The sequence below is a fragment of the Eleginops maclovinus genome, chromosome 6 (genome assembly GCF_036324505.1).
Source record: "Eleginops maclovinus isolate JMC-PN-2008 ecotype Puerto Natales chromosome 6, JC_Emac_rtc_rv5, whole genome shotgun sequence".
Lineage (NCBI taxonomy): Eukaryota > Metazoa > Chordata > Actinopteri > Perciformes > Eleginopidae > Eleginops > Eleginops maclovinus.
The window spans coordinates 5,929,081-6,472,202 of NC_086354.1; the positions used below are offsets into that span (position 1 = coordinate 5,929,081).

At 40.4% G+C, this 543,122-nt stretch overlaps 24 protein-coding genes and 1 long non-coding RNA gene across 37 annotated transcripts; 16 read left to right on the forward strand and 9 right to left on the reverse strand.

Moving 5' to 3' along the window:
* Positions 1-879: 879 nt before the first annotated feature.
* On the reverse strand, positions 880-2,280 carry tmem125b (transmembrane protein 125b). Its single transcript, XM_063886736.1, has one exon. It carries the CDS (start codon positions 1,875-1,877, stop codon positions 1,173-1,175), a length of 705 nt encoding a protein of 234 aa, XP_063742806.1. The 5' UTR covers positions 1,878-2,280; the 3' UTR covers positions 880-1,172.
* A 5,407-nt stretch (positions 2,281-7,687) lies between these two features.
* On the forward strand, positions 7,688-15,151 carry LOC134866139 (GTPase IMAP family member 8-like). 2 transcript variants are annotated; one of them, XM_063886125.1, is made up of 6 exons: positions 7,688-7,730; positions 8,890-8,979; positions 10,211-10,280; positions 10,591-10,650; positions 10,769-10,828; positions 11,806-15,151. In XM_063886125.1, the coding sequence occupies exons 3-6, from the start codon at positions 10,262-10,264 to the stop codon at positions 14,166-14,168; spliced, it is 2,502 nt and encodes an 833-aa protein (XP_063742195.1). In that variant the 5' UTR covers positions 7,688-7,730; positions 8,890-8,979; positions 10,211-10,261; the 3' UTR covers positions 14,169-15,151. The 2 variants fall into 2 exon arrangements, with proteins under 2 accessions (XP_063742195.1, XP_063742196.1); XM_063886126.1 differs by having other exon boundaries at positions 7,701-7,730; positions 10,214-10,280.
* Positions 15,152-25,435: 10,284 nt separating this feature from the next.
* On the forward strand, positions 25,436-174,385 carry LOC134865954 (low-density lipoprotein receptor-related protein 8-like). 2 transcript variants are annotated; one of them, XM_063885815.1, is made up of 18 exons: positions 25,436-25,581; positions 26,264-26,380; positions 65,244-65,366; positions 89,314-89,439; positions 113,374-113,763; positions 119,788-119,910; positions 124,129-124,251; positions 131,500-131,619; positions 137,704-137,829; positions 148,243-148,414; positions 151,203-151,430; positions 156,637-156,755; positions 157,517-157,656; positions 165,553-165,694; positions 166,680-166,832; positions 168,162-168,449; positions 169,847-169,915; positions 172,016-174,385. In XM_063885815.1, exons 1-18 carry the CDS (start codon positions 25,515-25,517, stop codon positions 172,354-172,356), a joined length of 2,967 nt encoding a protein of 988 aa, XP_063741885.1. In that variant the 5' UTR covers positions 25,436-25,514; the 3' UTR covers positions 172,357-174,385. The 2 variants fall into 2 exon arrangements, with proteins under 2 accessions (XP_063741885.1, XP_063741886.1); XM_063885816.1 differs by lacking the exon at positions 65,244-65,366.
* Positions 143,830-147,175, forward strand: LOC134865955 (zinc finger MYM-type protein 1-like). Its single transcript, XM_063885817.1, has 4 exons — positions 143,830-143,894; positions 144,151-144,249; positions 144,453-144,530; positions 144,707-147,175. Exon 4 carries the CDS (start codon positions 144,763-144,765, stop codon positions 147,037-147,039), a length of 2,277 nt encoding a protein of 758 aa, XP_063741887.1. The 5' UTR covers positions 143,830-143,894; positions 144,151-144,249; positions 144,453-144,530; positions 144,707-144,762; the 3' UTR covers positions 147,040-147,175.
* A 3,304-nt stretch (positions 174,386-177,689) lies between the features above and the next one.
* Positions 177,690-190,916, reverse strand: LOC134865568 (KN motif and ankyrin repeat domain-containing protein 4-like). Of its 2 annotated transcripts, XM_063885174.1 has the most exons (11): positions 190,738-190,868; positions 189,060-189,240; positions 185,679-185,758; positions 184,138-185,601; positions 183,129-183,204; positions 182,069-182,362; positions 181,834-181,918; positions 180,892-181,111; positions 180,666-180,808; positions 179,704-179,904; positions 177,690-178,318 (listed from the first exon to the last, which is right to left on the reverse strand). In XM_063885174.1, exons 3-11 carry the CDS (start codon positions 185,692-185,694, stop codon positions 178,226-178,228), a joined length of 2,592 nt encoding a protein of 863 aa, XP_063741244.1. In that variant the 5' UTR covers positions 185,695-185,758; positions 189,060-189,240; positions 190,738-190,868; the 3' UTR covers positions 177,690-178,225. The 2 variants fall into 2 exon arrangements, with proteins under 2 accessions (XP_063741244.1, XP_063741243.1); XM_063885173.1 differs by lacking the exon at positions 189,060-189,240 and having other exon boundaries at positions 190,738-190,916.
* Positions 190,917-197,933: 7,017 nt separating this feature from the next.
* Positions 197,934-207,827, forward strand: LOC134865969 (angiopoietin-related protein 3-like). 2 transcript variants are annotated; one of them, XM_063885839.1, is made up of 7 exons: positions 197,934-198,499; positions 199,292-199,402; positions 204,054-204,174; positions 204,471-204,584; positions 204,924-205,019; positions 205,239-205,511; positions 206,465-207,827. In XM_063885839.1, exons 1-7 carry the CDS (start codon positions 197,993-197,995, stop codon positions 206,683-206,685), a joined length of 1,443 nt encoding a protein of 480 aa, XP_063741909.1. In that variant the 5' UTR covers positions 197,934-197,992; the 3' UTR covers positions 206,686-207,827. The 2 variants fall into 2 exon arrangements, with proteins under 2 accessions (XP_063741909.1, XP_063741911.1); XM_063885841.1 differs by lacking the exon at positions 204,471-204,584.
* On the reverse strand, positions 199,506-202,405 carry LOC134865967 (protein FAM200A-like). Its single transcript, XM_063885837.1, has 2 exons — positions 200,083-202,405; positions 199,506-199,944 (listed from the first exon to the last, which is right to left on the reverse strand). The coding sequence occupies exon 1, from the start codon at positions 202,165-202,167 to the stop codon at positions 200,086-200,088; it is 2,082 nt and encodes a 693-aa protein (XP_063741907.1). The 5' UTR covers positions 202,168-202,405; the 3' UTR covers positions 199,506-199,944; positions 200,083-200,085.
* Positions 207,828-208,071: 244 nt separating the features above from the next.
* On the forward strand, positions 208,072-217,781 carry LOC134865968 (phosphoglucomutase-1-like). Its single transcript, XM_063885838.1, has 11 exons — positions 208,072-209,466; positions 210,650-210,812; positions 211,077-211,223; positions 211,808-211,933; positions 213,370-213,560; positions 213,647-213,801; positions 214,481-214,596; positions 214,699-214,834; positions 215,785-215,968; positions 216,116-216,244; positions 217,546-217,781. The coding sequence occupies exons 1-11, from the start codon at positions 209,209-209,211 to the stop codon at positions 217,633-217,635; spliced, it is 1,695 nt and encodes a 564-aa protein (XP_063741908.1). The 5' UTR covers positions 208,072-209,208; the 3' UTR covers positions 217,636-217,781.
* Positions 217,782-220,201: 2,420 nt separating this feature from the next.
* Positions 220,202-224,506, forward strand: LOC134866130 (leptin receptor gene-related protein). Its single transcript, XM_063886116.1, has 4 exons — positions 220,202-220,361; positions 220,702-220,777; positions 221,343-221,526; positions 223,059-224,506. The coding sequence occupies exons 1-4, from the start codon at positions 220,346-220,348 to the stop codon at positions 223,173-223,175; spliced, it is 393 nt and encodes a 130-aa protein (XP_063742186.1). The 5' UTR covers positions 220,202-220,345; the 3' UTR covers positions 223,176-224,506.
* Positions 224,507-228,202: 3,696 nt separating this feature from the next.
* Positions 228,203-292,186, forward strand: LOC134865529 (3',5'-cyclic-AMP phosphodiesterase 4B-like). Of its 3 annotated transcripts, XM_063885106.1 has the most exons (18): positions 228,203-228,336; positions 231,387-231,458; positions 246,078-246,210; positions 252,495-252,742; positions 261,653-261,847; positions 261,942-261,978; positions 263,772-263,842; positions 264,476-264,525; positions 278,348-278,460; positions 285,651-285,744; positions 286,885-287,120; positions 287,202-287,300; positions 287,631-287,795; positions 288,488-288,587; positions 288,766-288,920; positions 289,040-289,162; positions 289,306-289,488; positions 289,865-292,186. In XM_063885106.1, the coding sequence occupies exons 3-18, from the start codon at positions 246,169-246,171 to the stop codon at positions 290,213-290,215; spliced, it is 2,262 nt and encodes a 753-aa protein (XP_063741176.1). In that variant the 5' UTR covers positions 228,203-228,336; positions 231,387-231,458; positions 246,078-246,168; the 3' UTR covers positions 290,216-292,186. The 3 variants fall into 3 exon arrangements, with proteins under 3 accessions (XP_063741176.1, XP_063741177.1, XP_063741178.1); XM_063885107.1 differs by lacking the exons at positions 228,203-228,336; positions 231,387-231,458 and adding an exon at positions 238,698-238,723; XM_063885108.1 differs by lacking the exons at positions 228,203-228,336; positions 231,387-231,458; positions 246,078-246,210; positions 252,495-252,742 and adding an exon at positions 254,279-254,469.
* A 6,512-nt stretch (positions 292,187-298,698) lies between these two features.
* On the forward strand, positions 298,699-313,039 carry fzr1b (fizzy/cell division cycle 20 related 1b). The gene is made up of 14 exons (XM_063885373.1): positions 298,699-298,948; positions 299,382-299,573; positions 300,350-300,451; positions 300,563-300,626; positions 300,735-300,862; positions 302,282-302,364; positions 302,455-302,638; positions 304,068-304,133; positions 304,263-304,365; positions 305,009-305,190; positions 305,264-305,497; positions 307,989-308,093; positions 308,498-308,590; positions 312,492-313,039. The coding sequence occupies exons 2-14, from the start codon at positions 299,496-299,498 to the stop codon at positions 312,531-312,533; spliced, it is 1,464 nt and encodes a 487-aa protein (XP_063741443.1). The 5' UTR covers positions 298,699-298,948; positions 299,382-299,495; the 3' UTR covers positions 312,534-313,039.
* On the reverse strand, positions 313,018-323,756 carry LOC134865700 (importin-13-like). 2 transcript variants are annotated; one of them, XM_063885372.1, is made up of 21 exons: positions 323,178-323,752; positions 322,483-322,608; positions 321,402-322,042; positions 320,693-320,833; positions 320,458-320,599; positions 319,089-319,255; positions 318,835-318,955; positions 318,600-318,747; positions 317,815-317,996; positions 317,716-317,742; positions 317,463-317,597; positions 316,567-316,710; positions 316,107-316,187; positions 315,858-315,995; positions 315,398-315,494; positions 315,270-315,322; positions 315,125-315,191; positions 314,832-314,890; positions 314,666-314,755; positions 314,363-314,544; positions 313,018-313,357 (listed from the first exon to the last, which is right to left on the reverse strand). In XM_063885372.1, the coding sequence occupies exons 1-21, from the start codon at positions 323,244-323,246 to the stop codon at positions 313,276-313,278; spliced, it is 2,892 nt and encodes a 963-aa protein (XP_063741442.1). In that variant the 5' UTR covers positions 323,247-323,752; the 3' UTR covers positions 313,018-313,275. The 2 variants fall into 2 exon arrangements, with proteins under 2 accessions (XP_063741442.1, XP_063741441.1); XM_063885371.1 differs by having other exon boundaries at positions 315,270-315,494; positions 323,178-323,756.
* Positions 323,686-329,990, forward strand: LOC134865702 (mucin-2-like). Its single transcript, XM_063885374.1, has 5 exons — positions 323,686-324,049; positions 325,025-325,303; positions 326,923-327,231; positions 327,331-327,491; positions 328,539-329,990. The coding sequence occupies exons 1-5, from the start codon at positions 323,983-323,985 to the stop codon at positions 328,581-328,583; spliced, it is 861 nt and encodes a 286-aa protein (XP_063741444.1). The 5' UTR covers positions 323,686-323,982; the 3' UTR covers positions 328,584-329,990.
* Positions 329,887-332,892, reverse strand: mgst3a (microsomal glutathione S-transferase 3a). The gene is made up of 6 exons (XM_063885375.1): positions 332,634-332,892; positions 331,710-331,834; positions 331,447-331,520; positions 331,253-331,310; positions 330,555-330,627; positions 329,887-330,474 (listed from the first exon to the last, which is right to left on the reverse strand). Exons 2-6 carry the CDS (start codon positions 331,824-331,826, stop codon positions 330,335-330,337), a joined length of 462 nt encoding a protein of 153 aa, XP_063741445.1. The 5' UTR covers positions 331,827-331,834; positions 332,634-332,892; the 3' UTR covers positions 329,887-330,334.
* A 3,624-nt stretch (positions 332,893-336,516) lies between these two features.
* LOC134866329 (leucine-rich repeat-containing protein 52-like) lies at positions 336,517-347,876 on the forward strand. The gene is given in 3 exon segments (XM_063886439.1): positions 336,517-336,964; positions 336,967-337,524; positions 344,932-347,876. Coding segments are annotated over 3 exon segments (975 nt in total). The 5' UTR covers positions 336,517-336,876; the 3' UTR covers positions 345,261-347,876.
* A 7,915-nt stretch (positions 347,877-355,791) lies between these two features.
* On the reverse strand, positions 355,792-366,381 carry LOC134866438 (protein zyg-11 homolog). 3 transcript variants are annotated; one of them, XM_063886623.1, is made up of 14 exons: positions 365,968-366,376; positions 363,371-363,536; positions 361,647-362,437; positions 361,330-361,470; positions 360,685-360,861; positions 359,985-360,049; positions 359,656-359,755; positions 359,392-359,442; positions 358,542-358,700; positions 358,277-358,324; positions 357,833-358,033; positions 357,696-357,748; positions 356,857-356,954; positions 355,792-356,453 (listed from the first exon to the last, which is right to left on the reverse strand). In XM_063886623.1, the coding sequence occupies exons 1-14, from the start codon at positions 365,968-365,970 to the stop codon at positions 356,272-356,274; spliced, it is 2,235 nt and encodes a 744-aa protein (XP_063742693.1). In that variant the 5' UTR covers positions 365,971-366,376; the 3' UTR covers positions 355,792-356,271. The 3 variants fall into 3 exon arrangements, with proteins under 3 accessions (XP_063742693.1, XP_063742691.1, XP_063742694.1); XM_063886621.1 differs by having other exon boundaries at positions 358,542-358,703; positions 365,968-366,374; XM_063886624.1 differs by lacking the exon at positions 356,857-356,954 and having other exon boundaries at positions 358,542-358,703; positions 365,968-366,381.
* Positions 366,274-377,737, forward strand: LOC134866440 (angiopoietin-related protein 1-like). The gene is made up of 6 exons (XM_063886625.1): positions 366,274-366,478; positions 368,759-369,041; positions 372,281-373,118; positions 374,571-374,764; positions 375,878-376,148; positions 376,571-377,737. The coding sequence occupies exons 3-6, from the start codon at positions 372,317-372,319 to the stop codon at positions 376,756-376,758; spliced, it is 1,455 nt and encodes a 484-aa protein (XP_063742695.1). The 5' UTR covers positions 366,274-366,478; positions 368,759-369,041; positions 372,281-372,316; the 3' UTR covers positions 376,759-377,737.
* Positions 377,738-382,766: 5,029 nt separating this feature from the next.
* On the forward strand, positions 382,767-391,553 carry tada1 (transcriptional adaptor 1). The gene is made up of 8 exons (XM_063885937.1): positions 382,767-382,862; positions 384,471-384,562; positions 384,661-384,726; positions 385,533-385,627; positions 385,787-385,999; positions 388,050-388,201; positions 388,320-388,476; positions 390,101-391,553. Exons 1-8 carry the CDS (start codon positions 382,780-382,782, stop codon positions 390,251-390,253), a joined length of 1,011 nt encoding a protein of 336 aa, XP_063742007.1. The 5' UTR covers positions 382,767-382,779; the 3' UTR covers positions 390,254-391,553.
* Positions 391,554-392,376: 823 nt separating this feature from the next.
* LOC134866042 (transcription factor Jun-like) lies at positions 392,377-394,433 on the reverse strand. Its single transcript, XM_063885938.1, has one exon. The coding sequence runs from the start codon at positions 394,067-394,069 to the stop codon at positions 393,098-393,100; it is 972 nt and encodes a 323-aa protein (XP_063742008.1). The 5' UTR covers positions 394,070-394,433; the 3' UTR covers positions 392,377-393,097.
* Positions 394,434-397,783: 3,350 nt separating this feature from the next.
* On the forward strand, positions 397,784-415,445 carry fggy (FGGY carbohydrate kinase domain containing). The gene is given in 18 exon segments (XM_063886336.1): positions 397,784-398,223; positions 398,548-398,741; positions 399,929-400,040; positions 403,088-403,239; positions 403,421-403,509; positions 404,842-404,957; positions 405,068-405,196; positions 406,252-406,355; positions 407,021-407,128; positions 408,556-408,617; positions 409,168-409,229; positions 409,232-409,329; positions 410,512-410,586; positions 410,743-410,863; positions 411,080-411,174; positions 413,975-414,036; positions 415,024-415,134; positions 415,235-415,445. Coding segments are annotated over 16 exon segments (1,650 nt in total). The 5' UTR covers positions 397,784-398,223; positions 398,548-398,558; the 3' UTR covers positions 415,106-415,134; positions 415,235-415,445.
* A 304-nt stretch (positions 415,446-415,749) lies between these two features.
* LOC134866262 (peroxiredoxin-6-like) lies at positions 415,750-420,340 on the reverse strand. The gene is made up of 6 exons (XM_063886337.1): positions 420,314-420,340; positions 419,824-419,948; positions 418,534-418,690; positions 417,580-417,729; positions 416,715-416,861; positions 415,750-416,397 (listed from the first exon to the last, which is right to left on the reverse strand). The coding sequence occupies exons 1-6, from the start codon at positions 420,323-420,325 to the stop codon at positions 416,269-416,271; spliced, it is 720 nt and encodes a 239-aa protein (XP_063742407.1). The 5' UTR covers positions 420,326-420,340; the 3' UTR covers positions 415,750-416,268.
* A 2,826-nt stretch (positions 420,341-423,166) lies between these two features.
* LOC134866393 (myocilin-like) lies at positions 423,167-426,328 on the reverse strand. Its single transcript, XM_063886536.1, has 3 exons — positions 425,821-426,328; positions 424,955-425,059; positions 423,167-424,273 (listed from the first exon to the last, which is right to left on the reverse strand). Exons 1-3 carry the CDS (start codon positions 426,287-426,289, stop codon positions 423,471-423,473), a joined length of 1,377 nt encoding a protein of 458 aa, XP_063742606.1. The 5' UTR covers positions 426,290-426,328; the 3' UTR covers positions 423,167-423,470.
* A 9,313-nt stretch (positions 426,329-435,641) lies between these two features.
* Positions 435,642-460,356, forward strand: dnm3b (dynamin 3b). The gene is made up of 21 exons (XM_063886320.1): positions 435,642-435,947; positions 436,280-436,624; positions 438,946-439,019; positions 439,208-439,357; positions 440,716-440,919; positions 441,956-442,054; positions 442,315-442,475; positions 443,006-443,148; positions 443,340-443,475; positions 444,012-444,079; positions 444,677-444,815; positions 445,340-445,426; positions 446,377-446,447; positions 446,639-446,693; positions 448,243-448,356; positions 452,028-452,137; positions 454,004-454,118; positions 454,986-455,150; positions 456,024-456,256; positions 456,964-457,137; positions 458,691-460,356. Exons 2-21 carry the CDS (start codon positions 436,464-436,466, stop codon positions 458,731-458,733), a joined length of 2,502 nt encoding a protein of 833 aa, XP_063742390.1. The 5' UTR covers positions 435,642-435,947; positions 436,280-436,463; the 3' UTR covers positions 458,734-460,356.
* Positions 460,357-461,878: 1,522 nt separating this feature from the next.
* Positions 461,879-483,781, forward strand: LOC134866326 (SUN domain-containing ossification factor-like). 4 transcript variants are annotated; one of them, XM_063886435.1, is made up of 24 exons: positions 461,879-462,120; positions 466,080-466,272; positions 466,967-467,086; positions 467,339-467,571; positions 467,766-467,882; positions 468,830-468,971; positions 469,062-469,179; positions 469,269-469,393; positions 470,666-470,733; positions 470,813-470,920; positions 471,138-471,243; positions 471,613-471,633; positions 472,070-472,125; positions 473,878-473,960; positions 475,997-476,062; positions 476,152-476,217; positions 476,340-476,424; positions 476,830-478,020; positions 478,571-478,658; positions 479,506-479,610; positions 480,272-480,429; positions 481,845-481,921; positions 482,051-482,106; positions 483,113-483,781. In XM_063886435.1, the coding sequence occupies exons 2-24, from the start codon at positions 466,126-466,128 to the stop codon at positions 483,578-483,580; spliced, it is 3,804 nt and encodes a 1,267-aa protein (XP_063742505.1). In that variant the 5' UTR covers positions 461,879-462,120; positions 466,080-466,125; the 3' UTR covers positions 483,581-483,781. The 4 variants fall into 4 exon arrangements, with proteins under 4 accessions (XP_063742505.1, XP_063742503.1, XP_063742506.1 ...); XM_063886433.1 differs by having other exon boundaries at positions 466,158-466,272; XM_063886436.1 differs by lacking the exon at positions 483,113-483,781 and adding an exon at positions 482,725-483,096 and having other exon boundaries at positions 466,158-466,272.
* Positions 483,782-505,207: 21,426 nt separating this feature from the next.
* On the forward strand, positions 505,208-528,059 carry LOC134865459 (uncharacterized). Its single transcript, XR_010165969.1, has 3 exons — positions 505,208-505,255; positions 527,474-527,571; positions 527,734-528,059. It is a non-coding gene; the product is annotated as an uncharacterized LOC134865459 (long non-coding RNA).
* The last annotated feature ends 15,063 nt before the right edge of the window (positions 528,060-543,122 follow it).

A 543,122-nucleotide genomic window follows, 5' to 3' on the forward strand; every position in this document is an offset into this window, starting at 1 on the left:
ATCCAAAGCCAAACTCAAAGTTCCATTTAAGAACACAAAAATGTAGGCTAACTTTGGGCTTTAGCCTAAATATAGGCTACTATCAAACATTGCATACCGGCTATGTTACGCTCATATTCACTAGCTTGGTTAGAAGGGAATGTTACATGTGGCTTTATTGGAAATGTTACAGAACATCAAAGTCTCGGGCAGTATTTCTAGACAAACGCTAACGTTATGCTAATGCAATGATATGAATCAAAATATCAAGATGCACCGCTCACCAGATGTTAATGTTGACGCAGGTGCCTGGTCAGCAGACTGTCAGGACAGAACAGAGTTTTGAAAATGTGCTTTCATTTCCAACTGAGAGCTACAACTGAGTAATGCATAAAAAGTCACACTTGCCACAACTTGCAAGGAAAAGGTTTTTAAGTGTACTTAACCTTAAAACTTTTTGTAAAAATGCACTCAATTCTGGATTGAAAAATTCCCCCTACAACCTAAAAAACTTTTGCTATTAGACCGGCATTATAAGAGATTGTGAAACTGCAAACAAGGTAGATTATGACTCTTTTTTGTATTAGGGATTTTAGGATCCTTTGTGGTTTTTCATTTTTCAAACTTTACTCAAGAGGAGAAAAAACGAGCAGCCTAAACGTCATCACAATGCCAGGGGGTTGAACACGGGGGGCGGGGCCAGCAAGAGAACCACTACTGTGCATTTTCAGTTGGCCGGTATACCCTTTAAAAAATAACCCCAAGCCAGACTTTTTTGGATCGATTAGGCGCCATATTTCGGAGTCAATTCCTACAATACTTCCAATATTAAGATTTAAAGTAATATTTTCACATTATGCTGTAATAATCTTCAGAGAAAAACTGTATACATCTTATACAATAAGAAACAGTTGAGAATATAGTAACAACACAAAACAACAAAAATGTTCTTTGAGTCAATTGTAGAACAACATACAGAGAATCAAAGACACCTTACTTATTTTCCACTGAAAGTACTCATGTAATCAATGTTCTAGGTCATCTTTTAATGATCGACAGTACAACTTTACATGCCAATGAGAAAAGACTGCCAAATAATCTTAATGCATTTCTTTATATATTAAGCCCGCTGGACCAACCTTTCAAAGATACTAAATCAGTTTTTTTTCTCAGTGATTTTGCCCATTAGTCGTTCAGATAAGGCTGGTCCTGCTAGAGGAAGTCTCTCTCCTGGCTGGGCCCATCTGTGCTCCTGAGACGCTGAACACCCTAACAGTTCGACTCCCCAGCGTTCTCGCTCTGTTCATCCTCATCCTGATCCTCCTTCTCTGATCCCTTCTTCTTTCAAAGTATAACACCATGTTGTAGGTGACTACAGCTAGAACCATGCCTGCCCCGGCAGCCATCAGCACCAAACTGGACACAAACATCTCCTTGTTATCGTGACTTTGGGTGCCGATTGTTGCCATGCAGAGAAGCACCGTCCCACAAATCATCACTGCCATCCCCACAGCCAAAATCAGCGCGGGGTCCGCCCTCCCTCCGCTCTTCAGCTGGTCGATCCGACGCCAGCTGTGCACACAGTTCATGTCCTGGATTGCAGAACTGAGAAGAAGCTTGAGAAGAACAGCCAGAGCCAGGAGGCAGAGGGTAGTGCCCACCCAGAGGCGCCATTCACCGGACAGGCTGGTGGTGGTAGAGAGGAGGCCAACACCACCAAGTCCCAGCCCCATTATAAGGGCCACGGATGCAAGGTAGCACAGTAATGATCGGCGGGGCTCTCTGAACCACCACAGCTCCACTTGATCTTCCAGGACACGCCGCTGCATCAGCGTAGGGTCCAGGTAAAGAGCTGGGGGGTGACGGATGATGTGGCGGGGCTGGTAGAAGGTCTGCATGTTAGGTATGGAGGAGTTCAAGCTCTAAGAAGAACATGACACCTTGTCTAATAAAACAGTTTGCTGGCTTCTGTGGAGACCCACTTGGTGTTAGATGAGTGTCATCTCCTGCTGTCCATCCATCTGCCTCCCATCATGCAACCTACAGAAGTTCCTTAGGTTACTTGTCGTTCTTGCTGTAAAAAAGATGATTTTCATGAAGAAATAATCCAGCTTCAAGGAAAATTAACCAATGGTGAGGTGATACATTCCATTTTACCAAGTTCCTCTTAGGGATGACTTTCTTCTCAGAGTAGATGGAAGACTTATCCGGACAATAACAACCCTCAGCCTTGACCTTCACTATGTAATACTCACTCTGTGGAGAGAGGTGATGATGGTGTTGACATTCAGACTTGTTGTACTGAATGTACCCTTCCACATGTCTTCTTACGCTCACCAGTGACTGTACTAGCGTCACAGACAGATAATCTTTGCCCTCTTTCCCCCAGTGCCAGGCAGGACAGAGGACCCCCCCACCCCCCTTCTCCTCTCATCAGACGGGGACACCATCTTGACTGGTTAACTGGGGGAAAAGACGGATCACAATAGCAGTGTTGGATCATGGTTTGGACAGAGATTGGCTACATTGTCCGCCGTTCCCCCACACAGACAATGGGCTGACCTGAGAACACAATGACTGTGCTGCTTTAGACGAGTGGGGGGGGGGGAGCCGTGGAGGGGTGTCGCGTTGCTGCTGTGGAAGGCCGAGTGATGTCAGTGTGTAGTGATAATGGGGTTTCTGTGATTGTAAGGATAGCGTCATCCACACATTACGCTGAGCCTCTTAGATAGGCCACAACGAACGCTGCCTCTTCTCAACGAGACGTTCAGTGACACAAGCCTGCTGAATTTTCTCTTTCAGTAATACACCTGAAAATGTTTCTCTAAAACAAGCTGCTTGAATTTAAAGGACTAGTTGGACTTTTTGGGAAACACACTCTATTTGCTTTCCTTTCTGGTGTGGCTTCTGGAGTTAGACAAGAGGGTTGATAGCAGCAGTGGCTCAGTCAGTAGGGGCTTGGACTGGGAATCGTAGGGTCGCCGGTTCAAGTCCCTGAACAGACTTGAAAATATGGAAGGTGGACTGCTACTTGGAGAGGTCCCAGTTCACCTCCTAGGCCCTGCTGTGGTGCCCTTGAGCAAGGCTCCGGACACCTCCAATCTTCCCCTCCCCATTGCTCCCCGGGCGCTGCACAATAGCTGCCCACTGCTCCTAGTACTAGGATGGGTTAAATGCAGAGGACAAAATTCACTGTGTGCGCTCTGCTGTGTGCATGTATGTGACCAATAAAGAGGGTTTCATCCTCGAATTCTACTGCGACTATAGCCGATATAGTAGATCTGCAACCATAAGCACATGTTCAGCCTCACACTATATTAACCCTTGCCCTAACCCTGACCCTAACCCTGCTTGAGTACATGAGTGTTTCCCGTTTCTGCTACTTACAACTTCGCGCCACTACAATTTGGAGGCCAATAATTGTTTATTATTACATTTATTTGACATGATTGATCATAGGTTCATATGATTAATACAAAAATGAAATGAATACACAGCAGTAACATTAATGGATCCAAAATTACAATCCAGTGATATATATTTTTAGGAGAATGGCTATTTTGCACATTTGGTAATTTTAGTTTTGGTACTTACATAAATATATATATATAATTGTTTTAATGCTAATACTATTGTAATTTTACTAAAGTAAAATTATATCTACACTGTAGTAATACTGCTTTTACTTAAGTAAAATATGTCAGTACTTCTTTCACCTCTTCTTCTACATGTGCCCTTTATGAAAGAGAAGACTTCTCTTATGATTAAGCATAACTTATACAAAAAGAAATTTACTTTCAAAATTTTCTTATACTGTACAAACCAGTTGATGAAGCGAGCTGAAATGACTCAGCTGCTTACAGTAATTGTTCTCTCACAACTCAGGCGTAAACACTATGAAAAGCATCAAGTGAGTTTGCCAGTTTTTTTTTGCTCAACCTTACGGTTTGGCTGCTTTTATGCGCTTAATTCCATTTATATTTCCGTTCTGTTCTGATTGCAGTGCAAAATGTGGGGAGAGAGAAAAATATTTCCATCAGCTTACACTTACTGGTTTGTGTTCGGTCAATGTATTTTGTAATTACAAGATTTGCAAAAATTCAAACCTAGAATTAATAAAAGGAATGTTTTATTCATTCAAACATTGACATTTCTTATCAACAGACCAAAAGATTTGGGTTATAGGAAGCTAATGTACTTGAAGGCTGAATAACTTTGCCAGACAAGTTGGGCTCAGTATCAACACCTCCAAAACACAAGTGATGTGTGTCAATTCCATCCCCACAGCATCCATGTTAATGAGAAACCACTTGAGTTTGTGGAAGATTATCAGTAAGGACAACGGGGCATCAAAAGACATCAAAGCAAGGCTTCTCCCATCTGGAGATCAAAACAATACAGCCTTAAAACGAAGATGCTCCTCTATAACAGCAATGTAAAGTCTATTCTGCTGTACGGTTCTGAGAGCTGGCGAGTTGTCCAAACAGACATGAGGAGAATGGAAGTGTTTCCATAATGGATGCCTCCGATGACTATGCCAGATCTTTTGGTCTAATAAGATCTCCAATAATGAACTGTACAAAAAAACAAGAAGCAGGAGCATCACCAAGGAGATTATGCACAGACGACTGAGATGGCCGGGACATGCGTTGAGGATGGAGCAGGACCACATTACAAAAGTGGCCTTAAGATGGACACCACCAGGTAAAAGAAAACCTGGGAGGCCCAGAACCACCTGGCGCAGAACTGTGACACAAGACCTGGAACAGATGAACCTGTCGTGGGGAGAGGCCCAACATGCTGCCAGGGACCGAATGCAATGGAAAGAGCTCATTGAAGCCTTATGTCCCATAGGGGACGAAGAGGGGTAAGTAAGTACAGTAAGTAATGTACTTGAAGGATTTCCATGCTCATTCGAATTTGTAAGATTAAGACTCTTTGGATAAAGCATAAGCTTAATGAAAAGAAATGCAAAGAAAAGGAAAGTATGAACCATGTGTGGACCAAATTACAGTTTTCTTTTAAAGTAAAAAACAGTTCCGGTGTTTGGCTGTGTGAATTGTGTTTTTGACAAAATTAGCCCTCTTTTCAAAATTCTGTTTTAGGAATTGTAAAAAACTAAATTTGGCAAGCTTCAGTTTTACAGGTGGGCTGCAAGAAAATGTCAAATATTGGCCCTTACAAGTGTGGTTATGCAGATTATTTAGCCACCACACAGACCCGGGGTAGCTGTTACCTTACACTGTGGATTTTTGGCAAATTACGTTTAGGCTTAATTATTCAAACTTAGCGGTTTACTCCTGACTGTTACCCCTTATTTCCAGTCTTTGAGCTAAGCGAACATCTGAAATCTGTTAGACTTAATGTTTAATCATTTAACTCTTGGAAAGTCACAAATGTCAAAGAATTCCTTTTATAACTAAATTTGACTTGACATGACTACCTGCCTGCTATGGTTACATTTATTTTCCATCATGGCATCTTAAAAGCTTGAACCCTTCCTTTTTTTGTTGTTGTACCTAATCAATCTTCATGTTTTTGTAGCCTTGTATACAGCTGTGAATTTGTCTTGCCAAGCGCAGGTGCAACTAATATGATTATAGTAAAAAAGGCTGGATTCAAGTTTGTTGTTCAAGGGCCAATATCTTGTTTTCAGAAATCCTGTTTGTGGTACAACTGGCTGGAACAAGGCCATTGGTAATGTTTTAAATTGCATCTGTTCTTGTCCTGTCTGTTTGCAGATAGAAGTCTCTGATTGACATATTCAGTATATGTCCATAAAAGTTTAAACTGCACTTATTTATCTCATTTATCATTGACATTTTCGGTATGCAAATCTTAATTGGGTTTAAAATGTTTTTAAGATCACCATGACTTCAATATCCAAGCTATTTCGGGGCGTAGAGGCGTTCCGTACGTTTATGACCGACGTTCTCCTCTCATGTGACTCAAAGCACATGTCAGCTCAGTCATGATATTAATGTGTAACTTGCCAGTTAAAAGCTTGCTGTAATACCCTAAAATCCAAGGCTACAGCTGTTCCTGTTCCATTATTTCACACCTCTAGGTGAAAAAAAAAAAGAAGTATTTATACAGTAGTTTTTAACACAAGGCAAATCAAAGTGCTTTACAAAAAAAACGTTAAAAATAATTAAGATGGAAACACATTATAAAATGACATTTTAGTACATTTCAAAAGCCAAGAGAATATGAAGGATATAAGTTTCCCACTAAACTGAATGAAGTCATTAAGAGAGCACTGAACAGCTCAGTGTTATGAATGGGGAGTCGCCCCCTTTCTGTTTAGTTTAAAATACACGTTCTCCGCCTGGTGGACAGAATAGGTATGTGCAATTCATCTTTAGTATCCCAGCTCAGTTGAGCACCAATGAAACCAAATATATCAAATTATAATTTAGAAAATTAATGAAATCTTCTGTTAAGAAGTTGAAAAGAAACAGAAAAGTATCAACATTACGGAATACCTTTTCATTTTGAGAGTGCCATTATCGTTTCATGTGTTCATTTTGTATAAAATAATGATTTCCTGAATTTGGTATCATGGGGTGTCTTTGTGTTTCCTGTTTTATTTTTTGAAAAGTGTTTCTCCCCTGTGGTTTTTGAAAAGTGTTTTTACTCACTGTGTCTCGTTTCCCACCTGTGTGATTGACTGATTTGTTTCTGATTCGACTGATTGTGTTTTTCCAGCTTTGTCTTGTCCTTGAGATCAGTTCGGTTTGTATTTATTTGCTGGTTTTCTGTTTGGAGCTCACTAGAAAGTGTTCTGTTTTATTTGACCTTACCCTGCCTGGATTTAACCTTACTGTAAATAAACGTACTTTTCATTTTTTCTGTCTAGTATTTGTGTCTACCCTGCTCTGCTCCCTTTGTTGGTCCATGACAGTCTGATAGATGTTGATTCACTTGCTGTTGAAGTATATCTTGTAGCGATGTTTGTGAAGATGATGAAGAAGTCTCCGGAGACACCAGCTTGTATATAATAAGGTTTATTACAACAGCATAGTATCATACACCAACACGGGCAATACGAGGTTCCCAGAGCCAATTGTGGAAGTCCCCCCGAAATCTCTGTGTGCATGCAATTTATAGGAGAAAATCTGTGTGTGTGTTTGTGACCAAATGCGATGTTCTATAAGAATGTGTACCCAAATAAGGTGATCTATACGTTGGTCTTTTTCTTACTCATCCCTGGAGGCCTTCTGACATATTCCAGAGGTTTGTTATACAACATCCTGTTGTACCACATCACTCTCTGCACTCTCTATGACCTCAGAGAGTAACTAACTGTATATGAACTGATTTAACTAACTGTATGAACAGATTTAATACAATAATGAGTACATGTTATGAAAGGGAGTAACATTAAAATATGATTATTTGGTATCGATTAAACCATCCAACATTATATTTTACTAAAACTAAAACTAAATATATTGTATTTAATGCTCGATGTGCATTTTCCAAATCATACTTAAATACTCTTACAAAAAGTTTTACTCAGGGCCATTCTCGATGCAGTACTTTTACTTGAAATTGAATACTTTTACAGACTGGTGATTGTACCTTTACTCAAATAAAGAATATGAATTGTTTTTCAATCACTGCCTTGAAAAAGACATATTTGGCTCCTGGGAGACTTTCTTCTTTTTTTTTCAACATTAACGTTTGCATTCTTATACTTTCACTTTCGGTATGACCTGACCACAATTTCGCAGCAAGAAGTTAGAGAGGTAAGTTACCTTAGAAAAAAACAGACATTTAAGTAAAATTACTGCATCTGGATCAGTAGAGTTGATAATTCAGAAATAATAGTTTTGTGTGGGAACAATAGTACTTTTACTGTATGTTAAATGTATTGCAACATCGTGCCTAATATGAGTTTTATGTAGCCACTTTTACGTGCTGTTATGCGTTTGATTAAACAGGAACAGACTCCCATCAGTCACAAAACATTATGTTCTGTGCTCAGAACCGAGTAGTGCTGTTTTTATTCAGTGGTTGTTTTATCTCTCAAACTCAGAAATTAATAGAATTACCGCACACGACTGTTTCAAATGTTTATAGCCTAATGTAAAATGCGGAAGGGAAACTGCGGGCCGCCATTTCAGATATCACGAAAGGAGAAAGCAGACTCGTTATTTTTGCTGTGTAGATCTGTCGTGTTGTTTCTCTCTCATTCAGTCGGTTTTTTAAACTTTGAAAGAATACAAAGTTAATATTTCACATGAAAAAAGTATGTGGTTTATCTCAATGTGCTCTGCATCTGTAAAACATACTAAAGATGACGTTAGCAAGCTTGAGATAAGTTTAGGTTCAGAAACCACAAAGAAAATAACATTACACCGTTTAAAATGTGTATACCGTGTTAATTGTACCTTGTCTGATTTAAGTGTTTTGTTTTGTTTTTGTGAGTGTGATGGTGAGTCTTCTCTTTGCTCCCAGCTCTCAGTGAGTCAGCAATAATTGTATGGTTGTATATGACTTTTTTTTCATAGGTAAATGATGCAGTAACATTGTTTTGTGAGCAGACTAAAGATAAAAGCCAAACAAATAGAAATATACACTGAGTTATTGTAGAATAGAGTCAGCTAAAGCGTATTTTTTGTGGTTGAGTATTTCCTTGTTGTGCACTAACCTTTCCTTGGTAGTGCTGGTGTGAAAGTAACAGTTGACAATAATGCTGTATACCTACAGGTATGACAAAAACCTCAGAGTTGATTCAACAAATTAACTTTTAGAAAGATGAAATTCAATTTTACATGACTTAGGTGTAAATGTTTTTATTTATTTATTTCTGATCACTTATTTATTTCTGCTCACATCCTTATGTTTTTTTAAATTTTTTACTGCAAACTGTTTTAAACTATTTTATATGTGTTCATTACCCAGGCCTGGTCTTCCTTGGACCAATCACAGCTTGTAACTGCAACTGTCCGGAAACCTGCGGCAGACCGTCAATGACAACAGCATTGACTTCAGGTATGTTCACATGTTCTAAGAGGAACCTTTCAGAAAGAGAAATCGGCGGTGAAGCATGTTTTTGGCTGTGTCTGTCAAAAAGAAACCATCATAGCAAAGACCAAGTAAGCCGTTAGTGGAAGCAGATTGGCCAGACAGATATTGGTGAATGTTGTATGCTATCGCAAACTGCAGATCATCTTCCCTGTTCTACGATTGACAGATTCAGCAGCTTTCATTCAAAGTGTATCTTTTGGCTTTTGTTCATGGAAAAAAACCCAATGTAAAACAAATGTACAGTAGCAAAAATAATAAAAAAATAAGGGGATTTCTAGTCTGTCATGCAATACGGATGAAACCTTGTAAAGATATTGTTGTTGTAGAAACATTTAGAAATGTGTTGGGAGAGTTTATTTTGATTAAATGCTGGAAGAAAGCTTTTTTACAGTTGCAGTTAAGATTAATTTGACTGGAGGGGCCATGCTGAGGCCAGTTATTTTATGAGAGGGGGGAGACATTTCCCACTCAGTGCACAAAAACCCAGAATAAAAAAACAATTTAAATTTATTTTCCAAATAATTTGTGTCAACAACGTAGTACATTTTTTAAAATTAAAAAACAATTAAAAACACATTAAAACAAAACATATTTTGACAACTCTAGTTCAAGTTACAGCACAGTTTTTGCTGCAACAGTATTACAAATATTTTAAATAGGGTATTATCATAGACTCTTCTTTAGATAAGAGGGCCACAGGGCAGTTAAAGCTCAATGTTACAGATCTGCCTGTGCTTTTCACCTTTCTGCAAGAAAAAGACGTTATGTCGACACATGGCTTCAAAGGAGAAGTCCAACTCTCCAAGGTTAACAATGTCACCATTTGAAAGAGTAAATGTTTCCAAATACTCGGTGATAAAGATTAATGATTAGCTTAAGTTCAATGAAAGTGCTGCCAGGAAGGTAAAGACAAATGGCACCAGTGAATGTTCTTCTTAAGGACAATATCTGGTTTTAACGTAGATTGCAAAGGAAGAATCCTGCAAAGCCATTTTCACGCAAAATTCTTACGTAATATATTTATAATTTTGGCTGGTTAATGTTTTCTTTCCTTTTATCGGAGTGTTGGGGAGCAAATTACGTTTTTTTTGCCCAGTCTTCTTATTTGCATGTGTGTTAGGAGGTTAACTGATGTAACAGTGGGCAGCAGCAGCAGATGTTTTATGCTCTACTCTCCATATGTTCTGAAACCCAGCAGTTGGTGTCCAGTTGAATCCGTCTCTGATGTTTCCCGCACAGTGACATTATGGAGACAGCAGCAACAGGTGAGTTTAGACTTTATCCCGTTGTCTGCTTTAAAATAAACTCGTTCCCTCACGTAAAGTCATTTAAAGGCACCTTCTCCACTTTGTCTAATGTTTTTGTATCTATGTATTATTATAACCGTTGTTACTATAGTACCATCATGTGGACCTGCAGTTCACTGTGATGGGTTACACAAAATAAATCATTTCAGTTTAGCTTTTTGCCTCTGCAGGTTAATTCACAATACTGGAAAGCAGTTAATAAAACCACTGCATAATCCCTTACATTAAAGAAAGCATGTGAATTAATCAATGTTCTGTATTATTATAGGATCAGATGATCCGCCACCTGTGAAGCAGAGCAGCAGCTATGGATTGCTGCCACCTGACAGTGAGTTTAACTGAACTGAGTCTTTTTTAATCAAGGTTCATTCACAATAATGGAAAACAGTCAATAAAATACTGGCATACACCTTTAAGTTAAATGTGAATGTTCTGTGTTCTTATAGTGTCAGATGGTCTGCTACCTATGAAGCGGAACCAAAGCTATGGATGGCTGCCACCTGACAGTGAGTTGACATGAAGTCACAACTTTCCCTTTATATCATAACTTCTAAAGCTACAGAGGTAGTAGGTTATGGGTGAAAAATTTGCATGTTTTAGGATGATAACAGCTGACACATTTACTAATAATCCAATTAGAAGATGAACCTTTATTAATCCCCCTAGGGAGAAATTCAGTTTTCACTTACATGCATACATACATTAACCACACACAGGTAGGTGCACACATGCACATGCATTTTTAGTACACACAATTTGACACACTATACAGTTTTTGTAGGTTGCACACATGCACATGCATCTGGAGAAGTGCCAGAGTGAAAGCTGCCAGTCTCACCAGCGCCAGGGAGCAAATGGGGGGTTAGTGCCTTGCTCAAGGGCATCTTGGCAGGGCCCAGGAGGTGAACTTACACCTCTCCAGCTACCAGCCCACACACTGTATTTTCAGGATCAGGACGTGAACAGGCGAACCTTCGGTTCAAAGCCCAAGTCCCTACAGACTGAGCCACTGCTGCCTTAAAGAGGCCCCATGACGTTTTTTTCGGTTTCGGTTTTCCTAACCCTTTTCCTGTAGTGCGGTACATAGGTTGTGTGCATGTAAATGGTCTGCGACCATGAGGATTAAATCCTCCTTCCTCAAACGCCTCCATTGGACTCCTTTGTTTACTTCTGTAACATGATGAAGTCACTTTGTAACACTTAAGCTTCTATTGGCTAGCGCTCCAACATATTGTATGGTATAGGCTAAGAGGCTGACAGACAACAGGGCCAGCCAGCTAACCAATCAGAGCAGACACTGCTCTTGTTTCAGACTGAGGGTGAAAAGAGGAACTGCAGCACAGGCAGTATAAGAAACATTAAAGCATGTAAAAATGTCACAGTAGAGGCCCAAATTACAAATGTGAACCTTATATTGAACATTATATGTTCTCTTTAGGTATTTTTATGAGTCATTTTTCTAATTCAAGTTTTCTCTTTTCAGTGTCTGAGCTGACGGTCGTTGTGCTTGGTAACAGCTGGTATGAGAGGAGTTCAGTGGGGAACTACATAGTAGGAAAGACTGTGTTCAACACTGAGGAAGAACCGGACCGCTGTCTGAAAGTCAGAAGGCAGATGAAAGGAAAAGAGATAGTTGTCATCAACACCCCAAATCTGCTGCACGCCAACATCTCTGAAAATAAACTGACAGAGTATGTGGACGGCTATGTGAGCCTCTCTGATCCTGACCCTCATGTGTTCCTGCTGCTTCTACAACCTGAAGAGTTCACTGAGGATCACAAACGGAGGCATTGCAGAGTCCTGACACTCTTCGGTGATCAATCTTTTGATCATACACTGATTCTGATAGCACCACCCAGAGAGGAGAGTTCAGGTTTAATGGATTTGATGCAGCATCCAGCCTTAAAAGACATGCTTGCAATGTGTGGAGACAGATATTTGAGGCAGAACCATGACTATTCAGAGCTCTTAACACGTTTGGGTCAAACTGCAAAGGAGAGCATTGGACACCACGGAGGCAGTGCATTTGATGATGAGGATGCAGGTTTGATCATGACAAAGTGTGGACGCATCAAAGCAGCTTTAAACCTGGTTCTTTGTGGAAGGAGCGGAGCAGGGAAGACTTCAGCAGCCAAGGCCATTTTAGGTCAGACAGAGCTACATTCAGCCTCCAACTCATCAGAGTGTGTTCAACATCAGGGAGAGGTGAGTGGACGCCGAGTTTCCCTAGTGCAGCTGCCTGCCTTGTATGGAAAACCTCAGCAGGAAGTGATGGAGGAATCATTCAGGTGCATCTCCCTCTGTGATCCTGAGGGCGTCCATGCCTTCGTCCTGGTCCTATCTGTGGGTCCCCTCACTGATGAAGACAAGGGAGAGTTAGAGACCATTCAGAACACGTTCAGCTCTCGAGTCAACGACTTCACCATGATTCTTTTCATCGAGTCAGATGCTACAGCTCCAGCAGTTGCTGACTTTATACAGGAAAACAAGGACATCCAGGAGCTCTGTCAGAGCTTTGGAGAAAGATATGCTGTTCTCAACATCAAGGACCAGCAGCAGATCCCAAAGCTGTTGGATACTGTGGAAGACACAAGAGTTAAAGGATCCAGGTGCTTCACGATGACTATGTTCACTAAGGCTCAGATGAAGAAGGTTGAGGAGCTGGATACCGCTAACAGAAGACTTAAATTAAGAAAGAGAAGTGAGATGGGAGAAGATGACGAAACAGAGCGTCTCAGGATGGTGTTGATTGGGAAGGCTGTCTGTGCGAAGAGTGCAATTGGAAACATCATTTTGGGCAGAGAACATTTCACATCCAGCCAGAAGTCTTTGACCACCATGTGCCAGAAAGCGACAGGAGAGATTCATGGACGATCTGTCGCTGTGGTCAACACACCTAGCTTGTTTGACACAACTCGGTCTGATGATGACTTTCGAAAATGCCTCAGCATGTTGGCTCCTGGACCTCATGGGTTCTTACTGGTGCTGCAGATTGGAAACCTTACAGAACAGGAAAAACGCTCAGTGGAACTGATTAAGAAATATTTTGGCAAGAACTCTCAAGATTTCATCATCATTATACTCACCAGAGGAGAAGAACTTCAAGATAAGTTATCCAAGAGTTATGCTGACGATGTTGGTGGCTTTGTCAAAAAACTCATCAATGACTGTGGAGGCAGGTGCCAGGTCTTCGACGAAGGTGACACAAAGGGTACGCAAGTCAGAGAGCTGCTGACCAAGGTCGAGAGCATGGTGAAGGAAAATGGTGGCTGCTGCTACACCAATGGATACACGGAAAAACAAGTGGAGAGGATTTTGAAAGAGAAAGAAGAAGAGATGAAGAGAAAGGGTGAGAACCTGCGGAAAAAACACGAAGATTATATGAAAACACTGGAACGCAAAATCAAAGAGGAGGAGAGAAAGCTGAGGGAAAAACAGCTGAAGGAGATGGACCAAAGCATCAACAAGGAGCGTGAAAAGAGACAGAAAGAGCAGGCGGAAGTTGAAAGGAAACGGAAGAAACAAGAAGAAAATAATCAACAGGAATTGAAAAGAAAACTGGACGCATTAGAGAGAAAGGTAGAAAGAGAGCAAGGTGAAACGTTTGCAAAGAAACTGGAGCAGATTAGGAGAGAGACCAAGAGAGATCAAGAGTCCTGGAATAGGGAGAGGAAGGACACCTGGGAACAAATACATGAAGAGGATAAACAGAGCCTGGAGGAATGGAAAGTCAACTACAGGAATCTGCAAGAGGAGTACCATTATAAGAGAAGAAAATATACCTACTGCATAGTGGTGCTGTTGTTGTTTCTATTGTATGTATTATGTTATATATTTCTCAGTTAGAAATGCACATGCATACACACTACAGACATTGAATGGACCCAATTTATATAGTGTTTTATCCAGCCATTACAACCAAACCAAGGCGCTTTATATTTACACGTAGCCCACTCATAACCCACTCAAACATTCCTACACTGAAGGCCATGGGTTGCAACTTGAGGTTAAGTATCTTGTTAGAAAATGCATTCGCTACCTAGCTACCGCATTCTCCTCTCGGTGAAATTTAAGATCGGTTGGATACAGACACAGAGACACATAGTAGAGTTGGGCTTATTTAATGAAATATCTGAAGCAGGGGATGGACTGGACATCTGTGTTTGCAGGGAGGCTGTAAAGCATGACAGTGTATAAATATGTGTATATATATATATATATATATTATTATTATTTTTCTTTAATTTTACATTATCATTTAATGGGGCCCTATTATGCTTTTATCCCTGAAACGCCTTGATTGGACTCCTTTGTTTACCTCCGTAACAGTGACAGCACTTTGTAACAACATTTCCGTTTCTATTGGCTGGTTCTCCAATACATTGTTGGGATATACTAAGGGGCGGGACATCTCTAAACAGTTGACCAATCACAATCATAGACTGGGCTCTGGTTTCAGACGAAAAGAAGTGCTGCAGCACAGGCAGTATGAGAAAAATAAAGAGCTCTTTGAACATTAAAGCATGGAGACATGTCCCAGTAGAGACAGTAAATCCAAATATGAACCTGAGAATCAGCCTATTGGGGTGCCTTTATGATGCACACTGAAAGGCGACAGCACAAATGCAAACGTTTGATTCTTACCTAAAAGCACATCTTTGATAACATTGAATAATTAAAAAAGTTGGGGAGGTTAATTTAAAAATGTATTTTGTCAAAATGACTACCTGTAAATATGTTTAAAAAGGTAATGTTACCCGATTACTTCACGTTACGTTTGGATCACCTCAGTATTTAATATGATGATAATAAATTCAAGAGAAAATAAATATCAATGTGCTGTTTTTTACTTTACTATATTATGTAATAGAACAGAACAATGTGACCTTACAAAAGAGGAAACCAAGATATTTAGTGTTTCCTCTGCTGATGGATTTTATTTATAGGAAACATGTCTTTTATTAAGCATATTCAGGCAGCAGCCTATACAATGAAACACATGAGCACATACTGCCGTTTGAAAAAGCAGAACTAAAAATCTGAGCTGACAGAAAATGTTCTGTTTTAGTTTAATACACACAGTTAAACTCACACACTATTTTATGAACATATAGGTTCACCTGCTGAATAAAAAAAGAACAAATGAATGGGAAGAAACTCAGGCAGTAGGTGTATAGAATCACACTTAAAGTATAAACCTACAGAACAGTACAGCTTACATAGAAGTAATATGATCCTTTTAGTAACAATAACATCGTAATCCTGCTAGTTATCCCCATTTTATTTAGAAATGGAACAGTAATCTGATGGGGATGCAGACTTTGTGTAGGAGCTTGCATTGTAGGTGTGATCAGCAGATACTGTTAGAATCACCCATATTCAGTCACAGATAATTACAGAGTCGTTTATTTTAGTTTTTATTGAAAGTGGTTACATAACATTTGAAAACAGCCACAACTGTGCACCTTGCACTCGAGTCACTGGTGCATTCCAGTACTTAGAATTGCACTCCACGCCTGCACGGCACTTATTTTTGTGGGCTGGGCTGGGTCAGAGTCACTGTTTTTCAGTCCCAATCCATACCTGCTTTAAACATTTAATGCATTCTACAAAACTAAGTTTATCCAGGCCAACACTACCGAGATAAAACAAGTTTTGAACTGCACTACCGACTTTTCACACTGGCTATCAACCTTAGAGATCTTCTGTTTTTCCAAAGTGGCAGTGGTGTGTTATGATAACGATTCTGAACCCAAGAGCAGACAAGAGACGGTGTTGAATTGATGCAAGGGGGTTTATTGAGTGAGGTGGAGGAGCAGGTAGAGGACGCGGAAACCGGGGGGAGGGTGAGGCAGGCGAGCTGGAGTGTGTGATCCGGATAACTGCAGGCAGAGGGAAACAGAGTTAGGTTGTGGTCAAAGGCAACAAGAGACGAGAGTTCGGTAGCGAGGTAACAAGGTAACAAGGTAAACTGGAGCCGGGTACGTATCATTACCACTGTAGAGCGAAGTACGATCTGGCACCGACAGCAGGGAATCCAAGGGTTTATGAAGGGGAGTTGATTGGAGATGACGACCAGGTGAGCATGATTGCAGATGACGGCCAGGTGTGAAGTGAGACCGACAGGGGGAGTGGCAAACCCAGGAGGAGGAAAAACACAGCAGACTGCTGTGACCACAACATGGTGTGTAGTAATGGCGCCGGCTGCTGGTGGAGAGATAGGAATGTCCCAGCTGGAAATCAGCAGCTGGACAGAATCAAGTAATCAGTCAGAAAAGCATGCTGGGAACCTGGTTCTGGGTTGAATACTGTTCTTTGCTTAAGAAGATTCCTTACAGGAGTAAAATGACACAGAAGTATCTAAATGGCAGCTATGATAAAGTGTTTGAATTCTTTGGATGTCAGGAAAGGGGCTTCAATATTTCCTTAAATTACCCCTTTAGCAAAGGATATACTGGACCATCCTGACAAAAGGAACGGAGATAATGCAGTCCCACAATTCCTTGTAGCTGCAACGTTTAAAGGGACGCACCATTCAGCCATTCATAACAAATTCAGATCATGTAAGTTATGGTCCTTTGTAAGCAAATGCATGCAGTGAACTTTACAAAAATATGTTAAAGCAAAAGGCAAACTATCAACATTACATGAATTATTGTGAAATAATCCAGTACGTTTCAGTGTTGGAAATGGGTAAATCTGAATTCAACCACAAGGGGCAACACCTAGCCATGTTTTTTTTTTAGACATAATGTAATGTCTTATGTCCAAATATTATATATACTTTTATGGTTTTCAACAGGAAGTTTTAACAACAGGGGATAGATATTTAGGCAGGTATTTAGAAAATGTGTTTTTCGATCTAAATTCTCCCTTTTTATACTGTAATGATATTTCTACAGAACAATGTAAAATATGAACATTCTTTTGCAAAATGTGATGCGTGGTTGATGCCTAAGATCATCCTGGAGAGGGCAGCATCATCTAAATTTGGCCTGAAGCCTGAATCCATGACAAGGCTGTACAGTGCAGGTAGTGGTAGTAGAAGTAGTTAGATCTTTTTTTTTCTTGTAGATGTAATGATAACTCTAACTCACTAATTTATATATAGCCAAAAATACAAAGTTAATAAAAGCAGTTGCCTTTGCTGCTGGTTGAGGTCGATCTTACGTTATTTAAACTAGTTTGGACAAGCAAGCAAGTGTTTTAATAGGGTTTAAAGCTATGGGAAGAAGTCAAGCGTCAATAGTTAGTTTTTCTTTAGATCTCTTTTATAAAGTTAAATTAGCATGACAGTGACTGAAGCATTTTATCCTGTATAAAATGTCACAGTATGGTGTTAAGAGATTTTTGTGAGCTGCAGTAAATACATTAAAATTTGACAACAACAAAATAGCTTACAGTACAAAAAAGTAAGATAAAGGGTAATGATTATCAATTTCCTTGGTTCTACTATTTATAGGTATGTCTTTTTTATTGTATTCTCTAAACTATTGGCAACATTTCTCTGTGTTAGAATCAAACAGACACTGGAATGGCTGCCATACATGTAGAAAACAAAAACTAAGACACATTTGGAGTGCTCTATTTTTTCCGGAGCTGTATCTACATAGCATTGGTGCTATACATGATAAACATTGGCTAAGGTGTCAAAAAACACAGTCCTCTCTTCTGCTGCTTGACAAAGCGGTGGCCAATAATGTGCCGTAGAGAGATTTGTGTGAACAGATTCTCATTCTGGCCCACTACTCCAGCCGCTGATTTTCTGACAGGTGCAACATCAACCAGAGAGGATGAACTAATCTCACAGTCGCACACCACTGGGTTACACAAACACGGCTTGTGATCAGAACATCACTGTTCCACCGACCAGCTGGTGGAAGGTGGGAGGACACTGGGCAAAAGTGGCTCCCTCATCTCTGAAATGCAGCTGCTCAGGTGTTCTCGAGCAAGGTACAAAAACCTAATTGCTTCAGTGCTCAGAGGCCATCAGTGGATAGCTACACTGTAACTGAACCATGAAACCTGCCTCCTGCAGCTGTGATAGCGGAGATTAGAAAACAGCTGGAGGAAGAAAAAAAAAGTATGCACGCTCAGGAAATGTTCCCTAAAGGTTAATTAAATATGAAACATGACCAGAGCAGAAGTCACTGAAATGCTGCTCTCATGCAAGAAAATGTGCAGTTTTGATGATGGCTGTGACTGTACGGCAGCTTGTCTTGAATACGTAATGTTGAGAAAATGTGGCACACTTTCCAGACTGGCTGCTGTGACAAATGAAAACTATCTCCTGCCAATTTTCAAGACTCCCAGACAAACCGTTCCAATATTGACATTTTACTTCTCTTTTTCCTCCAAAATTATGAACCCCTGCTAAAATGGATGTCCCTCAGGCAGAGAGATAGGTCTGATGAAGTGACTTCTTATCTGATCCGTCAAAATGCTTGAGTGATTTTTTGATCATGTTGATGTGCTGCACCCTGCAAGATAACAAGAAACATGTTTTACAGTGTACACCTGCTGTGTATCAATTTTTCAGGATGTAGACAGTTATTGCATGACAGGTCACACACTTCTTCCCAGTCACCCATTCAAATCCACTATAAATCAAAACACGAAAATACTTTGGAACATGAAAACTTTGCATGGACATTCACGGTCCCCAGAGGATGAACCCTATGACCTTAATGATCCTGCAACGTTTCCGGTTGTGCCACGAGTGTGGTTTTCACCTTTACACAAATTGCTGTGGAAATGAGTACACACATCTAGTGCCATCATCAAGTCAAGAAATGTATTCGGTCTAAAACTTTGGAGTATGACCAAATACCCGCAAAATTAAATTAGATTAGATTACATTCAACTTTATTGTCATTGTGCAAAGTACAGGTACAAGCCAATGAAATGCAGTTAGCATCCAACCAGAAGTGCAAAGATGTACTATAATATATACAGGGAGAAAATAAATTACTATATACATATGTTATACCAGTAAGTATTTAGGGATTGTATATGCAGTATCTACAGATTGTGTATGCAGAGTATATTATATCAATCAATGCAGGATGAATAGTGCAATAACATGTTCGTTATTTACAGTAACAGTGCAGTAGTTAGTGCAATGATGCGATATGGGTTATATGTGCAAACAGCAACAGTAAAAAGTATAAACAGTTTAAGCAACATGTACAGATGGTTATGTGTACAGTATCATATGAGCAGTGAAGTTATTCAGTCAATGGAGATATGAATAGTGCAATTAACGAGTTCTTCAAGTACGAAACAATACAGTAGTGAGTGCAATGATGCTAATGGAGTGAGGGAGTGGAGTTCAACAGAGGCACAGCCTCATGAAAGAAACTTTTTCTCAGCCTACTGGTGCGGGAGCGGAGGCTTCTGTAACACCCATTCAAATGTTGGTCAGACAAATATTATCATGCTAACATGCTAAACGAAGAAGTGTAGAAAAACTGTAGCATTATGAAGCTATGTATTAACATATAAGCGTGTTTATTATGAGCCTGTTAGTTTGCTTATTAGCTTTTAGCTCGAAAGACTGCTGGAAATGCTATGGACTATTAGTCTTGTTATTTATTTTTTTGTGAAATAAATATACTTTTATTTCCTTTATTTATTGAATGTCTTGAGAGTGTAAAAGTTTTCAAACTAGAAACATTTTACTTGGAAGCTTTTCTCAGCTGAGTGGTTACAGCTCATACCATATGTGATTTCGCAAGTTCGATACTGGCCTTGGGATAGGTGTTGCGTGTCACACCTCTTTCTTTCTGTCTCTCAACCACTTTTTACACTGTCTTCTGTCAAATAAAAGTAAAAAATGCCTACCCAAAAACATGTTGAAACAACCATCACTTTGCTTTGCATGAGCGTAAAGTGAGTGGGTGTCTCTTTCTTTCTGTCGTTCTTACAGAGATTATTTTCATGGCTTGCACAGTTACAGCAAGGGCAAAACTAGGGTAGCTGCCTATTTCAGAGGCATCCAAGGCACAGGACATTTGGTAGTGAGGGAAAAAGATGAGTAGACAGGGCAGTGAGGTCCAGCACCATGGCCAATGTAATGCATGCGAAATCTGCTCTCAAGTATTTGCCACTATTTGCATATTTCAGTCGATTGACAGCCTCCCTCCCTCTGCCTCCTGCTTAATCCTTAGTGTGCTAAAAGCATTTTCATGACTCACTCCTTGCAGCAAATTGACTGTAAATTTCATTTAGTGCGTGTTATCTCTGATGGGTAAAAATCTGATTTGCAACCAAACCAAAAACATTTTTTGTGCTACATCAATTATCCATCGCTTAATTTTTACTTCGGCAACGCAGATGGGCACGAACGATAGCACATCATGTGCTTTACATGTTATAATTAACTATCCATGTGCAGAACTGCATGTGAGCTATTACTATTTGCAGCTGGTCACGTTTCATAAATTGCATGCTGGGGATCGTACGCCCTAAGGAGATAGCAATGTAAACTAAAAGATCATTCGCTTTACAATTCCCAAATCATTTGCCCGACAATTTGTTGTATTGTCGGTTTTATCGTAAAGAAACTTTATTTTTCTGTTGGAATATTTTCTATGTAAACACCCTGGTCACAGGTCAGAAATGGGTCTGGGACAAGCTAATACTACATAGGCTGATATTTCAAAAGGCTTATTTTCAGACTTGTATAATTTGAACACCTGGTCACAACCACTGCCTCATCTTGTTCGGGGTTGCAACGATGACAACAGGCCACAGTGTTTTTTTCCTTAGTGCCATGAATTTATTGGTGGTGAATACTATGAAATGTGTAACTATATGTGTTTGCTTGTGTATTTACAATATGTCGAGGTTGAGAGGAGGATTAAGTTATCCTTAAGCTTATCTCCATTAAAATGACTGATTATGCTGTCAGCATTGGTCGTGGCCTAGATTTGAAAGACAGCCTTGTTTGCTCTGGCTGGCAGCCACCAGACCTTGTAAATACCACTCATGCACTTTTATCTGCCGAAAAGTGCTACCTGATTGTGGTTAGTAAGAGCAACAATAATGCTGCAGTTTGGTTAATGAAATAGGTACAGGGGGTCCTTTTCCTGTTGCTGCTGCCACTGAGAAAACCGTATAGCCTGCGGTTCACCTCAGCATAATTTGCATATAGATAAGAATCACATAACATTACTGCATTTGGGTATATTATTAAAGGGCTTGTTGAACAGGATACGGTACCATAAGAGACTTGTGTAGATGCTCAAACAGGTGATCCCAGAGCGCTGGTTCCTGCCTCAGTTAAGCCAATTTCTATTGCTTACATTCATGAAGGATTTAAGAATGTGTTACAATGTAGTGTGGATCCACTGCTACGTTACTGAGTAGACAGCTAGCTACTTCTAAATGAATCTAATGTGAACACAACATCTCCACAGGGAGGGACAGAGAATTGCTTGACCTCCTGATCCCTTCCTACCTGCTTCTGCTAGTCCCCACCGCTGTACCACTTTTACCTGTCTGCCATGCTTAGAAATTGATTTCACTGGCTCAGTGGGTGTGACATGGACAACCATAGGACCCCACTTTCTAATTTCTCACTCACATACACACATGCATAACGTTGCAGCCCACGTTTTTGATATATATTCAGCTGTTGTTTCTTGATATATAGCCAACACACGAAACACATTGTAATTGTACATAGGCTGCTTTATTAGACTGCTTGTATGGATAGCCTAAATTGTCAACATGCATCTTTATGCACTACCCCTCATTTGGGCTGCCTGTTAAAGTTTACTGCTGTTAGCTATGTCTGTAGCTTTATTTATTTTATCCACTTAAAAAAATGAAATACAACCAGAGGTGGGAAGTCACTAAGTATATTTACTCAAGTACTGTACTTAAGTACAACTTTGAGGTACTTTACATTGATTTAATACCTTTAGATACTTTGCATACTTGGATTAATGATACAAAATATAAACACTTGCAGTATATAAAGTCATTAAAATTAGCTGCACCTTCAACAGCTTTGATGACACTCTAATGCATGGGTGTCCACACTTTTTTCACCGAGGTTCCACATACAGAAAAATATACGGAGAGCTGGGCCACTTATAGAGGTGAATATTGCCTCATAAGTTAAGTTATAAGTTAGCAAAACAAATCAAATGTAGGTGAGTAATGCGCAATACTTGAAAATGCTTTAAGGAAAAAACATCCCATCTCTCTTTAGGGTTTCATTTATTTTGTTGGCAGCTCATTCCTTAAAACAGAAGCCTCAGATTGCTGATAATAAGAGTAAATATGAAGGTTACATTTTAAGCTTGTTATAGAAATAAGATATTGGGGTTTCTTTTTATCAACTAAGATTTGTTACAAAATGTTTTAAAATTTTAAACGACTGAATATATTTGAAAATTGGGCTCATTAACACATACTGTGTAATATATGTTAACATACGAGAAGTACAATGTAAGACAAGCAAAAGTTTAATTTCTGGGCCATATTCCATTATACTTTTAGAATTTGCTGGGGGCCGATTCAAAATTGTAGTTTGGACCCCCCTGCTCTAATGCATCAATAATTATAATTAAAATATATATTATTCTTGAATGGGCCAATCTGCATATTGAACACTTTTACTCTTGGTACTTTAAGTAAAACTAAGGCCAATACTTTTCTACTTTTACTTGAGTAACATTTTGATTTTACTTGTAGCAGAATATTCCTACACTCAGATACTTTTACTTTTACTCAAGTACAAGCTCTGAGTACTTCCCCCTCTGTAAATTACAGCTGATGGTTTGGATCGGATTCGAACCTGCACTGCTCCTAAGGGTCCAGCCCGAGCACCCCTAGCCAGGTTGCACTATGAAAACAGCCAGCACAAAACTTGTTGGTTATTTCCTCTTCAAAAATGGACTACAACTATCTGACAGTGGTTTCCTTGTAATGCTAAGTAAGTTGGTGTTTCATATACCAAATATTTCCGTCAGATTAAGTACACGTTTCCCAGCTAATGTTAGTAGTAAACAGCTTTTAGCTAGCTCGCTAGTTTTCTCCAGTCCTGACAGCAACACTGCATGTCCATAGGTTAAAAAAAAAGGAAGACAGCAGAATAACAATATAACAGTCATGTCTTTATCGACATGTGGTTCACAGAAGAACCTCATGAACAACAACAACAACAACAACAACACAAATAGCTCCAATTATTGTTATTATTATTATTATATTATTTTAGAATACAAGCTAGCTAATGGTGGAACTTTAGGCTATTTTTATGCTATCTCAGCCCTTATCAACCCCAAATCTGCAATGGTGATGTAAGAAAAAGATTCATAAAATGACCTTTATCATATGATAACAACAAAAACAGCACAAGCTTGAATTACACCAACAGGTATTTATTGCAGTTTCTCAAGGTAAGCCTACTGTATTTGTTTATATCTGTGGTTAATGAACACCTGCATGTGTTGCTATAGTAGATGGCTAGCTATTGAGTCTTAAAAATGTACGTTCACATAATTTAGTGTGAGAGATGACAGCTTTTCAGATCTGAAAGGTAGTTTATCTTTGGTAGGGGCTGTGGGTGAATGAGTTTATAGCTTGTTGTCATAGTAGGACCCAGGTGTACATATGCAATGAAATGAACAGAGGCTGAATTCCATTCGTGCTTCTGTTTCAATGTGCTGATATTGTGCATGCTGGTTCACTTTCACTGGGCCGATAAACACCTGTGATTTTATTATTGTGATAAATGCATGCTTTAAAAGGCCTATTAGACATACTCCTATGACTGTGTGGGTAGTACACACTTTGATGGATAGCTCAGTCTCCTGTTGGTTTTGTTGCACCTGGTGGGACAAATTACACCTTTAGCATGTGTAAGCAGCGAGACTGGAGGTGTAATTAGCCCGGGTGATTGAAAACACCTGTGTTGGTGCGTAGGGGCCTTCAAAAATGTCTGGTAACCTCTTCGTATATTGACCTTTTTCAAAGCATTGTCCTTAGTAGGGAAAGCACGGAGTATGAAATGAATATACATCTAAGTGTCCCATTGAGCCAGCATGCACAACAGGGCCCCCCTTAAGTGGAATTCAGCCGTTATTGTTGCTAATAAATACACCTGTTATTTACTCTTATTACATTGCAAAATGTTATTAGATGGAAAAGATCAAGGTAAATATTTATGAAGTGTGTTTTTAACTACCAAGAACACTATTATTTAGAAAATGAGTATGAGCTATTAGCTGAATACGTAAAGATTTACTATAGTTTTACTCATGAATTAAATAAGACAAAGAATATCATTATGTATGAGTAGTTTTATACCCAGAAATGTTTACTTTGAGCTATTTAAAATTTATGTTTGGAAAGAAAAATATCAACAGGTAGCCTACCATAGTGTGTTCTACCCTAAAGCGGTCACAATAACAAAACACGTTCTATCTGTAATATTCATAAGCTTTCAGTTGAATATCACAATAAGGATATTACTTGTGCTTGATCAAAAGCTATTCAATTGTATTGAATTCTGCCTTTTCTGCTGCACTCAGTATACTTTAATTTTCAACAAATTCGATTATTGAATATTAAAAACGAAAATAATTAATTCCCTAAATGTATTTTACTGAAAAAAAATGAAAAAAAATGATGGATACACTTGATGGTGCAGTTTTGACTGAAATTCAAGTAACAGAAAATCAATTACAGTTAACTTGCTCTGTTTATAGACTTTAGGTTGTTTTAACGTTATGATGATGTTAAAACAGGGTTTATTGTGCAATCTTCAATATTTGTGGCCTGCATTATTTAATTGAAATTCCAATTCATTCAGTTATTTTCTATTTTGTAGTTTTAAAAAGGTTTTGAGTCAAAAGTTGTTTGATATTAGCCTGCTGGAGCTTCTCCACAGACCCTTTTCTACGGACTCTGTTTAGAAAACTTACAAATACTATACTTTATACAACCAATATACTTAATTCTACTCTATTCTAATCTATTTTACTCAACTCTACTCCTCTCCCCGCCCCACGTGGTGTCGTCACAGCCCCTGCAGCCAATGAGACGGAGTGGGGGGCGGGGTAGTGGGTCTCACCGCTGAGAGGCAGGCAGCAGAGTCGCAGCATTACAACCAGACAAGAGAGCGGCTCTCGGGCTTTGTTTTGTGGATGTGAATGAGCTCCATCACCTGCTACGGAAATGTGGACGGATATACGGACTTTGCTACTTTTTCATTCGTTGCTCCTGAGGGTTCATTTCTCGGAAGGTCAGTAGTGTTTTCCCCCTGTGTGTGTGTGGCGTTAATACAATAAATCATAACCCGCGGTGTGTGTGTGTGTGTGTGTGTTTGTGTGTGTGTGTGTGTGTGTGTGTGTGTGTGTGTGTGTGTGTGTGTGTGTGTGTGTGTGTGTGATGGGGCTGTGTAGGTGAGATTGGACGCGCTGCCCCCGGGACTCAGCATTCGTTTGATTATAAGAAACACACAAAGACACGTTTTCCCATCATGAATACACAAGAAAACAACTTGTTTAATCTCAATGTATGGTATAGGTTGTTCGCTGAGTGAATCGCCGTGGCTCTGTCATATGTTTCCCATCTGTGAGCGTCCATACTGCATCAGCAGTAGTAGCTGTAGTAGCTCAGATTGAATCTTTGTCTGCATGTTATTATGGAGAATTATGTCAGGCACACACGGGGGCCCCTTCTTCTCCCGTAACAGCTTTTAATTATCACGCTGAAGTAGATGAGGAACTGAAAGAAAAACACAGAGCATGACGCGCCCAGCGCTTCAGCCAATTGACCTGAATGAAACCTGAATATCAATTAGGCATTCATTTGCAAATGACAGTTGAACTGCGGTTACTATATCTGCTTGTTGCTGATCCATCTGGGCGCTGTTACCGCCCCCCCCTCACCTCATCTTGTTTTGTTTAATTTCTTCCTTACAGCAACGGATGAATGTGAGGATGGACAATTTCAGTGTAACAACAAAAGGTGTATACCTACCATCTGGAGGTGCGACGACGATGACGACTGCTCAGACAACAGCGATGAAGAAAACTGTCGTAAGTGTTAAACAAAAAAGTAGTGAAATTAAGATTTTGCTTGCAAGTTGCTGTTACGAAAATGTTTTGACTTGGTTATGCCAATTTGGTAAACTGAAACATTCGAGTGGTGCAGGAATGAGTCCTAAAAAACGGGAATGAGTTAACATTCTAATACTTCCAGATCCCTTCTCTCAAAGACAACGTTTCTTTGGAATTAATACTTTGTTTGATGATTTGGAGGTGATTGTCCGAAGCTTCCGTGTCAGCGGTTGTCTAACGCTGTTTATGTTTGGACGCAGAAAAAACATAAAAGTCTGCTCTTAAAAAGCACCTAAGTGCAGTATCATAAACATGTCTTTGCCAAATATCTTATTTTGTGCAATCTTCCAAAAGCCAAAGGAAAAATTCCTTTACAATCATCAAACACTTTGCCTTGCGATGCTAACTTCCGGGTTGGCCCGTAATAAAAAACTGAATTAATTTCTACCAAACCAGAACACTCTTACTTAACAATAAAGGCGTCCTGTATTGGATTCAAATGATCTTTGTACAGGCTATAGTCTGTGCAGTTTTTTATCCCTGAAAATATTACAATACTAATTAGATCATTAATCTCATCAAGACACAATACCTGGATCTGCTCCAATCAGCTGTAAGAGCTGCACTTATGGTCTGTTCATGACTGGAATGTGTATAGAAGCTTGTCTGCCTTAATGAGCTGTATTCTCTCATACTGTTAACAGTTATGAACCATACATTTCCCCATATCTCGCAGAGGTCTTAACCCTACCATCATTTTGTATTATTTTTATGGTGGATTGTTTCCTTTTAGCATTGTTTTTTGTCATTATGCAGGAGAGTGCCTTATTTTTAGGGAGACATAAAAGCATTCAGAGCTCACAAAATAAAGGTTTTTGAGTGGAGATTAGGCTTCTGTGCCTCAGGCCAAGAGTGTGTGCAGAGTTTTCATTCCTATTTCCATCACCTTTTTATATAGAACGCTCAACAGGCATGCTTTTTTCAAATGAGGGTTGATTGTGTGGAACGGTTTTCCAGTCATTTTCAAATAAGTAGCTGTCCAGCAGAGAGACAGATTGCACATTGTATCGGTCTGCTGCACAGACCTCTGACAGGTATCTTGGATGTGTTGTTCTGTGCGGTAATAATACAATTCCAGTTTCCTTTCTGACTGCGAGCCAGTGGCCTATATTCTGCAAGAATGCTTGTGCTGAAACAAGTGAAGTTGTGCCAACGCTGAATCCAAGCTGTGCATGTTTGCAGAGCAACAATTCTCTTTTGTGTCTAGGTTAATTGTGGCTCGGGAGGAATTTCTGCACCTCCCCATACATGCATGCTCTGTATTTCTCCCCTCCTTTTTATCCTCCACACTCCCACACATTGGTTGTATAGAAACGCCTCACGGTTCCGTTCGTCTGGAGGTGTTGCCATTGTTACCCTGTTTCTGAGGGCAGCAGGACAAGTCCTCCGGCATGCCAAGGAAAGTCACAGCATCTTTTGCTTCTAAAACATTCATGTGTCACTGCCTCACGCACACCCAGACTGCTGATGTTTCGAGAAAATCATTACCAGGCTTTATCTCCTTGGTATTTTCTCTTATGAATGAAATAACGGAATAGGTTTTTATTACCCCCTGTGTGTTTTCCATCAGACAGCGCTCCAGACACATTTAGGGCTGAGTGAAAACACTCCTCCTGAAAGCCTGTTAAGCTGAGACTACTGTCAACCCACCATTTGATGATTATTGCTGTCCAGCATTATATTACAGAGTGGCCTTCACTTGTTCCTTTTCCCATGTGTGCTGAATCTGCGTGGGCAGGCAGATTTGTCCGCATCCTCATAGTGTTTCACGTATGTCTGGCTAAGCACGTTGTTCAACTTTTCCCCTGTTTGATTTGGAGATGAGGTTCTTGGAGGCATTGGCAATATTTAATTAATGCATTCCTATTAAAGTCATTCTCAGGGGCTGCTTCTGTGTTTTCTATTTCTACATCTGAGCAGGCTAAAAGACAGAGGGACAGACAGTTTAGTGCAGTGGAGTGGAATCCTGCACAACATATGCTGCGTGCGCTGAGGATTTAACTTGTACAAAAAGCAAATCCGGTGCAGGAATTACACTGTTTAGTTTCTCGTTGACTTGGAAGTGGTTGCATTTTTAAATTAAGTTTCTAAGTGGTTGATCGCATGGTCTCACTTCTCATTTTACCTGTGTTTCACAATTTATTATTTTACACAACACAGTGCCAAGTCCAAGACTTCACGGACTAAACGTGTGCAACAGAGCGTGGATATGAAATATGCAGAGAGAAAGCTCTGCCGAAGCGCAGCTTATTTGTCATGCCGGTGTCACCTTATTTTAAACCTGCTGCTTGTACTTAAACCTCACAGAACAGGTGTAAATGTCTTAAAGGCACGGTACCCCTGAAAATCGCAAACACACATTTTTTCACGTGTAAAGTGCTTAATGCAGTAACTTGCTGGTGCCTCACTACTTGTATGTTAACTTATTTTATTATAATGTAGCTAGTTATCTTTACTATGGATGTGTTCTTATTTTATTAAGTGCTTGCCTCTTAGGGCAAAAAGTGGCCCTATTTAGCTAATTTTCAGGGTTCATATTATTATTTTGTGCCTCTACTGGGACATGTCTCCATGATTTAATGTTCAAAAAGCTCTTTATTTTTCTCATGCTGCCTGTGCTGCAGCACTTCTTTTCACCCTCTGTCTGAAACCAGAGCCCAGTCTGCTCTGATTGGTTAGCTGGCTGGCTCTGTTGTGATTGGGCAACAGCTTAGAGATGTGTCAACCCTTTCTCTATCACGTTCAATGTGTTGGAGAACTGGCCAATAGAAGAGTGATTACTACATAGTGATGTCATTATGTTACAGAAGTAAACAAAGGAGTTAAATCGAGGCGTTTCAGGCCTAAAATTATAATAGGGCCCCTTTTAAATTAAAGTAGTATAAATGTATGCGTGCCAGCTTTCCTGGAATACCACCTGTGCTGTGATTCTTAAGAACACACAGATGGAAAGTCCTATTTTTGTCTTTGTCTGCTGTCCTTTTGCGGTAACATTTCCCTGCCGTGGGGCACATACATTTCCTTTTTCCTGAAGTTCTGTTTATAAATGTGATGTTTTGGTGCGATTTGCAGAGAATTGGAGCTATCAGCCATGAACAGGTCTTCCTTCTCTCTAGTCTAATGGAGCTAGATGACAACCAGCTTGTCATTACAAGAGATAATGACCCAGTTTTTCAAGATCATCCACAGACCTTGTTATGAACGGTTAGATGTAGGAACTGTTTTCTTTCCTTTTACTGCACATAAGGAAGTGCGCTCATGTACTCATTGATGAGAAAAGAGCTCCTCATGCTAGAGTAGATGTACATTCCCTTCTGTGCAGTGATACGGTGGAAAGAAAATAGAAAATAGTTCCAACAGGATAATCATAAGTGACTGGGTCTTGATTTCTTGAAAGACACATTGCTGTTGAGTTTTTTCAACAAAAATGTTTTGACAGAATATATTATGTAGTGTAAGCATATCCAGACATGGATAAATAGCACTTCAGGTAAGAGTGAAAATATGAAAATAATATCGGGGGTTAAATATCCCCTTTTCACACCACTGTTATCGCACGTACACTTAATGCATTATGTTCCTCCTCCACCCTGTATCTATTCACCCCATCCCCCACCAGTCCACCCCCCATGACTGCATCCCATCACCATCCCCCATAATCTAAACTCGACTCCCCGCTGACCAGTCACCCGCTGCATGCACCCATACATTCATACATGCATAATCACACTCATAAGTATGCATGGACACAAGTGTGGAGCAGACGGACGTGAGCATTAATGCATACAGTGCATAAACACTGATGGATGCAAACCAATGCACTTTGTATCTGAGAAGTTGAATCTACATTAACCACACCAGCAATTGTTTACCGGTTGCATGACATTTGTGGGAATGATGACATGCTAAGCCCCTCTGCACCTCGCCTTTTTTCTGGAGTTGACAGCAGAAAGGAAACAAAACACGAAAAAAATGAAGAGACCATTCCAGCATTATCATTTTCTCTTGTTTTATTATTCACAGGTTTGTCTTTGAGTTAAATTATTATTGTTTTTTTATTTTTGTATTCTGCAAACTGCTGACAACATTTCTCTGTGTTGGAATTCAACAGATACTGGAATGGCTGCCACACATGTAGAGATAAAGATTTAAGAAACATTTGGAGTGGTCTCTTCATTTTTTCCGGAGTTGTAATTCTGCATTGAATTGTCAGATCTGTGCCAACTTCTGACACGGAGCCGCCTTTTAATCCTCACTGTGATTATAGCAACACATCACCCATCTTTCTCTCTGCACTACTTTCTGCTTGACTTTCTTCCCATCCTTGGATCTGATAACAATCCATTTCATCCTCGTTCATGAATTTAACATCGATACCTGCAGGGAGGCATTTTCACAGGGCCACGCCGAGCTCATAGAGTATTCTTCTGTTTTCCTTCTTGAGATGCGGAGTCAGCAACAAACTGTGTGCCGGCGCCCTTTGTGTTCCTATTCCCCAATAAATCCGCTCCTTCAGAGACAAACGTACTTTTGAATCCTCTGGCTCTCCTCCACACCTCCTGTAGTCATTGTTAATTTCTTTCTTCCGAAGCTTTTCCCAAGCTCTTCAGCCTCCCCTACTGCAGAGCTCTGCCAACACACAAAGTTTTAGTAATGCAAAAAGTGTCCATCCACAATTTAAAAAATGTTTTATTCAGCAGAGTTGAACCTCGGTTTCCCTTTTCACAGCTTACATCATTTGAGTAAAGGGTAAATCCAGTGGTATTCTTTATTTTAGGTTCTATTTTCAAGAACATTTTCCATTGTATGGATATTCTGGACTTTCTTCCACATCTTTCTTGTAAATTGATCACATTGCTTCCCACCATATTGTTGCTTTTCATTCTTGTTTGTTCCTGGGAGGAGGGTTTTTTCCCCCGTGCCCACTGAAAGGCACCCTATCCCTTCTGAGTGCTTTAGGGACAATAGTCCTGGTCACAGGCTTTCACTTCGAAATCCTGCCATTTTCTTTAAAGACTCCAGGTGTTTCTTCGGATACAATGACAAAACATTCAGAAACAATTCAATGGTGGCTGGAAGTAAGTGAGCTTCACATAATGGGATTTGCTTTTGTGTTGCTTTGCATTTGATTTTTTTCTATTACCTTCTCCTTTTTCAAAACGAGAAAGGGTTGCTGTCAGTAATCTTCTTCAGATCTCTTACTGCTCACTTACAGTTCTGTCTTGTGTTACCTTCATCTTTGGCAATCGGTTCAAACCTAGTCTACCCATTTGGAACAAATCCGTTCCAATCTACAATAGCTCTTTCCTAGAGCTTTGATTCTCTACCAGCTGGGGTAGGACCAGGCTGTTATTTTCATAATCGACCTGGGCTTGAATCTAGTCGGTGGTTGTTGTTTTTTTTTGCCAATTTCCCATTTTTTTGTTTTGGTGTAAAAAAAAATTCTCCCATCATTTACAGATTTTCTTTTATTTGTATTTTTCCATTTGGGCTTTTTCGTTTGTGTTTTAGGAATGGCATTGTGCGATTGTGTCGAAAATGTCTGTTATTCACCAAAAAGGCTTCTTAGCTTATAATGTTGACATTCAAATTCTAGTATCCATTATTATTAATTGCTTAAAGAAACATTGCGTGCCATAATCCACCCTTCACTTTATCCCCCCCCCCCTATCTGTCACGTTCTTTAGAGCACAAAGCCTTACTTAAGCTTGTATTACATTTAATTCATTAATATTTTATACTTTTTGCAGTTGATATTCAGGTTTTTAATCGGGGTAATGTATGGACGGGATTCTTTTTTGTCATAGCTCTAAGTTATGTCTATGTCGTCTCACTTCCAGTCAGCTTTACCTCTTGAGAACTCATAGCTCTGTTTCTTTGTTCATAAGTTGTCTTGATGCGCCGTCATGCCCATCCGGGCTAGTTGACAGCGATCTTTTATAACATTTGAGTATATGTTGACTGTTTGCAAACGAAAAAGCAATTTAGACAACTGCTGAAGTCTTCTTGTGAATGCAGAATGAAAACAGAGTTAGCATGGGATGTTCCCGGGGAAAAAGAGAGGACCCATCATCTTGTTGTGTTTTCGACTTATCAGCGTTGAAAGCATGTCTCGGTTTGTGTGCATGTATTTCCCCCCCCTCAGTCTTTGCCTCAGCGTCTCTGTGATGTGTGAAGCTGTGTTTGACAGCGCACAAGAAGCCTTGCTGATGATCACGGAAAACAAAGAGATTGGGCTAAAAAAACGAGTGCAGTTGAAGCGATGGAAAGTGGGCAAAGAAATCATACTGACCTGCGGGGGTGAGTCGGGGAGTTTGTTTGTGTTCCTATCAAAATTCTCTCGGTAATCTGTTGACAACTGTTCACAGCGTGGAAAGGATTACAGCTTTATCTCTCTGTGCAATAAGGCGTGTTTTTTTCATTTATGTCCGTCGGTCTATTTATGCTCTGGTAACTTGCTCACTTGCTGTGCACACAATCATGGTTGAGTCTTAATTAGTGTAACAAGTTCTAATAGCCTGGATAAAGCAAACGTTTTAGGCAAAAGGAGTTGATTTGAGGAATTGAGTAAGTCAAATGGACCCCTATCCATATTATCTTTACCTATTTGATGTTTATTTTAATTTAAAGGTGGCATTGTATTTCCATCCACCTGCTCGACATTTATAGGGTGCAGCATGTCACCTCACCTACTCGGTCCATTGGGCAACATTTACCAATCGACTGCCTTCTGTTTGTTTTACTGTGGTACTTTAACAGGGGGCTGTATATGGTCCGTATAATATTACGTCAGTTTTTTATTGGACTCAATCTCATGTCAGACTGGCGTTGCAGGTACTAGAGTTCTCTAGAGTAACAAGTGGTATTACAAGTATGGCCTGGCAATATTAAAGGTCTATCAACATTGTGATGTGAGAATAAATATTGTCTTCAATTTTGGTTATTGAAATATGGCATAAGTGTTTTTAATGATGGCTGTGATGTTTTTTGATAATTGGTATTATTTGTTTCACACACCAAGTTTTTATATCCACATAACTGATGGTTATTTTACGAAAATCACATTGCGTTAATATGTTATAAAAGCATCAATAGTCAACTCAATTTTAAAGTATTAGGTCAAAAATATTGCGATATTTGACATATTACACCCAGCCCTAATAACAAGACAGAACGGGCCCTGGCTAGTTCGTTAGCATGCTAATTTCAGGAGAAACAGAAAACATGGACACCTTTTACATTCCGCCAACATTGCTACCGGTTCACTTTCATTTCTGTTATTTTGAATGCTATAAACTTAAATTCTAGCCATAGATTACAAGCTAGAAGCTGTGAAAGTCTGTTTTCATAATGAAACTGTGCTAGTGTTTAACATTGTAGCGATAGCATGCTAAACCTGTGGTTAGTGTTACGTAACGGGCTGGAGCTTGTACAGTCGTAGTCTATACCTTACAAATGAGTTTCTCCGTCTTATTCTGATTTGATAATATCAGCAAAAAGACATTTTTCAAGCAAGATGCAAAGAACATAAGAACATTAAAAAAAAAAAAACATAAAATATTTGTATTTTTACCATCAAGCAGTTAATGCAGTAAGTAATGAAGTCCAATAGATATTGACCGCTACACCGACTAGACATTTTCTCCCTGGATGCACTGAGTACATCTGTTGGCAGCAAAGTCTCTAAACTCTCAGAGGCAACTGCTCTGATACAGCCTATGTCTAAGTCCCCGTCCACATGTGTGTTTGTTTGCTTGGTTCGCTGGCACCACTGTCCTACTGCCCTGTCTCTGCGTGTCCCAAAGCCAGCTCCCCTAAAGTGTTCATTAAGAAGTCTGCAATTGAGCTATTATCTCAGATTAGTGCAAAGATGCTAAGAGAAAGAGAGGGTGAGCCCGGGAGAGAGGGATTAATGTGGGGATATAAACCATCACTCAGCCTCAACCTCTTGCCCTCACTCGGTATATATTTATTCCACTTGGTTTTTAATGCTCAAGACCTAAAATAAAAACTGCTCTTTTGCAACATTTTAAACATTTCACCTCCAAGAAATCTCTGTACACTTTGCAGATATTTATCTCGAAACTCTGTTAGCAGTGCGAGTTGCCTTAAGAAAAATGCTGTTTCAGTTTAGATGAATCACTGAAATATTGCCATGGTTTCAAACCAACACCAGTAACTGTACGTCACTGCAACACTTGTTTTTAAACCTGTTCTCTGTGCTGCTACAATGCTAGAATCTGGTCTTAAAGGGGCCCCATTATGCTCTTTGGACTTTTCTCTTTCCTGTAGTGTGTTGTTTATGTTTTTGTGCATGTAAATGGTCTTCAAAAGTTCCCTCCCAACATTTTCTCTCCCACACACTACCGTTCCAATATGAACCTGAGAAAGTGAGCAAAATATGTCCTCTTTTGACTTGTATTATTTTAGGTAAAAAAATACTTTTTGTCTGATGTTGTTATAAAGCTGTCAAACCCAAAAGGTATTTAATCCAGCATTTTGTGTCACATGCCTCACAACACGATGGATCACTTATTATTTCCCTTTTTATGTTTCTTTCTTGCATATAAACATTCCTCCTTGTGTCGATTAATGCTGCAAAGTGGTGTTCACTTGACAGTTGTACAATTGTTGGAATGAGGATGGGTTTTGCTTGCATCTGGTGAAATGTTGTTGTTGTTGTTGTTTTTATGCTCTTTTCTAGCAACTGTCTGGAGTGAATTTCTTAAAATGAGATGCAGAATTCAACTTTAACTCAAGTACAAAGCGATTACTGAATTTGTTGTTAAAATGCAAATGTGACCTCACAAAACCCATTTTTAGTAGTTGTGTCAATTTAATAAAAAAAAGATGATTGAATACAAGTTAAAAATACTAGTATTTACTTAATAAACTAATATGCGCGTGGTGTTGATCAGATGTTTTTTTTACTATATTAGAACATGATTTCTGAATTATTATTATTATTATTATTATTATTATTATTATTATTATTATTATTGTTATCATGAAGTCCGACAATTTTCTGACACTTTGCTAAAGCATCAAGAAGAGATCACGGAGAGCTGCTGTGATTCCCTTCTGTGAAATGTGCACTACACAGGGCTTCAGCAAAATTACTTTTCTTCTTTATAAGAGCAGAGTTGCCATTTGTAATGGCTTTGGTTGTCACACTGAGGTAGTGATGGCTACTTATTAGTGCAATACATGAAGCTTGAACTAATTTTCTGCTTTTTTAAAAACTTTTTACGGCCATGCCGTTAACGGTAAAAATCTGAAATTGCGGGAGGAAGTTTGGGTCCAACTTAGTAATTGGCGTTTTAAGTTTACACTGACTTAAAAAAAAATAAAAAAATCCTGATTTAACTGTGAGATTAAACATTAACAGCCTTAGTTTTAAGCCATAACTTAAGAAGGAACACAAAATAACACAACTATCTTTAACGATAAAAGTATGAATTAACTGCATATTTACTGCTTGGTGAAGGCATGCAACTTCAAGGTTCTAATTCTATTATTTAACAAGATGAAAGCTGAATTAGTTTGAATCATCCAGCCATCCAGTTGCCATGTCATAGAAGAAGTGTTGCTGCTACACCTGGCTATAGATTTTTCAGCATTCACTCAGTAGCGGAAATGAAATGAACCCAGGATAGCTTGAAAATCGATAACACACATGCTGAATGTCTGAGGAAAGATGCTTGCTCTGTGAACCCGGGCCCCGGGGCTGTGGGCATCCAGGCACACAGTGCCTTTCATCCAGAATCACTGTCAGAACCAAAACACAGGCCCACAAGGGAGGTTGTTGGCACACATTGTGAGAACTGTGGTCCTTTTGGAACTTGTGATTCATTTTAGTGAAAAATGTCACTTCATGTGACTCAACGGCGCCACTCCTGAATCTTTGCCCGCAGCTCAGGGCTTGTTGGGGATTGGCTGAGAGTGGCTGCATTTTGTTTTGATTTATCGGTTTGTGGATGAGTAGACACACTCATCACAGACCTAAAGAGGACACTACGCCACTCTGAAGTCAAGCCAGGGTAACAGAGAGCATCAGCAGCGCGCGTGGTAGTGAATTGGAATGATCAGAGAATGGTTGTGACACAGCGTCTAAAGCCCTCAGTCTTTCTCTTTATTGATGATTCAGTGTAGCTGGATGAATTATGACTGTCGCTTTCACTCAAGGCAGTAGCAACAATCGCCTCCTCTTGCACAGCTACACGGTGACTCATTACATCGCCATCATCACAACGTAGAAGCTTCGCATACAGCCGTCACTACCTTGAAATCATCACCATCCACTATCAAAGCACCCCTCAAACCCAATGAGACGGGGTAATAAAGACCTGTGGCAAATAAGTCGCCCGAAAGGAATCGATCTATAGTAATTTGCTTATTGTTTCGATTTTCTGCTGTTTTATGTCATAATAAAGTCAGTGGGTTTTGGACTCAAAAACAGCACCACTTTGGACTTGGATATTATTCAACATTTCCTAGCATTTGAGAGACTAAAGGATCCATCCATCTATCCGACTTAGATCGTGAGGGAAGCAGTTCCAGGAGAAGGCCTCAAACTTCCCTTTCCCTCGCCACATCAACTAGTGTGGAGATATAATCCCTCCACCTGATCCTGGGTCTGTCCCTTAGTCTCCTCCTAGCTGGACGTGCTTGGTACACCTCCCTAGGGAGATGGCCAGGTGGTATCCTTTATAAATGACCCAAATTAAAAAAATATAACTAATCGGGAATAAATGCCATGATCGCTAATGTATTCCTTCTAAAGGGCCATGGAGCTGTAGAGTAACTGATATACAGTGAAGGAAATAATTATCAATTTTGATAATTTGCCCACTTACATAGAACTGAACAGTCTATACTTTTAATGGTAGGTTTAGTTTCACAGTGAGAGACAGAATATCAAAAAGAAAATCCAGATATGTACATAAAAAAAAAAAGATATAAATTGATTTGCATTTAATGGTGGGAAATAAGTATTTGAACCCCTTTCAAAACATGCCTTAGTTCTTGGTGGAGAAAGCCTTGTTGGACAGCACAGAGGTCAGATGGTTCTTGTAGTTGGTCACTAGGTTTGCTCACATCTCAGGAGGGATTTTGGTCCACTCCTCTCGGCAGATTGTCTCAAAATCCTTAAGATTTGGAGGCTGATGCTTGGCAACTGGAAGCTTCAGCTCCCTCCAGAGATTTTCTATGGGATGGAGGTCCGAAGACTGGCTAGGCCCCTCCATCACCTTAATGTGCTTCTTCTTTAGCCACTTCTTAGTTGCCTTGGCCGTATGTTTTGGGTCATTGTCGTGCTGGAAGACCTATCCATGTCACATTTTCAGTGTCCTGGCTGAGGGAAGGAGGTTATTAGTCAATATTTAACGATACACGGCCCCTTCCATCCTCCCCTAGATGTGGTGAATCGCCCTGTCCCCTTAGCAGAGAAACCCCCCCACAGCATCATGTTTCCACCTCCATGCTTGACGCTGGGGATGGTGTTTTTCAGGTGATAGTCAGCATTTCTCTTCCTCCAAACACGACATGTGGAGTTGATGCCAAAGATCTGGACTTTGGTCTCATCTGACTGCATCACCTTCTCATAATCCGTCTCTGAATCATTCAGAGGTTCACTGGCAGACTTCAGACGGCCTGTACATGTGCCTTCTTAAGCAGGGGACCTTGCGGTGCTGCAGAATTGTAATCCATTACAGCGCAGTGTGTTACCAATAGTTTTCTTGGTGACTGTGGTCCCAGCTGCCTTCAGATCATTATCAAGTCCCTCCTGTGTAGTTATTGGCTGACCCCTCACCTATCTCATGATCAATGATGCCCCAAGAGGCCAGGTCTTAGATCGTGGAACCCCAGATTGAGGGAGATTGATGGTCATTTTGTGCTTCTTCCATTTTCTAATAATCAAACCAGTTGCCCTCAGTGGAGAGGAATCTGATGTATTGACTGTGGACAGGTGTGTTTTATCCAGGTAACATCAGGAGTACTTTCTTAACGCGGGAGGACTTATTTAACCGGTCCATGGGAGCCAGAATCCTTGTTGGTCGCAAGGGGATCAAATACTTATTCCCCCCAATTAAACGTGAATCAATTTTATATCTTTTTTTTAATCTACATTTCTGGATTTTCTTTTTGATATCCTGTCTCTCACTGTTAAAATAAATCAACCATTAAAAGTATAGACTTTTAGTTTCTTTGTAAGTGGAAAAAACTTACAAAATCGGCAGGGGATCAAATACTTATTTCCTTCACCGTAGATACATTTACTTCACTGTTAATTTTCTCTCTACTGCTACAACTACTTGTTATTTTCAATATTGATTCATCTGCTGATCATTTTGTCAATTAATTTATAGATTGTTAAGTGTAACATTTCTGGATACTGTGAAAAATGTTGTTGCTGTTAGTGAAGTCAGAACTTACAGTGGGGCAAAAAAGTATTTAGTCAGCCACCAATTGTGCAAGTTCTCCCATTTAAAAAGATGAGAGAGGCCTGTAATTTTTATCATAGGTATACTTCAACTATGAGAGACAGAATGGGGGAAACAATCCAGGAAATCACATTGTAGGATTTTTTATGAATTAATTGGTAAATTCCTCGGTAAAATAAGTATTTGGTCACCTACAAACAAGCAAGATTTCTGGCTCTCACAGACCTGTAACTTCATCTTTAAGAGGCTCCTCTGTCCTCCACTCGTTACCTGTATTAATGGCACCTTTTTGAACTCGTTATCAGTATAAAAGACACCTGTCCACAACCTCAAACAGTCATACTCCAAACTCCACTATGGCCAAGACCAAAGAGCTGTCAAAGGAGACCAGAGACAAAATTGTAGACCTGCACCAGGCTGGGAAAACTGAATCTGCAATAGGTAAGCAGCTTGGTGTGAAGAAATCAACTGTGGGAGCAATTATTAGAAAATGGAAGACATACAAGACCACTGCTAATCTCCCTCCATCTGGGGCTCCACGCAAGATCTCAACCCGTGGGGTCAAAATGATCACAAGAACGGTGAGCAAAAATCCCAGAACCACACGGGGGGACCTAGTGAATGACCTGCAGAGAGCTGGGACCAAAGTAACAGAGGCTACCATCAGTAACACACTACGCCGCCAGGGACTTAAATCCTGCAGTTCCAGACGTGTCCCCCTGTTTAAGCCAGTACATGTCCAGGCCCTTCTGAAGTTTGCTAGAGGGCATTTGGATGATCCAGAAGAGGATTGGGAGAATGTGATATGGTCAGATGAAACCAAAATAGAACTTTTTGGTAAAAACTCAACTCGTCGTGTTTGGAGGAGAAAGAATGCAGAGCTGCATCCAAAGAACACCCTACCTACTGTGAAGCATGGGGGTGGAAACATCATGCTTTGGGGCTGTTTTTCTGCAAAGGGACCAGGACGACTGATCCGTGTAAAGGAAAGAATGAATGGGGCCATGTATCGTGAGATTTTGAGTGAAAACCTCCTTCCATCAGCAAGGGCACTGAAGATGAAGCGTGGCTGGGTCTTTCAGCATGACAATGATCCCAAACACACCGCCAGGGCAATGAAGGAGTGGCTTCGTAAGAAGCATTTCAAGGTCCTGGAGTGGCCTAGCCAGTCTCCAGATCTCAACCCTATAGAAAATCTTTGGAGGGAGTTGAAAGTCCGTGTTGCCCAGCGACAGCCCCAAAACATCACTGCTTTAGAGGAGATCTGCATGGAGGAATGGGCCAAAATACCAGCAACAGTGTGTGGAAACCTTGTGAAGACTTACAGAAAACGTTTGACCTCTGTCATTGCCAACAAAGGGTATATAACAAAGTATTGAGATGAACTTTTGTTATTGACCAAATACTTATTTTCCACAATAATTGGAAAATAAATTCTTTAAAAATCAGACAATGTGATTTTCTGGATTGTTTCCCCCATTCTGTCTCTCATAGTTGAAGTATACCTATGATGAAAATGACAGGCCTCTCTCATCTTTTTAAATGGGAGAACTTGCACAATTGGTGGCTGACTAAATACTTTTTTGCCCCACTGTATATGAATAGTGAGATATTTGATTTCCAATTATCAATGTTTTACGGTTCTTTAGGGCAACATCCTCCAGTATTTTTTATATTGATTGGTCCTTGGTCAATACATGTTGGAAAATAGTGAACAATGACCATCCAGGTTTCCTAAAGTCCAAGGTGAAGTCTCGTTTTGTCAGTCTATAACCCAAAAGCATTTACTTTAAAATAAAAAAGAACAGAGGAAAGCAAAACAGGTTCATATTTGAGAGGCTGGAAACCAATTTTATTGATATGTTTTCTTGAAAAATCAACGAGTATTCAGTAAATTAAAACAACTTTTTTCTTTTCAATTGACTAAACGGTTAGTCCACTCAACACTGCAGCTCTGCTTAGGTTATAGCCAAAGAAAAATGTGTTGAATTTGAAACCTGTATCAATCAGAGATAATAATGTGATTATCGTGGCAGTATTCATTGACAATTTCACCCACCCTTAATTATGGTCTATTCAAGCAGGACTGCATAGCTCTCCGTTTGACATGACCTCTTTGTTATTTCATATTAAACCCCAATTAAATCCCATTTTCTAAACAATGCGTTATAACAGGAGTGATCACCCTGGGTCTGTGATGTGGCCCATTCCTATCTGACTGTGAAAATATATCATTATAGACTCGTTATATTAAAAAAACGTTCTGTATTTTTTTTCTCCTGGCCCAGCTGGTCGATGAAGCAGCAGCTGCATGGGAGGGGGGGGACAAATGTACTGGGTTTTTTTCTTTATTGCAGAGTAAAGCTCAAGATGAATTGCTGTTAAGAAAAAATCTGTGATGCTTTATTTAACAAACACATGTATGAGCTAAACTTAAGTTGAATGTAGATTAAAATGATGTCAAACATTACATTACCTGAACAATCATGGTGGATAAGAATCATACCTAAGATGAATTTACTCAGCAGTCGATTTAAAGTGTCAGAATTAATCAAATTGTGTCCTTCCTTCCTGCAGTGGTCAGACTATACAACCAGCATGGCCCCGGCTAGACCCCCACACAATACAGACTGTTGAGATCTTGAGCAATAAATGGCAATGTGCAATATACACACTTTTGTTTAGACAATAATCAATATCATAAATCAGAATTGTTATAATGTCTCAACACCTAACATTACACATGTCATTCATTTCTGAAGTTGCTGCTCATCATTTTTTAGCTTTGATGTGCACTTACTGACCTACATTATTTTAGTATAACCGATGTGTGCTTTTCTTATATACTAATATTTTAGCTTATTCTGTGATAATGGTTAACCCTAACCCTTTTTTATGCCTGCTATTCCAATTTTTCCGTAACAAATGTAAATTTCCCTGCTGTGGAACTAATAAAGGATTTCTGATTCTAAATCAGACTCTGATAAAACACCAGCCTAGTAGGGAAATATGTTTTATTAAATCCTTTTACATCCATTTATAATCTATTTAGCAAGACACTCTCCTGTTCTAAATGTTAGAGTTGTAATACATCCGCTGCTATTTTATATTTTTGAGTTATATATATTAATATAAATCTTCTCAAAACATTGCAGCTCAAACTTGATTTTTGAATTAGAAAGGAGATGTTATGGAGCTTTTAATACATTTCTTCTGTCCTTTCAAGTAAAACAAATTAGGAAAAAATCAGAAAAGGTCAGCCTTGCTATATTTAAAACATAGGTGTAGAAGAATCAGATGCTTGTTCAAGATTCACCCTGACCGTGTGTGATGTTGAAGCCTTAATATGCTTTTTGGGGTTTTCCCTTTCCTGTACAGTGTTACAGTATAGGTATTATGTATTCATGGAAATGAATACACAATACCTGGAACGCCTTAATTGCACTCCTTTGTTTACTTCTGTAACAAAGTGACATGACTTTGTAATACTAGCGCTCCAATAATGTGTACGTGATAGGCTAAGGGGCCTGACATTTCCGACACATCTCTAAGCGGTTGACCAATCACAACAGCGATGGCCAGATAACCAATCAGAGCAGACTGGGCTCTGGTTTCAGACAGAGGGTGAAAAGAGGTGCTGTAGCACAGACAGTATGAGAAAAATAAGCTTTTAGAACTTTAAAGCATGGAGACATGTCACAGGAGAGTGAAAATGTGCATATTTTATCCTCTTTAACAACAGAGTTGCAACCCAGTGCTTTGGCAGAAGTGAAAGAGTAGTAGAAGAATAAAGCTGATAGAAATCATAGTTGTGGCAAACCAGCAGATGGTTTCTCTAAGTAGTTGTGCCTGACCTTGCCTGCTTCATACAGTGATCAAAGCTCAGCAGCTCAACCCTGCCTGGAGATAGATATGTTCTAAATGCATAGCCATCGGCCACGCATACACAAAAATGTATGCACACATTCTTCACAAGATGCTAGTGTACTGTCTTGATGTACCTACACAACAGAACAGAAGATGCCATGTTCTATTGGTTTTTGCTTACCTATTGTGCACATACAGTGATGTAATCTGCTGTGACACGGATCAACAGAGAAAGAGGAACGATGGAGGGTGGAGAAAAAATAAACGGTGATGAAGAGGAGGCAGTATAGAGGCGAGTCAAGGGACCAAGAGTGCTGCAGTGTCATTGATTTTAGAATGGTTGTTTTGCAGTGATATTGTGTGATGCATATCAGATGAAGGGTATATGAGATAAACAACAGATGAAAAGCTCACCTGTAGTCTCTGCTTCTGGAAGTCAAGGGTGTGTGGTAGGAGTATATACAGGTACAGAGGAAGAAGAGGAAACAAAGTACATGAGACAGATGAGACTCTAACCAGAATACAAAATTGAAACCAATGGCGTCAATTTAGATTGAATGAAGACGGGCAGAGTATCTTTATGGGAGGCTCCGACTCAGAACATCTGCTCGTACTATCAGAAGCACAGACTGCTGGGAACACCTGGCATACGTGCAGCGCCCCTGCTCTACTTACAATGCTGTTTGAAGTACATTTTCTGTATTTAAAAATCTGTCAAGCTGCTAGCAAATCAGGCTGTCCTTTTTCAAACTGACACACTGCCTTTGTGAATGCCAAAAAAAGGCATTTATTTCAGGATTATTGCGAAAGATTGCGTTATATGCAGGTGTTTTTATCCACCTTGTCCCTCTCCTCCAATATAACCTCCTATAAACCTACTCTAAAATCATTTATTTATGTAGCTTTTAATTATATTGACCCGTAAATACAGTATACGTTTGTATCGACACAGCAGAATCTTCACTCCTGCATACAGTACAGTACGGCCTACTTTTAAACTCTACACCACATGTATTATTATAGGGTCGAAATAGCAGCAAAAATGCCCCAGAAAAACCTTCATTAAATCCTCTCATGCAACAGTAAGCTTCTATTGCAACTAAAAGCGACACCTAATTTCACACTGTGCATCGTAAAAGAAAAAGTCATGATATCTGCATTAATGTGCAAGCTTGCACTCGTTCTTTTCCAAAGGCTTGTAAAAATGTAGAAACTGTGAGCCGGTAAAATTCAAGCGATGTTAATTACTTTTATATGAGTTTCCAAAATCTGCCAAATCTGACTTTCCTTTAACTAGTTAAGCCTCTGTCTGTAAATAGGATTTCCTGATTGGTCTTGGTTGAATCAGTTTTGTGTCGTCAGTAATGTAATGACCAATGCTCCCGTTATATCCCTCAGCCCATTAGGCCGAGGCAAGATTTTATAAAAACAGCTAATGAATCACTTAATTTCTCTCCTATTAGTTTAAATGAGGCCAACCGAAATGCAGCATCTCGGATGTGTAGCAAATGTACCATGCTTTTATTGGAGCCATCTGAGCTTCATATGCATGAAAGAAACGTCCAGGAAATAGCCCAGTCACCATGTCACCTTCAGCGTTAGTCCGATTCTCTGGTGCCCACCAGACGCAAGATTGTTACATTGTTTCATTTCTCAAAAAGTTCTGTTTGCATTCACACTGGCAAACCTGAAACGGACTATTAACTGTGAACAAAAGTCATGTGCACGGAAATGCTGTTCAACAATTGGTCAGACATTAAAGGTCTCCTATTATGTTATATTTTAACAATACATTGTAGGGCAATATCTGTACAAAACATGTCTGTGAAGTGTTTTGCTCAAAATACCAATCAGATCTCCCATTGTAGCATGCCTCATCCCCCTCTATTTCAGCACTGTTCCTGAAGTGCTGATTCTGTGACTGTCGCTTTAAATTTGAGCTGAGCTGAAGCTGGCCACGCCCCTTTGGAGCGTCATGCAGCTCTCTCTCCTCTGTGAAAGTTTTCTACTGGGAGAAGATACTCAGCTAAACGCTGCCGTGATTAAACCCCATATTATGTTCCAAAACACATCCAGCATTATTTCTGAAACACTTCTCAGTGTTTACCACTAGAACAGAGACATCATATGTATTATATAAACAACAACTCTAAGTCCCTCCTGCAGACATCCTGCTGAACACACAGACACACAGAGGTGCTGCGGAGGGGATTCAGCTTGCGACTGTATATGGGGGACGATAGGTTGGGACGTGTCAACTGGGTGGGACGTTGTCAGGAGTTCAATGTAAAGCTGGCCCACATTTCCGATATGACGTCATAACCGAAGCAAATCTGAATCAGCACGTTTGTTCCCCCGTTTTTAGAAATGTGGGTAAGGAGGAAAAGAGAGAGGGTTGTATTTTTGACACTTTGTGCATCTCCTTACACACCGGGGACACACATTTATGTATAAAATACATCAAAAAGTGCATTTCGCACAAGAGGGGACCTTTTTAAGCATCAAAACGCAAATCCCGGCAAGTTCTACCGCAGCCTCCACCATGGAGCATCGGCAGTTTATTCATGCTGCTGTTAATCTGGAGAATTTATCAATAGACTCTAGCGGACGGGGCATATGATTATATAATCAGACAACGTTAAAAAACACTATAATATTATAACATGCGTATAATGAGAGACGTCTTCAGTAAGGAGGAGGTTTCACCGGCTACAGAGTTTTTTTGACTTTTACACAAAACTGTTTTGAACACTCAGGTTAAATCCATTCTGCTTCATTCTGTCGCTAAAGATTTTGAAGACATCCGTGTTCTTGTGACACCAAAACATAGGAAGACTACGCTTCCTATGTTTTGGTGCGGACTGCGTTCACACCAGCAATGAACCCGCTCCAAAGTAAATTAGCAAGCGGTCCGAGACCACCTCTTTTAGGCGGACCGGGGTCCGGTTGTTTAGTTTACATCAGAGGTTTTGGACTGCGTTAACACCAAACCAAACAAACCACACCAAGGGGGTAAATGCACCAGGGTTCTATTCAACCGGACTATACAAGGCTGGTGTGAGCACGAGCATTTTACAAATTCAAATTCCATTGTCTTAAAGAAAAGCTTTTTTTTGCTGTTCACATGAAATAAGGTCCGCGGTGGACCAAAAAAATTACGGATTGGTGTTGACAGGAGTTAGCATTTTGCGTTTTATGGCTCCATTATCTCAAGGGTGTTGTTTTTCGAAGATGTTGTTGGTTAGATGCTTGAAGAGGGATCTGTGGTTAGCACAAGCTTAGGAGATTTTTACGTTTTGTTCTACGACATAAAATAGATCGGTAGATACCCCACTAGTGTCATAAAAACATTGTTTGCTAACATTAGCCACCTGTACCTAAGCAGTGTTTACGTGAAGTCATGCAACCGTGATGTAGTTTGATTATAGCCTACAATAATGCTAGCATTTTACATCTAGCAATTTGCATTTATGCTTCAGAAATTAGCTGGTGGCAATGTGTAGGTTATCCTAGCTGAATACAACTTGTAAATATCATAAACATGTCTTTGCCACATAACTTATTTTCTGCTGTATTCCAAAATCAGAAAAATTCCATTGCTTTTTGTCAAGGGAACTCTTGCACTGCTTATTAACGGGTCAACATACAGAAATAGCACTGCACCTCTCTCGCATTTCAAAAAAGCACAAGACAGATCAGTGTGTTTTGACATGGGGGTTGGATTTGACCATGAATAATTTAGAACTAGAAGTCATTTTTTATGCTTGTTTGCAAACATCCAGACCTCATATACCCTTCCGCCCCTCTGGGCTTAAAGGTGTTTTCACGATCCATTGATTAAATATTCATATAAGGCATTATGTGATGATCCCGCCCCTGTACAGTCGCTGCATTGTGCTACTCTGCTAGCATTGAGCAGCTCTGGTGGTAAGAGGGAAGCCTTTAGTCACGGTGTGAGTAATCTCTTTCCATGGTGGGAGGCTGCAGGACTCTGATTGGCCAGCGTGTACTTGGTAGGCACACTCTTGAGGATATCCACCCTCACAGAGTTCATCAATAGCTGTCTGCGACTTTCCTCCTCACGTCCCACTGTAGTGTGTTTTTGAAGAAACAAAACAGGCATGGTGAGGCTTAAAAAACCACAGAGAAACAGAAACGAGCAGAAGTGTGTGAGTGGGAGTGTGTTTAAACATACGTAACTAGGGTTGTGTTCAAAGGCATCAGCAGGGGGACTAAATTCCGACTGTCTTAATTACGCTGTCTTCTTGCTAGGGGCAGGTTTTCTAGAACAAGAAATTTGACCTCAAGCAGTATTACGGTTATGCTAATTTTCTTCTGCAGTGGGAAATGTAAAATCCTGCACTCAGTGCCTTGTCACAGTAATTTCAATACAGTATTCTCCAGGCCAGTTAGGGTCCTTCTGAAAATTCCATCTCCTGCTGGCATTGTGTTTTGTGTTATTCGAGTCAGGTCTCAAGGAAAAGAGAGAAGGGAGGAAAGAAAGAAGAGAGAGATCATTCTCTTTGCAGGGTAAAAAGCTAATCTTCCAATTCCCATTAGAGTCCCTTGGTGGGTAGACGGACGATATAATCCAGTGTGACACACATTTCCATACGCAGGAGCAACTAGGCTGAAGGCTCTCGTACAGTAATGTGTTTTTGTTGCCTGTGACTTGGAGTGGCAAGGATCTTCTAAGCATTAATTCTTCAACCCAGACTTATTGTAAACTCAAAATGTAAAGACTTCTTGAAAGAAATGAGAAAAGACATCAACTTTGTGTAATGGCATACTTTGGGTTGCCCAGAGGCACTTGGATAGATGAATCTACGATCAGCAGACTGAATGCAGACGAATCTCAGAGACCTAAATACCCATGAAACATTCTTTAATGTAAATGGATCATGAATTATCTCACATAAATTGATCATATGCCCCATTTCCTCTTGTTTCCCATGTTTATAAAATCCAGATGGAATCCCCTTTACTCTTTACCACATCTAATGCAAGATTAGACTGCGAGCTTAATTACAAGATCTTCCCAGTTCTATGCCATCGATTTGTGTTTCCCCCAACCTTAACTCTAACTGATCCCAACCAGATAATGTTGTTATTGCCTATAACTTAATTAACTTAAGAAGTAACCCCAACCATGGCGTTACTATGGAAGCAGGGAAAAGTGACTCCCACGTAATATCGGGCTATATACAAATCAGGTTTGACCCTATTCCAGTCCAGGGTGGAGGTAACGCTACTGACGGTAATTGGTATAGGGTTTTGCAATGTAGTAACAACAAATCAGCTTAGCTAGCTCGCAAAAAACTATTCAAAATGATCTAGGGCTTTCAAAGTTGAACGTTAAGACTCTCAATTAACCTCGAAATGTTTTGTGTCAATGAAAAATACCGCAAATTAATCACATTATCAAGTTTTACCCCAACTTCCTCCTGTAATTCTCTCCTGTTTGTTACCATGGATTGCATGGCAGTGAAAAGGCAAATAAATCAACACAAGCTGCATATATTGCACTGGACATCAGTAACCAGCCACCTAGTTTAGGACAAATTGGAACTGCACTTCACTTTGCAGGTGGTGAAAACAGAAGAAAGTTTGCTGAAGCATGGATGAGCCAGTTTTTTGAGGTGGCACATGAGTTGGATATAGCTGACAGGGTCACCATTATTGGGATTCTTTAGCCAAGTCTTTAAAATGTGCCGGCCTTCATGCTAGTAATTCAGAAACCATCTAAATGACTCTGAGATGTTATAATAAAGTAGAAAACCCTCTGATGAAAGTAAATACTTGTATGCTCATAGATAATTTGTGAATAATCATGATTAATTACAGATTATAATTGATCGCAAATACATTTTTAAATCAATTGACCAAAGTGCCTGTTATTTTGCTCACCTTTACTAGCTTTTGGTCATGCCACTAATCAGACATACACACAATTTGATCCTTGCACTGATAAGGGATCTGATGAACCCTTCAACAGTGTGTTACACCTGTGTGTGACAGGTAAAGCACAGATTAATTATGTCACTTCAACTGCCAATCCAAGCTGACCGTCCTAGTGACTCTTGAGAGGAGTTTGGTAAGTTTGGTACATTTGAACCATTTCAACATCAATTGACCTTGTTTTTTTTTTTAGCAACACTAGCAGGAATCACAATGCTGGTCATGAAGTGGTTAAGTTTAATTGGTTAAAAGCTCAAAGGTTCATGTTAAATTGAAAGACCCACCACGGTCGCTGCCTTGATGGATTGTGTCAGTCAAGTCTCATTGGTTAGGGATGGCATTTGGTCCTGCAGTCATAATTACTTCTGACAGATGGATAATAATTGTTAAAAAGACAATCTCCTGTGTGCAGCTATTGAAACTGAGAAGAGATTTTCCAAGTGAAGGGGGGGGGGGGGGGGATTCTCCTCATTAATTTCCATTCCTCTGAACGCTCGGCAGCGTGGACTTTCATTTCTGAGTCATACTTCGCTGTTAAAGTGGGTTAAAGGCCGTTTTGTGTCTTTTACCAATCCTGCAAGGTTGGATGAGAGTGAATAGAGAGATTAATGTGCGTTCAGAACACATCAGACGGAATTTGCGTTGAATTGGTAACCTAACATGTGTTGAGATGCTTTTGTAGTCATTCTTTCAGAGTGCATGCTCATCTGAGTGTGTTCGTGCACTTAATTAAGCAGTGAATTTGCACTGTGTTGTGCTTTAAACTCACGGCGCTGATATGCTCCCTCAAGATCTTCTACGAGGCTTTGAAAGTTCTCTGCTTCTAATCTTTGTGTCAGATTTTAAAGTTAGTTGTATCAGTAGTGAAAGCTTTCCCTCCAGCTATCTTTTGTAGCTTCACAGCTAACGAAATGTACTTGCAGCGATAGCCAAGATGTTACAGAGATTGTAGATATGAGCTCTACTTTGGGAAAAGTTAAACACCCTCTGTTTCTTTTCCCAAATAACATCTTAGCTGCACCATTTGAGTTGCTTAGTGGCTGATAAATAAATGAAAGTAGTTTTGCTGGTGAGAACGCTTGAAAACAAGGAATTGCTGAGGTGTGTGTGCTGTCAAGCATCCCCGAATCATTAAAGGTTAAAAACCGAGAGTGTGATCAATATATCTCTGAGGGAAAGGTCTGGGTGGACCGCTGTGGCTGTGATGAGAAATACAAGACTTCAGGACTCAATAACACGAAGCAGCCGGGTGTGGAAGTTACATTCGCCAGGATCTTGGTTTGAACTCCTCACTGTTGGGTTTCAGGCCAGACAGAAGGAGCATCTGGCTGCTGTGTTGTATTTGGAGTCAGTTCCGCTGGAGCGTTCAGGAGAGGCTGTGGATGGAAGAGCAGCAGTGAAAGTGTCAGCTGTCTGGCAGAGAGACCCATCCTCAAACTGTGTATCCCCGTGTTTTTCACTGTCACCCAAAAACTCTGTTGCAGGTGACATTCTGCACCAACCACCTCTCCTTTCATTTGGATACAACAGTTGGAGGTTACAAGCTACAGAGTGGTGCGATGATGACATGCTTTTGTTGGCAAACCTGGAAGTTAGCACCGCAAGAGCTCCCTCGACAAAAATAAGTGGGATAAACTTTATGAAAAATATACTTTCTGTTCATCACTCACTGCTAAGTTGAAGGCAGCTAATGTTAGCAACCAATGTTTATATGACACATAAAAGCTTCGGGCATTCAACAGTGGGGCATCTACCAACATATTTTATGTTGTAGAACTTAACATATAAATCTCTTCAGCTTGTGTTAACCACAGATAATATTTCAAGCATCTTACCAACTAATCATGGTTGATGTGTTGCTTAGCCTATCAAGTACGTGTTGGAGTGCTATCCAACAGAAGTGCAAGTGTTACCTGGTCATGTCACCAAGGAAAACAAAGGAGTCCAATCGAGGTGTTTCTGTGTGAGAGAGAAACGCCCTCTGAAGGGAACTTTTTGCATTTGAAGACCATTAACATTTTCAGCAACCTAGACAACAGACTTCCAGAAAGGGAAGAGCCGAAAAAGTATAATAGGGCCCCTAGAAAAAACAACTTTGACTTTGGGACGAGGGAACTGGAAAAACTCATATCCCGGTTTTACGACTAATTTCTGCACCACTTTATAGATGTGCCATTATTACGTGTATTTAAAAATGTGTAATTATCTGCAAAGTTAGCTAAAAACGCTTTCAATTCCTTTTGCTTGTGATTTCGTCAGTCAGGCCTTTATCGAAATGAAGCCTTCAGCAGTTTTATCTTCCCATAAGAGGCTCGCCCATCTGTTGAGCAGGATTAGTCATTAGAAAGTTTCCTTTTTCACTGCTCATTTGCTGATAAAAGGAGGATTTCGAGGGTAGCTCCGACTGTGAAAAAGTGCACATTATCTGACCCTTTGCCTTGGATTTAGAAACAGCAGCAGGGGCTAGTTTCTGCAAACAGCCGCTGTTATAGCCTTGCCTGCTTCCTGCTTCTACTGCCCACCATAATTAGATTCCTCTGCCAAATTTTGATGAAATGCTCAGTAATTAATTGGCTGTTCATCACAGAGGCTCATATTTTTGAAGACACAACTGTTTCTTGCTGGGAATAATACAGTTTGTTTCACTAGTTCAGGCAAGTCATTGTTGGCCATACTCTGCAAAAACACAAATCACTGTCAACACAAACAAGGTGGTTAGTAAAGTGTATCCCTGTCGCTCCTACCTGCCGCTCTACTGCATACTTCCTGTGCTATTTACTCCCCCATCATCACCACCACCACCACCCCCATCCTCCTGTGTGGTGCCTGTCGACTGTTCCTGAAGGCGTTTCTCCTGCAGTTATGTCTTCCAAACCTCAGTGATATGTGTCCACTTGTCTCTGCACTGCCGTCCCTGGGGTTTGATGGTGCTCCCCACTGAATCATTAGCAGGCTGCTGGAATTCATGCACGGAGAACCCCAGAGAACCGAACCTCCCCCTGCCGAAATATAACCATATAACCACTTGTACAACCATTGTTCTAACTCCATAATGAGATGTAAAATTCCTGGCTGGATCTAGGTTAGACTTTCCAGCAGAAGAGATGATTACATTAGGCTGAGGTGACATTACAGCTGGGTTGCATCACTGATGTAGAAAGAGTGTATGTGAGCTGTACAGTAAATTCTGAAATGTGCCATGCATTATCCGATTAGCTTCCCCCTGGTCTGTTCTCGGTTCTATCCTACATTCTGAGAGTATATATTCATCTTTATGCCAGAAATGTGTCATGTGGCATCATTGCTATGTTCACAGCATTGTTTCTTTGCTGATGAACTTGATGACTCCTTGTTGATACGGAAAGGCCAACATCTAACCAAACTGAGAAGTCTCATCTTGATGATCTCAACAAGCGTTTATTCAAATGCCTTCACACTTGGCTACTGTGCTGATGGAGACCCAGTGCGTTGTTGAATGCCATCGCTGGAGATTAACAAGACAAATAGTGCATAATGTACAACGTATGTATTGGAAGGGGGAAGCCTTTTATCTTTCAAACTACTGAAACAGGATGCTGGATACAGATCGGACTTGGTTATCTCCACGGTACATCAAAGATTAGATAAAGATAAATGACCATAGGAGAGAGATATACAGCCAAGGGAAAATAAAGAGACCACTTCAGCATTACCTTTTATTCCTTTATCAATTCCTGATGAATAGTTTGATAGTAAGTAATACCAAAGGTTTATAATCATTTTTTTTTTCTCTCAGTACCATGCCTCTTTGGCACACTGAAAAAAGATACAGCGTGTGTGTGTGCTGTTACATCATGTTACATGTGCATCGATAAGCTCAATCGATGGTCACAGAGGCGTGTGATTCAAAGGAATCAAACAACTAAGAACCGGTTCTCCATTCCCTTCCCTAAACAGCTTGCACGTTTTGAACAGGCACTGCACTAGTTCTACATAATGATATGACATGAAAATATCCAAGTTACAGTAGCCTAATGACAGTCACATGGCATTTCTCTTGGTTTCTTGTGTAGTAAATATTGCTAATATAAGAAGTTAATTATCTGACTGCACTCTCTGAGGCACAGTGACCTACAAAGTGTCCAACATCCACCACGTCATTGAGCTAAACAGGGTTTGATGCCTCTGTGTGTAATACAGTGAATAAATGGCCATCTTTAGACCATCATTTGATGGCAAAGAAGTTATTATAGGTCCAGCATAAGACATTTCCAAGCCCTTTTGAGGGCATGAACCTTCACATTTCAACAACCTTATTCATCTCTGATATGTTGTTAGGAGAGCAACCAATAAACAGTGAAGCTGATATCGATCCGATTAAATAAAACCACAATGAGTGACCGTGGAGGAAATGTACGTATTGTTTTCTGTGAATCCCGGTGAAATCAATTTCTGCAGGGTAAGAGTCCTGCAGAGTAAAACGGTGAAAACTCAATATTTAAAGATTTCTTTTAGTTTTATGTAAATAAATGTAATTGCTACTCTGTGAAAAACAGCGAAGCTAAATGATCCAAAACACGGGGGTTCATGTTTTTGTTTTAGGCTTAAACTATATAACCTACTTAATTTGATCAAGTGCTGCATTATTTATTGTTTTCATCAAGTACATGTAAAACTGTTTTTGGACAAACACTGATAAAAAATACCTATTTGCTGTAATTTGGTAATGTTAACATATGGTTGGTGAAATATTGACTATATTTTGGTTCCCTTAACCAGCAAAGGCAGGAAAAAAGCAGAGTAGCAGAAGGTCAGACTCATGGAGCAGGCATCATGTGGTGAAGAGCAGGAACATATGTGTGTTTGCTAATTGCAATAGCACGCTTTATTTTTATTCATGTATTTATGTTTTATCACCACAGTATTTTTTCCATTTAATGTTGATTTTTATCTGTGTTCGTATCCCCCAATATTTATTACATATCAGAGAAAGGAAGAGGACTGTCACATGAGCATGAATAACATAACTGCATTAAAGACTGTTTAATAGTGCAAGATTAGTTTTGAATGTGGCTCAGGTGTGTGCTATTTGCTTTCCTACAGGCTGTTGTGTACAACCACCTGTACCGATGTCTGATATTGCTCTGAGTCTGTCATACTTACATACTACTGAGGTACATTTCTTGGGATTTAGCCAAGCTGAACCAAACGGCTTCAACATAAATCACTCTAAATCTTCCTGGAAAGAACAAAGGAGCTCTGGTAGCTCGCGCTGCCCAGTCTCCTCCTCAGGAGCTGTTTCTGCCAATGTGACTTGACGGGGAGAGAAAAGATGTGTTTTAGCAGACCGAGAGCTATAATTAGCGCTGTAAATGTCGTTGGCCAGTACACAAGGTCAGATGAAATGCCGGGCAGTGAACACTACGAAATAGCCTTTTACCTCTGGCAACGGCTTGATCCACACCTGAAAACTGGCTTTGTAGGTTACGTAAATATAATAGTTTTCATCTTTATCCTGATTGTTATTAGACCTCAGCAAGTCTGCAGAATTAAATGTAGAAAAAGGAACATTTCCGCAGTTTAATTAGGCAGCGAACCATGCGTCTATACATATACCAGTCGACATTTGCCCATTCAAACACTTTTTAACTAGTTTTTACAGTGGCAGGGGCTTCCATACAGGGTACTGTAGGGTTCTAAATTAGTAGGAACAGGCTAAAAGAATCCAAGAGGCTTAAAATAATCCAGGAGACTTCTCATCTGAATTTAACAGGATTTATTCATACAATGATGTGATAAGTTTACAAAGGACGCTCGGTCGAGGTCTTCGCCTATTTAACTGGTCCACAGTCCACTTTCGAGTGGTTAGCTGTCTACAGCGTCGTAGGAAGAAGCGCTGTTCTCAAACTTTCCAAGTTGTTTTCTACTCCAAGGTCCTTCCGGTCTCGTCTTCTCATTGGTTAATAGCAACGGGACGGGTCTTTGGCATATCTGACTTCGTCATCTTCTTCTGTATTCTGCTATTGGCTGACGTTGAAGGAGGCGGGTCCAGGACACGTTCTGCTTAGCCCTCTCATGATGTCTCTATTTATGATATCTTATTATACAATTCTTCTGAGGTTTATTGATTATTAAACACGTAATAGTATTATTGCAGTGTCAAGGATTGAGAGGTAGAGGCGGTGTGTTTAGTATGTAACTCCAAGCGTCATTCTCCCTCTAGACTCAGACTCAGAGACAGTTTTATACCACAGGCTATAAGACTGCTGAACTCCTGACCTCTGTGAATGTCTACTCACATCTTTTTACACACATACATATATATATATATATATATATATATATTATACACATCTGCCATACATATCTGTTTATAGTACACATATCTATATATTATACATATCTGCCATATACATCTGCTATACATAATATATGCATCTGCCCATACCTCCTCATTCCACAAGTATTTAAATACTCTCAATGTATTCCACATACAGTGGGGCAAAAAAGTATTTAGTCAGCCACCAATTGTGCAAGTTCTCCCATTTAAAAAGATGAGAGAGGCCTGTAATTTTTATCATAGGTATACCTCAACTATGAGAGACAGAATGAGAAAAAAAAATCCAGGAAATCACATTGTAGGATTTTTAAAGAATTTATTTTCAAATTATTGTGGAAAATAAGTATTTGGTCAATAACAAAAGTTCATCTCAATACTTTGTTATATACCCTTTGTTGGCAATGACAGAGGTCAAACGTTTTCTGTAAGTCTTCACAAGGTTTTCACACACTGTTGCTGGTATTTTGGCCCATTCCTCCATGCAGATCTCCTCTAAAGCAGTGATGTTTTGGGGCTGTCGCTGGGCAACACGGACTTTCAACTCCCTCCAAAGATTTTCTATGGGGTTGAGATCTGGAGACTGGCTAGGCAACTCCAGGACCTTGAAATGCTTCTTACGAAGCCACTCCTTCGGTGCCCTGGCAGTGTGTTTGGGATCATTGTCATGCTGAAAGACCCAGCCACGCTTCATCTTCAGTGCCCTTGCTGATGGAAGGAGGTTTTCACTCAAAATCTCACGATACATGGCCCCATTCATTCTTTCCTTTACACGGATCAGTCGTCCTGGTCCCTTTGCAGAAAAACAGCCCCAAAACATGATGTTTCCACCCCCATGCTTCACAGTAGGTATGGTGTTCTTTGGATGCAACTCTGCATTCTTTCTCCTCCAAACACGACGAGTTGAGTTTTTACCAAAAAGTTCTATTTTGGTTTCATCTGACCATATGACATTCTCCCAATCCTCTTCTGGATCATCCAAATGCCCTCTAGCAAACTTCAGACGGGCCTGGACATGTACTGGCTTAAGCAGGGGGACACGTCTGGAACTGCAGGATTTAAGTCCCTGGCGGCGTAGTGTGTTACTGATGGTAGCCTCTGTTACTTTGGTCCCAGCTCTCTGCAGGTCATTCACTAGGTCCCCCCGTGTGGTTCTGGGATTTTTGCTCACCGTTCTTGTGATCATTTTGACCCCACGGGGTGAGATCTTGCGTGGAGCCCCAGATCGAGGGAGATTAGCAGTGGTCTTGTATGTCTTCCATTTTCTAATAATTGCTCCCACAGTTGATTTCTTCACACCAAGCTGCTTACCTATTGCAGATTCAGTTTTCCCAGCCTGGTGCAGGTCTACAATTTTGTCTCTGGTCTCCTTTGACAGCTCTTTGGTCTTGGCCATAGTGGAGTTTGGAGTATGACTGTTTGAGGTTGTGGACAGGTGTCTTTTATACTGATAACGAGTTCAAAAAGGTGCCATTAATACAGGTAACGAGTGGAGGACAGAGGAGCCTCTTAAAGAAGAAGTTACAGGTCTGTGAGAGCCAGAAATCTTGCTTGTTTGTAGGTGACCAAATACTTATTTTACCGAGGAATTTACCAATTAATTCATTAAAAATCCTACCATGTGATTTCCTGGATTTTTTTTTCTCATTCTGTCTCTCAAAGTTGAGGTATACCTATGATAAAAATGACAGGCCTCTCTCATCTTTTTAAATGGGAGAACTTGCACAATTGGTGGCTGACTAAATACTTTTTTGCCCCACTGTATGTATATATTTCACATCCTCAAATCTTTATTGTTGTTATTGTAAATATTCTTCTCTCTTTTGCACTATTTTATTTATGTTATTTGCACCATGTATGTTGAGTTGTTGGAGGAGCACGCGACATAAGATTTTCATTGCCAACATATACGCTGTATCTGCTGTGCATATGACAAATAAAACCTTGAAACCTTGAAACCTTGAAACCTCTACTCATATACGATAAAAGCTACATGCTAACTGAGGCTAAAAACAATAACATCCGGTACGATCGGAAGTTCAAAATATGGTCCGTCGGGAAACAGTGAATCATATCATTTATTGTTCTGTTTCAATATATTAATTTATTCTCACAGTACAATCTGCTCAGCCACTGGTTCATGCCCATCATATACAGTACGTGATGGTAGAACCTGGGGTTCTAACCACCTAACCTCTGATTGGTGGATGACCAATGTACCAATCTTGAGCTAAAGCCGCCCCTGATAAATACGTAAAAATGACAAGACCTATGTTACCTGCATGATACTAAATGTTTCCAAGTTATCTTTAACTTGCAGAAATATGTCTGTAAAATAACGGTTGTTTTGCATTTGGTGGCTTGTAATGACACTGAATTTGCATCGGAAAGGGATCTAGGTTGTTTTCGAGCTAATTTTAACTGAATGAACGATTTTAATCATCAGACATCTGGATCTTAAGTTGTCAGACAAACAAGCTGAGCAAATGTTCAAGATAAGCTGGCAGCACGTTGCAAAACTACTTTATTCAGTGTTTTTTTTACATTTTGAAAGATTTTATTGATAAATCGACTCTGAATGATTAGCACTAAAGGAATCTTAACCAAGGTACCATTGATGGTGAGGACAAGAACTCACATGACCCCACACTACTTTACAATGCCATCTTTTGCCTTTTGTTTTTAATTGAGGGATGCTTAGTGGCAGAAAATGACTCACCGTGCATGTAATGATAATAGTATTAGTGATGAGTAAAGGGGCAAGGGGGGGTTGCAAACACAACACAGACAAATAATTAATTCATCTAAAAATACAACATATGATACAATCAACCTCTGGCCAATAACAATAAGGTTAATGTTATTTTTGAAGAAAATCAAAGTAATTTCATTAAGTTTGCTGTCCAAATTGGGTTTACCAAAAGAGAGTTAGCAATCTACCTAATATACCTTCCTAATTTTATCTTTAGCTTAGGATTTGCTTAATTTGTTCTAAAGGGTAAAAAGGTTGAGAGAAAGAGATTGAATCTGTAGACGCCACTACTACTGTGGCTCTGATCTAGATCAATAATGAACCAACCAGGTTATAGCTTAGTCCCTTTTGTCTTTCTGTTGGTCCAAGAGGCTAAATTCTGTACACACAGGCCTGACTGACAGAAACAAGGCTTAGTACATTTTAGATAAGGAGTTGGAATCACTCGGAGAAATTACTCATTCACTTTATTACACCTTGAGTTCACCTAGGTGGAATCTTATGCTGAGATATATTAGATTATAAATTAGATACGAAAGTTCTGCGTGTGCATCTGGCACTTCCTGCAAACCTGTACGCTCAAATTAGCCTAATTTGATTCTGTAATCATTGCAATTTAAAAACAGCTGATCTCAAAGCTTGTTGATGCCATGCTGTATTTTCTATGCTACCATGATACCCCATTCATTTTGGAAGGTTTAGTCATTTGCATGGCGGGTTAAGCCAACAGGATACATTACGTTTCCTGCTTCGACAACACTCGCCTACTTCACTTCGAGCTAATGAGGCCATTTGTCTTCTAATGCCCAGGAGAATGTGCTTATCATTGCATTACCTATTAAGCTTCTCGGGGCCTCCAAATGAAAAGAGCTGTCATTAATATCCTTCATGGTAAAAAAAAAAAAAAAAGTGTGTGTGTGTGTGTGTGTGTGTGTGTGTGTGTGTGTGTGTGTGTGTGTGTGTGTGTGTGTGTGTGTGTGTGTGTGTGTGTGTGTGTGTGTGTGTGTGTGTGTGTGTGTGTGTGTGTGTGTGTGTGTGTGTGTGAGAGAATGTGAATGTCAGATGACTGGAGGCTGTCTGCTGCTCTGCTCTTGAACGTCACTGAATGATTGAGTGAGCTCAGTTCTTGACAAGAAGGATTCAATGTACATCCAGCTACTTTATACCCACACATACATCTTCAAATTAAGGTTAATATCACACCATTTAAGTTTTGAAGCAACAAATCAGAAAAAAAGGCTTTCAATAAATGATATTCTTGGTACTCTGAAAAATACTATAAAGTTAGGTTAAGTCAGAATTAAGAGGACCAATATTAGCCAAACTAAGAAAGCATTAGCTTAATGATAACCAGGTATGCTGACATTCTGATGTTTAGCTGGAAATGCTTGCTATGTAAACCATCTCAATTTAGCGTGTTAGCGTGCTAACATTTGCTATAATCGGCACTATATATAATGTACAGCTTATGGAAGAAAAGAGCTGTTATGTGAAAATAAATGTTCTGAGAGTCAAATTCTCAGACATTTCCCCGTTAAGGCTACTTATTCTTATTCTTTATTAGTATCCACTTTAGCATGAGCATTGGCTATTCTTGACTCACACTTTTTGGTTTTATTAGTTTTATGTCCTATATATATTTATGTTGCATTGTTGGAAGAGCCTGGGATTTAAGTTTTTCATTGCCATATCTACACTGTATTAACTGCGCACATGACAATAAAATCTTGAAAATGTAGAGCAGTTGTGTGGCCCCAAACTATCCCATGTTAAACATCGGGACAAAAAGATGTACATACTGTATATCTGTTTTTTAATTTTTTTCAATGAAAGGATGATGGAAGAAGCCTATACATACAAGTAGGGTGGAGAAGTTACAACTCCCAAAGGTGCAGTTTGACAAGAAACAATAAAAAACTGAGCTCTAAATGAATGCATCGCTATTTGTGGAAGGAAGCTAACAATGATAATGAAGCCTGGGGCTTCAACCATCTTATATTTGTTCAACCTACGACATAAACTGAGCCACAACACAGCCTGTTTAGCTGCTCCTCAGGCATGCTAACACAGATTTCATTGCAGCTTTTATACTCTTGACACATCTAGGCTGCTAAGGAAAATAATACATTAGTCGCATTAGCAGGGAGCTAAACTGACGTCCCTATATCTTATTCTCATATAAAGCTCAACATAAACCAAGGTAATGTAATTGTATATTGGTCTACCACTCACATTCACAGTGAAATAAGAAAGATGAAACAGCAGCCACAGAGGACAAAGCTCCAGGTGGGGTTGTCGGAGCGTGGAGCTCCTTCCCACTGTTCCTCCTCCAGGAGACATAACATGGCTGGGTGAACCCTCTCATTCTGTCCGTGTCACATCCCATTTGTAATGCTCATGATTGGTCAGTCACACAACTCTGGATCGCTGTTGTTTTGTTGTTTCTTAAGATATTTGTTCGGAGGCACCGGGATGTGTCTCTGATGTGTCAACCAGGGATTGTGTGTGTGTGTGTGTGTGTGTGTGTGTGTGTGTGTGTGTGTGTGTGTGTGTGTGTGTGTGTGTGTGTGTGTGTGTGTGTGTGTGTGTGTGTGTGTGTGTGTGTGTGTGTGTGTGTGTGTGTGTGTGTGTTCACATGTGCAGTGCTTGTCTAAGAGATTAACATTGAGTAAGTGCTATCCCTGCCTCCTACAGTAATATTGTCTGCTTTTATTAAGTATCACACTTTCCATTTAGATTCCATAAAGCATTATTACTGTGTGTGTCACTCTCCATCCCCACTGCTATTACTCACTACTGCAACCTCTCAGCTTTTCTATCTACCCTTCTTCTCATTCTCCTGTCACTCTTTCCTCTCAGCCCCCTAAGAGCGTAACATTTTATAAAACCTCTCCTAATTAAAACAGATAGACTTTCCTAGCAGATGGCATGAGCTGGCCTAGGTAATTATTGCCAAGTGAACCATGGCCCCTGTAGACCTCCGCTGAAATTAGTAGCAGGCTCCGGTGGATAAGAAGTTGAGATTGTTCGGAGAGAAACTTCACAACGTGGACATGTAGCCGAAGATTTTCAAGGTCTTTGTCAAAAGATCAAATAAAGTCTTAAGCAGAGTCTTAACCGGCAAATGTGCCGCCTACCAAATCTCCTCTTCTCTTTTTTTTTTCCTCTCATGGGAGTCAAATTAATGACATATTTCAATAAAAATGTTGTTGAATCTAACCAATCAGAGCAGACTGGGCTCTGGTTCCAGACAGTGGGTGAAAAGATGACAGGCAGTAAGATAAACAGAAAGATCTTTTTGAACATTAAAGCATGGAAACATGTCACAGTATGCACAAAATACAAATATGAACCTGAAAATTAGCATAAAAGGTCCTCTTTAAGACTCAACCAGCACTTAAACTGCCTACGCAATTCTCCTCCTCTTCTTTTTTAAACTCATGGGAGTCAAATAAGTTAATTATTTCAATAAAAATGTTGTTCTATCTTCCAGGATTTGTGTGAATCTAATTATTCGGTTTCCTTTAAACATTGTATTGTTCCTCATGGTCTCCTGTGTGTGTGTGTGTGTGTCTCTCTAAAGCTACACCTACTTACAAAAGTGATAAATCACCTTTGCTTCTTGCTAAACTGTGTGCCGTGTCTTGCTGGATACACCCGAGTTTTTGTTTTGAGTCTTTAAATGCGAGAACAGCGTTAATGAGTTTATACACTTGAGGGAGGTGTTGTTTAAAATGATGTCATAACCCTCATTTGTCCCATAATCATCTGTCTCCACCTTTTTAACAAAGGCACAGTCCTACTCTCTAATGAGGTGGCAAGTGGCACTTAAGCGGCGCCCGGAAAAACCTACGGTCTTTGTGCAATCTAGGAAAAACAAGATTGTGTTTATTTTTTTTGGGTGACAACTATATAACGGGCTTGGGTTTCAGATAATGGAGACACCGGAAGGAACAAAGAAAGGCGTGGGACTGTGTTTGAGTAGTTAAATGGAGTCAGTTCATTACCGTTTGCAGAGAAGGAAAAAACAAATGGTAATTTACATTTTTTGAAGTGAATTGAAACAAGGCTCGCTGATTGTGGTTGCAGGCTGATAACACATTTGCCGCCGTCCTATTGGAGCGACTCTATTAGACATTTCATAATATCTTTTCATAGCATCAACAAGCCAAGATGAGCCTTTATCGGTTTGACTTTGGCACTCTGACACAGGAGATAATTGAGAATGGGGGCAATTAAACAAGATTTAGAATTAGAGACAAGCCGTTTCTAATCCGAGTGCTTCTCTGCGGCAGGCTTCCCTGTACCGTAGCCGCTGTTAGAAGACTTACAACCACATCATAGATGGCGATCCGTACTGTAAATTTGAGAATTAAAATTCTGAGGAATTTTATGCGCAATGAAAGACAGCTAAAAAGAAAAGGTGTCCGAGGACGGACTCGAAAAAGGGTCCAGAGTTTCCACTGGTTTAAATGCGTTATCACTGACACAGTTACAACACATTCCATTCTCAAATGTAAGACTTTAAAAAGATTTCTTATATATTTATCAGTTACTTTGGAAATGCACATGAACCACTCTTCATTTGCATAAATGACATCCACCGCACAGCACTTATTTTTAAAGAAAATGTCCTTCCAAAACAAGGGTGAAGAACTCCAGGAGTTCAGCTCTCAGTAAAACTAAATTATGATTGGTATCTTTACTGCATGCCAAAAATAATCAGAGGCCAGATTGCATTCTTATTCACCATGCGATCAGTCGCTGAGAAGCAATGTAGCATTTTAAATAACTATTTTTTAAAGGGAATCTGACGCAGCGCTCCCTTCACATAAAATGTTCCAGGTCTATAGATCACTTTCACCAAACTTCACGAAGAACAATTAGACCCTCTAAACCAAAGATGTTCTGATTTAGCTCAGCTAAAATCACAGAAGACCTTAGCATGTTAGCATATGATTCACAAGCAGGCCTGTTTGTAACCAGTGCTGACACAATAATTTGCTCGTTCTTTAATTCACTTGTTGAAGCGACTTCAGCAGTTAAGAAAACCGACACTTAACTGTTGTTGTTCATGGGCTCATGGCATTGCTCCGCTTTAGTTATGTCCTAAATGGAATAATGAATAAAAGTCGCCTAAATGTCAGTATTTTTGATAATACACAAGAATAAGAAAAATCAATATGGAAAATAAGGTTAATATTGCATATTTATTTTGATTCCATTCCTTCCTAAATCCTGGGTTGGCTAAAATGTATCTTGACCCATTTCTTGGATGGTGCTCTTACTCTGGGGATATCCTTGGGCAAGATACTTCACCCCAAACTGCTCCCGTAGTCACGTCTACAATATTGAAGTGTCAGTCGCTTCGGATAAAAACATCAGTTAATTAAGTAATATAATGACTGACTAAAATAATGTTTACTTGAAGATTTTGTGCTTGTTCGTTGCTCTTCAATTGGATTGTTTTTATACCTTCTTGAATGAACTGAACTTTACTTATGTGGACTGTTCTTTAACACAAAAGTTTAAGATATTTTGGAATTTCCTAAATTTGATTATTGTTTGATGACTTCGGGATTTTGGCGAAATATTGAAATATATAATTTGTTTCTGTTTGAACAAAGATTATGACTTTTTTTTTTTTTTCAGTCATTCAATGTATTGCGCGTAGATTGTGAATTGTGTACACCTTTATGCGGTTGTGACTGACCCATGATAAATGCCAGAAAAGAATCTGACTGGAACTCCCCGAAATACTTACAAAACATTAAAAAGTCAAACTGTGACAGTCGGCACTCTGCAGTTTTTTGCTCTTTGCCACCAAATAACAGTTGTTGTAGAATTGGGATCAGAGTTAAGTGTGAGTGCAGCATATCAGACTCCTGGGAAAATCACTGTCTGCTCTCTTTCCTTACAACCCCTCCGCTAATCTTAAGCTCCCCGCACAGCTCTAAATGCTATATCTAATTTGCAGCATCAGAGCCAAGATAGGGCCATCTTAGGAACGGTTGTGGCTTTGTGACAACCCCGGAGCTCAGCCGAGGGCCTTTTAGCCGGTGATTTATTACGTACTGCAGGTCCTCTTGGAGTAACAGTCTGAGGAAATCCAATGTCTCTGACCTCTGTCTGCTTCTGGCTAACTCTCCAAGATTGCAGTCTAGGTGCTACAGGTGGAAAGTGTGAAATACACGTTTCTCTTTGAACACCCAGGGTTAGCATGATTTAGGTAGCAACCGTGGAAAGCTGGTGGCTGTTACGTGAACAATTTGATAACTCTTGATTTCCTTCTACTTGCTTAAATGGCGTTTTCCTAACATGTTTTTTAAATTCAATTCTCGACACGCTTCACATGTTTATCAGCCCGTGGCTTTGCTGGCTTGTAGCTCTCTGTGATAAACGGGTTTGGGAGGTAAAAGGTTTAACTTCGCTGAGCGTGTGTGTTCAGCATTTAGCATCCAGTGCTCTGCGATGGAAAACCTGAAAGAGAGTTTAGACTTTTGGAGACCAGCAGATGAAGGGACGGAAGGGGGAGACGGTAGTGATGACATATTTTGGTTGGCCGACAAGGAAGTTTTCCTTTTCACTTTCGACAGAAAAATTGATCCTTCAACAAAAAAAAGGGACTTTGCGATTGAATTGCAGAAAAGATGATCTTTGGCAAACACACGGTAATAATACTTACACAGTTTGTATAGCAGGATTACCACCACTTTGTATTATTTAAAGCCTATACGCAATTGGTAGAAGTAAAAAACTAACGTTAGGCTACAAGCGAACCACATCACCACTGAGCTAATGGCGGCTAACGTTCGGTGTCATACATGAGTGCGATTATTTTCAGTAACAATATTTTAATACATTAACACAACTTTGGTCGTATTTTAATCGTATTTTAATTTTATTTTTTTATCTTGGAACTATCGCATCACTTAATGTAAACACAGCTAAGCAAATGGCGGCTGTTGTTCAGCAGGATATTAGCAGATATAGTCAAATTTAGTTAAATGTGGTCAATACCATTTTCTAAGACAAATAAAAACTTCAGACGTTTACCAGTGGGGTATTTACTGGTGTTTTTTATTTTGTAGAACAAATTGTGAAAATCTTTTGAGCTTGTGTTAATCATTAGCTTTCTTTTAGGCATCTTACCTAAAATATAAAAAGAAACAACTTACGTCACAGGTACAATTCTAACTGATTTCCGGGGTTTAGGACTCTTTCCTCTATCTCTCTAGAAATTCAACAGAAAAAGGAGATAAATAATGAGATATATCATGAGAGATGGAGAACACAGGAGAGGGCTGCATAGCTGTAATGGGAGAAATTATGAGCCTGATGATCAGATACTGTGCCCAGTTTCATGACAGAGATTAAGCTCTCTTTTGCGCTATTGTCTTCACAATTTTTTCTTCTCTGTCTGTGTTTTGCTCGTTCTCTGAGCAGCCAGGAAGACATGTGCCCCCGCAGAGTTCGCCTGCTTAAATGGCCAGTGTGTACCGGGACGCTGGCGATGCGACGGGGAACCAGAGTGTCCCGATGGCTCTGATGAGGCAGAGGAGACCTGCAGTAAGTGAAAACCATTCAGCTGCTCGCATCAAGGACATTGTTCAAGGACACTTCCTGTCTATTTCAACTTGGGTCCTATTTTTGTAGGCTTGTCATGATTTTGTTATGGATATTTTAATCTCCAAAGTAACCGCTACAACAATGTCTGTCAGAGCAACCAACACACACAAAAGTAGACAAATCAGAGGTTTAGCTTTATTATTCAAACCAGTTGGTCCCAACATGAGGGGCATCCATAGACTGTATATAGGAAAAGGATGTAGTCACTGTGACATCACCAGTTGGATTGTAGACTGCAATTTTGGATGCTATGGCTTTGGTATTTCTGCTTTTTGGAATCAGAAGTGACAGGAGAGGGTGGAGCTAAGTCCAACCGGCCACTGAACAAGGCATTCTTATACTAATTAATGTTACAATTAAGTCTGATGTACTGGAAACAATGAAAAGGTTCAGATTCCTACATAAAAACATAGAGTGCACTTGCATAGAAGCTGTCTTTACTGTGGTATCAACCTGTCAGTCATATGGTAGCCCAGCCCTTATACGGCCTTAACGTCGATTGTACACTACATAAGACCATCATTTACAAGATTCACATCATGCTGTAAAACACAACATCAAGACCATAAACTCATCAGGAAACAGTTTTCTGAAGTAATAAATAAAGTGAGATGTCAGATAATTTTCTCACAGACTTCTACACAATCAGAATTTTTTTTCCCCTACTGGCAATTTGACATAATGCAGGTTTAAGGTACTTCTGCATCACCTTTGGCTTTAGCTTTGGCTCTATGGTTGGTCCATAAACGGTAGTAAATATTTGCAACGGAACGTTTTGGTAATAATGATACTATCCCAACACTTTTTCTTTTGAATAAACGATTGACAAAAACCTGTATAATTGACGGACTACTTATCTGTTCTGCCCATTGGATTTATTTCTGGTGATTATTGATAGATTCTATTAACCTGGATGTACATCATGCTGTATTGAGCTAAAATGATCAATTGAGACCATTAACACGTCCGGAAAAAGTTTACTGAGATAATGAACCAAGAGAGAAGTACGGTAATTTTTTTCAGAGTCTTCTATACAATCAAACTTCTTTTCACAGCGATTCGAGTCACTCCCTGCTGGCCATTTAAAGTCATGCACATTTAAGGCACTTATCTATTAGCTTCAATATTTAGACCAGGATTTTCGCCGCCTTGGGGGACATACGTGGTTGTTACATAAACAGTGGTAGATGTTTGCAACAGGCTGTTTAGATAATTATTCCACCCAATCTTCACCGTTTTTCTTTCTAATAACTCAGATGTGCAAATCTTTTACTATAAGAAAAAACAAGAAGCTCTGGCTGACATTATGGTGGCATTTTGTGAAATGCATCTGCATATGCTGTCACACCTCCATCTAGGTTGTTTTTCACACAATATTTAATTAGACTCCGGTAGCAGCTGCGTTCTGGTCGCTGATTTACCTTGCTCTCTCGGCTCTGGCTGCCGTTCAGCCGCCTAGCCTGCCTCCACTCGCCCACACACTTCAATACTCAACGCTGTCTGATGGAGAGTGCACAGTAAGGCCTCGATTGCCTCTCTGCCAAGCTGTTAGAGCTGAGAATCTCTGGCTCGCTCACTTATAGCTGCGCCAGTCTAGCGCACCCACACATAGGCCCTATTGGGGGTTAGGCGAGTTGACGTCTCCAAAACTAAGCAGAGGCCTCTCATGTGTGGGAGGCTTGAACCAGCTATTAATTGTTTTCTTTCTTTCTTAAATGCTAATTCCATTTTCCTCCCATGGCTGCTTGCTTCTCTCCTGGGATTACAGATATCAGATGGAGCTCAAAGCACTGCATTGATAAATAATGATATCTTGGGGAAAAGCAGAGAAAAATTGCTTCAGAAATGTGTTACAAGTGAACAGGCGTTTTAACCCTACTAGGTCTTCAGCGGGCAAATGTTATCCTAATGCATTTACAGTAAAACAACATCGTACAGCACACTGCCTCCATTTGTTTCTCAGTGTGGAAAGAGATGTGCATATAAAGAGCTGAGAGTATACAATGGCAGGGCTGTTGCACAATATTAACTGCCCAATTAAACTAAAGAATTGCAACTTTGCCATCAGCCAAGTGTGTGGCAGCAGCAAATATATATTTAAATTTTAACTCAGAGATTTAAATTCATCTTTCAAATGAAATTATTTCTGGTTGTCCATGAATGTCGAAGCAAATTATCACGGACAAATTATTTTGGAATTTCACAACGTGTTTGAAGTCTTAATCTCCCATGCCTGAAACTAACAGGGATAAAACAGCCCTTTTAAACATAATAATAAACAAATACACTTTATTAAGGCATCATTTTCAAAGACAGTTACAAAGGGCTTTACATGACAAAACTGCGATGATGTAAATTAAAACCAGACCACCAAAACAATAAGAACAAGAAAGTGAATAAAATACCCAACAATATAACAAGGTAAAAACAATAATAAATAATGGTGTTTTTTTACATCAAGATGAATATGATGTCACTGATTTTGTAAGGCATTGAGTTCATAGCTGAGGAATGCACTCTGCAAAACTGTATCTCATTACATTTTAAGCCAGGAATTAGGAACAGCCAGCAGAGCCATGCCTGAGCTTTGCTTTGGAAAAAAATCAGCAATATCACAAGCTAAACCATCAACCCTGCTTTAAGGGTAAGAAGTAAAATCTTAAAATTGATTTGGAAACGTACCAAGAACAAGTGAGGAGAGTCTGAATGTCAACTAATGTCAAGGAAATATGATCAACACAGTCCTTATGCAAGAGATCAGTTGACTAGTTCCTAAATAGTTGTATGTTATACGGTTTATATACATTTTCACTGTTGCTTATTTATTCATTAACCTTTAACCTGGTTAGGAAATACTAAAGCTTTAATGGTTGTGCCTTTGGCTTTCTGGCCAAAATCCAATTGTGCTGTTTTTATGTGAAATGCATGCTGGGATACAATACTTGTTTGCCCACACAAGTCAACTCCCAAAGCTTATAACAAATCGTTTATGACTAACAACAAAAGGCCTTTGCAGGAATTCATTTAATAATGATGTTAAGGCCGAATAGTGAAGGTCTGTGAGCATGATATCATGAAACCTGTTTGAATCCAAGATTTTGGTTCTACCGTAGATGCTCTATTTATTGGATTCTTACACAGCAAAGAAGTTAGCCAAGGGTTTGCAAACGTTAGTTGATGATGCAGTTTGACAAACGTTGAAGGGCTGTGTTGCCAGTTCTCGCAAAAGTGGAGGTGAGTTGGACAAATCAGACAAAATGGTCTCAAACGTAAAATTAATTTTAACTTCCACCACTGGCGTTAATAAACTTGGTGCTAGTGTCTTGGAGATGCGTGGCAGGGGCAAAAGTCATGTGACATATACAACCGCGGAAAAAAAATAGAGACCACTTCAGCATTATCTTTTATATTTTGTTATTTATAGACATGTCTTTGAGTTAAATGATTTAAAAAAAAATAATAAAATATTGTATTCTATAAACTACTGACACATTTTCTCTGTGTTGGAATTCAACAGGCATTTGTTTGGCTGCCATACATGTAGAGATAAAGATTTAAGAAAAATGTGGAGTGGTCTCTTAATTTTTTCCAGACCTTATATACAGGGAAATTGGCTCTTAGTTGGCCTCATTTCTTACCCATCTATGGTTTACCCAGCATTTACATGCTTTAATCTTTGAAGTGTTTTTAAACATTTCTGTGGGAGGGAATTAAAGTGCGTAATGTGGCTCAAGAAATTAATCAAGCAAAAGCCGAACAAATCTTTCAGAGGGTATTCTGCCTTGTTTTGGTCCATTTTCTTGGCTGCAAATGTGCCAGTCGCATCGATGAATAATGGAAAATCCAAGCAAAGCTTCTGATGTCACCCTCAGAAAGTTGTGTGCGAGGAGTTAGACATAAAGAGACCTCTGAAGGATAACAAGTTTATATTGGAAATCCAATTAAAGATAAATGAAGATGGGATTCATCTTTTGGCTGCAGAATACAAAGATAGAGATCTGGGACGAGAAGAAAGCCATTTATATGGAAATCTCGTATGTATTGACTTGATGTTGGAATGTAAAAATTCAGCAAATGCCAACACTGAAAAACATTTTTGTTTGGGATTTTACTTGACTCTACAAACAACAATAGAAATAGATGTTGGATTTTGCCATGATTCTTTTTGAACTTCGTAGGCCTATCGTTTTATGTGGAGGAATTTGTGTTATGTTTTTTCTGTGCTGGAGGCAAAATGGAAACTTTTCTGTCCCCTTAAAAGTCAAATTATAATACAAGTCGTCCCTACTGCTGTTCAGCCCTCCTCATTATATGCTCCACAGAAGTGTCGGATCGAGGCTGTATCCAGAATGGAGGGATTGCTAGTGAGATCCACTCCATCACATCCGTCTTTCAGTTTGAGTGGATCCAACTGTGCCATAATCACACTGCAGTGAAAAGAGAAGGGGGGAAAACACTCAAGGGCGGACTTTATGCGAATATCTCAAGCAACAGAAACTCACCTACTCGTAAATGGCTATCATCTATCTCATTTATCCCGTTTCTCTGGTACATTACCTGCCGGTGCCGGCCACTTGGTAGAATTATAAAGCCATAATGAGATCTGTGCATCTGTCACTCTGTATCGCCTCTCAGGGTGCAAGTGACAACAAGGCAAGATGGGCTGCTGCTAGCGGGTTAGCATGCTAATTTCAGTAGATTTTTCTGCCAACAGTAGAAAGACTTCGTTCACATCAAGTCAACACGATAACCTCTTAACATTTAATGTACTTTGGTGCATTTTTGTTATGTACAACAAGGCAAAACAGGCCGGCACTAGCTGGTTAGCATGCTAATTTCAGGAAATGTCTGTGCCAACAAAATATAGACATCTTTGACATCAAGTCAAAACGATTATTCAGACTTAACTTATTACTTAACTAAAATTATTATTTAGCGTATACAGTATTAGTGCATTTTGAATGAAGGCCTACATCGAAAGCGGGAAAGCGCTAACTGGTTAGCATGCATATGTCAGTAGTTATCTTAGCAAGTCACAACAATCCAGAGACGAATATTGTTCATTTTACCCCATTAATGTATTAGACTGCTTTAGTTACCTTGGAGAGTCTGAACCAGATAAGTTATCCTGCTCATCATCAAATCATTGTACTATTTAAGGATAAGATTAAACTTTTTTGATCCCTCAAGAAAATTCCTGGCTGTATGTTGATTAAAGAAAGGCATTTGATGACCATATGTTTGCACATTATAATACACTAATATAATATATATCTTTCTTAAATTTGCTCAGAAAGTAACAGTACTTTCAGTTTTTGTGGTAAGACTTTCATTTCCATATCTTAAGCATTGCACTTTACCGCTCCAATCACATGCAACACTTCACTTTAAAATCAAAATCTACCAGGCTTCAAATTGATCATTAAACTTTGCTAGAGTGGGGATTGTTTTTGCTGTCTTAACAGCGCAGGGAAGGGCGTGTTTTCACACAGAGTGCATCTAATCTTAACATGCGAGAGATTGGGAATTCACCATTATGTAAATGGAAGAGACCAGTGACTGCACAATCGTTCTTACACGGGTTAATTACATATAGCACAGCGTACACCTTAATGCATCATGCTCCAGTTATGCTGAAGCCTGATAATCAGAGGCTGCGCTCTCACATGCAGACAACCCTCATCTTGTTTTTCGTTCAGTTTGCCCCCGAACTCTCCTGCACTTTCTTTCTATTTCTGTTCCACATGTGCACAAACATACACTACTCACACATATGCACTCGGCTAAAGCCTTTTGGACTCGGCGCAGCAGACATCTGTGCCACAATCATTCTGGCTCACTGAGTGTCTTCCCAATTACACGCTGGAGTAGAATTACACTGCTTTATTAATAATTCAAATTCGGGCCACACTGAGTGAGTTACTCACAAGCATTGAAATATGAATGACTCTGGGAAGTGCCAGAGCTCATAGTTTTTGTATTAGATTAATGCGTAATCATGGAGGAAGTGGCTCCCTGACCAAAGCACTGACTTTTTGTGTGCTCTTTATCACGATTGGGGAGTAACAGAAAAAAAAAAAAAAAACACTTTCTGTAGTGGCCCTAATGCAAATTTATATGTTCCTAGACCACTTTGTCTCCAAGGAGGTTTCATTCTGACTCGTTTTCCAAAAGTTCTAACCTTTAGCAAGGACCCAGTGTAGTCACGGAAGGCAGGTAAATCTCAAGGATTTATTTGAAAGGATCCTATTCTGCTCATGTTCAACTTCATATTTGCATTCCATGCCTCTACTGTGACATGTTTCCATGTTTTAATGTTCAAAAAGCTCTTCATTTTTCTCATACTGCCTGTCCTCTTTTCACCCTCTGTCTGAAAACAGAGCCCAGTCAGCTCTGATTGGTTAGCTGTACAATGTGTTGGAGTGCTAGCCAATGAAAGTGTTTTGAAGTGATGTCATTATGTAATGGCAGTAAACCAAGGATTCCAAAGGAGTCGTTTCAAACAGGTGGGAGTGTTTGGGAGAGAAAACTCCCTCTGGAGGGAACTGGGATTTCAGCCTTTGCAGACCATTTACATGCACTAAAACCTATATAACACACTACAGGAAAATGGGAAACCAAAATAGCACAGTAGGGCTAAAACAACATTTATAAACTATACTATTCTGTAGGCTTACCTTTATAATTGAATCATTTTGTATTCCCTGTGGTTGTCCTGGTTAGGACATTTCAGTATGTGGACACCTGATTTAATCCATGTAAAGAAGTAAGAGGATATTCAGTTTCTTGTAAAAGAGCATATTTTATCTCTGCTTTTGTAAGTTTAAATTGAAATACTGATCACATTTTCTACAGGTAATTTGTAATGTGATGGAACACATTTTTAAAGTAACCCTCCCAATCCGGCTCTTCATAGTCCCACTCCCATTTTTAAGGATTTATCCAGAGAGAAGGGGGGTTCGTACTTGACGCCTTCTGACTAAACAGAGAGTTTAGCTCAGTTCTGCGTGTCAGTTTGTCCTGTTTTGTTTTTAAATTCATCTCTAAGAGTTGACAGGCGTGAGGGAACTTCAGTGTTTCGTCTCTCTCTCAGTCTTTCATTATGTCATGACACAACCCTGAACTGGTGCACATTTTGAATCCACCATATTATGCTTTTCAATTTGGCTCCGTTATGTAATTTGTAGTGGATTAAAGATATTTCAGTGAAAGGGGTTTTGATGAAAACGTCCGTCTATATCCTCTTTGTAGATACTGAGCTTCCAACACCGTTGAGAATTTTCCGGGGGGGTTTATTTTAAAGCCTTTCTTAATAGACTTTAAAACAGGGCAATTTTTCTTGGTAAATGTTTGGATTGGACTGGAAGCTACATTTCTGTGTTGTTTCATCCTTCGGATGAATTTTTTTGTGATGTTTGTTAAAGTGGTGTTATTAGATGTACTGTGTGCAGGTAAATTGACTGTCCAATGTTCATATGTAAACTGCCCATAAGAAACACACTAAACGTTCTGCATAGGTCTATGATACAACTGCTTTGTGGCTGTTATGGTGCATTCAAACCGGACACGAAGCAACGATTTGCCCCCCATTTACCACGCCACTTTTACGGTATCCTTTGTGTTTACTCCTGTCACTCAAACCAGACTTTCTGGAGAGAGGCGGGGCTTAGATACCAACAACAACTAAATTAACACATGTGAAATAGCTACATACTGATACCTTGAATTCATGCTTTGGCAAGTGTGTCCGCAAGACTGCAGGCTAAAAATCTAAAAAATACGTATTGGATCGATCAGGTTAGACTAAGCTACAGTAGCTGCTCCATCCAACTTCATATAGACATATGGACTGTTAAAAAGTGACTCTCATGATTCCTATTTGTCAGTTTAAATGGTTGATGTATCTCTACAAAAATGAACCTGACCATTTGGCAATTAACCATGTGGGTAAACTCAGACTGACCCATGATTAGCCTTTGTCACACAAACACTTAATAGGTTTCAATGTTTTGTTGGTCATATGCACAGCATATACAACGTATATGTTGGCAATGAAAATCTTATGTCCCATGCTCCTCCAACAACTCAACATACATGGTGCAAATAAGATAAATAAAATAGTGCAAAAAGAGAGAAGAATATTTACAATAACAACAATAAAGATTTGAGGATGTGAAATATATACATATGTGGAATACATTGAGAGTATTTAAACACTTTACACTGTTGAATGAGGAGGTATGGACAGATGCATATATTATGTATAGCAGATGTATATGGCAGATATGTATAATATATAGATATGTGTACTATGAACAGATATGTATGGCAGATGTGTATAATATATATATATGTATGTGTGTGTGTACTATAAACAGATGTGAGTAGACATTCACACAGCTCAGGAGTTCAGCAGTCTTATAGCCTGTGGTATAAAACTGTCTCTGAGTCTGGTGGTCTTGGTCCGGATGCTGCGGTACCGTCTGCCAGACGGCAGCAGACAGAACAGATTGTTGCTGGGGTGATGGGGGTCCTTTATTATCCTACCGGCCTTCTTCCTACACCGCTGGGTGTAGAGGTCCTCCATGGATGGCAGCTCCGTCCTGGTGATGTGCTGAGCAGTTTTCACCACCCTCTGTAGAGTCTTACGGTTGAGGGCGGTGCAACTGCCATACCAGGCGGTGATGCAGCCAGTCAGGATACTCTCGATGGTGCACCTGTAGAAGTTGCAGAGTATCCTGGAGTCCATGTTGAACTTCCGCAGCCTGCGAAGGAAGAAGAGCCGCTGTCGAGCCGTCTTGGATATGACCCTGGTGTGATGTGTCCATGTCAGGTCCTCGGTGATGTTTACCCCGAGGAACCTGAAGCTGCTGACTCTCTCCACAGGAGTCCCGTCGATGGTGATGGGTGTGTGTGCCTCTCTCTGCCTCTTCCTGTAGTCCACAATCAGCTCCTTTGTTTTGCTGACATTGAGATGGAGGTTGTTGTTCTGGCACCAAGATGTCAGGGCTCTGACCTCCTCTCTGTACGCCATCTCGCCGCCGTCTGTGATCAGGCCGATGACGGGGGTGTCGTCAGCAAACTTGATGATGGTGTTGGAGCTGTGTGTGGCCACGCAGTCGTGCGTGAACAGGGAGTAGAGGAGAGGGCTGAGCACACACCCTGAGGGGCTCCGGTGTTGAGGGTCAAGGTGGAGGATGTGATGTTCCCCATCCGCACTGCCTGGGATCTGCCCGTTAGGAAGCTCATGATCCAGTCACAGAGGGCGCTGTTGAGCCCAAGGTCCCTGAGAGTCCATAAGAGGAAACAGGTGCGTTTCATACGCACTCAGATTCAGTTAGAACCTATGCTCAAAATTGTCTGAAATGTGCTTCTTGTTCCTGAAAATAATTTCAGAAAATTGACATCCATTTGTGGAACTTCACATCTGCAGTTCATCAATTCCATTCGGGAAACATTTCATTTTCCATAAATTATCAAGATTACAGATGTTGATTGTTGCCTTGTTTGGGGAAGACATATTTAATGTTTTGGCAATGATCCTACGAATTATCCTGTAAGGCTTAGTGGTGATAAATACATGTTTAGGACACATCGATACTGCTACTGCATCTAATGGCAACTCCAAAATAGCAAGTGATTTACTATTCTGTCAATTGACAAGTTCATAAATCTATGTCATTTCAGATTTTTTTTATCATAAAACGTTGTTAATGGAAACATTGTGAACGTTCAGGAAGCCATCGGTTGAAATGTTGCTGTCAGATATATCCTGGTGCAGCCATGTTTCCGTAAAGCACATTAAACTACACTCCAGATGCATACCTCAACAGCAACAAATACAAACAAGAAGGTTAAGAAGGCCCAGCGTGATGAGTAACTAATAGAAGATAATAATATAATAATAGCACGTAGGAAATAAGAAACATAAGAAAGTTAAAATAGTACAAATGTAGCAGGAGCAACTGAATGCACGTTGGCGCATACGCAGTAGAAATGTTCTTAATTTAAATAATAGAAGTTTAAAAGTAAGAGACTTATATTCTGCACTTATGCAGCATATGTACAGTACATAACCTGCATATGCACTTTGTGGAAAACAACAATTTTCCATCTTGTAGTCTTCAAGCAGCAAGTGTTCTCCGCTGTACCAGATCTATAATTCAGGGGCTAAGGACGCGGCCACGCTAACCCAGTTTAATGAAGCGGTGAATCCGAGTATGACTCGAATTATTGAAGCGCTTTGTGTCTGTTTAGCGATGAGGCAGAGAGTTATCTAATACAGCATCAGGAGCTGAACATTGACAGTGCTCAAACTAAGATGGATGAACATGCAACGGTTGGAAAAGAAGGTCAGGATTACTCAGAAATAGGTTTGTAAAACATGGGATGGGTGTCCTTCTAATTCTGATGAAGATGCAGTTGAAGAAGTAACATGCAACTACATGTCAGTTATCCATCATCAGTTGGAGGCAGCAATGTTAACCTACATGAATATGCTGCGAATAAGTTCATCCAAGATCTAAATGCCAGGCTGTAGTGTCGTGTTACATTCGTAATGAAGCTGCAGTTTATTATATCAGATCAGTTTCACATATTTTTCAGCTCTGCAATTAGACTTTCCTTTACCATATTTATTTATCACTTGCCTGGTGGCGACAACTAACAAATCAAAGAGTGTCTCCACTTGTTCTCCTGAAAGCCAAGTTTAGGGTGAAAAGGCTGTCAGCATAACAAGGTCAATTGCCATGATCAAATGAATAGTAAAGCTATTAAACCGTTGCACTGTGGAGCTGAATGCAGCCTTGAGTCTTGTAAAAAAGGATGATGCATTGTGAACAGATCTGCTGCCAAAACGCCACAGTGGAGATGAGTCCTCGTTTTTCACTCTGGTGGTAAACAACAGCCTGGCAGTCAGTTTGTCTGTGAGTAATTGGCTTTTATTATGTAGTCGCTTTTTCAGGCGAAAGTGTAACAGAGTATTGCAGGAGTCCTAAACCAGGAAATTGGTTAGCTTTTAAGCACTTTGCTGTATCCCTTGTCTAAAAGTCGATGGTTTTTGGTTAGATTCTCATCTCCCATTATGCTTTTGGGGTTTTTCTCTTTCCTGTAGTGTTATAATGGTCAAAAAGGCTAAAATCCAAAAGTTGCCTCCAGATGAAGTTTCTCTCCCAAACATCCAATCCAAGTGCAGACTGGACTCTGGTTTCCGACAGAGGGTGAAAAGAGGCAGTATGAGAAAAATAAAGAGCTTTTGAACATGTAAACATGTCACAGTAAAGGCACAAAATGAAATGATATAACCTGAAAATGATCTGTGGAAGATAAAAGTACCGCGCCTGTAGCTGTTATCGTCTTTGTTCTGTGATTGTAGCCATTAGCGGGTTACATGCCCCCAGTCCGACATCCTGCCACTTCGACATGCTATTTGTCAGACATGCTGCTATTCCGACATGGAACATCCGATATCAGACATATTTTAGTACCGCCATTCCGACAGTCCTATTATTATTTTTATTTTTTTTATTCAATTTATCTTCACGGTTCCTGTATCAAATTCCAACATCCTGAGAACCACGGATGAGCCTAATGTCATCTGCACCCGCAGCTATCAATAATCCACCCGCCATCCACCCGAGGCAATGCTTTTTTTTTTCAACAATTGATATCCACACCCGCCCGCTACCCATCATCATTCATTAGGACTAAAAGGTGTGAACACATATCCTAGCAGCACTTCACTGGCTCCCAATCTGGAGAATTAATTTTAAAATTCTTCTTTTAACTTTTAAAGCTCTTCATGACCTTTCCCCCAATTACATTTCAGACTTGTTAGTGCCCTATCGTCCTACCCGTACATTGAGGTCTGCAGGCAGGCTTATTAACCATCCCTGAGTCCCGCCTTGCAAGTAAAGGAGACCGGTCTTTTTCCGTCTTAGCTCCAAAATTATGGAATGAATTGCCTGAGGAACTAAGGTTGGCAGATTCTGTCACACATTTTAAGTCTCTCCTTAAGACTCATTTATACCGCAAAGCTTTTGAAGGGTTTAAATAAGTTTAATTTTGTCATTGTTTATTTTGTATTAACCCTTTTTGTTGTTGTTGTTGTTGCTATTTTGTTTATTTTATCTGTAAAGCACTTTGTGATTCTGTTCAAGAAAAGCGCTGTATAAATAAAGTTTATTATTATTATTATTATTAGTAGTAGTATTATAGTAGCCTAGCCTATATGCCGACACGTCGCTACCAGTCGCTTGCCCTCAAAGTCCATCAGTTGTGTTTTACGTTGGTTATCTTGATTGTGTGATGCTTTCTCACCAGCAAAGTTAAACCGGCGCAACATAGCAAACTCTGTCTGGTCCAATTTGCTAACATAGGCCTATCTAATATATATTTTTAAATCATTTGTTTTTGTTACTACAACTCAACAAAAGTTGTGTGGCATAATTTGTTGGGTGGCCCTCACTGGATCTCAAACCGAAAGCAATAGCGAACTGCCGCAAAGTATGAGCTACAGCAGCAGCAAAGTGAATTCCAGAATCATTAGGCACTGCTATACAATGGTCGTCTAGTTTGCACTAAAAAACTGTGTGCAGCCCATAGAGCTTCAGGCAAATGCACTGTGACCAAAACGAGCCGGCCTGTCCTAAATTGCGGCCTACATTTAATAGCCTACATTTTTTTTAAATTAAGAAGTGCTTCAGTAGAGCTCTAGAAGCCTAAGTTTGGTCTTTTTCGTTAGAAAACAATTTCATTTGAATTATGGACTTCCTTTGAATGAAGTTTGATTGGACTTTAAGTTGACAGAAGAAAGTTTCAAGACGCTACCTGTTAAGAAACACACGTATTTTTAAATGATACCCTGATACCTATAGGCCTACGTCATGAAGCCTATGGTTGTTTGTTAGCCTATTACTTGTCTTTTTTACCTATAATTCCGTTTATTTGTTGTGTTATATAATATAGGCTATTGTTGTAATGGATGCACTGACTGGTTAGCACTCAATTTTCGTTACCCAATTTCGATCTCCCTGCATCCGATCTGCAAAAGAGTCGCTCAAGGGCAATAAAATGCTATGCGAGCGTTCTTCAGAGGCTGCTCCCAATTCTATGGAGCTGTGAACCAGAGCTGATGGGATGACGAATGAGAGACGTGGCGGTGGATACGAGAGGGCTATTGGAAGCGTCCATGAGTGCCAAAGACATCCACAGGGGGACTAGGCCTACCACTCCGATTGCTTCCACTTCGGGTGGAGCCAAGATTAACAGCGGGTCCGGCTGATTACCCTACTCTTTAAAATACTTTAGGCTGTGTGTTTTGTCTAGGCTATTGTGTTAAATCTTACAGCCTCCTCAGTTATCCACGACAGTAATGGCCGGGTTTCCCAGATTTCGTTAAGAAGCTCTTAGCGCTATAAGCGTCTTAGGAGCGCTCTACGAGAGCTGTGATTCGTTGAGAGCTCCCCTAAAGAGGCTCTTAGCGCTAAGAGCTTCTTAAAAAATCTGGGAAACCCGGCCAATATCAATTCACAAAGAAGTCCCGTGTAAAGTCGTTTTTGAGAATACAATAAATCACTCTTAATAACAGCCTTCTTCTTGTGTGCCGGAATTTGTTTATGTTATAGCTGTGATAACGCAATTACTGTCGGCAAACTGGCATTAAGGAAGATACAGAACAATAGGCTACAAAACGAAGGGAAATCTACCGAATGGATAATGCCTAACTGACGGACTTGTTTAGTAGGCTCTTCTCAATGTCTCTTCTCGGTCCTCCGGCTCGTTCCCACTGATCTAGAAATAACATTGTTACCGCCCCATCATTCTTTATAGATCAGTGGGAACGAGCTAGAGGACTGAGGAGAGACGTTGAGAAGAGCCCCGTCTCATCTCCATAGCTAGGCCTATATCTCCACCAGCTTCCTCAAGATGCTTGAAACAAATCTACCACAAACTATGTAGCCTATTATTATTTTCAATTTTCTTTTTTTCTATGCAATTTCACTACATTTTATCTAGCGCATGTAGCCTAAGTATGTGACAAATACATTCTTGTGTCCTTTATCCTTGCAATGACAATTTAAGTTAGGCTATATTCTATTCTATATCTTCATTAGACAGAACATTAAGAGTTTGGTTCCAAAACACTATATCCACCATTTTAATGAATTTTCATAAATATGTTTTACAATTTGTTTTCCAAGTAGGCCTAGGCCTGATTTCAGTAGAAACGTTTTTGGATATTGTTATTTGATAGGCTATATCTTTACTCAATCAAAACAACAAAAACGCAATTTGACAGATATTTCCTGGAATAGGCCTACACAATTAAATAACATGATTTTTTAATGTTTTTAAAAACGGATATCCGTTTTGGAATCATACTCTTCAAATATTCACGTGACGGATGCATGGCCCTCAATTAACTGAGCTAGTCTAACTGATTAGCCTAGCTTAGTCACATGCATATAGGATGGCATACATTCAAATAGCCAATAGACGGGGGGGGAAATGTCTTATATTGGATGAATACCGCTACTTGCGGAACAAATGCCGTAATGATGTAATGTACTGGCGTTGCGCCCAAACCGGGTGCAATATTTATATGAAAACCAATACATTTGATGTCAACGGGGACGATCCCGACATCAATGTCATCACCCAACCTGGCCAGCATGGACATGCAGCGGAGGCAGATTTGGTGGCAACCACTGCTCTTATACAGCAGATGCTTGAGTTAGTGGCCGCAGATCCATCCCGCCCATCCAAGCGAGTGTATGACCAGGTAGGCTAATAACTGGTGTAACCGTGTAACTTCTGCGTTGTGTAATAATTTGTGACCCGTTGACAATTGTTGCTGAGACGTGGTATTTATTTCTGCTATAGCACACCACTTCCAACACAGTTTGGTGAGTCTCCAGCTAACTAGCTCCACTCTGTAAAGTTAGCCCGCACATGTAGCAAAAGGAAGAAAACAAACAGTAGCCTATACATGCCAGAGTGATATTTCTAGCTCCACTCATAATGCTAGCCCCCCACATGTAGCAAAAGGGAAACACATATAAATAATATATCAGAGGGATATTACTCAAAAATAGTTTAGTTATAATACACATACTAATAATCAGTTATAAGGGGATATATAGTATTATGCACACATGCACACATACACAGAGAAACCCGCCGGGGAAGCCAATTCCCCGGAAAACAGAAAGACACCACAATACTACCTGATACGCTGGCCTCCTCGCCTCGGCCGCCGAAAGTGGGGCATAACGGAGTCAAAAGACCAGTAATCGCAACACGCAACAATCTTTATCTCTTAGGCTGATCTCAACTTACGACGGATACAATACAAAACTCACCCACGTCCTGGCACGGCAGCTCTGGCGTGGAGCTCAATCGTATCTCCTTTCCCTGCCCTGCTGTCTCACCACAAACATACCCATTATATTCCCAGCACCCACCCATCCACCATTCCCAATCAACAGATGCAACACAGGTGTGTTGCAACGTCTAGGCCGGCAGGCGGGCGGGACCCCGCCCCCCATCGTCTTGCGCTCAAACCACCCGCTTACAACTACATACTTATGCAGTTTACTGGAGGAGAAAACATCCTTTGAATCAGTACACAGTTTTGGCCTAGTGATAATTCTATTTTCTACATACAGTAGGCTATTACGAGCTAAACTGCAACGCAGGTGCCAGGTGGCTATTTGTTCTGTAAAACAGGACTCGTGTATTAGGCCGACTGCTTGGCACGCACGCAATTGTGTGCAGGAGAGCAACGAGAGCACATCAAAACACGCTTTGCAGCTAGGACTTTTTTTTACTGTCTCCGAGTGTGTGTCAAGGTATCAAGGTATTGGAGCAGATTTATTTAAAACGTCAGCATTAGAGGAATTGACACCAAGCCAAGTTTCCCCCTAATTTCACTCACCCGAACCCTGGCTGCACGGATTGCATCACCCCATACATTAATAGTGTAGAATGCTTTCATAAGATTTCATGTTTTTTTTACACACGGACTACAGAAAGCACGCAAGCAAATAGGCTACTGCAAGATAGGACCCATTTCCCTTATTACATTAATGGCCCTAATGTCGGAATGACGGGACGTTTTTTTTGTCGGAGTGGTGGGAGCTTTGAAAACAATGGAACTGCTTCCACTTCGACAATTAGACGTCAATGTCGGAATGGGGGTATGTCGGAATTGATGGCGGCTACCCCATTAGCGTCTGTTGCCATTAGCGTCTGTAGCTGTTAGCGTCTGTTGTTCTGCTGTGTCTGTAGCTGTTATCGTCTGTTGTTCTGTGTCTGTAACCGTTAGCGTTTGTTGTTCTACCGCGTCTGTAGCTGTTATCGTCTTTTGTTCAGTGTCTGTAGCTGTTAGCGCCTGTTGTTCTGCCGCTTCTGCAGCCGTTAGCGTCTGTTGTTCTACCTTGTCTGTAGCTGTTAGCGTCTGTTGTTCTGCTGTGTCTGTAGCCGTTAGCGTCTGTTGTTCTGCCGCTACTGCAGCCGTTAGCGTCTGTTGTTCTACCGCGTCTGTAGTCGTTAGTGTCTGTTGTTCTGCCGCTTCTGCAGCCGTTAGCATCTGTTGTTCTGCCACGTCTGCCGCCGCTAGCGTCTATTGTTCTGCCGCGTCTGCCGCCGTTAGCGTCTGGTGTTCTGCCGCGTCTGCAGCCGTTAGCTTGGTGGTAGAGACCACATTTACGTTTAAAATATTTTAAATTCGGGTTAATTTGAACAAAATGTGAGTAAACATTTGTTTGCGGTCAAGTTTATTTTCTTCAATATTCTGAAATCGAATGGAACAATCCCATTGCTTTTAGTAAATGGTACCTATGCAATGCTTGTTTCTGGCACTGCCTTCAAAAATAGTTACCTGCAAAATTGTTTTAACTATGTCTTTAAAAAAGGCTGAGACTTTACAATCCCTGCTTTGTAAGGCTTTACACAAATAGTTTTTAGACTCAGAAGCGTTGACATTGCAAAATTCCAATGCTGTTCCATTCATTGTGTTAAAACCCAGTATTTCTACAGAGTTGCAGATTAAGATTAGGCCACATTAATATTATTAGTTTTATACTATTTGTAACATGATATTCCAGTGGTGGTGTCACAGTATTGTTTTGAGGTTGTGTGTTCAAACATTTTTATTAGTTATAGTAGTAGGCTAATGTCCAAAAGTCAACATTTTTCAAAAAATGTTTATGTGATTATTTCCAAAGAAACCCAACATGTTTTTAACTAACAAAAAAATCAGTTTGAATTCATAGTTGTTGGCATTTAGCCTTTCAAATACAACATTTACAACGCAGTCAAAAAAAAAGATGGCTCTCTAGCTTGTGGGTTTTGGTTAAATGTGTTAAACGGGTGTGTGAGGAAGCAAACACTCCCTCACTAACATTTGTTTCTTTGTTAAAAAGGTAGGCAAATGTTGTAGAATAGTTGTCTTTATTTAAGTTAAAGTTCATAATATACATTTACATAGGCAAATAAAGATGCTGTGTTTTTAAATGCATTTCATTTAAAAAAGCCACACCATCACAATATCATTCACCATTCCCATTGTTCAGACCTGGAGGCTATCTTGTGCCAGTGCTCAAAGGGGGAGCACGCCTCCAAGCTGCTGCTTATACAGTATGTGCTCTGAGTAGATGGAGTGTTGGCTGTGGTTGGTCTAAAATGTGTGTGATGTAAGGTGTGTCAATTGAGTTTAAAACTATCCGTTTTATTAAGATCTCGTTTGTTTTGAATGTACAGTGTTTTGTAAGGTCAGATAATTGATGTACTTAGGCCTTGAGGATCTTGTTAAATGTTGAAAACAATGTTTATTTTTGTTTAACTCTTCACTACCCTTTCAGAGCCACGGCCCGATTGGCCTGACTAGTTTGGGAAGGCGGGCAATCAGCTATAAATGACTGGGAAGAGGAGGGAGAGGGGGCATTTGTTTGCTGGTTGGTGAAAGAGCAGCACCTGTGGAAAGAGCGTTTGACGTTATGCAATTTATGTTCCAGTTCTTGTGAAAGGCTAGGAAATAAAAAGGCATGGTTTTTGGTTGAAGGAAAACCTTTTCTTGTTGTGATGTTTTTTCACCTGCACCTCACATTGCAACAGGGTGGTCTAACAGCAACAGAAATGACATTTGGTTAAATAATTGAATCTAATGGACCACTTTATATAAACAGAGGGTTTTGGTCAATGTCATAAAATATGCATCGAATGTCGGATGCTCCTTTTGAGGTTTCCAGAATGAAGCTTCACATTTAACACCAAGTCAAATGCCTCGTATGTGTTAGCCTACGTGGTAATAAACCTGTTTCTGATTCTGAATAATTGACATTCGGTACAGCTTTACTTCTTTGCGGTAGTGAAGATTTGTTCCTTTGTTTTGATTTGGTAGTACCAGCGCTCACGGTTTATTAAAGAGTCATCCTTTAAAAGGACAGGACAGCTCGACCTCCCCTCAGTGGATTCTCATTCTGCTCAAGTCTACGCTCTGCCTCGCCTCTTTCATCTCTTTCCACTCTGTGCGGATGGCTTTGATTTGGCTTCAGAAAAACAACCTGAAAGGTCAGGCAGCAGTTTGTCTCCTCATCCTGTTCCTCTTTACACAGCTTCTTGCTCTTGGCGTGCCCCCGGAGCTGTCCTCTGTTTTTCTCTGCTCTGCGCTCTCCTTCACCCTTCGGTTCATTTCCTTTAGTCAGAACCTTGTTTTCTGTCTGGTCCTCTCTCAACCTACATCGAATTCATTCAAGACACCATGTTATTTCCTCTCTCAAAGAAACCACCTCCTCGCCTCTTTTATCTTAGACATTTCTAAGAGATATTTTCTGTATTGCCAACCCTGACCAGCCGACCCGTCTTCTTTAAGATAATGCTCAGCTGTAATCATCCATTTGAGGTAATCATCCCTTCCCCTCTTTAGTTCCTTCAGCCTTCATTAGGCTTGTTTGCTCACTCAACGCTCTTCACAGCTGTATCTGAAAAGAAGTGACTGAAAATACATCACAGGGCGTAATTGTCTCTGTTTCCTGCACTGACGCAGGCAACTTCAAAGACTGTCACACATCTTAAGTTGCCTCGGAAATACACTTTCCCAAACTTCCTTACACATGAAACAGAAGAAATAATATGTGACTTTTAGAACTTATTCTCATACATAAGCCATGAGGGGGAATGAAAGCCTTGCCAGAGCATGCAAGTGGAAGAGGCTAACTGCTTGATCCCCTCCACTTATTTCTCACAACCTGTTTTATACAGTGCTGCCTTTGACTGTGGAGTGACTCTAGTGCAATATGTTCACAACTATGATAATGGTAGGTAGAATTCACTACTCAGCAAACAAAGTAATGCAATGTGTAGGAGTCTCATGTATGGTCTTATTTTCTATGTTGTATTTTTCACTCATTATTGATGGGGGGCTTGTTCCCTGGAGCTTCGGGGGTGATGCGAATGGTTATACCCAACTGCTTTAACCTGTCCTTGGCATTAGAGGGCCCCTTTTCTGCTCATTTTCAGGTTTATAGTCGTATTCTGTGCCTCTTCTGTGACATATTTCCATGCTTCAATGTTCAAAAAGGTCTTCATTTTTCTCACCCTCTGTCTGAAACCAGAGCCCAGTCTGCTCTGATTGGTTAGCTGGTCGACTCTGTTGTGGTTGGTCAATCGCTTAGAGATATCCAACTCCTAAGCCTATCATGCCTAATGTGTTTGAGTGCTAGCCAATAAAACCACGAGTGTTACGTATAGTAATGTAGTAGTGATGTCACTATGGTACATACAGTAGGTATTCAAAGGAGTCTAATGGTGGCGTTTCAGGCAGATCAGTGGAGAGAAACTCCCTCTGGAGGAAACATAGATTTTTCCGCCTTTTCAGACTATTTACATGCACAGAAACCTATATAACATACCACAGGAAAACAGCATATTGGGCCCGGTAATTGTAAGGGAAAACATTTTTAAGTAACCAGACCTGCTAGCTAAGTGGTTACTGGAACCAGTTTTATTTTTGCTGTTTTTATGGAGGTGTAAATGATCAAACCCACACAAGGAGTGGAACAGATTTATTCTGTTTATTCTGTTAGTCAGGGTTTTTCTCATGTTTAGTCCCTCGCTGCTTTTTTTGGACTGCCTATAGCCGCTATACAATGTCCTCTGAGCAGGAGGTGTCCCCTGCTGTAGAAACAACACTTCAGTTGTCAATGTTTCTATATGTGTGCGTGTGAGGGGTCAGGGCCTGGCTGCATCAGCCATTCTCACTGCTCGGTCTCCCCAGGCACCAGCTGCCTCTCCAGCCTCCTCTCCACATCTCCTCGCTGTCACCCCTCCAAGCTGAAAGGGAAAGTAATAGATAGAGTAATAGAAATAAAGGGCTGAAAAACAAGCTGTTTTACTGATATGGCATCCAATGGTGGTTATCTCTGTGTGTGGTTACCTGTCCTATATCCCAGGCTTGTATAATAGCCAGTATTAGCTTGGTGCGGTTCTGTCAACAGAAATGCAAGAAAATGGTGTATAGAAGTAGTGTTCAAACCTCTCCACGATTTTATTCACTACTCTAGCTCCCTGTTGCAGTTTAATCCAAGTAAAGAATGACATACTAAGGGAATTTTCTACTGGTTAATATTCTTTAATGACACTCCTGCTTAGATTTCTGACGTTGGATGGCTGTGCAGTTGGCCTCTCCGTGTTTCAGCTGAGACGGTTCCTTTCTTTCCATAGCTTCACACTTAAAGTTTACAGATATCCTCATTAACCTCTAATGTTCCCTATAAGCATTGGGTTCAAATCCAAAAGCTGAAATCTTCTGAAACGCATAACATTACATTTAAATACATTCAGTCATTAAGAGTGGCAAGGTCTTCAGCCTTGATTTTAAAAGAAGTGAAAGTTGTAGTGGAACTGCAGGTAGTTTGTTCCAGATACATAGAGCATAATAACTAAACGCTGCTTCTCCATGTTTAGTTTGACTCTGGGGACAGAAAGCAAACCTGTCCCGGCAGACTGGAGAGTTCTCAATGGTTAATAATGTAGCAGGGGAAATGTATTTTGGCCCTTAACCATTCAGTGCTTTTTACACCAGCAGAAGTATTTTGAAGTAAATTCTTTGACAGACAGGAAGCCAGGGTGAAGACTTCTGAACTGAAGTAATCAAGTTTCTTGGTGATAGTTGAGGTCAAGCAGCAGCATTCTGAATCAGCAGCAGCCTTCTGATAGATTTTCTAGCGAGACCTGCAAAGACAACTTTACAGTTTTGAAGAGTCTGATGCTGGACAGCAGGGTAGTGGAATAAATTGTTCTTTTTTCCCGCCATGGTCAAGTTCTTTACTTTGGCCCAGTGATTGCAATGCTGGAGGATGGCCGCCTTCTCACTCTGAGGACCCTTTGGTCAATTTTCTTGGTCAGTCAAGGCTCTTTCCAATCCACTTCCCACAGTGGAATAAACTCCCAAGTGGAGTCAAGACAGAAGTCTTAAAACCTCGTATTTTCCATTACCTCGATTTCCCACACTAGCTATTACATTTCATTGAAATAATGAAAAATAAGTAAACTAGTAATCCCAAAAGCTTATTAACACTGTTTATTTTGGAGGGACAAAGAATAATTTCAATGAATTAAATAATGACATTGGAATTATCTCCCAAGATCTAGGGCACATGTCAGCAAGTACTGTGTTTCACAAAGCAATTCAAAGACATTATTCTGACATGGAAGCAAAAGTTCCTGACCATATAACCATGAAAAACAGCGTTGCACTTCATGCTTTTTGTATAATTGATTTTATTCATGCTATCAGCAAATATACCATTATGTTTTAATTGATTTCAAAGAAAATGCAAACTAACCGGTAAAAAAAAGCATCAAAAAGGAAAGCTTGAATGCACCATGCAATTTGAACTCTGCCATTGTCATGGACGATATACAGTTGTTCATTTAATAATTAAAACGTACTGCATATTGAATTTACATTGCACAAAAAGAAATTCAATTTGAGCCTAAGTGCCGTGTTCTAATGAATGCATTTCCATATGAACAGATGTTCTTTGTTTAGAAACAAGCTTTGGCAGACCTTCTCCTTGTCTGGTCCAATTACCCACAATGCAGTGCACGCTGAACATTGATAGCGACAGCATCAGAGATTCTTCTAACCTCATAAATGGTATTCATTATGGAGTGTGTTCTCAGTCATCTCGCTACTAATGATACACTCATTACATTGTTTGCCAGCGGTGGAAAGGCTCTTTCAGTAAGCTCAGGAAAAAAAAAACACGACCATTGAAAGGTTTCAAAAGCTAGCCTTAATAAGAAGCTGCAAAGGATGGCAGTACGTAGGTACATGGAAATAATTTAAAGTATCTCAACTGATAAAAAATAAATAAATAGATGTAACAATTTGATGAAAATATATATCCACATAGGGTGAGCTGTATGAACATTACAGATTTAGAGTGTGTGATGGCTAGTAACCAAGGGAAAAGAGCTAAAGCTTAAGCTAAAATGCATACAGTTCAAACAATTAGATACCGTATACCTAAAATAAAAATAGTTGTCTCAAAGTAGTGGAATATTGGTTTAATAGTAATGGGTTGAATAAAATGCTAATATTAGTGGGTCAAAAGTCATCGATAAATGATTATATTATTTAGCCAAAGGTAATGAAAAGATAGTGAAACATCTGGATAGTACTGGATAAATGGTCCTGTACTACTGGATACAATGTTACTGAATGTTTAAATGGTTAAATATTATAGGTTTGATAAATGCAATGGATAAATGATCAAACTAGTTGCATAAAATGTATGGATAAATGTTGGAATAACTCAAAGTAATGCTCACATTGTAGAAACAATTAGTAACAGTAATGGATAATTTTTAAGAACAGTTGGCTAAATGGAGTGAATATTTGGTAGAATACATAAAGGGTGATGGATATAATATTGTTAGTTAAAGGTAATGAGTAAATCATTTAAAGAATTGGCCAAAAGTAATGTAGAAATGTTAGAAATAGTTAAAAGGAATAGATATACTTTAATATAGTTGTATAAACACAGGTTAAAACTGGCATACAAGTGATAAATAATGGCTAAATTATATTATATAAAGTAATGGATGAGATAATTGGCTAAAATGTATGGAAAAATGGTAACAGATTAAAACAATGGATAAATGTCATGAATAAATGTTATAATAGTTTAAAGTAATGGATAATTGGTAAAATAGTAACAACTGCTAGATCAATTATAGAGCAGTCAAAAGTATTGGATATATGGTAATAAAATAAATTAAAAACTCAAACTGATGTATAAATGTTGGATTTGCTACAAATAATAGAAAAAGGTCAAAAAAGTAAAGAAACAATGAATAACTGGGTGACTCAGTAAAAATGGATGGGTTGGTGAGTCCATAAACAGTTGGGAACTATTGTTCTTAAATATAATGAAAATAAATCCATCAGAAAGTGAAATGATTTGCCAGGCAGGCTGCCCCTGTATTCCATACTGGCAGGCTCAAGGCTGCACTGTAAGCAAAGATGTATAATTAACAACAAGCTCCGTATGAAGCGCACTGTAATCTGGATCAAACCCACCCTGTGCCAACTAGAGCAGATTGGCAGGAGAAGGGGGGGGGGGGGGGGGGGGGGGTTCGTTTGCTTTAAAGCCAACTGTGCATTTGCTGTATTTCATGATCTCTCGACATTCCTCTTTAGAGGCGGCCCAGAAAGTGAAATCAATGGCCAGTGTGGTGGAGTTTTGGATGGGCTTTAACTGCATCGTGGGGGCGATAGAAATCAAGTCGAGTGTTGTTGGTTTTTTGCTTTACTGTCTTTTAAGCGATCATAAAACCACGACTGTAATCTCCGTATCTCTTTCATCTCTGCCCACAGGCAAACAGACGTGTCCTCCAGAGAAATTCGACTGTGGGGGAACCAACAAGTGTGTCTCGTTGTCATGGAGATGTGATGGGGAGAAGGATTGCGAGAACGGAGCTGATGAGGAGGACTGCGCGTCTGGTGAGTTTGTTTAGCCGTCAGTTCTCCAATTAAAGGAACTGAACCTCAAAGAAACTCATTAATTTGTCTGGTTTTTCCTTCATGTCCCAACACCACCTGCACTCCATCAGGGTCTTTCTTTCCTTGGGGTCACGTGGTATTAATATTACAGTTTGACCTATCATTGTCATTTCAATCAATACAATGATCCATGTATTTAATGTTTTTTCACATGATAAATTCATTCAACAAAAGCACAAACAAAACATACATAAAAAACATAAAATTACAAGTTTTATAAAAAAATCTGTTCCATCTGATTTACAATTGATCTAAAAACAACAACAACAACAACGCATATAGAAGAGGTAATATTCTCACTGAAGCACCATCGTTCAACTGGGTTTGCATGTTTTGAGCTGACCACCTGCCCACATTGGGTTGCCGTGACCAATACGGCTTGAGCGTATCAGCGTAGCTTAGATTTGGCTGGATGTTGGTTTGACTTGATCTGGAATCGATTGCTTTTCCATGGGTTCCTTCTTAATAGAGTTTTATACATCGTATTATTGCAACTGAATCTGGCCAATCATATTTATATTATAATCTATATATTTTAATATATATATATATATATTCTCACCTGTAAGTTTTTATTCTGAAGTCGTGAACATTTAAAAAAAAAAAAAATGAAAATGAGTTGTTGGACATTTTAACCATAAAATGAAGAGGCGAAACATTCAGATACATAATAATAATAATAATAATAATAATAATAATAATAATAATAATAATAATAATAATAATAATAATAATAATAATAATAGTTTGAATTTATATAGCGCCTTTCTAGGCACCCAAGGATGCTTTCCATTTTGTGAGGACAGACAGAAAACAAATCAACAAACAAAAAACTAGGGCAAATAAAAGCATAGAAAAATAAAGTAAATAAAATAGAAAACAGCAATGGCAGTTGTGGTAGAAGAACGGGTGACTAAGATGAGTTAGTGGTCAAAGGCTATGGTGAAGAGGTGAGTTTTTAATGCAGATTTGAAGATGTCCAGGGAGGCAGCATTGCGGATCTCTGCAGGAAGAGCATTCCAAAAGGGTGGGGGCCGCAACACTGAACGCCCTGTCACCAATGGTGCAGAGGCAAGTGCGGGGAATAGAGAGAAGGCCCGTGTCCATGGACTGCAGATTCCATGTAGGGGTGTAGGGATGGAGGAGGTCTGATAAGTACTGTGGAGCGAGGCCATGGAGAGACTTGTAGGTGAGGAGGAGAGTTTTGACTATGATCCGGGGCTTGATCAGGAGCCAGTGAAGGTGGATGAGGGTGGGGGTGATTTGCTGCCATGGTTTGGTGCGGGTGAGAACTCTGGCGGCAGAGTTCTGGACATGCTGGAGCCTCTCCAGGGTTTTGCTGGGAACCCCGGAAAGGACCCCATTGCAGTAATCCAATCGGGACGTGATGAAGGCATGTATGAGTATTTCTGCCACAGAGTCGGAGAGTGAAGGCCGGAGTCGGGAAATGTTTTTTAAATGATAGAAAGCTGATTTAGTGACGGATTTGATGTGAGCCTGGAAGGAGAGGGTTGTGTCCAGGATGACCCCCAGGTTGCGGACTTCAGGGGATGGAGAGATGGAGCAGCCGTCCATGGAGAGGAGGAGATCTCCAACCTTCCGGAGTTGTGACTTGGGAGCCACAACCATGAGCTCTGTTTTTGTGCTGTTTAGTTTGAGTAGGTTTGACGACATCCAGTTTTTGAAGTCCTGTAGGCAGTTGACAAGGGATTGAGGGGGGAGTTGAGTGGATGGTTTGGTGCAGAGATTGAGCTGTGTGTCATCAGCGTATGAATGGAAGTTAGACCATGCTGGCCCATGATTTGACCAAGTGGGAGAATATAGATGGTGAAGAGGAGTGGTCCAAGCACAGGGGTTGAGAGGGGCTGATGGTGAACTGCAGTCACTGATGGTGACAAAGTGTTGTCGGTACGAGAGTTAGGACAGGCGGCTGAGGAGGCTAGTGTGGGATATAGTATTGAAGCCTGCAGAGAGGTCCAGGAGGATGAGAATACTGATGAGGCCGGATGAGGAGGTTGTTTGTGATTTTGATGAGGGCAATCTCTGTGCTGTGGTGGGATCTGAAGCCAGACTGAAGGGGTTCATAGAGCTTGTGGTTGGACATATGTTGTTGGAGTTGGGTGGCAACTGCTCTTTCTAGGATTTTGCTGAAGAAAGGGAGGTTGGAGATCGGCTGGTGGTTGTTGAAGTCCTCCCGGTCCAAACCAGGCTTTTTGAGGATAGCAGTAACTGAGGCAGTTTTGAGGCTGGGTGGGACTATGCCAGATGACATTGACAAGTTCACTATGTCTACTATGATGGGGCAGATGGTGGGTAGTGCTTCCTTGACCAAGGCTGTGGGCATGGGGTCGAGAAAGCAGGTCGATGCCTTGGCCTTTGTGACCAGCCTCGTTAATAGGAGGGCATCCACTGGGGAGAAGGAGGAGAGGCTGCACTTAGATAGGCGAGCAGTGCCTTGTGGCTTTTGTGTGGTTGGAATGGGGGGTGGAGGCACCAGGAGCTGCTGGTGGATGATTCCACTTTGGTCTGGAAGAAGTCCAGGATTTGGGAGCAGAGGTCGAGGGCACCTGGAGGAGCAGGGGGGTCGAGGGGGCGAAGAAACCGGTTAATGGTGGAAAATAGGTTTCTTGGTTGGTTGTGTTGGTTGCCAATGAAGGTGGAGTAGTAAAGACCTAGTCCGGGAGAGAGCTTCTTCATAGGACTTTACATGGTCCTGATAAGCCTCACGATGGACAATGAGGCCAGTTCTTTTGTATAGTCTCTCTGGCCGGCGACCAGAAGCTTTCAGGGTGCGGAGTTCAGTGGTGAACCAAGGGGCAGGACGGGTAAAGGAGACAGTCCGGGTTTGAGGGGGGCAAGAGAGTCAAGGCTTAGGGATAGAGCTGTGTTGTAGTGGGCAACCAGGCCTTCCACTGTGTTGGGGAGGGGGATGGAGGCCAAATGGGAAGCTATCGTACTGTTCACGGCCGGTGACTCGGTGTTTTGGTTTTCCTGAATGTGATGGTGCATTTTGCTCGCACGATAGGTAGGAGAACAGAAACAGAAAAGAGGATAGCATGGTGGTCCGCAACTGCTAGGTCCAGGCACTGGCGATGGGATGGAGGAGCACACTAGGTCCAGGGTGTGTCCTTTGGTGTGAGTGGGACCTTGGACGTGCTGTGTGATGTTGAAACAGTGGAGCAGTGAGAGAAATTCTGAGGCAAAGGTGCATGTCTTGGAGTCGACACGGATGTTAAAGTCACCAAGCAGTAATGTGGATGGAGATCTGGATCTGACATCAAGTCACTGCTAATTTTTCGGTGCTGGAAATAGAGTGGCTTTTTAATTTCAAATCAGAGTAATTTCCACGCGTATTCAAATGTATTTTCCTGAAGATTTTTCATTTACAAAGATTTCCAATACAACATCATACCAGTCATCTGCTGACTGGCTGTCCTGTTTTAGCGGTAGCTCAGTTATTGCTTATCCGGCCGCAACATTAAGTATTCCAAAGAGTTGTCAAATGTAGAAAGTTAATCCAAATCAAAGGTAATGTTTGTTTACATGCCAGAAACAAGTGGTAATAGCCTTTTGAGGGTGTTTTTTAATAAAAGGGTTGAACATCTGCAGGAGTGACTGACGTGATAAGACTCGGAGATAAGGAGGACTCAAGACCTCTTTTTTTATTTTCTCTTTAGTATTTTCTGTCGTTTCATCCCTTTTTGAACACACAGACCTTACAGAGGCTTTTGACATTAAAGCACAGCAGGAATAAATTATATTTTATCAGAAGGATTTGAAGTGAGGTTTGGGTTCTAAGCTGCAGTCGACAAAGAGAGTGTTCTTTGATGTGGAATGATTCTTGGTGCAGATATCTGTTGGAACTTGGCGTCTCGTCATCACATGTTGAACCTCGAGTCTTTAGCCTTTCCTCTGCAGGGTGCACAGAACCATCAAAAGTGACATCACCTCCTACCCAGCCAATCAGACAACTCAGCCGTGCGCTGCCGCCACCCCCCCCTGAAGGGACTATACTTGGCCTACTTCTGACGCACCATGAAGAATCAGCTTCTTCTTCTTTTCTCCCTCTCCCTTGCTTCTTCATGTCAAGAAAAAATGAATTGAGGCAACAGAGCTGAAAGGGGGGGGTTAGACTTTGAAGATGATGTGCAAAATGGCACGTGGCAGCAAATGCACATTGGGATCGGAAAAAAGGCATCTCCTTATTATCCTATATAAATGATGTTGTACGTCTCTTCAGGCTCGTGTGTGTGTGTGTGTGTGTGTGTGTGTGTGTGTGTGTGTGTGTGTGTGTGTGTGTGTGTGTGTGTGTGTGTGTGTGTGTGTGTGTGTGTGTGTGTGTGTGTGTGTGTGTGTGTGTGTGTGTGTGTGTGTGTGTGTGTGTGTGTGTGTGTGTGTGTGTGTGTGGATTAGGTGACTGGCTGTTGTTTAAGCAATTCATGTTGATTTGTTAACAAATTTGAATATATATTTAGAGAGGAAGCTAAGTCAATTTGGCATGAAATTAAAAAAGTGCTCTTGAATGGATATTTCCCCGCCCCTCCTTGAAGGAAACCTGATACAAGTGCTTTGAATTTGTCTTGCAATTAAGATTTTTTTTTTGCCGGATCAGCCTGCAAGTGGCCCGTCAATGACTCCCCGCCTCAAAGTGTCCCCACGCTTTCAGGCCAGAGTGAGTGGAAGTGATTCCATTGACTTTAGATCTAATGCCTTCTCAGCTTAGATGGCTTTTCACTTCGCTGTCCATTGAGACCCAGTCTAGCCTGTGCTAATCCCTTTTTCATTCTAATGTCCGTATTGATGCAACGGTCTTAAGCCTCTCAGCATCGACACGAGGCCACCGCCCACCGAGGCAGAGGCCAGAATCTGTCCCGAGGTAAACTCTGCTCAGCGGGACCACGAATGTGAAGTTGAGTCTGACACAAAAAATGCACAGGGCTGGATAAGACTTATTAGGCCCAATATATGTCAAAATGATTACGTCTGTCTTAAGTTACCTTACTGCATATCAAAGTGGAGATACCAAGCATTCGCCCACAATCAAACCTTGTCTCTTTAGAAGTAACAAAGACAAGGAGTGCAAGAAGGTTCCCTTATTTTCCCTTTTATTCAAAGGGTCTGATTCCAAATTAAATAAATTCTGAATAGAGTGGTTCAGGAAAGAGTACTAAACCTGGAAAAGAACTAGCAATTTAGCGCTTAACAGAGAACAGAATTGGAGGATGAAACCCCCTGTATTAGTCACATACATGCACACAGCAGAGCACACACAGTGAAATTTGTCCTCTGCATTTAACCCATCCTAGTACTAGGAGCAGTGGGCAGCTATTGTGCAGCGTCCGGGGAGCAATGGGGAGGGGGGATTGGAGGTGTCTGGTGCCTTGGTCAAGGGCATCACAGCAGGGCCTAGGAGGTGAACTGGGACCTCTCCAAGTAGCAGTCCATTTTCCATATTTTCAAGTCTGTTCGGGGACTTGAACCAGCAACCCTACGATTCCCAGTCGAAGCCCCTACTGACTGAGCCACTGCTGGACGAGACGCCTCCGGGCTCTCTCGTCTCAAAGTCAATGATTATTTGAGTTTTTTGTTAGAAGCCTGAAAATTAAGTCTGTTAATATATAGTGGTGAACAAGTAACTAAATGCTACTACTAAAAGCCATTACTGTGCACAAGAGCCCTTATTTTACCTTTTCTGTATTACTCTGGGAGAGCTGCAGAGAGTAGGCTTCAGATCTTTCACATTTACTGTCGTGAAGTCAGGCGAAAGAGGAAGTGGAAAATAAAGTTGTTTTATGAACAGTTTATGTATCCAATTGCATTTTGCTTCTGCCCGACAGCAGAAGGCTCAGCTGCAAAAAAAACACAGTCAGTGAGGCTGCAAATGTAGTCGCAAATCATATTTTGGGGGCTGTTGATATAAAATATTTAAGCTTAGGTGAAAATTCTCAGCACCATTGAGCATGACATGTGGGACTCCCCAAATGTAAACAAAAATGCTGCTCCAATGTCTGTCCCTTTCACAGCAGAGCAATAGCAAGAAAGTACATAATTCAGCAAAAATAAGGAGTGAGAGGAGTTTTCAATTAACAAGAGAGGGAATAACTGAAAACCTTGGTGTATCCATTAACTTTAAAATCAAGGAGGATGGAGGATTTGCTTCATGCTCAAGCACAGGAGAGAAGGCTACTAATGTCACATTAGTTCAGACATTTAGCTTTTAAATAATAGAAAGATCGGAAGTACATTTCTGGGTCTTTTTGGTTTGTAGCACAGATTTTTTAAACCTTGAACACGTTACATACAGTTTTCATTTAGCAGATGCCTTTTTCTAAAGCAACTTACAATAAATGTAATAAACCATGAAGATACAAACTCAGAACACCAACAAAGGTGCATATATATTTGCCAAACCATTGAAATGCTCGTGCATTAGTTTCAAATGGCCTAAACTCGTGTTGTTTATGGTCAAGGTACAGGTGAAACAGTTTGGGTTTCAGTTCCCAATTAAAAATATGAAGACTTGTGCTGTCTTGATGTCAACAGGGAGCTCGTTCCACCATTTTGCAGCCAGGATAGGAAAGGGCCTTCTTTAGTTAGGGGGCACATGGGTCCAACTTGCATTGAGGGAGCAGCAAGCTGATATAGGAAGAACCAAATCCATTCATGGCCCAGGAGCTCTCTGGTCTCCATTTACTCCTTTTTAGTACTTTATGAAAACAAATTTCCCACAGGAATGCTCACTTTCTCTAGCAACTTTCCACAGGTTGAAAAATTGCAGTGCTTTGCACCATTTCTCAGTTCCTATTGACAGAAAAAATGGAAACTAACTCTAAGTCGCTAAGCATACTTTGTAAAGAATCCATCAGTCAGACTCGATCTTTACCTCCATATTTTGAATGAACCTGTTACACCAGAAAATGCAGCTAACCGTTTTCCTCTTGGGACTGATTTATCACGGACAAACCAAGAGTAAAAGACATGTACTCACAGGCCCTGTCACATAAATAATTTATTTAACAGTTTTGAGGACCTGGCCTCCTGCAGCGTTGAGATGGACCCGTCTGGAAAAATCAAAACAGGTTATTAATATGACTGCCTCATCAAATCATGCTCCACTTCGCTGCTTAATTTATCCCCTTTGGTGGTCAAAATAAGATCACAAGGCAATGGTTGTGTTTTTTTTAGAAGCACTAGCTGTCTCTGCGACTGGACATGAATAATATAACGTGGCGAAAATGGCTGCTGTCAATTGCTGAGTGTCATTACTTTTCTAAAAACTAAAATATTTTTTGGAGCCAGGTTGTCACTTATTGGAGTGATAGTGTGGTAAGGGGGATATAGAGAAGAAGTTAGCATAAAAGGAGCTCAAACTGGATTTGAACCTGTGCCCTCCACAGCAGGGACCTCAGTACATGGGCCCCCAGCTCTACCAATTAAGTGGTGGCCCATAACTTTGAAATTTCAACACATTTTCACTTGATCTTTGGTAAATAAATTGGAAATAAATTCCTTTACACTCTCCATGATTGACAGAAGTCACAGGGATATTGGTTTAGTTTCGCATTTGGACTGCAAGTGTCAGAAACCCGGTTTTAGAATTCTTTAGTTGGTTGTCTATGTGTTTGGAAGTGAAACTTGTTTGCTTTTAGTTTGGAAAGCATTAGTTTTTGTTGGTGCACGAAACCCTTTGAGTTGTGAAAGCACCCTTAACAACTATCTGCCTTGTTTTCTGTCACACTCTTGCTTATGGGAGCATTCTCAAGCTTAATCCTGCTCACAGTTAACAAAACTCCCTTTACACTCTGACATGTGTTTACCCAAATGTGAGTAGAGAGAGTAAAGTCCCAAAACTGACAGGACTGGAACATACTCAGTTCAGCCCCACCCTGCTCGACTATTAGCAGAAATTTACAGAGTGCACAGCCCGCGCCAGACTCGCAAAAGTACATCTTGTGGAGTTATCCTGCTAATTGAGTGTTCCACATGTTGAATTATGTATAAAGTAGAATCTAGCCCTCACCAGAGGAACTTCTGCTTGATCAACATTAACATTAACCAGCAGATCTACAGATTCTCCACAAGAAAGTGTCCTCCACCGTCAGCGATGTGGAGAGTAATATGCACTTACTCTCTGAGCTTCTCTCCTGTCTGCTGGGATCTATCGCAGAGCTAAGAAGCGGCTCTGGATTTGTGTGTGTTCGCATTTGCACTCAAAGTCGGGATGAGCTGCCTGCCTGGCGTGTGCAAATACTGTTTCTCTGCGGTTGTGTTTCTGCACGTATTTTATTCATATTTAACGGTGCTTGGATAGTACGAGGCAAACAATTACTTCCTGTGCTCTTCACAGCTGTCTGTTGTAGTGAAACTGAACTGACAGTTATGACGCTGTGTATCCCCACAGATAAAGCTTTTACAAAGACTGTCTTACGCAACTAAAGTGCATCCATGGACAAACATTTATCCCTTTAATTTGTTCTGCTGATGGAAATCTTTGTGGGTGTTAAATCTAGTCTTAAAGACGATATTTTATGCTCATTTTGAGGTTTATATTTGTATTTTGTGCCTCTAATGTGAGTATTTCCATGCTTTAATGTTCAAAAAGCTCTTTAATTTTCTCATACTGCCTGTGCTGCAGTACCTCTTTTCACCCTCTGTCTGAAACCAGAGCCCAGTCTGCTCTGATTGGTTAGCTCGCAGGTTCTGTTGTGATTTTTTAACCCCTTAGAGATGATCGGCAATGTCCCGCCCCTTAGCCTATCCTGTACGATGTGGAAAGCGCTAGCCAATAGAAGGGCAAGTGTTGCATAATGTCATTATATTACAGATGTGCCAAGGAGTCCAATGGAGGTGTTTCAGGCAGGGGGGAAAGGGAAATCCCCAAACAGCATATAGGACCTCTTATAAACCCATTCTTTGTCTTCCCATTGGCCCTCAGTAAGATCGTATCAACAATGACATGGAGGAGGTTTTAAAATATCCCTTACATTTCACCCCCTCCTTGTCCTCTATTATTTATATAGATTAAAGAGTTGTTTCTTCTCTATTACAGCTCCACCTGTAAATGTTTGTGTAGCATCACAGTAAAGGTCAGCCACTGAACTATTTCCCTGGTGAGGCAATGTGACCCGTCTGAACTGGCAGGAAGTGTGTTAGTGTGTGTGTGTGTTTCCACCTTTCTGAGCTTGTCTTTAGTGGTGCTGTGTTCCAATGACCATGCTACAGCAATTGTGGCTGTAATGAACCTCAACCACAGTCTGTCCCTTCAGTTTAGAAACTGTTTCTCTACAGTGAAGTCCAAAAATGCTGTGTGGGAAAACAGAAGCATGCAAATCCTCCTCAAGGAAAACCATTCCCATAGATTCCAGTGCTGATTATTCATCTTGTCATGTTCTATCTTTGTCAATAAGGCCTGATGAATATCCTCTTAAATAGTACTGACACCCACTCAACACATCAAAAACTTAGCATGACAGAGAATGTCTTATGATTGTCTAACGTTGAATACACAATATATAGGTTAGCAAACCTCAAATTAAATGCTAATTTAATTCCATTACCAACAGTCATCACATTTTCATCTTCATCCTATCCTAGCGGCTGGGCAAACCTCCAGCCCTATGAATTGTTGTTTAAGTGGTTATTTAGGTGTTCGTCTCCGTGGCCCAATGTTTAAAAGCCCATTCTTCCAAAATCACAATAAATGTCACAATGGAATAGAAGGACCATTTCGACTGCCATTGCCCAAGAAATACATTGTACCTCCAATCAAGACATGGGAACTTATCATGCAAATGCTGTCAAAACTTTTCATTTGGAGCACTGAAAGGATTTTATTGTTGAAACATATACCTGCAGGCCGAAATACCCTCAAATCAGCAGAGATCCTCCCCAATGAATTTTGAATCAGTTTGAGTATTAGGTTTCAATTTCAACTTTCTTTCTAAAGAGTGGCCGACCTGCAGTGGTAAGAATATTTTATTCAGGAGGTCACAGGTTTGGATTATCTAATTTGTTTGTACTTTCTGAAACTTAAAATCACACAGCAAATAGTCACACGATTAAAATGGGCAGAGTATTAAGATTTGTATCTTCTCTTTTTCTCAAATATCCCGTGTGACAGAACCGTTGGAAACTGTCTGTTCAACCCATTGTCCCAGAAACAAATACCCAATGCTTCTGAAATACGCTGTACCTGCAACCAACAGACACGCATGGCAAGTTTTAATGTGAATGCTGGGATTCATTTTTCATTTGAAGCAAAGGGATTTATTGATCAAACAATTGTCTCTAGGCAGAAATCCGGTAAAATTGAAGGTTCATCCAAATGTTTTCCCTCTCCCATGAATGTTCCGCAGGGGTGTGCAAGCATTCGTAAAAACTCCCAAAATATGATTTTGAAGTATAACAAAAAAATATGTGCTTGGTTTGAAACAGCCTTAAAGCTTTGAATATCTACAAGAAAGCTTAGAGAACGTTGAGCTGCTCAGACAGTGACTGAACTGTGCAGATAAAAGATACGACTTCTTTTCATCTTTTCATCTCTCGTCTCATCCATCTTCCTACACTCAAAGTATTATATAATTTACTTTATCCTGTATCTTGAATATTCACACATGCACCACACACTCATCAGCTGTAAAGCTAAAGCAGGTAGAAGGACCAGTCATCTCTTGGTAGCTGCTGGCAGCAATCTCCCATCATCAAAGCCGCCAGAAAAAGGAAAGAGTGTTACAATGCCAAGTGCTGACTACCACTGTGTTATTCATAGAAAAGGTATCCCACCCTAGATATTAAAGAAAGAGCGATAAATGACTTTAGTTTAAAGATTTATGTTTATTTTTTGTAAACTTGTTTTTGTATTGTTCTGGTGTTATTTATTATTCATATGCGCTCTAGTAAACACACCTGTGTGTGTCTTGCTAACCATTCTGTCGACGGATAAATACATTATTTTTAAATAAAAGCTTTTTGGTTATAAACAATAGCAATAACCTTGAGAAATTTTAATTCAAGACAGTCAGGAATGGTTGTTACTCTATTAGAAAAGTTAGCATATGTTGCTAATTTTAGCAGAGTAAACGGCCTACTCGTAAATTGTGTTTACCAATTCCAAAGATGTCTGCTGTGCCCTGTAATCCGTTAATGATTCACTTGAGTTCATCTTGCTGCTGAAGGAAAGATGTTTCTTGTTGACTTTAACTAGGATGACCAAATGTCCTCTTTTGCCCGGACATGTCCTCTTTTTACGTCCTGTCCAGAGCGTCTGGGGGGGTTTTATAAATTCATGAAAACGCCCGGTTTTCACTGTTGGGACCATTAAAAATTGACTGGCGCTTCCCCCCACCCCCCAACAATCGCAAGTGGGGGTTTTTATAAATTCATGAAAACGCCCGGTTTTCACTGTTGGGACCATAGACTGTACAGTCTATGGTTGGGACCATTAAGCGTGTACTTAAATTGACTGGCGCTTCCCCCCACCCCCCAACAATCGCAAGTGTCCTCTTTTTCGCCACCTCAAATCTGGTCACCCTACTTTAACAAGGAAAATATTCAACGACCTTGCAAGCTAGGCTAATCTCAACGCTAACATCGGCATGCTAACATGCTCGCATTGAAAATTTGGACAGATTTTAGGCATGTGTAGAGGAACAAATAAAAACGAAAAGTTGTGTACAGCAAATACGATTTTCCTGTGTGTACATGCATACACATATGCTATTCTATACATATAAACATATCCATTTGGTGTGCAGCTGGTGTAGTATTTCCTCTGTTTTATTCAAGCTGATCAACTCAATTATTGTATGTAAATAGACGGAGGCTACCCACTTGGTGAAATGCTGTGTCTAATTTATTTATGATTTTAAAGCCACTGACTTGTACGACATCACCAACAGACAGTATCAAAATTGCTCCAAAGTCTTCAAATAAATGTACTTAAGGTCTCCACTGGAAAACAAAGTCTCTCTAACCAGGCCACTCATGTACATTACTAATGGTCTACCCACTGTGTATTCATTTATACGGCTGTTGAATCTGCTTAATTATTTATTACCAAGTTAGTAGGGAGGGAAGGTCGAGGCACAACAGGGACAGTGCTTATAACACACTCCGGAATCAGAAGGAGCTTGTTTATTATTAATGAATATAAACCATAACAGAATATTGTTTTCCCTGTGCTTGTGTTACAATCATGTCGGTACCAATGAATAACTTAAACACTGAGAACATAGAGAGGGACTTAAACATATGGTATAATTACATAGGATAGTAATTAGGACCCTATGTTGCATGTGATGGTTGTTCCAGTTAAACTCAGCACGTGCAAATCCATGACTTCCTACTCTACTGTGAAATATAAATATTGTTTTCTAAAGCCCTTTTTGATTCTGTTAGCTTTTAGTGTCTTCAAACAGCCAAATGAGGACAACCATTGAGCTTATCACTATTTTTAACTGATGTTTGATGTTGTTGCCTGTTTTATTTCTGTTCAGAACATTTCAAACTGGATTATTCTGTAGCCATTTAAATGCTGATTCTTATTTAGAGCTGGGGGTGTAGTATTCTTCAGCCGGGGAAGCCTCCCGGTTAAAGACCTGAACAGTGTTTCCACCTTATACATTTTATTAGCTATGCTGCTAAACTGTCACACAATCAAAACATTTCTGCTAGAAATTAGTACCGGTGTCCGGCGCATGCCCACACACACATACACATTGGCCAATTAACACACAGAACTGAGCAGGGCAAAGAGAACACACATCTCCACAGACGGAGGATGATTTTAATTCAGGAAGTTACTGTAATATCAAGACAAAGATAATTAAAAGTGTTTTAAATCTATCAAACTTATGTCTTGTCTATTGTTTATGGGCGAAAAGTTAAGTAATTACCGTGACACAACAGCATTTCACACACTGTGTGTTTCAGTGATAAAACATGGGACGATGCTTTTGCTATAAAGGTTCGAAAGAGGCTATGAAGCGCCCTGGTAAACACACATCTCATTCATTAATAAGCTGAATATAGAGCAGTAATCGAGCAGCGTGAGGTATTTACTGTAGAGGTATATATGGTTATACTGTGGTAGCCTGCTCTAGTAATTCATCAATGGAATGAAATTAAACTTGGCGATTTGTTGAATGTAAACAGCAGTGCGCTCTGCACGCTGGTGCTGCTCTTCTCCGGCTGCAGCCCCACCTGTGGCTCTGCTGCAGGGATTTCATGAGGTTATAATTCGAGGAGCCTTTAAAAGCAGCTGATAAACCTACTACAGTGGGGCAAAAAAGTATTTAGTCAGCCACCAATTGTGCAAGTTCTCCCATTTAAAAAGGTGAGAGAGGCCTGTAATTTTTTATCATAGGTATACCTCAACTATGAGAGACAGAATGAGGAAAAAAATCCAGAAATCACATTGTAGGATTTTTAATGAATTAATTTCAAATGATTGTGGAAAATAAGTATTTGGTCAATAACAAAAGTTCATCTCAATACTTTGTTATATACCCTTTGTTGGCAATGACAGAGGTCAAACGTTTTCTGTAAGTCTTCGCAAGGTTTTCACACACTGTTGCTGGTATTTTGGCCCATTCCTCCATGCAGATCTCCTCTAAAGCAGTGATGTTTTGGGGCTGTCGCTGGGCAACACGGACTTTCAACTCCCTCCAAAGATTTTCTATGGGGTTGAGATCTGGAGACTGGCTAGGCCACTCCAGGACCTTGAAATGCTTCTTACGAAGCCACTCCTTCGTTGCCCTGGCGGTGTGTTTGGGATCATTGGTCATGCTGAAAGACCCAGCCACGCTTCATCTTCAGTGCCCTTGCTGATGGAAGGAGATTTTCACTCAAAATCTCACGATACATGGCCCCATTCATTCTTTCCTTTACACGGATCAGTCGTCCTGGTCCCTTTGCAGAAAAACAGCCCCAAAGCATGATGTTTCCACCCCCATGCTTCACAGTAGGTATGGTGTTCTTTGGATGCAACTCTGCATTCTTTCTCCTCCAAACACGACGAGTTGAGTTTTTACCAAAAAGTTCGATTTTGGTTTCATCTGACCATATGACATTCTCCCAATCCTCTTCTGGATCATCCAAATGCCCTCTAGCAAACTTCAGACGGGCCTGGACATTTACTGGCTTAAGCAGGGGGACACGTCTGGAACTGCAGGATTTAAGTCCCTGGCGGCGTAGTGTGTTACTGATGGTAGCCTCTGTTACTTTGGTCCCAGCTCTCTGCAGGTCATTCACTAGGTCCCCCCGTGTGGTTCTGGGATTTTTGCTCACCGTTCTTGTGATCATTTTGACCCCACGGGGTGAGATCTTGCGTGGAGCCCCAGATCGAGGGAGATTAGCAGTGGTCTTGTATGTCTTCCATTTTCTAATAATTGCACCCACAGTTGATTTCTTCACACCAAGCTGCTTACCTATTGCAGATTCAGTTTTCCCAGCCTGGTGCAGGTCTACAATTTTGTCTCCGGTCTCCTTTGACAGCTCTTTGGTCTTGGCCATAGTGGAGTTTGGAGTATGACTGTTTGAGGTTGTGGATAGGTGTCTTTTATACTGATAACGAGTTCAAAAAGGTGCCATTAATACAGGTAACGAGTGGAGGACAGAGGAGCCTCTTAAAGAAGAAGTTATAGGTCTGTGAGAGCCAGAAATCTTGCTTGTTTGTAGGTGACCAAATACTTATTTTACCGAGGAGTTTACCAATTAATTCATTAAAAATCCTACAATGTGATTTCCTGGATTTTTTTTTCTCATTCTGTCTCTCATAGTTGAAGTGTACCTATGATAAAAATTACAGGCCTCTCTCATCTTTTTAAATGGGAGAACTTGCACAATTGGTGGCTGACTGAGCAAGATGGCGCCGAGGATGGCTGCCGTGTCTCGAGCTCCTCAACAACTCCACATCTTAGTGTTTTTATTGTTTTACTTTGTTGGTTGTTTTTAACTTTTTTTGCAACATGCAAACCGCCCAAGCGAGCCCTATCATCCAATATGATAGAGAACAACTTTTACACATCAGGTCGCTGGTGGACAGCAATAATCCACGACGACCTGCAAACAATGGAGAGTCTCCGTGTTTACCTGCTGGAGCTCTACCTGTGGAGCGCAGGAGGAAGAGACCACGAGGTTCCCGGGCCGGGGTCCTGGTCAGGCTGAGGAAACGTGAAAACAGGCCTCCTCTACCGAGTTTACTTCTGGCAAATGTCCAATCCCTGGATAATAAGCTGGACGAACTCCGTAGCAGGGTGGCATTTCAACGGGACATTAAGACCTGTAATGTTTTGGTTTTCACGGAGACTTGGCTCGACCCCACGATACCGGACGCCGCCATTGCTCCACACGGATTCTCCATTCATCGCCAGGACCGGACAATAAACTCAGGGAAGAGCAAGGGAGGAGGTGTCTGCTTCATGATTAACAACAACTGGTGCTCAGATGTGGAGATCATTTCTTCGGACTGTTCTCCCAGCCTAGAGCACATCATGATCGGATGCCGGCCTTTTTATCTGCCGAGGGAGTTCACATCTGTTGTTCTAACAGCAGTGTATGTTCCGCCGCACGCTGACAACAACACAGCGCTGGAGGAGCTGTATGGGATTATCGACAGGACAGAGACTTCTCGGCCAGAGGCCGCATTTATTGTGGCCGGGGATTTTAACAGAGCCAACATGAAGAAAGTCCTGCCGAAATACTATCAGCACGTCAGCTGCCCCATGCGCGGTGGAAATACACTGGACCATGTTTACACTCCTTTCCGGCATGGATATAAAGCCCTCCCCCGCCCCCCCTTCGGCAAGTCAGACCACATATCTCTTCTTCTGCTCCCCGTTTACCGGCAGAGACTGAAGAGGGACCGACCTGTGACAAGGACAGTGCAGCGTTGGTCCGAGCAGTCTGACTCTGCTCTCCGCCACTGCTTTGGCATCACGGAGTGGTGTGTGTTTGAGGAGGACGATATAAACACACACACTGACGCGGTGATTTGCTACATCGGCAAATGCATCGATGACGTCGTGCCGCGGATTACTGTACGGACATTCCCAAATGAGAAGCCCTGGATAAACGGCGAGGTCCGAGCTAAACTTAAAGCACGGGCCATCGCGCACAGCGGCGGTGATTTGGATGAGTACAGGAATTCCAGGTATGCACTCCGGAGAGCTATTAGCAGTGCGAAAAGACAATACAGGGACAAGGTGGAGTCGAACTACAAGGGCTCCAACGCCAGAAATATGTGGTCTGGACTAAAAACAATAACAGACTACAAAAGGTCAACGAGTGGTGCTGAGGAAGTGTCTGCATCTCTCCCAGATGAACTGAACACATTTTATGCACGCTTTGAGAAGCCCCCGGCTGTGGAGGCACAAAAGGCCCAGGATCCCTGCTCACTGGTTTTAACCAGTGCAGATGTGTGTAGATCTCTGAAAAGGATCAACACACACAGGGCTCCAGGACCTGATGGCATCCCTGGCCGTGCTCTCAAGGTGTGTGCAGTTCAGCTGGCAGATGTGTTCACAGACATTTTCAATAGGTCACTGCTCCAGTCTGTAGTCCCCACATGTTTTAAAGAGTCCATCATTGTCCCTGTCCCCAAAAAGACAAAACCCATCTGCCTCAATGACTACCGCCCAGTTGCACTCACCTCCATCATCATGAAGTGCTTTGAGCGGTTAGTCAAAACTTTTATCACCTCCTCCCTCCCTGACTCACTGGACCCCCTGCAGTTTGCCTACAGAGCAAACAGGTCCACGGATGATGCCATCTCCCTCACCCTCCACACTGCCCTCTCCCACCTGGACCAGAGGAACACTTATGTGAGAATGCTGTTCATTGACTACAGTTCAGCATTCAACACCATTGTGCCCTCCAAGCTCATCATTAAGCTCAGGGACCTTGGGCTCAACAGCGCCCTCTGTGACTGGATCATGAGCTTCCTGACGGGCAGATCCCAGGCAGTGCGGATGGGGAACATCACATCCTCCACCTTGACCCTCAACACCGGAGCCCCTCAGGGTTGTGTGCTCAGCCCTCTCCTCTACTCCCTGTTCACGCACGACTGCGTGGCCACACACAGCTCCAACACCATCATCAAGTTTGCTGACGACACGACCGTCATCGGCCTGATCACAGACGGCGACGAGACGGCGTACAGAGAGGAGGTCAGAGCCCTGACATCTTGGTGCCAGGACAACAACCTCCATCTCAACGTCAGCAAAACAAAGGAGCTGATTGTGGACTACAGGAAGAGGCAGAGAGAGGCACACACACCCATCACCATCGACGGGACTCCTGTGGAGAGAGTCAGCAGCTTCAGGTTCCTCGGGGTAAACATCAGTGAAGACCTGACATGGACACATCACACCAGGGTCATATCCAAGACGGCTCGACAGCGGCTCTTCTTCCTCCGCAGGCTGCGGAAGTTCAACATGGACTCCAGGATACTCTGCAACTTCTACAGGTGCACCATCGAGAGTATCCTGACTGGCTGCATCACCGCCTGGTATGGCAGTTGCACCGCCCTCAACCGTAAGACTCTACAGAGGGTGGTGAAAACTGCTCAGCACATCACCAGGACGGAGCTGCCATCCATGGAGGACCTCTACACCCAGCGGTGTAGGAAGAAGGCCGGTAGGATATTAAAGGACCCCCATCACCCCAGCAACAATCTGTTCTGTCTGCTGCCGTCTGGCAGACGGTACCGCAGCATCCGGACCAAGACCACCAGACTCAGAGACAGTTTTATACCACAGGCTATAAGACTACTGAACTCCTGAGCTGTGTGAATGTCTACTCACATCTGTTTATAGTACACACATACATATATATTATACACATCTGCCATACATATCTGTTTATAGTACACATATCTATATATTGTACATATCTGCCATATACATCTGCTATACATAATATATGCATCTGTCCATACCTCCTCATTCAACAGTGTAAAGTATTTAAATACTCTCAATGTATTCCACATATGTATATATTTCACATCCTCAAATCTTTATTGTTAATATTGTAAATATTCTTCTCTCTTTTTGCACTACTTTATTTATCTTTTGCACCATGCATGTTGAGTTGTTGGAGGAGCACGCGACATAAGATTTTCATTGCCAACATATACGCTGTATCTGCTGTGCATATGACAAATAAAACCTTGAAACCTTGAAACCTTGACTAAATACTTTTTTGCCCCACTGTATACTGCTTTACAGATTCTGGCTGGAGAGTGTTGATTGACAGCGGTTACATATCTTTCAAAATGAGCGACAATTGTGCACGTAAGCGCATGTGCTCAGGTGCTCTTTGGTGTTTATACAAATAATACTTAACTTTGTGCCCATAAACAATAGACAATATATAAGTTTGTTAGATTCAAAACACGTTTCATTATCTTTGTATTGATATTACAGTAACTCCTGAATTAAAATCCTCCTCCGTCTGTCCTTGTGGAGATGTGTGTTCTCTCTGCCCTGCTCAGTTCTGTGTGTTAATTGGCCGATGTGTGTGTATGTGCTTGCGCCGGACACCGGTACTAATTTCCAGAGGATATTTTTGATTGTGTGACGATTTAGCAGCAGAGCTTATAAAATGGAAACACTGTAAAGATCCACTCCAGCAGCACTACACCCCTGGTTAGAACAAAAGATGATATACTCAACCATCTACTCTACTTTAACTGCTACAACTACTCTATATTTGGGAGATATGATCGTTCCCCTGCAGGTCACTGACAATAATTACCGATTCCGTGTACAAAGTTTTAAAACGGCAATTCCTTCCTGTAACCAGCCTTAACAGCCGAAGGCAGCGGTTTTGGAGCTGCCTGTGGTTTGTATGAATAATATCAAACCCTGCTTCTCACTGTGCTGGCCCCTGTGCTGCTCTGGGCTCACAGTGGGAACACCAACTATCTTCACAGCCTGAGCGCTTTTGGCCAGACTTGAGTAGAGACAGAGAAAATGGCATGAGGCAGCGAGACAAAGAGAGAGAAAAGGATTTACAGAAGCCTTGAGCTTGGCTTTGTGAATCGGGGGAGGTGAGGTTACAGGAAGAACTTTTCCTTCATGCAGACACTATTTTTGCAGTAAAATAAAATCTCCCTTTTAAAAAACAAAATGCAATAACAAGTCAGAGGTCATATAGGACCAGAGCCAAATGTTTAACTGGCACCAACAACAGAACCAAAGTTACCAAACTGTAGTGATTGTTCTATTTTTATATCTGGTGGGATAGCTCAAAGCTCAGTTTTGTTAAGGATTTTACCATTTCTTGTTTCCTCGTCTCAAATTTGACCGTGTTTGTGGTTGGATGCCTGAAACAAGATCTTTGGTTACCACAAGCTTACGAGATGTTTCTGTTTTGTTGTAGGAATTACAATAGGTCAGTAAATTCCCGACTCGTAAATCTACGTAGCTTCCTTGTGTCATAAAGTGGCGGTTGCTAACAAGGGACTAAATGAGACGACTAAACATTACATCAAGCTAAGTGGCGTTAATGTGAAGTCATGTTACCGTGATGTAGTTTATTTATAGGCTAATGTTAGCCTTTAACTTTTTACTACTTCAACGTGTTTGACAAATGAAATCCAATGGAAAAATCTCATTGTTTTTAATCGAGGGAGGCATTGCGATGCTAACTTGAAATGCAAATAGTGCCATTTGGTTTGTAGGACTGTCATAACTTTTCTTGGAGAATATTACGTCCCAGACAATATTGCAGCAATCAATTAATAATACAAATGATTAATAATGTCCAATTATCATACAATAAGTCCATAATGTAAAAAAGAAACGCAGTCACGTCCATATTTCAAATGATAAACCCTAATGGAATAATGCTTGTAGTCATTTCCATATATTGTACCGTATGTCAGTAAAGTAAAAGGGTTGTAGTCATGTTCATTTCTCGTACAATAAGTTGATATTGTAAAGATTATCAAGGTATTTTTCTAGGTATTGTGTATTTTTGTGTCTTTGAGATTTTGTTTGGAATATTCAAGAACAATTACAGCCCCGTAAAGAATTAAGCGACCACTTCAGCCTTATCATTTTCTCTTGTTTTATTATTTATATTATTTATTTATGTCTTCAGGTTAAATGATGATGATGAATGATTTTTGATTGTATTCTATAAACTACTGACAGTTGTTTTCTGTGTTGAAATTCAACACACACTGGAATGGCTGCCATACATGTAGAGATAAAGATTTAAGAAAAGAAGTGGTCTCTTGATTTTTTCCAGAGCTGTATGTCCATCTTTTTTGGGAGGAGGAGGGTTGTTTTGCAATGCATACATATATTTATCACTGCCAAGGTGTCCATTGAGCAAGACTGCTGACCTTTAACTACTAGGGGAGCCCTATTATTCTTACATCCTGCAACAACGGCATCTCTATTTGGCCTTGTGTGTAAAATAACAATAAAAGGAAAAAACGATCCTTCATCACAGCTCGATAGTAGCCTTCACACTTCAAACCATTTTTTTCTCGGCTTCAAAGTGCCTGTTGTTCCCTGCTCTATGCATTTGTGAAACACAATATCATCCAATGTCAACTGTTACCTACATGTGTCAAACCCTAGCAGAGAGTGAATGAATAACAAGCTTCAGCAAGTTGGTTCGACATGAGAAAGATAAGCCCAGGAATGGACATGATAAAACAAACTCTAGGAAGAAAGAGATCTTTGAGAGAGGAGGACGGACAATGATAGAGAAGCTTCACAGAGAGAGCTCCATTATCTTCGGCTCCACAGGAGAGTCTCTCCCAAATGTCTCTCCCTAGCCTTGTTATAACCACCTGTCTCTTCCCCATACCCATATTGACTCTCAGTCTTACCTGTGAAACTCCTTTTCTGTCACCTTGCCTCTTTATTTTCAGCTAATTTAAGCCAAAACCGCTTGTGTCCCTTTCTCTCAACTACCTCCAACAAATATTACAATTTTATTTCATGCACTGCAAGCAAAAACAAAACAATCCAACTCTAGCGCCCTAAAAACATCGTACGTGATAGGCTACGGGACATTTTCCAATCACAACAGAGCCAGCTAACCAATCAGAGCAGACTGGGCTCTGGTTTCAGACACAGGGTGAGCAAGAGGTGCTGCAGCACAGGCAGTATGAGAGAAATAAAGAGCTTTTTGAACATTAAAGCATGGAGACATGTCACAGTAGAGACACAAAATACAAAGATGAACCTGAAGATGATCATAATATGTCTTATGTCAGTTAGACTGCATAGGTGTAGACACAGAATACATGCTTCACCTTCAATTCAATTAATTTTATTCAGAGCAGTTAAAAAAATGCAAACATGTTAAGAATGAGATACTTCAAAACTCCCTTTGTAATATATAAAAGTGTAGCCCACTCGTTGGAGAGGATGTGGATTCATCGGACACTTCTCACACACCTTTTGGGACTGCTCTAAACTTCAACTATTTTGGAATAGGGTAATGAGGGAAATAGAAGCGATCTTGAAAAGACGAAATGTATATGCTCAGAGTTCTGGTATTAGCAGCCCATACAATGATCACTATAATCTGGCTTGAGCCTCACCCCCTACCTTGGACCAATGGACATAAAGACTTAAGGTTGTAAACTGTATGGACAAATGGTCACCTACCAGGTATTGAGCAAAGTCAACATATTGTAAACATCTAATTGGAACTACAATAAATAACTATATTTCTTATTCTTTATTGATAATTGCATTTGTATTTAGTACTTTTTGATGATATTATCTACATATTTATATATATAGCTATATAATATTGTATCTGTACCATGTTGTGGGAGACTCACAAATAAACATGCAAGACATAATGAATATATGTGAAATGAAACACCCAGATAAGTTATCCAACGCTTTAAAAAAGGGGCCCAGACGGTAAACAGAAAGAACATTAACCAATAAACTCAACCAACTATAATAATAAATGGCCCAAAACATTAATTTCATCAGTCTGAACCCTGGTTTAAAATGTGTCAGATAGAATCAGCACAGACACATTACAAGGGAAGATAATGCTACATATTCCAGAGTAAAGTGAACTTGTTTATAAAGGTCCTCACCCACTTAGTTTATTCAAGCTTTGACATATTTAATTCGCTGCTGCCTCAAGCAGACACAGATAAAAACATTATATTTAAATCTCATTCCATTCCTGTGGACCTCTGTAAACCCAGTGGTGGGCCGTCAGGGCCAGCAAGGCCTTCTCTGCTGGCCTAAACATCATCAGAATATAAATTACATTTTGATATATTTTTTCCACAAATACGTATTAAATTATTCCCCATAGTCTATTCTCTTCATTTTATAGCGTTCGTCTTGGCTGCGCTGCTTCCAGCCTCAGAACGAGATTTGGAGGGCTAGCCTTTATGTTAGAGCTTTTATCCAATCATATTTCAGCCATAATGTGTTGCTAGGGTCAAAGAAATCTGCCCTTAGGCCTTCAGAATCAACAGTGCGGGCGGCTGTAGCTTAAAGTGAACGCAAACAAAACTGTGGCGTTAACCAATCAGATTTCGAGGTGGCGACAACGGGCCAGCTAGCAGGCGTACGCTAACGTTAGCACGTGCACATCTTCTGATTGGATACGCACTATTGAGAGGCAGAGCTAGGCAGTAGGCAGAGCCATACAGTCTATGGGCAAAGCTAGCAAACAGAACTAGAACTTGAGCGAGCTAATTTGTGTAGATTTCTACAAGCTATTTTTTTCAACCCACAATGGCTGAAGGAGGAGAAGAGATCAATTTGGTCGAAGATATAATTACAACGCCATTTTCAAAACGAACTTTTCAAGTAAAGCTACACATCTTGAAAAGGGAACGACCAACTCCAACGCTAGTGAGCCTAGCACAGCAGGGAAACTACGAGCCGTACCCCTGGCTCACAGCCTCCGAGAGGCACTGCAAATTGTACTGCCGGGAATGCCTGGTATTTGCAACTGGTCGATTTGGTGTTTGGAGCCACACTACATTTGCAAACTTGAGTTGTCTAACCAAGGCAGCAACGAGACACCAAAGCGCAGCTGGGCACTTGGAAGCACTGGTGCTTTTGAAAACCTTTGGGGACACCCGAGTGGATCTACAGCTCAACGAACAAGTGCGCAGGGAAACGGAGCTCCACAACGAAAGGGTGAACAAAAATAGGGAAATATTGAAAGACTGATTGATTGACACGATGAAAGCGCCGAGTCCAGAAACAGAGGAAACTACGTGGAGCTTCTTTCTTTTCTTGCTGAGAACAACACAGATTTGCATTACCACCTGTACACAAACAACATGTTTACTGGGATGTCAGGCAAAATACAAAACGACCTGATTTATGCTATTGCTGAAGTGATGGGAGAAGAGATCAAAATGAAGATTAAAAAAGCACCCTTTGTCGCTGTTATGGTGGACGAGACGTCAGATGTGGGTAATGTAGCACAGCTGGCACTTGTCCTGCGTTATGTGACAGACACAGGTGTCAAGGAGCGGTTTGTCAGATAATCTGATTAATTAAGTTAACTGTAAATGCTGATGTATTGATTATAAATGCTTCGGAAATATTAATATAACTCTGTTGTACTTGACTATGTTAAGGTGATGCAACGCCCGGTTATACTGCGTTTCTGTCTAAATGTATAGTTTCTAGAGCCATGGCGTCATAATGATGGTATTAAGAGGTGGAATAATTCAGGTAGGACTGTGTAGGACATCACTGAAGGCCTAGGTGTGAAATGCACGGCCCGCCACTGTGTAAACCACAGTAAATAATTTACATTTCATTTTCCATGTTTACTTACACTGCTTCATTGCTGGTACAGTTAGACAGTATGTTTATTAGTCCTATCCTCCTTTCCTCTCTTCCCGTCCTGTAGATGCCAAAGCCTGCCCCAGCGGTGAGTTCATGTGTGGCAACCGCAAGTGCTTGGCGACCGTCTATGTGTGCGACGGCGACGACGACTGCGGGGACGGCAGCGACGAGCTCAAGTGCACCTCGCCTCTGACCTGCGGGCCCAACCACCTCCGCTGCAACTCTTCTGAGTGTGTGCCGCTCATGTGGAGCTGCGACGGGGACCCCGACTGTGCCGACAGCTCTGACGAAGGGCCGGAGCGCTGCGGCGGAGACGGGGTCCCCTACCTCACCAACCGAAGGACAAACTGCACCACGGAAGAGTTCCGCTGCGCTAACGGGGAGTGTGTGCGGCTCACGTGGAAGTGTGACGGAGACCCGGACTGCAAGGACAAGTCGGATGAGTTTGAATGCCGTGAGTAACTCTCTGCTTTGCATCTCTTTTGGAATCTATACGGTCTTGGTTGTGTAAAGGCTGTTCCTTTGTTTATGTGTGAGAGGCGGTTTTATCTGTCTAAAAGGGTGTCTGTACATATCTTATATGGACTAAAGTATAGAGTCAGTACAATAGACAGGTCAAACCATAAAGCTCCGTTCCTATTCCATGCTATTTCTAAGCAGGTTTAAAGCATGTAGTCTCCAGCAGTGGCGTTTTCTCCCGGAGGCCAAGGGAGGCGTGGCCTCCTCATTTATATTCGATAAAAAAATATCCATGAGTTGGGATTCATGACGCACATTTTAGGTTCCAAATATGCCGTGTTTAATTCCCTGATGTCATGTTTTTCTTTGAGCGAGCAAAACAGCGCCCCTATAGGTGAAATACTGCCATCTAAGGAGGTCCGTTTATCTTGGCCTCCACTACTACTAAGGGTTTTAGCCAATCAGATTGAAGCTCGGCTTGTCACCGAACGCTCATCAAGGTCAATCAAACTGTAAAAATTTAAAAAATGAGGAGGCTAGCTTGTACGTGCCTCCTACACTAATACGTAAGTACGTAACCACACACAACCATGCTGTTGCTAACCGTGAAGGAAGGTTAGAAAGTAAGAATGGATGGCCAAGAGCAGGCATTCCGGGGTCATGATGAGTCTGCTAGCTCTAGCAATAAGGGGAACTTTGTGGAACTTGTTAATTCTTTTGCTGAGTTTGATATTAACATGATGGAACACCTAGCCACTGCTACGACATTCGTGGGTATGTCAAGTACAATCCAAAATGAAATAATTGAGAGCATTGATCATGTCATTCAGGAGGAAATAAACAAGGAGATAAACACATGCGAATTCATAGCAGTCGAAGTAGATGACACCACGGACATATCTTGCAAGTGCCAGTTGACTGTCATCGTTCGCTACGTTAATGCCAAGGGTGAGATATGCGAGCGCTTTCTTGGTTTCTTTGACGTCAGTGCAAAAAGGGATGCTCAAGCCATAGCCGATGTGACAATGAGGGCAATTGCAAACTACAGTCCTGAGACAAAGCTCATCTGTCAAACTTATGATGGAGCGAGTTGCATGAGTGGACAACGCGGCGGGGTACAGGCCCTGGTCAAGACGAAATGCCCACACGCTTTGTTTATTCACTGCTATGCACATAAGCTGAATTTAGTTTTGGCTAAGGGGACAAGCAACGTTCAAGAATCAAAGCTCTTTTTCGCCGATCTCGACTGTTTCCACAACTATTTCAGCCGTTCGAGTAAGCGGACATCTGTACTCGCTGACGTGGATAAAAGTATACGCGTGCCTGGTGGAAGTACGACGCGGTGGAATTTCAAGAGCCGGGCTGTTCATGCAGTACATGAGGGGCGGACATCGTTGATGATCGCGTTTGACCGGATCGCGACTGAGCCTGGTTGGGATAACGATGCAGTCTCACAGAGCTCTTCTCTGAAACAGAAACTTAACGACTTTGATTCCATGTTCATGCTTGCGATTTTCCAAACAATTTTTGGCCTCACTGAACCATTGTTCCAGATACTCCAGAGCAAAACGCTGGACATCAGACAGTGTGATGAACGAGTGACCGGCACTCTGAATGCTTTGAAGGCTCTCCGAAGTACTGAAACATTCAGCCGCCTGTATGAGAACACAGTGCAGACTGTTGGCATACCCAACGAGCGACGCAAGCGAAGCCGCCCGGCCTGGAGGGATTTTGATGTAGGTGCCAGTATGGGTGGGGATCTAGCGGACACTGGCTCCACTGATTCTTATCGCCGCATTTTTTTTCAAATTCTGGATAACATTGTACAGCATATGACACTGAGATTCCAAGATATGATAAATCTGAGTTTCTTCCGTGTGCTGGATAATGCAGTGTTTAAGACTTACTCAGAATCAGGGTTCCCTAGCCGTGACATTTCTCAGTTGATTGAGACCTACCCAGTTTTTGACGAGCAGCGACTAAGAAATGAACTTCAGGTAATCTATGCGGATCCACTCTTTCACAAACCACCTGCTGAGCTGCTAACCATGCTCATAAAAGATGAACTGACCTCTTCTTTATCTGAGGTTTGCAAACTGCTGAGGCTGATGCTCACCATACCCGCTACAAGCACGTCTGCAGAGAGGTCATTTTCCTGCCTGAAAAGGATTAAAACCTTCCTAAGAAACAGTTGTGCACAGGAGAGACTTTCCCACTTGGCAAAGATATCAATGGAATCATCCATAATACGAGCACTGAGGTCCCATGGGGATCTGTATGACCGGGTCACAGATCATTTCGCCACCATTAAGGATAGGAGAATGGCATTTCTCTACAAATAGTGAGTAAGCTTACTTTATTTCTTTACGCAGTGTGACAGCCGAGGCTTTCACTTTAGCATCCTGCGGACAGCGGTGTGAACCCGTCAGAGACTTTTAGAATGTGAGGCCACCTGTAGGCTACAGTTCAGTGTATTATTGAGATTACAAATATGGGTGTAAGGTTTTGTGTTGTGTTGTGTTTGTTTAAGCTTGTTGCGATATGGTGTCAATAAATAGCAGCAGCTGCAATCATTTGTCCTGATTTATTTATGCTACTTTTAGTCACATTGTTGACATGGCGTCATTCAGTAGCTTACGATCTCTCTGGCCTCCTCTGTAAAATTGGCCACGCACCGCTACTGGTCTCCAGAGGTGCAGGCTCTAAAGCTTATTCAGTTAAAGCTATTCATATTTCAATATGAAAAAACAAGTAAATACATTTCCATGTGGTGGTAGAACACCTTGACAAAGACTTAAAAAAATATATTACATAATAATATACAATCTTGAGAAAAACATCTTGCTTCGACATTGAAACTTTCTTCCAATTGTTCAATTTAATTTGGAACAGCGTCATTTCCAGTTTTCTGTTGTCATATTTCACTGATCGATCCCCCTCTGTTTTAAGCCTTACATAAAAAAATAGCAAAACCTAAAAAGTAATTGCTCAAGATACATGTGGTGGATAGCTGTGTGTGTACCACTGAAAAGGAAAGACTGCTGCATGCTCAATATTTATTTTTTTGCTTGTTACCTCTATTGTAATATATAATGGAACATATTTAAAGAGGCCCTTTTTTTTTTTTTTTTTGCTTTTTGGGGTATTCGTTTTCCTGAAGTGTGTTATATAGGTTTACAGTATGTGCATGTAAATGGTCTGAATACACTCCAGAGGGAGTTTCTCTCTCTCTCGAAGAAGAAGAAGAAGAAGAAGAAGAAAAAGGAACCCTTGATCGTCCCACAGAGGGGAAATTTACCCTCTGCATTTGACCCATCCTATTGTTAGGAGCAGTGGGCTGCCATATGTACGGTGCTCGGGGAGCAGTGTAGGGAATGGTGCCTTGGTCTTTTGGGGATTTGAACCGGTGATCTTCTGGTTCCCAAGACAGGTCCCTAAGGACTTCACCACCACCGCAATAGGCTTTATTTCAGGGATTTGGGGGAGAAAACAAATATTTGTATGTAACATCACACACTCAGCACGCCTGTGGCCTGAATGGATCCATGTTTTCTGCGTGTGTCATGAGAACATTCCTCTGCAGCTGTGAGACTGGCGGCGCAGTATGTCTCTTTGGATCAGATTAATGAAAAACGACTCAGAATCAAACCGAGTGTGAAAAGTATGTCAAGACAAGTTTGCTTCAAACTGGCAACCTTCTCCACAAACAATATTCCATCTGCTTTCTGAGGTGTCATTTAGCACATTCCCACCCTGCTGGGGGTTTGGGTAGGTTCTTATTCTAAATGTCTCTGGTAAAGGGTGTGTTTCTGTTGATAAACACAGTGTGGAGATGGGGCCTTGTGATAAAACAGGTTTTCCTATTAGCCGGTCATGGATGGGGGAGCCCTGAAGCTCCTGTCTCACTAAGCCGGAGTGTGAAGCCCAGATAGTCCCACCATTCATTATCAAGATGTGTGGTGCACACATCAAACGCACCTCTCACTCTCTGCGGGGTCATATAAACAGCACTTGTAGGAGATTGATGTTTGGTTCACCAGCTGCTTCAGGAGAGGCTGTTGGTGCCGCAACCTCATGTTCGTCTAAAACTTATTGTGGAACCCTTTTCTAAAGTCACCTGCTTTTATGTCAGTGCAGATTTTTGTATTCACATTTTTATCAAAAGGCTAAAATGGACATCAAAATAGGTTTTATATTATGGATTATTGGGAAAAACCAAGCAATTCAATGTAAAATCAGACATTCAGCACCCCTAAGCAGCCTGAATGGAATGACCAATATTACAATAATGATAATAATAATAATAAGAATAAAACAATACATGGTATGTATATAGCGCTTATGGCTTTTGACCTTATTTAATTTCTTTATATTAATATTATTCATCTATTTTCTTTCATTTTTTTACTGTGCATTTTTACTTTAATTTTTTTTTCTATTTAATTGTATCTCTCATAGCACACATTACTTTAACTTCTGTTGTTCATGTAAATGGTTTAATTCTATTTATTGGATCTTACTTTACTTCATTTTTTAGGTTAGTATAAATACTGTTATTTCTTTTTTATTTTTTACAATTCTACTTAACTTCTTATTTTTAAATAAAACTTGTAATTCTATTTCTATTGCAACTTTTTATTTAACTTCTCTTTTTAAATGATTTCATTATTTCTTTTATTGCATATTTTTACTTCTTATATTTAGATAAATACTGTTATTTTTTCTATTTTTTACAATCCCATTTTTATGATATATTTACGAGAATATTTTTATATTATTTTATTCTAAATAGATCAACTGTCACAAAATCCAATTCCCCCTGCGATAAGTAAACCATTCAGATTTTTATTTTCATATGAATCAAGTATTCTGCCAACTTTTCTGCTGAAAACAAACACTTTTTTGATTCATCATTGTAATTCCGACCTTAGATATAAATTGGGTGGATGTGTCTGCAGGGTATTGGCCAATCAGAGCATCTCTATTGATCCCAGACCCAGAGAAACACTGTATTAAATGTAATGTGTTTGTGAGTGCATGCACACGTGTGTCTGGGCAACAGCGGGACCTGTCTCCATTACCTCCCCTGCGCTCTGCTCATCCTGTGATAACACTAAATCATTTCCCCCCTCAGTCATATATATTGCGTTTTAGTGTGCTTTAGAAAGGAGTTATATGAGCACACTGGGCCTGGCTGATGAAAAGCGTGTCTGTGCTCGGGATATTAATGAAATGTGCTGTGGATTCATCTTTGCATTACTATATTGAAAATCATTCATCACACATCCTCCGGTTCACTGTCCTTGGTGGCACCTCACTGTGTGGCTACAAGGACAGTACTGAATGTACTGTGTTTGAGCACAATGTTTTGATTGCTTCCACAAAGGTGGTTACAACAGCAGATACTCGTGACAAGGCGCATTATGGTTTATGTCTGTCCTTCTGTCCTATTTTTCGTGAATGTCGCCTTGAGGGAGTTTCTTTCAGTTTTGGCACAAACGTCCACTTGGACTCAATTATATGTTGGTCGTCAAGGTCACTGTGACCTCACCAAACACATTTTGGCCAAAACTTCAGAAATCATATGCTGATTTATCACTATTTTACACGCATTGTATATTAATAAGGGCATTTTATGCAGCGCTTTTCCCCTATTTTCTAGGTATAAAAATGATCTGATCCGCCCCGGGACTCCAACATGTAATGGTTCCTAACTCTGCACTTGCTACTCCCTTCCAAGGTCCAAGAAAGTCTGGCCAGAATATTTTCCTTAATCCTGTTGACAGACAAACAGACAAACAAAACAGCAAACCAACCTCCTTGTAAAATGTCTTTTTACTTTTTAATTTATTCTGCAGGCCAGGGAAGATAGACGTATAAATTGCAACAAAAGGTCTTTGGTCCATTCCGACTCTAGGATACTGTGTTCCTCCAGAAGGGAATAAGAGGATTTACACGTCCAATTTCAAGTGTGTGCTTATATATGTGTGTGTGTGTGTGTGTGTGTGCCCTTTTACAGCTCTGCTGACGTGTCGCCCCGATGAGTTCCAGTGCGGTGACGGCTCCTGCATCCACGGCACCAAACAGTGTAACAAGGTCCACGACTGTCCTGACCACAGCGACGAATCCGGCTGCGTCAACGGTGGGTTCACCTGTCAGCGCTGTCAGGATCTGTCTCCTCTCTGCCCGCACACCTGTCTTCCTCTCTTATGCCGGTGTCTGATTAATCTCTCTTCCTATTTTTGGTCTCTCTGCCAGTGTGTGTGTATATATATATATTTGATTGAGTGTGTCTCAGCCTTTGGCACCAGTCTGCCTTTGTGAAATCCTTTGTGTCGTTTGTGATTATTGGGATCTAATTGTATTTTTTGTAGGACTATAGGGAATTTAAGACAAAAGTAACATAGCTGCTATCACAGTACAGTTCATGCTACAACCCCCTTTATTTGCTGGTCTGCTCTATGTTTGCGCCCTCAATTTTAATTAATTTGTTAAGCTCTGGTTTGCGTTGAAGTCTAATATCAGTTTGGGCACAATTTTACCAAAATTGACAATAAGCAAATATATATAACACCTTAAAACTGTATCCTTAAGGTTTCTGAATAGGGATACAAATGGTTATTGGTGGTTTAACCTATTTCAGTCTATTTTAATTCTGCAGCAAACAGTCCCTGAGCAACTTTGCTGTTGAAAAGAAACTAGAAGAGCAACCTGTGTATCTGTTTACAGCTCAGCTAAACTGGCTCATGTTGTTTCAATAAAGAATTCACTTAATAACGTAATTGGTGAACGACCAGATTACATGCTGTGAAAACACTGAGATGTTACCTTACCTGAGGAGTCGGAAACAAAAGCAGCAAATGACTTGTGAAAGCTATTCAGATGAACAGTTGCGTTTAGTGGAAACCACAGTGTCAAATGCAATACAAACGTTTTTTGTTTTTTTTAAGCCAGTTGAACACATTTAAAGAGGAATTTAAGGATAAAACCCTCTTTATTTTGTCACAAATGCATAAATGCATTCAGAACAAAACACACAGCGAATTGAAGTTTTGCGTTTTAACCATCCTACTGCTAGGATGTAGGACGCTTGCTCAAGGGCAGTGACCTGGCAGCTACCGGTCCACACTGGTCTTATCGGGCCGTTAACCGGTCCAATGACAAGTCCCTACAGACTGAGCCACTGCCGCCATTATATGGAACATTCCCGCCTAAAAATTTATAAAAACAACTCTATTTATTTTTCGTATTTTGTTTAGTTGTTCATTTAGGTACATCTTTGTCCCCGTTTTTTTTTTTGTAGTCTGTTTGTCAGTTACTTTAATCACGTGACATTCATTCTGGTACTGTATGTGTAATGGCATCATATTACCCCTTTGAGCATACATCAGTGTTGTGGTTTTCTGATTAGCTTTCTTTTATTAGCTTTTAAGCCACATTCTTATTTCACACTTTTTAGATCTTGGTTGTTGTTAACTATATAATTGTTCCTGATTAATCATTTTAGTCATTGGACTTCTGAATATGATGTTATCAGTGAAACCAACTGAAACAGATGTTGACATCATTCTGATCGCTTTAAAGGCACACTAATTTTTACCTGATAATGAAGTTACAGTTAGTGTACAGTAGATTCCTTTAAATAAAAATACATGGGAGTTCTCTGGACTTTCTTTTTCTGGTCTGATCCCATTCCTGCTCCCTCTTCTGACTATGATGCATAATTTACTCTAAAATGGCGCGACAGGAAATGAAATCCTAGCTCTGGGAAACTGGACCAAATTAAAGTTGAGCTTTTATTACACTCAGCTTTTTATGTGGTGATATAAATATCTGAGTGAGGAGCATTTTAAGCTACCACTTGTTTCACCTGAGCCTGAGGGGATCTGGTGAACCGCTTCACACCATTGGCTTCACTTTGTTTTGAAAAAGTGCTGGTGACACTTTTCCAGGTATAAACGATTTGCCTAGTAATGTCGGCTTACTATTTGTAAGTACCACCTTAAGACGTCTGAATACCTTGCTTTGTTTTTCCAATGTCACAAACCCAACTCAACAGAGAGAAACTGTGTCAAGAATTTGTTTCTGATTATGGCACATTCAAGTTCTGGGGTTATTACAATCACTGGACTGGGGGAGAATTATTTTTAGCTTCACTCCCAACTATTGCAGTGCCTGTGCCCCACGGGAGCAAAGGGGGAGCCAGTTTCCTTTTTTCTTTTCTATAAAAGGTTTACCACTATTAAGTGGTCAATTTCACATGTCCAAATTGCACCACTTGGGTCCCCAGATATACACCTATAAGGAGTGAACGGGCTGTTTTCAAGATTACATGTTGCTCATGTTTTTCCCAAAGTGATTATTACATTTCTGAGTGCACGTTTAAAAAAAAAACACTTTTAACAAATCAGCTTTGAAAAAGCGGCGGGGACAAAATTGGCCTTTTCAAAAAGTGGTGGGGGTAAATGTTCTTATTGAGATGGAAATTGGATTTTGCATGATAGTCCTGGCCGGATAGACAGCAGCACAGTTACTGAACACAAATTTAAGAAAAAACAGACGTACAGCTCCGGAAAAAATGAAAAAAAAAAATCTCTAAATTTAACTCAAAGACATACCTATAAATAATAAAACCAGAGGAAATGACAATGCTGAAGTGGTCTCTTAATTTTTTCCAGGGGCTGTTTATTGTCACAATCATCTTATAAAGCATCTTTTTGGTCACTAAGAAGCACTTAAAAACTGTTTAGAGAGACCAGCTCCCTGAGTTTCAGCTCATATTTGCAGCTGTTTCCAATCAAATGAAGCAGTGTACAGTAACTGCTCTTTTCCTCAGCTCAGTGTGGACTTTTGGGACAGTTAAAGGTGGAAGAAGTACTCAGATCTTATACTCAAGTAAAGAAGAAGTACCAGAGTGTAGGAATACTCTGTTACCAGTAAAAGTCCTGCATTCAAAAGGTTACTACAGTAAAAGTAGAAAAGTATTAGCATCTAAATCTGCTAAAGTAGCGACAGTAAAAGTAGTCATTGTTTGATTGGTCCATTTCAGAATAATATCTCTGATATGTTTTATAATTATTGATCATTAAAGTGTTCTCAGAGCTGGTAAAGGTACAGCTAGTTTGAATGGCTTTGTATACTGCAGGGTAGCTGCTGGATTTACTGCAGGTGAACTAAAGTCTGATTTAAGTGTTGATTATATTTCACATCATTGATCCAAATCTGTAAAGTAACTAAAGGTACGTAAATGTAGTGGAGTAAAAGTACACAATTTACCTCTGAACTCTTTTGGAGTAGTAGAACAGTGGCATCAAATTGAAATACTCAAGTAAAGTACAAGTACCTCAAAATTGTACTTAAGTATTATCCATGAAAAATTGTACTTTTCACCACTGGGGACAGTTGATAAAAACAAGTCCTCGAAGCAAAGTGGAGGTGTTTCAATACTTTTCGGACGAAAGTAAAACTACAAAAAAGGCAGAAGAGCACGTTAGAAAAAATAAAGTGTTGATGGTTTAGTCTGCGGGTGGTCAGTGCCTACAATTCGCAGTGGTGCATAAGGGTTTTAAAGGTCTCCTATTATGCTATATTTGAACGATATCTTGTAGGGCAACATCTGTACAAAACATGTCTGTGAAGTGTTTTGCTCAAAATACCAAACAGATCTCCCATTGTAGCATGCGTCACCCCCCTCTATTTCAGCCCTGTTCCTGAAGTGCTGATTCTGTAACTGCTTTCTAACGGAGAAACTCAGCTAAACGCTGCCCTGATTAAACGTCATATTATGTTCCAAACCACATCCTGCATTATTTCTGAAACACTTCTCAGAGTTTGCCACTAGAACAGAGACATTATATGTATTATATAAACAACAACTCTAAGCCCCTCCTGCAGACATCCTGCTGAACCCACAGACACACAGAGCTGCTGCAGAGGGGATTCAGCTTGCGACTGTATAATTCGGATGATAGGTTGGGACGTGTCACGTGGGCAAGACGTTGCCAGGAGTTAAATGTAAAGCCAGTCCACATTTTGGTTATGATGTCATATCGGCAGCAAATCTGGATCAGCTCTTTTGTACCCCCGTTTTTTGGAATGTGGATAAGGAGGAAAAGAGAGAGGGTTGTATTTTCGGACACTTTGTGAGTCTCCTTACACACCGAGGACACATATTTATGTATAAGACAGCAAAAAGTGCATTTTGCATAATATGGGACCTTTAATATTTGAAATGACTCTCAGTGATCGGCCTTTGCTTCACACACTTTATTGCATAATGTTCTGTATATGTTTGCAATAGCCTATGCAAAATGCACTTTATAGAATAGATGCTGATCTATGTTATTCCTTTCTGCTATAGCCACCAAATGCGGAGGCCCCCTGAAGTTCCTGTGTAAGAATGGCGAGTGTATCGACAGCTCCAAGGTATGCGACTCTGTCAAAGACTGCAAGGACAGATCAGACGAGCCCAAGAAGGAGTGCGGTAAGAGAACATATTTTCTTTCTTTACACAGGGGTTTGGTTGTTCCCTCGCTCCTATAATCTTCATGCAGTAGTACGAAATGAAAGAAATTGCGTTTGTAATAAAATGAAATTGTTAGTGGATTCGGGTAGTTAATGTAGCAGCTTAATCATTCTTGCCATAGCAAAACTGCAAACACCTCCCTCTAACTACCTTGCATTTCAAAGGTTTCAGAAGCACATCAGATTAGCAGCGGCCTTAGAACAAGAACCTGCGTGTACTAATTAGCATCAAACTCTAGCGAAATGCTTCTTCTGCTGTCTACCATCCTTATGTTCCTGTCTTAAAATGCTTTCTTCTCTTAAACTGTTTCACTTACTATGAGTCAATGAAAGTAATGCCTTTGTTTACATTACTTGACTTTTCATGGCTAGGTTAGTTAGCTAGCAGATCTGCAATAATATCAGAAGGAATCATGCAATGACATTGTTAAATCTTACATTCAGGTAAGTTTCCAGTGACAATTGGCCAGCTTTTAGGTGTCCCCGTTCCGTTGTGTTTTGAGCCTCTTGCAGCATTTTTTAATTTTCGTTTATGCAGAGCTTTTAGTTAAGGATTTGCATCTGTTGTCAAAATGGTGAAGATGTTTCTTCATATGTTTTAGCTCTTTTGTGTTTTTAGATTTGCATAGTTTTTTTAAACTGCAGCGCGTTTCACCTTATGGAAATGTTTTGGGCCACCGTACATAAGTATGTTGTATGTTGCATTGTTGGAGGAGCCTAATACTTAAGCTTTTGATTACCAAAACTAAGCTTTAGCTAATGCGCATATGACAATAAAGCCTTTGAATCTTGAATTTTGGAAGGCCTACGGGAACAATTTGGGGTTAGGTATCTTGCCCAAGAAACCTGACCCTCCGATTGGTCATTTTACCCCCATTTAAGAAACAAAGTTGTGTTTTTTGACTTGCCCTCTGTGCTCAAGTGCTCACTCCGAAGGTTTCTGACATGAGACGGATAAAATGACACAAAGGAGCATAAAGTGAAGGAGGGGAAAGTGACAGATGGCAGAGCAGCTTGACCTCTGCCAGGGATATAAACTACGAAATCAGAACAGGTATCCCAGAGAGTAATTGTCCTCTCTTTGTCCCTCGTCTTCTTCCTCTTCCTGCCTCCTCACACCTCCCTTCTCTCCTTCAGCTGGGCTCTTGTTCTCAGCTCATTAAAAGCGTGTCCACACACACCTTGCTCATCGCAGTGCTAGCTCAACCGTTCCCTCGCAAGATGTTCCCCAAACCAAAACACACACACAGGAAACCACACACAGAGGCAATGATACTCCCCGCCGCACACACACACACACTTGTCCGTAGTTGTTGGGTGTGATTGCATTCGCTCGCATCAGCCTTACATCAGAGGGAAATAAAGACAAAGCATCTCTCTCATCGCTCAAATAAATCTTTTTCTGTGTTTCCACTTCTCGTTAGAAATACACAGTCCAGACTCATTACCCAACACACCATTCATTTCTCATCACCATCACCTCCCGCTTGTTCCAGGCAGGACTGTTGTTTTTGTTTTATTTGTGTATGAAAGTAGGGACATTTTTAGTCTGTGATCAGAAATAGACCTGCAACTAGTGATTGTTTTCATTAGCAATTTTTCTGAAAATAGTTAAAATGTCCACCCCAAGTGCGAAGAGATATTTTGTTGTTCACTTCAAAACCCAAAGATATTCACTTTAATATGGTACAAAACAAAGAAATCATCATAGTTGAGAGGCTTATAACAGCATGTTTTATTCAATAGTTATACAGACAAATTAATACAGACAAGAAAACAATGTTAGTTGAAGCCTGATGTTAAGTTAGATTACAGTGAGTTAGCCAATCAATATCACATCGAAATAACTACACACTTCATGATAAACAAGCTCCAAGTCACCCGACCGAACAACCAAAAGATATTCAGTTTAATACGACACACAAAAAGGAATTCTTTCTATTTGAGAGGCTGATAACAGCATTGCTCGACACAGAAACATAGTTTTCAAAGCGGGACTGTTGCTATGTTATTTTTGTGTGGAAGATACAGACACAGTATGAGGGAGCATTGTTAGTCTGTGATCTCAGATAGAGCTGCAACTAGCAATTCCTTTTAGTAGCGATGAATCTGGCAATTATTTTCTTGATTAATCATCAGTAAATGCCATCAAAATAGTTTAAAATCTTTGCAAATTCTAAGGCAAAACCCGAGGATATTAACTTTGATGTAGGGCTGCAAATAACGAATATTTTAGTAGTCGGCTAATCAGTAAATTATTTTTTCGATTAGTCGATTCAATTCAACAATTCAACAAAGTCAACGATTAAGCCTTGCATTCCACCGTTGACATCGGCCTCATGTCGTAGACCAGCATGTTTAGAACACTCTCAGTGAGGAGTCTGGCCATTTGAGGGGTGCCGACGCCTCTCTGCAGGACGAAGTCATCCACACGCCTTTGCTTTGAATTTCTAAAATAGCAAAATGAAAATAGAAAACTATTTGGCATAGTTACCACAAATTGTAGACTTAAATTAATCAATTTTATTGATGTTATCTGACAAATGAATGATTTATAATTAGTTATGTATACACTTATTTATCTACGGTATTTATCTATCTTCCTATCTATTTAGCATACGCGCAGTCATGCAGAGCTAGGTAAAGTGACCGTGTGAATTTACAATGTTAACATGAGGGAAGACTGTAATTTAATGTTCTTATGCAATTGGGTTAACACATTATCTTTCATGAGAGGGCCTAAAAGTAACTAATGTCACTCTGGACTAGAGGACGCGTTTGCCGAAAGGTAAACAAAAACCGGCTAATTTACCCATCCGGAACTTCAGGCGCTAGACGTCCTGAGTGTTTGCGTTTAAGATGATCATGCATCCCCGTTGTACTGCGGTTGTAGGCCAGCTCTGCGTTGCAGACAGTACACTTGACTTGTTTATTAGCTTTATTTTCCTTAAAAAATGCCCAGACTTTAGATAATCGCGGTCTCAATTTTACTGCAGTCTGCTCACGCTGATCCGGAGCCTCTGCCATGATTCATCTCTGTTAAACTTCGTCAGTGGTTGGTTTAGGACGCAGATGGTGCAAAAACGAAGCTGCTACTTCTTTTTTTATTTTATTGTCGGTTGGCATCCAACTCGGTGCATTACCGCCACCAACTGTTACGGGTGTGGAGCATCAATGGGGATTAAACACTTTATAAACAAAACAATGGGAAAATTAATGGTCCTTTTGCTTCCCCTTGAGACCGAAGCAGTAAAATGCTAATCTGCAGCATACAAAATGACGGTGGTAGGCTTGCCAACTAGGTTGCTTAAATAATACGACGCGTCGACAAAATTTCATTGTCGACGTCGTCGACGTTGTCGACTAGTTGTTGCAGCATTACTTTGATGATATATGATGAAAGAAATTGGAGAAGTTATTCATATTCAGGAGGTAGAAAAAAGCATTTTCCGTAGGTTTTGTGTTGTCCAACTAATCGTTTAGGCAACAAATCTTTCTTTAGTCACTAATTGAGGGGTGTGTAAAAAGGAAAGCTGGCCAGGGTCTTTGACACACACACACACACACACACACACACACACACACACACACACACACACACACACACACACACACACACACACACACACACACACACACACACACACACACACAAGACCATTTTATGTTACATGACATATGGTGGGGGTGCATTCTGCCGGCATTGTTGGTTTTCTCTAAAGCAGTATTTTGTTCCCTATGTGTAAAAGGGAAGAAAATAGGCAGTACATAATGAGTTACTATGGTGAAGGATGTAGAGTAAGAGGGATGGAGGTCGAGAAGAAAAGGAGAGACGTCATGTTCGTTTCCTCGTGGGAGACTGACCTCTAAATCTCGCCTGTCCTTGGAAGCGGTCTAGAAAAAGCTCTTCATCACCCGGCCTCCTGAGGCGTCTTTGTTAGCACCCAGCCCGCTCAAAGAGCCAGGAAGGAGCAGGTCCTCAAACAGCAACAGACACATCTCAGTCTTTCTTCCTTCTGCAGTTAATTCTAGCAGCGACGTGAAGGGAGTTAGCTCCTGTGAGTGGCAGGCTGCTGTCACCCATCCAGCCAAATTAGAGAGGGGAATTTAATGCTGGCAGTCGCAGTGCTCAAAGTCTGCTGGCACTCAAACAAAGCAGAGATGAAGTGTTCCCACAAAAGTAACCCTATCTCAATCCCTGGAGAGTCGACTTTATCTTTCTTTATCTGTTTAAACAATAAATAAAGAATAATGTGTTGTTGCTCTGCCAAAGCTCCGCGGATGAGCTGAACAGGTCATCTGAGCAGTACAGCTGGTAGTTGGCCTAACTTTTTGTTATTAAGTAAATAAGTGCCACAGTTTCAGCAAAAAAAAAAAAGTGTTTCAGAAACAATGCTTGATGTGGTGTTGAACAAAATATGGGGTTTTTAATCATGGCAGCATTTTGCTGAGTTTCTCTGTTAGAAACTTCTCTCTTCAGACAGAGAGCTGCATGAAGCTCCAAAGGGGCATGGCCAGCTTCAGCTCAGCTCAAATTTAAAGCGACAGTCACAGAATCAGCACTTCAGGAACAGGGCTGAAATAGAGAGGGATGAGGCATGATTGGTATTTTGAGCAAAACACTTCACAGACATGTTTTGTATAGATATTGTTCAAATATAGCATAATAGGAGACCTTTACAGAACCTTAAGGAATTTGGGTTAATAAGTAAATATAAAGAAGAAGACTGACACTAGTGTCATATCTTTACGGTTTATTTGAGCTGTAGCAAGCAGCTGGTTAGCTTAGCTTAGCACAAACACTTTAAAAAGGAAAACAGCTAGCCTGGCTCTGTCTAAGGGTAACAAAATCCACATCACAGTGCCTCTAAAGCTCACTCATTAAATCATCGTATCTTCTTTGTTGAATCCACAAAAGAAAATGAGTGTGAATCAAGTGTGAAATGACATTTAGGTTAAATTCTTAGATGTATGCAGGATGAGCACTAGTTCCTGGAGCTTTTTTTATTTTTTTTTTAACTCTGGGCACCTAGCTTAACTTTCTAATAGCAAGTAAATGAGTGAATTTCCCAAAAGGATTAACTTCAAATAATAGCAAAAGTACCTAGACGATAAGTGCAGGAGGAATGTTTGAACACTTACGTAGTGTTTAAAAAATTAAAACATTGTTGTTTATCCTCAGGTATGAGCAAAAAAGATTCCCTTTTTACTATATTATATACGTTTTAAAAAAAAAGAAAAATGGCCCATGAACCCATAACCTCTAAAATAAAAGTCTTTCTCTGAAAAATCCACAAAGGATTCCATGATAATTTAATGCCCTGTTTATTTAGTGCAATAATCTCCACACTTGCTCAGACACAAGTTAACAAAAGAAAGTCATATGTAAAGATGATTGCATTGTTCCAGCATGTTGATTAAATATTCAGTGAATAAAGCATATGTTTGGAAAAGACCCTTGGTGGTGGGTTTGCAGATTCAGATGCTTTGCTTCAGGCCTACTGTTTTCTAACACACACAAACTCTGTTTACAGTCGCCATGTTTCAATGACTGATGATAAAAAGCTCCCTGCCTATTGACAAATGTGTTTCACCAGATTGGGCGGGATGCTGTTGACCGAATTAAACACTCTCTCCTATTGAGGAGTGAGGATTCCCTTGTAGTTTAATCCATTCCTCTTTTTATCACCCCTTTCCAGTTGTCACTTCTTCACCGCCCAACCTTGCTAAATTGTTTGTTTAAAAAGCAAAGCTGTTCAATGAAATGATGGATAGTTCTTATTCTGGTTATCTTAGCTTTCACCCAGTTATTCTAGCTTCTTTTTTTTTCTTTGGAAGCAATCAAATTTGACCTAAAAAATGTCAAGCCGGTGACTTTTAAGCCCTTCTTGCTATCAAGTCATTGTGCAGCACAATGAAATCTCACTTCCTTCTTTGTTATGTGCCAACCCTGCCAGCTGACCCAGTTAAAAAAGAGTGTGTTTTTACATGTTGTTTTTTCCCCACTTCTTTTACATCACTCATCATCCCTGTTTAATTTAGATGTCCTCTCTCAATCCTGTGATGGATCCTTATGGGACATTTCAGAAGTCCCGGTCCACAGCGATAATCCCTTTACACACGTGTTTCACCTCCCTGCAGATAGACCTGATTAAGGGTTTTAAGAGCTTACAGCGTGTGATGTTGGGTCTCTTTGATTCCTATTTCTCACTTCTGATAAGGATTGAAAAAGAGCCAGGTACAACAGCCAAGATAAAAATACTTATACACCTTTGTCAGATATCATGAGTTATTCAACTGCACTTAAACCTTTAAAAAAAACTCATTTCACAGGAAGAGGGCTTATTCTAAATCTAATTTTGTGATAACCTTGGGCTACCTTAATGTCCCAATGTGCTATAAACATATGTATATGTTTCTATAATATTTATATATAATTACAATTATCAGTATATCATTCCACCAATTTCCATTTACAAAGGTGACGTCACATGCACTAGTTATGTTTTTTCATAGTATATTGCATGTTGCACTGTGGGGGGGGGGCCTGGGACTTAACATTTTCATTGCCAACAACTGAGCTGTAGCTACTGTGCAAACGATATTAAAGCCTTTGAAACTTTCAATAAGGAATGACTCGTAAAACTTAGGAATGTGTAAGCATTTTACCACTTCCAGTTCCCTTGTCTTGAACTCAACAGTTATTTCAACCTGTTAGAAGCCTGAAAGAAGGTCTGTGGTTAACACAAGCTAAAGAGATTTTCAAATTTTTTTCTACGACATAGAATACATTAGTAAATAACTCTTTCTTTTATCAGTCATAAAAAAGCGATTGCTATCAAGTGACTACCAAGGACATGAGCCCGTCTTAAGCTTAGCGGCCGTGATATAATCTGTTTGTAGTCTAATATTAGGTTTTTACTTGTAGCGATAGCATTTTTGCATCAAAAATAATAAAAGTGGTTTTGATATGTGGAGATTATTCTGCTGAACAACACATTTAAGTATCAGAAACATGTGTTTGCCACAGATCTTATTTTATGCAATATCCCGATATATCAACGAAAAATCCCCTTGCGATGCTAACTTCTGGGTCGGCCTGCAAAAATATGTCATCACTGCACCACTAGATCTAAATCTTGGAACGTTCCTCCTCTAAGATTGACTGCATTTGACCACTGGCTTCTTCTTTGTCTTTGTCTCCCAGGGCTGAATGAGTGTATGATCAACAACGGTGGCTGCTCCCATGTCTGCATGGATCGACCAATCGGCTTCGAGTGCCAGTGCCCCACAGGCTACCAGCTTCTGGACAAAAAGACTTGTGGTGGTAAGTAAAGAAACTTTAGATCGACAGACAGACAGATGGAAATAAATGAGTGGCATTTTGGCTCTGCTGACCAAGCTGCTATGAGTCTGTGTGTGTTTGTGTGTGTGCTAGATTGATTCTGGAAGTGTGTTTTGGTGTATTGCTCTGGACAGCTCTCAGCTCTCTAGCTGTCTGTCTTTGTTTAATGTGCCCTGCCTGTCACTCCCACAGGGAAACTAAAACAGCCACACTTCTCTTTCACACACTCACACACGCTTATACTCTGTCCTTCACACTCTTCCCCATCCTTTTAGCACTTGTGTTTCTCCATCACACCCCAGGAAAAAGCCTGAGATCTGCTAGGAGGAAGCAGAGCGGAGAAGTCTCCCTGTCGACTACTTTCCTCCTATTACAGTGAATGACATCATGTCTCGGTGTTTATTCAGCACTTGGGGTTATAGAGTGGGGCAGGAATGAGTCCTAAACCTGGAAATAAGTTGGCAGTTTAGCACTTCTGGGTTCCCCCGTCTCTAAGTTAATGGTGTTTCGATTGTGGTTTTGTTTAGATGCCTTCAGGTTTGTGGCTAACAAAAGCTGAAGGGATTTTCAAAGTAAAGCAGTAAATCCCCCATTGTCTGAAGCTTTGATGTGTCATAAAAACGGCTGTTGCTAACAAGTGACTAAATAAACTACTAAACGTCATCATGTTTACCACTTAGTGGTGGTAGGGAGCATTTATAGCATTGTGTTAGCTTTTTATTTCTTCTGATATCATTTACTCTACAAAAATCACAAAGTCGTCAGTATGTGGAGATTATCCTGCTGAACAAAACATTCTATATAAACTTGTGTTGGCAAATTAGCTTATTTTCTACAATATTCCAAAATCCAATGGAAAAATCCCATTAATTTCGTCAACGAACCCCTTTGCTATGCTAACTTCTGAATTGGGCTACACAAATACGTCTGAACCACTGTATTTTCCGCTAAATAATTTCAGAAGCTTTTACAATAGGTGTGCTAAAAATGGCAGTTGCAAACAAGTTACTTGCTTACAGGAATACTAAACGTCCTTCAATCAAACATGAGTCTGCCTTTAGCTTAGCAGTGGTGGCGCTGATAGCATAATGCTAGCCATTCACTTCTGACGATTGCATCTATGTTTCAACTATTATTAAAGTGCTGTTTATTTCTAGAGATTATCCTGATGAACAAAAGGTATCATAAACAGGTATCACTAAAGATCTTATTATCTGGAATATTCAAAATTCCCAAATATTTTTTTTTTTAATCCAGTGCTATTTGTTGAGGGAGGGTTGCGATGCTAAATTCTGGGTAAGGCTACAAAAATACATCATCACTGAACAACTCAATACATGTGCATATAAACTCCTCCAGTACAGCCCTTAATCTTAGAAATACATTGCCTGAGATAGAGGAAATATTATCATGTGGTATTCATTTGTTAGCAATATCAGAAACTCACTTAGATGACACCTTTAATGACGCTGCAGTGGACATTCAGGGATATAATATATTTAGAAAAGACAGGAATGCATATGGAGGTGGGGTGGCAGTATACATTCAAAAGGAAATACCAGCTAAAGTCAGATATGATTTGATGTCTGCTGATATTGAAGTACTTTGGTTGCAAATTCATTTACCTCATTTGAAACCTTTGTTGGTGGGATGTTGTTACAGACCTCCTAATTCAAACCTAAATTATTTAGAAAAAGTATGTCAAATGTTAGATAAAGTTTGTGATCTTGATAGAGAGATTTATTTTATCGGTGATTTAAACATTGACTGGAATATGTCCCACTGTGCCTTAAAAAACAAGTTGCAGACAATAGCTAATACATGTAACTTGGTACAAATGGTGACTAAACCTACTAGGATATGCATAAAGAAAGGTGGAGCAACAAGTGCAACTTGTATTGATCATATATTTACAAATGTTAGCCATTTATGTTCACAGGCAATATCAATTCCAGTAGGGTGTACTGATCATGATTTAATAATTATCGTGAGAAAGACAAAGCTGCCAAAAGCAGGACTGAAAGTAATTGTGAGGAGATCAATGAAATGTTTTTGTGAAGAGTCATTTATAAAGGATGTTCAAAAGATATGTTGGAAACATATTTTTGAAAAACTAAATCCAGATGATGCTCTTGCAGTATTTAATTTGTTATTCATGCAAGTGATTGATAAACATGCACCACTTAGAAAACTGACAGTAAGGAACTTTAGAGCACCCTGGTTAGATGATGAATTAAGAGATCTAATGAAACAAAGAGATGAGGCCAAAATTGTAGCTTTCTCATGAAGTTAAGAGTCAGATGGGCAAATTTATAGAAGGTTAAGAAATTATGTTACAGCATTAAATAAAAATAAAAAACAATGTTAAAGATATTAAGGATGATAAGAAACAGCTGTGGAGTTTAGTAAATGGCATGATGGGCCGTAAGCCGAAATCCACCTCAACATATCTTGAGGTGGAAGGGAAATTCTTGACTAAACCAGTACATATGGCTAATTATTTGAATGATTATTTTCTTGATAAAGTGAATGATCTCAGGAGAAATATGAAGCAACCTATAAATAGGAACTCCACTTTTCTAATAAATGATTTAATTATGGAAAATAAGAATTGTAAATTTAAAATAGAGAAAGTGACAATTGCAGATGTTGAATGTCTACTAGGTAAATGTAATGATAAACTGCCAGGTGTGGATAATTTAGATGGTACATTTCTTAGATATGTTGCTAATTTGGTTGCAGAGCCTATCTGCTATATCATCAATTTGAGTATTGAACAATGTATTTGCCCACAGGCATGGAAAATAGCAAAAATTATTCCACTTGCAAAACATCCAGCTGGACCATTTTCTGGTACAAATAGCCGCCCAATAAGTTTGTTACCAGCATTAGAAAAGATAATGGAGAGAATAATTTTTAACCAAATACAAAAATACTTTGAAGGTAACAATCTTAACAGTGATTATCAACATGCTTACCAGCCGGGCCATTCAACATGTACTGCTTTAACACAAATGACCGATGACTGGAAGGTGGAAGTAGATGATAGGAAGTTAGTGGGTACAGTACTACTTGATTTTAGTTCTGCCTTTGATGTCATTGATCATCCATTGTTGTTGCACAAGCTAAAACAATATGGTTTTAATCTGAATGCGCTGAGGTGGGTAGAAAGTTACTTGACCAATCGATGTCAAACTGTTTTTTTTAATGGAAGTTTGTCAAAGATTAAGTCAGTCACTTGTGGAGTTCCTCAGGGTAGTTGTTTGGGGCCACTTTTATTTTCTATTTTTACAAATGATCTACCATTAGTGCTACAAGAATCCAAAATTGTAATGTATGCAGATGACTCGACAATATATGGAGCAGCTTCATCTATAAGTGAGCTGAGTCACTGTATGAACAAGGATCTAGAACAGATCTCAGAGTGGGTCATAAATAATAAGTTAGTACTTAATGCTGGAAAAACTAAATCTTTAATAATAGGATCAAATCATCAGTTAAAAGGTGAACCTAAATTGCTATTACATTTAAACCATATTGAAATTGAACAGGTCAAGGAAACGAAATTGTTAGGTATAACTCTGGATCAAAAAGTATTTTGTTGTATGTAAAATGGGAAGGGGTGTGTCACTTGTTAAAAGAATTGTAAAATATTTGCCAAAAGATGTCAGTAGACAAGTTCTAGATGCTTTGGTTCTGTCACAGCTTGATTACTGTTTTGTTATTTGGTTTAGTGCTGCAGAAAAAGATCTAGACAAACTACAAGTAGCTCAAAATAAGGCAGCACGATGTGCACTGCAGTGCTCCTACAGAACCAGAGTGACTGAAATGTTGGAGACCCTTAAATGGTTGAGTGTCAGACAGAGGTCCACTTATCCATCCATCCATCCATCTTCTCCCGCTTTTCCGTCAGGGTCGCGGAGGTAACAGCTCCAGCAGAGAGCCCCAAACTTTCCTTTCCCTGGCCACATCAACCAGCTCTGACTGGGGGATTCCAAGGCGCTCCCAGGCCAGCGAAGAGATATAATCCCTCCACCTGGTCCTAGGTCTACCCCTCGGTCTCTTCCCAGCTGGACGTGCCTGGAACACCTCCCTAGGGAGGCGCCCAGGTGGCATCCTCACTAGGTGCCCGAACCACCTCAACTGGCTCCTTTCAACGCGAAGGAGCAGCGGTTCTACTCCGAGTCCCTCCCGGATGACTGAACTTCTCACCTTATCCCTAAGGGAGATGCCAGCCACCCTGCGGAGAAATCCCATTTCGGCCGCTTGTATCCGCGATCTCGTTCTTTCGGTCATGACCCATCCTTCATGACCATAGGTGAGGGTAGGAACGAAGATGGCCCGGTAGACAGAGAGCTTTGCCTTCTGGCTCAGCTCTCTTTTCGTCACAACGGTGCGGTAAAGCGACTGCAGTACCGCTCCCGCTGCTCCGATTCTCCGGCCCATCTCACGCTCCATTGTTCCCTCACTCGAGAACAAGACCCCGAGATACTTGAACTCCTTCACTTGGGGTAAGGCTTCATTCCCTACCTGGAGTGGACAATCCATCGGTTTCCTGCTGAGAACCATGGCCTCAGATTTGGAGGTGCTGATCCTCATCCCAGCCGCTTCACACTCGGCCGCGAACCGATCCAGTGAGTGCTGAAGGTCACAGACCGATGAAGCCATTAGAACCACATCATCTGCAAAAAGCAGTGGTGCAATCCTTAGCCCACCGAACTGCAAACCCCCTCCCCCACGACTACGCCTCGAAATCCTGTCCATGAATATCACAAACAGGATTGGTGACAAAGCACAGCCCTGGCGGAGGCCAACCCTCACCGGAAAACGGTCCGACGTGCTACCGAGGACCCGGACACAGCTCTCGCTTTGGGAGTACAGAGATTGGATGGCCCTGAGCAAAGACCCCCTCACCCCATACTCCCGCAGCACCTCCCACAGTATCTCCCTGGGAACCCGGTCATACGCCTTCTCCAAATCCACAAAGCACATGTAGACCGGATGAGCGTACTCCCAGGCCCCCTCCAGGATCCTTGCGAGAGTGAAAAGCTGGTCCGTCGTTCCACGACCAGGACGAAAACCGCATTGTTCCTCTTCAATCTGAGGTTCGACAATCGGCCGGACCCTCCTTTCCAGCACCTTAGAGTAAACTTTCCCGGGGAGGCTGAGTAATGTGATGCCTCTGTAATTGGCACACACCCTCTGATCCCCCTTTTTAAAGAGAGGAACCACCACCCCGGTCTGCCACTCCTTCGGTACTGTTTCCGACTTCCACGCAATGTTGACGAGACGTGTCAACCATGACAGTCCCTCAACACCCAGAGCCTTCAGCATTTCTGGGCGGATCTCATCCACCCCCGGGGCTTTGCCACTGTGGAGCTGTAGGTCCACTTATACTTTGTTAAATTTTGTTAGGAATATTACAGTGACACACTTACCACATATATTATCACAAAGGTTTATATCGCAGTACACTCAACACAACTATCAAACAAGACATGCAATAGAAAGAAGGTTCGTATTACCCACATCTAAATCAAATATCAGACAGAAAACAGTCATGTACAGAGCCATGGTCAGCTGGAACTCTTTACCAGTCCACATAATTCAGGAAAATCAAGTTTCAAGTACATTTTAAAAGGTTGCTAAAACATTATATGAGCATTACAGAGTAAAATGTAACTGTGCCTGTGGTTTGGCCTTGTGATGATGGCTAAAATGTGATGACCATTTTTGTTTCACTTTGTATACCATTGTTCATATGATGAAATGAGTTGTTCTATTTTGCTTTTAGTTTTGTTTAATGTTTGTTTTGTGTATGTGTGAGGACCCCAGGAAGAATAGCCAACGCTTATGCTAGTGCTAATGGGGATCCTAATAAAGAATAAGAATAAAGAATAATTGCTTTCTTTATATTTTGGGGATTGAGTCGCCACTACTATCTGGTGCAGCTCATGGCAGAGAATCAGTCACCGTCTGTCTGTCTGACAGCGCCTGACAGCGCCTGACACTCTCTGTCTTCCAGCTGAATGATAAACTCTCTTCATTCTTCTCTGTCTTCTGCAGACATCGACGAGTGTGAGAACCCAGACGCCTGTAGCCAGATCTGCATCAACTACAAGGGGGATTTTAAATGTGAATGCTATGAAGGCTACGAGATGGACCCTGTTACCAAGACATGCAAGGCAGAAGGTGAGCCACAATGATCGATAATAAACAATGCAAGGTGTCTAAGATGAAACAGTGCTGCAGGACTGAGACCAAGGACTAGGGGATGAGTCAGGATTGTTAGCATTCAGGTTCCCTCATCTCAAAGTCCATTCTTTTTTAAACATGTTTTTTTGGTAAGAAGCCTGGAATAGTGTCTAGTAAACACAAGCTTGAGGGAATTTTCGGTTTGTTCTACTAAATAAACAACGTCGGTTAATTGTTCATTTTGAGGTTTTTACTGGTCCTAATAAAGGCGGTTGCTAACAAGTGGCTAAATGAGTGTTCTCAGTCATATCTCCTAATGCTAGTCAGCCTCTAAATTAGTGGTGATGATGACCGTAATTTGTTTATAGCCAATTGTTACTACCAGTTCTTTTATCTACACTTTAAAAATCACAAATGTGGATATTATTTGTGAAGATTATCTTGCTGATCAAACGTGTAAGTACAATCCGATGGAACAATCCATTTACTTTTTTTTTGCGAAATGAGCCTTCATATGTCATCCCTGCATCCCTGATTCAGGTTAAAGGGGCATAATTGTATTATGTGCCACTACTGTGACATGTTTCCATGCTTTAATGTTCAAAAAGTTCTTTATTTTTCTCATACTGCCTGTCTTTTCACCCTCTGTTTGAAACCAGAGCCCATTCTGCTCTGATTGGTTAGTTGGCAGGCTCTGTTGTGAATGGGCAACCACTTAGAGACGTCGCGCCTCTTAGTCTTTCACATACAATGTGTTGGAGCACTAGTCAATAGAAGTGCGAGTGTTACATAGTGATGTCACTATATGAAGGAAGTAAACAAAGGAGTTCAATGGGGGCGTATCAGGCAGGGGGGGAGTGTGGGAGAGAAACTCCCTCTGGAGTAACCTCTAGCCTTTGCAGAACATGTACATGCATAAAAACCTATATAACACACTACAGGAGAGGGATAACCCCAACAAGCACAATAGCAACTCTTTAAGGGTTTCTATTTTGACACTGAAAATAGTATAAACTACACATAAAAATCTGGACTTCTGTAAGGCTGCCAAAGAGTAAGATTTTGTTGCGATTATACTTAATTTTCCTACATTAATAGGGCAACAAAAAAGTATGGTTCTTTTTATAATCATGCTGTTTATAACCTACATTGCTGTTGTACGGATACATTTTCCTCAACTGATGGTTCAAAAAGCTTTGTCGTACTTTTAATAACAAGACACTCTCTCATATATTGCACCGCCTGATTAGTGCAACTCTTCACTCTCAGCTTTTTGTGCCCTCCACATCTCATAATCACAAACATCTTTCCACTGTTAGATTCTTATCATCCCTCTGCACTTGCTCGTTTACTTGACATAATTGCTAAATCCTAAAGAGAAAAAAAGACAAAGCAAGTTTCTGCCAGGATAAATCTGTCCTCCAGTGTCCCTTCACTCACTTTAGATGGTTCCCTGAGTGACACCCTGATGTGCTCAACCATGCGTATCTCTTATAATGAGGAAAAGCGACTCTTCATTGGTACCTAACTAATTACTTTAGATTATATCCAGTGTCCCGTTAAGCTTGTTGACAAAAATCGTCGGACTAGTGGAGGACAAAGACAACTGCTGAGAGGCCAATTCATTTAATTTTACTTCCAACCTGCGGCTATTACTAAAATACGTACAAAGATAAGCAAGTGTATGTGTTTACACCTCATTCTCCTTAAATGTTCATTATTTAATTGGCAGGAAAACAGTGATTGAAATAAAAAGTGGTGATTGGGTCCCCGCAGCTGTCGAACGCTGTGATTTCATTTCCCTCAATTAAGCTGAGCTAATATCAAAGCTCAGCACTCACCCTGTGTGTGTTTGCCTTCGTACACACTATTTGGATTGTATCTGCCAACCCCCCTGCCCCTGCCTGCGCCTGTGTATTTCTGTGCGCATCACTGCCCGGTGTGTTTGCTATCAGCTCATCACAACCAGCAGAGAGCTGAGTGTGTCTGGCTGTGTGTCAGAAAGCAGAATCGCAGTGAATGCAGCAGGTCCACTGTGCTCTGACAGCCCATAAAACAGCGGGGGACTATTTTCCCCCTTAGAGAGGTCGGAAATGTTGTCGCTGTAATCGCCAGTTTTCGTTTTGACCGGCATTTTTCTCATTCATACATTGGGTTGGAAGAGGAAGGAAAGGGAAGAAAAAGAAAACATGCGACAATGAGGCTACAACACGCTGTCAGAAGGGAAAGTGAAGCGAGGGAGCCATTAATGAGCGAATATCATATCAGGCTCCAGAGATAACTGGTTGCAGATGCCATCCTATTACCATGCAATGTCAGAAAGAGGCTCAATATAGATGTTACAAGACAAAGGTGCTACAGTTGCCAGCCAAAAGCGATAAAACCCTTCCCGTGGGCATCTAATACCCACGTTCCCTGCCAGAATGACAAGGAAATACACATAAAGGTGATAATGTAAAATGCTGCTAAGGCTACCGACTAATTAAAATGCATCCTGGATGACCTTATCACAAGTGGACAGCTCCTAAAATAGCTGTGAGTGCAGCCAAAATAGAGGACAAAGTGTGAGGTAGAAGCAAAAAGCTCTTAGTGCCTATACTGGAGCATGACAAAGCCTGAAACAGTCTATTCCGGATGAAAAGACAAGAAATGATCATATTTGTTGGTCTAAATGACGGGGATTTTAATTATATCAGGGTTTCATTCCCAGCTTTATCTAAGTTCTTCCTTTCACAGTGTGCTAATGTCCACTGCAGTCCTCTTCTATAGCTCTAAGGCAAAAAGCAAATATATATTTTTAGCTATGCTAGCGGCAAAGGAATGGTGGTCTGTCCGTCTCTGTTTGGCCTAGACTGAAATATTCCAGTTGGATATTGAGTTATAAAAGAAGAACCCCTTTAGCTCAAAGCCCCTCTGTGTCCTCCAGGGAAATGACACTGCTTTATTCATTGCTTCACTTATTAGGTCCCTTTGATTTGAAAATACCTCTGCTAAAAATGTGGCTCCCAGTTAGAACCTGAACAACAAAGGAACCCTAAAACAAGAGAAGCTGACTGCACTGTGCAGCACAGCCTCTCTGATCCGCTCGCATGGCTACAATTCTCTTGTTGTAGCTGCTAGTAGTCACAGTTTATCTGCTGATAAAGATCAATTATGATTAGTGTTAAGAGAAATTAATTTTGCACTGTTATGCTAACTTCCATATCTGTATTTTGTGTCTCTACTGTGACATGTCTCCGTGCTTTAATTTATTTTTCTCATACTGCCTGTGCTGCAGCACCTCTTTTCACCCTCTGTCTGAAACCAGAGCCCAGTCTGCTCTGATTGGTTAGCTCTCTGTAGTGATTGGTCAGTCACTTAGAGATGTCCCGCTGCTTAGCCTATCAAATACATTGTGTTAGCACTAGCCAATAGTAGTGAGTGTTACATAGTGATGTTCCTGAAGTAAACAAAGGGGGTGTTTCAGGTGGGGGGAGGGAGTGTGTGGAAGAGAAACCCCCTCTGGAGGGAACATTGGGATTCTTTTGCAGACCATTTCCAAGCACAATAACATAACACACTACAGGAAAGAGGAAACCAAAAAAAGCATAATAGGGCCCTTTAATATTACTCTGCATCCTGTGGGTTAAACATTATTGCTGTTTCAGAGTATCCCGAGAGAACTAAGTAAATGAAATGATTGGTGGCAAAGATAAGGTCAACAAACCCGCCTGGTTTAGCTTTGTTCAAGGTTATTTATCTTCAGAGGAAATGACTTCATTACTATTATTTTAATGTGTGCGCTCTGACACGTACATTTAGTTCCGCCGTCTCTGTGAGAGTTGACAGCCTACTGTTTAAAGAGGTGCCAAGGTAATTTTGATCTATATTTACAAAGAGAAGATAATACGAAGCATACAACTTAATGATGCATACAGAGACCCGATCAATACAGTTACTATTCAGCAGTTTTTAATGAAGGATCATTGTCCCGCTGCTGTTGTTAGAGGCCAATATTGAGCTGTATCACACCGGCTTTGTTGTGTTATTTATCTGTATTAGAAGGTGACATGTAAAGCAGTGCTACAAATATGCCGCAGCACATTAAGTCGCAATGGATTTTGACACTATGTCGAAGCCTCCGAATGATGTTTAGAGTGATGTCTGCCCCCACCCCCCGACACACAGCGTACCCATCATGGTCAATTTTTCAGGATTATCGACATCTTCTGTCTTTGTGTCCGTTGTTTACAGCAGAATAATGCTGTTTGTGCTTGATTATTGCAGGTACAACCGTTATATCTAATACAATCTTAATCCAGGCCATGTTTATTGTCTTTGGAAGCTAAAGGTTACATTTATATTAATACGCTGTACTTGCTTGCCTAATTTGAATCTAGGGATGAAAGATCTATATCGGCTGGATAAATTACCGGCGGATAATGGGAAAGTGTATTTTATGATATATTATTCCAATATTAAATTATAGTTGATACATTTTTGGACGATAATGGGAAAATGTATGTAATTATGTATTTTTCCGAATTAGAGCTGATAAATCATCGGCCAACAATAAGGACGCCACATTTAATTTATTTGACTCCAATACAGTAGGCAGGCCCGTCGCGTTCAGGTAGGCATGGTAGGCAATTGCCTAGGGCCCCCGAGTAGGAGGAGGCCCCCCAAAGACGACAGGTTAAGATTTTTTTTTTTTTTTTTTTTTTTTTTTTTTTCAAAATTCAAAGAAAAGTCTGATACAAATGCAACATGAATCAAACAACATGCATACCAATAAGACAGGTCATGTATTCAACAGCAATGACGATTTTAAATAGCTTCATAATAATAAGCAGTCATCTGTATATGAAGGGCTCTGCTGCGACTGCGAGGGCAGCAACAGCGCCTCCCTAGAGCATGCGATGTCCGAAAAGCGCAACGACACATTGTAGTCGAAATACCCCAGCTCGAGGGGGCCCCCCTTTCCCATGCATTAGCGCGACAGCGTCAAGTGCAAGTGAAAAGTGAAAAATTAAAATGAAGCGAAATTATCTCTCCGGCAATCAAAAAAAGAAGAAGAAAAGGGAAGAGGAGCAGAAAAGAAAACAAGACACCGGTAAGTAGAATATACACAATCAACATGAAAATTGTGCCAGGCAGGGTATACCATATTTTGCTAGAGTAGCGAGGTTGTAACGACGACTAGCTAGGAACCAGTGGTTTGGCATGCTAGCATGCTAACCAAACTTAAACTGCTACCTTTGACTTCACTATAAGTTCATAACGTTATCAGCTGGCCAAATTGATCAACGATTAATTCCTCTTAATATCCTAAATAAACTTCACATATGTTTTCAGTCGTTAGAGCCTTGAGACAACCAGTGAAATAGTTATTCCTGTAGTAGCTAGCTATTTAATAGGAGATTAACATGGGAGTTTACAATAATTTTGCTAGAATACCATTGGGTTGATTTACTTACTTTATTTACATTTTAACGGTTAACATCCCGGCGCAGATCAGCCACATGAAGAAAACAGCCACTTTAGTGTCAATTAATCCTTTTCTAAACCTATTCTGCTGTTTGTTGTTGTTGGTCTCCATGATAGCTGTAAATACCACTGGACCACCGTTAAAAACTGTACCGATAGCTTTGAGCTTTTTCTATGGGACACAGACAGTACACAGACACACACAGACACACCACGGGTGCGGGGATGGCGCTGTTGCCACTCACAGAATTGATTTCAGGAAAACAGCTCGTCTTAGTGACTGTATTTCTGTTTTCAAACCAGTGAAAACGGGATTATTGTAAGATTTTATTATTATTATTTTTTTTACTTTTTTTTGGTGAAGCAGTGCTTCACCTGTAGTCGTATAGAAACCGCCACTAAACCGCCTAGTAGGAACTGTGTGTAATGCTTTTAATATCTATTTCACCACAATTATCAGACTGTAAAATGATAGGATTTCAAAAGCATTTGAAAAATAACCAAGCTAATCATACAGTACTTATTCTTTCTCCAAGGGGCATTGCTGAAATTTCTTCATCCCGCTCTACCAAGTGTTGTCTCTGGTGCTACTGAAGGTAACGTTCTTTTCTACCTATTATTAGTGCCTTCTATCAACACACTTGATGTTATCAAAATGACTTTACATTTTTCTAATTCAAGTCATAGTTGTGTGTATTCATTCCACTTGCCCACAGAGTCTTCTGGACATTTCAAATATGTGGGACATTCACTAATGTTAATGAATAACTGAGTTGTTGAGATCAATGCATGCAAAATGTGCAATATAAATAAAAAGAATATTATTTATGTATTTATTTATTTTTGCACCAGGGCCATCAACATCGTCTTCGTCACATGTTTATGAGGAGGAGCAAGTGGAAGACAACATTGCGGCGTCCACACCACTTCCCAGCAGTGGTTCAACAGAAGGTGCATTAAGCCGCACAATTTCAACTTATCACCTATCATAGTGACCCAAAGTTATAGCAGCATGTGCTGTGAAAGTGTATTAAAATGACCATTTGCTATAAAGCGTTACACAAGTAGATCACCATACCTTAAGCATTTAGTTGTCGTACTTCACACATGAAACTGTGCCATGAATTAATTTGTAATTACATATTTTTCAGCAGTGCCATCAACTCCATCACGACTTGAGGAGGAGCAAGTGGAAGCATCCACACCACTTCCCAGCAGTGGTTCAACAGAAGGTGCATTAAGCCGCACAATTTCAACTTATCACCTAACACCCATGTGCTATGAAAGTGTATTAAAATGACCCTTTCTTTTTAAAGCATTATACAAGTAGATCACCATTCCCTAGTTGCTGTACTTACCACATGGCAATTGTGCTATAAATTCATTTGCAACTATATGTTTTCAACAGTGCCATCAACTCCATCTCCACTTCATGAGGAGGACAAAGAGGAAGATGACATTGACATGGCAGAGACCACCCCACCATCCAGAACTGGGGTACCTGTAGGTATTGCAAGCACCACATTAAGTGATGACCCAGGATGTTGGCCCAGTGTCCTAACAAGCAGTATGCGCTGTGAAATAGTCAAAAAAGGACCTGTGCAAATCATGGACATTGAATTCCCGCAAAACTTAGACAATCCTCCTCGAAGATTCACCAAGGACAGTTACAAAAGAACCATGAAAAATGGTGAGAATATACATCGATCGTGGCTGGTGTATTCCATCCACACAGATGGAGTGTTCTGTTTCCCTTGTACTGTTTTCGGGAAGCGTGAGCGTGACAATGCCTTAACGACCTGTGGCTACGGTGGATGGAAGAACCTTTCCTATCGCCTAAAAAAACACGAGTGCACAAAGGTGCACTGTGACAATGTGAAAAAGTGGCACGACCTTCAGAGGAGACTGCAAACCAGTACACTGATTGATCAAAGACAGATGGAGTTGATGCAACTTGAAGTTGAACACTGGAAAGGCGTGATTCGGAGAGTGATTGCCATAGTTTCCCATCTGGCAGAACGCAACCAGGCTTTGAGAGGAACTACCAGTACCGTGTATGATCGCCACAATGGGAATTTTCTGGCTCAAGTGGAACTCCTAGCACAGTTTGATCCGGTAATGAATGAACACATCAGACGAATACAATGCAAAGAGACAAAGGTGCATTACCTGAGTGGAGTCATTCAGAACGAAATCATTCAGCTGGTCGGAGACAAAATCCTACAGGAGATTGCAAGAAGAGTGCACAAAGCAAAATACTTCTCCGTGATCATGGATTGCACTCCTGACATCAGCCACAAGGAACAACTTTCTGTTGTTCTCAGGATTGTCAACTGTGAAACACCTGTTTCTATTGCTGAGCATTTTTTGGGATTTGTACATGTTGAAGACACAACTGGTAAAGGGCTCAGTGAAATCCTGCTTGACCAGTTGGAGAAGCACAACCTCAGCATTTCAGATTGCCGTGGGCAGTCATACGACAATGGCAGCAATATGATGGGCCACAAACAGGGTGTGCAGGCAAGAATTTTAGAGCTGAACAACAAGGCGCTATGCATCCCATGCAGCAGTCACACACTAAATCTGGTTGTGTCAGATGCTGCCAAGTCTTCAGTGTTGTCCATGTCTTTTTTTGGTATGCTGCAACGACTGTACAACCTTTTCAGTTCCTCTGTGCACCGCTGGGCAATTTTGAAGCAGCATGTGAAGCAGCTCACCCTTAAGCCACTTTCAGGGACGAGATGGGAGGCCCGAATTGACAGTGTGAAGGTAGTGCGGTACCATCTACCTGAAATACTAGACGGACTGTCAGCACTGGAGACATATGCTACAGAGAAGGGGGACTCAGAGACCATGTCCTCAGCAAAAAGCTTACATGGTGAGCTTAAAACATGGTCCTTTCTTCTGTGCACAATAACCTGGTACAACGTTTTGTATCAGGTTAACCATATGAGCAAGCTCCTCCAGAGCCCGGATGTTTCAATGCAAACACTGAAAAAAGAAACCGAGGGAGTGACAGAGTACCTAGAAGATTTCAGGGAAAATGGACTCGCATCAAGCCAAACGGATGCAATGGAGATTGCAGAAGATCTGGAAATTGAGAGGAAATTGCCTGAGAAAAGGCAACGTAAAAAGAAAAGGCAGTTCCTTTACGAGAGTACAGATGAAACCCAATCGACCCCAGAAGAGGCCTTCAGAAGGGACTTCTTCCTGCCTTTGGTTGACACTGCCATCACCAGCCTAAAAGACAGATTTTCCAGACTGGAGGGGGTGTATGCCCTGTACGACTTCCTGTTCAGCATTGATATCATGAGGGCCACAATCAAGACTGGGAAATTGCATGAGAGATGCAGGAAAGTGGAACAAACCCTCCATGATATTGATGCAGACGACTTGGCATTGGAGATCAACTCTGCTGTCCACACCTTTCCAGATGAAGTATCCAGGTGCCCATTTAAAATGCTGGACTACATATACAGTGAGAAGCTGTTGGACCTGTACAGCAATTTAAGCATTGCACTGCGCCTACTTCTGACCCTTCCTGTCTCGGTTGCCTCCGGAGAGAGGAGCTTTTCATCTCTGAAGCGCATAAAGAATTACATGAGGTCAACTATGAGCCAAGAGAGGCTCTCTGGACTGGCACTCATGTCAATTGAGAGTGACGTCCGCAGGTCTTTGGACTTGGAGGGGATTGTGTCTGCATTTGCTGAGGCCAAGGGCCGCAAGCAGCAGTTTCAGTAGGAAATAAAAAAAATAATAAAGGCTACTTTTCAGTGTATGTTTGACCTCTTTTGTGATTAAAACGCACAGAATTGCGGAAATTTTTTTTTTAAAGGCCCCCAACAACTTCTTTGCCTAGGGCCCCCAAAATCCTAGAAACGGGCCTGACAGTAGGTAACTGTTAAAGGGGCACTTTGATGCTCAATTTCAGGTTAATATGTGTATTTTGTGCCTCTATTGTGACATGCTTAAATACTTTAATGTTTGAAAAGTGATTTATTTATTTATTTATTTATTTTTCTCGTGCTGCATTACCTCTTTTCACCCTCTGTTGTGATTGGTTAACTGCTTAGAGATGTCCCGCCCCTTAGCTCATCTCTCAAAATGTGTTGGAGCGCTAGCCAATGGAAGCGCAAGTGGTATATAGTGATGTCATGGAAGTAAACAAAGGAGTCCAATGGCGGCGTTTCAGGTAGGGAGGGGTGTCTGGGACTGAAACTCAGGAATTTTAGCCTTTGCAAACCAGTTACATGCACGAAAAAAACACTACAGGAGAGGACATACGCCAAAAAACACAGTAGGCCCCTTTTTAAAGTTAGTTGACTTTCATCAATAAACAAAGAGAAGAACAAGCACACTGTTTTGAAGAACCACACTTGTTGTAATGGTGTTGATGTTGTTTTCAGTTTCAAAAGCAGTTCACAATTGAGTTTGTTTGTTGTTAGCTCTAACCCTAACCCTAGGGGATATATTATCAGTGATTGTTTACATCTTTGCCATTGTTAACTTTAGATTGTGAATTTCTTTTTTAATACACATAAACATGAAGATATTGGTTTTGACGTAAAGCAGCAGCTGATATGTATTGGCATTGGCTTGAAAAACTCCATATGGTGCATTTCTTTTTGGATGATAAACTGAAGGAACTCCTGTAAATAGAGGAAATGTGCATCCCCTGGACCAGAGCAGCTTTCTGGGAGATAAAGTCTTCTGGCCCTTTACCAAATTGTCAAAGCTGATTTGACTAGCCATTATCTAATCACATCCCAACTCCACCTATCAATAATGTAGTCCTCTTCTGAATGCATTAACCCTACTTCTAAATTGCTTCCTCTCTCTGATTTTGCCTTGATTGATTATTTCAGCGTGAGAAACTGTCCCGTACTTCAGCTGCACGTAGACACTTTTCTTCAGGACTTTAAATATCCGTCGCTTTGTGTGCAGGGAAGAGCCCTTACCTGCTGTTCACCAACCGGCATGAAATCCGACGCATCGACCTGGTGAAGCGTGACTACGGCCAGGTGGTTTCCACGCAGAAGAACGCCGTCGCTCTTGATATGGACGTGGCAAACAACCGGGTGTTCTGGTGCGATCGCTTCCACCGCAAAATCTACAGGTAAAGACACTTGAGTTACAATTAAAATCAAATATCCGAAACATTGTCAAATATCCGAGTAAATAATTTATTTTATCCTATTTTGTAAAGGAGAAGCCCGTAGAGATAAACCCATTTGAAAAAACATGCCCAAAAACAAACATTCACCCTTCCACAATCTCTGAAAACCAAGCCTTAAAACACTTAATTTGAATCTTAAGTATTTAAGGTAGCCATTTGAGTTTTATTTTGTAAACAAAGTTCACTATTGCTCACCAAAACATGTTTTTCCAACTTTTCCTTAGTAACCAACATTAATTAACTATATACTGACAGTCTTCTTCTTTCCTGCCTTTGTTTAGGGATTGATTCATGTCTTTCCACATTACTGCCACCAACTGCTGATAAAACACCAGATTACAGTACTATGTCTCTCAAATGTGCATTGAATCGTTGTGTATGTGCACCAGATGCTTACAAAACAGAATCCCGCTCTTATTACATTAACATCACTCTGTAGCGCTACTACTGGTCAAAAAGTTCCACAGGGTGCTTTTAATTGAGATCACAAACCTGATCTGACATGTAAATCTGAGTTTAGGTGACAGATTGAGGCTACGTATAGCAGAACGTCCCCACATTACAGGAGATGCATTATTTCACTGTAATAAGATGGAGTTTCAGGCAATTTCTTAAGTTAAATGTAATTATTTATGTATTATTCTAATTAAAAAGTTTACTTTAACAAGATTAGTTTACCAATGGTTCCAAACAATGGTCTAGGACATCTGATCTGGTTTGAATAATCTTAATGTGACATTACACACTCTTCTTCTTACATGCTATCTTTTTTCACCCTGTCACGAGTTGCTTGTATTTAGCATCCTGAGTCTCTACTTGTTAAGTCTTTCAAAATGAAATAGGCTGAGATGATGGCTGAGGCCTGCTATTATTTTAAAATAACTCCCCGTTCCTATTGTTATCCCAACTACGTTCTCCCCCAGAGTGCACTCTAATTGGAGCAGGGTGTTCTCCTCACGAAATGAATGTTAAAAGGAAAGATCTCTAGGGAGACTAAAAAAGATATCCCAGTTGGGGTGCACAGCTGCCTGGCCCTCACCTCACACCCCTGCCAGGGCCAAATCATTAGCGACCCCTGAGTCGGGCCTTGTCTCTTCTGATGAGTGGTCCAACCAAGGAGGACCCTAACCCCCCAGTGAACCTGCTCAGAGCTTGGCCCAAGGCTACTCCAGCCATAGCATTCCCATTCTCCACTCTGCAGTCGTTTTACTGCGCAGAGAAGAATGGAGACTCAGTATGGATCATCAGGCGTGATGATACACGTTCTTTAGGCCAGATACTTGTCACTGTCATACATGTGTATGAGGGGTGGATGTTGTGAAAATACAATGAAAAGTTATTCCATCCCCTGGGTCGCTTAATTGATAAATCAAATTCTATTTATACAGCCTAAAACCACAAATATCAAATTTGTTTCAGGGGTCTTACAGTGTGTACAGCAGACCACACAATTTCTTCATGGCAATAAACGAGAATAAAATGGAAGAAGCCTCAATGACACCAACAGAGGAGGGATCCCTCTCCCAGGAAGGATAGACGTGCAATAGATGTTGTGTGTATAGATTAAAAGAGAAAATAAAATAGCAAAATACACAATCCCAATGACAAAAATGATAATCTAAACGTATATAATAGAGGTCGAGCCAAGAAGATCTCAAAAACCTTTCAGCTGGCGCCAAAAAATAAGAACGATGGTGTCAGGCAGGACCCTTTCTCAAGTCATCGTTACAATCATTTATAAATAACGTTTCGCAGACCAACTACACTCTTAAGACGGCATGGTGTGTAGTCATTGACAGTCATCATGTTTCATTCAATGTGATAAATGCTAATGAGGCCTGCATGGGTTTTTCCTTTACTGAGGAAATTAAGAAACTAAGAGAGGGAAATCGAGCCCAGATCTCACTAATGGGCTGATGATGTATATGTATAAATATAGCAAAAGGGCAAATACTTCTTTAAAATGGAGACAAAAGGAGCTCTATTCGCTAAAAGAAAAAGAAAAGAAAATTAACTACATTTTAATGACTAATTTTGTACCAAATGTTACTTTGTATTCAATTGTTATAATATATATATTTATATATATATATATAAATATATATATATATATATATTTATATATATATATATATATATATATATATATGTAAATATAAATATATATATATATATATATTTATATATATATATATATATATATATATATATATATATATATGTAAATATAAATAAATATATATATGTAAATATAAATATATATATATATATATATATATATTTATATTTACATATATATATATATATATTATAAACGTGTATTTATATAAGTATTCATATTTAATTCATTATTATTAGTTTTCAATATTATGCGCTTCATTCCCACTTATCATTTATTAAACTAATGTGTCAAAAAAACTAAAATTTCTGCTTACTTTATACATACAAGCTGTCTTAATTCTATTATCATTCATTAATAAAGGTGTAAGCAGTTGGCTACTTGGTGGTGTCAGTTTGTAAAATGCTTTAGCTTGTAATGAAATCTCTATAATCTATATGTCAGTGGGTAAATCTGTTTGTATGTGCCATGTAATAAGAGGAATCGTTTCTGTAGACTTATGATCACAAAGCAGGGCCCCAGCAGCACTACACTACACGTCCATTTTTACAATAGTGTCTGGCTTGCTGCAGAATATGCCTTACATGCCCCCCCCCCCTTCATTCACAGTGCTTTCATCCATGAGGCCAGTGACCCTGCACAGCAGGTGCCGCTGCTGGACTCCCTCCTGAAGACCCCCGTGGGGCTGGCTCTGGACTGGCTCCAACACAACCTGTACTGGGCCGACTCCGGAGACAAATCCATCTCCGTGGCCTCGGTGGATGCCACCAAGAGACGCGTCCTCATCAACACGGACCTGAGTGAACCAAGGGCCATCGCATTGGATCCCCACCACGGGTAAGAAGGGGGGGAGCACAAAAAATGAGTGAAAGAAATCCTGTCAAACAATATTTGTGTTTCACACTCACAATTCCTTAAGAGCAATTGAGAGGATAGCTAGATAAAGAAAGACATCATTGAGGCATGTAGATTAAGAAGTGGGCTATTTCCAGTCCTGTAAATACGTAATGCAAGAGGTGACGAGGAAGAATTTCATTGCATGCCGTTGACACGTTCTCGTCACACTTGTGACATTGATGAGAGTGGCTGGTGCTGACTGGTGTATTAAGCCCAGGGTTTTTTCTGGAAAAGTATAGTATCAGGGCGCTGATCTTGTATATAAGATATACAATTCTCGTGAGAACATGACGCAGGGGGAACATGACAAGATTGCTCAACGGTCGTAAACAACAACGTTAAGTCGGAGCTCTGCAAAAACAAAGCTGCCTGACGGTCTATTTGAGTAATCATACAGCTTTTCACAAACAGAAATATGGTTTTCTGGCATCACTTTAACATTTTGCGGGGAAAATCTGCATTTTGTAATGAGGGCGCAGCGCTGACAGTAAGAGGGCAAAGGGCCCCTGTCACTCGGTTTGGAGAAAACCCTGCAGCCTAAGAAATACCCGTCAAATTGTGCCTGAGGGAAAAGATTTTCACTGGACATTATGACCAGATGATGTAGATACCTTTTCTGCTTGGTGGCTGTCATTTCTCCAGACAGTGACTGCTGCTCTCCACTGTTGAGCAGAATATGTAATTACCAATATTCAAGATATAAATGACAGGATCAATAATGACTGTCGTTAAGCAATGATCTATTTTGAACTTTATTATGCTAGAATCCACTATGTTACCCAGCCTTTCTAATGTATGCTAATGACTAAACTATGAATCTACGTAATAAACAGTATGTCAGCAGAAATGAGTGTCAAGCTGTGTTTGTTTGGATGACCCTCCTCTCCATCTCTTAAAATATGCTGACACACACTCTAATGACCTTTTCTTCCCCCCTGTTAATTAATATTGCAGATCATAGTCGATGACTCCAGATAAATATGTGGAAAGTGATTTTTAGCCCCAGAAAATGGATAAACATAATCCTCTTCTGGGACCGATGCTAATGATAAACACAAGAGAACTATTGTTGCTTTCTGTGGGGAAGCCAGAGCCTGTGACCCATTTAGCTTCCTGACTCAATAATTGTTGTTTTTTAGAGCTTCTGCCCCAGATGATGGCTCTTAATCTAGGAACCTTTTATGAATACGTGTCAGGGTTTCCTTCTGCAGCTTTTGTGTTCTGGTGATCCAAACCACAATGAAAACAAAAACACAAAGATGAACTGAAATAGATTTCTTACTCTGACACAAAATTATATGGAGGCTACTTTGCTGCTGTAACTGCTGGCTGCTATTGCCCCATAACCAATCAAGCTTTACCGATCTCAAAGACAGGGTTTACAGTTGATGGCTTGATTGATTGATTTTTAAGGGGACCAATTACAGCGTTGGAGGCGGATCCTCGTTCTTTCCTATAAAAGCTGCTAAATGGTTCGTGAAGCTAAAAATGACTCAATAAATAATCGAGTCTTCCCTGGATCTTCCAGCGATCTTCCACAAACATAAAGCTGCATTGACATGATACGCAGTAAACCGTCTCTGTGCTGACGTTGCCGTTGTGTTTCTATGGAGAGATGACTCAGCAGACTGGCATTGTTCTTCAGCCCCGCCTCTGATCCTCTCCTTCACCATAGCGTCACGTTCAGTGTCGACTCGGTCAGATAAATAAAGTAAATACAAAAAAAAACAAAAAAACTTGAAGGAACTAAGGATTTAAATGAGGGCTATAAAAGTGTTTGTATTTATAAAGGGAAACCAGCGTAGGACGTGCGTGCGCAGTGTTTTCTAAATCGTAATATTTTTGTGCGTATTTACTTGCTTTGTCCTACGTACGCCACGTTCCCACGTGAATCCTATGCAAAGCTTTATAAATGAGACCCCAGGTGTTGTCTTTCTGTGGTGCTGAATGGACAGCTCCTGTAAAGCACGTCTTCTGATTTGTACACCTATTTTTATTTCAGTGTCTGTTTCTGTGCCTTTCAAAACCACAATTCTACAAATTTCACAGGTTCTATTCCCAGACATCCAATCATTGCCCGTATTGTCTCACTCTGGAGAGACAAATCATGTATTCAGCTGCTGTTTGAGTGAAACTGACATTTCCCTATTTTCTGCTGTCTTATATAGGATTGTTCATCAGTAGGCTGTATATCGCATACACAGTTTTTAGCGCTGTCATCCTGCCAGTGCAGAAATGTCGGTGCACTCCTCATAATAAATATAGAAAAATGCTGTCTGATTAGTTACAACCTAAAAAAGAACTGGCATATATTCAGTAAATCCACCCTCCTGGAGTCTGCAGACAGATTCATTGTCTTTGTTCCAGACACAATAATTGATAAGTGTCTCAGTGCAAAACAACACAACAGGTTATGTTAGCACAAGAATACAGAGTAGTAACTGCATTTGAAATGATGTTTTAGTGTCGCTCTTTATAAATACAGGGAAATAATTAATATATTTCGGAAAAAAATGACTTTTAATTGGGAAAAACTCAACAAATGATTAAACTAAATACTTATTTGAAATACTGAGTGTATGTGCTATAAAAGCAATTACAAAGAAATGATAAAAGCCAGACACACGCTCTATGCAGGACAGGTAAGACATATTTGTTATGGAAATAAGAAGAAGAACACATACTTTATTAATCCCTCACAGGGAAATTTCTTCTTGACTCTGCTGTGTTTACACACATTACACACACAGGGAGGAAATATTGTACATGCACAAGAGCATGCAGATAGAAGAGCTGGCAGAGCAGAGAGACTGCCTGGGAGAAGTTTCGGAGTACGGTGCCTTGCTCAAAGGCTCCTCGGCAGTGGCCCGCTCACACTCCATATTTTTATTTAAATTTGGTGGGATTTTTAGAAATGTATTTGATTATTACTTTTTCAAAGCATTGTTTGATCTACAATCCTATTGGAATATGTTTAATGAGAAAGTGGCTCTGAAAAGATGTGTACAGATAAATTTAGGACATTTGGGGGGGTTGGACTTCTTTAACTTCATGTTATGATTTGTTAAATACAGCCCCGAAAAAATTGAGACCACATGAGCATTGTGAGTTTCTGTTGTTTTGTTATTTATAGGTACAGTGGGGCAAAAAAGTATTTAGTCAGCCACCAATTGTGCAAGTTCTCCCATTTAAAAAGATGAGAGAGGCCTGTAATTTTCATCATAGGTACACTTCAACTATGAGAGACAGAATGAGAAAAGAAAATACAGGAAATCACATTGTAGGATTTTTAATGAATTAATTATAAATTCCTCGGTAAAATAAGTATTTGGTCACCTACAAACAAGCAAGATTTCTGGCTCTCACAGACCTGTAACTTCTTCTTTAAGAGGCTCCTCTGTCCTCCACTCGTTACCTGTATTAATGGCACCTTTTTGAACTCGTTATCAGTATAAAAGACACCTGTCCACAACCTCAAACAGTCATACTCCAAACTCCACTATGGCCAAGACCAAAGAGCTGTCAAAGAAGACCAGAGACAAAATTGTAGACCTGCACCAGGCTGGGAAAACTGAATCTGCAATAGGTAAGCAGCTTGGTGTGAAGAAATCAACTGTCGGAGCAATTATTAGAAAATGGAAGACATACAAGACCACTGCTAATCTCCCTCGATCTGGGGCTCCACGCAAGATCTCACCCCGTGGGGTCAAAATGATCACAAGAACGGTGAGCAAAAACCCCAGAACCACACGGGGGGACCTAGTGAATGACCTGCAGAGAGCTGGGACCAAAGTAACAGAGGCTACCATCAGTAACACACTACGCCGCCAGGGACTTAAGTCCTGCAGTTCCAGACGTGTCCCCCTGCTTAAGCCAGTACATGTCCAGGCCCGTCTAAAGTTTGCTAGAGGACATTTGGATGATCCAGAAGAGGATTGGGAGAATGTCATATGGTCAGATGAAACCAAAATAGAACTTTTTGGTAAAAACTCAACTCGTTGTGTTTGGAGGAGAAAGAATGCAGAGTTGCCTCCAAAGAACACCATACCTACTGTGAAGCATGGGGGTGGAAACATCAAGCTTTGGGGCTGTTTTTCTGCAAAGGGACCAGGACGACTGATCCGTGTAAAGGAAAGAATGAATGGGGCCATGTATCGTGAGATTTTGAGTGAAAACCTCCTTCCATCAGCAAGGGCACTGAAGATGAAGCGTGGCTGGGTCTTTCAGCATAACAATGATCCCAAACACACCGCCAGGGCAACGAAGGAGTGGCTTCGTAAGAAGCATTTCAAGGTCCTGGAGTGGCCTAGCCAGTCTCCAGATCTCACCCCCATAGAAAATCTTTGGAGGGAGTTGAAAGTCCGTGTTGCCCAGCGACAGCCCCAAAACATCACTGCTTTAGAGGAGGTCTGCATGGAGGAATGGGCCAAAATACCAGCAACAGTGTGTGAAGACCTTGTGAAGACTTACAGAAAACGTTTGACCTCTGTCATTGCCAACAAAGGGTATATAACAAAGTATTGAGATGAACTTTTGTTATTGACCAAATACTTATTTTCCACAATAATTTGAAAATTAATTCTTTAAAAATCCTACAATGTGATTTCCTGGATTGTTTCCCCCATTCTGTCTCTCATAGTTGAGGTATACCTATGATAAAAATTACAGGCCTCTCTCATCTTTTTAAATGGGAGAACTTGCACAATTGGTGGCTGACTAAATACTTTTTTGCCCCACTGTATGTCTTTGAGTTAAATTGTTATTTTTATTTTTAATTGTATTCTATAAACTACTGACACTTTTCTCTGTGTTGGAATTTAACAGAAATGGGAATGAGTGCCATACATGTAGAAATAAAGATTTAAGAGTGGTCTCCTAATTTTTTCCAGAGCTGTATTTATATGTATATCCTACTTTGTAAAAGTCTCTCTCTAACTGAAGAACAGCTGCTTCTGTAATGTCATCCCATTATAACAGACAAAATGTAAGAAAATAAATGATGGGAATCTACAGAATGTCAGAAAGGGGGAAGCCATTGTTTTAAACGGTATAATCCTTGTGCTGTATAATATTGTTACTTTCACCAGCAGGACTACATAAACTCTCAATAATAACACAATATGTTTGCTTCCTTTGTTCCCTTTAGCTTCATGTACTGGTCGGACTGGGGCACGCGAGCCAAGATCGAGAAGGCAGGCATGAATGGAGTGGACCGACAGGTGCTGGTCTCTGATAACATTGAATGGCCCAACGGCATCACGCTAGGTGAGAGAAAAACAAAACTATTATCCTTAAATTACACATCACACCCTGCTACATTATACAATATAGTAATTCAATCAAAAGATCTCAATAAATATCTAATGAACTTTGTGAGAATCAGATTACAAATGTTTTATTTGTTAACTCCCTGGAAATGTATATTGCTACAACAAAGGGGACAATCCAGATGAAAAAGTAGTACTGAGTAGAAAAAGCATACTTAATATATTACATTTAGAGGTAACTACAGGATAATAAACTCAAATAAGTACCCATACAACATTGAAAAAATGTTTTAAATAAGTAGCAGTGTTATGAAGTATGTGAAAATATGAAGTAAATGAAGTAGCGTCGAGTAACAACAGTAGCCTACTACACGGAACGTAAATTGTGTGTAAATACAGCATGAGCAGTGGGAATCCATCAGGTCATTGAAGTAAAATGGGCAAATGTGAACCGATAATGGCAAGAAAGAGATGAATAAAGTTATCACAGTTACTTTTGAATGACATTTCAAGTATTTGAGCTGTTAGATCAACACAGTCAAAATTTGCGGGCAGTGTAATGGTGAGAATCTGACATTTTAAAACGTAGTCAATATCAACCTAAAGGGATTTGTTTGGTCAGAGTGCAACAGTGCTCACCGCAAGACGATCAATTTCTACTTAGCTTGGGAAATTCTTATCCATGTGTGTGTGTGTGTGTGTGTGTGTGTGTGTGTGTGTGTGTGTGTGTGTGTGTGTGTGTGTGTGTGTGTGTCTCAGATGTAGCCAACAAGCGTCTTTACTGGGTGGATTCCAAGCTGCACCTCATAGCCAGCGTGGATCTGAACGGCGCCCACCGGAGAACGCACATGTCGTCCGCGGAGAGTCTGGGACACCCCTACGCTCTGGCTGTGTTTGAGGTTTGTCAGCAGCAACACATTTTTTTTTTTTTTTAATTAAAAAAGATTTAGTGCTGTCCATCTCAATCCCTCTCATTAGAGGCCTGTAGGGTGACTGGGAGTCTGAATGTAATGACTGTTAAATTCAATTTACTGTGTGTGTGTGTGTGTGTGTGTGTGTGTGTGTGTGTGTGTGTGTGTGTGTGTGTGTGTGTGTGTGTGTGTGTGTGTGTGTGTGTGTGTGTGTGTGTGTGTGTGTGTGTGTGTGTGTGTGTGTGTGTGTGTGTGTGTGTGTGTGTGTGTGTGTGTGTGGGGGTTTGTGTCCTTGTGCAATTGACTGCATATTAAACATTAGACAGCTAGAGAGCAGCCTAAAGCAACACACCCTCCTTCTGTTGGACATCAGCCAGCTTCCGTCACTGTGTGTGTGTGTCGTATGTCTCAGAGAGAAACCTTCATCAGCTGCCTCTTGGCTTCTTTGCTGTGTGTCTGTGCCCGTTTGTGCTGACAAACTCTCGTCTGGTGTGTTCCTGTCGATGCTGCAGCTGCAGACTCCCAGCAACTGTCAGATGGTTGGTAATGACATCACCCAGGAGGATCGATTCCCTGTGGGATCCCCCCCTCACAGGGAACTGGTCTCAGTGGGAACAGACATGCAGATTTCATTCAGCAGGAGACTAGATTTACAAGCTGGGATTTCATTTACACTCGGGTTTGGATTACATTTCAGAGCTAAATCATAAAACAGGTGACCTCTGAACAAAAACACTGGATTTAAATGCCTTAATTCATTTAGTAGCAACAGAGTAAAGAAGCATCCCCGTGGAATTAATATCTTTATTCTCTGCTGGAGCTGTTACCTCCGCGACCCTGACGGATAAGCGGGAGAAGATGGATGGATGAATGGATTATTACTTGTAAACCTCTGCATATATTTAAAATACAATACACAGGTTTTGTCTAAACCTGGTAACAGGGGCGCTGTGCCCTCTTACTGTCGGTGTGTGCCCTCATACCAAAGTGCAGATTTTAGCCGTAAAATGTTAAAGTGATGCCAGAAAACAATATTTCTGTTTTTCAAAAACCTACTTCAAAAATAATAGGCTACAATTGTGTCAAATGTGGGTCTGCCGGTTATGGCAACTGCCGTCTGATATCAAGGATATGGAATAAATACTCAAAGGGCTTGCCATAGCCGGTGGACGAGTGGCAGGCAGCAGGCTGAGACTGAAACTGAGATTTCTGAATGAGTTTTTTACTCTCCTTTTTTCTGTAGAGGAAGTAAAGAAACCATAACTCAGGATTTATTTGCTGTTTGAGGTGAGACATATGACTCCGCAGCTTTAAGACATGAAAAAAGTATTATTTTATGCCTCCCTATAATGCATTATTTTTGCCCGAAAGTGGGCGGGGCCGTAATTTTGACCGGTAATGATGTTATCGTCCTCATACTGTATTTTTCTAGAAAAAATCCCTAAAACATTTTATTTTATTGTATCCTATCTTTATTTGTACACTTTTACCTTAATTTTCCTCAGTTTATACACATATTTTATTTTATCTTTATTGCTCAAAATCTTTACTTAACTTCTTATGTTTTATAGAAATAGTTTTTGTTTTATTCTAACAGAACAAATGACACAAAACCCTATCTCCAACCGGTTTAAATAAATCTATTAAATCAATTTAGGGAAGTAAGAAGCACAATATTTCTCTATAAGTAGAAGACAAATAAACAAACGTACCTACTCTTTTGTATTGGATGACAGGTACACTCTACCACTCTTGTTTCTCTCCCAGTTTTAACCTTTAAATAAATAGTGGCTGTCCAGAGTGTTTTCTGCTGTTAGTGCAGGCTGCAGGCAGCACTGTAGTATAACCCAGAGAAATGATGATAAATTCCCTCTGTGGTGAAACACCATCGATCGGGGCTCCTCTGCTCCCTGCCCTGTTGTGACAACAAGGTGACCTTCTTGTTCCGGATGTTGAACACTCCCCAGCCCCTGTGTTATTGCATGCAGCATGTTGTGGTGCACATCTCATTACCATATCTTTCTGACTCAATGATTGACTCAAAAACACACACACGCACACACTCAACGCCTATTGTCTCGCTAGAGAGTAGCCTGTAGTTTCTACGGCAACCGCAAAAGCTGTCTTAATAATCTGTTGAGGGAGAGGAATGGAGAAACAAAAAATCAATCAGTTACTTATCATGTTTAGAGTTACCCTTTGTGGAACCATGTTTTCATGTAAGTAAGATTCATTTGAGCCAGATGTTTTAACCTTTTAAAAAACACCTAGTCGATTAAATTCTCCTCCACTATAAGGTGTCTCAGCCCCGTTCCTGTTACCCTCTGTTGCACTCCAGTTGAATTAAAACATGCCTTCGTAACAATTTGCATTTCCTTGATGGATTCATGGCCTCATATACAGTAGTTTGCAGCTGAAGCCAACAAGCTCTGCAAAAGATAATGAATTAGACTATGTGTGGCAACAAAATATTTATCAGGGCATATATAATTTGCCCCAATTTTTCTCCCATAAATTAACCTCTGAGCCGAGCGTTTACAGCTGTTAGCGGCGCAGCATGCATCTATTGAGGCTGTACACAGCATGGCTTTGAACTAAGAGCCAACACTAGCAGAGAAGAAACATCTCAATTAAATCCCAGCACTAAAGACTTGGACTGCATGATTGGGAAAAAATAGGAAATTGCGATTACTTTGACTAATATTGCTTTTTTTAAATTAATTGGGCCCCCCTATAGGCGAGTCAGAGGATTCACTTTGAATCAAGGATGAACCGATTAGATGGTGGTAAATGGTCATGGTCACTGTGACCTTAAAAAACATATGTTTGGTCATGACTCAAGAATTCTTTTGCTTATTATGACAATCACACGCACAAATCTAATTCGATAACATTATAAATATGAGACATGTTGGACAGACATGGTTGTTAACTGCAAATTGACTGGTTAGTTAAGGCATACTCACGTTTTTGTCATAAGGCCTTTATAAAATGTTGCGATTGCACCACAAATGATCGTCATTCTCGGATCCTCAACTTCTGTTTTATTATGCCTCCATGCTAGAGACAGCAGTGGCCAGAGGCATTATGGCTTCAGTCGAGTCCATCTGCTCCCTTTTTATTACACCTTGAGTTTGGTTTTCTCCAAATTTGGCAAAAATGTGATCTTTTACTCAATAATAAACTGATCAGATTTTGGAGGTATAAGGCCAATGTCACTGTTACCTCGCAAAACATGTTTTTGATCATAACTCATTAATCAATAGACTGATTATAAGAGCTTTACGAAAATATTTAATTCAAATCAATTCTTGGGGAATAGTCTGCCTATTTGGAGAAGGCATATAATGGCAAGATATTAATTCTTCTTTTTAACATATTCTGTTGTGCAGGATATTTTTATAATACAGCCTTTATACAATCTAAAGATGGCACCTGTATCTTATTAAGTTTGAAGGCACTAAGACCTGTTGTCATTGTTGTGTCAACAAAAGTTATGTCATTTGTTGGCAGTACCATTCTTGTAAACTAATATCTCAGGAAAGTCTTCAAGGATTTTTTTCACACTTGCCTCAAACGTCTACGTACACTGAACAGACTAAACATTGGTGGTCCAGGGTCAAAGCCACTTTGACCTCACAAAATATGTTTTTCGCTATGACTCAGAAGAAGAAGATGAATTCCTTTGCTAATAGTGACAAATCACACGGATATCTTATTGGATAATCAAGTGAAAATCCGACATTTTGGACATAAATGGATGAAAACCAGGGCTCCGAACCGGTTCAAGGAACGAAAACGAAAACCGAAAACGAACGGAATTTTACGAGGAACGGAAACGGAAACAAAAACGAAATGGTCTTCAACTGTTCCGGAACAGAATTGTTATTCTGAAATCCACAAAACCGGTTAATAACGTTTTTTTTCATTCTCAAAACTTTTATAAAATTTCACAAAAGCATAGCCTTTGTCAGGGGAAAAAAAGACTACTTCCGGTTGAACGTTCACTTCGCTGCCCGCTAGGCTCAATGCAGGCTGCTGTCACGAATCACACCCCAGCGAGAGGCGATGCTTTTGAAGCTGAGCTATATAAAACATCAACAAAGGTAACTGAGTTTAATTAACCGAGTCCACAATAATAACGTTAACTTAGCAGTAACTCACTACAAGGTTACAAATATAAATATATAAATATAAAATCTATGTATTAGACATTTCTAGCAGCGAAAAACGAATCAGCTACACTGTTAATGTGAGCTAACTAGCCAACATTAGCTATATAGCCAATTAGGACTTAATGTTAGCTGGCTAGTTTGGTTGTTACGGATTGAATGCTTACATTTATTTTGGCTTTTACGTGTTGTTTAGATGGGACGGAACCAGGAAAACCCGATGAGAAAACATTTCTCATTTAATGCGGCGTCCAACAAATCTACCTGCCAAGTCGAGGGCTGCGGGATAGAAATCATTGGGAATCACGCAGAGACATATTCAAAGACGACATCCAGAGTTGTTCGAGAAGTCACTACAAGACCTTCAAAATCCAAACAAGAGGCCAGCTGCGGATGGGCAAAATACTTTGGACTCGGTCATAGTGAAAAAGCCCAGACAGGTCCAAGTGGCATTAACCCCTGAAACCCTCAAAGAGGCGTGCTTAGAGCTAGTCACGGTTAACGGTAGACCCTTTTCATTGATGGAAGATTCGGGATTTAGAAAAATAATCGACCCAATACAGAACGCCATGGGGAAAAATGTTACAATCAATTCATCGAACATTCGTGATATGGTGTCAGAGATTGCTCAGGACGAAAGGGAAAAGCTCGAGACTGAACTGAGCGGGAGGCTTCTGATGCTGAAAATAGATTCTGCAACATGTAGAGACCGGTCTGTGCTGGGTATTAACGTGCAGTACTCTGACTGAAAGGGGGTTGTGTTGCGGACCCTGGCAGTGAGAGATCTGACAGAACGGCACACGTCTGAGTACATATCATCTGTGGTGATGGACGTCTTGCGTCAATATAACATTAGCTTGCAACAGGTGTATTCAGTCACTTCTGATAATGGGGCGAATATGCTTAAAGCCGTGAGCTTACTGTCAGATATCCAAGAGAGAGCTGTGAGCAACGAAGATGCAACCTGCGAGGAGACAGAGGAGATCGGGGAGGATGTGGAAATGGTTGGGGAGGATGAGGGGAGCCAGGAGGAGCCAATCCTTCAACTCGATTCTGTGTCGCACGGTCATGTGTTGCGTAGTGTAAGATGTGCGGCGCATACTCTACAGTTGGCCGTTGACGATTCATTAAAACAAGCGTCCAACATCATAGCAAAGGCAAGACGTGTAGCAAAACGATTGCGCTCGCAGAATGTGGTGTGTGTTCTGAAGAGAATGGGGCACAAGAGAGCAATTGTGGATTGTGCAACTCGCTGGCACTCCACTCATGATATGCTCCAGCGGCTGCTCGAGCTTAAGACCTTTTGTGAAGACATGGCCCCAACCATCCCCGATCTACATCTAAGTGAATCTGAATGGGAATATGTGTCCAACACAGTAGATGCACTGAAACCCGCGAAAATCGCCACTACATGTCTCCAGTCTGATCAGCTAACTGCGGGTGAGTTCTACGGCGTATGGCTCAAATGTTCACTGGACACAGAAAAACTAGCAAGCCCCTTTGCGAGAAAGGTAGCCCAGTGCATCAAAGCACGCCAGAGCACATTATTTGACAATGACGCATTCATAGCTGCTGTATTCCTCGATCCTAGATATCGATTGTTTTTGACCGAATGTCAGACCGAGAAGGCGAAAATACACCTGTACCGTACATGGGAGGCAATACAGAACCTAGAACCACGCAATGCAGCCAGCGGCTCCGATGTGTGCGCAGCAGCCTCCCCTACTCAATCTCAGACATCATCTGACGACGAAATCGAGCACCTTTTGATGGAAAAAGAGAGAGACACCAGCTCAACACAGCGACGCCCCCACGTCTCCATCATGTCACTCTTGGATACATACTCCAAAGAAGCCCGTCTAAGGCGCACCGAAGATCTGTTTCAGTACTGGGCTAGGTATTCTGTATCCAACCCCGACCTGTACAAGCTCGCTATGAGCGTCATCCCTCTCCCTGTCACGCAAGTCAGTGTCGAACGGGCATTTTCGAGTTTGAAATTTATTCTTTCCCCGTTAAGATCATCATTGAACGAAAAGGTGCTTGAAGACATTCTGCTGGTACGTCTGAATAAACAGTATGGACTGTAGCAGCCAGTCACCTCCTCCCAAGCCTGAGCACAATTTAAACTTGTTTTATTTCAGATAGGCCTACCAATGTGTTCTGTTCATAATTTGATTGTAGGCGAATAATAATTTGATTTCTGCACTTTGTAAAAAACGAATAAATGGACCTTTGGTCCAAATGTGTATATTTTGTCTTGCTGTTGTAATGTAGGCCTATCCTATAGTCTGCCACTTCGGATCTTAGGCCAGCTCGTAGCATAGGCCTAAAGTGAAATTGATTTGGAAATTGTAGGCATAACATAATAGCCTATTTTGCCTGTCCACGCCTTGTCGTTTTTAAGTCGGGATTTTAAGTGTTTGCGCAATTATAGGCTATGTAGAGTTAAATAGGAAATTGGAGGTATATTTGTCAGCAACAGACAGGCTACAACATGTTCGCTTATAAGCGGGGTTAGGAATTATTGAGCAAGCCTTTGAAGATCTCCATATGGATAAAACTTACAACCAGGTAAGGAGTTTGTAGCAGGAGAGGGGGAGAGCAGGGACGAATGAAACAGCGATTTCCTCGAGAACAGTACACATATGAAACATGTAGGCTATTCTGTCAGTAGCCTACATTCATCTTACCCGTCGTAGTTTTTTTGTGATCAAAAGTTGTTTTAGTTGTTTTATGCAGTAGGATGTTATGACCATACAGCAGATGAATCGTTACTTTAATAAATCCGAAAGTATGAAATGTTAACGTTGTCAGGTTTACTGACAAAAAGGATTTAAGTGTCAGTATAGGAGGACACTCGACGAATGAAACACTTGTTTCAATCGTCACCCACGCCTTAATGCTGGATCAAAATAAAACAGGAGGATCCACTATAAATTCTGCAACAGGGCTCAAGTAAGTAGCCTAAAGTAATAATAATAGAATAAGTGAATTAGATTAAATATAGTCTTCAGAATGGTAGAAAAAAAGCTTAACAGAAATGTGGATCTCGCGCATTGGCGCACGTGTTTCATTCGTCCCGTCTCTCCCCCACTTATCCAGAAATGTTTTTGATAAGAAATTATTTATCATGGAATAGGCCTACAGGTTACAGTAAGCTATGTGGGATGGATAGCCCATCAGAATGTTTTTGGGTGCCGCCGGTGATTTAGCCTATTATTTTTGGGCAGAGCTACGGTGTAAATCAAGGGCAAATACTAATGAGTAGCCTACGTCTATTCTAAGGTAAAGTCCACACACATAGACTTGATAGGCCCGCCAAACACTGCCGGAACGATAAGAACGAACGATATTTTACGTTCCGAACCGGTTCAGGAACGATATGTTGGTGGCGGAACGCAAGAACGAAAACATTAAACATGCCTGAACCGTTCAGAACGGAACGATTGAAAAATAATTTCGCTTTCAAGCCCTGATGAAAACTGAAACTTAGTGGAAGCAAACAACTGCGAGGTGGTCATTATTTACTCTTCTTTAACTACTGATTGTAGAGGATGAAACAAAATGTACTTGTATGGCTCTGTCTTTCACACCTCAGCTTTTGAAATAGCTGTTTCTGCCAATGTGCTCATGGGTTCAATCCCAAAAACACCCTGCCTAACCTGCGCTGTGTTCTTCTTTTATCAAGACAATCTTCCTCCCTGTGTTTCAGGATCGCATCTACTGGACGGACAGAGATAGGGCGGCGGTCTTCATGGCTAACAGGCTGACAGGTCAAGACGTCCACACGCTGGCTGAAAACCTCAACGACCCCAGTGACATCGTGGTCTTCCACCAGCTCCGCCAGCCACAAGGTGTGTGTGCAGTGTATACGTTCGCTGTTTCCTCCCCTCTATGTGATTGTGCGATTGTTCCTCCATGGATCCATGTCGGCCCAGGCCCCATGAATAAATGATGGTGGGGCTTGTGACTGTGGCAGAGTGATCAAAGCAGTGGGAGCAGTGGTTAGATTCACACTTCTGTCAAAGCTCTGCCTCCTGCCCGCTCTTCTCTAACAGGACAATACAGATTTGATAGGATCTGAACCGGTTCTTAATCTTGGATGAGATGGCGGTTTCCGATTCTTTGTGTCAGTGTCCATGTCTATATCTACCTCCTTTGATTCCTCCTTTCCATGCATGATACATGCCCATTTATATTTAAAACCTTTATCGGGTCACTACAATCTATCCCATTCCATCTTCATCCTTTCTTCAACCTGTCTTTCCTAATTCATATCTAAATCAGATATGGACACATGTACTTGGCAGGATAATATTTACAGCAAGTTTGTGTATATCTGTTATTATTTGCATACTGTCCTTGCAATGCGTATTTCTTGGCAAAGCTATGAAACAGATACAGCTACAATGGCATTTCAGGAATAAAGCTAGCTAAGATACTACTAGCATAAATAGCAAATGTTACTTCAATAGCTTGTATACTACTAGCTTAAATAGCACATGTAACTACTATCTTAAATAGCTTACTATCCTGATAGCCTTGAAAACATTAACACTCATCCGAAAGAATTAACAAATTTAAAGAGCACTCACTATGAGCCAATAAAAACGGCAGCACTAATTAGACCCATCCCATAAGCAGCTCAGTTTGTGTCCTTTTAGATTTTGTTTGAACTTTGTAAAAGGTTTCACTGAAAGATAATAGAACAGTTCACACAATTAAACATATTCTGTCTCTCACTGACATCTTGCTCTCTCCCCATCCTGAATAAGTGATAATCTTATTTATATTACCACAACTGTTTAATTCTCCATGTCACTCTCTCTTTCTCTTCAGGCCCAGACAGCTGTAATCTGGGAAGCGTGGCCAATGGAGGCTGCGAGTACTTGTGTCTTAAGGCTCCGCAGATCACTGAACAATCGCCCAAGTATACCTGCGCCTGCCCCGATGGGCAGGACCTGGGGCCCGAGATGAGAGGCTGTGTGCCAGGTGAGCATGTTTACGCCTGTTAATTGAGAGTATTAAGTAATCAATAGCTTCTAAAGGGATTGATCGGGCAGAGCGCCACAGTGCTTACTCTGTAGATAATCACATTGTGCTCCTCTTAAGAAAGCTCTTATTTGTTTTTGTGTTGAGTGTCATCAGAGGGGAACTTGAGGGATTTTGGGCAGTTGTCTTGTGGATTAAAGCTGAAAAATGTATTGTAATTATAATAATAGCTTGCATTTTTATTAAACATTAGCTGACAAAACAAATAACACAGAGACACAAGAACAGGAAAGAGTAGTTTTGTTGGGATAAATAAATGAGCCTATAAAAGTCTATATTCCACTTTTCATGTCCTTATTAGACTGCTGTAACTTGCTGTATTTCTTCGTCACTTAATACAACCTCTTTAACTAAACCCTTTTAAAATGCTGAGGCAACACTACTGACACAATCCCATTGAAGAGTTAGAGAGATACTGTTAGGCTTTCTGGGATTATCCCTTTCCTGTAGTTATTTATAAAGGCTTTTGTGCAAGTAAATGGTCTGCAAAAAGTACAGTAGAGGCACAAAATACAAACATCAACCTGAAAATGAGCAAAACATGTCCTCTTTTATACGTCATCCTTACAATTGTAACCTGTTTTAGACTTTGTTTTGATTTTCTCTTGCTTTTTAAAGCCCCTATTAAGTTTATGCTGTATAAATAAAATAACTAATATTACTGCCGGCATGTACTCTGTTTAGAATTGCCTGCTTATAACTGGCTTCTTTTAGCACAGAGCTTAGCCAGCAGAACACATTTTAAAGATCAATTAATATTTTATTTGTTATGATAATAAATATGCTCCATTAAAGAAACATAGTCATCAAACCTGGAAGCAAAAAATATAGTTGCTAAGCAACAATGCAGTGGACAAAATGATATGGACCATTATGCAATCTAACACCACATCTCTGGTTGTATGGCATCACAGTGTGATATATGATGCTGACAACTGCTGAAAACAGACTCAGGACAGTTCCAAGCATGTTTCTGACTGAAGGACTTCATGGGCTTTACAAAGGAAGTATTGAGTGACTGCTGTATGATACCAAGGTGGAAATAAAAAAGGATAATAAATCGTTACTCGTGATGAATCTAAATTGGTGCTATGATACTACCTGATTACATAACACTTTATGCAATATATACATAATATCATAGAGGATTGTCCCAAGCATCGTGTTATAAAGGAAGCATTGAAGCTCTAGGTCAAAAGGTTTCTAGATTTCTCTAATGAATCATGCATCAATAAATCAGTTTCTATGGTTCCTCTTCTCTCTTTGCAGCAGCACCAAGAAACGACACACCAACATCCTCACCTCCTACTGGACTCACACCTGGCACCAGAGCGACTGATGTGGAAGACTTCCCCCTGCGGTCAGGAGGAGTGTCACAGGCTGACGCCACCCCCCACCTGACCACAGCGCCCTCTGGGGCCCCCGAGCCCTTCACACCCCTATCCACTCTCAAGCCTTTGTCGTCAAAGGAGTCAAAGGCACTGGGCTCCCACTCCACCGCCACTGCGATGGTCATGACTACCACACCTGGGGGGGACAGCAGCGTCTCGCAACACTGTAAGTGTAAAGGACTGACACTAAAATATAAAGTTGCATAAATTGCTGCAAAAACCATGTTATTGACATTTGAAGATCATTTTATTCAACCAGTATAATAATATAGTTACATAACACGTGCAAAAAAACTGAATTTAATTAAAAGATATATATCCTAAACATGAATGCATTAAAACCTAAATAATACAATAAAATGGCTCTGTAATACCAGAAATGTGTTAATTCCAAGTCTTGTAATAGTCAAGGAAAACCTGTCTATTCTGGCATCATGTCTAAATATCATTGAATAAGTCGGTATCGTAAAAGTTAACACATGTTCAAATATCGCACGATAACTTCATAATGTAAAAAATGCTAATTTCCAAATATTGTACGATAAGTTCTTAACCTGAAAATGACCATGGTCTTGTTCAAGTATTTTACAATAAGTCAAAACTTAAACATTTTCGAAGTCATGTTTAAATATCGGAAAAATACATTGTGAACAAAAACATTTCTAGGTCATGTTCAAAGAAGGTAACCTTTTTCCCAGTCATATCCAAATAGCATACCATAAGTTAAAACACTTTGGATTGCGTAATGACAGGCCTATTTTTTAATTCAAAGTGTTGAAATCCTGACATTGCTGCTTAAAATTAAATATATAATAAGTAGATATGTAAGAATGTATTTATAGAAATCACATTCTTACTGTACCAGCAATTCATGAAATCCAGCACTTTGTAATTAACATTTTTCTTGTGACCTCTGTGCTTCTCTGTATAATTTAAAAAGTAGCCCATTCAAGCTTCAACAAAAGACAGGGTCCGAATTCTCTGATAAAGGGGCACTTTCACATGACAACCTCATCTCCTGCAAACACAGTCCTATTCATACTCATAATGTAGCTAACCTCCTCCTCATTGCTGACATTACAGTGAGGTATGTACACACACTCCCGCTCTACTGCCTTTAACAGGACTGATGGGTGCTACCTTATCGCCTTAAAAATGGCGTCTTTCATCGATAAATTCTGCTCGGTATGGGCTCTGGGGTGTTTGTAAGTCTGCGAGTGCATGTTTAACTGCACATAAATAAGGGTGTCTTGAGTATGTGGTATACAAATGAGTGTGAGGTAACAAAGACGCCTAATGGAGCACGGATGGATGAAATGTGGAAGGTCAGAGGTAGAGTCAAGGTCACACTGACAAATGCCAAGCAGCTCTTCATGTCCCTCTCCGTCTTTCATTTCTATTCCAACCTCTTTTTCATTATCTGTCTCCCACTCCCCGCCTCACTGTTTTTTATCTCTTCCACCTGCTTATTTCTGACTCTATTCCTCACATTTAATATCCCGTTCCATACTCGTGTCCTCTCTCTCTCTGCTGCCTTTCCTGACCCTCTTCCTCTATTTTCAGCCGGGAGAGAGAATTTCCTCTTGGGCGACAACCTGACAGTGGCTGTTCTGGGAGTGGTCATCCCCATCGGTAAGTCACCGGAAGCCTTCTTTTCTGTGTGTGTGTGTGTGTGTGTGTGTGTGTGTGTGTGTGTGTGTGTGCGTGTGTGTTCATATCAGAGGCCTGCAGGGCTGCGTAAAGCGGCTGTCTACCTGCTGCCTGTGGCCACTGTGTTTGCAGTCCATCCACACTGACATAGCTCTCCCCTCGCTGAGTCATGTTCTGTACGTCCGACATCACTGCCACGCTGCATTATTCACACTGTGTTGTTGTGTCGGGTTCTGCTACAGCCAGGCGAATCACTACACCTGTTGTCTTGGTGTTTGTTAGCACACTGTTTGGAAGCAAAATGCACAAAAAAGAGTTAGTTGACAAATCATTTCATAATTGTATCTAGTCTATGGAAGCCGAAAACTGCTCTGCATGAGAAGTTTGTTTTTAACACCGCAATTTCCAAATCACAAGTTAATATTTATTTAGTTTTCTCATGATAAAGGAAATAAAAAAGACAGCTTTTTCTAAATAGCTACATAATCTATCACAAGAAAAACAACTCTAGTTTTTCTAGATCGGGGATTTATAGGGAAGAACTTGATAATGAGATTCTAGTTCATTTGATCAAACCTGATTTCACCGTTCATTATCCCGGCTGATGGAAAGATATATAAATGAAGAGAAAGTAAGTGCATAAATGTGAAATGAATGCCTTGATTTACCTATCTGCCTATTTGCACCTGAGCAGGTCTTCTCCTTAGATGATGAAGACTGTCCTGAATCTGTATTTAAAAAACACAAGCATTTCTGCTTGTGTTGGACCTTGATTAAAGTACAGTCTGATGCATAAATCAATAATAGACACTCCTTGATCCGACATTTTCAGATTAAACCTGCTGCTATCGTTGTCGACGCCAATCTATGTATTCTGGCATGGCAGTCCTTAACTCTGACAAACTTTAAAAGTCATTGGAGGAAACAAGCTTTAGTTTTTTCATGATAACAGGTTGATTATCTTACAAAGATTGTTATCTTGAAAACAAATAATGAACTTGTGATCTTGAGATAATGGCCTTTAATCAAAGGCCCTTCTTTCCTTCCGTACTAGCCATTGAAATAGTTTCTTTGTTTTTTCATCCGATCTTTTTTTTAAGCCAATGTTTGACTGAATTGATAGAAAATTGTCTTGTTTTTTTTGCCTACAGAAGCCGAGAACAACATGTCATGCAATGAAGGGTAGATATATTAAGGCTGTAGAAAAAGGAAAACATATTTTATGTTTGGAAAATATTGCCCTTGACTGAAACAATGAATCAAAATAAGGCAGTTGCATTAGTTTAGAGAGACCGTTCCCAATAAATACTTCATAAAGGGAACAGACGAGAAAAAAATACATCAAATCTTTATTCGTGCTTCATTGATGTGATTTAATGAATCATTATTAAATCACAATGCTTATTCGAGACACGTTAGCGAAGGCTGAGTTATTGTAATGTAACAGGGTAGTTTAACGTTTTACTCCCAAAAGCATAGTTACTGCATTCTAAATTACTGCAAAGCCAGGCCAGTGAAAGCGCTCCTAGCCCATGATAATGTCATCATTTTTTGAAAATTGAATAACATCTGCACTTAACCTGATTACAAATAAATGAAACCCAATTAAGTAATTACATGTCCATCAATGTAACAATTCCGTGGGTTCATATTTAATTGAAAATCATGTTGTAATAACGAACACGTTTTAGTAGTGTTAGAATCATGTTAGCCACGTTAAAACACTCAAATGCAACATTGATTTTATGTTTCCAAATTTAAACTGAATTGATTATTGTTATTAATTACATCCGATTTGGTTTAGTGTAACATTTTCTATATTTTTAAGTGTTCATGAAATGATCCCATTGCACGGAAAAGTGCTTTACACAGCTGCTTTAGAGTGTCTTTAAAATCTGCTTCTTGGTGTTTGACCGAGCCACCGGCACAGACAACCTCTCTTAACCCCCTACACCTCACTTTCTGTCGCCCGCATGCCTGCCCCGCTCCCCCCGTGCCTCTCATTTCACGCCATGGACTCGTTCTGCCTCGTTAACGCTACCCCTTCCCGTGTCCCTGCCGCTGTGTGATAAACACATGCAGTTCCTATCGTTGCCACAGTGGTGTTCGGTCTGGTGTGCGCCGGAGTCTACATGGTGTGGCGCAACTGGCGGCGCAACTCCACCAAGAGCATGAACTTCGACAACCCCGTCTACCGCAAGACCACCGGCGAGGGCGAGGAGGACGAAATCCACATCGGGCGGACGGACGGCATGGGACACCACGTGCACCACCACCCGTACCCGCCGGGCGTAAACATGGGCGTCGTGGGAGCCGGGGGTGGCACCTGCCCGCAGTTCATCGCCCTGCCACTAGGGGGCAGCATGCCCGACCCGGGGACTCACTGGTACACGGAGCAGCCCATGCTCTCCACGGCGAAGTGACCCCAAGGGGCGTATTGAGGGGGAAATGGCCGCTCAGGCGCACGCACACACAGCGAGGTCAGGGGTGACTTGGACTGAGTTTGCAGAAAGTACATACATATCGTCAAGTGTTACGTCCAGACATGTCCTATGCCAAATTCCATTTGAAAAACAGCCAAATTAATATGACTAACATGGTTCTTTAAAAAAAAATAATTCATACCTTTCCTGTGCTGGAGCAGGATCTACTTTTTTCCTGGAAAACGCTGAGAATTAATTATTAATGTGTTGTAACGTGATCCTGACATTGACCTGAACTGGAATACGGAGTCAGACTGTTTCATCGTTTTGAGTCTCTTGCATTGGTAAGTGTGCTGTGTGTCTTATATTTTGTGACGTGGCTACTGAGAGGTTCTGTTTTGGTTTTTCTACATTTGTGTTATTGCTGGGGGGCCGCACTCCGGACAAGCTTTTAAACTGATACATCATCTGCGTTGATGGGACAATCTGTACAGATTCACACTCGATTGTGAATCAATCACAAATGTCATAACCGTCAATACTGGAGCTGTCTTTTGTAAATTTCCCTGCATGGGTGTCCTTCAGTAAGATTTTCTCCATCCTGATTGATTTTAAAGAAAGGTTACCACCCACATTATGGGCTTTCTCTCTGGTTCCGAGGCAAGCTTCTCCAGGATGATTTCTTATTTCAGAGTGCAGTGGAACCACATTGGTTTAAGAGGAAATGTTTTTATTTGACACCCCAGAGTTTTGCGGATTGGAGAGAAGACAAACAGTACTTAGATGTTGGAGAACAGAGAATTTGCGGTTAGAAGGATTTTCTTTTCTCATTGTGACTTATTTATATGTTAAATGGTTTGAGAAAAAAGCAATAGACTCCAGCTTTAAGTCAGGCCGCAGTGTTTACGTCCTGGACAGAAACCCTTGAGTGTTAACACTTTTATTTGATCACCCGCTTTTGACTGTGACAAAACGCGCACATGAATACACACGGGGTGCAGCGATGGCGAGCTCCCGCTGCTCTCCAGAGGACGGAGACAATGTGCACTCGCCCTCCCAAAACACAAACAGCATGCATAATCGCTCACCAGCTGACAATGCAGCCATTCATTGTCCCAGGCATACACACACACAAATGCACGCACACACTCACGGAAGCACGCTGGATTTTAGAGCCCGCTCCCCTCCTCCCGCTGAGGTCTGTGAAATCAGAGCAGACAGCTTTGGATGGTGCCATGTGGTGGCATGATGAAAAAAGACCTGTCATGTGATTTTACCACCGAAAACAAAAAATCTGACTGTGATGTAACAAGGAGGAGAAAAATGTGCTGGTTTAGCTACGTCATTCCCCTATTTATAAACCTTAAAAGTGTGCGTGGGTGTGTGTTTGTTCATTATTATGCATGTGAGTGCTAACGTTCATCCCACAGCCATATTTGAACCGTTTTGTATGCTCTCTGTTGCACAACCCTCTTAGAATGCCTTCTGTAATGTGTACTGCATGTAAGGAAATGGTGTGTGAAAGTGTGTGTGGATACACAGGTGTGTAAGTGTGATTGTGTGTGACAGTGTGTGACACTTCAGAAGAGGGTGCTTTTTGATTCATTGATTTGTAAATATGTTTTCATAAGGTTTTTTGATAATGTATTATACAATTATGTAAAAGAAAAAGCTGTACATAAGATTTTAGATAAAGTGTCGACAGGTATATTAATTTATTTGTATAAAAGGAGAGCACTGCATTCCCTGATTGCAAACATTTGAATTATCCACCAAAGTGGTTTGTGTCGTTTCTTGCCGTGCACCACTTAGCATCCTTTTTTTGAGCGACCCTTCTTTTCTTTGTTAACCCGCGTAAAAATATGGCGCCCCATTCCCAACAACCTCAGTGTTAATAACATGATTCGTTTGTGTTTATTTGTGCCTTTTTTGTTGATTTATTTTGTATTCTCCTGTAGTATTTTTCATGATGAAGACAGGGATCAGCCAACTACTGTACATGCAAAGCTAAACTGTGTATGAAGACCAAACTGGTTCCACTTTTTGATTTTCTGTAATGGATTACTTTTGAATATCTCTATATATTGATATATAAAATCTGACTGAAAAATTCCTCAATGTGTGATTCTTAATTTATATCAAACATACATTTCACAAACATTCTGCTCAAAGACAATAATTCTGTTTCATTGAAGATCTGCTATATCTTGAATTGCCTTTCATATTTCAGTCTTTAGTTTGTTGTTCATTTGTCAATGTGTCAACTGTGTTAGATAGATAGATAGAGTCGGAGGATGAAACCCTCTTTATTAGTCACATACATGCACACAGCAGAGCACACACAGTGAAATTGGTCCTCTGCATTTAACCCATCCTAGTACTAGGAGCAGTGGGCAGCTATTGTGCAGCGCCCGGGGAGCAATGGGGAGGGGGGATTGGAGGTGTCCGGTGCCTTGCTCAAGGGCACCACAGCAGGGCCTAGGAGGTGAACTGGGACCTCTCCAAGTAGCAGTCCACTTTCCATATTTCAAGTCTGTTCGGGGACTTGAACCGGCAACCCTACGGTTCCCAGTCCAAGCCCCTACTGACTGAGCCACTGCTGGTGTAATAGGAATTGTTTTATTCATAGTGGCAAACTCACTGTCAGCTTTTAAGTTATTTCCAAGCACCCTATGACCACCATATAAAGTTAGCTACTGCTGTAGATAACCTCCAAACGAAAACCTGTTTGCATTCAGAACATGTAGGCCACAGGAAAACGTTTCATTATTGGAGGCTCATTCTGGTTTCTGTTTGTTGTCCAAATAGTATTGACCAATCACGTTTGAGCATGCTTCGGTTAAATGCAGGAAACAATGGCCGGAATACAATCTTGGAACCTATTGGCTATTTAGCGCTTTATTAGCTTGTAAACTTGTATTACTTGTGAAACAATCAAACTCTATTCTCCTGTCTCAAGTTGTAAATCGCACCGTAAAAAATAAGCAGGACACAGAAAGGGAGCTATTGGCCTGGGATATCTGCTAGCTTCACCAGAACTCAGGAAATATTGACTTTTGCCCTCGGAGGCTTATAATCTTCAGGAGAGTAGCTGATGGGTTCAGAGATTACAAGCTAGCTAGTGAACATAGATGGGCATTTAGAGGCTAAAGAGTTGGATATTTCCCTCAGGACAAAGAATAGTGTTGGTGAGTATTGCACAGACATACATTTGGCCACCTCGGAATGTAATGCTAATGCTTAGGGCCAAAACTTTAGCTCTAACAACCATAGGACACGTATGTCAAATTTGTCTGATTGTTTTGTCCCCGAATGGCAAAAAAATGCAGGATTAATGAAATCACTTAAGTCAATAAACACATCTGCTAATAATGTGTGGTGTGTTTAATTTTTCTGTGTAAATTGATAAAATGTAGGATAATGTATTGCTTATTTTACCTGCTACTGGTTTGTTGCCAAAGCCGCAAAACCACTGAATGAATTGCTTATGAATTCCTGTTTTTCATGTTAAAGTGTTTAAGAAGCTGCTCTTACAGCATGTTAAGAGTCCATTCTGACTGAGCTGCTTTACACATTCATCCACTTGCAAAGTGATTCATCAGCAGCCAGGAAAACAGTCGTGGTTGAATCCAGTCCATTATCATTATTAAACTGAAGCAGGGTAAACACTTTTTAGCTCTTCATTGTTGTACCAATCCCCCATTGGGAACCTGGGTAATAGGTATTTGTTATTAGTCCATTTAGTTTTGCAGCAGCACAATAGGTGTCATATATGTTCACTGAGCACAAAGGCAACAATGAGCACAGAGATGGAACACCTTTATTCACTGTAGCATGAAGGGCTCTTTAGGTGGGGGATGGTGTGTTTACACTACTGCATTTGTAAAACAGGCACATGGCATATATCTACACATGAATACCTATTGTAAAAATGCTTTAAAGGGAAAATATCCCCATAAAACTAGGAGATTGTTTTGGTGTCAGATGCAAAATGTTAAGATGTCCATTAAGATGTCTGCCTTCTCTAAATTATAATTGAACTAAATGGTTCTTCGCTTGTGCTGAAGGCATTTGAAAAACTCACAGCAATGTCTCCTTCAAGAAATCAAATATAGGTTGTTCAAGGGAATCGACAGACCTTGTTGTGAGCAGTTTCAAGAAAGGAAATCTTTTTTATTTTCTACCGTATCACTCACCACGCAGAAGGAAGCTCTGAAAAGCCTCGTCCTTGACTAGATGCAGGTATTGATATGGTAGCAAGAAGATATTTTCTACATGAAACTTCTCACAACAGGCTCTGTGGACTATCTTGAGTATCCTGGTCCCATTTCTTGAAGGACATATTGCCGTTGTGGTTTTCAAACAGATTTTATGGCACTTTCAGCACCACAAGCCTGCCATCTAGTTCCCTTATACTGGAGAGAAAGCAGATATCTCAAAACTCGGGACCTAACGCCAAAACTTCTACACCGATGGCACTCAGGTAAGAGAGGAAATATGTATACATTTCAGGTGGACTGTAAACATGGGTCATCCATACAGAGCAAAACTGATTTCCTTACTTGTCACTTGAGTAGTGTTTGTCTGCCACCGCGTTTCATCATAAATGTGAGGAAAAAGCAGATGATTCCATCTGGATCTAACCATCTCTCTCTCTCTCTCTCCTTCTGAGGAAATATATTTTCTCAGGATCATTACAGCACTACAGTCACTCAGCCAGGCCGGAAAGTATCCTCGGGGGAAATGAGATGGCTTTGCTCTGTCAGACAAAAACCCAGCCTCCACCCCGTCTCCACTCAATCCTTTTTGTCTTATCTCGCCAATATAATCTTGAGTCCTTGCTGGAAAAAACCTAAAACTTCAGTCGCTTACCATCTCCCAGGGGTTTAGAAGGAGGAAGGCCACTCAAAACGCATCTGCTTTCACGCCTGACTGAGTCATACCAGCTGCCCACAGTTGGTTTGCAGGTGAATATCATCGTGTCCTCTCTCACAGTGGAATTAGTACACTTCTGTGGGAGTCATGTTTATAATTGTCTGACACACTTGAAAGGGATTAGATCTAATCCCTGGATATGCTCATTTTAGAACTCCAGGTTTATGTGTATTGTTTCTCTCTGTATGTGTTGTACTGCTTTTGAATTAGCTGTCTTTATATATGGCAACATGGAGAAGCCATGCCCCCTGCTGGTCAGGTCTGTCTCAACAGCAACAAAGCCGAAAAGTGAGTTTGTTATGCCCCAACATATTTAAGAGCATGTTTGGCTCTTTCAAACAAATCCGATTTGTGTTATTTTGTTTTAAAAAGGCAGTTAATACTCAAATACTAGCAAGATGGTTTATTGGCACCAAAATGTATGTGATTACAAGTGTTTGTAATGCAACAATTTGATTTTCTTTGTATATTTTACACACATTTTCTTTAAAATTGCTATGAGAATGCATATAATAATCAGTAAAATTCTGAAAACAAAAAACAACGTTTGTTTATAAAGTTTTCAACATATTAATGTTGCACACTCAATTTATACAATAAATATATTTTTGTATTGCTTTGTTTGCAAAGCTAAGCTTGTAATTGGATGTGCAAAGATCAGAAATGCCTTTTTATAAACAGTAAAGACAAAAATAAGTAGCACGTTTCTTGTGTACTGCATCAGGTAAGCTTTATCCCTTAGACAAATTACGTTGCCTTAACTACGTCATCCAATACAAAACTCAAGCTAATGCTGGTGTAAATGTCCAGAAATCATAAACAATATGACAGCAGAGGCTCAACCCAAGCAAACAGCGTCGGCATTTAACTGTTTCAAAGTGCACCAGACAGAAAAGAGCAAATGTGAGAGCATCCGATTCTTTTTTCCAGTCGGCTACAAAGCACGAGCTTTAGCATGGGCCTGCAGCAGTGCAGCTGTGTCAGCGTGGGAGCCTTGCATGGTGATAGAGAGAGCAGTTTGACCACGCTGGAGAAAAAAAGAGAGATAAAGATTAATATTTGACCGTAAAAATAAGCATTTCAAAACTAATTTTGATGTTACACTGACTTGTAATAGGGGAATGGTGTTTTTGCTACTCTGTTACTTTGTAGAGCAGGTCCCACAAATTCAAGGAGAATTAAATATTCTTAGAGAAACGTTTTTCTGGTTTTCACCTATGATTTTGATAAGGCTGTTCTGCCTCAACTTTTGGTTTTTCATGGAGTTTTCTGATTGTAAGAAATCTTAGCTTGTTGCTAAAATAATGCTAACAGCTAACTGCTGCTAACAGATGCTACCATTTGGCTAGCTAGATATTACCTCAGGTAGCTCAAATACATCAGGTAGTTTTTCTTTTTACACAACTCAAGCCCAGGGTGGTGTGGGATGTTGGCAGGCAGACTGAACCGAGCTAGTTATCTACAGTAGGCTAGCTTGCTTTGTCTCGTACTGTTACACTTGATTAATGTTTGGGTGTTTCCACACACTATTGCATAATGTTTTTCAAGTAATATGCAGTGGAAAGGCTTAAATACCGGTGTTTGATGTGATTATACAATTCTTAAAAGGTTTCAGATTCAGCCTGTTAGCCCTGTCATGATGACGTTAGCATTAAGCATAAAGCACCACTGTGCTAAAGTACAGCCTAACAAAGATGCTTGCTGTTAGACTCATCATGGTTGCATCAAGGTACAGAATTAAGGCTCCCTGGAGACAATTAAATAACAAAGCTTTATGCAAGGCTAATGTTTATGTATAGGAGAAACGTTCAAGACTTAATTTCATCAGACTTAATTTAGTCTAATTAGTCTGGGTTTGTGTCAAGGTGAAACATGGTTTAGAAAGTGGTTGATGGTGCTTAATTTAGTCTTGAAAAAACTACTTTAAATGCAGACTGTGAAAAATAGAATATTTGCATCCTCTCCTCCGCCCTCTTGCCTGCCTCCTCTCGCTCCAGACTGGCAGATAAATTACTGTTAGCGGATTAGCTCATCTCAGCACAGGGAGATTTGTTTTACTGTAGCCTGATTAATCCTGGGAAAGCTTTATTCTGCTGCATGCAGATTGACAGTCCACCCACGTCCATGTAGTGTGAGTCAAAACATTCAAGCTTTTGTACATCTAACCCCTTTTTGTGTTTGGTTGTGTGAGGAGAAAAGTATATGTTCTTTTTGTGAACAAATAGGATTTCACAGGACAAATTGAGTTGGAGTCATCATATGAACACTATCTTTCTGTAATTTATTGTAGTGGGGGTGCTGCTTGTAGAATTGTAATTTTTGGGACAATTTCTCATCCAATTAACTGAAATTACTCCGGTCAAGGGTTAAAGGATTTGATTGGAAGTATAAGTGTGTTTTCTGCAGTGTCACCTTGTCAGTCAGGGTGAGGTCACACTGGCTCCTCTCCAGCAGCAGCCTTGCGATGTGTGTGTGGCCCCTCTCAGCTGCGAACATCAGGGCCGTTGCTCCCTCTCTGTCCTGCAGGTTCGTGTCTGCTCCGCAGCTCAGCAGCAGGCGAACCATCACAACCCGCCCGTGTCTCACTGCCAAGTGCAGAGCCGTTTGGCCCGTCTTTGGAGAGGGACAGAAAATGACAACTGAGCGATTTGTTTTAAAGTTAATATATTTATCTCTACATGTTAGCCCATTACTTACAGTATATACTGTTCATCTAGATGTCAGAGTCCCCTATTTAGCTTCAGGACCTGCTATAGTACACTTTGGTGGGACATTAGCAATTTAGTAGTATTGCACTTTTATCAAGATGGGAAGTAAACATTTAAACATAAAAAACTGGAAGATGCAGAAGCAGATAAATGTAAATACTTTGTCCCTAGTGGAGTGGATCAAGCATCAAACATACTTCATCCTTTATTTCCCATAATGCAACATGGTTGTGGATTTATTAGACCAGATGTCATCACACTTATTTTCTTAGACTTCTAAAGGCTTCCTCAAGAGCCACCTTTATAAATAAATATATAACTACTGTTTTTCTCAGTTTGAATATCAACATCAGAATACGTTTTTCCTCCCAGGGGAGATTAAGTTTTGTGTCAGTTGTTCCATTTTAAAATATAAAAAAATAAAAGATACATAAACAAGATAAGATACAAGAAAAGGAATACAAATATGAATATAAACATGAGAAGCTAGTGAAATGTGGAATACAATTATAAGAGAAAGTAATCTTTATTACAAGTGAATGTGTATTTATGTGTCAAATCAGTGGGATGACCCTTTTAATATTGTGTCTTAATTATTTGATTTAACAACATAAGCCCCAAACCAAAAATAACCTTTGTCCTATTTAAGCTTCATTGGGTGTGTACCTGGCTGGAGCGTATATTAATGTTGCTCAGCTCCATTAGCTTGCGGACCACCTCCATGCCACCGGGCCCATCAGGGGTGGTCAGCGAGGCCAGCATCACTGCGGTGTAGCCGGCATTGTTCTGAATGCTCACATCACCCACACCTGTATAACGAAGGAAAAAAAGTCATTATTTTCAGAAGCCAAATCCTTCTCTGTCCACTAGCTCTGCATCACACTGCTGTTACCTGTGTCCAGGATCAGGCTGACGATGCTGTAGTTGCAGTGGGACACGCTGTAATGTAGCGCAGTGTTGCCGTTGTCGTCGGCCATGTTGATCAAGAAGGCCATCAGTGAAGGAGTGACTCTCTTCACTTCTCTCAGGTATACAGCCACCATGCTGCACACGGAAGCCTCCTCTGCGGCTGCACCGAACCAGTGCTGGAACAACAGGACCAGGGCCTTCCTCTGGGGAAACAAAGAAGGAAACATAGGTCGAACTTTAGATCAAATATGGCCTAAATTATACTATGCTATGACAAAACACGGAGTTTGGTAGCGTTGTGATGTAGCTTGGGATCATGGTAGTTTGTCATGGCAGTCAAGCTTTTTCAGCCTGTCCTGCATTGTTCATCGTTTGATGGGTTTTTTACTTTAAATCTGTTAAAGCTGTTTCTCTGGAAATGTGTCAGTTTGCTCTCCGACGCGGTTTAATGGACTCAGGATGAAAGGGCTTTGATCTAGCTGCTAACTTTGCTCAGCTTTCTTCTCTGATAAGTTAAGATCTAGTCGTTGAGAGGGTTATCAGGAGTCAACATATCCTAAAAGGGTTACTACAAACATTGAGAAGTGCAATTCAGTTTCACAAGTTTCTTCGGTGCTGTTCAGTTCTCGGGGACATTTGCTTTGCTTGATTTTCTGATCACTTCAGACCCAAATGTCCAATTTCCTTTAACCCGTTGAAGAGTTATAAATGACCAGGATCTCAAAAATGTGGCTTTAAACTGACTGATCCCAGTCTACTGTGATTAAATGTCAGGATGAGTAGCATGCCTGCCTGTTATAGCAAAGATATAGTTCCAGAAGCAGTCAGCATAGAACTGGAGAAATAAGACTTTGGTGAAGTATTACTTTAATACTATACGGATACCATAAGTGTAAGAAGCTGAATGTTTCTTTGTTCTGCTCACCATGTCTTCATTGGGGTTATCCATGTTGTCCATGTGATCTTTGAGGAATTGACAGGCAGCCAGAAAATCTGCATTCACCATCTCCCTAGAGGAAGAAGTATGTGTGCGTAAGGAAAGAGAGAAAAAGAAACATGCGAAAGAAACATAGCCCCGTGGGATGAAATAAAAACACAGGAGCTATTACCTGAAGAGTAAACATCACAATCACAAAAAGTGATAAGGCGTGTTGCCTCACCTGCCCCCGGTGCTGGTTTGTGAGCCAGACTTCCCCTCCATCTGTTCTCCTGGGGGTTTCGTTTTGGCTGTTTTCTCTGCTTCCACAGACGCTATGCCTCCATCTGCCCGCTCTGATCCTGCTCCTCCTGGTATCATATGTCCGTCTGGTCTCATGTGCCTCACTCCCTCAAACAGTCTCTTCTCTGGGGACGCATCTTCCTTGGGAGCAGCCATCTCCTTAGGGCGGATGCTACTTTGATTTTGCCTGCTTTGGTTCACACAGTCTTGCCCAACCAGATTTCCATTTTTGAGACTTTAAAGAAAATAACATAAGAAGAGGAGAGCAGAAACCACTAAAAAAGCTGGTACATTATGGCAGCTGAATCTACACCCATCAGATCTGTAAAAAAAGACATTTCCGCAGCGTCTGAGTTGGCTCATTTAGGAAAAAGCCAACGTCATTTTTCAATGGCATACAGCCATTGGCAGGTGAGAAGTTGACGTTAATAAGAAAAGTACAGTCATGTTAATAAAAAGTTATCAACAAAGAAAATAATCTAAAATCACATATATTTTAAAATCCGGGTTTTTTGTCCCAATTCTTGAAAGATATTTCTTGCATTATTCATATGATCCAGGATAATTCAGTCAAAATTAAGAGTTTCATCCTTTAAAGGTGTCAAAGGAAAAAAAAGGTTTCAAAAATAATATATAATGTGTTGACTCATAGATATTATAACTCAATAGACTCCATATATATTTATACATTAGTAATCTCTAACCAAAAACTAAACTGGAAACTTTCACAGTCACTTTTTCCACCTATTCTGCCAATATTTTTAAACTCATAAATGAACTCTCTGGAGGCTTTGGTAAATGGAAAATGTTTTTCTTCCTTAGCCGACAACTTCAGAGGGAGTGGCATTCATCCTCAATCTTAAATTATGGTGTTTGTCTCAGTCAAACCATCCGACAGTAGCTTAAACAACCTCAAGTTAGTATGTCTGTCAACCAAAACTATGGTTTAAGCAAAAATCATAACTCTAAACGTTGCTTAAGTGGGTGAGTTATTTACTAACCCGTCATTAACACCCACAGAATGGAGGCTTTTTGACATCAGGGTGCATCCGTCTGTCCTCATGAGGGATTTAGAGGCTGCACAGAAGACAAACAGAGGGTATGATGAAATATCACACTACAGCTGAACAACAACATTACATGCCCATTAGGAACGCATCATCATGTTTTATGGCTTATTGTCGTACTTTAGGAGACAAGTATTTCTTCACAAAAGCTATTTAGTCAGAATTGTTTATACTGAGAAATAAGAGAGTAAATTAGTCAGTGTATTGTGGGCCAAGATGTGACAGCTGTCATGATGTAGCCTGGATGGTAATAGAAATTGATGCTCAGTACTTTGAAATTTGAGTAAAATAAAATGTGCAGTGACACAGACTATTTACATTAGGCAGGTAATGGAAATGAGTTTGTGGTACACAGATTTTCCACTACACAGAGCTCCTATGCCTAATCTTACAAAACTAAAAAATATTTAACCCAAATGGCTTCAATTTAACGCGTTTCAAAGTTTGAAATAATATATATTTTTTAATATTTCATATTCATTTTGCAATTAAAGACATTTTAGTTGTGATATTTTCAATTGACCATAATGTTCCAATTAATGTCCATGAACTGAAAACACACTCTGAAAGAGTTAAAGTTCTAAGACAAAAACCATGAAAATACCACAACACCTTGGTACCAACCGGTCAACCAGAAGTTAGTCAGGCCCTAAAGCTGCTTTTTTCATCTAATTTAGTCCCAATGGGTCCATAATTGTCTAAATGGACATCATGCTATATTAAACAAGAATGGAAACTAGCAATTGAGACAATAAACGTTCAATCAAAATATTTAAGTAACAAATACAGTAGGGTGGTTTTCGAATAGACTTCTATATAATTATACTTGTGTAGCAGTAATGCATTGGCTTCATTTTTCTTTAGTAGATAAGAAGCAGACACGGATCAACCATGATTTGTATCTTCAGTATACAACTATGCTTTAATCACTACAGTGCAGTACCTCCATGTTGGATACTCTCTTCTCCACTCTGTCCATGTTGGGTGTAGTAGGACGTAAGGATGTCCACAAGTCCCATCATCTCCTGCTGCAGGGCGTTGACTTTGGGGTCAGGGTGCTGTAGAGGTTTACCCTCCCTTCCTGATGCATGTTCTGCACACAAACACTCCCACTGCTTATGGAGCAGCCTCTTGATCTTTTTAATATGATGGACGACCAGAGCTGTGTCTTCTGAAGAGTCTTCAGGTTTAACAGACACTGCCCGGTCTTGTTGTCTACTTTTTTGTCCATTTGTAGAAACAGTTCTTGCATCTGGACTTGACCCTTTGTTATATGGTTCAATTGATCTCACAACAGTCTCTTCTCCATCCTGTTCTACCATCACCTTCTCTGCATGAACCCACACTGCAGGGTTCCTGATAAAGTTCTCCATCTTCTCATCTTTCCTCCTGCTCTCCTCCTGCTGCTCCTTTAGCAATCCTAACGCTCTTTGTAGCTCTAGGCCTGTCTCATGGAGCTTCTGCTCCAGCATAGCTACCTTAGCCTGCAGGGACGTCACCGTCAGCAGTTCATCAAGATCTGTACTAGTCCTCCACTCGTGCGTGGGATTAGAGTCTTCTTGACTGATCTGGTAATTTCTAGGAAATGTGACATGACTTTCATGCCGAGGCCTTTTGATGTCCATAATGCCGTAATTGGAGGAGGTGTTGCGGTCTGTGGTTCCATTCATTGATGGGGTTTGGATCTGTGGGTTCAATCCCATTCGAAGCCTTTCTCTTTCCTCCTGAAGGATGCAGATATGCGCCCTGAGCTCTGGAACCACCCTCACCTCCATCTCCAGCTCCCCCACACGTTCGAGAGCCTCGGTCAGGCGTCTCAACAGCCCTGAGCAGTCCTGGGGTCGAGGGCTGTCCGAGGAGTAGAAGACATCCTCACAGGAGGGGTTTCTCTCCCCAAGGTGGTCCCTTGAACTCCGAAGGCTTCCAGGGTCATCTGTGGACTCTGACCCCTGCCTCAGTAATACTGTGAGAGGCAGACTGGAGGCCCGGAGGAGATGAGGTCTGATGTGCTCACCCAAAGGTTGCTCATCAAACTCCTTGATTCTGGCCTCCATCTCTGCCAGAGATCTGAGACCTGTTGGAGAAAGTTGGGATCTGTGATCATTTGCCCAGGAATTGTAGCCATAGTGATGGGCATATGACAGTATGGACCTTGGGCCAAGAGCTCCAGTAGATCCCCAGGGGCTTGGGCGATACCCAGAAGGATTGAGGTGCCTGGGAAGAGTGCTGGCTCGGGGACCTTTGCTTCTGCGTTGGATTGGTACTCTTTTGATTGTGTTGCCTTTCTCTATGTCATCTACGTATTTGAGGAAGTCCAGGTCAAGTTGAAAGCCATAAGGGGTTTCCACTGAGTATGGGGGCTTCCCTTTAGTTCCATTTTCATTTGATTTATGGTGCAATATACTTCCTATAAACAATAAAACAGTTATTTAGTATTCTTAACCAATTAGGAAAAAAATAATTATGTTTTGGACTTTTTTTTACCGTTTTGTCCTTCCATCACTTTTTTGTTGTCAGTTGTTCAAGTCATTTGCTGCCACATTATCTGGTTGGATTTTTGGTACCTGGCAAAACAAACAAAACCAAAATAGACATTAAATTGAATGAGGGACACATGGAGAACACATGTTAGGGCATTTTTACAAGTGGCAGAAATTGTAACTGTGTGGTAACCCCCCCAAGAAAATGATCAGATTCATGAATTCTGAGTTGGAACAGATTAAGTTTGGCAGTGACATTCACTCGAGGTTTAGCTGTGGTATTTTTGGTGGGAGACTCGATCCTAATTTTACGACCAGATGGAGGAGTACTCTGAACAGCAATAACCCTTTTTTGTACTCCATTCAAAATCGGCCTGTTATTCATTCTCCCAGATGTAGCACGAAGATCAACAAACATTCAATTACGCTTGAGTGATTTTTCTCTTTTGCTCCGTCCCAGTCTCTTCTTCTCCTGAAGAATACTGTTTTTCTCACACTCTCACTGCTTCATTTCTTCCATGCACAGGCTGCTATTATTCAACAGTGGCAGGCCTGATGTTCTCTTGATTACAGCCCTGCCATCCAGGACCAGAGCTGAGAATAGCTGAGGACTCTTCAGCCCAGTAGCTATGGCCAGCGGAGAAAAATATACTCCTACAGACATAAATACAGACAACCATTGTTGTGACTCACTACTTTCCTTCCTTGCTCTCTCCGTGTCTCCTATGGTCTTCAATCTCTCTCAGATGCTTGGTTAACTTTTACCTAACAGTCTGTGAATGTAACTTGCTTCTTTGTCTTTTTTTAACTGTAAATTTCTCCTCTTATGCTGCTGACTTTCCCTTTTTTTTGTTGCAATAATAGCAAATAGTCTATGAAGTTATTGCTTCCCTTACTTCCTACCTCCCTCCTCCCATGTTCCCTTCCCCTCTCCTGACCACCAGCCCCTGTGGCAGCTCGCTGTCCTCTTGAGGCGCCGCAGCCACCGAGCCGCAGCCCCAAACAATGTCGGCTATGCAGTAAACAGACAAACACCGCCAAATGGCTCTGCTGGGAATTTTGACCTCCGATATTCACACAATCTCTGATGACGAGCAAAGCTAACAAAACTGCAATCAACAGATACTGATATGCACATGTAAGTGTGCATGTACACGTGAAATGTTGCAAATGTACGTGCATAGATGCAGGTCCCACATGAACATTATCTATACATGTGGTTCTAGGAGGCCCCCAGAAGAATGGGGAATAATTTCCTAGCAGGATTTTAAAGTATAGTTCTAATAGTTCCAGATTTTTAGTACTTATCTCAGATGATACTTTCTCAATACTGCATTTAATAACTAAGAACTTTAACTGCTAATATGTAATCTGAAATTGTCATTACTACAATTCAAATCCCAAAAATGTGTCTACAATAAACATTTTGGAAATGAATGATTATCAGAAACAGCCAAGGCCTAATTGTATTACTCCACAGCTTCAGACTCGATGCAAAGTGCACATTTCTGTTGATATCATAAAAGTAAACAACTCTTAAAACCCACATCAGATATAAACTCTTCGAATTGACCAATCATGCAACAGCCTAGTTTTAAATGTTTAATTATTTTCTTGATCTAGGAATAGGATTTGCTACAGTAAAATTCCTTCTCACTTTATGTTCTCTTCTGTCCCTTACACAGAAACCTAATACATGTGGTATACATTGAAACTGATACAGTGTGTATGTTCGTAATGCCAGTGGGCCTTTATGATGTTGAGTGGAATCTTTCAACACTCGATCTGACAAGTCTAAATTTAGCCTATACACGTGGGTGTTAAACTAAAGTGCATGTCTAGAGATGAGACCCAGACATGTGTCTTCATTTTACAGTTAATTGAATGCCATTAAATGCCCTCACTGTAGAAAAGCAACCTGGGAGGACAAGATGATCAATCATTTTGTCTAGAGCTAGAGAGGCATTAAGAGGAAACAAAAGAGCCTCATATAGACTACAGGCAGAGGTTGTATTCGCCATTGATTCTGTAAATCTGCACTGTACAGCAGAGCACCTGTTACTGCTGACATCTCAATCGACGTCGGTGAGAACATCAGAGTCATTAAGTTGAAAGCGCAGGCTGCTGGCTTCAGTTCAAGAGAAATTCTTTCTCATTTGGGCATCGAAGCAAAGAGTTTTCATCTCATGATATGACATCTACCTAGAAAAAATGCTTCCCAAACATTTGTTATGCAGAGAGAGTTAGATGAGAAGATTAATACTGCTCTCTTTTTTTAATGCTACATGATAAACTACTAGCCGGAGACACAGGTTAGCACAATGACTGGACACAGGGGAAACGGCTAGCCTGGGTTTGTTAAATCACAACTAAAATGTTTATCTGGTTAAACTAATTTGATTATTTAGATTAGACAAATCAGAAAACAAATTAGTGAGCCATAGATGTGCTTGTAGGCTTTTCTACCTTAAGAAAGATGAAGGCTAACTTTTTCCTTCTGATTCCAATCTTTATATGCTAGGCTAAGCTAGCTGTATCCTGGTTGTAGCTTCACATTTTTTGCACAGCTAAGAGATTTGTTTTGATACTGGTATTGAAAGCTGTATAATAACATTCAGAAACAGAAATGAACATTTAGGACCATTCATTGTCTTGCATTCAGACAAACAGTGCAACGCAAACTCCTGCAGCCCACACGTTTCCTACTTAATATAGACTTTCTGACCGGTTAACCACAGAGGAAACAATATAGTACAGTTAGGGATAGGGAATTCCCAAGAGTCATTGCCTAACTGTCTCCACAATGCTGTGGCACAGGTTTTAATTGTGTATACTAGGATAAGTAGGCCCACCTCACAGGAAACACAAGAAATTAACCATATAAAATGTGCCTTACCCCAAAATGGCCCCAGCCAATGCTGCCTCTGCAGTCTGCACACATTGAACTCAATCCAAAGTCAAGCATCAGACCGAATTACATTTTTTCTTGACTTTCAAAATCAATGTTTCCTTTGTATCCAGCTAAAGCTCTGGCTGTTTTTTGGGAAGATTAGGAAATGGCAAAGGTTTTTTTAGGGTCCCTTTTACTTTCTTTGGGTTGTTTTCATCTTTCTGTTTCCACAACAGCTGCTCTCCCCCTCTCTGTAAATATGTCCCTTCTCACACAGACCTTAAGAAGTCCTGCATCAGCACAAACCTCATAATCACAACATCTCGATCCACAGCATTCCTTACTAAAGCCACAAATTAAATTTGAACTCATGATACAGTAAGACGGGTGACCTAGCTCTGAAGCAATGCTAAATGCTTCAGGCTCAGATAAGGACTAAGGGTTCATTCTAAATTCAAAATGTAGGTCAGTAGCAGGTAACCTTTGGATTATTACCTGGTGGTACCAGCAATGATATGTTACTTTGCTGAGTTTTAGCCATGCTAGTGGAATGGCTCTGGATGACAATGGTGGTTGGTTGTTCTGCCACTTTGGAGACACATTTGTCTGGTTGCCAGATGACCAATTCTTAAGACTTTGGTGATCCCAATGTGGTGATGTTTAGTGCCACCATGATCTTGAAAAAAAAAGATATAGGAATGATGATATTTTATGTGTTCCCTTTGAATTGTATACTCATAGTCATTTCCCCCTTAGGTACAACTCCAACCTTTCATAGTACTCTTAAAAAGTGCATTTCCAACACTGGTTAATGATAAAATAACAGCAAAACTAATGACCTTCCCATCAGCCTCAGCTCTAGCCTGTTTTTTCTTTTACTTATTAGCAAACATTAGCATACTAACACACTTAGATAAGACGTGAACATTGTCATTCTAAGCCTGTTAGCAAAATTGATGTTAGCATCTAGCTCAAAGCACACCTGTGCTGTAAGTGCAACCTCGCAGTGGTTTTACAATTCAAGGCCCCACATACATCAATACCTTTTGATATTTTTGTTTCCATGGGTTTCCGTGCCTTGATCTTGCAGAGCTGTCAGTTTTAATACCATATCAAATGTTCCCAGCCACCCATGTGTTCTGTGTTTGGACAGAGCCTCTTCCTGACACTATTTTAATGTGTTCACTTTCAGACACTTAACGTAAGCTTGAACAGTGAGAAACGTTTTCCCCGTGGTCTTTGCCAATCTCTGTCTATCTGTCTGTACACTTTGTAACTCTACATGTTTCCTTGTTTTGTTCACATAGAAATCATTCCTTTCCTCCACTTTTTGGCTGTACAGACTGCGGTTTTCTCCAGTGCATAACTCTAAACGTAGACTTCTGTTCAGAGTTGATTTAGAAACTAAAACCAACAGTTTGGACTCCTTTTTCCCCTCCTGCTCCCAGATTCATATGTTCTTTTTCTGCCTCCATAAAGACGTCCTAGAAAAACCCTTACGTTTGTATGTCTAAGTATTCGGATTTTGGACTGCTTGGCTCCTGGTCTTTGTCCAACAGCAGCAGGGTCACAGTTGCATTGTGGCATCTAAGCCCGGTTGTGTGGTATGTGGAGCCAAAGCTCATAGGATGAAACAGCTGCCATAGGCTTTATGCAAGAAAGAAAACTATGGTATGTTAACATGGAAAGGTTAAAATAGAAAGCATGCTGGTGTGTGTGTGTGTGTGTGTGTGTGTGTGTGTGTGTGTGTGTGTGTGTGTGTGTGTGTGTGTGTGTGTGTGTGTGTGTGTGTGTGTGTGTGTGTGTGTGTGTGTGTGTGTGTGTGTGTGTGTGTGTGTGTGTGTGTGTGTGTGTGTGTGTGTGGGTTCACATTGACATCTGTTCCTGTTGGTTTAAGTACAATTTCTGTACATGAAGTGTAAATCAAATGTAAATATATTCCAACTTCTAATCTTTAAAAGTCAACTTATTTTCTTGTAAGTCTTATTAGTATTCAGCACAGGCCGATAGGTCCACTCTATGCAATTTGTTAAATCACTTTATTGTCAAAAGCTACTCGACCCTGAATTTAAATAAGCCTGTTCCAAATTGAAAAACTTTTGAGGTCAAGATCTAGCATCTATCCCATCCAACTGAGTAAGAGATATGAGAGGAATATTGAATCGGAGCTTACCTGGTGGCAGCCGTTTTCTCCACTCTGTTTTGATGATGTGAGGGCGTCAGACAGTACAGTCTGCTCTCAGCTCCGTCTGTCTGTCTGTCTGTCTCCTGAGAGGGCAGGGAGGTGCTGTCAGGGAGAGTGGCATGCCACGGCTGTTTGGTAAATGCCTATGTGCAGCTCCTGCCATAACAGAAGCTGGGATTGCTTGTGTGTAACAGAGAGCAGGGTGGGGCTTGTGAGCAATAAGCCTGCCTACGATGAGGAGTCATAAGTGGGTGGCTAGGCGTAGACAACCACACCCATTCCTTCAGACGACAGCAAAGAGAAGTTCAGAGGAGTATCTGCCGGGAATGACTACACTTCTTCTGGGACCATGGTGACAACATGTCAATATATGGAGCATCTGGCCAAGGCAAGCAAGAGAAAGTACCAGAGTCACCTTACTGTTTACCATCCGTAATCCTCTCAGATAACATCGGTGGCCACGCAGTGACTCAAAGACCTCCCTCGGTCAGAATGTGTAACCCTACCCAGTGTTATTTGGTCCCTGTCCTCTATAATCAAGTAACCAGGGGGAGAGCTGAGGGCTTGGTGCCATCCATGAGGGTTCATTCTCTCAGTGCATACCTCTCATTCTTCATGGATCCACTTTCAACCCACAACCAGCATCTTCCTTTGGGGCGATACCATCATGCCAGGAAAGCATTTCTTCTGCTCCTCTTAAAGGCAGTGGACCACCCGGACCATCTGCAAACATGATACCATGATCTATGAGTGTATCTTTTTCCCATGTCATAACCATTCATATTGCCGCTTTATGAACAGGGTTCTTTACACAAGGACATTCTTCAACTCTCAAAGTTGTTTACAAGGAAACACGATATAAGCATTTATAGAAACCAATGAAAAGAATACTATACCAACGTACAATAGAGCCTACAAAATAAAAGCAGAGGGAGCACTGGGCCGTCCTTTATTGGATAAAAAGGTATTATGCTATCCCATAATGCCTTGTGGCAAACAGTTTTGGAAATAAAACCTTACTTGAATTGTGCAGCATGGAGACTTACACTGTACTGATTTTCAATGTTGCTTTAAAAACATTAGCCTAGTTCAGGTTTTCTCTCGTTACTGTTATGGGGTTTTCCTAAATCCCTTTGATTCTCCTTCGCATCTCTCTTTGATCTCATGACTTTTCTAACAAGTTCAGGATAAAGATAAGGAGGTCATGTTTCAACTACTTCTAGCTAAGTTACCAGTTAAATTATTAGTTAGCTAGCTTATATTGTGAACATGATACTTTATAAAGCAGCTAAGCCTTGATGCATGAAAGCATTAGCCACTGATTGCAACAGGCATGGGCAGTAACAGATCGAATTTACCCAGACTGCGTAACCAGGTGTGAATCTATACACCTACTGCCTGAATTTGCTTTCTGCTTTTCACTACTTTGGTCTATTTTTTTTTTTTTTGTCAGTATTTGAACCCTTTTGTTCATAAATGAGTGTGTCTGAGCTTAACTGTATGTCTTAAACCAATACTGCATTTTCTGTTTGTTTAATTTTTATTTGAGCTGTTCTAAACTGTAGTATGTGCTAATGTGTTTCATTGTTGGTGTACATTTATAGGCTACTGCCTGAATATGCTGAGGACACAGTACACTGTTCTGTTGTTTCAAACACTTTAGTAATCGATATTCCTTTTTTATTTTACCAGATTTTCATTGCTCTTGATATTAAGGTAATCCGAAAGTTACAGAAAGTAATTAGATTACATTACTTTTATATTATGATTGTGATTACATTTTTGTAACAGGTAACTAGTAGGCCTAATTGTAACATTTTTAAGGTAAACCTCCAAACTGTGCTTTGAAATTAGTTCAAGGCCCTGAAAGTAGCAGTTCATCTCTCTTTTTACTTGATTGAGCTTAGTTTTGTGCGATTTGTAATGGTTAATTGTGTCTCATAATGCCAAGAGAAATGTGTTTCCTGTCCCGTATAGGACAGTATGTGCCATACAGTTAGCATTGTTTAAAACGGTCTCTAACTGGCAGAATCCAGCTGGATCCTGTAGCTCGAAATTAAAATCTACTTCGCAATGGTGGTAACATGTTGAGAGGGGAGAGCTGCTAGCAACCACTGTCCCAGTGGCCCGCCATGGATGGAAAAGGAATGAACAAGAATTAGCAGGAAATACTCCTTTTCCATTACCCAAGCAGACAACTGACTCCGAGAGGGATTGTGGTCTGAATCGAAGCAGGGAGAGAGAAAAAGCGGTCTTTATTGGACCAAAGGATTGCTAACGGCCTGACCACATGCTGCAGAAAAACTGGCCTGAATGCAAAGTCTCTGCCTGCTCAAAGGCAGTTTCAGAGAAAGATTTAAAGTTGCATCATATTTGAAGGGAAATACGGGGTATTAATAAAACACTTTGAATATTAGTTTGAAAACGAGGCATTAATTATTAACTTGTAAAAATAGACGTTTTGGGCCCGCAAAGCTAAATGCATGAAGGGCAAGGCTGCAGGGTATTAATCTTCCTCCCTTTTTCTGTTATTACTTGTGGAAGCTGCCTCCTGGAGGAAAGTATAGCTCTTATTATATATAGTATCTTCAACCCTTTATTTGAAATGGAAGATATGTATTTGTTTTACACAAGTTATTCTGTTTCGTAATTGTAATTGTTTTGTCAGTATTTTTTTAAATGACTAAGTTAGCTATGTTAGCTAACTAGCTTATAGCAGATCTGGAATAATTTCCGAAGGAATCATGTGATCACATTTTTCGTAAGTACATTTTGGGTAAGTTGCAGGGACAGTTGGCCAACTTTATAACCCCCAAATTAAAACAGGCACTATCAGCATTTTGTATTTGCAGCGTTTTTGCTTTGCAAATGTTGTTTATGCAGCGTTTTTAGTCAACGCTCCACGTGTTGTCAAGTTGTCGAAGATGTTTCATAACTTGTTTGAGTTTTGGCAAGTTGTTTTTTTTTGTATTTGCTTCGTTTCTGAAGCTGCAGCGCATTTCTGCTAATGGAAATGTTTTGGGCAGTTGTAGTGCATTTGCACATGTGGGCCGCCATAGGCAAACAACCAAATTGAAGGCAGAAAGTTCCTTTTGTCAAATCTGTTCATAAAGTCGATCTGAATCTTGCAATTGTTGTAAAAAGTCACTATGACATTTCAAAAATCCTCTACTAACTTGCTTATATTACTGATTAATTACTTACCACCTTACTTTCCATCACAGAAAACCTACACCAAGCTCCTGAATGTGATTGTATATACATTTTCTTGTGAGTTTAATAGTATATACTGTATTTTGCATTGCTGAACATACAAGTACATTTTTGAGGTGATATTGTATTATTATATATCCTTGGATTACCTTAGAATGCAATGATATTTAATGTTGGCTAACATATATTAACTCTTGGAGTTAAACTTCAGACAGTTATTCCCAGTTCATTTACAACAAGCCAAAATGTGGATGTGTGTCAGCTGCACATACAATCAGTTTGACTATTGCACTTGCACAAATACATAAGTAAACAGTCTGTGTGTAAAGTAAGTCCATAGTGTAGTTAATAAGAAATAATACCAACTGTTAGATATTTTTGAGCAGTGACCAAAAAAACTGAAGATAATTTACAGAAGAGATGAACCCGATAAACTGGTCTTATTGCTGAGAAAATGTGAAGTAGAAAATGTTGCTCAGCTACATCTAAAAAGAGCCACATGAAATTGCATGACCAATTATAATTTCTTTCAAATGTCACTGTTTTCATTATATAATGAAAATTGAAATGTTTCCATATTAGATGCAAATGATTCTTACAAAGTGTACAAAGCCATTTGAATCTGTTGATGGAGACTCGCTGCAGCAATCTCCAGCAGGCAGTGAGCATTGTAAAGTCTTGTGGCAAAAAACAACTCTCTGGTGCTTTAGTTTGTTCTTGAGTAAGAAAAAAGACAACTTTTGGGTTTTTCACCCATGGGATTTTCATTTGTCTGGGGTTGCTGGTACACAAGATCACAATGTCCATTTAATCGGATTTTTCTTTGTGATTTTGGATTATTAAAAAAAATAAGCAAATTCAAACAAACAGTTATGCTACTCACATGTTTTGTTTAGCTAAATAATCTTCTCAACACCATGACTTCAACGTCAATACTCTGAAGGTGGACTCGTATTTGATGTGATGACTTCTAGTCAGCCACTTATTAGCCACCTTTATTGTTGACTCGTAAAGCTTCAATGTTCACAAGTGAGGAACCTGCTGACGTATACGCAATGGTTGTAGAACAAAAAGTGAATATGTCATGCCTGACGGAGTTGTCGATGAGTGTCTGTCGGCCTTGTTTTAGCGGTGTTTCCTGCAGCATCTGCCTTTTTTCATTTTTCTGCCATTTCCAAAATCCTTTGCGAAGCTATTGGCAAAATAAATTGCTCTGATTGGCTTTATACTTAAGGAAGGTACACTTACGAAGGTTCACACAATTGCACACACAATATGACAACATTATTGGCTTTTGGCATAATTGGCTCCATTCATGGTGTGTCAGGGCTTTCTGAGGCTTGTTTTAATTATAAACCTTATTTCAGGAATCTAAGCAAAAGCTTATTCAAAATACTTATTATATACTTCAAGACGAGGGAGCCTGAAGTGTAAAATTGCAAACTAATTTCCGGTATTTTAAGACTCATTGCTGCATCGCTGATTTTGGCATTGAGAGTAAAAAAAGGTGAGGCCGCACAGTTCCCTCTTTTTTGCACATGACGAACCTGTCGCTCTCTGAAGGCAAACAAACGGTTGCTTATTCATGAGAGATTTCTTTTTTAGAAGACAATCTGCACAACACCGACCTTCTAAGTGAGCAGGATAGGCTGTATGGGGATGAAAGCAGTGGAGGGATTCCTATTTAATCATTCCTCTTCCGATGTATGTGTATACAATCCAATGATCAATGAAGTAAATATGTATTCATGAGCACAATGTTCCACCTTCAACCCCTGTACATTTTGATCCCTGGCCTACTCCTGTTCCTATGTTTATCACGCACGCCCCCTTGGCCCCTCCACTGTACGTCCCTTACTCTTAGAAGCTCCACTGCGGCTGCTCTGTGAAATGATTCATGAATGTGGGCCACAAACTTTTTACCTCGCAGAGAACAGGGCCCCGTGCTGAAGTCAGGGTTGTGGGCTGTGTTTACTCTGTACACACTGTCAGGGCTCATGCAACCCAAACACTAATATGGGTACCGGTAGTTAACATTTAACAGAGTGGGACATGGGTCATCACCCACTACTTGTGTGTAGATTCATAGTTAAAGTTGCAACGTTTATGCAGGCTATGGTGATTCACTGTAGAGAACAATAATTACATGTTGAATCAGGAGGCAGTTTTGTCTTTATATTTACGATGCAAACAACTTGCATGCCTCAAAAGTAAAGCAACGTGCCTAAGTTGCATTCTTTCTAATGCCAAGCAGGATACATATCCATCTCTCCTCCACTACCAATCAGATTGTACATATCAGGGGTGTCCAAACTTTTTGCCCTGAGGGCCACATACAGAAAAACATACGAGGGGCTGGTATATTGCCTCATATGTTAAGTTATAAGTTAGCCAAATCAATCAAATGTAGGTAAATGATGCTATAATACTTAAATATGCTTTGAGAAAAAAACAACATGCATCACAGCTTTTTACAGGGTTTCATTTATTTTGTTAGCAGCTCATTCCTAAAAACAGAAGCCTCAAATTGTTTATAATAAGGAAAAATATGAAGCGTATATTTCAAGGTTTTTATGTAAATAAGTTATTGGGCTTTTTTCTTATCAACTAAGATTTGTTAGAAAATGTTCTTAACTTTAATTGACTGAATTTATTTGAAAAGTGGGCTCATTAACTGGTGAATACTGTTTGATATGTTTTTACATATACATTTAAGAAGTACAATATAATACAAGCACATGTTTCATTTGTGGGCCATATTCCATTGTACTTTTGAATTTGCACCCCTGGTATAGAATGACAAAATGACTCTTAAAATCCCTTGATTTGTTTCCTCTGTAGACATGTTCCTACTTTCTCTCATGTGTTACCTTAAGTATTCAGTTTTATTAACTATATGAATTATACTTCAATACAGAATGGGGTTCATTTTGTAAATCATCGTACAATTTAAACTAAAATAGACTATAGGCGGTGATGGTTAAGGGCCTGACTACATTGCGATTGGTTGTCACTAACACAGTGTTTTAAGGTTTGAGTGTTTCAGTTTTTCAAAATACTAGTCCCAAACTAGCAAGGTAGGTCATGTCCACTTCTTCTATACAGTCTATGCAAACAATCCATTTTGCTTGATAATGCCTTCATCTATATCTGCACAGCACACACTGTACTTACCCACTGCTGGATCAAAATAACTTGCAAAACCGTGAGCTTGTTCGTAAATAATTTCTTTATGTACACTTTGTGATATTCCTGTAAATGATGAACTAGCCATGCAACTATAAAAGAGACCAGCTGTGACCTCAGCAAAAGTCACTACAGTTCAGTTGAAAACACTGACCTGTATGAAGTACCATATTTATGTGTATAACATAAATAACTGTATATAACCTACAGTAGATGGTGGGAGGCATGTCCCCAGTTTGGAGAAGCAAACATGGGTTATTGTGGGACTTTGTTGAATCAGAAACACCCAAAGTAGCCAGTTGAGGCAGCGGTAGACCTGAGACCCCCGTGTTCTGTGAGTTCAAATTACAGTATTTTTCAATGTATTCTGGCAGCTGTAAAGACAGCACTCACTGTTCTCAGTTTTCTGTCGGAAAAAGATGTATCAGAGCAAGTTAAAGCTTTGAAGATGTTCCTTATATGGCGTCAATGAATTTGATTTTAGTTGGCTTGAATATATTTTGCCACTTCCCCCGTCGACAGCATTGAATGGCTTCCATGCTGTACTACTGTCTACATCTCAAAACGTGTAAAGGCTGCCATCTACTGTACCCAATTCACCAAGTATAAATAAGTACCCCATACAAATCCTCTTTAAAACATCTGAACTGGATTGAGCCAAACTTTTGACTATCAGAGGAAACTGGATCATCAATGCAGATATTGATCAGAGTTAATCATTGACCATATTCCAGACAGAGTATAAAGCCCAGGATCCTCACTGTTTGTTCGGTCACATTGGAGGGAACGGGCTGCCACTACTTCCCCTAACATCACACAGCTGGAGAAGCAGCACGACGACAACATGAGAATTACACCTATTCATATATTGTTGGTCCTGGCTGCTGCCTGTGTCCCTGCCCTCTGTGGCTCAGGGGAACAGCCAGTCCTGCAGCCCGAGGCCCCGGCGGAAACCCGCTCCCGCTTTGCCGCTCTGGACGATGTGCGTCTCCTGGCAAACGGCCTCCTCCAGCTGGGTCAGAGCCTGCGGGAGTTTGTTCAGAAGACAAAAGGACAGATAAACGACATTCTCCAGAAGATCAACATCTTTGACCGCTCGTTTTACCAGCTGTCAGTGCTTGCCAGTGAAATAAAAGAGGAAGAAGAGGAACTGAAGAAGACTACGGTGGTGCTGAAAGCCAATAACGATGAGATCAAGGGCCTGTCAGTTGAGATCAACTCCAAAGTGGACAACATCCTGCAGGAGAAGAGCCGGCTACAGGACAAGGTGGAAGGGTTGGAGGAGAAGCTGAGCAACCTGTCGCATGGCCTGGTGACGAGCGAACAAATGGCAGAGATCAACAGCCTCAGGGTGAGCCATGTGGAGAGGGTTTTTAATTCTCATGCGGTGAAAATATTTCTGTAAGATCTTCCTGCCGTCCTCTGGTCAAATTTGACATGTTTCTAAAGGTTTTCCTAATTAGAAAATCTAATTCCAAACAAAATAACATGAATCATTTCCGAATATTATGGGTGTTTTAACTTTATACCATCTGGTTATTATGCATTTTCATCAGAACACCTGAAATTGTTTCCGACGGAAAAAACATTGACATACAAGTCTCTTATAACTCAAAAAGATATGTCCCTCTTAGGCTTATCCTATCTATAGTCAGAATAATTCAACATGTTTGCCTTTTTCTACCTCAAAACTAAGGTTCAATTATGTGTAAATGGGGTCTTTTGACTATAAATACCAAAAACGTAAGTAAAAGCTGTAACGTGTTGGAATGAAGTTGGCTGGAAAGGTGTAACCAAGATTTGGATAATGGTTTCATGCTAAATGCTTTATAAACAAACAAGGACAAAAGATGACAAGAAGCCGACACAAAGGCTAAGATACAACCCTTCCACCTTGACCACTTCTGGGTGGTATGGAAACGTTTCTTTGGAAAGCTCATTTTCTATACAGGATGAAATGAATAGATCGTAGATGGGAGAAAAGCTTTTACCAAGGTAGAATGTTTCTAATGCTTACCTATGCTTTGTTTTGTATTAGTTCTCCAACTGTATGACTACAGAAGGGGGTATTATGTGTGATATTAACAATAAATAGCACTATTGTATAGCTGCTCCCTTGATTCCAACTTTCTTCCGGGCTCAGGAGGTGATCCACAACCAGGATCAGAGCATCACAGAGCTGCTGAAGGCTGTGAGGGAGCAGAGCGACCAACTCAACTACCAAAGGGTTCAGCTTAAGACACTGGAGGAAAAGGTAACTGCTAGGGACCACAGGACATCTTTTATTGCCGAAGAGTGTGTTAAAGGGGCACCTATTTCGAATGTTATCAGCCTCTTAGATGGCTATTATCAGTTGTCATTTAGAGCAGGGGTTTTCAACTGGTTTTGTCCCAGGGACCACCATTCGGACTAGAAAGCAATCCGCGGCCCACTGATGTGCCTGCGCGTGCGCGTGTGTATTTGGTGTTACATGCATAGCTCAATGCATGAAACATGAAAGAGAGGCCACGCAGATTTTATAATAATAAAAGTAGATTTATTAAATTAAATTAAATTAAAGATTATTTTAAAGAAAGAATAAAGAATAATAAAGTGTTGTGCAATTCAGTATTGGGAAAAGTAACTAAAAATGTCATGCAAAGTCAGTCTAGGTGTGTGACAAAACAACAACGGAGAACAAAAATCCAACAACACCGGAGAACCAAAATCCAACAAATGAAGACCAAGGCAGCCTCAACTGCTGGCTGGTCAGGGCTTTTATAACCCAGCCAGGACAGACCTGTCACCAATCACCTGCTGTAGAGACAGAGAGATTGAGAAAAGCAGAGAGAGATTGAGAAAAGCAGGGAGAGAGAACAGGCTTACCATTAACACAGGGCGGGGCCTAAACCCGCCAGGGTCGTAACAGTGAAAACATGGGAGAATTAGGCCTACCTGTCAGTGTGATATCTGGGCGTGGTGAAGTCCACACAGCCTGTCTATTCGTGGCGAAATGGTAGACAGAGACAGTCTCATGTCATTCTCTGGATCAAGCCTAGCCCTGTACTTATTCTTTAAGTACGCCAGTGTAGAAAAACCACTCTCACACAGGTATGTGGTTGGAAAGGGCAAAAGACACCTCATTGCTTTTGCAGCAAGCTGTGGAAATTCTGTCTGGCAACTTATCCAGAATTTAACAAGGGGCTGTGTGTCGTACATATGCCTCCTGACAGAGTCTGTGGACATCTCAATCAGCTTATCCTCTTCCACAGCCGTCAGACTTGACCCTACTGATGCATCGTCACTGAATGGGAGCAGGATCCACTTGCTGTCACGGCGCCACTCTTCCGAATCAGTGAAGTACTTTGCGAATTGACGCACAAGCTTCCTCAAATGCTCACATATAGTGTCGTTGATGTCAGTGCTGTCAGGGTATTCCTCAACTGAAGGAAACATCGCCAAGTTATTGCTCTCCACTCGTTCGATCCACTTTGACATTTTTTTCACAAATGCGTCGAGCTTCTCGTAGAGCTGCATGACGTTTGCATCTCTCCCTTGCATGGAGCTGTTCAACTTGTTCAGCTCTGCAAAAACATCTGTGAGGTACGCCAGCTTAGTTAACCAGTAACTATCGTTGAAATTGGAAGCCAGATCAGAATGCTTCTCGCACAAGAACTCGTAGATAGCTCCGCGTAGTTCAAACACACGGGCGAGCACAGCGCCGCGAGACAGCCAACGCACCTCTGAATGATAAAGGAGAGAGCTGTGTTCACTTCCCAAGTCATGGCATAGGGATGAAAACAGGCGTGTATTCAATGCGTTTCGTTTTATGAAGTTGACCGTCTTGACAACGACATCAAACACACCACTGAGCTCAACACTGAGATCTTTGGAGGCGAGAGCCTCTCTATGAATCAGGCAGTGTGTCCAAATTACCCCCGGAGCCACCCTCCTTACATGCGCAAACAGTCCAGTCTTGCTGCCACTCATGGCTCGGGCCCCATCGCTGCATAATGCAACGCACCTCTGCCACGAGATATTGTGCTCCGTGAAAAAATCGTCCAGTGCTTTAAATATTTCTACACCGGTAGTTCGCCCGGGCAGTGGTTTGCAAAAAAGAAATTCCTCGCACATAGTGCCACTGTCCTCGTATCGCACAAATGTTAACAGTTGCGCATCATTAGTAACATCTGTCGTCTCGTCGATTTGAAGGGAAAACAGAACTGTCTGAAGTTTTGCCATCAGCTGGTCTTTGACATCATTTGCCATTTCCCCAATTCGTCTTCCGATTGTGTTGTCTGACAACGGAATAGTTTTTAATTTGTTGGCACATTCTTCGCTTACCATAGCTCTGCACATATCTATGGCTGCTGGCAATATAAGCTGCTCTGCAATGGTATGGGGCTTCTTACTTTTTGCAACCCTGAGAGCGACCAGATACGATGCTTTCAGTGCGTTTTCATTTATTTTTGCACTCTTCCTCATGGTAGCCTGCTGTCCTTTGAAATCACGCAACATCTGTTGCATGTACTCAACGGGTTTGGCCTTCAAGTGGACGTGATGCGTCTCCATATGCCGCGTAAGTTTCGACGGCTTCATAGCTTCATTACAGAGAATTGTTGAACATACGAAACACAGTGGTACCTCCTCTCCTGCTCTGTCTGTCGTCACTGTGAATCCATATTTAACATATTCCTCATTGTATTTTCTTTTTCGTCTTTTTTGCGAAGTTGACGCTTCGGAAGCCTGTCCTTGCCCTATCGTGGCGGCCTGTCCCTCTGTCGTGGCAGCCTGACCCTCTGTCATGGCAGCCTGTCCCTCTGGCACTTTCCTCACTACAAAACGATCCATTGGTGCTAGATATATAGCTAGACTAGTACATATGTAACAAATGTTTGCTGTACTACAACCTATCTTAAAATACTCTCGTCGGCTATGCTTATAAATGTGTGTCAACTTTGCTCGCAAGACTGTACGTAATGAATAATAAGTGAGGTTAGCGACGCAACTCATTACCATTAGCGAATCACAGGCTACCATAGACTGGATAGGCGCAAGGCTACATTCTGTCAGCTTGAATTTCCTTTATATTATTTTAAACATATTTTTCACGATATGTAACGGTATTCTGGAAATGTGTTGAAATATCAAAGCGAATTTATATTAAAAAAAAACAATGGTGAACTGATCAACATAGGCTCTTGTCACGGACCACATGCAATGCCGCCGCGGACCACCAGGGGTCCGCGGACCACCGGTTGAAAACCCCTGATTTAGAGCATTGATTTGAGGTAGTATGGCCCTTCTTACCTTTTATTTGGCTCAGTAGGTCATTGCAAGCTGTATCACCTTGTAGGGAGGTTAACAATAATTGGGGCGACCTACAACGTACTAGTAATTACAGGAGCAATGAAGGAAAAACACAGGACTTTAACCAAGACTATTTCTTGTACGCTTCATAAGTAAGCTAACGTATGTACCTTTGTTTTTTAAACATTAGCAAGTAGTTTTGTTTCAATTCACAATGTGAACCACATGTTAAAACTGCAACCAACAGGCTAGCACGGCCAGACCCAGCTCTACACAGCTGGAGAAAGATCTTGCTAAACCCTTCATAATTCAACACAATGGGGAAATCATTACAAAGGGGGAAAAACAAAGCCATGTGACAAAAAAAAAACAGGGCTTTTATTCCGGAGTTTGTCCTGTTGCCTAATTTGAATTTACTTGCTAAGTATGCTAAATACATATGCTAACGTACGTAAAACTGCAACTACCAGGCTAGCCTGGCCTGACCCTTGGTCATCCTACTTCCTGCACTATTTCAAAAATAAAGTTGTTGGTTGTTTGTGTTTATTCAGCTTATCTCAGTTGGCAGCTTTTAAAATCCCCAAATGTCACAAAATTGTCCTTGCTGGATAAATAGCAGAGATAGCGTAGGCGAGAATTCTGAGGAATCCATGGCAGGCTCATACCTACATCCTGTTAGTCATACTAGAAGCATCAAAATAAAAGTTACATCTGAGAACAGTCTTTTGATGGATTGATGACATTAAATGTGGGTGAGTGTATTTTCCCTTTTTGCTTAGGGTCAAATATTTTGGGATGGCCTTTTCAACATTTCTCATCCTTTCCTTCTTCAAATAGTTATCACATTCATATTTAAAACTCTCTGGGAGAAACGATTCCAACGTGTCGTGTAATTTATTGGACAGAGGGAGAGGCACATGACGTCATACCTATCTGGCTATAGCGTCATCTGATATTTTCATTTGATGGAATATAGCGTTAATACTTTAGCACACGTTAGAGAGGGTCGATATTTGCCATTTTGTTAGGATATTAAATATATCATTTTCAGATATTGTGTGGGAGTTGTTGTATTTTCTTTCAAGGAACAGCAGCATTAAAAAAAAATGCCTGGGAGGGTCTCGTACGCCCCTCCCCCAGGCCCATCATTTTCATACAATCCCTTGATAAGTAAGATTGGATGGGCATTTTTGATCACATGGCCTTTCATCTGTTGCTGTGTAAACTGTGTGCATTTTTCCAAATATATCCCAAGACAATTTTTTGCCAGCTTTTAGATTTATGGGCTGTCACCCTCAAAGCATTGCACTTAATGTGCTGTTAGAAAGAAGTTTTCATGGTATGTTACTATATAATTTGGTCCAGACATAATAAAGGAGCTGTCCATATTTTTAACGACCAAGGCCATTGCCTCAACGTTATAACTCATTTGCACTTTTCTTTGTCTTGACAGCTCAAAATTGATGTTGTTTCTCTTCATCTTAAAAGTTTGAAAAAAAAGACTTTTGCTGAATAACAACCAAATGTTTTTACGTGTGGAAGCCATATTATTTCACAATGATCAGCCTTGGGATTATTTCTGCATGCTAACGTTTCTCCTTTTTATTTCTCCACAGCTTACAGTCAACACATTGGCCCAGGAGACCATTGAGAGGATGCCTGAAACCTACAATAATGAAGCACCAACACTCACCCCTTATCTGACCTCAAGCTTTACCAGCACCAACGCCATGATGAGTAAGGAAAATATAACATGAGCAAATGTCTAGTGATATTAGGATTTGGCATGTTTTATTTTTAGCAGGCCCAAAACTCATTAATGTGACAATTTCCAGCAATTATCCACTTCCCATGTCATACTGTCCTGCCTGGTACACTCACATTTTCAGATCTTACTGAGAAATCCATTATCCTGCACACATTTTATTGCTGATATGAGCTGCTGACTGTCTGATCACAAGTGCACTGCTCCAAATCTAAAGCTTATAGCAGTTTTAACTATAACATTATACTTGTGGTCGTTATTAAAATAGACCTGCCATTGGACTGCAGTGACCTGTTCAACGGAGGGGAACGAATCAGTGGCCTTTATGTCATCAAACCCACTGGAGCGGAGCCCTTTATGGCTTTTTGTGACATGAGCAAAGGTAGTGTACCAACACACAAATATTAAACTTTACCAGAGCACAGGGCCAGTTGTTTTCATATTTCATACCTTATTAAGTCTACCAATCCTTATTTTATATTTTAACTCAAGTTGTAATTCTTATTCAAAGCAGCTGTAGAAAATGTTGGTTTTCACTGGCAGTATAAAGCAGCTGTGTTAGAGACTGGGTTGCATGCATGGATTGTTTTATGTGAATTTTCTCAAATGTTTAAAGATGATTAAAATCCAGTTCTGGGATGGCAGGCTCAGCCACTAACAAAACAAATACACTGTATTTTGTAAATGTAGTGATTGCTGTTTCCCATTTTTCCCATTTTAGATCATGGAGCCACAGTCATCCAGCGAAGAAATGATGGCTCAGTGAATTTCGATCAAATCTGGGAGAAGTATGAAAATGGGTTTGGAGATTTTCAAGGTGAGAGACACTGCTCTGTTCTCCAGACTTTAATTACCCATTTTATAGTTAGAACATTCGTTCTCATCTGCCAAATTTGAAATGACCTGATTTACATCATGATTATAACATTTATAACCTCTGTAGGTGAAAATATTCTGTACTTTTATGTGCATAACTTCTCAAAGGTTCTTGTTAAATCATGTCAGCTGTGACCGCTAAATGATTTTTCACTAACAGGAGAGTTTTGGCTCGGTCTCAGGAAGATCCACTCTCTAGCCGCTCAGGGCAACTCTGTCCTTCACATCGAGCTGGAAGACTGGAAACAGGACAGGCGCTCCATCGAATACAGATTTAACTTTAATGGTCCTGAGAGCAACTACACCATTCACCTCACGCATCTGTCTGGAGAGTTGCCGGACCCCATGAGCAACCATTCTGGCATGATGTTCTCAACCAAGGACAGGGACAATGACAACCTCCAGGGCTTCAACTGTGCCCAAGACTACACAGGTACTATAGGGATGTAACTGCATATGTCATTTGAAAAGCACAAATAATACAGTAAAAAGTATTTTCTAGAACAAATGAAATAAAATGCTGAGAAATGAGAACGTGGTTACATTTCATAATTAATGATATGTAATATTAAATCAAGATGCACTGAAGGATTAGGATCATAAATACAATATTTGCGAGTTTAACGTTTCCAGTATAAGCCACACCCACTTGCGCTGTTCTCTCCAAATAAAGATAAATGTTTTCAAAAGATACAGATAAAGACTATATGTAATATATATATAATGTAATCCAATCTGTAACAGAGGAGTGCAGCTATGACGTTTTGCAGGCCAACCTCGAAGTCGCAAGGGCTCCCTCGACAAAAAGCAATTGGATTTTTCCATTGGATTTCCTTATATTGAAGAAAAATGTGTTCTGTAGCAAACACATTTTGTTCAGCATGATACTCTCCACATATTTACACCACTATTTCGAAGCTTAAATGCAATCGGCAGAAGTAAAAAGCTAATGTTAGGCTACAAACAAAACACATCATGTGGCATGGCTATGTATCGCCACCGCTAAGATAAAGGCGGCTAGTGTTTGTCAGGTTGCTTAGCGTCCGGCATTTTTATGACACAGAAACTTTGGACATTCATGTGTGGGGTAACTTTTTCTTAAACTTATGTTAACCACTAACCTTATTTCAGGCTATTAACCACATGTTCAAAAAACCTTTGACTTCAAGATGAGGGAACCAAAGTGGGAAATGCTTAGTAATGTCTGGGTTTGAGGACTCATTCCTGCACCACTCTATTACAGATAAAGGATAAAAATATCTGACTGCTCTGTACACCTCTAACAGGTGTAAATGTGCAATACCTGTTTATCCTGGTTGGATACAAAGAGGGGGGAGCAATGGATACTTTTCAGCTGCACAACAATTAATTTCTATCATCTTCCAGGTGGATGGTGGTACAACGCTTGCGGAGATACTAACCTAAATGGGAGATATTTCCACATGAGACCTAAGGGGCGCTCGGATCGTAAGAGAGGGATTCAATGGAGGCCGGGCCGAAGGGCATCTTACTCCCTCAAGTTCACCCAGATCTCTGTATACCCTGTGTCTTCTCCTAGCGCCATCTCCACCACATCGGCCTCCTCTGAAGCAGGTGTTTTTCAGTGATCCGTCACCACCATCATCCAGTAAATAAACATTAACAGTGACCTCTCCATGAGCCTTGGCAATGCTTCATGTGGCAGACATGGTTTAAGAAGGCGTGTGCAGAGAGGAAGGTGTTTTTCTCCAAGTGAGAAGCATGCTTAACTGAGGAAGCTGAACAAATGTATAACTGCCTGCTAGGATCATCTTTAATGTGATTGAACTCTTGTATTGTGAAACCTCAGAGTTAGCAATTAAAATATATCTTCACTCACTGCATCTCAGAGTACAAAGGTTATGGTGACGAAATTAAAACATACAGCCATATGTAAGCAGTTTTTATATTGGGTCACATTGACTCTCAGAGCAATGGTTCCCAAAATACAGTAGGGCAAGGACCCCTTAAATGGATCGCAAGATACAATCTAAGGACAGAATTAGGATGAGAAAGACTGCTACAAAATGGATCTTTCTGAAACACTTTTTAGTGGTTTGTTGTCTTGTAAGCGAACCTAGCTGTAGGGATATCAATGTGCCTTAAGATAAGAGTGTGTCAATGATAAATGTGTTGTTGTATCGGACTCATTTTCACTATCTCTCTATACTTCATACTGTTAATATTCCAAGCTCTAAGTGTGAAGTCATTGTTACCGCACAACCTGAGTTCAGTGAGTCTGCAACTTGCCACATCTTGGTTTATATGGAGGTTGACAGAGTGACTGCAAAACAGTTCAAATCTAAGGCCCTCGCTCTGACCCTTCTACCAGTTGACTTGACATGACCGTTCTAGCCCTATTCTATTTCTATGGTACAGATTCATCTCCTCCCTAACATTAAACAATATTTAATTGTTGCAAGAGCTGAATTGAATGATTGTTTCCTCGATGAATTGTTTAAAAAACGTCGGCAAATAGCAAAAAAAGCACCAGCACTAATGTGACAACACCGAGTCCAGAGTCCAAAACTCCCAAAATGTAGTACTTCAGTAATTAATCAATCGTCAATATAGTTGCTGAAATGACATCCCAATCAGATATTGTTTTATTTGGACAGGTCATGAGGCCAAAAAGGTTGGGAACCATTTCCAGATAATAACAGTCATCTTTACTGTTTTGTGGAATATTTTATTCATTTGTAATAAAAACATATATGATGGTGACTCCAAATCATGCTAGTATTATTTGAGGTGTCGACATCTGTAACTGAAAACGCATACCCTGATTATACATCTAAAACGTCCTGTTTGTTATTATGGACTAATTTGGGGGTCCGGCACAGAATGGTCTTTATATGTCAACAGAGATCTGACACAGAGTAGTGTCATCGTTGACAGAAAACACTGACTTTGTTTTTATGTCAAAGCATAGTAAATTATTGACTAAGGCATGTTGGAACTATTACTCATTCTAAAACCGGGATCGTTGTGATGTCCAACTATTTTGTGTTGTTGTTAGAGCCAATAGAAAACGCTAGAGGGCAGTGTTGTTCTCTCTGCTTTGTAAACAGACAGCTTGAAACCATATACTTAGTTTGTGATCCTAAAGACTCACTCTTTTTTCACACTTCTTTTTGCTACCATGATATGTTTATACACATACACATTTGGGTTTATTATATAAGGCATTATTTGCAGATTTAAACACAAATCTCCGAAACTTGTAAAGTAAAAAAGCCCATGTCTTAAAGGGGCCCTATTATGCTAATTTTCAGGTTTATATTTGTATAATTTGCTCTCCTGTGACATGTCTCCATGCTTTAACATTCAAAAAGCTCTTTATTTTTTCTCATAGGGCCTGTGCTGCTGCACCTCTTTACACCCTCTGTTTGAAACCAGAGCCCAGTCTGCTCTGATTGGTTAGCTCTGTTGTGATTGGGCAACTACTTAAAGATGTCTCGCCCCTCTAGTCTATCACATACAATCTATTGGAGCTCTAGCCAATAGAAGTGCGAGTGTTACATGGGGATGTCACTATGTTACAGAAATAAACAAAGGAGGACAATGGGGGCGGGGCGTTGCACTTTAAGTTAAGTAATACACTTTGGAAGTTTTATCATGTGAGTTTGAAATGTTCCACTTTTCACCTGTAGTGTCTGTTTTTAAAAAAAGGGGAAATATCCCTCCTGAAATGGCGCTCCTTGATCCGAGATGCCATTCTTCTATTTTGCATATCTTTACTCGGTGCACAGCTGCAGCCATTCACAGATGGACAAATAGATCCCATAACACCTCAGTACTTCCACTCTGACACACCCAATCATGATTCTTTGTGGCCGGGCCTGCAACCCTTGACAGTGATCTCCCTGCACATGTGTGAAGGAGCGTCTTCGGTTACCTCCCATGCCTCTGCACACACATTAGTTTGAAAGGTTATTTTGGGCCTCAGAAGTACGACTGTGCTTCCAGTGAACTAACAGGAGGAGTCCAGATCAGACTCTCCCATTCTGCCCCTGTGTACACTTCCCCATGTCAACTGACAGGGGATTTCCCTCTGAACAACACGTTCTTTCTCTAGGCTCTTGCATTAAGCTGGATTTACATTTGAAACAATGGACAACAGTCCTCTGCAGGTGTTGACGGTCCCTACAGCTCCCTACCCCGACCAGAGGCCTGGCACCAGCGGCCTGAGGAAAAAGGTCTACGTATTCCAGACCAGGACGAAATACCTACACAACTACATCCAGAGTATATACTCCTCCATCGACCTGCGTGACCGGCAGGGATCGACAGTGGTGGTCGGAGGGGATGGCCACTTCTTCAACAGAACCGCTATTGAGGTCATTGTGCAGATGGCAGCTGCCAACGGGGTCAGTGTCCCCATGTGTGATTGTTTGTGTGAGCATGCTGGTCAGTTGGTGTTTGTGTACATGTGTGGGCAGATGTGAGCACATGGGTGACACCATGTTCTCATCTCTTTGTTGGCATAAGTTGTATCAACCTCATGTCTTATCAGTATCCAATTTGCAGCCTTTGACACATGCATATTTTTGAAGAGGGAAAAAAAGATTACATATTTTTAATAAATTGAAAAAAGAATGTTGATGTAAGGTGCATTGTATTGTAATTATCTATGTACATTATATGTTGCCAAACTACATTCAAACATGCCCCTATTGAAATGTATTATTATTTTGCCGTTATCTAAAAACAAGTAACTTATTTGTCTTAATTTAGTAAATACATTTGGACTTTTGCCCTCATCCTTAAACTCCATCCAATTTAAATCCTCTTTCCTGAATAAAATAAATGGCCCCCCCTGCGCTTCTGATCAAACTTAGTCTTAACCCGCGGCCATTTTTTCGCTAGTGACCGATCTGTTATGGGAAAACACAACTCATAACCGAGATGAGAAGGAAGAGAGACGGTTTACTCCTTATCTACTGTATCATCAACTCCAGAAAAATCAACAAGTTTAAATATTTCTTACTACTATGTGAGCTACTTGATTTCCTTTCCTGACGTGGAAAGGCGGAAAGTGGCCTGTTGAATTCTGTATTCATTCCTTTTTTCCAAATACTTGCATGTGCAATTGCCTGATGAGATTACAATTGTAATTTGCAATTGGGAGCAGTTGCTCATCAGAATCTATGAGTCATAATCAAGGCAGTGATAGAAGACTGTTTAATGCAATATAAAGCAGAGCCTCTGCCATAAATATTCAGCTAGTTGCTGATGTAGCTACAGCTCCTTCAAAGACAGAAAAAACATGTTTTCTATTCTCTTGCCAGGACCAGTAATGAGCTCCCTGTGATTCCACGGTTTAAATTACACAACCCTTAAGCACCTGATGCTTTCTCAGTAGGATAGTTAAAAGGATTTGAATTACACTCACACATAATAAAACTTGCCATAGCTGTTGTTCATTAAATGAAGTCCCCGTTACTTTAAGCAGGATGAACCAAACTTGATATTCCCTTCCCTCCCTCACTTAGATAAATTAAGACACACATTCCTCGAAGCCAACTCACACACACCTGTGTGAAATTTCAGGTGGGTCGTATGATCATTGGACACCACGGGATCATGTCCATGCCGGCCATCTCCTGTCTGATCAGGAAATACAAAGCAATTGGTGGCATCATCCTCACTGCCAGCCACAACCCCGGGGGACCTGATGTAGACTTTGGCATTAAGTTTAATACTGCAAACGGAGGTATGGAAACTGGAGAGGAGGAAGCATGCAGGGGCATCAGCCAAGAGAAAAATAGTGTTATGAGAAGAGTTAACAAGGCCTCTTTTAGACACAGTGATGAGATCAAATGTAAGATTGTCTGGGATAAACACATTCAAAAGATCTGCATGGTTTACAAATAAACATCCAAAACAACCGTATATTATTGTCAATTGTCTAAAGCTCTTTAGTACACCAGAACATGCAATATCATGTGTAATGTTGAGACTATTCTTCCTCATGTAGGTCCAGCAAAGGAGGCTGTCACAAACAAGATCTTTCAGATCAGCAGGACCATCGAGGAGTTTGCCATCTGCCCCGGACTGCAGGTGGACCTGACTACTCTGGGCAAACAGATGTTCGATCTGGAGAACAAGTTCAAACCCTTCACAGGTGAAGTGAAACCTCTGTCTGTCACCCATTACTTTCAATAGGACAATATAGAGGTACAGTAATGATTGAAAATAGTTGGTGGGTTGATGTTATCACATAAAGATACATTTAAAAATGTCTGACTTTTTTTAATTTTATGAACGAGTGAGATTACACATTTTGTATGGAAGAGAAATAAGGCCGAGCAAAAGGGGGGAAACGTTTAGGAGGTAACACAATGAAAGATTCGAATTGAAGAGAAGGCAAAAACTCAAGAAAAAAGTTGAACTTTCAATGACATTCATTTATTAAAACAATTTTTTTTTAAATGTTTGAAAGTTAAAATAATATTTTGAGAAATAACTCGAAATCCTAAGAATAACATCAAACTTTAAATAATAAGTCAAACTATACTACAGTAGCCTTATCACATATATACAAAACATTTACTTTATTCTCAAAGTTTCAACTTTATTCGATACATGCACATTTTTCTCTCCTTTCATTGGCATTAATCCTCTTCCGTATCCTCTTCAGTCATCATTTCCATCTTTTATTATTAGATTAAAATTGCAATTTTGTTTCTTACTTTTTGTTGTGTCTAGTGGAAATTGTGGACTCTGTGGAATCCTACGCTAACCTGTTGAGGAACATCTTTGACTTTTCTGCGCTGAAAGAGATTTTATCTGGAGAAAACCAAATCAAGATCAGACTGGATGCCATGCATGGAGGTGAGAGGATATTAACGAACAGCATGTAATCTAATCCAAATATTGTGTCACTCCTAATACAAATGACAGCAAGATTTTCATGTCTATCTAGCTTGAAAGATTGCTACACAACTACAGTATATTTGTGTCTTTATACTATATATGACTATATAATTCATGGTTGTTTTGGTGATTCCATTGACACAAGTACTTTTGTTTTTATATTGTAAAAATGTGTATATGTTTAAAAGCATGTGTGTTCTAGGCTTCAATATGAGAGGAGAGGTGGCCATTGGATTAAAGGAACTGTTGACTTTGGAACTATTCAAAATGATCAGGTTACTAAAGCTATTTAAAGCATCCCCAAACATTGAAACCCGATCTAATGGGCCAACAGACCTCACATCCCCTGTGCCACCACTTAACAGGAAGTCCTAAGAATTTATATTTATAGTGTTTCATGTTTACAAGATACAACACCCCTACCGCTGTTGCCTTGGACTTTCTCTCTATTTTTCAAACCATAGCCGCAATACAAATCAACATGCTAACTCTTTTGTAGTTTATGTAGTATTTTCCAGTCTTTGTGCTAAGCTAAGATAACCAACAGCTGGCTGTGACTTTATATTTACCTAGCAATAACCTCCAAATTTGAAAAGTTAAGCCAGTGGGGAAGGGCCCTAAACCTAAATTATTTTAAATATCCAGCAGGGGGCCTGTCCTCCGTTTGCAAAGCCTGATTGTATAGAAGTCTATGAGAAAATTACACGATTTCTCAGTAAATTTATTACCTTTGTAAATATTTCACAAACAATTGTATGGTCTCAATTGCTAGTTGAAAGCCTTCTTCAACCAAAAATGATGTTAAATTAAATTAATAAGTGTCAGTTTAAATCTTGTCTTTGTTATTATGTTAGAACTTGAACCCTTTCAGTTAAGCCTTATCACCCTGACACACAAAAAATAAGATAGCAACCACCAAAAGCCATCGGACAAAATGCCGAACTCAAGGCTTCATAACCGCAGTACACTAACCAATGGGTGAAATCCCGGTGGACAGTTTAGCCATCATGAATCCAACCTTTTGTGCTATGCACAAATATAAAAATGTATATTTTAAAAGTATTCCATTCTGTTTTCTGAAGGAGGAAAAGTATTATTTTTTTGGCCATTACTAACATTGGACGTTTACCAGACCTCTTTCAAAGTTGATATGACTGCACATAGTCCCTTGATCAGATCGTCGCCCTAAGCAGTGGTCTGTTTTCCTTAGCAGTCTGCTAGCGACAGAGAGCAGTCTGCAGAATTTTAGAAATAGACCAAACAGCATTGAGTATTTAATTAAGCCTTCAAATTGAATGCCAATATCCTTATATGAACGACACCATGTTTGACTTTGGCAGTTCATCATTGTCTTACAGCATATCTTATCTCTGTCGCCTCTGTCTGCTCCCCAGTGGTAGGACCGTATGTGAGGAGAATACTCTGTGAGGAGCTGGGCTGTCCTGCCAACTCTGCCATTAACTGTGTCCCTCTTGAGGACTTTGGGGGTCTGCACCCAGATCTTAACCTCACCTACGCTACAGATCTGGTTGACAGCATGAGAGACGGACAGTATGACTTTGGTGCAGCATTTGAGGGTGATGGGGTCAGTGTACTACTGTGTCTTTCTTTAGATTTACTAAAACGAAATCTAATAAAAAGAAATCCTTTGACCTTTGTCTGCCTTTCTAGGACCGTAACATGATCCTCGGTAAACACGGGTTCTTCGTCACCCCTTCTGACTCCGTGGCTGTGATTGCTGACAACATCTTCTGCATCCCGTATTTCCAGCAAACTGGGGTGAGAGGCTTCGCCCGCAGCATGCCCACAAGCGCAGCCTTAGACAGGTAAAAAACACGGCCATCACTTCTACAACCACTGAGTAGGGTTAGAGGGGGAAACATGATTAATGTTCTTCTCCTAAGATTGTAAACCGATCCATAACAATGTTTTTTCTTTTTTTAACAAAGGGATCTGATAGACTGTAATCCTACACTCCAAGACAGAGTTGTGTCAATCAATATTGTGTTAATTTGTTTTCAATTTAATTTTGAAATGGGCACCTCTCTAGGAAATAAAACCACAGCTTGACTTAAACGTATACTTCTTTTTTGTAACAAGCAGCACTTGTTGAACTTGCTATTATTAAGTCACTGAGAATTGGGAAATACTAAGCTTTTCGGTACATGCATCGATAAATATTAAATCATTTATTATCAAATCAGTTGATATAGCTTTCAAAAAGTAAAACTTATCTTGTCTTGTTCACATTTTTCCATGCTTTTATGCCTTAATTTAAACCACTGCATTCATCAGCGCACAACAGATTTGAATAAAACTGAAAATGAACACCCCTTTGTCCCGAATCAGGATTACATTTTTCATCTAAATGTGAGATTTTTTAAGATTCACGTCAATAATGAGTACTTATGTCGCAATGTATTTAAATGTAATTGTTGCATTTAACATTGCACATTATTAAAAGTAATATTTATGTTGCAAAGTATTCTTTCCTTGTATTCCCAGAGTAGCCAAAGCTACACAAATAGAGTTATATGAGACTCCCACCGGGTGGAAATTCTTTGGGAACCTAATGGACGCAGGCAGACTGTCTCTGTGTGGAGAAGAAAGCTTCGGCACAGGTACTGTATCTCTTCAGAAAGTTATTAGATCAAAAGATTGGAATTAACTTAGTGTCAGGGATAAAAGACTCTAATGTTATTTAATTACATATCGTCTTTCAGGTGGAGACCATATCCGTGAGAAGGATGGGCTGTGGGCCGTGCTGGCATGGCTCTCCATCCTGGCGTCCAGACGGCAGAGTGTGGAGGACATCCTGAAGGAACACTGGCTCAAATATGGAAGGAACTACTACACCAGGTGAGAAACCCCTGTGTTGTTTGTCTGTTAGTCTGTAATCGGAGTTTACACCATCATCTAACTAAAAGTGCAAAAATCGCAGAATCAGTTATTCTTCGTAATAATAATGTTAACTTTTTTGTATTTATACGGATGTAGTTTGGATTTAAGGTTCAGATACAGATGAAGAAGATAAAGGACATGGCTGACACTTAGTGGACTGTATGTGCCATTACATATTCCTTAAAGTCCTGCTTTCACTGTTTAGTAAATACAAAATATAACATGATGATGTCAGTGCTTTTCTAAATTCTCTTATTTCCCTTTGTGGAAATAAGTACCAAATGTAATCAGATATATTATATATTCTGCATTAAGACTCTCTTGACATTGATTCACGTCAATGATTCATCTGTTAATTTTATTTTTTAATATGCATTTTAAAATATTATTAACAAAGCATACATAATCAAGTAAACACAGATACATAAAATGTAACTACTTAGCAACGGAAAAAATCTGGAAAATAAATAAATACTAAATAAAACAATGGATACATTATTAATACTCAGGTGTACATCAATTGTCAGTTCTTACCTCTTGTTCTTTTTAAATGTTTTATGTTCTATACTTTACCATTTTTCTCATCGTTCATCAAACATATGAACTCGGTTTATAATTCTCGTAATCATTTTCTCCATTCCATAAATTTCACTTATTAGGTTCTTCCATTGAGAGTTGGTGAGGTTATTATCTTTTAGCCAATTCCTTCATCAGTTAATTTGTGTTCATTTGTAATCCCCTGGACTCTCCTATGTGTAGTATGTAAGTAAGTGGAGTATTATTTGGGAAATTGGTAGATGGTGCCTGTAATAGCGTTGGCCTCCCATTAAAATCACTAGAGGACACTGTAGAGTAAGAGTTCTTATTTATGTAACACAATAAGTGTTCTGTTTTTTTTTTTTTACCAGGTATGACTATGAGAACGTAGACATAGACGCAGCCTGTGAGATGATGGAAGATTTAGAGATCTTGATCGCAGACAAGTCCTTCGTGAAGCAGAGATTTGCAGTTGAGGACAAAATCTACCAGGTGGAAAAAGCAGACAACTTTGAGTACACAGACCCGGTGGACAGCATCATCTCCAGGAACCAGGTACATCACACACACTGAGCTGTGTTCCTGTAATAATGCAGTTTTTAATGTGTACAGATACTTGATGTAACCTTATTGGAGCTAGGGAGCTGTGCCTGCAGATCCTAAAAGCTTCACTTAGTCTGTATGGTCTGTTTTTCATCGCAGGGTTTACGGATAATCTTCTCTGATGGTTCTCGGATCATCTACAGACTCAGTGGGACGGGCAGCCAAGGGGCGACAGTCCGAATCTACATAGACAGCTACAAGAAGGAGCAGATCTTTGAAGACACACAGGTAAAATATCTAATTGTGAAAGCTTGAACTCTGAATTGCATGAAACGAACCTCACGATTTTGCCCTGTATGAGATGTTGATAGTGCCATGTGGTGGGCAGAGGGCAGGGATTGCCTGCCATACAGTTCTTACAGTCCATTTTTAAACAGTTTTTCTCGATTGTAAATATACAAAAATGTAACTTTGAACATGTTCCTCAAAAATGTAAGCTCATGTATCACCAACAAGACTCCAGATGCTAAGCATAATTCAGTTCTTTCACTCATAAAAGATTCTGAATCACAATTAGCTCATTTTACACCTCTGTTCAGCTGGCCTTCATAATGCCACACCCTAAATGCCATTTGTATCACTCACATCTTAAACTTTTGGCAAAGCACCCGTGTGACAATCATGTCTCAGAGGATATAAGAGTCCTCAGCTGACCTCCATGGAAAAATGGAGCAGCATGAGGAACAGACAGTAAGAGGAAGAGAGTCTTTTTTAGCAATCAGCTGAACGTTAAACAGCATTTCAGTGACACATAGTACATAGCTTTATTTCCTTTCTGTGCTTTGCTTCCATCTTTTCTCCCCAGAAAAACTGTAAAAACATTTTCATACTGTAGTTTCATTTACCTTACCAATGCAAACACGGTGAGTTTTACCACAATAGCTATTATATATATATATTATATATTAGGTATGTGTGTATTCTTAGAACTCAAAGCAAACCATAGGTATATTTTCAACTACTGTATGAGTTTACCCCAGGATGCTGGGTCGTGAGTTAACAGTAATTGGGGCTCATTGTATCCTAAGACTCTACATGATTGTATCAAAGCGATATTTATACGATATGTTGACAGTTTTGTATTACAAGATGGTAACAGCCCTAGTACTGTATGTACTACACAAATTGAAAGCTATTTTGGGATGACAAAAAAAAACCTAAACTTAAAAAAAACAAAAACATTTCTATATATGTTTTGTGATTTAATAAATGACAATGCCAAATTAAGCCAACACATTTACAAACAATATTTTCAATGTTTAATTTAAGTCTAATGTATGTGACTAATTCATGGTTTGGAAGCCATCTGTAATATTTAAGGTAGGACAAATCAGTTTTAAGAAGAAAGAGCATCTTTTGACACTAATATGATCCAGTTTTGTCCCAATATTTTCTGCTTTGTGTTAACACTTTTAAGAAATGTAGATATTTCAGCTAAACAGTATATGTCTCCTTATAGTTAAATATTAATGAGGAGATGCATCTGGCAGCCAGGTGCTTGAGTCTAACATCATCCTTGTCTGGGACAGGTGATGCTGGCGCCCCTGGCAACCATCGCTCTGAAGATCTCACAGCTCCATCACAGGACGGGCCGAAGTGGCCCTTCAGTCATAACATGAATCCCCTTCTTATTTTACTTCCTTCTTTTGTATAAACTGAGCTTCAATTCCAAGTGTAGCTGCACAACATGCAGTAGTTTGCATGTGAGGCTCAAATGTGTTTGGTGATTTATTCTGTACCACATTAAACTGCTTTTTATTTTTGGGTTATGTGTGGTCTTTGTGTTTCCACATATAGCAGGAACCTAGGAAAGGGAATAAGGCTGGGCATAAGAAAAAAAAAAGAGGAGGGGAATATCCCTTTTAATTTTTATTTGAAGAATCGTCCAAATTTCAATTTAAGTTCTAGCCATAAGATAAAAAATGGCGTGGAAATATTTGTAATTGCGTTATCAAAATAAAGGTGAAATTATGATAATTAAATTGAAATGTTTAGAATAAAGTCCACATTTCTAGTATAAAATCAAAATGTCGAGGAAAAAAATTAGATGTTGAAAATAAAGATGACATTTTGGATATAAAGTTAAAATGTTGAGATAAAGATAAACATTTTGAGAATAAAGTTGCAATATGGAGAATAGAGTAACCGCATGTCCTTAATTCAACTTAATTCTTAACATTTAGTCTCAAAATGCAAACAAAATAGAAAAAAGTTTTTCATGTGCTTCAATCCGTCTGTTTTCCTTTTTTCTTATTTATGAATGTTCCTATCATGAATTAAACCAACAATTTATAGGTTAAAAGCAGCAAGGTTTCCAAAAACATTTGCAGTATAGTTATTAAAACAAATAACGATTACATAATGTTGTCCTATTCATCCCGTCTGTGAAACTGTGTTATACCACCGTGTATTCTTTGCACTCAGGATTTTAGCCTTATGGTTTTGTGGTAGGTAGTTCTGAACACTGTTGAGAGGGTGAAGAAAATAGGTAACATACCGTTTCTCACATGAATAACATTTCTCTGTGCACTAACTGCTCATTTCCAAAGGAAAGAATGGTTTGTTTAAAGCTATGAAGCCTTAAATTATTATTTTGGATCATGCATACTCCCTCATTCAGGCAAATTAAAAATCATCAGTGAATAACAACCTGAAATTGCCATAGAGGGCTTTGTGCTGGAGGATGAGCAAACACATATCAGGGCTTAGAGTTCATTCTACCCCTTGTGGAGGCTTCTACTAAAAGTGAAACATTATTTCTGCAGTAGACATATAAGCTGTTACATTTTAAAAGAGCCCTACCCAGCTCTAGCGGCTCCATTATATCCATCTGGACAGCAGCAGCAGCATCAGTCCGCTAACATCTGGTCCAGCTCTGTGATCACACATGCCCTTTGAAGTGCTGCACCTTTCTGCTGCTTCATCTCCATATTACTGAACCACACTGAAGCCAGAAAAGAGGCAGACACTGTGTGGCTCTGGTTCGGTTTAGGTCATTTTTTAGATTTAACTGACATCAGTCATCTCACTTTTCCAGCTGTTTTTTTCTTTTTTTTTTATAGAAATGAAACATTTTAGTTGATGAATTGTGTGTTTATGGATCAGGAAATTATATATTTCTTAAAAGGGGTATATTATGCTTTTAGATTTCATATTTGTATTCTTTGCCTCTACTATGACATGTCTCCATGGTTTAATGTTCAAAAAGCTCTTCTTTTTTTCTCATACTGCCTGTGCTGCAGCACCTCTTTCACCCTCTGTCTGAAACCAGAGCCCAGTCTGCTCTGATTGATTAGCTTGCTGGCTTTGTTGTGATTGGTCCACCACTTAGAGATGTCCTGCTCCTTAACTTATCACGTAAGTGTTGGAGTGCTAGCCAATAGAAGCTAGAATAATACATAGTGATGGCACTTTGTTACGGAAGTAAACAAAGTCCAAATAGAGGCATTTCATGCAGGGGGGGAGTGTGTGGGAGAGAAACTCCCTCTGGAAGGAACTTTGGGATTCAGCCTTTGCAGACCATTTAGGCGGTGGTGGAGAAGTCCCACCCCCCTGTACAGTCCTTACGTGAATGGAATAATAATCTTGGGAATATATATTAATAATATGATTATCATTTATGATGTTATATATTTTGATTATTCCCCTTTTTTTACGCTAGTCGAACCTAATGGCATTTAAACAACCTACACAGTGTGGAAAATATATATATAATTACTTAAAATCTATCCAAAAATTGTAAAAGTTCATCAAAAACCAAATTGTGCAGCATTTTCCATTTTCCATCATGATGTTGTATTTACAGTTTTAATAGGCAAAGTAACTACATTTGTCAGACACGATTAGGGCTGTAAAAAGTATGTTTTTTTTTTAATTAAAGTTTAGGTGAGAAGAAGTTTAAAGAAACATACATTCAACATACAAAGGAAATATTTTTAGCATAATAATTAATAGAAAACAATACGTCTGTGCTGTCACGTGGGTGTTATTCCACACTCCCAAGAGCAGCGCTATGTGGTCTCGTGCTCTTCGTCACGAGTTATTGCAACCATGGGACTATTTTTAAACGGTATGCACGTTTGATAGCCGTGGGCAGAACCCGCTGCTGCTCAGGTGTGTGTCTGCAAAGCTACGAACACGGCGGTTAACAGTTGTACAGTATGCAGTTAATGTAACGCTGAGCTACTGTCCCTTTAAGACGGTCACGTGATGACCTAGAAGGCGACCCGATGGAGGAAGCAGGAAGTCTGTGATCAAGAGCTCGAGCACATCAACAATAAACAAAGCACAGCTAACAAGAGAAAGAGAAACTTTCACACAGTAATTGCAATGGCTGGAATTAAAGGTAATGTGTTTTATACGTGAAAAACTCGTTTACAGTGAAGAGTTACGTTAATTTCGTGTCGAGGAGGTTAATGATTGTACAACTCAAGTTTTAAACATTATGGAAAGCGTTGCTGCATTATTTCGAAACCTATCGTAACACTGCTGGAGGATATTACGATGTGTTACAAGCTATAACGTAGCTTTGAATTTATTTTACGAACCATAAACGCGTCCTAAATGTTGAATCTGTATACAATTTCCACAACAAGTGTTACCTAAAAGCCTACCGTATTTCGGTTTTGTTTTACAGTAAATGTGGACATCAGTGTAACCGTAATCTAATGTTTCTCTTCCCTCAGCACTGGTTGGTTTGTCCTTCAGTGGTGCCATTGGACTCACATTTCTTCTTCTGGGCTGTGCACTGGAACAATACGGGTAGGTTTATTGTCATGCTGAAGTATTGATGCTATTGCTTAAGAATCACGTGTTTAAACACGCGATAAATTAGGCTTAAATCGATAGTTAGCATATATTTTAGGAAATAACTAGTCAATCAAAGAGGTATGAGAAGAGTTAAATAAAACCCCTTGAATTAGTGCTCCAGCAACAAGTCTTGCACTTTCTAAAGGAGTGTGTAAGAGGTAGATTTGAAAGAGAATAGTAAATCTTTCCCGCAAAGGGTCAAGCTCCAGGCAAAATGAATCCTAACATTTCCATAATGGAACTCAGTAGCTTCTTTCATAACAGTCGTCCTGCTTTTGTATTGCCATCTCAAAGCCCATGCTTATAGTTATTAATGAAAGCTTTTTTTGCGAGGCGATAAAAACAAACTAATCCCAAGCTGAGATAACTGATCATAACGTAATTTTTTTAAATTCTCAATAGTCATTTTTCAATGAAAGTAATTTATTTTACATGTCTTCTACAAGCTGTTAACTCATGTCCTCTTACATAATAAAACATGGACCATCATATAGCTGTACCACTTGTGTTTTTTCAGGGTATACTGGCCGCTGTTTGTCTTAATATTCTACATATTGAGCCCCATCCCGACCTTCATATCCAGACGCCTCAGCGATGATGACTCCTCCAGCAACGCATGCAGAGAGCTGGCCTACTTCCTAACAACTGGCATTGTAGTATCATCGTTTGGGCTTCCCATTGTGCTTGCCCGGACCACCACGGTGAGTTGTCTCTCACTATGATGAAATACTTTGGTAAAGATGATTTCCATAGGGTGAACACGACCATTAATATTGTCTCCTGTTTGTTTGTGTAGATGTGTGTTTTCTCTTTAACATATAGGTTGTTAGAATATTCACATTCACTGCATCTTGAGAAATGTTCAGTACAAAGTGGCAGCAGAGCGTTGTGAACTGATACAAGTGTGATAGTCATGTGATCGATACATAAAACTGGAGGGCAAAAACATGGCGGATAACACTTGGAATTTTGAAGAGAAACTTCACAAGCCTGCATACAATTTAACCTCTACAACCCCATTTCAATCATTTCCCATCTGAGCTGTACCTTTGCGATAATTAGTTGTGGTTTGTGTCAAGAATCAATAACCTTATCAAGATTCCAAGACCAAAGCATACAATAGAACAGACTGTAATGTGTACATTCGATATCAATCAGTCATTAAATGACTCATTTATTACCTTCAAATCAAAGACGAGTGCTAATTACCTGACATTGGTTGTCTGGGTGGACAGGTTTGTCATTTAAGATAAGATAAGAGGTACTTTATTGATCCCACATTTTGTTGCAGCAGCATAAAACAAAACAAGGCATTGCACATAATTAGAAATAAACAATTCTAAAATAGAAACATCTCAAAATAAAATAAAAAATCAACCAGCATTAGAGATAAAAAAATATATACAGTTGACCATGAATATAAAGAATCTATAAACTGTCTGACAAATAAATGGTAAAACTCTTTTGAAGGGCCAGTTTTCAGTTAACACAATATAAAGCAGGATATTATGTACATTAAGTGGGCAAGGAATGGAATATTTAGTTAAATGTGAAAGTAAAATGTACAGTGAGAATGTTATTAGTCTGCTCCATAGTTTCTCTTTGGTTAACTGGACTTATAAGTCCAGCAAGGCACTAATATAAGTTAGAGGTCTTCTTATGATGATTTTTAGGTTCATATTTGTACTTTGTGCCTTCAAAAAGCTCTTTATTTTTCTCATACTGCCTGTTTTCACCCTCTGTCTGAACCAGAGCCCAGTCTGCTCTGATTGGTTAACTTGCGGGCTCTGTTGTGCAAGCCAATAGAAGCGCGAGTGTTACATGGTGATGTCATTATGTTATAATAACCATTCCTACATGAATTACACACTGACAACCTCTGCATTTGTATAAAAAACTTGTAAAAGACAAACGGCACCAGTATGTTGTTAATATAATGTTCAATGTTAAGGTCATCATGATTCATATCGCTTTGATCTATCAGTCAAGGTAATCACAACCAGTTTGTTTTTTTTAAATCGTGCAGCCAGGCATATCCCCTTTCCAATAAAAACGTATCCATCATTTTGGCAACATTGTGGTAAAACGAAGCTGTTGATGGCAGGCAGTGCAAGGCGTCTTTGTTTTCTCCTCCACGTGGGAGTTCCCTTGGTGTTGTGAGATCACATTAAAACTATAAATAGAAGACCATGGGTTTAATTTGGTCTGATGAATGAATATTTTCCTCCTACAGATCCAGTGGGGTGCGTGTGGTCTAGTGATGACAGGAAACGCCGTCATCTTCCTCACCATCCTCGGCTTCTTCGTGGTGTTCGGAGGCGGGGACGACTTCAGCTGGGAGCAGTGGTAGAGTGTCTTCGGACAGCGGACAGATTGACGGATGGATGAATAGGTGGGTAGGTGGACAGTTGGATGATAGACAGAAGGGCACGTGTGTCCTGCTAAATGTCACATTTTCTGGGCGTGTTTTCAGGCCGATTTTTTTATATTAAAGGGTATTATGGTTGGAGATAACACCATATACTCTATTAATGTGCCTTATGTCTGGGATGCTGATGCCTATCCACCTTCACCCATGTATTTTAACTTGTCTCGCCTTTTGTTAAAACCCCCAATTCTTCAATTCAGCCTCCTGCTATTTCATTGCGCTTCAGTTAATCCACATCATAAAGGGATTCCAAATAATAACTTTATTGTAATACTCAGCAATGCTCACTGTTTTCATTTTGTTCAAGGGGGGAAGAGGCTATACTGAATTAAGGCTTGCTTATTATTATGAGCACTGTTTGCTGTCTAAAATGCAAAGACAGGGCAAGTTATTTAATCCATGCTATCTGACAACTAGAAGAATTCCTAATCAGGTAAACCTTTATTTGTATGGATTTTTTTTTTTTTTCATTTTTGCAACAAGCCTTATACTTTTGTTCTGGTGCAATTGTTTACATTCTCACCAAAGATCATTTTAGAGTGCGGAAAATGCAGCATAATCACCGAATCACTGTGGATTCTGACCTTTGCTATGCAGGGTTTGGAGAAAGTACTATTTGGTTAATATCATACATGTTGAATTATTGCGTATACAGGCCAGACATAGACAACCACATCCATTTTATATTCCTGCAAACAACACAAAAAAATAATATTATTGACAAGAGCGTGTTATTAGTTTGTGTTTGATATTTTTACATGTTAAATAAGGGAGATGTATGATTTTAGGCCGAGTCTTTTGGTCCTAAAGGAGAGAGCTTTACCTGTAAACTCATTCATAAGTGCCTGTTATCCACAGTGGGTATTTTGATTAATAGAGGAATCACTGTGATCGTGTTTTTCACTCTTTTATTTGTGTTTCATCATCAAGAGCCATTGAAATGTGTAATATTTCATCAACATGTTCTGTTCGTCATGACTTTCCGCCATTTGTATGATTAGAGAGACCATCACAGAAGATTCTAGTAAAGTGTCTGACTATATACTTTCTGATATGCTTATTCCTTAACTGCTTTCTATGGAAATATTATACTGTATGTTTCACAACTGACATAAAGAAAGCTTGCTCTTTCTATTGGGACTCCAAAACCCACACTAAGAGTGCTGAAGAGTTCTCAAAAAGTTTATTTTTAAAGCTCCTGACTGCATTTTGTTTTCTAACATTGATTAAAACTCTCTGTATAGTGAAACAAACTCTTGTCCTGCTGTTTATTGCTGGTTATGGTGTGTTTTTGTATTAGCATTAATTAATTAATTAAATTAAAATTAATTAGCATTGCAAGGGCTAAGAGATTTTAGCCTTTGCAGACCATTTACATGCACAAAAACCTATATAACACAGAGAGGGAAAATCCCAAAAAGCACAATAGGTCCGCTTTAATCAGTTAGGGCAGGGAGAGAAAAAGCATTGCATTTCTGGACTAAATACATAAAATATACATAATCATATCATAAAAGCAGGTTAATAGGAAAGGTACATAATAGAGGAGAACTTATGTAAAGTTGTTTCTGGGCAGGGATAATGGATAATGCATTCAAATAGACACCTGCACACTGCAGAGTACAGCAGCAATAGTGACTGTCACAAACCTCTGTAATCACCTCCCTTGAGACACAAGCTGGGATGTGTGTGGAGACTGAATATGAAGTGGGTTAGTTGAATTTCTGTGAGGCCAGACATTGTGAGACAACCTCAGATCTGACTGAGAGAAATTCTGATCCCTCCATGATACTGAATCATTGAAACATTTTGCAATATTGAATAAGCCGTGTGCAAAACAGCCAGTGTTTTGCACAAACAACAGAGTATTCACTGAAAAACATCTGCTGCCTCCCTGCGTGTTTTGATTTTTCGAACATATTTCCACATGAATATTGAATACACATCAACAACATCGCCAGTTGTGAGCAAGCTGCATGACAAAACACTGATAAAAGACAACATTATCTATTTAGATTGGAATAGGATGTGATGGTAATCAAACGTGCAGCAACTCAAACACATTTATTTCATCCTCTGATCACGTGCTTCACCAATTTGCATGTTAAGCTGAGTGCGTTTTCTCCACAAACACTCTACTATGCAAGTGATTTCTTATTTCTACAGAAAACATCTGTGCTCGTCTTGAGTGATTGCATTTCAGAAGGCGTATAACCGAGCATGTTTGGACTAACATCCCACAGAGAGGTTGCATCAGTGCTGCCTTGCAAAAAAAGCCCATGTGAATATTTATTCAATACGATGTGTGTCCAATACAAAATGTATGTACTGCATGAAAATGCTTGTTTTTTCAGAGGTTGACAAAATAAAGGGGTGACTAGTCTATGGATGAAAGAAAATATTGATACAGTATCATACATTGCAATATTATGTGTTGATTTCCAGAAACAAATAATGTTTTTTATTAATAATTTTCCATAGAGATAAGCTATTTTATTACATCAGCAAAGATATGAACCCTCTTAAAGTAATGCTGTCATGTAAAAATAAATAAATAATAAAGACTTTCCTCACAGGGTCGCAGGCTACCATGATTACATGGGCAATGCCCTGAGTCTCCACTTCCAAAAATCATGATTTTAAACAATTCTTGTTGTGGGTTGTGTTGGTTCACACTGCAAATGTCCTGTCCATAAATCAACGTAAAAACTGATACACAAGTACATCATTATCAATGAAAGAATCAGTGGAAGATTTATTTTTCAGTAGGTTTATTGTCAATTGCGACCAGTGAATTTCATGGTTAGTTTTCGTGAGGTCCAAAAGAAAACAAAGAGATGTACTGAGAAGAGGAGCCATCTTCGTATTCCACAAAAAGAGCTGTTGATTGTCTAGGCATGAAAAAAAAACCCTCCTTGCTTAGGAAATCAGAAGTTGTGCCTTGTCCAAAAACCCATAACACCACATTACTGGTCCATTTGTGTCTACTGAGTATAGACACTGCTTGAATGTGATACTGCCATTCTCTCAACCTGCAAGCAACATTGACAAGAACATCTTGAGAGGAAAAAAGATGAAGGTAAAGACGGAGATGAGCAAAAAGAGAGGCCAGGGACCCCCCATTCACTTCTGTTCCAGGACAGCTGTTGCCTGGCAACAGCAATTGCATCAAGAATATTATAAAACACTGCTGAGTCTGGCCTTGAGCACTACACAGGGTAACACATCATGATACACACAACAGAATGTTAAATTGTTGGGTTGTACTGTGATACGGTCAATTACCACAGTTAGTTCCATATATGCACACGGTAATGTGCACACAGCCCAATGCAACACACAACACAGTGAACCAGGCAGACTGGGAGCTGAACAATGCAGCGCAGCACGTCACAATGGAATGCAACGTACCTCAATCTAGGACAACACAATGAAAATTCACATAATGCATAACTGTTCAATGTTACATTTTCATATGCACAGGTCCATAAAAATGTAACAACACAACAACGGGGTCTGCCAGGGTGCCAATTCACTTCACTAGAACAGTCAATCATGATGGCGCTGCCACGGGCGTCTGCCTGCTAGAGTTGCTCCGTTACTTGCTGCACTGTTAGTGTACAGTAGTAGTAGTAGTAGTAGTAGTAGTGTTTTTGTTATAATTGTTACTTTATTATAATGCTGTTGTGTTTATTGTACATTTGTAACTCTGGCACAATCATTTCCTTTGGGATAAAAAATTCCCTTCTTATCTCTTAATATATAGTTAGATTTAAAAACATGTTTTATCTACATAGTATGAATATACTATGGCATTTAAAATAGTGCTAAATGTATATTTCTGACATTTATGTTAACATTGAATTTCATCATAAAATTCTTAAATTGTTTGCATACATCATGTCTGTATGTTTGTCTGAAATGCCCCATTTTCAATATTTATAACAAAGAGACAAACTGATAGAAAAATGTGAAAAGTATGAATAATAAGGAGCAACAATTGACTTACCATATAATCATACATTTGCAAATATAAAATCTGACCTATTATAATATTTAACCCAGTTAGCTATAGTTACCAATGTTTTTTTGTAACATTAAATGTGTCTTTCGGGTAATTATTTTAATAAATAACCTATTTAAAGTAAGATAAAATGCTCTAAATAGTTTCAGAATCAGGGCTTTATATATAGGCCTTTATTATGAGTTTGTTGCTTTTACAGTTTAAATATGTGGACTGTATAATTTATTATTTTTAATGATATGCAATTGTCAATAGTTTCTTGACCAACCATTTCTTTATTGTTTTAAAATATAGTTAAATAATCAATTTTTTGGGTTATCTTAGAACCAGTGGGCTGTGGTGGTAAGATTTCTTTCAGCTTACTTTACGTTATGATGTACATGTGTTTTTATCTATATTTGCATTGCATAGCATTTCATATTTTCTCATTGTACATTAAATTTAACAAGTTTTAATTTTGAAGTTAATTGTTGTTGCTCCAAGCTCATTTTTGGATGTGAAACGAGGGTTTAAGGATATGTCCCCAGCTATCATCACCAGTGTAAATGACATGCTATGCTATATAATCTTGTTTTTGTAGTGCATGACATGGAGATTGGTAACGCGTTTATGGGCCACAAATAAAAATCCGGTCTAGGGCCACCAAAATCGTAGGGCCAGCCCTGTTAACGTCAGAGATATTTACTGTAAAGAGACAATCAACTAATACATATCAGGTAGTCAATAATAGACAGAGAGCCGGAGGGTAGAAGGCGCCCCATTAAAGCTGGCGAGGCACATCCATAAAGTGAGTGCTCTCTGGCGGGGAACCAAATGGACGCCGGGCCGGCAGCAGTAGTGCAGGCAGGGAGGGGGAGGGCACCGCCTGCCATTGGTAAACGGGAGGATTTGCGTCGTCGGTGTCAAAGCCAATCGATGCGCTTACGGAGTAGGGAAGGGGAACAAGCGCGAATGGCACAAATGGAACATGATAAAAAGGGGCGCGTGCTTCAGAGAACCAGCAGACAACGGTGGACCAGCACGACCGCATCAGTGCGTGGGACAGCGAACACACCTCCGGTAAGACTGCATTTAACCGTCACGAGTGAAAGATACTTAAAATACTTCTAAATTTCTAGCAACAATGTTGTACATATATTAATATTCCCATAGTTTTGTCGACCTTGTATCGTGTAGTAACCTACTGCATTAAACTCTCGCGACATTTTAAAGTTTTTCCCATATACAGTCTTATGTTTATGTCCATATTTGCCTAGTATAAGTTCATTATGCTGAATGATGAGGAGTTCGCTGTTCGACAGGTTTGCAAAAAAAAACAATGTTCTGCTATGCGCACGTGGCCGGTTTCCGTCATTAGAGCTGCACACAAGCTATTTTTGAAGAAACACTATCGGCAGGGAAATATCTTGAGTTGCACTGAGAGGTCTTTTGATTCAGTCACATCACGTAGGCTATTCGTCTGTACGTAGGCTGTGCTCTTCATCTCTCTCGGGACTTTACAGTGTGGGCATCTCTTCCTTTTGTCAGCCGACTTCAGTTTTGCTAGTGTGCTTCGTTTGAATTTCCTGAAATAATGATGTGCTGCCCTGGATACATCCTTCATAACGTGTGGGACACCTGCAATACATTATAATGATGATGATCATTAGGAAATAAAAGATTGTCCCACTATAAGTTTGGGATAAATAAGGTTTGGGAGGTGGGGAGAAAAGGGAATATTTCTTTTAGTATTGTGATGTAAATCTGCATTAACATAACAATAGAGGGGCTGCATGTTTAGACTATCAACTGAGTGTAATGTTTATATGCCGTTACACAATCAATCACTGTTCATTTATCAATGGAGTTTGAGTTAAATACGGTCAACCAAGTCTTACAGAAAATAAATGGCACTAGCCAGGCCCTTTATTTCACCATAAAAGACAAATCAAGATCACATTTCAGTTTGGAATTAACGTGTTGACTAGTATCAATACAGGGAGTCAACGGTGACCTTTTTAAAATCCATATAAGAGGAGTGTCTGGGGATGATTAACTGTTTTCTATTCATCTTTTATATGTTAATGATTCTTTAAAACCTTTCAAATGAAGATTAAAGCGACAGTAATACGGTATTTGGCATCTACCACAGGGTAATGCTTTTCATTAAGTCAGGTCATTTAAGGAGAACCAAGGGATGCACGATTTTGATCGTCTATATCAATTTGATATTAACTTGATTGCCATTGCTGATCTGAATTAGTGGTGAGTGCTGTGTTTTTTTGTGTTTCATCTTCTCTTTGTTGGGTGAATCACAAAGCAACTTAAAGGTGCACATTGCTCCTATTCTATCATAATATGCATATGCTATGGTTACGATGCACTATGTAAAAAAAAAAACACAAATTGTGATAATTTTTCTTTATCTGTAACAACTTTTTAAAAAAATATATATTTGCTTTAAATTATTTTTTTATTTAAAGATATATTATTTATATATAAATATATTTTTTTAAACCATACATTTTGTGTTTCGGGATTCTATCACTAATATATTTTCACATATTTTTCCTTTACCAAATTTTGCACTTAGGCCAATTATTTATAGACTATTACTTACATTTTTGGAATTATACGTAACTATATGATTTCGGCCATTCATTTTTGATCCCCATATTTATTCTATTGTGTGTCTCCAGGAGAAACCGAAAGTATTTTGTTTCAGTGGCACAAATCATTGTTTAGGGCTTTGAATAAGTTTGGTGTGACACACTGACATTTACATGGTGTGATGTACTATCATGTTTTGTTTTGGGAAAACATTTCCCATGTGCACTTCCCTTTTTAAGCCAATAGTTCATAGCATTTCTGTAGTGCCCCGGTCATGTGATGTGAACTCAAGCGGCCACTGTCCTTTTATTCTCAGTCAGTACTACAACAACAGGCCACATACAGAAGCTTTGGCTTCCAGACTGATGACTCACTAACTGGCTTTGCTGGTGATGTTGTTACTGTGCTGCCATTTCTGTTGCGGAACACTGATGTTCCACTTCCAAATGATGAATACACGCCGTTACTGCTCTATGCTGTTAGGGTTGCAGGCCGGGAGAGTGTTGGTCATATTGGAAACTGAGATAGACAACAAAGAATTGGGCAAATTGTGAATACAGAAAGAATTGTGTGTTTGGTGTCATTGTTTCGTGTTTGTGTCTTGGATGTGATTGTACTAACAGTCATGCATTTGGTCGAAATGTGCTAGGTTCGTAATGTCAAAAGAAAAAGTTCCACTGTTAAAGTTTCACACTTTCTGTCAAGCCTGATGTTTCAAAAGCCATCTATTACATCACTCTTATATAATCATGTGTAACTAAATGGGCTGTCAAAGTTAACGCTATAATATCGAATTTAGGCAAATCCCTTTTGACAGGCTATTGACATGCTTACAATCTTTGATTATGACCCTTGGCCTGCACTGTATTTTGGGAAATCAGGAAGTGAAGGAGCAATAATGGTTATGGAAAGCAGAACTAAACCAAATATGGAAAGGGTCCTTTGTACAGCAAATGCAGCTTCCAAGCCCAGCCAGATGGTTCTCTCGACAACACTAAAGTTGTATGTATTTATTGTCAATGTGAATTGAGTTCCCACTGGAGTATTTTTAGTCAAAAAAATACCACTTGCAGGCCAAGCATGCAGCTATTGCAGGGAGCCCTTGTCCCCCCGGCCCAAGGCAGACCATGACCATTCAATTATCTTGAATTTGACTTGAGTTTGAGTTTTGGATTGTTGCAATATTATTGAACATAGGTTTTGTATAACGCAAGCATTTTTGTCCACTTTCCTTTTAGAACAGCTCAAAATGTATGAATAATATAGGGAAATTAACTATGGACAATCATGCGATTAATCAAGGTTAAAATTATATATTTTTTAATAAATTGACAGCACTTATAAATATTTACTTGTTCTCCTCCTAAGCCCGTCAGAGGGAACAACATTGTCAGTGCCTGGGGTTCTTGTTGCTCATCAATCACATTTCTTCTGCAGGCCATAATATTGGCTTTTTTTTTTTTGCTGTGAAATGGGATCTAAGAAATTTGTAATCTATCCGTGCATTGTATGTCTTTCAGGCCGACAGTCTGCTGACGTGAGTTCCCAGCAGTCTTTTCACCACTGGCTCAAGAAGAAGAAGAGCTTCAGCTGTGAGTACACTTTCATATGTTTGGGTGGGAATATCGTGGTCACTCAGTTCTGTACTGGAAACCTTGCTGCTGAATAAACTGTGTATACGAGTTCTTCATTGGTTTTCAAGCAGGACAGATTATTTTCTTGTGTATTATGAAGTGTCATAGGCTGACAAATGTACAGACAGTCTAAGGTACAGTGTATTGGTTAGGATAAAACCACATCCTGCATTATTTCTGAAACACTTCTCAGAGTTTACCTCTAGAACAGAGACATTATATGTATTATATAAACAACAACTCTAAGTCCCTCCTGCAGACATCCTGCTGAACACACAGACACACAGAGGTGCTGCGGAGGAGATTTAGATGCCGACTCTATATTGCGGATGATAGGTTGGGACGTGTCACGTGGGTGGGACGTTGCCAGGAGTTCAATGTAAAGCCAGCCCACATTTCGGTTATGATGTCATAACTGAAGCAAATCTGGATCAGCTCGTTTGCACCGTAGTTTTTATAGATGTGGGTAAGGAGGAAAAGAGAGGGTTGTATTTTCTGACCCTTTGTGAGTCTACTTACACACCGGGGACACATATTTTTGTATAAAAGACATCAAAAAGTGCATTTTGCATAATAGGGGTCCTTATAAAAGAAATGCCCATCACCATGTACTTAACGGCTGTAAAATATGGTGTTTTATTTAACCAAAAATAATTTTTAAGATGTATTACATTTTTTGAGTCAAAATAAAGCCTTTGTCCAAAGTGAATTCATATAATTTTAAAAGGGCAACTATTTGTCTGCTTTTATGCTGTCTGCATGGCAATGTCGATCAATGTGATGCAATTGAGAGAAGCTGCACATTTAGATTTTCTTTCAAAGAGAATCTCATCATCCATCACTGTACCCTTTGCCCTGAATCATTATCACACCTTAGGAACTCCCTTGATGCCTTCAGCAACAACAAAACATTTTCAAAGCTTGGTCTAAGGGGAGGCCCACAGTCTCAGACTCTGAAAACCCCAGTTATATGCCATGATGTATCCCTCTCAAAAAGCTTTGATAATACAGTGCAATCCCAGAAAACATGGTGATAATTTGTATTTACATTTCCAGTTCTACAAGCATACTGGAAGTTACCATCTTGTGGGTTACTCGTATTTATGCAGATATAGATCTTTCTTTTTTACCTGTATTTCATTATTTTTTTGTGCTAGGGAAACAAATACATCTTCATTATAAAAAGGAATAAGCTTTCTTTCAGACCTTCATCACACTCACTTTGATAAAGTTCAATAGAATCTAATCAAACACATTTACGAAACCTTCTTTCACAAGAGAAAGAATATTTTCATGAAGAATGACTAACACAAAACCCTCTTTAGTCTGTCACACAATTACCTTCCGAACAAGAACAGTTTACCAGGGCTCAGTCACATAGCCCAGATTAACTCCTCTACCATCAGCGCTATTTCACCAATTGTCCGATGACTTTAAATAGGAAAGACATTGGCAAATACCAATGTCCTGCCAATCAATGAGTATGTCCCTAATATAAAAATAACTCTCCAGAGGCAGCTCAGCCAAAAGGGTCGTTACTCAGGAAGTTTTGGCCCAGCCTTGTGAACGTTCTTGCATTGCAGCCCTAAAATAGAAACTGATACAAGTGTCACAAGTCGTAAACAGGAAGTAGTAGATGTGCGTAGGATCTATCAGAGTTCCACAGCAGGATGTACTGCAGCCATCCTGTGTGTGTACAGAGGCTGGTTGATCAGACCATTTGTTCACTCTCCCCTCCAGAGTGTCTCTAAGCAGCACCGGTCACACTGATTCAGTCCTGACCAAGCGATCTGAAGGAGTCACAGCCATGTTGACATGGAGGTTGCCAACTGGTGACACTCACCAAAGGCCCCCCCTGTGCCCCAAATCCTGCTCATTCTGCCAGGCCTTCTGTTACTCTTCAAGTCAGCTGTTATGATTAAATAAATAAAAGCTTGACTCAATGTAGCTGGCAATATAAAGTGTTGTCTTGTGTATAGCTAACTGATGAAGTGCAGACATAATCACATAATTAGCCAAATGCATGTGTGGGTGTTTTGAATTTAACAGAATGGCACGCCCTCTTTATTATTGGGATTTTTCAGTTAGCTCTTATCAAACAGTGAGTCACCATGAGTCAATTACCATCTGTCCTGGCCCCTTAATTATTTTCTAAATTATTTTTAAATCTCTTAATTTGTTTGCTAGGTCTTGTTGTTATTGGTATATTGGCATAGGAATAAAAGATCATACAGGATTAAGCACTTTTTCCCTTGTTTCATCTGATTAAGAAGAAGGGAATATTAGCTAGAGTGACGGCACATTGTGATCGAGCAGTAAAGTAGTGGATTCAATAAGACAACAAAGTTAAACTGCAGTTAAATGAACAATTTATCATTTCTGCCACAAGCGTTCTCTCAATCAAACCAATAACAACAGCCTGAGTTTGGAGGCAACATGTACAAGTTGAGGTCTAAGGTGTTTTTCATTGCAGTCAGGTTCTCCTGATTAGGATCCTTTTATTGTTCAGGAGGGTAGCTGAATTATCGGCGGAGGTCTCATCCTCTTAAATAAACAGAACAAGTTATTCAAACCAGAGTAAAAACTGAAAAAAGTGGAGTTTCTCCGATGCATTTCTGTAGTCTTAGCATGGATTGCCGTCAAGCTAAATGCTAACGTTTGCTATGCTTCTTTTCTTCTTTTAACTTTAGATGTAAGATGACACATGGCCCAGTGGAGACATGCTCACAGTCTGGCCGTCCCAGGCTCTCTGTGTCTTTTTTTCTCTGTCTCTTAATCTCTGTACAGTAGGGCAGTGGGTTCCCTGCATGTGGCCTCCACGCTGACGTCATCTTTCAGCCGCCACAGATTAGTGTGTTGTTTCTCTGCCTCCTCAACACACTCCTCTCAGTATTCACCCATCTCAAGAGTTCCTTTCTGCTGGAATCCACTGCACTGAATGCTAATATAGACAGCCAAGTTTCCACTTTCTATTGTTCACTGACAAGTAATCCAAGTCGACACGTGTTAATTGGCTTCTTATCTGTCATAGAGATCATATGGCTTTGGATTGTTTGATGGGTGTCGTCTTAAATCACATGAAAGAAGGAATTTTTTGATGTTTAAAGGGATGAAGTACTTTGTAGGCTGACTGGGAGTCAGCATCGCAAGGGGAAAACAATGGGATTTCCCCATTGGTTTTCAAATAAGCTCTGTGCCAAACACATGTTTATGATACTTAACACTTTCTATTCGACTTGTGTTACCCACTGACCTTATTTCAGGCTTCTAACCATAAACCGCTTCAAAAATAGTTTACGTTGAGATGGACGTGGTTGAATGTGAAAATATTTCTAGGTTTTAAAACTGTTTACTGCACCACTCTTATTTTAATCAATGACTCGACTAAATGTTTAAGCTCTACATAAACTGAAGGATGCTCTGACTGTGATCTATAACTTTATTTGTGGAAAGGTGATTTTATAGCTGTAGACTTAATCATTTTCATTTACGATAATGTTAGTATTATTCTAAGCTTATTATTGCAAGTCTGACACCTGCATGGAGTGCATCAGCTGCTTACTGAAGGACATGCCCACACAATCATGTGGGAAGGAGGGATAAGATTGCCGTTTTAAAACTTATTGCAGCCTAAATATTGATTGGTATCATTTTTCTTGACTGTATAAATTACAAAAGATGATCCTTTAAGAAAAGCGTTGTCTCCCAGATATGACAAATTAATTTTCTTCCTCAGCATTAACTGGAAACACAATGATCAAGCAGAATAACTGATGCCACACAAATGACAAAAGCCTGATCACTGAGATGTGTTCAAGTGTCTGACCTTGGCAAATCTGAAGCTTCTCTCGCCCTGTCCTGCTACTTAAACACACCCAAACAGGACAATAAACATGCTATCTAGACACAACAAGTTATGTCTTCTACAGAGAAGCTGGATCCAGAATGGCTCGGACAGATTATACAGGCCTCACAGATGGCGTCTTTGGTCATCAAACCCTCAGCAACTCTAATCATTTTTATTCTGAAAGAAAGTTGTTTTTGAATTTGTTTTGAACTAGGGATGCACCGAAAATTCGGCCACCGAAAATTTTCGGCCGAAAATGGCCCAAAAGTGCATTTTCAGTTGTCGGCCGAAACACTTTTGTCACCGAAACAACAAGGCCGAAACAGAACGTTGTGATGATGACGCAAGCAAAAAACCGCGAACAGCACTCGGGCCAACATGTCTGCGGTGTGGACGCAATTCACTGTGTCTGAAAAAGAACAACGAATAGCAATTTGCAATACGTGTAAAGCCGAAATTTCTAGAGGGGGTATATCTGCAAAGAGTTTTTCCAGGTCGGGTTTAATTCATCATCTTAAATCAAAACATCCCGATCGCTATTCTGAATTTGAGAAAAACGCGGCACAGAAAAGGAAAGCCATTCCGAGCACACCGACTCCGTCTGTGGCAGACGTTTTTGAAAAGGCCAAAAAGTTTCCCAGTGATGGTGCCAAGGCTAAGGGCATTACACAAAAAATGATGGAATTCATTGCCTTAGATGATCAGCCGTTCTCTGTTGTAGAGGACGTGGGATTTCGTAGGCTGATAGAGCACATTGAGCCCCGTTATGCCATACCGAGCAGACGACATTTCTCAGACGTATGTTTACCTGAGCTGTTCAATGTTGTTGCAACTCACGTCCATGAGCTTATGGCATCTGATATTTCAGCAATCAGTTTCACGACCGATATATGGAGCTCAGACGTCAGCATCACGAGTATGCTCAGTCTAACTGCACAGTGGATCAACACAGATTTCAAGCTGCAAAAGATTCTGCTTAATTCACAAGAGTTTTCGATGCACTTGACTTAAATGCACTTTGTTTTTTTATGAGAGAACATATTTAATTTTACAATATTTCAGCAGGCCAGTCAGTTTACAGGCCTGTACATTATTATTTCATGTAGGCTACACATGTGTGGTCAAGTTAAACATTTAATTTTATTTTATATTGTGCATAATGTCAGTTCTAAATAAATATTTTCATAATTTCGTGATTTATTTATTCTTTGAATTGCAACGCCTTGATTTTTAGTAAGGTTAGCACACAGTCATAGCCATAAATGCAATGGTACTAATAATTGGAATAATAATTTATTTCGGTGTTTCGGTTTTCGGCCTTGGTTTCCTCATTTTCGGTTTTCGGTTTCGGCCAAGAATTTTCATTTCGGTGCATCCCTATTTTGAACACATTGTGATTTACAGTAGAGGCCATTCCTTAGTTGTAGAGGCTCAAACCCAGCCCCACACTGTGAGGCTAAAGACTAAAGGCTATTTACCTTCATATCTAAGTATAAAAACTGACCAACAAGTGGCATAGTTCTTAACCCCATTTTAGTAGTTTCAGGAATCTCCTTAGATGTTTTTCTGCTTGATGCATGCCAATAATTTGACACTTCTGAAACAGATTAGCATCTTTTCATCTTTGGTGCAGTAATGACTAGGGTTGCAAAGCGGCGGAACATTTCTGGTAAATTTCCATGGGGAGTTCAGCTGGGGAATTTGGGTAAATATTCAATATTGGACATTTTCCATGGGAATTTATGGGAACTAACTGGGAATTGATGCAATGGCATGAACAGATATATAAACAGTTAGGCTAGCTACACAACTGGAAGGATCTTCAAAAGATCTTGCAGGAGGCAGATAAAAACAGCATCACATTTGAGGTAGCTAGCATCTTTATAAGAGTGCCTCATAGATGCTAAATGAAGTGATGCTAGCTATGGCTTATTTAGCATTTAAGTTATCAGCTGGCTATCTACTAGATGAATACATCTGTATGTGACATTTGCTATTTAAACATAAAATAAATACATTACCCCATAATATCATCAAACCTTACTTCACTTTGTGTAGTCCACAGGCTCTAATGTGTGGCTTCAATAGTCTTGTGCTTTGGGCTCAAAAGTGTGGTCCAGTCTTCTAGAAATCCTATGTGCATGTGATGGAGAAATGCACAGTGCCTGTAGGGGATGTGGTCTCAATAGCCATGCAGTAAGCAGTGTGCTATGTGCATGGGATTGAGGAATGGCATGGATATACTTGAATGGCATCTGTTTGTTTTAGTCAAGATTATGCTAAAATATACTTTCCCCAACTATATTTAAGTTCCCTATGAAGAGCAACCCTTCAATTTGGAAAATTCCCAGTTTATTCCCTTAAATTCCCATTTATTCCCTTAAATTCCCAGTTTATTCCCTTAAATTCCTGTTTATTCCCGTTAATTCCCATGGTAAGTTTCCATCTTTGAAAATTCCCGGAATGACATACTTTTGTAGGCTTGAAAGTTAGCATCGCAAGCCATTGGACTTTAGAAAAAAAATAAGATCAGTGGCAAACTCACTTTTATAATATTGCACGTTTTGGTTTTACAAGACAATTTCTACATATAAACACAGTTTTTGTGATTTCTGAAGAGTAAATGCAATGCCAGAAGTAAAAAGCTTACGGTAGGCTATTAACAAACTACAACATAGTCCGATGGCTTCCGGTAACCACCAATATCCTAACGCTAGACTATTATTCAGCGTAATGCCTTTTGGTTTCTGTTGATTGACAAGTTAATTAAACATTGCAGCTTTGATATAATAATGTATTTTCAGCCATAGTCGAATAACAGTCCAGGAGGTGCAGTGTGGTTACAGTGTTCTGAGTCTACATTATTAGCAATAATAAGTTAGTACAGTATATACCCTCCCGGCCATTCATTTATCATCCGCAGCTGCTGCATCTAAATTAACTTTGATATCATAGAGAATTTTACAAAGCCAATCAATTAACCATATTATGCTACATAGAGTAATACACAGCAACACCACATGCACATATTTTGTCCTCATTGAGTTATGTCCTTTCACTGAGAATCGCATGATTTTCTTCCAAGGCGAAAAGAAGAAACCTTAGCTTGTATTTCTGTGGTTTGAACACTGAACATCATTGACTGAAAAGGATTTTTTTAATTCCATGGTGTCATTTGAGATTACTATTGTGGTTCCTAAGGTGTGATCAAAGTGGGTGTGGTGTTGTTTTGATTGGCAGGCCAGGCAGTCAAACCGGACCTGCTGCAGTTGTGTCATCAGCTTTAGTGTCTCGTGACCAGAACTGCTTACTTCTGTATTTCACGCCCGCAAATTTGAGTATTGGATTAGTTTTCTACTGAATGGATCAAAACTGGGTAAGTGACGTCAATTTCCTCAAGTGTGTAGTGCTGTTTATTTTCAGATTATTGCTCAAAATGTTCATTTTAAAGTAAGTCTGACTTCTCTGGTGGTTAATGAGTGACCGCTGCAAAATTAATTCATCATGGTTGTTGCCTCCAGATGGCTTTGAAAGCTCTCATTGTTGGACTACAGAGTGAGAGGACGTAATATTAACGTAGTTCCACCAATGATTTCTTAAGCCTCCTTTGTTGTAGATCAACAAAAGCTACCTTTGTGTGGGTGTCCGCCAATGTTTAAGTGTATGACCACGACTGACTCACCCTCCACAGCTCTCCATTGTGAACGGCAATGTGTGACATAGACTCACTGGTCAGATGCGCAGAGTTCCTTGCTGATGACAACAACACAGCCCTGCTGAGATCTGATGTTACGTATGTGACAACTGGGAAAACATTTGTTGGCGTTTACATGCACAAAAACCTATATAACGCGCACCAGGTAAACATCAAAAGATATTGCGTCTTCAAATAGGAAACAGTAGCTGTGTATTTAGCTAGCTAACTGGGCAATTCCCCATTTACAGGACATGCTGTCAGAGTATTACACTTGGATAGAGCGGTATAGATTCATTTTTCTTATTGTTGTTCAGGGCCAGTGCTAATTGTAGTGGAGGGTGGCTTTATCTTCCAGCAGAAGAGTAGTAACCCGTTCAGGTCCTTTTTACCTTATTACATACAAGCTGCTTCACAACAGCTGAGGATCCTGATTTTTCTGTTCCCTTTTATAGACTGTATATCATTTTTGCATTGACGCAGGAAACCGTAGCTGGAGTGGAAACCAACCTACACATAAAACCCCTACACAGACTAATCTCTTTCCTTGGGTTTATCATTTAATCTTTTTCTCATATAAAATCGTATAAAAAATCAGAAGAACACATCGATTTTCCAGAGCAATGGTGGCTTTAAGTTCCAGTAAAACACAGGGAGTGACCTAGGCTTCTGTAATCGGACATACTTTATAGTGAGACACAATATTTGAGCGCATTATAGTAACAAGAGTGATCTTAATCAAATACTTTGCAATTGATTGGATCCCAAAAAATAGGCAGGATTATAAAGTTGCCTTACTTGGAGTTTTTTCCTACTATTATCTAAGTACATCTCTTCCTATCTCAAGCTTGACTGTCGATAAAGTATGTTTTTATATTATTGGATTGCTAGCTATTCGCTCAAAGTCTCATTTGATAGGATTCATTTTCGGTAAAGTATTCATTATTTTAGAAGTTGAGGTCTAGGCGATAATGATATCTACATTTTTAAAGCAATGATATATATTCTGTTGTCCTTTGTGCCCGGGCTGTTCTCAGACTTTAACTGGCCTTGTTTTAAGAAAGAAGTAAAACCTAGAAGCAAAGTCCATCCAACGCCTTTGCTTGACCCTTGCCGTTGCAAATTCAGCATGCTGGTACACGGCCAGCACAATGATCCCTGGTGTTCTCTTTAAAAACCCAGCCAAATCTCTTCAATCTAAATCTCGAGTGCTACCTCATGACCATGCGTTCTGTTGCCCTCTTCACATCAACAATCCATTATTTGTAGAGGTACAGGCAGCCGCCATGGGGATGGCCAATTGCTGGGGCAACAGCAATGAGAGGTTACTTGAAACTTGTTTCTCTGAAAAGTTCAGCAGTGCATTTTCAGACCAGTCTCTTTTGTACAATGTCTGTCTTTTAATTTAAGTCTCTTGGATTTGAAGTTTGAACGTTCCTCAGTCTCCCGCTTATTCCTTCCCTGGATGTAATGATCTCTGACCTTATCACCGTCATGCTATTAGCAAAAAGAAGGTTTTATTTGTGATATGCTATTTGATTTATTTAGATCGGCCTGGGAGTACATGAGCAAAGTGAAGTCATTTCAAAGTGCTTAACCATGTGCTGTCAGTCTTGCTAAAATATATATAACTGATTAATATGATAACCAATTTGTTTACATATCAGATTTGCCAACATTTGCTGGTTCCTGCTAGGTAAACACAAGGATTTTCATTGCTGCCCTGATTTACATCATTACTAATGTAATAATTTGGACTTGTTGGCCATGCTCAAACACAGTGTAGATGTCACCTGGGGCTCTGAGTGTTTTATGGCCTTTGCTTTTTAAATCAGAAGTTGCAGCCCTACAAGATGGCAAACATACACGCCAGGGTTTCCGTTAGTCAGTAATTACCGGTTTTTAGCTGGTAAAATGTATTAAAAAACGGTAAATCCAAAGCCAGTAATAATGCTCATACAACATTTAGATAACATAGGCTATCCCTAGACATTTGTGTTTTGACAGCTACATTACTGGTGCTGCGTCATGACATCACCGCTGATTTTCTCCCCAACGCAGCTCACAACAACAACAGTCGGGGATTGCGTTGCGTCGATGGTCGTGTTGCTTTTGTCATACGAAGCCAGATTGAATTAAAGAACTGCTTCTCAAACCTTATCCTTTTTGCCACAGTGCTGTGGTTCATTGGCTCACGGCAGCGGCCACTGGAAAGTATTCACTGTCTGACTGTCACACGAGCAGCTGATGCATACCCCCCATCCCCATCAGTGTATGTAGTTCAGTCTGAATTGACGCTGTTTGGCATCACAATGCTGTTATGAAAGTTTGTCCCTTATAAGACAGGTGATGTTAGCATAGCAGCCGAAGCTAATCTGACTACCTTGACTACTTGTTGCTATCTTATTGTGGCATAAACCGGCAACAACAACAACAGCATATTTTACCGGCGACAAACCAGAGCTTAATCAGGCTCTAGCCTTTGGGGGGCGGGGAAATAAACTTGTTAACATTATAGCTACTTTTGTAACATCTGTTATTGAAACATAACCACTAAGTTTTGAAATTGTCCGGTAAAATAAACCGGCAAGAAACAATCCTAGCAGAAACCCTGATACACACATATTTCAAATCTAATCAGGCAGTGCAACTATTTCATTGAGCAAACTTAAGCAAAAACTACTCGAATTGGTTTATACAGTGTCATTGTTAAATCAGTTAATGCTTTACCAGATTTTCATAATAAAACTGTACATCTTCCTATAAAGTGCATTGACTAGGAGCTGTATATCCTTGGTGTTGATTAACGATCGTTAGAAGTATGTATTCATAGAAGTTTTTTGGAGAAGATTTCCTAGATTTTGTTTCTGTCCAACAATAAACCATCCCGGCTTTGGAACTTTGATGCTTTTCTCAAACTAGGCAAACTCAACTTTTGCAGCCTGAAATAATTAAATGGGGCATGCCACCTGAATTCATAATAATTGGTCTCTCAGAGGCTGACAAGGTCCCTTGTTGATCCCTGGTCCCTTGGACCCTGTTACAAAACATAACACAACTCCACAGATACAAGGTTTGGTGTACAAAGTGCAAATTCCTTAAACTTATATTCTGAAAACACATGTTGACCTTTTGTCTTGTGATTTACACTGATGGCCTTAAAGTGTAACAACAAACTGTTCACACATGTTACTGCTGGACTTGCATCCTAGATAGACATAACCTTTCAACCTGTCCTCTCTTCTTGTTTGAAAAAGTGTCTCTCCACTCTGCGGTCCATTCATCATATTATAATTCCTGGCAGCTTGACCTTGATTGCAGAACAAACTCACAAGCCTTGGTTCGAGAGGCTACAAACCCGCGTTGAACGTAGGACGAGGCAAACTAATACATTTAAGCAGCCGGTGAACAGAGGTTTCACAGAGTTGTATTAAACTTAGTTTAAGCAATAATCAATATAAATTATTATTGGACGGGGGTAAATTACAACATCATCTTGATTTCTTGAATTGTAGTGAAGAAGGGACTATTAGTTGTTTAACGTCAGAACAAAAAAAGTATGCAAAGGGATTTAAAGGAGTGCATATTGTGACAGGGAAATTATCTGTTCTGTTTAACCGTGGCATTGACTTGTTATCCAGAATAAAGACATCCCCTAATGGACACATCTATGCCAACTTATAAATTACTCAATAATATTTTGCGGTTCTCAAATCACCAAAACCTGTGTACACGCTGACATTTCACCCCCATGTCACTTATTGGTCACAATAACTGAGGGCAGCAAGAAGTCACGCATGCAGTATAGATGTGGTGGACCGGGAGAGATCCCAGCCTCCCTCAGCAGCAGTCTTTTGCTGTGTCTCAATGTGACACTCACTTTAGTACACTGCATGCAATACATATTGGACTTGGTAGTGTTATCTTAAAGAGATTATTTTTAGGTTCATATTTATATTCTGTGTCTCTACTGGGACATGTCTCCATGCTTTAATGTTCAAAAAGCTCTTTATTTTTCTCATACTGCCTGTGCTGCAGCACCTTTTTACCCTGTCTGAAAACAGAGCCCAGTCTGCTCTGTTTGGTTAGCTGGCCGGCTCTGTTGTGATCGGTCAACTAATTAGAGATGACAATGTGTTGCATATTGATGTCGTTATGTAACAGAAGTAAACACATATTCAGTTATTTATTTCACTATTTTAAGTGGTGTTATTTGTTTTATGTCCTGGGACTTATGTTTTTCATTGCCAAATCTACACTGAAGCTACTGTGCATATGACAATAAAGCCTTTGAATCTTTGAATCTTGAGGCCTGTCAGGCAGGGGTGTACTGTGTGGGAGAGAAAATCCCTCTGGAAGGAACTTTGGGATTTCAGCCTTTGCAGGCCATTTAACTGCACACAAACGTATATAACACTCTACAGACAGGGGGAAAACTAATAAGAATAATATTGCCTCTTAAATAGCAAACGGTGGCTGTGCATTTAGCTAACTGGCAGGGTAGCAAATCATTACAGAATGCTTAATTAACCAAATACAATGAACATTGACTTGTTTTTTTTCTACAGTATAGTAGTACGTTTATTAAATACTGAATGAAATAACATTTATAAAAAATGTTCTAGCATTGTTATATTTTGTTAGTAGTTGCTGGTAACCACAGCACCCACAATTGTGTTACGTAGCCAAAATAGTGGTCTATAAGTGCACAAAGTGTCCACTCTTTGACCGCTATAAGTGCTGCATCTGGGTCCTATTAGTGCTTTTTGCGAAACTCCGCATATTGAGTCACAGCACTACACTGACGTAAACAAACGGACACAGTGCCTGGTAATTAAGTGGTGATTTCCGAGGAACATGGAAAGGGGGGTTTAGCAATATAACATGGAAAATATAGATTAATATCTTCCACATAGATGATCATGCATCTGCCTGTTGGTGGTTTTCCACCAGCTGTGGTATTTGTATTATTGATGTGTGTACAGTCACTGCATTCATCAGGCTGACTGACAGGACTGGATCAACAGACCTCCAGGCTCACACACCACGCTCTCTATCACTTAGCACTTTTTATTTCTCAGACCCTTTTTCACAGAGGGTATTTTAAGCAGGTAAACACACCACGGTTAAAGCAGCGTGTTTATTTGTAGTTCTTGTTTGTTTTTGAGGTCATTTATTACAAATGACATATTTACCGTCACTGCCAAATATCAATGTGTGTTTGTACCAACTGAGCTGTGACTTTGGAGTATTAGTTTTTCTAATAACTCCTGAATTGATTTTTCTAAACAGTAAGCTCTAATCTCTGAACAATTAGTGTGTTGTTCACAGTAGATTTGCATTTCTCATTCATTCGAGCAAATAGCACGTTTTGGCACGTGTGTAAAAAGTTTGAAAATGTCAACATTAACCAGCTGCACGTCGTTGCTGATCAAATTGTCATTCACAACTATTAAAGAATATTTCATTGTTTGAGCCATGACATGCAGAACTATCTATTCAGTTATCTAAATCTCTCACACATGCAGCTCCGGAAAAAATGAAGAGACCACTCTAAATGTTTCTTAAATCTTTATCTCTACATGTGTGGCAGCCATTCCAGTGTTTGTTGAATTCCAACACAGAAAAAACATTGTCAGTAGTTTATAGAATACAATTAAACCATTTAACTCAAACACATATGAATAAAAAAACAATAGACATTGATAATGCTGAAGTGGTCTCTTAACTTTTTTCCGCGACTGTATATGAAATTGGCATATGACCTGTCAAGTGAGAAATGCACTAGGAAAACCTTAGGTGTGTTTTTACTGACCTACGGAAATGATTTGTCACATTTTGTGACAAACGTTTTGCTTTGATATAGTACATGCAACACATTGCTACACAAGTAAATGTACTCTATTCATAGAAATGTGCTGATGCCATGTATGTAAACTTTGACCGACAATTTAAATGGAGGGAATTTTCAAAGAGAGCCAGATTTGATAATGTGAATATTCCCGGGGGCCAATAGTCTCTTCTGACATTTTTCTTTAGACATAAAAGTAACACAAATACACTGTTGTATAACTATTTTCATTGTCACAATTATCTTTATTTTTCAAATGGCAATGTAACTAAGTATAGGCCATTCAGGAATATAAGATAAGATAAGATAAGATAAGAATAAAAGATAAGAATTACTTTATTACTCGAACATGTTTGTGTTACAGCAGCTGAGTACAAGACCAGTCATTGCACAATTAATAACAAATAAATAATTCAAAAGTATCAACATAAAGAAGAAATAGAAATAAAAATTAACCAGTATTATCGTTCTATCGTTCTATCGTTCTATCGATCTATCTATCTATCTATCTATCTATCTATCTATCTATCTATCTATCTATCTATCTATCTATCTATCTATCGTTCTATCGTTCTATCGTTCTATCGTTCTATCGTTCTATCTATCGTATGACTATGAACATAAATAATCAGTCGGACAAGAAAACACTATTGGAGTTAGCAAAAGATATTATATAATAAGAAGGCATAAACAACTCTAAAAACACAATTCTGCCTTTCATTCTGGAGAGTCAGACAACATTGAACAAACTATATGGAATACCTTTAGACTTTGTGGTGGATTTGAACTATTTTTTAATAAAGTGGTGTGTATCAGGTCTGACGTTGTGTGGGGAAAACAGTCAATATACACAGGTCAATCCGCTTTAGCAAGGAATCCAGTTGGTAACAAACAGATATTTGTATAAGAACAACATTTCAAGGGTTGACTGTTAAAAAATGTTTTAATAACCTGACCGGTGCGGCAGTGCAGGCCACTACTTTACATTTTGGTAGCATTGGCACAACTGACCAACACATAACTAGATTTTGAAGAAGGAAATGAAAGGTTTTACTGCAGAAATGCAATACAGCTGCGATGCCCCAAAACTGCAGGAAAGATATCCACTGTGAGGGAGGCAGGATCACTTCTGAAAGCAGTAACTTTATCGTTGCCCTCCCCTTCCTCTCTGCCTCCCATGTGCAGGCGTACTGCTGAGGCTGCCCAGACCAGGAGGAGCAGGAAAGAGCTGCTTTTTACCAGGAGAGGATCAAAGAGTGGCTGAACATCCCTCAGCATGAAGAAAAGCAGGAGTGCACAGGGGGTTACACCAGGCGACGTAAGTATTGATTCCCACAACCGTCCATCTGAGCGAGCATTAATCCATAATCCATTCATTACACAGCGACTCCAATATTTGGCGTGATGGCTTTAAGAAGTCTCATTTAGCCACTTGTTGGCAACTGTTTTTTTTTACACATAAATACTACGTACATTAGAAGTGGAGTATTGACTGACAAGTTTTATGGCGTAAAAGAAAATGCTACAATCTCTTCAGCTTGTGTTAACCACAGACCTTATTTCAGGCCTCTTACAAAAAAACATATTTTTGTTTTGGAAACAAAAGTGGTAAATTGCCATCCCATTTTCGGGTTTGAGGACTCATTCCTGCACTACTCTGTCGGGAATTCACTAAGGTAGAAAGCTGCAGGATGTCCTTTTGGTGGTGACTCAGGAACAGATGACTGTACTGACAACAGACCTCTCTGCAGCAGGACACGACACAGAGAGTGGTGTCTGCTGGGACAGGGACAGGGGGGTGAAGGACAGTGCTTGTGTGTGTGCCAAAAAGAGAGTTAGGGAAATGACGGAGGCAGAGTTGAGGAGGGATGAAGAGTTTTGACTGAAGCAGAGTAGGGAGAGGAGGAAAGGTGTTAAAAGACTGTTCACACCAGGACACACTCTGAGTAGAAATGTGGAAAAAGAGGAGGGAAGAACGGAGATCTGACAGAGAGGCCCATCTGTTTAGCGTCCACGTCACCGGTGTTTATGACTAGGCAGACAAGCCACTTCATTTTCAGTGTCCAAATGGAACCTCTAGAGGCAGAGCTACATCCTGGATGGAGAAAGCTTTCCTGCTGTGACTGGTCTCCGTCACCACCCAAAACCCTGTCTACAGTTTAAAGGGGCCCTTTTATGCTTTTTGGGGTTTTTCCTTTCCTGTAGTGTGTGTGATAGGTTTATGTGCATGTTAATGGTCATACCCTCCCCTGCCTGAAACACATTGATTTGACTCCTTTGTTTGCTTCCGTAACATAGTGACATCACTTCTTTTATTGGCTAGCGCTCCAACACATTGTATGTGATAGTCTAAGGGGAGGGACATCTCTAAGTCGTGGACCAATCACATCAGAGCCGGCCAGCTAACCAATCAGAGCAGACTGGACTCTGGTTTCAGACAGAGGGTGAAAAGAGGTGCTGCAGCACAGGCAGGATGAGAAAAATAAAGAGCTTTTTGAACATTAAAGCACGGAAACATGTCATAGTAGAGGCACAAAATACAAATATGAAACCTGAAAATGAGCAGAATATGTCCTCTTTATGACCGGCTAGTTCCTGAATGTTTAAGAGAATGCTAAAATAAAAAGTATAAAGGTGTTCATTTCTCGATTAAACTCAGTTTACTTCAGTTTAATGGCCATGAATCAGGATTATGTTAATGTTGCATGTCTTGAAAGGCGCCTAAAATAAAATGTATTATTAATGTTCATACCAGCAGTGATTCAGATAATGCCGGACACTTTTTTCAACAGGAAGGATTCTCATTTTGGAATGAAAACTTCAATAAAACGGGGAGTCCGCCATAATAGGGTGTGACTGTCGATATGTGAGCGCGACACCCAAACAAATAGCCCTTCTCTCCCGTCTGTGTTTTTCAGATTCGCTCTCTGGCTGCCACGGCCTTTCTCTTTATCTGTGCATAGCGTTTATTGTGCTTGAATAGTGTTGTGTGGCTGATATCGAATAGTTTAACCCTCATAACAATACCAGTTCTGAATGATAACTTACAAAAACGTGACCTGCACTAGTCCACCTTAACTTCACCTCTCCATCACACACTCTATGAACACATACAGTCTCTGAAATCCTCACAGTCCTTTGCAAGGTTATCTTGAAATATGACAAGATGTAATAATTTCCAAATATCTGTTTTTTTATCTAATAGCAAAATGTTCAGCCAAAAGCAGCCACACACCTTTTTATTAACTGATATTTTAGGCTTCACACTTGAAAATCAACTCTTCTCTTAAATACGGGTTGCAGTTGAAAATACAGTTTTTTCTATTTGATTCCTTATCTCCTTTTAGATTCTGTATTCACGTTCACCAGAAGGACACATTTCTTTATAGACACTCTCTTACTGTTAACACCTAGTATACAAACAATACCTAGGATAATGCTACAGTATGATTTGAGTTTTTTGTGCGGGCTAGCATCTTCCATTATCGTTCATAACCTCGCTTTGACATTTCATTTTGCTCTCTTTATCCCCTTTTCCTGTTGCCTGCTTTCCTCCAGGTGTGATTATAGACTTCTTGCGGCTTGAAAAAGACGGGACAAATTGTCCAAAATGTTAGCAACAACACAATACGTAGAATATATTTAATATTCAACCTCAAGCCAAATTTTACCTTCCAAAAAAGAAAATGACATGTGATTCTCTAAAGAATGCCTTTCTACACCTTCAACATCTTCAAAAATTAAAGTGGTCTCCTTTTTTTTGTTTCTTTTACTCCTTATTCAAATATTTAGACGACACATCAATCCATGCTGTTACAGCTCCCTTCCTAAAGCTGCCTCACTTATAGCACCTTCTTTAAAAAGGCTTTTTGGAAGCCTCCCAGAGAACACTGGAGTTGTTTGGACTCAGCGGCCAACAAAGGCCTTTCATCTTCAGCGTGGAAACACCCACTCCACCTCTGTTTGACACTAACTCCATCTTTTTACCTTTCATCTTTTACGGTACCCCTGTATGGCTGTGTTCCGACGAATAGGTTTCTAAATTTACTGTTGTTTTGAATTCTAAAATTATCCTTATCCGGTCTTACACACAGGCATTCACTCAGAGTGAATCAGCAGTATTTCCCCTCCCGCTGCCATTTCAATCACTGACATGGGATCAATGAAATCTGGAATTACATGTCTAGATGTCAGAGGTGCGATCGATATACAATTGATAACTAATTTGTCAGCCCCGGCACCGTGACGCATTAACAAGAGACTATTTGGATCTGTGCTTTGTTTGACAAGAGTGATTGTGTAAGCAGATCAGGCGTCCGAACAGAGACACGTTTTGCCACAAATAATTTTCACCCTTTTTTCCCTGGGAGAGGACGAATCTGTCTTTATAAAGAAGGGCACAATAAATCAGACAAATTGCATTTCCTAGAAGGAGCAGGCGACTCAGCAGAGCTTTGTTTACAGGCAATCTGGAAAGGAAGACCGACACACGCCTCTTTCTGATTCTACTGTTCACTCTGTCATTCAGAAACTCTCCGTCCCGGCTTCCCATTTAGCAGTTCTCTATTCATGCTTCTTCTTTGCTCCACTGTTGACGAGTCCCTGCGATTACTGTTGGTCACCACTTTGTGTCTGTCTTGATTTATTAGATCAGTGTTGGCTTTCATCATGTGAGGCCACTCTGTCTTACCTCACCCACTCATTAATTAGACTTTCCGCAGTTCTTCTTTTTGACCTTCATCTCTCACAGGACTGGCACTCACTTTCAAAGGCGATCTATCTGTCTTCTCCGAAGATACATTTTGATATGTTTGATGCAATAAAAACGACGTGTTACTGGTAGAGAGGGGAAATTTACCTGAGTTTCCCATACACTTACCTCAGCAAGACAGATGTAAATAAGTGGTACTTGACTTTTTACCACACTTAATTATTGCCTTTTTTCTTATCCCTCTTTTAGTTTTCATCCCCCAAATGGGAGTTATCTTTTCGGGTTGTTTGGCTCTCCGACCAATTCTGGTGAATGTGATATCTCAGGAGCACGTGAAGAAAATTCCTTCAAATTTGGCACAAGCATCCCCTTGTACCTGAGGATTATCTTGTTGGATTTTGGCGAGCAAAGGTCACTGTGACCTCACGTCTAGCACATTTTAGTTAATGTGGTATCTTAGGAATGTCTGGAGGAGATTTGGCACAAAAAGGATTTTGATCGTGTAAATAATGCTTCTGAAAACCTTTCGCTTCTGGCAGAGTGCCGTGGACACGACTTTGAGAATCATCACACAAGAGTTCTCAGATGAGTTTATTGTTCAACTGTAAAATGTAATTCTTGTAGCTTGTCAACAATTTTCCAGTGTGTTCATTTTGACCCTGGAGTCTTGCATAGTGTTCTGTGCTCTGACCGGAGGTGACGATAGCTAGCTAACAATGTTATTGTTTACAGTAGCAAATCATTACAGACTACTCATTCATCCCAATACAATTAATGGTGCCTGCTTTTCAGCAGTAGTTTAGTAGTACGTGTATTAAATATAGGGAAATATCCTCTCGTACAACTTATATATGTATAGTGCTGTGATAACTGGAGCAATCGCAGGTGTATGCACCATCCCTGTAACGTAGTTATTAGTGTCCAGCGTTCCACACTCAACTTTTAACCTAGGAGTGCATCATCTGGGTACTCGATCGTAGGACAAAACATGAAAATCTCTTCAGCCACAGAATCTATTTCAGGCTTCTCACAACAAGGGCATTCGAAAAAACGTTAACTTCCAGAACAGGGTCCTGCACCACTCTCTGAGCCTCAAAACTTCAGACTGTGCTTTATTTAATATTTTAACCTTTTATGCTCCTAAACTTTTTCTTTTATCTTTTTAAAACTCAGCTCCCTAGTTTGATTCCTTTAAATGTATTTTATTAAATATGTTCCTCAGATAACTTTTGATTTCAATTTAGTTTTTTTTTCTTTCTCCCTCGTGGCATTGTGAAGCACCTTGAGATAATGTTGTTTTTAAAGTGTGCTATAGAAATACAATGTATTATTATTAGTAGCAGTAGCAGTAGTAGCAGTAGCAGTAGCAGTAGCAGTAGTAGTAGTAGTAGTAGTAGTAGTAGTAGTAGTAGTAGTAGTAGTAGTAGTAGTCAGACTACACTATCAAATGGCAACATTTTTAACTGAATTTAGGTAAATACTGTCAATCAACTGAATTAGTTTGTCTTGGCTCATTCTTGTGTAATCGTGATCAAGCAATGAAGTCTGACTGACTTTCACCTCACACACTCACTCCCTCCTTTCAACCTTCTTTCTTACCCACTCAGTCTCTTTCTCTCGTCTCTTGCAACACATTAATAAAGAAACGTTTTCTCGTTACTAGAGCATCGTTCTAGGAATTCCTAGAACCTCCATTTCCCCCCGGGCCACCTCGTGACTCCACATCTCCGTTTTCATTTGAAAACTGTCGGCAGGATTCATTTACACTTGTGCACGATGCACATAAAGTGGAGTGTGATGAATGCAGAATGAGCTCTGGCAGCCCGCCTCTGTGTCCTCCTGAGTCAACTGGCTTGTTTACAACCCGTCGTTACGGTGAAGCACCACGGTTCCTTTCCGGAACCTTCACACTCCAGCAAACACATTAAACACACAATTTTTAACGATAAACGTGTCACTCTGCAGCTCAGGTGTCATGGGCCTGCTCTGAAATAGGCTTTGATCAAACGGTTAATTTTTCTCTAGGTAGTGAAGAGCATCGAAACTTAATGTAGACAACATACTGTACAGTGTGTCACTCGGATATGTGCAGGACAAGCTTTTGTTTAGTTATAGTTTAAACATTTGTCAATCCTTGAGTCACTGTAGTACAATCATGTTTGTCTGGTAAATCTCCTTTTTTAAAGATGATATTAAGGTCATTTTCAGGTTATTATATATTTCTTAAAAGGGGTATATTATGCTTTTAGATTTCATATCTGTATTTTGTGCCTCTACTGTGACACGTCTCCATGCTTTAATGTTCAAAAAGCTCATACTGCCTGTGCTGCAGCACCTCTTTCACCCTCTGTCTGAAACCAGAGCCCAGGCTGCTCTGATCGGTTAGCTGGCCGGCTCTGTTGTGATAAATAATGTCTTGGCTCATTCTTGTCTAATTGTGATCAAGCAATGAAGTCTGACTGACTTTCACCTCACACACTCACTCCCTCCTTTCAACCTTCTTTCTTACCCACTCAGTCTCTTTCTCTCGTCTCTTGCAACACATTAATAAAGAAACGTTTTCTCGTTACTAGAGCATCGTTCTAGGAATTCCTAGAACCTCCATTTCCCCCCGGGCCACCTCGTTATTTTAATTATTTTTCTATGCTTAAACGTTTTGCCTTCAGCCTTGATGATAATCTTATTTGCAAACATTATTTTCCTGTTTCTTAGAATCCTTGTTTCTGTTTTAATCCTGTTTTGCTACGGCAATTTGCACAAAAGCATTTCACCCATACTTTCTCCATGTGTACTGCACACACAGCCGGTATCCAGAGGGAATGTTATGAGCTCATTTCATGGAGATCCAACCCGTGAAATTGTCATTATGTCTTTCTTTTTCTTATGCTCAGGAGAATAAGGAGCCCCCTGTGGGACACATTTTGGCAGGCAGCACACTCGGGGTGGAAGTGTACAAAGTCCAAAGGCGCTTTTCTGGCAACCTGCAGCTGCCTCCGTTGTCATGGCGACAGGCGGAAATGGAGCGGGACAGGGGCAGGTCCCCGACACCTGAAGATGATCCATTGACCCGCAGCAGACCCACAAGCCTGCCCATCTACTCGCTGCCCCGCATCGACATCACAAAGGCTGACCCCGACAGGTGAGGCTCCCGAAACCAAAGAGCTGTCAGCAAAATGTCCTATTGATGTAATGTCCCCCTACATAGTATTTCATTTACGTGTTGTCTGAGAAGTATTATAATCAATATGGCCTATAATTATATATAAATATCTTTATTCTATTCCTCTATATGGATCATTTTAATATTTGTTCTATATGTATTTTATAAAATTACTTTGATTTAAACGTTTAATGCATTGGATAATTTCCTGACACAATTCCTTTAAAAAAAAAAAACATGAAAAAAATGTTGCCTCTTAAAATCCAGCGATAAATACATATTTATTTATAAATTAAATAAATATGTATTTGTGCATTCATATTTATTAATAAATAAATCTATTAATTAATATATTTATTTATTTTTTATTTATTTTTGACAGACTGAAATGCGTATGAATACATATTTGTACTTGTTGTCCAGACATAGTCATTAAACCACATTCCACGTACATGTACATGCAATACTGCAGTGCATTGAGTGTATATATTTAAAGGTGATTTGTTATTTTTTTGTAGTTTTAAAAACATTCAGCATATATTTCGTCTCAGATCAAGCTGTGCGTTAGTTAGTAACAGGCGGAGGCTGGTGTTGTACTTTTTACATTAGATTTAATTAACAGCAAAGTTTGTCGTGACATTTATATAAATGACTGTTTGGTTCACCACAGTGTTCTCACCGCTGTTTTCTTCTTACTCTCAGTTGTTTCGTCCAGTCATAGCTGGAACCCTGTGCTCAGAAGAACAACACAAATGCTAATTTAAATCATCACAATAATTGGAACATTATCTTTAATACAGGGTTATTGTTGTGCAGACCTCTGAGGCCGAACACAATGGACTGCTGTTCCATCCAATGCATCCGATATATATAAAAGGGACTTTTTATGATGGCTACTACTTTACTATATTGAGGGCAATTTGTCAAATCCATCCCTTTTCTTTGAACCTCTATGACTCACCCCGCTATATTACCCATAATTACAGGCTCTCTTCAGAGATGTACTGTCAGTTGCTTTCATCTCTTTTCCTCTCATACTCTGCCCTACTGACTTTTTCAAGGCACCAGTTGCATTTATCTGGATAAAAGGTCAGGAGCTGTAAAAGTTTTGCTGTTTACTGTGGACTGTCAGTGACTTCCAGTGTTTTTTTCCAGCTGTTATTGATGAGCCAACAGGATTTATGTAAAGATGTTTTGGATTTACGTAATATAAACATATCAGGCAAGAGGGAGGGGCTTCCAAAAGATTTCAACCAATCAAATGAATCACAAACTCAAAGAGTTTTGTTTTTCTAAGTATACAAGTGAGAGTTTGATAGCACGGTTTTGTGAAATCGATCAGGGAAGGAGATCTTTTTGTTATAACTGATCTTTTTTGCATCATGATTACAATACAACTCTCTGTTCTCTTTATTAGTGTCCCGTGACGAAAGGATCTGATTACAGTGGGATTTCAACACTTTCTTGGGAGTGCCGTAGCTTTTATACAGCAGAGAAATGTTTCTTGCATCAGACTTGCTGTAAAGCAGAATGGAAGCCAGTGGAGTAAACAGTGAGCTCAGGTTGGACCAGGCAGATTTGTGCAGTGCCGTCACTGTTAATCCTGACCCGAAGCTCTCACCACATAACTCACCGAGATGCTTTCGCAAGCAGGTGGTAAACAAACGTCTCCCTCGATACAGGCGCTTTACTGTAGCGAACACCTGGTGAGTTCTTTGTCTTTGTTTAAAGGAAAAGATCAGAGTCGTTTGGCTTTGTTTGTCAACTCTATGTATTTCTTGTGTTTCTTAAAGGACTCTACAGCAGGTGCATGGCTATACGCAGTGGTGTAAGAAGTACTCAATACTTTAGTATTACCAGTGTGTAGAATTACTGTCCGGCAAACATTTTTTTTTGACGTAAGTTAACTTGAACTTTTATTGGCTTGAAATGATAAATTAATGACACAAATTAAAAGGACAGATTTTGCATAATGCCCTAATGATTATCATATTTGGTTTATTATTTGATTTTGATGATTAACGCTGCATTCACATGATGCCCCCGCGAGGTTAGGTGCAGAGGCTTGAGGCGTAAACACAGAGTTAAGTTTTGTTTCTATGGTTACTTCCTCGGCTGCTACATACAGCTGCCATCTGATTGGTTGCATGTTGAAAAGTCAGCGGTAAACAAGGTCAAAGTTGAAATAATTTGAACTTTGTAGTCTCATTTTTGTTAACATCCGTATCAGAGTGTCATCACTATGTTACAATCGTGCTTCTATTGGCTAGCGTTCCAACACATTATATGTGATAGGCTAAGAGCTGGGAAATCTAAGCGGTTGACCAATCACAGCAGAGCCGGCCAGATAACCAATCAGAGTAGACTGGGTTCTGGTTTCAGACATAGGGTGAAAACAGGTGCTGCAGCACAGGCAGTATGAGAAGGATAACGAGCTTTTTGAACATTAAAGCAGTGGATCCCAACGTGGGGGGCGGGCCCCCTAGTGGGGTGCGGAGGTACTGCAGGAGGGGCGCGTGAAGCCTGTGAGGAAGTTGTAAACAAACATTGGTTGCTCTTTGTTATAATTTTTTTAATATATGTATTATTTCTTATTGGCACATAACAGTTATCTTGCACATTTTATCGAACCAACTACGTACAAATGGATGTTCTATCCATAAAAAAATATAAAATTATAGTTGGATCTTTGTGTCTTGATATTATAAGCAGAGAAAATGTAATGTTTGTATAATTATATACAATTAGTCCTACAAATGTAGATCGGAACCAGGTTAGGGTGGGCTCGAAAATATTCTCCGTGGGCTCTGTGAGAGAACTCTGGGAGAGCAACAGATGTATAATAGATCGCCTGACAGAAAATCGGACTACTTAACATCTTACCCAGAATAGTGTGCTACTTTCCAGGGACATGCCGTCACACTCTTCTTTGTGTTGAAATGTGTGAAAGACGATCACAATTATTTCACCATGAAATGTTGTTATTATCAAAACATTGAAAGGTACAAGCTGAGCAGAGCAGAATCATAACAGAAATGTCTTCCTCAATTTCATTTTCAAGGCTAGTGAGTTTTTAGTTTAGTATTCAGTACTTATCTTGATCCTCTGCGTGAAGCTGTAGACGATGGTTTTATATATATTTATATAAAGCAGTTGCAGTTTTTAAAGAAAGCCAGGATGTTTCTTTCCTCCTCTGTTTGCAGACTGATGGTAAAAGAAGGCTCTGGTTCTTGTCAGTTTCCAAATGTCACCCAGTCCGCAGAGGGAGGGGGAGGGGGGTGGTTCTGATGCTAAAAAAAACTTTCAAAATACACATTTTATATTTTTTAGTTTAGAAATGTTGACTATTTGAGATATATATTTCTCCTAAATTCACCCAGAGTTATAAATAAATAATACCTCATTTGCATATTTAAACATAACATTTCAGAACGGTGGGATTTTACAATACATTTCTTTTTAAAGGCTGTTTCCCCTTACTCCCTGGCTAGTTCATATATCATTTATTTTTATTTTTATCTCTAAAAGTGTGGAAAAAATAGAATATATTTTTTAATGATTGTTAACAGTATTTTCAGATTATTGGAGGTCAAGAAAAAGACCCACAATCTCTCTGTAGAATTCAGACATCATCCAGAGTCTGTTTTTATATTACATTTTATTTCTAGAAACAGGGCGGAAAGGTATTTTCTTACATTCTTAGTTTTCTGTTTAATAAAGTGATATGAGATATCCAAAAATGATTTAACCTGGTGTTATCTGTCCACATTGATGTTCCAAAATCAATGACAATCTTTATTTTGCATATGTAAACTTTCAATTTCAAAAAGATAATCATACAAAAAAAAGAGAATAATCAAGTTTCATGGTGATGAAATTAATGTTTAGTTTCTCCCCTTGAGTCATTATCCACAAAAAATCCGTAACACTTGAAGTAAGGCTTTTCTACACTTTAATCAGGATGATTTTTGCATCTCTCAACAAACCTCTACCCTACTAACAGCCTCTTCTCACAATCTCAGCCCTGCTCCTTTACCTAAATAAGGGATGAGTTGCATCTCACTGTACTCTGCGTGTTTCTGATAATGCTGTTTAATTCTTCATAGAGGAAGGTAAACCAGATTCCAGATATTGTCTGTTATTGTTTGTTGGTGAAGTACACCATGTACAGTACATGTGAACTAAATAAAACAAAATGTACAGTAGAATAAATTCCCTATACTACATATGCTTTTATAGGTCGTTATAGGTAGCCAAGGGAATGGGCGGGTGTGGAATCGGAAGGCTTTACTAATCTGGTTTAATATAGAGGGGAAAAGGACAGGCGGTCAGATAAACACAGCAACTGCGAGTGTTTCAGCCCAGATCCTCCCGTTAGCAGCTGCCAAGCCCTCTGTTAGTCCAGAACGTGGCGGTTGCTGCACAGAAGTGTGTGTGTGTGTGTGTGTGTGTGTGTGTGTGTGTGTGTGTGTGTGTGTGTGTGTGTGTGTGTGTGTGTGTGTGTGTGTGTGTGTGTGTGTGTGTGTGTGTGTGTGTGTGTGTGTGTGTGTGTGTGTGTGTGTGTGTGTGTGTGTGTGTGTGTGTGTGTGTGTGTGTGTGTCGTGCAGCCACAGTGTCGCTGCTTTTTGCTGCCTGATGAGAAGAGAGTAGTTGGACAGGGAGAAAATGCCCCGGAGATCCCCAAGGTGCCGGGCTGGGAACTTTGACTTTAGCGAGGAGGTGGTCAGTAACGCACACCTCTCGGCTCCCAGGTGATATATTTACTCTTTGATTTATTTCTATCTTGAAAGATATATATGCTCTTGTGCTAAATTGTTAATCTAGAATCTCTTGAGTATTTTGAGGCTTTCTTTCTTTCTTTCTTTTGTTCATGTGTCGGACAGGACGTGTCTACTGTAGGTGTTTCAGAACGATTGCGTCATTGACAGATTACCAATTGGAATCCAAACTTTAACAGCATATTGGCATAATAAATTGTTACCAACATGGAGGAAAAGGGAGTTTTGTTCAGAATCAGAATTCCTTTATTGGACCCACAAAGGGGACATTTAAATTTGCTACAGCAGCAACAGAGCCAAAGACAGCTTTACAAAAGAAAATGTGCATTTAAAAAAAAAAAGAAATCAAGATAAAGAAGGAGATATAGCAGCCAGGTAATATTGCACAGTTATTCATAATGGCATATGTATGTTTATATATTGCACATAAATTGTTATTGCACAACTAGTCAGTTTTTAATTTTTTTGTGTGTATGGGGGGGGTCTACCTGGGGCCATGCTGGTTGTATAGTCTGACGGGCTGTATTAAGGAAGGACCGCAGCAGCCTGTCTCACATTAATTGTGATGCTGTGAGCTGTCAGTAGAATAGTCAACTAATTTATTTGGAGATTGGCAGAAAACATTCTCAAACTATTTTTAAAAATTGAATGGCCGCAAAATATAGTTTTCAACCTCTCAAATAAGGAGTTTTCCTGTAATTTGTTTTACATCTTTTGCTTTTGGACTGACAAAAAAAGACATTTAAAGACTTGGGATACTGGGATGGATATTTTGCCCAACTCCATACGCCAAAAGTCTTCTTGAGCATTATGAGCCTTCTTATATTTTCTTTGTACATGTGTCTACAGTCAGTGTTTCAGAATGATTGCATCACTGATTGATTGCCAAGTGATATTCAAACATTTACAGCACAATGGCAAAAGAATTGTCTCTAAAAAAGGAGGGAAAAGGTGTGTTTACTTACTGTTTATTGTTCAAGGCGGACGCTATGAGCAGATGAGCCTATCTACGTCGGCCAAGAAACAACCAGCAACTGTTAGCTGTTAGTAAATGTTTTGAAGTGTTTTATCAGAAAAGGCTGTGTTCAGACACTCAATGAAAAGAATGCCCTGCTTTCCTGTTTTATATCCTATTCAACTGAATAGAGAAACTGGCATGGAAATGCTTTCAAATTTCATACACCAATCAATTAATGTAGAAAGTAATCTGCAGATTAATCTCTAATGAAAATCGTCATTACTTGCAGCCCTACTTTCCCATATCTATGATCAGCATCTACACAAATGATGCGTCATTAACACACTGTGGTTTCCTGCTTATGGCAGATTCAGAGCCCAGACACCGGTAGGTGAAGCATTCTGCTGGATGAATATTGTATGAAGATGGGATTTTAGATGACGTTGGTCGCTGTGTCTGTGCGTAATCAGTTGGGAGTTTACACATTCCCCATTAATCTGAGCCTCTCTGGCAGAGGTGTGGGACGAAGAGCGTCTCTCTGGGCCGGTGCCTGGTTAATCCCACATGCTGCAGCAATAACAGACTGGGGGGTGGGGGTGAATGTGGGGCAAATGGTGACGCGACCTTTGGATCAGTCCTTGCATTACGAAATGGATTTTAGTTAACAGTGTTTATGAAAGCTATGAAATGGGATTGTTTGCAGACACTTTTTTTTTTTACCGTAACTGGGCTACAAAAATCAAATGTCTTGTATTAACCTTGGGAATTAGCGAGAGTGACTCAGGATTTGTAGCATCTGTTGTTCCTGCGGCGCAGTGATACTCTGACCTTTCACTCTTAACTCAGATCCAGCCAACCTGATCATCTGGTGGCCTCAAATCTTCTCTTCTCCCCCAGCGTATTACACCCGTCTGTGCATCAGTGGGGGTTTTACTGCAGGAAAACATGATGGGTTGATTGACTTTACAAAAAAACATGCACATTTTGTATAAAGTCTGCTGCTTGTTGATTTGCTTTTGCTCTGAGACTTTTTTCCTCATCTTTATAAGGTCAATGTTGGGATTTCTTCAACAGTCTTTTCTATAATTGCTTTTTTTCTATTGCATTTTATTTTTTTGAAGGGTTGGGACAAACATTGAAAACCATTTGATCATATGGTAGATTAGTAGGCTTATGTTATTTTATTGTAATTTGATGTATTTGTTAAAGACTATGTACAAAGCATTACTCTCAAACAATGGGAAGAGATGCTTTATTTATCTATTTAGTCAATTCAACAACAATCAATTAATTCAACTCTTTATTTAGTAGCCATTTTGGTACACAAAGGTACCACAAAATGTGTCACAAAACCAAAAAAACCTTACTGAACACCTTCCAGTCCAACACATAACATTGTGATGAATGAAAACACTATACTAACAGATTTCAGCACTGAATTAAACAATCATAAACACATTTAGTTATATACAATATATAAGCATAATTATACATCTTTTCTACTGTTGAAATGTATATATTTAGAGTATCTAAATATAAATATGTTAAAATACTTGATAATAGACCATACTACCACTAAAACAAAAATATAATATTATAAAAGTTAGCAAAATAGTGCCCAAAGATTTTTGTTTTTACTGAGCTTCAACATTGCGTTGTTGTTTACGTCTGCTGCGCCATCTTTTATAAGGGCGTCATGTTCCCGCAAGCATTGATATATCTTATATACAAGATCAGCGCCTTCATACTATATTTTTCTAGAGAAACCCTTGAATATGTTCAAGTTGTTCAGGGTTATTGAAAGGTAAAAAGTAAAGATAAACAATCTTTTAAATAAGACTCTTAAAGTAACACTTTTGCTGCCCTCAGTTTAAATGAAACTGTCATACTTGCAATGTGCATTCCCTCTGCAAGTAGGTAGACAATAGAACATACAACAGATCAATTTCAAAGGGTTGACTGTCACTGTGTATATATATATATATATATATATAAAAAGAAGATAATATAAATATCCTGACGTAACACCATAAGGAGTTAATCCCTCTATTTACTGGCCTGTTGCTCCTCACTGAGTGGATCCATCATAGACAGTAGAGACAGACAGCCCCCCTCCCACTGAGCAGCAAAGCATACTTATTTAATGAGCACAATAGTCTGGTTTTAGGCCGTGAACGGACGGGTAAGTAATCATTTTAGGATTTATGCAACAGGCACCTCCCTGGATGGGATTTGTGAACACGTTGGTCTAGCCGGAAATTACAGGCAGTTTATCGGAGGAAGTGCATGATGATGATTTGAGAATGAAGACGATCGATGATTGAATACCAGGGTTATTATTGTTCAATGAAAGTGAGCAGTGTTAATGAACTGGTTCTCAATTAAAACACAAAATGTAATTGAAACTGCATTGCCTGGTTATAAAACCTAGTGGCAAAAATGTTGTTGTATTAATGTTAATTGCTTCACCTGTAGAACGAGTACAGATTAAGAGACGCCATGAATCTCGATTGGCAGGAGATGGCGCTATGTTACAATTATTTTTTTACATCGGATATTCTATTATTTATATACTTGTATTATTTTAAACATTCATTTATGTCTCGATGCATTTTTAAAAATCAAACGGTTGTATCAGATCAAGACGAACTCTTCAGTGTTACTTTTTCCTTAGCGAGATTGTGAAGTAAAAAAAACGTCCTGAATTAAGGGCCATTCCTACACAGCTCTGCAACCATGTGGCACGGTGGGGAAAAAATGAAATGTCTACCAATCAGAGGGTCAGAGGTTCGATCCCCCTCCCCGTGCAGTCAACTTGTTGAAATGTCCTCAGGCAAGACACTTAATCCCAACTGGTCCAAAAAGCTTGTTTACTGTGTCGGCTAAAGAAATGTATTGATATGTAATAATGGATGTTGTATGTAAATAAATGTATAAAAACCAAAAAATGTTAAACTAAATATATAACAACTAAAACTAGCAAACCAACTCTTCAAAAAAAATTGAAAAGTCTAAAATCTAAAATAAATGCATTAAGGGTAATGATTAGGGAATGGCCATCACACATCAACTGATTGAATTGAAATGTATACATGCTATAAAGACATACTGGACTTTTTTATTTTTCTGACTGTTGCTTCTTTCTTCTGTTAGTTTTGAAGCTGAGAATGGCCCGTCGTTGTGCTGCAGTCCCTCAGACCCGCAGGCGTCCCCGGGCTCCGGTCTGGTTCTCCACCCCAATCAGGCGTGCCATGGCCAGCGGCGGGAGTCCTTCTTGTACCGCTCCGACAGCGACTACGACCTATCGCCCAAGTCCTTGTCTCGAAACTCCTCCATTGTTGGAGAACTGTGAGTATAAAGGATCATTGAGTGAGACTGCTGTTCTGATAATCCCTCTGTTCAACTGTGGCCAGTCTGTAATCCATTTTCCATTACATTTCAGGCACGGAGAAGACCTGATTGTGACTCCATTTGCTCAGGTAAGAGCTGGTTATTAATCTGTTGAAAAAAGCATCAAAGTCACGTTAATGTTGTTTTCATACGCAGCATATTTTGGCAAACACAAAGGCTTTTAAAATGTCAAGCACCTTGTTCATGGAGACAGTAACTCACCCATAAGTAACCTCGCTGCCCCCTAGTGGACTTCAGTAGGCATGTCATTTTTTTAAAAGATTTTTAGGCCGACACATTTTTATCTGATACACGTCAGCAGGAAACCTAACTCAGCGAATCCTATTGTATTTTTCTATAAATCAAAGAATACTGTCAACAGCCATTTATTCAAAAAAACTGTTGCCATGTTTTTTTTAGGAATAAAATACTATATCAGTCTATCAATGACATATTAAATCTTCCCATACATTTTCCAAGACACTAAATGTAGCCAGAATTTTACAGAGAGAAAAAAATATATACCTCGTCATGTTTTTAGGACTATACTGTAATAGATTCATGAGATTCAGAGGTTTTAATGTCATATGCATGTGCTACAGTGTAGTAATAGCAATGAACATTTTACGTCCTGAGCTCCTCCAACAATGCAACATAGAAATATAAAACAAATTCTAAAATAAGATAAAAAATATAATAAAATAGTGAAGTCTATTTATTTATAGATTATGATATATACAAGAACAGAATGTAAAGATAAATATTGTACAGTAAGATCAAATTCAATACAGTTTTTTACAGTGATATCTAGTTATATAAATAAATTGTAAGATGACAACAGATGAATGCTTATGGAGCCATGTTACAGAGCTCAGGTGTTTAATAGGCCTCATAATCTTACATGAATCAGGCTTTGGTCCTAGGAACAAAGCCCTCTGTAAAACCTAGGGAATGAAACTAGAAAGTGATACTGAAAAGGAGTATGAGAAAAGACTACCTTTTAACCATTTAAGATGGATATTATGTATTATGTTTTGCAAGAGACTACAGGTAGAAAGGGTCAAATAAAATACCTAATAGAGATGACCATCATCTTTCCCTAGTTGATTACTACCATTAAGACGCATATTTTTGGTGTGTTACACATTTTCTGAAATGTTAGGTTTATTATACAAATGATCTACTGCTTTACATTTAGGCAAAATGTACAGAAAATAATAGAAAACGTTTGTAAAATAAACACTTTAATGGTATTTTAGATGTTTATCTTTCCATTAGTCTCAAAGAAGATCCAAATTTTAAAAATGTGGCCAGCTTATTTTAAAAAATACAGTATATTTTGCCTGTCGTTTCTCACATTAAACAACCTAAACTAGTTGAATTGGTCCTGAAGTCTGTATTGTCACATGCTCACTGCAACTTGGAATATAATAGTTTCTGTTAATACTGCAGCTGTTCATAGGAGCGCAGCAGCTACAGTTTTCTTACCTTGTTACATTTTTCATAGAGCAGAGTAATTCCGGAGGGTTAAGCATTGATTTGTGCTGATATGGGTCGGATAGATGAGTTCCATTAAAAATGAGAGGCAGCTGCAAACACGGCGCTCGAAGCTCTGCTAACTAATCATTTCAGATTGCTTAGTCACAACAATTAGCCGCTCAATCTAAATTATCAGCTGTGTTTTAATGAAAACACAAAGACGTCCCATTAGAGAAATAATCATTTTGTAAATCATTTCATGCACCTGTGAGTGTAAAACTGCAATATTCAAATATTTCTTTATTCCTTTTTTACTTTTCATGCTGATATTCCTCATACTTTTAATCCACCTTTCTCATTTGTGCAGTTCTTTTCATCACTTTTTCCCATTTTTGATTTTTAGGTTTTGGCAAGCCTCCGGACTGTCAGGAACAACTTCACCACCTTGACAAATGTACAATGTGTATCCAATAAGTAAGTTATCAAATCATTTTTATTTAAAGTATCTGTTTTTTTCAAACATGTGAGCTGAAATTCCTCTCAAGGAATGATTTTGTAGAAAGTCTGCAGTTGGATTTTAGCATTCAAGATGCCAATTGCTACTCTTGGGGGCGCCAATGCACCAAAAACATCTGTAGTTCTGTTATGTCATGAAGGAAGAACTCAATTGATGTTAGATTCAGACATCCAGAGGGCCTTATAATGTGAAGGCTGGTGTGCAGCAGCATAGAGTCACATTGGAATCACTTTTTGGTTAAAACGAGAGTGTTGCTTCCTCTCAGTTGAGTGCGTTAAGGCTCTCTCTGATCACTGAAGCAGGTCAGTGGCTGCAGCCGGTCAGGCAGTCAGCCAGAGGTGGACAGAGAGTCAGGACGACCTTTTAAAAAGAAACAGAAAAACAGAGGTCACTGTGAGCCAAAACTGAATCAGCCATGACAATATCACATGGTAGCAAATCCATCCTACGTCACATTCTGAGAACTGACGAAGCATCTGTTTGTTCTGGGGCACCAATGACTGCTGCTTCAAGCAAATCACACGCTCATTAAAAACAATAATAATTATGCAACCATTTTTTAAAAAAGTGTTTTTTCCCTCTGGTTGCAGGAGGTCTCCTGCAGTGAATCAGCCTTCTTTTGCCAAAGTCTGTTTGTCAGGTGAGTCCCCTAACAAGTCTTCAAGAAGCAATGCAATGCAGTTCTGTTAAATATGCAAAACGATGACATTTGAATTGCTTGTTGTTACAATCTGCACCGGTGTCAACTAAATTCATGAAACAGTGTTCAGCAAGTTACATGTTCTTTTGTTTATACTAAAAACACCAACAACCACATTGTACACAGTTACATCCCAAACATCATAACATACATAAGAAAACAAATCAGAAAAAATAATATACTTTTGTATTATAAAACATGCTATGTTATATCATACATGAAGCTTGCATTCTTAACAAACTGGTTCCCGAAACTCATTCCTTTTGAGGGAGAAACTGTTTTCTACGTCAGATTCCCAAGCACACAATTTGCCTGTAAGACAGTCTGTTGAGTCTGGTGCTGGAAATGATACAGATTATGCCTTTGGAAACACTGCACACATTCACATTTCATATTCACTCTGCAACATGAAAAAAAAGCCATACTCTGCTCAGTTTCAGGTTCATATTTGTATTTTCTGCCTCTCCTGGGACATGTCTCCATGCTTTAATGTTCAAAAAGCTCTTTATTTTTCTCATACTGCCTGTGCTGCAGCACCTCTTTTCACCCTCTGTCTGAAACCAGAGCCCAGTCTGCTCTGATTGTTGAGCTGGTCGGCTCTGTTGTGATTGGGCAATTGCTTAGAGATGTCCCGCTGTTTAGCTTATCTCCTATTATGTTTTGGCGTGTTTGCCAAAAGAAGTGTGAGTGTTACATAGTGATGTCCCTTTGCTACAGGCAGAGTGTGTGGGAGAGAAACTCCCTCTAGAAGGAACTTTGAGATTTCAGCCTTTGCAGACCATTTACATGCACTTATATAACACACTACAAGGAAAGGGGAAACCCCAAAGACACATAACAGGGCATCTTTAATTATTTATTGGGGCGGCAGAAACACATCTCAAGGGGCTTGAATTAGGAGTCGTAGTGTCATCGGTTCAAGTCCTGTTAGGACCAATTACTAGTGTCCTTGAGCAAGGCACCAAACCCTCAACTGCTCAGGGGGCCTAACCATGGGAGCCCCCTCACTCTGACACCTCTCTGTTTGTGCATGTGTGTAGTTATGTGTATATTTGGAGCCTGTGTGTGAAAATAACAGGACATTTACTTTCCCTCTGGTATCAAAAAAACGATCTCCTATTCTTCTTATCAGCACACAGGGGCTTTGGGTATGTTTGTCATTGCTTAATATGAGCTTTTCAACATGACTCCAGTTATAGACGTTTACTCTGCCAGTCAAACAGTGTTATCTCTGGGCATTTCTACACGTGCAAATAGAAACCTTGTAATCTTTAGTTAGTTATCGGGAAACTATGACTCGATAACTATACTAAAATTCCCATGCACTGACGGGCAAAAGGTGCGAAGGAGGGTGAAAAACATGTAGCGAGATGTATGCAGGTCAGGCAGAGAAGAAGGAGGGAAAGCATTGGCAGAAAGAAAGAAAGGGACGAGGGGGGCGGGGATATTGGTTCCTGCTGCACTGGTTCTTCAGGCCTGATTGACGTCAGCACGGCCTGCTCTCCACTTCCTATTAGCACAGATGGGCTGCTGGGAGCGTCCCGCAGCAGGAAAAAATACAAGACGGCTGCGAGTCTCTTATTGTCCTTCCTCCTCCACACTCCTCACAAACCTTGACCCTTTCAAAGTAATCTCTGACGAGCAAAACCATCCCACGATTATGCATGGGGAAAAACAAATGAGAAAAACAAGTGATTAGGTCTGTTTTAGTTTGTTGGAAACACTAATACAGCATCATACTCTAGACCGACTTTATTACGGAGCGGTTCAAGTAGTTGATTAAAATCTCATTTTTAATTTAACAATCCCAATATTTGAAGCAAACTACCTGCCAGTAGAGAACAGCATAGATGTGTTGTTCTCAATATCTACTTCAATGTGTCAAAATGGGCATTCTTTTAAGCTTAAATGTATTAAGATAAGATAAACCTTTATTGATTTTTAGGTGTCGGCAGCAACAAGGGTGAAACACAGAATAGGGGAGATATGAATTCACGAATAATGAATATTTAATAATAATAATAATAACAGTAATGAAAGAAAGAAAAACAGTAACAGTAAAATAGATGAGTCAAGCCTATTCAAGGAATCCAGAAAAATGTGTGGATTAGTGAATTGAATTTTTAAAACAACACATTGAATTTTTAAAACAACACATTGAATTTTTAAAACAACACATTGAATTTTTAAAACAACACATTATCAATTAACTAAATGTTTTGCTGTGTTGTCAGACGAAAGGTAAAACAATTATGTAGTGGAAACGTTGTTTTTGAAAAGCTAAACGCCAACTAATATGGATTGAAGCAGAATTAGTTGTTGGATTAAAAAGCTTTTTGTTACTTTTTTTTAAATGTATTTATAAATTTTTTTAAATATATTTTTGATTTCAGACTGAATACAGAGACAGTCACAGCATTTGCTTTGAGTATTTGAGAGAGGGAGAAGGAAAAAAAGTGAACTAATACGCGCAAAGTTTCTGTTTGACTAAGTATCCATGTGATTTCTCGCAGAAAAAGCTGGGGGCATTGTAACTACAAGGTCTTAGAGCAGCGCGCCAAAAAGTCAAAGAACTCAAAAAAATGTGCTGGCGTTTAGGAGAAACTACGCTATATGAACACTAAGTTCTTATAAGTACAGTGCCAACATTATGAATACAGATTTGAAATATTCGGTACGCTGCAGCCCTATAACTTTCATTTGCTTTGGATGCAATTTGTAATAAACCGTTGAAGTAGGAAGGCTTATTTTATTATTGAGATTTTTGTATGACGTAAGTGATCCTTTGTATGAAGAAGTATAAGAAACCCTAATGTAGTCCCACTCCAGAATATCACCGTCATCAACCTTTCTTTAGCCTTAAAAGAAAACACCTGCCAGCACAGTGAATAATGGTGATTGTTCAGGAGGAGACTGCAACAATCAACAATATTACAGGGAAAGATGCCCTCACATCCTCCCTCTGCTGCTTTCTGTCTCGTTTTCCTCAACTCTTCGGCCGGAAAAGGAGAACAGATTTTTCCTGTTTTTGCGTCTGTGTTTTCAGTGATGCAATATCCCCAGTCATGGAAATGTCTCAGTACCTGCGTCTTTCTGGGCATGAGCTCAGCGGTCTGTAGATGGCTGATTAGGATCTCTATAAAACTTTGATTATCTGCTATAACGGGATAGGAGATGGAAACAGTGAAATGGAGTTAGACATTAAGAAACAGCAGTGGGAATTCTTAAGGGAAGATATTTGTGAGGTAAAAGAGACTACGGTCAAATGCAGAAAAATCAGGTCCTAAGTCTTTCATTAACTGCTTTTCGGGTTAAGGAAAGATGGGAAGGATAATTCATCAGGACATGGGAAGATAGAATTGCATTTTAAGATTATACGACCCCTTACTTACACTGGGTATATGTTGTGATGATGCGCCATCAGATGTTGTTGTTGTGTGGAAAACCTGCAATTTTCCGTAGACGGACTACTTAAAGTGCATCTAGAAACTTTGCCTCATGCTTACTTATTATGTTGTATCACGCAGGCTTTATAGACGTGGACAACAGTACAAATATCTCACTTTGAAACCAAGGTTTGAACAAAAGAATGTTAAAAGGAAAGTTAAACTAAATGGTTGGTCGTGCTCTCCCTTAGATTCCAATCCACTTATCAACATGAATCCAAATTAGAAGGCAAGTATGATTGTATGAAACTATTTGAATAAATTGTGCTTTATGCAATACATGCATTAGCCCTTTAATACATATTGAACAAAACATAATTAGCATTAGAAACACCTCTCGACTCATCATGAAATGTTGCCTTTATCTGATCGTTTTAAGATTAAGGTCACCTTATTTCAAGGAGAAACTTGTTTTCATGTAACAATATATATTTATTGCCAAGAATACATGGATGAATGTAATGGTGTTTGGCGATTAGACTCGATTGTGCGGGAGTATCATTCGTGACGGGAAAACCAAGCCGGTAAACCCCCCCCGTAACTTGCATGATTTGCGTTTGTCACAATTGGTTGTCACATTAAAAGTTGTGACCGCAAGGAATTGTGGGACGTCATTATTTCCTTTCGTAAAGGATGGTCCAGTGTATCTTAAGCTAAAGGAGATAATCAAGGAAGCATTGATGCTCCTTTTGTCCTCATTTAAAGGATTTGAACAGCTCTTGTTACGACTGCCAGTTGAGTACTTCAGGTTCATTTCACTCCTTTCGGAACCTTCCTCAGCTGAAAATACCATTTGCCCGCAGCTAGGGATTAAAGGAAATCAAGGAAGAGTGAAAGATATGCCAGATTTTTTTAAAGGAGTAATATGGGGAAGAAGAAAGAGACGTCAGTTTCAGAGCATTTTAATCAGAAATGATGTGGGAGAAGCAGAAAAGAAAGGTCAGATTAGATGAAATAAACAAAAAGAGGGGAAATGATGAAAGTCCATAGGGAGCTGAAAGGTTTGTGTGCATTCGTAAGGGGGAGGTTTATTAAAAATCAGCTGCAAATGCGTCACCTTAGGCTGTTTACGCCGTCTTTCTCCAGGAACGTGACGGGGGATCGTTGTTGTCCTCTTGTGAGTTTGGAGTTAGCGAATCACAAACTGTCCTGACCCCTTCACACGCAGTCACCGGAGCCCCGAGGCCAACAAAGTGCTCCCTGTTCCCTGACTGATTCAGGTTATGGGCTCAGCCTGATAAATGGTATGTTCCAGAAATGCTCGATCATGGTGTCTTTCAGGGGCCAGGGCTGGTGATTCATGTGAAACACGTTAGATGAACATTGTCCCAGATGGTAATTCTCCCTGGGTCCATGGTTAGTAATTTTACAAAAAAGCGGATGTGAAACCTCAACATGTTCTTGGAAGGAATGTTCCCTTTGACTGGTCTTAAGAAATAATGTTTACACAATGCCTTTGGGGCAAAAATTATCAGTTTTATACATTCAGAACATCAATATAGTCTCAAGAAAAACATTAGATATAACATAGTAGTTGAGGAGAGAATGAAGGCAAAGACCCCCGGGGTTTGTGTGTGTAAGGGATGCCTGACATATTTAATATGTTGGCCTAGAATGGTGAATACCTGATGCTTTTGGCCTATCAATAACAGTCGAGGTTGTATTCCGGTCTAATGTAAGTAATTGTGAAAGTGAAAAGAGAGCATTATAAACCCTTGAAAGGAACACTCTTATAAATTAAGATTGGAAAGGCCATAAAAAGTGCAGAATGATCTCAATTAAAGAGCTTAAAGCAAATTTCAAGCATAGTGATTTATGCTTCCCGGAATATCCAAAACTGATATCCCAAGGCACTACCGTGACCTCTAGAAAAGCTATGAAATGGTTACAAATGTTAGCACAGTTTAATCACAATCTAACATTTACTACACTTATCTGTCCCTGCTCCGGATGGGGCATGGTCAAATTACAATGCTAACGTAATCTGGGAAAACACCTACTTGCAAAACAATGGGGCACCACAATCTGACAAACGGCTTACAAAACGTGTTAGATATAAAGTTATACTGATAAGGATTTATGCGAATTGTGTGGAGCTTCCCTGAAATAAGAACATTTTGGGAAAAAATCCCAGAAATGATATGTTGTATACTGAATGTAGTAATAATGGTTTGGATGGACCATGAACACAATGTAAAAAGAGTTAATAAATAAGAGACATTTAAAATGTTTCAACTGTTGAGATAAAAGACATAAAACCAATGTTTAGAAATGTTAAACTTAGTCCAGATTAGAAAGTGTGCAAATGTATTACATTTTTGTCCGTAAGCTCTTGTGTTTTTGGGGTGTTATACTTTCCTAGATTTAAAATGGGAACATCAAAACCACTCTCCATCCGTCAATTACATTTTAGATTACGTTGGCAGCCGCTTAGCTTAGCATAAAGACGAGGGAAATATATATTCTAACTATATTTTATTCAGGTATTCTACAGAATTTAGTGGTTTTGAATTAAATCAAGTTTAGTTAAAAGTATATTTGTATGTGGTTAATTGCTCCATAACATAATAAGAAATAAAAAAAATAAGAAAAATTAAATTAAAATAGAAGTAACCTTGTTTTGAAAAAGAAGAAAATCACAATATGTTTCTTTTAAAAATACTATAAAAAAGGTCTATATCTACTATATATATTAATTAAATGAAAACTCTTAACCGTTTCGGTAGGGGTTTGTGCAGAAATGTGCTAATTGCAATGCAAGTTTCAAAACAATTATTTAAAAGAAATGTCATTTACAGAGATGAGTTGCATTAGATTTCAATTAATGAAGCTGACATAATTTTTGCATATGCAATACACTTATTTCTGTATCATTTTGCGTTTTGGGCATTGCAATGTGTTTTCATTGCAATGCCCTCTCATCAAGTGAAGTTGGAGTCCTTACAAGGGAAAAAAGATTGAGCAGCATTGAGCAAGAGCTCTTTTGCACATTGTTGAGAGCTACGGTTTAAATCTTCACATAGACTTTGTTACATGAACGCACGCTGCTCAAAAAGCCTGTGCCCAAAAAGTCACTGCAGTTCAAACTTTTGCTAAATGAATTCAGACACGTGACTTTGTGCGTATGCCGCCTCGGGCGTGGGGCCCCAAACAATGAGCATTACTCATAAATCATTTGTCTCTCTTTGTAAACAAGTCCTGAAACCGATGTGATGAAAGACCAATCGGAAACAGGTTGTACCGACAGAAGAATATATTCTATAGAGAATAGTCAATCACCGGTAATTTCCGTTTCGATGCTAAATGAGGAGTCATAACGTTTTAATTAAGACATTGTGCTTGTGAAGTCTTGTGTGTGTTGTTGAGTGTGCAATCCTTGAATGTGCATGGAAACACTATAACACAACATGACAACCCTGTGAATTTGTTAGAATTAGGATGAGGAATATGTGTATAGTATTAGGGTTCCATGATGATTCTATGCATGTGTATACAGAGCATTCAGAGTATGCATTCCCGGTACGTTTTCTAGCACGGATTGTGACACACTATTCCTGCCTGTTTACGGCTAGCTCTGAACGTTGTCCACAATGCGATTAGCTTGCAACGTTGAGGCCAAAATGCATGCCCAAAAGATCCCACATTTCGGTTCTGAAGGATAAAGACATCAACTTTCAGACATTAGGGATGACTTGGATGCCAACCAGGTTTTGGATATGCGCAAACATTGCAACGTTTCAGAAGGTGGCTAAGGAATGAAAGCGGGATGTTGCATTCAAAAGAAGAACTCAACCATAAAGAAGTGGAAACTTTTTGACACAAAGAAGCTGCATGTCAACGGGGATATTACTAGAATATTAGCGATGCTTGAAATGGAGAATTCGAATGAATTTCTCTTTAACCGTCTTACACATGTAAACAGCCCACACAGTTAATGAGTCTCCGCGTTTAACCTTCCTAGAATTAGAATCAGTGGGCAGCACCGGGGGAACAGTGTGATGGTCTGCTTCCTTGCTCAATCGCATTTCAGTAGTACACAGGAAGTGAATCGTCACCTCTCAAACTCCTCTTTCTTTGCCTGGTACATTTGGAAACTTCAGCTGACCCTCAAGTTCCCAAGCCAAGTCCCTACAGACTGAGCTACTGCCGCCCTGTGCAGCGATTATGCCTTGCTCAATGGCAGTTAAACATTATACGTTTGGTAACTTGAAAGGGAGCTTACAGTTCCCAAGCCATGGGATACAAAACCATGCATGTAGAGCACGATGAATTAGCAATCCGTTTAAACAGTCTTGAAAAAAGATTGTCTTTTTTGGTTATAAGTGCAACAATAGGAATATTTTCTGCATGTGAACTTAGTCTCTCTGGTATAACATTCTGATCAAAGTCAACAAACCTCATAGTCTGTTTGAATGATTTCCTTTACAAGCCCACATTGTCTTTGCCTGAGGCAGGTTTTTAAATATCAACACTGCTAATAAAGTGTGCTCGGTTGCATTCAAAATAATAATGAAACACCAACACAGACAGCTGATTACAAACAGCCAGAACAGATCTGACAGTTCCAAGTCTGTGCAGTCTGCTCTACATCAGGAGTCCGTGTTGGGTTTTCCAGGCCTGCAGCCAGAGCAGAGGATCCTGAGCACTGGAAGCGTGCAGCCTGGTTAACTATGTGAATTATGCCATTGACGTCAGCACAGTCATAAACCACACTGCGCCCCATCCCTCATGGTGGCCCGTGCCAACACAGCTCCATGGTGCATTGTGCTGGAGCTGTCAAACAGGCCCTGATGAGCTGTGTGTTGTTTTGATAGCTGAGCAGATTATGCTGCAGTAGTAGATTGTGATGAGACATAATCAGCGAGAGAAGACAAAAGGCTGGTAGTGTGGTTTCGGGGTTGGACCTACTGTAAACATGGTTCACACAGCTCTTTGAAATTATTTTTGAAGATTGTGATTTGATAGGGAGAAATCAAAGCCTTTAAAGGCATGGTTCATTAAACATGCTTTACTGGATTCATTTGTGCATGAGTAGAATGGAAATCTACATGCACAATATATTGTTTTGCAGTGCCTCTCTCTTTAACAGTTATCTGTGAGCTTCTATAAAGCCTACTCACTGTTGTACAAGTTATTAACCTTGATTTCTCATTTTGAGGGAAATGGGCTTTTGAAATCCTTTTATGTAATGTTTAGTGAAGGTTTGAGAACGCTTGTGTGCTGAATGTCCAGCACACAAGGTTCCCCAGATAGGACATCCTTCTTCTTATATCTCATTAAATGTCTCGTACGGTGGTCAATTCTTTTGTTGAGGTATCAGAAACACACCTTGCATAAAAGTTGTTTTTAGTGTTCTGATTATAGGTTAGAGAAGAGAATGTACCCAGTAGAGTTGCAACTATTGGTCAATCTTCAGAAAAATAATCTGCAACTAATTGCAAAAACAAGTAATTCCTAAAATATGAGGTCATGTAATGTAATGACTGTGATGTTCTTTATTTAATATTGAACTGAATATATTTGGGATTTGGACCTACAAATAAAACAGTATGCACGATTCAAATATCACAACCAAATAGAAAAGATTGTTTTAGCCACTCTTATATGGAGATTTACCATGTTCTTATTCGTATTAAACGGAAGATATTTGAGATTTGGACTGACAAAACAAGACATTAAAGAAATCATTTTTGACTTTAAGACACTGGGAGTCACTTCCTCTCTTTTTTTCTGACATTTTAAAGACCAAACAATTAATCATATACAAATATCTGGTGCATTTGTGCTCTAGTAATCAAATTGATTGAAAATCAATGAGGAAGGCTTATTTATTTGACTTTGAAGCAGTATGCTAGTTACACAACCAACGAGCAAAGTTTGTTTTCATCAAAGAGCAATTAGTAACATTTCCTGTAAAGAGTCACTGATCAGACTCAAGATATTTACATTTCTAGTTCCTTTTCCCATCAGGGGAACTGAGTTGACTCTAAACCTAAGATAACTCCTTTGTTTTGCTATCTGATTGGAGGGTTATTGAGTAAATTAAGGTAGCTCTTTCCTTTTTTCTTAGTTTTTTCTTTCTGTTTCAGTTTTTTTCTTTCTCTCTCATTCTCCCCCACGTTACTGACGTAGATCAGCCATGACAGAAAGGTGATTCATTGCCCCCCCCCCCCCCCCCCCCCCCCCCCCCCCTTCTGTCTCATTTTCACTTGTAGTGTGAAGTAGGACACAAACAATGAGTACATGCTCAGATCTTTATCAAAGTGTGTTTTTCTCCTTCACAATGTGCAAAGGTCAAGATGTGGAATGTGTGTTTGCGTACATGCAGCTAGCTCGGAGCTGTTAACACTCTAAAAGATTCTGATGACTCAGGTCTTTTTCATGGACCCTCTGTTGTCACCGGTCCCGTTCTTTCCCCACAAGTCAAATTCGTATGAATAAATCAGCCTCAAGATATATTAGTCAATGTGTTTAGTCAACCACATCATGAAAGATTTACGTCAAGCCTGTTAACTCATTACACAGAAAATCCTGCTATTGCAACTGGTGGAAAGAACGATGTGCAGTTATTCAAGTCCTTTGGTTACCAGCTGTTTTGAAGTACTTTCAGTTTTTGTTCTTGATTTTTTTTAAAGGGAATTATTTTATTTGTTTACAACTTTAGTTACTAGTTTGATACATGTTATGATTTTATCCATAAAACCTGAAATAAAATCCGATGTTAGAGTGGTAGATATAATATGACTAAAGATGGATCTACTCAACAAACTGTTGGGGTTTATTTTTGGGACAACACACTTTTAAGAATGTGTGAGATGCTTTTGGTTTTTTAAAGGAACGGATTTCTTAAGCTTTAAGGGTCCCTAGTATGCTTTTTGGAGTTTTGCCTTTCCTTTAGTGTGTTTATGTATGTTTTTTGTAACATGTAAATAGCTAAAATCCCAAAGTTGGTGGGAGTTTCTCTTAATAATTCTGTCTTGTATCCACGCCAATTCGTTCATGCTATTGAACCAATCTGACCACAATTTTTTTGGCTAATCTTTCACTCAAGACCTCAGATTGTAGGAATTTAATTTGGAAAAACACGTTTTATTGACTGATATCTCATAAAAGCCTCTTATTTACATTTTATTTCCTCACGGATAAAAGTACTTGAGTATGCTGACCAAATGTCAAGGTTGCTGACCTTACAAATTAAATTCTGGCCTTGACTCAAAAGTAAATACGGCAGTTATGACATTGTCATGCAAATATCTTATAGGATCAAATAATGAGTGATTTAGGATAATACTGTTGCACGTTTTATTTAAATATTTGAAAGCAGGACTTTTAATTGTAATGTCATTCTGGAATTACTACACTTATCATTAGGTGGTATAATAGATGAGGGAGTCCAGCTCTGCACATCGATGTCAGCCAGACAGCACAGGAAGCAGGTTTTTTTTGGGGGGGTGGTGGTAGTTAGAGAACACAGAGAGGGGCAGTGTGAGGTGGATGTGAGCGGAAGGTGTCTCGGGTGGGAATGGAGGTGGGGGGATGTTTGAGCCCAGCCCCGCTCGTTGGTGCAGTTGATGGCTCTCACAGAGGCCGGTTTGTGGCTCTACAGGGGAGAGAGTTGGAGGGAAAAGGCAGACGGGGTCTGTCTGCACACTGAGCTCTGTTGTCCTCTCTGCTGCCTCCAGCATATGGCCAAAGCATTAGGACTCAACGAAGTAGAAAAAAAAAAAAACCTTCCACTGTAAAAAACAGGCTGGAAAAGTACCTTGCGCGCTCTGTCTGGGGGCAGATTTTCAGACTGAAAGTGCGTCACGCCACCTTTGACTGGTGACATTGGGAAATGTCTGTCAGCCCAGTTAGCACACTGTTTGTGTGATCCACCAGAGGCAACGATGGATTCAAAAGTACTATCTACTCATATGTGCACTCAATTTGTTTAACTTACAACTTCAACCCAAGCTCGACAATAATGAGTCGTGTGAGAGAAGCATCCAGCTGTTGCTTTAGGGAAACATCTGATGAAAGTGTGAAGCAGGCATCCAGCCAGCAACACCAATAAACTCTAGTCTACATCTGAGGCTTTTTACTGCCATCAGATTCTGGGCTGTGTGTATGAATCAGCCGCCAGCTTCGGAATGACCTGTATCCCGGTCAAGCCTTTGATGATTCCCGACTTCCCTGTTAAAAATGTCTATATTCTCCCATTGAAGGGAACGGAGGCAGGATGTGGTCGCACCTTCTTGGCATCATGTCGTGCCCCTATGGTTCAAGCCGGCCGCACGTTGGTGTATACCCGGTCCCAACAGCTCACCGCCTTGTGCATAAGCTGCTTTGATGCTCTGCTCTGTGTCACTGACTTTTACATGGCCTGGATGCCAGTGGTTCTTGTGAATAGTTTGAACCGCAAACCTTGGCGGCATATGCTAGCCAAGGTTTCTTTGCATTCTCCAACCTGGAGCTCAAATAAAGGAAAAACTGGTCCGACCTGAAGAATGAGGCTAGCGCTAGAAGTCGTTTTCGTGTAATTTAAGAAGCCATATTTTTTTTAAAGTCGAGACTTAACTGTCCTTTGTGGTTCAGAAGAGTCACTGTTCTAATAAGCTTTCAATGGTGGGAGGTTTCCTTGACTGTGTATATCGTCTGAGATTTCATTTAGCGAACACCGGTTGGTTCAGAGTCCGTACGCCATTGCTGGGCTTTGAAGTGCTTTGATCCGGCATATTGACGTAAATTGGGGAGCAGCACGCTGGCTGTCCTGTTGTGCTAAGCATATGGGGTAAATGTCTTCCATGTGTTAAGCCCTATGAAGTCGAGATCAGTCTTTTCCGTAGCAAAAAGGAAGGTGGGGAGATCCAGATGCGCTCAGCATTCACTCCCTCCGGGCAGAGATTTGTTGGATCAACATTCTCCCTGGTATACCAGAGGATGATGTGTCCTAATTTGTTCCCTCTTGTGCTATCAACTCAGTGCCTTTCTCATTAACTCCTCTTTATCTTTCTGAAGACTGTGCGCCTACCACATGAATCATAGCTGCTAACGATGGAGCGTCCTCATCCAATGACAGATATCATTATTCTCAGCAGACTCTCCGTAACTCAGTCATTCCGCTCAATGTTTTGTACTGTTCAGAGCCAAAGAGGAAGTTCTTTGGTTTCTTTGGCACACACTGAGACCCGGGCCTGCCCCCCCCCCCCCCCCCCCTCACAAATTCAGGCAGTCAAAGTTTGCCTCTCGTGTTTCTTGTGCAAACACAGTATTTGTTGTTTGATATCATTTTTTTCTCCCTCAGAGAGGTTCAGAGGGGTTTGCAGCACGGTGCTGTGTGCCACTGCAATTCAGTACAACCCTAGAGTTCCTGTTTAAGAAAGGAAGTCTTTGAAAGTAGAAGGAATTGGAGCGCTTGTATTTGCAGCAGTGACAAAATGCATTCAGAGTAAGTAAATGTAGGTTTTCCTCCCCTTGTCCCTTTTTCCTTTCCCCAATAATTTGAGTATGCTGGAGTTTGATATGCAGTTGTAAGGGTTAAAGTATAACAAAACAGAGCCAGATGGTTCCTTTTATCCAAAAGCACAAAGCAGAGGGTTTGTGTACTATACCTGCATGTACACATACTTTCTATGTGTTTGAATGAGGGTTGGGGGGACAGCAGGAACTACTTGAACTAAAACATAGATAGCATAGGATCTCATTTGGCCAACATCTAAGAAATAAAGTCCAAGCTTTTAAAACGTGTTAATTGTCAATGTGTGATATGAACCTTTCAACATTTGAACAAAACTTAATTTTAAAAAAGCCACATGCATGAAAAGAATGCCACTCAGGGCCCTTTAATGCACTTCAGAGGGTATGTGGACTGTACCTGCAAGTAGACATGCTTTCTATCTGTTTCAGTGAGAGTGGGGGTTGGGGGGGACAGCAAGAGGCAGCAGACTGCCTGGTTTGCACGCCACTCGTTCTGCAGGGTGATACAGAGGGGCGGGGGGTAGCCAGACAGAGTAGGAGGGTGTTTGAAGAGCACACGAGAGCGAGGGGCTAGAGAGGACATGGGGAGAGTCTGCAAACAGTAACTCTAGCTCTCAGTCTGTCTGGGAGACCCACTTCCCCTGAACTTTCTGAGGTGGCAACGGGTAACAACATGAAGGAGCTGTGTGTGCACACCCCCCCTTCGTCCGCTGCGTCTCACGGATGTGCTGCCGGCCAGTCCTCCGTGAGACAGAGCCACGCCGGGACCCTCGGACCTCCGCGCATGGTGTCAGGGGGCACTGCTTTGGACATGGATCCTCTCGGGCCTGATTACGTGTCCATGTGTCTGTTGGCAGATGAGTCCTACCAGAAGCTGGCTATGGAGACCATGGAGGAGCTGGACTGGTGTCTGGACCAGCTGGAGACCATCCAGACCTACCGCTCTGTCAGCGACATGGCCTCCAACAAGGTAGGAACATTTAGACTAATAATTATATAACATACGGGATGTGCAAACAGTGCTTTTGTTATATGCTAGGAAGTCTTTGCCAATGTCCAGTGATGGGACTTTCCAAAAAGTCTGTCCTCTGAGGGAGTAGACTTGACGGGATGTCACTGCAACAGGCATTTCTCTTATTTATAAAAAATGAGTAACATTTTAGAAACTTATTAGAAAAGTGTATCAAGTGGAGGGATCTTAGGTGAATACTGTCTCTCCAGAATTCCAACAGGTCAGTTCTATCAACTCACCTTGCAGACCTTTATTCTCAAAATTGCAAGATTAAAAAGTTGTTGTACAAACACTAATATGCTCTTTCATTTCATGATGAATATGTGCAGTGTTAGGGAAGCTTTGAAAGCATGCAAGCTACCAAATCCTCCTCACTGCAAGCACTTGAACTACAACATAGATAGCACAGGGATCTCATTTGTAAATGCCTGCTTTATCCGCTGCCATAACGATGACCATGAGACCTCCCAGGAACTCAGCATCCCCCCCCCCTTACTATACACTGTCATCTCTTCCAAACCATAAGCAAATATTTCACAGGTTAAATCCTAGATGTAAAACAGTATGCATTTTGTAATAAGCTGTCAGGAAGTGTGATGCGCGGCTGAACAACTGCTCTTTTGTTGCCGTGTGGCTGACAATTTGCACACTATATGCAAAATGTATGAAATGTGGCCACATTGACGCACTTGCAAAGTAGCAGCTGTTTTGTGGTGGAGTAGGAGCTGGCATCATCATTATATGGATCTCCTGTAGATAAGTGTTTCTTTTGCATACAGGTCTACTAACTTCCTGTTAACTTTTTAAGTAGTGCGTATTCAGTGGTACGGCCTGTTCCGCTTCATCTCCTCACCTGATTCCAACTACCTGAGACACATGTCGTGTTGTATAACTGCAACGTTTAGCCTGATTTAATCTGACTACAGATGCATTTCTCTGTAATATGCTGTTGTGTTGAGCTTAGCATCGGTCCACTTCAATTGACGTCATTATAAAATGGAACATTCAACCGACAGACTTCCTTTTGTCCACACTATAGTTTAAGATTAACAGAAAATAAGGTCCTGTTAGAGCAAAGTTCATACTCATTTTAAAGCTACACTCCACAGTTTTTCCACTTAACTTCGTATTCACTTCATTTACTCTCATTTTCACATGAATATTCTTTCTGTAACTATGGATCAGGCAAAGTCACATCAGCTGTATGTCTGCCTTCACACAAGGAAGTACTGCTACAAATTTGGCTGTTTGTTGTTGTATGAAACATACAAAAATGATGCAATCATGTAAGATATTCTGCTTAAAACTTATTAGCAGGCACTACAAACAGACTTTATTTGAAACATTTCTTCTAGAAAGAAAGAGATTAAATTAGGTGGAGCAGGGCTTTTAGCTAAATGCCAACACAGTCAGCATGCTAATGTTTGGCAGTTAAGTGTTTACAATATTCACCATCTTAGTTTAGTGTGTTAGCATGCTACAATTTGCTCACTACCAAATTAGCAAATATGTTTTGCTAAGAACAATGGTGACTTGTAAAGAGGTTAGCGTGGATTCTGCAATAAAATCAATTCCGTCAGATCTGAAGAGGATTCGTTTATTAAAATAGGAGCAAAGAATGGCAGTGAAGGCTCTTCTGAATGGAAAATATGTTTTCGCTCCCGGCTGGCTTCAGCAAGAGTTTGATTATTTAATAGTTCATCCAATTACCTGCTAAGTAGTTTCTAAAAGTGCCCTTTCCCCAACTGTGATGGTTCTGTGCCATCTGGGGCATCAGTTTTTACGGAAAGCTATGTGATCACCTAAGTTAATTACGTGTGTCTTGAGGGTAACATCAAATGTCATCATAATCCACCAAATACTTAGAATTTGATTTGAAATTACCTCAGAAACCTCATGATGATGCTTGAGATATCTGCAGGGGATATCGGAAGTCCTTGGAACTTCTCTGAGTTTAGATAAACACAACATGTTTTTTCAAACCTCAAATCAAAAAGTCAGCATTCTGCTTTGGTCTAAGTGAATCAAAATAATCTCATTATGTTGTTTCAAGGCGACACAAAGCAGCTATTTAGAACTAAGTACTTCACTTCGCTTGATGAATGCTTTTTCGTGCAAATTTCATTTGTGCAGAGCTACCAAATTGATGCACAGCACACACTATTACTCAACCCCCAAGCAGACAGCGGAGACTGCATGGCGGCGTCAGATTATAAACACCCACAGTGGTGTCGTCCATTTCCGTCTGTGTTCTCCACTGTGGTCTGAGGGAGGATTGGGATGGGGAGGGGTGTTGTCAGACCGTAACGGGTGACTGTGACCGTGACACCGGTTTCCTGTCTCTCTATTTCCTGCGCCCCCTCTCTCCTGCTCCCTGGTAACCAGACGACAATAGACCCAGCAGCCAGGTTTGAGTCTTTACAGGCAACCACGTCACTAGCAGGGCCAAGACAATGAGCACGGGGCCCTGCAGGGGCAACGGCGCTCCATTAGGCCAACTGAGAGCATTGTTCGCCCGGAGTCAGAGTCCTCCCATACAACCGATCTGCAACACTAAGCATTGTTGACCAACAGAGAACGGGGATCAACAGTTTATGATGACAAAATCTGATTGTTGTGCAATTTTTCAGGGATGGACGGAAATCATATGATGGTCCACTCATCGGCTTTTATTGCAAAAGTGGTGTCCAATACAGTTTTGCAATCTGCAGGCTTTATCCTGGAATATGCTTCCAGCTGAGTATAAAACATGCACAGATTTATACTATTTTTTTTCTTAAATTACAAAAAATGGATTTTGGGCGATCAATCTTGCCAACGTTAGTGTTACATGAATTTTAGATGTCACTTTAAATTAATTGTAAAGTTATATTGGCAAATGTGTATTTTTATTTGACACATCTGTATTCTGATTTTAATTATTAGTGTGATAGGTAAAACACATTTTTAAGGTGTGTTGATGTGTGTACCTGCCCAGGGAAATGACCTTTTAGCTATAATCTGGCATATATAGCATGTGTTGTCTTTTTGGGATTAAGGCAGGGTCCTTGTTCAATAAAGATCTAATAATAATTCCCAGTATTTATATGACGTGACGTTTAAAGAGTCCATTTCTTTTTGGAACCCGAAAGGACGTAATTGAGCCCACGATTAAAACCCAGGGTGTCTCCGCTTTCAGTGTCCAAGGGCACAGGTGTGTCCGGGGCCACAGGGACCACACACCCTGCTGACCGCCAGCCCGGTCGCAGTGACCTCAGAGCGGTTGAGCTGCACCCCCGCCCTCTCACTATCATTACCCTCGCCGCACTCCCAATGGCGATGCCGGCGACGGCCTTGCACAAACACTGCCATCTGAATCCAGTTAGGGGAGCTTAGCGCTTTGCGGGTTCGCATGCGAGCGAGCCCCCGAGGCCAGCGCGAGCCAGTAGGAAACTTTAACTCACGTGTGGTCACTTCAGCTTTGAAGCGCCGTCGTCTTCCGAGGGGGAAAAAATGACAAAATGATTGAAACAGATGTAGCAGTGGGTCTGTAGCTGTAGCAGGGGTAATGGACATTAAATTATAGCGTAGTGATACCATTTGACTAAAGGGGGCGGGGGGGGGGGTGATTATGGTGCCTAATTGTAATTAAATAGTTTATCCTCTGCCATTATTAGAGGAAGGTACATGTTAAACCTGCTTTAATGTTACCTTCTTATTATTGGTTGATTTCTAGGAAATGTTTCTGATTGTTGCTAAACTGAAAAGTTGCTGGTGTAATCCACTGTGTGTTGACACAGTAAACAGCAACACAGGGTAGAGACGCAACATTGGATCCCCCTGGGCTTTTCAGATTGCACAGCTAAGGTATTGCAATGTGAAGTCATGCTGTGCAAACCCAATCCTGCCTCTATTCTACTTCAGTCAAGGTCAGTGCGTGCTGCAAGATATGAAACTATTAAAGACTTCTCCCAGAGGAATGCCATTTGTAATTTTCCGCCACAGCTCGTCAGAATAGTGTGCCAAACTTGTTATCCAGGGACTTTTCAGTGATGAGCTCAGGTATGTTAGTTGCTGTTCGCCTGAGGCCTCAAGAGGAAGCAGGATGTCTACCAGTAAATGAGCATAGTGAATGACTCTATCAAGTAAAAGGGAAGTAGGTGGGGACACATGCTGGGGCCTGTGTCGGAGGGAGGAGCCACCAACCTCTGTGTAGGCCAGTCAGACAAGTCAGCTTTACCACTATATGTTTCCTGCTCGACTCCACTTCAGTTAACAGAAACAGAGAGAGGAAGCAGGCAGAGTCTCAGACTGAACACAGTTAATGCTCGTGAAACTTTACTGGATTTCTCTCGGGTCGTGTTCGTTTTTCCGCAAAGTGACAATGGGACTATGTTGTTCTGAAAAGCATAAGCAAAACTTTGGGATGCTTACGAGTTGGAAAAAGGTGAGTTTTACTTTTGGAGTTGCTTACATTGTGCGGTAGGAGTTTGATCTGCCAAATGGATAGAGTGTAATTTATTCAAGAGTAGAACAAATGTGAGGTGATTTCTTACAAATACATGATTGGAAATGGTTTCAATTTTTTACTCACTACATTGAGATTCCCTGTCTTGTTTTGGCTCTTACATTTTTAAGACTCAGGCCGGTAAGACAATACTAAAGTTCTTTGCTTTTCAAAACTTTTTGACACTTTTTTGTGTTAATTCAATGAGTTTTGGTGTTTTGCTTACCCTTAAATGCATAACTTGTATTCTTTTTTTGCAATATTCAATCTCTATGAGCCATCCGCTCATCTTCTCTGAAGAAACCACAAGTTTTTTTTCTGAGTTTATGTAACTTCTCTAGGTTGGCCAAGACCAGGGTTTGTTCTGTGTGAGCAATCTTTGCTAACGTCAAAGGATGCATGATGCATATCGCCATACATTGAGCAATCAATTGTCCTGGACACACTCATGGACATGTCACCATGCCGTGAGTGTATGCAGCGTGTATAAGATGAACTGTATGACCCAGAGTCACCCAAATGCATCTCTGAGCCTGATTTATTTCCTAGAGGTCACACACATCCACTCTGTTCCGCGACTTTAAAGAATCAATTACAAGTTCCCTTTGGATGGAATAAAGCCCTCTGAGTCCAAGCTCACATTTTTTGTCCTTACGAGTTCTCTTTGATTTTTTTTTATGGCCCGCCTCTGGCAGTCTGGGTTTTGAGTTTTCACCCAACTCTTTGAAAGTGGTTTTCAAGTTTCACAGTCAAGTAGATGTTAGCTGTCTGCTTGACAGCTATTAGACAGCTGTTGAGGCCAGAAGAAAAAAGACCCAATTGTAAGGAGAAAGAAAAAAAAACAAAACCTGGAAAACACATAACCATGGCTGGGTTCTTTGAAGACGTAATAAAAAAAGAAAATTACTATCACATTGTCAGGAATTGATTACACCATGATATCATGGTATTCATTATAATGATTAGGATGTGGTTTTGCATTAGTGTTTCACTTTCTTGACAAAAAAGCCTCAGAATATGCCTCCAGTCAGTGATGGTGTGCTGTTACAATGTCTAGCCTAGTTGTGTCAATCTAGGGCATCTCCTCTGTGTGTGATACGATGAGTCTAGATCGGGGACCACCTATGAACAATAGAGGGGGACCACGTGACTCTGTTGCCATGGCGTTCAGGTTGTCGTGCAATTGGTGGTACACCGGTGGGCAGCAGACTGAAAACTCTCTCATCTGTTTGTCTCCCAGCATCTCCGTTTGTCTCCTTTTTATAATACAGAAAACTGCTGCAACCAGACAGGAAATGAGCTGTTATTCGGGGGGAGAAATTGTAGCTGTAATTGAGAACAAGAAAAGGTCTTTGACACGTCCTGTAATGATTATGGACGGAAGTGTGTACAGCAGATTATAAAACGCAGACTGAAAGCCAATCTAGTAAATTAATACCCCGCGCCTCCTCAGCCATGCGATAAACGCTACGGTGCTTTGAAGCCCTGTATTGCGCAGTGTGCGTTGGATCTGTTCTGCATTACTGAGCAGGGAGGGGGGGATAAAGAAGGGAGGGAAACCGAGGCAAGAGGGAGGGGGTTTGCAGAGAGCACAGGATAAAGATGTGGGGGGACCCTCCAAACTGTGTTTTCTGCAGTGCTGTGCACAGCTCACTGTTTAGCAAAGGTGGGAGGCAAAGAGAGAGACTCCATCAGCCCGTCTGCCAAAGGGGACTATACAGCTTGAGCACACCCCCTCTCATCCTCCTCCTCTCTGCCTTTTGATGTCCTTCTTTTCCTGTATCCCTCCGTCTTAGCCATCCTTGCTTAATCTGGGCTAGAAAAGGCTGGATTTCCCCCCTCACTGGATAACATTTGGAGGGCGCAGGGGTTTGGAGAATCAGAGAGAACCGAAGAAAAAGGAAATATTGATTGCTTTCCTGGGGATTCCATCACTCTCGCCAGAGGCTTTTATGCAATCCTGGAAAACGGAGCGCGACGCAATGAGGAGACGCATTCGGCTGCGGATGTAGGGGTCCTCCACAGCCCCTCTCTGGAGACTTCAGCCGGGGCGTTATTTTTACCCTAGTCGAAGCATTTTGGAAGGCGGGGGATTTTTAGGGAGCTTTGAGCTTTCAGGTTGTAGCTCAGCCTTGGGGGTCCACTCAGAGAGGAGCATACAGGGCTTCTGCTGGGGAGCGCCAGGGCTCAGCACAGCGCAGCATCATGCCTGAGGCCAACTACCTGTTCTCTGTGTCCTGGGGATACATCAAGGTGTGTCCCAGAGGAGAGATGGCTAAGATGCCCTGTGTGTGTGGGTGTGCATGTCAGATTTCTCACGTTTGTTCTGTCTTGATTGCACCCTGGTCTATCTCAGCCGTGACGTGCACAGACAAAAACTGCCGCATTTTGTTTCAATGGAAAAACGTCTGTATTTTGTATATCTCGCACTGTATTCTGTTTCTTATTGCTCAGCAAGCAAGTGTCTTAGAGGCTAACTCAAACCACTACCAAGAAAACATAAACACAGACCTTAAATGGCGCAGAGGCCACGCTCTCATGGGACATATCCCAGTGGAAAACAACAGGAAATGCTTAATTCCCATGCTCGGAAACCTCAGTGAATATAAAAATGTTTTCTCGTACAGGTCATTAAATCTGATGTATATTTGTTTTTTTCCAGTTCAAGAGGATGCTGAACCGGGAGCTAAGCCACCTGTCTGAGATGAGTCGCTCGGGCAACCAAGTGTCCGAATACATCTCCAACACCTTCCTAGGTGAGCCCACTATTCACACAGCAGTGTGAAGCGCAGTGTAAGACTTAACGGATGCCAGGGAGTGACACTTATGTGGCAGAGGTTACCCTTTGCATGTGCTAAGAAGCTCACAAACCAGTCTGATCTGGTCTGAGAGTCCCCTCTCGCTCTGACTGCAGAGAGATAAGGGGGGGGGGGAGATTCCCCTGAGCGGGGGAGAGGGAGAATGTTTGTGTGCATGGAGGGACGCTGCATTATTCATCAGCAGTGTTTCCTTCTATCTTAAAAAGCCCAACGGCGTTTCATGACTCAGTTTCTTCTTCTAGTTTTCCACATCCAACACCGCCTGCGAGATGCTTATCACGGCTGTGTGTTCAGGGATTTTAAAAGGAGTGTGTATCTCCCCCCTAAAAAGAGAAGTGGTGCAGGGGAAGAGATTTCTGTAAACACAGAGAGATCCTTTTGAAGCCTGGTGGTTTTTGTTGTCCCCTGTGTTGCAGCGAACACCTGTCAGGTGCTGTGAGATGCTTTGAGCAGAGAGTGCAGCTGACAGATCCCCCTTGCACTGCGGTGTACGTGCTGCACACACCGTCAGCTGCAGAGACGCTAGATCACATGCACCAAAACAAACCCGCACACTGATAAAAACACCAGATAAACATTTAGGCTTCATGCATGCCAGCTTTCCAAGATTCTGCGGATTGTTATTACAACAGGGCTCAGGTTCTTTGAATGGACGGGCCACTGGAGCATAGGCAGAAACATTTCATCAGCACTTGTTCAACTTTCTTGAAAGTCTGCTTATTTTCATCAACATGCATTGCTTACATCATAATGAAGTGAATATTTTTGAGTTTGCACTGACAAAACAATACATTCAGAGATATTATCTTGGATTTTGAGAAACAAAGATGGACATTATTCACAATTTTCTTACAATTTTTAACAATTATTCTAGAAACTGTTAGTCTGTAACTGAAGGATGGCTAATTGAACAAGTGCAACTTCAATGTGTTGTCACGTAGGTGTGAAAGGTCAATTTTCTCCCCGTGATAACTTTGTTTACTCCTTCCAACTATAGAGTGCTTATGCAACATCACCTAGCCTAGTCCATTTGAGTCTTTGGAGTGATTTATGTATTTTTTCTTGTTTTCTCTCCAGACAAGCAGAATGAGTTGGAGCTTCCATGTCCGGTTCCCAAGTCGAGGGAAAGGAAGAGGAGGCAGAGCCACCAGCAGCAGCAGCAGCAGCAGCAGCAGCAGCAGCAGCAACAGCAGCAGTGTGGGATGATGACCCAGATCAGTGGGGTGAGGAAGGTCAGCCACACGCCAAGCTGCTCCGGAGGCACTGGGAACCGCTTCGGGGTCAAGACGGACCAGGAGGAACTGCTGTCCAAGGTAAGCCATGGACAAATCATATAGCATGAATATAAGAGTTGTGTGATCAAATGAGACACTGACACTCATCTTCTCTCACAGGATCTGGAGGACATCAACAAATGGGGCCTGAACATCTTCAAAGTGGCCGAGCACTCCCACAACCGGCCGCTCACATGCATCATGTACACCATCTTCCAGGTCAGTGCCTCATCCTCCCCAGCAAGCGTTCTTCAAGCTATTGAAGGTTTGATTCATAGCTAACTGTTGTGGGTTCAGTATGTTCTATCAGCTGTCAGTGTCAATACAGGGACATCTGCTAGAGGGACATTTTCGCTTGAAATTGATTTCTAGCTGTGAGTCATCCTGGCAGGAAGCGTACATTTTCAGCTTCTAGTATACGATTCAAAATATGAAGAAGAATTTAGGGTCAGATCAAAAGTCTGAATACATTGACTCTTAGAGTTGCGTCAAAAAACAACAAACAAAAAGAAAGGAACCTCAATGTCCTTTTTCCTTTGTGGCATGCAGGAGCGAGACCTGATGAGGACGTTCAAGATTCCGACGGACACCTTTGTGACGTTCATGCTGACCTTGGAGGGCCACTATCACTCGGACGTGGCCTACCACAACAGCCTGCACGCCGCTGACGTAGCCCAGTCCACACACATCCTCCTGTCCACCCCCGCACTGGATGTAAGTCATTTCTGTGGATGCAAGGTCACTACTTTTTTTAGCTCTTAGAGGTACACAAAAACCTAAAAGCCCAGACAGTTAACGTACCAGGAAGCTACAAATGATCTTGCAGGTTGGTTATAGTGTAGTATAAAAGGTATATCGTTTTTTGTTGAGAAACAAAGTATTTGTAAAAACGTGTATTTGACTTTTTACGTTAAATTGGCCTTTAAGTACGCATTGACAAAAAAATGTTTGCCTATACTTCATTAAATAATATTAGGCTGCTAGCGACGTAGCCATGTTGCTAATAAGTTATTAAACCCGTAGATCGACCTGCTTTTTCATATAAATATCAACAGTCTGTTTGCAAACAAAATGCATCGTGTTCTGAGGAAAAGCAATCCGACAGTGGCCCAACAATAATACTACTTGGAAACGCAGAGGTTGAGGCAGTTTTCACTGTAAATTAGGTTTCGGCATCTTATGTTATTGACGTGCGACATCAATAAAGTCTGGCCACACCTTCTTCCTCAGGCTATTTATTATGCTGCAATGGGGTGACTGGCAATACCGTCACCAAAACAATAACTACATGCCAAAGATGAGGCTCGGCCTCGAACAATTGCTTAATACCTTACCTTGTATGGGCAGCGAAATGACTGTGAAACTCAACCTCTGTTTTTATACTTCTTCCTTTTCTTCAAACACAGGCGGTCTTCACAGATCTGGAGATCTTGGCAGCCATTTTCGCTGCAGCCATTCACGACGTGGACCACCCAGGAGTGACCAACCAGTTCCTCATCAACACCAGTAAGTCCTTTAAAAAAATATTTTTATTTACTCTGCCTATTACAAAAGAAGCCAAATATTTGCATGGTTTAACGGGATCTTCAATGGCAACATCACATGGCTTACCTGACCTGAGTTTTAAAAAGTGAGAGCTCTATTTAACTCTTTTCTCTTTCTCCATTCTTCTTTTTCTCTTCAGACTCCGAGCTGGCTCTGATGTACAACGACGAGTCGGTGCTGGAGAACCACCACCTCGCTGTGGGCTTCAAACTGCTGCAGGAGGAAAACTGTGATATCTTCCAAAACCTCACCAAGAAGCAGAAGCAGTCTCTCCGGAGGATGGTCATAGACATGGTGAGGAGATGTCTGACAGTCTATGTGATACCAACAAAGCCTTCAGAGTGATGACAGCTTAAGTGTTTGCCTCCAAAACAATCTGTAACATCATTGTCTGTGTCTTCTCTTCCATTCAGGTATTAGCAACTGACATGTCCAAACACATGAGCCTGCTAGCTAATCTGAAGACGATGGTGGAGACCAAGAAGGTGACCAGCTCTGGAGTCCTGCTGTTGGACAACTACACCGACAGAATGCAGGTAAGCGTCAATAATGTCAAAATAATTGAGGAAGAAATAGTCCAAACGCTATTATCGTGACAGATATAACATCTAGATACTGTGTAGACAGTTTGATAAAGAAATGCAAGATGTTTATTTAATCATTTTTTCCCTTTTTTCAGGTTTTGCGTAACATGGTGCACTGTGCCGACCTGAGCAACCCCACCAAGCCTCTGGAGCTGTACCGGCAGTGGACAAACAGGATCATGGATGAGTTCTTCCACCAGGGAGACCGAGAGAGGGAGAGGGGGATGGAGATCAGTGCCACGTGCGACAAACACACAGCTTCTGTTGAGAGAACACAGGTACAGAACACACGCACCTAGCTTGAAAAATCTGACAAAAAATCGTAGTGGTTACCTCCAAAAAAGAGGTCATGTTTTTGACTTGGTTTGACCGTCCGGCAGTGAAAAAAAAAAAAAAAAAAGAGGCTTAACTTTGATGAAACTTGGTGGAAAAGTGTAGCAGGGGAATCTTTTGTAAATAAATGGTTCCTGACTGGAAAACAACTGATAACACATTTTGTCTGTGGCGTCCATGTAATTTCCATATTACGACTTAAGCTAAAAAAAACGCCTAAGTCGGACGAACGTCTCTGGAATGACTTCCGAACCCCGGAACGGGACCTTCCGAGGAGCTTGTGACGCTCTTACTGACATCCTCCCCTGTTGTGTTTTCTAGGTTGGCTTCATCGATTACATTGTCCACCCTCTGTGGGAGACGTGGGCCGACCTGGTCCACCCCGACGCTCAGGACATCCTGGACACGCTGGAGGACAACAGGAACTGGTATCAGAGCATGATCCCCCAGAGCCCCTCCCCTCCCTTCTACACCAGCGACGGGGAAGGCGGACCACAAGGGGAGCTGGAGGGGGCACCTGGGGCGAATAAATTTCAGTTTGAGCTGACGCTGGACGACCAGGATGGACAGAGTGAAGAGAGCCCCATGATGGAGATGTCAGACGGTGTCATACTCCAAGACCACGATCAAGGCGGGGTTGAAACTTGTGACGATTCCCCAGCGGAGACATAGCCTGAACTGATGGTGTTTGCGGAGTGCAGCAAGTTTTGGCTGAAAAAATAATTTAATTGCAGTAGAGCAATCCTGCAATCTGGCTCATCGGAGCTTCCTGGCACAGAGGGCCTGACTGAATGTGGGGCACCCCTGCAAACAAGGCTTGGAAACCCTGTGGCAGTTTGTTTTTGAGCCCCCTGAAGAGGGAGCTTGAAGAAGTCCTGATTCTTTAAGGGAGGGACTTACTGTCAAAGAGGAGGGGCTGAATCGAAGAAGATGAAGTGGACAATATGTATCTGTGTACTGGGACTAGTCAAAATTACAAACTTGCACTTCAGGACGTTTTTTATGTTCATTTCGATTCTTTGTGTCGGGATTGGATGCGACCCGGTGAAAGCGTCCAACCAAAAGCTACTGAAGAGCAAGTTCTTTGGACCCAAGTAGTTTTATTTTTTTTCTAACACTTTTTAAGTTTTGTGCCTTTTTTTTACACAACCGTGTCCTTTTTTATAATTTATTGAACACATTCATATAGCTGTACAATGTGTCCACTTTTTGTACAAGAAGGACACATTTGTCTCTCAGTCTTCCTAACGTTCTGGCAATAGTATACGCTTCACTATAGTGGATGCATTTCTAAAAATCACACGACTTCCCAGCACAATCTGCACTTTGTGGCGTAAGACCAACAGAGCATCAGTATTTTACAATATACTAAACACGTGAAACCAAAATCATTTGATTTATTCAGTCATTTCACAAGGAATTTAATACATTTCAAAACGTATTCCTTGAGAGTGGAAATACATTTTGTATCTATGAGTCCAAAAATATGTAAAGAATAACTTCCAAAGATCCTGTAGAAAGCACTTTGAGGATTTCACTGCTTAGAGAAAAGTCCTAATCCTACTCCCTATGTTACAAAGCTGGATGAAGAGTTCAGGCAAATCAAAGTGAATTATTTAGTGACATTTCACCCAAAATATCGAAGAAAGGTAAACCAACTTGTATGTGTTTATCCGACAAACAGTTGACGTTAAAATGATTCAGGTCATGTTCAAATATCGTACGAAAACTGGGTTTAAGTTAAAAAATCTCCTGAAATCGTGCTGAACTATCCCCGAACAAAAGATCTGTTTCCACCGTGTAACTTCCTCCGTTTCATTAGCTCACAGTCTCATAATCAGGCTTCACACCGTGAACAGATTTACACTTTGAATGACTGTCAGACTGTGTGCACACTTTTAAAAAGGCACCTGTTAGTAATACAATAATCCTCTCCTGTAGTTTTTTTTATCCAGCACTTTGAATATGTCGACATTTCCGGCAGCTGGTTGCCAATATGTCCAACACTACCTTAAAGGTACCACGATGTAAGGTGCAACCTTCAGAATAAAGGATGGGGGGTGGATATCCCCTGTGTGTGTGTGTGTGTGTGTGTGTGTGTGTGTGTGTGTAAGCGGTCGCAGAGTTGTGCCGACACCTTCAGCTGTTTGTAACAGTGTATTTATTATCTTTCTCCTTGTATATGATATTGATTGTTAATATTACCTGATATTTGTTATTATTTATATGCACTACCGCACGTCAAGTCACACTTTGACTGAACTCGTCTGGTGGTTCCTGTTTTATTGTATTTAGCATTTTTGCTATAAGACCGTAACATGAAGTTATGCAGCTCAATTCTGACGATTTAAAATGTGTTTTGAAGTTGCTGCCAGAGACGTTTTGTACAGCGTGACAAAGTCATTGAAGTCAGGCTGTTTTTTGTTTTCGTTGGAGGGTTGTGAAGGACGGATATTTGCTGCAGTGTATTGCGTACGGTGACGGGTCATTGTACAGCTATAGGAATATTTGCTGAAATATACAAGACATTGTTTTGAAATATATTTTTTCAGTGTTTTTCCTCACAATATATTGTACTATGTTGTATGTTGTGCTCAACAAATGTTTTCTATCAGATTATTAAAATGGGCATGTATTATACAATTTTCTGGTCTGTGTGTTTTTGGACTTCATAAAAAGATCTTAAAAATAAGTCGTTTACGACATAAATATGTTTAATAATATGAATCATGGTTGTAAGAATGATATGACTTGAGACACGTTTTAAAGAGGCCCGTATTATCCTTCTGGAGATTACCCTTTCCTTTAGCGTGCTAAATAGATCTGTGTGCATGTAAATGTCTGCAAGAGCTAAAATTACAAAGTTCCTTCCAGAGGGAGTTTCTCTCCCACACACTCGCTCTTTCTTTGATCAGTATAGACTAATCTTATTTCGTTTACCAGATTTCCATAACAATTATTTTTCTAAAAAAATGATTTGAAAAGCTAAAAATAGATAAAGATTAATGCAAAATCAGATCCAACTGGATTAAAAATGTAAACCTTTTTTTCCCCATGACTGTTTCTGTAAAGTTAGACTTTGACAACGTCGTTTTGGCAATTCATAGGAATCTTTTTTTTATTATTATTCCTGCCTCCAAACATTTCTTCATCAAGGAGTGATGAAAGGTGGGATGTTTTTAAACTTGTTTATCCAGACTATAAAGCAGTCAGTTGCTTTTCTATAATCAGTAGTACATCATTTAAATTAATTGCCAGGCTTTTTACAGTCAAGTGTGGTTTTATTGACGTCATACTGTAGTTCCAGTTTTGCAGCTCTGAGGGGGAAATCAGGTAGTGACACATTGACTTGTAATTTATCATAACTGACTGCTGCAGTGATCCAGCAGTGTAAACAGGAAGTTGGAGATAGTGATGCTATGTGCAGAGCACTTAGGGCATTCACTCTCCCATGGCCTCAAGCACCTTGACCCGAAAGGATAAGCATCTGGAGTACGTGATAGGCAGCAAGAGGGCAGGCTGGGTAAAATTGGCATGAAGCCAAAGATTGTTAAAGATTTTAGTTTCTGAAATAGGTCAACAAAAATTAGAGGGAAGGCTTTCACTGATGCAATCTGATCTTCACTGCCCATTATCTGGAAGTGCAACATGTTGAAAGTTTCCAGTCCTTACAGTTTCTCTTTAACAATGACTTACCCTGATAAATACTCAGAATACTTAGATTGCCATTAGTCAGGTTACGCAGGTTTTAAAAGCACAAATCAGCAAAACATTTTGTGATTATTAAAGTCACAGAATGAATTACAAAGAAAAGCAATCTAAAACTTCAAAATCATCCTTATGTCTCTAATACACAACATGTGGGATGCTATTTCAATTGTGTAACTTTTCGTTGCTGCTGTTTTTTTAATCAAAGGCGGCCCTGTTTGTCAGACATGTTTTACTACCTTCACTAATAAAAGTGAAATAATTTCAAAATTGCTATATTTTGAATACGTAATCAACCATGACAATGGTTGTCCTTGCAAAGTAACTATAATGCAATTGCACATTTTTCCAAATGTAAACTGGGCAGATTATACTCATTTTGCAATATGTTTACGTACCCCAACCACTGTTATCCGTGACTATCCAAGCATATGTAAATTTAATAAATCACAGGTGGCATTTTAGATGTTAGATTAAGTTTACTGTAGAGTTTGTGGATGTTTGGGAAACCACCAGAAACCTGAACCTCCTCTTCCTGTAGATTCAGCGAAAAACGAGTCAAGTGTTTATGCTAAACACGGCGCAGACGTGGACGAGGGTTTTCCATGGTGGTGGTCCATACTGCCATGGCAATGGCCGGCTGGTTTGTTTGGAACTCTAACACAAGTCCTGTGGTCTGTAGGGGACTGACGTCAGCAGGGTGAGGGCAGACTGCCCCCCCCCCCTCCCCCCCAGCCCCGGCCTGCAGTACTGACTATGAAGAGCCCACAGGTTCAGGCTCCTGTTGCCAGTCAACCTACATTCTCCACTCTACCAGCCAGGCTGTGAGAGGGCCGGGGCCCGAGGCCAAGGCAGGAGAGGAAGAGAACCACTTCCAGGAAAACAAACTCGCTCACTTTGTATTAACAAATGTGTTCCTGGAGTTTCTCCTGGACAGCTGCTGTTTGTTTTTAATTGAGTTGACAGTGAGGACTAAAGTTGGAGGAATCCAGGGTAATATACGGCATTCCAACATAATACAAAAGCAAACCAGGCATGTGTGTGAGTGTGTTTGTCTTTATCACCTTATGGGGCTTACGGCATGTTGGCAAAGTCTCGGAAAGCATGGTCCCGAGATAGATGCTCTGTTCTAGTACCCACACATTACCACAAAGACATGGATGTGTGTGTCTGAGAAGCATGTGTCTGAGGAGGGTGTGTATGAGAATGTGTGTGTGTCTGTCAGAGATCAGCTCAAAGTGGCTGAGACAGATGGGTAAGGAAGTGCGCTGAAAAAGACAGTTCTGCCCCGCTCTAAAGAAAATGATGAATCTGGAAAAGATCAGATGAGGCAGTCAGCTTCCTCTCCAATGCCTCTTGTGTGTGTGTCTGTGTGTGTGTGTGTGTGTGTGTGTGTGTGTGTGTGTGTGTGTGTGTGTGTGTGTGTGTGTGTGTGTGTGTGTGTGTGTGTGTGTGTGTGTGTGTGTGTGTGTGTGTGTGTGTGTGTTTCATGGACTCTAAAATGCAGGATTAGGACAATAACAGGATGTGTCCTTCCCAGAAAATGTCACAAATCATCTAGTTATCAAACACGGCGGCAGTCTTCATAGATAGGCCATTGTTTCTTCTCAATGTGGATTTTTCTCTGCATGCAACTCCCCCAAATATCTGCAAATACATAGAATGTGAACGCAGGCCGTCATGCAATCCTCAGAATGAGCAAATGCATGACAAAAGTCAAAACACACTCAGATGTAAGACATAGTTTTGTTGACCTTTCCATGAGGGAAAAGCAGGAACATGCGTGGATTTTACTGGGAAAACCCAAACTGAAGTCACAGTTAGATATGTAAAAAACAAACGCATTATGGTAATTCTGTGTGAATGTTGTCGTTGGATGTACGAGATTAAAAAAACAAGACGATCCTTTGACATTTAGCCCATGTGTGAAGCACTTGTCTGTGTCAAATCACATCTACCATGATGCATTTAAGGACACGGCACCGGGATGACATTTATGTGCCGGTTCCTCGGGGCTCGGTGTTCAGCAATGCTGGGAAATGTTGGGACATGGAAGGGAACATCCCTGTGGGGGACGCAGCGGCACACCAGAGCACACTGTCATCTGTGTTTGTCCAGAAATTTAAAAAATTAAACACCCCTGGGAACATACATGCATGCTGAAACATGCCACAACAGATGAACAGATGTGACACTTGAAGATGGAGGCTTCATCTGAGGAGGAAAGAAGACAGAGTATTGATCATGCATGTACAAACAAGCAACCTGAAGCCTTTTAGGTAAACATACTCATTGCATATGCAGTGTTGACTTTCACCGAATGAAGGTTGTGAATTTAGGTTGATCTGATCGAGATCTACTGTAAACCAAATCACGTTTAATCCGAATGCCATCTTTACTTGCCCCGATCAATATTTGTCCTTATTTGACACGTGCATAGAGAGAGACAGAAAGGGGAGCTCTGTAGCTCTGTGGTGTGTCAAAGTGAGTGAGTGTGTGGGAGGAAGATGTTCAACATGCACTGCAGAGAAACAGTCCGTGGTGGAGGGGAAAGACAGTGAGAAAGAGGAGGCCTACACAAAGTGAAAATATCAAATATACCACATGTTAAAGGGCTGAGATGAACAAAACATCCTCAACGCACTCCTGAAATATCATCAGAGGTCATCCACGTCAAGATGTAGGTCTGAATCTGACATTAACCACATAGCGCTGATCATGAATAATAATATGTGTAATAACAAATAAGAAATACATTATTTAATTATTAATATAAATGATCAAATTAAACAAAAACTAATGAAATAACAGATAATTATTGTTTTTATTTTAAAAAATCGATCATATTATTTTCTGATCATATTATATCCCAATAATGTTAAGAATAAAAGCATTTTATTTTTTATTATGACCTTATTATATCTAAAATCATATAAAAATGTGTTAAAGCCCATGTTATGTACCGATGATAATAATAAAATAGAAATCATATATATGGTCTGTCTTTTGACATAAATGGGTATTAAACGTTTGTGGAAACATATATAGCAGCAGTGTTGGTCCAAAAGGGAAATATGTTGTTTTATTCATATCATAGGCTATGCTATGCTTTATGGTAATGGTCTGTTGCTGTGGTTAGCAGTTTATTGTCACCAGAGCTACTATTTCCGTAACAACTTTCCCTGAGATAACACATGTTTGCTTGGAAAAACACTGAGCCTGCGTTAAGTGAGGTAAGACTTTGTGATGTTGTATTATTCTGAATCTTTTAATTGTGATGTTAAGGACAAAAGATGAGACTATTGTTGTTTTGTTGGGTATTCCCGTAAGAATCCGAGAGCGTCACAGTCTGCAGCTTCCTCTGCGCCCACTGGGCTGCACTGAATCACAGACGCGATAACAGTGTTTCTCCCTGCTGCTCCAGACGCTGCCCTTCTCGTCGGCAACAGGCTCCTCCGCCGTGGGCCCCTGTGTGGAGCTGATGGAGGATGCAGATAAGACAGGCTGTTGTGACTGAGCAACATGTTATGATGATCCGATAGCTTCTCGTAAGTCATCATGGTGTTTGTGTCTGCACTGGGCTGCATGTGTGCGCATGTGTGGAATGTGTGTGACATGCCAATTACATAGAATGTACAGTGGTAAACTCTTATAAAAACCCTTCAAAAGACAACGTAGAGAACTATTAACAAATTGGCATAATTATCGAAAGTAAATATGCTCTGCCCCTCTTACTGATCAAGTATATTGTAATACAATAGATTATTACTGTATAAGCAATTATGCTCTTTTTCAGGTTTCATACTTGTATTTAGTGCCTCCACTGCAACATGTTTCCATGCTTTAAATGTCAAAAAGCTCTGTTTAAGAGCTCAGTCTGCTCTGATTGGTTAGCTGGCCGACTCTGTTGCGATTGGTCAAATGTCTAGAGATGTCCCGTCGCTCAGCATATCACGTACAATGTGTTTGAGCGCTAGCCAATATGGGAGTCAGTGTTACATAGGGATGTCACTATGTTCCGGAAAACAAAGGAGTCCAATGGAGTTATTTCAGGCAGGGTTTGGAAGAAAAATATGTAAAAATATGTATATTTATCATTAGTTTACAGAACTTATGTCAACATCTAAATGTTCCTAATTGAGCGTATGTCATGATGACCATGTCACATGTGGGTTTTTTTGTTTAAATGAGGTGTCCCTTGATTTGATTTGATTTATTTGACACATTAAAAGAGAGCTCAGAGTGCATGACAAAGATTTAAGGAAAAATGATAGCAAGCAATGAATATATATTAAAGTTGCCTCAAACATTCATATAAATTAAATTTGTTGAGACTTTTACAAGAGAATGTGTCTTTGTGTAAAACTGATGGACATCTAAAATGGGACATGGAAACAGGACACAGCGGGTGCTCTCCCCTGCTGATAACGTACAGTGTGTGCATTATTTGCTTGTATTTTTTGGACAACAAAAACAACATTAAGCTCCAAAACACATTACAGACAATCTCCAAACTGTAGATTGCTCATGGTCTGCTGGCATGTTAAAGTGTCTCGCATTATGTCGAAGGGCGGTGTTGCCTACGTGCAAGATCAGAGTGCCACCAGAGATGCCATGCCTCGTCTCCACTCTACCATGTACGTCTTGTTAAACCCCTGCAGCAGCAGGAAAGTCTTCCTGTCTCTCTCAATCTCTTTCAGACCACACATGAAAGAGTTCAAAGAGTAAACCCATATCTGCCTTTTTCGTTTGCTAAAGTGTGCTTTCTGGTATTAGCAATGGATGGAAATTGTAGTATCAGTGAGTACAAATGTAAGATCTTTGTTTACTTAGAAGTCACGCTCACACAGGGGCCCTCGAGTAAACATGTGCTATCAATACTCTCACTCTCTGCTTGACATGCTGCTATTGATGACAGCACAGATGGTATGTAAATGAATGGAAGCTTGTAAAGTGCATTTAAAAAAGCATTTATGGGAAAATCCAACAATTTCATGGGTTCTTGGTGGTCTTGGGATGTAGAAAAAGTGTACATTTAAGTGGTTTTCCCTTTGAAACAAATAAGGATTCGACATTTGTTGGAGGAAATTCATCATTGCTACTGCAACAACTAGCAAAAGTTCATTTTATATATATTTATTTTGTTTTGAATATATATTTCACACAATCATTTGATTAAATCAAAAGCTATGAAGTATAAAAATGAAAAGCAATGTAAAGTATGTTGGTTCAAACAGCATCACACATTATTTGCCTTATTAAAATATCAAAATATTTTTTCAAATGTTTTTTGATAGCCTTTTATTCCAATTTAAAACATGAAATGAACATCTGCTTGAAAGCACTGAGTATATTATTTTTGCAGTACAGTAGTGACACCTTGTGGCCACATGGGGAACCACCAAAGTGCCACTTTACATGCAAAGATTGTGTGTCTCCAGCGGGCGTCGCTGTTGAGCCGCGCACTGCGTTCACTGTACACAGCCAGACAGCAGAAGTCAACCAAGGAATTTCTGCTACAGCTGATTCCGTCGCCATCTTTGTCGCGAACATAAACAACACCAGTGAGTCTCGCGTTGGCATTCTGGATGCATAGCGCCGTTTGAAAGGAGGCGACAACTGTCTCTCCGTTTCGGCACTGAGCTTCTCCTTGAAAATGACGGACTATCTGGTTACTTGAGCCACCGTGTCAGTGAGGTAAGAAGAAGCCTCGCAGTCTGTCGAGCAGCAGCAAACCCTGCCTTTACACTGAATGTGAACGGGCTGCTTGATGCCATGACAACGACGCAGCTGTCATTAGCGCACTACAGAGCTGTTTAGCGATGTTACTCTAATGTCGATCTGCTTTATGCTGGCAGGAAAGGACAAATGCAAACGTGGCTTTTTAAATGTGTAACGAGATCATAAATAGCGGCTGACATGACATGACATGACATCTACAAACACTGTGCTAACCGGGTCATGAAAATATTGTGTGTGTGTGTGTGTGTGTGTGTGTGTGTGTGTGTGTGTGTGTGTGTGTGTGTGTGTGTGTGTGTGTGTGTGTGTGTGTGTGTGTGTGTGTGTGTGTGTTAAGGGCTGCTGTTTGTGCAGCTGTATCTCTTATTGAAGCTAACGTGTTTTTCTTCAGGGATGGGGACCCAAGGTGGATTTCCACACCGGGAGGGAGAGAAGCTTTAAAAGGGGGGCGGGGCGGGGCGGCGAGGGCAGCAGAGGGGCCTTGCTGCTTGTCTGCCCGGAGGAGATGGACCAGGAGTACGAGAGGCGGCTGCTGAGGCAAATAAACCCGCAGAACCTGCCAACAGAGGCCCGCCAGTCAAAGGTGACTTAAGGGGACTGTCACTGGTGTGTGTGTGTGTGTGTGTGTGTGTGTGTGTGTGTGTGTGTGTGTGTGTGTGTGTGTGTGTGTGTGTGTGTGTGTGTGTGTGTGTGTGTGTGTGCGTGCGTGCGTGCGTGCGTGCATGTGAGTGAGAGAGTGTGTGAGAGTTTATTAGACTTATGCTCAAAGTTAAATACTGATTAGAAGCAACATTTACTTTAACACTAAAAATGGAGATACATCATTGTACGTAAATGAATATTTGTACTCATATTTACATGTTTTTTATGTTTAAATAACTATACACTAAGTCGTGGACAGTTACTAACCGATATACTCAAGTACTGTTTAATTTTGAAGTATTTGCAATTTATTCTTCTATTTCTTTCTAAGACTAATATTGCCTATATTGTTTTTCTCTGCACTATATAACTGATAACTGTATTTACTTTGATTCTGACTCATTTTACCAAATGTAAGTGATACTTTTACTTTTGGTACTTTAAATACATTTTGATACTAGTACTACTTTTGTACCTTATCCTAGGAACAATTTTGAAATTCAGGATGAATTGTAAAATATTCTACTCAGTGGTACTACTTCATTCAACACTGTAATAACTCACAAACAACCATAAATACATTTAAAAATAACTAAAACACACACAGCTGTCATAGTAATATTATGGTATGCAGGGGCTGAGCTACATATCAAGGTCTTGAATAGCCCTGCTGGATTATTGATGGTGTCACTATTTCTATCTTTCTGGCCATCGCAGTGTGTGAGCGCCACCTGCAGTCCGGTCATTGTTAAGTCGGGGGATCGCTTTATTCCCACCCGCGCTGGAAGCAACTGGAGCATCAATTTCCACTATGCCAATGTGAGCAGTTAATTCTTCATCAGCACAGTCAATTGATCACATGACTTTTTACACTGCCCAATCAGAACACGGCTTGCTAATCTGACTACGAACCCTTTCTTCTCCCTGCAGGAGAACTGTCGCTCCCCAAATCAGAACCATAAAGCAAAGGATGCCAGTTCCGACTCCAGCAAAGGTCAGACATTTTCATTTCTTATAAATCATCCCAGTTGTTTTTTGTTTGTATTTTTATGCTGAGCTGTATCTACACTATCCTTCACCTTTTTCACTGCCCCCCCTCCAGACGCGGTGGCGTATGCTGCCCTGCTGAGGAATGAGTTACTAGGGGCGGGGATCGAAACTGTGCCGGACCCTCACACGGACGACCGGCGGCAGGCAGTCCTCTCCCAAGACTCTTACAGCCTTTTTAGGGTAAGAGTCAAGACAGAAATATCTATTTAACTCCAAATAATTTGTTTATGAGGAGTCCTTGAAGTTACCAGCACTGACTGTTGTAACTTAATAGCTTACAGTTATAAGATTAATGATTTAATCTGTTTATTGATTTAATGCATAGAAAGCTGCTAAAGGTTGTATTACTATTGACAGTTAAAAGGAGAGTTAGAAATCATTATATTTTGTTGTATTCTATCTGATTGATATTGATTTGAGATATGTTTTCTGTTCTATTGCCTAACAAAGGGTTAAGAAACTGAACCACCAGAATGCTTAGCGGCTAAAACTAAACAAGAGTTACGCGCGTTTTCCTTAGGATGAAAGTAGTGCAGCGTATACGAAAAATGACTAGTAAATACATGGAGCTGTTGATTATATGTTTTGTGGTGTTTGCTGAACGTGTAATGGTCGCTACTGATTTCTCTACATAAAGAAGCCTTTTTCATATCCGACGCCCTGCTGTTTATTTTGGAGGTAGTTAATCTACACTGACGTCATAATGACAAAGCTGTCACGCTAATATTACGCAAATTATTCTTAATATTATCAGAATCACAATACTTGTATTCCTCCCACAGAGGGGAAATGTAAATTTGTTACAGCAAGTAAAGAGCAAAAGATAGCTTAATATAATTAAGAAGCATGGATACAAACATCAAAAATAAAAGTAGAAATTAAACAAATTACAAAATACACATCCAGTAACATTAAAGTATTAAAGGTGGAAGTATATATTGCACAGTTATTTATGGTACTTAAGTACATATAAGTGGTATTGTTAAAGGGACTCAAAAGTATAATGTTACATTTCAGCAGTAAAATGTGCACTTTTCAAGGTATGGTGCGTATCATTTTATTGCATGTGGTGGCATTGGATCCCTTTTGTAAATGTGTAAGTGTTGTGGTTTTATGCCAGAATCTGTCAGAAATTGACTTTTAAAACGGTTTCAAGCCACATTTTTATATTACAATTTCTAGATTTTTAACTGTTTATTTTAACCGGATGTAAGACAGTAGGCATTCGACGTTTGAATCTAACTTTGTTTTTCTGAAACAAGTCCGGAAAACGTTAGTGTCAGCCAGAAAGCTTCAGACAAACACTGATTTATAACGTGAAACTGCTTTATTTAGTTTCTTTTTTTTTTGTACTGCTTTTAATCACCTAGTCCATGAGTTTTGGAGAGGAGGACACCTCAATTGATAATTGTTCTCACGCTTAAAGCCTCCAAACCAAGAGAAGCCAACTGCAAACTAACATGATCCCACCCTATTCAACTACACCTCCAAACCCTTGCCTTGTGTTAATGATTTCTAGCGGCAGAAAATGACATATTGCACGTATAACTGTAAAATAATCCCTAACTGTAACTCTGCTTTGTGTTCATCCCCCTGCAGTACACTGTCCACACTAAGAGAGTGCCTTTTGATAGCGACAATGAAGTCTCACCCTACTCCCTTTCTCCACTTAGTAACAAGAGGTATGACAACTCTCACACCCAGCAGACACTGTGCTTTAACTATCTGATGTTATAACCTATCTTTTTTATTTTCTTCCCAATGTTGCGCAGTCACAAGCTGCTCCGCTCGCCTCGAAAACCAGCACGTAAGATCTCTAAGATCCCCTTCAAGGTGCTGGATGCTCCGGAGCTGCAGGACGACTTCTACCTCAACCTGGTAGACTGGTCAGCGGGAAACCTGCTCAGTGTGGGGCTGGGAGCCTGCGTCTACCTGTGGAGTGCCTGCACCAGCCAGGTGAGAGGGGGACTGAGAGAGATACACTTAGAGTTAGACGTTTATTGTTGAATATCTACTAAATTGATGGGTCGAAGGGCAGGAATATGATCTGGGTCTGATCTGTTGGCCAAACGAGTATGGCAAAATAGATAACCTTATTCACATTGTGATAAAAGCACAATATGTAGTACATGTGTAGCTTTATATTTTTATAAAATGTAGATATCGGGCCATTGCAGAAGACATTCTGATGCCGTAAATGCGGCTGCTGTTTTTAGCACCAGAAATATAATTCGTATACAAGGAAAAATGAACAACTACGCAATGTAGGGCAACAATAAATTATGAAAATGTAAATGAATACCAGCGTTTCTGCTGTATATTATTTGAACCATTCTATAAACACATCCTGATCAGGCAGGGTTTGACATTACCCATGGCCTGTGGGCAAAAGAGCAGCTCTGTGCTCCTCAAATATCAGCTGTAGTTCTGCATGCCTTCATGAGCTAACCTGTCTAGTTAATGGTTAATAAACATGTAGAAAGTACTGCGATACTTTGACAACGCAATGGTACAGTTTACAAACACCAGACTCATATGCACCTTTTGATTTAACTGACATAACAGGGCTGCTTTATTTATAACTTCCTTTGGTTGTTGCACTGGCCCTTTGTGGCTGTAACACTGCAAATCTTACTGTTGTTGGACTCGTGAAGAATTATCTTAACTCATTTTACCTTATGGCATTGCACTTTTGACAGAGTAAGTGAACCCTACGCACTGGGGTCAAAAGTCAACTTTATTGTCAATCTTCTGTGTGTGAGATACAGACAGGGAGATCGAAAGGTTGTGTCTCACAAAAAAAGTTAAAATATCTAAAAATACCTACATAATCAAACATAGACACGTGTATACACATTTCCACACTAAGAGGCATTATTTAAACACACACAACAGTCAATATATTCAAAAACAGTCACTTATGAACGGATGAAGATGAAGATATTACAGTAATAATATGTACACTAGTGTCTGTCTCTGTGTTTGTAGGCGGGGTCCAGTGAGGGCAGGGGGGAGAGATGGGAGGGAGGGGGAGAGAGTTCAGCCTCCTGACAGCCTGGTGGAAAAAGGTGTTTTTTAGTCGGGTGGAGCTTTAGCTGCGGAACCTTCTCCCTGAAAACAGGAGGGTGGAGAGGCAGTTAGAGGGATGGGAGGGGTCACCCACAATGCTGTGTGCTTTGTGGGTGAGGCGGGTGTTGTAAAGGTTCAGGAGTGTCGGGTGTGAGGCACCAATGACCTCACCTGCAGAGCTTTCTGTAATAGTACTAGTATAGTTACCCTATTACTACTACTGCTACTTCTTAATTTAGAACCTTTATTAATGATCCTTTTACTTGTTGAAATAAAATGTGATTGTAAATAGATTGTAAACGTTGTGTCTTGACAGGTGACAAGACTATGTGACCTTTCTGTGGATGGAGACTCTGTTACGTCTGTGTGTTGGAATGAGAGGGTGAGACACATTATGGACTTTGTAATACAAGATAACAATTAACAAAAAAACTGGACTTTTTTTTTTATGAGAGCAGTATGAAAAGAAAAGAGGGGAAATAGTATTGTGTTTGACTTTGTCTCCTATCAGGGGAGTCTTGTTGCCGTAGGAACCCACAAAGGTTACGTTCAGATCTGGGACGCAGCCGGAGGGAGGAAGCTGAGCAGCCTGGAAGGTCACTCCGCACGAGTAGGTCAGTCAGTGCTGCCGTACAAACTGCTGAGTCATGTCTGTTTCAGTCTGCTTCATCCTGAATCACTCAGGCTGTGCTTTTCATCAGATATTTATAAGATAGTGTGACTAAGATGACATTTGTTATCACATTTATTATAGATTTTGGCTAGAATTATTTGACGAAGGATTAAATAAGTGACAGAAATCAGGAAAGGAAACCTTTTGACTTAGTATTGACAGCGAACAAATTTGACTACACTAATATGAGTTGCCCCCTAAAGTCAGACTAGATCTAATATAGGCAAAAATGACTTAAATCTGACTAAAACTAATAAGCATTTTCTTCTAAAAATTAGGACATTACTAAATCTAAAACAGCTGCAAAATGTAAAACTGCAAAATTAAAGTGCAAACAGTCAGAGCACATTATATATGTGACTCATAATGGCTGTTATACACTACAGGCCTCAAAAACAGAAATTAAAATAGAAAAGTGAAAACACTTCAACAATTTAAGATCAATGCATGCAAGAAATAAATCAAAAATGTATTACAACTTTTCTAAATTCCCAAAATACTATAGCGCTACAAGTGTGTTATTATAAGAAAGGAATAGCAGCAGAAATACGAGCCCCTCCTCAGTCCCGCCTTTTGTGCTGAAGGTGCTCTGGCGTGGAACGGAGAGCAGCTGTCGTCGGGGAGCAGAGACCGAGTGATCCTGCAGCGGGACATCAGAACCCCCCCTTCAGCCGAGAGAAGGCTGCAGGGTCACAGACAGGAAGTGTGCGGCCTCAAGTGGTCTCCCGACCACCAGCACCTCGCGTCCGGAGGCAACGACAACAAGGTAGGAGAGAGTTAGAAGGGCAAAAACTCATTCATCAAATAAGTCAAACTGAACACATCCTGTCTCCTGCCAGCTGCTGGTGTGGAACAGCTCCAGCCTCCTCCCTGTGCAGCAGTACAGCGACCACCTGGCGGCGGTGAAGGCCATCGCCTGGTCACCCCACCAGCACGGGCTGCTGGCCTCAGGGGGGGGCACGGCCGACCGCTGCCTGCGCTTCTGGAACACTCTGACGGGTCAGGCCCTGCAGAGCACCGACACCGGCTCCCAGGTCTGCAACCTGGCGTGGTCCAAACACGCCAACGAACTGGTGAGGACACACACACACACACACACACACACAGATATCTGTACGTATCTCTAATTGAAATATAATTTCTGGCACATTCTTAGAATTTTCTCCTATTCAAACTTATTTAGATATCTATAATTCAATAACGTGTTTTCATCCCATGTTGATTTTGATCAGTTGTCATTCTAAAAGTGAAATAATCACTAGTTACAATGTCAATTGTTCATACCAACTATTTGATTGTGAGAAGTCCCAATGTTAATTGTAGATACAGTATCTATTAGTATAGATTTTGATAACGACCCTTCGTTATGTTATTCACGGAACCTTCCATGCAAGAAAAGTCGACCAATGGTTTCCCCCTTACCACGCCCACTGAAATGTTTTGTTGACTTCTCAGGCATTTAAGAAATGTTATTCTTGATATCTAATATGGAAAATTCCTTTTTCAACACCTAAAAACCCAATAAAGTGATAGTTATGGTTACAGTTGAAAAAAGAGTTGGGGTTAGGGATAGCATCTTAATGTATCATGTTAACTTTATCTTACTGATAACTTCAATTCATATTTTATAAACTTAACACAAAAAGTAAGAAATGTGTGTTTGGTAGCTTATTTCTTTGTTGTAACAATGCTTCTTGGCAATTTCAAATGGTACATTTGTGAGGAACATGCATACGTATGTGGGAGGAGCAGCAGAGCTGAGTATGTGGGTTGTGCTCATGAAAAATGTGACAAATCTCCTCTGCCAATGCCAAACAGGTTTTTCTGCTGTTGACTCTTTTGGTGTTGTTTGGTGGATTGGATGATTGAAGTCTGATGAAACAAGACATATTGGCAACAACTTATTTATTAACAATTTATGAAACAACAAGCAGCCTGAGTAGCGTGTGGAAGAACCATACACCACCACGACAGCCTCTCCTCCTCATGCTGGTCACCAGCCTGGTCACACACTGCTGGATGGCATCTTATTTATCAACCAGCATTTGTCCCAAGTCAGTCAACGTGGTTGTGATGGTCACTCTGACACGGACAGCACGCCCAAGCTGATCCCACAAGTGCTCGATGGGGTCGGGGTCAGGACTGCAGGTCATTCCATCCTCTCCACTCCTACTCTATCAGTGCAGCAATCAGCAAAGCGTTCTCCGTGTCTTCTCCATACTGTGACTCTACAATCCAAGTGCCGTAGGCAGAATCTGGACCGCTGAACATATTGTTCCTCTACATGTTGAGGTTCTAGTGCAAGTGGGCCTGACAGTGAAGGGCAGTCAAGGCAGGCCTCCTGGCGGCTGTACGAGACCGGAGATTGGCTGCAGTTTGGCATCGGCAGAGGAGATGTGTCACATTTATCATGGGCACAACCCACATACTCAGCTCTGCTGCTCCTCCAACAAATGCATGTTCCTCACAAATGTGGCACCGTATACAAGTATAAGATTTATTGCCAAGAAGCATTGTTACATAAAAAAAATAATTTACCAAACACAAATGTTCTTACTTTTTGTTTTAGAAGACCCCTATAATGCGAGGTCTTTTATACATAAATATTTGTCCCCGGTGTGTAAGGAGACTCACAAAGTGGCAGAAAATACAACCCTCTCTTTTCCTCCTTACCCACATCTGTAAAAATGGGGGTACAAACGAGCTGATCCAGATTTGCTTAAGTTATGACATCATAACCGAAATGTGGGCTGGCTTTACATTGAACTCCTGACAACGTCCCACCCACGTGACACGTCCCAACCTATCGTCCCCCATATACAGTCGGCATCTAAATCCCCTCCACAGCACCTCTGTGTGTCTGTGTGTTCAGCAGGATGTCTACAGGAGGGACTTAGAGTTGTTGTTTATATAATACATATAATGTCTCTGTTCTAGAGGTAAACTCTGAGAAGTGTTTCAGAAATAATGTTGATGTGGTTTGGAACATAATAAGGCGTTTAATCACGGCAGCGTTTAGCTGAGTTTCTCCGTTAGAAACTTCTCTCTTCAGACAGAGAGCTGCATGAAGCTGCAAAGGGGCGTGGCCAGCTTCATCTCAGCTCGAATTTAAAGCGACAGTCACAGAATCAGCACTTCAGGAACCGTGCTGAAATAGAGGGGGATGAGGCATGCTACAATGGGAGATCTGTTTGATGTTTTGAGCAAAACACTGCACAGACATGTTTTGTATAGATATTGCCCTACAAGATATCGTTCAAATGTAGCATAATAGGAGACCTTTGAGTGTATAATAAAAATGTTATTTCTACATGTTGAAAGGTCATTTGGATTGAAAACCAGTGTTAGGGTCCAGGTATCCACATTGTGATAATCAGCGAAGTATTCAGCCATTACAGAAAATGTGAAAGACTCTCTTCTCCTGTACTCCCAGCACAACAACCTCATACAGATCCTCAGCGGGATTACAGAGGGTTGGGATATTCAGTCAGATTATAACTCTATTCCAGACTAATTAGACATGCATACATCATCTATAAGTTAATTGTGCTGTTTGGTTTGCAGGTGAGCACTCACGGCTACTCTCAGAACCAGATCCTGGTGTGGAAGTATCCATCGCTAACGCAGGTGGCCAAGCTGACAGGACACTCCTACAGAGTGCTGTACCTGGTAAGACTGCAGCTTTAAACGACCGGCCATGCAGGTCCCGTGGCATTACTTAGAGAAAGAAGTACTCCGATGATTCCTTTTACTTATCTTTTTCCTATTTACAATTTTTTTCGGAGAGGAGTTTTCCTTACCCGAATCAAGGGTCAGTGGGTTAATATACATAAGTTGGTTATTTGTGATATAAAAAATGACCTTTTCCTTATTGATGCTGTTTTTGGGACAGCCTTGTCACCTTTGATATATGCAAATAATGAATCTACGTAACTTGTAACATAAGCAGTCATATAATCGTATTAGAGGATAAAGTCCACTATTTGAGTTTACCAGTATAATATTTACAGATATGAACATGCCTTAATGTTCCCCCTCCCACCAGTTATTCTCTCTTTGTCCTCCATTCCCAGGCTGTGTCACCAGACGGGGAGGCCATCGTTACAGGAGCTGGGGATGAGACACTACGTTTCTGGAACGTCTTCAGTAAGACACGCTGCACCAAGGTACAGTCCATCACAGAGGGCTTCACAAGCATTAAAAATGTCTGACGTTAAAAGTTACTGAATTAATGTATTCCTGATATTTCCTGTGCTGATAAATTAGGAGTAGCCCCACTGACTTTTGTAATCGACAGTTAAATTAACTAGGAAAAAAGCGGTATGGATCAAATACGAAAATGGGCGTGGTTTCATCTAAAGCGGTAAAGCAAAATGTCTAAGCCCATATTTTCTTGGGTAAAGCAAATGGATGAACAAATAGAACTGGATACAGCTTTGGAAACGGGGCCTTGGTAGCTCCTATAAAAATTGTTCATTGGCGCACTAAGCCAAAACAGTTTTGATTGCAAAGTTGTACAGATGTTCCAAGCCCTCAGGAAGTGAGCCGCGCGTTGAAGCCGATTTAGGTAGTGACCAAACAATGGTGCTATAACTTCCGTGTTACATTAACTTGCATTAGAAAATACTTTTCGGTAAATCAGCGGATAGTTTCTAGTGAGATAAATTAACAGACAACTTGCAATTTTTTTAATCATTTGGTCATAAATCCAGATTATTTTCTATCTCCATTCATTAAACTGAGCCAAGATTGGCCGTGATGGAGGGCATTGGAGGCGGGGCTTAAGACGTGGAAGTTAAAATACCACGGTCTGGCGACTACGAAGATTTGCTTCAAAGCCTGGATCACCTGTTGGGGGCTTGGTTGGAGCCATGGATGTATAATTAGAACTGGATACAGCGTTTGAGGCGGGGCCTAGGTCATTCCGATCAAATTTGCTCAGTGGCACATTAAGACAAAATGGCCTGAGATTCTCGAGACCAAAACGTCACAAATTACCCATCATACCTGGCTGTCTAGAGCAGCGGTCCCCAACCTTTTTTGCGCCATGGACCGGTTTCATCTAAGACAATATTTTCACGGACCGGCCTTCATTTTCTCCGGCCTACATTTGCTCGATAATCGTTAATGACGCATCGCCAGGACGGCTGTAGTCTAATAATAAATCATCTACAGTGGTTTTATGTCAAATGCAAACATCAACAGACAATAAACAACCTTTTGTTAATAAATTAATAATCAACAACATCTCTGTGAACGAAATGATTTATTTTACAACGAAAATCCTTTCTAATAAGAAATAATTATAATAAAAACTCGATTCAAGTGACTGCACTGAGGTTTATTTTGAAATACAGCGACTTATCAGTGCATTCAACGTAGGAAAAATAGGCCTACTAATAACTTCTATATAACAAGGTGAACAAGTCAATGAAATAATAATAATAATAATAATAATAATGACTATTAGTGGGAGCCCTGAGCTTGTTTCTCTGCAACGAGCCGGTCCCATCTTGGGTTAATGGGAGACAATGACACCCGAAGTGTGTTCCGTACATCCAGTCTGCTGCGTAGTCTTGTTTTCATTGCCGTCACTGCAGAAAATCCCACTTCACAAAGATAGGAGGTTGGGAATGGAAGCAGGGTTTTCAATGCCTTTTGGGCTATCTCTGGATATTCTGCCTTGACTTTAATCCAGAACTCTGGCACAGTTGTGGTCTGAAACGTACTTTTAAGACCACCGTCATTTGCAATGTCCAGCAGTTGATCTTCTTCTTGCACGGACAGGCTCGATTCACCAGGTTTGTTCACAAATGGGTTGCGGATCCATTCTTTCGCAGTCCGTGGGTCTTTTTGTGGTCGGGAAGTACCGCTCAAACTCTTTCAAAAGCAAAGACAGGTGATCGTGCACCAGCTGGGAGAATGATGGATCAGGCTCAGTCTCTTCCAAAATCCCCGACAATGTTTGAAACATGTCAAATATCCCTGGGTTCACTCGCCGTCCCCACAAATCCAGTTTGCCTTTGAATGCAGCTACTTCATCTGCCAACTTGAAGACAGTTGTCATTTTCCCCTGAAGTGACAGATTAAGTTCATTGAGCAGGTTGAATATGTCGCACAAATAAGCGAGTTTTGTGACCCATTCCTTGTCACTGAAATGTGCTGCCAGGGGTGACTTTTTTCTGAAAAAAACCTCTGCAGCGGCTCTCGTAATTCAAACACTCTTGCCAATGATCTGCCTTTAGATAGCCACCTTACTTCCGTGTGTAAGAGAAGGCGCTTGTACTCCGCGTCCATCTCCTCACAAAATTGCTCAAACAGACGCGAGTTAAGGGCATGCGCTTTGATGTGGTTAATCATTTTAATGACATCATTCGACACGCTGTTGAGTTCAGGTGACATTTTTCGGCTAGCCAGCATTTCCCTGTGAATGACACAGTGCGTTGACTCACATTCAGGTGCAACCTCCTTTACCCGAGAAGTTAAACCAGAAAGCCGTCCGGTCATAGCAGCAGCTCCGTCCGTGCATATGCCCACACAAAAGGACCAATTTAGTTTTCCTGATATGTAATCATCCAGAGACTTGAATAGTTCTGCAGCTGTGGTGTTGGTTGGCAACAATAGTGCACATAACATATCCTCCTGCACATCCTCCTGATATATATATCGCACATAAACAAGTAGTGTCGCCTTGTTATCAACATCAGTAGACTCGTCAACCTGGATTGCGTACCAAGGTGACTTATTAATCCTCTCCAACATCTGCTCCTCAATATCCTCTGCGATATTCTCAATTCGCCTAGTGACGGTACTGGCTGAAAGAGGAACCTGTGCTATCTTTTTAACTGCAGCCTCTCCTAGAAGTTCACGGCAAATGTCTTTAGCGGCGGGCAGGATCAATTCTTCACCAATAGTAAAAGGTTTCTTCGCCTTAGCAATACGATTAGCCACTAAGTATGATGCTCTCAGTGCACTACCATTTGTTGATGTGGTGGCCATCCGTAATTGCTTCTGCCCTTCTTGTTCACGTTTTTTTCTTTCAAAAAACTCCTAAGGCTTGTCGTTTAATGCAGGGTGCTTGGTCTCCAGGTGCCGAAGCAGTTTTGAAGGCTTCATTGACTCATTTGCCAGCTTGTCGCCACATATTTCACAGAGCGGGCTCAGCGCATGAGAATCACCTGTAGGGATAAACCCGTATTTTAAGTAGGACTCCTGATATTGTCTTTTAAATGCAGATTTACTTTTCTTGGAAGTCGTAGGCTCTTCTTCTGTCTCTTCATTGGGCCTTTTCCCCTTTCCAAAGAAGCTCGACAAAGATGTTTGTTTTTTACTCATTTTTGCTATCTTGTCGGTTTAATTTTCGCAGGTAACGGCTGGTGACGTATCACATGACCGAGACCTGTCAAGAGGCACAGACGCATGCGCCATTCCGCCAGAAGTCACTTTTCAAAATAAAACATATTTAGACTGATAATCATTAGGTATCGCGACCCGGTACCTAATGGCTCACGGCCCGGTACCGGGTCGCGACCCGGTGGTTGGGGACCGCTGGTCTAGAGCATAGAAAGAGTTTCCCCTTAAGCCCCGCCCCCGTTCTTCCGCTGTCGGCTCAGTAGAATGAATAGAAAGAGAAAATATATGGATTCAGCTTTTAGCGCGTTTTACAACTCTAAGGACCTAATGTTTTTAATAAGGGCTATAAAAGGGTTCATACTGGGTGGTTTATTCAGAATTTTAAAAAGTCATCCACCGATTTACAGACGTCTGTTTCCCAGTGTAAGTCAATGGGATAAAGTCTTTCTGGGCCGGGTGACGTCACGGATGGATACGGAAGTTGTAGTACCTGAAGTCTTGCCACTACGAATATTTTCCTCTAAGTCCGGCGCACTGCCTGGGGGCTTGGATTGACCTAGCTTAGCAAGAAGAAGGGAAGTGAGCGTGTCTCAGCCTATGTTGATACTTTTTTCACGTTCAATAGATATTTACAGGTCAGCGGCACGTCAGCCATACCTCAGAGTTTAGTAACTCTTTATTGCTTTTGACACTATTTAATCTTTCTGTTCCCAGGAATCAAAGTCAGTGCTGAACCTCTTCACCAGGATACGATAGTGAGCAGCCGGTCAGGACTGGTTTCAGGAGAAGTGTCCTGGGCTGTGGTTGAAACTCACCATCAACACTCACAGACTCCCTCTTACAGCGCTCTCATCTCAGTGCACCACCAGCACCACACCTTTTTCTACAGAGGAACCAGAACCCCCCACCCCCTTCACAGTGACGTCACTGATTAAAAAACGTAAGCAGTTTACTGTCAGGACATGTTGTCTGCTTTAAAAAAAAGTCGGTCTTGTTATCTTTTTCTGTTGTGAAAGTGATGAACTTGTTTTTATTATATATTAGCAGACGTATATGTGTACATGATTATAAGCTATATAAAGTCACTTTTTTAAAAAGGCTCTCCTTTGTAACAGAGAGAAGAAGATGCCTAGCTCGGGTTTGTGTTGGGGGGGATTTCTATATTTTGATAATGTGTGAAAATGATCTACAAGCATTATGAAAGAGGAGAGAAACAATAAATAAGTGAACACACACACAGTTGCTCATGCAGCTGCAAAGAATGAACTGTTTATTGGTGTTTGTTATGGAGAGTGTAGAACGGACACTTTTTTTACAAGAGTCTTGTAATAATAACCCGTTGCACAGCGCTCCTTTAATCCTAATAGTCCACTTAATCTCTGTTTTTGCTTTGGTTCAATCCAAGTATTATGGATATGTTGTCCATTGTCCCCTACCCAAACCCAAATTACTGATTCTTTTCGAGCTCAGTACTTTCGAGCTCAATCTATTTATGGGATCATCCGGCTCCCTGCAGGCCCCGACAGAGGAGAGAAAACTCCTTCACGATCTCCTTAACGCGCCGTTTGTTGGTTTGCTCCCTTGATAAAAGAAAAGTCAATGAATTCAGTCAAGACAACATACTTCAGTACTGTTTTTTGTGTCTCTTTTGCACACATTTCTAGCTCCATTTAACTATTACGCAGAAAACGTGACCCTATTCATGTTCCCTTTATAATTAGTTGAGTTCTAGGTGATTGGTTTCTTGGTATAAGATAAAACTTTTTTTTTCAGAAGGTAAATGAAGAGTGCCATTTAATAATTTGTTGGTACTTTTTGTTAATTTCCTTTTCCCCAATTAATTTCAGCTGGGTGTCTCAGTCCCCCTGAGTTGATTGGAGGGGAATCAGATCACCTGTTGGCTCCTGATTAAGAATTGAGAGCAGCTGTGTGCATTTCCTCTCGCCCAATCAGGCGCTTAGCAGAGGGCTTAAGAGAGGAGGATAACTGCACACCCAGTTCCTTCTGATCATTCCTGATGCAGACCTCTATTCAGCAGATACTCCCAGCCAGAAACTCTTCAGGCCCTTTTAAAAAAGATCTTTGCTGTCTTCACTTTTCTGATTAAGGGAGATTTTAGTGCCCTGAAACCTAGCGGGACTGGAAATAAAAACAAACCTTACCCCTATGTAACCTGCCTCAGGGCAGATTTTAGTGCCCTTTGTGCAGGAGTCGATAACTCCTGCAGCCTTTGTTTTGTTTATGTTAATCAAATCCCCATTCAGAAATAGTCCCCTGTAATGAAAGAGGCTTCTATTTTTTATTATAGAGGCTTTTGTGTCAAAGCACAGATATTTTCTCCAAGAAATTGTGGTTGGGGTTCTGGCTTCTTCCTGATAAAATGATAAATTGTGGTATCAGTATAACTCATTGAACTAAGGATGAGGGTTGCTTGTCATTTCCCCCTTTTTAAAACAAGGAGTTTACTTACAATGTTTTCCACTAAGAGGCCTTCACGTGGTGTTATTTGTATATCAATCAATAGTTGAGAACACTTTTTGAAACAGTTTTGGTGTAAAAACGGAACAGGTGTAGCCTATAATCACCTCAGTAGCTGCTGGCTGAAGGTGTGTTTCTGCTCTGAAGAGACGTGTGCAGAGGGGAATCCTGGGCTCTGTAGTGTTTCCTTCAGCCACTGAGCCAGCAGAGCCGGGCAGTGTCTGTTCAGACTCAACAACACCTCGGAGAAATGCTCCGTCAGACTGCGGGGGGACTCGCCTCCTACCGCCTGAGACAGAAGTGAAAATATAAGCATCTCTAGAAGACACTGACTAAACTTCAGAGGGAACATACAGGCACAGAGCACTGATGATGCGTTGTGTCATATCCCGTTGTTTCTGCTGTTTCACCTGGAGTATGGTCTCTGTCAGAAGCTTTCCATCCCTCTGCAACACTTCCCCGAGTGAGGGCATGTCCTTACAGCGAGGCAACAGCTCCGTCTGCCAGGGAAATGAGTCTAAATGAGATTTTTTTTTTTTTCGCTTATGAAAAAAAACGGGCACTTTGCTTACTTACAAAGAATTGAGTGGCAGCCTTTACTGTGGGTGTCTCTGGAAACTTAAGTGTTAGAATCCCTGGACCAAAAGAGTAAAAGCATTATTTTTATTTTTACGAATGCTTCAACAAACAAGAGTCCCTCAATCCAAGATGATGGAAAACTAAAATACAATCCAGAAAAAAAGGGTTCTGATTTTGATGTCATTTGAAAAAATCCACATTTGAATTTGACACATCTCACGGAGTCTAAAATAATCGCAAAGTGCTGAAATATGCAACATCTGTCCTACATTAAACAATGGCAAACTCACCGCAGTAAAACAGCCCTTTAACATCGAGCTGCTCAGACAGGTAGAGTTCAGGCTTCCTTTTAAGAATCTAAATAAACACACAGTGATTAGGGAACATTTGTGTGCTGCAGGCGTGCAGAACAAAGACCGAGAATACCCATCCCACCTGAGCATGAAGCTGCATAAATGATTCTGCGATATCAGGATGATCCCGTGGACCTGTGGATGAAGATATAAGATGAGACAGGAGAGATGTCTCTGAAGAAGAAGACATTTCTTTGTAGTGTTTGTTACCTTGCTGAAATAAATTAAGTGTCACAGAGGTCAACACTTCAACAAGGCTCCGGATGTTAGAGAGATGTTGTTCCTCTCCGGAGAATATGTGAACCATCTAAAAAAAAAAGAATGGAAATAGAAACTGATTTCAAAAGTATTTGAACTGTATCAATAAGGACACATTAAGCTTTGTATTAAAGATGCCCTATTATGCTTTTTTGTGGTTTTCCCTTTACTGTAGTGTGTTTTTTAGGTTGTTGCATGTAAATGGTCTGCAAAGGCTAAAATCCAAACGTTTCCTCCAGAGGTGCTGCAGCAAAGGCAGTATGAGAAAAATAAAGCACTTTTTGAACATTACATGTCACAGTAGAGGCACAGAATACAAATATAAACCTGAAAATGAGTGTAATATGTCCTCTCTAAGAGTCAGAAATAGAGTTTTGAGGGATCATGCTGGCCCTGATCTGTGGAGGCGTACCTGCCGGGCCAGGTCTAGAGCTGAGAATTGTGGGTAGGCGCTGTAGATCTGCCCCAGCATCTCGCTCAGATGAGCCACCATCGGTCCGAAATCATGTAGGAGGGTTCGGACTGACTTATCGAAGACCCCACACACTGCCTTCAGGGGGAGAGAGCTGTGAGTCAGGCATGAATAAAACATACATGCACATACTCACACAAACATCATATACGTGCATATTTATGCAAGCAGCAAAAACAACCCTCCTACCTCTACTACCTCTGAGTCATCAAGCCACTTGCTGAGGATGGTTTGGATCAAGGTGAACACTTGCTGCAGAACAACAACTACCTAAAAACAACATTAAAGGAGATTTTGTTTTATATTTCACATCAGTTAATAACACTTTATTCTTACATCACCTTTCTGATGACTGAAAAGACAGAAATAAGCAGAAACCATGAAAAAAACAAACAGAAAAGACAAAACAATTGAACAACTTAATAAAAAAAATAACACCAATGCTGCCATAAATGTAATACAATTGAATTCAAAGCTATACTAACCAGATAAGGAAAACAATTAAAATATGGAAAATATATAATAAAGACAATATGATGTTATAAAAAATGTAATTGAAGAAATTAAATAAATTTAAAAATTAAAAATTGGAAACATTTAAGGAGTGTACTTTGAGATAACGGAGGTAGTGGAACATTGCTGAACTCACTGGGTTTGGTGTGCTCTGTGATGCGGAGAGTATCTGGCTGGAGGCCGCCTCAAGGCTATCTGTGTGTCTGATGTCCAGAGTGGTGAAGAGACTGGACAGCATCCCCAGGATGTGGACCATAGCCTGTTTGTTAGTGGGGTCAGGCTGTGCAGGGAGACAATGTGGATGGGTTAGATATTAAACCTTGTGATGACAGTGACAGTTTACAGTGGTTGTGAGAGCAAAGACAACTCCATTGTTGTAAAGTTGTGTCAAACAGAACAAAAGGCAGCCACTGCGTTACATTGGCATTAATTATAAACCAAATACAACACGATATTGCTCAGATTTTTGGTGTACCTAACACAAGGGAGGTATAACTTATCACCAAACATATTTAAAATGAAATCAACGACTGTACTTTGGTCATAATGTACTTTACACAAGTATAGTAGTACATAGTAGTACTAGTGATGGCCTGTGTAATAGTCCTGTTTTAGTTTGGAGTGGTATTGTTTATTTTTTAAACATATGGCACAGTAAATTACTACTATAGGAAAATGCAATTTATTGCAGTTTTTTTATAATAGATTATTTAAAATATATATTTTTTAAATATTCAAAGTGCAGGCAGCAGTATGTTTTTGTAGGAGCTCAGCCTGCCAACCCAATGGTCACTGGTTCAAGACCCCGCTTGTACCAAGAAAATAAAATAAATGCATACATTTAAAACAAGACTGGACTGGTAGATGTAGAGGTGCCAGTTCAACTCCTGGGCCCTGCCGAGCTGTCCTTGAGCACCAAACTGCTCCAGGGTGCCAGATTAGTTTCACCTCAGTTCATGCATGCATGTTTGTGTGTGTGTATGGAAAATATAGTGTTTGTGGATTTTCTGAAGGACGTTAGTTTCTTTATACCTCCTGCTGGGCCAGTGTATCCAGCCGCTGGATGTGTGGGGTGATGAGAGAGTGAAGTCTGCCAAGAATCTCGTCTACAGGCAGAGCCGACAGTAGGAAACCCAGAGCCTGCATCAACCACATGCACTGGCTGCTCTGCAGACACACACCCACAAATCACACACACACATGAAGTCCTCAGGGAGACGCTTAGCTTTGCATTTGTGTTTACAAAATGTAAAATAGCTATAAATGTTGAAGCCTGTTTACTCACCTTATGGATTTCCTTTACGAGTACATCCTGCAGATAAAACAGGTGTTAATAGAAAGCCAGCAATGACAATAATGTTAAAAAAGAGGCTGTGTGTCGGACCTGTGACACGGTCAGGATATCCTGAGCATAGGGGCTGAGGTCATGTCTGCACTCCCTGCAGATCCTCTTCAGGGTGGATACACTGGAGACCGACAGCTCTGGCTTCACAAGGCCCTGAAGGACCATGGGTAATATGCCACCCAACATCACAGGGTGATCCGCCAGCCACTCAGCCAGGGATCCTGGGGAAATTCAGATACTCAATGGATACTCAATGTAAATGGGTTTGAAAGCAAACCAAAACACTAAAAGTAACATACTCCGATATTCTAATACTAATAATGGTTGTCATCAGTAATATTTGGCTATAAAGGAGACTTTAGTATATCAAACTTCAGGAATCTTTAGTGCCTACCAACCCACAAAGTATGAACTAAGTCAACCTTATCAGTTATTTGACTTCCTTGGTCATGGGATATAGTTTTATATATATGTCACATGCAGGTTCATCAGAATATACCACCTTACATCTGAGCATCTCCACTCACATGTTAAGAACTACCTTGAGATAGGTGCATCTAAATGAATAGGGAGCCAATCCGAGCAGACTGGGCTTTTTCAGGAGGGGCTCTTAAAGAGACAGAAACTGAATACAGGTTTATTCAGGCAGACTGTATGATAAATATAATGTGTTTTTTGAACGTTAAATCATGTTAACATGTTCTATTAAAAATCCAAAATACATCACCTGAACATGAGCATGATATGTCCCCTTTAATGTAAAAAAAAAAAACAAAGCCTTGGAGTTGTTAAAGGTGACACATTAAGAACAGGAGATTGGATACCTATGGTGTACATGACGGTGTCAGCCAGCATTGCGTTGCTGATGTTGATTCTGGGGATGAGACCAATGAGACCTGGGATAACGTCAGAGTAGTTCACATCTATTGTCTCAGCGATGGACTGGAAGCCAAATAACAGGGCCTCTGTGTCCTGAAGATGGAAATAAACACAGTGTATTTATTTCTTTTGCAAACTGTTGTGATGTAAAAATGTAAAGAGAGAGTAGATGAGCATTACCTGCCACACTGCTGACAGTTGTGGGTCCATCAGGTGTCTGCCCAGCCTGTCGTAGAGGTTACTGAGCAGCTCCGCACCCAGCATTTCATACACATACATCAAGGTGTCGGAAATGTCAACTCTGTAATGAAAAAGCGACGTGGAAACATCGTGTGAGATAAAGTAAAAGTTCCGTCTGCTGCTTTTTTTTTTTAGCAACTCAAATATCCAGTCGCAGATTTCCTGAAACACCTCCTTCTAGTTTTGTGCCTTACCTATAAATTCTGAACTGCTCCTTGTCGTCAGAGGACCAGGAGGCGTACTCCTCCTGGGAGGGATAGTGGGATTTATGTAGCAGCACATCCACCAGTTGGAAGTAAACGGGCCTGTAGACCTGCAGGTAAACTGCCTGCTTCTCCTCATCAAATGACAAGATGTCGTCCTAAACAAGGAGGACGAAATGAGATGGAAAGTTTGTTTCGTTGATCTTTTACACAAACACACACATGCACATCTAAAAGCACAAAATGTCATTTAATCATCTACAAAATTGCTCTCCATTTTTGCAAAAAACATACAGGTAAAAGCACTGAATGAAGCAGATTCAGGTTGAAAACGAATGCTTCTCAGACACAGATTGAGATACAAGCTAAAGGCTAACATAGCCCATATTGCTCTCGCTGCTAGCCCAGGATCCACTTTACCTCATCCAGTTAAAATATATAGTAACAACGATTAAGATTATAAGTGCACGTTGACAAATGTGGCTTCAAATGTGCTAAAATATCAATTTATGAGGTGTTTTGATAGGTCATCACAGCACATGCAAATAGGGGAAAAGTCTACATAACAGTCAACCAAATAAAGCACACTGTTAGCTTGACAGTATTACAGATTTCTCCCAGTTTGTAAATGGTTGGAAACATTGGGGATATTGTAAGTACACAACTCATCAAAATATATAACATAGGTGTGGTGGAAACTTCTGAAGCAATGGAGATGAAACTCAGAGAGACACTGGAAAGCAGGAACTTGATGGCAAAACACTGTTGGGTTTATTTGGAGTAACGGCCGGATAATTGACAAGACATTTACACGAGTTGCCACAGCGGTTGCCAAACCAATTCTGAAGATCTCAGGGATAAAGAGAGGTTTTAACTAGTTCCAAATGGGTAATCAACATTCTCAGAGCAGCAGACTAAACAAGCTTGGACAATATGACTAACTTAAACTGTCATCTAGGTCACAAATAAGGTGTTTACCGGAGCATCTGGGTCCAGATAAACTGGCGCTAGCTGTCCCTAAACAATAAAGCCAATCTTAGGTCAGCTTGAGCTTGTACCCACTGTAGGAACAACAAGGCTTCGGAAACCCAGGCTGCCCCTCCTTAATGAAAATAACAGCACCTGCAATGCCGTAGAGCCAGGTCAAAGGAGGACAGAGAGAAGAGATGCAAATGAGCTAAAGATTTACAAGCTTACACAAAATATTCCCTAACAATAGGTTTAGTCGTTTCAAGACATTTAAACACAGAAATGTTACAGATTTTATCACTTATGCGTACAATTGGTTACATACTTAACATTAAAAGAAGCTCCTTTAAAAAAATGTATACGCAAACATGCATTTGTTTCCTCAGTGTACCTGCAGAGTGTACCAGAAGGTGAGCGTCAGGGAGCTGGTGGTCTCACTGACCGGGTAGTGCCCCGGGATGCCGGTACAGAAGAGAATCATGTTAACTAGAGCCAGATACTCCTGCCAGTGCTCCACCTGTTCCAACAAAACCCTGTCATACACAAACACATTGATCCCAATTAAGAAATAAAAGTAATTTACTGAAGCCAGGTTAAAGGATGGCGGTGTGTGTCTGTGTGTGTACCTGGAGTGTGTTTCCCCCATAGCAACAGCGATACGACAGATACCATGTGAGGTTTCCATGGCCCCGTCCTGAGCCGCTGTCTTCAGCTGGTCATGGAGACCCAGAACCAGAGGCATCAGGGTCACCAGAGCATCAATGTACCTGCACACACACGTTCTGATTCACACACCTGGGCATCGACTGTGATCTTAGAAAAAATGTATGGTGCAGTGTAAAGTGATAAAAGATGTGTTAGGATCCTTAGCTAAAGTAAAATAACGTATACCACACTGTGAAATTACTCTACTTAAAGTAAAAGTCTTTCATTCCATACCTTTTATAAGTATTTATCTGCAAAATGTAGTTATTTTTGTGATTGCTAAATTGATATGTATGTTGCAATGTACTGCTTCAGTTTGAAGTTTTCTAAGTTCTATTTCTTAACTGTTTTAGTAGTTAAATCTACAGCAGTGCACCTTATTTTATGAGATCACAGGGAACGTCTCTGAGTAAAAAAACATGTTTTGTAATGTATTTTGAGATTGAAGAGGTTTCTAATGAGTTCAATTAGTTAAAGATGTAGGAGAAATGTCCCAACTCATAAAGGAACCCTAAATCCTATAGTTTATTACAATCATTCCAAATCCTCACATCTAGAGATTCATGGTTTCGTCTTGACAGAAAGGGTATGAACCCAGAGAAAAGCACAAAAATGAAGAGTGTTTCTCACCTCTGGCTGTCGGGCTGAGAGATGGCAGTGACTATGGTCTCCACAGCCGTGTCGAACAGCTCCGGGTTGGACAGTGCAGTAAAACAGTCCTGGACCAGTTCATGACTGTCCCCTAATGTCACGTCCAGCCCTGTCCAGCTGGACAGGCAGCGGAGTACCTTCTCTTTCACCTGGTTTGAGGAGTCCTGACTCTGGAGCAGCTGACGCAGTAAGGGACACACCACCGCCCACTCTCCAGCCAGGGCCTCTCTCAGCTGGTCACAGCGAGCCTGAGCCAGGCGCCGGCTCTGGAACTCCTCTGGAAGTACGGTGAGGAGCTCCAGCAGAGCGAGGCAGTGTGCCTGAGGGTCCTGGGTGGCCTCTGAGCCCGAGCCGCTTTCACAATCAGGCTTCTGTGGTTGAAAGGCCCTCACCATGTCCGCCACAGGCTGGGACCAAGCCTGTGGGATTAAGTTAAGAGCCATAGAGGCCAGGGCCACGCACAGCCTGGTTAACACCATTTTGGGTCCGGAAGAGAAGTGCAGGATGTGGGAGAGGAGCTGCATCCTCAGGGTGTCGTGCTGGTCTGTGGGGAGGTCGCTCCAGTGACGGGAGATCTTGGAGTGGAGGGTGCTAGCACCAAAAAACTGAACCTCTGGGAGCTGCAAAGATAGAGACATTTATGGATGGGTTACTACAGGGCCCCAAGATGATCACAAAGGCCCCAAAAACGACAACAAAGACACAAACAGAAAGAGATTCACAACAACGATTAAGAGGCAAATGATAACAAAACGCAAAAGAGAACACAATGAGACACAACACAAAAACCACATTTCAAGGAGAATTAAAACAACTACAAAGACAAACAAAACCACCTCTAACAGAGACTGAAAATAACTAGAAAACAAGACAACTACAGAGCCTCAAAATGACTAAAGCGACACGAAACGACAATAAAAGATGCTTAACTATTAAGTCTTCCTTTTTAACATTGTGTATCAATCAGCCCATGATCACAATATGAAGATTTCTTTAACCGATTAACTAACTGCTCTACACATAGATTCACTACAGCCCAACATACAGACACAACACATGCCTTGTCAGGAGCCAGAAGGGCCCAGCAGAACTGCCAGGCCTGTGCAGAGGCCTGAGCCTGGGTCAGCCACTTCTGGGCCACATTCTTACGCTCCATGTCCGGGTCAAAGTACAACTGGTAGAGAGCCTGGAGGAGGAGAGGGGAACCGAGGTAAAGTGAACAGGCATCATTCGGTAATATTGAAAACATTGATAAGGATGTCAGATTGGCTAAAAACGGTCAATATCCCAATATTTCCTGACTAGTAGTAATGTGTATTTTCATGCATATCAGGTGGTTATACTTTAACACAGGTGTCATTTTACGTTATAATTGCTAACATGATCTTGCATACGTTACTGGATGTCCAATTGTTTGAATTGAGCCAAAAAATGTGTTGTCATAGCAACTAATCCAAGGCACATGGTGTTAGTTATTATTAGGACAGCATATGCTTATAGCTGGTATCATGTTACAAAATGTCCAGTGTGTCTAAACTCCCTATGGTGAACTACAAATAACCAACCAGCATTTTATTTATTTTTTTATTTAACCGAGCTGCTGCTGAGTTACTGTATCAAATACAATATGTCCATATTAATATTATTTGATGACAACTATGTGAATTAAAATTAGCTTTCAATTGTTTTACAGACGTGTAGATCAACAAACAGTCACCATGAGAAGTGGCTAAATGATTTTTTGAAGTAGCTCACCGACTCCACATTCTCCACCGTTAACTCCAACTCCACCAGGCTGTCACCCGGATTGGCTGGAGACTCCATCTGGAGAGAAGGTGTCTTCCTGTCGCCTTTGGGAAATCCTTTATAAATTAAAGCCTAATTGGCAAAAAAATAACAATAAAGTGGTTGAAAGGAGGAGACCCTGTCCTCTAAAGTGTGTCAGAGCACGCTGACAGAGGACGCAGCGGGTCGCTCAGCTGTCCACACAGCACACATGTGGGCAGTGCACTCAGCCATGACGACACACTGACCTCTGCGGGGGCTGGAAAGTTGTTGTCTCACATTACCACCAGCACACCCTTACGCGTGTGAGGATAAATGTCTAGAAACCAACACTGAAGCAAGCCTAATAATCAGGAAAACAGTGTGTGTGGTACAACAGGCGCTCCTGACGCAGACCACTGCGCCTCTGACGCACTGGCACCTGATTGGAGCAGAGGAGCGGCTGCAAACTGATGCATGTCGCCAGAGGAATAGATGCAGATTAAGAGAAATAAAGATGGAAAGTGAAATATGAATGTGCAGTGAGATCGGTTTAGCCTCTTTGGAATAAAGCGCGTGCAGCCTTTTCAGCTCCAAACACCGCCCGCATGCAGCCTGCCGAGCAGCCCCACCCCTGCTTCTCTTCTGCCCGACTCCCTCAGGATATTTTTAGCGCTGATGATGCGCCCTGTCAAATCACGTAACGGAAACTACCTCAGAGTCGAGAAGCCGTTGTGGAGAAAGGCTTTTGGTCCGGTTTTATTGGTGTGATCTACAAGGAAAGGCCGCGAACAAGATGATATTTGAAATGAATTTGGTGTTTTTTGTATTGGTGGTGCTTACCGGCTCATCGCAGACAAGAGGTAAGGTAGCATCCCTGGTGTGTGTGTGTGTGTGTGTGTGTGTGTGTGTGTGTGTGTGTGTGTGTGTGTGTGTGTGTGTGTGTGTGTGTGTGTGTGTTGTGTAGACTTGACATCCTGCTGACACGCTCTTGATTTCTCACATGATACTCTATTGATCTTACAGAAAGTGTATACAGAGCTGCAGGCTGATGGTGCACATTAACATAATGAAATGCATTTTATTAGTTTGCTTAGTACCTCAACAGATCGTTTGGATTCCATTTGTTCAAGAAGATGAACGTTTCCTTATTTGGTAACTCTTGTGACCACTAAACCCTATGTTTATTTAAACGTACGTTAGTTGAGTCTTATTTTATTTCATTTTAATAATATATTTTACTTATTTCAGGATAACATCAAAACACTCAAACTGCTGTCAGTCCACATAGTTTTCATCATAGCATTGAAATTGCATTGGAGTGATTGGTAAATGACATACAATCGATCGTCAACTATTTTTAGAATGGTTAATCGAGTCAAAACCTAACGATCTTTTAACAGATCTCTGATTGTTGTTTTCCAATAGCAGAGTTTCTTTTTTTCTGGACTTTCATGATAATAATCTGATTCTCTTTGGGTGATAAAAGCTGCAAATAAGCATTTAATAAAAAATCTGCAATAAAGCAAAACAATTAGTCGGTTTATTGTCCCTTTAGGTCTCATCACAAAGCTCTCTTTTGAAGATTAGTCGATGTTAAACTTTTTTCATGCTAAATTATTTATCTCCTAAAAACTTATGAGAACATCTCAGGAAAACAAAGATGCTTTTGCTTGATGTTTTATGACAATAAAAAATATGTTTATGTATTTTTTTTTTATTCTGAATGTTTATCTTACAAAACAAGGCATTTGAAAATTCGACCTTTTGAGATTTTTTGGACATAATTTTATAGAAGACCTTTTCATCCCTTTTATGACTGATCTTTTGTTCCATAGGTCAGAGCAGTGCGTTGCCTCCTGTCCTCACCCCAGCTGCCCCCCCGAGTCACGCTGGAAGCTCAGCATCTCCTGACCAGACAGAGCATCCTGGGAATGAGCACTCACAGTGGACATATAATCCTGCAGGCGGGGATGTAACCCCAACCGAAACCACAACTATTACCAAGACCGAAGTGACAGTCCATTCAGAGACTGTGACAAATTCTGTCGGCCTACATCCAACACACTGGTCCACCGCTACATCTCTACACACCAATGTGCCTGGTTCACCATCAGGTAATCCAACCTGTATGCACTCATTATCTTTTTAAACGCTATATCTGTAATTGTGTATCTTTTAATGTTCTTGTCCAGTCTGTTTACTTTGTCCAGAATCTTAAAATAAAACCGCCCACACACTAAAATCTGCCTGTATGCAAACACAGACGCTCCTCTCAGACTCTGCCAGTAGCCTTCCAGGAACATTTTGCTCCCCTGACCCTCACATGACTGCACTGAGATTGGGAATGTGTGTCGCAACCTCATCTACGAGATTCCCTTTTATAGCTCAGACAAATATAACCCTCGCTGCTGATGCGGCATTGCCTCTTTAAGCAGCCCAGAAATAAACAAAATGAAATAACGTCATCCGGATCAAACCCCTTGCCCCCTTTTTTAGCCATTGTCGCCCCTTCTCTGTCTGCCCCTGTAGAGCAATGTGTAGGCGAGAGCTGCTGGGATATTCTCTCTTCGAAGGCCCACAATAGCATCAGTCACTACTTTTGGTAGCTTTTTAATTTGATGCAAAATATACACATGGCTGTCTTTTGCCTGGTCCCTTAATCGATCCTCCATGTAAACACTAGTCTGGCTTGTAATTTCACAGTGTACAAAGGTCTTTGAACCCACCCTTTTCCTATTCCCCTCCCCAGCTGTTGGTATGAGCTGTCAAACGTGATGTAAACAGCCACATGTGCTTTAAGTGGAGTAAGAATATACTCAAGGTGAAAGAGGGAAAAAGAGGTGAGTTGTGTTTATGTTATTCGATACTTTCCCAGAGAAGAGATATTACAGCTGGAACTGAAAAGGAAAAGCCTTGTAACAAACATTGGTTTTGTCAACCGTTGCCTGTGTTGTCTAGGCCTGAAACAAACAGTTATTTTCATTATGGATTAGTCTACGTATGTTTTTTTCTATGTTATGATTTATTTGAATTATTTGTATGCGGTTTCAACAGTCTTGTTTTATCTGTAAAACTAGTTATAGGAACAGCATATGTTTTGCTCTAAAATAACAGCTATTGCAAGTAATTGTTTATCCAAATTGATGCCGATGAATGTTCTGACTGTCAACTACATCTAGTTTTAGATTTTTTGATATCAATAAACACCTCAATCCTTGATCTGAATTATACGGGGGAAAGCTGAGCCCAATGTGAAATATGTGTTTGAATTCTGAGAATTAAAGTCCGAAATAAAAAATGTTAAAATATCTAAGTTCTATTTTGAGTTCAAAGAATTCTGACTTTACTCTGAGTTTAAGTTTGGAGTCCATATTTGGAAATCCTGAATTTATTCTCAGATTGCTTTAAACCTAGAACAACTTCCAATCAAATGTCCACCAATGGCCCTCATGGCCTTCCATAGAATCAGCCTCTGCAAAGCTTTAAAGTTGCAGTTATTTGTGACATCCACCATCCTCATTACTATGCTGTTTGATGCATGAAAACACAAACGGTGCTAACAAGGTTTCATGGCACTGTTAGGAAAGATAGGTGAGACCTGAAAACAAAGACATTTGGTCAGAATCAGAGGGATTGATTCATCTAGCCGCTATGTGTAATGTTTGTTCCCTTTGAACAATTCTATGTACTGTTTTTAATTAACACATCCCTGCCTTCATATCCCCACTTTCAGCTGCCACAGAAAGCCTTTCATCAGTGCCGACCGCACACAGCAGCGCCTCTACGCAGCACTTCTCTACCACGGAAGGCAGAGCCGTTCTGACCTCAGATCCCTTGAACACCTTTTCATCTCCGCCAGCCCACACAGCGCAGGATACAAGCGCCACAGCCCACGCCTCTACCTTGCAGCCACTGTCTGAATCACTGACCACAGCGACCACGCAGCTCACCACCACACAGCCTCTGACCTCAGCTCCAGGCCGAGGTCCTGCTGGGCCTACACACCGAGAGGTCCCGCCTGAGCTTAATGTTGGAGATGAAGGTATGGCAGTAACAGCTTCGTATTAGGCTTCCAATATTGGCCTTGTTTTCTCACTCTTAAAAGCCCATGTTTTATTACATTTGTCCTGATTTCATTTAGACCTCAAGAGGCCCCGCTCAAGCTCCCCTTTGGACCCACTGCTGGCTGGCCTGCTGTCAGTGTTCATCGTTACCACTGCTATTGTCTTCGTCGTCCTCTTCCTTAAATTTCGCCAGCGGACAACTCATCCAGAGTTCCATCGGCTTCAGGATCTACCCATGGTAAGACACCTACTGTGTATAACAATAAAATGTAGTTTTAATTAAATGGTATTCAATATTTTTTGTTTTGTATACACATCAAGGTCAATCATCTTGTCCAGAGAGAGAAACTGTTTTACAATGCCTAATGTGGCTTTAAAGAAAACAACCCTGAATGATCTTATTAGAGTTATCACAGCTCAGGTATTCTCAGATTTTGTTATGAGCTGCGGGTGTTAAGTTTGTGTTTATTCCAAAAATTCAAAGCAAAAAACATAGCCCCGCAGAAACATAACATCATAGTTAATTGGAATGTGCCTTGAACCGTTTTTGTTTTAATGGCCAGCAGGGAGCGAGTTCACTGGTTATAAACGGAATTATATTGAAGTCTACGAGAAAATGACCCCAGTTCTCATTTAATTTATTACGTCAGATAACATTTTCCTGATGAGTTTATGGTCTTACTCACTAGTCTACTTGAGTCTAGCATGATGTTCATTTTCGGAAATTAGGGTCCAACTTGGAGTTACCTAGATGATAAAGAAGGGTATGCTTTAGGATAAGGCTACATTCTGATTGAAATCGCAACCATGGAAACCATGTAACTGATGAGTTATTGTGACCTTAGTGATTTATGGTCAATGCCAAATCCTAAAACACTGTATTCCAAAAACCAATTGGGTATGTCCCAGTGATTACGCTCACTTCAATTATACAGTTCAGGCAAGGATGGTCTTAAGAAAGAACCAATCCAGTTGCATAGTGGGAAATGTAGGATCCAGGGTTTTTGGAGCTTAACCAATGCTACATATTTAAAATCAGGATTTCCCAGCTTTAGCAGCACAATTTTTAGTCCCAGTAGTCCCAGAACATATTGGAAATACAAAACTACATTCAAGTGCTGTTAATTGCAACCCCCTTTATTTAGACAATAACAGGTTAATAGCCACAAAATCCCTAATCGACTGTTCAAAAAGTGTACAGCTGTGAGTATAAGCAATCAACTAGTCTCACCTTTGCAAACTTTAGGCCGTTTAGCGTTGATCTTGTTTTCATGTTCTTCTCCAGGATGATTTGATGGAGGACACGCCGCTCTCGAGATACTCCTACTGATGGAAGCATCCTGTTCACAACACTCAGAGAACAAAAGCAAAGCAGACAACAAAGGGAGACCACAGTGGATCTAAGAAAAAAACCTTTGCCTGGACTTAGCTACAAGTCTTTTGGGTCAGTGTTAAAAATCATATTCATCTGTAGTTCCATAAGAAGGAGCATTAGTCTTTTAAATGAGATATGAGATGTTCTTTTTTCCACATTCCCTTTAAACTTCCTGAGATCTTCAGTTTAGTGGAAACTGTTTGTTTGAGTTAGTAGAGCCTCTGCACCCCTGAGTGACTCCTCATGTATGCACAGCACTTTAAATCGCTTGAATGATTGCAGTGCCCCCTGGGGGACGTCTGAGGTAATGTAGATCAAGTCCTAAATAGACAACCTCAAGTTATATGGCAAGAAAAAAAAAAAGTAATACATATGGGATATTTGCCAAAATGATTAAGGAATATAAACGATGATCCCTTAGGAGACCAAATAAAAGTGAAGTGCACTTTTAAACCAAATTGCCAGGTTGCACACGTTGTCTTAAAACTAAGGTTTTGCAAAATATATTTACATAAGTGATTTTACAATAAGCCATATCTTTGGGAAAAACAGACACGAAATATATGAAGAAACTTCCAATTTGGCGTGGAAAGCATTTATTTTTGCAGCCTTTTAATGTGTTACTACACTTGTTGGGGAATTTGTATTGTCATGGTCTGAAGCTGGTATATATAACTTGAATTTGGTTCGGACAAATGTTTGGACTAAAACAGACTTAAATTAGAAATAAATTGTAAAGTAAAATATATACCACTATTGTAAAACATGTTGTTATTATAAGTAATGTATTCGTTCCTGCAGAAGGTGGTTGTTAAAATGCTTTAAGTGGAGACTATGAGGAACTTTCCATGTTTAGATTGCTGTTACCTGTATCTGTATTAGCCGGAGTAGCCTATCAAATGTGCCGGAACTAAGCTGTTGTTTCACAGTTTTTATTACCTCGTGTGTTACTTTGCTGTTAAGTGCCAACAGTGATGTATTAAAATATGCCATTGAAATGTGGACTGTAAAAATGTATTGATATTAACTTTGATAATAAAACACAAACCGTGACATATGGGCAGGTTTTGCTGTGTCATTGTAACCTGTGTTTCCAGCCAAACAGCTCTGCAGGGATATAAATCCACATGCCAAGACAAGTAGTGGACTTTGAACAACTACTAAGCTTTATAAAACAAAAAAGCCAATCCCTTAACACACCAATGTTGACGGAACCCCACACTCGATCAATACCCATTCAAAAAAGAAAAGCACGGGGTTAAGTATTAACAATGTTTAATATTTATTATCATCAATGTGAAAACTCAAAACCCTGTATGCAAAACATCTGAAAAAAATCGAAATAAAAAAGGAACAGCAATAGTTTTTACCAACCATTGTCAGTTTTTCTTCCCTGTGCAAACCTTATTACAGCATCTTCATTTTCTATTACAGAAAATATAAATGATTATTCAAGTCATGGCTATTTAAATGTCTAAATCAGGGTGCTTGATACACGACATTCATTTGCATGTCATGGGAGCGCCGAACAGTGACTTCCCTGTTCATTTTTTCTAAATGAAGAATTTCTCTACCTGGGGAACTGGTTGGTGACAACATGAACTTCAAAAGTGAAATTGGTCCTGGGTTAGCATGCATACTGCAAGGGATATGTTTGAGTGGCTTTGATTATAAAGTGAATGAGCATCCTGAAGATTTGATCCTCATTAGCAACAGCTAACTTGACGGAAGGGGCCCATGCGGGGTCCGGTCCAGCCCAGCAGGTTGCGGCCGTGGCAGATTGTGGTCAGCATCAACCCGAGGAAAGCCACGGTTCCGAGCGCTCCCCGCATCCTCTTTTTGGGATCTGATTGAGATTAATTGTATTAATGGCAACAGAATATCTACACCGAGAATGTAAATTTGGAATGCCTAACATTTTCTTACCTCCTGTGGAGTATCCGTGTGCGTACACCTCTCTGTTAATTATCCATGCAACTCCAAGTCCACTGGCAAGACGCTGTGGTTAGCATGGAAACACACATAAAAGCAAAGGTCAAATTTAGTAAAGAGAGGATTTTATTTTAAGAAGAGAATTCATTTCTCAAATGTTGCTTTGAAGAGCATATAAGCAAAATGCATTGTTCGGAATTTGTCAATTTTTAAATTGTAAGCTTATTTTGCCTCGCTAACATGTGGTCATTCAGACTAGTGAAAAGAAAACCACCAAAATACACATTTAGTTGTTGACTTTATAAAATCTTTGTTCATAGTCTTATGTTGTTTTATTTGTCTATAAATTTCTCCTAATTTTAAGAAAAGATAGCATTAGATCATGCCTCAATTGCTCTGAAAAACCATTTACAAAAATATTTCTACAAAATGAAACATTAAACCTGGCAATAAAAGATGTTGTATATGTATGCAAATTAGCAGGTATTTTATTGAGCAACGCCTAGCTTGCATAGTTTAACATACAAATTCTGAAAACGTTTTGCACAAAAAATAGTATTAATTCAAGTTATCTACCAGTGAAGTACAAATCTTTCATCTTTTCACCTGTAGTGTCTCTGCTTGAATGCTCAACATTTTATTAACCTGTATTTTTGTGCTACAGTAGTATGACAGTGAAAAATTCCACTCACGGGAGCATGCAGTCCACCAATTGCAAGACAGAAAAGGAAGGCGGGGTAGATCTCCAGACTGTAGAGATGTGATAACAGCATGTTAACCTTCACCTCTTTTACCATTGTGAATAGGAATCATGAAAGCATGGTGCAATACCATTCAAGTGGGTGCCATTTCAGTTCACACAGGCCATTTTTCAACTCATACGCACGTGTTTTGGTGTGCTCTCTGGATGCAGTTGAAAATGTTTCCATTTTCCAGGTCATCGCTGTACATCTGAGGATACTGCAAGCCAAGACACATTTGTTTGTTTGTATACGGAATTCAAAATGTTTTACACAAGCCAAAAAAGAGGCACTCCCCATGCATGAAACTATGTCAACAAACTGTAGACCAACTGGCCTTTAAACACGAGGAATGAGAAAGATTAGAAGACATTCTGCAATATCTTTGAACACCAATACTTATTCTCACATCTATCTTGTACTTCTTGCGGGCTTTGCCAACTTGAATGGCCAGATGTCCAACCATGACAATACTGGCAACTCCAGTCAGCACCACATAGCCATATTCCTTGGAGAGTGCTGGCATCCTGCAAACTTAAAAAAAAAAAAAAAAAAGGGAAAATAATAGCAGAAAAAGTTCTGGTTATTATATAGAAAATGACAAAAGAAATGTAAATCAGTGATACAGTGAGAAAAATGTGTTGCATCAGTCTACTTTCTTTTTTGTAAAAGGTCATTTGAGAGTACAACATTTGGTAGGTTTTTACACTGCCTGGTTTAAATGTATGTTTTTATAGGACATTTCAATGTTGTTGTTGTTGTTGTTTTTTTGTGATTTAAACCATTTCTTAGAAATAGTTTGGAATGCAATGAACATGTAATAAGTTAAATGACTTTGATAAAGTATTTATAAGTACTTATTACATTGTCAACAGGGCAACTAGTAATCTGTTACTTATTACATTCCAAAAGTAACCATTCCAGCAGTGTATATTGCATGATAATTAAGGAATGAGGACTTTTTTTTATAGCTTTTGAAGAGCTATAAATGTAACTCCCTAGTTTTCTTTAACCTAATTCTTTTTATTGCTGTTTTAAGTACGAACACTGAAGAATTAGCCTACATTTAATACGAAAAACCCCTGAAAAACTGATTTTCAAGCATGTGAACGCATAACATCCGGGTACTTGCTTGCTTGTCTTCTACGTAAACACATGAAATCTCCAATAGGGAAAATAGCTTCTTAAAACTACAGCAGAGCAGAGAGGGAGGACGCCTTAATAACGGAAGGTCAAATGAGGACTCCAACGACGCCATTAATGTAACACCGACAAGTTTCAGAGGAAGCATATTGTAATATCACAGAACTCAAATAAAAACATAAGCTTTTACCTTTAATGTGCAGCTAGAGTACGAGGTTGGCAGCTCAGTCGAACTCAACTAGGGACTACCTGAATACACAGAAGTTTCCCGTCTAAAACATCCTGTGCGTAGCTAGGCTTACGTAACGCCCACAAACACTCACAGGGAGGGCGTGGCGGATAACTACATTTACTCGATAACGTTTATAGATAATATGTGCTATAAGTCAAGGTTACATCCGGTTGCATTATTACTATGGTCTCTATACAGTAGGCTACTGCCTATTTGATACATTTGTCACAGGAAACGTTTCCCCCAAATACTCAGTTCCTCTTTTCTGACATGCGCACTGGACTGCAGGTGAGCTGTGCTGCTATGTTATGGAGATTACCTTGGTAACTGGCAAAATAGGGGCAGACGTAGTAGAAGCACTCAGATCTTGTACTTAAGTTAAAGTAAAGTAGAGTTTAGGAATACTATATTACAAATGAAAGTACTGCATTCAAAATGTTACTCACATTTTAGCATTACAATATACTTAAAGTACCAAAAGTAAAAGTACTCCTTATGCAAATTGGCCCATTTCAGAATAATATATGTCACATGTTTTGATCAAAAATATTAATGCATAAATGTGTGGTAAAGCTGGTAAAGGTGCAGCTAGTGTTGATGACTTTGTATACTGCAGCTTGTGTATTTAACTAACTAAGTACACTTTATTTAAATAAAGTTTGGAAGCAAAAACAAGAAACTCACTTAAATCCTGTAACAATGGGGTTTTAAGTGCACACAAAGTTTCTATTCCAAACAACTCTGCCGAACCATCAGAAATGTCTTAAAATAGAACAAATATATATAATGTAATTCATGAAACAAGTTGCATGAAAGATTGTTTTTGGCGAGGATCGTGTGATTGCATTCATGGATGGTTCATTCCTCCTGTCAGGTTAATTCCACAACTTGATGAGGTAGATTAATGATTGCATATATTATAGCTTTTCATTATTGCATATACAAAGTACGTATAAGAGTTCAATGACTAGGAAACAGTATTTAATCCATACGTGACGATAGAGGTATTCAGTAAGGCATCGCTTTATCTGAGAAGGTCGACTTTTACTGCCCTTTTTACAACAGGCCTTTTGGATTGGACAGGAGCAGCACAGGTGCACCCTAATGTTTATGACGGCTCCAATCGGTTTGAAGTGCCAATAAGTTCACAATACCAGGGCTCTGATCTGATAAAACTTAATGAAGGACAGCCAAAAGAAACCTGACTTCCTCGAAGGTGAGCATGGATCCAACAGGCCAACGTTTCCTGTATCAGATATCAGGTCAGGATGAGATATGCAAAACCAATGTTAGCCGGGTTTTCTTGTTCAGCAGACCCAGGTTCCCTACTGCATTACATAATTGAAGTTTATCTTCTTTGATTTCTGTCATTCATTTTATTTGACCATCACTCAAATATGTTGCTCTTAAAATCACGTATTTATTTGTCTTTGTTGGAGGTACAGTACATCAACCTGAATGTCAGTAGGTGTTTTAACAAAAATAACTTTCATGAATGCTGACAGAACAAGGATATAAATATGGAGGGTGAAGGTTGGGTGACTAAATTGCTCTAAGCCAACGGATTTCCAAAAACAAACACATTCACACCCTTGTCTCACAATAGGGTTAACTTTTCCCCTACATTTTGCAATGTATCCTTTAAAGTATTCTAAAATGACGGGGCAAAAATAGATTCCACTTACTGTAAGAAAGTGTTTCGAGCTGTAAAAAATCTGACGGGAGTGCCAGGATTTGCGTGAGGGCAACATGCAATATGTTGCAAGGCAACATGTGGATGTGCTGCACAAACAGAACTGGTTTTACAGCCTGCATGTGGTTGGGTCAACAGTTGGTTAATGATGTAGATATGTTTTTCAGACACAATAACACACATTCATGCCCTTTTGTTTTCTAGGCTGCGAATTCCCCTTCTACGCAATATGATGGCATATTGTTCTCACTCCTCTGTGAAGCTTTAAGATTTTTTGGGGTGAAATAATCAAAGCTAATACTCATGTTGTTATTGCAGCACCATTCCATCGAGTGTCGTTCGATATATATATATTGTGATATTCTGGATCTCTTGTGCACATTTTCCCAAAACTCAACCTGACATTTAGCTAATATATTGGGCCACTTGAATACTTTCTACTTTCTATAATTTTAAAAGGGCCCTGGTATTACTTTTTTGGTTTTCATTTTACTATAGTATGTTATATAGATGTTTTGTGCATGTGAAAGGTCTGCAAAGGCTAAAATCCTAAACTTCCTTCCAGAAGGAGTTTCTCTCCCAAACATTCCCCCCCTGCCTTAAACGCCTGCTTTTTGGAGTCCTTTGTTTACTTCCGTGACATCACTATGTTACTCTTGCACTTCTATTGGCTAGCATTTCCACACATTGTATTTGATAGTCTAAGGGGCGGGAAATATCTATGTGGTTGACTAATCACAACAGAGCCGGCCAGATAACCATCAGAGCAGACTGGGCTCTGGTTTCAGACAGAGGGTGAAAAGAGGGGCTACAGCACAGGCAGTATGAGAAAAAGAAAGAGGTTTTTATACATTAAAACATTGAAATATCTTTCAGACACAGAATACGATTATGAAACCTAAACATTCGCATATACATTAAGCACTGTTAAATATAAGGTCTTTGCGTTTGTTTACTGTAGGCTACAGCATAAGTGTGCCGATGTGTGTTATGCGGTACAAGAATACATTGATTCCCTATGTGCAATAAAAAGATAGCTACATTTGAATATTCCTAGGACAATTAGTTTGGAGTCAAGCTGCAAACCATGCATTAGAAAAGAGAAAAAGTTAAGAATGTTCCTGCATGGCAGTTGCTTGCAGTGAAATCACTTCCAGGTCTTCGTCACTAGATGTCCTCATAAAGTCACAGAATATCCCTGACACAAAACAGCTGTGCGGATTAGTTCAGTCCACAGGATGGCAAGTGTGAAAAGGCAGTATGTGCCTTGCAGTCCTCCTGCTCCCTTTGACTCTGGGGAATTACAAATTCTTTTTTTTGGTTCAGAAAAAGAGTACGTAGAGTGTTTTTTAACTGCGGGCTCGGGGTATTTAATTCACGGATCATCAACCGCACATCTGTCCTCCTCCTCCTCCACCATCAGTCTGATTCAGCACTTCAACACCTACACAGAGAACCAAGAATAGACTCATACTGAGACCGGAGAGAGGAGAATAAAAAAACAACTGCTGCCTGAGACCACCCTGTCCCATCTCATCTTGTCCCAGGGTGGGTTTCCTGTGGGTGATGTGACAGATATAAAGCTTCAATGCACATAAAGGTCTGAATGGTGGAGAAGGTCATATAGTCCCCCATCCTCAAAACATTGTTATCACTGCCCAAAACCCATGTGGTTTCATCTAATATGCTTCCTGGGGTTTTTTTCCACCTCCACACACACACACACACACACACACACACACACACACACACACACACACACACACACACACACACACACACACACACACACACACACACACACCTGAGGCCTAAAAACACATGTTTCTACACTTTTAATGGTATTCAATGGTATGTATTTAGCTTCTGCACATATAAAACACACACCTGAGGCATGTTGTTTATCATTGTGCCTGCAGCCGGAGCATTGTAGGTCACCTTCTTTTCAAAAGGTTCCGAGTACACATGGATAACACTCTGCTGGTCCCATTTAATAAAAAATGTTGACTTCCATTAGCTATGCTGCCCTGAGCTTCCCCTCTCGCTCCAGCTAACACCAAAGCGTGAGATCACTCAACAACCCCCCCTCATTCCCTCCCTTCCCCCTATCCACCCCCACCCGTTCAGTGCCCCCCCTCATTTGGATTCTGTTTCTGAGAGCGAGAGGATGGCAAACATGTAGAACTGACCGTGATCATTGCGAGGAGCCGCGCAGCGCGGGGAGGACGTTTTGCGATGTGTGAATGTTGTTGTTTTGATGGAAGAAGCCTGATAAATTAATGAACTTTGAAACAGCTTGGAGGCTCTTGGTTGACTACTTGCCAGCGGATGCGCGCCGGATCCAACTGACAGGATGGAGTGAGACATTTTACGCGCGGAGGTTGCCTCAAGGATTGTCCTTTGTGGGAATCATTCCTGAGACAAACACATCGGTGAGGATGTATCAATGAAGAATGTGAGCGCGCCTGACTCTCTCCAGACGGGGTGGATGCAGCCCTCGGCGGTGTCATGCGTCTTGCCCCGCAGCCAAGCGCGCAACCCTTGCGGCTCTTAGTTCTGCTCCTCCTCAACGTCGGAGGGATCACATCGCCGGTGCTCACCCCGGCTGCCCGGACAGGTGCGTGTGCGATGACCAGTTGGTGGTTCAATGCGCGGGGCAGCACCTGACCACCTTCCCGGTCAACTTGCCTCTGGCCACGCGGCAGCTCATCATCTCCAACAACCGTATCGTGGAGCTTCCGCCGCTTGCGCTCAACTACCTCTCAGATCTGGTGTACCTGGACTGCAGCAACAACTCCCTCACGGAAATATCCGAGTCCACGTTTGGGAATCTACGGAAGCTGGCCTACCTGGATCTCTCCTTCAACACCTTGTTGCGGATCGAGGACCGGACGTTCGGGCCCTTGGCGAGCCTGGTGATGCTGAGGATGACCGACAACCCTGGGCTCTCGGAGATCCACCAGGACGCCTTTGTGGAGAACGCCGCCCTGCAGGTGCTGGATGTGAGTCGCAACAACCTTACAGTGGTGAACATCACCTCCCTCATCGCTCTGCCCGCCCTGCGCTCCGTGGGTCTCAGCGGGAACCCGTGGAGCTGCGAGTGCGAGAACGAGGACCTGTGCCTGTGGGTGCACCTGGAGGATTCCAAGTTCCAAGGTTTCATTTGTCTTTTATTCTAATGTCATGTGAGGGAACACAATCACAGCATGACCTTTGACTGTTGCTTTTACTTAGTATCAAGTTGAAAAGCCCCAGAGAGCCAATCACACATAACTGCTGCCCCAGTTATTAATTATTAGATAATACTCTGTTATGTAAACTATTGGCCTTAATGGGTGACCTCGATATTCAGCCTGGAGGCTATCCCTTCAAAGGGGAAAAAGTTATTTATCACATACATGTTCATACAGAAATGCAGAGCTTAATACATGGGAATCTTTTAAAAAATAGGGTCTGTAAGGTTTAACTTATGTCGTTCTGATTATTTTACTAATGCTGTACCATAGTCACTTATAAACCATTATGGACCAACTATTGGGTTGGCAGTTTAATCTTTTAATTGCAAAATATCCAACAAAGCTATGATAAAGATCTATTTTGACACCGGGAATTTTTAATACAGGACCTGAATGTTTCAAAATAAAGCCGGACCTACACTGAAAGCGTTTTCCTGTTACTTGATATTGTACATTTTTACAAAATACAGTTTAAATTAAATGTGCATTTGACACTTAAAAACATAGCATAAATATCACATCCCAACAACCTTTACTTTCCTAATGATTTAAAAAATATATATTATTACCCATTATTAGCCTTTTTTTTCATACTGTGCTGCAGCCCCTCTTTTCACCCTGTGTCTGAAACCAGAGCCCAGTCTGCTCTGATTGGTTAGCTGGCCAGCTTTGTTGTGATTTGTCCTTACGCTATCATGTACAATGTGTTGGAGTGCTAGCAAATACAAGAGGAGTGTTACGTAGTGATGTCATTATGTTATGAAAGTAAACAAAGAAGTCTAATGGAGGCATTTCAGGCAGTGGGGGGGGGGGGGGGGGGGGGGGGAGAAACTCCCTCGAGAGGGAACTTTTGGATTTTAGACTTTGCAGACCATTTACATTCACAAAAAAACAATATAACACACTACAGGAAAGGGAAACCCACAAACAGCATACAAGGACCTCTTTAAAGTTCCTAACAAAATGGCAGTTAAAGTCTCCCTCACCGTCCCATAGCAAACCCATAACCCCTAACTTCTGGATACCGCTCACATCCTGCTTCTTTAAAAACACGCGTCTGCAGCTTTGAGGAAACCGATAACACCATGCCATCAGCACCCTGAATTTCCACTATCGAAGCTGCTGTAGAAGCAGTGCACCGGGAAAATATGTCACATATGTAATCGCCTCGCAGTTTGGAGAAGTCGGCAAGGTTCTCAGCTTTCAGTGAGACGAGACGCAGGTGACGACGGTGGAGTGTGACTGCATTCGGACTCAAATAGCAGAGAGGGTGAAAGAAGATCGGAGGCGGGGAGCCATGTCTCCTGTGGCCTATTATCTGGAAATGACTAATCAATCTCTATTTTGTCCAGCTATTGGGATACCGTGCAGAAGGTTTGATTAATGAATCATTGGTGCACCATCAAATATTGATCCCCCACCTTTTGTTTTATTACTGTCCAGATTATAGATGATATTCTTATTCTTTGAGTTATGCTTCGGTGTGGATGTGTCACTATGCAAAAGGCCAGCTGCTATTTATATTGCATCTTACTGAGCAAGAGTCACAATTTTAACACCGTGAATATAATACATCCGCCACGCTTACTAAAAAGGCATCCCCTGCTTTTCTCTCCCCCCACACATATACACACTTTCGTTCCACATGGTCCCTGTGCAGCTTAGGCCCAAACGCATCCAGCAAGAGCTGTCCTATATTCCTCTTGCTTGGTGCCTTTTGTCTCGCTTAATTTGGAGTGGAGCCTCTTCCAGTGACAGCTGCCAGCGAGGGAGAAGGCGGACACATAGATACTCACACATTCTTCACCTCTGTGATGTACACACAGGCTGTCCATTTCCTTCTGCACAGGCAATACATCACTCTCTCTTAAAATGAAGAGAAATTGGGGAAAACCGCACAGAAATTCCCCAAGACATTCACTGAGTAATACATGGAGACCCAGATGAAGCCCACCGTTATTGCTTGAGAGGTGGAAACAAAAGGAGGACACTTTACTGTGTTTCGGCTGCGAGCTATGTCTCGGAAGATTGTTAACGCTTGTCTGGCTCTCACCTGGCTCATGCAACACACTCTCTTGTCGACTTGGTTTAGGGGAAACACAAGATAGCAAGCGAGTGAGCGAAAGTAAGAGCGAGAGAAAAAGCTTCAGGAAGGAACCAACAGATTCTCCTCTGTCTCGCCTTCCTGGCTAGATTAGCACTCTTTCAGCTGTTATATAAGGAGAGTGTCTAGAAATAGAGCAGAGCGTGGATGGGGGAAGGAAGGGAGGGGAAAGCCCTCTTCTTTGATGCCGGTCCCTTTTGGGGAGAGAGGGGGGTGAAGCCAGAAGGGTTTCCTTCCTATCAGTTATAGGCACACACTCACACGTATTGACACTCACATATTAGTAGATTGTTTAAGGACAGAGATAGAAGCTAAGTCTTGTGGAGGGGTTTTTGAACGTGTAGGCTTTACTGTATGCTAAGAGGCAGTGTGCATGTGTGTGTTTTTGTTATATCCAACAGCATATTGTGTGGACAGTGCACAGCAGCAGCAGCTTTTGAGAGGATCAGAATATGCTTTGAATTTTCTGTGGTAGATAGAGCTTAGAGAGGCTGACTGTACTCTTGTTCTTCATCAGCTGCACACTCGCTTCACATCTGTGAGTCGCAGAAGAGCTTGTCTGAGGATAAGTTTGCGGATATATGCACCGAATGAATAAAATAACAGGGTAAATACATTTCTGACGTCCCATGAAATTAACTTAGAACGCGATGTGATTGATAGCTAGGGAGTGATCCCTCTCGCCCTCTGTCAGAGCACACCTCCCACCAGAATGAGTCATTCATAACACCTTGACGCCACGTGTTGCTACTGAAAGCGCATGGAAAATATTTAGCATGCTGGCCGACAAGTGGGACATGGTTATCTAAAATGTGATGGATAACAAGTCAGCTGAAACAGGATAAACAATTGAGATCATTTAGAATCATAATTATTATTATAATAAGATAATAGTGTGTCAAAAACACCTGCAGTTCCTCCCTCGGCCACTTGAGACTGATGCAGGGAAATAAACATGTTTACAGCCTGTTAGGACATCGGTTATGGTCTTATACAGAGGTACAGTTTTGTAAAACTAACGATTAACCTATATTGAGGCCTAAAATTATGGATTTTGTTATATATATTTTAGAGCGGTGCGCTTTTGCGGGTATTTTTGTAGGCCGACTGGGAAGTTAGCATTGCGAGGGCTCTCTCGACACAAAGCAATGTGTACGTCAACGATTATGATCCTTATACATTTTATTCGACAGGATGCTCTCCACGAATTGACCACTTTGTGATTTCTAATGCGTAATTGCTATCGCCAGAATAAAGAGATCACATACTTTGTATCACCACAACTAAACTAGAGTGTCTAATTTTCGGCTTGAGGATGCAGTCACTTGTTAGCATGTTTTGAGGCACATAACATTGTAAGACATTCATGTGGGGGTATTTTACTAACATATTTTATGTCGTAGAACTAAAAGTTCAATATATCGTAAGCTTGCTCAAACAACAGACCTTATTACAGGCATGTAACCAAGAACTCGTTCAAAAAAACATTCTGACTTTGAGTCGAGGGGACCTTTAAGTGGTGAAATGCCAAATAATTTCAGCTTTTTCTAACTCATTTCTGCACCACTCTAATATGTAGTCACTTCAATTGACAGGTGCGTGCCGTCACAGATCACTAGCTTCTTGCCGTTAGCTCTGCTACAACGAAGTTCCAAAAGTTACATTTTAACTCGGTCTTTGGTCACAACAGCCTCTCCTCCTCATGCTGATCACCAGCCTGGTCGCACACTGCTGTGGGACGGCATCCCAGTTTTCAACCAGCATTGGTCCCAAGTCAGAAAACGTAGTTGTGTTGGTCAGCACGCTCAAGCTGATCCCACAAATTTTCAATGGGGTCGAGGTCAGTACTGCAGGCCATTCCATCCTCTCCACTCCTACTCTATCGGTGCAGCAATCAGCAAAGCGTTCATCGCTGAACATAATGTTCCTCCACATGTTGAAGTTCCAGTGCAAGTGGGTCTGACAGTGAAAGGCAGTCAAGGCAGGCCTCCTTGCGGCCCTACGAGACCGGTGATTGGCTGCAGTTTGGCATTGGCAGAGGAGATGTGTCACATTTTTCATGGGCGCAACCCACATACTCAGCTCTGCTGCCCCTCCCACAAATGCATGTTCCTCACAAATGTGTCACCATTTGAAAGGTCAGAGAACAGGCTCTCCAACGGTATAAGACTTATTGCCAAGAAGCATTGTTACATCAAAAAAAAATATCTACCAAACACAAATGTCCTTACTTTTTGTGTTAAGTTTATATAAGAAAATGGAAACCTCAATAAGACCTAGTTCTTTGATTGTTCTGTTTTTACAAAATAAAAGCAAAACATTTTACTTTTAACAACAGAAAATTAATTGGCTAAAAGCAATTGGTAAACAGCTAAAACTGATAACTTAATGGTAAAAAGAAGTTGGCAAATAGTCAGATAAAAAACTGCAAGTAGTAGTAGGGATGCTAACTTACCAAACTAACCAGAACTTAATACTAACAATACAGATGTATTAATTACATTACAGAAAATATTAATACTGTTTGTATTGTTACATAACAACCAGTTTAAAAACATTGAAATGGACAATATAAATGTATTATTAGTGTAAGACTTTACCTGATAAAAATAGCCTTACTATTCCGTCACCAACACCTTTTTCCTAATGCATTTTGCAGAGGACAGACAGTCAAGCAAAACTCCTCAATGCATTTCTACAAAGGTTACCGTATACAGTTTGTATACATGTACGCACAAACCACCACTCCCAGGAAAATATGAAATTAGGATGCATATTTCAAGGCTGTTGGGGTAGAAACACTGTTACAGAAAAACTGTTCCCTATACACAAATTATTTTGAAGTCTCCCAGTGGGACTTCCTTCTTGCACAAAAGCTTTGAAAAACCAGAAGCTAATTAAAAACAGTGCAACACTGTCTTGTGTTACTGTGTTTCTGTTGGTTCGCAGTTACAGAGGACCCAGCCAGGCTTCAGGATTATTATTCTCTCATCAGCTGCTACATAATAAACATAAAGTACATCCTGTGGTGTGTTTCACTGATGGGCCTTTTAAAATTGTATCTACCTTCTGTCGTTTTCTGAAAGACAAGGAACTCCACATTTTTATTAGGGTTTTTGGATTTCACGTCTTAGTCATAGTCGTACCCTGTGTGCCTGATGATGGGAACCCTTCTTATCAGTGGTTTCAGGCACACATAAAGGCACAAGTCACTCTCTAATCCTGTGGGGGAAAAGGAGTTTGAATAATTCATCCATGATTCCTTTTTCTTTTTTGTAATTCAATGCTGCATAACTCAAGACTGTTGTACACATGAAGCTCCTAAAGCAGTGTTCTTTTCCGATAATGAAGGCAGCGCTGTTATGCTAGTGCACATTGCTGCATTTTAGCTGTGCAAGCCATTGTTATGATCAGTTCAGCACACTGCCATTTACTAATGTTATTCAAAATGATGTAAAGTAATATATGAATTATTCAACAGGCTTCTCCGCTTAATGCCATATATATATATATATATATATATATATATATATAATATTTTCCTTGCTAAGTTGAGCCCTCACCACATCAAAGGATCCTTTAAAACTTTAGAAAGATGTATTATAATTGTATGCCCAGACTGTGTATATATTTTCTGTTTGTCAAATCACTTGCAAAGGAGTTGTGGCATTCCCTCATTATAAGGCATTTTTGTTGTTCCTCATTTCAGCTGGGTGTCTCAGTTCCCCTGTGTTGATTGGAGGTGAACCAGATCACCTGCTGGCTCCAAATTAAGAATTGAGAGCAGCTGGGTACATTTCCTCTCTCAGTCAATCAGGTGATTAAGAGAGGAGGAGGACTGCACACCCAGGTCATTCTGATGCTTCCTGATGCAAACCCACAAACTCTGAAATTAGACAACTCAGTCTATTTTATGTGGCACATGGGGGATTATTTAAATATAACATGCTCATTTCAGTATCTCCATCCATGGCTTTAAAATTACCTTTGCAGCTTTGCACAGCTGTCATATTTGTCTAGCAAGCCAGTCAGAGCAGACTGGGCAGTCTTAAAGAGACAGACACACATCAGAGTGTGGGTGGATACTGGTGTACTCAGACAAACAGCCTTACTTCAATAATGTGTTTTTTGAACATTAAAGCATGAAACATGTTCAAGTAAAAACACAAAAGAAAAGAACTGAACATGTGTATATTATTTCCCCTGAATAAAGGCAGTTCTGAATGCTATATGCTTGCCAAACGATAACCTAATCCATACAAGTTTTATTATGTCAATTTATTTATTTATCCAAACGAGTACTTGTACCTGCATCTTCCCCCTCAGCTGAAACGTTAAATTGGTACTGGCACGCTGATAATTGCACTTTAAAGGCCCTGAAAATATATGTACAGTATCTTCTAACACTGAGTGACGGGGTCCTATCAGAATAATACTTTTGTTCTAACATTGAAACCGTTTTCAATATCTCACATGAAAGTATTATGTACTTGTGTTTTTGTTCTTTTTTGTTTTTACTGGTATGAAGTAGGCAGGGCTGATTGGGACACGGTGATGTCAAACCTAATTGGGCTATGTTGCCATCAGTGGCACCTAGATTTTGTTGGTTGCTTACTTAGTCCGAAATTATTCAGGCTAGGACGTTGGGCTGGATAGGTTGGTTCATACGCTGTACTTTGACCCAGTAGACCTCTGTCACATGACTTTTGTACTAAAGTAACACCACTTCTTCTAACTCAAACCTGGATCTTTTTCTAAACCCTAACCAAATAGTTGTGTTGCCTATACATAGCTCACAGGGCTGTGTGCATGTAACAAGCTGAAATTGACACCTGTTGCTTGATATTCATATGAGCTTTCACGAAAAATTAGGAAAACTGTTGTTTAAAGTTAAAAGTTACATAGAAATAGTTCCTATTTTGAACCAACTCTTGAAGGGCTTAAAAATAAATTATGCACGAGTTGTCATGCTTTAATGAAGAAAAAAGCAATACTTTAGTGACAAAGATAATGTGCATCTGTGTGTGGACTTACTCTTTACTATGAATTTCCCTTGTTGACGATTAAAATATATATATATCTACAATTCGGCTCATGCAATCCAGAACAAGCTGGATGCCTCTTTTATGCCTCACTGTATTTCCAAACCAAATATGTCGATGTGCTTTTTTGAGCCATGATGAATCCCTAATCACTCCTCGTTGATGTGTGTCTGTGTGACAGATGAGGGCCAGACGGTGTGTGGCTCACCCGCTGACATGCAGGGCCGTCGTCTTGGTGAGGTGGGCATCCAGCTACGGACGTTATGTCACCAGACGCTGGGCTCCTGGGACTACCTTTTCTTTGTTGTCATCGGCTTTGTCATCTTTGCTGCTGGCACCGTGTCGGCCTGGGTGATGGGCGTCATTATGGTGCTCTATGAGCGCTACATCAAGAAAAAAGACGAGCAGCTTGACCCGGAGGAAGAGGAAGAACTCGGTGACACGGGTCGTACCTCGCGGGTCAGGAGAGACCATGGCAACGGGAATTTGAAAATGTCACAAACAGTTTAAAACACATATTCTCACTCTTCCCATTTAGGATTTCCCACAGTGCCTCGTGACTACTTCCAGGACTGGTCAAACTGAGTCTGTTTAACAGGCTCAGCTGTGAAAGAGAAAAGAGAGGATTCAACAGAGAAGCAGAATGTCATTTTTCTCATTTGGAGTGGGCTTTTCGGATGATGTAACATACTTGGCTGCCATTGTGGAGCTCTCTAGGCCCTGGTTATTACTGACCACATATGCAAATGTATGACTGTCCTATGTAGTATTTATTACTATTTGTTATTTTTTACTGGGAAAGAGCCTCTAAGCTGGTTATTTTGGAAGCAGCTAGCTGGTCCGACTGTGACAGAATGATTTAGCTTTCTGCCAAGAGTCAGAGAAGATTGGTACCACTCACCTTTCTGTCATGTATTGACTTTGGATTGTATTTAACTATATAAGTTTACCGGATAAAGGCTTTTAGTCATGAGATAATCTTAATTAATCTGAGAAAAGGACAAAGTAACCATGCTAGTTAGCTAGCAGCCTTTTCAGACGGCCGTTGAACAGCATCAGAGAAACACTGAGCTTGTTCAGAGAACTGTAATCAAACCTGATATTTGTTTATAGGTGATTTTCAGAGGTGCTTGTTAGTTGTATTTCGTTACCTTTAAACAGAGGCTAGGCTAGCTGTTTCCCCGTTTCACAACGTCATGCTAAGCTAAGCTTAGGCTATAGGATCAAATTGAAACAAAAAATGGAAGTGGTATCAATCTAGTCTCTCAAGAAAGCCAAAACATTTTTAAACAATTCGTTGTACCTACCTTGGTCTAGCAACCAATAAAAAAAGACTAGCTCTGATATTTTCAGCTACCTAAAAAAAAGAATGTCCATGTTGTACAATTTCTTTCCACCCAATGTAACATATTGGGTGGAAACACCTGACACTAATTGTTTATAGGACAGTCTGTTTCTACACCTTACTTTAAAACCGTATACCGTAAAAATATTCAAAAGACTCTCCAGTGGACGCCGATAATGGCAACAACAGAATTGTGACTTGACAACCCTTGTGAAATTTAACGTGATGTGGTCTTTCTATTCATATGTTTGAGGAGAGGCATTTGTGTTAGTGTAATGATGTACACACTGATGTGTATCATGCATGTTTGATTGAGCTTCTGCAGAACTGAGCCTGTCCGTTGTTGGTCCAGTGGGCTGCAGTTTCATACTGATAGTTTACCTCCCTGATCTACTCTGAAAAAAACCTGCAGTTGAAGCATTTGTGTTGAAGATCTGTTTGTGAAGTTGGGAGACAGCATGAGCCAACTGCTGAGGTCTGGTTTGGCAGTGGGCCCCGCTAGATGGCAAGTAAACAGGAAAGTGTGATAATTGATTTCCACTTCATTCTCTCTTTGTTGGCTGACTGGTTTGAGTGCAGTGTCCTCTCTGTTTCTGCATGCACTGTTGATGCACCAAAAAGCCTTACGAATGTGTACAAGCTAATTCAATCATTAAAGAACTGAACGGGATACACGATCTGAAGTGTTAGCATTTGAGACTTATTCTACTGTCTGTACCACTTCATATACCCTGACGCGACTGTTATTAACTGTTATAAATGAAGGGGCAGGACGAGGATTCTTTGTTTTACTGGGGGAACAAATAGCTGCTCCAATGTATATGTACTGTATCAGTTGTCTCAGAATATATTACCATTATACCTAATTTAAGAACAACACTGAACTTATAAGGTATCTGAAAAGAAGCGTATCCTTTCACAATGTTTGAACCAGCTGTTTTCCCCGCATTTGATGTTGTGCACATTTATTTATTTTTAAACATATATTTATTGGTTTTTTCATGTTAATACAACAACATCCAACAATTTAAACATCCAAAACATATGGCAGTAAAGAAAATAGTAACTAAATGATGAATACAATAAAAATAATAAAAAATAAATAATAATAATAAATAAAAAAGTATTCAAAATGTAGGTTACAGCTTGCACTCCCACAACACATGAAATCATTTTCATTATCTCACTCCCCCATTGCCTCCTCCATATCCCCCTCCCTCAACAGTTCCAGAAACATCCTCCAAATATCGTAAAATTCAGAAGCCCTCTTTCTAACAATATAGGTCAGTTTCTCAAGAGCCAAACTCGATGTTAAGTTACGTAACCAGTGGATAAAAGAGGAGCGACCAACATTCTTCCAACATAATGCAATACAGCGTTTGGCCTGCAATAAACAAAGGTCAACCATTTTTCTTTCCTTGCAAGATAAAGAACAGTCATCTGGATAAATACCTAAAATACATACCTTAGGGCATAAAGGTATAGGGGAAGTCGTGATCCGAGAGATATACTTTAACACTGAGCTCCAACATTTTTGAATCTCTTCACATTTCCATAAACAGTGATATAATGTACCCTGGTGATTGTTGCACTTATAACATAGATCAAGTATATTAGGATCAAATTTATTTAATTGTACAGGGGAGATCTATGTTCGCATTATCCAATTAAATTGTATCATTCTCAATCGAGTGTTGATGGTTTGAGTGTGTATTTTTAAACATATTTCACTCCATTCAATGAGAGTAATATCTTCTTGTAGGTCTCGTATCCATTGCTGTCTCTTACTATCAGAGTTTTCCATATGGTTTTCAACCAACATGTTATAAAACCAGGATACCAATCTTTTACCCAAACAGTTTTCTGTAACGTGTTTCTAAGATGGGGAATGGAGGTCGTTGCACTGAATTGTTTAAGTGTGCCAGAATAAAACTTCTAAGTTGTAGATACTTAAAGAAGTGTTTTTGCAGTACATCAAACTTTGCCTTTATCTCACTGAATGAATGCTTTAAAACCCATGTCGTTCTTTGCTGGGGCGAAGTGATCATTACCCCATATTGGGGAGAAACAGGACAACCATGGGGAGTCCCTTAACAGTTTTTGAACTACATGCCAAACAACAATAGTGTTTTTTACAAAAGGATTAGTAGTACTCTTCTTTAATGTTTTATAGGATGCTGAGTATAGATAGCTATTCAATGACAAACCTTTTGAAGATAGTTTTTCAATTTCTATCCAGGGCATGAAAACATCTTTAGAAAACCAAAACATTGTGGCTCTCAACTGCGCAGCCCAATAATACCATTCTAGATTTGGCAACTGTAGCCCTCCCCTATCATACGGTAAATATAATAGAGAGAGTCTGAGTCTTGGCTTCCTATTATTCCAGATGAAATTAGAAAGGAGCTTTCTGGTCCTAGGAAAGAAAGAAGGAGGCGGGGCAAGCGGGATTGACTGAAAAACATATAAAAATGTAGGTAGTATAGTCATCTTTACAATGTTTATTCTTCCCAGTAAAGAAAGCGGTAGTGTTGTCCACCTAGTGATCTCTTCCGACACCTCTGCTACCATGGGCTCATAATTGACTGAACTAAGATTACTTATCTTTGGGGTTATTCTGATGCCCAAGTATTTAAATCCCTCTGTGGCGTTCACAAATGGGTGGGATACTACAGGTTTCTTCCTTTCCTTTACATTTAAGAACATAATAGATGACTTTTCTTTGTTCACTTTGAATCCAGAGATAAAAAAGTTTGTTTCAGTCTTATTAGACCATCTTCAGCCTTGAGCAGAGAGAGCTCCTCGTGTTCTGCTTTGAGGGTCAGTAATTCCTGTTTTTTTTTTGTCGAATCATCTATGATAGCCTCATTCTCTAATTCTTTAATTTTAGAATCTAATTCATTCATTGTCTGTTTGAATTTGTTAAGTTTAGAGCTGGTGAAGCTTATCATTTGCCCTCTAATATATGCTTTAAAAGCTTCCCACCTAATGGTTGCAGTTGTTTGATTCGTATTTATTGAGAAGTAGAGATCAATGTGTTCTCCTACAAATTTTATAAAGTCAGGGTGTTGTAGCCATTTAGGGTGTAAGCGCCAATTAGTTGAGTGTCTCTTCAATTGTTCATCGTTGTAAAATAGTGAGGTTGGGGCATGATCTGACAAAACAATACTATCATATGTACAATTAGTTATACTGGGTAGCAGGGAAGAGGAAATTAAAAAATAATCTATTCGGGAGTGGGTTTTATATACTGCTGAGTAGCATGAGAATTCCCTTTTGTTGGGGTTTTGAATCCTCCACGGATCACAGAGATTCAGGTCTTTCATATATTGTTGAATTTTTTTTCTAGATCGTAAATGGGATGTATCCATCCCTGACGAGCGATCCAGCTTCGGTTCTAGAGCACAATTTAAGTCACCAGCCAATATTATCTTACCAGGGAGGGTGGCCATCAACAGAAATACATTTTCAAAAAATTATGGGTTATCATCATTGGGGCCATAAACATTAATCAAATTGATATCTTCTCTCAGGAGAGTTCCTTGAACCACCAAAAATCTACCAGCTTTATCATAAATAGTGTTGTTTACCTGGAAAGGCACTGAGTTATGAATTAACACCATAACCCCTCTCGAATGAGAAGGGAAACAGGATGCTAGCACTTTGCCTGGCCATCTCCTCCGTATTTTCACCAAGTCCTCTTTGAGTAAATGAGTCTCCTGAATAAACACTATTGAAGACTTAAGTTGTTTAAGTCTGGTAATAACCTGTTTTAATTTAGTAAATTTTACCATCCCTCTAACGTCCCAAGAAGTAAATTTAAAGTTCTTATTCGAAGTCATCCAATCTTAACAATACACTAGTTTGTGCAGCATAGCATCATCTTTTAGTTGTTGGTAAACCTGTTGGATATCTCTGTGTTGTATTGGGAGTGAGCCCGCATTCTTACAAGAATCCCCTTAGCTGTCAAACTGAACAGAACAGTTTGCAGTTGCTTTCAGGACCATATCAGTCTTTGTGGAAAAGTAATTTCTAATCCCATCGAGTATCTGAATAATGTCCATGTTGTGGGCCCCTCCAGCATCCACGTCTCCGTGACACACGTGGCTAGCTTCACCTGTTGAGTTAGCTAGGCTGTTAGCATCTGAGACCTCCTGTTCATCACTCGGAGAAAAGTGTGCTTTAGATTTGTTTTGTGCTTTCTTTGTCGGCATATTGTCGCGGGTGTACAAAAATAAGTCGGCGCAAATGATAGTTATCACTGTTCATGCAGTTAAAGGAAAATTTACAGGATTTTACAAGAATATCGCCAGGAGCTCACAAAAAGACGTGTGCTTAGGTCGGTGTCATAACCACGCCCCCATGTTGTGCACATGTTATTAAAGTTTTATTATGAAAGTGTACAGATGATTGGATGTATGAAAGTATAGGTCACAGAGGGCATCTTGACATCAGTGAGAAAAGCAGCAGTGTATCTAATAAAATAAATGACGGCTGAATTCCATTTAGCTTCTTCAAATACAGGGACACTTAAATGTGTTGTGAGACTTTGTTATTTTTATTATCATCCCCTTAGGCATTTTTTACAAATTTGAAATGTCTGTTCAAAACGCCTATTATGTTGGCATTATGCTAATTTTACTCGATAATGGTTAATCTGCACTCTGACTCCACACAATCTGTTGTCTTTCTTTAATGTGAACTGCAATACCACTGAGGAAAGCTCTTTTCACACATTCACTGGTACCCATACTGCATTTTAGTGGGATTTGTCCAGAATCAACTTCACATACAAAGGTATTGGTATTAACGATACAACAACTGTATACTACATATTATAAGCATGCTGGTTTAGGGTGGTTGAGTGTCGGTGTCAGAGGAAAAGTTAATTATGTGCTTTACTCATTATAGACCCTTTTCAAGCCATTTGATCTACCATTTCAAAAAAATAACAGGTGTAATTAATGGAATGATTGCTGTTCGAATGCCATTTCGATACTCAGGTTTCAGGGCCCTGGTCTCATGCATTGTTAAAGGTATTCATTTCACCTGTGCTCACTAAACGGGTCGCTCAGGCACAGGGGCATGCAAGTGACCTAAAAAATATGAAATTATTACAAAGAGACACAAAACTACGTTAAAAAGAAACACAATAACTACATATAACTAAAAATAACCACATCGGGACACAAAATGACAACCAATAGACACAAAACACCACAAAGAGACACAAAATAACAACAAAGAGACATAAAATGAGAACGAGACACAAAATAACAACAAAGAGACACAAAATAACAACAAAGAGACACAAAATAACAACAAAGAGACACAAAACAGCAAAGATACACAAAATGACAACAAAGAGACGTAAAATGACAACAAAGAGACATAAAATGAGAACAACAACTAACAAAATAAGTACAGAGAGACACAGAATTACTACAAAGAGACATAAACCGACCTCAGACACACCCAAAACGACATAGATATTTAAAAAAACACAAAGAGACCCAAAAAAAGGAAAAATGCACTACTTCTTCACTATAAAGCTGCCCAGGGGCACATTGTGTCATTTTCTGCACATGCTAGTGCTGTCCCTGCAATGAAAGGTCGAAATATTTGCGTATAAATGTCTATTGTGAAGTTTTTCCTGTAAAGGGTTAACTATTTTCCAATACACTGCTGATATATGTCAGGATACAGTTGGGAGTAAACCTTGTGTGTGTCTGTGTGTTTGATGGCACTCACTCCTCATTTAAGAGAGTGATCGCGACTCATGGCAGAATGCATTACATGAACCACGAACCATACTTAGTGGCAGGACATAGGCAATTGGACGCAAAAGTGTCAATCCAAGAAAGTGACACATCTACTCTACATTTTAGTTGCCGTGTGCTAAGATACCTGAACATATGGTTGTGAGTTGAACTTTGGGCATTGGGTGTAACAATTTCATGGCTTCATTCAGTGTAAACAAAACATATTGATTAATCTGCATGTCTACTGAGATATGTATAGCTAACCCTCATTTATCTACATTCAACACATGCAGATATGGGTTAGTCTCAACTGTGAGGGTGCATTACATTCTGCTAAGCTCACTGATTAGGCCATGCAATGCCATAGGCAAGGGTAAGGGTGCGGCCTGGAAATAGGATAGTGGGTTGCCCTAATACATGTCAGCACAGTGAGGAAGATGGAATACCAATTAAAAAACATGTGCATAGTTCTTGCGTACCATGAAAGCAAACACTTGGCTCTGAAGACTCTCGCAATTGATAGTTTTTGTTTCCATATGGGCACTTTTAGGCACTTGGTGCTACTGTATGCCTATATCAGCTGAATAATACAAAATGGGAGACCTGAATTTCAATATGTTGCACTTTTCTACACCCCCACACTACAAATACTGAACATATTAAGGCACAAGCATGCATGAGACAAAAGCACCAGTTCTGTTTCATTAATGGACTGCAACACAAGAAACCTCTGACTCCATTTTATTGTGTAAAAGCTTTGAAAATAAATTATCTGTACTGACTAATGCTACCAACACCAACGGGAACTGCACCTTACTACATCAAAACTTTTTTAAAAAACATTTAAAAAGTAACACATTTTGGGATTAATGCTTGTTAGCTTCAATGCCGAGACCAAGGTGAGGTGTTTGATACCACTATGATGATCAATCTCACTCTTGATAAGAAATCATATTTCCCAAATTGTAATGCGATTGTTTGAAGTTGAACTACAGTGGTTCTAATGGAGATATCGTTGTGCTTGAGAATGGATGTTTGGTCTCTTCTCTGTTTTCCATCACTTACCAGCCCGGCTGAGGCAGTGGTCAGGATGAGCTTCAGGACAGGGATGCACTCAGCTGGTTGGGTCACATTAACATCACATCTGTGACTGTGAGCCAGTTTGTGAATAAACGAGGAAATATAAACAGCTACTGGAGGCAGAAAAGGCAGGTGTGTTTCCTGCCTGTAGATGTTTGCAGCATTGTGTGCATCTGCTGGGATGAAGGCAAACTGTAAATGCCCACAGATTTAGATATGTGACATCAAGTGAGAGCGGCACTAAAGGACCATAATAGCCTTCTGACACATCTACTAACAAACACACTCGTTCACACAAACACACAAAATAGGATGAAAATCATCTGGTCACAGAGCAGTGGTATTACTTAGACCAAAGTTAGAAATATGGGACATATTATTCAGACACTTATTCAGAAAAAGGCTGCCTGGATTTCAGTTATTGCAAGAAAATGTCATCATTAATTCCTGCCACATATGGATGACAGCACCAAATTACCGTCAGCCAAATCCATCCAAAATCCTTCAAAAAGCTGGAAACTGCTGCAACTTATTAAGTTAAAAATATTTCTTTTGCTTAAAATTGTGAACATATCATGTATAATATCCTGGTTTTGCCCACACTAAAGCACAGAAAGAGGGACAGGATGTTGCCTTATTTTCAGTACAGAATTTGCATTGGTTTTCTCCAGTTTTATTTCCCTCACCATGTCCATCATTATCATACTACAATATAATCACAAATAGTTTATCAGCTGGATTTATTTTAACCTTATGAAGTGATTGTGTTCGATCACATGTTGCTGTATGTCTCATTTTTGGACTAGACCTTGACACACTCTGCTTAACTCTCCTCTGCGAAAGTGGCTATTGATTGATAGTGAAGAGTAAGCCCTTGCATCCACTTCGCAGAGAGAAGGACGCTCCTATTGCTGTTACATATCTACACACAGGCTCAGGGGCCTGCCATCTCTGTATCCTTCATCAGCAATAAAAGGTCATTTGAGAGACGATGTTATGTCCTTTTGTGCGTCACAATTCTGCCTGAAGAAGTGCTTTTTTGTTTTGTTTTTCTTCTTGCTTGACCTCTCTTCATGCTCTTTGAATGTACTTTTTTCCTCTTCTGTTCTTCTGGGTTTTAAGAAGGTTAGCAGGTGACTAATTAGCATCCAAGTCAAAGACGTATGGTCTTCATTGGGTCCTTGGTAGCTCACAGATAATGGTATAACTGCGCAAATGCAAACTTTCCCCCCCCACAAGTGAACAAACAAAGACACACACACAGCTGGAATGCATTGTACGTTAGTGTATTCTTGGTTCCCAGACTGGTTCACGATTATGGTAATCCAAAAGAGCTGTCTGCAAAAGTGAGATAACGAGATGCTTACTCACACTAAGCTCCAACTCAAAACAGCACAATGATATTTCAAACTGAGACAGGGATCTGCATATTGGTCGGGGTTATTTTTGCACAAACTATTGTGGAGCATGAAAGGGTCTTTAATTTCCTATGACTTATTTCATTCTTCATCTCCAGTTTTATCCCTCCAATGCTTTATTTAACTCGGCTAGGGATATTTTTGTCCATAAATCCTATTTTTGCACCTGTCAACATACCTATTTCTGTCTTTGCTTCTGTACTCTGAAGGGAATTGTTTGACTTTTTAGGAGAGGTGCTTATTTGTGTTGTTGCTCAAGCTATATTAAAACCACTTTCACGTCTGTATGCTAAATGTGAAGCTATTAGCTTAGCATAGAGACTTGAAACGCATGGAAACAGCTATGGCTATTTCTTTGTTTATTCCATAGAAAATGCCTTTATAAAAAGGTATATAAACAACAATTTCAACTTTTTCAAGGCGTATGTCTCTTTAACGTTTTAACACAAATTAATCCTTCTATTGTGTCCAGGTTAAATGTGTTCCATTCATAAATATAACAAAACATATTCATGATATTTTTTCCTATTTCTCTACCAAAAACAGTTGCTAACATCTGGCAGATTTCCTCCCCAATTGTGAGTTTAAGAAATGCTAGTTACCAGACTTTGTTAGCGCCCAACAGTTAGGCTAGCTGTTTCGAGTCCAAAGGCTAAGCTAAGCTATCTAGCTGCTGACTGTAACTTGAGTGGGTACCTGACAGTAACATTAATCTTCTACCATATATCTCAGCAATAAGCTAATTTCACACTACTCTTACAATTCTTTCCTGTAGTTATTTGAGTCTTTCTTCCTTCCGCTTTCTCGTGTGTCACTTGATTATTTATGGGAACCACAAACCTAATAAGGCAATGAACACCACTTTTCCCCTTTATCTTTTCTGTTCACCTCCTTCCTGATTCATTATCTGCATGCAGTGACTGACCATGCACGTCATAGTTTAACCTACAGCCCCTGGAAAGCAGTGGCATTTTCCCACACTTCTCTTGCCTTTGAACTTCTAACTGTAACACCACACCATGTTCACCATGGGGCGCATGACCTTTAACCTCCCAGGACTGCTTCTGTGACATTAATGGTGAAGCGGTGATTAAATGCTGACCCTGTATCAGTTTACGCAGCAACTTTTTTCTAATATAGCTTACTACTGGCAACAAGATGACATACCTGGCTTAATCACAAGCAAAAGTCCTTTTGTGGGATTCAAAAATGTAAATTAAAGGGGATTTGACACAAGACATGTTAACACTGTGGTACAACTTATATTCACATGAGGTTGTTAATTCACTTTTCAACTTAAAATAGACTCTGTAGATGCCTACAAGCTGTTCTGTCTTCCAGCTGTGTTACATAAAATAAAATAATCAGCATCATCAATCTACAATCAGCATCTACAATCCCGAGAGAGAGACAGGAATAAGGAGAGGAGACTTAAGTTATTTTCCAGCATGAATGTTTTATAATGATGCACTCGGTACAGACAGATAAACACAGCTGGCTTTAGTATATTGCTTGGAATCATGTATGATTTTAAATCAAATCATGTGCTGAGTAAATGTTGTACAAAAACAGAGCTTAAGGACAGAAAGCCCTGAAGCTACAGTACCAAAGCACCCTCTAGTGACAGGTGTGGGATTTTATGCAATATTACCAAACACAAGATTTTCTGTCACTTAACTTTAGAAAATATTAATTTCACTTACAGTATGTAAACACATTTTTCCTCTGCGAAATCATTTAAAATTAATTTAATACTACATTCAAAATGTTAAGATAAAGATTGTGACATAATTTACTGTTGTTATAGTAAAATAAAAAGGACATCATTTATCCCATTCATCCGAAAAATGGCAGCGTTATTCAATTCTGTATGTTCAGCCTCAACAGTAAATAGAATAAATGATTTTACACTTTTGTCAAGAGCTTTGAGGTTCTGTGTGGTTCTTAGCAGACGGCAAGCAATTCTGCTGTTGATCCACCATTCGTAGGATGCTGTCTGACAGTTCTTTAATGTCGCTGTGTGTGTCGGGATGTGCAGCCAAAGCCCACAGAAGTTCAGTCACACCCTCCTTCTCCATCATGCTCCTGTAATGTGAAGCTAGAGGATAGAGGGAAGAAGTTAGCATAACATGTGAGAGGATTGGCAGATTGAACACACTTACACTCAAATATTAATACTCCGGAGAGGTCTAAATTAATCTATTGAATATTACATATGGTACAACACGTGTGGTATATTTAAATGATGAAATACAGTAAAAGGGCAGCCACTATTTTCTATATTGTTTCAGCTATAGATTATTTTCTAGGTTAGAAGTAAAAAAGGTCCAAGTTTCTCAAAATCAAAGGTGATGTCTTATTATCATTGCAGCTCCAGGACTGTAACACATTATGTACGACACATTTATCTAAACATGCTGACCCCTATGAATTCACCCCTGCGCTTCCTGTTGTTAATCTCCCCCTGAATACCCCCGCAGAAGGGTGTTTGTGTGTCTTACTATTCTGACCGCAGACCAGATGTATGGCCCACACTGCCCACAGCTGCACCCCCGAGGGCTGCCAAGTCTGAAGCAGAGGGCGAAATGGACGGAACGACCTGAAATATGGACCCAAGGAGACAAAACACCGGGATTAAAAACCTTTTTTTCTTTGTTTTGTTTGATGCTTTAATAACTAGACCGTGTATTTTCTTTGGCGCCGATCGTACAGAGGGAATGTAAACTGAGGCGTCTGTCATCAAAATGTGTTTTTAATAGATTTTAAAAGCCAAAATTCCAGATATGCCTCAGTAGAATACCACTAAATCAGCGACTAAATGTAATGGTAGAGTGTCAAGAGAGAATGTAGGATGTGTTATTGATAGGAGACAAACAAAAAAAAGTGTTATGCAACATGTAGGTTGATGTTAAATAGAATAGGCAGAATGGGTAGACGGATTAAAGGGGCCCTATTTTCAGCTTCATATCTGTATTTTGGGTCTCTACTGTGACATGTCTCCATGCTTTAATGTTCAAAAAGCTCTTTATTTTTCTCATACTGCCTGTGCTGCAGCACCTCTTTACACTCTCTGTCTGAAACCAGAGCCCAGTCTGCTCTGATTGGTTTGCTGGTGGGCTCTGTTGTGATTGCTTAGAGATGTCCCGTCCCTTTGCCTATCACGTACAATGAGTTGGCGCGCTAGCCAATACAAGCCAATTATTACATAGGGATGTCACTATCTCTGGGAAGTAAAGCCTTTGCCAGCCCTTTACATGCAAAACAAAAAACTATGCAACACACTATAGAAAAGGTCAAACATTAAAGAAAGCAACCTTTTACAAAGGTTTTGTTTCATCACCTGTAAGAGACCATTTCCCTCTCGAGTTGGTTCCATGTCATTATGGATTCATGCTGGAACAAACGAAAATAAACTTTAAACAAGAGCCAAAGGGGAAATTTAGACCAGCATCTATAACGTTCCTGTCTCACACACACCAGCTGCTTCATGGCGGTGCTGCGGAACTCGTCGCCCAGGGTCCAGGCCTCAGGTCTAGAGGCAAGCTGGGCCAGAGTCCCTCCCGCAAAGTAACGGACCCCCACCTCCACCTCGGAGTCCTGCAGCAGGCTGAGGATGTGCTCCAGCAGGCCCTCCTCCATCAGGTCCCCCTGTAAACCCTCAACCTCTGCTATGTTGTTCTGCAACCCAGAGAGACAAACGATGAAAGCAATTATATAGTGTCAGATTGCCTACACATGGAATTCATTTTAATCCTATTCCTCAAATGATTTTATACATTTCGGGGGCAATATGTAAATATTTGAAAGAACTCTCAAATTCAGATGCTGCCTGATTATTACAAACGGAATGTGGGAACGATTGCAAAAAGTAAACTAATCAAACACACACACACACACACACACACACACACACACACTCACCAGAAGGCCAAGAACTTTCTGCTGAATGGAGGGTTCAGTGTAGTAAGTCTGCAACACAAAACAGGGACAGCATGAAATGCTTTTGTGTGTGTGTGAGTGTGTGTGTGTGTGTGTGTGTGTGTGTGTGTGTGTGTGTGTGTGTGTGTGTGTGTGTGTGTGTGTGTGTGTGTGTGTGTGTGTGTGTGTGTGTGTGTGTGTGTGTGTGTACATGTAGGTGGGTGCATTTGTGCATTAATGTGTCTGTGTATTTCTGGGGCCCTTGTACCTCAAGAACCTCCTCATACAGCTCCAGACCCTGGCACTCGATAAAATTGCGAGCAGCGGTGGGCATCTCATCCGTCAGGTTCCACAGAGCGCTGAGGGCGAACTTCAGAGTGGAGTCCACTGCTCCCGCCATGGCTTTCTGCTGCACTAAAGCCAGCAGCTGCTGTGGGATGGAGGAAATGAATGGAGAAAACATGTGACGGAGGGGAGCAATTATAAGAGACATTGAAAAGCTAAAAAGGAAAAAGAAAATGTGTAGGAATGCAGGCGAAATGTTTTAGTGGTATTAACTAAACAACACATTAACAGGTGGACATACACTAATCAAAATAAAGAGATTATTATCAAGGTAAAAAAGCTAAGAAATCTCAAATACAATTTCTCTAAATAAGAATACAAATATACCATCACTTGGAAAAACACCAGTTATTTTGTTTTATTTTTTTCCCTCCTTTTTATATCTATTTTTTAATCTATGGATTGTTGTTTGATTATTTAATGTATTTTTAGTTTGAACTGTATCTAATTTCATTATGTATGCACTGTAACAACTAATTTCTTAAATTGCAAATAAAGAAAAACGACAATGGCAACAAGCGAAAATAAAGTACAGAGAGGCTTGATGACACACACAAAGAGAATCAGAGGGGCGCAATTGAACAGTGGGGTAACAGCGGAACCGTGAGTGCATGGAGCAATGAGGTGACAGTTAGCGAATGAGTACATGGTAGGTAATGGAAAATAGAGCGGGTGAGAAAGACAGAAAGGGGGAGCGAGGGGACTAGAAATACACTCGTGCATATCAAGTGCTAAGCTGGGGACCTTGTTAAAGTGTGCAAGTGTTAATATACCTTCATAATAAAGACGTCCTTGCCGAGTTTAGCCGTCTCCTCTGTGGACAACTGTAAATAAAACCAATAAATTAATTGAATTCTATATTTTAAATGTCACAGTAGAACAAATTGTATATTTATCACACAGGGACTAAAGGAAAGCTGGCTGTTTGAACTATTCTCACAGAAGTACAGGTGGTGACTGAGCACACGGCTCTTAGCAGCTGCTATACTATTTTTCCTGCAGCAGACTAATGCACAGTAAGTGAGCAGTGTCTTGACCTTGGCCACCAGAATGGAGATGACTGCCACCGCCATCCTCTGAAGGGTAGGATCCTCGTGGATTTGCAGCCAGTTAATCACCAGCGTGGCCGCGAAATACCTGAGGTATGATCACATTGTGGACATAAGGAACAGAGTATTACAAACATATGGGCAGAAATTTGAGAACCATTTTTACATCTGGAGGAACTATTTCTTTTGGCAATTAGATTTCAGGACAAAATATATTTTAGCTGGAAAAGTAGTAGTGCCATTCTTTGAGAGCGCTGATTATCTTGGCTTCTGCGTAAACTGTGGGCTCATATAATAACGGAGGGAAATGAACTAACTTGTCAAACGGGACGTCCTGAAGGATGTAGTCACTGCAGAGCGCCAGCAGACAGTTCTTTTGCACCTGGAGGGATGAAAACCACATGTGTGTAAGATAATATGAAGAAAAATGAGGCATTATGAAGAAACTCAATACTGTCTGAAGGTTACGAAATGGACAATCAATCCAAAATAAGCCTCTATGCTGATGACAGTGTCATTTATATGCGTACTCCCTCCAGGGCTTTGCAAGAGCTTCACACTGCATTTCAGTCATTACAAAACAACTCTGCTAAGTTTAAAAAGGGGTTTAAATGCTCAGGAAATACTCTTTCCTGGAGTGTGTTGCCTGGGTTTGCCAATGGAGGGTATAAGAGTTTTGAAGGATCTGGGGAAAAATGTATTTCCCTACTATGCACCAGGGGAATTGAAAAAGGAACACATATCTCAAATCATATCCAGTGGTGTATTTAAGAAAAATATAAAGAATGCGGTGATACAGGCATTTGATTGCTTTTTTGAGAGACTACTATCTAAAGGTTTTTTTGATCTCAATGGGACTTCCTAGCTAAATTAAGGTACAAAAAAAATGCAGCAAATCTAAGGTGAAGGACAGTAACCTGATAGCAACAGAGACATACAGTGCCACATGTTGCTGTTGTGAAGCTGCACAATATCAATATGGGCCTGTAATGTGAAACAGTGAGCATGTCCTCTGACCTGTTGCTGGCTGGGGAAGCTGTCCATGGCGATCAGCAGTTGGGTGACGGTGGAGGTGAGCAGGCGGACAGGCATGGCTACTGCAAGGTCCTGAGTGGTCAGGTTAAAGACGCACGCCGTGGCCACCAGGTGGACGTGCAGGGACGTGGGGTGGCTTTGCATCCCATTCAGAACCAGCTACAGGAAAACAAGAGGTTCATTACAAATTACATGTGCTTCAGAATAAAATGGAAAGGGCTGAATGTTGGGGGTGAGGCAGTGGGGGTTTTGACATGTGCTCTTCTTTGCCTTGGCAACTAGAGTTTAAAGTGTCAGTTTTGGGGACAGTGATGGGAAAGCGCATCTCTCTGACCCTCCCACCTCTTAAGACTCACCCAGACAGCTGTGAGGATGTTTTGTTCTATTTCACTAGACCCCACCTCCTCTTTGCAAGCACGGTTAAATACAGTAATTACAACGTCAGGTCAGGGGACATTTTAACTTTAGCTGTACAGTTTGTTCCAATTTAGCTCAAAATAACTGATTTGAAGTACTACCCTCGTTACAAAGGAGAATGGGGTCGAAACACTTAAAAATGAAAATATCTGATCTTTAAGAAAATTATGCTTTAAAGATATTGTTCCAACACAATGCAATGCGTAGTACCTCTAGCATATCTGGCCGTGGTTTGTCAATATCGGTGGTTAGATTGTAGAGGTGGATGAGGGCCTCTCGTATGAAACACTCGCGGTCTCTGTACCTCCGCAGGGCCTCACACACCTGGTTCTCATTGGCATCTCCGGTTACCTGAACATACACAGCACATCAGCATTTACAGAGAGACAGGAAATGCAGCAGGCATATACAAACAGTGCCTCGAGTCAAAGGATGATGAGAAACATATGCGAGACTCAAGCTTAAGTGTGTGCCCATAACATGCTCCGACGTGAACTCTGTGACCGATGCTAGCACCAGCGCCTTACTTTTAAGTTTCTCTGTGAAGTCAGGATGTCACAGGAGCTAGCCCCAGTGGCTAGCAGGCCCAAGAACACCAGTCCACCTCTCGCCTCCGCAAACGCTCTGACTGATGCTTCACTGGTCCTTTTCCGACCAGAGATATCTAGGGATACAAGTGAAGGAAGGACCTGAGCAGTCCCCTCCAGAAGCTGCCGCACCGTCTCCTCCCCGTCTTTCCCATCACTGTCATCCACAGAAAAGTGATCCTCTGAAAAGTCTAAATGCCTGAGGGTGTGAAGTTGGCTGAGGACAGAGAGACACCTGATAGGAGACATATCCAGCTGCTGCAGCTTGTGGCCGATAAAAGATCTCAGCGTGTTCTTGCAACGGAGGAGTGCGGTAAGCTTCGACACGGCACTGCAGGAGATGTCCAGGCTCTCCAGGTGAGGGAGAGTGCAGATATCCTCCAAGGCGGCATCAGTTAGGTCTGTGTTGGCCATATTGAGCGTCCTCAAGCCCTGCAGGGAGCTGAAGCCAACTCCATCCTCCACCAGAGACTCCCAGTCCACACATAGCCCAGTGAGGCACAACCTCCGCAGGCCGGATCTGCACTCCGGGTTTGTGGCCAGGCCCGAGACAATGTTAGCCCCTGTGAGGCCGCCGGAGACCAAGGAAGCATCTAGTTCCTGGAGCCTGTGAGGGCAGAGGGCCAGGCGGAAAGCTTCTGCAGATACCGGACAGCAGCGGATGGTGGCTCGGCGCAGACGGAGCTCTTTGCAGTTTTGGAAAATCCCAACAGTTGTGTCATTCAGTATCCCTTGTAGGAAAAAGTAGCATCAGTTCAGCCTCATTGGTGTTGATCGCTTTTCCACATTTTCAGCCTGGCATAGTACACTGAGAACTAATAAATCATATGATGATAGGGTAGGTTAAGGACACTGCTATTTTCAAATTATATTGGTCTTTAGTCTTAATAGGAAGTTGTTTGCCTGAAGATTCCTGAGACCCAGAGGACATTTTTTTTAACTCACTGAGATTAACAAAAAAAGATATATAAATACATTTCTCAATAACTGTATATTTCTCTTTATAATATGCCCATTGTAGTGGATATTGGGTCAATCATTTCCACAAAAACACTATTTTGTAATAATAAAATATCACTTTTCAAATGTCTTTTTTGTGATAAACATCGCCCATGATAAACTTTCAATACCTAAAAAAGGAAAGAAAAATACTTTAAAATATTGTTTTTCTCACTCAGTACTCTGTTTCAACAAGTATGCATAATCATTGAAAATAAAAATGAGAAGAAGTCCCGATTTCAACCGCAACAGACATTGATGTAAATATGTATTTTGAAAGACTTGACATTTACATACACTTTTAAAATCTTAAAATAATCTTAATAAGACTCTCAAAAATACGACATCCTTATAAAGCTCAGAATTAATATCTCTCAAGTAGTTGGAAAATCCATGGCTTTCCAACTACTTGAAAAGACAGAAGATGTGCTCTATTTGGTCACAAAGCCGTGTGTAACATACCTGAAAGCCCAGGATGTGCTTTTCACATTATGTATTTGAAATAAAGGACAAAAGGAGTATCCAACTGTAGGCCTAAGTCACATTTTGGTGAAGTAAGGTCATTGCTCCCTTTTTTACCACTTGCACCAGAATTACTCTCTTTTGGAAGCAGTTGCCCTCGGTTGTTGATGTTTTCAGATCCTTTTTCTATCCTCCTGACTTACCTTTAGTCGCCATCTTGCGCAGCAACTGGTCTGCCATCTCCTGTGGGAAGACCGGGGCCCAGCTTAGGCACAGGGAGCCGTCTGCTCTCCTGCTGCACAGAGCCTCCAGGCTGCTGCACACCTGAACCAAGCAGAGGTCACACAGGACCTGGGGGCCGTCGGCTTCCTGCAAAAGAGTGGCAGGCGATTAGAAATGTTGTCAAGGGTGGGGGAAATAGGACCCAAGTGCAGCAAAAAAGGGAGGCAGGTATGAGTCCAAACAAAGGTGAGCTTTATTCCAAAAGATGTTTTACAAAAATACAAAGTTTGGGAAAATATAGGACATGAAAAACACCGGACTTGACGATAACGAACTGACAAAGAACACAAGGGAAAGCAGGACTAAATACAAAGACACGAATCACAACACAAATCACAGCTGGGGAGGGGAGGAAGAAACAGGGCAACAAGTGACAAAAATGAAACAATCAGACACACGGAAAACCAAAAGACAGGAAGTAAAACTACACATGACACAACAGAGGGAAAACATGTTGAAAACAAGGATCATGACAGAACCCCCCTCTCAAGGGGCAGATTCCAGACGTCCCAACAAAGACCAAAAAACTCCCACAGGGTGGGTTGAGGGGGTCTGGAGGAGGGACGCGTGACCAAGGCCAAAAAGGTGGGTGGAGGGGGTCCGGAGTCGGGATTTAGGCGGACAGCCCGGGGGCAAGGCAGAGGACAAGGAGGGTGTCTCTGGCGGACGGCCCAGGGGCAGGGCAGAAGACTAGGCAAACATGGACAGGGCCTGTGGCAGGGGAACCGAGGGGTTCGGAGACATGGGCGTAGACCACGGCGGGGGAACTCCAGGGGCCTGAGACAGGGGCGGAGACAGGGGTGTAGACCACGGCGAGGGAGCTCCGGAGGCCGTAGACATGGACGGACGCCACAGCGAGGGAATTCCATAGGCCGGAGACATGGGAATAGCCGTGGCTAGGGAACTCTGGAGGACGACCTTGAGGACGGTGGAATAGCTCCGGAGGGCGGCGAGACAGTTCCGGAGGACGGCCTGGAAGGCGGCGAGACGCCTCTGGACGACGGGCTGGAGGACAGTGAGACGCCTCTGGACGACGGGCTGGAGACCGACGGGGTGGAGGCCGCAACGGGAACTCTCTGGAGGACGGGCAGGAGCCCGGCGGGACCGCTCCGGAGGAAAGTAAGGAGCACCTGGAGCAGGAGGCGGCAGGACCACCGACGGGACATGAGCAGTTGTCGGCGTGACCCCAGTTGGTACTGGCGTCTGCGGGACCCCCGAAGAGGCAGGAGATGAGGACTGAGGACAGGACAGGGGTAGCTGGAGTGTGCCGGACTGCAGCTAGAAGCATGGCGGCCAGGGCTGGGCCTGGAAACATGGCTGCTAGGGCCGGAACTGCAGCCGGGAACGTGCCTGCTAGGGCCAAAACTTGAGCCGGAAGCATGGCTGCAGAAGGTTTGGCTGCAGAAGGCTTGGCCGCAGTAGGCTTGGCTGCAGTAGGTTCGGCTGCAGTAGGCTTGGCTGTAGGAGGCTTGGCTGCAGGAGGCTTGACTGGTAGCCTGGCCTTGCGTCCCTTTTGAGCTTGTTGAATGATCCACGGGCCTCCAAAGGCCAGCCAGGATCCCAAAAAGGGGTCCACAAGAGAAGCTAAGTTGGGATCGGGCAGAAGGCTAGCATGCCTGGAGCTAGCAGGCCGGGAATCAGGTTTGGTCTCAAAATCACCTATGAAGTCTTTTTCCCAATCGGGAAATGAGCCCCTTAACCAGGGCCTTGACGTCACTTCTTGGCGCGCCATGGACAAAAAACACTGCCTCTCCTCTATACTTGATGCATATCGACACAAATTCTTTAAGCTAAAAAAAAGGATAAATACCACAGTCTATAAATACAACAGTTGGGCATTAGACATTTTTCTTAAATAAAACCACAAAAGTACTACAATAATATTATATGTAACGTACAAACAGTAAAAGTACTGATTCTGCCCAACAGCCCATTTAACAATGGTAGGCCTATATTCTACATTATTGGAAAGTAATTATTGATGCGTTAATGTGTTCATCACTTTAATGTTGCACCTGGTAATGGTATTTTATTCTCACTGCCAGGTAGCTTGAATTTCACCGAGGGTTATATATTTATTTCGTATTTTTATTAAACTAAAAAGAGGGAAAAAGTACAAGTAGCACGAAATGGAAATACCTAAATAAGAGCCTCAAAATGTACCTTAATTGAAGTACTTGGCTCGTTAGTTACTGTCCCTACTGTACATGAAAAACAATTGTCAAGGACATTTTTGCCCTGACAGTTGTCTGTCAGGCTTATTCCTTAGGGGCTCAACAGATCCACACTGACACGGGATCTCTAACGCTGCCGGAGTCTAATTTTATCCGTAACACTACAAAAGTAAAGCCCCTTTAAACCACCTAATCCTGCCGGTCTCTGCAGGGCACAGTGGACAAAAGCAATAATGTTCCCACGGCACAGTATACGGGCTAAAAGCGTTTGTCAATGGCACATTCGGGTAACGACCGTAAACACGTTGTCAACATTTAACAGCAGGGGACGGGGTCAAACTCACCATGGCTGAGAAGTAAACAGTCGACAGGAAACTTAATGTAATTATTATAATAATTACGGTAACACGACCTTCAGCAACATTTTAAATTATAATACGTCATCATGCAAATGTCTTTGAATAGGACGAAAGTTAAGAAATCTTCTGTTTTGTTGACAGTCGCTGATGTTATCCGCGGAGTACCAACTGTCACAAGTTGACCGGCTCCTATTGGTCAATACGCGTGACGTCACCCAGTCTTGTTGTTTTCTTCTTCTTCTTCTTCTTCTTCTTCTTCTTCTTCTTCTTCTTCTTCTTCTTCTTCTTCTTCTTCTTCTTCTTCTTCTTCTTCTTCTTCTTCTTCTTCTTCTTCTTCTTCTTCTTCTTCTTCTTCTTCTTCTTCTTCTTCTTCTTCTTCTTCTTCTTCTTCTTTTCAGGATGTGTTAGCGTGTGTTTTCATTCGTGCTAATAGTTTTAATCAGTATTAACTTGACAACACAGACAATGGTGGAATGTGACTCAGTAAAAATTGGAGGTAAGCTACCTCATTTGCCCTCTTTACATTTATGCTAGGCTGAAATAATCAACACCATCCCTGAGGAAACATAGTTTATACTTTATACTTTATTATCTGAAAGCTTTCGTTACTTATTTGTTTGGCTAACAATTTGTGTCCTTGGAAAACTATCTATCTCCAAATTTGGTGATACAGATTGGAGTTTCTCGAATAAACAAAAATATTTGAGTTCCTTTTATGAGTTTAGAACACTGTCCTACTTTTTAAATTAAATAAACTCTTGGAAACCCTCTTGGATTAGCTGAAAAATGCATCGTCACTAAGCCAAAAACTCTGAGAAACTCATGAAAATGGGACTTTATAGAGATGTGGTTCTCTCATGACAGGAACAATACAAACGTATGATGATTTAAGCTAAAACAACCTTTAATATCATTCTAAAAACATCATATACATTTTGAAAACACAGTGGGACGTTTTCTTCTTCATTTAATAATTAAAGTACCTTTTTTCTAATAAAACTGACATACTTTCACTTAAGTGATGTTCTAAATGCAGGACTTTTACTTCTGTCTGAATATTTCTTTCTCTACTGCATACAGGCAGTATGTCTTTAAAAGAGCAAGGCAGTGTACCTGCAATAACTGTGAAGGTGCAGGCGGTAATAGACTTGTTTAGCCACAAGGAGGGGCTCAGGGAGAGGAGAGAGAGAGAGTACCTTTATTCCTTTATGTTAGTTATAGTCAAATGTGTTTTTGATTCTAAATAATGGATCCCTAAATACAAAGGCCTAACATCCATTGTGTCTATTAAATGAATGAGCAGTGATGTCAACAGACTTGCAACAGTAAAAAGAAATTAGATACACTAATGAAATGCAAAAAGTCATTACCTTGCGGAATATATATCAACTGTTACATGTGGGGACTTCAATAGCATAGTCCTTTTTAAATGGTAAGAATCAGGGTTAAAATAAATAAGAGAATCATCAAATTTGTCCACAAGTATTGACTGCATTGGTTCCTAACTTTGGATCCCGACTCCAATTAGGGGTTGCCAAAATTTCAAGGCCTTCTTGATGTTTAGAGGTGCAGAACAACTTTTTAAAACATACATGTAACCTGGATCTCAGCATTTTAAACATATCTTATACAAATCTCAATTAAATTTGTATTCCTTGGAAAGTTTGGATTTTTATTTAAGATAAACACTTTAAAAACCAGCTAAACAAACAACTGGAAAAGTGCCAGGGAGAATGCAAAAAGAAGAAAATACAGACTAAAAATAACATGCATACTCTTTGTGGGTTAACTGTACAGCTTGTAAGTTGTCCTGCTACATTTTTACTATGCATTATTATGTGAAATATCGATTACATATGTCACTAGGTCAGGTGTTGTCAATTTACCCAATGATGGGAAAGGAAAAAGGTAGGGAACCCCGGCTCTAGACTACACAATAGTGAGGTTTGTTAAATGGGTTGCAGATAAAGATTTCCAGGCATGGATCCGATTAGCCCAAAATGTATTTTTTAGCTTCCCTAAGTGACAGCTTCCTCCGAACACATGTTCTTTCTACATATAATTTATTTAAATTATATGACCTCTATTATATACACCCGACCACCATGGAGACACACGCTTCCAATCACGCATACAAACACATGTTCTCATACATGCACAGGCAATAACATATTATGAATGTCCTCATAGGCAAATCTGTCATCCCACATGCTGAAGTATTTCTCCCCATGCAGAGAATCCCCTTGCATCAAAGCCTGAGCTTCCTCCTCAATCCAAAACATTTAGCCGAGGGGCGTTCTTTTTTTGTCTGCAAAGCCCCTCTGCGTATTGTCCTCGTAACCAAATAAACACAGCTGCCAAAAAGCCCTCACATTGCCACAAGAGACACCCCATATATGGAGCAAACACAAGAGAAATCACATGCAAATTGAAAATGCTTAAGCTACTGGATTGCCAGAATCAGTCAGTCATTAGATTAGAGTTGATGGCAAACAGCTTTGCGAGTAAGTAGGCTTTGATAAATTGTAGTTGAACGAAGCTGTGTGTGGAAGAGAGAAATGTGTGTGCATTTCATCAGATCCAATAAGCCTGACAGACAGATAGCGTGCGTGGGAGACAGTGTTACATTGTAAACAGGACCATATGACGTGATGACAGCTAGACTGATTTTAAATGTCTTCACCGCTCTAGCTGATTCACAGCCAATCCGGTTTGGGTATTTATTTGTGGTGAAACTTTATATTAGGAGGAGTTGTTCTTTTTTTCTGAACTTCAGACGAAGAAGGCAGGGCCAAGCCTTCCCTCTGCTCCAACTACAGAGAAAGTCACACCATCAGCCTCCCTCTTTCTGTACACGGACCACCCTCCACTGTTCTCCTAGTGGACGGTGTTTGCCCGTGCCATAGCAGGCCTTCATTCTAAATGAAAATCAGCAAAGCAAAGACAGACGGAGAGTGAGAGGAGGAGAATGGAGAGCATGAACCTGCATAAGAAACAAAACTGAGACATCAAGGCTGGGTATAATACCTGCAATTTCTGGATTGAACTCCTTGACACAGGTAGGATTTTTTTTCCTACTACTTAGGAAATTCCCTTTTGAATCGTTTTTAAGCTTTGTTTCATACTGCAAAACCTTCAGTTTTCCACGTCATCACTATGTGAAAAACACTTAAGTTGACTAGTTAAGGTGCAGTTAAAACAGGAAAAATACTTTTTACATGAAATCAAAGTCCCAGACATTCAGTCATCTGTGGAGTAATGGTACATTGCTGAAGTTAAAGTATCCATTTAAACTATTTAAGTAACTCATATTTGTTTTTCAAATTCTGTATACATCTGGTGTTTGTTAACCATCTTCTGTACACAGTTGGTGCATCATGTCGTCACTTTAGCAGACGGACCCAATCAGTGGCACCATCAGAATAAGTTGTTGGTTAATTGGCACAGTTTATAAAATCCGCTGGCCAGAAACAAAAACCACAACAAAGTCAGACTGAAAATGTGGGGCTTTTTGATGTATGGTTTTATAAAGTTGGAGGGAAATTAGGATGGGGGGGGGGGGTACAGGTTGTGTTGCAAGGGATTTTCAAGAGTTTTAACATGAGATAAATCTTTTAATTGGGGAGCTTAGCGGTAGGCAGTGAGAGCTCAGTGGTACCACTTAGAGTGAGTGGGCCGATTGGCAGTGTCTCCGTGTTCCTCTGGGCTGGGAAAAAAACTGCCCCCGCAAAGTTTGACCTGCTTGATTGAAAGGACTGCATTAATACCGATGAGGTAGCTGGGTTTTGGTCAGGTCTGGCTCAGAGCGACGAGTAAGATGAATATGCCCCTTTTTAATAAGTCAACAAAAAAAGAACATGTCTGCTGCGGTCGACTTGATGAAGACCAGCAGGGTGTGAACGACATGAGGGCAACCCGGTGGTTAAAAACTGCAGAAGAGATCCCTGGCTGAGGAGCCTTTGTGTAAACACTGTCACTGCTGTGAGATTCATATTGTGGGGTTGGAGACGTGCAGACGGGCCAATTGCTGAGGCCGGGCTATTGAAGGGGGATGACCTGTGATTACGGAAATACAGGAAAAAGTACTCTCCGGGTAATATTTACAGACTGACAGTGCCAAGGTGTTTCTGAGTTCTGACACATGGCCAGTGCCTTTTCCTCTCCTCTCAGATGGTTTATAATCCAAGACAAAACAATCTGCATTTTCTTCCATATGTCAAGCTGGCATTCACCTAAGCTGCTGAACTTTTAAGTCTTTAAAATGAATGCTAGCTCAGACTTTTTTTCGGTGGATAAGTCACTGTGCTAAAAACAAAAACATTTTGTTATAAATTTCCCTCGAGGCAAGATTTTCCTTTGACAATGATAAAACACAGCAGCCTAGGTAATGCTCTGGGATCTCTCCCATTAACTGCGGTTAGGACTCTTCAGTGCAAGAAATTTAAAGAGGAGACCACAGAAATTATTCAAAGCCTCAGCTGTCTCTGTCTTGGACTCATTTAATTCAATTCTTTTTTTGGCATAAAATCCTCTGCAGATTAGTTTTGATTTGCTCTAATATGAAGTGCGTCACATTGTGTTCCTGTCTGAAGTGTTGGGCGAAGGGTACTTCACCTCTTGAGCCATATCCGCCCGAGACATATCCTGCCTTCTGGATTTGGATTTGGTCCAAAATCACACTGAAGTTGGCTCCACTTCCAGAGCCAAGCATTGGTCTTGAATATGGAGGGTGGGATCTTTACTTAGCATTCATTTGCCAACGTCACCCTCCCCTGCTGCATTCGGTGTGCTGTCAAAACCAATAGGATCAAAACAAAAGCTTTCGGTCCAAAAATAGACTCCAGAAAAACATTACTCATAAATCAGGGACTCCTGCTCCTCCTACTGCTCTTTTAACACATTTCCTTCTTTTATTCCTCACTAAATGTAAGTATTTTGTTTGAAACAACCAGGAAGAAATGCCAAAAGTTAAAGAGAGCATGTGAATTGTAACCACCTGCTGACATCAATGTCCTCCCTGGCCACATTAAGTCAATGTTGTATCAAATATTTCCATTTTCAGTTAAACCGTATTCCCATTAAGAGGTTTTTAACAAATGTTCCTCACCAGTCAGCACAGGTGCAATTAGGCTAAAGTGGAGGTTTGTTGAAGTTCTGAGCCAGGAAATCTACAGAAATATGAAAAACAGATCCCAGCACTTGCTCACACCCAGACACCTGATACAGATGTGGTAAGGGCTGTAATGAAAGAGAACCTATGAGGGAATGTATTGAAAATCGGAGTTACGATAACAGATCTGTGGTGGATGGGTGGCACTGCTCTAACTCGACCACAAGCGTGCCAGAAGGCACATCTTGCCTGGGGCTGAGCAGTTGATATGTGAAACCAGTTGTGTCTTTGTCTATGTCTGCTAGTTTTCACTACACATTTTAATGCTCACTTATTTTATAATTAGGCAAGACTCCTGTGTTGAGTCTTGAGTGGAATCTCTCTTCTGTCCGATGCCAGTAGATGCACAGTGGTTGTATTGGATTACAGGGGAAACTAAAACATCTGCTTTCTAGGGTTATTTCTGGTTTTGTGCCTGGTATGAAATTGAAAAGTTCAAAATGAGTAACATACATTTAGACTTCCACTTTTGTTCAAAAAATGAAATAAAACACAACAACAATGAGCCACACCATTGTAATGAATGACATCTTTCTTTGTTTAACATGGCTACTGTTACTTCTAGGGTGTTTTGTTATACTGACCTAAAATACCAAACAAAACCACAATTTGCCTCTCTTTGAATAACATAATTTTCTTAAAACTACGGTGACAAGCTCTGCGACAATTCACAGTGGTGCTTCGAGCTAAATTCTACCAGCAGTAGGCTTACATGTTCACATTGGTAATGTAACATGTAGGCCTATTATGCTCAATAAGTCAGCTAAATGCTCACATCGATTTGCTAACCTGACCACAATGGCAATGTTAACACGAAGGCCTATATTGATTAATAAGTTGGCTAAATGCTAACGTTGTTTGCTAACACGTTCACAATGGCAATGTGTGATGCTAAATCAGTAAGCTAAATACCAACATCAGTTCAAATACTTACATGCTGAGGACAAAAACTGAAAATTATCTATACGTATAAGGTCATTGTGGGCATTTTCTTGTTATAAACCAATCTATTTGACATATTTTGACCAGATGATGCGGGATAAGAATTATTAAGGTTCATTAAGGGGACATTAATAGGTTTACCAAATTTCATGTAAAATGGTCCAAACTTGTCTTTCCTTTTTATAGATCTTAGGCGACTTGCTGGTAAAGAGAGGAGGAACCATGGGGCCTGTAACATGGAGCATATTTATTCTGGTTGGTCTGTCATTTTGGGGCAACAGCCAAGCCCTCACAAAGAACCCCATCCTGTCCCGGATACGAAGGGCTCCAGAGGCCAATGGGGAAAGCAAAAAGTGCTCCTACACCTTCCTGGTTCCTGAGCAGAAGATCACAGGACCCATATGTGCCGCCCGCGGTTACTCTACCGACAAGGATCGAGTGACACGCCTGGATGTGGCTGGAGTGCGGGACCTCCTGTCGAAGCAGCGTAGGGAAACGGAAACTTTGAAGCTAGTGGTGGATGTGGACGGCAACTTGGTGAATGAAATGAAGCTGTTGAGGAAAGAGAGCAGGAACATGAACTCCAGAGTGACCCAGCTGTACATGCAGTTGCTTCATGAGATCATCAGGAAAAGGGACAACTCACTGGAGCTGGCCCAGCTGGAGACTCGCATCCTCAACGCCACCACAGAGTCACTGCGCCTGGCATCCCGTTACAAGGAACTGGAGTCTAGATACGCAGCCCTGTCTGCAGTAGTGAACAACCAGTCAGTGCTGATTGGGGCACTTGAGGAGCGTTGCATGCAGGTGTACAGCCGCAGGCATGACCAGACACCCTTGGGACCTCCACTTGTGCAGGTGGTGCCTGAGAACATTCCTGTTAATGTGCCACGTTTCACCAATGAAATCCAGAGGGACAACAACCGAGGCTTTGCCCGAGAAAGAGGCTCACGCTCTGGACCATCACCCACTAGTGGAACCCTGGAAGTTCCAAAACCTCCACATAGGAACTTCAGTTCTGAAGGTAAGTGAGAGAATAATTCATCAATCCATCCATTACATTTCAATAATATATTCATTGATAGAAACGTGTATTTATAAAGCAGTCATGAATTTGGAGGCCAGCCGTGACAAAATCCCTAAGTTTGAAAACAGCTGCAGGTGAGCCAGTGGTCTCATTTTCAAAGGTCAGAGATTTGCACATTCAGCTGGAACTCTGCTGCCGGCTCAACAGAAAGAACACAAACCAGGATGGAAATAAAAATGTTGTAACGTCTCAACTGAGGCGGGGGACTTAAAGCAAAGCAAAGAAAGACCTAACCAGTGGGATTTTGCTCATCAACAGAAATTCCTGACACATTTAGATTGCCCTCACCCAAGAATAATAAAGTGTGTAGGATTTCAGTGCAGCTGTGAATGAAAAGGATCCCTTACAAGACTGTTCCATTGCATGTGAGATGTAGACAAAACCCAGGCTAATGTATAGACCCCTCAAAAACCACAAAGTAGAGGCACTTCTGCTATACTTTGTGGGATGAATGGACTAAACATTTACATTATTATTTTACTATTAGCCTGGAGAGGGTTGCTCCCCCTTTAAATAAACTCACTACTTCATAGGGTATTAGTTAAAATGCCATGCTAATGAGAATGTTGAATTACTTTGGAAAAAGGCAGTTAGTCACAGTGGGTTCACTTGGGTATCTATTAAGTTGTTCCTGTTTTGTTTTCATACCACAAATGAAGGCACGTCATATCTTATAAAGTCATTTTATTTGCCTCACTCCCCTACCGCGGTTCCTAAAGGACATAGTAAACATCTTTGCTGGATAAATGTGTTTTTTATTACTCTTTGTTTGTGTGATTTTATTCTTGTTTACCTGATTTCCTAAAATTCAACCCTCTGTCAGACCTTTACTTAAAAGTCTCTTAATGATGTTCTGAGACAACAACAAGAAGTGTGTAAGACTGTCATACAAACCCAAACTGAGTTTAAACCAGAATTAGACATTTTGACACGTTTAATATTTATATTAAAACCCTAAACCCTAACCTTAACTCACTTCCCCTGCCTAAAGCCAATCAAATGTAAGCGAGTAAGGCCGGTAATTTCTATTCCCTAAGAAAAATGAAGTCGGTAATGTCAAATGTCTTCTGAAAGATAATAAGACATCTGTTTTTGTGTGTGTGTTTTCTTAACCAGCCACTTATATGAAGGAAAACAGAATGTCAGAACAATGGGCCTCTTCCAATTGGATATTTTTTCTGACTTCTGAGGTTTCAAAATAATAGGCTGTCAAATGGGCATTGAAAAATCTTCTTTGAAACTTTTACTTCAAACTGAGATTGTTTTGCCACATATACGTAGTAGCTAAATGTAATCAAAATGGAAAGAAAATAACACCAGCTATAGTCCTGCTAAAAGCTAAATAGCCACGGCTAGATGCCCACCTCTCTCTCTTGTCCTCTCCTTCAGGCCCTTTCAGAGACTGTCTCGCCGCACAGGAAGCTGGCCACAGCACCAGTGGCATGTACCTGATCAGACCAGACGAAGCAGAAAGGCCAGTGCAGGCCTGGTGTGAACAGGACATCGACAACGGCGGCTGGACCGTTATCCAGAGCAGGCGAGATGGCTCCGTTAACTTCTTCAGGAACTGGGATAGCTACAAGGTGATGACACATGACACTTCCCCCACCCTGTCTGTCTTATTTTTCTGTCTTCTCTCCAGAGCCAACTTCAATATTTGGGTCATCTAAAGACAACATGGGGGCTGTTACAGTATATGACCCATGTAGTGGAACCATCTGGGGTCTTTTGGACTATTTCCTAGGCCAGAATCCTCGTGTTTTCACTAACTGTAAAATATAACGCCCCGTCAGCAGCAGTATTCGTCGAGGGTTATCTGGATTGAGATTCCCATTATGAAACATTAGATGGCCCACTATGAAGGTATGTTCCGCAGCTCAATCTGCAGACGTTTCTTTCCAAAACCGCTACTACTATGGTGCCTTCCTGGATGAATAGCTGGTTGGCTTGCACAACATATAGACCCACTCATCAAAGCTCTGTGAGAATGAGACAGAGTATATCATGGCTGGCAGCCTCAGCGATCCAGTGTTCCGTTCAACCTCGCCAGGCTCGTGCATGTGTAACTGGAAGCTAAATTGCTCTCTTCAACATTGATTTGCCTATGTGCTCTTTCAAAAAGCCACCACAAGTACACACACACAGCACCAGAGAGGAGGCCCTGGACTGAAACCCTACATCGTTCATCATCTGCTGGCTCACCAAGCTAATCCCCAATCCCAAACCTCAACCTCCTCTACCAAGTGAAGTGTTCTTGAGGCACATGGCCAGATGTACATTGCTCGCTGTTATTCAACACAAGTGCCAAGGCCATTTACACCAGTAGCCATGATCTAAGAGCTCCGTTGGGTTTAAGTGATGAACCAGCATTTCGAGGATGGATGCTTATTTTGCTGCCTAAACTCTAGTCTACAACATGTCTTTTTAAGCATTTCAAAGACAGGGTGGTAATCTTTTGTTACCGCTTGTTCCTTTTGAAGCTTTGTAGTTTGTCTTAACTACAGAACCACAATCGTCATCAAAAAGAAAACTCTTGTTTGTTCTGTTACAATCCCACAGCTTTATTCACAAGGGGCTTTTATCTTCCCAAACAATTCTCATGTTTCTAAACTCCTCAGGCTACCACATGAAAAACGATGCTCGTTATTTCCTGTGATCTTTTTGTAACCCTCCCTTATAAACTTCCTTTGATTCAGAGCGGCTTTGGCAACATAGACGGGGAATACTGGCTCGGCCTGGAAGGCATCTATTACCTGGGGAGGCAGGGGGACTACAAGCTGCTCGTAGAGATGGAGGACTGGATGGACAAGAAGGTGTACGCTCAGTACAGCAGCTTCCATCTAGAGCCTGAGAGCGAGGGATTCCGTCTGCGACTGGGTACCTACCAGGGCAACGCCGGGGACTCCATGAGCAGCAACAACGGCAAACAGTTCACTACTCTGGATCGAGACAAGGACGCCTTCTTAGGTACATGAATTTAGCAAACATTTTATATTGGTCAAAAGTGAAACAACCTTAAAATTCTGTTATTACATATTCTGTACACATTCTCGAAATTGAGAATTCTCAAACGGGGTCATCGTAGATCATATACCAATAAAACACTGCATCATTTTCACAACACCTGGGATCCCACAATTCTCATCGGAAATGTAAAGTGATTATGACCAGGCAAATTGCACAAAGTCACATCTTCCACTTCTTTGTCAATCATTTTGAGCATGTTAGCGCTTGTAAGCTTCGTCAGCAAGAACTGAAAACCAGCAAACATTCCAGCTAACATCTACAAATTAGAATCTGGTGGCTCTACGTATGTTGAAAAGGCAAAATAGAGACCGATGATTTTATTAAAACACACTGTCATCAACCTTCCTTTTCCCCTCCTACAGGTAACTGTGCCCATTTCCATAAAGGAGGCTGGTGGTACAACTCTTGCGGCCAAGTCAATCTGAACGGTGTCTGGTACACCGGAGGCGTTTACCGCAGCAAATTCCAAGATGGGATTTTCTGGGCCGACTACGGTGGAGGCTTCTACTCTATGAAGGCTGTCCGTATGCTGATCAGGCCCATTGACTGAGGAGATATTTGAAGCCAAGCTGAACCAGGGGCAACTGTGGACGCTAGGGAGAAACATTGTGACTGGATATGTCATCAACAACTGGTTCATCCTAAAAGAACTTCCCCAAAGGAGAAAACCAACCATCAGTAGTGACTTGAATTGCCTTCTATAACAGACAAGGACTGTTCAATTTATATGATAATAGATGCACAAAAAGTGGGATTTAGGGGGCATTCCTATTTATAGTAAGCTATACAGCTACTTTTACCACCAAATACACATGTTGGTGCTGGCAAAATAAGTATAATTAATAAGATTTGCAGCCAAATAATGCATTATATTGCTTTCTCTCTGATTAAGAAACTGCAGTGTTTTCCTCATTAGGTCACCCCATGGAGAAGAGGCGCCACATCCTTACAGAACCTTGATATTGATTTCCTTCATAAGCTTTAGCGTCACAGGATCTAAAAGCAGCTTTTCCTACCTTGCCAAGATAAAGATGTGGAGGGAACACGCATACATGGTATTTATCTTGTGCTATAGCTGTTGGGAGCTGGAAAATACATCTTGGCAATACAGATATGTATACTCTGTATCCACTTCCAAATCTAAAAAAGGCCAGCACCTTAAAGACATTGAGAAGGAATGTGGTTTGAATACATTTTTTATGTACACTTGATTACAAAAACAGTGCTGGTTTTATTTTTTTCTCCCTACACTTAAAACAACCTTTATACTCTATGTTAAAGTACTTTGTCCAGGTGCAGATGACCAGAAACGATAATTTATGTGTACAATTAACTTATCATAACAGTGAAAAGGGCCAGGTGTCCTGAGGGAACAGTAAATGATCCTACAGAGAAAATAACTAATTTCCTCGACTGTATAAATGACAATCATTCCTAAAGTGAGCTTGCACGTATGGTAATTGCTGTTATGTGTTTCTGTCATTTGGCTGTTGATTAAATTGATCAGTATGATTCTGGTAAAAAATTAGCATTGTTGGTGAAAAAAAAAGGGAATAGCAATTTGTTGTTGAGTGTTTTTATGAGCATGAAAATATGCCGACCAAGTGTGTTGAAAGTTAGGCAATTGGACGTACAACGAGAAACACATTGCTGAAAACCAGACGGGATGAAAAAAGAAAAAGAGAGCAGGGAGGGGATGAACTGCGATGGAATCAGTCCAAATTTCCAAGTTATATTCCCCCACTCTTCCTTATAAATACAGAGAAATTTACATTCTTTCCACACAAAAGTGCTTGAGTTGTATGTTTATGTAAAATATCTTTTAAAGTCAGTGGGCCTGCACTCTGTAATCACCGGTATGGAAGGAAAGCGGCATCCTTTTAGGGGAACCATCCCAGAGGAGAGGGGAGCTGGGGGTTTCTTTTTTTGAACAGTTGGGTCTGCTTTGTACAACGGAACTGCATTGCCTTTGGTGTCTCAGACAAAAATAGAAACCTCATATTGTGATTGTTTTTTCTGAGTGACCACAATAGCCCTCACACCCATCTCTCCAACAAACTTTTATAAAGCAACAAAACACAAAGAAACGAGATCGGTCACAGCCGGCTGGACATGCAAAGATGTTTATGAACATTTAAAAAAAAACAATGTCAAATAAAAAAGGCTTCACAATGTTAACATACACAGCAATAAAAGCTGAAACCAATGAGTCACTATATGACTTACCTCAACAATATAACACTAACAGTTGTAATGGAGGACTTTAGTGCCACTTGAAGGGACATTCTTCCTCATTTGGATTCAAAAGAACTCCTCTCATGTGACATGCTGATTTATACTGTTACCAAGTCCTAATTAGCTTTTGATTTGCTCGTTTTTAGTCTTTGTTCAGATTTGCTTTCAGATTTCCAACTGTCTGAGAGTGTGAGTCATGCAGTTAAAATGATTTTTTTTAAAGCAGATTCAAACATTTAACAGTAACAAGTGGTCATGTGCTTTGTGTTGATGTGAAAGAGTAATGAGGATAGATAAGCACAGCAGAGACTTCTCGTTTCAAGTGGTGACACATTTCTGTGGATGTCTGGGTAAGGGCTAGTAATCAATTTAGTTCAGACCCTTAACCTGAACTACACAACTATTTTTCACTGCCTATTCTTCTTGTTCCACTGTCAAACAAAGCACAATGTAGTGAGATTGAGACAAGTCAAAACATTTTAAAAAGTTATTTTGAGCCTCAGACCCGACTAGATGAATGTAGAGCGTGGTTGTCAGGTGGTTAGCTAACGTTAGCATAAAGAATGCAAAAGACAAAGCTAGCCTGGCTGGTCTCGGTTTCAAAACTCCCTATTAAACATTTTATATTTCACATGTTTTATTCATTCAGAAAATATAATGAAAAAATGGCAAGTTGTGGTTTTACAAGTGGTTAAGTGCTGAAACTTCAGACCTATGTTATTGTGCCCAGTCGCTATACGCCAGGAAACACAGCAACACGTAAAACCTCGGAAACCACAATGCGTGATTCAACACACCAGCTAACGTGTTAATTACTGACCTTGGAATGTACTGGCTGGTATTTATTTATTAGAGTAGATTCATTATAGCTCTTTCCCCGTTTTTCCGGCCTTTATGCTAACACAAGCTAACGGCCTAGAGTAGTAGGCCTTACTGGTCTTTTGTTCTCCCTCTGGTAAAGACAGAAAACAAACACATTGTCAAATTATTCATTTAAGCGTAAATCAGATCAAGTAACACACAAATGGACCCTAACAAGCCCTAATATAAGGACAACACAGCTAAAAAAAAAAAGGTCAAGTGCAGGCTCAAACACTCTCCTCAAGAATCTGAGCCCAAGCCAAAGAGTTTTTTTGAACAGTTAGCACACTTGTTCTTTAAATCCAACTTTTTCCTGTACCAAGTCTGCCTCTCAGACGTCGAGACTATATTACAACCCAGAGACTGCTACTGTGGGATGCTCCATCACCACAGGAGCTGTAACTGAAGTCTTCCAATAGCTCTGCACAACAAACACTGAACTCTTACATTTTAAATAGTCTCTTGGGGGTATGGAAATGCATGACTATCCCACAAAACCAAACCATTGCACAGTCAGTTGTTGGTACAGGGAAGGTGACATCCCTGGCTCTGGTAAAGTGGACCACACTCAGGCCTATATACCACCTCAAATACTGGGCTAACAGACTGGGGATGGCCGAGTGTTCGTGCAGTGTGGTCCTCTGAGAACCGCTGCATGTTTCAGAAGTGAAAGCCCTCTTTGTCACTGAGTGAAGCATCGCTGTCTACGAGTTCCACCACCGAGATGGCACCAGGATCGGAAGATTTTTGGAAGAAGCTGGCTCTGCTGCTTTTGCTGAAAGACATCTGCTGTGTGGGGAATATCCGTGAGAGTGACTCATTAGCCCGAAGAAGTTCAGAAAGCGTCAAACAGCAAATCAACAGACAGGATGTGGAGCTGTTTTTCTTTGAAAATAAGCACCATGACTAATTTTTTGCCCTAACTGGGACAGTTAAACATCTCCATAGCTAAGTCCATTCCTTGTTCCTCTGTTCCTAAGTGCCCTTTTGATTTAAAGCTTAACAGACACTTGTTTAAAATGGATGATCACTTTGAGGGATCTGGGAAGACTCACTGGGCTGCAGTTTCCACTCTCTAAAATATACAGCAGAGGGATGTTTAATTTAGCTGTGAAGCACACAAGCAACCAGTGAGATAGAGAACATTTTGATTTATTTAAATGCACTTTTTTTAAACTGAAGGAAGGTAATCTATTCACTAATCACATCCCACAGATAACAAACAACAGAGCATTTCATCCACGAGAAGTGAGTTCCAGTTTCAGCTGCCAGGTAACAGATCTGTTAAATACATCTATTAGTGACCAGAAATTCAGATGGTTTTGATTGTTCATGCGGTTGGCATGGAAAGCTTGTTTATTCTAGACTCAAACCTTGAAACCCTTTATCTAATGGATCTCCTACAGACATATGACCTCAGAACACTGCAGAGTCAGCATTAGTCAGTGAAGGGGAGGACCCACTAATAGTCTGCATGACTGTTAACTGTATGATTCTGGATATAGGATTTCACTTATTGTGATAAATGGCTTGAGTCATGGAGGTCTGTTTAAGGCTTCAGGACCGCCTGGAGCGACAGTGCTAAAGGAGCGACTGCTTTGGCGGCTCAACTGTTTTTAAAAGAGTGAAAAACAATAAGGGCCCCTCAGCCTAAACGGGTTCAAGAGGGGCATGAGCCAAAAAGCCACAGAGCACAGCAACAGAAGGAACCACAAAAATGTTTTACATCCAGTCCAGTGAACAATAATACAAAACACTTACAGCAGTACAATCTGCTCCTATCTTTTAGCTCCTTACAATCATTTCTTCATGAAGTAAAATATTTGCAGCTTTTGTTTTATAGATGCTGAAATGATGCAATTAGGGGAAGATAGCAGAAATGTACAAAAATTAAAGAAAGACATTCAGGACTTGATTCTGAATTTTTATTGAGTCCAAACAAATTAAAGTCCAGCTTTAGCCAACCTAGGATCAGCTTTAAATGTGATTATTACAAATGTTCCACCCGTTCTGAATCTACTATTATTAATAGAACAGGAAATACGGTCTGATTACTTTATTTACTAGTTGACACCTTAGCAGCTATTTTTCAAGGACTTTTGAATTGGGCAGGAATTTCAGTGGTTAAAATTGGATAGGATAGTTCCCTCTAATTGAATGAAAGCTTTTTCCAATTTCATTAAAACTGTCATGGAGAATGCTGACATTTAAAAACGTGTATGGCAGTGTGCTTTGTTAGAAGGAGGTCACTGGAATTACATTCAATGTTCTCAATAGCCTTCATCCCAAGAGCATTCTTGGAATTGATAAGTCTTGCACGTGACCCTGCTATACTTCATATACTCATCGTCTCTTGTGAGCCCAAGTTTCAAGGAAAACAATTGGGATTCTTCCTTCAAAACTCATCCTGAGCTGCTTTCAATATTCAAGTCCTTTCTTCCTGGTTATGGAACTTTGTATTGCACTCTATTTAGGTTCTAATGTACCTTGACCTTGCTAAAGTTAAGTTTGATGATACTTTGAAAAAGTATGTCCAGTTTCTATGCTCTAGTCGAATTCCTCATTTTACTCAGTTCTACTGTCACACGATGTCAATGGACTGGACCTGGCAGGATTTAAACCGTACGATGATCCCATCTAGTGGTGGAATAGTCTTACTACCTATCCCTACCACTCAGTAAAGGAGAACAGGAGAAAATCAGTACTTTTTCAATGATTAAAAACACTTGCTGACATCCTTTTCAACTTCATTAAATAACTAATATATTATAATATTGTCAGGTAAAGTTAACAATAACGTTAATTATTTAGAACTTCTGGTTTGACAGAAACATGTCGTTGGTGCTTCAACTGAAAAACCTTGAGGGTTGTCTTGTGAATGCTGATTAATTCACATCTCATTTCAATAGGCAATAGTCAATCTTTTTTTTTGACGGTTCCAACCATTCATTCTCTGTTCCAGCATGAGGTTGCCATAAAGCTTGTATGCCATTATATCAGAGTAACTTGCTAAACAATATACTTTAAATACAATATTGGTGATTGTCTTAAATACAAATAGAGGGATATTCTTTGATATGATACAAATGTTTTACCCTGCAAAGCATTTTCTCATACAAGGACGCGCTAAATATTGTAGACTACTTTTTGCCAAGATCAACCAGTAACCTTGCCCCATCTACTTTGGCATTGTAAATAAACAAAATGGAAATATTGTTCAAAATGTATCATTCATTATTCTTTACCATTACAGAATATTAGAGGGAAATAATACATCTTGAATATATTGATTATTCTATCAAATTTGTATCCAAGCTTATTTATGTATATTTTATTTGGTGATTTTAACAAATGCAATTTGGTAAATAAATACATTTGTTTTGTCCAATAAAAAAGGACCTAATTCAATAAAGTTTTGAGATAAAAGAAAGGGAAGCCACTGTCGCCGCTTGATGACGTCAATGTAGGCCTGTTTATGGACGCCATGGCAGCTCATGCTAGCGAGCTCGAGATTGCAAAGAAAAATTTAACTGATGCAATTGGCGATAATGTCAAGCAGTGAGTAAACCGTTATATCTGCGTGTTTTCCTGTATTTGGTGTTTTTTTTGTATCTTTTCCATCTTGCTTTGTGGTTGAAATCTGAAGTAATTAGCCATTAACGCTAGCTAAAAGCTATGTGGAAACTAGCACTTGCTAGTGTTTGCAGCCTTTCTGCTCAGCAACAGTTGAGCCACTAGTATTATTATACAGTATTCGACAATACTAATGTGATATATGACGGTATCAATAACTGTGCACGTATCGAATTTAATGTAGGCAAACCGTATTTTAACATTGTTGTGGGTTTGTATGAATACTGCTTGTGTATTGAATTGAATTAGCATCAATTGAAGTTTGTAGATTTCTCCCAAATCCACCACAAGTGGGCATTACACAATGCCTCTTTTGCATATTTAAACTAAACATTTCATAAATCATGTACTACAAAAAAATCCTCAATATGATGAACTGGGGAAGTGTCATGGTTTAATTTATTCGATATATATTTTTCACCTGTGGTGCCTTGGAGAATGTATGGTATTTTACAATACATCTGTTGAAAGGCTGTTGTATTAGATTTCTCCTCTTCTGAGCCAGAAACCTTCACTTTTGTAGTATTTGACTACACCAAACAGTCTAGATTTGATTCTGATCTATATATACTGATTTATCTGTGTATTTATATAATAGCCTATTAAAATGTATTTGTTTGTTTTCTTTTAATGGCGGTATTTTTTTGAGATGTATAAATATGTACAATAGTATATAAAATACTGTTGACTATATCATCAACATTTTCATTTAATTTAACATTTATCCAATGTTTAGATTTATATTCTGAAAATCTATGCAAATGATCACATATTTAATAAGATCTCAAACAGATATTTAAACATGTAATAATAAAAAACAATTGATATTGTGTTGGTAATTAAATGAGTTTTTTTAATAGTGAAGTATTATTTATTTACCCTGTTTAACATTTTGTTATTAATGAGAAGGAATACTGTTAATAAAACTTACCTCTTAGAGCAGGAGTGTCCAAACTACGACCCGGGGGCCAAATGCGGCCCGCAGGCCATTCTGAATCGTCCCCCAGCAAATTCTAAAAGTATAATGGAATATGACCAGAAATTAAACTTTTGCTTGTCTTACATTGTACTTCTCATATATTACACAGTATGTGTTAATGAGCCCAATTTTCAAATAAATTCAGTCGTTTAAAATTTTAAAACATTTTCTAACAAATCTTAGTTGATAAAAAGAAACCCCAATATCTTATTTCTATAACCAGCTTAAAATGTAACCTTCATATTTACTCTTATTATCAGCAATCTGAGGCTTCTGTTTTAAGGAATGAGCTGCCAACAAAATAAATGTAACCCTAAAGAGAGATGAGATGTTTTTTCCTTAAAGCATTTTCAAGTATTGCGTATTACTCACCTACTTTTGATTTGTTTTGCTAACGTATAACTTAACTTATGAGGCAATATTCACCTCTGTAAGTGGCCCAGCTCTCCGTGTATTTTTCTGTATGTGGAACCTCGGTGAAAAAAGTTTGGACAGCTCTCTCTTACAGTAATATGTTTTTATTGATGTTGTGTTTTTGTTGCTTCTCCTCGCAGTTACTGGGCAAACCTGAAGCTATGGTTCAAACAAAAGATCAGCAAGGAGGAGTTTGACATTGAGGCACGCCGTCTGCTGGCTCAGGAGAATGGTTAGTAAGCACAAAAAATATTTATGGCCTGTATTTTTAATATTAAAAACGTGATGCTATCTGGGTTGCTTATTTGGTATTTTCCTCCTCCTCTGCAGTTCATATTCACAACGATTTCCTCCTGGCCATCCTCACACGCTGTCAGATCATCGTCTCCACACCAGGTATGTTTGTTTTTTAAATATTTTTTAAATCCGATCTTGCATTTTATTAAAGATCAGTACAAACACTCACTTAGCCCGACCCCCGCCCCCCCCAAGATTAAAATTAAAAATTGCATTGTAAAAATAAATAGAGAAATGAAATGAAGTGTATAGAAATGTTTTAAAAAGATGGTAATCATTGGAGCACAGTAACAGTAGTAGCAATTGTAATTTATATATGAATACAATTTCACAAGTGTTTTACAGTATCTATTCACTGTACTACATGGACACAAGAATGAAGGAGTTGGTCTAAGGATAGATATGAGACAGAAATACACACATTAATACAGTAAATGACCAACCAGACTTAAGATAAAATAAAATAAAACGATAATACAATTTAAAATAACCACACAAACGGGTCTATGGCAGCAAGGCTGGGTATTGCTTAAGTATGTTTTTTAAAAAAAAATTTAAACTCTTTGAAACTGCAAGAGTTCTGCTTTTTATTATATTCCAAAGCTCTTCTTTTTTTAACTTGCAGTAACATAACCTGTTGTACATGAACTAGCCATGTGTCTACACTTTGAGATGATGAAAAAGTGGATAAGGGAATCTCAAAGTGTGAAATGGGCCTTGATGAAAGACCCACCGCAAATAAACACATTGTTGCTTGTTACATTTTTTCAAGCCAGTTAGGGGTGTCTAAATGTGTCTAAAGGGAAATATTGTTTTAAATCATTTCCCAATTTGGGATAAATATCTATCTAAATGTAATCTGCATCATTCTCTTTTTTTCCTGTGTTCCTTTTAATGTCCACTAGAGGGTGCAGGGCCATTACAGTGGCAAGGTGGCTCTGTTTCAAAGCCTGGGAAACCAAAAGGAAAGAAGAAATGTTCCTCCAGACAGAAATTTGATGTAAGTACTTATTCTCAGATATTGATGTTTAACTGCAACTCTGCCAAATTAATTTCAAGTATCTGCTTAAATAATGTTTCTTTAAAGTGGCCTCCAACACTCAGTAGATTCTTTCCGACTGAATCATTTAGATTTTGGATGTCTTGTTTGCGCCCTCAGCATCGTTTCCAGCCACAGAACCCCCTCAGCGCCGCCCAGCCTTTCAGCCCCCGCGAGTTGGGAGGTGACGAGGAGGAGCTGCGCCTCAGTGCCCACACTCTGCTGCTGCCCACACGGGGCCAGCTGGAGGCCCGCATGATGGTGACGGCCTTCGAGCTCGGTCTGGACAACATCACAGAAGATGCCGTCAGCAGCATGACCCACGCTGTCGAGGTGTGTAGCAACCGTCTGCTCGTGTGAAAGGTGCAATGTGTAAGGCATATGTGTCAAACTCAAGGCCTGCGGGCCAAATCTGGCCCGTAAACTAATTTTATGTGGCCTGCGAGAGTTTTCAAAGATAATGTTTATACGGCTACATGCCGCTTTACAGAAGCTTGTTGCTCGTAAACTATATGTCCCACAATTCATCTCGTTTTGTGACATGAGCACTGACGCATCTTCAGTCAGTGTCGAGTGAGGCAGTGAGTGACAGAGCTTAGTTACAGCGGCACAGCGACACCAAACACGAAGCAAAGTTTGCCTCTGCAACCAAGACAAGAAACTCCAGAACCAGAACCGACAGACGGCTGCTTCCTCACAGAATGACCCCCTCTGTTAGTCAGTCCGGTGTCGCTACGGCTCTTTCAGAGACACACATTTAAATAAACTTGCATTACGGTTATTTCCACTTTTGTGATTTGAGAAAGCGATGAGGTCTTGACTTGCAGCTTAGGAAGCTTTCTCGATATTCAGACGATGAATACTTGTAAATACGTGTGTAAAGTTTGTGAAGGCAGGAGGAAAACTCCCGAGATCACCGTCTCCTCTCTGTTCCTCTTCACCGCCCCTCCCCATCCCTGAAAACAGGGACAGGTGATACACACCAGGGTCCGGAACAGGGGGTTTTCAAAGTCTTGGCTTTCAGACTATTTAAATATTGCAAAATTCTAATTCTAAATACTTAAATAGGGATTGATCTAAAAAAATAATAAGGCTAACTTAATCTCATGAATTCATGGGATTTATTTAAGAGACAGAGAAGTGTGCACCCACATACAGTATCTCTGTGTCTACGTGCACCATATGTCAGTGCACAACTATGTGTTAATGCTTCCAAACTCATTTTTTCAATAAATTGTGCAATTGTTGTAATGGTTGCATATTTTCCCTTGCGATTATTTGCTCTAGACTTCTGCTGTCAGATGTAGTCATTACCAAAACCAATAATTATCCCATGCAGAGGCAATAATGTAATATGATACATTATTTTATATATATTATATACAGTATGTATATATATATATTGTCTTAAAGGTAAAACCGTCTTTGAGTGCAACCATAATGCTAATGTGGCCCGCGATGAATTTGAGTTTGACACCCCTGGTGTAAGGTAAAACTAGAAGCAGTGTGGTTGAATTCAGTCAGAGAAAACCCCAGCATCAGGGTTCTGATCCCAGGAGGCTGATCTCCACACTGGATCAGCAATGTGTGGCAGAGAAACATCATAGTCACTGAATTAATTACCAAAAGTAGTAATAGAGTGCTATAGGAATAAGTCCTAAAACCTGGAAAGTTGTTGGTATTCATTAATTCCAGTTACCTCGTCTCAAACTCAATGTTTTTTTGAAACAAGGTATGTAGTAAATACAAGCTTAAGATCATCTTCACATTTTGATGTACGACATAAAATGCATCAGTAAATCCCTCACTTGTGAATCTAGAAGATTCTATGTCTCATAAAAACTGCGGTTGCTAACAAGTGGCTAAATGACAATACTAAACGTCATTACTCTGAACATAAGCTGACTTTAGCTGCTTTTTAGCTATAGCGATTGCAGATCCTTATTTTCTGCAAAACTATGAAATCCAATCGAAAAGTCCCTTCGCTTTTTGTCGTGGGAGCCTTTGCAATGCTAACCTTTGGGTCGGCCTAAAACAATGCGTCAAAAATCTGAGAAGCAAGTTTCCATATTTCCCTTTAACATCAGAGTTGATGCCTCAAACAAAGTTGTACTCTACAGCGTAATGTATTGTGTGTTAGCTGGATTGAACAGGTTCTTGTCACAACTCCCTATATCATCTTTCGTGAAATTCATAAAAATGTCAACGATCTGTAAGCAAACGTCTTTAATTGTTAACAAACTTATGGAACTTTGTTGTTATTGGCAATCTGTAATAAACGTCCTTGCAGATGCTTAAAGTAAATGGAGACATATATTTATTGACACCTCTGTTATCCCTGGAGATTTAGCAAAGCTTGACCTACTGCTCTGCTTTATTTCAGCACCACTTGAAAGACGTCCTGACTGCTGTCATCACCCGGAGGAAGGCGTACAGACTACGAGACGGTCGCTTCCCCTACGCCTTCGGCAGTGATGTCACGCCACAGCCATATTTAAAGAACAGCCTCGCTGCTTACCAGAACGTCACTGAATGGTATGGCCCACTGTGTTCGCTCTCAGTAGCTGATAAACAATGTGCAGATTAAATATAAGATTTAGAAATAATACTGCTCACATTTTCAGTCCATATTGATTGATTTATTTTTCTCCAGTCCCCCTCCAAGTGCTTCCCTCGCTGCTGGCCCACCCCCTCAAGTGTCACCCGATGATGCCGAGCAACAAGCTGTTCACTTATTGGCTTGTTCTGCTGACAATCTCCCAGCGCCCCTCCCTCCAATAAACATGTTTGATCTCCTGGAGGCTTTACAGGTAAGAGACACGGGAGGTCAGGTTACCAGATATGTAGTTGTCAATAGCGATACAGTGACATTTCCTTTAGATTTACAATACCAATATGTGTGGTTCTACTTAGAAAGTTAAACCATCTCATAATCCCGCCCTTGCAGTGAAAAAAATGTCTGTATTCTCAATTTAAAAACTACATTTTACAGGAGGACATTTCAAATGTTCTTTATATTGTTAGGGTTTATCTTTTCCCAGCTTGAACGCATCATAATTTCACTTCATGGATCCTCCAACCTGGATTTGTTGGATCACACTGTAGCATTATGAGCATTGCTGCGTTTCCATTTGCGGCAATCAACTTGTCAGGGAAGATTTCAATGCCCGGGAGAATATTGTCTGTGTTTTATTACAAAGCTTATAAACAATTGATAGGAAGGCTTTATAAAAGAATGACCTCATCAAGCAGTGTATATTTATATTTTATTGAAAAGGTTTTTTTTTTCAAAATAAAACAAGTCCCGTCAATAGACATGTGCATATCCCCACAAATAAAATCAATAATTTCTCCATTTGGATGGGCATCACAAGCCACCTCGTCCAGCTTGGCCCACTCCGGGTTTAACTACAACAATTGTGAGGACTTTGCAGGCTGTTGAGAAATTCAAGTCTCCAACTTCACATTGTGCTGAGACGGAATTATTTTCAGCCGACATTTTGACAGGAGAGAATTAAATTTGTCAGATTTTAATTTTTCCGTCAGAATCAATTAAATACCGGGTAACGCCAGCACTGTCCAGGATGCTGTTTGTCTCCAGGCCTGACAATACCTGTGGAAGCAGTACTGAGGTGTCAAATCTTCTTATGACAGTCCTATAAGGGACATATGCTCATGTATGTTACTGGTCCTAGCATCTTCAACAGATTAAGCACTTAGTATTGAAACAACCAAAAGGAAACTTCTCGTATGGATCTTTGAATTCAAATGAGCAAATATTTCAACCTATGGGCGTTGTCTCTTCCACAAGCATGGCTATAGCTCCATTATATTCTATCCTTATTTCTATGTCTGACTTGGAAATCACTCGGTCATTGCTTATTTTAAAAACTATTTAAATGATCTTGTATTATTTATCATAATGTTAATATTATCAACCCCATACTTCAAATATTTGTTATCAAGCTAGACCTTCATGTCAGGTTATTATCCTCCATGTGTGAATGATGTCAGAGGAAGGCGGGACTACCGGTGATTGATTCAGTGCAGGCCTGGCTCATCTCGAACAGCCTTCAGATTGTAGAGGAGGGGGTGGAAAGGAAGGGTTGGTTGAGGACAGAACAGCCAATGCTAAATGTAATTGCAATAGCCTGGACTCAACCAGTAGAGGGCAGTTGCTTTACATATTTATGTTGAAATTCTAATACTTTGCATAAAAATGTCAAGATAAGTACAGTAAATACCGATATACATCATATGCGTGTGCTTTGTGGTTGTGATATATGATGAAATGTTTTCATTGGTCATAAGGGTGGCCTGCGCCTACACTGCTTCAATTTCTGATTTTGTTCACATTCGTTATGCTGGCATGCCCATGAAACCATCAGAGGTGTGTATGCTTTAACGTCCTCCTGAAACACTTTTCTGATGTAGGTTCACCACGGGGTGATGCCATCCCACACCATGTACGCCCTGAACATGGAGCGCATCCTGTCCCGGCTCTGGCACCCGAGCCACGAAGAACTAGAGCAGGACCACGTCCACCGGCAGCGCCTCGCCGCCAAAGAGGGCCTGCTCGTCTGCTGAGAGCCACCGACAGGACTGTATGTGAACTGTGGGTAACATCAGGAACCAAATGCATTGAATCCCCTTCATGGAAATGGATGGGAAACATTGTGTCCTTTTTTTTTTTTACAATAGCTGGAAAATATCATCCCTGTTGCACAAAGGGATGAAGCGTGATTCAAGCAAGATGAAACAAAACCCGTTGGACAGTGGGTCTGGCAAATAATTTTTTCTTTGTTCTTACAGCCATTTTGGCAGTCAACCAACCATCATTTGAAACTGGTGTATAGGGAGAAACTGATTATGTGGAAAATGTAGGATTTTCCATCAGCTACAAGCCGTGTAAATGATTGGGAGCTTCACAACGTAGGCCTGTCACGATAAATACTTTGTTGGATGATATGTGTTCCCCCCAAAACAGATAACTGAATAATCCATGCCACTGGTATAATAATAATAATACATTATTATAACGTAGTGCTTAGGGCAAACACATTTTTGAGTATATTCAGGCATTAGAAGGTGTAGAAATAATAAAATATTGTGAATAAATAAAATAATATTAAATAAAAACACAAATAAGTTAAAGACTTATTTGGCAAAAATGAGCCATGCAAACTAAACATTCGTGTATATAATACTGGCAATAGCAAAGCAAAAATGATCGAGGTAATGTCAAAATATCCTACTATAAGCCCATACTGTAAATATTATTGAGGTCTCAAACATATATTGTGTGTCTGATATGTCGACAATAACAACATTATCATGACAGGCCTGCTGTTACCGTTAAAATATGTCCTTTCAAACACAAAACACTCATTTTGTACATCAGGTAAAAACATAAATGTATATAACACCCTGTTCATTACACACAGCTGTTTTCACTTGATTTGACTGATTAGGCCTCATCTCAGGTTAAAGTTGGAGACAGCGCTTCAACGAGAGTAACGGGAGGTCCCTTTACTCCATGCACCAATTGGAACGATGCAAATTTCAATTGTTCCGCCTTAACAGGAATGTCAATCAAGCGCTGTCAGCACAGGATTATTGGAGCGGTCTAATCAAGCCATAAGTGAAAACACCTGTGTAGGTTCATTGTGGGTGTGTGGGGCTCTGAAAGGGGAACACCTCCTAGATTCAAAATTCCAATATATATTGTTTTTTTCTAAAGCAAAGGAAAGTTGTATTAATATTTATGAGCTTTCTCAAAGCCAGAAACGAGAGGAAAATCTCAAGCCTGGTGATATCATCAGGTGTATGATGTCATCAAGGGTAAAGTCTTTGTGCGCCATAGGAAATGTATAGTTTTCTGACCCACTCTTTTATGAAATTTTCGATTGTATTGTTCTCGGTTGTGAAACAAATGTCCCCTGGGTGCTCCAAATGTGTCGTCTATGACATTTTTTCACAATTCATTTTCTATGGAGCATGTTTACTAATATTTGAAGACTCTTAAATCAGAAGCATAACGGGTATGAATTTTGTTAACTGGTGTAGTTTCCCTTTTGAAATGCCTGCTTAGTCATAACACACGCCCCTCATGAACATACCTTTTTAAAATGTCTTCAAAGTATTCCTAAAGCATTTACTGGTGTCTGGTTTAAAGGTCAACGTGCACCCCTCAGCGCTGGTGGTCCACAATGTGTATGCAGATTAAGCTATTTTTTCCAGCCATTTTTCATTGCCATGTTTGTGTGCAGCATCTAGTTCAGGTTGTATATACATTTGTACCTTTTTTTTTCTACTAAAACCTTATTTTGTAATTTAACTACAGTTCAGAAAACAAATAAAACGCACTTTTGTACAAGTAGTTTATACATTGTGAATATTCCTTGCATTAAAAGCTTTCTAGTGTTCCTCAACATACTACTAGAGGTGGTAAACAATCGTGCTTATGCTTCATAGGCTTGTCGGCCGCTGTAGTGGTAGGACGGTGAGTCACCCGTCCCAGTGCGCATTGTGAAGTCCTCTTGCCATATATGGCCTCCTGCTGCTCGCTTCCGACACCTCGCCGTCCAATCAGCGGCCGGGTAGCTTCACCAGCCATTACACAGTACACGGGTGACTCAATATCCCGTCCGCCCCAGTTTCTTCAATAACAAACACGTCTTGTAAATGGATTAAGACACAATTCAACTGTAAATTATTCAGATAACACACATCACGCGTGTCCAACATTTTATTTTGTCCTATTTACAGTTCCAAAGTGCTCAATAAACAGCGTACAAATATTATTACAAAGTGTTATTTCGGGTCTAACATTAGTTACACCTATATCACAAAGTTGTATGAACATAAGGGTTAAGAAAGTAAGGCAGTATTTCAGTAAACGCTACACACACCTATAAGAGTCCTTGTGAAAAGGTGTGGGACATTTTGTTTTGTTAGTGTTACTCTGTACATAATGTAAAGTCGCTGGTGGGATGCTCAGTGCTTGACTCGATGCATATACGGCTACTTGATAGGCGACGCTTCGTTCGCATTGTCCATCTGCAGTTTGAACGTAAACAGCCTCTGGGTGTCTGTGCATGGGACTTAAAACATTTAAAATGAGCTTAACGTATTGCCACGTTACCTTGGCTTGACTGAATACAAATATCATGTAGTTTTGAGTGAACAAAAATGACAGAAATATCTAACAAGTCACATCAGAGTATTTAAAGCTCTGTCCATTTTGCTCTGTAGTAATTCATGATCGCACTGACCATTCACAAATATTGTCAGTCTGTATAGTCTGCAGAAACTTAGTGGATTCAGCCTGAGTGGAGAATGTGGTGGAGAAATGAGCTGAGGCTGAGCAAGCCACTTTAAGCTACATTTGGTCCCCAAGAAATGTCTCTTGGTTCTTTTTCCCTTGGCAGTCTAGTACGCTTGGAGCTGCTGCGTCAGAATAAGCTGGCAGCCGCTGTTGACGTGGTCCATGACCTTTTGCTTGAGCAGAGCCAGCTCGTCCCGGAGCACGTTAGCAGAGGAAACCAACTCCGTGTTTTGGTTCTTTAGGTTTTTGACCCTGTCCTCCAGCCGGGAGATCCTCTCCAGCTTCCTTTTCCGGCACTTGGACGCGGCCACCCTGTTCCTCATGCGCTTCCTCTCCGCTTTGATGCGCTCCTGGTTCTCCATGTTGATGGGGGAGAGCGGCGGGGTGTCGCCCGACATCTCGGGCACGATCTGCGGCTCCTCTTTGAGTGCGGAGAGCCGCGAGTGCTGCGCTGCAGCCAGGTGGTGGTCCATGTGGTTGTGGGACGGCTGTTGGGCAGACGGGTAACTTATAGGGGGGTGCCTCTCGCTGGAAGCAGGTGCAGACGCAGTGCCCACAGCCCGGCCAAAAGCCCCCAAGTTTGTGTACTCTGGTGGGTCGGTGCGCACCGTGCAGCTGTAGGGAACCCCGCCGCTCTCGGACGCAGCAGAGCCGGACACCATGCTGTTGTTAGCGCCGGTCTGCGCGTCAGGGTGTCCGGCGGGGGGCTGCTGGTGGTAGTGGAGCTCGGCCAGTGCTCTCACAAACCCCTCCGCGAACCCCTCCTGCTCGTCGGTGATGTTCTTGGGACAGACAAACTGAGTCGGGGTGGGAGTAGTGAGCCCGGTGCATGACTGGATAATCAGTCGCTCCAGTTCAGGCGAGGCCAGTTTTAGCAAGCCCACGTCCGGGGACGTCAGGATGTCCAGGGCCTTTGCGCTCAGCTGGGGCTTGAAGTTTTTCGGGTCGTTCAGGTTTAGCGTCATGGTCTGTTTCAGGGTTTTGGGATTGAAGCCATACACCGTGGGCCCGTCATGCTGGGAGCTGGAGGCATTTACGGCTTCGTCGTAGAACGTCGCTTCCATTTTCCTTGACATAAAGTTTCTTATTGTAAACAAGTGAAGGGAGGGCTATTCTCCTTTTTTAATAACAGTCGATTGTTTACATGTGTCCTGTGATTCCCTATCTCTCGACTGTCTTGTGATAGAGTCCGCCTATTGTTGAAGTTCAACTCACTTTGACAACTTCGTGTCCTGAGAAAACTTTCCTCTCGTGAGCCGCGCGCTCAACAACAAAAAGGGTTGTTCCCCCGCTCGCGAGCCTTCCGTGTTTTCACACCTGAAAATATCCGCTTTGATTATTTTTCCTTCCCAAAAAGCACACACGGTCCTGAATACGGATAATACTTTCTATCACTTCCAACGTGGAGACGAACTTTATCCACCTCTAAGCTGCAGCTCTACTGAAAATAACAATGATGTCATTTCTACGGCCTCTGATTGGCTAAAGACGGTAAAGTAGGTGGGGTAAGTCTAATGACATGCAGGTTGCTCTGACAACTAGCCATATCCCCGCCCCCCGCGGTGGCTTCTGGGATTAGGTAATGCAGTCGGTGGAGCAATGTACTCTGGGATTACGTAGTGCTTTTGAATATTTAGTTACCCGCTCAATTATTAGTTACCCGGCATCGTGAAGTGACGGCTTTACCTTGAATAACACACAACAGCAAATCAATATTCCTATATCATATGTTTCTGATGAGAAACGTCACGTTCTACAAATCAGTAGATAAGAAAAAGGGATTTCTTCATTATCCAAGTGCATTATATAGCTACATCTAGTTATGAATAAAAAATGAGTGCTTTTAACTGTTAAAGTAGTGCGGGGTTAGGGATGGAAGAAAGAAAAATAAGGTCACACCTGCAACAAGAGCTGTTTTGTTGTTTTAACAACCTATGAATGAAAAATAAATCCTTACTTTAGTCTTGCATGAGGATGTGTATTAAGAAAGCACAATTCACTTTATTTGCCCAATTTTACATGTATAAAACATATGACTATGTTCTCATCACCTCTCAATACACTTACAAAACGCACAGTAAACAAAAATATAGATAAAATCAACCAACATACACTCCATAGCCTATGTAAGCTGAACTGCTCCTGTAAACTACAGTTGAATATCAGATTGTGATATGATTTACCACTGCAAGGAGTTTGATTGATATTTATTCACAGGGCTAAATAATTAGCCAAATTCATTCAATATTTATTTAGAATTTGGGGAAGAATTTAGGGAATGTCATATTCTAATATGGACAGATAATAACAATTAACCAGAACAACACTTTGAAAATAGAACACCCATTTAAAAGCTCAAAAGCATAGTAGTTTATGATCGTGGTTTTAAAATGACCTACATACAATCATGTTAAGATTTAATGGTGTTGTAAAGAGGTGGAGCACAAAAATTCAAAGCAATTTTTTTCATATAAAAGAATTGTTCTAGAGGTAAGGCCGATATAATACTAAAAACTATGACTTGAAGTCACTTTAAGGAGTCAGTGCTTTAATTAAAGTAGAAAAACAAATAAAAAATATTGCAATACTTGAGCTAGTGAGTATAACATGATTTATACTTTGTCATGATTATTGTAACAAAGAGTTATGTACATTTATGATTACGTTTTAATATAATCATAAAGTGTCAAAGCTGATTTTAACACATTTTAAATATGTTTAATATCCATTAAGGAAATTGGCTTTCGAGAAAAGGTATTTAACCAGCAAGCAAGGTAATGTCCTGAATCTTAACCTGATCACATCTGACTGTAATATGGGAAAACATCGGAATTAAGTCAACACATTAAAGTAAAGTAAATGAATAAATGATTTTTTAAAATATCATGATATTAGCTTTAAATCTAATATCCATTTGATATTTGCTAGTACACTTTTTACTGAAGGTCTGTACAGCTGCAGTCCAGTCTGTCTGGCCTCCCCCATTGTATTATTCAACATGTTCTCCTCAAGCCAACTATAAATAAGTTAACAGTCCCAGACAGCCTGGGAGAACCAGAGCTGCCTGAGGTCAATGCTCTCCAGATGACATGCTGTCCTCACAACACTGCTGTACAACACCCATTTGGAAGTATCTGACACCCTGGAGTAAAAATCTAGAGCTGGAATGCTTCAGAAACTTTTGTGTCAAATACCACAGCAGTAATGAAGGCAAAGAAACAAAGCCTAGACATCTTTTTTTCTACTTGTCTCCTCTTGTAACATAACAGATCTACAGAGGAGTATAAGGGCCAGGCATAATGAAGAAAACATGAGGTGTAAGTCTTTTTTATTTTGGGGGGTTTTCAGTATGTGTGCTACTGCCAGGCATTAAAAAAAAAAGTAAAATCAAGGAGGATGTTCTTTTTATAGGGGGATGCATTTCCAGGAATAAAGCCGACATCACTAGAATAGAGTTCAAAAATCTTTTTTGAGAATAAAGTCGTAATGTTTAGAAAAAAGTAAAAAAAACAAATACTGTTTCGGAATTTTCGAGAATAAAGTCGAAATGTTGTGAATAAACATGCAATATGAGTTTAGGAACAAAGTCGACTTGTTAATCAAGTCAAAATGTAAAGAATATAGTAAAATGTTAAGAGTAAAGTCAAAATATTACGAATAAAGTTGATATAAAATTTCCCGAAAACAAAGTTGGGATGTCGTAAATAAAGCCAAGATGCCGAATAAAATCGAGATAATGAGAATAAAGTTAAAATGTCCAGAATAAAGTCAAGACGTTGAGAATACATTGGAGATGTAAAAATATATATGCATTAGCCCCTAAACAGAAAGTCCCACTTTATTCTAGACATTCGAAAAATTAATCTTCTCTCATTCACTCTCCTATGCCTGGTCCTTACACTCCTACATACAGAGCAGCTTCCAATATAAAAATAACTATCTGAACCCGCTATGCGTCTCTCTCTGAACACCTGTGTTATAGGCCCACTGAGGACTATTTCCCTATCAAAGCACCGCTGCGTCCCGGCTGGGCTTCCTGTGTTTCGGTCAGTTTTTTCCCCTTTGCTGACCTGATGGGGTTGCTTTTAGATAACAGCGTTTCCTCCTCCCTGCCCAGGCCAGCTGTTTCCACTGCATGCAGCTTTCTAATCAGTAGTTTGTCCTGAATGCCTGCCTCCCAACAGGCCTGCTTTTGTTGCAATAAGGTGGGACAGTCCAGGGTCCATGGAAACACTCCCCCCTTTTCATGAGAGCAAAACACAGAGAAAGACTATATATGCATGTGTTGATGTACCTTCAGAGCACACACACACCATTGAGAGAGACAGATTTCAAACACTGTCCGTGCAGTGTTTGTTGAAGACCATCTGTTTCTTCCTGTCCTGCTGCTTGATTTTCCTCTGTACACCATCTCTGCTAATGATTCCAGGTCAAAACACGCTGATCACAGCCAGCAACACTTCCTTTAGACAGCTGTTGATCTCCTCTCAGAAAAAACACAATAGGGGAAAGTGACCAGGCGGGATGCAGGCAGGAAAGTTTGACAAATCTTGGTCAGAGCCAATGTTTTTGATGGCAGGTTAATGTCTATGCCTTTTGGCAACAAAGGCCTTTTTAAGGCCCTGACAATACACACTAAGGTAGAATGGCCTGCTCTGGCCATCTTAGATGCACCTTTTAAGACATTCTTGGTCTGCTCCCATTATCACGCAGAAAATTAGGACTTCCTTATGCTTCAATTACAAATGACCTTGTGGGAATCGGAAAATGGTGTGTTCTGTAAGCATGGAATATGTTGTCATATAATAGTTATAGAAAGTTTTAAGTGCTTTAAAATGTTTGAGATGAATCTATTTGTTGCCCCAGTACCCTCTTATCCAATCATGAATATTTCCTATGATATTCAATGTTAATGAATGTAACACTTGCAAATGAAACGTGTTTTTTCAGTGTTATTTTATACAACAAGTTGGAGCACACAAACAATACATATCGAGGGGAGGACATGGAGACAATAACGGCATAATAATGATAATTAAAAACGACCAAACCGCAAGGGTTACTAGACTTGATTCGGACTTTACTGTTCATCGCAAAATCGACTTTGCCCTTTTTGGCCTTTTTCGCTTTCCGTCGCAGCCACAGTCTCCAGTACAAAGTACGATTTTCAGAAACTCCAAAGTGGTGTTTTCTAGTCTCTTCTTTACTGAAATGGCATCTTAATCCGCCGGTAAGTTCAGAGATGTGTTCGTGGTGGTGTACAAACCTCACAATCGGTGAAAAACGGATTTATATACTCTTGTGTGTGCATTTGAACGTTATTCTGTGCAAATCATTGGTAGAAAATATCTGTTGCAGCAGCGATATTAGACAAGTTTTCAGTCTCTGATGCGCCAAAACATACATATTTAACAGCAAATGTACTCTGCATGCGTCGATATCTGTGCTTACTTCTATCTATTTCGAAACCGTCCACTTATTGTTCACTTTGACAGTGTAAACGGATTAATAATCAGCACCTGGGTCCTCTGCTCCCCCTCCTCTACATATGCAGCTGCTGTTTTCATGGCAGACGTGTGTTATGTGGGGGTGGATGTGGGCACTGCCAGTGTGAGGGCCGCTCTGGTGACCCGGGCAGGCCGGGTGAAGAGCACGGCAGAGGAGCCCATCAGCATCTGGGAGCCCCTCACCGACCACTATGTGCAGTCCTCCACTGAGATCTGGGACAAATGCTGCATTGCTGTCAAGGTAGGCTAAACTCAGAGATTCCCCCACCACCCCACAACTGGTTCTGTGGTTGTAATGTGATGTAGGCTAACACCACATAAAAGGGATATTGTTATATATATATATATTTTCATACAATGTTGGTTTTGTTCATCTTTGCATTCTCATTAACCTTGGTACTGACACTTGGGAGCTGGAACCTTCAACTATTTATCTATTTCCATCAATGAAGTTACTTTAAGTTTAATATTAATCATGTATGCCTTACTTTCAGCTAAAATAGCGACTATTTCAATTATAAAAAAAAATAGCTGAATGAACTTATAGCTTTCTATTTGAACTGTTTATTCCTAACCACTAGCTAATATTTCAGCAGTTTATTCAATACCGCTAATATCACATGAATTTATCCATTATTTTAACTAATATCTAATCTGTTTATCCGTTGTTAATGTTACTTTTCCCCCAATTACGTTTAACTAATATTTAAACGTATTATCAACTATTTTAAGCTAATATTTCCAACTGCTTATCCATCACCCTAAACTAAAACTGTAACTGTTTATCTGTTACTTTTAGCTAATGTTTTAACTGTTTATCCATTAGTTTGATCTAATATGGCCAACAGTTCATCCATTACTCAAAGCTAATATTACAAACTGTTTTTCTATTACTTTAAGCTAAATGTTTAACTTTTAGCTATATAATTATTGATTATTATATTCATGAACTGTTTTTACTTTTTTGAGCAAGTAATTATAGTCACTCTCAATGGCAACTCATGGCTTTAGGTTTACAACTTGGTGGGAGGTGTGTATGTACGATGATCACAGTTAGTGGTTTGCTGTTTTTGTCTCTTTTTTCTTTTTATCTTCTTTCTTTTTTTCTAAATCATACTTTCTATTTCTGAAAATGTAGTTCACCTGCTTAACAGTATTTCCATTTATTCCTTGGCAAATGTAAAGGTAGTTTTCGGGTTACAAGATCATGTTGTTGGTGTCATTGGCTGACATGACAAGGAACTCTCTGTAAGGGTTATTCAAACACGCTGGTCATTGTGGGAATACATCATAACTTTATTGAGTTCATTGTTATTACGACACACAAAGTCTGTTGAATTATTATGAAGTGCCTGCTTATGGATGCATACATATCCTCTTACAGTCACACCTCATGTAGGACCCCATTATATTTTATATTTGTTCCAGAGAGTTACCGAAGGTGTGGACAGGAGTCAGGTACGAGGGATCGGCTTTGATGCCACCTGCTCTCTCGTTGTTCTGGACCAAAGCTTCCAGCCTGTGCCAGTTAGTCAGCATGGTGAGTGAAACATTATTTTCCTTATATCCTGATCTTTGTAATTCAAATATCATATATTTTGCTTTAGGAAAGCACAAGCTATGTTAAACATGGAAGAATTTCAAGATTTCCTTCCCAAAAAATGGCCATACTTGATATTATCCCAATATTCATTAAACTATGCTTACAAATAATAAAATGACAATGGAACTTTTTTTATTTGATAAACAACACCATTGTGAGTCTGTTCTGTATCGCATGATATTTTTTGTCTTTTTTGAAAAATGCTTAATGTTTCAACGTCCCTACCATGATAGCTTATTGTGAGGGTTTTTAATCACAATCATGTATTCTGCATATCCCCAATGTATATACACATACAGTAATTACTTAATTGTGGTTAATTAGGGTGAAATTAGTTATGTTTTTGAAATTCAAGTTGTACAATTTTACTAGAATGTATTTTTTGGAGATTTTTGACTTGAAGCCTTTCAGTTATTGTGTTCAGCTTGTGCAATTTGTTTTAATTAATGTAATGGGATACTTTATTGATCCCTGAAGGTAAAGCCCCTCCTCCACAGCAAGGTCAGAGGTCAGGGTTAGCGACAGAGCAGAACCCCTGGAGTGTGCATTGATTCATGTTTTGCTTTTTTTCAATTAAGAAAGATGGGCCACAGTCAGGACCCATAAACTCAGGATAAATGACAGCTTATACTCCGTCTAGATATAACAAGTATTTTGCAAAACTCCCAATCAGGAATATTTAGGTCAATACTGAGATCATTATTATTCATTAACATAATTACTCATTGGCTTTGGAAAAATTGTGCGTTTATTACACTTTATCTTTCAAATAAATAAATGTCCTGAATGTTTTCTTCAAATGGTGATTTTTGTAAACTTTAAATAAATTACAAATGAATAACACATTGAAAAAATACTGCAAAGAAAGGAGAAAAATAATATACATACAGTGGTATGCAAAAGTTTGGGCACCCCTTAGGAAAACCACTGCATCAGTTTGTCACTTGCTGAGCTTTTGAAGCAGCAACTTCATTTTAACATATGTTATACCTTATGGTAACAGAAACATCTCAGTAGTGAAATAACTTTTATTGGTCAAACAGAAACATGTTTATGTGCATTCAAACAAAAATAGGCATGTGCATAAATTTGGGCACCCCTAAGAAATAATTCCATTAATATTTAGTATTGCCTCCTTTTGCTGCAATAACGGCCTGTAGACGCCTCCTGTAGCCACAGACAAGTCCCTTAAGCCTGGCAGGTGTTATTTTGGCCCATTCTTCCACACAAAACGTCTCCAGTTCAGTCAGGTTTCTTGGCCTCCGTGCATGGACAGCCTTCTTCAAATAAATCCATACATTTTCAATGATGTTAAGGTCTGGGGACTGGGATGGCCATTCCAGAACATTGTACCTGTGCTTCTGCATGAATTCCTTGGTGGATTTTGATCGGTGCTTAGGATCATTGTCCTGCTGAAAAATCCAACCCCGGCGTAGCTTCAACTTTGTGACTGACTCTAGAACATTCTTGTCAAGAATCTCCTGGTACTGTAAGGAATTCATGTGGCCCTCAACTTTAACAAGTTTTCCAGTACCTGTGCTAGCCACACAGCCCCATAACATGATAGATCCTCCACCAAATTTTACAGTGGGCAACAAGTTCTTTTCATTGAATGCAGTGTGTTTTTTTCGCCATGCATACCTGTTCATGTTATGACCAAATAACTCAATCTTGGTCTCATCTGACCACAGTATTTTGTTCCAAAATGCTTCTGGCTTGTCCAGATGTGCTTTTGCATACCTCATGCGACTCTTCTTGTGATTAACACTCAGGAAAGGCTTTTTGCACATCACCCTTCCAATGAGCTCTTCCTGGTGCAAAGTACGCTGGATTGTGGAACGGTGAACAACTACACCATCAGCAGCCAGATGTTGTTGTAGTTCTCTGGAGGTGGTCTGTGGCTTCTCTGTGACCATTTTCACCATCCTTCGCCTGTGCCTTTCCCCTATTTTTGTCGGCCTACCACATCTTTCCTTCACACGGACTGTTCCTGTGGCCTTCCATTTCACAACTACGTTTCTGACTGTGGAGACAGACAGTTTAAACCTGTCAGATAATTTTTTGTACCCTTCTCCTAATTTATAATGTTGGATTATCTTAGCTTTCAGGTCAGTGGAGAGTTGTTTTGAGGTCCCCATCTTGCCACTCCCTAAGAAAGAACCTAGGCCAGGCACAGCCAGCTATTACCTATGTTAAATAGCCTTTTTCATGATTGGTTCCACCTGTCTTTGTAATTGAAGGTCTAATGAGCTAATCAAAGCAATTTTGTGCAGCAACCTGTCAGCTATAAATCCGTACAGGTGTTGAAATGAATGCTATTTATAAGGGTGCCCAAACTTTTGCACATCCCATTTTTTGCATTTTATTTTATTATAATAAAACTATGTAATGCTACCCTAAGAATTTTGGTCTGGAAAACACTAAAACGTCTACATCTTTGTAGGAAAACAAATGTTGTTGCTGTGATCTTCTATTATAAAGGAAAAGCAAATTGTCATGAAATCTCAGAGGGGTGCCCAAACTTTTGCATACCACTGTATATTACTAAATAAAGAAAATGTAAAAGTAATAGTGAAAATAAATTAAATCGCAATAAAAAAGGTTGACCATGTTATAACATTAGTGCACTTCCACAACCTACTGATAACTACTATACATTACATTTATATGATGGTATATAAAAATAATAATGACCCAGATAAATTGTATAAAATATGTAATAGTGCACTGCTACAACCTGATGAAGATATGCAACATGTTCCAGTCAGTACACTGCTGTAATACTGAAGGATTTATAATCATATCAAATGTTGAGCATCACTGCCAAACGTAAAGTGGTAGAATGATCATTTCATCTCGATTATCTTTGATTCATAATAGTTTATAGAACAAAATTGAAAAAATTGAAATGAGATAATACAGCCCTAGTAGTATTTACATTTTGCTTTTACTAAAACTGATCTACCCCTTCATCTCTTTCCCAGGTGATGAACAAAGGAACGTGGTCATGTGGATGGACCATCGAGCTGCAGAGCAGGCCGCTCGTATAACCAGCGCTGGCCATGGGGTCCTGAGCAGGGTGGGGGGGGTCATGTCGCCAGAGATGCAACCCCCCAAGCTGCTGTGGCTCAAAGAGGTGAGAGGTGAGCGAGGTCACCGCTGGAGCCCTGATCTGTGTTTTACTGTCGCTGTCTGTGTTAGCTGCTCAGCATGTGTGTGCTTTAGTTTCAGTAATTTTTTTTTAAACGGTTTGTTGTTGACCTCATGCTGCCATTACTCACTGATTGGGCGTTTTTAATTTCAATTCCTCCTTTCAGAATCTAAGAGAGCGCTGCTGGAACAAAGCTGCCCACTTTTTTGACCTTCCAGATTTCCTGTCTTGGAAAGCTACAGGCTCCTTGACACGGTGAGCTTATTTATTGGATAGTCATTAATACTACCTAATCTTTTAAGCCTGTTCTGTTAATTGATTACATGTGTAATATGTGTTTAACATTACAGAGTGGAATTAAAAGACTTGACTGTGACCTACAAATTGTTTTCAGGGACTATATACTGGTATTATAATAGTGAAGCTAAGCAGATAGAACATCCTTAAATCAAATGGCTGTTAAAAAGAGTGTGTTCTCGCGACTTTTCACATAAACAATTTAGCCACTTGTTAGCATTACCGGCTCCTTCAATACTTTTATATTATCACTTACTTTCTAAAATGATGCTTCTTAATTTTCTACCTGGTATACTTATTTGTTTTACGTTAATAATGCTATAAACAAACTACAGCACGATCATATGACTTCATCTCACCACCGCTAAGCTACAGTTAGCTAATGTTTGGCGTGATGAGGTTTGGCATTCTTAATTTAGCCCTGATTAGCAACCGCTGTTTTTACGCCACATAGAAAGTTCCAGTTTACCAGTGGGGTAACCAATAACATATTTTATTTCGTTGAAAATCTCTTCAGCTTGTAACCACTGGTGTTATTTCAGGCATCTAACCAATCACACAAAAAAAAAACATTTGTGAGACGATGGATCCGGAGGTTGAAAGTGCTGATTCGTTTCTAGATTTTAGGACTCATTTATGCAACTGTACTTATACAACACTCCATAGCAAAACTAAATTGTGTTGGCGATGCGTTAGAGGTCACCAGAAATAAATGCTCCCAACTTTTGCCCGTCTTGGTGACAAACAAAACTACTGATTGACAGGTGCAGGTATTTTTAATAACCTCACCTCCACACAGCACACCAATAGTGACAACCCAAACACATTCTATGTGCCTTCTCTGTGGCTTGGACCAGATGTCCTTAATGTGACCTCACGTTGTGATTTCAGTGGGAGTGTTCACTGACTTGATACACCCTTTTTCCTCCAAAATAATCACTGAGTCATTTCCAATTGACAGTAGATGAGCATGCGTTTTTGGATTTACTTTCTGGTGTGTCATGGGCAGAGTCATACACTTTACAGAGAGCGTGGTTGGGTTGTAACATATTTAGTTTTCTAACCATTTGTTAATCTGAAACTAGAGTTGTTGAAGCAGTGGACAGACAGACATTTTAATTTAGTTTGTTTCGAGTGTGTTTTTAGTGTTTTACAATGATCAGCAAGGTCTTATCGCTGCTGTCTGACTATAGTCTTATAGCTTTAAGTAGCATCTATTAATTGTATGTTTTGTTCATTAATACAAAATAATAAATGTCCAACAAATAACTATTCTGCAATGTTTCCCAGGTCTTTATGTACTTTGGTCTGTAAGTGGACTTATTGCCCTCCTGAAGGATGGGACGCTGGTTTCTGGACGAGCATTGGACTGGAGGATCTCCTGGAGAACAACTCTTCCAAATTAGGTTAAAGACATTTGCAAAAAAGCGTTGAACTGATTGTATATTTATGATTTAAAGAAAATTATATACATGCATGTACAAATCCTTCTTTCAAGCTGTTTTCTGTCCTCCAGGCAACATGACGTGTTCTCCAGGGAGCCCACTGGGGGACGGCCTCACCCAGGAGGCAGCAGCAGATTTGGGACTGGAGACAGGAACTGCAGTGGGGGCTTCTCTCATTGATGCTCATGCTGGAGGCCTTGGTATTACATCTGAAACCTGTTTATTAACTCCTGTTCTCTCTAATTATATGAAGAAGAAAAAAATCTACGGTTCTTTCCGGGTGTCACTAAGCTTTTAGTTGAACATTTAAAAAAATATAAACTCCTTTAAATAGCTCTTAAGGGTTTGCAGGGCAATTTATGTTGAGCAGTTTTACAAGACCTTGAGAATATGGAAGACTAAATAGGTAGGAGGACGGCAGAAGATAAAGTCCAAAGTCGACATTTTGTAGCGTGGGTGTAAGATAAAGCTCCTGGGGTGTCTCAAATAAAGACATTGAACAATCGTAGGAAGCCTAAATCAACTTTAGAATTTTAACGACTGGTTAAAATTAGGATATTTTGAGGGCACAAATATAGATTTGTTGTTAGGGCGATGGACAAGGTTATTTCCACAGCACATGGAATAGTCTTCTGTTTCTTATGCGAAAAGATAACAATTCTGACCAAAAGTCTAAAAAGAAAGAACATTTCTCAAACCTTTTTAAATAATGCACCTCCTTTGAAATACCCAATCAATTAGCCCGTGTCTGTTATTTATTGATGCTGCTGTGTGCAGTATCTGTTAGCATGTTGGTAGCTTTAGGGCTGTTGTTCAGAAAACCGCACCATCTGGTTTTGTTCTGGGAGATAAACTGCTCATGAACCCTGACCTATGACCCCTGGCAGCGACCTCTGCCCATCACACATTGTCCTATCAGTCAGAGGCTGGAACACTCTGAAGCACTTTCAGTTGTCAGGCATGTCACAGTGATGTGACATGCCCCCCCCCCCCCACCGCCCTCACGGGTAGATGAACCCTCCACCCTAAACTGAAACCAGCTTGATAAACATTATTTTAGCAGTTAATGTCAGTGTTGCATGCCATGTCATGGTTGGACCAAAACATCAAAAGGATTTCAAGCTTTTTTTGTCTGCAAATAATCACAATTTGTCCATTACCAGGGTCTTACAGGAGTGCTGTGGTAAAAAACAAAACATGTGTTTTACTCCTGCAAAATAAATACTTCTGATACATTTCAATGTGTGATTTCCAGGTGTGATAGGTGCAGATGTTAAAGGCTTGAACTTGCCCTGTGAGGACCAGCCCATCACATCACGCATGGCCATGATCTGCGGGACATCAACCTGCCACATGGTGGTGAGCACTTCACAGATACTTTTCACCTGCTCTATAAAGTGATCCTAAATAAGTATTGTATAGATAAGGTGTGAACTAATTTAAAACAAACAGTAATTTGTATACTAATATGAAAGTATGCAATTTATTAAAAGCAAACTTACATTCCTGATGATCATGACAGGGCCAGTTCTTCACTTTTTCTTTTGTTGTTGAAATTCAGTTATACTATAGCTTTATATTGGAGGATTGATTCAACTCAATAAATAACAAACAGTTAAACATTTGAAGTAGATTCTTGAAACCTAATGGGCATGTGTTTTATTTGTACTATTATTTTTGCCTTAAAATGCTTCTCTGTTTGTTAAATCTTACCTGGTTTTTATGTTTAGATAGATGAAATGAATATTTTGAGACCATTTAGTAGTTACGGTTAGTTTTAGTGTATTTAATTAGTTGTAGGTGTTTTTTAGCTTGTAAATGTTTCTGTTTAATACATGAACTCTCTGTTTCTATAGGAGTTATTAATGAATATTGTACATTCTTTTTGTTTGTTGTGTAAATGTCGGATAATCTTTAGTTTGTGAATTTAAAGTTGAATTGTAGTTGTTTACATCATTTTACTTCAGCTATTCTTATCTCCTTATAGATTGCTCATGTGATTTATTTATTTTTACGTGCATCAGGTCAGCGAGCAGCCTCTCTTTGTGCCAGGGGTGTGGGGGCCCTGTCTGTCTGCCATGGTGCCGGGCATGTGGCTCAACGAGGGAGGACAGAGCGCCACAGGAAGGCTGGTCAGTGCACTGTTGAGCTTTATGCAGATTACACTGACAAAAAACTGTATCAAGTAGACACAAAATGTATAAAATCCATGTTTAAATGTACACAAAAGACACCCAGACGTGATTCAGCCATCCGTTAAAAAACTTAAAGGTGCCATAGAATGGAAAACTGTATTTACCTTGGCATAGTTGAATAAGGAGAGTTCGGTACATTGGACTGACATACCGTGAACCTCAAACACCATTGTTTCCTCCTTCACGTGCAAATCATGAATATGCATATCACAGCGGTAAAACAGGCGAATTACAACAATCCCTGTGTGTTACGTCACACACGGTAGTCCAGCCCCAACATTTGCATACACCAGCTGCTGGAAACACTAACCCTATCACTTACCGCTCAGTAAGTTGATCTCCAATCTCCGACCATCTGGCTGTTCTTCAAATTCATCTGAGGCAGCCATGGATTGCTCTTTGTAAACCAGCCAATCAGAGCAGAGCTCGTCATAATTATTTAAATGAGCCCCAAAATAAGGCAATTCAGCTTGTTTCATTCTAGGACCAAATCATAGGGTTATAAATGGGTCTCTAAAACCACATCTTGACTTTTTTTGGATCAACCAAAGTTATAAACCTTCTTTGTAGACATCAGAGAACAATTAACAATACCAGATAGATGCTTTCTATGGCACCTTAAAACCCCACTTGGGACAATTTGAATCAATTTGAACCTTAAGCCTATTAAGTAAGTCTATAATAAAAAAGTAGAAATGCTCTCCATTAAAACCCAATGCCATTAAAGCATGAAATCATGCATTCTATTATATTGAACATTTATTCTAGAGCCCTTGCTTCAAAATGTTAGTTGGGGTTCGCCCGATGAGGCAAATACATGTTATTTTCATGTTTTTTTGACACAAAAAATGACAAAAGCAATGCATCAAACGTAATGATATCGCCTACCCTTAAAATATCCAAGCCTTAAAAAAATATCCCCATCACATTTTTCATACAGGCAACAAAAACATTTTTTAGTTAAAAACAATGGTAACATTATTTAAACAGACTGGCTTTTGAAGTGTTAACATTGTAAAAGAAACCAACAAATATTGTGTTTTATCAGGATTGAAATTGTTTAAAATATTTAAGATGGTGAAAGTACAATAAAATATATGTTTGATATATCTATGGCATTTATCTTTACTGTTTTGACCTCTAAGGCCATCAGAGTAACTTGTGTTAAAGTGAGGCTCGAGGGATAAAATCAGTCTGTCTATTTTATAATATGCCTTCAAGCTCCAGTAACTTTACATAGGAATTAGCAAATATTTCATAGATTTAACAATGAATTGAATCAGCAGTTGCAGCATCGCAAGCCCGTATGTCATCAGCCGCATCGTCTTTAATCCTTTCTGTAAATCTTCTCTCTCCTCCCTTAGATCGAGCACATGGTGAAAGGCCACGCCGCCTACACGCAGCTCCAGGAAGAGGCACGGCAGAGGTCAGCCGATGCTTTATCTGAAGCGTCTCCCAAAAACATTCAAACACAGCTGTCATCCCTGTTCTGCTGACGTATCATAATGTTCAGTAAGCTTTGGGAAGATAAGAAGCTTAGTGAGGTTTTGTACTATAAAACTCACTTGTAGTTGAATTAGATTTCTTTTGTCTTTTTTTCTTTTCTTGGTATGGTATTATTATTTCAGCATCTGTTCACGACTTTGTTCAATTCTTACCTTGAGACAAATTTTTTGTATTTATTTAAAATGTTGAATTAAAGTTCACAATGTTTGCAGTTATTTTTGCCATAATATTTGAGGTCCAAAAACAGTGTTTCTGATTCAACTCACTTAGTTTTCTTGGCCTTTAAATGAGAGTAATATTGAATCATTGAAAATCTAAGACGAACATTCTGTGAAAGCTGCAAAAGTATTTACTGTTTTATTTTCTAAACATAACTTTGATTTTAATAAACGTTTTTTTTTTAAATGTCAGTAAAAACATTATTGCTACCATGCCTATTCTCTGCATTCACTCACGTGTTTTTTCCCCAGATTTCCCTTAAATGGCGAGAACGTCTACACCTATCTGAACAGCCACCTGAGTTCCATGGCTGTCTCGGTTCTGCTGTTGACCTGCTGGGCTCCAGCCTTCACGTGTGGCCGGACTTCCACGGCAACAGGTCGCCCCTGGCTGACCCCAACCTGAAGGGGATGGTGAGGGAACATAAGTCAAGGCCTTATGTGACTTGTAATTTTATACGTCAAAGCATGGTTGAGTTTATTATTATTTATTAGTGCACATACTAGGGTTGCAGCATTAATATCATTCTAATCGCATTAGACACAATATTTGGATAAGGCAAAACACCATAGTGAGGCTCATTGTCAATTCTCAACTCCTAAAAGAATGTTTTAACTACAGAAATGAGATGTCAGTAAGTGAACCTTAAAATAATTTTAAAACATCGAACAGGCAGGCTCTTCCCTTGTCTCCCCTCTTTAAGCTGAGCTAGCTAGCTCCCAGATCCAGCTTCATATGAAAAGCACATACATCAGAGTGGTAGTATGTAAATGTTAGGAATAAACCGAATAACTGTATTTACCAAATTGTACTTTTATACAAAACTTTTTTCTGTACTTTTAACATAAATAGGTTAACAATACAGTTAGCTAGCAGCTAATTAAATAAGCTAATAACTTCGCAAAGCACCACAGTAAAGCTCAAGCTCAATTTTCATCTCACAAAACAAAAATGTAGATTTGTTTAGTGATTTAACTGATGAGATTACTTGTTAATAGTTAAGCCTTAGAAGATTTTTGGAACTCTGGACAGCGCAAGGCTAGCTGTTTCTCCTGCCTCTACTCCTTAAGCTAAGCTAGCTAGCTCCCAGCTCGAGTTCCATATGTAAGAAAACAGACATGAGAGTGGTATCATGTACATGTCCCAAAATATACTTTAATACTCTTCTTTGAACTATACTCTAACCTAAATATATAATATAATATAACCACACTACAGTAAGATGGCTGCTAATTACATCAGCTCACTTAGTAAAGCACCAGTCAATATTCATCTCATGAAAAATAAGATACAGATCTACTTTAGGATTTCACAACAGTAGAAGCAATGACAAGGAAAAGACGTTGTCCTAAACTGAGATTATTTATGTGTTCAGTAATCTAATTATTGTTTTCAGGCCATTTCTGTATTTCCTGGAAGGAAGCTGATAACTGGTGCATATTGTTTCTACTGAATCACTGCTGATTTCAGTTACCAGACCCTGAACGACAGCTCTGCTTTCACCATCCTTTTTGTTGTTGAACGCACCCCTCTCTTGACTCCTACTCTTCAGCACTGAGTCATTTTTGCTGGAATGACTCCTTACTGTTTCTCAGGTGATTGGGCTCCCACTGTCCCAAACCTTGGATGACTTGGCTCTCCTATATCTGGCTACAATACAAGCCCTGGCTGTGAGTGTTTTCCTTTGTTTAGAATCACTTCAGTCAGACATCTTAGTATCTTTAACTTTAAGGTACTAAATGTAAAACTTCTTTTGTCCTTTAAGGCTTAAAGGACAAAATAATTAACATTTTGACTTGATTGATTATCTTTGTATCTGATTTCAGCTTGGTACGCTTCATATTCTAGAGGCCATGAAGGAAGCAGGACATGACATCAGGACCCTCTTCCTGTGTGGCGGGTTGAGCAAAAATGCTCTGTATGTCCAGATTCACGCTAACGCTACAGGTAAACAACTCCAGTAACAATGACAGATTTAATATTGTGGATGACAATTTAGCAACAAATACATATCATCCAAAATGTACAAATAATAATAACACAAAAACGTTTTAGATCTCTATAATTTATTTTAAAGTGAACATATGAAAATACAAACTTTTGTTACTGTATTTCCCATATAGGCCTGCAGCTAATGCCACTTTTCAATGTTGTGTTTTTCAGGACTGCCTGTGGTGCTGCCTGACCAGAAAGAGGCGGTGTTAATAGGAGCAGCAGTCCTGGGTGCATGTGCTTCACAGGACTACAGCAGCATACAGGTGGAGTGGCACACACACAGTTTGTTAACACAAAGTGTTAAAAATGACACCAGCATAGGCAAAAAAAACATTTAGACTTTTTTTGTGATTAAATTTGACACAGATTATTAGATTTAACCTTATAGGAAAGAGTATAAGGGCTAGGGTGTTTTTCAAATGAAGTTGAAGCTACAGTAAACTCATAACACCAGTAATACATTTCTATCTGAATGTGAAGGTATTGATGATGCAGTCTCATTTTGTATACGTTTCTACGGCTTATTACTTCTGGCAAAGAGATTATTTTTAATTTTTGTAAATGCGCGAGTAGCTTACATTTTAATCTTGAAATTTGAAAAAGGCTTTTTGTTCACTCTTTCACTCAAATCCATTTGAAATACAATTAGACACCATGAAAACTCACGATGAGAATTTGCATTTGCTGTTTCATGCAAGTGGGAAAAAACGGTAACCTCCTCCTCAACTGGAAAGGATATACTGTGTTTTGTTTTAAAGACCCCTACTATGCAAAATGAACTTTTTGATGTCTTTTATACATAAATAGTGTCCCCGGTGTGTAAGGAGACTCGCAAAGTGTCAGAAAATACAACCCTCTCTCTTTTCCTCCTTACCCACAGCTCTAAAAACAGGGATACAAACGAGCTGATCCAGATTTGCTTCAGTTATGACATCATAACCGAAATGTGGCTGGCTTTACATTGAACGTCCCGCCCACATGACACGTCCCAACCTATCATCCCCCATATACAGTCAGCATCTAAATCCCCTCCACAGCACCTCTGTGTGTCTGTGTGTTCAGCAGGATGTCTGCAGGAGGGACTTAGAGTTGTTGTTATATAATACATATGATGTCTCTGTTCTAGTGGTAAACACTGAGAAGTGTTTCAGAAATAATGCTGGATGTGTTTTGGAACATAATATGGGGTTTAATCAGGGCAGCGTTTAGCTGAGTATCTTCTCCTGGTAGAAAACTTTCACAGAGGAGAGAGAGCTGCATGCCAAAGGGGCGTGGCCAGCTTCAGCTCAGCTCAAATTTAAAGCGACAGTCACAGAATCAGCACTTCAGGAACAGGGCTGAAATAGAGGGGGATGAGGCATGGCTACAATGTGTGATCTGTTTGGTATTTTGAGCAAAACACTTCACAGACATGTTTTGTATAGATATTGCCCTGCAATATATTGTTCAAATATAGCGTAACAGGTGACCTTTAAACCTTTGATTAAACAGCTGTGTTTGTCACATTAAACAGCTCTGCTTCCAAAAAGCTTAAAATGTTTATAAATGTTCACAAACACTGATTTCCAAACTGGTTCAAATCTTTTCATTTGACCGCGTCGCCTTCTAAATGCCTGCTTCTTGCATACTAACACCTCCAGTTTGTAATGAAGACCAGGCTAACAGTTAAATGTCATGCCAAACTGGAAGTAACAACAGTTTTGTTTCCAGAGCCGCAGCAGACGATATCCGGTTGTTTCCACAGTCTGTAGTTCTCCTAATGAAGAGTAAACTGAACATGGGTGAAATCAGTGGCGCGACCCTATGTAAAAAAAGTGTATGTTTTGAAATGTATTTAGTAGTGTGGAATCCTACATTCATATTTTATAGCCCAAAAAAGTTGACCTCAAAATGCACAAAGCACAGATCTCACTGTTGCTCACTCAATGCCTCCATCTGCTGGGTAAAATCGCCACACAAGTGTTTTTACTATGTAATTGCCAGGATATAAATAACAAGAAGCACAACAATACGATATAAAAACAATGCTTATGCACAAACAAGAAAAAACGATAGAAATAGGCTGCGAGAGGGACAGCGGGTTTTAGTGAATTGTTTTCATGTGTTTCGATTTAAACCAAATGTGTAATACTAGTTTTCATTTATATTTATTTACTTTTTCATGACTCCTGATGGATTCCATTAGACTCACACCAGGTCTCAATGTTAAAACCCGGAGTGAATATTATGTGTCCAATAATGTGAAGCTGTTAGGATGATTGAATATGAGGAAGGACTTTATTGTTTCCCATCAATGGTTACTTCCACTATTCAGATATGTTTATAAGATGCAGACATTTTTATTTTATTTGATCTTTTATTGGACATTATATTTAATTTTCATTGTTTCTTTTTTTTATTGTGTTCGTATTTCTTATGTTTATATAAATATTGTATATTATTTGATCTTTTATGGGACATTTTTCACTTTTCAAATGTGTATGTTTATTAACAATCGTATTACTTTTTACTTTAATTTGTTTAATCTTTTTATAGCATATCTTCCTACATATGCTTGTGTACATATTTCATTTATTTAACTTTTCTTAAATTTAGCCTCAAATGGAAAAACTGTCAGTAAACCTAATATGTATGTATTAATAACGTATTTCTAAATATGATCCTATTCTGAAGTCGTCCTGCCATTTACTTAAGATAAAAACGTTTTAAAGATAAAAAGTGATTATTAAATCTCTCGCTAGGTCATTCCATCATCCCTTGTTTTTTCAGTACCAGATTTTGGAGCACAATGGAATGCTTTTAAGCCAGATAAACTAAAAATAAGATGTTATTGTTGCACCTGTCAGCTGTTTTCCGCCATAACTCTGAGTCTGATCCTCTGCTGGCTGCGTGTTGTATGTTTAAAAGCAGAGAGGCCCAGCGCTGCATTAGTCATAGACTCAGCCACACAGAAAACCACTGCAGTTGGCTCGTGTCGAAACTAAAACTGGGTCACGCCAGGCCCAAAATCCAAATGTGTATTTCATGATTTATTGAGCGATGTCTTTGCAATTTATATTTTAGGAGGCGATGGAGAGGATGGCTAAAGTGGGGAAAGTTGTTCAGCCTGACTGTGAGCTTCGGAGGTGAGACAAAGACATTTATTTTTTCTGGTGAAAGTCATGGTTGCTGTAATGTGGTATAGTAACATAAATTAAATAAGAATGCAGCAAATCAAAATTTTAAAAATGTATATGTATTTCTACCTTTTCATTTTATTTTATTCAATTAATCATCTTTTATTTACTTTTATATGCTATTTACCCAAGCATAAAATCTATCTATTTTTTTTTTTTAAAAAGAAGGAAGCAGAAAGACATCTTGAAATTATACGAATTATACAAAATTAAAACGTACGAATTTTTCAGCAAGCTTGGAAAAAGTCTCCGTGCTGAATGCGTAAGCATTTTTGTGATCTGAGATGAATAAACAATTAATATGCTAATATTTTTTCCTCATTGTCTTTCAAATTTGAGACATCCAGCACATTATCTTTATATATATGTTGTATGCCTTTTATTTCTTTATTTCTACAGGAAAGCCCATTCGCATTGCTCTTAAATGTGCAAAGTGACCCAGTATATACAGCTCTGAAAAAAATCCAAAGACCACTTCCAATCGTTCTTAAATCTCAATCTCTACATGTATGAAAACCCTTCCATTCCACTGTCTGTTGAATTCCAACACAGAGGAATGTTCTCAGTAGTTCATAGAATAAATTAAAGACATGTTAATTTTAATCAATCACATATCTATAAATAGTAGAACCAGAAAAACTGATAATGCTGCAGTGGTCTCTTTAATATTTTCCAGGGCGCGATATAAAGATGGATTTTGAGTGACCCTTATTTTTTTATATTGAATTAGCACAGTCATATTGGTCCAGCCCAAGATGAACATTTGGTACTGTGTGTCTTTTTGGTATTATCAGCCTTTGTATGTGTGCCAACATAGTGTTCACTCTTTCATGATGCCATATATTCTCTATAAGAGCCTATGGGAGGTTATTCTTCAAATTAATTTTGTTTATTACAAATACATCCCATATGTGTAATTACTTTGTGTTTTTTTAGCTTCTATGAGAGAAAGAACAAAGTGTTCCTGCGTCTGTTCGCCCACCAGAGGGAGTACCAGGCCCTCATGAGCCAGAGATGACTCGGCTGCTGGGACTGACTCACTCTGACGTAATCGTGATGACGAATGACTTGAAACGAGATCAGAAGTGTTAACCTTGGTGCTTTTTGTCTGATAGTAATGATACAGTTTTTCCTTCATATTTTAAAGGACGAACAGCTACCTGAGGCTACACACAGCACATGCAGAAGACACAGAAAACCTCCGTGGAGGAGAACTGTTGTATCTTTCCATGAAGAGGAGGGAGGGGGATGCAGGACTAAATGTGATGACATCATAGCATGAGTGGCCCCTCAGCTCCGTCCAAAGTCACACACCATCAAATACCTTCAGATGAATTCCTAATAAATAATTAAACGGATTTTTTTTTACTGTCACTTCAACCTAATGTGTTTTAGGATATATAATTCAGGGTGCCCCGACTCATTGGTGACATCTTTTTTTATAAACAGCTTGTCCTGCCTCTGTTGTCCTACTGTCTGCTAGTCACAGAGATGCTGACGATACGGTGAGGAGGGAAAGCCTTATATCAGAACTACATCATCGTGGAGAAGGGACAGGGAGGCGCTGCTGGACCAAGCTAACCTTCTGGAGGGAAAACAGGGATTTTAGCCAAAAAAAGGGTAACCCCCAAAAGCATTATCAGGCTAAATTAGAAAAAGGGATTCATTTACTGTGTTTAATGAGGTATAGTTGTCACTTTAAAAGAGTACAAATGTATAGCAATACCCTTATTTGCTCTCACTGTCCTCCTTTGTGTAACTAGCACCTTTGCCCACTTCCTCTTTTGCGAAGAGGAAGTGGGTAAACTATAAAGTTTAAACTTGAATTGTTGATTGTTTCATCCTACAGAAGAAAAGCTTCTTTTCCATGCTGTATATACTAAACTGTTTGCTACGTCTTTCAATATCAACAAATGCATTTTCCTAGCTCAAGCCCCCCCTCCCCCTTTGCAAAAACAATCCCCATTATGAAACTAGGCTAAACATTGCAGCTATGATTCTCGGAGATGTACCATCTTTAAAATCACTTTATTTAAAAATAATCTCTACACATTCATTCAGGCGTTTTGTCCGCTGCTTACACAGACTCGCAGGACATAAGGTCGTTAGAGTCCCAGATTGAGAGCTGCTGGACTGACTGACATAAATAAGTGCTGAATGTCAGGTCTGTCTGCGTCGTGCTCACTGCTGCGGTGTGTAGCGCAGGTACTTCTTGCCAGAGGGCAGGTCTTTGGTGTAGACGCCGGCTGGGAATAAAGCGGCTGCCTCCTCCTCAGACATGCTGGGAGGAACCATCACACATTCTCCAGGCTGAATGGAGACACAGAACATAACGTAAGTAATTCTGGTGAATATCTATTTGTTCTATTACATTACATTCCATTTTGGAGTCAGCATAGCAATCAGGCAGGTTTTTGTTCAGGGGTACCTGGGTCCCTCTCGCAGTGAATTAGTAGCAAACCAATTGGCCAATATAGAGTGAAGTGAATGTGCTGGAGGGTCCATGCTTCCAGGAACCATGTAGGAAGGGGCCTGATCCATTCACATGGAAAGCATGGTAGGCCAGTATGAGGTTACCTCTAGTCAGCGGCTGAAAAGATTGGTACAAACACACAGGTGTGACCTACCTTCCAGTCTGCAGGTGTTGCCACTCGTTTCCCCGCTGTGAGCTGGAGAGAATCCACCGCTCGCAAAATCTCGTCAAAGTTGCGTCCGGTTGTTGTCGGGTAGAGTATGGACAGTTTCAGCCTTTTGTCAGGGCCGATGATGAACACCTAAACAGAGACAACTTACTATTCCAGAGGCATGAGAGTCGATATTAAGTTTGAACTGTGCCTAATAGTGTCACAATATACCAGTATTGATGAAAACCGCTGTATATAAACATGGAAAGTTGATATCATGTTAATAATACATCTATGAAAAAAATAGTGTTCATCAGGTGTGCGTTAACCTTTACCCTTGTCGGGCCAAAACTGAACTGAAAAGTGTGCCATCAGCCAAAAGCAAACACTAACTGTATTTGATTGTGTTATTTCAATGCAAATTTGTAGTGGGATGTTATACCCTTTATTTGAAACGCCTTTGTCATGCAAAGTGTTAGTCTGCGTGCTGTGCGTAGAGTTTAGTACAATATTAATAATTAGGGATTCTGCTCACAAAAAGAATTAAAAACAGTATAAACAGCAATTTATATATTCTAAATTTAGATTTGTATTTGCTATAAGCATCTGCAAGCCACATCAAATCCTAATGTATAATAATAAATTGCCCATAAATCATCTACTTTTGTTTTCATTCTTGCTTTTTTACCTCCCCCAACCACCCTCGCATAAATGAGTGTAATTGGTAAGACACGGAAAAAGCAAAAAAGCAGACATTTTTCAGCGTTATTTACATTTATTTTATTGTGATGGCTACAAAAATCAAATAGTGAAAATCATGCCCTACTGCCTAGAAAAAAAACCTGAATTTGATTGTGGAGACTCTTACACAGCGCGCAGTGACGGGCAGGCCATCTTTATCCTTCTCATCTGGATCCAGCATGCCCAGAGCCACTGCCAGCTCCCGTTTATCGTCAACTATGATGGGGAAGGGCAGCGAGCAGCAGGCCGAGTCCTCACAGTTGTATGCCAGGATGTCCTAGTTTGTAGAGACATAGACCTTAGTTGGTAGCTACACTGGTGGTGTATATAGCATTTTGAACTATTTTGAGTTATGTATAATGTGGCACACAGCCGAGGTAAAATTGTGTTGAATATGCAGTTTACTTATTTATAGTTCCCTGACAACTCCGAACTGTCTTACCTTTGTTTTATCTACAGCTGCTGCAGTCTAGACTACATTTAAACTGCTTTCAGTTTATATTAAATTTGACTAAACCTGCTTTGTCTTGCGAAATCGAAGAGTTTTAGGTCTGAGAAATTAATTCTATAGTTGCTTTCCTTGTAAAGATGGGAAATTTGCAGCTTACATATAATGCTGAGCTAGCTTTAAAAGTAATGTAGTTGTTTTTTAAAGATGAAATATTATACTAATTTTCAGGTTTCATATTTGTATTTTTTCCTCTGCTGGGACATGTTTCCATGCTCTGATGTCCAAAAGTTCTAACATGTCCCTATGTTAGTGGTAATAGGCAAGGAAGAGCAGTCCAATAGAGGCATTTCAGGCATGGGGGAGTGATTTTAACCTTTTGCACAGAAAACACATACAACATACTACAGGAAAGGGAAAACCCCAAGAAGCATAATAGAGCCCCATAGTTTCATCAACATTAACATGACTGTGTTGCAGTGTGTAGCTAGGACCTGCACTAAACACAGTAAAATATAAATGTAGTAGCCAATTAAGACATGCTGTATGTGTTATTCACTTTACACTCTTTTGACCTGCAAAACACGTTGATGCTCATTTATTCTTATGACCCTTCTGATGTATTAACAGCACCTTGGTCCAGCCGTGGTGATCCTCCAGGCAGTCGATGGACAGGGCGATCATTTTGACGTTGCGTTTACTGAACTCACTGCTCAGTCTAGCAGCGCGCCCCAGCTCTGTGGTGCACACCGGGGTGTAGTCTCTGGGGTGGGAGAACAGGACCCCCCATCTGGAATAAACAGAGATACGTGAGGATGTGTCAGGTGTTAGTCGAGGTCATTGATTCCGTCAAAGTGAGGACGTGCAACCTGAGGTTTCCGTCTGACCCAGTTTCCTCTCTTCTGATGTAAATCTTTCATTTCGGGGTCACTGTGAGGTTAGGTTATTGTTTGGTTGCACAATAGGATGGAGCTGAATGGTGCACCTGACACAAAGGTGACCAGAAGTGACATCTTCATGACTCTGGTGTTCCAAAAACAATGAAAGTGACAACCTTTTTTGATGAGGTCGGCAATGTGACTGAGGGATGAGCAGCGAAATCTCACTTTTTTGCATTTTCACAAATAGATTAAAGGTTTCACAAATCTGAAAGTGTATTATAAAGAATACTTAGCCTCTCTGGGATAATCTAGTCTAGATTTGACAATTCTTAGTATAGTGGTTTTGGATCAGGACCTGGTCCAATGTGGTCTAGATAAATTAAAAAGCAGCAAAATCGCCCTTTTTGTATTTTCACAAATAGATTAAAGGTTTCACAAATCCAAAACTGTGTTATAAAGAATGTGGAGACTCTCTGGCATAATCTAGTCCAGATTTGATGAGTCTAGGTATGGTGGTTTTAGATCAGGACCAGGTCTAAGGTGGTCTAGATGTGAAAAAAGCATCAAAATCTCTCTTGTTTTTTTTTGTTTTTTTGTATTTTCACACATAGAATAAGCTTTCACAAATCTGAAACTGTATTATAAAGAATGTTGAGACTCTCTGGGATAATCTAGTCCAAATAAATCGGCTATGCAGCGATTTAAGAGGTTAAAAAAACAGGATTGTTCGCACAGTGCTGTAAATTAAATATCCCTTAACTTTCCCCTTAACTGCCGAATCAGAAACTCTGAATCGGATGCTAACTTCAGCGTCGTGGATTTAGATCAGTTTGCACCAGTCTGGTTGACTTTATAATATGCATGCAACCTTTAACGTTAAAATGCTAGGCTCATAAATGTATACTTCATTAGCATAAAGCAGAAGTCAGAAACCGTAAGAGGAACTGGACTCAAGCTGCTTCCCCTTCATGCATTCTAGTAATATTAGAAACTCCTATGAATCAATACTCTAAATATCCATATCTTCAAGATGCCTACTTACGAGTCACCGAGAAATTCATGGAGTTTTATTTTTCCAATGGTGGTCTCCGCTTCGAAGTCTGGAAATGCATCTCCGAGCAGCAGCCCCGGCATGTTCAGAGTGACAGTGAAGGCGTCTGTGCCGCTCTGGAGACAGTTGCGTTAAATAGAGGCGGAAACTTCCTGCACAGGCTTCTCTATTTACATCACCATCATTAACTGTGACCTGCACAGGACACGTACAATAGAACATGACCTGACTCAGTCACTGCGGTGCGTTCAGGGCACCCTTTCGTTGATTGGTTGTCCCAAATTACTCATTTACGTACGCGTATATAATACTTCCTACCTAATGTTTAACATTGTGTAAAGCGCAGCACTTTCACGACAATATGCTCATGTATTATAAGCAATGTATTGATAAAATTGCCTTCAAGAATAAAGCATACGTTTAAAGCTCTGTGTTTAATTACGTGTGTATTGCAAAGATAATTTACGCACGTTATATTTACCCCTCTATCCATACTCCCCAGTTGCCTGATGTTTGTGCGTCGGAGTACAGCAGGGTATTAAGTGTGTTCAGGCCACAGGTGATCGATAAAGACGGTTGGATAGATTAAAGTGCCATGCCCGCCGCCAGTGCAGATGTTCTTACTCCTCTTTGGAGCGCCACCTGAAGACCTTTGCGGTCAGTCTGAGCCAGCCGATATTCTCCATAACGCTCCTGCTCCTGCTGGCGATGCACCTGTGGCTGTCCAAGCGGTTCAGAGTGTGCGCCTGTGAGGATTCTCCATGGGGAAGTTGTGGCTTTTTTCCATAATGAAATTTTAAAAACCCCAAAGCCTATGACTCATGTTATATCAATTTCTTCTTACTCATTATTGGCTACTCTAAAATGTAGTGAGGGTTTACATACTGTATTTACTGATGTTGTAACTTTATTGTTGCGTTGTAATGCAATGAATTATGCTGAACTTACTTTGAAATGCTCATATTTTGTTTATCTATAGTTTTGTACATTTTACAAAAATATAAGTAGCCACATTGAATCTGAAGTATTGGTTAGTTACTGCTGCTGAGTCTCTTGTCTGTCAATATTGCACATCATTGTGAAATTCCAGCTCCAAATCTTTAATATACTTTTGGATTTTTCAAACTAAACTATACAAAGACATGTTTTTTTTTAGGTATCTCTCAAGTAGATTAAACTGTTGCAGGTTCAAACATGTGTCCCCAGAAGGCAGTGCATAACAAGCATACGGATGATAATGGAACCAGTTTTTCCCTTATATGGGGCATCGGGTCAGGGCAGAGACATGACTTTTTAGACTGAGGCTAAAGGTAGTTACTGTCAGGTACAGTAACACAAACGTCTCCCAGACAATGAACGACCAACCGATATCATTATGCAGAGTTAAAACATATTACCATCTTTAAAATACTACACTATTTTGAAACTCCTATTGCACATCTGCGTCTTTATTAAGAAGTACATTTATAGACTTGGAAGAGCAATAATACAATTGTAAAATAATATTGAAGTTGCTTTTTTCCGTTCCTGAAACTAATTTTGTTAAATGGGCTTATACAGTATATCTTTTTTCTCATATTGATTGCAGGACCCTGAATTGAATCAAAATCATATAAGGAAATTTTAAGATTCGATATAATGTTGTATTCCAAAAAATGTGCTATTACACCCATAGTCCGTTAATCTTATCCATCTGTCAGCCACAATTCAGGTGAGGTACAGGTGAGTCTGCTGCAGTATGCTAAACAAGAAATAGACTACAAACCCCAAATATAAACTCTAGTAACATAATTGGCATGAGCCTACTACCTCTCAGCAGAGGTGGAAGAAGTACTCAGATCTTATACTTAAGTAAAAGTAGAAGTACCAGAGTGTAGGAACACTCCATTTCAAGTAAAAGTCCTGCAGTTAAAATGTTGCTCAAGTAAAAGTAGAAAAGTATTAGCATGTAATTATACTTAAAGTATCAAAAGTAAAAGTACTTGTGCAAATTCGCCCATTTCAGAATAATTTATCTGATATGTTTTATAATTATTGATCATTAAAGTGTTCTCACAGCTGGTAAAGGTTTATTTACTGCAGGGTAGCTGGTGAATTTACTCCAGGTGAACTAAAGTCTGAGTAGAGTGTTGATTATATTTCACATCATTAATCCAAATCTGTAAAGTATCTAAAGGTATATAATAAATGTAGTGGAGTAAAAGTACACCATTTACCTCTGAATCGTAGTGGAGTAGAAGTAGCAAAGTAGCAAAAATTGGAAATACTCAAGTAAAGTACAAGTATCTCAAAATTGTACTTTAAGTATCCTACAGTACTTAAGTAAATATACTTAGTTACTTCCCACCTCTGCCTCTCAGTATATAACAGTGGGTGAAATTTAACACTTAAAGAAAAAGATCACAACAACAATACTAGGTTGAACAACAGCTAGCAACTTCCATAAAACTTAAACGCTACCTAACATTTAACAAGGCTTTTTCGACTTAGCTACAGTTAGCATAGGCTAGCTAGCCACCAAATCGGCATAAAGCAATAAGTCAGACTTTATTCATAACAATAATAACAGTTAGCTTGCTCTACTTCCGGTCATCTTTGCATCCAACAGGTCATTTTGATCCAAAAAGTGGAACAGGGGACTTCTCCAGCCCCAGATGTCATTGCCATGGTGATTAATTAGTGATGAGCACACATGAGCCCCTCAGTTGATTCGCAGGTGCTACTGAATACATCGGAATACCTCGTTTAAAGCTTATGGTAACTTCTAAGTGTGTGATAAGTCTGCTACTGTATTTCAGGCCCTTCTGGAGCCGAGATGGAGGAGCATATGTTTTGTTTAATGTCACCACCTGTGGATGAACATGAATATTTAGGTGAGTCTGCCGCCTCATCGCAAATGTTATCACTGTATTCGTCATGATTTGGTAGAAACATTTTTGGATTAGCCTCCAGCTCAGTGGCTATACATCCTCGTAATTAGCAGATTTAACAAATTGAATCTGTTGTATTTACCGTCACAATTTCATCTCTTCTTCACCATCAGTGGAGTTTACACCACTGAGGCAAAAGTTGTAAAGCTTAAAGTGCCTTATCCAAACATTTTCTGGATACATTCTGTGTTTTGGACAATAAAATAAACCTAGAAGTTCCATAAACAAATCATCCCTACAATGTGTTTGGTATACGGTCTATTTGAGTATGAATTTCTAACTTGTATACAATACCTATAAAAATATCAATATTCTATACCATTTCTGACAACTCAGACTAATTGACACAACATTGCGGTCATACTTTCTTTTCAATAAATAACCTAAATATATGACACAAAAAATTGATTTTATATGTTTTTGGTTTATTGGGATTTTAAATAAAGAGAACATTTATAAACAGATAACAAAAATATTTTAAACAACGATTACTGTTTTGACTAACCAAGGCGTTAATAGGGTACAATAATATGCTTTATGCATAGATTTTCGTTGCCATGATAGATCTTATTTACAAAAGTAATAAAAAACACATTTTTTTATAATGCAAAACATACTAAGCTTAGCGATATCCGCAGTACAAAGCAACTTTATCACGTCTTATCTGATTCACTTACATCAGCACAGTCCTGTAAACAGCCTTTGGCTTTAGCTGCTGCTGTTACTCGCTTTCCCCAGCCGGATGTCATAGGTGACCATGTGAAAGTTGTCCCAAGAGAACAGCTTCCTCTGGGCGTGGTTGTAGTCGACCATGCTGTTGTAGCGGTACTTGTTCTTGAAAGGCACAGAGACAGCCCTCCCTATGCCGGTGGCTGTGTCGAACACATAGTTGATGGTGGTGTTGGGCGCTGTGTAGCTGCCTACAGTGTACAGGCGTCCACACACCATGAAGGCATTGGCCACCGTGTTCTTCCTGATGTTGGTCTCCCAGCTCCTCTTCACCTCCAGGCTCTCAGGGTCCAGCTTGGAAATCACAATTGCCCCCTTTGCCTTGTTTGTGCTGTAGATCGCCCACAGGCCCTGCTCGTCGGCCGCCAGGTCGATGTCTGTGTAGCCGCCCCAGGAGTAAGGGTGCTGGCCGTGGAAGCCGGCGTGAGGCAGCTCCAGGCGGGAGGCCAGGCGCTCAGAAGTCAGGTCGTAACGGATCAGGGTGCGGCTGCGTTTGCGCTGGAAGTAGAGGGAACCGCGGTACATGGTGGCCCCTGTGCTCTCCATAGGCTCCGGCAGGACCAGGACCTTCATAGGGAAGCCTTGGGATAACTGATCCATGTCTTCATACGCAAAGACCTGGCGGACATCTTTACCCACTGTGTCGATACGCCACACGGTCTTGTTGTTGTAATTGGAGCCCTGAGGCTCGGGGTCCTGCAGCCACACCCCGTACTTCCCTGTGATACTGTCAGCCTTCTTGTGCAACACGGGATCTCCCACTGACTGCAGCTCTCCACAGCCTAAAGGACAAACAAATTGTTAAATTGATGACATGTCACATTTTAGCATTATATTATGTGCTTTGATGTTGAGTTATATACTTGTATTATCCCAAAGGTTTCCAACCATTTTCAAAGTAACTGAAATCTGGTATTTTAATTGAGGTCAGTTCGTTTCTTTCAGTCGCCTGTAATGGCCAGCTATCCCCTTTTGTGCTTGCCTGCCAGAAGCTGTCATAAAATGGCTATATGTGTTTTTAAGCCACATTTTTACGATGCACTTTGTAGATCTGTGCCATTTTAGACCAAATATTTTAACCAGATGAAGGGTTTGAGACTTCTGGTTCTTAACTTTTAAGAGAAAAGAACTGAGCAAACCTCAATGGCAGCTTGAGAAATACTAATTTGTGATGAGACACTGCTTTGTGTTCTTCTGGTTTTATCATCTGGCCTGTTTTTTTGGAGAGGAAGACACCTCTGCCTATCATAAGGGTCCCTGTTAACCTTTAGGTCTTACACTATCAGAGTAAAAAAGCTGAGGACTCATCAGTGGAATCTTAGCTGTCAGCCCATCAGAGAAGCACTCATTTTAAATCAGTATTTTTAATCACCAGGTCTGTTTCTTTTTGGAGAAACAAATGGCATTTGTTTGGCAGAAAATGGCATTATTCATGTCTTGGCATATTTAAACCCAAACTTTACCTGTGAAGTTGGGACTTCCTTCAGGAATGAGTTGGGATGCTGGAACCTTGGTAACTTCTGCTTTCATCTCCTGGTATGCACCATTCCCTAAATCATATTCAGGGTCTGGAAAAGCAAAAAATACAGAGTGGGAAAGAATTTTAAGGAGAAACACAATTTATGTATCCAGTATATTAGCAGTAATGTACAGTTGTTAGTCCATCCACACATCAAAGTCTCTCGTTTACATGCCTTAGAGCACAGCAGGTTTCCCCTATAACCCTGCCATTACCCTTCTGAAAATGATCAGGTGCACTTAAGCTGACATGGCATGATTGACAAACCATAAAAGAACGGTCTGTGTTGTAAATACCGACCCCCTCGCTTAACCTGGGACAGCTAACTGCAACCTGACCCACCGACCCAGGAGACTTCTAATGGCCTAAAGCAACTGCAAATACAATTATCAAAAAAAAGAAATAGGCATCAACACAGACACAAATTCTCTTAAGGAACTTGTTGAAGGCTTCAAAACTGGTTTAGTGGTTTAGAGAAAATGAAGAATAACCCACTCTATTCACCTCACAAAGGTAAATACAGTTGTTCACGTTGTAAGTATATACACAGTACAAATACACAAATTCCCAGGACCTATAAGTCTGAATACAAATATACAAAAATATATGTTCTTATGGAGATGTGTCAGATGTGCTTCCTGCCCTCCAGTACTTTTTTCCAATCAGGATTTGAACCAATAAACTTTTGATTCCCAAGCCAAGTCCCAATAGTTTGATCTACTGCCGCCCAAAAGAGCTGTCTACAACCATTGCAGCTTAAAGAGTTCCTGTTCTGGTTTTGTGTTTTTGATTTATTACGGATGTACATACCACTGGCAGGTCTGTTTTCCCGCTGCTTGGCCCCTGAGGTGTGTGTCTGCTGGCAGGGTCTCTGCCTGAGGCTCTCTGCCTCCTGGCTCAGCTCGGCCAGCCTCCTCTGCAGCTCCTGGACCTGCCCGCTCAGGCGCTCCTTGTCCTGCTGCAGCTGGTTTCTTTCCCGCATCACCTGGGAGTACGCTTCCTGGATACCCTCTTCACCCTTAGCTCCAGTCCCCGCTCCTCCGTCCCCTCCTGCTATCAGACGGCTGACCAAAGCCTCCAGCAGTGTGAGACGGGATGAGACTCCATCCATCTCTGGTTTCATGCTGCCCCCGGAGCAGCTGGACTCCTCTGGGCTGGCCACGGTGAAGGTGTAGTGGCAGCGCCCAGTGTGGTCATTGGAGCGGCGGAGGGATGCTCTGTCCTGGGCCTGGCTTAGAGTTAAGCAGGACAGACAGAGGAGAGACACCTGGAGCCACATTCTGGATGTTCAGGCTGATTCGAGGATCTGTTTTTGAAAGGGATGCAACTTTGTACCCTCCTCTGTTCAGCAGATGGTCTCTTTGATTTTTTTGTTTATTTCTTTAGCTGGTCTCGTGAGTTTCCCTAGGTCAGTGTCTGAATCCCAGCAATGCTGCGAGGAGGGTATTTATACAGTCAAGTGTCAGGGAGTGGGAGGGGACGAGGAGTGTGGCAGGGAGGGACATAGCCAGGGGGCTGTGGAGTGTTTGTGTAGAGGTCCATGTGTGTCTTCTTTTTGGGAAACAATGTAAGAATCACACAGTATCAGTGGAAAAATACAAAATCTGATGTTTGTTTTTTCCTGTACAGACTTCTTTAATTGTGTCTCGGCAGGTTGTTTTGACCTCTCTTTATGTGTCTACAGGCTGTCAGTTGCAGTGATGTTTACTTCCTCCGCAACTAATAGTTTTGCTATTAAACCGCCACGTGATTAACCACAAACTCAGTTTATGAACGGGTTGAAATATGCGCTCCGGGGCGACTGTATTCGGAGAAACCAAAGCCACCATTCACTTACCTTAAAGCCTGCACTACTTCTGCTACCTCTATTCTCCACAGCTGGGCAGGATGTCTGGCACTGGAGGTTAGGCTGTTAGTCTGGCAAGTAATGGAGATGAAGTGTGGTTGTTGTTTTCTCCCTGTTGCCAAACCCTCTTGAACCCTGCATCCTAACAGGTTTATTCACCAAAATAGTGCGCATGGTAATACATCCTATATTTAAATAAGAAAGATAAATGTCAATTCCATAGCCAAGGTGCTGAAGGAATACATCCTAAAATGAAAATGGGTAAGCTTTTTTGCACTTCCAATGATCTTTTCTCAAAGACAATGGGTTTCTGGTTGAATGCCTATAATATAGTCGGGTAAACACAAGCTAAAGATATATCGAGGTGCTGTTTGTTTATAGCTATAGCCTTTTTTTGTGAATGAGCTGATTCAGAATTTGAAAGAAATGCTGCATAATTACAGCTAGAATCCAAAATCCAATGGGAAATCCAATTGGGTTTTAGTTGAAAGAACCAATGCAATATTCAATTTTTCTGCAACACCCTATAGAGCTCATGGCATTGAAACCAAGAATCAATGTTGTGCCAATCAATCCAATAGATGCTAGGATAATAAAAGTTCTATATCAACAAAGAGTCAGTAGGCTTCATCTTATGGCCACCATGAAAAGCTGAAGAACATTTGATGCTAATTCATCCAGTATCCAAGCCGTGGATTTCTAATTGACTGGACACTTTACTGTATAGTGGAAACCCTTTATAATGAAAATCATCCTTTCCGCTTTTCTTTTCTCTGTTTACAGAGGGCGTTGGGCCCACTTGTTATCCAACTCCTTCCATGTGATACGTCTGGAGCCTGGTCTAGGTCTGTTCTGAACACAGAGGGCAAAAAGAAAAACACATCACCACTGGAGACCAACGCCAGCAACAGTGTTTCCATGGTAAATGTGCAAAAAACACAAGGCCTCCTTTATGAGGTGTCGTTAAGAAGGCCTTTCTTCTTTACGAGTTATCATGTCATAAACATTTATGAGTGTTTATAACTATAACATTTTAGATTATAATGCCTTATAGGTATTTTTAATATTGCATTTAAGACATTGCCATCAACCAGGATGTGTGCTACATATGTATATTTGTTGGATTTTAAAGGTAAGATATACCAGAATTTGAAACACTGAAATGTTTTACTAACAATATAAACTGGATGTGAAGACAGTGTTCAAGTAATGTCAAAGACTCAATGTATTGTGATGCATAGACATCTAATGAAATGACCATGCTAACTGATTATCTTCCGGTAGCACTTACCAGATAGCTCAGATTTAGCCAACGTCCCACCAGATATTCCAAATTTCTGTCTCTACCGTTTAAAAGATTAGACACTAAATCCACATCCTCTGACAGCACAGTGTAACATAATATTTCATTTAAATCCAAGAGCAATTAATCAGTTTACCCTAAAAAGCAGCTTGCAGCGCACATCTGCGTTTGGTTCCACAAGATCAAACTGCTGCCTAGTAAAGCTGTCTCTTTTACAGCCAGTGGAAAGTCACCAGTATTCCACAATGTTTTTTACAAGGGAAGTACGTTTTTCTTATGTAACGTTACGACTCAGACAACCTGTGAAAAGGGAACAGGGGATCATAACATGCACATACACAACCTCTTCTGCAGGCATCTCTATGTGCTGAAATAGCTCTATTGGGAGCCAGGACTATATGTTTGTCTGCTAAAATGCTCAACATGCAACGCTTGAGCTAAGAATAATCTTTCTAATGATGATTGTTCTTGCAGTGTAGGTTTCTGAGATATTAGGCCTCTATGTATTGTAGCTACATTCATACATAATGCTATGTACCAGAGACTTTCTTTTCTTTCTCATATCTTGGTTTGAACTCCTCAGATGTATCTTGGGACCCCTTTGGGGAACCTGACCTCAGGTTCGGCATCACTGTCTGCAAAGTGGATTCCTTCAAAAGTTCTCACTGACAGCAGCTTCACTGTAGTTAAGTGTGCTAAAGACAAGGATCGGAGCATAGCTGGTTTGATTACTGCTTCCAAACACATCTCAGCATGGCAACTGCTAACCCGGCTAGCAGCTAACCGTGCTGCAACAGTGCTGACAGATATAACAGTGTTAAGACGTCTACACAATAGGAACATGCTGAAAAGATTATAAATACTTGTCACGAAGATTATATTACTAGGGCTTTTATTGTGAAAAGTAAGATGGAAGAAGCTGATCGTGGTCTAACATTTAAGTAGCAATAAAGTTTACTAAATACTAGCTGAACTCAACTAGTTCAGCACAACATTATCATTCTGAAAAACATGACGTCCCTATTTTGCCATGTAATTGGTTGGTAATATGCAAGTGTTCTGTGAGAGTTAGCATTTATGACAAAAACGGCAGTGCAGAAATATATATACAGTGAACTCTGAATACATTTTACTCAAAAGAAGAGCGTGTCTTTAAAGGCCTTTAACCTTAGGGGGAACCAGAGGGTAGGCCTTAAGTTTCCACAACAATCTCTAAGTCACGATGGTATCATTAACATGCTCATTTCGCTACTAAAACAAAGCACAGACGTTTTTATTAAAACCCACTCTGTGTATCTAGAAATTTTAATAAAAATAACAAATAACAAATCACTAAATATTCAGTTGCAGAAATAAGTGAGAAATAGTTAACATAATGGTTATTTTGGCAGTTATTTCAAAAAACACTTTCCAAAAGGCTTGGCAGTTTAGGATTTCCACTGTTTAATCCTAAGGGGACAATTTACTGCTGCATTGGTTTAAATATGAATCATGTAATATCATGCAATAGGAAAGTAGGGGGTGGGTGTTTGAGGCACAAACAGACGAGAGAAACAGTGTGAATGCTTATTCAGAGAACAGAATCACACTTGTTTACAGCGGCCACCAAAATGTGATCAGTGAATTACAGGAAGTCAAGCAAAATGGATTCCACAGAGCAGGAAAGTGTGCTTGGTAGCTGTTTTGATGACGTGATAGTTCTCTTATAGACATTCACAACATAAGTTTCCATTGGCCGATGAATAACAAATCTGAGGAACAACCCCCTCAGAGCTGTCTTTGGCTCCCCAGACGTGCATTTACAGGTGTGAGGTATTGCATAACGGGCGTTTACATGGGTGCCAGTCTGGCTTGTGGATTTGAAATGTGACTGTGATGAAGTGTTGAGTGAGCAGTAGTTTAACCCTTGAACAAAACATCCTACCTCAATGTATTGGTATGGAGGTATGTTTGTAAATGCCCAAAATGAATGCAAATTTGCAAATGAAGATACATCTTCACCAACTTGACGAAACATGCACAACGTTTACTAAAAGAGCTACAAATAAAAAATGCTACAAGAAGCTCAAAACACAACGGAAACGGGGACACTAAAAAGTGATGCACACAGCTGGGACCGGAGCCCTTGTTGGCAATCAGGGATTTTAAAGCTGGCCAACTGTCGCTGTCACTGGAAACTTACCTAAAATGTCAGTTATTTTAACAATACGGTCACATGATTCCTTCTGATATTATTGCAGAACTGCTGTGAGCTAGCCAGCTAACATCGCTGACCTAATCATTTCAAATATACTGACAAAACACTTACAAAACAGGCTAACACTGCGACAGTGACAGTTGGCCAACTTTATAATCCCCAGACGTCAACAAGCGCTTCAGTCCCAGCTGTGTGCATCACTTTTTAGTGTCCCTGTTTCCGTTGTGTTTTGAGCTTTTTGCCGCGTTTTTTTATTTAGATGGTGGATTTGCATTTTACACAAACAGTGCTGAGAGATACTTTCCACTGGTCCGAATGAAAAACCTACGTGTGTCATTAGGCCCTTTCTGCAACAGTGCTAAGAACTACAGAGCTTGAGCCGGAAATTAACCATATGAGACACAATGGGAGGGACAGTGAGTCTTTGCACATGTCAGGCTCCCGAAGCTCAAATGAGTCGTTATGTTTGACTCACACTGAGCAATTGATAGCGTAGAATGAAAATGGGTGTTTATAGCTCTACAATATTCATTTAGGGGGCCCACAGGGGTCAGTGCAACGTATTTCTGCGAAAAGCATTAAAAATGGCGTGCGCCTGCTGTGACTCTGAGGGTATAATCACAGTAGATCACAAGCTCACACACGAAACCTCAGCAACACAGTGTGTGGATCGGTCTTCGACAGGCTCAACACAGGTGTTAACTGAGAGGTTCTCATTACTGATAGAGACATGGCACCAGAGGGTCCTCAGTGAAAACACAGACCGTCGCACATACCATCAGATCAGATACCACTGACATAACACAGCAGTGATGCAACCTGTTTAACACTCAAAGTCTAGGTATGTAGGTCTCTCCAAGAAGTCCTCACACTGACTGATGGGGTTATTAAAGGGACAGGTCACCCCAAAAATCTGTCGTGATATATCTGGACTGTTTTGGTGTGAGATCTCCAACACTTCATAACTGAACTGTAAGGATGTCTGCCTTTTAAATATAACGGTAATGCTAATGGCGCTTAGCTTGTGGTGCTCAAAGAGGCAAATGAAAACATTTAAAAAAACTCTACAGAATTGTACTCTTTAAGAAATCATGACATACTCAATATAATTCACAGAGCTTGTTCGCAATCATGAACAATTTTCTTTTGGGCGTTTCCCTTTGCAGTAGGAAGTGTATCTACTCGTAGAAGAGGCTCTCCTTAGCTAGTTAACGCTAAAGCATAGCTAATATGGGCAAATGTTTAAATCCCATGCTGTTGCATTCCTCCAACTTCAAACAGATTCATGTGGAACTATATACCTCTTTACTAAACTGAAATTGTGTTTTAACATTCCAAATAATAAAACTAATATCATGTAATTTTCTCCCCTAAGTATTGCCTTGTAAGTTTTCCTAGGCTAATGTTGGTGTCTGTCTTTTTGTGACTTTGCGTCATCTAAATACACACTGTAACAATCATTGAACTCCAGCTCAGCGTAATTCCAGTCATATTTTTCAGAGAAACTCACTCCAGGCACGTTGTTTTTATAAGTATAGGTTAACGGGATTCCTCTGGTTCTAATATGTACATTAGACAGTTTCTGTAAATTCCTCGACAACAACAGAAACTGACATTCCGTGTGTGTGTGTGTGTGTGTGTGTGTGTGTGTGTGTGTGTGTGTGTGTGTGTGTGTGTGTGTGTGTGTGTGTGTAGCACTCCATCAATGGTCTGTTTTCCTCTTTGACTGACAGCGGCTCACATATTTCTCAAAGTTCGCCTCAGTGGTCTTGTAATCTCATTTGAGAAAGGAAGTAAAATATTAAAATCTAAAGATGTATCAGATTCGACAGCTGTGTCTGCAGGACTGTCTAAAAAGAAAATAGTTTTTCTTCATGTGCCTTCCCCATAAGACGCTCAGATATGCTCTTCAGCATCATCTCCGTTGGTACACAGTGCTGCAATGAAGCATGGGTAATGGATGATTCAGGACAATGATGGAGTGGCGCATGGAGACCAACATGTTGATAACTACTCTCCCTGGCCTCCCTTTTGACCTGATGCCAATAATTTGTTTTCCACCAGCACTCCACCATCTGTCTCCAACTACACACACCCATCAGCACAATGTCTTGTGTTTAATTTAGTGAATGTTCATTTTGTACCTTAAACCAGTTAACAGTATACTGTCTGTAACAGTGATAGAGCTCCAACTAACAATTGTTTTCATTATGAATTGAGGTGCCAATTCTTTTTTAGAATAATCTTTTGATAGTGAAACATGTTTATGATCATTATGGATTAAATTGATGATTGATATTAAGGTACATTTAGTCAAATTATCTCTATAATAATTTTTGGATTTTGATTAACAACGTTGTAATGTAGGTTTTCCCACTTATTACTGAGTAGTCTAGTTGCCAGCTCATAGAGTCCTGTTTGTGAACCCGGTCATGTTGAGTACACCAATGTTTTATGATAGAAATGTATAGTACGGGTCCCCAGTACATAGAAACTGGCAGACGCTAACTTGCATATGTTGGGCAATTTGCACAATTAGCATTAGCTGCATTCATTAGCATACATTTTTATGTCGCCTATGGGGACAATAGTTCAAAAATGGCTTGGCTAATTTTAGATTTTAGGTTTTGGGGATAATTGAGGATGCTGAATCCATTTTATAAAAAACTGCAGTTTCAACCAGAAAATGCCAATATTTGTAGGCTGATCAAGTTGGTCAACTCATTTTTAAACTATAGTTTACATAGGGTGTAATGCCATTCATTTCAATGAACGCAGCTAATGCTAATTGTGCAAATTGCCCAGTATATGGAAGTAGCATCCGGCTGTTTCTATGAGCTGGGGACCAATACTATACATTTTTATCATAAAACTTTGGTGTACTCAACATTTCCAGATTATCTATGCTGGCAACTGGACTATAAGTAAAATATCAGCATTTGTTATTTACTATGTTGTGGGATTAATACGATATGCTACACTGTAGGCTATTGCTTTATAGGGCATCCGTTAACACATATTTTCATTGTCCAATAAACTTTTCCATTATGTTCTCTATTAATCTATTGTGTAGTCGATAAAATGTCAGATCATTTTAAAGAATTTCCAAAATGGTCTCCTCAAACCCAGTCCAGTTGATCCAAAATGGATAACTAACTGATTCATCAAATAACATTGCTGCTCTATAGAAATCAAATAAAATTCTACAATAACACATATTATATTTAGTGCATTGTCTTCTGTATTCACATAAATTGTGTGTATATTTAATAGAGTCATGCCATTCCATGATATAGTATCTTTAATAGTGATTCTCTAAAAAAGCTCTTCCACTTCTTCTTCCTCTTACCTGGCTGCTTGGGAATGACAATCTTTTCTTGAATGACCTGTGGACCCTGTCCAGCTCTTATAGGCCCCTGAATCATCCTCACTTTAACAGTGTCCCCCCAGTGGACAGTCACATTTAAACTGATCGCCAGCTCCCAGGCTAAAAACAGGCCCACCCATATTTTCAAGCCTTAAATACCTGACCTATGCAGAACAACTCCAGATTCCTCAGGAAAGAGGATCTCAGGATGGAAATAAAAGGGACGGAGTGATAAAGAGGTTTTGGGTGGATGTTGCTGTTACGGGATACCTCAGCTCACTCATCCTGTCTCCGTCAACTCAGGCCACAGGGGACGAATCCCAGTCAGACCGATTTTACAGTCAGTATAACTCTTCATAATATCATAACAACAGATTGAGTTACATCCAACTTCTCTTTTGTAAAAAATGTTGGAAGGATTACTTTAAACATGTATTCCGTTACATTTTCTAATCCACTTTGAAAAAAATATAATCAGTAAACTTATCCATCTAGTATCTCAATATCAAAGTCATGTTACAAGATTAAATTCCGTTACTTTAGGATAACTTCAATATCTAATACAATGCCAATAAAGACAATACAAAATAGATATCAGTCACATCAAGCATACACAGTAGTTTTGCTAAACAAATCAGGTGTCCATCTACTGCATTTAAACAAAAGAGGAAGAATGAAAGTAGACTATATGAACACCAAAAAGCAGGTTTAGGCGATATCCTAATTAGTGGTTTTCATTTAATAAGCATTTGCCTGTACCATGATGATTAACTGGAAGAGGAGTTATGATTTTAGCTTGTAATATATCAATCTTCATTTTAAATTGTATTGTTACATTGTAATCAGGCAAGTGTTCCCCGTTATACATTTTTTAAAAACCTTATCAGGTCTTTTTTTAATGAAACTATAAGGGAATACAGTGACCTTTATGGTATCCTGATTATGTAATCCTGTTACATTTATTCTCCCCAAGCCTGGTTAAAAGTCAACAATCACTTCAAAGCAGAATTTAAGGGTTATTGTATTTATACAACTTCAAATTGTGTTCCCCTTTGCCATTTCTATACTCCTATTAAACATTTTGTAAGGCATTCCTTCTAGTGCAACGTTTGGTTTTATTCTAATGGCAGACATCGACTGGACCAGGGCTGCAGTGTTATGGTCGTTACTGCCACCTAGTGTCTTTCCAGCTCACTACACCATGATGTGCAGACTGGACCACTCTCCAGAGGCCTGACCATAATGAAAAGGGCAACTAAGCCTACTGACTACATCGATCAGATTTGACAGTCACCGGAAAATGGAGGCAGAGCTGTAATCTTCAATGTATATCAGACCCCCATTCATTTAACATCTGTACAGAAGTGCCTGACTGTAATTAGATTTCTCATTATAGATCACTCAATGATAGGACATGTGGTGTGGAGGAGACATTTGTGAATCGGAACAGAGGTTGTCCTGGGAGAGGTTAAAGCAGAATGGCAGCGTCCATTCCACATGAGCGCCTCCATCAGCTTCCTGCACTGACAATCTAGGTTGTTTTTTTTTGTCCAGTTAAAGCCCGTGGGCTTTTTTCAAACGTGGGTCGTGATAATGTCAAAGTCATAAAAGATGCAGCTTAATATGTGACATAAAATGCCTGCCATGGCCTGTAGCATGAATGAAACGGTAGGAACGACAGCTGTTTTTCTGCTCCTACTGCAGGGAATCTGAAGGAGCGCATCCACCTCTTCTGTTGCAGCGATGCGTAGCCGTGCCGCATGACTCACAACCAGCACGGATGTAAACAGGGGGCGGGTTCAGGTAGGCCAAACCTGTACCTGCTCAGCCAATGGGGGCGCTGCTTTGCCCCTCTTTCGTCTCCAAACCGGTGCTTCTCATTGGTCCGCCGCTGCGTCGATACGCTGTAGAAAGGAGCGAGGCGCAGCGTCGCAATTTACACCGCGGAACGCAAGGAAGAGGGGGGCGAGGGGAAAAAAAAGAGATTAATCTGTCAAATTTGTGTTCGGGATGAGACCGCTCTGACATTCAGCCGACCGGAAAAACAGAAAGCCCACATGCGAAGACATTTCAATCACAGCAGTTCGGGATCAAGCTGATGCACCGCCATAGCAGGTGGTGCTTGTATAATCGTCCGGAGTCTTGTATTTGCTGCCTGATCTGCGCGTCGCTTCAGCACTGGACAGCGACCATCGGAAAACACTGAGGGGAATCCTGAGGCGGGGTAGGCTGCTCACAACAACACCATACACCTTGTCGTGATATTTGCTCACTGCATGCTATTTTCTTTTATTATATATTAATTCGCATGTACCCGACGTTTGTTGTTGCCTTGGTGTCATGTGAATCGCGCGTGATTTGTGGATCCTTGTTTCAATATGGAGCCTCCACTCACCAAATGCCCTTGAAAGTAAAGGCTTCGTGTATGCATGTGTGTGTTTGTGCAAAGGAGAGAGAGGTTATGGTGGTTGTGCTGAGCAACTGCGCAATTGTCTGTCCCTGTCTGTTCTCATCTATCTCTTTTTTTTCTGCACCCCTCTCTTCTCTGCTCCTCAGTCGGTGCGACCCTCGCTTGGCTCGGGGCAATGCGCGGCTAGATGACTTCACTACACGAACAAGCACCGCGGTATCCTGGACTAATATAGCAGCGCCACAATCCCCCCCTCCATCCTCTCTCTCTCTCTTTCTCTCTCTCTCCATTTCTATTCGCTGATCCCGGAGCCACCCGTCTAAAGGCACCATGGGAAACCGTGGCATGGAGGATCTGATCCCCCTGGTCAACAAGCTGCAGGATGCCTTCAGCTACATCGGCCAGGCGTGCAACCTGGACCTGCCTCAGATCGCGGTGGTCGGCGGGCAGAGTGCTGGGAAGAGCTCCGTGCTGGAGAACTTTGTAGGCAGGTAAAAATGACCACCAGAAATAGGATAATCCCTTCGCGTTAACCTTGAGGATGACATAAGAGGCCTATGGGGCCAATCTCTCTCAGTGGAGAGTTCAAACCATCCAGCTTTAAGGCACTGCTTTTCATGTTGTGATGAGCAGAGCCCTTAGCCTATGAGCAGTATATTATTTTATTATAAAACACTGGCTCCCGACAGAAGTGGTATTTGGGTTAGAGCAGCACCTTTGGGGATTTCAAACTGCAGTTCTTCTCAGTCTTAGAAGTATCTGTTCCAAGCATCCTTTGGAAGGCATTAATATGCAGTTGACCCCAAAAGATATGATGTCATATGCTGTGTTGTATACACTGCAGGTTGCAGAGATGCATCACTGCATGTGTTCATTTTAAAACACCATCCATACTGTAGGCTCAGCTCCCACTCCAGAGAACATACATGAATATTCATCATCTTGTTCTCGTTTTTGGTCACTCGCACCAAATAAATTATGAGAAGGGGCAGTGTTTTTTTATTCAAGACAAGGATCAGGCAGCCAGGGGTGACATGTTGTTGGTCACATCATTACAGTGTTTAGTTTGTTTAAAAGCTACATTTGAAATACATCCCTCAACAACTGCCCAACTACATGTTTTATTCCAACAATGTGGTACTTTTCTGTCTTAGAGCCCATGCTTTTAAAAGGGATGAATGTATATATATATATTTTCAGGACTTTTCAATTTCAGGATTTGCTGTTAAATGCACTCTCACATATATAGTAGCAGTGTCTATGCAAATGTATATCATGTTTAAATCTAAAGGGTCACTTCACTAATTTTAGACACAAAGGTCATTGACTCGCTATTGAGAGCACTACTAGGCCTCTGAAACAGCTGTATGATAATGTGGCCCTTGAGTTGGCTTTTGAAAATCTGAGTGTGTCACCTTGATGATGTCGTCAGGGTCATTTATGATGATGTCATTTTGAATTTGGGCAAACGCTTGACAGAAAACATTAGTAACAGGAGATTTTTAGAAAAAGAAAAATGAGCAGGACATAAGGAAAGATGCTGTTGCGTTGCATTATGGGGTGATGTAATGCTTTTGATGCCTGACCAATTGTAGGGACCTATATCTGCTTCTGTTGCTTCAATTTCAAGCTTTTTTCACTCTGTTGCTCACAAGTCCCCCAATTTGTGGAAGTGCAACATGAGCTAGATTGTCTTGTGGCTCCTTTCTTTTGCCGTTTTGAAATGCATGTGTGCAGCTCCAGATGGATGCATTGATTTGTCCAGCTCCAGCCCTCATTGAGAGTCGTGTTGCTGAGTAATGGTCCATCTGTCCAGATCTGGCCCTGCACAGCGCTGAATGGACAAGTAGTAGGCTTGTGTTTTATTTTTCCCAATTGAGAGAGCTCCGTGGGTCGATATGTATTCATAAGGTTTTCTTGGAACACAACAGGGGGTTTTCATGGCAGTTGTCAGGTGTGTGACAACAATCAGAATCAAAATTAGTTTTATTGCAAGTAGGTTTACATATACAAGGAATTGGCTGTGCTGCATACATAAACACAGTGAGATGAATTAGGTTGTGGAAAAAGAAGTATAAATAAATATTTTAAATACGAAAAATAAAAGTATTGTTTGCAAGAGATATAAATATTCAAAGAAATGAAGGAAAATTACAAATAACTTAATAAAATATGTGCAGTATTTGTATTTGGAAGAGCTATGCAATTTAACGAGAGAACAGAAATGTCCTAAATAAGTAAAATGTTCGAGGTTAACTGTATTTTGTAAGAGGAATAGTTCATATGATGTGCGTTACTGTATCACATAGTGTATGGGGGGAGTTAAGACACAGTATCAGTGGGGGTCCTAGGCCTTGTGATGGATGGACACATAATCCTACACACTCAAAACGAGTTGGTGTGGCACCTCTCAAAGAAATGGTGACGTGATTGTTTTTAAACAGGAGGGCTCTTTATCAGGGATGCTGCTCTTTATTTTGACCTGTTGTTTATCAGGCCAGATTGTCCTCTTGTGTTGCAGCAGCAGCAGCTGAAAGCTTTAGGAGTTGCTGTTTTGTTTGAAAATGGCCTCTATTCCACTCGTTGGACTGGCGTGTACGAGATTAGTGACATTGAAAGGCCTATAGTGGGTGTCATTCCATTATATACGGTATAATTATAATACATTTGCCCTTCAAGAGTTCAAAGAAAAAAAAGCCTCAAGATGAAGATACCACTATGTCACAAATACCCATGCCTGTACACTCTTTGATACATGTTTTCATTGACTGTGGTTTGATGAAATGAGTTTTGATTGGCTGTCTTTCCTCAGGGACTTTCTGCCCCGTGGATCTGGCATTGTCACCCGCAGGCCCCTGGTTCTGCAGCTTATCAGCGCCACTGCAGGTGGGTGCACACACCCCCACACATGCTAGAATTCACACATACACACAAATACAGCCTCCCCCTCTCCTCTTTTATTTTTTAAATTGCAGTGTTTTCTTATCCTGTTTTTTTTTCTCACACTGGCATTATTTCTGCTCTTGGATGCCTCCACTAATCCCAGTTATATGTCTTAATTTTCCTCTACCTAGAATGGGCTGAATTCCTGCATTGCAAAGGGAAGAAGTTCACAGACTTCGATGAGGTCCGCACGGAAATCGAGGCAGAGACAGACCGTGCCACTGGGGCCAACAAAGGCATATCTCCCGTCCCGATCAACCTGCGAGTGTACTCCCCTCACGGTGCGAAGACATAACTCAGCTTAAACTGTCAAGTAACACCCACAATAACACTTCTGTATCAAAGTAGAAAGTGACGAGCTGTGAATCATCATACTCTCGGTCATTTAGTTAGTTTAGCTAACATAAAATGTTTTCAGAAACTGGGTCATTACAAACGAAGAATGTGTTTTTGCTAGCAATATAATTATACAGTATATAAATACATTTCTATGTTCTCAAGGAGTTAAGAAGGGCACCTCAACAGCCTCTTTAAAGGCTCTGCGTTAATATGGCTAGCAAACATGCTATGTCATGCTATGCTACATTAATGCTATACTGATTTCTTTAGATTATTTGCTGTGAAAGTGAACGCTGTCCTGATCCTTTAAAAACCAGAGCCTTACAATGAAGAGGATTGGATTAATTAATGGAGCTTCATACCATCTATGATACTCCATTGTGAATAAAACTGATGGTGGATATTTTTGGGAATTAGCTTCTAGCAGTTAGTTTATCATTTATAAGCAAAAAGCTTACTCTAGTTAGCTTCCTTTTTCTTTTTCACATTTTCTGCTTTTAAACTCATGTATAGCCTGCAGGAAAGATCCAATATCATTACAATTACTTGTTGAAATGCTGAGATACAGATAGGTGGTTATAATAGTTAATTATTAGCAAGGCCTTACATTTTCATCTTAATTGCTACTTTCTAGGAGGATTTGATCATATTCATGAAACATTCACAAACCACATTGTGTATATCTTGCAGTCATATTGGCATAATGAAAAGGGAGTGATCTAGTTCCCTGGTGATTCCCAAAACATTTCTAGGTATTTTTATCCTGGAGGTGTTTGCACCTAATGTTAGCAAGAACCGATGTAGCCTAGATATAATGTAGTCTGGTTAAGTGATTTACAAATCACTTCACTAAAGGTTCATTAAAAACAAACAGTTTTTTTAAAACAGAGACTAATAGTATTTTGGTCATTTGGGGTGGATGTCTATGTAAACATATGGCTTTCATTTTAAATGATGTTTTCATGCTGAAGAGGACACTAGTACAACATAAACCACCTAGCTAATAAATAATTTAATTAAATAATTAATACATATTTTTTTCACAATAGGCCGCAGTAATATTGACTATCCATGTCATAATGCATCTTTAAAACTGTAACTCAGCATTATTTATATATAAATATGTTTATTCTTTTTTATTTATCTTTTCTTTACTGCAAATTATTAATTAAACGTTAACTACAAATAAATATATTTTTTCCCCTTGTGCACATTTCATTCTAACTTAAATATTTTAATACGTTTTACCTTCTATTTTAATTTGTATTTGATTCTGATTCTGATGCTTCTGTCTGTGCAGTGTTGAACCTGACTCTCATCGATCTGCCGGGAATCACCAAAGTGCCGGTTGGTGACCAGCCAGTGGACATCGAGCAGCAGATCAGAGACATGATCATGCAGTTCATCACCAGAGAGAGCTGCCTGATCCTGGCCGTCACTCCGGCCAACTCTGACCTGGCCAACTCCGACGCTCTCAAACTGGCAAAGGACGTCGATCCACAGGGTAAGGCTAAAGCAATATGGAAATAAATGCAACATGTAAGAGGTGACCTTGTGGTTAGTAAGACTGACCTGGACAAAACATTTATTCTCTGTCAGCTGTAGGGATGGTGCTCAGTGTCTGACCTTGTTCTCTGACCTCTCTGAATGTGGAAACAGAATTTATCCACAGGGAAAATCATTATTATTAGAAACAAGGGGCTGAGAGAAAGGGAAAATGGAGGATGAGGAGAGCATCAAAAGATAGGAGAAAGAGGAAAATATGATGGAGGTTTCAATACCCAAAACTGAGACTAAGGAAAAAGGAATGGTTAAAGAGAAAGGAGAACAGTATTGGATACTGGAAGAGCTTGACCTTCAGCCAGGAGACGAGGACACAGGAAGAGAAATGTGTTAGCTTGGAAGAGGAGGACAAACTAACCTTGTGGGTTGGATGAATGATATCAGACTTGGAGAGTGGGGTAGGGGAAAACAGGGAGGAACCAAACCACCAGGAAGCAAACTGTATTTTTTTCACATTATCTTACAGTGGGAGAGAGACGTCTGTTAATCAGTAGATCAAATGTTTACATGGATGACTCCAATCCGCTACGTCAAGTGTGCATGCTCTATAGGCCCTACGGATGCTGGAGAATGCTGGAAGATACGGATATTTTTGTTCCTGAGAGTCAGGCCATTTTGCTTCATGCACCACTGAGCAACTTTCATAGGAGTAAAGCCCCCCCCTCCAACACTGTCTCCAGTTGTCTTTATACATCCATGGGGGGAAAAGGACGATGGGATGCTAACGGCCAAAAATGCTTGCACAGGAAGAGGGAAAAAAGGAACTTAGAAGAGGGAAAGACATAAAGGAGAGAAAAATATGAAAGTAAAACTGCATTAGAGAAAATCAGAAAAACAAGTCTATTTAAGAAGCTGGTTACATTTGTTCTCTGCAAAGGTCATCCAATTGATGAATAAAAAAACAGTGCCTTAAACTTCCCAAAAGCATTTCTTCATCGCTATTACATAATTCCTGCCTATTTTTACCCCTTTTCTAGGTCTGAGGACTATTGGAGTAATCACTAAACTGGATTTGATGGATGAGGGCACAGATGCCCGAGACGTACTGGAGAACAAGTTGCTGCCGCTGCGAAGAGGTGTGTGTGTGTGTGTGTGTGTGTGTGTGTGTGTGTGTGTGTGTGTGTGTGTGTGTGTGTGTGCGCGTGTGTGCGCGTGCGTGTGCACGCGTGTGTGTTCTACAGTAGAGTGAGCTATGCCAGCTTTTGTTCTCTCATTTTACTCTCAAATTCTCTCTGTGTTCTTAATCACAGTGTCCAAACACTCTGTCCTGTCATGCCTTCTCTCTGTTTGTCTCCACATATTACCCCTGCCTTTACCTCCTTTCATTCATTCCCAGGTTATATTGGAGTGGTGAACCGCAGTCAGAAGGACATAGATGGAAGGAAAGACATCAAGGCAGCTCTTGAGGCCGAGAGGAAGTTCTTCTTGTCCCACCCGGCATACAGGCACATGGCTGAAAAAATGGGCACCCCACGGCTGCAGAGAGTGCTCAACGAGGTGATCATAGATTTACTCCCGGTGCTTTTCCACAGTGCACTTTACGTAATTAATAAGAGGGCGGCCTTTTTTTTTTCCCACTTCCTTTGTACTCTACATCAGTGTGGGTGATGCGTGACTGTCAGTAGGTGGATAATGCATTTGTTCTTTCTAGTTCAGCTCCTAATAATTGATCATTTCTCTCAGGCAGGCATTCCATATTGTTCTGCATTGTTATTGCATAAAAGTTATCTACGATTACAGTGAATGTAGAGACTAAGCCTCCAATAAAATAGTCACTTAGAGGCTAAATTAAGCTTCTTACTTTTGGTACTCTTTGTCCCAAAAAAGAAATCAGCCAACCTCTGAACAGGTGGATTATGTATGTCATGATAAAGATAAGGGCTAAAAAGTATTTCAGCTCCTATAGCGAAGAATATATTTTTAATTGTTACATCACTGTAATGTCAAAATGCCAATGACATTTTTACTCATCGATGCTCCCGTGTGATTGTATTTTGTTTAGTTTTGTCGGATTTGTGTCTCCACAGCAATTGACCAACCACATCCGGGACACCCTGCCAGCTTTCCGCAGCAAGCTGCAGTCCCAGCTGCTGGCTCTGGACAAGGAGGCCGAGGAATACCGGGGATACCGACCTGATGACCCGTCCCGCAAAACCAAGCAGCTGTTGCAGTCAGTGCCTCCCTTTTCTCACAACAAGAGCATCAATTTAGTTTATAAAACCTATCCTGCTAAATATTTGACCTAATTAATTTCTTTGTACCGCACATCATGGCACCGATTTCCAATAGCTGGTGTTTTAGATACAGCGAGTCATTTCTGGTCTTGTTTAATATATATTTCTTTTTTTCTGGTTGTTTCAGGATGGTGCAGCAGTTCTCTGTAGACTTTGAGAAAAGGATTGAGGGCTCAGGGGATCAGGTAGACACAGTGGAACTGTCTGGTGGAGCCAAAATCAACCGCATCTTCCACGAACGTTTCCCCTTTGAGCTGGTCAAGGTGATATGTCGAACAAACTGTAGAAGAAGATGGCACTTCTGAAAGATCTGGTGGGGGGTGTAGTTATTTGACATAAAAAAGAGACATTTAATAAAACTAAAAACACCCATCCGTCCATCTACCCTGTGTGGCAGCTACCAGCAGCAGGCAGTTAGCTTAGCACGAATTCTGGAAACAGGCAAACTGCTAGCTTGCTTGAAGGCATCAAATTCAACATCACAAGGCTTCTAAAGCTCACTAACTCATTCTTTATATCTAGTTAGTTGTTTTTCCTCCTTTGTTTTCTTTCTTCTGATTCCACCCATCCACATTTTATAGTCTGTATATTACACTCTCTCTTTGGTTTGTACATCTAGCATGATAGCTTCTCTGTTATTAATACAACTCCAAATGCATAGTACAAACGCCGCTTTTTTCTTTCTTTTTTAACCTTACAATTATTCTTTATCATCTCTGTTACACTCTCTCTTGTCGTGTCATCATTTTTCCCATTCGTACTGCTCATTGTCTAAATTACTTTTCTCTGTTCCGCTCAGATGGAGTGTGATGAGAAAGAGATGCGTCGCGAGATCAGTTATGCCATTAAGAACATCCACGGTATCAGGTAGGAATTTGTCCCCCAAAATATGAAAATAAATGATCTTCAACAACCTCTGCTGTTGTTTCAGAGCCTCTATTTGAGATACCAACCAGTGATGCTATCAATACCCTTTGGCTTTATAAAAAACATTTATTCACAAGCTAAAGACAGAAAAATATGTTGATGTTGTTGCTGAAAACATCACAATAGAACTACAAATGAATTAATTTGGTTGATGATACATCCCTTTGATGGAAATGTATGAATAAGTTGTCTTTTTAAAAAAAATGTTCAGTCAACAGTGATTAGCCACCACCAAAATAAATGCCACCAAAGCTAGAAAGCAAAGACATTGAAAGAAATTACCAAATTTAAACAGGAATTCTGTACAAAAACAACAGCAGGACAAATATCTATGCCTGGTTTTTAACACAACAAATTAACATTTATGCATTTAAGCCTTTTCTCTACTTAAAAATTGAGTCTATAGAGTACACAACCAAAGTAAAGATTGAATTTTTTAATGTTGAACCGAAATCAATATATTTTAAGTACATAGTATTTTAACACATAATTTCATCACAATTGTACCTGTTTTCCCTCCCTTTTTGTGTGTTTCAGGACTGGACTCTTCACCCCAGACATGGCATTTGAGGCCATTGTGAAGAAACAGGTCATGCAGCTGAAGGGGCCCTGCGTCAAGTGTGTGGACATGGTCATCCAGGAACTGATCAACACCGTGCGTCAGTGCTCCAACAAGGTAACTTTATCTGTCATTGGATTCTGAAAACAGTTCAATGCCCCACAACCAAGCTAAATATAAACCTGCTGCAAGAACAACAGCCTGCATGACTTGTTGCTTTAAGACTTGGAAAAAGCAGTCAAACACACATTTCAGCAACCACATCCAACACTTACAAACACTGACATAGCTCACATACAAACCATGAAACGCATGGAAATAATAATTAATGCCACCAGAAATATTTAGTAAAAACGCTCATATGAACATAAATAGGCGAAGTGCACAATCTGACACCACGTTGCTTTGGATTACAGGACTGAGATCTTTGAGGGGAATTAGATAGGAAACAAAGAAGGAATTTATTAAGAAAGGGTAGTCAATAGAGGATGGACAAATGAAAGAAACTGAAATGGAGAGATGAGCTCACTTTAAAAAATTCAGTTTGTTTATAAGTGTTTATTATTATTTTTTATTATTCATTGTTCCACATTCTTCATTTTATGGAGTGAGTCATATTAGGCTGTATAATGTGTTTTCAGCTGGAATGCTTCCCCATGCTGCGTGAAGAAACTGAGAGGATTGTGACTTCTCATATCCGAGACAGAGAGAGCCGGGCCAAGGATCAGGTAACATCATTAGTTGGTATTAACAGCCAGAAATATTGCTTCACGAGGGAATGTCTGTGATGTGAATGCCAAGTAAACAGTTTCATATTAATATCTGTCATCGTACGCCTATAAAACACATACTGATGAATACAGTTTTGGTCTTTATGGTAAATATAAAGCTACCAACAGCATTTGGTTAGCTTAGCTTAGCTCAAACACTGGAAACGTGGAATAACCAACATTCCAAGACCTCTAAAGCTCACTAACTCAGACTTTATATATTGTTTGTGAAATCTTTATAAAAGGCGATGTTTAAAAACAAAAATTTGTGGTTTAATGTGCCAGACAGAGACAAGCTAGCTATTTCCCCCTGCCCTGAGTGTTAATACTAGGCTAAGCTAACCAGCTGCTAGCTACACTCCACAACAGCAACAATGTTTTTTAGGCTCTGGGTAATTTCAAGAGTTAGTGGAAAGGCAAAGTTCTAAATAGACATGTAAGTGTTGATTTTTTACAAATTTTGTCGAAAGATTTCTATTCTACCCATTTAGCATTAATTAACATCTTGTTTTCATATAGGCCTACCATTTTAGCTAGCAAAAAAATGATTACCCTCTATTAACTGGTTAAGTTAAGTGGTGATATCTCTTATTTTAAAAATGGGGGTAGAACATAAAGAAATATGTTTATTTGACATTAATACTATTAATCGAATGATTTGAATAAATATACGAAATTCCCTGTATAGAAACCTTTAACTTTTATATTTCTACAAAATAAAACGATTTTAAAAATAATGTTGAACCTGACTTTATCCTGTTCGGAAAAGTTATGCATAATGCCACATATTTAATAAGATGAACCAATTTTCTATGCTTACTCTTTGAATGAAACGGAATAGGAGTATTTCTGAAAACCTGACAGTACTGTCTTTCTACAAAAATGATTAATATTTTGTGTTGTTACAGGTTCTGCTGCTGATAGACATCCAGCTCTCATACATCAACACTAACCACGAAGACTTCATTGGCTTTGCTAAGTAAAGACTCCATTGATCTGTTAGAATAGCTACGCCATGATGAATAATTTATGAATATACATGTCTGCCTGCTTAGAACAAGTGTTTTGAAGATCTATTTAACCCTGTCTTGTTGTTTTTCTCCTTTTCATTCACCTTTCCCTCCCATCATCCACCCGTCCTCCTCCTCTGTTGTTGTTTGTCCTCCGCAGTGCGCAGCAGAAGACTAGTCAGGGTAATAAGAGCCAGAGTTCGGCTGTAAATCAGGTGAGCATTTGTCACGTCTCATACATCAAACACAAACAGCGGAGCACAAGGTCAAGGCAGTAAATGCACACCTACAGAGCAGCAGGATGGCTGCTGAAGAGAGAATAAAAACCCTGAAATGAAAGATCTTTCATTTCAATCAATTTCAGTCAATCTTCTGCATTGCAACATTTTTATATTATGTACATTTTAGCCTTATGTTCTATTAGATTTGATTATTATTTTATATGTTGCATGGTGTATTTTGCTTAGAGGCACCAGTTTGTTTGTTTGGTCTTATGATTTTGTCTCACATTGGGTTCTATTACTTTATGCCACCATCATCACTGGTGTTGTTGTTGAGACATTTCCCTTTGTTTGAACTCCCTTCCTGTGTCATCAAGGTGCCACTTTGCATTTCACCCCCATCCCTTAGTGAGAATCTCAGCTGCCCTCTTATGGGTGTCTGTTGGTGAGTATCGCTCATTGTGGGTTATGGTTTTGCAATGTCATTTTGTGCCTGCAGTAACACTTCTGCCCATTGTGTGGTGCTCTCCGGCACCATCACATAAAAAAAAAGAGTAATTTGTTCTCACTCTGGACGGGTTCAAGAATGGCAAATTGGCTGTGTAAGCTACTCCTGGGCAGAGGCATTTTTATTTTAATTGCAGTAGAAAAGATGCTTTTTTTCCCTAAAATCCCCAACATTCCTTCCTGTTGCAGGCCTCCTCTCCTCCCGCATCAGGCCTGATTGTAAGAGTTTCCTCTCTAACCGTTTTCTCTCTAACACCCCCTCCACCCACCAGCGTCCACAGACTACAAGGGGTTTCCAACCACAACTAGAAATCAAAAAAGTCCTCGGTTTGGCAGTTATAAAAATCATCTCTATAGCTAAAAAAGTATAATTTTCTTTTTGTATCCAGGCACAAAACAGACCTCTTTTGTTTGCCAAAGACAGTAAGGCTTTGTAGTGATTTGGGTAACCTCCTTAGTGAGTCTTAGGCGGTGCGAGACTGACAGTGATCTAACCTAATAATCACTTGGCACAGTGCCTGTATGTGTAGGGCTTGTGGGGTTAATACCCAGTCGTCACACACGCTTTATTGTGTGCTCGAAGCACTTAACACAATGATCACTTAACCAGCTAACACTGGCCTCTGCTTGTGGCATTGTGGACACACACGTCCTTGAATGAGACTGCACTGGCACACAGTCACATGTTAGGCTCTGAGCCAGTCACAAACACACCTAACCCCGACCTTTACACACATTTCATCGCGATTCATGCTTTGTTTACCTGCACCGATGCATCTGGGCTAGCTTTAGCCATGATATGTTGTTTGGAGTTGATATTTTTTTATAAGGCGAGTGAGTTGTTTTATAAGAATTATTCTGAAATAAAACCAAAACAATGAGCTGAAAGACACTAAAATGCTTTGTAGTTCCACTTCCACTTTACAAAGTGGTTTAGTGTCTTTACACTCATTGTTTTCCAGTTATTATGGATGAAGAGCTCCTGTCAATTTAACATTACAGCAATTTCTGACTTGTGACCTTTCCCTCCTCACAGGTCATTCGCAAAGGCTGGCTGACCATCAACAACATCAGCATCATGAAGGGAGGAGCCAAAGAGTACTGGTTTGTACTGACTGCTGAGAGCCTCTCCTGGTTCAAGGATGATGAGGTGAGTTTACTCTTTTAAAATAACAATCACTTTCAATGTGAATCGTGCTAAAAGACACTCAAACATTTGAGTGTCTTTTAGCTTATTGTTTTGGTTTATGAGTGCATTTTAGCAACTGCAGAGACAGATATTTCCCCTTTTGAGTCAGAGGTATTGAATATTGAATATCTTTATGTTTAGATCATGATGATGTTCCAATTAGTGTTGATCAGAATACTGATGGTCTATGGAGGAGGATTAGGGTTACATGTGAAACTTTATTTGAGATCTGTGTTTATTGTCAGAATTTGATGATTTACAAGGGAAAAAAACACATAGTAATGTCAAATACCAATCCTTAAGACATACAATAAAACATTACAGGGAGGGCAGAAGATAATAAATGAATGAACATATACTTATCCCACATTAAAATACACACACAAGAAAACACAAATAAAGCGTAACAAAAGAAATGTGGAATGAATTGTATACCATGTTAAAATGTTACAATGTTAAAATGCGAATAATCCATCTGGCCACTGACTTTAAACTCAGATTTAAAATACATTTTCAAGAAGTGACCCTAATCCTCCTCCAGTTGTGGCCAGATGTTGTGCAGAATGGAGCGAAAAATTAACTATATGGATAAATGACACAGATCTGATGAAGTTTTTTTAAAAGCAGATTTTATTATTTTATTCTTATTATCATTGATATTACATCATTTATAACTAACAACGTCATACTGTTTTTGGAGAAAAGCATCTGTTCTGTGGGCTCTTTGGCGGGCTGATGTCTATCTGCCTGTCTGTGCCTGCTGTACAGGTTGGAGGATATTCTGCACAGCAAGTGTAGATAGGCGGACACACTGCAACTCCTTCAGCCTGCTGGTGTGGTTGCTGCTTTGCTTTTTAGTTTATTGCATCTTGTTGAAGGTGCAGTTCCAAGAGAGACACAGTTTGCACGATAAGAAAAACTGACGGATACAATCCAGTCTTGATTGTTAGTCCACATAAATATATTTTAATTTCACCTATGAAGAGTTTGGATTCTTGTCTTCACTCCTTCCCATTCATCCTTCTCTTTGTCTCTGAGCTTGCCTTCCTTTCCTCCCTTTCTTCCCTCCCCACTTCTTTCCGCTGGGAGTTCAGGCATTCGCTTCTTCTCTGCACATGTGGAACATTCCCAATCCCGAGCAAACGCTCGGCCAAAATATATGAACGCATGCTCAGCCCTCAGACGGCACACAGGGGCCGCGCAGCGCCGCGTGCACAGATTGTCATTTGATACGTTAGTGTGGTAATGTAGGAAATTATAGCCTGCGCTGGCTTCGCCTCGTAAATTTCTGTTTTTACACCCTGTGAACTTTCTATAGTCACACACACACACACACACACACACACACACACACACACACACACCCTCCTCCTTCTCTTGTGTGGTTTGGAAATGCTTGGATTCTTGGCCGCAAAATGACACGTTTTTAATCTAAACATTTCGGCAGAGAAACCCCTTTATTAAAAATCAATATCCCTTAATTCTGTTTCTGACCTTCGACTTCATACGCAGCTATCACTTCAAGGCGCTGAGTCACTCTTTGGCTCTTCATAACGGGTAATATTCAACAGTCTGCTATTTGACTTTTACTTCTTTTTCCACAAACCAACAATAAAAAAGCTCACCTAAATGAACTCCTGTCCGTACATAGTCTTTGTGCATCTTGTATATCCGTCTGCACACACTTTCCCTCACAGCCTTTTTTGCAGTTATTTGACACCACAGCAATATAAATGACCCTTTGGCTTAAAGTCTTTCCAACTCCATTTTGGCCACCCACTGAAATAACCTCACTGAAGGTGTCTGACTGTATTTTCAAACTCCACTTTGATTGATTGGCCCCGGTTCCTTTTGGCCTGCGCTGGATGCTTTGCAGCCACACACTCGCTCCTCCCCCCACCCCCCTTCTAGTGGACCACATCTTCATCAGAGCACCAGGCTAGCAGCCTGCAAACTTACTCATTCATGCTATAAATTATGAGAGCTCGCCATTTTGTGCATTTAAACATCCTAAAATTCTGACTGAGAATTCTTTTTTTTTCACAGCAAGTTATCAAATTTGCAGTTAGTGTGGAAAATGGTGATGTATGTTTATTCCAAGAAAAGAAGTGAAAGGGAAGCGTTAGAATGGACAAAATACAGATGAATATAGCACATATATAAGCAGAAAAGGAAGGATGCAAAAATCACACACTTCTCGGAGACCTGAAATGCCATCAGAGACACAGAAGAGGGTCCGTGCCCAGTCTAACCAATGTGCAGACTACTGTACACCAGTATGATAATGAACAGGTAGTCTGAACACTGGGTAGACGGAACCGGAGTTCAGAGCCGGGCCCTGTGCGCTGCTTTCTGCTGGTCCAGATGCTGGCTCTGCCCTCACTTCGCCCCCGCTCCATTTTGGCAGGTCCTATCGGGGCAAAAACCCCTCAAAATTCGCCTCATCCGCGTCTCCCAAAACTGTTTAGGTCTCTTGGCCGTGTTTGTTTGTTTTGGTAGACGTTTTTAAGCTCGGGGTCCCCTCGCGGTCCGTTTCGGTCACGCCGGCCATGAAGAGTATCCAGCCTTGACGTGGCACATTCGCTCAGACGACCGGGACAGACTGGCTGCACGTTCAGGGAGGGGATATTTCAAAAAAGAGGGAAAGAGAGAGACGGAGGGGTTGAGAAAGGGAGAGGAAGAGGGAGGGGACCCGTGTGACCATATATGGGCCGCGGTGACCCCTCGGGGAATACAACACAAGAAGAGTCTGCAGAGTTTTCCTGTCTTTCCTTCTTCTCATCCTCTTTAATCCTTACCTGCGACCATCTTCACGGACCTTCGGACCAGATGGGGGGCTTTCTTCTGCAAATCTTTGTGCAAATCCACTTTAGCGTTGCTTCTTCTCTTCGCTCTCTCCTCCTCCTCCTTCACCCGCCGACTCTTTAACTTCTCCCTCCTTCCCTGGTTCTCTGTGTGCCGCTAAGCACTACCAGATGTTGAGTTTTAACGCCAGGCTGTCATTTAATCTCTCTCCCTCCTTCTCCTTCAAAAAAATCAGGCAGGAAGTGGGCCCCTCTGGAATGGAAAGAAAAAATATTGAGAAAATATAGAGGGGGAGGGATAAAAGAAAAAAGACAGGGAGAGCTTAAAAAGATGGAGGCTAGGATGGAGGGTAAAAATGTCTTAAAGTGTCCGTCGCTGAACAAAATGTGTCATAGCCGTGGTTGAGCTTCTAACTCTCAGGTTGTGTTTGGACCTCCAACCCCCTGGACTTCTCCCCGTTACCCCCCTGTCTTACTCGCTTTACTCAGGCTTTAGCTGCCAGCGTTCCTCCGGCAAAACGCGCCGTGAAGAACGACTGCGTCTTGACCCACACTGTAATGACTTCCACATGTGCTCTCCTTCTCCCTTCTTCTTTCTCTATCCTCCCCCTCTCTCCCCCTTTCCCTACCTCCCACTCACATTTTCTCCCCCATTCCTCCTCGCTTCTGTCACCCCATTTCTCTCCGCTCCCCTCCCTCTTTAAAAACCCCATTTCACCTTTCTCGAAAGTCCAAATTTCGTTGCACAAGATTCCATAGAGAACAACAAAGTTGCATTAGTCATAAGAAGCGCTCACGATCCATGCCGCCTGTTTTTCTCGTTCGCAGGAGAAGGAGAAGAAGTACATGCTCCCTCTGGACAACCTGAAGGTCCGCGATGTGGAGAAGAGTTTCATGTCCAGCAAGCACATATTCTGTATTTTCAACACGGAGTCCAGGTCAGCAGATCTTTAATTTCTGCAAATAAAACCAGATTTTTTTTAAAGCAATCACATGCAGCAGATGCAGTTAGAGAGACCAGGGCCTGTGTGCTGCTGCAGCGGCGAGAATATGTTTTAGATTATGTGTTTTGTTCAGTATGTATGCATGCATGCATGCACATATGCATGCTTGCAGGCTGGGACAAAGAGGAAATATGTCTAATAGATCTACAGCTTAGTTTATGATGTTTGTCATTTGCATTTGTGGTCAAAAGCAGACATTTTGCAGTGATTTATTGCAACAGATGATAATAAAGACATTTAACGTGGTAATAGTAGGTTGATAATAGTAATTAAATCGATGAAAATGTATGCATTTACACACAGGGAAATTGAATGATGACACACTTTATTTATTTAAAAATAAGTAATTTAGCAAGTGACAGAGGAAACAGATTAAGGTGTCGTGGTTGCTAGCTTCACTTAAATTCCACATGCACAATAAAAAAAGGAAGATGAGAAAAAGATAAGAATTACTTTATTACAGAATTACTTTATTAATCCCAAACTTGGATTTTTTTTGTGTTGAAGCAGCATAATACAACACAAAGCATAGAAAATAATTAGAAATAAAAAGAAGAAATAAACAATGTTAAAGTGTAGACATCTCAAAGAAGAAATAGAAATAAAAGAAACTGGCATTAGAGAAAAGATTTATATACAGTTGACTATGAAGATAAACAATCTATAAACTGTCAGGTAAATACTATTGAAATTAACAAAATATAAAGCAGGATATTATATACATAATAGTGCAATGAATGGAATATTAAATAAAATATTACATATTTTACTGTTATACAATTCCTATTTCACTTCAATTCCACACTCACAATTTAGAAGAAAAATGTCTCTGCTGGAGGTAATGAGAAGATCTTTAAAAAAACAATTTGAGGAAGGAAATATTTCTTCAATAATATCAATCAGAGGTAAAATCTCATCTTGAATTTGCACGTTTCATTTGCTTATAAATCAAAATATCTGTAAAACAAATGGAGAAGGTTCAGAGACGCGTCACTGAACGAATGACAGGATTAAAAGCAAATCTTATGTTAAGAAAATGAAGATGAGCTAATTTGGTTCTTTAGACATGGAGGTTAATCGATTCAAGTCTACAAGCTTCTTCACAGAATATAAATGAGCACTTTCAAGCCTGTCATCCACTTTTAGAAAAAAGCTTTTATTTATAAAGGAACTCTTTAGAATAACTGAAGTGTTTCTCTGAACAGAAAATAATCTTCTTCCCACTTTGTGCTGCAAACAGCGTGGAAAGAGCTTCCAGAGGATGCAGTGCAGGCTCTTCGGTCTTTAAAAATAGATTGGTTAAATTATGGTCAACCAATGATGTTTTGAAAAATGTGACAGCTGGTCTTTGATTATTTGTGGATTACAAAATGTGGTGTGGAGATATCTAGAACCAGATGATATTCAATAAATTAAAGCCAGGAAAAAAATCCAGGACTATAACCTATACATAACACGGTGCATCTGTATAAGATGTCTGGGATCAGGCCTGGAGTAATCGGTGCAGAACGCTCTGTAAAAGTTTTATGGTAATTCACTTTCTTCTTGGCTGGAAACCTAAGAAAGGGTTAAACAACTAAATACCCCAAATGGAAGCAAGCACATAAGCTAATACTGTCAATACTTCCAGATGTCTGAGGTTTTATGTTGTTGTTGAACACTTACAACAAAAGGGAACATTGTCCAAATGTTTCTAAAAAGTAAATCATTCAAAGAGTAGTTAGTGTTACTGTTTTTTAATCATATGCACACACATGTGGTATAAAATGGATGCATGTTCTCCTGTGTCATGGTGCTCAGGAATGTGTACAAGGACAATCGCACCCTGGAGCTGGCCTGTGACTCACAGGATGATGTGGACAGCTGGAAATCCTCTCTCCTACGTGCCGGGGTCTATCCTGAGAAAGTCATGGCGGTTAGCAAACTCTTTTATTCTCTGATCAATTGATCCTTTACTCCCTGGGTTACACATTCCTACCTTTAGTTTCCCTTTTCTGTCTAGGGTGGTGATATACTGTATGTATTTTTATCCACAAAAGCAAGGTGATGGTTCCATTGGTACTTTGACACATATTTACTACTTTAGCAGGATAAAATCCACATATTAACACCACTTTTATATACTCGAAGAGTACATGCAGTCACTAGAAGTAAAACGCTAGCCTATAAACAAACGACATGACGTCGCATGGCTGTGCGTCACCACCGCTAGGCTAAAGGTGGCTAATGACGTTAAGTAGTTTATTTAGCAACTTGTTAGAAACTGCTTTTTTAATGATATATAGAAACTTCAGACATTCAAATGTAGGATGTTTACTGATATATTTTATGTTGTTGAACAAACATGACAATCTAGTATGTTTGTGTTGACCGCAGGCCTTTTATCAGGTTAGCATCAAAGACAAAAAAACTGTTGAATGTGAGACAAGGGAAGCGGGAGTGATAAAATGCTAAGTCATTCCTGGGTTTTAGGACTCCTGCACCACTCTTTCCCTTATATATTCATATTTAATATATTTACCTGTTCTCATTTAAATAAATGTAAAACTCTTTCTAAACGTATATATTTTGCAGGGAAATACTGGGAATAAATTCATTACATTTTGACTTAATTCCTAACATTTACACTTAAGAGTGCATGCTATTATTTCAGAAATAATCCCTCTGTATCAAATAGTGATTCATACTATTAACCAAGGTCTTTTTTAAATGTAGGCCCCCTCTTTTCTCCTTTAGTTCTCTCTCATTGTTTGAAAAGTCTCCCTCCTTTCTCCCTCTGCAGGTTGAGAGTGAGTCCACCGCAGCCACGGAGAACTTCTCCATGGACCCTCAGCTGGAGCGTAAAGTGGAAACCATTCGTAACCTGGTGGACTCCTACATGGCTATTGTCAACAAGTGCATCCGGGACCTCATGCCCAAAACCATCATGCATCTCATGATCAACAATGTAAGAAAAGATTACTCACAAGTTCATTTTTATGGGACGTGTAGACATCCTTCCTTTGCTGTTACTGTATAAAAGCAACACTTTTTTTCATGTCTATTTTCAGAGATTCGTCTGCTTGCTTCCTTTCAGATTAGTCGAAAAAAACATACATCTAGGGGTGTATTTTACAAACCCTGTTTGCTTTTGTAGATCCTGAATTGTATTATTTTTCATTCATCTGAAGGGTCTTGCAAAATGTATGACACTATTAACTATACATTAGTTTTTTACTGGGAGCCAGAAAGCTCCTCTTCACTAGCACTTACACCAAACGTTCTAGTTTCATTACTATCTATATACTGAAGCATTTTTATGAAGTATATCATTCATAGCCTGATTTATTGTACATTTGAATTCTTTAGATGGCTGTTGACTTTTTTTGTTTCTAATAGTGACGGAAAGAGATATCCACAATTGCTTCTGTAAAACTCTAATACGACAGCAAAAGGTTTTCAACCAGTTTTTAAATTCTTTATTCTACCAATATTCATAATTCCATACTGCATAGTTTTTAAAAATGTATGGAAATGATCTAAGATGTATTAAATGCATAATGTGCATATTTTAGCAGAATATTTCACTTATGTAATACCTATACTTATATTAACACTTGCTGTATACACAACACAAATACTTGAATCCATTTAAGTCATTTCCCCCGCGTATCATATTCATGTCTATTAGTTAAAACATATAACCTGTAGTTACTTCTCTTAAAATAAATATAACGCTGCTGTGTTAACCTTTGGGGAAATGCCATTCAAAGGTCTGCGCGTCTTTCTTCTGTTTAACCTTTTGAATACATCACCCTGCTTTGCCTCTCGCTGCCTCCAGGTGAAGGACTTCATCAATGCGGAGCTGCTGGCCCAGCTGTACTCTGCCGGGGACCAGAACACCCTGATGGATGAGTCCCAGGAGCAGGCCCAGAGGAGGGATGAAGTGCTCAGGACTCACCAGGCCCTGAAGGAGGCCCTGGTCATCATCGGGGACCTCTCCACCTCCACCATCACCACCCCCATGCCTCCGCCTGTTGATAACTCCTGGGTGGGAGGAGCAGGGGGTCGCAGGTAAACTGAGTTGAGATAAACTGATGACATGTGCTCTTTCTTTCCTGAACATAATTCAATTATAAATGTTGTTCTTGATAATAAGATGATAGACTAATCACACAATATATGGACCTCTCCTCAGTTATTTTTACCTTGTAGATTTATTGTATGATTTGTGGACATAACCTCTAGTTTTTAAATTACTGACTTATTGTACAATATATATGGACATGATCTTAATATATTTTAAGACTTATCGTACAACACATTTATAGACAAGCATTCATATTTTTTAAGTTAATGTGGCATCGTGATATATACTGAAATGTTCTCAATCCTTTTTACAGTAAAGGCTAATCGACACAACCTTGATTTTCTTTACGTTAAAGACTTATCAAACGATATTTTCACATGACCGTATTCACTTTAACTGACTTGAATACTTAAGAACATCACCAAAATTCAAGCGGACGTGATGCCAGAATAACGGGTAGAGTTTCCCTAACGTTAGAGGACTTGGGCTAGCTCTATAATATGGAATATTTGAAATGATGGTCAACAGAGCCTGTGGGTCCATTTTATTTACTTTTGTTGGTTCTGTGGTAGATTTTAATTATGATTATTTATTTAGGGCATACATTGTTACGTAATCATGTTTGAGGGACAATGTGTTGTCCAACAAAGTGAGTCATCTTGCCATGCCTTCTTTATCTTTCCTTCGCCAGGTCCCCTCCATCCAGCCCCACCTCCTCCAGGAGGATGTCTTCAGGCCAACGCCCGGCTCCACGAGGGGCCCCGCCACCACCAAACCGCCCAGGACCCCTGGGGCCCTTCAACAACAGTGCTGAGAGCCCTCAGGCTCCCAGCCGCCCTAACCGGGCCCCTCCTAGCATCCCCAGGTAAACACGACCTTCACATAAGTATTTTTCAGGATGACATCATACTCTTACACTCCTGATTGGTCTATAAGTTGTGTAACAGTATGGTGAACATTGAACTCTAAATTGAACAAAGGTTTGTCTTTTGAAGTATTGAAAGAAATGCTCAACATTAAGGCCTTTTTCACAGAACACATTTTTAGGATAAGAACAGGTGCAACTAATTAAAAGAATCACAGCTGAATTCCATTTAGCTGTTTTGATTTCAGGTTACATCGTTAGTGTTATTAGTAACACCTGTGCTTTTCCTAGTATGACAAGTCATACTGTGTGCTGTGATCGTGACCTGTTGTGTCTCAATATGAATACCTCTATACTTAAATGTGTTATTCTGAGTGCTGAAGGGCGTCCTAAAGCAAAGTATGGCACAATGCTGTGCACTATAAGTACGTGGATGGTGCATTCAAAACGCTTAAACAGTGTGTGGAAGGCTGGAAATGTATTGCACTCAACAATTACCATCTTAGCAAACAAAAAACGTAATTGCTCTGTTGAACAAAGCACTATACAAAAAAACATTTACATGTGGGTGGTTTTAACTATTTATTAAACGTACCACTCTACCGATATTCAAAGGAAATTTCCACAAAGAACAACGTTAATAGCTAGCTAACAGAGCAAATGACACTTCCATCGAGCAGCATTTGAGAAAACTGTTACGACTGAGAAAACGGGATACAACTCAAATGCACGACTCACACAGGTTTTAACAAAAAAAAAGGTTTATTCAAACCAAAGATCCACAAAGATGGAAAAAAACAGTATCAACACAAAATCACTCTTAAAGAGGAAAAAACACTGGGAGCATAAAAAAAACTAAGGAAACTAAATCATGACGTGGCTCGAAGCTCTGAGGAGTATTCGTGGCTTGATGACACTGGTAGAAAATCACCATGAACAAAAACGAACTGGCACAGGACAAAGGGGGACTAGGACAATAAATACACCAGGTAATGGGGAACAGGTGGAAACAATCAGGGGCGGGGCGGACAATCACAGGAGAGGGAGGCACACAAGGAAGGGAGGTCAGAGAATCTGAAACGAGAGGGAAGGTTACTAAAAACACTGTATGATAAAGATTCCCTCACTGTGCAAGTTTACCTAGTGTACTTAATGGAAGGGTACATAGGAAAGTTACCAAATTGAGACACAGCACTATTGTTTGGAATGTTTTTTCCAGGCTCGCTCTTCCCTGCCATTTCTAGTCTTTATGCTAAAGCGACGCTAACAGGCATTTGGCGGCAGCTTCATATTTAGCATTCAGACATAGCAGTGGTGATTCAGCAACTGCTCATTCTTAGCTTTTACAATCTTTACAACCGTAATATGGACCCTGTGTCAGAGACATTCGTACGATTTGTAACGTAGCTGCTCATAAATGTGTGTGAAGACTAATCTCGTTTCCTTTCTTGTCTCCTTTTTTCTTTACTTTTTTTCTACTCATTCCTCTTTCGGCTTCTCTTATCCGTCCCATTCTCTGACCCTTTTCCATTATCAATCACTCTCTACCCAAGCCGGCGGCCCCCTCCATCTCCAACAAGACAAGCCCCACCATAAACATCTAAATGGGTTCCTCATACACTTATCTCCTTCCCTCATCCACTCCATCCTCTTCCTCCTTCTATTAGCCATGGCTCTGCCGACCTGGTCCCTCCTTTAGTGCAGACACTGACGTCTTTGACCCCTTTGACCCTCAATTTCCTGCCAGGTGATGTCCATATATCTCTGTACAGTATGGTACTTGTCTTGTGGTGTATGTGTACGTGCGCTTGTTGCTCGCCTGTGGTCCAGGTTTGCTTAGCAGATCCACTACCCGGTATCAGTCCCTGGAACCCCCCCCCCCCTTTCCCCTCACAATCCCCCACTTGCTGCTTCTACATGAAAATACGCTCAGCAGTCGTACTGCCCTACTCATTCCAAAATGCAGCATGGCACATGAGCTGCTTTTATTGCATGGGAGTGTGTGTATGTAGAGTGTGCATGCGTGTGTTTCGTGTGTGTGTGTGTGTGTGTATACAGGGCAGGGACTAATTTGCCTATATGTAGGCTCGGGTATGATTTAGTATTGTATTAATTTATTGTATAACGCCCCCTTCAGTGTTAATTATCAGCTCAATGTTCTCTTAGGAACAGAAGGTAGTGTGTGTGTGTGTGTGTGTGTGTGTGTGTGTGTGTGTGTGTGTGTGTGTGTGTGTGTTTGTGCGCGAGTAATCCTGTGTATGAGTGTGTGTGAGGATGCATGTGCTGTCCGTCTGCACGTTCGTTGGCGTTTCAGTTGTATTCGTTCTCATGGTCAAAGCTGTTAAATGACGAATCATAACCCCCCCCACCCCCCGGGGGTAAATTTAATGTTGGACTTTTGTGAGTTGTTCCTGTGTTGTAGTAGCAGCCATACACACATAGCAAGGCTGAGGAGCACCTTCAGTATTCTATATATGGAAACAGCCTCAATAATGCATTTAACCTCGTCATAGGTGTCCACCTGTGCTGTATCGATGGTCATGTTGTGACCCTGCAGCCTTAAGCTCAGATTCAGACGCTGACTCGTGGGGAGGAAAAACAAACAAAAAAAGGCAATTTCCTTCTCCTACGAACGAACATGCATTTACATGTTTCCATTTAGCCTTTTTCTCAGGTTTGAAACATGCAACTCCATGCCCATCACAAACTAGCGGTCTTTCATCAAATCTTCTAGCCTCTCTTATTTCCTTTTCTCTCACAGCCATCGAAAGCCAGTCAGCGTCTCAACCCGAGCTTAAGGTGGTGTTGTGCTTCTCTGTCAGTTTGTTATTGTGTATGTGGGCCTAAACTGTGTTCTGATGTATATAGGTAATGATAAGGAGATACTGTACCTGTGGACTATTAAGACCTCATCAAGGATCCTAGCGCTTTAATCGTTCTCTGTGTCTCTACTCACTAAATGCTCTCTTCTCTTGAATTTAGACTGCCTTACCGGCATGAAATACAATTCTATATTGCCAAAGCTAAATGTAGAAAGAGAATTGGATAGTTGTGAAAAAAAAGAAGAATCTGCAGGAGACCAACATCGAAACGGTTCCAGTTGTAGAGAGTGTGATGGCTTTGTTTAGCAGAGGGCATAAAGGTAAACCGGAGAATGCATCAGTTGTTATTTTCTGTGTCTCTGTATCGCTCCTCAATAAACTTCTTCCTCATAATGTCTGACTTTGTCAAATGGCTCTTTTTTGGTTGAAGACACTGGAAATGGTACTTTATATTCAGGCAGATTCCCATCAGGGTGAAGCAACAATTACAAGATATTCAAATGAATTCACTATATGCTTTATTTATGTAAAAATAAGATGAATGTATGTGTATAAAAGTAAAATTGATGAGATACATTTTTGGGGGGATTCATGATTTTTGAATTATAAAAAGCTCACATTTTAGTTTATGCACACCTGAGAAGACGAAATGGCTGTTATGTAGTGATAACTGACAGCTATTGTTAACAAATACAACAAAAAAAACACTTCAACTTTTCTATTGTTATTATTTTTTCGGTAAAGTACATTGAGAAAAGTTATGTTAAGTTATTTGCAAATGACAACCATTTATTGATCATCTTTAATACACTTACAGGAAGAAAAACCAACTAAGAGTAATTATTACACACTTCAGTTTCATTTAATAGTTTTTTATTTTAACCATTATTTTCCTCACGGAGAGGCAGTACTTTACAACTTCTGTGCAAGTAAGTATTTATCTTTATTCCTGATTTAGAAACCAAATGACATCAAAACCAATGCACGTGAGGATGGCTTTCTTGCTAATTTGTAAAGACTTCATCATACTGCATATTGTGGAAATAAAAACAAGAAAATGGGATTACTGAGGAATCAATGCATATATTTACTGATACCACGTGATGGCAGCAGAGGCCAAATTGAATCAAATCCGTCATGTGACGAACATTTTTTTTGCACACACATAGAGTTTTAATTTGCATCGAGCTAAATCAGAAAAAACAGGAACTCCAGGGATTGATTTAACAAAAGATGGCATGTTAGGTGATGATAAGGTGTATATCTGTTCTAAATGTCTTAATTTGTTTTGTCCCTTGCCCTCACCAAGGGGGTTTCACGTCAGCTTTTTTCTTTTGTGTAGATTGCTCCCTCTAGTGACCTCCACATGCACGTGCATTACTGTCTCTAAGGGGGATTTGGAGCCTGTACTGTACATCATGTACTGTACAATTTATGTTATGTTAAGTGGTCGAGTAAGAACATGACGATACTTTTGCAGATGCAGGTTGATAGGTTGACACACTTTTTTAACTGCATATTACATTTGCAATACATCCTTGGATTAGCACACTATGTATCGTTTTGCACAATATTGTCACATTTAAACTAAGTAACATCCTCTAACTTGATGCCACCGATTTTCTCACCATTCAACTGAGAGGGCTTCTGCGTTATTCACCTTCTAAACACACCCCACTACGGTGTCTCATGTATCAATGGTATTATATTATTGTGAGGCTTTTTTGTCATCATGGGTTACCATTTTCACAATTATGATAACATCTGAAAGCAGGAACAGATCCCTTACCATCCTTTATTACCTCAATACGACAAGCTCCACCCACTCGGGCCACGCGTTCCACTGAAACGAGCGCTCCCAAACACACGCTCGGTTTGAACTGCGCAACGGCCCCTCTACTTTTTCATTGGACGGTTACACCAGCGGGTTGTGTGCGTGGGTGACAGCGACTAGCATCACATTCACACTTCACCCGTGAAAACAAGTTAACAGGAAAAAACGGGTGAATTTGGCTTTTAAAACAACTCTTAAGACCTAAAAGGATAAACACGCTTTTTGTTAGTACGGTGAGGATGTCTGTCCGGGCAGGAGAGGGATGAAGATGACACAAATGTTATGGCGAGTTGTGTCAGTGTGGCTATGTGTAGCTGTGGTCTGTCGGTAAGTTGACTTAATATCACCCCATTTTCTGAAAAGAATATAATCACAACGTTAAATATAGAAAGTAACATACTGTCAGACAAACGTAAAAGTTACATTTGCCACACCGCATTATGTTAGCCAGTTAGCTAGTATTAACATGGTGTTGTGATGTGGCACCTGGCTATCTCTTCACTTGTTGTCAGTGTACGAGTTAGCTTCCGTTACTGAATAACTAGCTAGCCTGTTAGCTAGGGTTAACACAGCTATTTGACGTAATAACTACCTAACACTCGAAGCCCTCCACACAAAGTCATTGTGGGTGATTTAACACAATTAGTAACATAAGTTTAAACAGCTGCTAAAGTCTGTATCTCCTTTAAGCACGAGTATTTGGTGTATGGAAGACATTTGACTTGGAACAGCAGTAGGAAAGGTGTCACACTGCTGAGTCAATTGCTGGAGCTTCCCACGACCCATACTGTCACAGAGCTAACGTTAGCCTCAGATTTGCTCTTGACAGGATTACTGGCCTGTCACGTCAGTCCTGCTGAAAGCTGGAGGTTGTTAGGTCTATGTAAATCTGACAGATCACAGTAATGCCATCAGAGAGGCAGATTATGGAGGAGGATTGTGGGCTGTAGCCATGATGTTACAGGATAGTAACGCAACACTTCAGATAGAGAGAGAAGGGAGGGGCATGATGTAATATGGTATTAACATCTATGTTAATATTGACCTGGCCTACTTTCACAAGCACTGCTTTGGCTTACCTTTCAGAGTGAAGCTGTTAGTTATACATGCTTTTTATGATGTTCTGTATCTCTTGGCATTCAGGTAACAGGTAAACAGTTTGAGTCTCTGGAAGTGTGTCAGTTCATACATTTTGTTGCATTTTTCAAGCTCTCAGACATGTCACAGCAGACATAGCAAAGGTGTAAATTCTACTGACATGATGAACACCTGTAGTTTTCAGTTTAGGTCTAACAGGCTCTTGTTATGCAGGTTAGGATCTGGAATAACTGGAATGTCAAACAGGAACACTGAATGGACGCGTTATGTCAGCCTTCATCAATTTCTTGAATACATTAACCTCATAAATAGCGCATGAATATAGTTGATATCATTGTGAGTTATTGTGCAGCGCGCACAATAAATCACAATGATATCAACTATATTCATATCGCAGGAACCCAATTTCTGTTAGAGGCTAAACATGTGTCAAAGGGGCCATATTACGCTCATTTTCAGGTTCATATTTGTATATTGTGTCTCTACTGTGACATGTCTCCATGCTTTAATTCAAAAAGCTCTTTATTTTTCTCATACTGCCTGTGCTGCAGCCCCTCTTTTCACCCTCTGTCTGAAACCAGAGCCCAGTCTGCTCTGATTGGTTATCTGGCCGGCTTTGTTGTGATTTTTCAACAACTTAGAGATGTCCTGTCCCTAAGCAAATCACGTACAATGTAATGGAGCGCTAGCCAATACAAACGTCAGTGTTACATCATGATGTCACTCCTCTTAATGAAACCATTTTGAATGAAGTATGGTGGAGCAAAGAAATCACGACCTTAAAAACTTATAAAACATGTTTGCTTTGTACAAAACCTCTTCCCATTATATAAAAAATATGATTAAAAAAATATAAAATCCTTCCAGTATCAAGAATCATATCACACTTGCAATATCAGTTTAAATCATCTTTATTTATTCCAAATTGTGCAGCCTTCTGCTAAAATATTTGCCATTATATTGTGGAACTTTGAATGTGGCCAACATCAGGAGAAATGAATCACTATGCATTACTGTTTGTCACAATACAAAGTGTTTGTCATACTCATATTCCAAAATCTCTTCAGTGAATGAAGTCATAATCCCCATATGTGTGATATGATTTACTCAATCTTATCAGATTATTATAATTGGAGTAATCGATGATGCATCACGCCACGCCACATTCTTGTGATGGAATATGAGAGTCACAGGTCACCTGTCAGTCAGATGTGTGTCTCAGGACAATCTGGATGAGTGGACAAATCCACATCATCTTTGCCCTTGTGATACATTTTTATATATCTATTTTACTTGTTGCATAGTATTCAGCAATTTATTTCAATCAACTCTGCTCTGTAAAAGCACTATTTTTAAGTATTACACAGGGTCTGCTATCCCTTAAGCACCACTAGGGCTGTAACAAAAACACATTTTCATTGTCCCTTGATCTGCCAACTATTAGATTAATACTAGATTATTATTTTCGTCTATAAAATTAAAAAAAGAAAAAAATGGTCCATTCTAATTTCTTTTCTAAGTGACGTCTTCAAATGTCATGATTTGTCAGCCAAACACAGACATATTTAGTTGAATATGCCAAACAAACAGGTTCTGAGAAAATGTATATTTGAGAGACTTAAAACAGCGATTCCTGACATTTTAGAAATATAAAACAACTTTCAACAATTAATCACTTATCGAAATAGTTGGCCATTTTTTTCCTGATGATTGACCAATTGTTGCAGCTCTAAACATATTCTATTGTTGCATGTTTTTTGAATTACTCAAAAAAAATGTCATTGCTGTACAGTATGTATATCAAATCAGGCCCACATTGGGAATATCCATATCTGTTTAAGCCTCTGGCATTTCCTCCATTTCCTTTGTTCAGTCTCCTGCTTTAACTCTTTGTAAGCAGTGAGTTAATTATCAAGCAGGTCGTGGTTGCACACCGCTGTTGCTCCTCTGGGCCTTTCAATTAGAAAACAACTGCTCTGTTGTGCACTAATGCGCCTCTCACCGGTCTAGACCTTAAAGTCAGATGAACAGAAGGAGTTACGCGACCCAGCCCTGCCCACAGGCCAAGTCAAATCCCCGACCTGGAATCCAGAATGAAATCCAGATAAATCCTCGGATTGTTGACAAGTATGCAGTCGCTGTTTGAGTGTGAGAGCGAACCCCCGCAGGAACTTTTCATTGTTATTGCAATTATTAAAATCCTTGTTAGGGCTACCTCCTGTTGTTGTTTACCTACCAGGAGGGACCTCAGCAGACCTCACCATTGTTCCTGACTTAGCGTGCCACCAATCAGAACTGCATTGTTTTTATTTAAAGAAAGGCATTTAATACACTTATAATTTCAAACTCTTATTAGAAAAAAAACCAAAACTGTAGTAAGCAAATAAAATGTATTTATTTGCAATGAAATACAGTTAAAACTATAATACATAAAATAACAGTCAACAAATTAGAGGAAATAAGAAATGAATAACAAAAAAAGGAAGGATACATAAAAGAGATAATACATAATCAATGCAAATAATTGTGCCGTAGGGTCGTTAGTAATGTTTTGTGTGTATACCTCACCCGTTTGTACATCTATTGTAAAAGATGTGGACTTGTTTTCAAAGTAATTTTTTCCTTTGCATGTATTTCATTTAAAAGGTCCTTTAATCTAGATTTGATTAAGTTATCATCTTTTAACCAATTCCTCGTCCTTTGTTTAATTATTATGACTGGTATTACTTGGAATGTATAATAATATAATGTAATGAAATTGTAGGATAATTAGGTTTTTATTTACAGAGGTTTAGCTTTTTATTTTATTCAGCTTATAGATTTACATGATACAAATAATACAAAATAATTGTCACATATGATGCTTTGAAAAAAAACAATAAAACATAAGTGTCTTTATAATAATTTAAGGACATTATATGTTTATTACCTTTTCATACAGTCAGTTGGAGTGATACACCACATGTTTGAGGCGTGTCTTTACTCCGACAACGCTCTCTGACTGCACACAGATAAGATAAGTTGTGTCTGTTGGGATAGCGGAACCACAGGACTCTCTCAGTGAGTCATCCTGTGACATTGCACTGCAGCTTCCACAGAGTATGACTCACTGCAGTCATATAAAGTGTTTGATCGGCTGCTTGATTCAAAAGTTTATACCCCTTCACAGTCCTGTTCTTCTGTTCCAGATACATGACATCTCCCTCGTGCTTTCACAAGTGACCTACCTTCATTATGACACTGATGTCTTTCTCTACGTCTCGTAGCTCCCCTAGTTGCTATGTCGGTTGCACGGAGACGCTGCAGGAGGCTCCGAGGCCCGTGTCCTCACAGGACCTCGGTTCGGAGGAAGAGTCAGGGGAAGAAATTCATCATCACAAGGTAGCAACTGCTGTAGCATGACCATAATGCGGCCCACACCGAAGATTCAAAGGTTTCATGTCATAAGCACGCTTCTTTGTAGTTGTTGTTGAAAATTAAGTCCCAGGCTAGCGGTGCAGCATGCTCTACAATATGCTGATACTTTATTGTCAGGTCAAGTCTGACATTCTTCTTGCATCACAGCAGCTCCATTTAAAACATCAACTAGGACACATTTAAAAAAAAAAAGAGGAAACTTTAATATAGAATAACAATCAGTGGGGATGTTCAAAATCCTGTTCAAGGCAAAAAGGAAAGGAAGATTAAATAAAAAGTGCAATTTAAAAAAGTGCAACTGATGCAATTGTAGCGACCAAAATCCTAGAATCTATTCAAGATAATGAGCTTAAACTAAACTGCAGCTGAGGCACCATATAGCCAATCTTACGCAGGGAAAATGATCCAGGCCCAGACAAGTCAGTTGACCAACATTAGATTGATTTGGCTAACATATAACGTAACTTATGAGGCACTATACCTCACTTCTAGTGAGTGGCCCAGCCCTTTGTATATTTATCTGTATGTGGCCCTTTGGAAACCCCTCATTTACCCACACAGGAAACCTACTGGCATGCTAGACTCACATCAGATAACATGTTTTTAGTTTCAGTATCTCTGTGGTGTAGATAATATTTGTTTGTGTGTTTTTCTTCAGGTTGAGGAAAGCTTGATCTTCCCTGCCCAGTCCCTCTCTGACAGTGAGAAGTTGATGGAGGATGATCGGCAAAAAGAGGATGAGAAGTTGCAAGAAGTGGACGAAGAATTATATTTAAAGGTACTTTATAGTTAGAGGGTTTATGTAAATTAGAAAACTGCAAATACATTTTATTCCCGGATGTTTTCTTAAGTCAGAGATAATGTGTAAGGTCAGACTTCCATTTGGTTTCCTGTTGTGCTCCTTCTTATTGATTGTTCCTGGCACAGTGGAAGCTTTCATTGCTATCTTGCTAATCCGACTCTGGCTAATGGGCAGGTCACGCTCAACATCTTCCTCCACAGCTCAAACATCTCTGTGCTTATCCATCAGGCATTTGAAGGTGGGGAGCCCTCTGTAGAGGAAGACTTGAAGCCCGACATAGAGATTTCACCACCTGAGCCAGAACCTGAGCAAATCTTAGAAAATCCACACCCCGAAACCTCCGCCACTCAAGACCAGGACTCCGCGGCCCTGCTGGCTTCCTCTGAGCCTGTCTCTGATACTGCTGCTGAGCCCGAAGACAATTCCAACATCCTTAACCTTCAAGAAAGCACCCCAGAGAGGCAAGATATCAGATTATTTAATGGTTTTTGGACTGCTTACTTTGCTCTTTCTAATTCTTTTGTTTGGAAAATGCACACTGCTTGAGTAACAGTACCTTTATAAGAGCAAGTTCTTTTAAAATATGTGTTTTTCTTTGTTTTCATGTGAGTAAAAAAGGCAGCAAGAGTGTAACATGGATGGTTGTTTCTTTCAGTGTTTCAGCTGACGCAGCTGCACCTGAGGTCATTTATTCCGACCCGCCCCAAGCTGACTGTGAAGAAGTACAGGAAGAAGGAGAAGAAGAAGAAGACAATCCATATGACAATGAAAGGTGGGTAGGGGAAATCATGTGCCCTACTTAGTGAGATGAAGAGATATAAATAGCCTTTCACTTGCAATGTTGGAAAGTTGGCTTTGAATGAATGCAAGGCCACAACAAAATGTAAGAATAGTACCACTGTGTAATTTTCTTGCCACAAGGGATCGTTCCACCAAAACAAAAGGCAGCATTTGGTGATGTTCTGATGAAGTGGATCAAGGGGGTTTGTCATTGCAGTTACCTTCTCCCGCTGAAGGTTACTTCAGTTTTACTAAACATGTCTGCCTCTCTCAAAAACAAAAAGCAGTTTAACAGCGGTGAAAACCTGTACCAACACGGGATAAAACATTTTCACACCCAAATCTCCTCTATGGAAGTTTGGGGGAAATAGGATGTAGTGGCTGCGAACTCATGTTTCTCTCTGATGATTTAGAAACCAGACTTTCAGGGGGTGTTTACTGGGATCCAAATGTATCCACTAAGGACTCCTCCTATCCAAAAACTAAAATTCGAAGCGGTACAAACACAATAAAAACAGTGTTTCTCAAATGCTGTTTTGCTGTCGCTAATATTTGCTTAGCTTGGGTCTCTGAGATCTTCATATCCGTTCAATGACAACTAAAATCCTTTATGCAGTTCAAATCTGTATTTAAAAACGACCAAGATCTAAGAAGTATATATAATAAGAATGTGGCTTTACCTGTATGACAAGCTATTTCTGGCAGACTACCACCACTCTTACACATGCAACCAAAATACAATAGACTTTTTCCTTGATTGAAATGTCTCTCGGTTTTGAAATTGAAAGTTTTGGGAGACAATGGAATATTAGTACCCAATTCATCAAAAATATATGGCTAAGTTCCTGTAACTTGGGATATTTTATTGGTAAAATGTTCAAAGGACAAATTAGAGCTTGTGACCCCTAAACATCAACGTTTCTTCTTTTTTTCCCACAGCAGTCCTCCAATTGTTCTGGAGAACACTTCCAATGTTCACACTGCAGGTACTAAAACCCACACGGACCAACCTCTCATTCCTCCGGTGGCTCATGGCACAGAGCACCTGGAGGCCGGCGCATTGCACAAGCTGGAGGAGCAGGTAAGGCGCTCAGATAACACGTGAACTACTTTCTCTTTTGTCTACCTAGAGAGGTGCCCCAGCTCTAATTGTTCTCATTATCTTTGACAGGATCCCAGACCCCCTGCCGTCACAGGCACAGATTCCAGCGCAAGCAGCAAAGACCCCGAGGACATCCCCACCTTTGAAGAGTGGTCGCGCAAGATGATGGAGATGGAGAATGGAAAGAGTAAGATTACAGAGTGTGAGGGTCCAGGACATATTCCTGTTTTTGTGTGGACTGGATTTGAACCTTTTGTTATGTTTTCCTCTAAATAGCTCAGTCTACTCATACTTCTCACAACGGGGCTGCTCCTGTGGTGAAGAAGGTCCAGAAGAATTTCAACAACTACGCCTCAGTGGAGTGTGGCGCTAAGATCCTTGGTGCTAACCCAGAAGCAAAGGTACTGTGTGTGTAAAGGAAATAGTGTCAGCAGGAAATCAGGTTACATGTCCCGATTAAAGAACACAGAAACATACTGTTCAAGTCGTTTGAACAACGATACAAACAGGGGAAGTAAATGCAGCAAAAAATGACAATACAAAAGTACAATTACGCACATATACCAATAAGGACTGTAATCACAAAGTGACAATTAACTGGTAGCCTACTGCTCTCCGTTAGCTTTAGAAGCCGTCAAATATATTAAAGGTAAGCGAACAATCCCTTTAAGGGTTAAAATACAGATTGGTGCAGGGATGATGTATTTGTGCAGGCCAACCCGGAAATGAGCATCACAAGGGCTCCTTTGACAAAAAGCAATATGATTTTTTAGCAGGATTTCAGAATATTGCAGAATAAAAGAAGGGCAACAGGGTGTGGTTAGAGCGCTGGGGGCTGGAGTGATGGGCGTGGCTCAGCCGGAGACCACACAGCTGATCAGAATCAGATAATGAGTCATGTAACAAAAGCATGCTGGTAACCTGGTTCTGGGTCCTGAGAGAGCCGCCTCAGAAACAGAGGAGGACTGCATTCTGTATTATTTTCCTGTATATTGCCTCAGTTACTGCCACCCAGCTAATTCTTTAATTGTTAGTTTTCGAAACCCAACCTTCTCCTTCCGTCATATTTAACCCAAGTGTGACCCCGAACGCTCACTAAAAATACATTTGTCAAACGCATGTATGATACTTAGACGTGGATAATCTGCACACATTAACACCACTTTATCATTGCTGAAGTGTAGAAGGAAACCACTATGTAAATAGCTCGTGCAATGCTATAAACATACTACATCCTGGTCATGTGGCTTCACATCACCCATGCTAAGCTAAAAGGCGGCTAATGTTAGGTAGTCTCACTGTGCATGGCTGTTTTAACCATGCATCGAATCTTCAGACATTTATGAGTGGGGCTTATTTTATTTAACCACAGATTTATGTAGGCATCTATCTAGAAAACACATTCAAAACAACATTGAGTTGGAGAGAGGAGGGTAACCAAGTGGAAAAACCTTACACATTCCTGTGTTTTAAGACTCTTTAAAGAACCTCACCCAAATGAGGCAAAACAAATCTCCACCAGAATGAAGACACTAAAGTTATACAGCAATAAAAACACAAATGTGTCATGGCGTTACAGTTACAACAATATGTGTGATGCTACTGAGCAATCTGCCTGATGTTGACATAACCACAAAACCAGCTAATTCTTTCTCTGAATTTCTTCCACACAGAGCACTTCAGCGATACTGAAGGAGAACATGGACATTTACATGCTGAACCCCTGCAGTAATAAAATCTGGTATGTTGTTCATGCTTCTCCTGCTTTCTATCCAAAGATGAAGCATGTTTTTGAGTCCTTCTTTTTCTTTCTCGTCCAGGTTCATCATCGAGCTCTGTGAGCCCATCCAGGTGAAGCAGCTGGACATCGCTAACTTTGAGCTGTTCTCCTCCACTCCCAAAGACTTCCTTGTCTCCATCAGTGACAGGTATGCACTGCACCTATCATACATACCATATTTACCGGTGTATTACCAATCCTTTTGCCCCGGAATGTGTTTTATTATGGAAGGGGAAAAAAACCCATACATTTTAATGATCAAAACCTGTATTATTTTAATGTCCATCATTCTCAATGATCCCAAACTGTAAGCCTGAACTGGTAGACTTATATCTGCTCACTATGTCGCAAATCTCCTCCTGTAGATATCCAACTAACAAGTGGCTGAAGCTGGGAACCTTCCACGCCCGGGACGAACGCACAGTCCAGAGCTTCCCTTTAGACGAGCATCTTTATGCTAAATATGTGAAGGTGAGCTCTTCAGTCACACTACAGTACACTTCATCAGTCTCTTTGAGCTAAAGTGGAGCAGAGGAATCTCTGTTATCTCTTTCTGCATGAAAGCATTTAACTGTTTCTGTACACTTTCTCTCTGAACCTAATTGAATGGACATTTTTACTCTTAACTGTAGAATTAAACTGTGTCTTTACCTCTAAAGCCATATTCTAAATAAAATGTGCTGCATATTTCTGCATTTAAAATGTAACTCATTTGGTTTTACATTGTAGATTTGGACATTTTGAAGTGAATCAAATGATTTGTTTTTTACTCCTGTTTGAAATGCATGTGTATACCTCTTTAATTCTTTCTCTTTTTTTTTCCTGTCTCTCTTGCTTCAGATGTTCACCAAGTACATAAAGGTTAGCCTGCTTTTCTTGTAGAGCTCTGTGGTGGTGTGACTTGAATAGCAACACTAAGGGAAGGGTGTATTTTGTGGTGTGATCAACTCTGAACAGATTCACTTGCTATGCTAAGCTAGCTGCTGCTAACTTCAATAATACTCTTTGAATACAATCATATCAGACATAATGAGGATATGCTAACCCATCAGCTGTGGTCTAAGTCATAAAGCATACATATAGTATGTTAAATGATCTAAGCTGTTCCTCCGATATACTCACAGTGGTCTCTAAATGCTTTATTTTAGCCTCTTATACTGATGTTACTGCCAAAGTAAATTATGGATTTGCTGTTTGTAAATAATACAACCACTGCAGGTGTTAATCTGTGTGGGGTTAAATACAGCAGCCATTTCAATTATAATATTTAAATATGTTTTTCTTTTTTTTGTTTTAGGTCGAGCTGGTCTCTCACTTTGGCTCTGAACACTTCTGTCCCCTCAGCCTCATAAGGTTTGTAATATTCTTTATTCTCTGTTTGGAGTCACATAGTGTTTATATTACAGTTTGCACAATCATCTCTACATCAGTCTGTACAGTGGTTCCTCTTTTTATTCTCTCCAGTATAAACACTCACAATGAAAGCACCCAAAAATACCAGGAAGTATACAGAAGCCTATTCAAGCTAATAAAGCTGTCTCTGGGAAATATATTGCTTCCACTTATTCCAAATGTATTCAAATATTCCTGAAGAAATTCAGATAACTGACAGGATGTCCGGTTTTGGTAATATGTTAATATTTATGCAAAGATAAGTGAACTTATAAATTCCAACATGCATTTAATTTAATTTAGATTTGAATATTGTAAGCAAGCCCCCAGGAAGTGAGCCGCCCGTTGAAGCACATGTTAGTAGGTGCCAAACGGTGGTACTACACTATAGTTCTAGTCTGTGATGTCATACTGGCCCAAAAACACTTGTCATCATTGACTTACATTGCAGAGACGTCTGTAAACCATTGACATTTAAAGAAAAACATAAAGATATATTTTGGGCTAGAGAGTGCCTTAGGTACAGAGGGGAGAGACGGAGGGGATGACATAGCATGACATTTTTCTGAACCCAGATACTCGCCTGCTCTAACCACTGAGCTATCCGGTGGCCTAAATATTTATTTTTTATTCAGTTATTATAAATCTTATTTATAATAGAGATTGAGAATGGAGAAGAAGGTAAAAATATATGTAGGTAGAAGAGTGAATACAACCAGATGACTGAGGCGTGAATGTGTATAAAGATGTATGCATATGGAGAAAATGTGGATCAACAATGGTATAGATCTGTGCGTTAAAGGGGAAATATGAAGAGAACATACTGACCAATGGATAGGCTTCTTTATGTTGTACGATGTATAAGTAACCTGAAATCAGTTCTTTTCATTTGAGTTATATTTCACTATTCTGATAACTATAATTTAATTTTCATTGTTTGAAAACTGTCGGATGCATATGTGCCTTTTATGATTCAATAATAAAATAAATCAACAATCCAATACAAATACTTTTTTAACCCATGTTTAATTATCCTAAAAGTTGTAAAATGCGCTAAAAGGCAAATCTAGTGTTACTGAAACTGAGCAAAGGGCAAATTGGAGGCGGGGCTTGAAAGGAAACTCAAGTGCACTCGCTCTATGGTTCCCCTCCAATCACTATCCAGTATACATCCATGATTGTAGTTGGTCTAGACAGGAAGTGAGAAACATGTAGCTTCACTTATAGATGTGTCCCCACCCTGCCATTGTACTTTTTAGGTTTTTTGCTGGTCTTTTACTTTGATTAGGCACTTTTTATTTATTTTACCACTAGGCTTATAGTGCGTTTCCTAATGATGGCTTGAGCTGCACGATCTCTTGTTGGTGTCAAGTGCTATTAAGAAATATTTGGCAGGTGGTCATGCTCAGTTCACATTCCCCCCCCCCCCTTTACTCACACTATCAAGCCTATGGTGGGAACCAGGAGGGCTGATGCAGCTGTTGCTTCCACTTCTGTAAAAGATAAATCTGGCCGAAGCCTGAGCACAAAAGCCGCTTCAGTAATGGAAACTGTTGAGGAAGAGGAGCAGCTGTTGGAGGATTCTCCCTCCCTGTGTGACCTGTGTGTGTTGTAGGCTTTAGTCTGGATCACTTTTAAGTAGCTAGAGAGATCAGATGTCACTGTTACATGAGCTTGGTTCAAGAATGATTTCGATGTGTTTTATTTTGACAGAGTGTTTGGCACAAGCATGGTGGAAGAGTACGAGGAGATAGCCGACCCCGCAGAGAGACCCGATGATCAGGACGATGATTTGGGTGAGAACTAGGGCTGAACGATTTTGGAAAAATGTTTTCCGCAATATTGCAATTGAGATTTAATATGCGATTATTTTTTCAAGGTCCTCTTCTCATGTATTTTTCAACAAACACAAGCAATAAATCAATCGTGATTACAATCGTGAACCTCGTGAGGTAGCAACAGTAGCGAGGCACGTTCTGCACAATACCTGACGTTGCGCAGCATCTTCCTTTTTAAAGCCAAAATAATTCCACACAACTGACGTGCCGCCCCTCTTTGGTACCAAACTTCCAGCCGTACACTCTTCTGACGAGCCTGAGGCCATTGTGCAACAGGTTCAAGCGCAGCGTTGACTTCTTTCCCTGCCTGCTCGGCTCCGCTCGGCTCGCTCGCAAGTCACGTGACCAGATCACGTGACCAGTCAAATCGCAGCCTTTGCGGTTGGAAAATCTTGTCTTATCGCGATATTATCGCAAATGCAATTAATCGTTCAGCCCTAGTGAGAACTGAGAACAACATGGCAATTGGAGAACGCATTGAATGCTAATTATAGGCTAATTCCGTTTTCTGACAATGTATAGACTATAGTTAACAGAATAATCAAACATTTTTCTACGTTTTTCAAGAAAACATTGAAGTTAAATACTAATAATAATAAATAAAACAATTATTAAGCAGCAAATAAAAAAACAGTGATAACAACAATAATAAAAACAGTTTGATCTTTTATAATTCCTAATGGACCCTCCACAAACCAAACATTTGAAGGAACATTTTTATTATTAAAATCACATGATATATAGTTTTGTTCACAAAAAACAAACATTTCCAAACATTCACTCATCACCCTCTCACAGGAAAAATGTATAATATAACAAAAATGCTCCAGGCTAGGTTAACATGTTTTACTTTCCCAGGAGAAAAGGGTTGCGACAACATATTTCTTTAACAACATACCTAATGTTTAAACATCAAAACTCACACACCGACATGCATGTTGTTTGTGTGTGTGTGTAGGGAGAACTCCAAGGCCCTATAAATCATTACTCGCTTCTGTTTCCTGCAGTTGGCTATATAATGTGTCATCCATATTTCCATTAAATATCGCACTTAAAATATGTATTTTATGTTGGTAGAAAGTACAAATGTAGGAAAATAGTAATAAAAGTAGGCTACTCATCCATCTTTTTCCTTAGTTTTGCTTGTGTCTTTTACCAAATGAAGACCATCATTGATATCAAATGCCCACCAAAGTTATAACACACACAAATTCTCTGAAACAGCAAAATGCACAGCCAAACAAAAACAAATAATGTAAAAAAAAGTGATAAAATATATATATCACTAGAAATATCGTATGAGGGAGCTAACCTCAGTTCCCGCCTAAATTATGCCCCGCCCACTTTCAGGGGAAATGAATGCATCAGAGCGAAGCAGGAAATAACAGTTTCTTCATGTCTTAAAGCTGCTGAGTCATATATTGCACCTCAAACGACAAACAAATCCAGAGTTACGTTCCTTTACTTCCTCTACAGAAAAAAGGAGATTAAAAGAAACTAATTCAGGAATCTCAGTTTCAGTGACAGCCTGCTGCATGTCACTCGTCCACCGGCAGACCCACCGGACATCCATTCCCTATTTATTCTCCATAAAAACAAAGCCGTCTCTGCCGTCTGACGCTTTAATTGACACTATTCTCCTATTTCTGAACTACCCATACCATATCTGAGGAACAGAAATATTGTTTTCTGGCATCACATGGTATTATGAGGGTGCACGCCTACAGTAAGAGGCCGCAGCGCCCCGTTTGTGACAAAACCATTATATTACCGGCGACCAAACAACCATTATATTTGTAGATTATGAATTTGATACATTTTAGAAAAGTTTGCAGCATGCAAAACACTATATATAGATATATAATTACCCCATTGAGGTGTGGGTTACGAAATTATATTTATGGTCACTTCACAAAACCATAGTGGTTTTACTTTCACATTTAGCCTGTCCTTTAATGTTCCTGCATGTTTTGAAAGTGCACTGCTCCTTACAGATTATCCTGCTGGATACACGCCTGGTGAAGTCAAGTTATCCAACAATCTGATTGGATCGGCAAAAGGTAAATATAGCAAACATGGACTTCAACTGCATAAAGATGTCTACTATCAACGTGGATGGCTGTATTGACTCTTTCCATTTTCTCCTCAGATGTCATTTTAAACATGGTAAATAATCTTGCCGTCAATGTTCTCGGCGGAGGCTCAGAGATGCAAGGTATGACCCGTGTGTTCAGGAGGAGATAGCGTCACTACTTTTAATAATTTCTTTGGCCTTGACTATAGTAAGTGGTAATTATTTGTGTGTACACTCTCAAAGTTATCTTTTTTTATTTTTAGGCAACATTTCCTCTCTGGAAGTGAACACGACCGAGCCGTCATCCATACTTGAAACCACCTCTGAAACTACAGACCTCACTATAGTGTAAGTACTTTATGTGTATAAAATAGACTCTGATAATTAAAAAGAAAAAAAAACAACAGTTTGATGAGGAGACAACACCATCCCACACAGACAAATAATAAATACAACTATTTTCAAGCAATAAATAAATAAGTGACAACAATACTACTAAAAAAAACATTTGCAGACACTTGTTTTTATTAATATCATAAAAATCAGAACATTTTTAATAAAACAATTGGCCACATCACAAATAACATAAACTAATTCAGGAACAAATAAAAATAATACAGTGGCAACAACACAGTCATTAGGATATTTTGTAATTCTGAATTATTCTTAACCATAACTTGCAGATGCCTTATTGTGCACTTCCTTAACTTTATTTGATATGTACTCTTTCTTTTTCCCCCCCTCCTCCTGTAGTCCACAATCTGAAGTGGAAGAGATACTACCAGACCCTGATAGCCCTGCAACTGAAGCCCCATCTTCAGAGACACCCACTGCTGAGACAGTTGAACAAGAGCTCCCCCCAGTGGAGGAAAATATCATCATACCCTTAGAGAAGGATGAGGAGGAACACATCAGCTCCTCCATCACCCTTCTGGATAAGGAGGAGGAGCTGGATGAAGAAAACGAGAGAAAGAATGAGCGGCAGACAGAAATCCAGATCTACTGTTCGCTGCTTTCTTCTTGCTCTTGCGCTGCTTCCCTGCCGGAGTATCTCCACCAGCAGTGTGCCAGAAAAAGAAAATGCCAAACCGTGAACAGAAAGCAAGTGATTCCTCCCATCCAAACACCTTCTTGGCAAGTTCCTCTTTCCCCCTCTGCTCCCCCTGACCTTCAGCCTCACATGGAGGAACATCAGCCCCATGAAGAAGAGCAAGCGTCTGAACAGGAGCCAGGGAGCGCCGCAGAAACACCAGGGATTGATGAAGAGCCTCATAAAGAGTCGATGTCCGACCCTCCTCTGCTGGAGCCCAGTCAAACCTCCATCCTCCCTACTGTTGCTGACTCACCCCCTGCCAAACCAACTCCCAGTGTGGAGACAACCCAAATGTCTTCTGAGGAGCCAGACAAGAGCCAGGATGTGCTGGATGAAGAGACCGTTGAGCCTTCGGCTTCTCTCAGCAGCTCCATCTTTGTGAAACCAAGCTTGAACGATGCCTCGGTGGCACCAACGGAAGATAAATCTGACGTTGAGGCCTCCAAAACGGAGATAAAAGCCCCCATAGAAACCCAAGATACTGCAGATGAGCCCCAAGTTTTCCAACCTATCCCCTCCCCTCATTTAGACCCTGACCCCCCCATCGTACCTGAAGGGGGTTACACTGAAGCTCAGGACTCTGTTATCGAACTAGAGCCCTCCGGTGGTCACATAGTCGTCACTGAAACAAGACTAGAGGATTTTGCAGAGGACTTCTCGTCATCACCAGGTGGAAAGCCGGCCGTCTCCGACATCTATGCAGAGACCCCCAACGGCACAGAGCAGAACGGCAACCCGGTGCACGGATCCAGCCAGAAGGAGTCCGTGTTCATGAGGCTCAACAACCGCATCAAGGCCCTGGAGATGAACATGTCGCTAAGCGGGCGCTACCTGGAGCAGCTCAGCCAGAGGTGAGGAACGGGGACGTAGAGGCCCATATTGCGCAGCTTGTATCCAACAATTGTTTTTAAAATAGATTTATCTGCCGGGGTTTTTTCTTGATTGATGCTGCGGTTTATAAAATGTCAGAAAACTGTGAAAAATCCAAGATAACTTTAGGTAGTTGATTTAATTTGTCAAATTACAAGAAAATAATCACCAACTATTGATTAGTAAGTAGATTATTGTTAAGAAAATGTTCATGCTGTTTCAGCCCTGTGAAGAAATGACATTGGTCTGTTTAATGTGTTTGTAATTGCCTTTAAATGCAACACATGTTTTTAACTATTTATTTGTTTATTGGGCAGATTAGTGGATGAAAACAAATATTATTATTAATTGTGGCCCTAGATGTCATTATATGTTTGGTTTTCTCAGTCCAAATCCTAAAGTTACCAGTTGAAAACACGATTTCTACCTTATTTTGCATCCAAATTGCGACAATTTTTTCTGTCAACGGTCTGATTGCCTGACCGTTGCATCTCTAATATCAGGGTTCCTTCTCCCATGTTTTGATTGAAGGTACCGAAAGCAGATGGATGAGATGCAGAAGGCTTTTAACCAAACCATCATTAAACTCCAGAACACTTCCAGAATAGCAGAGGAGCAGGTGAGCACTGAAGGGGTAATCGCCGCGAGGGATAATCGCTTTTTTTCAGTCTTAAATAATTAAACCGAAATCAGTTGGTAAAAAAGTAATAAGTTGAAATAACGCCAATACCGACCCAATGTCTTTTTATAAAATACATTTTCCTAAAGGGTTCAGATTTTAAAATGCCTCAAAAGCGACACCTGCAGGACAGACAAAAGATGAGAGAGCAGCCTGTGTGAGGCGGGCAGCATTTTTAAAATTACATTTCATTTTGCTGATGAAATATACTTAAGCCTATCAAAATAATAATTATTAATTAAGTTCCACACTGTTATAATCCAAAATATAATATTGACATTCTTCAGGTCCAATGTTCCTACCTTAAATTAATTTTGAATTTTCTACCAATGTTCTGCACCTGTTTGTGACTCTCAGACAGTAATTAATAAATAAATACATAATACAAGAGAAAAAATTGCAACATTTGATTTAGGATTTCTACCAGATTCGACTATTCTTTTTACCAGTTTTCCTTTTCAGTTCATCCAGAGCCTCCAGTCATTTTAATTTTGTTACACTAACGCCAAATTCACCATAAAAGAAAACATGGAATCTATTGAGAGGCTGGCACATTTTGAACATTCACCAGGAGCAAATTCCAAAGTAAAAAAGATTAATAAGGCAACATGCTTGTAAACCTTGGCTTCGTTTCCAACCAGCGTAAACAAACATGACTCCATTAGTTTGTTTTCCTCCTGTCCTGTCTAATTTCACGAGTCACCAGCCTCCACCGTACCTTCACATTGCATGAATGAATTGAATGTGTGTGTAGTTGCCTAATATGTTGTCCTTCTCCCCCCCCCAGGACCAGCGTCAGACTGACTCCATTCAGGTGCTGCAGGGCCAGCTGGAGAATGTGACTCAGCTCGTTCTCAACCTGTCGGTCAGAGTGAGCCAGCTGCAGAGTGAGGTAGATACAGCGCTGCGGGCACAAAGCCTTCATCTGTCATCAGACACTTTTTACAGCCCTGTATGAAACTGAGTAGATATACTGTTTTGGATTACAAAAGAGATTAGTCATCAGCATGATACATGGGTCAGGGGTTTTTTGGATCATTTATTTGGCAGAGCAGGGCAGGGGTTTATGGGAGAAAGAGAGGTATGACATTCAAAACAGGTCCCTAGGCTGAAATCTGACCTGTAGCAGTTGCGGGTCAACAGAGGGGTGCAGTGATAATGTAGTTTTGTAGGCCGACCTGGTTGTTAGCATCAAAAGGGCTCCTTTGACAAAAAGCCAATGGGATTTTGACATTGGTCTTTGCAATATTGTAGAAAATGAGGCTAAAACACCTTTATGATACTTACTTGTTCAGCAGGATACTTTCCACATTAATACCTCTTACCTTACCTCTTAGTGACATATTTTCTTTTCTTTTAAGCTTGTGGTAAACACAGACCTTACTTCAGGTTTATAACAACAAACACAGTAAAGAAACTGTTGACTTTCAGACGAAAAAAACAAAAGTAGTAAAATGCTAGCTATTTGTGTATTTGTATTTTTCTGCCTCTCATTTAGTCCCATCAGACATTGCTGCTGTTTTTTTAGGATGTAATGGATGTTCTATCTCTAGGTGTCGGACAGACAGACCTACCTGCTGCTGTCTCTGCTGTTGTGTCTGTGCCTCGGCTTGCTGCTGTGTGCCAACCACTGCCGCATCTCCAGTACTCCTCCGACCTCAGATCCAGAGCCACCCGCGTCCAAAAGCTACACCTTCTGCTGTCCCGAGAGGTAAGACATCAGAGCTTCTGCTGAAAAATATGAACAATGCCAAATCTTTCAGAACATTCAGAGGGGTAGAGGCCTTTACACTCTTGGAGCGTTTTTTGTGCTTGTATGTCAATATCTGCTGTGGCGATTTGTCCTTAAACAAACAAAAAACTAAGGCAAGGCAATTTTATTTATATAGAACCTTTCAACACAAGACAGTTCAAAGTGCTTTACAAAAATGACGAAAAATCTAACGGCAGCTCAAGCACCGGGTAATGCAGGTTAAAAGTCCATTATCCAAGCAAGGGTTACATTTGTTCATTTAATTTTCTGTTAGGTTTCCACGGTCAAACATATGGCTTTACCTTTCTGCCAATTCATACCAAACCCCTCGGTGCCTGATGCAGAAGCATTAACTAGTCAAAAAACTCAAACAAATACACTTAATCATGATCAAATTACTATATAAAAATATGCAAGAAAATATTTGACCACAAAAAAAAAGAAATCTGAAGTCGTCATTGTTGCTTTCCCACTGTGAATTAAGGCAGTAACAATCAGGTTGTGCGTAACAGGTTGCTTTTCGTGTGTATTTATGATTCTAAAACAACAATGGGACTATATTGATCCTGAAGACTTTTTCCTCCAACCAGATCCACTCCCTAGGTTATAATTATTACTTTTCTCTATTTATTTAAACAAGGACCATGCATACAATACATTAATCTCAGAGAAGAGAAGAGATGATTTTAAGCTAACAGATCATTTCCATCTGCATTCCTTAGGCAGGTACGTAACGATCAACAAACACTAAAAACATTGCGTAATCTCTGTCACACTAACAGTTATAAAACAAGATTAATGTACAGGTCAATAAAACAGTACATTGTACAGTTAAAATACAACATTACAATTCAAATTGAAAAACTCGGATAATGTTGGCACAACTTGTTGCTTATTCACAGTATTTTGCATTGTATATTTTTTAAGCTTAGTTTTTGAGCAACCATTTTATTTTATGATACAGACTTTGAAGGGAAAGACAGAGGGGTTGACATCAGAATCCAACCCCGGTCCGGCAGCCTTTTCCCACATGTTTCTGTTGTTTATTCATCTCGCCTGCTGTGTGAAGACCTCATAAATGACATGCTCAGATCTATCTCTGCATACAGCACACGGAGGCTTGGGAAAAATCTCTAATGGGTAGGGTAAAAGGGAATAAGCACTGAGTGGCATCTCCAAATGGGCTGTTAGAGCTAATGGGCAGAGGTTACCGCGCCTCCAACGGCTCCTACTCATTAAGCCACTTTATTGATACAATTAATCATCAAAAGAATCGCAGCCGGAATCTTAAGTGACGACACAGCCGTGACTCATGTCTCATAAAGGTGCTACATACCGTTTATCCGCTCAACCATAACTGTTTCCTTTAATAGGCAGTTCTCTTCCTGTGATGAGACGGGCTTGAAGAGGAGTGCATCCTATCCACTCATACAATCACTTGTCGCTGAAGGTACGTTTCTACAACACGAGTGCTATCAGGGTACTGATACGGCTTGTTTCCTATATCTTAAATATCTGATCATTGTAATTAAGAACCAATCTATATATGGGGGAAACTAACCTGCTTTTCGTCTTGCAGGCCCAGAAATGCTGCACGCCGCGGAGACACAGAGTCTGTGTCCAGCTAACAGAAAGGTGTGTGAAGATGATTTTAATGTGGAACTTTCAGGTCTGCTGTCTGTCCCTAGTCCATCCATCCATCTGTCCCTAGTCCATCCATCCATCTGTCCCTAGTCCATCCATCTTCTCCTGCTTTTCCGTCAGGGTCGCGGAGGTAACAGCAAGTGTCAAACTAAAACACAGAGAAGCAGCGTTTAGTCATAATGCTCGCTATACCTGGAACAAACTCCCATACTACTGCAGGCCTGCTGCAACTCCCGCTTCTTTCAAATCAACACTTTAGAATTTATTCGCTGTATTCTATTAAAGGGGACCTATGATGCTAAATTTCACATCTCGTATTTGTATGTTGTGTCTCTACTGGGATATGTCTCCATGCTTTAATGTTCAAAAACCTCTTAATTGTTCTCATACTGCAGCACCTCTTTTCACCCTCTGTCTGAAACCAGAGCCCAGTCTGCTCTGATTGGTTAGCTATCAAAAAGCTTTTCATGTCTTACGCTGCACTGTAACTTTTATTCTTGTATTGTATAGCTGTTGTATTCTATTTTAGCTTGTTTTATTTTTGTACTAACTGTTTTTAAAAGTATTCGTATGTGTTTCTGTTGCATGATATACGATAAGACTTTAAAGGTCAGATCAAGTCTAAAATTTGACTTGCATCACAGCAGCTCCATTTGCAACATCAACATGGACAAATATCAAGCCACAATACAAGGAAAACTCACATAACATCACAATCACTGAGAGAAACATGCTCAAAGACCCTTTAGAGTGCGTCAGATCTGGGATTTAGCTCTGTACTTACTGTTAGGATTGACTGGTGCACAAAGGAGTGCTTCAGTCTGACTTTATTAAATCGCCAATTAAATCTTAATGCTTTTAAGGGGTCTCTTTTGTGAAGCACTTTGAATTGCCCATTGTTGAAATCTTCTATATAAATATACTTGCCTTGCTATTTGAGGTGCAGTTTGAAGTACTGGTTGTAACAGTTCTTTCTCTTTAACCCTTTCCTCCGCAGAGGAGACGCCGCAAGATGAGGCCCATTGAGAAAGTGGAGACTCTGAAACCCTCTTTCCACGCGGCTCCAGAACTGTGTAACGGAGCCATCGTATGTAATGGTGCGCCTATCTCCACACACCCTACACCCTTCGCGAAAAGATTACTTCAACCTATGTTCAGAGACTCGCCATCAGAGGGCAGCTCGGAGGGATCCTCACACTCCGACGACCCCTCGTTCTGTGGCATCACCACAGCCTGCAACCGAATCTGCGACGGGCTCCCGCAACCCAGGACGCGGGCGGAGAAACGGGCGTTAAGACGCAGGCGTCCGAAGCCCAGCTGCACAGTGGTGGACCTGATCCAGGTCCCGCGCAGGAGCAGGAGCGATGAAATGCCCATCTCTACCATACACGACCTCATGAAGAGGCACACGGAGCAAAGCTCTGGGACATACGGGGTTAATGTCCCCCTCTCAGGTCCTGTTTGACAGGACTCCACTCCTTCTCACTGACTCTTTCCAAAAGAGAGCGGATGTTTTTTCAGTAGCCTAAGGCAGCTTGGAGCTTCCATACCAGACAAACACTTCACTTTTTTTTTTTTTTCATTTTCGCGTCAGATGTTTATATTTGTTAAACTAAAAAAATCAAAGAAATGTCTTCCCAGTTTTCCATTAAAGCTTTTCTCTTTCGTTTGGAGTTATTGGACGTGCCTGTTGACCCTACACAAAATGATTACATCTATTTTATACCCTGCAGACAACATCTCTAACGTCTAGAAATGACTGATTTAAAAACAACCATCTCAGTTTTCCATCAGTACCTTATCACTCTATTCATTCAGGTCTGACCTCTAAGTTAACCTGCTCTCAGGACCTCAACATTTCAAGAACAAGCTAAATACTTTTTCTGTTGTCAGTTCACTTTCAAAATAAAAGCAGCTGAAATGAACATGTACTTGGACTGTAAAACCCTGAGATGACCCACCAAAAGGATTTAGGATTTTTATTTTTTGTTGGAAACTTATACAATTCAAATGAAAAAAGTCACCATATGAAAGGACCTCAATGAAAAAACACTTTTATTTTGGTGATACTGTAAACTGCAACTGGTGCTTGAATTAGCTTAAATGACGGCTCCACTCATCTTCAAAATGTTGCCTGAAATATCCCAATTCCAAGTAGTAATTGAAACAGGAAGATTTAGTATTCGTGGTTATGTTTTCTCAAAGTAAAATATTCCATGCAAATGTAATTGGTGACGCTCTGCAGAACAAAACACTAGAGTATGTTGGTTTCAAGAGGTTATCGGACAATTAGAACAAGAGCACCATATTACAAGTTGTAATCAGAAGGAAAAGTGTTTTAAGTGGTAGGCTACTGGGTAATTTACTAAATTAATATAATTCTGAATTATAACATGTTAAGGAATTATCGGTTGCTGTTGTCATTTCATATTATTATACAATGCTGAGTTACTGTCTTGCCAGATATGACTGTTTTAAGATGTTTTATTTGCACTTGACCCTAGCCTAGAGGATAGCATCCCGATGTCAAATGCGCGTGTGGGGAAACTATCGTGCGCATGCGCAATGACAAAAAACACTTTATATAAAAACACCTTTGTGTCAACCATAGACTGTATAAATAAGGTACCAACAAGCCGCAGACTTGGGTTTTAAACCAAAACGCTGCCTAAAAAAAAAAGAAAGTTTTAACATAGAGTGGTTCTTCAGGGAAAAGTAGCTTTCTGCTAGCTTGTCAAAGGAATACGTTTTTTTTTTGCTTCCGGTGTGGTATTTATCTGCAGCTAATGATACCTGTTGGCGAGCAGACTTTCTGGACTTCGAGGATCTTTCTTTGATAGGATTACCAAACGTGAAAGCAGGAGGAACACTCAGTGAAGTTGGGCTAGCTCGGGAGAGCAAACGGCGACGTCACGTTGAGGAGAACAGGTGAGTGCTCATTCTGATGAATTTCACTTATCTGGGAAATACAAAATGTGTAATATTGCAGTTTATCACATTTTGAAATAATGTTATTTTCTGGTATTGTATCTTTCCATAGTAGTTGTTGCAACACAATTTCCCCATATAAAAACACCAGTGCATGTTATACAAAAACGTACTGTAGAGAAGTCTCTGTCAGCAGAAGACTGGATGGTTGTTATGGTTGCTGTAAGGCCACAATGAAACAGAACATGCGATCAATGTGCAATAACATGCTATTTTTACCCATCACATTGGATTTCAAGGTTTCAAGGTTTTATTGGTCATATGCACAGCATATACGTTGTATATGCTGTGCATGAAAATCTTATGTCCCATGCTCCTCCAACAACTCAACATACATGGTGCAAATAAGATAAATAAAATAGTGCAAAAAGAGAGAAAAATATTTACAATAACAACAATAAAGATTTAAGGATTGAAATTATTTAAATACTTTACACTGTTGAATGAGGAGATATGGACAGATGCATATATTATGTATAAACAGATGTATATGGCAGATATGTATAATATATAGATATATATATGTGTGTGTGTACTATAAACAGATGTGAGTAGACATTCACAGAGCTCAGGAGTTCAGCAGTCTTATAGCCTGTGGTATAAAACTGTCTCTGAGTCTGGTGGTCTTGGTCCGGATGCTGCGGTACCGTCTGCCAGACGGCAGCAGACAGAACAGATTGTTGCTGGGGTGATGGGGGTCCTTTAATATCCTACCGGCCTTCTTCCTACACCGCTGGGTGTAGAGGTCCTCCATGGATGGCAGCTCCGTCCTGGTGATGTGCTGAGCAGTTTTCACCACCCTCTGTAGAGTCTTACGGTTGAGGGCGGTGCAACTGCCATACCAGGCGGTGATGCAGCCAGTCAGGATACTCTCGATGGTGCACCTGTAGAAGTTGCAGAGTATCCTGGAGTCCATGTTGAACTTCCGCAGCCTGCGGAGGAAGAAGAGCCGCTGTCGAGCCGTCTTGGATATGACCCTTGTGTGGTGTGTCCATGTCAGGTCCTCACTGTTTACCCCAAGGAACCTGAAGCTGCTGACTCTCTCCACAGGAGTCCCGTCGATGGTGATGGGTGTGTGTGCCTCTCTCTGCCTCTTCCTGTAGTCCACAATCAGCTACTTGGTTTTGCTGACGTTGAGATGGAGGTTGTTGTCCTGGCACCAAGATGTCAGGGCTCTGACCTCCTCTCTGTACGCCGTCTCTTCGCCGTCTGTGATCAGGCCGATGACGGTCGTGTCGTCAGCAAACTTGATGATGGTGTTGGAGCTGTGTGTGGCCACGCAGTCGTGCGTGAACAGGGAGTAGAGGAGAGGGCTAAGCACAAAACCCTGAGGGGCTCCGGTGTTGAGGGTCAAGGTGGAAGATGTGATGTTCCCCATCCGCACTGCCTGGGATCTGCCCGTCAGGAAGCTCAGGATCCAGTCACAGAGGGCGCTGTTGAGCCCAAGGTCCCTGAGCTTAATGATGAGCTTGGAGGGCACAATGGTGTTGAATGCTGAACTGTAGTCAATGAACAGCATTCTTACATAAGTGTTCCTCCGGTCCAGGTGGGAGAGGGCAGTGTGGAGGGTGAGGGAGATGGCATCATCCGTGGACCTGTTTGCCCTGTAGGCAAACTGCAGGGGGTCCAGTGAGTCAGGGAGGGAGGAGGTGATAAAAGGTTTGACTAACCGCTCAAAGCACTTCAAGATGATGGAGGTGAGTGCAACTGGGCGGTAGTCATTGAGGCAGATGGGTTTTGTCTTTTTGGGGACAGGGACAATGATGGACTCTTTAAAACATGTGGGGACTACAGACTGGATATAACTTTAGGAAACGTAAGCTCTGCATATAAATAAGTTACTATGCATGTTATGGGCTCACATGTTGGTTATTAGAAAAACTGGGAATTGTTCTAGGTCTAATTAGGGAACTGAGTAGAGCTGCAACTGATGATTTTTCTTAAGTATTGAGTAATCTGCTTATTATTTTGTATATTAATCATATGAAAAAGTTAGGATATAGTGAAAACTATCCCATCTGGTTACTCAAATTCCAAGACTGTGGCTTAAAATGTCTTGTTTTGTCAGTCCGAAACACAAAGATATTGAGTTAAATGTGATATACACAGAAAACTACGACATATGCACATCAGAGAGTCTGAAAACAGCATTGTTTACCTTTTTTGGATGCAGAATAACCTAGAGGATGTTGATCGATTAGTCGACTAACAGCTATATTTTTGATAAGTTTTAAAGTAGTAACAGTTTTTAGTACATTTTAGTTATGGTCCTAATTTCCTATGTGGCATTGTATGAAAGATATGTCTTTGAGCCATCAGTTTCTGCATTATTCAATAATTTAAAGTACACATTGCGAGTAAGACACATTTACAATGAATGAATACACATTTGCATTTGACATTTCAGTAATGATGCTAAACAGTTAACATTTCAAATAAGACCCAGGAGGTTTTGAGCTTTGATAGCTGAAAGCATTCACCCGCTGAGGTACTGTGAGGCGACCGACCGACCTTGTGCTTGTACTGTTTGTGTTTACTTGAGTACCAGATGCAGTATGTGTTATTTACAGGAATATGAGCAGCACAGTAAACAGTGCTTGGTTACATAAAAATATGAGGTCAACTTAACTGTGGGGGGAAAAAAACACCAGCAGTATGGCTGAGATTATGGTGTAACATGTATGACATGCATATGCTCTGCTGTGATTGGCTTAGTGGCTTTGAGCTGATTTTTTAGGGTTTTTTTTTGCAAACAGTTGAAGTGGAGCTGCGTAAACACAAACACACACACTGTAGTTAAACAACATGCTCACCATACAGTGCAGTAACACAATCAAATACGTATAAGCACTCGTAAACATATTCCTGCACCAATGTTCATGTTGAACCAGAAATTATCGGATTTTTTTTTACAGCTTTTGGTCAAATTTAGAATGTCTGGTCTGCAGGTGAGGAAAAAACTGAGCTCCTGTAATCTCTTTATGTAAGTGTTTTGTTGCCTTGTCCAGCAGGGGGCAGTGTAATCTTTGGATAAACCTTTGCATGATTTTCGATCGTACCCTCACCATTATTTTCCATGCGATGAGTCATTACTCAGGAAGGAAGTAAATTAGTTCAAGGGCTAACACTGCTCTCCTCCATGCATATTCATCTGCATTTGTTTTTGCCACCATGGAGCCACTGAAACTGCTCCCCCTTATTATCATATTTGTGTTTCTTTTATTTAAAATGCACTTGTTACACTCTTGAGTATTCAGACCAAACAGTGTACATTTGAAGTGTCTCATGGAAAACAGAACACTGGCTGACTTGTTTGAAGACAGTATCTTTGATGTGAAGCATTTATGATATGGCTCCAGCTTTTTATTTCAAGTCGGGGAAAAAACTGGATTAATTCCATTACTTCTACACACACTGTCTCCTTTCTCGCTGCGGTCAGAGCTTGTGAGAAATTAGGTTAAAACCTCTTTATTCATCTGACCTGGTTGAGTAGCAGGAACCTTTCAGAGATAAGCGTGCCTGATGCCCCCCCCCCCCCTTCATTTTGTTAACAGAATTCCTAGGTTTCTCTTTCCCCTGCCTCTATCCAAAGATTATCTGTAAATGCATGGCTGCAATCCTCTTTTCCAGGGCACTTTATCCGTGGTCTGTCATGCACTGAATATTCTCAGTGTGATTTTGTATGTGTATGTTTCCATTTGGGTATATACTAGTAGCTGCTCTTTACTCTTTTGCCTTATCCTTTTAACACAGAAAAAATAAGTCCCTATTCTAGGCAGCCATATGTATTTTTAACACTCTAATGTCATTTTATTGTCATAGGAAATACCAATTAACCAATGAAAACAGTTATGTCCTCTGTTCATTGGTTTTATTCTGTTATTTTCAGGACTCTGCTATTACCTATAGTCTCGGTATGTTTGATGTATCTCCACATTCATAAAGCCCAAGGATAAGTGCCTATTTTTTCTCTAGTCGACTGGCACCAACACATATTTGCCTAGGTTTCCACCTCTGTGGGCAAATTCTCTCCATTTACACCTACTCCGGTCTTGCTATTGACTTTCCATGCAGCTGCACAGCCTATCAAATTTATCTTGTGTTTTGTGCGAACACGGCTTGAGAAAATAACCCCTATTGGTGTCATTAGCCTTAACTTAGGGTAAACATCTTAACCAGGGTATAAAAGAACATGCATTATAGAGTGTTGCAGGTAGGACGTATTTTTGTAGGCCGACCCGGAAGTAAGCTGCACATGGGTTCCATCGACACTGCTGATGTCTTTAATGTCGTAGAACAAAACGTGATCCGTCTCTTAAATTGTGTCAACCACAGACCTTATTGCAAGCTATTTTCCGAAATCCTACGGAGAAATCCGTTGACTCTGTGACAAGGGAACCTGAAGTGGTAAAATGTCTTGTAAAGTGAGTGGTAAAACTGACTTCCAGGTTTTAGGACTCGTCCCTAGAGTTGTGCAGGGAGGCTGAGCAGGAAATTAGCTTCGCAAGACCTCTCTATAAAAATCAAGATTTATGATACTTGCACGTTATGTTCAGTAGGATAATTCCCACGTATTAACACCACTGGTATAATTACTTAAGAGTCAATGCAATCGCCAGAAGTTAAAAGCTAACGTTAGCCTATAAACGATCTACGTGTCTTCACGTAGACCGCTAAGCTAAAGGCGGACTCTTGTTCGGAATGACATTTAGGCCCAATTAAATAAAATGTTATTTAGTCACTTGTTAGCAACCATTTGTTATTTCTCACATAGAAGCTACAGACATTCACGAGTTGGGTTGACATATTTTATCTCGTAGAACCAAGGGGCAACCTCCGGGGTTGAGCAGTGAAACACATACGGAAGTACCAAAAACTGCAGTTCGTCGAATGGCCGCGTGGCCTGGCTCCAAAACAGAGCAATTTACATACGCCCATGTTAAAATGCCAATGTTTACAGCAGAAATAAACATGGTTACAGCGTGGTACAATTGCGTTTGGTCTCTATAGCTAATTTCCCTATTCATGACAACTGTGAGGAGGGTGAATTTCTATACAGCTCTCCGTTTTAATTATATTAAGGCTTAAAGTTATGCATAATTAAGGGCGTGCTCGCTTTGATTGACAGGTTAGCGCCGTCAGTGGGCGCTAGCCGCTAGTTGTCTGCTCTGCTAGCTCCGCTAACAGTCACTGCACTTGACCTGTCGGACATGTTGGTGGTGTTGGTGCCTTTTGAATGCAAATATCAGACATAATATGGCTTGCTGTGCGATTAACTGTAGGCCTACTAACAGACCGTCCCAGAAGTCTGGTCTCAGTTTTTTTGGTAAGTGACATTTTATTATTTCATTTATTTTTTAGCACCGTTAGCACTAATTATCAGTGTGTCCGCTCCATAGAATGTATAAAGTATCGTCTGCTCACTTGTTATATTAGTTCGTTAGCTAGCTAATTAGCCGTGGGTTAGCCTTCGAGCAAGAAGCCCACGAGCTTGGAAGCCTTCGCTAGCTTGGTAGCTTCGAGCTAGATTTGTCAGTCTAGCCTAAAACATTTTTTTTTTAAATGTTGCCTTCCAACCAGAAGTGCTGACATACTTACTAATTTCTGGGTTTAAGGACTCATTCCTGCACCACTCTATAGGAGGCATGCAAATATGTTGGCTTTTACCAGACAGGAAGAGTCAAACTAAATGACACTGGTGCACTATGGGAAATGTAGTACTTCTTAAGCTTGACTAAATACAGCATATCTCAGCCTCAGTTGCTTTTAATTTGAACCTTTCCTATATTTGTCTTTTGTTATTTCCCTTCCTTTTTATTGGAGTTTATTGTACAGTTTTGGAACATCCTTTGAATCAGTACTAATATTATAATTTTTTGGGCATGCATTCAACATGGCTGTACAGTATGTAGTCTCAATGGTTGTTGGCTCCACTACTTTTACCAGAGTGAAATATCTCCACTATTTAATGTATTTTCATTAAATTGTGTTCCTACTCAAGGTCTCTTCCTCTTGGCGTTATGCTGATGTTCAGCAGCTAAATACATTTTACCTGCAAAAGTCTTGTCTTCCCTTGTCAGCCTACATTAAACAGAACCATCTTGACATTCATCGTATATCTCATGTGCTTTAAAAAGGAATTGTTGCTCTAAAACTAGGGATGTATCGGATGTTGTAAGACTTAACTGGTCACCATCAAAAGGACAAGGTCCACCAGTGAGTGTGTGTATTGGTGTGTGGGTGTGTAGGTTGGTGAAGCTTTTCAAGTGCCAGTTCTCATTGTTCCTGAATGCTCCTCTGTCCTTTCTTAAAGGGCAAGCACTGGAACCCTTTTTTTCCTACCTAGATTCCTTATTATGTCACTTTTTCTCAGCATATCTTGCATCTCTTTAAAGACTCACCTTTTGAGGTTAATACTTTTTTCCCAATGCTCTTACCGTCTTTTCTTCACACCATGCATATTTTCCATCTCCGTGTGGGAGTGGGGCCTGTTGGATAGGAGTGGAGGATCCCATCAGTGTGAGCGTACACCATTGGAGGAGAATAATCCTCTGAGTCCTTTTGCTTTCTTAGATTTTGGTGAAAGGGGAGTAGGGTTTCTTTGATGTTCTGCGGATACCATTTGAGCCCACAGCATTAAATGCGGATTTACAACTTCTGTCATTTCCCCTCCCTACAGCGTCTTCACGAGCGTTTTGCCCATTTCCTTCTTTTTTTCTTTAAATTAGTCCTCTCATTATGGTTTTTACACGACCCAATTTCCCACACTTCATACCTGTTTTCGACATCACAATAAACACACTTGTAGTTGTGATTTAGTCGCAGTTATATCTTCTTCATGGTTCAGCCACAATGGCTTTCTGACAGGGCCGTTTAGCAGGGTGCTTAGCGAGAGGCCGATAAGACGTTGGCAGCCAATTGGAATCAATTCAGCCATGCCTTACCCTCCGTAAGCTCTCTGTCGCACAAGTCCTATTCCCATGCGCCATGGATATATAAGGAGAACTGCAAATAGCATTGGAGGCCTTGTCCTTCCCTGTGAATGTTGCTCAGTTTTAGGACTGCACAATTTATTGAAATTTCATCAAAATCGGGGATTGTGGACAAGGAAAAATGTGAAACTACCTCAAATAAGTATTGTTATGCAGAGAAAACCCAACCTTCAACTGGAATGTTTCAGGAAAAATGAAAAGACATTGATTGGTCCTTATCCTCCTAAAAGAAATCATACCATAATCACTTTAACATATTTTTTAATGATACTGTTTGCATTGATTATTTCGCAAATCTTATCGTAATTGCACTATATGTCAAAACAATCGCAAATTGTTATTTATTTCCAAATTGTGCAGCCTTGTTAATGCCCAATAAGCGAAAAATGACCTGACCTATAGGTACACAAATTACCCAGATCATCCGGGGACTTGTGCCCATTGGCCATACGCACGTAAGTCCCGCCTCCGATCCACTCTTTCCCAACTGGGTTTGGCTCTTTGGTTGCTTTGAATAAAGGTGTGAGCTGAATGTTATGTAATGTAATGATTTAAGTGATGTTGTACTGTGATGTTGATTTAACCCCAAAATACTTATACGCTGCTTTACAGAGTTCTTTTTCCCAATGCAAGTCAATGGGAAGAAGTATTTCTGGGCAGACAGAACAGACTGGCAAGAAAGTTCTAGTACCACTTTTTTGCCTTTACAAAAATGCGCGGGAAAGCCAGACTAACTTCCTGGGTTTTACCATGCGCTTATCATCAGGCCTGGTGCTTATTCTCAACGTAGACATTGAAAAAGTCGCAGCAGACATGCCACATTGGATAAGCCCTTGGTCCTGGATGTATATGAATAACAAACTCCTCAAGGGGAAGCTTCTTCTCAATGTTTCATGGACTTGTTTCCCATCTACCACTTGTCATCTGAGATTTGCCGCCATCTGATTTGACACTCAGAAACATGCGGTGTTCCCCACGACCACGGCTCATCAGACACATGAGCCCGAGATGTGCGAAGGAGTGGGTAATAATGGATATACTTACACACACACACACACACACACACTCCGATATCCCGCCTTCACGCGGCACAGACCCGGACATACAATATTGAGTCCACATTCACTGGGTCACACTGTGTTCTCATGCCAGGCCCACACATGGGTGAGACACAGCTGAGACACACACAGATGAGATGTGACATGTTGACTAAATACAGGATGGGATGCACACCATTCAGCCTAGAGTAAAGAATGATCATGCATGACGTGCACTTTCACAGAAGCGCACAGTCTAACCTTTCCCCCGCTGATGAATGAGTCACAACCCAGATGCCAAAGTGACTGTACTCCATGTGAGTGTGTCTGATTTTTCAGAACCATATTGTTCTCATATGTTTGTCGGTTAAATCGATTCTTCTAATGTATGTGCATTTAATCTAATTTGTAAATAAAAGATGGAGGATTTTACATCTTGGATCACATGCGTTTGATGTGAAGCTCCACATCTGGACTGCATTTAAACATTAAACACTATCTAGTGCCAATGTTTTCACTAATTATGTAACGTTAAGTACAGGATTGAATATTAATGTTAATGGGTTATGTCATTCATGAATTAATAGTGGAGATCTAGTTAAAAATAATACACTGCGCCACTCAACATGAGGATGACACACGTTTAATTATCTAGGCGATCAATATATATGATTGACTAAGGAAGTGATTGTAAAGGTGATTACAGGCATTGTTTGGCAGTAGAAATGTGATATTTGTAATTGAGAAGTTTCATTTAAATAATTTATCAATATAATGCTCCGTGACGTCGACATGTGGGTGTTTAATGTGTAACCGGTAGCTTGATGGAAGGTTGACAGCTGGTCTCTGTGTTCATTGGCGCGCTAGCTTGGCGCAAGGTATGAAGATGGGGGGTTGTTAGACTGTATGAGTTTGAGGGTTTGTGAACTGCACAGCTGAGGTCGGGACTTGTGGAAAGCTGTGTTCAGTCAGTGAGGTTAAACTCGCTGCTGAATGGTCAGTAAATCCCTTTCGAAATGTAGGCCGCCCGCTTGTTAAACCACAACGACTTACTTTCTACCTTCTCTACAGTATGTGTTAGAAACAAGAGATGCGAGATGAGTACCAACATTAATGTGACGCATACTTTTTGAATGAATTAGGCATACGTTTTCATTTAGTTACTTTGCAAACACTGCTATACTGCGAGCCAGTGTTTGTAGTTGCTCAAACTTTTGCTCTTTGATGCACTGCAACTATTTCTTGCACATTCTTTCCAAGCTGCCGGTATTCTCTGAACGTATCTAAAGTCACTATCATGCAAATCCTTCCATCAACGTAATATGTTTACATGTGGATTGCTCTTGGCCCTGGCCATTGTTAAATGGTAGTAGGCCTACCAAAAGCAGACTCGTATCATCATACAAGTTTTTATCTTCATCTACTGTAGTTTGAAATGCAGTAAACAGGGGACTAAAGTAAGAGCGGAAAAGGCCCCTTGGACCCCCTACTTCTTGCGCCCTTCTTCAGGACATACATTTGCCTCGCCAATATCTCTTTATGTATTTTATTCACTGTACAGATTCAGAGTGATTTGTTTGTTTTTTTTAAACTTCAGCTACTCCTTTTATGAAGCCTAGAATTAAAAGTGTTGGTGTAATGTGGACAGAGGGCAAAGAGAAAATAAATACACTTTAATATTTAATGGCATAATGAGGATATTTTTAAATGGACAATCCTTAAAGGGGCCCATTTATGCTTTTCAAGGTTTCAAATTTGTATTTTCTGCCTCTACTATGACATGTCTCCATGCTTTAATGTTCAAAGAGCTCCTTATGTTTCTCATACTGCCTGTGCTGCAGCACCTCTTTTCACCCTGTCTGAAACCAGAGCCCAGTCTGCTCTGATTGGCTAGCTGGCCAACTCTGTTGTGATTGGTTAACCGCTAAGAGAAGTCCCACCCCTTGGCCTATCGCGTACAATGTGTTGGAGCACTAGCCGATAGATGCACATAGTGTTACGTAGTGATGTCATTATGCCACGGAAGTAAAAGGTGTCCAATGGAGGCGTTTCGGGGGGTTGTGGAAGACGATGTAACACACTACAGGAAAAGGAAACCCCCAAAAAGCATAACAGGGCCCCTTTAAAAAGCACTAATGTCTAAATTAGCAGCTGATTAATATTGATGAGTAGAAATCGTAAAAGTTTGTAAATATTATACAAAACCTTGTTTTCAAAGTTTGTTACTCAGAAGTTTAAATTAAGAAGAACACAGTGGACAAAATAATGAAATCACCTTACAAAACAATACACAGTTCAGTAAATGAGCCCTGTGGGGAACGCAATTTCATTCAAATCATCGTTCTCCGTTAAAACTGAATCAACCCGATTATCTTTCCTGACATTGCATTGTGGCTGAGCAATCCATAACACACCAGGAATCTACAGGAATCCAGACAATGGCTGCATGCTCTCATGTGTCTCTGTTATGTGCTAATTAGTATTTAAATTAATATGAGTCTCTCGTGTAGCTGCCTATTGTAATTGTGATTTATGGTGCTTGAAACAAACACTGCAATATTATATAATGCGGCCTCGTGAAAAAAAAGGCATACATACTGCGAGTCAATGCCGGAGAGCTGTAGTATTCAAGAGAGATTTTAAATGGCTGTCCGTCTGGAATCACTAGATTACAATTAAGATTAAAATATACATTTTATAACCTCAAATGTTGCGCTTCTTACATAAAAACCGGTGCACTGGAATAATTTAACCCAAAGTAGTTTTCCTTACATAGTTTCCTAGAGTGGCAGTTTGAAGGCCACTCCACCAACCACGAGGTCAACCCCCCCCCCCATCTTGATAGTCACCATGGTTACACAATAGGGGTCCTGGAGATGAAGATGTGATGATGATGGTGTTGGTTGTCACAGTTTGTCCCCGGGGCTTCTGTTTTCGCATCAGCCCCCCCATCCTCTGCATCACGACCTCTGTCACCTCCCCTGGGGAGGCACTCACCAGGTGAGAAAAGCACGCAACAGGAATTAGAAGCACCGGTTGGACTGTATGTGCGCTCCCCCGAGCAAGGTTGTGTTTAGCTGATATGTCTGTCCTTTTCGCTCATTTTATACCAGGTTGTTTTTCTGCAACATGAACCAGGGAAGGGGGATGCGCTACGATTATAAAACTAGTGGAGCGGAGTAGCTCATAATGATTGACTATTTGATCTTGTCGAGTCAACTTTGAGCACAATCACAATGTTAAGACTGGTTGTGTCAATCGATTTTAAAAACTAGTATGTACTTGATTTGTCGGAAGAAAAAAAAATACACTTGTGGCATTATATTAAATAAATGCATGTCAAACTGGTAAAAGATATCTAAGCATTTTTCTGCTTTATTTGAACATGATTTCTAAATTATTTGCATAATGTGCGACCATTTTCTAAAACTTAGCTAATGCAACGACCAAGCGGCCGTCACAGAAAGCCTTGTGATTGCCCTCTGTGTAATCTGCGCTACACAGGGCATATGGTATGTTAGTATGGTAGTATTCTTGCTGCCACTATCATATTGCGAGCACTATGTTCCTTCAGTGGTGACCATGTTCGCTATCTCGCATTCCTGTGCAACTTCAAGAAATTAGCACAAGGTCTGGCAAAATCCCTTTCCTCCATTTTTACCACAACTAACAGTATGACTGCTGTTGCCATCCATTACTGGAGCGTGTCCAGTCAGGGCAGTAAATGTGGCTGTAGTACATTTTTCCGCTTTCTTTGCCTTTTTTCCCTGCCAAGAAATTGTCAACGTTGACAGCCTTAGGTTGAATGTGTGAGAAACCAACATGTTAGTAAGGTATAAGGCAAATGTATGAAGTGAACGTTTCAATATCAGAAAAACACCAAAAGTGAATAATTGTCCTGTCATAACAGTTAATAGGAACAATTACTAAGTTACCTTTAATAAATAATCAAATAAATGCATCTAGAGTGAAAGAGAGCCCCACAGTTCGCTGTGAGGCCATCTAAATTACACCTCTCTCCATGTAGCGATTCAGCTGGATGTTGTTGCTCGGGTTCATATCCACTAGTCTTGTAATGGATTATGTTGATGTCATGTCGGCCCTCAGCTCATGCATAGTGTAATGAAGGGTGATTATTTGGTTTAAGGCTCCCACAAGAAGGTGGTAGCCGAGAATACATCCCTGCAGGCTCACCACTTTGGTTCAGACTGGTCCAATTCAACAACTGTTTGTACACAATTTCACAGCAATCAGACATTGATGGTTGCAATCAGTCAATCTAAATGTTCTTATATCGCCCAATATCACCGATTTTACATTTCTCTCATTAGACTTTACAGTTTGTAAAAAGGATCAATTCTATGAACCTAGGTAATCCCATACATTCTGCTATAATGCCATCATCGGGGCAAAGTCTCAACAGTCTGATTCAACTATGATTTTTTCAAAGACCAATTACCGCCATAACTAAAGACATTTCGTTTAGCCTCGGCTGTACCGAGGGTGATTAGTGTTGGAACCTAATCATTTAATTCAAAGGTTTCCTATTGCTGCATTCATGTTATATACAGCTCCGGAAAAATTAAGAGAGCACTCCAAATGTTTCTTAAATCTTTATCTCCACATGTGTGTTAGCCATGTGTCTGTTGAGTTCCAACACAGAGAAAAATGGTCAGTAGTTTATAGAACACAATAAAAAAAAATTTTAATTAATTTTTTCCGCGGCTGTATATGAATACAGTAAAAGTAAATTAAGGTTCTGACATATAAATAGCGTACATCAAAGACTTTATAAGAAGTCCACATAGTCACTTTCACGTCACTTATTGGTTTGTGGACTATGGTTTAGAAGTCTCAAGATTGGGCTTTTGGCTGTTGGCATGTTGGATTTTAGGAATCAGGAGTGACAAAAGGGGGTGGAGCTTAGCAATACAATGAATAGTGAACAAAAGTCAACTTTCATGAATTTAAAACACACTCATAAGTGTTGAAGTTGAGGGAAGCCAGATCAGACAACACCTTGGTAGCGACCTTGACCCACCTTAAAGCATGTCCTGCTGAATCATTTGTTTAACTCTAGCACTGTCGTTTTGAAAATGCATCATCAGGCTGGATTGAAGAAATCTTACTTTAGCAATTGAGACCACAAAATGCAAAGGAAATGTTTACCCAAGTAGTAAATCAAGTTAGAAGATGGGTCAATTTTTCATAGACTTCTATACATTCGGACTTCCCTTGTTGAAACAACGAAGAATGCTGTTTGACACACTTCTGCCTTGGCTTTCCTTTTGGACACATCTTACATTTTTTTAATAGATCTGCTAGCTAGATTTAACTTGGCAATTAAATGATACATAAGTGTCTGAAACCAATCAAAGGGGCGCTTCATCAACAGATCTAATAGATGTGGTGTTATATTGTCAGTGCACTCTAATCCTTAAATGAACAGCTTTGTAAATAAACAACTGTTTGAATGAAATTCCATCCCAGGCAATGTGAACACAGTCTCACACACCTCTGACATAGAGACTCTTTTTCTCTTTAACATCCATGCCTTTACAAACCTTCATGTGGTATTCAAAGTGGTCATTTTCATGTGAGCCACACGGTCTCGTCTCTGTGCATATGGTATGTATATGTACATTTGTGGTGTGTATGAGGTCGCATGTGCTCGTGGGTTCGCTCCCACAGAGACCTTCTGTCTGTGGGGCCAAGAACTGCTACTTTCTGCCCAATAGTCAAATCTTGCGTAGCAGCTTGCACATAGAGACAACATGCAAAATGTGACTTATTTAACATATGAACTGCGCTTAAAGCAAAAGACAATGGGCTCTCTAATAAACGGTCTCGTGCCAGAATGATTAATTCCGTTTTTTTTCCCCGCCTTTGGGTCCAAGTTCATTTAAACGCTCCGTTAATCTTCTTGTGTGGGTGGCAAATCAAAATTGGGTCTATGACTTATTTTGGGATTGGGCTATGACTAATCACTGCACTCTGACTGAGTGATCAATATGTCGTGTGTACCATTACACAATGCAGTGCCCCTTGGGTGGAGGGAGGGCATTTTAGAAAAAAGGACATGTCAAACGTTGAGGAAAAACTTGTATTTTGAGGCTATTCAGGGACTCTGTGTAAAAGGAAAAAGCCAGGTTGAATAAAAGACAATAGCTCTGATGCATCATGGGTAGTTAAGACTGCACACAAGCGGGTTGGAAGCTGCTGTACTTGCGGACTCCTAAGAGTTGCTTTCTGACATACACCATAAGCAATTTAAGTCCTCTGGAGTTACTTTGTGCTATAGTCCTATCCACTCGAGAGCCTTGACATCATTAATCCATTAAACTTTAAATTCCAGAGGATTTCTAGTCCTCCTGCTCCCAGATTAGCAGTTCAGTGCGTTTCTGTGTCAGTTCACTGAGTTGAAATTAATTTCTCGACTAATTCAGTAATTGCACGCCAAAGCTTCTCTATCTGCGTGGAGGATAAGTTCCATCACGCTGCTGCTATACTGCAGGCAGGTTAGATGTTTTGGGGGGAAATTGCGGTTATGTTCACTCTGCAACACAGGCTTATTAGCCTAATACTATTTTGGAATCATTACCACAGTAGTCTGCTCATGCATTGAGAAATAACCGACTGGCGGGATGAAAGCCGGCAGAAAATAGGCATTTCCTATTCAACATGTGAAACCCAGATTGTGGAATATTGCACGCTGTGATCTGTCACTGCGAGAATCACTGTGTAGACACTGAAACATGATAATTTGCCCAAGCTTTTAACCACTTTCTCTGAATGTCTAACTGTAATTGTGAGCACTGTATTATACAGGACGGCTGCTCTGATTAAGTGCTTGATTCACTGCTTCGCCCATTATGGATAAGCCCTTCTGACACACTGATGTAGAGGCTACTTCTTTTCACATGCTGTCATATGTGTGCAGCGCGAACAGGCTCTTAGTTTCTGTGGGTGGCGTGGGCGGTAATGAAGGAGGGGGGATGATGTGGGCACAGTGTGATAATGAGTGACTCTCCATCCTTCTCTCTCTCCTTCCCATTACAGTGTGAATCACTGTCTCTCCCTTGGTGCCCGCTGCACTCTAGAGAGGATTTAGACACGCGCACCAATGATAGTTTTTTTCGGTGGCACGGGACGGCTGGACACTGTCCCCGCCGATCACCCGACACGTCTGACATCTTTGCCTCTCAGCGTGACTCTAGCTCGCCGGGGTCGGGGTGTCATACGAGCAGCGCATCACCCAAAAAAAACCTGGCGTCTCCTCGGCTGTGTATCCTCTAGCTCACAGTCCTTTGAAAAAGATGACAGCGCTTGAAATGCACATCGCCGCTGTTGTGACACTGACTAGAATTACACTAAATTACCAGTTTGTAGTGAGGTGTAATAACAGCATTTATTCCCATGATGCCGGCTGCGCTCTTGTACGAGGCCCATCTGCCTGCAGAGATGTGCAGCTCTGTCTTACAAGGCGCACATGAACATGAGGTGTACCCTGTTATCACGCCTCGCTCTCTCACACTCACACAGACACACACACACAAAGGTACTTGCCTGAGGTGTGAGAGTCGTGATAATGGTGTGTCTTGCAAACCCAGTCATCACGTGTCAATTCTGACAGTCGTCGCTCGCCTCCTCCATTGGCATTCACAGGCATACATGCACCCAGCGTCGCAAATATGTGATTATTGTCACAAAGGTATGAACAGCAGAGAGAGGGCTGACAGGTTGGGATGAGGAAAAATATGTTGTCTTCTCACATGAGCCCACAACACTCAGTAGCACATGCTGTTCAGATATTTAGGAGTAGCTTGAACATATTGTAGCCACATTCAGAAATGTGTATATGGTCACCAATTGCGACAATGAAATAAACAGTGTCTATTAATCCTACCAGCGTTAGCTTTGGCCAAATAGAAATTCTGATATGATATTGAAACATGTTGTCATCATTAGTAATATCGTTACTGAGTTAATAAACAAATTCAGAAGATGGGATATTTTTTCATAGATTCTATACAATTGGACTTGCTGACACTAAAGCAGGATACAAATTTAAAGCACTTCCACTTGGCTTTACTTTGTTTGATCTGGAGCATAGTGCTTTAATTTAATCATCTTATATATAGAAATGACAAGATATAATATAACAGAAGTCTTCAGAAACCCAGCAAAAAATCATGCTTCACAGCAGCCAAAGACTGTGGTTAAATGTCAAACCACACAAACGATTACATCTGGTGTTAAAATGTCAAGGTTAAATGTTATAATCCTGAAATTACTGAAAAGTATTTTCTCTCAAGTTTATTTATTTAGTTGGTAGGGACAGTGCTCATTGATTAACAGACAAATTGCTGTAAATAAGCCAGAGTTAGCTGCTATAAATAGCAGCTAAAGTTAGTCTATAAATGAGCAACACTGCAAGGAACCAGGAGTGCTAACATGCTAACTAAATCTGTGTTTTAGGACTCATTTCTGTACCACTCCTTAGATCTAATTCAAATGGGTTTATACCGTAATCATAAAACGTGTCTCGGTATTCAGGTTGAAAAACATTACAGTACAAGTATAGTTCCAATCAAGTAAATGTGGATTAAAGCCTCGGCTGGATATTATCCTTATGAAGGGGTCCTTTGGAAAACATTTATCTTGTTTAAGAGGACCCTAGCCCCAAGCAGTTTGAGAACCCCTGTATTAGAGCCCACATTCCGCACAGGAAACTGCTATACAGTGAGCCTCTGTTGATAATACCTATGGTATGATCTCAGGTCTTGGGGTGGCTTTTCCAAACCGGCATTTGTGGAGCCGGTGCCTGGTGCTGTGCAGTTGGTAGCACTGTGTTTTCTCTGCCATCATCCCTAGTCATCCCTAATCCTGTGACTGCAGCTGTACACACAATGGATAATCCCATCATGACTCAATTGTGTGCAGAAATAAAGGCACACGTTGCCCACGAAGAGGAGTTATTTGTTAGAGCTCAAAGGGGGGCAGGGACTGTTTTTGTGTGTTTACTGAGGATGAGGTGAATAGCATTAAATGTTCACCTGCCAATACGCCTCGAATTGGATGGGCTCCAACGCGGCTCTTGCTACGATTACAGTACAGGGAAATGCTTTTCACCCCATACAAAGAGTGTGTCCCTCTTTTGAAAGGACTTGAGTTGTTGGATAATGCCAACTAATGTGCACTGTGTAAGATTAACAATACACATCATATGGTAAATACCGGCTTTCCTGGAGATAGAAGAGCTTTTTATCCGGTCTATGCATTTTGCAGAATGTATTAAAGAAGCAGAATGTCATTTTCTGCCATTAGAGGTCTTTCATTGAACATTATAACAGCATGAGTAGCAGTCAGCTTTCGATAGGTAAGAGTTCCTTCAGTGTTTATCATTCAGGTACCAGGTTTTGTATGAATAGCAGAGGTTTGCGATGCTCCAAAACAGAAAGCAGAGATTGATCGACCCTAACCCTAACCCTCAAATCACTTTACAGTATAGAGCAGTTTTACGGATTCCAACTCCAACGCAGTTAGACAGAAATAGAATTAAGGGATGGATCTCATTGGTAATGTTAGCTCAGCTTGTTTCTCAGATAACTTCATTTCCAGAATCTGGATTGCTTAAAACCTTCACCTGGTTAAAATGTTAGAAACAAGCAAGTTATTTAAGGATATTAGGAAAACTGTGGCTTCAAACTTGATAAAAGTCTTGAAAAATGACGATACGTGCAAAGAGGATGCATTGCCATTAAAGGCAACCAGTTAGTTATAATGTGAGTTCACAACTACTGTAAACATCACATACAACAAAGGTATAGTCTTTTTTTGGACATGTGAGTGTGTGGGACCGCCAGTGGTTCAGTTTGTTTATCACTTTTATATTCGGTGGTTTGTAATTAACCTGTAATATTCTGATGTACATTCATGGGCAACGCCAACTAAAATATTTGGTATTTCAAGTTGTATGTACAATGAATAAATCTGACACAAGCACTTTGGGCAGCTCAGGGGTCCTACAGTACAAGTCAGAGGCAGAAGAGGTAGAGGCATCACTTATTAGACCTAGCCGATAGTATGCAGCCACACTGCAGTGATGTGTTTCTGTATTTGCATTGTTGTCGTAGTTTACAGGTAAAATGACAAGTGGACTTTGTGATTTGTAATATTTCATGCAAGTTAAAGAATGTAAACGAATGGCTAGACGGAGGCATTACTCAATAGACCTAGCCAACAGTATGCAGTGATGTTGCATTGTGTTTTGGAATGTTCAAAAGGATCAATGTAAAAGAAATGTTGCACCCCTGGAAGTCCTTTTTGTGTGCAACAAATGCAGAAATGTTGCGTTACATAATATAATAACTTTTTGGAGAAAACAAACACAAGTCAATTAAAAATCAAATCAAATCTTTTTGCAAGCAGGTTATGTGCTAAGGGAAAAGAGTCCAACTGTAGCTGGTAATTTCATGGAGGGATTTTCTTGTTCACGGAGGCACAGAGTGGAAGCTCGGTACAACCACAGGCTGTCTGTGCTGATGCCTCTCTGTGGTTTACAGAGCCACTGACCATGCTAGTATGTGTCAGCCTGCCGTGGCCTCCATTTCCCCTCCTGCTTCACTGAATTCTGTGCACTGGCTCAGATAATGAACAGTCCAGCCCAAGGGGGACAATTAACTTCTTAATGTGTCTGATCTGATACACGTTTGCTCTTGTGAGTGGAAATCCTGCGGAGGAGTGAGCGCTGCCATGCTAGGGCCGTCGCTGCCTATGAGTCTGGCACCGTGACACAGAGAGGATCAAACCTAAAACACAAGCCTTCAGTCTGACACCGCGAGAAACACGAACCCCGCAATGCATCAGGGATTTGCCCGTCTGAAGATTTTCTGCTCCCCCACAGATTCCCACTGCACTTAACACTCGAAGCCTGGCAATTGCCTCGAGGAGCCGAATCCAGTACCTTTTGTCTGAAAACCCCCTTGACACACCAATCAGGCAAAGAGGCAGGGCAGACGCTCAGAATTTTAATCAAAAAGAGAATATTGAGTTTGTGGAATTTTGAAAATGTGCCTCTCAAACAAAATGCTCTTTGATATGGAAAGCTACCACTCCTCCCTCCCTCCTTCATGAATTAAATTATGTTTCCTGTCTGTACAGTTAGCTAGCCGAGGGCACTTTGACCCTCATTACATGAGCTGTACATATGAGAGAAAAGCCTCTTTATTTGCCCTTCATTTTTGTATTTTCTCCTGTACAATGACCCACCCTCCAAGCAGAAGGGGAGGTGCACCACGCTGCTGTCAGGGTGTTAAATAGGTTGTGAGGAGGTCGGGAGGTTATATAAGATTAACAGTTTGAGTGTAATAAATTACCTATGGTGTGTGAGTCAAGCTTAATTGTGATTAAACACCTACAGTGCAAAATGGAGCTGTAGTGAAAAACACACCAGCCTAATTCCTTTTTGGAAGTCAGAGATGTTGTGAAATCTGTTTGATCTTAACAACGTTCTCCGTTCCTGAACGCCTCCAGTTGTTCAGCTTCTACAAGTATTTAAAATAATGAGATATTTTAATCTTTTTTTCTTGTATATTGCCTTTGAGTTTAGAACAGAGGATGTTCTTAGTTGGTATTTTGAAATGAAATAACTCTGAAGTATATCAAAGGGTGAATATTGATGTGCAGTTACCATTTAGATGACAATGCAGCACATTTATATAATACTACCACATTTTTCAAGGACATGTGCCTTCACACAGTGTAGTAAGGATCTAGTTAGTGCTCTATTCCTGTTGTATCTGAACACACATTGCATTAAACGTTTGTCCTGTAAGATTTTGAAACTGAAGACACACAAGGTCGCTGGAAACGTACCTAACATTTATGTTTTATTAGCTTATCTGTAAGCTAGCTAGCTAGATCGCTCGCTAACGTTACTAACCTAGGCATTTCAAATCTAATGACAAATCATTAACTCTACAAGAGTGACAGTTCAACAAGCCCTCCGGTCCCAGCTGTGTGCATCACTTTTGATTGTCCCCTGGTTTCCGTTGTGTTGTGAGCATTGTGTCACGTTTTTTGTGGTGTTTTGTGTTCTTAGCATTTCGCTTCTGCAGCACTGTAAGTAAACCTTGCACATGTGTCATAGAGCTCGAACATGACTTGCTTTGTTTGCATGAGTTTTGACATTGTTGTTTTTATGTTTACATCGTTTGTGAAAGTGCAGCGCGTTTCTCCTAATGGAGGTGTGTTTGTCTGTTGTAACGCGTTTGCACTGTTCAGCCACCTTAGTAAAACACATATATATATATACATCTTTTTAAGTTTAAATAATGTAACCAAATTCTGCTTACTTGCTCATCTTGAAAGAGGAGCATTTATTTGGAATCAAAATTTTTCCCATAAGGCGGACATAAATCCAGTATTCTAGTTTTAGCTACGTTTGGTTCTCCACCAACTCGAGGGAAATATCTGAGCCTGATTACATAAAACCTTTGCATAAAGAAAAGAATGAGTTGCATTAAATTACCATAAGTGTAGGGAGCATAAGGATGTAGTAAGTAAAACACATTTTGATCTCAGTCTTTGCCCTTAGCTACTTAAGTATTCTTTCATGTCTTGCAAAAGGGTCCCATACCGGTATTATAAAAATGAAATCATTTGTGAAACAAAAGATAATGGCAGAGTTTATGGTAATTTAAGAGAAGAATAAGATACCAAGTCCTATTGTTCAGGACGGGGAAAACCAACAGGGAACTACGAACGAACTGACTGTTCTAAGATGCATATTTTCATGTTATCTAGATATGATATTCGTGTCATCACTTGTTTATTGTATTCTTTGTTATTTATTTTGGAGAAGCTAGCTAACACTGACAATTACACTGTCAAAGAAGCTTTATTTAAAAAGATGACTCATTATGTGTCCAAAGTTGGAGTTGTCTAATGAATTTGTTTTATTTTGCAAAGATAAAATATTTACTCGGCTATGAAATATATTTAACATTACAAAAATGAATCTGCTAAAGCGTTACCAAAACTGAGTTGGTGTTGGCTTAACATTCTGAGACTTCATTTCAAAGTGCTGTTGCTACCAATATGTGTCTGAAATGTCCCGCCCCTTAGCCAATCACGTAGCAATGTGTTGGAGCGCTAGCCAATAGAAGCGCAAGTTTGTGATAGTGATGTCACTATGTTATGGAAGTCAACAAAGGAGTCCAGTGGAGGCGTTTCAGGCAGGGGGAGTGTGTTGGAGAGAAACTCCCTCTGGAGAGAACTTGGGATTTTAGCTTTTGTAAACCATTTACATGCATACAGTATATAACCTATAACACACTACGGTTTGTAAGTTGAGAGGCTTTATGCATCACTTGAAATAAAATTTAGAAAATATTTTTTACAAGTGAAACATTTAACTAATGCAACTAGGCAGTAGTTCTTTACCTGCAAAATGCTCCATGATCTTCACCGGCTAAATTCAAACATTTTCTGCTTTTGGTGAAGGATGTGTAGAGTTCAGTGAGTTTGGGTTTTGAACGTTCTGAAGTTGAAATTGCTGCCTGCTGTGGCTAACAATGTCTCAATGAGAGCAGTGACACTCAACCAGTCCTCAGGTGATGTGTGAAGCGACCCCTTCACTTACAAGCAGTCTCCATTTATTCCATCGCTAATATAAAATATTGATTATAGCAGCTTTAGAGGCATTACAGTAATGTACTGGCTTTAACGGCGGGCCGTTAAAAAACCGGGTCGTCTTAGGCTACTCTCCCCATCTGTATGCTAATTACCCGTCGCAGTTACTCACATCATTTAAGTTAATGTAGAGCCATAGAAGTGGATATAGTAGCTGTTTTCACATGCTGTGTACTGACCCGCATGATGAAGAAAAGTGATTTTCATGTATAATCCATTTCAGCATGCCTCGGAAAATTAAATCTGAAGCATATAAGAAGCATGCTCAGTTTTTTCACGTTGATTAATTGTGATTTATTATGTAAGCCAATATTTCCTACATTTGTAGTTATTTCCTGTTGGATTTAAGGATGTTCTCTATGACTTTGCACCGGTCCTATACTGATTTCTAAAGCTTTTGCTCTCCTTTAAACGTGTGAGGTTTCTGCAGAGCTTTCTTTAGTCTCCATTCCCTTAATGGAGACTAAAGATTAAAGGTGACCAGTTGTTATGCCGTGAGGGCCCCTATAGGCTCTTTCGCCTGAAGGTGAAATTTAAAATCAATTCTTAATGCTAAATTCTACTGGTACGCCTCTTTCCCACCCTTCATTTCACATTCCTTTTATGCATTTCCTCCTGTTACTTATTCTTTTTCTAGCCGTTTTTGCCTTTAGTTTTGAAAGTGCAACCCAAGAAACACCAGCATACATCATTCTTTCGCACGGTAGCACATTTAATGTTAGACGCCATAAAAGCACAAAATGACGCACGTTAAATGAATATGAATCAAAGGAGATTGGTAGAAAGGGTTTTATGTTTTTGTCTAGGTGAGCAGAAGGATGTAATGTATTTCTGCTCTAACAGCTACAGTATGTGTATGTGATGCTCCAGGTAGTGACACTCTGTTGGCAAGAGCATATGGCAGGCTCTTACTCCGGTTTGTGGACCCTTTAATTAGCGCAGCAGTCCAAATGAGGTTACTGCAGTGAAGGAAAAGAAAAAAAATCAAATGAAAAAGAGCAGGGGAGAGGTGTGTGTGTGTGTGTGTGTGTGTGTGTGTGTGTGTGTGTGTGTGTGTGTGTGTGTGTGTGTGTGTGTGTGTGTGTGTGTGTGTGTGTGTGTGTGTGTGTGTGTGTGTGTGTGTGTGTGTGTGTGTGTGTGTGTGTGTGTGTGTGTGTGTGTGTGTGCTGCGTGTGTGCGTGTTGGGTATCCTAAGTGCAAAAAGTGTTATGTAATTCAGTGCCTGGTTATGTAAAGGATCAATAGTGTAAGAAAGCTAAACCCCCCACCCCCCCACCTCTCCGCACGCTCACATGCCAATCATTGTTCCCCTCTGAAGTTCACGGCTAATTGTTTCTCGGGAGAGGTGCCTGGCATCCTCCGCTGCTCCTGCTGTGGAAACAGAGATGGTGTTGCACGCTGTGTTGTCAGACAGAAAAGCACAGGAAGAGCCGCACAACTTTATTAATAAAAGGTCCCCCCACCCCCCCCCCCCCGACGTCCTTTAACATTAAAGAGATACGAGTGAGTTCTTACGAAGTGACTGGCAGACCCACACAACTGACCTTATTAAGTAATAACACAGCACACATTTCTACTCTGAGAATCACAAGTCCTTTGCTGAATCAGAAATCCAAAGGGATGCATTTATATTTCATACTTTCTGTTTCATGATTCTGCTTTTAGCCATAGCAGGAAAAATGTGGACCGAAAGCGGCACTGAAGGAAAATCTGCGGGCTTCCTTAATCGTTTCGCTTAAAGACGCCCCCCCCCCCCGGGATGGGGTAAGTGTAGAATATGGTTGCAACAAGGGATTGGGTAATAGAGGATGTTTTTTCTTAACAACATACAGAAACACCAACAAAAAGGTGATCGCAGTGAACTTCCATTGTTGGGATGATAGTGAGTACATTCACATGAGTGACTTCAAGAACTGGTGTAGAGGGAAAATAGAGTCTAATTTTCAAAACATAAATAATTCATTGTCGTTCATCATTGTCATCATTAATTTATGCAGGGGTCCTTTTTTGTAATCATGGTTTGTTTTGATTTTAAATATCTGTGATTCCGTAAAGAAAATATGTTTTTTGACAATATTTTAGATCCAGTCATTCCCGTATGATTTTAGGAGTTCTATGTATTTTTGATGATTATCCAGATAATATCGTGAATCCCAAATAATCAAGAGATTATTTTTCTATTATTGATTAATTCTGTGATGTCTATAAATTATAATAAAATAGGGAACATAGTAGTCAAAGGTCAATAACACACTCACATCTTCACATTTGATATGCTTCAAATGGCATTTCACCCCGCCATAAACAACAATCGATTATGTTTTCGTTCTACGTTAGCCTCTGTTAGCATAGCGCACCCACATTTATAATCTAACGCACAGCTGTTGAGTTTTAGTAATCAATTAGTTTTGATTTGGGAGAAATACATGTTTAATTAAAAGACTATCTCTGAATAAACATAGAAATCAATGTAATTCATTGAAACTATCAGTCATTTGTCCGACAATGCTAAGTCAGTACTATTATCCCTGCATTTTGAGTCAATGGATACATCTCAACTGACATCCAAATGTTATTTATACTGGGAAAAGAAACACTATTCAGATTTTGAGTGCTGCGAGGAACCCCAACTGAGTACAGCGCAGTGAAAAATTGACATTTCCCTTGAACTGAATGTCTATATATGTGTGTCAGAAAGCCAACATCATGCACTGTGGAACTCTACATGACACCTGTCAAGACCGGGAGATGGCTCTTCTCTGTTTTCCAATTCCCCAGCTCCATCAGGGCGGCCTTGTTCCTTTTCCTCACTGCAGAGAGACGGATCACAGCGTTTCCTTCCCCTCACATCTCTTTTTCATTCTCACTCTCTCTTGTCTTGTTTCCGCACTTTTGCTCTCTCTTTTACACCCTTGCATCTCTTTCATTCCCCTTCTCTTATGTCTCATTTCCTAGCTTTTTCTCTCTCCTGCCTTTCGTCTCTTTCTGTTTTCTGCTCTCTCTTGGCTTTACCACCTTACTCTCAGTTCAGCTGCTCCAGAATTGTCCCTGATCATTCCACATCAAAATATCTTCTACTCACTGCTGCCCTGTGTTCCCCTCATCTCGACCATGTAATATTAAAGTCAAGAGGGACATCCCCTGCTGTTTTCAATGAGTGCTTGTTCGCAGCAGAGAAGAAAAAAGGACAGAGAGTAGTAGAGGGGAAAGCGATGTCACCCACAGCCAAGCCGGCAAGATGAATGCACTCTGACTAAATGTCCCCTTTAGCCACTTATTATTATTCATAAAGTCCAAACCCTGCTCTACCGCAGTTCTCAAGCTGCATATAAAATGGGAGGCATGCATTTGTAGACGGTCAACAAAAGCTATTTAAAGGCGAGACTGAGAACAAGAACAGGGCTTTTCTGATTGATTAGGCACACATTACCACATTTGAATGACACGTGTCTTTTATTTGCAATTTCAAATTTGGGTCAGGCATAGAATTTCTTTTCTCCAAAAACCCTTTAAGGAAATGATACAAAAAACAGAAAACAACGCTACTCCACATTTACAACCTTTCCTTTACTTGCATGCAGTCCATTATTCCCAAGAGTTCACAGGTCCCTTCTTTAGTCCTTATATTTCAGTTTTTATATGGTTTGGTAGTTTTTCCATTGTCCAACCAATGACCCAGTCCAGGAGGGTCACATTTCAACCAATTGATAGCCTATTACCTACAAGTATCAAGATTAAAAAAGGAATCAAACTCCGGTAGTTCGGGGGTCAATGGGAACCTTGGGAACAAGTAATATTTGTTGGGAGATAAAACTAATACCTGTGGTGTTGAAATGTAAAACTGCTTGACAAATTGGTAAGAGTAACTAACTCGGTGTAGCGGCTTACTAATTGTTCACAGATGGCAACTACAGTTGTTTGCTTTATGTGCATTAAAAATGGAGGAAAGGCAGTATGCTGAAGCATGCGCCGGTTTCTCGAAGTTAGGAGTAGGAGAGAGCAGAAAAGATCCCCACTGTAGGAACAGATAGTGCTCACAGTATCATAGCGGCAGCAAGAATACTAGCATAGGCCCTGTGTAGCGCCACATTATACAGAGGGTGATCCCAGTGGATCTAAATGACAGAGGGCTTGTTGATGCTTTAGTTAAGCGTCGAAAAATGGTCAGACTTGATGTCAATAACTCAGAATTCATCGAATCTGTGTTAAAATGTAACAATAAAATAGCTTTTTGATGTCCAGTGGTCTTCAGTCAGCTCCATACAGGTAGTTTCTCCGTTTCCTTTGCCTTTTCACTGCCATGCGATTAAAACCCCACGCTGGAATTACTGGAGGGAAGTTGGAGTCTACTGTAACTTGTGAATATGAATCATTTGCACTGACTTTTTTTAACGTGTTAAGAATTCCAGATTCATCTCGAGCGTTTAAGCATTAACATTGACAGCCCTAGTTTTTACTTGCAGGGAATAAATGAACCTTTCACTTTCACCCATTATCAAGAAAACTATTGGTGACTGCTGGAAGAGAAAGACTTCTATTAGGTCCCTCTGTAGTGCAGCCCATCAACGAGGCTACATACCAACAAATGAGCAATTAACGCAGGACAGATGGTCCGAGTTCACATCGTATCAATGACGGGAATGACATGACAGGGAGGGAAGCCCGCATGGCCCCATGAGGCCGCCACGCCTCACTGTCACTGATGCAAGGTTCACGTTGACACGTTTGATCAGGTGACTCCATGCAGAGTGTATCCACTTTGAAATTGAAATGCATGCCAAAGAGTACTTACAGAAGCCCTCCGTGTTGTGCAACACCGGTGGATACGCATTACAAAATCTATAATATTATATTTCGCTCATACATTATGCATGTGACATGCCATTAGTGAAGACAAGAAGGGGTAGGGCCAGGGAGGGGGTTTAATGAATTTTTCAGATGATGATGATGATAGCAGGATTTGCATTTGCGGGAGGTGACATTGTGTTTGTTCTGGAAAATTGGTTGAGATTAAGGTTCATGGTCATGGTGTGTCTGTTTGAGCTAATACTGTTATAAAGAACAGGAAAACATCAGGTTGTGCTATGTGTGTCGTGATCCTTGTATTTGGTTAAATGAATTAATCTGCAGTAATCCTGACCTTGGTTAATTTCCATGCCAATGAAATATGTTTTGATTGCTGATACTGATTTAATACAAACATGACACTTTGTTTCACATGGCATTGCTTCAGAGTGGTTTGACCATCATTGTAGTACACTGTGTTTTGTATTTGCTGATTTATAAATAAGAATACATGAGTAGGAAATAACCGTCAATAAAGCACCAAATAATACACATTGGAAATCTTAAATAGCTTAGTGTTTTTGCACAAATTCAATGTAACTTTTGGCATCTTCTGTCTTGTCCGTGTATCCTTAAACAGTAAGAAATCTGAAGAGTTTCACAGCTCTTCATTCAACTTGACAAAAGTTCCTTTCAACTGCATAGCAAAGGTCAAATGAATGGTCTTCTTGCTATTTTACTCCTTTTTTCTATTGTCCCAAGGATGACAGGATACCATTAGTCCCGAGCCATAACGATACTTACAATAGCTATGGTTCTGTAGAAAAATACAGAGATGTACTGTCACGTTTTCAGAACTGGGCATCTACTCAATACCAAAGTATCGGTTCTTGTGTCATCCTGTCATCCTTACTTGTAGGTAACATTAATGTCTGTACCCATTTTTAATCAGAAGTCGATCCATCCAATAATAAATACAATGTTATTCAGATTCAACAACCTCAAGGTCATGGTGGTGCGATAGAAAAGCTAAACAAGGTTTCGTCCGTTAGGGAACATTAATGTTTTACCAAATTTCTCTTATTTGTTGATCGTCATTGAAACCAGAGATGAAGTTCGCATGGCCTAAAAGGAAATAATATCATTATTTTTTGACACTGCTTTGATTGTATTTACCAGTGAAAAAGGGGCAACAAGTTTCAAACGGATTTAATCAGAATAACAGACACAATTCTATAATAACATACTGCTGTGCAACTGCATAGAAAACAAGTTCAATGGTTTATTAATGCAAATTTATTTCAAAACTAACTCTAGGTGGTAAATATTTTATATTGCCCTGCCATTGGCAGCTGAACCAAAAAGTTAATTTCAGCCTCTGTCAGTCATAGATCTGTTATACACGATAATGTTGTAGCCTGCTCCTTCCTCCGTCAATGAAAAAGACATCAGAGGTTACAAACTGGTTCCTCCATTTCCAACAGACTGTTAATATTCTACTAGAAGCTGTAGGTCTAAATCAAACAACCTTCACAGAGTAGAATATTTATATCTCACCCTGTGTCTGTACAGCGTCTGCGCTCGGCAGCCGTGATTACAGCTGAAGTGTTGCGATAATGACCTTGCTCCGGGTACTCAACAAAATATTAATTAGAGGTTGCTGTGTTTATGAGTCAGCTGTGGTCGTTACACAACCCAGGCACGCAAAATGGCCAACTGTTTGGATGTGGGTTCACACACAAAATCTGGTGTTTGTCTGAGGCTGCCGTTACAGAAACCACACCCTCATTAGTCAGTCGTTTGTCATCTTCAACAATAATATCAAAGCTAGAAAATGAAAAATCAATACAGTAATAAAGAAGGGGAATCTATTCATTGGCAGTTTTCATTGCAAGCTTGTGTAACTTCATCATGTTGATGATTCCCTTCAGGACCTGCAGCTGTTTGCATGGGAGGGGAGATGTTTGAGTAGATAGCATTATGAGCATCCTTGCTAATTAACTGGTTTTAGTTTCCTAACCAAAACCTGCACTCCCCCTCTTCTTTCTTTCTCTTTCTCCCCCTATCATTCCTGCCCCTCCTTGTGCTCGACAGTCTAATTTGTATGCAGGTGGCTTCCCCTCCTCCTTGTGTGTGACTCTGCAGAGCAGGTGTCCGTGGCTGAGGCTCAGACAATGATAGGCCACTGATAAGCTGCCTCGCACAGACTGATAGATGGGCAGAGACCCTGTGTTTTCTGTGAGGAGAATGACATGTTTTCTGCTGCCGTTTTGCATTTTTGGAAGGTCATTTAAATGCAGGGAACATATACTTGCAAATCCCCATAGATGCAAAGGCCTACAATACAGTTTGAATACAAACACTTGAATGTCTTTACAGGTACGTGGTGCATACAACTTTGTTCCGTCACTCATTTAAAAAAGTTTATTAGGTTTTGCCACTATTTATAGGTTAGATGTGGATTAGTTTATGAAGTTCCAAATACAATGATTTGCTTTCTTGCTGAGATAAAGACGAGAGGATACATTTTACTCTCGTACATAAAGCTATAGTACAGCCAGATAGCTTACCTTAGCATACATACCTAAAACAAAGCCTAAAAGGCCAGTTTACACAATTAAGGCAGGAAAGATGTGCTGAAATTGAATATATCTTTCCTAAATATGTTTTCCTGAGCATATAACCCCCTGAAACTAAGTATTGTGTTTTTGCTATAATGAGCCCTTAAAGTCTTGGTAAGGTCTGAGAGCTAATTCCACTGAGATAGGCTATGTGCTATACATGTGCTGCACATGCCATGTATCTACACTAATACATCTACACTAATTTTACCTGAAGGCTACCGTTGAACGCCAGAAACCGCCTGAGTGATACCACAGTGTCTCCACGGTTTTGCATTCAGTGGCTCGTTAACACACATGTAAGTGGAGGGGTTAGCGTAGGGGTTTTCAGAGCTAGCTGCCGCCTAATCCTACAAACTGCCCTGTCCACACATTAAATCTTGTCTGTTTGAATTAGTTTAATAAACAAATTATAAAAATGATTTAAACATTTGGCAGGAATGATCATTTTTACTCAGCAGTTGTCCTAATAAAATACTTTTAAAAGACCTGCCTTAGTGGGCAGATCTGACCCAGGAGAGTTGTTAAACTTGCATTCTTTTTCATATTCAGCAGGGGGGGGGGCAATCCTTCTGACTGCTAAAAGAAGTCCAATTCCATTGAAGTCTATGAGAAAATGAACCTTCTTCCCATTGATTCCTTTCCTCAGTAATCCTGACCAGTTTATGGTTTCACTTGCTAGTTCAAATGTTCCCTTAAAAACACCATCATGTTAAGGTTTTTTTATGGTCCCGTTAGTAAAAGGGTATGTTTTAGAGTTTAGTTAACTTGTGATTGGAGGATTGCTCCCACCGTGTTGTGTTTTGGGTGCTCTGTGATCTTGTCTTTTTTTTTACTGTTTCACAGTGTTTTATTTTTCTAATTCAAGAAGGCTAATTTCAACATTTCAGTCACCTAAACATGTGTAGTTCAGCTTTTGGTTGTACTAAGCTCCACCTCCACCATCTGAGTGCAAAATAACTAACAAGGAGACAGCTATAATGGCGGGTATTCTTTTAGCTAAGCGTCTGTTAGCTGTCATATTAATCACACAGACATGAAAGGGGTATTGATAACTACCAAGAACTCCAGAAATGCAAATGTGTTATTTCCCAAGATGTCAAACAATTCCTTACAGACATTACTGCTGTGAACACGCTTCAACAGCATAAAGGCTTGAAAGCAGATTTAGATCCTGTGTTTTTAATTTTGGTTGTGAGTCCATGTACATTTGTATCACGGACTGTATCTCAAAGCCCTCTATAGCCACGTCTGGCAGACAGCGCTGTGCTATCTTTTAGCAGTTGTCGGACTTATGGGCAAATCCCTTATGATCGAAGTGGTCCAGTATTCCCAGGTGAACTGATCTGTATGTGATGATGTTGTGCCTCCTGATCCTGGCATCCGGCAAGATACCACAGCGATTATCTCCTGTAATCTTTAATAATGTCCCAGGGAGCAAGACGGAGTGCAATAAGCTGCATCTGCTCTAACTGGCCCCGGCCAAACAATGTAACAGACACAGATAAAGTCTTAGCCTTGATTTTTCCCATCGGTTTACTGTGCTGGCTGTTGCTGTTATTTTTGCACAATATGGATAACTGAACGCATTTTTGTGGCTTCAAGGTCTTCAAATGTTCACAAAGGTGTTTTATTAGAAAAACCTTTGAGTACACCAATACTTATTTTAGAGCAGTATCTGTAAATTGTAACTTAAGCATCAGAAGTTAATTGAGGCAAACTTTGTGACTTTGGTCACAGGAGTCAAGTTTGTGTCTAAGTTTCTTTAACAAATTAGGCCTCAGGGGCTTGTCACTCCCCGCTGAGCTGAGACATTAATGTCAGTGTGTGCATCTGGGTGTATAATTGAAAAATGACTACATATAAATTAAGCCTGTCACAGCAAGGCAACGTGATGTAAATGGGAACTGAAGGGAAATATGGAAATGCTAACGCTGAAACAGAACGTATTTCCGACATGTTGTTTGGACCAACCATCCATTTGAGGACAAGTTTAAAGTTGATCATTTACTTCTTGCTGCTATTAGTCTCTTAATGTTTGTTGTAATTGTAGATTTTTACTTCAGGAGTTGGTGGATACTCAAATCTGTGCTAAAAAATAGGACCTATGTCTAAATATTACCATAAAAAAACTGGTGCTTCATCATTTATTTAGTTTCTCAACAATCTCAATGGTGTGTATTTATAGTGCTGTCCCAAAGTGGTCAGAACTCTATGTATTGTAGACCAAGATTTATTTCCCTTTTGTAATGATGATAATGTGTTTGCTAGTTTCTTGCCTCTGCTCAGTTATATTAATTTAGTCTTATCCATATCATAATGCTGTACACCAATTCTCGAGAATGTAGGAATTACATTTGACAGCAGCTACCAGTGAAAAGGAGTGCTACAACTAAAATGTTCTCGATTAATATCACTTTGACAATTGTCTGACATTTTACAGGCCAGTTTTTCAAAGACCTTAGTGTTATTGTTAAATATATTCACTTTACTATGAGATAAAACAGAAAACATATGACATGTGTTATTAAACAGCCTTCTTATATATTTTCTTTTTTTTGCTTGAAAATGTTTTTAATTATCAAAATATGTTTTAATAAGTCTTTCTGGTAATGTACTGTAAGAAAATGACAGGGCAATGCCAGATGTGGCCTTTTGAGTTTAGAAAGTAACTTGCAAGGCCCTTTTTTAAATGTTCTATTTTACATTTTCATTATCTTCTTATAGGTTTGCTGTTTGGTGCTTCTTATATGGCACTCAAAGATCAACATGTATGCAGTTTTAGTACATAATGATGTGTTTCACCGTTTCTCAGTAAACTAGGAAGAAAAGCCACTGAGAGCCAAGACAAGCTGTCTGCACTATCTTCCTGCAGAAATAGAGATGGGCAAACAATCAAGACAAGCACTAAACCGACAGTATTGATCATGTAGTTTGCAGAGGGGAGGGGGGAGGAGGGGGTGGTGATTGCGGGTGACGGCGAGGTTTTTCCAGCCATGCTGATGGGCTCATGTTTTTCTGCCTCTGATCATGGATGAGGATTCATGGTGGCCATGGCGGCTCCATGTCCGTCGTGAATCCAGGAAGGATATTTATGTTGACAGCGCTCCTTCTCCAACCAAGCCCGGGAGGAGGATCACACAAGCTGTCACTCAGATTGATGTCTCCCCTGGCGGCACAAGTTAAAATGAAAGGAGGAGAAGGTAATGAAGAGAGGGTAGAGGATGGAGAATGCTCCCAGGGTTAGAGACGTATAAAGACGATCCCTCGCCGCTGCATCATCGGTATTCAATTTATCATATCGATGTTCACATGCATACAAAAAAACATACAGTATCTACTGGGAGTTGCCCCCAGAGCCATGCTGTGTAGAGCAAAGCTGCTTTATTTCACAGAGGATTTGTTGAATATGTCTTTGATGTGTAGCCTTTTCAAGAGATGGGGGGGGGGGGGAACGTGCTCGGTCATACAATATGGATCAAATGAAAAAGAAAATGTAATGTCATACACGTGGCCTCGTTGCATACTGTTGCAATATTCATTATTTGTACCTAACTGTTATCCAGTCTCATCATCTTCAAAATGGGATGCTTGTGCAGGTGCGTCATTCAGCCAGGAACACATTTCCGATCCCTGCGTGCTTTCATGAGAAAATGATTTGTTATCATATCACGGCCCTGCGTTGTGCAACAGGCAATCTTTTAGTTACATGGCGATGGCCTATACATAACGATGAGAGGAAACAAAATGTAATTTCTACCGTCAGGGCAAATTGTTCAAATGGAGAAATAACAACCTCGCCCCTGCTCCTCGTCTGGTCTCCTCTTCCTCTTCCTCATTTGCGTCCTTTCCTTGCCTGTTCCTGCCCTATTCATTCCTTGAAGAAAGCATTGGGAAGCATGCAAATGAGAACAAGTGAACAAATGAATGTTTCATGAATGCTTTTATGATGAGAAAATGCAAATGAGGATGAGTGAGCGAATGAATGTTTAATGAACGCTTGTTTAATGAAAAGGACTTATTAACTAGAGCGCTGACTTAGCATCGTGGGCCTACCACGCATGAAAGGATCACATTATATTTTGGCAAGGAGGTGATACAACACATTTAGATGAACAAGCACCCACTAATCGCTCGGACCTGACTGACAGGGACGGAGACATATTGAATTAGCATTAAACTGTCGCTTTCCCTCTCGCGGCCTCTATTTGTTTTGGATAATGCCGCACAAACATACAATCTGATGGAGTCAAATTGGACGGGCCGTGCCAACCGAGCCACATTTTTTGGCTTCTGCGGCTGAGCTGGGGATCGAGGCCTCTCACATGAGGGAGATATATCACTCGCCTCATTAGCTGTTGTTGTCATATTTCCCCATGTCTCACACAGAGAGGTAGAGGAACAATAATTTTTCATTTCACCCTCCTGTCCTCTAGAATATGCTCGGGAGAGTGAGATGTGTTTGTGTGTGCTACTTTCACTTTAGCCTCCGCACACGCATGCTTTTGTGCATGATGAATGTGTGTGGCCGCCTCTAAATGAGAACAACTTTGGGTGTGAGTGCTTACCTTTTGCTTGAAAGTACCTCTAATCGTAATGTTTAAAGCCATTGTGGTGCAACTCTTCTCTCTTTATGGGATCTTCCCGCTGCCTTCATTACTCTCTCTAGACTGGCCTCATCAGCGAGGTAAACCCAGAAGGTACATTTGGTTGAAACACTTGAGCGGATTATTTTCGTACCATAACACTCATAGGGTCCTTATTTTTGACTATTTGTTTTACTGTTGCTCATACTGTTTCCAAAAAGACAATTTTAGGGCTCAGTCCAACAATTGTTTTCAAATGTTGCTGTTCAATACCAAGATTCAACTCGACAGCATCGGGCAAGATCTACAAATGGTCAAAATAAACACTTAATTTACCAAACTAAATGTAGAAAATGTCGTCATTCATCTGTATTAGTACTCGGCTCTTGCTTAGTTTTGGGGGAAGACTTCTATTTAGATCCGTGGAGTGTCATAAAACACAGTTTATTAAACATCAGCAGAAGTTTTGTGGGTGGATGATTCCACTCATCGACTTCGGCAACCCTAGAAATTTCAAAACATGTGAGAGTTAAATAAAAAAAATCAGCTCTTACCAAAAGTATCTGACATTATGTAGACTTCATTCACAATGGGTGTAATAAAGAACCAGCTGTTGCCAGAGTTGGTACTTTTTCAGGTTGTCCGTTGGACCACCCTCATGAGCATGTAGTAGTAGAATCGGAGGATGAAGCCCTCTGTATTAGTCACATACATGCACACAGCAGAGCACACAGTGTGAAATGTGTCCTCTGCATTTAACCCATCCTAGTACTAGGAGCAGTGGGCAGCTATTGTGCAGCGCCCGGGGAGCAATGGGGAGGGGGGATTGGAGGTGTCCGGTGCTTTGCTCAAGGGCACCACAGCAGGGCCTAGGAGGTGAACTGGGACCTCTCCAAGTAGCAGTCCACTTTGCATATTTTCAAGTCTGTTTGGGGACTTGAACCGGCGACCCTACGATTCCCAGTCCAAGCCCCTACTGACTGAGCCACTGCATGATATTTGAGGGAAGTATTAAGGGAATGTTTCCCACATTTGGCCCACTTGGACTTGATGGTCAGATGTGTCTTTGACCTAAAAATCTGTCCCATTATCGTGATATCTCAGGAACTCCTCAAGGGAATTTCATCAAATGTTTAGTTGTAGAAAGATCACACATCTACTTCTGAAAATACAGTTGACGAGAGTGAACCAAAACAGTGAAGTTGTGAGCCCAATGTCCAATACTGGAAAGCATTAAATTACATTGGATTTAGCTTTTAACCAAAGCGATTTACAATCGCACAAAAAGAACTCCACGGATCTGAGGGTAACTGCACTGTTTACTGATAATTCTCTGTGGTCTTATCATTAAGGTCAACACCTTTCGCATTACACATATTCATTCATCCATTTGTATCTGAAAATATTGATTAGTTCAGCTTTAAGAGACATTTTGTCTCGTAAGCAGATAATAATTCCTTCCTTCTGAAAATGTCCCTTGAAGCAGCTTGAGGGTTCAAGAGTACATTGTGTCCTTCAGGTCAGCCAGTGAGTGTTTAAAAAAAAAAAGACTGATCTTCTAATGGCAGGGTGGCACTGTTTCATAATCCCTAAATGAATTAAAATCTTTCTGCTTTAAACGGGACCATATTATTCCAATAACGGTCATTATCCCTCATATTAGCTTAGCGGACAGAACACGCCAAATGGCAAGGGCCACTCTGTCTCCTATTTGACCTTCCACACCCACGCTAACACTCGCCGCATATGCTCTCTTTTCCCCCCCTGCCCTCCCTCTATCTACCCATCTCTCTCTCTCTCTCTCTCTCCCCCGTTGCTACAGTTGCGTTAGTGGGAAATGGGGCTTAACAAAAATATTGTCAAACTGCCTGGAAAGCCGAGGGGAGGAAGCCGGGCGAGCATATCCAAATAGCCTCCATTTGAATTGCTAATTTGAGCTCCAAAATAAAATAAAAAAAAGTGTTGACAGAGCGGAGCAGAGGACAGAAGGTCCTTAAAAAGGCAACAGTGTTAACTCTTGGGTGAGCGGCTACAGATCAAAGCTTTTTAAAACAAGGCAGACTTAAGCTTCTACCGGGGACCTCACTACACACCTCTCGGTTTCCCACTAATTCTGTCCTTTCGCTCGCTAGCCTCAACAATCCCCTTTTCTCACAGCTTGGGCTTTTGGATGAGAACCGTCACTTCCTCAAAGAACATGCAAATGTGTGAATGTACTGTATGTGCGACAGAGGGGAGTGGGGGGGGCGAGCTTTGTTAGAGATGTCTAAATTGAGTTGCCTTTGTGCAAATCCACTGATCTCTTTCAAATGAAAAGGGAAACATGTTGTGTCCCTCTAATAGGCAGTCCACAAAGGAGGGAGCCACACATCAAAACACATAATTACACATGTGGAAAGAGGTCACTGTTGGAGAAGCACAAACACAACAGCACATGCACCTACATGTTTACTTCACAACTAATCCATGCTATCAAATAGCACAGTTGGATAGGGCTGTACCAAAAGTGCTTCATTCATACTGTTGATGTTGAAATTCTAAATTCTAAACAACATGAAGACAAGGCAGTGTACATTACAATAGAAATAAAATAGTATAACAAAAAAAAAGTAAAAACTATTCAAGTTGGGAAAATGATTCTCAATATGCTGTTTTTACGTGTGTATTTATGGTGTTTCTGCACAGTTGCAGATGAAAATGAGGCTGCCATTATGTCGTTTAGTAAGCATGCTGTTATTCAACGTGTGCGATCCAAACATTTACAAAAGCTGCTGAGCGTTGGAACACCGAAAGTACATTTAAAAAAAATAGATTGATATATTAATTTCAAAATTTCAAAACGAAATTTTATTTGATGAAATATTCTGCTTCAATACATATGGTATTTTGACTTTTCAATAACAACATTTTCAAATTGGTCGAGAAGAAAATCCAGTTCGACAAATTATTGACCTTGAAAAAGGTTATTTTCCTCTTGTTGGATTGAGTTTTAGAATGACCAATGCCACCCTGTTTGAAACTGGCATTGGTATGCATCTTTTGTAATCCAATCACAAGTGGACAGCTCTTAGTATTTCAGATCACACCTGGCATTTGAACGCATCTCCACCATTGTAAAAAACGGCTCCACATTCCTCTTAAATGGCACTTTGTAATCTGAACCTGCTCAATAAACACATTATTTCAGTTTGAAAAGACCAACTTAATTGTAATTAGTAGTGCTACATTTCCTGAAAGTTTCTGCAAGTTATTGGAAGCGATCTATTGGTAGAGTATTACGCAATATGCTGTAATGAACTTGGAAAAGCTAAGAATCATCAAAGCTATCATAATAATTATCTGGGAACCATGGGTGTCTGTACTTACTTCTAGTAGATGAATTCATCTAATACTCTTTGAGACGTTTCCCTATTAAACAAAGATGGTGCTTGATATAAACCTATGAATGGCATCATCCTTCACTTCTAGACACCATGTTTTCTGTAGAAAGTTTCCTGGAAATTCATCTCTATGGTTAAAAAGACACATTTCTGTGGTTTTTCGATCTGTTGAAATGATTTCTGATTCAGGTCATGCTAAGGTTTTTGGGGGCAGGTTTAGCAAATCAGTTAATCTTAATTTGGCAATTTTACTTATTCCAAACAAACTGCTGCTGCCCCTTTTTTTTTAGCTCTTTCTTAAAACAACTCCTTGGCTAACACATCCAAGAGAAGCAAAACTAAGGGGAACTTTTTTGGTTACTGTAATGTCTAATGCTGTAATAGAGAGAATAAAATAACCCAAATGGACACTCCGGCATCTTAACCCCTATCGGGAACAAGATACTTCAGTCAAAGATTAAAAGCTTCCCATTTCTGGCATCCTCACACATCACACTCATAATTCCTTCACTCTCCCATAGCCCACTCCTCCCCCGATGGGAACCACACATTACAACCAAGATAAATCTGTCTGCTGTGGTATCACACAGAATAAAAGTGTCCAAACCACAACATGACTGGAGGCTACACGGATCTTTCCTCTGTGTATAAATAAGGCAGCTCACATCTCATTCTGGCGTGGCACCATATTGATTTAGTTTTGATCACAGCGCTGATTTGAAGGAGTGTATTATATATAATTAAAGACGAAGTGGTGGGGGGGAGAAGTCTTTTAAAATGGTGGTTTCTGTATCGAAAGAACTTAATCATCATGTTATCAATCTTTGTCAGTTTTAAAGTAATACACCTTGGAGATATGTCTTGTTTTCTTCACTAATTATGGCAAATAACCATATTTGCAGTTGTGTTTGAATATCTCACTCCAAGAGCTTTTGCTTTTCTAGTGAATGTCGCTACAGCTCGTTCATAATTCTTCAAATGCAAGTACTTTGATCAATGGGCCATTGATTTCCGGTGTTGCCAGCAGATATCCAGGACAAGACTTAGGTTTTTTCGCTACTTATTGTTTAGTAAAATAAGCAACAATAGAGGCTGACTAGGCAAGCCAGTAGCAATTAAAAGCTACAGTATAGCATCATGAGACAATATCAGATCGGTAGCCAATTCGCTCTGCCTTTTTCCTCCACTGCCCACACACTGTTTACCACTGTTTACAACTAAAGCCTTTCCAAATGAATACAGCAAATGACACTTCAGACACCAGCATTGTGTCCTGTTGCCTATAGAGTGTGTGTTCGTACTGCATGTAGCTGTGCATAGATGATGGTGGGCTATAGGCTTTATCACCAATGTGTTACCAAAATTGTGAATAGATAGTGATTCAGCACATATGATGACCCTTGACCTATCTTGTGCTTATTTACCCACCGCTACGAATAGAAACAACAAGATTTCCATAAATGCTAAGATGATTAGAAGCTCTTAACCCTAGGGTGCGTTTGTCTAACCTATTCAATGCTTTACATCAACATTTAAACAGTGTTGTTCTAAGAAACAGAGCGTTCTATTTCCAAATGAATTAACAAACGGATTAGTTTAAATTCTTTAAGGAAATCTTCAGTATCGATATGTAAAATTCACAATGTAGTGAGTGCCTCTTGCTTGTCAGTTAGGATGAGATTGTAAGAGATGATTACGACATGATGAAGATCCAAGATATTAAAAAAAGATACAAGGAAACAGAAATGTAACATAACATCAGAATCACTGCAGATATACAACGATCAGCCCTAACATTATGACCACCTGCCTACTATTGTGTAGGTCCCCCTGCAGCCCTGACCCATCGATACATGGACTCCATTAGACCTCTGGAGGTGTGCTGTGGTAACCCGGACGTTAGCAGCATATCCTTTAAGCCCTGTATGGTACGAGGTGCGGCCTCCATGGATCTGACTTTTTTATCTAGCACATCTCACAGATGCTCAATTGGATTGAGATCTGGGGAATTTGGAGGCTAAGTCAACAACTTGAACTTGTTGTCGTGTTCCTCAAGCCATTCCTGAACCATTACTGCAGTGTGGCAGGGCGCATTACCCCTGCTGAAAAAGGCCACTGCCATTAGGGAAAACCGTTTCCATGAAGGGGTTAGCACTGGTCTGCGGCTGCGAAGCCCCATAAGCAGCAAACTGCAATGCTCTGTGTGTTCTGACACCTTTCTAACAGATGCATCATTAACTGTTTCAGCAATTTGAGTTACAGTATAGCTCTTCTGTTGGATCGGACCACACGGGCCTGCCTTTGCACCCCAGGTACATCAGTGAGCCTTGGAAGCCCATGATCCTGTTGCTGGTTCACCGGTTTTCCTTCTTTGGGCCTATTTTGGTAGGTACTGACCCCCAAAGACCGGGAACCCCCCACAAGAGCTACAGTTTTGGAAATGCTCTGACCCAGTCGTCTAGCCATCACAGTTTGGCCCTTGTCAAAGTCGCTCACATCCTTACGCTTGCCCGTTTTTCCTGCTTCCAACACATCAACTTTGAGGATAAAGTGTTCCCTTGCTGCCTAACATATCACACCCCGCTCCGAGTTTGTGCCGAAGTGCAATTGAGCGCTTTGAGTGAATATTCCTAAACGAAACCTTTAATATTCATTATTGTGTTGTACGTTATTGTTTTTTCTTCAACATGGGATCCTAAGAAAGTCTTTCATACCTTCAGTCGTGTTTAATCTGTAGCTATAGAACATCTTTTATGAGCAAGTAAAGTAAAACAACAAATGAGGTACCCTCTCACCACAGCGGTACTGTAGCATGATGTTATTTTAAACTCTGTCGAGAGACTGCTGTATACTAGAGCTGATCCAGGCTACATGAAGCGTAATGTAGGTCAGATGAGTGAGCCACGGTGCCAGTTCACAGCGCTGACCCAGTAACGAGCCCTCTGTCCTGTTTCTCTGTCAGCCCACCTTACCTGGCACACGAGGTGAGGTTAGTCCCTCTGACTGTGTCATACAGCGGCCAGAGGAGCGGCGAGGCAGGCAACATCCAGCTGTCAGATCATCTGCACCATCAGCAGATGAAGGCGTCCAGGATGTCACAATGTCGACAGCTGCTCCTCACTGTAGGGTCTAGAAAACCTAATGGGCTCAGGTCGTTATTGTTTGCTTATTATAAGTAATGATCCACAAGATTTCTGCAGTTTGATGGGGCGGGCCAGGGGATCTGGTGATGCTGATGGTGTCATCAGTAACAGCTACACTCAGCACACTCCCAAACAATACCATTATCCTGTTTGATTAACCAAGTTAAACCAAGGGAAGTGACTCATTTATATAAAAAAAAGACTTGATGTGAACACCGTATTTTGTCTACATAACATACAGTACATACAGCTCTGGAAAAAATCAAGAGACCGCTTCAGCATTATCAGTTTCTCTGGTTTTACTATTTATAGATATTTTTACGTTAAATTATTATTTTTTCTTTTCATTGTATTCTATAAACTGCTGACGTTTCTCTGTGTTGAAAATTCAACAAACACTGGAATGGCTGCCAAACATGTAAAGTTGAGATTTAAGAAACATTTGGAGCTGTATATCAAACTGGTTTTAATCAGAATATGGGACCGCTGTTTATTATTATAATGAAGTAGTTGGGTAAAAGAAATAACAGCAATCTGATTTAAAAGGAAAAATAAATGTCAACACAATGCAAATAAATTGTGTAAAGTAAGATATGCTAACTCGGATAATTGCAGGGTTAAGCTGCCGTCACATGATAAGTGATTGGCCCTTTGCTGGGTGCAGAGCCTTGATGTAAAAAACTAGTTCAGTCTAATTCCTAAGGTTACTTTCTCTGCTAGCTTGCATTGATAAAAGAGCTATCAGCTGTCAGCTAATTGGTTGAAAGGTCAGCAGTAAATGAGGTCAAAGTTGAAATAATTTTACCATCGAGCGTAGCCTGTGACGATGAATTTGAGCGACGCACGGCGCTGAGGGTAGCGCTTCCATGTAGATGTCAGCACGGCTCCCCCACACTTGCAAATAAACGTTTATTTCCCATTTTTTTATTAGATTTTTAGAATGAACACTAACATGCACAGGCGTTAAAGAAATCATGTCTAAAAATCTGTTTGAAACTGGCATTAGTATGCGTCTTTTGTAATCCAATCCAATCACAAGTGGACAGCTCTTAGTATTTCGGATCACACCTGGCATTTGAAGGTATCTCCACCATTGTAAAAAATGGCTCCACATGCATCTTAAATGGCACTTTTTGATCTGAACTTGCTCAATAAACACATTATTTCAGTTTGAAAAGACCTAATTAATTATACTTATTGTCCTGCATTTCTTGAAAGTTTCTGCAAGTTATTGGAAGCGATTTATTAGTAGTATGGAGAGTATTACGCAATATGCTGTAAGGACCTTTGAAAAGCTCAAAAATAACCGAAGCCATTCAATTCATTCTCTGGGAACCATGTGTGTCTGTACTTAGAAATTCAGCTAAAACTTGTTGAGACATTTCATTATTGAACTATTGCTTGAAGTGATGAATGGCATCATCCTTCACTTCTTGACACCATGGGGTACAAAGCTTCCTGGAAATCCATCTCTATGATTAAAAAGACACACTTCTTTATTTGTATTTTTATCTCAATTCCATCTTTTTTTTCCGATTTGGAACGCAATGCTCTGTTGGACTTTTTTCTGATTCAGTTCATGCTAAGGTTTGTGGGGGGTAAACTGATGCTGCCTCTTTTAGCTCCTTCTTAAAAAGCTCCTTTTTTTTGTCCAAGCAGAAACATGTTTTTTTTTATATTTGTGAAATAAACTTTATTGCTTTGTGTCGGGAGTTAGATAAGACGGGTGACTCTTGTGTCTTCAGAGTAAATATAAAGCTGCAGCCTGTTAGCCTAGCTTAGCATGACGACTGGAAAGGGAGGGAAACCGCTTGCCATGCTCTGTCAAAGGTCTCTGAAGTAAAATTCCCTCCTCATAGAAGTTCCAAAATATAAACATGTAATCACTCGAGCTTTCCGTCTATTTAACAAATATGAAATAAAGACTTTTAAATCTTATGCATTTACTTCTTAAAGTGTAAAGTGTATAAAACACCATTAAATCAGGATAGGATTTTTTAAAGTTATACACCCTATTAGGATTTTATGGTATGACATGTTATGATTACATCAACCTTTTCACTTTCTATTAAAACTACTGTCTGTGTCATGTGATATTTACTGCACACATGCTCTTTTTTTTCTCTCTCAGGGGACACAAATTCTCCGCTGATATGAGCAGCAATCAAACGGAATGTCTTGGAAAAAGGTCAACCTCTCCGAGCGTCACGACATCATCACCGTGAAAAGGTAAACACGCGGGGGGTTCATGTGTGTTTTATACCATACCAGGTTTTTCTCCTGTGAAAAATTGAATTAGCAGGTGGTACATTAAGCTGCTTATGTTTATTTTACGATCATTGCCCTCCCCCCTCTTTTTACCTCCGATTCCTGCTCCCACTTTTCTGACAGATGTCGAGTCTCTCCCCGAGCTGCTCCACCTTCCTCCTGTACCTGCCTGCGAGGCTCCGCCACGGCTCTGTGTGTTTGTCGACTTAATGCTGGAGCAGGGCTCTAATCTGCCATTAAGACAGGGGGGAAGAGAGGCTTACTGGTGTTTCTCTTACAAATCCACTTCCAGAAAACCCCCGGCAGAGATGCTGCACTGCATCCCAAAGGATTAGTGATAGGGCTGCCACCGACAGGAGGAGGGGAGAAAAGGGTCAAAAAGAAAGTGAAAGTGATAGAATAACAGAGGTGTGGGGATGGATGGAAGGCTTCAGGAACAGCGGCCAAGCAGGGTGTGAAAATAAAGTGTGTCTCTGTTCAAACCACATTCTTTCTGTGCATGTCAATGGTCTAGAAAGGCTGGAATCCAAAAGTTTCCTCCAGAGGGAGATTCACGGTAGAAGCACAAAATAAAAATTATGAACCTGAAAATTAGCATAATATGTCCTCTTTAAAAATCATCAGGCCCTTTAAAGTGGTACAATTAGCTAATGGCAAAATCTATCTTATTTACCCATTAATTCTGCTCAGAGAAGCCCGAACGTGACGCTGCAAATTGGAGGCGGGGCTTATTTAAAACACAAGTGAGCATGTTCCTTAATAATAATATGATACGTTTTTATAGCGTTTTTCGAGGTCTCAAAATCGCTTATTGGACCCCATGGATGTGGAACAAAGGCGTAGGATCCAGGGATGATGTAATTTTATTCTCTACAGTCGGGCCATTTTGGCTTTATGCACCACTGAGCAGCAGTCATAGGAATAAACAGGGCCCCGCCTCCAACGCTGTATCCAGTTCTCTTTATACATCCACGGTTCCAACATTGAATTTGCTTACGTGGGAACACACAGAGTGAAAAGGAAAATGACACAGGAAGGCAGGGGTGTAAGAGCAAGGACAAAAGGGAGCATGGAGAGAGGCAGTGGGGCTGTGTGGGTGCGCTTGTTTGTCGAACGAGGGGCCGTGGGCTGCTACATTTAATATCTAGTATCCACACAACGTTTACTTAATATTCTGAGCAAATATCAGATACTGACAGGTCCTGGCTCTGCGTCTTAACCCCTTTCAACCTGTTCAAATACACAACTGATTCTCTCCCCCTCCATCCTCCTTTCTTGGCTCAGCCTTCGCTTTTAACGGGAGCCAGGCTGCGCGGCCCTCGTACTGTCACTGTAGTGCAGCCCAGGCATGACTAACACCTTTCTGAAGGCTGTCCATCTGTGGTGGGGACACCGGAGAGCCAGAGCACAGGGGTCTGAAACGGAGCAGTCCTGACAGGCAGATGGCTCAGCTCCTCCGTGCCAGGACTGTGCCCAGTTCCCCTCTCCAACCCTCGCCACTCACCCCCTCTTGGCTCAGCCCATCTGTGGACCGGCCTTGAGGGGAGTGATTGGACCCACCTGGGCTTGACACTGGGGCCCAGTGTCCTTTTTTCATTCTGAGTCAGAGGTCTGTCAGAGCCTAAAACCTACTTTAACCGCCCACGCTCATCCGAGGAGCTGCCCCCTTCTAAAGGTAAGTGAAGGTTGTTGTTTTTTTTTCATCTTCTTTCTCCGCCAGCTTTCCGTGGGCAGTTGCCATGGCTACAGTAAAGTAAGCGACCACCTGTAGGCTCGCTTCTGAAGTAAAAGAGAGAAGGAAAAAAAAGAGACAAATCAACAGACTGAAAAGTGATTGAACCCTGGAATAAATCCAACATTTCCGACACTCTGGTGTGTCACGCAGGCAGATGAAAACATCTTGATTCAGCAGAGAGGAAAGCCTCTGGATCAGACAGATAGGGGACTGGGACACAGTGGGCATCGGCAGCAGATTTTGGCCCGGGTCAAAGCAGCCTGAACCCCCCCGAAGCAGTGCTCACTACAGACTCCTCTCCTGCAGGACATCAATCTTCAGAGCTGCTGTCTTTGCAAAGAGCAGATTTGATTTCTCCACTGAACAGAACTCAACCCTTGACCTTCCTCCCCTCAAAGCCCTGGTAGCCCCAACCTGTTGCTATGGTTACTGTGAAGAGGGCGGTGGTGGTGCTAGCTGCAGCCCGGCAGCATGCAGAGCCGCTGTGGAACAATATAGGAATAGATACACATTTCCACAAGCCCCCTCACAAAGTGTAATTGAGTGTAGTCAGGGATACGGACCCTGTCAATAAATTACCTATTTATTTCTGGCCTTGAACAAGGTGACTGCGTGTAATACATGCCAGGCAGCGCAGTGTGCAGCAGAGGTGTTTGGAAATACAGTCATGTCCCTGCTTCCGTGTGTGTGCGTGTACTCTGTGTACGTACATGTGTCCAAGCGTGCGAGGATGCGTTGTCTCTGTGCCAGTGGGTTTCCTCGTGCCAGCGCCGCAGTCTGGTGAGGCAGAGCGGCGTGTCGGCTGCACAGCTGCGCGCGGGCGGCTCCCATTGGTCGAGGTTAACGAGGGAGAGAGCACATCTGCATCGGAGCAGGCCACGGATGAGTGAGGCCACAGCAGAGGCTGTCATGCTCTCTCTCGCCTGCATGTGCTCTTACGAGACGTGCACGGCTGTGGGTTTATTTTAATCTGAGGAAGGGTGTCAGTGTGCCAGTGGAGGGGAGGTATCATTTAATCTAGTATAGGAGTTTTTACATTAGGCTCCCTAAGCATGTACTGCGTGTTTCTGCATGTGTTTGCATAATAATATTGCCAATGTGTGGTTAGGAAATATGGTCATTTAAATGCAAATAGTAGTTAAATATGACCAAGATCTTGTAAAAAGACTGCCATTTTCATTCTTCTGTGCCGGGCCCCACCTTGCCCGAGGCCTTATGATTTGGGGCTCACAGTCCTAACGTTTGTCAACACTATTTTCCAATCTCAGGAATTCCATGAGATTTCTTCAAATTTGGCCCAAACATTCACTTCCAGAAGTCAAGCTAACTGTAGCCTCACAGAACACATTGTCGGCCAAAACTTAAAAACCTAATCATCACAATTTCACTCATTTAATTGGATAAATGATTGGATTATGATTTGAACATGGGTGTGAAAATACAACTTGATTGAATGTCGGACACAGATGCAAACAGATATTCTAGTTTAACCATCATTTGTCTGGTTTTACAAAACAATGCCAACTAAAAGTCCTCTCACTAGCTTTTCCTGGAGCTTTCAACCCATCACATGGTCTTCAAAAGTTGACATGCAGAAGATCTGTGAAGCAGAAGTAGCTCATACATTGAACTGTTTGAACTTATTATCGCAGTAACAAGGAAATGTAATACTAGACCCTTGGACATACTAGTTGGATAAAAATAAGTCTCCTAGTTCTTTTCATAGCTTTGATCACAAGGTCTGCATGAGCAGGGCTTAGTAGCTTTTACGTTGTTTCATCCATTTAACCTGGATCCAACATGCACACCTCCAAATAACTGTTTTGACATTTTCAAACGACAATAAAGCTTTAAGATCCTAAAATAAAGGACGCTGTATAAAACAATGCATTTCAATGGACACTGCCTTCCCATTTGGATCTGGTTTTGGGGAATAAAGTAAAAAATAAAGTGCATGGGGATACAATATAATGAAATGAATAACACACTGTTAGGGCTTACTGGAATAGAACACAGCCATTGTTGTTGTTTATTAATATCGCCTGTGCTTTTCCTGCTATTGCTACACTCACGCAGTCAGCAGAAAATGGAAGACTTGGTAGCACTCCAGCATTATTTCCCATGCTATTCTTGTAGTCCCATAATTTAAATAGCCTGAATGAATCACTTCTGTGGATTTACAGTTCTTCAGCCCAGATACAAACAGTATATAGTATCTTAAATCAACCGTATTACTGTCAATACTGGCTTTATTAAGTTGTAACTACCAGCAGATGTGGCTTTGGGACCGTTTTGCAACAGCTTTGTTGATACATCTGTATTTCTTTTCTTCAGACTTTGCTGTCAAAAATTCCTGATAGCTCCGACTCTTTTTCCAACTTTGCTGCTCGTAATTTCTGTCTTTTAGATGTGAGATGTAAATGTGTCATGTCAAAATGTCTCTTCTGAATGAGACCTACATGCTAGCTTTGAATTACTCCAAAAGAAACCAGGTTCCTGTGATCTCCTGCACACATTCCATGTCATGTCTGCAGTGGGTCCTTAACATGTATTATGGAACAGTCAGTCTGGTAATGTGTCGGACAGAATGTATCATCGCTCTCAATTGTAATCAGATTAAGAAGTTTCAGATATAGCAACAGAGTCCAGGAAGTCATGGAGCTGCAGTTACTCAATCTGTACAGAAACGAGAGAAGAACACACCTGAACTGATACCCAAGAACTGGATAATGTAGGAATCATGAATGAATAGCCATGGCTGTTCCGAGTAAATGTCATTTCCCCGAAGATGATCAAAAACAAGATATGATTCAAACTGGGAGAGTGCGTATGACAGTATCCTATAAAATCATCTTCAGAAAAACCCTCGGATTGATTTTCAATGCAACGCGAGTCGGCAAGCAAGGCTCCTTGAATTACAGGTGGATCGCTTTGAAAATCAAAAATGCAGGCAGGCGAGGGGTTGCAGGCAACACATCCTGGGAATACACATGTGAGGACTGCCGTGGAAAAAAGGAAGAAGTGCTGATCCGTTCATGCTCATGAAGTTAAAGTGGTTTCTTGAATACCAATGCAGCTGTTGAATGCTTCTTTTATGCTTAGAGAACGTTCCAAAATGGCTGTAATAATTCAGACGTATACAGGTGACGGCTATGATGGGATTTTCTAATTTCTCAAGAAAGGTGCTTCTATCCTTACCTCCTTATTTCCTTTATCATAGGACTCGTTGGACCATCCCCTAACCAAAGAAAAGTAAATGATTCTGTCCCACAAATCCATGCTTCACCAACCTTTTAGAAGGAAAAAGCACAATTTGGTCCTTTAGTCCTTTGGTATTCTTCTTCAAATCATTCCTTGACCTCGATCAGAGAATGTTTTCATCCGCTCAAGAAGTGGAGTCTTCCACTGTGGAAATACTGTCCTGTATTTAAAACGACGTACCAGGAACTCTCCACATTGGGAACTTTATCTCACTGAGAGTCGATTGAACATGCTTTACCAGAGGAGATAATGCTGACTAACGCTTCCTTCCTCCAGCAACTTCTAAACCAACATCACTGTTTTAATTGTACACCATGGATACTTTGGAAACAACCTTCTTAGTAGATGTAATACCGATTTGAACCCTTCATTGAATTATACAGCATTGAGATTGTTTCTTACTGTTTTTCTATGTGTTATAAAGTCTCTACCAATTATCCTTCATATCCTTCCTTGACCTCGATCAGAAAACTGTAAATGCTCAAACAGAGAAGGCTTTTATTGTGGAAACAACAGCTTTGGCCAAGAGCCATTGCATTTTACAGCACTGGGTTTTAACTGTACTAGTTTTCTATGCCTCTGCCAAAAGCAATCAGATTCATTTACGTCCTTCCTTGACCTCAATCAGACGACCTCTTCGTCTGCTCAAGAGGTGGAGACTTTTATTGTGGAAATACTGAAATCTCTACATTGTGAAGTTCACCTCAATGACAATTTTCTTGTTTATGCCTGTGCCGTCCTTAGCCTCACTACGGTCTACTGCAAAGAATGAATCAAATCGGAGGATGAAACCCTCTTTATTGGTCACATACATGCACAGTGAAATTGGTCCTCTGCATTTAACCCATCCTAGTACTAGGAGCAGTGGGCAGCTATTGTGCAGCGCCCGGGGATCAATGGGGAGGGGGGGATTGGAGGTGTCCGGTGCCTTGCTCAAGGGCACCACAGCAGGGCCTAGGAGGTGAACTGGGACCTCTCCAAGTAGCAGTCCACTTTCCATAATTAAAGACTGTTTGGGGACTTGAACTGAGGACCCTACGATTCCCAGTCCAAGCCCCTACTGACTGAGCCACTGCTGGACAATGTGAATGTGAGTGTACTCAGTCATGCATAAATATATCTTTGTGCCTAATGTTGTTGCAATGCACAGTAGTATCTATCTAGGACAGTAGCATGTAGTGATTGTTGTTTACACTGCCTATTTACATTAGAAAGCCCCGTAACAATAGACGGTCTCACCACGCAGATCCGATAGCCGGAGGTTTTAACGTAGAAGCCCGTCATCCTCCTTATTGTCTGTCTCACCCCGGGAATGTAGAATTAACAGATTAGCCAACTGGATGGGGGGGGGGGGGGGGGGGGGGAAGAAAACGCATGCATCTGCTGCTGTTTGATCTAGAAAAGGAAAGACAGTGGTGATTGTTTGAGCAAGCATGCATGAATTCATATGTCTATTTGAGGACAGTGACCGAATCCGTATGCACACAGGACCCGATGAATGTTAGCAGGCCTTGATAATGTGCTGAAGCAAGTGCCTCCCTTTTCCTTCTACACGTGTGTGTGTGTGTCTGTGTGTCTGTGTGTCTGTGTGTGTCCATGAACTGAAGCGTATGTGGAGAGCGAGACGGAGAAGCGTGGAGATGAGAGGAGAAGGAGAGAGGGCAAACATATTCCTCTTTACCTTGGATTCACTGGCTGAGTCACTGCAGATGGAGGGCATTTTTCATGCTGCATTGCAACACAGTTCTCTTTACTGCGTTATTTTTTATGACACTCCTCCCCAAGGATGTTGGAGTCTCAAGGAGGCCCCTGACTGGGATTAATATAACAGGCTGCCCATTACCGAGTGACATTTGAGTTCTTCTCCTACACCATTACGCATCTGCCTCATTCCTCATCGGGCGGGTTACGGCGACAGACGCGCGTCACGCTATAGTACAAGCAGTTAGCAGATTATTCAAACCTCCATCTGGCTCATTCTGTACCTATTTCTCATTTTTACTGTTCTACCTTTGTCCTTCTGTCATTCACTGCTCCCCTCTAACCACCTCATTTAAAGACACACATGTCTCAATCTGGCTGATTCATCATATCTGACATTGTAGGGTGAATATATCGTACTACCCTGGCCAGGTTAGGTGAACTCCAGCATCAGACACCACTTGTTTATGCTGGGAAAGTTTCTACTGCAATTAAAGAGGGGATTCACTGTTTATCAGGATTTTGGGGTTGTGTTCTGAAGCGATGCAACGCCCCCCGTGGAACAAATCAAAACTGGGTCAGAGCCTCAAAATATCAGAAGAGGAGCCTTATTATAATTTCTGTGTATTGTCGAGATAAAAAAAAACTCTGGAAAACAAAAGCTTGGCACATTTAGGATGGAGATGAGAAGACGGTGGGAGGAGAGGGAAACCCAGACTGTTGATGCCAGGAAAAGCAGAGTCTGTATGTGTGTTTGTGTTTGTCCACAGCAGCCCGCAGCTTCTAAATAACCCATAGTCAACATTTTGGGAGGTTGAATCGAGCTTGACGATCAAAGCCGCCAATCTGGGCCCTGCACCAGTTAAAACTCCCCAAATCTCTGGTGATTTTCCGGGGGGGCAGCCCTGCACACGTGAAACAATGAGCGGAAAAGCCTATCTGTGTCAGTGTGCCTCAATTTGCATGTTGCGTGTCATGTAAAGCCCGTGTGGGTGGTTAAATATATATGTCAGTCAGACACAGAGAGGTGTGCAGCAGCTGCAGCCATCAGTCTGCATGTGCACAGGAGTGTGATGATGCGAAGATGTGTACGTAGGTGTGCCTGTCAGGACTGTGAAGAGGGAGGTCTGAAGGCATTTGGATGCACTTGATGGAAAATCGAAGGCTCTCCCCCCTCGACTCCCCGTGCGGAGCAACACATTCCCAGAGGACCGACATCTAGGTGCCACGCTGCAAAAACACACCCATCTCAGCATGTCATTTATCCAGGATTGAGTCTTAACATCTTGTTTTCCTTTTAAAAAAAGTGAACCCATGTGGCAAGAATTCAGAAAAATAAGAATGATTTACTTCTACAGCAATTTATAAAACGTTCTGCATTAAAATATGAAGCAGTGGAATATAATGAAGCACATTTACATTAGTATCGTATCATTTTGAGGAACTTTTGAGTATTTAAATGTGTTGTGCTTATCATTTCTTACAGTACTCATTTCTTATATTTCTGATATTGTTTATCTGACAGCTTTAGTTACTTTACATGTTCAAATTATTGGTGAATAGAACATATTAATCAACTAATAAGTATTTACTGACATATTATTTTAGGTTAAGATATCAAACATCAATATACAAAGTAATTAAAATGAGCTCCACCTTTACCAGCTGTGTCAGACACATTAATGCGTTCATAATCATAATCCAGTCATTTAATATACAGCACATGTTCCTGAAAAGCACCATTATGCATAACCATTACTTTAACTTTTGGTACCTAATTATATTTTGATGCCCATTCTTTTGTACCTTTTAAGTAAGATAAATACAGCTCTGGAAAAAATATACTATTTGACTTTGATCGCTCCTTTCAACATTTCTCTGAAATTCTTGTCATTTAGAAGTAATTCACAGAAAATCTTCTTTCTGGGTATTTCTGAAAGCTTCTTTTTGTCTGTTTTGAGATCCAACAAAATGTCAAAATGGACATTTTGTTGTGCAGCTGTGACAAACGTAATGTTCAATTTCTGAGTCTTGTTTTTGAAAGTGTAGAGAGAAGGCTGTAGCTGCTCCTGTCCTGTATTTACTGTCTTCATGTTTCCCTCTCAAAGGACATCAGGGAAACCCATTTCTTTCTCTTTCTATAGATTCATTTTACACTTGTGTGTGTCTTGGGATTAAATGCATTGAGATGTGCAACACACACCCACACGGCACACTGAAAACACACTCACACACGCTGAGGCGCACAGTGTGAAACGCATCCGTACATATGCACCAACACTCCCCCTCTATGCAGTGCAGTACATACAATGATTGTACTTTTTGGCTCCATTTTCTCCAGGGTGGTGACAACTCTTTTTTCCATTCACATGGTTGAAATGAAATCCAATTATATCTGTAATGGCTCTCCAACTCTTTGAAGGAGAGTCAGCTTGCCTGAGTCACCCCAGTTGGACCCAAATGTGCTCAGTAAATCAGTGATGCGCAGTGGTGCAAATGTGCAATGCAGACAGATGTTGTGTGTGTGTGTTGTGTGTTTGTGTGTGTGTGGGGGGGGGGGGTCCTTGGCTCTTTTTTAGCCTGCTAATATTCAGAAGTGACTGAGCTTCTATCAAACTTGTTTTACTCGGCTAACTGTGTCACATGTTACGACAATGGCTGTCTATTTGCATATTTTAATTAATAGCCGGAATTTAGAATTAATCGCTTCCTAAATTTATGGGGTAATTATATGGTGTTTGTCCTTGACTTGGCAGCGTCAACCACCCATGAATAAATTCATCATCGTCTTGTGATGGCAGACAAAGTTACGCTGACACCTGCAAACTTTGTTTCCTCCACTTACCCCTCAATTACCCTCTTTTACTTTCTTTTCTGACACAATAAATCACATACTGTCACATTGTCTTTGTCATTGGGGCCCCCTTTGACAATTTGATCACAGCGATGTGTGGGTGGATAGAGCGTGTACAATACGTGCTTGTGTGTGATGGGGTTTCTAAATACTCAGTGCACTAAAATAAAGAGCCTCTTTGACCAACCGGACATAGGCAGGGTGTCGTGTGTTTCCATGGTACCCCAAAGAAGCTGCAGTGTGCTCAGAGTTGCTGATCGGGTCTGAAACAGTGCCACTTCACTGATTTTTACATGTGTCTTTGAGTATTCAGACTCCTATCACTGGAAATTGAGTGATCGACTTGGTGCCTGATAAGCGATTCAACATCTTTTGGCCATAGACCTGTTTGTAAAAGTGGAAATCATCACCGTGACATCACTTATCGGTTTATGGATTACTGTTTTGAAGACTCAAGTATGCCAATTTTACCGTTGCCAACTGATTTTAGCCCTTCAATATCTTGTTTTTTTGAAACCAGAAGGGACACGAGAGCTTAGGGCAAAGACATTTTTGCAAAATGTTAGAAATACCTTTAAAGAACTTTAACACACTGTCAAAGACAAAACAGCCCCAAAGAGCCCTCCAAACTTAACATGTGCAGCGCCAGTCAATACCAAGCTTACTACACTATAAAGCTTACACTTATTTCTGATCTACTACAAAACATATTTTCAAGCTGTTGTGAAAAACCCTTGAAACTGGTCTATGTCAAAGCATTGAAAACATCCGCTCATTAGAAAACGTGTACCAAGGTCATAAACGTAGTGAGAAGCAGGGCAATTTTTTTATAGACTTCTTTACATTCTGACTTCTTTTTGGTAGATGGTAAATGGACTGTACTTTATATAGCGCTTTATCTGGTCTTTTCGTCCCCTCAAAGAGCTTTTTGAAACATTAGAAATACAAATAGATCTGATTGACAGAGAGCGGTGCTACTGTCATTTGGTAAACTTTTCTGGTAGTCATTCACCCATTCACACCTCGTTCATATGGAGCAGTACCACTGGCTCTATGAAAGCTAACATTCACACAGCGTTGGCCATCAGGAGCAATTCCGGGTTAAGTGTTTTGCCCAAGGATACATCGATATGTTGACCGCACTGGCTGGGGTCGAGCCCTTCTGGTTGAAAGACGACCGTGCTCCCTCGCAGCCACAGGCGCCCTATTTTTCCAACTAAAGGACACGCCCCCTGCTGGCTGTAAGAGGGAATTCAAGATTAATGCATTACTATTACTATTAAGACCCAGATGTTGCCTCTTTCTTTAGATGAGATCATTTTTCTGAAAAAAGTGCACAATATACTGTCTATCATACATATAATTCAACATTCCATTAACACAAGACATAATAAGAAAAATACAGCTCAGGGAAAAATTAAGAGGTGGTTTTACTATTGGTGTGTGTTTAAGTAAAATGATTTTAATTTTTGTTCTATAAACAACTAACAACATGTCTCTGGACACTGGAATGGCTGCCATATGTAGAGATTGAGATTTAAGAACAATTTGGAGTGGTCTCTTCATTTTTGACGGATCTGTATGTAAATTGCTCATGAGGTTTGCCACATTTCTTCACAGTTAAGATGTTCCAAATAACTGGCAGAAGATATGTGTACACTATTCTGTATCCAAATAGTATACAGATGAAACGTGGCCACATTGTGATAACGCTCCTAATTACAAATGCGAGCTCAGCAGATGGATATAAATGCATTGCCTTATCCCTCCCAAAATTAAAACTGGCACCTGTCATTCCCCATCTGCTTCATTTCCTGTTCTTGTGATTTAATATCAGTAGCTAATAAACAGTCACACCCTGAGCCTGGGCTTACGCTGAGGGTATCGGTGACTCAGTCTAACATACTGCACAATCATTTAACCCGTTATGGGGGAGGGCAGAGTTGACATTTTTTTTGTAGCTTTATTGGAATGCTGCATTTACACTTGACAAACATCACCGTTTACTGCTGATGTTTTAAAAATTCAGGCACATTCAATAAATCCAAGGTTAGTACAAAGACACAGAAGTGAGTGTTTTTTGAAAGGAAGTAGAGAGGCTACATCGCAGTTTCCATGGTCTGATTATCCTGTGTTTTATGAGCAGGATTTTCTCCAGACCTTCCTGACCTTGATAAGACAGCTGGTCTTGCTTCATGTGATTAATGAGCTGCTGTTGTTGCTTTAACACTCACAGACAAGACACAACAATGGCACAGAGCATCACACACAAAGCTAAACCAGTGACTCCTCACACAGCACTGCATATGTTTCAGAGCAGTTTGGTTGCATTAATCCTCTGCTTATTTAACATTTTGCTGTTTCAAAGTAGACATCTAAATCACAACTGAGAGGGAAAAGGAAGGCGGTTAGCAAAACAGTCTTTTAAGGTAGAAAGTCGTTACAGTAGTAGAAATATATTTTTGGTAGCAATTATAAGCTGAAACACATGAACATAAAAGGTGATATTGGAGAGCGTGTTAGAAAACAGCTACGACACAACATTAACATCCATTAGGAGACATGTTGATTGATGGTAGTCCTTAGTCTCTAATTTCCTTTTTGTTCTGTACCAACTTCAGACAGGATATATCTGGCTTGTTAAATGCTCAATGGTCCACTGTGTTCATCATGGAGAGGCTAACTTTGTCTTTCTACTATCACACTACACATAAGCTAGGTTTACCAGAGCTTTTACTCTCCAAAACAGGTGCCTTTTGCATCTGGATATAAGGTTGATTAGAGCTATGTGACTCAGCTGAAACTGTAATGCTTTGGCCTGACAGCCAAGACAATGAGCTGAACCATGCTAGATTTCCACTTTCACTAACATTTAGAATCCCATTCATCACTGCTTTACCTACCTACCCTGACCAACAAAAACAACAAGTGCCTGCCATAGTAAGGAGAGAAATCAGGAAGGTCCAATGTTATTCTGTCATAGTCAGAAATGTGCTTCTTTTTGATGTAGGGATTTAGACATATTTGGGCTCATGGTCCCGTGGGATATTGGGCTCTCAGGATTATAGGCTTGCTCAAACAATGGGAAATCGCTACATTACCACAAATGTTTTTGTCACTGTATGCAAGTTATTTTTGTCTGTCTGTAGGATATTGTAAGCACTGTATTTTTCCATTGGCCAAGGAAGATATTGATGGAATATTGAGCCTAATATGGATTGAAATGATCGGGTGCTCAGGGAACCTAAGCCTGACTCTGGTTATCACCTGTGGTCACTACGAGCGACACTTTTCTCGTTAAACATGGTCATCAGATGTCCTTTCAATGTGTTGATTAGTGCAGTTTATAAACAGTTTTAGGAACACCTTGCACTATTAGGCTTTCGAGATTTTCGATTACTCCTCTTCACTTCAAAAATGTTTGAAAGGGTTAGCAACTGTAAGCATGGCATGTGTTTGTCAGTGCTGCATATATGACATGACCGTTGGTTTGAAGAAATTGCTTATTTCCCTCGATTACATTTTTTTTGCATTGCTTTAACACAGGTGCTCCATCCCGAGGAGCATGATTTCCACACCTGCTGGTGTTGGAGTACATTATGATGAGCCATGCTACAGGAAATGAAGAGGCCTGGGCTAGACTGATAAAAAAAAAGCTGAACTTTTGAGCAGCCAGAGCGGCCAAGGGTCAATGGTTGCATGTCGTTTATCGATGTCAGGCTTCTCCCCACTCTGAATGCTAATCACACACTGATATGACAATACGATTAGACTTGATTAAAACAGTTCATTAGCATAGATCGTAGCACAATACTGAGAAACCGGCCCTCTTTCGTCAGTAACACGCTCATTCTGTGGATGTTTTTTCTTGTCTGAAGAATACAGCTGGATGTCCTAATTGGTGGTCAAGTCTTGAGTGAGGTTCAATCCTTTGAAATAGCAAATTGGCGCGTTGTGTTTCTTCATTGAGCAAGTTTCCTGGCATTGTAGTACATGTTTTGTCGTGATCACAAAGCTGCTACTGAGTGATTGTAACCAGGAACTAGTTATTGATCAGCTTTTACTCCAAGGGTTCTGCAAGGGGGGGTGAACCGGTTAACCACCTCTCCCGTGGGAGATGACTAATCATTTGGCAGGGTGCAGCGATGAGAATTTTGACTGCGGTAATCTCTGGATTGAATGGAGATTAAGCGCCATGTGGGGTGATGACTCTCCTCTTTGTCTTTTTTTTTTGTCTGGATGGGGATCTGCTCGCCTTATCTTATCGCTCTGCCTCATTTCTCCAGGGCAGTTCCCCGCCCTTATCAACGCAGCTCCATCTACATGGAAATCAAAGCCTTTCGCAGAAGTGGAATACGATTAAGGAGGGGGAGAGAAATCTAATCTCCCCCCCACCTCCCTCCACTCTTGATTCGTGCTATTAATGCATCCTACTAAGAGCCTGAACAACAACAAGGTGGCACAACAGCGCTGGGTTGATGTGTAACTCGTGAAACATTTCATCTGTGAGACTTCTTTTGTCTGTGGGCCTTGAAAATGTGGATTAACGCTCGCTTCACAGGAGCCAGCTGCCTGACATTGACCTCCTTTGTTTTTTTAATGACCAAAGAGTAGAGTCGTGTGTGTGTGTGTGTGTGTGTGTGTGTGTGGTGTCAGGGGTGGCCGCTAAAGGGAGGACGGGTTTCAGAGGGGATTAGAACCCACACAGCATCCTCCCTCCCCAGTAAACAAAAGTACATGGTAGACCTACTGTACTGTGTGTGTGTGTGTGTGTGTGTGTGTGTGTGTGTGTGTGTGTGTGTGTGTGTGTGTGTGTGTGTGTGTGTGTGTGTGTGTGTGTGTGTGTGTGTCTGTGTGTCTGTGTGTCTGTGTGTGTGTGTGTGTAAATGCATAATATCCCACTGCTGGTTTCACTAGACAAAAAGAGGAAGACCGAGTCCATCTGTGAAAGCAGCGGGATTAAACCATGCTCAAGCCAAGAGCTACACGTCAATCAACCCGCTAAGTGTGTGTGTTGCATACACAACTGTAAACACACACTGCACTTGTCCGGCAGTGGGGGGAGGGGGGGGCACCCCCCAACACTGTTGTTTTCATTTGTAATCCGTGGGATGGAGTGACGCCAGCGATGCATCAATCACACTCAGCAGCTGCAACACAAACAACAACAAAATGAAAAGAACAAGTTTTTTTTTAAACTCCTGTGCATCACCAGATATGACTGACGTGTTTTTGTGATACACGGTGTGGAATAACAACTTCAAAAAACACAACAATGAAGACGTGACCAACTAGAAAAAACACTTATTTTTATCTGCCGGAATGTCCCGGACAGTCTTGTGCGCAACCCCTTCGAACATTGCCCCACCCTCCCCCCACCCCCACCCCTCATATTAGTTGCTGTCTGTTTGAGAAGCCTGTTGTTGCGCTTTTCAGGACCCCCGACTGTTTCCCCATAATGCACCAGCACTCCTGCACTGCACCCCGTTGCGGCCAGTTTGAAGCCACTGGTGTGCGGCCATTCACAAAGGTCAATGCCTTCATACAGTAGGTGTGTGTGTGAGGTAGGGGCTTGACCTGGATGTAGTAGCCCCCTTCGAGGTGGGAGGTCATTATGCCCCCACGTGCCTTGTACCAAAGATTGAAGCCGGCTCACTCCCCTACACCTTTCACCTCAGCTGGAGGGGGGAAATTGGAATCGATACGGCCTATGATGAGGAGGTTGGAGTGGGACGGCGTGGAGGGAGGTGAGAGCTGCGGCTTGACGGATGGCTGGTTAAAGGGGGGCGATCAATTACCCTGATGGATTGCTTTTGGGGGGATTTCAGATCTGAGACTGATCCCTGCTCCTTTTAAGACCTATTGTCCACTGAAGGAGAAGTAAGGACGAGGTTGATTTTGCATAACATCCTGCGAGGCTGGAATATCACTCACTTACATCTTTGTTGTAGTGAGAAGTGG

Bases quoted from the DNA above. Each gene is read 5' to 3' on its own strand.
- LOC134866042 (XM_063885938.1), bottom strand. From the start codon at position 394,069: ATGTCAAGGAAAATGGAAGCGACGTTCTACGACGAAGCCGTAAATGCC.
- LOC134866440 (XM_063886625.1), top strand. From the start codon at position 372,317: ATGGGGCCTGTAACATGGAGCATATTTATTCTGGTTGGTCTGTCATTT. The intron at 373,119-374,570 runs GTAAGTGAGAGA...CCTCTCCTTCAG, and splicing joins TAGGAACTTCAGTTCTGAAG to GCCCTTTCAGAGACTGTCTC. The intron at 376,149-376,570 runs GTACATGAATTT...CCCCTCCTACAG, and splicing joins AGACAAGGACGCCTTCTTAG to GTAACTGTGCCCATTTCCAT.
- LOC134865969 (XM_063885839.1), top strand. From the start codon at position 197,993: ATGAGAATTACACCTATTCATATATTGTTGGTCCTGGCTGCTGCCTGT. The intron at 204,175-204,470 runs GTAAGGAAAATA...TTATTAAAATAG, and splicing joins CAGCACCAACGCCATGATGA to ACCTGCCATTGGACTGCAGT. The intron at 204,585-204,923 runs GTAGTGTACCAA...TTCCCATTTTAG, and splicing joins TTTTTGTGACATGAGCAAAG to ATCATGGAGCCACAGTCATC.
- LOC134865967 (XM_063885837.1), bottom strand. From the start codon at position 202,167: ATGGTAGCCTGTGATTCGCTAATGGTAATGAGTTGCGTCGCTAACCTC.
- dnm3b (XM_063886320.1), top strand. From the start codon at position 436,464: ATGGGAAACCGTGGCATGGAGGATCTGATCCCCCTGGTCAACAAGCTG. The intron at 439,358-440,715 runs GTGCGAAGACAT...CTGTCTGTGCAG, and splicing joins GCGAGTGTACTCCCCTCACG to TGTTGAACCTGACTCTCATC. The intron at 442,476-443,005 runs GTGATCATAGAT...GTGTCTCCACAG, and splicing joins TGCAGAGAGTGCTCAACGAG to CAATTGACCAACCACATCCG.
- tada1 (XM_063885937.1), top strand. From the start codon at position 382,780: ATGGACGCCATGGCAGCTCATGCTAGCGAGCTCGAGATTGCAAAGAAA. The intron at 382,863-384,470 runs GTGAGTAAACCG...TTCTCCTCGCAG, and splicing joins ATTGGCGATAATGTCAAGCA to TTACTGGGCAAACCTGAAGC. The intron at 386,000-388,049 runs GTGTGTAGCAAC...GCTTTATTTCAG, and splicing joins GCATGACCCACGCTGTCGAG to CACCACTTGAAAGACGTCCT.
- LOC134866438 (XM_063886621.1), bottom strand. The intron at 359,443-359,655 runs GTCAAGACACTG...TTTTATTTACAG, and splicing joins TCTCCATTCTGGTGGCCAAG to TTGTCCACAGAGGAGACGGC. The intron at 358,325-358,541 runs GTACAAGGGCCC...TTTGTGTTGCAG, and splicing joins TGTATGAGGAGGTTCTTGAG to ACTTACTACACTGAACCCTC.
- LOC134865529 (XM_063885106.1), top strand. From the start codon at position 246,169: ATGAAGAAAAGCAGGAGTGCACAGGGGGTTACACCAGGCGAC. The intron at 261,848-261,941 runs GTGAGTATAAAG...ATTACATTTCAG, and splicing joins TCCTCCATTGTTGGAGAACT to GCACGGAGAAGACCTGATTG. The intron at 287,121-287,201 runs GTAAGCCATGGA...CTTCTCTCACAG, and splicing joins AGGAGGAACTGCTGTCCAAG to GATCTGGAGGACATCAACAA.
- mgst3a (XM_063885375.1), bottom strand. From the start codon at position 331,826: ATGCCAGCACTCTCCAAGGAATATGGCTATGTGGTGCTGACTGGAGTT. The intron at 331,521-331,709 runs GTGAGAATAAGT...CTTGGCTTGCAG, and splicing joins GCAAGAAGTACAAGATAGAT to TATCCTCAGATGTACAGCGA. The intron at 330,475-330,554 runs GTAAGAAAATGT...AATCTCAATCAG, and splicing joins ACACGGATACTCCACAGGAG to ATCCCAAAAAGAGGATGCGG.
- LOC134865568 (XM_063885173.1), bottom strand. The intron at 182,363-183,128 runs GTTAGTAAATAA...TTTTCTTTAAAG, and splicing joins TCTGTGGGTGTTAATGACGG to TCTCAAAAATGGAAATCTGG. The intron at 178,319-179,703 runs GTGACACTGCAG...TTTTTTCTCCAG, and splicing joins ACCTCACCCTGACTGACAAG to CGTGGTCAAACTGCTCTCTC.
- LOC134866393 (XM_063886536.1), bottom strand. From the start codon at position 426,289: ATGTGGCTCCAGGTGTCTCTCCTCTGTCTGTCCTGCTTAACTCTAAGC. The intron at 425,060-425,820 runs GTATGTACATCC...TTGCTTTTCCAG, and splicing joins GGAAAACAGACCTGCCAGTG to ACCCTGAATATGATTTAGGG. The intron at 424,274-424,954 runs GTAAAGTTTGGG...TTTGTCCTTTAG, and splicing joins AGGAAGTCCCAACTTCACAG to GCTGTGGAGAGCTGCAGTCA.
- LOC134866139 (XM_063886125.1), top strand. The intron at 10,651-10,768 runs GTGAGTTTAACT...GTGTTCTTATAG, and splicing joins TGGATTGCTGCCACCTGACA to TGTCAGATGGTCTGCTACCT. The intron at 10,829-11,805 runs GTGAGTTGACAT...TTCTCTTTTCAG, and splicing joins TGGATGGCTGCCACCTGACA to TGTCTGAGCTGACGGTCGTT.
- tmem125b (XM_063886736.1), bottom strand. From the start codon at position 1,877: ATGCAGACCTTCTACCAGCCCCGCCACATCATCCGTCACCCCCCAGCT.
- LOC134866326 (XM_063886433.1), top strand. From the start codon at position 462,056: ATGAAGATGACACAAATGTTATGGCGAGTTGTGTCAGTGTGGCTATGT. The intron at 472,126-473,877 runs GTTTGTAATATT...TTATTTTGACAG, and splicing joins TGTCCCCTCAGCCTCATAAG to AGTGTTTGGCACAAGCATGG. The intron at 478,659-479,505 runs GTGAGCACTGAA...TCCCCCCCCCAG, and splicing joins CCAGAATAGCAGAGGAGCAG to GACCAGCGTCAGACTGACTC.
- fzr1b (XM_063885373.1), top strand. From the start codon at position 299,496: ATGGACCAGGAGTACGAGAGGCGGCTGCTGAGGCAAATAAACCCGCAG. The intron at 302,365-302,454 runs GTATGACAACTC...AATGTTGCGCAG, and splicing joins TCTCCACTTAGTAACAAGAG to TCACAAGCTGCTCCGCTCGC. The intron at 302,639-304,067 runs GTGAGAGGGGGA...GTGTCTTGACAG, and splicing joins GGAGTGCCTGCACCAGCCAG to GTGACAAGACTATGTGACCT.
- LOC134865702 (XM_063885374.1), top strand. From the start codon at position 323,983: ATGATATTTGAAATGAATTTGGTGTTTTTTGTATTGGTGGTGCTTACC. The intron at 324,050-325,024 runs GTAAGGTAGCAT...TTTGTTCCATAG, and splicing joins CGGCTCATCGCAGACAAGAG to GTCAGAGCAGTGCGTTGCCT. The intron at 325,304-326,922 runs GTAATCCAACCT...CCCCACTTTCAG, and splicing joins TGTGCCTGGTTCACCATCAG to CTGCCACAGAAAGCCTTTCA.
- LOC134866130 (XM_063886116.1), top strand. The intron at 220,778-221,342 runs GTAGGTTTATTG...GTGTTTTTTCAG, and splicing joins TGTGCACTGGAACAATACGG to GGTATACTGGCCGCTGTTTG. The intron at 221,527-223,058 runs GTGAGTTGTCTC...TTCCTCCTACAG, and splicing joins TGCTTGCCCGGACCACCACG to ATCCAGTGGGGTGCGTGTGG.
- LOC134866262 (XM_063886337.1), bottom strand. The intron at 416,862-417,579 runs GTAAGAGTCTCC...GTCTCTGTTTAG, and splicing joins TGCCCGTCACTGCGCGCTGT to GTGTTCATCATCGGCCCTGA. The intron at 416,398-416,714 runs GTAGGTCACACC...GTCTCCATTCAG, and splicing joins CAACACCTGCAGACTGGAAG to CCTGGAGAATGTGTGATGGT.
- LOC134865968 (XM_063885838.1), top strand. From the start codon at position 209,209: ATGGACAACAGTCCTCTGCAGGTGTTGACGGTCCCTACAGCTCCCTAC. The intron at 213,802-214,480 runs GTAAAAAACACG...TTGTATTCCCAG, and splicing joins ACAAGCGCAGCCTTAGACAG to AGTAGCCAAAGCTACACAAA. The intron at 214,597-214,698 runs GTACTGTATCTC...ATCGTCTTTCAG, and splicing joins AGAAGAAAGCTTCGGCACAG to GTGGAGACCATATCCGTGAG.
- LOC134865955 (XM_063885817.1), top strand. From the start codon at position 144,763: ATGGCAGAGACCACCCCACCATCCAGAACTGGGGTACCTGTAGGTATT.
- LOC134865954 (XM_063885815.1), top strand. From the start codon at position 25,515: ATGTGGACGGATATACGGACTTTGCTACTTTTTCATTCGTTGCTCCTG. The intron at 151,431-156,636 runs GTAAGAAGGGGG...TGTTCCCTTTAG, and splicing joins GCATTGGATCCCCACCACGG to CTTCATGTACTGGTCGGACT. The intron at 166,833-168,161 runs GTGAGCATGTTT...CTCTCTTTGCAG, and splicing joins GATGAGAGGCTGTGTGCCAG to CAGCACCAAGAAACGACACA.
- LOC134865700 (XM_063885371.1), bottom strand. From the start codon at position 323,246: ATGGAGTCTCCAGCCAATCCGGGTGACAGCCTGGTGGAGTTGGAGTTA. The intron at 322,043-322,482 runs GCATGTGTTGTG...CTATCTTTGCAG, and splicing joins CCCTTCTGGCTCCTGACAAG to CTCCCAGAGGTTCAGTTTTT. The intron at 318,748-318,834 runs GTAATGCTCATC...TTCCATCTTCAG, and splicing joins AACTGTCAGCAGTGTGGCAG to GACACAGAGGCCCTGTTATT.